The sequence below is a fragment of the Anomalospiza imberbis genome, chromosome 6 (assembly GCF_031753505.1).
Source record: "Anomalospiza imberbis isolate Cuckoo-Finch-1a 21T00152 chromosome 6, ASM3175350v1, whole genome shotgun sequence".
NCBI lineage: Eukaryota > Metazoa > Chordata > Aves > Passeriformes > Viduidae > Anomalospiza > Anomalospiza imberbis.
This window is the reverse complement of record NC_089686.1, coordinates 3,723,529-4,260,352: the sequence shown is the minus strand read 5'-3', so window position 1 is coordinate 4,260,352 and position 536,824 is coordinate 3,723,529. Positions and strand designations below refer to the sequence as shown.

Below are 536,824 nucleotides of genomic sequence, written 5' to 3'. Positions count from 1 at the left end.
ATGTGGTTTTCCAATCTGGGGCGAGCAACCTGACTTAAAGAGAGATCCAACAAGTGCCAAAACTAGATAAAATTAAGATTTTAACACTAAAACAATACTCAAATTAAGATTTCAAGTCTGGTATGTTCTATTATTTCACTGAAGCTCAATAGCCTTACAATAAGCAGGAACAGTGACCTCTTGCTCTGATCAGCAGCATCTAAAGCAAATATTGCCACCAGATTCTTCAGCACCACGGCCCTGACTATCACAGTAACTCACCTACGGCAAGATAAATGCACTTGATCTTGCAATAGGACTCAAATGCATCCTTAATTCTGTATTTACAGTTTAAATTCACAGCAGAGACCAACTTGCAACACTTTTAACAGGCCCTAATCTCTCTGGTTTCAGTTTGACACCAAGAGGCATTTCATATCATCAGCACTGGATTTATACTGTATGCTTAGAAAACAGAAATGGATTTCCAGGAGGTTTAACTTATCAATATCTGGTCTTTCTGGGAAACATTAGTTTGCATAGGAAAAGGGGTTAAAAGAAGGTTTAAGTGATGTCTCTAATATTTCCTGAAAACTTTGTATGAAAATATTCTATGCCACAAAAGCCCATTAAATATGCAAACTTTAATATACATTCCTCAGTAACAAATGTACAGTTAGATAACACATAAAGAATTATGAATGACTAATTATATTTTGCATATTTACAGCAAAGACAATTAGCAAATAGCTTTTATATGCAAAATAAATGAAAAAGTAATTAAGATGCACTAACTAGAGCAGCAATATCAAGTCTGTTGTCTTGTGATTCATTCCTAACAAACATAATAATTATGCATTCATTGTCATATAATTAAAACAGCTCTGTCCTTTAGAAAACTGGTTATTTACTGTATAATAACCTGAAGAGTGGCAGAAGTTCCTCATAATGGTGAGAAGGATAATTAAATATTTCTTCCTGGTGTCTGCTCACTCAGTTGAGTTTATTATCTTAAACTTGTGCTAGAAAACATTTCCTCTGCAGTTCCAAAAGCTCTCCTGCTCCCTGATGGGACGTTATGCCTTTGCCATGCCCTGCTCCCAAGCCAGCTGTCCAAAACTGTGTCCAATGGACACAGCATTACAACCCGTTCCAGGCTGGGAAAGCTCAGGGGTGCGGCGTAGGGAGGATGGGAACGCTCTGGGTGGAGCCTGGGCTGTCTGTGCTATGACCTTGGCTGAACTTCTATGTCATTGCCAAGGTTGGACGTGACATATCATATCATATCATATCATCATATCATATCTTATAATATGAGATCATATCTCATATTATCTCATATCATCTCATATTATATTATATCATCTCATCTCAATCATATCATAGAATGGTCTGGGTTAGGCATGAATCACAGAATCACAGAATAATGAGGTTGGAAGAGACCTCTAAGATCATCAAATCCAATCTATGCCCTAACACCTCAGCTAGACTATAGCACAAAGTGCCATGTCCGGTCTTTTTTTAAACACATCCAGAGATGGTGATTCTACCACCTCCCTGGGAAGACAATTCCAGCACTTTATTATTCTTTCAGTGAAAATTTTTTTCCTAATATCCAACCTATACCTTCCCTGACGTAGCTTGAATACACAGGCAGAACTCCATCCTTGTAGGACCAGGGATGTATTTATCCCACACCTCAGCTGTAACACCACCACAACTCCACCCTGCCTCTTCCCATTCCCCTCATTTCCCAGCTCTTCCTACACTTCAATAAAACATAATAAACCATCCAGTCTCAACTGGAACCCTTAATCACTCCCGAGCAGAACGGTAATATCCAGCTCTGTAAGCCGTCTCTGTAATACCAATATCATCGAGCTCTTCTTTTTTTGTCTTAAAATTCCCTTTTCCCGTAAACCTCAGCCCGCAGGACCCGCCGAGCTGCAGTGGAGGAAAAACAATGTAATTGCTTGGCTGGCCTGGATCAGTAATCGGATTTCCAGGGACTCAATAGGTAAGGGGCAGGGCAGAAGGAGCAGGTTCACCTACGCAAGCTGGCACGGAAGGACTTAGCTCCTGGTGCTGCTGGTCAGGCTCCATCCTCCTCTCCAAACCCCTGGCTCCTGTGCCAGCCACTCCCCTTCCCAAAAAGGGAAGGGATAACCCATTTCTTTTAGTGTTTATCTGTAAAGCTGGTATTTCCTCTTCATTTTTGAGCAAAAGTAAACAAGTTCTGCTGGTGGAGGGAGAATCCCAGGCATGGAAGAATCTCTACAAGGAGACGTGTAGAGACTCTGTGGCAGGAGCACAGAAGTTCCCACAGGAGGACTCAGGACCAGCTCTGCATGGTCCATGCAGAGGGATCCACAGTGATTTTATTGCCTTTGGTGACCTCACCCGCCTGGCTGGGAGTATTTGGGGTATCCTGATATTTCCCCAGGAGGGATGGGCCAGCTAAACCCTGCTGCAGCACACACAGGAGAAAAGAAATTAAAGGACCACAGCTCCCAGGCACACTGGAAATAGCCCAGTGCCTGTCACGCAGTGCCCTCCAGAAGGCAGGGGATTTCTTAATACTCCAAGGGAAAAAAAAAAAAAAAAAAAAAAAAAAAAAAAAAAAAAAAAAAGAGTCTATTTTGGGCTTTGCTACACAATTCATTTACTCAGACTTTCTCATCTGCTCGTTCCCCTGTCAGGAATGCAGTGGGACTCCACCTGACCGACATGGAGGGATTCCCTGTGCTACACCCTACAGTGGGATGTATTTCTTTTAAGAGAATTATGCACCCTATGATGCTCAAATCCCAAAGAGTCCCCACCCCATTCTATTTTCAGGTCAACATTTAATGTTTAGAACAGGAAAAGGGGACGAGCCACACTTTCTATTAAATCCTACAGAGAATTCAGTGCCTTTAGGACACACTTACACTCCCCAAGGCTAACCTGTTGCTTAGGTGGATTTCTCAACAGCTCTGTCTTTCTCTATTACCCCCTCTGAAATAATTTTAAGGATGATTTTTACCTCTGCTGAGCAACCAGGGCTTGCTCGCTTCTTGCATAGCCAATACCCAGACCACTGCTGGAGTCAGGTAAGGATGGAGGGGAAATATGGGTAAATTCAGGCAAATCACCATGATTCCTTGGAGATCCTGACCCATTTCCCCAGTCCTGCAAACCACTTCCACCACATACGGAGGAATGGGGAGCACTAGCCATCCTATGGGGTGCATTAGCCATGTTATGGGGTGTGTTAGCCACCCTACAGGGACTGTGAGCTCCCTAAAGCCTGCAAGGTGTCAGGATAGAGCAGTTCCTTGCCCAGCTCTGCAAAGAGCTGTCAGGATGACAGCCTTAACCTCCCTCTGTCCCTGTTTACCCAAAGTAAGAAGATTGTAAGGCTTAGTTAATGTTTGTAAGTGTCTCAGGGTTCTTATACGATAGGCACCATGTACATGCAAGTGTATTATAATACATGTCAAAGGAAGAATTAATAAAGCATTAATTTAAAGGTAGCAGACACTCATGCATGATAGCCTTTCTAGCTGCTTCTTTGCAGGCACACAAAAAATGGCATTTAAGTTAAAATCAGGTTAAAGAAAAATAATGCAGTCAATCACTGCCGGGTACCGAGTCAGTAAATATCAATTATATAAAATGAGTCACCAATGAGAACTTTGATAAAATCAGGTGGCAGGGGAAGGACACTCAGAGAGACAGATATGACACATATTCATTTCAGAAGATACCATCTTTTAGGAAACAGGGCTTTTAATTCGAGCACCCCCATTTTCTTCATGGCCTTTCAAAATATTGGGAACCCCAGAAGCAGCTGGACACAAAAGCAGCAGGATGCTCCTTTTGCCTCAAAACTTTGGTGACAGACAATGTGAGCTCCCAGGAAGGAACCAGGGGGTCTTCTAGGATCTTATCTGAAATCAGGGTGAGAATCCAAAGCCCTTTAAGCATTCCCAAGTTCGAAGTACTGGGAGAAAGTAAAGCACAGGCAGAGCTGGCAGAGTGATCACAAACCTGGTACATAAGGGCTGGCACTGAAGCAATGCTGACTCTGGGAATTAGGATGGACAAGGACCTGCCTGTAGCCCAGAGTCAGGGAAATGGTGATGAGCAGAGCCTTGGAGAACTCAGGAACCTCTCTGGTGCTTACAGAAACACAAGCTTACAGAGGCCAGCTCCCTCTTTCAGCTTTTTCTTTAATCTTAAATCAAAATCTGGGATTTTTTTTTTCTTTTCTGAGGTGCTGCACTCCCTGCATTCCTCCTCCTGCCACAAAAGTCACCCCCAGGCTTGCCCCCCTGGGCACAACCTCAGTGTTGGGCCAGCAGCCAGGCTTTACCTCCAGTACAGGTATAGTCACCCCTGCTTATGGGGAGGGATAAGGAGCCTTTGGTAAAATAATAAAATCAGCTCTTTCTCTCTCTCTCTCTCTCTCTCTCTCTCTGCATAAAATAAAGAGAGAAAATAAAATTCCAGCAGCTACAAGCTGGCAACATTATGCTGTCATAATCCAGAAATGAACATTGATTCTGAAGAAGTCTCTTCTTCAAACTTTAATGCAACAATTAAGTATTCCATTGTCATGGCTCAATTAAATGGTATGGCCTGAGAAAATTGGGGATTGTAAAGTGAGGATGGAATGTGCTTTGATCCTCTTTCCAGGGTTATTGTTTCATTAATAAATGAACATGTCATTTGTCTCACCAGAGGGAGCTCCTGCCCTCCAGGCTTTTTCCCTTTTTTGTTCAGGTTTTATAAAGATGAATTTCCAGTGCTCTGAAATACCATGGATTAGTAGTTAAGCCTGACAGCACTTCGGGGAGTAGTGGGCTTAAAGTGCCTCACACAGGTCTCCAAAGCACTTGTTTACTAATAGAGGAAATCAGCGACCGTCTGCAGCTGCTGATATCGCATTACCATTTGGAAAGACAGTAGCTGAGATAACAAATCACACAGTTTTAATAATTACTCCTGCATTCCAGTTTTTTGTTTCCTGCGTAACTGCAAAGGCTGGATTTCTTCCAAATAAACAGATAAAAACAGTATGGAACTTTTATCTTTTAATGATAATGACAACACATCATGTTTCACTAAAAGTTTCCTGCTGAATTTTTTTCTGATTTCTAGAGTTTCAATAAAATGTAATTATACTTTATAATTCCACTCTTTTAATCTTCACTTCAAAAACTATTCACAGTTAGCAAGTTTGCTAGGCACGGAGAGGGGGTGAGGAGCAGGAGCCGACTTCCCCCACATCGGGCTGTTCATAAATTCTGTCTGGGGGTAAACCTGTCATTGAAACGGCACAAACTGAGCTGCTTTGCATTCAAATTAATACCTAGTTTAATTTGAATATAAAATAGCTCCATTTATGTGGTTATTAAGAAAAAGTAACAAAACCGTTTGGCGATGAATGGATGTTTAAGATAGGAGACACTTGCAACCTATTTCTTTTCGGTACTTGGGGGTTTATTTCTCCTTTTCTTAATCCCTGGGATACTTTTGGAATTGGGATATTTTCCTGTCAATAGATAAGGCTTTGAAACAAAGCAGTATCTATGAAATCTGGACGGTTAATATATATTCTGGGAGTCAAAAACTTCCAATTTAACCCAGTACTGAATTAGACTTCATGTGTTTTGTTAAAACAAATCTTCCCATCTTGTCCTTTGCTACACTCAGGAAAAAAAAAAAACAGTGGTGTCAATCACAACATTTTTTGCTAAATAATTTCATAGATTTATTTAGGAGAGCAGAGAAGCGGAGGAAGAGAGGAACACCACAATTAGACCATCCTCTTCCAACTCAAAAATATCCAGACTGAAAGGTAAGGTAAACTTTTCTCACAGCTTTTAGTTTGCTTACCATCAGCCCATGTTCCACTGGGTGATTAAAGAAAGCTTTTTTAAAGCATTACTTCAGAATGATCTTAATTGGTGCAAGGTTGAGCCCTTTCTAGGAGGGGAGGGAAAAGGTTGAATAGCCTTTTCAAGTCACATGAAAGTTTCTAGGATGAATGTACGATAATTAGATTAATAAGTAGCTTAATTTATCACAGCTAAGGATTTCAACAGCCACACATTAGAGCAAGAAAAAAAAGATTAGTGTGATTCCAGTTTGTAAAAAATTGTACTGAAACTTGATTAACCTTAAATACAAAGTGCCTTTCTTTTTTGTGTGTAAATTCAGTAGTCAAGGGGGGGGGAAAAAAACCACCAAAATAATCAGAAAAGTCTTTTTCCATTCCTTTGTGTTCACTAGCTAATGAGAGATAACAGGGTTGTGCAAAACAACTTTTCCTGGTTATTCTTCCTAGGACACAGATTTAGAGGAAATCTGTGATCCCTGCCACTGCTACGGACCCTGAAGATCTGTGTGAGGTGTGAGATAACATTTGCAGGGGTTAAAAACATCTCCAGCATCAGCCACTTTCATTTTAAAATATGAGAAAAGGAAGCAGCAAGAAAATGGGTGAAATATTTATTTAGATATAGCTGAAAGTTGAATTCACCGTAGTGATGGTAATGCAGAAGGGCTGAGCAGGACCCTGGGTGCCAGGCAGAGGTGTGGGGAACAACTGGAGGCAAGGAAAACGAGGAGGGCGCAATTAGGGGTGGCAATTAGCAGGGCAATATTCGCTCACACAGCGCCAGCATCAGCCTGAAATCAAACGTGGCAAAGGCAAGAGCAGGGTGCAAAAAACCCTGACCCACGGATGGCAGATTTGTGTAAAATCCTGACAGATCTTCCAGCTTTTCCCCCGCCACCATTGCTGCTTCTTTGCAGGACAATCCCTTAATAGAGAGTGAAATCTGCTGGGCTTTTTGATGTTGCCATCCACCGCCGAGGTTGCTTTCGGTGGTGTCATTATTTATCAGCGCCAACGTCAGCTTTCATTAACCCAACTCCTCAACGCTCGCATCGCGGCCGGCAAAAATTCCCAGTGCTTTTTGTGCAGCCAGCTGGCAGCGGGGCCAGCAGGGCCCACGGAAGGTTCTGGAGGGTGGTGGCGTGGTCCCTGTCAGCGCTCGGCAGCCGTCGTCATTTTGAGGAGGTTTAATGTAAACCCAGCAGTGGTGAGACGTGGGGTGCTGGGTTTGCGACTCCCCGTCCCGAATCCCTCTTTAAAAGGGGGATGAGAAGGGGGACGGTTGGCTGGCGTTCATGGGAAAGCACAAATGAGGCTGCTCAGGGCCTACCAAAAAATAAAAAAATTTAAAAATGAAATAAAATGGGAAAAAAAAAAAAGGCTTAATGAAGCGAGAGGGGGAAAAGGGTTTCTTTAATTTTATCTCACACTTAAGAGATGAGTAAGAGCGCTAATGAAAGGGAGGGTAATTATAGCCCAGATAGCGCCTCTTGCTCAGGCTGGAACGCGGGGAAGGTTAACTCTGGCAAAGGGAGATCATACAAATCAAAGTGGCTGAGGGCACTCGTGCATCGGCCTGTTTGATAAGATTGATAACTGTAACCAGTAGCTTAGGAGAATCGATTTCCACTGCCGGGGATCTCTCCGGATGCTCTCATCTTTTATTCTGTTTACATGAAAGTGAAGCTTTAAAGATGTTTTATCATCTAATGGCGAATATGACACACAGTTACAAACGGAATCTTTTTTTAATCTCGGAATGGGAAATTTAAGCGGGGCAGTGATTCGCTTTAATTATGTATATTGAACAAATTTGAAGAGATGAGAAGAAACTTGTTTTTCAGCCCACTGAACCCAAGTGCTTGCCTGTAATCTAAAATGGATATCTAATTATTGTTTAACATTATTTATTTAGGAGGAGTTACGACCTCTAATTTGCCTTTAAATGATTAATTTAGTGTTTAAATAAAGCTCCTTTTATTTAATAATGTTTTCTTTAACCAATCTTCACTAATGTCAATAAACTCTTTGTTTAACCTTCTTAAAGGAAACATTTCCTCAGCTCTGAGACAATTATGAATTACCAAAACCCATATAGAAAAATGAGCTAAGTAATTATCTAATATTATTGCAGTGTGCTTAAGAAGGGAATATTCCACAGCAATAACATAAGACAAGAGAGATGAACAAGCTTTTCTAAATACTGAGCATTTTAAGCAGTCTGCCTCTTTTTGAGGTGATAAGGCAGCACAGAAATACCCCAAAATACTCACATGTTGGCTAAATAAATTCTGTCACTTCCATTCTCATCCTAAAGAAGTTCTTGGTTCATGTCCCAGGCACAAACAAAGCAGCACAGATATCCTCACTCCACAAGCAGGGACATGGTCAGAGGCAATGCAGGCACCTTCCTGCTGTCCCCAGCCCTCAGCAGGGCACCCTCACCTGTGCCCAGGTGACTTTGCATCACCAGGGTGCCCCCCATGATGTCCAGGACCAGAGGGAATGAGTCAGACATGGGGCAAGGGACCCCCAGTCACATCCCAGAAATTCCTGTCTGGACATTTGTCTCTTTCATGGAGCAGGCTCTCACATTTATATCACTGTAGATATATTGGCCACTGATTTTTGAAAGCAAAGTGCCTTTTGGGGGTCACAGAATCATGGAATAAATTGAATTGGAAGGAACCGTTCAAGGTCATCTGCTCCAGCTGCCCTGCAATGAGCAGGGACAGGTGTGACTGCTGTGTAATAACTGTGAGACACCATTGCTGCATAATAAATTGTGTTTGTGGCAATGCAAGTGCTTTCCTGGCCTTGCTTAGGTCCTCTGTACTTTACAGGCAGCACAAACAAATCAAAAATAATGTCCTGGAGGCCAGAAAGTGGAAGGATGCAAGTGGTGGAGGAGAAAGAGGAGAGGCAGAGTTTGCAGGAGGAGCCAGATGAAACAGAAAAGCCAGGAGTGGAAGAAAGTGCTGAGAAAGAGTAAGGAGAGACTCATTGCCCAGAGAAGCTGTGGCTGCCCCTGGATCCCTGGAAGTGTCCAAGGCCAGGTTGGACAGGGCTTGGAGCAGCCTGGGATAGCAGAAAATGTCCCTGCCCATGGCAGGGGATGGAATGAGATGGGCTTTAAGGTCCCTGCCAACACAAACCATTCTGCAATTCTGTGAATTAGAAACTACAAACTGCCCAAGGCTTGAGGTAACACTCATCACCATCTGTAGCTCCTGAGGTGGAGGTCTGAGCAGAGCTGTGCTCATTTCCAACGTGGGAAACGTGCTGCCTGCATGTGGGCAGAGCTGAAAGGGTTCTCACTTTCAAAGCTCTTTTCTTGCGCAGCAAAAGCAGCAGCAGAGCATGGCAGGTTCTCTGCAGTTATTCCTTCCAGGTCCTCTTGGGGATCACAGGAAGAAGAGGAGAAAATGTCCAGACTGGAATGAAGAGCGCTGAGCAATAATGAAGGGCAGCATGAAAACCACAGCAACAGAGACGTAAAAGGAAAAAGGAAAAGAGGGGAAATGGATGTGTAAAAAACAATGATAGGAGCACATAACTGTAAGGAAGAAGGAAATTGGGAAGGGAGTCTGGTGATAAAAAGGTTGCACCTAAAGTGACACATGAACATGGAGCGGGAATTAGGAGAACGATTAACTCTGCATTAATTACTTCAGGGCTTTTTGCAAAATTTGGTGGGTCAGTTTGAGAAGGCAGGAACCCGGGCCCAGTGGCAGATCATGGCCTCAAGGATGGTGGGAACTCGGAGTCATTGTGGTGGGACTGCCTCACCCAGCCAGAAGCAGAGCTCCCTGCCTGACAGAGACTGAGGGGTCACCCAGGGGTGTCACCATACTCACTCCCAACACCTGAAAATACTCAACACATCCTTGACCTGCTCATCTGCTCTCAATTTCTCCCTTCCCTGGAACAACAGATTCCCCTTTAGGGCTTTTTTTTTTTTTTTTTTTTAGTTAAAACTGTTGGAGTTTTTGAGTATTTTCTAAGTTCTGGCTTTTATTGTTTCAAATTTTTCCTCAACCATATGAACTAAGACCTTGCCCAGGTTATAGATGTCTAAAACAAGGGAAAAATCTAGTCCTTTTTATCAACAATGTGACATTGAGATGGCCCATTTGCAACTGGCTTGGTAGGAGGAATATCCATGAGCAGCTGATTCCTTCTCTCCCACTTCTTCCCAACACTTGTACCCCAGTCCCTGAAAACTCAGAATATCTGAGGCCACACAACCACAGAGTCCAGCTGATGTTATCAACACAAGAATCGCTTTTAACGCTCACCCACAAGCTGATCTCTGGGCAAGGGATGATTTGGATCCACAGCGTGAATCAGGATCATCTTGGAGACGCCCAAAATCTCTTCCAGATCTGGGATGAGCTTCCACCATGACATCTCCTCGATGCTGGGACAGCACATGTGGAAGGAAGACTTGACTCCTGCCTTCATCTTTGCCCTTGGTTCTCCATATAGGTTCTGCTCCCATGAATGCAGCTGTGCCCACCAGTCCATATGTTCCAGGGGGGACAAGACTCCCACAGCCCCTTTGAGAAAAGCGAGGGAAAAGCTGGTGAGCAACTCTGAGTTTAAAAATCTTCATCCCACAGCCCCCCCTGAACTGCTGCCCCTGAGATGTGGTAGGAAGCCAAGCACAATCTCAGCTGGGTCACAGGTAAATGGGGAGGTGTGCTTGCCCTCAGGCAGCCTGAGCTGTCACCCCCTCCTGAACACAGCCTGTTAAAGAGGGATCTCCTCTTAAATAGCCATTTCCCTCGGGGCTGCTGACTCCAGGAGTAGCCAGCTGCTCATTCCAGGTCAAAAAATGTCCTGCCCCACCTTGGGTGCAGCAGGGACAAGTCTCTCAGGACTAGCTTGGCAGTGCAACAACATCCAGGCCTGACCCACAATACCCACTGGAGTTCTACTAGGGTTAGAATATGACATGGTTTGTCCCAAAAGACATAGGAGGAATTTTCCAGAGAAACCCCAAAAACCTCTGCTGTGATATGCAGAAGTCCTCTCTGTCAGCCTACGTGCAATCCTCAAATAGGAACAGGACACATACAACTTTTTTATTATTGTTACTATTATTTTAAAAAACGTGGTATTGTGACTTTTTTTGAACCCTAGACAGGCAAGAATAAAGTGAAGGGTTTCTTGCATCCACCACCTCTTTAGACAGGACTTGCACTGCATTCTGAGCTGCTAGAGAACCTTGCTAACCTAAAACAGGTAAAAATTTACGAACCTATCTAAAATAAAAACTGCTGCTTAGCAAAGAATTTACTTTGCTTCTTCCCTTCCAATTGCCTCTAAGCAGCCCCACAAAATTCCCACTGCCTGCATCGATGGGAATGTGTAATATTGTTTGATGAATGAATAAAATATCAGGAAAGAAGTGTCTTGTTTGCCCGTGTCTTCATTATCACCTTCCCCATCCCAGAGTTAGTGCATGGACTGTGTGGCTGGACCAGTTTGTTCTCCTTTACTGGTCATCCACTGTTTGATTTGTGCTCGCAGCTGGAAGCTCTGGACATTGGTTAAGATCAAAGGTGTTTGACTCTGTACAAACAGCAAATAAAAAGATAATCCCTCCAGAATAAGTTCAGAGTTTTGCCAGATTTTGCTTTTCCCTGAGCATCTCTATTTTAAATCTGAAGCAGGGGATGGGTCAGGTGATAAACCATCGTATTTCCCTCTTTTTTTCCTTTGTAATTATTCAAACTGACACCATTATGGATTTTGCTCTGGGACTGAAAACTCAGATTGGGTTGGTCAATTTTTACAGTGAAGTGCAGAATATGGAGCTGTTCTGGGAAGTGGGGGGAAAAGTCAATTCAAAATAGAAACTTTTTTTGAAAGACATGCAAAACCCCTTAAGACTTGTAACCACTCTCACTGGAAGAGCTGTGCAAGAATCCCTTCCTTCAATTCCCTGTTTAATCTCTTCTTTTCTAAGCAGGTAATCTCAGATTATTTGCCAGCATCTCATTTCTAACTCACAAGAAACTCCTGGAAGCCAGAAAAAAAAATACTCTCCATCAGCCTGTTTTTGTTTTGCTCTGATGTTTATTTTCATCTTAACATTAATTGCCCCATAATATCTGCTTGGTTTTATCAATTAGCCTTTGCAGTGGGAAAATATTTTAGCGCCTAATACAGCGTAATGATTTTTTTTTCCCTATTTGCCAAGGGGGTTATTAATAAATGTCCCCACTGGGGCTACAACTCTGGTGCTCTGGTGTTTGCTTTAGGGGAAATGAGGGATTGGAGGAAAATCCTAACCAAACGGAGCTATAATTAGAGGGAAAGCAGCTGCAATTAGAAGTATATGTTCAACGACACCCGCGGCACTCGGGGACAAACCTCCCCTCCACTCGGGCAGGGGTGGCAGCACAGACACTGATGCTGAAATAAAAGGGGAAAACTCTTGGTTTTCCTCTTTCTCCAGGTGTTGCATCAAAAATTTGTGCTGTCTGCTCAGCGTATTTCTCCAAGGAAGGGTAAAAAACCAGGAGGGTTTTTTTTTAGCAGAGGAGTGCTGGCCTGGCAAAGCCAGCAGCAGACCCCTCCAAGCTGGGATTTCACCCTGATCTCTCACTCCTCACTATTTATTTAGCCTGAACTGCTGCCACCAGCTCTGCTGGGCTCTCTGAGAAGCTGCCAGCTGAGCAGCCCCTTCAAGTGACACATTTCTGTGCACATCAGACATCCACACTGTGTCCCATGGAGTCCTCCCCTGTGGCTGCAGGTATTCCAAGGCTGGATGGTGGATCCTGGCAGACCTCGTTCTCCTCCCTGCTGCTGTGACAGACTTTGTTCAGGAAGGAAAAACCAGTCACCAGCCCTCTGACTTTTCTGCCTGCTACAAATCTAAATTGTCCAGCACCAGGAAACAAAGCAGCCCATAGGCTGTCCCAGAAAAATGCAATCCCATCGGCAGATATGAGTTTCTGGAAAGCCATACTGGAAGGAATTCTGCAGCCTGTTGAGAATTCAGGCTGGTTAAAATGTTAGAGCTTGATGTTAACAATCAGCCCAACAAGTTTAACAATAAGCAGCAAGGGCACATAGGGAATTAAAAAATGCAGCAGATGTGTAGAACTGCTTAATATGGCTTTTAGCTTAATTCATCTCATTGCAGAAATCTGTAATTCTCATGGTTTGGGTTCTAAACAACAGCTACTGATGTAACCTTTTGTCTTTCCCTGGGTTTTGTTGGTCAAAAAACCCCACAAACAACCCTCAACCAAATAATTACTATTATAGCACTATTAGCTTTGAGGATTTGCAGCTTTGCTTCTTTCACTGCAGAGCTTGGAAGTAATAGAATTTACTCTGGGAAAACCTGACCGTGTCCTTGCAAGTCTCTGTAGGGCTTCTTGTATGGGGGTCCCAAATAACAGATTGTTCCAGCATGAACTATTCTATTCTATTCTATTCTATTCTATTCTATTCTATTCTATTCTATTCACCTCCCACCCCACCACACCTGCAGAAAACATAGAAGGCAGCAGTGAAATGCAAGGGTGTGTCACACTCTTGTCCTCCATCACCTGCGTGTGACACAGCTCATCCTAGTCTGGATCCACAAGAAAGCAGATTTCCCTAAACACCCCAAAAAATGCAAACTCACTCTTGCAGATTGCTAAGCACTAGAAAAATAAAGATGGGGCTTGTTGTCCTCTTCCAGAACAGCATCTCCTCCAGATCCTGGATCTCTGTGTTTTGACCAGAAGAAGGGTTCTGGTGGACCTGGGGACTACTGCTTTTGTAATGTGAATGAAGAGAGGTCAAAGGTAACCAAGTGAGAAATTCAGTGATTATTTATATTGAAAAGCAACCTGGGATCTGTGTTCAATGGCCACTGCTGAACATCTTCCCTGGACTCACAGTCTGTCGGACAGTGTGGGAGGAGCAAGCATCCACACCGTTGTTCTGGAGCAAGGAGCACTGTCCATCCCAGGTACTTGTATTTTATACCTCACTTGTGCTTCCAGTAAAGCACCCAGGAGCTGCACGGAAGAGCTGGGAGCTGAACCTGCACAGCTCAGCACCTTTTGCTGTAAACCAAATATTTCTGTCCCTCGAAAAGCAAAGACAATGTTTCCATCAACTTTGGGAGGGCTCAGCTGGCATCTGCTCTGATTCCTGACTAAACATTTCTTCAAAACCATGACCTTTCCAAACCACCAACAAATTGCCAATTCCAGAACATCAGGCAACTCTTGGTTACTTTTATTTCCTTCTTATCCTTCTGGGGGGAGTAGGATGGGTGCAGTTATGTGTCTTTCCATAGAATCCCTGAATGGTTTGGGTTGAAAAGGACCGTAAAGACCATCCAGCTCCACTCCTTGCCATGGGCAGCGACACCTTCCACTGGACCAGGTTGCCTCAAGCCCTGTCCAACCTGGCCAGGAACACTTCCAGGGAATTTGCTTCCATGTGTACCTTCCATGACACACACGCTGTTTGCTCACTATATATGTGAGCAAATATACACTTTTCACACTCCAAGAAGTTTACAATGGATTTTAAAAGTTGTTTTAAAGGGATAAGCATTATTCTAGGAATGTGTGTGCACACACACGAATGTATTTAGTACCCTGTGAGTCCAGATACTCTCAATAAACCCATGTGGTGCTCTGTATCTAACCATAGAGCTCAGCACTGGGCCCTTTTCCCACTGTGCTTGAGGGTCTAAAATGAACAACAGGCTTTTAAAGCTACATTTATTACCTTGCCACCACCAGGAACAGCCCAACCTCACGCAGCCTCTTTGACACAGACGTTAATTTTCACTTGCAGCTGTGGCAATTAGAAAGTGTACTTAATAGAGTGTCATGTTAATTGTTGCAGAGTTAACCAATTTCTCCATTTAATTGTCAATTGATTAACCTATTGAAATGGTAAGTGACTCAGTTTCCTTCCAGAACAAACAGCAACCACATATTGTAGCTTCATCCAGCTGGAGGGGGTACTCTGTGATTTGCTCAGCTTCAATGTGCTGGTATTTTTCTACACCTCCCTGAGCTTTTAATTAGATGAGCCAATTTTACATGTATTTGTCTGCTGGAAAGGTTATCTGTGCTGGAGCTGACCTGCAGAGACAAGGTTGAGCCTAGCAGTCTTAATAGAAAAGGATTTCAGCTATGACTGCTGTACTTGATTGCATTGTAATGGTAATTAACTTGAGACTTTGCCTCCCTCAATGTTTTTTTGTAGCTTTAACTATGCAATGAGATGTTTCCTCTGTCATATATATGCACTTATTAAGCTCTCATTGGATTCTAATATGCATGCAAATAGTCAAGAGTTTCTTAAGGCTAATACTACACTATGTAGATTGTAGTGCCATTAAGTCACTACAAAGATGTAGCCTGCAGCAAACTTATAAGTTTTTTTCTTTCCTTTTCCTGCAAGCGCATGTGAGGGTTTGATTTTCCATTTTTGCACTTTTTTTCCCAACCTAATGCAGGAAAGATTTCCTCTACATGCTTTAGCTCATTTTCATCACAAGTGTTCTGCATGCCAGAGCCCATTCTGGAGACTTCTCTCTTCCCGGCGAGCCTAAAAAAGTTCTTATGTTTTAAAAGGAAGACCCTGATGTCCTTAATTCAGTTTTTCAAGTTGGATTGTAATCCATGCCCATTCCCAGTCCTTTCTGGGAGCGGCTCATTTGAAAGCCCTTGGTATCTCCTGTGTTCCTGCATGTTCTTTTACAGTACGGCGCCGTCGTTTAATTACGAGACAATCCCCCACAACTGAGCAAGCATTTTCATCATTGATAATGTTGGTAGCAGGCAACTGAGACAAAATGATTACAAACCTATGTTGCACTCAATAGTCCTTTAGAGGATTTCTCTCTTAATAGTCCTGGCTCATTCATGTTTGGTTCAGTACATTTGTTCTTTAAAAAAGGCGTAGATTAGAAGAGTTTCAGGGTAGGTTAATAACTCAACTGAAAATGGCTGCTTGCATTGTCCAAGCCTGTTCCTGCAGTTGCCTGGTGCTTTCTTCAGTTCTTCCACACTGCAGCTTTGGCCCAGTTGGTAAACAGCTTAAGTCCAGACATCTTTTCATTCTCCGGCGCAGCGGATTGAAATAAAAATGCATATAAGTGGCGACTGACTGGCGCTGGCCTGACAATAGCCTGTAACATTATGCAAGGGTATTTACATAGGAATAAGGCCTTGGTAAAGAAGACAGGGGCAATTAATGACTAGGGCCACACATATAAGGAAAGTTTGTCCAATCTTTTCTTCAATAAAGATCTTTTGTAAAGTGCTATGGAAACTCATGGAGGCCCCCAAACAGACTAGGAGAGGGACTTTTGTGGTGGGGCTTTCTGGTTTCTTTTTTTAGCCTGGAATTAAAAGGGCCAAATTTTGTAAAGGTTAAATGTAATTCTCCTGTGGTGTCAAATTTTTACTATTGTCATTCCTTTTTTTTTTCCTTTTGTTTTCTTTTTTTTTTTTTCCCCACAGGATTTGGGTTTGCGTGGTTTTTTTTTTTCTCTAGGAGAACATGTGGAGTAAAGAAATAAAATTAATGACGTGCCTCAGCCAGGCAGGGTGGAAGAAGTGAAGGGTTTGGAGGAGACCTGTCACAATGCTTGACTCCTGCTAGCACAGGTTTGGAATTTACGCTAATTTGTAAGCATTTAGGGCCTGACTCTCACCTCTCTTACATCCCAGCAGAACTGCTGGTGCTGCCAAAATGCTTCCCGCCTTCCGAATTCATCTTTTCCCTTCATTTTATCCAGATGGATTTGGCCATGAGTGATTCTGACAAAGCAAGGAAGCCACATGCTCTGGCTCTGGATGCCAAAGGCAGAGGGCAGAGCATCATCCACAGCGGGTGATGCCAGGACGTAGCCCAGGGCAGAATTTAACCCCATCCCACCAGATGGGAAACTCTCCCCCGGGCTCACAGACACAAATAATGAGCCCCTTTCCCTGGGGAAGACCAGCCCACATCCACCCGGGGCAAGGATGGCACAAAAGAGCAGCTGATGGTGCCTCCTGCACCTGCGAGGCCTCGACTCCTGGGTTTGCACATCTTGTCACAGTGTGGGCACAGCAGCACTTGGGGTCTGAAGCCACCATGATGGGGCTTTTGAGAGCCTTTTCACCAACACCATGCGCTCCTTTAGTGCCTCCTTGTCCCTCCCAAGCCACTGTCTTCTGCATCTTCCCTGTCCCCATGGAAGTCTTTTCCATGGGTTCCCATGGCACATGTCTGGATGGTAGCTCGAATATTCCCACATCAGCTGAGCGACATTAATTTCAGGTCCATCTGTTGGTGTTCAGTGACTTTGCTCTTTTTCTAATGACTGTGGGGGGTTGACTCTGTAACATTTTTAATGCTCTATTCAGAGGTCTCTACCTTGAAAACAGAGCAGATTCTCCTGCTCAACCCATTTATATGTCCAGGAAGTCAACACTTTGGTGGACATCAATGAGGAAAAACCCCATGGATACCTCTAAGTTCTGCCAGGATTTCCACCATTCCCTGATCTGCTACCGAATCCTCTTCCTCTCAGGTAGAGATTCTTAAAGCAGAATATAACTCCAAGAACAGAGATTTCCCAGGACCCCCTGTTGTGCCACTTTCTTTCTTTAAAGTATTTTTTAGAATCAAGTGTCTCATGGAAATTAATTCATAAAATGCTTGCTGGAGGTTGAAGAAAGGGACATAAATGTTGCTATCACAAATGCTTGGCTCCTATGAGAGGAGTGTGCAAGGAGCAGGGAATGTGTTTCTGCTGCAGCCCTGGAAAGCTGCAGAAATCAATGCTTCATTCAAGGCTATTGATCAGTACTAAATTAATTAGACTTCAAGGCTTATGGCAGTTGATAAGACAACTTGTTAATTTAGTCAATGATAGTGTTTTCCCTAAAGCAGCAAATACCCTCTTTCTCAGAAAAGACATTTCTAGCACTTGCTACTCGACTTTTTTTTGCTCCCCATCTCTTCTATTAAAAAAAAAAAAAAAAAAAAAGACATTCACTTTACATTTAAATTAAGATAAGAATTGAACAAGGAGCTGCTCCCATTTACCCCCATTTGCCTTCTTTTCCTCCAACATGGAAGCGGGGTATCGATAACATCTGAGGTAATTTAAGAGGACTGCACCATAACATTCAGCTCCTTTGGCCCCAGCTCACTGATGGGGGATGTTCATTTGGGAAAGCTGCTGGGGAGAGGAGGGAGGAGGCAGCAAAGCCTCTTTCTGCTTGTGGGTTGGTCACTTTTTTTTAGTGGCAAACCCAGAGGTTTTGCTTCCCAGACTAGGAGGATGCTCATGGCCACTGACAAAGGCATGGGGCCTACGAGCGGTGAATGAGATGAAGATATCCCAGAATACCCTGGACATGGGGCCGTACTTCCTGCTGGCTGGGAAGGACAAAAGGACAAAACCCAAGGAGTGCCGGGGTCCCACCACCAGCTCCTGGAGGCACCAGTCTGCAACCAGCAGCACTCCAACCCTCGGAGAATGCTAATAAGCCACTGAAGAGCTCAGCTTTCCTGCCATAATTCTATAGTGCCGTTGAGGACCCCATAGTGTTCACTAAATAAAGACAACTAATTGAGAATTTTTTGCACATTTTGCTCAGTGGACTTGTTGTTCAGGCGGTTGGTTGGGGAGAATGTCCCCCTACTGACAACAGGGGCTGATTGTTTTGGCAGCCGCCGGGTTAGCGCCATTGCCCGGGTCTGAGGCTGACTTTCCAAGTATGACAAAAATGTTTAATTTCGGATTTTTTTTTTTTTAATTATGTGGCTGGGAATTATTTGGGCTACGTGGAGAATAGGCTGTCCAGTGTTCACATGACCAAAAGAGAAAAAAAAAAATTAAAATTGCTGGCAGAGTTTCTCACAATAAAACCTTTGGTCTTTCTCTTTCTCTCCTCTGTCTCTGTTTCCTTCCCCCCCCCAGCTTTTTTTTTTCCTGTATTTTCTGTGGTGAGGCCGACATTTTTGTGTCTGCAGGTGACACTTTGATTGAAACTAAAATTAATAAATCAGCTGAAAAGCTCACACCTACAGCTCACAGCAGGGCCTTGAAAACACGGTTATAAAGGGAGCTTTATGCCCTTGTGTAAAGAAGGAATAAATTACAGAAGCACTTGTTGCCCTTGGACTCGATTTTGCTTTGCAGGCTGGTATCTTATTTTTGGAGCTTATTGTTAATCAACAGGTTCCTTGTAGGTTTAGCAGGTGACTTTGTTATTAATCTCCTATTTGACCACTATAGCATATTAATGAGGTAGGCTCCTGGATGTGGCTGTGTCTCCAGCACAAGGAATTAGTTTAAAAGGTGCACTCTTTACTCAATTGCCCACAGTTAACGATGCTGCAGCCCAAATGCAAAGTAGCATTTTCTACAGCTTGTGTAGCATTAAGAGTGTTTTACTAACATTATGTTCCTCACTGTGCTTTTCTTCTGTTGTATACTTATTTCTTCTCCACAGAGGGCTATTATCAGGCTTACTGGTCCTTCCTTCTCTTTATATTTTGGGGGGCTTTCTTCATTTTTTATTCCCCTAACAAAATCAAGAAATTATATATAAATGACAAAATGATATCCTTTCTTATTAATGTGCACCTTGGTTTTAATTAAACAATTCCAGAGCGCTTTGGAGTACCATTGGATTTAAATACAATGATCGGCTCAACTATTCCCTTCAAAACTGGCTTAATAAATATCATTATAAAGTGCAGGAATTCAACCAGCCCCATTTCACCTTGTATTTTGGGTCTGATTTAAGCTTGGAGTGAGGATACCTATAGGGGTACTTTGAGAACATAAAGAAAAGCTGAGGATTTAAGACTTAAATTTGTAATTACCAGGATCTGCCGAAATACATAATATTATGAGCCAGGCTACAAAACACCCTGGTGGAAACAACAGCTTTGTTGTAATACAGTAATTTCCACATTCCAAGGAACGTGCTCTGCCTTAGATGGTTATTATTGGCGTTTGCTTTCATAACTTTCAGACGTGTGGTCTACCTCCCAAACAGACACATTTTCCTATTTAAATGAGCACTGTCAGGCTTATGCCTGCAGATTCCCAGCTTTTTTTTTTTTTTTTTTTTTTTTTTTTTAACAAGGGCTCTCACATGCAACAGCATATTTGTGTCAGGTTAGATGTCAGCCTTGAGTTTTAGCCTGAACCGTAAAATATCTGTCTTTTATGGATTAAGTTCCAAGTTATCACATTACTTTAGCTTGGTACTTCGGTATTCCTCTTCTTTGGCCGCTTTTAATTGGGGATATATATAATTTTTTTAAAGGTAGAAGAAATTAAGTCTTCTAGATGTGTGTGTAAGAGAAAAGTTATTTAAGGTTTTAGTGACACGTTTACTACAGGCAGCAGGGGTTAGGTGCTGGCCCCTTCTGCCTCTCACATAAAAGCTTGTAAAAGATGTGCTGACCATATTTAAAATCATATTAGAATTTTGATCTATATTTTCAGAAATCAAGGTCAATTTAATCTGCAGCCACAACACAGTGCTCAGTCTGAGACTCTGACAAGGGCTCAGCTAAGCTGGGAAGGAAAGATGGCCCAAAATGAGGCACTGGAGTGGAGCATCCCCATGGGCAACCAGACATCCCTGGTTATGGGGGGACAAACCATGGGGGAAAGATGGAATTCATCTGCAGACCCTGCAGCATCCTGGCCCCAGAGTGGATGTGATGAAGAACCATGAGGAAACACGCAGAAACATGCTCACAAACTTGGATCCTACCCAAGAGACTCCCAGCAGAGGATGTGTCCAGCTCATGCCTGTCCCTCCAAGTCTCCCCAGGATGAGCTGATAGGACTCATTTTCAGACATCAATAATTCAACCAGTTAGCTTGTTAGAACTAAAGGGAGATCTTCCCTATTTCAAGCCAAAGGAAAAAAATTACCTAACTACACTTGGGGAACAAAAAGGACATAGAAAGGTGGTTTTGAGTTCTGAGAACACACAAAGTAATTACTGCTGACTTTATATTGTGTTTCATTTTTAAGGAACCACGGTTCAAGCAGTTTTGCTGGATTGCTGTTCAGGGGTTTTGTGTTGGGGTCTTGTTTGTCAGGGTTCAAGGAATTGAGAATTTTTACGGCACAGACCCCTGTAAATCAGGGCTGGTCGTTAAAGCACTGGCAAACCCTTCAGTGAAGTGGTGCTAGCAGGGGCTGCTCCACAGCCTCTTTCTAAGGAGGAATCCTTAATGTAACACACATTTGGGAGCCCTTCCCATCCCCAGCCCCCATCTCCCCTGAACTACTTACAGCACAAGGAGGTTTGAGCTTATTTTGTCTTTTCACAACTTAGCAAGATCAGACACATTTCTGCAATGCATATGCAGATTTTACCTCTTGTTACTTTCTCTAATGAGCTTTCACTTAATCAATTTGACAGTAGCCTTTCTTCCTTTTTGCTTCGTATCCACTAGGAAAGTATTCAGGAAAAAGTGTTAACAGTTTCAAGGGGTATTAGCAAAATGAAATGGTGGCACAGCCAAATTTAGGAAGATTGCAAGAGTGCTTAAAGAAAAGAAAAACAAAAAAAAACAAAAAAAAAAAAAAAAAAAAAAAAAAAAGAAAAAGAGAAGTTAAAATGGGGGATGTGTATTTAACAAGAATGTTTGTCTAGGAAATGAGCACAACTGCAGACACCACTTTTAGTTTCTTGCAAATAATTTTAAAATCATACCAATAATGAGCAGAGAAATCCTGATGTTATGCAATTATCCAGGTTATAGAAACAAGCACTTGCCTTGATAATTTCCTTGATATGCAACCACTCCAAAAATAAAAACATCCTCTTTAATGAGCTGTTGCATGCAGGCTCCACTCTGAGCCAGTCTTGCAGGACAGGGGTGCTGGAAGTCCCAGTGACCTGCAGAGCCATGGGAGGGTATCTGCAGAGCCCTGTCAATCCTACACACCCAGGTTATCAAAGCCAGCTACGTATTTAATGCCTGTGTGGAGAGGTTTCACAGAATCCCAAAATGGTTTGGGTTGTAAGGCAGCTTTGAGACCATCTTGTTCCCATCCCCCTGCCATGGGCAGGGACACCTTCCACTATCTCAGGTTGCTCCAAGCCCTGTCCAACCTGGCCTTGGACACTTCCAGGGTTGGACCAAGCTACAGCTGCTCTGGGCAATATTTCCAGGACCTCAGCACCCTCACAGGAAAAAAAAATCCTTCCCAATATCCCATCTAACTCTGCCCTGCAGTTAAGGCTTTTCCCCCATGTCCTTTCACTCCCTGGCGTTATCCAAAGTCCCTCTTTAGCTCTCTTGGAGCCCCTTTAGGCACTGGAAAGGGCTCTGAAGTCTCTCTGCAACATTCTCTTCTCCAGAGCACCCTGGATTTCAAAGCGTCCACTGGCACTTCTAAAATGCGTCCGCAGACACAGAAGTCAGTGCTCTACATGGCATGAAAAATCAAACCAGGCAGGGAAATTACCCCTAAAGTGGAGCTTCTGCAGGTCCCTAAATGAGCACTTATCCACTCAATGTCATCACTTAGCTGAGGACATCACTCAGACATTAAGTTCATAATAGTAAAGTGACAAAACCCTGCTGACAACAACTTATTAACAAGGAACACGGAGCTTTAGCCAGGGCTCTTGGGATAGCCGCAGCCTGCAGGGAGAGGGCATGGGCAAAAGGAAAACACTCGTGGGCAAATAGCTTGGGCTTCCTCCCAGTCAGTAAATCCACTGGAGTCTCCTGGCCTGACTGTCAGAGAAAAAATTCAGAGCCCAATTCCTCCTCGCCAGGTGATTCATGTGAACTAACCAAGTGACTTCACATATGACCCATGGGATCACAGCCCCGTTTGCAGGATTAGACATACAGGGAGTGGGGATGTAGCTAAGAAAGAGATTTTCCTTTCTCTTCATGAGAAATTTATATCTTGATGCCATGGAAGGTGCAGCCGTTATTCGTGGACTTCCACCTCTGGGTGCCAACAACCCTTCAGCTGATGTTCTGTTTCTTTCCTAAAATGGATTCTTTCCTTCCTGTCCCCCAAGCCAGAAGAAGTCCACTTTTCTGCCCAACACTGAACAGCTCCATCAGGAGACACATAATCACCAAATCTAACAAAATGTGGGTTTTCCCATTGCTAGAGCAGGCTATGATTCCCAAAGACCTGGTAAGAAAACGTGGCTGTCATTAATGGACACTGAATCTCGTTTTCAACATCATTGCCTTCAAACTGAAGGATTAAGTCCCAAAAAGTGCTCCAAGGGTCTGCTTCAGCAAGTGGGGTGCTTAATGGCACAGTTTTTATATACTTTAATGTTATTTTTCTCCATTAGACGTTGAGGGTGGGGTTCAGACAAAGTGTGCTCATTGGGAGAAGCAACACAACCTTGTGGAGCTGAACTCACAGGGCAGAGCAAAGTGGGGAGACAGACCCAGAGGCTTTAGCTGGGCTTTGCTTTCCTGGCACTGTTTCCATCCCAAAACAGGGGACCACATCACCGCAGAGCCAGGCTATGTGCTGAAACAGGACTTGTCCAAAATCACTCTGTTCAAATATTTTATTCTGATCTTCTTTTTAAGCCAGGGTCCCAAACCTTTAAATCAGAGACAATTTTGTTTTCCTAGCTGTCAGCAATATTTTGGCTATTTTAAGAATGTAGGACGGGGTTAAGGATTAGTACCAGCATTTCTTTTCTGTGTATCAGAGCTGCTTAGCAGTAATTAATTAGGACATTGGGTTTTGTACTCTTGGTTCAGGTCATTTGCCTATGAGCAGCTCAAGCCTTTTACAAAGGCACGCTGCATATGTTTCTGGGTACCTTTTTGAGAGAAGATTTAAATTGGCCAGATGAATAATACTTTGCTACAAGTGTTTTGCCCTAGGCAAAAAAGGTTTTCTTCATATTATCATCGCCGGGAGCTGGAATCCTCAAGCTTGATGTGACTGGTGTTATACTGTCACATGGCAATGATGTAAGAACAGGAGCTCTCTGTGTCAGACAAATCTGGATTTAGGGGAATTATAGCAGATGTTGCAAAATGGCAACAGTTTAGCAAGTTCCTTTCATCCCTTGGTTGGGAGGCAGGTCCACAAAGTACACCCAGACAGAGAAGAATGTTATCTTTGATCCCTTTCACTCCGGGGCGAGGAGACTCCACCCAATAAGGGATGCAGAGAGGCTTGGAAATAAAAATAAATTTACAGTAGCTTTTCGCTTGGCAGTATGGAAATTGGCCATTATTTATTCATGCTGTTTGCCCAGACATGTATAAAAGATTTTTATCAGGGCGTAGCATGTATTGTGCGCTATAAACAGATTAGGGCGCTCAATATTAAGATTAATGGCACGGAAAAACACTTGGAAATTTGTGTGTGGTTAGATTACAAGGGAGACTTGCAGCTCCTCTCCACCATGTGTGCACCAACAGTGGCACAGCCAAAGTGTCATGCCGAGGCTAAGAGGAAGGAAGGAATATAATTGCCTCTGATCGAAAGATAAGAAAGTTAAACATTGTAGGATATCACATCAATTTTATCCATCATGTAGGATTTTTTTTTTTTATGAAAGACACTGGAAATGTCTCTATTCACCTTCACTTGGGCAAACAGCTCGTTTATACCTACACAGAAACTGAACACATGATGACAATGTGACAGACCCTGTTTACGACACGAAAGCACCACCTGCAGTGAACAAAACAGGCCAGTGTAGGACAAGCAGTAATTCTTTTCATGAGTTTAAACCTGGTTGGAATTTGGTCAGAATTTTTAAATTTTAAATTTTAAATTGGTTGGTTCATTAGAAATTAAAAAAAAAAAAAATCCATTTGGTGATAGGCACAAAACCACCCGAGTCTTTGATTGGGTTTTATTTAAAAATCATTTTTTAGCACCTGAAAGCAACATGGACTCAAAGGTGTATGGGATGGGCATAGCTGCTCACACTCCACAACCTCTCACCCAAAATCCTCATGGCCAGAGCCACACTGCCCAAAACCACCTCACCCTCAGCATCCCCAGTTGTACTGAATTTCCACCCCCAGAGGAGCTGAACCAGCGGCCTTCAGGCACGTGGCTGATAACAACTGTGTTTTTTATTGACACCTCCCCTGCCTGAACATGCAGTGCTCATTTTTAAGAGTAAAAGTCCAGCTGGATTCAGCTCAGGAAGGTATCTAGGGGCAAGCTCAAATTTGGGTCATGACACTGCACTTCAGCTTAAAATCTGTGCTCATTTCTCCCTGAATCTGGCTCTTGCCCTGCATGTGGTGCTCCCTGTCTGATCCACACAGGACACAAAGATGGAGAGAGTGGTGTCAGAGTTCTGCCACACCTTTCCCATGGGTGTCTGCAGTCATCTGAGCACCTCACACATGTGAGATGTCAGCAGGACATGGTTGCACCAGCACAGGGTGCCCCCAGGAGCTGTGGCTGCCCCATCTCTGAAAGTGTTCCAGGCCGGGTTGGATGGGGCTTGGAGCAGCCTGGGATAGTGGAAGGTGTCTCTGCCCATGGCAGGGGGTTGGAACTGGATGTCTTTAATGTCCCTTCAAACTCACACAATTCTGGGATTCTATGATTCTGTGATTCTGTGACCCAGCTCTTGTGATTCTAAGACAGCTCGTGTGTTCCACATCTGTGGTATTTTGGTACCATCTTAGGGAAAGCATCCCCAATCAGTCCTGCTCACAGGAGAACAGAAGGACCCTTCTTCTCCTCTTTTTGAATACTTCAAACCAGAGGAGACCTGCAGCGGCCAGGCCAAGCTGACTCCAGCACCCTCTTGTTTCTGTCTCTGAGCTGACCTGTACACAGGGCGGTCTTCTACTCTTGATCCTCCACACCAACGTGGCCTTTGTGAGGCAAGATCCTCACTTTTACCACTCCAAAGGAAATACCTGCTCCTGTCTGCCTACCAGACCCCTTGTGCAGGCAATTCTGCCCGTGGGGAGCACCCCAGAGCCCAGGCAAGCAGCAACCCCGTCCGTCAGGAGACCCTTGGTACTGGCGCCTCTGCATCCTCCTGTAGAACCAAAACCCAACTAGGGAGAGGCTGCAATGAGCATTTTGCCAAGCAGAAAGCCAAAACCATTAATTGTGGCCACCAAGCAGATCAATGCCACCATTACAGCACAGCCAAAGCCACACACGACACTCACAGCACAAAATTGGTCGCGCCACTCACGGCCCCAGCCCCGTGTGCTGGGAATCAGAGGTGTTATAAGGAAAACATGGGATCAGCACACATTCCCATTCAAGATGCCTAATCTTGCCTACACTCAAAATGGCACCAGCTAAAATTGGTTTTCAATTGATTTAAGTTCACTGGCACAAAGCCCTGTGTAGACATTCTTAAATGGGTTTAAAAATGGCTTATCAATTTAGCTTAAGACACTTAGTAGCTAAACTAAGCTAAATCGGTATAAGCCAGGTTTAAATTGATTTATGATGTCCACAAAGAGTTTTGCACTGGTTTAACTAAATTGCTTTAAAAACACACCGCCACTTTAGCCTTCAAAAGTGAGTGCCTACGAGTGTAAGGATTTAGGGTAAATGTCTTTAAAAGTGCCTAAATATCTGAGGAGCTTATGCCCCTTTTCCCTAAACAGACTTAGGCTCTCCGAAATCAGAAACTGTCCTTTGTAACTGCTACTCCAAAAATCTCCCCCCTCCAAAAAAAAAGTGGGGGAAAAGGGTCAGATTCTCCATGGAGTAAATTAGAGAGATATCCCCCATTTTACATCAGCTGGAGGAATGCCAAGCCCTGCCTCAAATTTTTAAAGGGAAAGCAAAATTATTTGAAACCCCAGGTTTCAGGGGGCTTATGCTTTTTTTTGGTTTTTGGTTTTTTTTTTGTTTGTTTGTTTGTTTGTTAGGTTTTTTTGCAGAGTTTTTTGGTTTTTGTTGTGTTTGGTTTTTTAGTGGCCAATTTTTATTTTTCCACTCCCTCCCTAGGTATGGTAGGTCCATATGATCCCCATATATTGAAATAATCCCATCGCTGCTCGCAGCATCCCTGTACACCACAGTAACTCAGGCTTTTATGTTGACGTGCACAGTCACAGTTTGGAAGATATTTGAGTGCTCGTAGCCACATCTGTTGTTTTCTCTCTTAATGATTTGCAGTTAGCCAAAATAATAGAAAGCAGGCAGAGCTTTTTAATATTGGCTTGCTTGACATGAGCCTATCTCAGACAAAATGTTTATTCTGCGGTGCTCCCGCTAGCTCTGGAAATTCATGTATCTATATGTATTTGTATGTTTTGCTTGACTAGGCACAAATTATGCTCTCAACTGGAAATATCACAAGTGTAAATAATTTGGAGACATAAGTGTCTGAGCGAAACTCATGTAAAAGCTATTTGTTTTATGGATTTTGATCTCCAAAGTTTAAAATATGAGCAAACTTTTCATTAAGGGCTTTGCCATTTGTTTGAACACTCCTGTAGTAATTGGAAATGCAACAATTGTTTAAAAGTGGCATTGTCCATGAAAAGATTTAGTGAGGGATGAAGAAATTTCTTGAACCTAAAGACATAATCTGGTGATCCAATTCTCCCCACTGTGTCCATTCCCGTGAAACTCCATTTACTTTCTCCTATCCGTCACCAGCTCCCCCGCATCCCACCTAGCCAATCCTCTAGGTTTCCCACATTGTTTCCCCTTTTGTCTTTTCAGTCCAAACAGAAGAACAACAGACAAGGTTTCGAAGGGCAGGGAGCATCAGGGGCTGGAAGAGAATGGCTAAGATGAGGGTCAGAGTCCCAGCCCTACTGCCAACAGTTACTAGGGTTTGTGCTGCCTGGCTGGGCAGTGTTCAAAGACTTTGCTGGGCTTTGTTCCACTGTGTAGGGATTAGGCCTGGCGGTCTGAGAATTTGCCTTCTAATTAAAAAGGATAAAAGATAGAAGTAGCATTAGACTAAAACATAGCAGTGATACTTCACAGGCTTTTTTTTTTCTCTTTTTTTTTTTTTTTTTTGTAGTCACAAGACAACGCACGAAGTTGTCAGGTTGTTTTATTTCTTTTGTTTTCTGTGCTGATGAAAAAAAGAAAAATCATAATACAGAGAAGTGAGGGAAGGAGGAAAAGTTTTGAAACTCTTCCCAGCTGTTCCATATGGTGAGTGAAGGCTGAATTTCTGTGTGCACTGTGGCAATTTTGCTCGCTGACTATTGCATTTATTGACAAGGATTACACCAGCTCCCTATCACGTCCTTTAATGCTGTACCAAAAGGTGAGGGAATTCCCCACGTCATCCTGGCCAAAGGAGACTACAGGAAACCTGAATTTCTTCTTCCACAACCTCTCTTTTTTTCCCCCTCCTCTGCTTAACCTCATTAGGGACACTCAAAACCAGCCACAAACCCTCCCCTCAAATTAACTGGGAGATATTATTTTACCCGTGCAATGTGGAAAATGCCAGAGGCCACATCCAGATAGCCGGCGCTTATAGCAGCACTTTAATTATCCTTAAAAAAAAAAAATCCTGCGTTCCGAGCAGGAAGGGGAGGCCAAATCCCCACAAGCTGTTACTCGTGTGAGTAATCCCGTCTCCTGCAAAAGCCCTATTCAGGGCAGCCGCCAACATCCAGCCCCACGCAGGACGGTGAGGACGGGCGTAAATCCAGGGTCTGCCAGCCCGACAAGGGCCGCTGGAAGAAATCCCTACCATTTACAACTTGATCCGCCTTTAAAAACATCCTCCCGGGCTGGGGCTGGGGCAGGGGCAGCCGCCGCGTTTCGGGGAGGCTCTGCTGACTTCCCCGGACAACCCCTGGCAGAACCCCTAAGAGAGGAGCTGAGGTGAGCAGTTGCGTAAGGGCCGCTGATGAGATTATATTAATTACTTTTCAGAAGAAGGAAGAAAAGAGAGGGGAAAAAAAAAAAAGGGAAGGGGAAAAAAAAGGAAAAAAGAGGGAGTAGGAGTTTGGTGGAAGACTTGAGAAGCTTTCAAAGCCGCCGAGCTCGGGTTGCAGGCAAGGATAAAGGAATGCCCTTTTGTTCCCACACATCTCTCCTTACGTCACAACAAGCCCAATTTCTTCTGAATTCTGGCTGACTTTGCATGTAGTAAATAATTTGGAAGAGACGACGGACCAGGCGAAAATGATTCACAGCAGAGAGTTGTTGCACTTCATCGTAGAGGATCCAAAGGGGAAAGCGTTGCTCACAGGAAAGCATTTCCATTCATTAAAATTTTTGCATGAGTTTTCTTTCCTCTGACCCAGTAAAGACCATATTTGTTCTGTGCCATAACATGAGAAGAAAGGGGAGGACTTATAAACATTGCTTGGGCCAAAATGTTGTTGTCTTTAAATGAAATAAGCCCTGTTAGACTGCTGTGAGTTAGCTCGAAAGCAACATTAATGTGGCAAATTATCCCATTGATTTTAGGCAGGGTTCTTCATTGATTTTTCCTTTAAAAAAATAGCCATATGAGCCAGCCCATGGTGGCTAACTTCTTAATATCAGGGCACTGTGAAAGGCTAGGAATGGACTTCTGCCCTTCCCCTGAGTTCTAAGGACACGGAAATTTTATAAAACCCGCGTGCTGCTTTCTGGTTATCAGCTTTGGAAATGAGACCTGCTCTTCTTTGCTGGATTTAGAAGCAAATAGATTCAACGTCCCCGCAGGACAATATTCCCAATTCCCTCCAGGCCTGCAGTCAGCTCCTTTCTGCCTCCATCCCAGAGAGCCAGAGACAGGATCAGGCCACACGTTGGTGCTGGAAAACCCTCTTGTATTGATTTATGTGCTTAACATCGTTTCAGAGAGGCCGAAGCAAAGGCAAAGGTCCCCCCTCCCATTTTGTATTACAGAGGACTGATGGTAACTGAGAGGAAATTCTCAGTTTGCCCCATGATGGGGGTCACTCGGAGGATTCCCCCCCCCCCCCCGGCTTTTTTGGCTAGTTTTGTGGAGAGGAAAAGGGATGAAAACCCCTTGGAGGAGAGAGTCTCGGCCACCACGCATCCAGACCTCCCCATGCCTCATCCTCCTCCTCCTCTCCTCCTTCAGCACTGCTCCTTCTGCAGGGCTCAGCCCCAGTGACAGAAACTGGAGGAAGGATCCTGTCATCCATTTTCTGTAAGGAAAATTGTGCAAGGCATAAAGAGGAATATAATATTTTTTTAAATAGGATATTGGGAGAAATTTAAATATTTTTTTTCTGTGGTGTGATAAAAGCCTTCAGCTCTTCAGAGCTGGGTCTTCCTCAATGCCCCAAGAGAGACACAAGCACGAGTGTTAATTCCCTCTCTTTCTCCTCCCTTACTCACAAGAGGAAGGTGACGATCCGAAGGGGCTTTATATTTGCAAGAACATTCCCAATATTTGCAGTACCCCGTCAAGGAAAATATTTTTAAAGGCCAAACGAATATTCATTTATATTTATTTGCTTAATCTAATGATCTATTGTGATTCTCCCTTTCATCTATTCTTCCCTTGATGAGTGTGTGGCACTCCCATTAAGATTAATAGCGGTTTCACATGCACAGTCAGGGGAGATTAGACCCCTGCCCCGGCCTCCTGCCAGCCCCATGTATGTCTTTGGATTCAAACTCCCAACCCTCACTGATGTCAGTGAAAGCACCATGTGTACAAAAAGACCCAATCCTGCCCGGGGCTGAGCATCCTCCCCACCAGCCCAGGCCCAGCTTCTCCCCAAACACATTTATTATGCTGCAAAGTCTGGGGCTGTCTGGGGAGCATATGTTTATGTGGGGGTCACTGTTTCTGCGAGCACGAGGGGGGATTTTTGTGACACACCAGTCTAGAACAGCATATGGGGGCCAGTGAGGGGTGCACTGGAACCATTTCTTAGCAAAATAAGCCACACAAAACGGTCCCTCCACACAAAGTTAACTCCACGTGCAGAAATTGCATCTTGTGGCCATTTTGATCCTTCCTGGGCATTCAACTCTGCCATCAGGCAGCCTGGCCCAGAGATGCACTTAAGCCACCCAGTTTTGAAAATTAAGTGTATAATATATCATGCTTCTTTACCAAGGCAGGGGTTGCTCCAAAGCCTTGGCATGAGAGCCCTCCTGTCGCCTTCAGTGGGATTTGGAGCAAGGCCTTTCTCCCAGTGTCAGGAGAAGTACTTCTGTCACAAGCTGGGATCCCAGTCCTGAGAGAAATTATGCCTTTGAGAGACTGAAAGCTTCTGAATATTCCTGGTGCAAAAGATTGCAGGTGCAAGGGGTTGTGACACCTGAGCAGAGGAGGTGGATGTTGTGTGTTGGGTCTGATGTAAAAATTAAAAAAAAAAAAAAAAAGCTGGATTTTTTCTATTTCTTCCTGATGAATTTGTATCATCTCTTCATTTGCAGCCCTTTACCAGTATCCCCTATTCCAACCCCATCCTGACCTTGTCAGATTAAGTACAGCAGCTGCCTCACTACTTGTACCACTGAAGAATTTTTTTCCCCTCTCATTTCCACAGTATTTCTGGGAAGAGGAAATGAAGGATTTTCTAATTGCTAGTGCAGAAGGCTGAGACACAGCCTCCATGTGTGGAGTAATTTACTTGTAACTACAAATACAGCCTCATGCCTCAGTTTCCCCAGGCACATCATGTGTGCAGTGGTACCTCTGGCTTTCCGGTGGCACCATAAAAAAATGAAACATTTAAAAGGCTTTTGGAGGCTGAAAGGCATAAAGAGCCTTATAATGATGCTTTCAGACTACTTTCAACACCCAGCCAGACTCTCTAATAGCAACAATTATAATTATTATTTTTTACTGCCCCAAAGCATTGAAAAACACTAAGATCCAGCCTAAGCAATGCAAGCAAAGTCAGACATAAAGAATGAGGAAGAGCCAGAAAGTGAGCAGGAGTCAGAGCACGGGAACTGCTCCACCATCTGTCCCCTCAGCTCGCTCGGAAGGCATCCCACAATTAGAGTAAAACTGAGGATATGACATTGTTTTCCTGCATTGTATTCAGCCCTCGTGGTAATGACCTCGTTATTGATTTGTGGGGCTTTTTCTGCTTGGAGCTTCTGCACCTTCCACAGCACACAGCGCATGCAGGCTGTAAATCTGATATTTATGCCGTGCTGTCTATATCACTATATCCATCCTATATTAGCATACACTGGGTAATCATGTCCTACCAATATTTACAGGTATTTTTAATGTAAATATTTTGATTACTCTTATTTAAACATGACTGTAGCTGTTTATGGTATCAGGTACTAAATCTATTTGATTGATTAGATAGATATGAGTAAATGATGAATATGTATGCTTAGCAAATGCCTTCTTGCACATTTGTGTGGCAGCATCTCTTCTTTTGGCTTTCCTAGTAAGAAATAATAAAAATTGTAAAATATATTTAAATGAGGCAATTTATGGTTGTGGCTCATGAGGTGATTTAATAAGATAAAATAATCCCTCGAATTTCAGTTATTTCAATAAAAACACAGAAAGTGTGTTTTAATCTCTCCAAGATCATCATCCTTGTTCTACGTAGGAGTTCCTAAAAAGCCTGTGTTGTGATTTGCTTTTATTTTCCTTTTTTTGGCTTAAGCAATAGGCTTGAAAGTGGGAGCTCTGAAAGCAGATTTCTTTATCCAGAAGCCAGTTTGGAGGGCGTCCACACAGGCTGCTATTCTAAGGCACCATTCCGAAGACTGCCATCTCCACGATGGCACATGAGCTGTAATTTAGTCTCTGTGTTAATTTAGCCCAGGGTCTCTCCTAAGCAGAGAGGACCGGCCGTGCCAAATTGTGTTAAACTGGGGATGGCGCTTTTGTGATACGGACAACTGTCTACCAGGGATTGAGCTGAGACCACCAAACTACTTTCATTTAGATTCTCAATTTAGTCTTGAACCAAGGTCAGAAGGTAAATAGCCAGGGCTTTATCTTCCCAGCCAAGCCCCTGGTAGAGGGTCTCTTTGAAGTGGAGTGTGATCAGTGGTGGTTCAGAACTAATGTCCAAGACAGTGATGTTTAATACATTTGCTTCCCGTCTACATCTGCTGCTACGATCGCAGGTTTATTTAAGTACGGTTTCTCCACAAAGGAGTGTTCTCACCCAGCTGTGGTCTCAGTAAAACAAATCTGAAATTAGCTCAAAATGCCCTCTTGACACCACCTTCTCCCTAATTTTGGTTGTTGTTTTTTTTTTTTTTTTTTTTTTTTAATCCCAGCTGCTTTTAAAGCCAGTGGCTCTGGGTCTGATCCTGCTTTTTTTTAAGTCAACGGCATCGTTCACATTCACTTCAGTGGCTGAGGCACTTTGAAGCTGCTCCCAGTGTTGGCCAGTGCTGGTGGCTGCACATCCTCCAGGTGGTCAGAGGGAAGGAAATGTCCATTTCCAGGGACATTTTCTACCATGACACACAGAGAGTGGTGTCTGGTGGCAGATACCACTGCACAGGCAAGCTCTGCACCCCCCAGCCAAGCCAGTCAATCCATGAACCTTAAACACAGGGTCATATTTGTCTGGCAATACAAATTTAAGGAGTCCTGTGACTTTCCCTCTGTGCTGCTCCACTCATATGGGGCTATTTTAAGAACGTGGATTCACAATCCTGAATGTTCCTGCAACATTTATTCCCAGATTGGCTCCCTAACCCAGCTCACATCAGTGGCCTGCAAACAGTTCATAGAATCACTGAGGCTGGAAAAGCTCACTGAGATCATTGAGTCCCACCATTAACCCAGCACTGCCAAGTACACCACTAACCCATGTCCCCAGGTGTCACATCCAGACAGCTTTTAAACCCCTCCAGAAATGGGGACTCCACTGGACACCCTGTTCCAATGCCTGACCACCCTTTCCCTGAAGAAATCTCCCCTAATTCTCAATCAAAACCTCCCCTGGCACAACCTGAGATGGTTTCCTCTTGTCCTGTCCCTGTTCCCTGGGAGTAGAGCCCGATCCTCCCAGCTGTCCCCTCCTGTCAGGAGCTGTGCAGAGCCACAAGGTACCCCCTGAGCCTCCTTTTCTCCAGGTTCAGCTCCTTCCCAGTTCCCTCAGCCTCTCCTGGTGCTCCAGACCCTTCCCCAGCTCCGTTCCCATCTCTGGACATGCTCCAACACCATTTTGGTGCCAAAAACCAACCACAGGATTCAAGCTACAGCCTGACCAGTGCCCATCAATGGGGGATTGTCACTGCCCTGGTCCCACTGGCTCCACAGCAACATTGTTGTGTGGGGCCCAGTGAATAGTTGGATGCAAGGAGAAGATGGCCACCAAAGATCTGATCTCTACCAAAAGTGCCCCAAAACTCCCAGAGATTGATTCTCCTTCCTAGCCATGTGCCACTGTGGCCACACTTCATGCAGTTGTTCAGCACAGAGCTGCTGGTGGCTCCTTGTACTTGATGTGTGGTCTGGGAGGCCTCTGGGCACCTCAAACCTGGGGTACAACAGAGGTTTCATACACTTCCCTGACACCAAAACCCCTGTAGGGTGTTTTTCATGCTAAGAAAAATGTCCCAGAGGTATCCACCCCGTGGTGGTCTTCTTCTAGCCAGAGCTAATCTGATGCACACCTCTCACCTTAGCTGGATCCCCACATCAGCATCTCTAGATGGAGGATCAGGGCTTGCATGAAAGGAAAAGGGAATTTCTGCCATTTTGACTTTAGTATTGATGGTTTTTTCTGCCTAGGACTGCTATTGGAACGGATTTGTATCAGAACATCCCTTTTCATCAAAGCTTACAATTGAATACACCCCAAAAAATGTCTTTCCTTTTGTACCACAATTTCTTGGTTAAAATAGATCCAGGCTTCACCTGACTGGGTCAGGAGTTTTATGGTTAGCCAAGAAGTGAACTAGAAAGGAAATAAAGCCCTGCAAACTCCAACTACTATGTCCAGGCACAGGCATAGGCCTTGCAACACCCTCCATGCCCTGCTCCCAAGTTCTGACAGGCAACTCCTGACATCTCGGCCATGAAATTTTGCAGCATTTAGGCACGACAGGCTGAATTTGTAGAGTTATGTTTACGTTCCCTTGGTAATACTGGTGAATGTAAGGAATGGATGGAGCAGATGTCTGTGCAGGCACATCCTAAACCTGCATAATCTTGCAATATATGATGACACTACAGAAAAACAAGGCTGGAAAGGACATCAAGAAGCCACCCATGCATTTGTCTGCCCCAGGGCGGGGTCACCTGTATTTTTCAGGCTGATGTTTCTCTAACATGCAGTTAAAAGCCTTCACTGCCCCTCCAGGCAGTCTGCTTTGTCTCTCCTCATGGGAAGTGTTTCTTAACCTCTAAGCTGAACCTCAGGGCTTCAGCCAATGCCCTTTCCTTCTCACCCTAACCCCTTGGACATGGAGGGCAGACCCAGCCCCCTCACAACAGTTTTGGAGATGTTTGACCACTCCTGTCACTTCTCCCTTCATGGCTCCCTGCTCCAAATTCACCAAGACTTTTCAATTCTGATCCTCTGCTTTGGTGCAGCCTCCCCAGACTGGTGTGACCTGTAACCACTCCCTCTTCCATTGGGTGGAACAAGGGCAGACTCTTGAAGGCCTCCACGTAGGACAATCTTTATTCCTCAGAATTGGAAAGATTGGGAAACCCCTCCAAAATCATCGAGTCCAAGTGTTAATTACAGTGGTGGCTTTTTGACAGTGGTTACAGTTAACTTGCTTCTGGTGACATTATCTAGCCATATTATATCCAAATTACAGCATTTTCCTCGAACAATTGGCTCACATATTTGAAATTGCCTATTCTTGACAAATCACTGTTGTCATTGACTGCATTGCATTTTATTTATGTTCTCTCATTCTTCATTTATTGTCATCAGCAGTCCCACCCTGTGACTTAGGCAATTCAGAGAAGAAGTCCCTGCTGAAAAAATGCCTGATCCCAATCACAGAAGACACTCCTGAAACTAGTAAAAATAAATCCAAAGGGAGACTGACCCATAGCTCTTAGGGTCAAAATAAATGGTGCATCTTTCAGTCTAGGATGTGCCAGTCCTGTCTGGTGTGGTCTAGGAAAAATCAGCAACTTCTGGGGAAGATTTGTCCATTTCATTGGATGCATAAGACAGGACTGCATGCATATGATGCTGCTTGGCAGCTGGGGGAAGCAGTCCCTCCCTCAGGCTCTCCAAAAGTCTCTGCTTCTGCCCAATAACTACACCAGGGGCTTAAGTTAGTGCCTAAATTAGATAGTGTGCATACAGCCTGCAACTTCCCTGGTGGGAATTCCCCATCTGTAAAAAAGAAAGCAATTTCTACCTAACAGTGGGCTATGAGGGAAGAATTAATAATCTAAAGAAGATGAGGCACTCCAATAAACAGTCAAACACTGTAAAGGGCTGTGCCGGGTCACTGCTCTCCAGCTGGAGGCAGCCATCCCACAGACCCCTCAGCACACTGGGATAACATGTTTGACCAGACCCTTGACCAGCAAGCTACCCCTCTTCTTGAGGTGTCAAGGTTTGTCACATCTCATAGCTGTTTCCAGCTGAAAGATCAGTTTTGAAGTCGTGACAGGTCCACACTGAGGAGTGTGGAGCCACCAGCACCAGCATCATGCCTCAAACCCAGCAAGGGAAGGAGAAGGCTGTGAAACACAGTTTATTATCACAGCTGAAGTACTTCCACAGACCATCTAAAACTCCTAAATTAATTTGGAATAAATGTCTTTTACATCACTCATCATCAGAAGCTCCTTGGCTAGGTGGTGTTGGAGATGACAAAAAGTGGGACCATCAGGGCCCTGCTGGAAGATGAATAATGGAATCCAGTACCTAAAAAACTGAATTTAGACTTACTGAGCTGTTTTAGCCCCTCTAAATTTCCCCCTGAATAGCTCAAGGCCCTCAAAGGCACCAGGCATAAGATTTGGGGTGGAAAAGGTCCATTGAGACAAAGAGGAAATTAATGAATCACAGAATGGTTTGGGTTAGAAGGGACCTTAAAGATCATCCATTCCAACCCCCTGCCATGGGCACAGACACCTTCCACTACACCAGGTTGCTCAGATTGGAAAATAATTAATGACCAGAACAAGTGGCCAAGTGCTGCAGTGGTGTTTCCACTGCTGGAGATTTCAGTCTTCAGACTGGACAGTTTTCCAAGTGAGATTCTCCAATCCAAACACACATTAATCCTCTGGACTGCATTAAATTGCAGGACAGATTAAACAAAAACAGTTGTTCCTTTGGCTTTTAAATCTGTGAGTCCCTTTGTACCCAGATACCACAGAGCCTCGTTCTCCCAGTGAGTAACCCCAACCTAACACAGGCATAAAGATTCTTTTACACAAAATCTCACAAAATACCAGGTTTGCAGCATTAGCAGCACACAGACAACCTCATGTCTCCCCATCCATGGGAGATATATAAAAATTTGACTCCACTAAGCCTAGAACTTAAGACACAGTCCTTCCATGCATCAGTGCATTTCAAAACACGGTGTTCAGATGGCATCCTCAGGCCAGATTAGGCATTTTGGCTGCCTACAGCAAAAGAAGAGTGAAATGTGATCCCAAATAGCTGTGCCCCAAATAGCTGTGTCCCAAATGTTGCATGGAAAGTTGTCCATTTTGGCTGGGAGGGGATGCCTGCCAGTTAGGAAAGGCTTGAGACCCTTCTCTGGTCTCCAAAAGACACCGTATCTCCCACTTGGCTTCTGAGAATCACACACCCTTTTTACAGGCAAGGGAAAGTGGATAAAGGTTCATCAGTCTGGGTTCAAAAGATGGCAGTGATGAATACATAAACTGGACAACTTGGTGTTTATGAAGCCTGAGCTGTGCTTTCCTCATCAGCCTGAGCATCTTCTAACTGGGGATGTTCACCTTCCTCCTGTGGGAAGGGGGTCACAGTGCAGAGGGGATGGCAGAAACCTCCCTGTAAGGAAATCCAGCAGGTGGGCCCTGATGAGGATGGCAGGAGATTGGGTGGGGATGTGGCTTCTTGCCACAGGAATTTGATTTGCCCCACCGTGTGATCTGATAGCAGAGCTGATGTGAAATTCTGTTTTTTGTCAAATTTCAGCACAGATGAACACAAACCAAGCAAACATGGCTTTACCAGTTCAAATCCAGCACTAACCAAAAATTGTGGTGTGGCTCTTACTCAGCAACAGGCTGACCTAAACCCCTGCAACCACCACGGCTCCCAAAAATATTGCTGCTAAATCCAAACTGTGAAATTGGGAGTTGGCCCTCAACCAAGTCAACATCTTGGCTGGGCTGAAAAAAGCCACCAAGTAGACACTGGGAAATGATACTCTGCTCCCCTTCTACAGAAATCTTTTCCAAGATGCCCCAACTTTTTAAATCTTTATCACATGCCATAAAATAATATATACACAAACACACACAAACACACACTCACATACATATATATTAAAAAAAAAAAAAAAGAAATGCATGAGCAGTGTTACAAAACATTAAAGACTTTTATAAATGGTATTTGTACACTGGAATTTGTAGAGATTTTTATCTGAAGGAAAGAGTGGACTCATAGTGAAGTACTTGAACCCATTCATCTGCACCACCCTCCTCCAAAAGTTCAGTCCTCACATAATTCTTCCTCTCCCTTTCTCAGCCTGACTGCCCTTTCTCCTCACCCACCAGGAAAAATTTGGAAATCCCATAAAAGTTGACTGCCTGAAGTTGCTGTATAAGTCCTGTTAGGTAGCCAGTTCACTTTCAAAACACACACACACAAACACACAAAGGAAGCCCTGGGAATTTCTTTGGAAATGCAGCAGTGCTGGTGCTGTGTGTTTATTGGGATGTAAAGATACAGCAGAATTAAGGTACATCCAGGCAATTTTTCAAGCGTGCCTGGGAGGGATGGCAGGGATTTCTCTCAACAGCATTGAATTCAAATCTGAGGCACAAGGTTTGGTGAAAAGGATTGCTATTTTTAATACCCACAGTTTCCTTGTGCGATTCCAGCTCTCTAAGACCCTAAGACCTTTAAATTCCATCTAGTGTCTATCACATGCCATTGAATTGGCATGTTTGCAAATTGCATGCAGTGAGATCCTTCCATACCAGCAGCTCTGTCTCAGATTCCCCACCATCCCTGCCAAACTAGTATTGCCTGCACATTTTTTTCATCTTTTCATTGAGTTCTGTGTGTCAGCCAACACATTCTTTAGAACAGGCTTCAGTAGGCATGGTAACTGGTTCCTGGTTGCAAGCTGCCTTATGCATTTGCTCCTGTTTCTTTCTGGATAATTTCTCCCCCCGCTTCCTTCTTCTTAGGTGAGGACTTAAAGCGTGTTTAGCGTTATCTGTTCCATCTGTTGTGCCTGTGATAAATAGCTGAGATATAATAAAAAGTCCTAATTGAGGTAGTGATGCAGTGAATAAGCAAAGCCCGTTCTCCGGACTGTGAATCTGGATGGTTGAGAGCTGCAGGTACCTCGGGGCTGCTCAGCCTGACTCTGCTGTGTTGACTTTGTCTAATTGCAGGGGAGGAGCTAGAAAAGCAGTGAAGGGCAGTGGCACACACAGCAGGAGAGCTGAAAAATACTGGCATAACCACGCAGAGCTAAACAAACTGACTGACAAAGCTCTTGGCGTATTATTAAAAAATCTGGCAAAATGCTCATCTCTTGACAAAAATGTAGAAAGACTAGTAATGCAGAACTTTATCCCATGTTGGATTTTAAAGTGGCTAATGCCAAGTTGTCTGTCAAAATTAATAGGGCATTGCTTCTTCTTATAGAATAGGAAAAAGAGAGAGATCGCGCATACATTTTATTCATTTATTCATCTCTAACAAAAATGATGTATCTGCTAAAAATTTATTTAGGGAGGGCTTTGGTAGATGCTAATTTTGAAAAAGCAATACTCAAGGAGTGATGCTAGCTGGGGTTAAGGGATAAAACCTCCCAGTAATAGCAGAAAAAGCCTGCTATCATCTCAAACCCCACCATGAGGAAGTTTCAGCCCAGAGTCACCATTACCCATCTACATCTCTGCCCAGATGCATCTTTTCCTTTCTGATGGTTTTCATTTAAATCCAAAATTTTCATTTTAAAATGTGCCCCTTCAGTGGAATGCCATTAATACTCAGGATCTCTACAGGCACTAACCCATAAACAGATTTGTTTACCATCAGCCATAGTTAAACTTACTCTGCTTTAGTGCCTGCAAGAGGTTTTTGACTCTTTTACCTCTGGATACCTGACACTTGAGCTATATCTGCCAGAATATTCTCTGATGTTCCTGGTTTTTTTTGTAGGAGAACTTGCACAAACTTTCTCTGCTCCACTGTACAAGCCTACCCACCCAGTTTAAAAAATAAAAAAAAAGTGAAGAAAATTGCTTAAGTTGCTTTACTATCTTTTAAATGACTAATCACAGGTCCTGAAAATATCTGAACATGCTCCTTGCCTAAACAAAACTCCTGGATGCCAATACTGTCCTCCCTGCTCTGGATAAAAAACCACATCATCCTGCAAACCTCAGAGTGTTCTGCCCATGGTGCAGAGCACCCAGAGCTCCATCAAGAGCCACTGTGAAACTAAAAATGCAGTTTAAAATGAAGACACAACTGGTTTCCTTTGCAAACTGAGGGACCTCTGCCCAGCCTGAATACAATATCACAAAATGCTATGGAAAATAGCCTGGTGTACTTGGGAGTTTCCAAGAGGAACAAAAATCAAGAAAATATTTTATTAGCACACTCCAGTAAAGAAAAGATTTTTCCCTGCTCGAAGAAGGTGACAGTCCAAATAATGATAAACTTTGTTTCTTTCTTGTTTTTATAACAGGCTGTGACCATCACACACATCTTTGATAAAGCTACAGAGGCCTTGCTGGTCAGTATTGATGAGCTGAAGCACACATGGGCTGCCGCATTTTGTGTCTAGCTCTTGTACTGGCAAATATGGCTCTTTTTTTGTGTAAGTGAGGTCTGGGTTTAGTCTTTTACCAACCAAGGAACCAAATAAAGGTTGCTGGAGTGTCCTCACAGCAGGGAGAGGGAATACGTGCATGAGGCATGCAGCTCCAGAAGCCTCCAGCCTGATGTGTGACCAAATATTCCTGCAGCGCAGATGGGCACATTCAGACTTGGAGATCCTTGGAGTCACCCTCTGTATTTCAGCAGAAAATGAAAGCCTGAGAGTCCCTCCCAGCACCCAAATGGGCCACATCAGAGCTGGAGAGGGACTTTGGGCTAGAGCATGGAGTGACAGGAGAAGGGGGAATGGCTTCCCAGTGCCAGAGAGCAGGGCTAGATGGGATACTGGGAAGAAATTCTTCCCTGTGAGGGTGCTGAGGCCCTGGCACAGGGTGCCCAGAGAAGCTGCCCCATCCCTGGCACTGTCCAAGGCCAGGTTGGACAGCCTGGTCTAGTGGAAGATGTCCCTGCCCATGGCAGAGAGTTGAAACAAGATGGGTCTTAAGGTCCCTTCCAAGACAAACCATTCTGTTATTGTGTTATACCACAATTTTAAACCCCACTTCCAGATGGGACAGGCTGAATCTGGCCACCTTTTTGAGATCCACTTCCTTTCACTGTTAATGAGTCAGCCCCCACCCTCTCAGGAGTGTGAGTAAACGTTGACACTCAACACACACACACACACAAAAAAATAATTGTGAAAATGTTCTTCAAAGGCTGATGGAATAAACATGTAAATACAAGATGGGCTGACTTCCTACTGTTCATGTTTGCTCACTGTGAACATTTGGTTCACTTGGCTTTCCTCATTATTTCAGCTGGGGAAAGTCACTATATGAATTAATAGCAGATTTCCCCGCTGAAAATAAATGTTTACCAGTAATTTTTTTTTCCTTTTGGCAGAGACCAGGCTTTTTTGTCTGACTGCCTCCTTTTTGGCCTGCACATCCCTGAGGTGTGTAATTAAAGTGAGGGAATTTGTGCATAGTGCTTTAGGGGCTTAATGAATAGAAAACACAGGATATTTCATTGATTTGGTGCACGCGATATTGTCAGAGTGTAGATTTCCTTTGTAAATGGCAAAAAGACAGCCATAATAATATATGTGCATTCAAGCTTGTGTGTAAGGGAAAAAAATGAAAAAAAGGAGAACAAATAAAAATAAAAGAACTATATCTGTTTCCAAATTCTAATATAAAACACATTCAAAAGAGCAATTTAGATTAAAACAGGAAAGGCAGAGCTTCAACATGGCTCAGAATAAACAATCAAGCTATACTTTCCTCAAGATATAATTTCACTTAGAGTAGGTGTGGAAATCTTTGAAAAATTCATTATACAAAGCCACATGTGAAAATAAGATTTGTGTTAGCAAAAGATTCTTTGGCTGCTCTTAAAAAAATGAAAAGTACGTTAAATAGCATGTGTGTATAATGTATAAATAGTGCACAATCTGCACGGGGAGGAGGCAGCTGGGCTAAGTCTCACATGTTGTGTGTTGGAATAATGTTGTGTATTGGGATAGAAGGCGATAAGGGAAGGTAAATTCTCTTTTTCTGGAGAGGCCTTTTCTTTGCAGAGCTCTAGACAGTCCCGTGGTGGAGCTGCCATGGCGGCTGGAGCTTGGTGAAGATACATTTTCTTCCTAGATAAAGCAGAGGCAAATCTGTGTTCCTTTGGACCTGGTGACGAGGTGAGCCAGAGAAGAGGGAGCAAAAAGCACAGAAGGAGCTACAACCTTCCAAGTGACCCAGCCCCAGGCAGCTTCTGCCCCTCCAGGTGACACAGCACAGGGGACAGGTGTTCCCTGCCTGACTCCACGTGCAGCATTACCTCAGACACCAAGGACAAAGACAATGGAATCAAGGAATCATATCAAGGAATCATTTAGCTTGGAAAAGACCTCCCAGGTCATCGGGTCTACCTGCTGAAGCAGCACTGCCAAGGCCACCACTCACTCATGTCCCCAAGTGCCGCATCCACATGGCATCTAAATCCCTTCAGGGATGGGGGCTCCACCACTGTCCTGGGCAGCTGTGTCGGGGCTGACAACCCTTTTGGTGAAGAAATTTTCCTTCATATCCAGTTTAAATCTCCTCTGGCACAACTTGTGGCTGTTTCTTCTCCTCCTGTCCCTGTTCCCTGGGAGCACAGTCTGACCTGGGGCTGTCCCCTCCTGTCAGGAGCTGTGCAGAGCCACAAGGTCCCCACGAGCCTCCTTTTCTCCAGGCTGAGCCCCTTCCCAGCTCCCTCAGCTGCTCCTCATCAGACTGAAACATCCCACCCACATCTCCTGAGTCCCGTCACGAGAAGGAAGAGGAAGAAGACGGCTCTCTAATACACTTTCTGTGCTCTGTTTATGTCAGCTGTGAATACCAAGGGTCTGGCCAGGAGCCTCTGCCCTGCACAAGTGCCAAAATACAAATAATCCGTGTGCAAGGAGCAAAGCAGGTTCACCAATCTCCTGTTCAGCAGAGAGCAGCCCTGGCCTGCCCAACACTGAAGGCCCAAGGCAAAAGCTGATGCTGTGATCCTCTGCTTAACAGATGGATGGTGACACGCTGGAACAGATTATCTGGTGAGACGGTGCAATTTCCAGCACTGGAGGTCTCGGAGGTATCTTCCAGCCCTATTGCTCAATGAATCTATAATTCATCATTTTGTGAGCGAGTCAAGACACTCCCTCAACTCTCAAAACAGCATGCAAAGGACAAATTGCTCTTTTTGCATCTCTTCCCCCTAAGCAGAAGGGAAAATAAAGCGTGGGATGGGAATGCGGAGAGAAAGGAGGAGAGTTCAGCATCTCCCCCCAGCTCTGTTCTGGACAGGCTATAAAGCTTTGTACGTGTTTATTCATATTAAAAAAAAAAAAAAAAAAGCATGTGAAAATATAATTTTTCTCTTCTTTCCTTTGACCCTTCTGATATCTTCTTCACAGCAGAAGATTAAGTTCAATTTCAAGAATCCATTGGAGAAGAAATGCATGTAGAATTGAAAAAGAAGCATTTTATCATTAAAAGAAGACATCCCAGGGTGTGTTAGGGGACACCAGCAGAGAGAGACTGTTTTCTTGGGACCTCAAACCTTATCCTCCCTGAATTTCCAGCTCTGTCTGACACACTTGAAAAAAGCAGTTAATTCAAAGAGTTTATTTCAGGTCAGTATTATTGTTAAATACATTTCTATAACAGGCAGGATTTGAGGGCCAGGATTATGAATTATCTGAACTTCAAGGTATTTATTTTAACTGTAGATGACCTTCCTGACCTTTTCTCATTCTCATCCATCAATGTCCTGGACTTCATCATTTAAAGCCAAATCTAACACCACCTAAAGTCCAAAGCAGCACGATCCACTTGTATAACAATATTTGCAAACTGTCAAATAAAATAAATACTTCATTAATCCACTGACACCCCATCCTATTATTTCCCTGATGTGGAAAGATAGAAGCGAAAGCTAAGTATATCATCCCAGCTTTCTGTGGGCATTTATTTATGTCTCACAGTTGTATCCCAGCACTGTGTGGGTCAGAGACATTTCAGTCCCTGCTCAGCAGATCTGCAAAGTCTAGTCAAAATTAAGGCAAAGCCAGTCCTGGGTTTGTTGTCCTGGTTCTGGCCAGGACAGGGTTAATTTTGGGCAGTGGACTGGAGGGGCATGGCCAGGATCCAGAGGTTATTCTGTACCACCTCACTCATTGATGGGGCCAGGGGAAAGGGATTCTGTTCCAAGGAGAACAGGTTCTCTCTCGTGGCAGAGGAAACTGTCCAGTATTGTTTATTGTCAGAGGGGTTTCTGTGTGAATCGTGTTTTTTCTTGTGCCCTCTCTCCTTAGTATTGTTGCTGTTAATGTTTGTTTTCTTATCTCATTGCTGCTTCCAGTAAATTGCTCTTACCTCAACCCATTATCTTTATTTTTGTGCCTCCAATTCTCCTCCTCATCCCACTGCAGTGGAGAGAGGGAGGGAAAAACAGGGGAGCGGGAGAGAGCAGGGTGTAGTCTGGCACTGAACTGGGGAGTACCACTCCTAAAGCACGACAGCTGCATGGCCCCATCCACTGGTCATCCACTTGAAAGGAGTGGGGCATTTCCAGAAGAAAAATTTGCATTATAAAGTCATATATTTTATGTCAATTTTGGTATTTTTAACTTAGAGGGAACAAGAAGAGAAAACAGAACCCAACACTACAGGAACAGCAGTGCAAGAATTACAGCACTGCACACATAGAACTGGGAAAAGGAAGCTGTGGCTGGTGTCCCTGCCCATGGCAGGGGGTTGGAACTGGATGGTCTTTAAGGTCCCTTCCAGCCCAGACCATTCTGGGATTCTACAAAGTGAATGGAATCTCTCGGGCTGTGCGGGTTGCTTTGCCTGCCATCCATGCGGGACTATTTGTAGGATGTGGGAACTGCTTCAGGAAAGAGGATCCATCTGGCACCCCAAGGCCAGAGTGAGGAAGGCTCTTCAGCAGTCAGCACACACAGAAGATTTGCCATTTATATATAATGGTTACGTGACATTCCCTGATCTTAAAATAACAAAGTGTTTTAATCGCCGAGACTTTGACCTTTTGGCCAAGTGGAACACTTGCTATTTGATTTCTTTACTTTTCATACAACATGTTAGATGATCCCTGCAAAGCAACTCAGGAGACTGCTCAGCAGAGGAAAGCAGGGTTTGTGGTAAAGGCAGCCACAAAAGTTTCATCTCATGTCTCTGTACAGCCTTCCCAGACAGATTCAGAGAATTTGCTCACACTTTGACCCATCCAACCCAGTTTTAGTTGTCCGAGCAGGACACACGAGTCTCTCTGCATCCTCTGAGAAGTCAGCACCAGGAAGGAGCACATCCACAGGATAAATCAGCCTATCCAGGGCCTGAAACACATTTTACAGATGTCTTTCTCCAGTTCCTTGTTTGAAGGGTCTACTGGGATTCCATGCAAACAAAATTTGCTGCTTTGGTCACATGCCTGAAGGTTGTGAGGTTTTTAAAATCTTCCCACTAGGAATATCCAAATGGCATCAAGTAATCAGATTTTCTGGGCCAAAAGCAGGAACAAGACCAAGATAAACGATATCTTCAGAAGGTTGTCAAGAAAGAAGCCATCCTGCCAGATATTCACTCATACGTGCCAGAACACTGACTAAATTCAAAACTGATTGATAGGAAAAGAGGAGTGTCTTTAAACTGACAAAGAGTAAGTTCAGATGTGATATCAGGAAGAAATTCTTCCCTGGGAGGGAGGGAATATTGGGAAGGAATTCTTCCCAGTGAGAGTGGTGAGGCCCTGGCACAGGTAGCCCAGAGAAGCTGTGGTTGATCCATCCCTGGAAGTGTTCAAGGCCAGGCTGGACAGGGCTTGGAGCAACCTGGGGTCGTGGAAGGGACATCATGACAAGTGACTTGGAATTAGATGGTCTTTAACATCCCTTCCAACTCAAACCTTCTAGGATTCTATGTAAGTAGGGTGGAGCAGGCAACCCCTGACATCCCTTCACGCCCCATCTTCCATGATTTCATAAGTACATCCAGCTAGGCTAAAAGAAGGCGCAGATTCCCACTGTGCAGATGTGAATATTCATCCTGTCCCATGGAGCCACAGAGAGGCTGAGCTTCCCTATCTCAAATCAGCAAGGCCCAGTCACCTAAAAAGGCACTAAAACCCCATAATGAATAAAAACGCAGTAAAGAGAGAGGTTGATGTTCTTTGATCTTCTCTCTCTTTAAGCAGTTTTATTACAAACTTCTACCCCATTCTTTCTTCCCCTGTGGAAATCCAACAGGAGCTGCTGCTGATGGGAAACCTGTCCGTTTTCCTCACAGCCAAGAACTGAGAATGGGAAGGCAGCATGACTCAGGACTTATGGAAAAAAAGCCAACATCAAGCAACAACTGTCTGCTCCTCCACTTTGAGCCTTCCTCTTTTCACCCCGTCCTTTTCATGGAGCTCTCATTGCAAGGTGATCGTGTTCCCAAATACCACAGGTCATCGTCTTCCCACAGCCTCAGGAGCTGCAACCTGCTGAGGCTGCAGTGCCAGAAGGCAGCTATTCCCCTCGTTATGGTTTACAGCTCATTTTTGACCATTTTCCTGAAGGGCAGAGGTGCTCAGAATGGGTGTTACCACCACACACATTTTCATTTCGCCACACATCGCTCTTAGTTGTGTAAGTGCCAAACTCAAGTTCAGCCTGCTTTGCTCTTTCCTACTCTGCCCTTTCTGGGATGACTCGTGAGGAGCTGGGATGCATTTGTAGCTCTGTTTTAAAATCTAACTACCCAGCAGAGACTGCCAAATTTCAGTCCACAGCAAATTCTTACAACTGAGCTGTAACCCTTCAAAACAGAGACTGCTAACATATGGTCGAGTCAGTGGGAGCTTCTGTAATGCAATTTATTGTTGTGTAGGCTCTTTCAAGCTACTACACATGAAAGGTAAAGGGAACATTTACTCTTCGATGGGAGTTTAATCTTAGATTTACCTCATTTGAAACAAAACCCTCATTTGCATCTCTAATACATAAGCAATCACCTGTAAAGAGTGCTTGCGAATTGAGACGTTTCTTGACTGTCATCAGAGCCTTTCCTCCTGGCTGGGGGTTTTGCCTGAGAAAACGCTGTAGAATTCAGTCCTCTTCCAGACAGTGTGCACAAACACCCACTGATATCACTAGAAAATAGTGATAAATAGAGGAAAGGGCTTTCATGAAGTGGAACAGATATTCACAGCTAACATGGGGCTCACGCAAGGTTCGTTCGGTTGCACGCATATATAATATATAATTTAATTCCTCCATGCTTTGCCTTCCATGCCCTTTTTGTATCTAAGCGTAACAATGTATGGTTAAGGCTTCAAACAGAAATAATCTCCTGTTGAAGTGAAAGTGCTTGATCCTGTACAAGCAATAAAAGATAAAGCAGCTCCATGCCATGGTGAAGTGTTCTCCCTCGTCGGCCCCCTCACCATCACAGTGTCAGTGAAGGGACACCAGTGGGACACAATCCTTCCTCATGGCCCACCCCATCACAACCCAATGGGCACGATGAGCTGGTGGACATCACAAAGCACCTCTCCTAGGGCAGCATGCAGATTTTGGGAGTTGGGGATGTTTAAAAACAAGGCCCTTCCCTTGGTTTAGTCTGGGCCTAGCAATGTGAAAAGCCCTCCAGATCCATCCAAGAATTTGTGCAATGCCCAGCTTCAAGCCTGGCCACAGTCCTAGGATTTTTCCTACAGAACTGACAGTCCACAACTTTGAGATATTTTTTTCCTTTTTTTCCCTCTTGTTTAACTCCTACCTATGAAGACACAATATTAAGCAATTGCTGACCAGGCCATAATTCAAGAACATGACCTCAATCTCTTACCTGCCACTGCCTCCAGCTGAACTCCTTAGTCTGAAAGTACCTAAAATACATCAGCTTTGGGAAGGGCTTGCTTTAAAAGCCTTGAGGGTTTCTGAGTTGAGATACAGATTCCAGAAAACACTATGGATAAGTCTTTCTCCCCACCTCCCTGCAGGACAATTACTTTAACTTGAAATTTCAGTTGAGCTAACACATTGGAACATGGCTTGGATATTCTCTGTTAAGTGGGACATGCAGAATCACACGGACTACAGATCAAAGACTAGCAAACAGGGGAAAACCAGACATTCTAAATAACTTGAAGAGATGGAGATGGTCAGGTTCTCTTTCCACCATGTGATGACTCTGAAGCCTATCAATTGCCTTTATACACCATCCATCATTGTTAATTTTCAGAGCTGATCCTTTTAGAATTTCCTATCCAATATCTATACCAGGAGTCTCCACATGACTTCTGAATATCAAATAACTGGGAGACCCAGCTCCAGCTTCTGCACAGAGGCTTTTGGCAAAGGACACCAGCTCTCTCCTGCAATGCACATGATCTTCTCCACCTAAAGTCACGAGATATAAAAAATTGGCCATTTTTTCCAATAGTTTCCTTTGCTGTTCTCTGACTCCCGAGCCATGGTTACTATAAAAGTCATGCACACATGTCTTCTGCCAGCATGGTGTCATGTCTTCTGTCAGTGTGTTATTTAGTACTCAGTGTTCCTATTATCTTCAAACTGGCTCTGGATTGGTTCCAAAAATTGCAATGTTATTCATGAAAACTTTGGTGGAGGCTTTCCAGTCTGTTCGAGCAAGGGGTTGGAACAATGCTGGGTTTGGCAGGGGGAAGGCATGGGGATTGGGGTTTGGGGTGGAAAGACACAGGGAGTTTGTATCTGTGTGTGCCAATTATCAGTCTGAGAGTCCATGTTAGTCTGTCTGGATGAAAGGGGTTCTGTGAGATGGGGAAAATGTGAAGCATTGATATGTGGAAGGAGTGAAATTGCTCTCCTAGACAGCAATCACCAGGAGAACTCCCAGCCACGTTGAGTCCTCTCTCTGCTTTGATTACTGACCAATTTATTACCACGTCTGCTTTTCCAAACAAGTAAACAGAGCAGAAACCTGAAACGTGTCTCTATCGGGCTCCAAGATGAGACATTAGCAAAACTTCCATAAATTATAATTTTGAGGAGCTAATTTGGCTATTTCTTTGTCTCCCCAAATGCTGTGACTCTAAATCAGCGTAAGAGCTGCCTTCTCTGGATGGCTCAGTTTTACTATTACCAGAATTATTCAAGCATATTAGCAGACTTCTAGCCAAGAATACCTTGTGGTCTGATGGAAAGTCTTGTTTTCCTTGATTAAATCTCCATTTCTTGTATTTGCTAGAACAAACAAGCAATTGAATATTTTATTAGAAAGCATATTATTTATTTTTGCTAGTTAATATATTTGCTCTGTGACAGAGCCTCAGGGGATGAATATCTTTCTTCACTGACAGCCCTAAAGTGATGACACTTGCAGAGTCTGTTCTCAGCCTGTTCTAGCAGTCTGCAAGTGGTGGGTTTTGCAGCACAGAGACAATTTTTCACATGCTGAGAGAACTTTTTCTTAATGAAAAGAAATTTCACATCATTTTCACCCTCCTATTTAGGTATTGTGAGGTTTTTATATATCTCCTGGTGACAGAATTCAGGCACTGATTCACTCAGGACATGCTTCTGAACAAAGGCCATCCCAAAAATGTAGTCCCAAATTTCTCTACACACAGAGTGTACACAATTTAGCTGCCTGCTATCTCTGAAATCAGATCTGGATTCAACATGCACAGCTCCTGCTTGTCTTTTCTTCCCAGGAATGACACTACGAGGGAAGAGGCAGTGTATTTAACAAAGCTGTTATGCAGTTTACTGATTGTGATTATTCAAGGCAAATGCTTTGAAGTAACAGCTTAGTGCAGAGTGACAGTAAACAAGATATAGAGATACAGCTAGATGAGAAGAAAAATAAATGGCAATTAGGATTGATATTCTAGGTGAGGAAAACGCCAGTAAGACCTCAAACCCCAGCAATGACACTCTGCATTTGTGTTGCCACTGCCCCACAAGACCTCCAGGGTGGATCACAAAAGGCAGTTTGATAACTCTGAACCTTTAAACGCCAGGCAAACATCAGCCCAGCTGCTGTAGAGCCAGGGAGAGGAACAAAAGAAGGGGAGCCCTGGTTACACCTCCTGTGCCAATACTTGGGGTTGTCCTGGCTTGTGTCAGCAGCAGCATGGCCAGAGGGACCAGGGCAGGGATTGTCCCCAGTGCTGGGCACTGCTGCTGCACCTCCAGTCCAGGGGGCAGTTTTGGGGCCCTCAGGACTATAAAGATGTTGAGGAGCTGGAGCGTGTCCGGAGAAGGGAATGGAGCTGGGGAAGGGTCGGGAGCCCCAGGAGAGGCTGAAGGAGCTGGGAAGGGGCTCAGACTGGAGAAGAGGAGGCTCAGGGGGGACCTTGTGGCTCTGCACAGCTCCTGACAGGAGGGGACAGCCGGGGGGATCGGGCTCTACTCCCAGGGAACAGGGACAGGACAAGAAGAAACCATCTTAGGTTGTTCCAGGGGAGGTTTAAATTGGATATTAAGAAAAATTTCTTCACCAGAGGGGTTGTCAAGCATTGGAATAGGCTGCCCAGGGCAGTGGGGGAGTCCCCATCCTGGAGGGATTTATGAAAGAGAGGTGCATGTGGCACTTGGGGACATGGGTTAGTGGTGTACTTGGCAGTGCTGGGAGAATGGTTGGACATCAAGATCCTAGATCTTCAAGATCTCTTCTAACATAAACCATTATAAGGTTCTATTCCCTTAACACCTTCAACAAAATTTAAGTTCCAGACAATGATAAGGAATTCAGACCTCCAGCACAGTGAAGGCAGAGTTGGTCACTGTCCTCAGACAGGACATGAAAAGGACATTTTCTAAATTGTCACTTCCTCTCCCCATTCCTTGCACTGGGAACTAAGGGCTGGCTGACACGGGCAGCTTGGGGCTGAACTGTTTCACACCATCTTGATAACAAAGTGTGTCTGTGCAAACACTGGTGTGGCTGAGGAGTTACCATCCACCCTCACAGACTCATGGAATGGACCTTTATTATCATCCCATTCCAATCCCCTGCCATGGCAGGGACACCTTCCACTATCCCAGGCTGCTCCAAGCCCTGTCCATCCTGGCTTTGGACACTTCCAGGGATCCAGGGGCAACCACAGCTTCCCTGGGCACCCTGTGCCAGGGCCTGCCCACCCTCACAGACAGGAAATTCTTCCCAGTATCTCACAATATCCCATCCATTCCTGCCCTCTGGCAGTGTGAAGGCATTCCTGTGTGTCCTGTCACTCCACACCCTTGCCCAAAGTCCCTCTCCAGCTCCCTTGTAGATCCTCTACACAGAACCTCGGATTTTTGCTGCAAGTTCCTGAATATTCTTAACCCACTAAAATTATACATGTTTTCTTCTCATCCACAACCCCATTTCTCCTGTAAACAACCAGAGGTGAACAAGGAGGAGGCCAATGCAGGAAAACAACACCTTCAGGGTGCCAACAACTCCTCCCTAACACTGGCACGAGAGGCAGCCTGGAAAAACCTGGTGAGTTAAGATTCACCCCAATTTTAACCTCTTCACTTATATTTCCTCCTGAGCATTCCTGCATCTGAGGTCTGTGAAATGCCACTGTTCCAAGGGGTAAAGCAAAGAATTACAATTTATCATGAACACAGTACACAGAACATTGCTCTCTTTTTTCCCTTTTGTTCCCACCTAATTCTATTTTTTAGAAAAATTATTAAAACTAATTGCATTATTTAATCCCATCACATAAAATCCTCCAGTGTTTCATTAATCAATGTAATCAAGCCAATCAAAATAGATAAAGATCTTTTAGCAGGCTTTGATGAGATTTTATCAAAATCTCAGTGCATATTGTGAAGTCTTATCCTCAGAAGCAAACTAACTGCAGGATGTGGAAGCTTTATCAAGCAGGCACTAATAAAACAGATGATGCTTGGGCCATTTTAAGAGGTTCTCCATATTAAATTAATAACAGCAATGCTCTTTGTATTCTATATATAGGAATATAAAAGCAAATGGAAATAACATTCATTTTGTATCCGCAGAAAGATTGCTGTGAAGCAATCAGGTTTTTTAAGTAATGAAGAATATGTCTGTGAGCCAGCAGACCATAAAGCCACAACACTGGAAGGAAAAAGCAGTGGGTAATGCAGGAGTTAGATCAGAATAGCTGTAAGTGAAGAGCCTTATTAAAAGCACAAACCATTTCCTTTTAAATGTAGTACTCCCACCCCACATCTGATCATAAATAAATATGGATGGAAAAGCTGTGCCTTGTGCAACATTCCCCTCCAGGCCATAGCTCCCATTCTTCATGGTTTTGCCTCACTAACCAGGGGTATGAGGTGCTGAAATCTACCACACAAATAGAACCTAGAGAGGTGTTGGTGTAATATAACACCATAAATCCAGCATAGCTTAGGACACCCAAAAAAAAGTCACAAGCCAGGGAACAGACCTTGAAGCACCAAAGAAATCAGCCTGGCAAGGAGCACTCCCTGCCTGCAAAGCAGAGAGAGTTGAAAAATAAGCACTGCCTTCTCTTTCAGCTACCTCTGCACTTCTTCCAGGTGAAAACAGTGGAGGTTTCACCACTTCCTCCCATATAAATACTCCAAATCCTCCTAAGCCAGCTGGAGTTTTATTCTCCTTCACTTTTTTCTCTTGGTCTACAGCAAGGAGATAGGCAACAGGTCAGGTTCAACGCTGGCCATTTCCACGAGTTCAGCACTTCAAAAAGCACAGTCAGAGCTGAACAATGACCAAACCCAGCAGAAATAATGACATGGAAGGATCCTGGGTTTATTCAAAATTGGGCAATACTTGATTGCTTAGAAAGATGCTGGGCTGAGCATGCAGGTACCAGCCCAACAGCAGCAAATCTAATGGGTGCAGTAATTTCACCTTACGTTGTGCTTTAGTTTCAATTCTGTCTTGGAAAAGGTTTTAAGTGGAATTAAGCTTGTCTTGCTCACAAGCAAACTTTTTTCCCCCCTTTCCTTTCCTTTCTTCAAGCACCCAGCAAGTATAGTTCAGCTTAAAAATAAAACCAGGGCTGAGCAAGGCAAGGTGTGTCAGCCACAGGAGTAGCTGAGCTCTCCATAGCTGGAAAAATAACATGGGAGGGGATGGAAGAGCAGTTGTGGAGTCTGATCCACCTGTCTTGGCTGTGTACCCCACAGCTGCTGCAAAATTTGACCTGGTGTGCCAAACATAACCCCTTCCAAACAGGGCCAGAGTTTTGCTTTGAAAGAGCTGTTAAATTTACACTCAACTTCGTGTTGCCAGATCTCATCCAGAATCCCAATGGTGCCAAAAAGTCACTTCACATGAGCTGAAACCAGAGAATTCTAGTTAAGGATGCACAAGGTCAAACTATTCTGAAGATATTCACACTGGAGATATTCTCTGTGTGGTCCCACTGAGTGGAGTGTGACGAGCAGAGGCTCCCCATTACAGCCAACCTGAGGATGGGTTTATTACATTAACTGATTAATTAACATGGCTACTCATGTCCTAACTGCTGCCATCAGAAAGAAAAGGTCTGTTTCATCTCGATGTTCAGCCACCAGAGGAACAAACACAGAGGTTTGGGGTTTGTAGGGAGTGGCTTCCAATGTCAAAATTTCGCAGCATTTTTTTCATTCTACTATAATGGCTTTTATTATGCTTTTAAGATGTTTAATTACAACAAGAGGAGGCATAAAATCTGTATTTGATGATTTTATTTTTATCACTTTAATTTATCAGGAGAGGAGAGATGATGGGGGGAAGCTGGGACCCCAGTCATCCCAGCCCACCACACCACTGCTCCTTGGACAGCAATCACAGGAGCCCAGCTCAAGCTGTGGCCAAGGGTTTTCCAAGCAGCAGCATCTGCCTCCCTGGCAAGAGGAACAGGATCATGGATCACATCTGGGTCACCCCTGGCTTTGTCACGTGGGAAAAGGGCTCAGGGACTGTCTGGCTTGCTCTGTCCTTGTCTCAATTACGTTTGCCTTTGAGGGGATGTGAATGTCCCTCCCAAACCCCACTGCTGGTAGCCTCCACTAGCCCGTGCTTCCCCACTTTCTGCTGCCATCAAATTAGTGCATTTCTGAATTTTCCACATCTCTGGCCCACACAGAAGGATGACCCAAAGGGATGTACCTGTGGATTTAAGGATGAGCATCAGGATGCTGCGTTAGCAAAAACCCGCCTGATGTTTAACACAGGCGTTGCTATGAATATTTAGTTAATCAAAATATCCCCTGATTTTTTTTTTCCCCCAAAATCTATGCCTGTTCACATTGAGGAAGGTAAATACCGCCTTCCCTGCACTGCTGCAGGTGGTGGTGGTTGCAGAGATGCTGCTGGATGCCAGGCTCTGAGCAGGGGTGATGTGTTTTACTCACACCTGCTCCCCCCTTCCTCGACACACTCCCCACACCAGTGAGCCAATCAAACTTGCACAATATCCCACATTTTTTAAAAAAATTAGTATAAACATACCCTAAACCTGCTCATATTAAAGCAATTAAGGAATTAAGGGAAGTCACAGCAGGTGGAGAGAACTAAGCTATTATTTTGTTTCTTGATAGAGGTCAAGTTCACTGAAAATTTGAGTGTCATGCCACTCAAAACTATTTGTGAGTATGGGGGAAATTTGGGAAATAAAAGTCTTCATTCCTTTGGGTATTCTTTCAAGGAAGGTTTGCTTTCAAAAATGCCCATAGTTTGTGTGTGTATTTTTTAATTTAGTTTTGTGGGTTTTTTTACTTCTTCTAAATTAACTTTTTTAAAAATATTATTTTAAAACAGCACTTTCCTACCAAAAAAAACCCAAACTAAATAGAGTTTTTAAACAAGTTAAATAGCCTAAAAATAAAATACTTCATGTCAGCTAAGCACAATGTCTGTGACTGATTCAAAATCACATTTCCAAGGGGTTTTAGATTACCTGGGAAAATCTGGGGGGGAAAAAAATCTGTTTTCAGCTCTGTATAGTCCACTTTTATCCTGACAGTTTTCTGCTTCAGTCACCAAAAGGAAAACACATTTTCCCCCCAGCTCCACGTGCATGGTGCTGAAAACCCCAGCAAAGGATTTAGGATTAATGCACCGACCTTTCCACCAGCCAGACAAGTCCCTTCTGCAACTACAGAGAAGAAAAAGTTGGAAATTCAGGTCTAGTGCAGATGAATGGGTTGGTACTGGATGAGATTTCTAAGAAAGATCCAAACAAGAGCTGGTGAAGAAGTTCAGGCTGAAAGTTGTGTGCCCAGAAAAGGGAAATCCCAGCTGTCGGCCAGGGGACCACGTAGGGGCAACCTATGAGGAGGATTTTGTAAGTGAGAACCATTCCCAGGTGGTTTAAGGTCTTTATAAGGATTCAGTAGGGAGGGTTTGCTGCCTTAAAGGGGAAAAAATAATTTGAAAATATATATCTATAAAAATTAAAAAGGAAAAAAAAGAAAAAGGAAGGGGAAGTATAAAAGCTGCTTTTACCACAATAGTGAGGAAACACAGAATAATTAAAATGCCAACTGAAATTTGATGGACTTATAAGTATTCCTTTGGGACAAACAACTGGAATTGTGTGATCTATGTTGCAATGTTTGTGTTGGTTTTAACAAATTTGGAATCTGGTCTCACCTTTCCTCTCTCCCAAGCCATACACAGGGGCAAAAACTGTCTCCAAGAGGAAGGCACATCCACTAAGACCACAAATCCAAGTCCATTTGTTAAAGTAAATAGAAGTCCAACCAGAAAAGTTAATTTCCACTTGGCTGCCACCACTTCCAGCCACTGCTGCCATATTCCCTGAGAAACCAGCAGCCAGGCCTTTTTCCACGTTCCCACAGGGACATTGATGATTTTAGTGCACAAAAGGAAAAGGAAAACATTTCAGTGAAAGGAGAAAATGCACAAGGCTCTTAATTCCTACAACCCAAGGGATCCTGTGTGCTGGATCCAGGTGTTAAGGCAGGAGGATGCCCTGTTATCCTAAGGAACAAATCTGGGCAGGTCCCTCAATATTCCCCCACCTTTTGCAAAGTGAAAAATTTCCAGGGTATAAATCTGCAGCTTGGTTCCCAGGGAGGTCTTAATTAAGGCCAAATGAAGCTGCATGGACTGGATGTGTGGCAGAGCTCCCTCAAAATCCAGGCTCACCGCAGACTCATGGAATATCCTGAGCTGCAAGGGACCCACAAGGATCATTGAGTTCAACTCCTGGCCCAAAAATCCCAAAAATCCCGCAATGTCTGCTAAAGCAGCTCTTGGCAATGTTTGTAAGGCTGGCTGTTGGAACAAGTACCTTTGAGTTAACTATTTTTCTCTATGAAGTCTTTTAAGGCTAAACTATCCAATTAAGAAATGACACTTAAATTATTTTTACTTTTATTTGTGTTCTGCAATGCAGACTTTTCTGTCTAATTGCATAACACTACCCAAACCTATGAAGAAGAAGGTGAAGGAGAATAACTAGTTACTGCCTTAAAACTTCCATCTTTCCTTATGTATATTGCCATATTCTGAAACCTTTAACTTTTCTACCTTGTGATATTACACACTTCTATTTAAACAACACACCTGTAATTTCAGTGCTATGAATTAATTTTGGAAGCCTTCTCCATGGCCTCAGGTCAAATGCAGTGTTCTCATGAGGTTCTGTGCCTTTCAGCACAGAAAGTCTAAAATTCTCAGCGTCCAGGGTTCCAACACCTTTGCACTCCTGATCTGCCTCAGCTGTGCAGCCACATGAGTTTTTACACATCCTTTGGTTAAACCTGAGCAAAATTTAGCACTCTGGGACATCATGTGGAGCTGTCCATTTGTTTTTAAACCACCTAAATCACTCTTTGTCCAGAACTGCAGAAGTGTCATTCGGAATTCCTCCTCTGGAAGATGCTGTGGGTGTTACTTCATTGGATTTTGAAGCCTGAGAAAGGGCTGCCAGTGTGTCTGTGAAAGGGATGGAGGAACCAGAGCAGTCCTCCCACAAGCTCTTTCCTTGACCTTCAGTTAAGGGGCAGTTCCTCCCCTGAAAACTGGAGAGAAAACACGCCTGTGTCATCAGGTGTGGTGAGAATTAATTCATCAGTTCTTGCAGGAAGTTCCAATGCCAGATTAAATTCATAATTGCAGTTTTTCATAGTATACAGAGTAATGACTAGAGATTCATTCAGCATGACCTTCTCTTACTGGCTCAACCATAAATACCTGATTATTGGCCAACTTTTTTTTCCGAATCCATAACATCCTCGTCCACATTTTTCTAAGGTGTCCAACCGCATTTCTCAAAACCATTTTGCCACTTCCATTCCAGACTAATTTTTCCTTCCAGATTTTGAGTAATGGGCAGCTTTGACAAAATGGTCATATTTTAAGTAAAAAATATACGAAATTCCAAGGCTCGGTGTCACAAAAAAAAACCCTTATTCATGGGATTTTTTCCTCAGAAATATTTTTTCCTCAAAATAAAGACCCACTTGGGCTTTAAAATTAACTTTTCTGCTTGAGAAACACCTTGGAGTTCTATTTACTTTAATAAATGGACTTGGATTTGTGATCTTAGTGCAAGCAGAAAATCTGAAGTGTTAAAAGTCCTGTGTTTCATTGATAATAATTCATACATCAGCCACTGGGAAGCTTTTTTGAATGGCAAGGGCAGGGTAAAATACAGCCAGTGGTGTTTATATTAGTTCTTTTTTAATCTAATAGGCTTTATATAATAACTCCTGTAACAATTAATCCGAGTACAGAGGCTGAAACTATCTACAGTGCAGGAGGATAGCATGAAAATAAAATATTTTATTAAAAACGCACTTTAAAAAGGTTTAAAAGTCCTTAGTTACATGAAAGGAATCAACCTCCTTCCTTTTGTAGTGTTCCTTCAGAAAAGAACTGCAGTGAGTTAAGGGGAATTGAGCAATTATATTGTTATACTATTATGTTATAATTTGCATTTCTTGATAACACTTATGTCAAAAAATGTTGGAAAGTTGCATTTCAATAAAATACTTCAACTGCTGACATAGCTGTGACTGTCTGTGTTACATAAAGACATGCTGCAGCTCCTTCCAAATTTCTCATCAGATATCAGACGTGGATTTATGGACTCTGTAAAGTAAATCACAGCAAATAACCTAATTATGGAGTTACAGAAGCCTACTCCCAGCTGCATGCACAGGTAGGAAATCTGGAGTAGTGGTCCAAAATCTGACAGGTAGTCCAAAAACAAAGTACAATACAAGAAAAATATGCCAGGGCTGAAAAGTCCCACAAGAACCAAAACGGGGCTGAAGATGCAGCTTTCCTCCATTTCACCAGAGATAAGAGCATGAAGTAATGAAGTGAAAATACCCACAGAATTACTGAGGGTGGAAAAGATGCCCAAGATCAGCAAGTCCAACTTGTGACTGTCACCACCTTGTCACCCAGCCCAGAGCACTGAGTGCCACTTCCAGTTTTTCCTTGGACACCTGCAGGGATGGGGACTCCACCACCTCTCTGGGCAGCCCCTTCCACTGCTTAAAAGCCCTTTCCATGAAGGAAATTTTCCTGATGTCCAATCTGAACCACTCCATCCTCCTGCTCACACACCCTCCCACACATGGCAGCCCCATTATTGCTCCATCTTCCTCCTCCTCTCAGCCACAGGCAGGGCTGAAGAAGCGGTTTCAGCCCTTTCCCTTCTCCCAGAAGTTTGCCTTTCCAGAAGCCACTGATCCCAGAGGACTGGAGCAGAAATATGAGCCAGAGCTTTGGCCCTGGACCTCCCCCTCCAATGAACACCTGCAGCCTGTCCCCCCTTACCCATCCTTGCCACAGCAAGCTGCAAATCAACCATCACCATATTTTATCTGTTATCTTCTATTATCTATTATCTATTATCTCATCCTGGTGGCCCTGGGTTTGCACACAGGAAGGGAAGAACCTCAGGGTTTGGAGGACATTCTCCAGATCTCATCTGTGTACATCCATACATCCAAAATGCTCCCTAGGCAGACACAAACAAGCAGGAATACACTTTGGATGACCAAGCCAAAGGACCTCAGGAGGGTTTTGCTCTCACTAATTGGGTTGTCAGCACCTCCTGAACTCAGACCTCTCTTGCTGTGTCGATCAAGTTGCCACATCATCACTGGTCCACCTGAACAAGGCACTGAGAGGTGGACAGTGAGCACAGGACAGTATTAGGGCAGGGTTGTGTTACCTACAGGCTCCTGCATTTCACCTGTGCATGCAAAAAGCTGTGACAGAGGTGTCACCTTGCACCAGAAAGGACCTGAAGGACTGCCTGTCACAGGCTGGAGCAGCTCAGACAGTGAACGCGGCTTTGTTGCCTGAATACAGGTGTCCCCTGTCACCTGAGATGTCTCTGGGTGTCCCTGCTGGCATACAGCTGCTGAGCCAGGGGGGCAAAGATCTCCTGCAAGTCCTCTGGAGTGGGGGTCTCAGGGACCTGAGGGCATTTTGGATGCTCGTGGCAACCTCGTGCAGGCAAGTGGTCTGAGCAGTGTGTGGGGACAGGACACGGCTGAGAATTCCACCCAGAAAGCATTTATTTTCCCGAGAAACCTGCCACCAAAGGACCTCACCCCAGTGTTTATCAGTGAGTGCACACGAAAGGAGGGATTTTTCGCTTCTCAACAACCTGTTGATATCAGATTTACCTACACCAACAGCAGGGAAACCAACTGGCCCATTTCCACAGAAAACCCCGCTGCATCTGGCTCACATTCCTGCTTTCTAGTCACAGGCACAAACCCGTGTGTTACCAATGTCCCCTTTGCGGGGACAGCTTTTAGAGAAACGAGGTGACAGCCCCTAGCACGGCTGTCTCCAGACAGGAATCCGAAAGCCCCGGAAATTCCTCTCCTGCCGTCAAAAATCCCTTTGCAATCAGCCTTCCGAGGAGGCGCGGGAGCTGTGGGAAGAGCAGCGCGGGCGGAGGTGACAGGGAGGAGGTGGCCACAGCCCCGTCCCGGGGGACTCGCATCCTCCCGTCCCATTAAAGCCGCGGGCAGAGCAGCCGGGGCTGCGGGAGCAGGCAGGGGAGGGAGATGAAAGGCTCCTGCGAGGAATCAGGTGCAGAGGGTGGGCAGATGCTGCTAAAGAGCAAAGAGACCCGGCCAGGCTCATTTGTCTGGAAGGGAAGCAGCAGGAACTTTCTTTTTATCTCCGATTGCGGATGTCAGGATAGCTCCTAGAGGCCGCAGCCAGCCTGGCCCCCGCTGCTCTGCCTCTCCCCGCCGGTACGGGCAGGGGAATCGCATCGATATGTTTGTTCACGGGTAGAAAATCCCCCACCGGGATGGTCACAGACCCGAGAACTCCTTTCCACCTGTGGGACCGGCTCGGGCCCTGTCTCTCCCAGCAGAGCCCTGGAGCTGTTGGGGCTGTTTGTCCATCCAGGTGCTCCCGGGACAAGCCCAGCCCTGGCCAGCCAGCCCTGCCTGGCACTGCCCGGCCCTGCCAGGGATTAGCCATGCTCCACCTGCTCTGCCTGGGATTTAACGGGGCATCCCCTTGCCGGGCGGGCTGAGGGGGCACAGCCCCGTCTGTCTGTCTGTCTGTCTGGGGATTAGCCTGGCCCCACCTGGGCTGCCCCCAGCTCTGCTCACCAGGGTGGCCCCAGCCGGAGCAGCTCTCTTCTGTGTGGGCTGCTGGGCCACAGCTGTCTGTCTGTCTGTCTGGGAGACATGGAGGGGCATTGCTCTGCCCATCCGACCTCCATGTCTGTCTGTCTGTCTGTCGGGGAGGGCAGCCATACACTGCCACGGCTGGCTGTGCGGGGATGCTGGGCACAGCCCTGTCCGTCCATCTGTCTGTCCTTCCATCTCTCTGGAGGGATGCTGGGATGCGTCCATTTGTCTGTCTGTAAGAAGATGTGAGGATACGTTGGGTACTGCCCTGTCCGTCTGTCTGTCTGTGAGTGGATGCTGGGCACAGCCCTGTCCGTCCGTCTGTCTGTGAGGGGATGCTGGGCACAGCTCTGGTCATCTGTCTGTCTGTGGGAGATGCCAGGCACAGCCCTGTCTGTCTGTCTGTCTGTTGGTGGGAGATGCCAGGCACAGCCCTGTCCATCTGCCTGTCTGTGGGGAGATGCTGGGCACAGCCCTGTCCGTCTGTCTGTCTGTTGGTGGGAGATGCCGGGCACAGCCCTGTCCGTCTGCCTGTCTGTGGGGGCATGCTGGGCACTGCCCTGTCCGTCTGTCTGTCGGTGGGAGATGCCAGGCAGAGCCCTGTCCGTCTGCCTGTCTGTGGGGGCATGCTGGGCACTGCCCTGTCCGTCTGTCTGTCAGTGGGAGATGCCGGGCACAGCCCTGTCCGTCTGCCTGTCTGTGGGGGCATGCTGGGCACTGCCCTGTCCGTCTGTCTGTCGGTGGGAGATGCCGGGCACTGTCCCGCCCTCCGGGGCCCCCGCCGTGCCCGGTGCGGGGCCGCACCCCCTTCCCTCCCTCCCGTGGGCGGCAGCTGCGGCGGCGGCGGGGCCGGGGAGGGACCGCGCCCGGGGCGGGCAGCCCGCGCCGCTGGGCACCGGCACCGGCCCCGCCGCCCGCCCTCCACCTTCCCCTTCCTTCTCCTCCCCCCGGCGGAGATTAAAAGCTGCCGGAGGGGGAACGGCGGGGATTAGGCCCGAGGCTGCGGGAGCCCCCCACCCCCCCCGGCCGCATTGTCCCCGCTGCCAGCGCACCCACCCAGACACCCCAAAAAGCCAATTTAACCCACGGGGGGTGGCTGCGAGGAGGAGCCCCCCTCCCAGCCCCGCACCGCCCCGGCCGCGCGGAGATGCGGGATCCAGGCCGGGAATCCTGCTCCTCGCCCCCCAAAATAAACGCAGCCGGGACCCCCCGAGTACCGGCAGCGCTTTGCCCGGTGCGGGACAAAGATCTGCGGGAAAGTTGCTGGCGGGGATGGCGCTGGGGGAGGGGGGGAAGCAATTTTGGGAGGGAGGGAGGGAGGGATCAGTTATCGGGTGTTTATTTATTTAATTGGCGGGGGGAGAAATTGGGCTGCTCCGGTTTCATTATTTTATTTTTCATTATCAAATCGACTTCACTGCCGAGGAAGGGGCTTTGAAGAGGACTTTGTTTAACTCGGGCAAGGGGCGCGCAGCGCTCCGCGCATCCCTCCTCCTCCTCCTCCTCCGCTCCGCGGCTCCGCGGCCGCGCAAAAACCGCGGGGCTGCGGGGGAGCGGGGCTCCCACCCAGCCGCTCCTCCTGGGAAAAAAAAAAAAAAAAAAAAAGAACAGGCAAAACATCCACAGCCAACGCTCGGTATAAACGCACCTGATCGGCGCAGCGAGCGACCGAAAGTTGAATTTTTATTTTTAAAATTTTTTTCTAAAGTCCAAATAAATGCCGAAAGTGGAGGCGTCGCTCGGGCGAACGCTGGCGCTTGGCAGCGCCGGGGACGAGCGGAGGGGACAGGACTTTTCCCTTGGCTGTGGGGCACGGATTCGTTTGCAAACTGCAGCTTAAGCGCTCCCACCACCCCGCATTGTCCTGCGCTTAAATATCCTGAATTAGGCAGCTCTGAAAAGTCCCTTTAAAGCAAGCGGCGAGGGCGAGCCGCGCTCGCACAACTCCTCGGGGTCGAGCTGCCGTTCAAACTCAAAATAATAATAAAAATAACGCTGAGGCGGACGGGGCCGGTGCTGGCGGGCCGTGCCGGAGGAGCGGGGCGGCGGTGCCCGGGGCTGGCGGCGGCGGAGGGGCTGAGCCGGGCCGGGCAGGGCGGAGGGGCCGCGGGCGCATCCCCCAGCACCTCTCAGGTACGAGCACTTGCATTGACATTGATGTAACTGCATTAGAGTTAATGGCAGCAGCCTGGTCCTCATTATTAATTGTCTTTGTGTTTGGATAAAGTATGTAATCTTCTCCTCAACCACACCATTAAAATAGGTTGCCTTTTCAATTAAGAACTGTCTTGAGCACAGCAGTCAATTTTCCTAATGAAGATGCATTATATTTTCACTTTTTTTTTTTTTTTTTTTTTTTTTTTAAATAATGGGAAAATCCCACGTTTTCATTAGGCGTGATTACGGAGAAAGTACAGGAGGGGGTTTGTCTAAACTAAATGTGGCCCGTGTCGTGTATTAAATACCAGGCTTTTAAATAAATTGAAATTTCATACAGATAAGACGCGAGGTTGGGGTACAAATACGGCCAGATTCGCTTCCTTCAGATTAAAAAAATGCGGGGTCTGTTCTTTAAAAAGCACTTATCAGATAGAAAATAATGATTAAAACAACTACAGCGGACTCTTAGTTGCAATTACTCGGGTAAACTTTTCACTCAGCCCAGTTTGCTTACATTAAACCTGAGGATGATGCTTCAAAATAGACTTGCACTTTCTGCTAATGTGCAGCTTTGGGGAACAAATAGCACAGTTTAATCATGCAGAAACACATAGGAGCCAGAATAGTCTCACAATTAATTTACCAAAATAAACCCGAAGCTGCCTGCATTGTTTCATATTTAGCTTCCACCCCCCTCCTTCCCCTGGAGAAAAACAGCCCTAGTTCTTTAGAAAGAAGGAAGCTTGGGGGAGCTTTGGGGGAAGTTGGGAAATTTTTTTTCTCTCTCTCTTCCTTTCTTTTTACATAGGAAAAGAAATATTTCATGGCGGGGAAGCAAAGAGTTACATTTTATATAATATAAAGCATTTGTAGGAGAAAAAAAAAAAAAAAAAAAAAAAGAAAAGAAGGGGGAAAGAAGCCAAACACTAAGGGGAAAGGGAAGAAAAAAAATTCAAGAAAGTGCGATATTTGTGGGTCTGAGAAGCTGCAAGAGGACGGGATGTGGATTTCAGCGCAGTGTTATACGTGTGGGATCTTTGTTGCCGGACAGACAGACAGACAGACACCCGCGGCACAAGCCAGACCCTTCCCGCACGGAAAATACCTTCACCCAGACACCTTTTAAGAAAGAAAAAAAAAATTAACTGCAGTATTCGGAGCTGGTTTTAAACTTTTTCAAGATAAAAAATACCTGCCTGCAAGGGAGAATGAAGTTAAGCATAGAAGTAATTTCTTATTCACATGGTAACAACAGTTGGTTTGGGATCTTTTGCAAGCTTTCTGCATTGTGGCTTTGTTTGGTTGGGGGGAAGCTGCTTTGGGGGGTTCGGGGGGTATTTTTGTAATGAACATTTGTTTCTCCACCAGCCAGCGGCTAAAGAAGATCTGCAAAGAATGGCAAAGAAGATTTTCGATTAAAACCTTAGCCCATCTCCACGGATTACTTTATATCGATTCCTATATATATGGCTGCAATTGAGGGGCTCTAATTAAAAATCCAAAGGTGGTGGGGGGAGGGGAAAAAAAATAAAAGTTCTTTCTGGGTCTCAATAAAAGGAGCTTTTCATATACGGGAAATAAAGGTTGTAAAAGGTTACAAACGAAAGACTAGTTTAAAGCTTCTCTGCGGTTTTCTTTTCTTCTTTCTTACAAAACCCCTTTCCTGGCTCTTTCTCTCCCTCCCCCCGCTCCCCCGACCCCTTCATTTCTCCCAAGTTTGCCAACACGCGGGACGCGGGACTGTAACTGTTATTTTAATATCTGGGTTGGGAGCTATAATCTGATTGCTGCAGCGAGCTGCTCATCAAGGTAACTTCATGGCCTGGAGAGAAAAATTATGTAAACCGGCAGCATTAGCGCCTTTCATCACCACACACCCCCCACACTCGGCCACAGCCCTGCCCCAGCTCCCGCTCCGGCCCCCGGGGGCCGCCCCACGCCCGCGCCCCCTCCCCGCACAGCCTCCCCCAAATGCTGCTTTGTTTATTTAACACCCATCATTTCTTTTTCTTTCATTTATTTGGGTTTTTGGTTTGTTTTTTTTGTTTTTTTTTTTTTTTAAGGGGGGTATTTCACCCCCGCCTCGTTGCACATGAGACGTTCCCTCAGGTGCAAGCCCTGACCTCACTTTCGCTGCTCTCGGGGTGACATTTTTAGGACTTGCCTGGCTCCAAGAGGAGCTGGGCAAATTTCAGATCGCCCCGAAATCCCTCCACCATCCCCTCCTCTCCTTCGCCCGGCCCCCCATCCCAATTATGAAACTTGTTCTCATCTAGGCAAAGAGGCTGCCTTCATATTTTTTATTCTTTCAATATTTTTCCCTGCCCTAAATGAGGTGACGACTCCTCCATCTCCCTCCCAGACGCTTGGGAAAAGAGGGGAATATATATTTTTTTAATCATTCCGGCATTTTAAAACGAATCTGACCCTTTCTCGAAGTTGACACAGCCATACCAATGTCTCTGGCTTTGCACCCCAGAAAGGGAGATTTTGGGGTGAGGGGGAACTTAGAACTTAAGATAAACCCACAAACCAAAACCACAGAACCACAAACAAACCAAAAAAAAACCAAACAAACAAACAAAAAAAAAAACTAAAATAAACTCCAACCGACACTTGAATTGCAAATAAACTTCAAGGAAAGTCTGGAATATTTTAACTAGACACAAATCCGATGAGGGAAAAGCTTAAAAGCGCGTAGCATGCATCGCTTTCCGGAGCCGATCAGAGATACAAAGATGACAAATTATAAATCTGTTCATTTTGGGGTGGGCTTTTCTTTTTTTTTTTTTTTTTCCTTTCTTTTTTTTTTTTTTTTCCCCGCTTTTTTCCTTAACTTTCACCCGACCTGAATAAATGATTTCTTCTTTTCCTCCCCCCACCCTTGGTCATGACAACCGCGAGCAGCAGCTCAGCCCTGGGAGCGACACACACGGCGATAAAACCCCGGGCGGAACGGTCGCGATAGTGAGGAGAGTCGGAAATTAAATCAGGAGGAGAAGTGGAGAGGGTGAAGGAGAAAAGGAGAGAAGAGAGACAGCTATGCAGAGAGAGAAAATGGCTTTGCAACCCGACTGGCATCGGAAAGTTGGAGAACTTACTGAGAAGCAGAAGTTACAGTTTCTTTTCATCCCAGAAGCAGATTTTGGTTCTCTGAGCATAAAGTTCTCAGAGGGCAGAAAATCACACATCTCCACTCACTCCCCGTTAGCCCCAGCTAGTCTGGATCGCTGGGATTGTACCTGCTCTGCAACGCTTTCCAAACGGACCAGAAGAGATGGGAAAGTTTTTAAAAAAAATTAGTAAAAAAATATATATTTTTTTTAAAAAATCGAAATCCTACAGCTGCAACAATGACTATAAATTTTTTTTGGTAACTTTTCCCCGAGCTGCAGAAGGTTGAAGGCAGAGGCAGCTGCAAAGTGTGTGCAGGATTGCTCCAGGAAAGAAGGTTCCCCCTTTTTCCCCCTCTCAGATCCAATCTTTGCAAGAGCCATTCCGACACATTGCTAAGCTAAAGGGAAATTCTCTTTGATAAAGCGGTGTTCCCAGCTTCTGGGTTTTAAAACCTAAATCTATATTCAAATCTGGCTGAAGGTGTGTTCTGGGATTTATGAAAGCCTCTTAAAGGGGTAAATTTACCAAACCGTGACAAAATCATCACAATCTTACTTTAGACATCTGAAGTGGATGAGAATTTTAAAGAGACCCTTGTTTATTTAAGTAACACTGTCCATCTCTGCCACTTGTTTTATTGGCCGCGGGAATTATTCCCAACTTGTCAGGCTGGAGGGGGCAGAGGGGCAGGCTGGGATGCTCCTGCTCCCGTGGCAGGCTGCAGGCAGGGCAGCAGCTCTGCCCGCCCGCTGCCCAGGGCCAGGAGCTGCAGGCAGGGCTGCCAGCCGGGCTGGGCTCTGCTTCCCCTCCTGCTCTCCCAGATATTGTCTTCAGGCACTGAATTTTATTTCTCTACCTTGTTCAGCCCTGCCTTGCCACAGCCCGGCTGCCTCCAGCCCCTAGACCCCATTTTTCCTTTTTTTCTCTTTTACCCCCCTTTCCCCCCCCTTTTTTTTTTTCTTTTTTTTTTTTTTAATTTCCTCTACCCTTTATTTTTAATCGATTTCGAAAATACCCTCCTGGTCAGGATACACGGGAACGAATTATCTCTCTCATTCTTCCGAGGTGGATTAAGGTTATTAAATAATATGTGGGGGCGGGAGACGATGGCAAAGGCGGAGGGGGCGGAGGGGGGGAAGGGTTCAATCGGGATATTTATTCCTGGTGCTCTGCTGAAGGAGAGGCTGAGGGGTGGCGTGGCCGTGCCGACATGCGGGGAGGTGAGGGAAGGATTTGCCCGGCGTGGATCTCTGGGCAAGGGTTGAGAGAGGGGGGGTTGCTGCAAAGGGACGGCGGCTGCAGTTGCCCCTCCCTTACCCCCACCTCCTTCCCCCCCAATAAAAAAACAAAACAAAACAAAACAAACTCAACTAGACAAACAACCCCACAAAAAAAGTCCCCACAAAACAATCTCCTGGGTCTGGGAGAGAAAAATAAATCAAAACACAACTCCAAGAAGGGCAGGGGTTGGGAGTCCCGTGGGGACAGGGGGTACCTGCCGGGGGTACCCCGGGTACCAACTTTCCACGAAGTCACCTCCCAAAAAAACCCCAAAAAAAAAAACCAAAACAACAACAACAAAAAAAAAAAAACACCAAACCAAAACCAACCAAAAAAAACCCCAAACAAATACAACCCAGCGGCCAAAGTGGGAGCGGCTCCGGCGGGCAGGGCTGCGTCGGTTCTGGGCGAGGGGTATTTTGTTTGTTTGTTTGTTTGTTTGTTTTATTTCCCCTCCTCTCCCCTCCCTCCTTCCCTTCTGCCGCCTATTTCCTCCTCCTTTCTGGGAGGAAAGGATTAAAAAAAAAAAAAAAAAACCAACCCAAAACCAAGCCACACCACCCATCCGCCCAGCCCAGCCCCGAGCATCCCAAACCTGCTCCTGCAAACCTCCAGCCCAGGCTGCACCGCCGGCACTAAAGTCCAAGGACAGCCACGTTGGATCGCACGCAGCCAGGCTCGGAGAGAGCCACAAAGAAGCGAATTAATTGCTATAACTTCATTAACATAGGTCACCCCGTTAAAATGATCGAGCCGCTGCAGTTTATTCCCCCCATTGTCACAAAGTGAGGAAAGTCTGTGAGCGCTCCCTGCCTCCGACCTCAGCCGCCTCCATCCTCCTGCCTTTTGCCAGAGCTTTATTTTCGGGGTGCTGTGACCCGGGAGAAGTTGAGCCAGGACAGGAGGTGCGAGGGGAACATCCCGGTGCCCGGCTCCGGTGTGCCAGGCCGGGCTGTGCCCGGCAGCAGGAACCCCCTGGGCCCTCCTCACCCTCAGCCCGTCACTGCTCCCAAATTATTTCGATTAAAAACATGTGCACGTCCCTGTTAGCAAATTCAACGCGACGCCGCTAAGTCCCATTCTACACCCTCATCCTTATATATCTTTAAAAATACAATTTTAAATGCATTTATGTCGTCCCCCAGGTGACTCCATTTCCCCTCTTCCAGGGGTGACTTGGCCCCGAGGAGGTGGAATTGGGGTGTGGTCGATCCGTGGGTGCGACTGGGGGGACCCGGGGCTGGGGGCACCCCGCTCCGTGCTGGGGGGGATTCTCCCCTTGGCTCCCGCGGGTTTCCTCTCACCCATCTCCTGCTGCTCAGCCCAGGGCTCCTGGTAGGCTCCGTGTCCCCCCTTCACAAATATTGACTTCTATACATTAATATCTTTTGTTGTTGTTGTTATTATTACAGCCACCCCCCAGCCTTTTGCTGACCCCCCTTCCTCGCCTTCCCCGGGCAGTTCGCTAATTCCATCTCTGCTGTCCATCACATTAATTTCTACAATGACTTCATCCGCTCCACTCCATAATGTATATTTTTAAACCGAGCAGGTTCTTTTAATGTATATTCTGGTGTCATTTCAGTGGCTGTTATTTCTCTCTGGATTGTCCCCCCGGTACAGCAGCGGCCTGTTTTTTCCTCCCCCTGTGTGTGTTTTTATTATTTTCCCCCTGGCTTAGATGTGTCAATCACTCTCTCCCTGCCATTGGTTGGAGAGTTTGCGTCAAAAAGTTGCCAGAGAGGCGCTTTCTCAGCAAAGCTCCCCGAGAGAGGTAGAGACCTTCAGCTCCAACGCACCCTGCCACTATTATTAAAAATAAAATCACTTTGACCAGCTCCAGCACCGGCCAGCTCTGTATGTACCGAGCCCAGACCCCGAGCATCCCCGCATCCCTCTCCTGCACCGTCCCCTCCCCTTTTTTCCCCATTTATTCTCTTTTTTCAAACATTTTTTCTCCACCCCCCCTCCGCCCCCCCCTTTTCCCCCCGATGTCGTGGGCATGTGCATGCGGCGAGCTCTCTAACCTCCCGCTTTGTGCTTTCTCTCCCAGCTCAGCCCGAGCTCTGAATTTGGCGAGGATCCGGGAGCAGGTTTCCCCCTTCGCCCCCCAGCCCTGCCCGCGGCTCCGGCGAGGCTCGCAGGTAAGTCCGACCCGCTGGCTCCATCCTTCCTCGGGGGCATCGCTGAGCGGCCAGGAATGCAGGGAGAATTAACATTTTATATATATATATATATATATTAAAATGATGATTATTTTTAAATAGCCTGTATGCGGTGGGGGTGCGCTGTGCGGGGAGCTGGCGGCTCCCGCAGGAGCTGCCCGGGAGAGGCCGGGCCGGGCCGGGCGGAGGCGGCCCCGGCTCGGGGACAGCCGGCGGCTCCGGGTCGGTGCTCGGCTGGGACCGGGAGCTGCAGGATGAGAGGGCGAAGGGCAAAACCGGGAAGCCGGGGGCGCTCCCCATCGTCGCCCTCGCCCCCCGAGCCTCGTCCCCCGCGGCCGGGCGCGGAGCCGCTCGCTCTCCGCGGGCAGGCGCGGGGCTTCACCGCCTTTTCGTTGGGTACATGATTTTTCTCCGGCCTATTCCTTTGGCCTGTAGTTATTTCCTGACCTCAAGCTGGACTTTTAAAATTAGGAAAAAAAAAAAAAAAAAAAACCACCAAAAAAAACGGGGAGGAATTTCTCCCCTCTTCCGACTCCTACCTGAGAACCCGTTCATCCTCCTCCTCTTCCCCGCGATGCGGAGACTCAGCAAAGTAATTTTGCAAAGGTGTTTCTGAGCACTCACGGCCCGGGAGAACCGGGCTGGAAAGGGAGAGAAATCTTCAAGGCATTTAGGGCCGGAGCTTCACGATTTGGTGTGGGCGAAACGGATGACAGAAAGGGCATCCAGGTCGGAGAGGGGCTGGAGCTGGTATCCACCTCCCTTATTTTATTTTATTTTTTTATTTTTATGCCTTGGGAAAGCGCTTCCTAAAGACACCGACCGCGAGTAACGCGCCCCGGCCTCTCCTCTTGAATTCGCACCGCGCTGACAAAGAGAAACTCGGGAAAAGTCCTTGTGCACCGGCACAAGTTTCTTTAGAACTAAAACCCTCCTTGGCTGATGAGGTTTATTTCGATTTCGGCTGCTTAGAGAAGTTGAGGATTATTATTTATTTATTTTGAAAAGGTGCAACTCTAGTTTAAAAAAAAATTAATAGAAAGAAGTGGTGGGGGGAAAGCACTTTAAAAATGCGGCCGGGTGCTGCTGGGCGGCAGGGACGGGTCAGGCGGGCCTGCGGCGGAGGTGGCTGCCCGCCGAGCCCGGCTCCGCTGCTCCCGGTCCCGGAGAGGGGCCGCGGCCGCGGAGCAGCGCGGAGGTTCGGAGGGCGAAGCGCTGGGGACCTCCCGGCAGAGCCGGTGACGGGTCCATCCCCACGGCCTTTGCACCGTGGCAAAATTCGCTTGTTGGGAAATATCACCTCAAATAGCCCCTCCAGTGCGGAAAAAAAAAAAAAAAAAAAAAAAAAAAGGATTTGATTTAGGAAAAAAAAAAAGAAATAAATGAGAATTTTCAAAATGTCAGAAATTCGTTGGGGCGCGGCGAGGGCAGGGAACGCGGCTCTCGTTTGCAAAACAAAAGGAAACAAATTCCCTTTTCTACCTTGGCACCTTTCCCCTTGCCCTCCGCGGGAGCCCCTCCGCGCTGCTCCGCGGCCCGGCCGAGCCCCCCCGGCCCCGCGTCCCCCCGCAGCGCGGCCGGGGGCAGGGGCGCAGGCTGCGCGCCCGGGCGCGGATCGCTGCCCCGCATTAATCACCGGGGCGAGCAGCGGAGCCGGGGCCGGTGGCTCGTAATTAGGGAGCGTGTGCCGCCCGGATTATCTCGTTAGTTTATCAAGAAAACATTTATTATAATTAATTCTCGGACGGGGTAATTATTATTGAGCGAGGGCAGAGCAACTGGTAGCCGGGATCTATGCGGAGCGGGGGGGGGAGCAGGAGGAGGGGGAAAGGTGACAGATTGCGGAGTGGAGCCGTTGCTCCGCGGGCTGCGGGGCGGCCCCGGGATGCGCGGCCGCGGCCGAGCGGCTCCGCGGGCGGCCGCGCCGGGCTGGCGCCTCGGTGGGATGCCGCCGAATTTAACCGAACGGAGCTTTAGGGTTGTTTTTTTGGGGAGGAGGTGTTTGCACTTTTTTTTTTGTTGTTGCGTTTTTTTTTTTTTAATTTTTTTTTTTAATTTTTTTTTTTTTAATTTTTGTCCGCTCGTTTTGAAGCGGGCAGCAACCCCCGCTTTGCTCTCCCGCGCGTCTTGCGCGGCGAACAGAGCGGCGGCCGCGGGGCGCGGAGCGGGGCTCCCCCCTCGGTAGAACCGTCCCCGTTCGGCTTCCCCCGGGGGCGTGATGCTAAAAGCGGGGCCCGACCCTGCGCACCCCGCGCTGGATGCGCGCTCTCTCCGCCGCTCAGCGCGTTTGTGCGCGGCAAATCCCTTCCCCGAGGGGAGAAGGGGAAACTCCGCGCCGCGGAGAAGCCGCACCGACGGCGCTGGCGGGGGGTGCACCGGGGCAGGAGCCCCCCGGCAGCGCTTGGCCCTCCTGGGGAGTCGGCTGGGCTGAAACACGGAGTTTTGGGCTCTTTCGGGAAGAAAGTTCTGCCGGAGTTGGTTTTCCCGACGGCCGCTGGGAATGGAGGGAAGGGCGAGCTTTCGCTTAAAAAGATTTTTTTAAAAAATATTTTCTGTGGGGAAAAAACATCCTAAACCTTTCTAGGAGTCCCGGTTTGGCCCGTGCTTTTTTTTTTTTTTTTTTTTTTTTCTTTTTTTCTTTCTTTTCTTTTTTTTTTTTTTTTTTTTTTTTTTTGGCGGAGCGCGTGTTTGGGTCCCACCTCGTTCCCCGGTGCAGAGATCCCGGTCCCGTCGGGGCAGCGAGAGGGGACCGGGGGAGCCCGAGCGGTGACCGGGAGAGCCGCTCGCCCGCCGGGGCTGTCCCGGGGCCGCTCACCACCGGGGTGTTTGTTTAGCTTCAGCTCCGTCATCAAGAGTTTCTTGAAAGCCTAATAAATCTGTTACTTGCCTCCAAATCTAATTACCCGGAGTACTAATTAGGTGCAAATGGCCGGTGGAAATTACTGCAGACGTGGACTGATGGCGGGAGAGCAGAAAAGTTTGGCTCTTCCCGAGCGGGCATTTGAGCTCTGAAATGCAGCAACGTCGGGGGGAAGGGGAAAAGGGGGAGAAGGGGGGAAGGTTTGAATGTTGCCCAAACCTGGGATAATTAAAGTCCTTGCAAGAGACTAGTGGAGAGATAGGTTTCTTGAATTGTTTCTTTGTTTCTCACCCTTGGGCTTTGTTATCTGCATTATTTATTTAGCCGAGGGGTTCTTTGTGTCTGCCAATGGCCCCAATCAAGTTTTGCTTGAGACAATTAGCCGGTGCCCGGCCGGGAATCCTATGCAAATGCCCCCGGCCGCCGTACAATGCGGGCAGTTGAAGGCATGGGGGGGTTTTGTTCGGGTAGTAATTACTGGCTGGGATGTGCCCCCCTTTCCCTCCCCTCCTCGCCCTTTTTGGGGAGAGATGCGTTTATCTAGTCAGTGTCTCCCAGCTCCCAAATCCGGTTGGGGTCCGAGCGGGAGGATTGACGGGGGGGGGCTGGGGGGGAGGAAGGCAGCGGGGATAAAAGCGAGGGGGGGGGACGGGGGGGCAGCGATCTGGCCTGACTCCCCCTTCATCCCTGCATTGCTCCCTCCTCTTCCTCCTGCGCAGGCACCTGGCGGCCCCCCCACGCTCGACGGCTCCCCCAGGCACCGCCCGGGGCAGGCAGGGCGCTCGGCCGGCTCCCCCTCGCCCGGATTTCGGCCAACTCTCCTCCCCGCCACAACTTTAGCATGATGTCTTATCTTAAGCAACCACCTTATGCAGTCAATGGCCTGAGTCTCACAACCTCGGGCATGGATTTGTTGCATCCGTCCGTCGGTTATCCCGGTAAGCCACGTTTTTCTTCCCTCTTCCCTCCCCCTTTTTGCTCCACGGAGGAGAAGCCGCTGGGATTTTGGAGGCACAACATGCCCAGGGATCACGCTGGCTTGGGTGGGTGAGGGCGTGGGGTCCCTCCGCCTCCCTTCTTCCTGACTCCCAAGTTATTACCGGTGAAAGGGGCTGCAAACAGGGCAGACCCCCGTGCTGGGGATGGGGGCCAGGATGCTCCGAACGCACGCAGGGGAGATGCGGAGTTGGGATTGCCGCGCTGTGGCGGCTGATCCTGGCGGTGCGGGACCCCTGGGAGAGGGGAGAGAATGTGGGTGCCCCTCTAGGGAGGGGGCTGGAGGGGACACCGGGGTCTAAGGGGCCGCTGACTGACAGCCAGGGCCTCTGGCTCCGTTCGCAGCCACCCCGCGAAAGCAGCGGCGGGAGCGCACGACCTTCACCCGGGCGCAGCTGGATGTGCTGGAGGCTCTTTTCGCCAAGACCCGCTACCCCGACATCTTCATGCGGGAGGAGGTGGCCCTGAAAATCAACCTGCCCGAGTCCAGAGTGCAGGTAGGATGCGGAGAGCCCCACCTGCCCTCCCCCTCCATACCGCGTGAAGGGCTCGCACTGGCCTGTGCCCGACAGGGAGGGACACGAGGGGACGGGTTTAGGGGATGGATTCAGTCCTGAAGCCAAATCAAGCCCTTGTGGGGTGAAGGAGGCTCAGAGATGGGTGGGGGTTCAGTGAGGGGATGTCGGTGGCATTTTGCATCCGCAGGTGTGCCCCCCCTTCCTCCCTCTGCACTGAGGGGGTGTTGTGCAGCTCCTGGATCCCAGGTCTTGGACCTTCCACACCCATCCCCAGCACCCCCAAATCCGAGCCTGTCCTGCAGACATTTGGGGGCTCTGCAAAAGCCACAAAGGATCCCCACTTTCCCAGGGATCACCACATCCCCGGAGCTGGGCCAGATTGAGATCCCAGATCAAACCAGTACAGACTGGGGGCTTTCTCCCCCTCTGAGGGGACTTTGATGAGAGAGGGGCTGCCTTGGCGGAGGGAACCCCTCTCCTGGGGCTGGGCTGTGTCTCCTCTGCAGGAGCCTGCAGGGAGCCCATCCAGGCAGCATTTTGGAGGTGCTGCCGACAGGGCAGGAGAGTCCTGCCCCTTCTGGGACCTAGAACACCCCAGCAGCAGGGGCAGGGCATCTCCAAAGCCATCCCTCCCACTTGCCTCTTGACGAGGCTTCCCGAGGCTGTGTGGTGTTTCCGTGGAGCGTGGTGGCTGGGATCGGGATACCCTCATGCCAAACCCCATCCTCCTTCCCACAAAACCTCCCCAGAGCAGCCAGCCCCCTTGGGCCCTGCTAAGGGAAGGTGAGATGGGCTGAGGGGCCAACTCTGGCCGAGGGGGTGAGAGCAGAGAGCCTGTTTGGAGGGTAAATGAGACATCTTTACCCCCCTCCCCATCCCGAACCTCTGCTTCCCTAATTGTTCCCTCCTTTTCTGATGTTCTGTTGTTTCTAATTAAGGGCTCGACTTCAATAGGCCTTACACAGTGATTCCTGGGGGTCCCCGGCTGGCAAACAGCAAAGAGGGAATGCTTCCCCTTCTCCCCAAAAGTGACCTCATTAAGGAGTTTGATTTGTGATTTCCACTTGTTATTACTGCTAATGATCTCAGGGAGGGGGAGCCCCGGAGCTTTTCTTCGCAGCAGCCTGCAGCCCTCTGCTCTTGGGGGACAGTTTAGGGTCTCCCTCCCCAGCGAGGTCTCCCTGCCACCATCTCTTCCCCGCCTCGGGTTTGCCCGTGCTACCCTAACTCCAGGCTTTTTCTTTCTCCCTCCCTTGTGTCTCTGCCTCAAGGTGTGGTTTAAAAACCGCCGAGCCAAGTGCCGGCAGCAGCAGCAGCAGCAGCAGAACGGGGGCCAGAACAAGGTACGACCGGCTAAAAAGAAGAATTCGCCAGCCCGGGAAGTGAGTTCGGAGAGCGGGACCAGCGGGCAGTTCACTCCCCCCTCCAGCACCTCAGTCCCCACCATTTCCAGCAGCAGCGCTCCCGTGTCCATCTGGAGCCCAGCGTCCATCTCCCCGCTCTCAGACCCCCTGTCCACCTCTTCCTCCTGCATGCAGAGATCCTATCCCATGACCTACACCCAGGCATCAGGCTACAGCCAAGGATACGCTGGATCGACCTCCTATTTCGGAGGGATGGACTGTGGATCTTACTTGACCCCTATGCACCACCAGCTCCCCGGGCCGGGGGCCACCCTGAGTCCCATGGGTGCCAACGCGGTCACCAGCCACCTCAACCAGTCTCCAGCCTCCCTCTCCACCCAGGGCTATGGAGCCTCCAGTTTGGGCTTTAACTCCACCACCGATTGCTTGGATTATAAAGACCAAACCGCCTCCTGGAAGTTAAACTTCAATGCTGACTGCTTGGATTATAAGGACCAGACATCGTCATGGAAGTTCCAGGTTTTGTGAAGAACCTTTGTGATACCGAGAGAAATCACGACGAGAACGAACAGGCTGGGCTGAGTGCTCCAGTTTTAGTCAGGTCTTGGTTAAATTAAAGAGAAAAATAACTCCATGGACAAACAAATGAACAAAAAAAAAAAAAAAACTGACAGCAACAAGAGGGGGACAGTGTTGGTGTGATCCCGTTCAGACTCATCTCCTGCTCAGACGCTCTGGAAAAGGAATAATAAAGAGGAAAAACGGAGGAGGAAGGCCTTAAACGGACAGATCATCTAGTGAGCAGAAACCAGACAGACCCATCTGTGTTCTTTCTAGTTTTAGCCAATTGTTGGTTTCTTTGTTTGGAAGAGGTGGGAGATCTTCCCACCTGCGGGCCAGTTTAAAAAAAAAAAAAAAAAAAAAAAAAAGAGTCTAGGTTTTTATTTCTTTTTTTGTGTGTGCGTGGAAAGATGATCCTTCACCCAGAGGTTTCCAATGTGTTAGCCAACCCTCGGTTAAAATATTCAGAATGGACAACATCTCTCTTTTTCTCCCTCTTTTTGTCCCTCCCTCTTTCTTTCTCTCTCGAGCTCATCCAACTGTTTCATGCCCAACTTGCTGAAGTTGGCACCCGGAGAACTTGGTTCAGGGCTGTGTGGGTTGTGTGACTGATTGTCCTAGCTGCACTACTTTATTTAAAGATTAAGAAAAAAAAAAAAGATAATGTTCATAAGGAGTCAATATGTAGTTTTTAAGAGACAATCAGTGTGTGTCTTATATAAATGGTACATCTGTGGTTTTTAATCTGTGCTAGACTTCAAAACTGTGATCTCCTGTATTGTATGCAACTATGAACTCTGCACCAGCGGGAGTTCTGCTGTGATTTAAATAGGTTATAATTATAAGTGAAATTCAGAGCAACTGAGTTACCTATTATCATCTTTTAAAAAAATAATTAAAAATATATATTTAAAAATAATAAAAAAGAAAAAAAAAAAAGAAAAACGCAAAAAACACGATCGCCTTTCACCCGAGGTGAACTGCACTGAAACTTTTTACAACAAACTGTCTCTGAATGAAAGAGGAAAGACCGAAAATACCCCACCCGAGGACATTTAACTCCTCTGGAGCTCACTTACTGCTGGCCACGCTGGCAGTAACCGTCAAATCCAACAGGACTTTGGGCAGTTGCTCTGACCTGGATGAATTTAAACCAAGAAATTCATTGTCGTTTATGCTTGCAGATGTTAACTAAAAAAAAAGAAAAAAAAAAAAGATATATATGCATAAACCTTCTTTTCCTGGATTTGGCAGATATGTATAATTATATTAAAATGGTTCTAGCACACTTGATGGTTGTCTTCCATTTTAATCACAGACGGCGAGTGACGGAGAAGGGGCACGGGAGACCAGGAGGGTCTGGCTGCTTCTGCAGGGCTGAGACAAAAGGGGTTCTGCTGGCAGCTCCCCGAGGTGAAGGAAGCAAAAATCGAGGAGGGGAGTTATTTTATTTTTGAAATCTTTAATCAAAAAAACTTCCATTACAAGCAGAGCTTGGCTAACGTGACCTTTCCCACCCCAGCTTCGCCAAGTCTCTTCGTAGGGAGGGAGGGATGCAGTTGCTCTGTGGCTTCTTCCCAGGGGATGGAGTCCCCAGTTGTGTATTTGGGGAGAACTTTCCAGGCAGGAGAAGGGAGAACCTGCATCAGGCAGGATGCTCTGAGCAGAGGTGCAGGGGAAGGAGAGGGACAAGTGTTTGAGCTACAATCTCACAAGCTGAAGCCCCAGGATGCAGGATCAGGCCTTTCCCACGCATCCCTCTTCTTGGTGGTTCTTTCTCTGTCTGTCTCCCTCTTTCTCCCTCTCTCCTTCCCATGTGCAGTGCTGGAACTGCTGGAGCCCTGCACGGTGCTAAATCCAGCACAGCAAAATAAAAATTAAAAATTTAGCACAGCGAAATAATGGATGTCTGGAAAGGGAGAGACCTGGGGAAAACACCTAGCACCATCCCACACCCTGTCACCTCCTGTCCCCCAGGTTTGTCACCAGCACCCTGTGAGCCACCCAGGGCCACCAGCACCATGCCTTGGTCCCCAGGACTGTGGAGCACGAGTGATGATGCAGCCACGGTGCCTCTCCAGCCATCCCTGGGCTCTGCATCCCCATCCCAAACCACCCCTTCCACAGGCACCAGCAAACCGCTCCTTCCTGCAGTGCCATGTGTGCCCCCAGGACAGGGAGCAGCCTCTAAAATAAACAACTCTGGGGGAAGGAGAGCTTTTGTGCTGCCTCACCTTAGCGTGTGTCAGTCGGTGATTTTCTCATTTATTTTTGTGGGAACGGGAGGATCCGTGCAGGGGAGGTTTGGGAAGCTCCAGCCGTGTCCCTGCCGCTGGCATCTCCCAAGCAGCAGCGTGGAAAGTTTCATTTCTCCACTGGTTTGCTTCAAATCAACAAAGTTCACTTCTCCCTCCCTAAAAAATCTACTTGAGCAAATTATGCTCGAGAAAACCAAGTCCTTACTGAACTGGGGCACAGCATCCCACCTGCCTGGAAAAGCTCTTTGTTTCCTGAGCTTTTGATTATCAATTTTTTTAAAAGCCTCTTTAAAACCTCTTTTTGCATTTTGCTTTCCTCATCTTATCTTTTACTTTTCTTTCCTGAGTATTTCCCTGTCTATCAGGGATGTGCTCCTCCAGCTAGTGCTCATTTTTATAAGAAAAAGCTAATTCATGGCAGGAGTTTCTCTGATTTTTCCCTGGTTATTTGTACTTTCCACGTTTTCTCTCCCTGTTCGTTTCTGAGTTTAATTTAAATGGGCACGTGCGTGGGCAAAGGGCAAAATCCCAAGGTGAGCTGGCAAGCACAAAATATTCTGTAAAGAGTGTTTTAACTCCTTTTTAATTTTTAATGTTCTACATCTCCTGGTAGAATTCATTTCCTCTGAACTCAGGCTGTGGTAGGCAATCCTGGATCCAATAAAATCTGGGAAAAGCTGGGGAGACCACATCAGTTTAGTGTTGGAAAGCCGGATTTAGGGGCAAAGAGCTGATTAGGAGGGTGTTTGATTTGAGGTGTCCTGCCCAGCCCCCCAAGATACATATACAAGCAAATCCTCTGCCTGCTCTGCAATGTGACATTTCCCACCAGAGGGAAAAAAAAAAATCCCTAAAACTGGAAAAGCAGAAAAACAGGAGGGAAATCTTGAGTGTAACCACAGCGGAACTGCCTGGAATGCCGGTTCCAGCACCTCTGCCTGCTCCTGCTCGTCCTTGTCCCAGCCCCTCCTGCTCCTGCTCCTTTCCTTGTTTGATTCCCTCTCCTTTTGCCTGCCCACACCGTGCCCAATATTCCTGTCCACTCCCTGCCTGCTCCCCACCAGCACTTCCCAGTGCTCCCCAGTATCCAGAGCATCCCTGCTGCCACCCCAGCCCGAGCCAGCCCAGGGAGCCCCGAAACGGGGACAACTTTTGGGGCGCTGCATTAGCAGGAGGAGCCCGGGATGGGGAGCGCTGCCAGTTTCCAAGGAGACGGGGGAGATTTGCTGACAAAAGCCGGATTTAGGGACAGGCAGTGGAGCTTCACCACCTGGAGCTGGGTGGAGTGGCACGGGAACACCCCAGACTCCCACTCACACCCCTGGCACCGCATTTTACCTGGGATTTGGGGTGTGGTGGGGGGAGGGCTGGTGGGCTGGGAATGGGTTTGGGTTTGGGAAGGTCAGAAAGGGAGGATTGGGATGAGGGACTGTGCTGGGGTGAAGGGATGGGATTCCCGAGGATCAGGGCATGGTGTGAGGGCTGGGCTGGGCTGGGCGTGGGGAGGTGTCAGGGATGGGAGGTGCGGGAGGGCAAGGAAGAGAATGGAAGGGAAGGAAAAGAAGGGAAGTAAGGAAGTAAAGAGGGAGAGAAGGAGGGGAGGAAAAGAAGGAGGGAAAGAAGGAAAGAGGGAAAGGAGGAGGCAGGGAGAAAAGGATGGACGAAGGGAAGGGAAGGGAAGGGAAGGGAAGGGAAGGGAAGGGAAGGGAAGGGAAGGGAAGGGAAGGGAAGGGAAGGGAAGGGAAGGGAAGGGAAGGGAAGGGAAGGGAAGGGAAGGGAAGGGAAGGGAAGGGAAGGGAAGGGAAGGGAAGGGAAAAGAGAGAAGACAAAGACAGAAGGGAAGGAGAAATGCCATTTCCTGCTGCTGGGGCTGCCTGATCTCTCCCTGCTGCTGTTCCTGCTGCTGCACCTCAGTGCTGGGGTAGAGCAGAGGGAGAGATGGCAGAGGAGGGGTGGGGGGAGAAGAGGTGGTGAAAAGGTAGATAAATATATAAATCCCACACAAACTGTTAAAATCTGCTCTGAGAGTCAGTTTTGACTTTTAGGCTCATGAACCATTAATAAAAATCTCCTTATACTCAGATGGCTCTCAAATGCTGTGATAGCGGATTACAAACTCCTAATGGAGATATTGTATGATCAAATATTCTCTAAGCACCAAGGTCTAACGTCCTGGGGGTGGCCAGGCCACCTGATTATCAGCTTATCAGCAAATACCTCTTAGTGAGGGATGTGTCAAAAAGAAAGTGCCTTCCTCGAGGTGCTCCCTTCCCCGTTCTTTCCTCAGACAGGTTTGGGAATGGCATCCCGTGGTCTGGGGGCCATAGGATGCCCTGTGGCCATGATGTCCCCACTCTGTCATGGGGCTTGTCCCTGGTTTCTGGGTTTTTCTGTGAGAGATGCAGAGCTGGAGGTACCAGAGGGGTTTCGGGCTCCCAGGGCACAGAGCAAACACTTTTCTTGGTCTCAACACTGGTGACACTCAGCTCTTGCCAGGACCAAACCACTGAATGTGGTGTATAATTACCTGGTAACTAAATTTGGAGAGCTGAGGCAGCATGATTATAGAGAGAGAGAGAAAGAGGAGAGGAGGTTCCTCCACGAGACCAGAAACCAGAGCTCCCTGCAGAGCAAATTCCTGGGAAAACTGGACTGTAGATCTGCTGTTTTCTGTTTTCAAGGAGGAGTTGGTTCTCTCTGTGCTTCTCCTCACAGACTCACAGGACCTTGGTATTCATTCCTATGTGGATGCACGTCATGAGACCTGCTGATAAAAATGCATCATCTAACCCAGTCTGGGAGCCCTGGGCACTGTGAGGGTCTGGGATCAGGCTGGACAGGGAGGAAAGGGCATGAGGGAGCAAGCAGGGCAGCTTTAAAAATAGATTTTAAAAGTCCCTTCTGGACTGTAACCTTCCCAACAGGGACCATCACCTCTGGCACCAGTTCACAGCCTGCTGGGGCATGAATGAACCTCCACTTGGCTGGAGTAAAGTCTTCAAGACTTGGAGCTTTTTTGGCTTTCCTAAAGGAGTTTTTGAGGTCAGGATGTCAGTGCCAAACAGAAGAACTTTCCTGCTGGCCTGCTGTGATTCACTTGTGACTTTTTGGTAAGGCTTGGCACATGCCTTGAGTTTCCAAGCACTACCCTTGGGATGCAGGGAAGGTGCCCATGCTGGGCTGCCTTTCTCAACCTTCTCCTGTCAGAGGGGAGAACAAAGCTGGGTCCTCCTGCATCCCCACTCCCTTCATAAGAGGCAAATCATTTTTGCTACCAGGCAGATTCAAGCAGAGGTGAAGCTGATTTATCTCCTGATGTTGCTGTGAAAAGCAAAGTGTCCCTCAGTCCCTTCAAGCTGGTCCCTCCATGCCACAGGTGTGGAAGGACAGGTAACTGTGCCCTCTGTCTCACTAATTTTTGGAGACCCCATAGGCTCCTCTGTAGGATGTGGGGCTGCAGGTTTTATCCTTTCAGATATTCAGTCTCCTCTCCATTAGGAAAACATGCAGAGCCACCCTGCAGGGAGTGGCTGGGGAGTTACTGGAGGCTGATTCAGCTGAGGGAGTTTGCCCAGGGGCTGAAGGGCTGAAAACAAGGAATGTGGTGAGTTGTGAGGGTGTTTGTTGGGTTGTGAGGGTTTTTGTTGGGTTGTGAAGGTGTTCATTGGGTTGTGGGGGTGTTCATGGTGTTGTGAGGGTGTTCATTGGATTGTGGGGGTGTTCATGGTGTTGTGAGGGTGTTCGTTGAGTTGTGAGGGTTTTTGTAGGGTTGTGAAGGTGTTCATTGGGTTGTGAGGGTGTTTGTTGGGTTGTGAAGGTGTTCATTGGGTTGTGAGGGTGTTCATTGGGTTGTGAGGGTGTTTGTTGGGTTGTGAAGGTGTTCATTGAATTTTGAGGGTGCTCATGGTGTTGTGAGGGTGTTCATGGTGTTGTGAGGGTGTTTGTTGGGTTGTGAAGGTGTTCATTGGGTTGTGAGGGTTTTTGTTGGGTTGTGAAGGTGTTCATTGAGTTGTGAGGGTGTTCATGGTGTTGTGAGGGTGTTCATTGGATTGTGGGGGTGTTCATGGTGTTTTGAGGGTGTTCATGGTGTTGTGAGGGTGTTCATTGGGTTGTGGGGGTGTTCATTGGGTTGTGAGGGTTTTCATGGTGTTGTGGGGGTGTTCATGGTGTTGTGAGGGTGTTTGTTGGATTGTGGGGGTGTTCATGGTGTTGTGAGGGTGTTCGTTGAGTTGTGAGGGTTTTTGTAGGGTTGTGAAGGTGTTCATTGGGTTGTGAAGGTGTTCATTGGGTTGTGAGGGTGTTCATTGGGTTGTGGGGGTGTTCATGATGTTTTGAGGGTGTTCATTGGGTTGTGAGGGTGTTTGTTGGGTTGTGAAGGTGTTCATTGAATTTTGAGGGTGTTCATGGTGTTGTGAGGGTGTTCATGGTGTTGTGAGGGTGTTTGTTGGGTTGTGAAAGTGTTCATTGAATTTTGAGGGTGTTCATGGTGTTGTGAGGGTGTTCATGGTGTTGTGAGGGTGTTTGTTGGATTGTGAAGGTGTTTATTGAATTTTGAGGGTGTTCATTGGGTTGTGAGGGTGTTTGTTGGGTTGTGAGGAGGTTCCTTCATTGTTGTGCAGAGGAGGCAGGAGCTCTGAACCCCCTGACAGCTGTGAGGTTGCAGGATCTGGGGTGATGGAATGCTGAGAAGGGTGATGGAGTCTGCTGGGAACCCAAACAGCACCAGCCCTGGATCAGTGGGGAATAAGGGCTGGAGTGTTGCCCCTGTAACTCTGGAATCCACCCCAAATCGTGTGGGAGAGGAGACCTCTACTGAAATGGTGTTGTCCAGTCTCAGCACCTGGCTTTGGAACTGAAAGAGGAGGATTAGGAAGGGTTCAGGGAGAGCCAGGAGAGCAACTCCAGGAAGCACGAACCTGCCTGGGGCTGTTCTGTCCATATATGAGTTATCCAAGGGCAGGTTGAAATGGTGTGAGTATATTTAGTGAGGGCAGGATATTACCTGCAAGACAAAAGCATTTCATAAGAGCATCCAGGTGGATAAGTTAAAATAAGATTAATCCAAACTGGCCATCTGAGAAAAATAAAAATTAGAAACTGAAACAAATTCCCTTAGGGCAGGGAAGCTCTGCATTTTTAAGTGGAACAGTCAAGCACCTATGTGCCTTTCTAAAAGCCGTGCAGGAGGTACTTGCCCTTGTCCATAATTACTTAAAATACAACAGGTCACATCATTTATGGCAGCCATCCAGGTTACTCTGCTGTTTCAGGGCTTTGTGCAGGACTTTTCAGAGGATGGAGTGTTCACCAGATGGTTCCTAGGGAAATTTGCTTCTGGATCATGTCTGGCCATGGAAAATCAAATGGACCTGGTGTAGGAGAGGGCTCAGGGCAGCAGGGCTGCAGGTGGCCTGTGCTGCTGGGATCTGTGTTTTGGGAAGACTCCAGGCTGATCCTCATCCAGGAAAAATGTTGGTAAGGTAAGGTAACCCAGCATGGGGAAAGATCTTGCAAGAATTTCCTGGAGCAGTGTGGCTCAGCTCTGTGCTGCACCTCTGCTCTTTTTGGTTTCCTTTGGCCGCTCTCCCTCTCTCTGCCCCTCCTTCCCTCTCTCCCTCTGCCCCCCTGCCAGAGGGACTGAGGACACAGTGCCAACCCCTCCAGGTGTGCAAACTCTCTGCCTTCTTTGGCAGGTCCTGCCAGGGGCAGCCCACGCTGCTGGAGGCTGCCAAAACTCCTTCCTGACTCATGGTCTCCCATACCAATGGCAGAGAGGTGACTGCAGAAAGGGTCATGGCAGGGAGAGCTCAGTCTCTTTCCTTGTGTTTTGGGGCATGCCTCCAGCATTTTCCAGGGTACCAGGGCTTGAATGGATCATCCAAGTCTGCTGCAAGACTGTGACGTTGAAAGGGATGGTGGTGGAGTGATTAAAAATGAGTAACAGTGCTGGGGCTATTTGGAATTTGTTGGGAATGACTGTTCAGATGCAGAAGTCACCCTTTGGCATTACACTGGTGCCTATAAAACTGAAACCAGAATTAGAACCTTGTATGTAACCACATTAACATACCCCCTAGATGTCTAATATCCCAGGGAAAATCCCAATCTCTGACATTTCCTTTTTTATTTTGATTGCATTGCTGGCCAGTGAGGGCCTGTTGAGGCTCCAGTCACCATCTACCATCGGGTCAGGCTGCTAGAATCAAACCCAGAAACAGCATTGAGCAGCACCCTGGGATTCCAAGGGATGTTCAGGTCCCTCTCTGCAGCACCCACTCCTCACACGCCTGTCCTCAGGTCTGTACACGATTCAGGAGGGTCCTCATGGCTCAGGAGGTGCCTCTGTGGCTTTTATGCTTCTGGCTGCAGAGCCATAATTGCCTCAACCTTTGCACAGACACTGCAGCAAACAGTTGTTATTACTTGGCCACAGCCTTTAATATTTGCTGCAAGAAGGTGTCTGGTCCTTTGTCAGGTTTCTGGGAGGCTGAGATTTCCTAAATCCATGGGCTGAGGGTGTCCTTGGCCTTGCTGGGATGGGGACAAGCAGAGAGGTCAGTGGTCCTGTGCCAGACAGAGCCCCTCGAGGGGGCACGGGGCAAATCACAGAATCCTGGAGTGGTTTGGGGTGGAAGGGACCTTAAAGATCATCCAGCCCCAGCCCCCCTGCCATGGGCAGGGCACCAGCTGTGTCTGGCACTTGGGCACAGGGGATTCGAGGTGTTGCAAGGCTGAGCTGCATGGGGAGAGGGGGTGTGAGACAGAAATCAGCTGCGTGACACCCCGGGCAGCACCGAAGGGCTCCTGATAACCACAGAATCCTGGGATGCTCCTGGGCTCATCCTGGGAATGTGGGACTGTCCCCATCAGAACGAACAGCCAGGCTCTTTAATAGGCAGCGATATTACACGGAGTCAAATTACTCACGGACACCGGGCGTGATGTGCTCAGCTTTTATTTGCCTTCAGATCACGGAAATCCACACCGGGGTTAATTCTGGATCCAGCCATACCAGCCTGTTCTGGGAGCTTTAAAATTAAAGCAGTCACAAAGCTGCCCTTCGCTTCCCAGTGACTTACGAAAGAAACCAAACACATGAGAACAAAAGGACAAATGGAAAACTGAGGGTTCCGGCTGGAATTCCGACCTTTTTTTTTTTTGGTTTGCACCCGGAGCAATGCGAAGGAGTCAACTTTCCTGTGTCAGGAGAGAGGGGAGGGGGGGGGTTGTGTCCTGATTAGATCTAATTTCCTACCTGTTTACTGTAGGCATTTGCATAATGATCACCCTGCAAAGAGTGGTTAGCATATGCTAACACCGATTCTTGCACCCATTAAAACTCAAACCCCAGGCAGGCTGCTGCTGCTGTTTACAGCACATCTCTTCCTCCTGATTGCATCCCAGGGGATGTAGCCAGTGGTGCCCCCACTACCTGAGGTGGCTGGAAGCCTCTTCCAGATGTCATCAGGACGGGATGCAGAGAGATAAACACAAACTGGTTTGCTTTCACCCATAAAGAAAAACCAGAGGGCTGAAAAAGATGTCAAAAAGTTCTTTCAGGAATTAAGTTTGATGATCCTTGTAGGTCCCTCTCAGCTCAGGATATTCTGTGGTTCTGTGATCCATTTTCCATGTTAGTTCCTTGCTCGGTGTTGGAAGAAAGTGATTTCTCCAATGTCCCATATTTGCAGCCCAAACACTAGCTTGGCAAGAGCAGCTGATAGATTTTGATTTAAGGACAGTGCTCCAGTTATTTGAAGGCAGCAGGACACATCTTTCACCAGAACTTTCACCAAAACAAATCTTCATGCAGAGTGTGATGATTTACAGATCCTCACCCTGACCCGGCTGAGCTTATTTGTAAATAATTTGCTTTCGGTGAGGACAGGCACAAGTGTGCCATTGTTTTGGAAGTATTTCTTGTCAGCTGAGTGACAAAAAGAAAAAAAAAAAAAAAAGAGAGAGGGAGAGGGAGAGGGAGAGGGAGAGGGAGAGGGAGAGGGAGAGGGAGAGGGAGAGGGAGAGGGAGAGGGAGAGGGAGAGGGAGAGGGAGAGGGAGAGGGAGAGGGAGAGGGAGAGGGAGAGGGAGAGGGAGAGGGAGAGGGAGAGGGAGAGGGAGAGGGAGAGGAGAGGAGAGGAGAGGAGAGGAGAGGAGAGGAGAGGAGAGGAGAGGAGAGGAGAGGAGAGGAGAGGAGAGGAGAGGAGAGGAGAGGAGAGGAGAGGAGAGGAGAGGAGAGGAGAGGAGAGGAGAGGAGAGGAGAGGAGAGGAGAGGAGAGGAGAGGAGAGGAGAGGAGAGGGATGCAAGGCAGACAGGACTGTGCCATTGCCAAAGGGTGGCAGAGGATTGCAAGCTTTGAGGAGCCAAGCAGGGAGGTGTCAGCAAACAAACTCAAGCTGGTTTACCTTTCAGCAGAGCTCTTCATTGCTCTGCTTTGACAAAGAGGGTCCTGACGTCCTTCCCACCTCCCCCTTTTCACTGTCTCCTAGATGTGTTTTCACAGGTTGGCAGCCGCCTGCAGCAGCCACAGAGGCTCCTCATGCTACAGAGTTGTGTCTCTTCCACATGCACACCTTTTTAATGGAAACATTTTAGTAGCCTGAGTGACTCCGACAGAATCGAGAGCAAATGTATGCATAGCTGATCCCTGAGGGAACAGAAATATCCAGGGAATAGGCAATCACCTCTCCCCTGGGATGGAGCAGCCACCTTGCAGTGGCTCTCTGCTCTGAGCAGATTTGTTCTTGACAAATTCACATCAGCTGCCTCTTGTCAGGCAGTATTCTGCATAAACTGGGTAGTCATAGAATGAAAAAGGTAAAACAATTCAAACTTGAAGGGACCTTTGTGGGTGTCCAGTTCTAGATCCTGCGCAAAGTAGAGAAAACTTCAAGGTTAAATCACATTGCTTTGGTCAAATTGTGAATATCTCTGAGGATGGAGATTCCTCTCAGGTTCTCTGCTCCCTGTCTGGGGACTTTGCTCACACAGAGGAGAGTTTTTACCTGTCTGGTGTCCAAGATGGAGAGGGAGCCTGAGGGATCTCTGTCCCCTCCTGCACAAGCCCACAACTCCAGCTGAGTGAGGGATCATTTGCCCCAGCTCCCTCAAGCACTGCTCTCTCCTGCTTTGTGCCAATCACAGAAATACTCCTTAGAATCACAGAATCCAAGGATGGTTTGTGTTGGAAGGGGCCTTAAAGATCATGTGGTTCCACATTTCTGGGGGTTGGAACCACACCATCTTTAAGGCCCCCTCCAACTGCAGCGCTGATCCCTGGCTGGGTATGGGAGTCGCGGGTTCGTGGCCGAGCCAGATGTGTGCACACGTAGGACCAGGTGGTCTCTGCTCTGTTCTGGTTTGTGCAGCCCCTTTGGGCAATGCCACAGCAGGTCCCCTAGCAGGGACATCCACCTCCAGCCAGCTTTGGCAGCTGCTGCTGGGCAGTGTCCTCTTGGACCCTCCTCCCTCCCACCCCAAACTTCCTAATGATGCTTCCCAGTGTCTGGAAGTTCTCTGGGACATCTTCAAGGGTGTTCCAGAGATTCCCATCACACTGCACTGGACCAGGGGCAGCAGAGATGATCTTGGGGTGTCATATCTTGGAGTGACATCATCTTCTCTGTGTCCTCATTCACATTTCCCAGCAGTGGTGGCATTGAAGTGTTAAAGTGATTCTGGGGGAGAATTTTTGCTTTCCGCTCTCTGTGTCATACACAGGCCCCTGGTGCTGCCCTTCCTAGCTGGAGGCATTGCTGTGGGATTCCTTCTGCCACTCCACACCCTGTCCCAGGCCCTGGCCAGCCCTCACAAGTGAGCCTGTCCTGTGGGGTCTGCAAGGCAGAGTTCCCACCTCAGTAATGCAAACATCTTGTGCCTCCCCTCCTCTTTACTTCGCATAACAAACAGTATCTCATTCTGCTGGGGGTCCCACAGCTCCTCAAACACCTTTATCCCTGGCAGGATTCCTGGAGATGCTGTTTCACTCACACCTCTTCCCTTTTCCCCATGAGCCTGTTAAGATTTCTGTTTTCTCACATTCATCCCCGTGGTCAGCTGCCTGTGCATATGTTTCCATCTTGTTTGTCCACAAATCCAGCATTTCCAGTTTGTTTTCTTCTCTAGCTGCTGGATGTTTTCCTCTCTATCATAGAATCATGGAATCATAATATGGTTTGGGTTGAAAAGGACATTAAAGACCATTTAAAAAATTCCAGTCCTCTACCATGGGATTGTCCTCTGCAGGGACACCTTCCACCATCCCAGGTTGCTCCAAGCCCTGTCCAACCTGGCCTTGGATACTCCCCCAGGGATCCAGGAGCAGCCACAGCTGCTCTGGGAATTCCATCCCAGCCCCTCCCCACCCTCCCAGCCAGGAATTCCTTCCCAATCTCCCATCCATCCCTGCCCTCTGGCAGTGGAAGCCATTCCCTGTGTCCTGTCCCTCCATCCCTTGTCCCCAGTCCCTCTCCAGCTCTCCTGGAGCCCCTTCAGGCCCTGCCAGGGGCTCTGAGCTCTGCCTGGAGCCTTCTCCTCTCCAGATGAACTCTCCCAGCCCGGCTCCAGAACAGAGGGGCTCCAGTCCTTGGAGCATCTCCATGGCCTCCTCTGGACTCACTCCAGCATCTCCAAATCCCTCTCATGCTGGGATCCCCAGAGCTGGATGCAGAAGTGACAGAACAGCTCTGTGCTCCTGGCAGAGATGGACACCTTGTCATTCCTGATTTACCAACAAGGCATGGAGCCACTCTAGGTAGGGTGGGTGCCTGTGGGCTCTGTTTGGGATCAGCCAGGTATCTCAGGCACATCTCAAGCCTCCAAAGGTGAGCTACTGCTGATAGCTCAAAAATTTGCATTTTCCCTGGCAGTCAGAGCTGGAGGTCCAAATCCTACACCTGGAAAAAAAGGGGCAACCCTTGGAAACTGCTGTTTTCTGCCATCATTCCATAGCTGCAGGGACTGGTGCAGGAGCCCAGCTCTCATGTTGGAACTGCGTGTTGGTCGTGTTCTCATTATGCAACCACTGTATTTTAATAGAAACCTCTTTTTTAGGCAGTCTCAAAAACAGTTGGATTTTTTTTCCCTCCTTCTGTCAAATGACCAACTTAATAATTCACTAGTTGTGCTGGGATTAGGCACTTTGGGCCACACTCTGGATTTCTTATCTTTAATGTAGTTCTCGACGACAACTTCTGCACTTAATCCCCTGACAAAACTCCCTTTGATTCCCGCGACAGTCGCTCACAGAGATCAAACGCGGGACTCTGCTCTGTCAGGTAGAGCCAGGCGAATATTTTGTGACAAATAATTTACCCACAGCCTTTCTCCTCATTTTCTCTCCACAAATTGTCCATTGGGCTGAGGCTCGGGGCTGCTGATGGATTTGTTTCTGGCTGCACCAGCGCAGGTTCAATGAGTCGCTCATGAGAAAGAGCCTGAGAACGTTTAAAGAGTGTTTGTGGGCTTTGACCTCGCTCAGGATCAGCTTTGGGCTGAGCCCACCTCACCCCACAAGTGACATCAGCACTCGTGAGTCATCCCCTCGTGTTTCTGTTCCAGCCTGGAAGAGCAGTGACTCTCTGAGCCCAGACATGCAGTGCAAATAATCTCTCACATCACCTTAAAATTCCCTGTTCCGTGGGTGTGCTGTAATTTATGCGCCTGATAGAGGTTTTATCAGTTTCCCTTCTAAGAATAGTCTCCAAAACCCAAGGAGAGGCGAGACAGGGATGTGCAGAGATAAAGGGACCTGGTTTCCATGTGGGATCATGTCTGGCAGGGACAAGGGGCACTCATTGCCCAGGACTGTCTGCACCCCACATTGCAGAGATTGAACACACACTCCCCATTTTTACCCTTGCATTGCTGTGGCACTTATACCAGTTTAACCATTTAGCTGAGCATTAATAGTATCTCCCTGTGTGTTATATTAATGCAATCTGGCTGCTTAAGGTAGAGGAAAAAATAGAAGATAGTATTAATTAGGAATTAGTTCTGATGTGGAATGGTTCGAGCAATATTATCACTGTAATTTCGCAGGCAGGAATGCTTTATCTTACAATTCATGTCAACTTCAGCTCTTTTTTTCCCTTTTTAAAAATTAAATGCCCAAAATTCTCAAAATGCACCAAGGTGGGAACTTTAAGGTCTCCATTTATTTTCCAAACAGCCCTGGTAATGCCTGCAGGGAGCAGAGAGCAGTGCTGCCTTACCAGGGCCCACAGAGACGCTTCATTAACCCAATTAAGCAGGTGGATGGAGAGGGTCTCTCTGATAATTTACACCTTACTAATGAAGTGTGTGACTCTTAATCTCCTCCAAACAAGATACACTCATGAAACACTGGTGCAAGGAAAGGGGAAATTAATTAGGTGAAAAAACTGTGAGATTATAGCAGAGGGATTCCAACGAGGCAACTGTAACATGGCTGGTGATTCATTTGTGCCTGTCTTAAATTAATGTCTGAGCTGTCAAGTAAATAAGACCCAGCATTATTTTGGCTTAAAAGACATTCTCACCAGGCCTAGCACGAGGCACCTTATTTTACTGCATGACACACCATTTCCCATGCCCCAGCTGCCTGAATGACCCTGAGGTGAAACAATCCCACTCTGAGCAGAGTTTGGCCTTTCCCTAGGATGTCTGGCGGAGGGTTAGAAGGAGCTACTTATTTTATGCAACCATTTTCAATGTAGTGACAGCTTTGTGTCACAGAAATGTCTGCCTGGCTGCCAGGCCCACATTTGGGTCAGGGATCTGTGGCTGTGCCATCCCTGGAAGTGTTCAAGGCCAGGTTGGATGGGGCTTGGAGCAACCTGGTCTTTAAGGTCTCTCTCAACCCAAACCATTCTGTGATTCTGTGAAATCTTGGTGGCCAGCAAAGACCTTCAACAACCTGGATGCCCAAAACAGCACGACTTTTTCTGGCCTTCAGTGGCACAGGAAGACCCCTACAGAATTCCCTATCCTGCTTAGGGGCTGGTGAATGATCTCCCCAAAATTGGGGGTGAGCCTGACCCAGAGGATTGTCTATTTTGTACCCTTTAGAAGACACTGCTCATCTTGTGGTCATGTACGACCCCTCTGCTTCCAGGGAGTGGGGCCTTCAAAGTGTTTAGAGTGAGAATGCCACCAAAATGCATTTCATCCCTTAAATTGAACTGCTGGCCACTGAAAGATTCCCAGAGTAGCAGATCTGAGCAGATTTAGCACTGGAAATTGTATTCTGTCCTAAAAGGAACTCAATGAATCCAAGGATTTCAAAGCTTTTGGCAAACACAAATTAAATCAGCAATTAATTAAGCACTCCTCGTAAAATATGATCACTCGGTAATGCCAACTGCGAGCATTCACAAACTGTGAGTCCAGCTCCCCAAAATTATGAGATTGGCTTAAAAAAATCATGAGATTAAAACCCCAAATTGTTGCATTTTCTTTATCCACCATCTGGCTTCTCAGCCTCTAGGGTAAACATGCCTCGTGTTTTCAACTGCAAGGGTGAGCCACTTACTTAAAACCAGGAAAACTGAGATCCTGGTGCTTCATAAGGACTCCAACAGCTCAGGCTTTCGGAAAAATGCCAAAAATCCTAAGACTGATTATAAAATCAGAAGAATTTGCAGTACTGATCACTTGTAACTGAAATGTATTTGGCTCAGCAGCTACTTCCAAATGCAGGAATCCAGTGCAAGAGCTGCTGGAGAAGGAATAACAAAGGCTCTCCATCCAGATCAAAACTGCAGGAGAATTTAGGTGGATGAGGTACAATGACAGAGGCAGGATGTCATGCAGTCCTTGCTGGAATTTAGCCAAGGAATGGCAGATAAACACATCAGTTCTCCTGAAAACTCTTCTGGGATTGTTAATTATTACAAGTAATTGTTCCCGTTTCTCTGGAAGGTGGTTGCAGGCAATACCACGGCACCGGGCGCTGGCTGTGGGGTGACAGCTCCATATCGAGCCACAGATGTGAATGCCACCCCCAGAAACCCCGCTCCCCCAGTTCCACAGCCCTGACAGTTTGTGTCAGGAAAATCCTGTCTCAGGCTGATCCGACTTAGCTTGTGAGACAGGGCCATTTTGGTGGCAGGGCTGGCAGCCTCAGCATTACTGTCTGGGGAAGAATTTACGCTGCAGTGGGAATGGCAAATTATCTGGAGGGAAAAGTAGCTGCAGCAGGGCCATGGCTGGCCAGAACCAGGAAAACAGATTTCAAACTAATGTAAACAGCTTGGGTTTATCACCGGGTTTGCAGGTTCAAAAATAAATATCATCGTTTTCGTGGTCCGAAAGTTGGTTATTTTCTACTGACACTTTGAAAATGTAGTTTTCCAGTGACCTTGAAAACCACTTTAAATGTATTTTGCAGTAATTTAAAAACCTGAGGTTAATAAAAGAGATTCAGAGAAAGAAAGGAAGCCTCAATTCTTTAAGCAGGCCTATTTGTCAAGGAAGGGAAGATGAACTTGCAGCCACCTGAGCATCCAAGCACATGTATTTTAGAGAAAACCACTCCTAATGTCTTCACCACAGCAGGATCGTTTTCTCCAAGGAGAAACATTATAGCAGTGCTTAGGATGGGCTCTGATCTTTGCACCTAAACCTATTTAAAGTGACATTAAGGGTTTTGTGCTGCTGTGAAATTACCTTGGGCCAGGGAGAGCCCTCGCTGGCCGCGCTCCATGCTCCGCTCTGGGAATCGAGGCACAAACAGGTTGAGCTACGGACAAATTCATGCAGTGAGCACCAGCCAGGGCTATTTGAGCAAAAAAGATACAGCCTCTGACTCAGAAGCTCAGTGCTGCAAGGAATGGAGGTGATAAGGGGGAGGGCTGACCTCGTTTTTATGGTTTTTCTCTAAGCACCTCTACGGGATGGACCTTCACCTCAAGCTGTGAGTGGTCACTTGTGTTCTCCTGTCCCTGAGGATTCCACCCCAGCCCCAGCACAGAAAACCAGCACCAGGAGGAGCTCCCAAACACACAGGGCTGTGGGCAGGAGAAGCAGTTCAGATGCAGAAGATATTAGTTAACCTGTGAGCCATGGACCTCAGAATGCTTGGCTCCACTTGGACCTATTCCCTGCTTTCCAACGGATGTTTGCGTATTGGATAAAGATAAATAGGTCTGTGTGGCTCAGTAATTAATGTCAGGACCCAGCAGTGGTGTGTTTCTCACCTTGGCAGTGCCCACGCCCTCAAGATAGAACCAAGCACCTCACCAAGTTGTTTTCTTTCTCCAAAAGATGCGCCAGCAGGTCACACATAGGTTAAATATGGCAGCTCTCAGGAGCTGTTTTATCCTGTGTGCAAACCTGGTTATAAAGCTTATCAAGAGGAGAGGCTTGGTATCACAGTCTAGTACTCATAATTAATCCTGGAGACAGCATGGATTTAGCTTCATTGGGGCTGACTTCAAATTAAAAAGTCACTATTAGCATGTGAAACAGACACCATATGTTATGTATTAACACTGCAGAGGTTACAGAATGTTGTGTATTTTTTGTTTCAAGTGAGATAGTTATAGATATGTCCTTTTCAATGTTTTCCTTCACATAAAGTAGTCTCCATCCTAATGGGTGGTGGAAGATGACTTTAGAGAGATTGTTCTGCCAGGATCTATTTGTATGCAGACACCCATATAGATGTGGTCCTTGTTTACAGAGCCATTTGGATTTGTACTTAAAAAATTGTGCTGGGTTTATGTGTATTTTACACGACATTATTACAGCTAAAATACAATACTGATCAGTACACAAACCAATCAAATAGAAAAGGCATGCACACATCAAAATATGTGATATATTTACACATACAAATGACCCAAAATACAGAGGGAAATGCTGTCGAAGGATATATTTGGCAGCATCCTGTAAAACCTCATCGTATGGGGAGTTAATACAACGTTCTCAGTGTCTCCAGTCATCTGAAATTTCAGTTTAAAGTTTTTGCACAATCACAGCCAACATAAAATGCAGCAGGAAATTGCCATTAGTCAAATGTGGTCGTCTAATCCCACTGCAAAATGGAGCTTTTTCATTTTTATCCCGCCACGGGTTAGTTTGTGATTTCATATGTCAGATACATCAATTCTGCCAAGGAGAGGAGATGGGGAAGAACAAATTAAAAATATAGCCTCCTTTGCTTCGGGGGAAGTAGGGAGAGCAGGTCTTTGTAGGGAACAGTAATAATGATCTCATTTGAGAGACTTTCTGGGTTTGATTCTTTGCTGCCCTTCCTCACAGTTAATTACACCCTGGCAAATTGAGGGCCTAAGCAGCAAATCCAGATGAACACATATTCCCTCTTTTCTGCTGGAATTGCACGGGGAGAGTGCACATAGGGACCACGTCCTTGGACATGCCCATACCAGGAATGAGAGCCTTGACTGGTCTCTGATGGGAAAACCTGTGGTTTTTTTATCTCTCCCTCTTTCTTTCCCCCATCTCATTTTGCTCCTCACTCTCTCCCACTTTCTAATTCTCCCCCTTCATTCGTGCAACCACTGGGATAAATACAGCAACAGCTCCTCTCTTCCCAGAGCCTCATGCTTGGGAGGATATTTGTGTGTGCCACACTCTGCTTGATGATTTGTCTTAAGATAATTATTTCTAATGGCTGTTGTTGTTTTTCCTGCAGAAACTGTAATGTAGCCCCTTTTGTCTCATTGGCTGGAGCCCGTTGTTTCTGTAAGAAAAACAATAGGCCCTCAGATTAGGACTGCATATTATGGCTCTACTAGCACAGCAGGCTTTTGGTATTGGTACCAATCCTATCAATTCCTGGCATCCTTCCCCCTTTACTCCTGGTAATTAATCTTTTCATGAATGCTGTCACATTTAGAGCCATTTCATTAAGTTTCTGCTTCCTACATTTTTATGTAACTCCCTGCATCCCTCATCTGCTCCATCAGCTGGAGAGAGGCAGTGCCGGGTGGTGGGGTGGCTCTTCCCTCTTCCCTCCCCGTGGAACAGGCAGTCCCATCCATGAAGACACATGCCGATGACAGACAGGCAGGCTCATGCTTCAGACAGCCTGAAAGGGGCAAAATTGAGCCATCAAAAATTAGGAAAAGCCCCTAAGAATGAAGCCCGTGGAATGTGATGCCCGTTTCCCAGATGTATGTGCTGGGTAGGGAAGGACTTGCACACCCTGTGCAAGTACAAAACGTTTTTCATGTGAAACACTGCAGGTTTCTCAAAGCAGGGATAGGATTTTGGGACAATCACTTCCTCCTGCTCGATGCTCCTCCTTCCTCCTCCTCACCCACCAAACACACCAGCTTCAAACCATTTCTATAAAGCAGGAGATTTTCTGGGCAAGGGAAGGAAAAAAGAGGTTTAAAAACCTATTTGCTGCTGTCCCTGCAGACTGTCATTCCTGGTCCTGGAAGGGAGGTGGGCTGGGTGGTCACACACAGCCTGTGGCTGCAGTGCACATGTTCTTAGGGCACAGCAGCGGGGTGAGAGACAAAAGCTTGTATTCCCAGCCCTGCCTCAAGTGACCTTGTGCAACCTCTTAATTACTGCAATTACTTGCCTCCTGAGATGACATTATTAGGCCGTGCTCAGTAATAAGGGCTGTGAAGTTCACAGAATTATTTGTGCCAGTTGGTGGAAGAGCAAGGAGTAAAACACCCTTGTGTTTTACTCATGATGTGGCTCCCAAACCAGCCCAGGGTCAAAAGGGGTTGATTGATGGCTCTTCCCTGAAATTTGGAGTTGGTGGTGTCTCGGTGTCACATTTGGAGCTGGGATTTTTTCAGTGTGGCATCTGCAGTGAGGGTCACCAAAGGGCTGCAATGTGGCTGCACCTAAACCTGCTTTACCAGGGACAGAAAACAGCAACTCTCCCCCTCCAGTGCTGCCCATCTGCCAAATTCCATGTTTCTCCCCCAAATCAAACTCCTAAATGGTAAAATACCAATTACAAAATATGAAAGGGTTAAACTTGAATGCTGCTGAAGCCAATTTTTAGCATTAGCAACACTAATTCAAAACTCCAAAAGACTGGGGCATTCTGCTGTTATTGGGAAAAAAAAAAAAAAACACATCTAAAAACCCGAAAACAAACAACTAAAAAAAAGCAGACAGAACTGCAGAATTCACCCTAAGGCTGGGAATAAACATCGAGGATCTCAAGTGAAGTGTTTAGTTATTGAGAAGCAACAGCAGCTGAAAACAGGAGACTAAATGGAAAAAACTGAACAGCCTTAAGTGTAATCACTGGTACCTCCAGTGACAGCTGTAGCTGCTTTTGCTTTTGGCTGAGGCTGCTGGGATGGAGCAACAGCTCTCCCACCTCGGTGTTTGTCTGCACCAGGTGTGACAACGTGGCTGTCACCCAACACCTGCTGCCGCCGTGGTCAGCTGTGACCCGGAGGCCTCGCATTTGGCTGGAATGACCACGAGGATGCCAACCCTCCTCAGCACCAGCTGCAATCCAAGCCCTGATTCCTCACTCCCAGGCTCCTCTGCCTGGCTGCTCCCATGCCAGGGGACACAGGGAACCCCCAGGGCAGGTGCCCTGCTCAGGTCCCTCATCCATCACCGAATTTGTGGTGCTGAAGGGCCTGTTTGGGGAAAAGGTGGAGGGCAGGGGCTGGACCAAGGAGCTGCTGGAGGAGAAGGGGCAGGAATGTCAGTCTGCCCTCTGCAGCAGGCTTGGATATAGAGGGGCCTTGGAGAAACACACCTCTGTGATTTTTGGGTGGAAGGAGGCGCTGTGCCAAGCCAGGCAAACAGGAAGGGGAAAGCATGAGACAATCGCTGGGGGCTGCAGGGAGCAAGTTCCAGTACCCTTTATCCCTTGTGAATAATTCAGCTGCTCTCTCTGTGCATCTTCTTCTCCACTGGAGTCAGAGGGAGCAGCCCTGCCCTCCCTCCAACATCTGCCTGGCAATTGCATTACACTACATCCTTGGGTTTTTTTTCTGTTTGGGAGCTTTTTCCCTTTTTTTTTTTTTTTTTTTTTTTTTGTCCACTGACACCTTTGTAATAGCGGAGGTAAAATATTTTTCATTATCCTCTCCCCAGAACGTGCAAATCTTCAAAGAGGAGGTAGGAGGGAGGTTAGCTCCTCCAGCCTCATTTCCCTACTGCTGCCATTCCTTGGCTGTTCATCACAAAATGAGCCCACACGCCCATTGCACCGTGGCACCGAGCCCGTCGTATGTTTCGCCTTTTCTATTTTTTTTTTCACATAAAATTATTTCACATTGCAAACCTGGCCATTATTTCATGCTGTTTAAACTATATTTGTAGTCTTTGATCATACGTAAGTAGACTGAAGTAAACTGCTGATAGTGAAGGTATTGTTCTCTGCGTTTCTCCTCTCGCTTTGTTCATTTCATTATGCCCATACGCTCGCACAAAATGTTCATTGTGGCGCTGCACCTTTGTTATTAATTCTTGTGGTGCCCCACATATTTTTATTAAACGTGGTTCATTCACAAATGGAATGATTAGGGAGTCTGTGCCAGTGTGCATGGGTGTATTTCACACACAGCACACAATTGTTTGCACCCCAAACACATATTTATCCCCACAAACAGAGGGGCCAAACCATCGTGTCCTATTTATGTCCTGGAAATACTTTATAATCCAGCTGCCAGGGATCGTTGTCAAACTAAAATCTTGTTGACTTATGGACATAATATTGCTGCCTTGAGACCTGGTACAACAGCACAGAGACACAACACCAGCCAGAAATTTCCCACCCCAGATTTCAAGGCAGGTACAACAGCCCAGGGATTCCCACTTGCCACTTGTGTGTCTCCTTATCCTTGGAACCATTATTTACAAGGAGGCAGAGGAGTTAAGTGGATAACTGCATCACACAGCAAGGAGGTGGGAACTGATTTGTGGTGTTGAACCCCAGCCTGGCTCCTGCTTCCTTCATTTTTAAGCCCCATGGAAGAGGACATGGCAATGCTGGAGGGTCAGGCTTCTTTTCAAAGAGGACAGGTACCTAATCCCCCTGACTGGCCTCGTTTAGTGGGAGACAGATGTCCCATTCCCAGGTTGCTCTGCAAATCACAGCGAGTCACTCCATCAAGTAATTAAAAAGCTGCCCATGTGCAGGACGTGGATAAGCTTCTCTCCAGCCCCGACTCTGCTCCACGCCCGCGTGTCTGTCGTGTGCAGAGCACAAAGGTGTGATTTGTGTAAGATTTATCCAATTTATCTTCAGCCTGCTTTGATTTTTCCTTATAATTTGTTATTCTAGTTACTAGGAAAGAGAGTGGTCAAAAAACTTCTAATTTTTTCCTCCTGATAAACAGCAATCCTGCCCCTCCAGCTCAAGTCCAGTTGTGCAGGAAAGGTGAAATAGGAGGGCAGGTGTGGGGTGTGATGAGAAGAAGCTGCTGAACTACATCCATAGAAGCACAGAACCATAGAATATCCTGAGCTGGAAGGGACACACAAGGACCAACAAGTCCAACTCCTGGTCCTGCACAGGGCAACCCCCCTGAGCAGGGTGGCAGGAGGTGGCCCCAGTCATGTCTGAGCAGGGGACAAGGTAGTCCCTTCCAACCTATGAAGGAAAGGTTTGGGATTTGGCACTGGAAACATTGCCCAGAGAGGTCGTGGCTGTCCCATCCCTGGAAATATTCAAGGACACATTGGACAGGGCTTGGAGCACCTGCTCTAGTGGAAGGTGTCCCTGTTCATGGTGAGGGGGTTGGAACAATGTGGTTTTTAAGGTCTCTTCCAACTCAAACCATTCTGTGATGTTTCTATGATGATGATTTCCCTTCACGTGTCTCAGGTGAGGTGGGCACATGCTGCTGCTGCTTTTTTGCCACTTGCTGAGGGGTTTTCCATCCCTAAATGGCTTCATTCTAATGTGTGGGGCAACCAGTACTCTGTGATATGTTCCAGTAACTCAGCTTGCACCCTGTGATTTGTGCTTTAAAGCCCCAAACTCTTCCTTGGAAGGCATCTTTTCTTTCTGCCCTTGGTAAATACAGTGTCCAATTGCAAAATGCTGATATTGTGCAGCATGGAAAAGGCTTTTTTCCCCCTGAGTTTTATTATATACAATTGATTATACACCATTTTTCTCTCCTTCTGAAACCTGCACAATTGGACTCATGTCGCCAGAAGAACCTGCTGTTACCCAGCCCCAGGGAGAAGAAACAGAGAACAGGAAGAAAGCCATGTTTTAAAGCTCTTAAAAGTTTTTAAAAAACCATTTCTCTATGACACATCTTGCAGCTCTGTGTACCAGGGGCCTTGTGACTGTCACACAGTATTGGAGCCAGCACAGCAGCGTGAGTGCACTTCTGTATGAGCAGTTCCAGGCAGAGATGAGCTCCCTGCCATCCCTCTCCCAGGCCTGCTTCCTTCCATAGTCAGGGTACCAGTGTCTTTTTGCACCTCACAGCATGCCAAGTCAAGGGCCACAACATCCCAGAAATAACTGGGGACCAAATGAAGCTTGAGAACGGAATGGGTTTGCTGAATCAAAGGTTTGACTGCTGGTCTGGAGGCTGGGGAAGAACAGAACCTGGATTAGAGCAGAGATGTGGTAGAAGGGAGGATATCAAGCCACAGACATGGCCCAGAGCTGGCTTTTTGAAGCTTTTGTGCTTCATCAGCAGACTGGTCTGGTTGCCCAGTGACAGTGGAGCTGTTGGTCTGGGCTCAGGGAGTGGAGCAGCCAAGCAGTGATGACCACACTGGGATTGACTGGCCCAGCATTGCTGGTGTGGGTCTGTGGGAAATGGATTTGTAGAGAATTCTCAAAGCCATAATCCCACATGGGTCCATCTTCCAAGGCCTGGGCAACACAAGGTATGGGATCTCAGCACCTCCCTCCACTGATAGATGGACCATGAAAGAGCAGGAACACAGTGGGAGATGTGGCATTAACCTCTGGAGTGAGCAGGAAGGAGCATGGGCGATATTTCCTGGGTTGCCAGAACCTCAGCAGATGTCTAAGGCCTTTTCCCTGGAGGTGGTGGCCACCTGGATGCCCCTGTGAGCCCTCCCCACCGCCACCAGCAGTAGCTGGGCCCAACAGTACATGCGGCTCTGTATGGGTGGCACACAGCACTCTGCATTTACACACAGAAGGGACCACCTGAAGCTGCACTCCCAGCTGGGCTGAGCTGCAGCCACCTCACCATCTGGCTGCTCTCTGCATCCTGCTGGCACAGAACTGTCAGGTGAATCATCCTCACCGAGCACCAGGTGAGCTGAGTTTAACTCAGAGCATCACAGGTGGTGGGCATGGCTTGAGCCTCCAGATGCTTCTGGGAGGAAAGAGGAGGATGCTAAAAATATTCTGTAGGATCCTAAACTCAGATTGGGTTGGGTCAGAAGGGACCTTTAAGGTCATTCTTTCCAAAACTGAATAAGCAAGAACATCTTCAACTAAAAAAACCCTCACTGACCTTATTAACATAAAAATATGAGTATGTAGACCAAGATTTGTCCTTTTTAGTGTGGGGGTTCAAAGACTGGATCACCATTTGGGTGGTTATCATGGGTTATTCCTTTACATAAATGAAAAAGGAACTTAACACAGAGACAGCTTGCAAAGACCCAAACTAGCCTTCCTAACTGTGAGCATTTCCACAGCTTCCAAATTATCCTCTAATCTCAATTATATATAAACATAAATGCACACACATTATCCTTACTAGCTGGGAAAATTCCTGTGGCTGGGAATCCCCAAATCATCCTCTGATCGTGATTAAAAACACATACAAAAATAAATAGGTTAATAAATAAATAATAAATTTGCTTAGGGGAAAAAATCCCACGATTTTTCTCCATTTTTTTTTCTTCTATCACAGCTGATAAATCATTATGATTCCCTGAATTATTGCAGTATAGATCAGCATTGCAATGGCTTTTGGACACCACAGTTTTCCTATCCACGAGGGTAAAACCACTTTGCGTGGCTGAGCTGTAATTTCAGTGACTGAGAAACATGGAGGGATTGGGAAGGAGCAGTAAATACACGCTGCTGGTGTAGAGAGTGGCCTTCCAAAAAGGATTTCAGGGTCGAATGCTGGCTCTGTTTACCCTGTGTAAATCAGGTGGAACTCCACTAAAGCTAATAGAGGTAGTCTGGTGTCAAGCCCACGCAGATAAAAGGATCAGGCCCTCTAAGCTTTAAAGTTATGAGTCTTTTCAAACTGCAGATCTACTGTCATCATTTCAGTGATTGCTTCTCTCTTTTTTTTTTTTTTTTCCCCAACACACAAACATAAAATAGTAACAAGATTATCAGATTAAAGAGCCAAAGAACAGCCAGTTTATTATACTCCTGTGTCTAAAAACACCCAAATCCTATAGATTTCTTTCCCTCTCTGCATCTTGTTGGGGGGAAATCAGCATGTTTGTTTTTATTTGTTTGTTTGGGTTTTTTTAATGGCAGCCTAGTATGGCTAAGTAAGAAAATAAAACAGCTGTAATATTCTGAATTGCACGGTGCATTCAGCAAGAAAAAAGCCACTCCCAGAACTCCAGAACAACCCTTCTGAACATTTCAACTTAAAAAAAAAAAAAAAAGTCTTTGCTTTCTTTCTGGAGAAGAAATGAGAGGACAAGCAGAATGAAAAGGACAGAGCTGTTTAAAGCTAAAAATGTGCAAATGCTGCATTCCTTCTGGGAGAGGGAAAAAACCCCATAACCCAGCACCTCAGCACCAGTATAAATTATTTAAATCGGCGATGGTTTGCGTTAAGGGTCTCGAACAGATTGCATAACTGTTGCACAACTAATGTGTACAAGTGTGTCACTAATTTAATTTTAATTTTACTGTATGAGTTTGTATAAGATCCCCCAGCTGTCATGTGCTCATCATCTGTCACAGAACTATCACTAAGCCATGCTGGGCTAAGACAGGATTATAAACGATGAACTGCCATGTGCTCTAAATCTTCTTATTTGCCTAGCCTGGAAGGTATGCCCTGCAAAATTTGATTGGCAGCGCGCTCTGTTCTGTCAATTGACTTTGAAGGCCCCTTTCTATTGGCGGCTCTCAGTGGCCGTATTGACTGTCACCTGCTGACTCCAGCACGTGCCTGACCCCAGCCCCGCGCCGAGGCTCCTTCGCGGCACCCGCGGCCGGCGCGCTCCGGCGGCACGTGCGGCACACCAGGGCATATGGCTGGGTGCAGAATGGAGCAACTGAAGCCAAGCAGCCCCCGCGCTGTTATTACGGCAGATGGGGGAAGCGTGGCATTCAATATTAAGACAGATGCCACCTCCTTATTCCACCTGTCTGGAACTTGGACATGGGACAGAATGAACTGTCTGCCTAATAATTAAGGAAACAAAGAGTGCATTTATGCAGCTCAGCGGAGCTCCGGCTCTGCGGCGCATGCACGGGAATAATTGTTGGCGATAACAATAAGGAAAACGTAGAGCGGGGCTCATCAGATGTTCGGATACGTACACACAATTACAGTAGGAAACTGTACTGTTCCCAGCTGCCTTTGTAGCCTTTTATTTAGGCTGGTTGTGTATTAAGTGAAACAAGTTGGCTGGCATTATTACTATTATAAATAACGCTTTAAAATTACAGTGAAGTTCCCGAAATAACAAAGCGCCTACCGTTCCCCCTAACAGTCCCCGCTGCTGTTGTGCTGTGCCCTTTCTTGCAAATTTCCTCTTTGCTTCTCAGTAGTCAACTGTTTTTGTAGCAGCCAGAGAGAAGAAAAACATTCCTTCCAGGACCACTATTATTTTCGCGTATTTTTACACAACAATTTGCCTCTTTCTTTGGCACTGTTAAAAAAAAAAAAAAAAGATAACTGTGTAAAAAAGAAGGCCTGACTTCTCAGCATTTGTGCTATGTTACGTTTCTGTTATTTAATCCTGCTTAATTTGGAACCAATTATGGTTGGACCCACCGTTCTTTGTGATGGGGATGGTTGTGCTGGGGAAGGCTCGATCCTTCTTGGGTTGGAGCCTGGGCTCGGGGTGGCAGCAGGGCTGGGCTGGTGGCACTGGCCACACTGTGCCATGGCCCTGGTGCAGCCTGTGTTTCCCCAGGACCCCGCAGAGTTTGGGGTCTGGGATTATGGTGTGGGCTCAGTAGCACCTCTGTGTTGGCCAGGCTTGGGTCTGAGGCCTCCCACGGGGCTGGCCCGAGGTATGGACCCCATTCTCAGGGTGAATTCCTCCCTCCTAAGGGAAACCCTAACCATGGAAAAATCCAGTGCTGCTGCTGGCAGCACCAGTCTCCCCGTTGTGTATCTGCACAAGCCCTTGGGTTCAGTGGAATTAGGTGCTTGCACACAAAACTGAGCAGGTGTGGGTGTGTTGGCTGGGCAGAGACATTTCTCTGTGGAAGCAATATGCAATTAATGCCTATGATTGAGGACCTAGCGTAATCCAGGAGGTATTTTTAGTATCTACTTACCTACCTCCGACCCTCTTTTAAATGCCTTGCACTGATGTGATCACGCCCATCCTTAAATCTTTCTAATTAATTTTGCTCTCTTTTGACTGAATGAATTCAAAGGCAGCTTAAAAAAATCATCTGTGTCTGTCCCGGGATTTATCTGTAGATGGCAATTCAAACAGAGATGAATAAGTTGCAGAGAATGGAAATGCAGGAGCAAGTGTTAAGGGCATATTTACTGTGTATGCATTATATACAAGATTAAGGACACACAGAGTGCCTATTGTCTCAGCAAGCCAGGAAAGTGGGCTTTTATGTTTATATAGATACATTTGTATACATACAGTGGCATATATATATATATATATATATATATAATCTCTCTATATAAAAATGAATAACTGAAATTTTTAAGGTAGAAAGATTATGTGCACACCACAAGCAAAGCTTGGCCCTCACAAATATGTGCATATACAAGTATATACACTTATTTAGACACATATACATTTAAATATTTACAGTATAACGTGACTAATTAAGCATCATAGATGGGTGTGTGTATTTTAATATATACTCAGACAGGCATGCTGAACCTGCTGTAGTTCTGTAATAATTTTGTAATTCTGTAACCGTGGGCTGTTCTGTATTTCTCTTTTCTAATTTATAACAGATGTATTTATACCAGACAGCTCGTCCTCAATAAAAAAACAGCTACCAGATGTATCAGACTCTCCAAAGCACAGAAATCACATGCAACAAATTGCAAAAAGTAATCAAAGCCCAAACTTTTTTTTTGGTAGCAGTAGAAAAGGCAGCATTAAAAAAGACACATATTATAAGATGAGGATCAATTTGAAAAGATCCCACAATATCTGTTACCAAGAGCTTTGTTAATCTTTAAAAACCTAGAACGATTATTTATACGGGAGCTGTGAATTAACCAGGCTCTAATAAATAGCTCACAGGCACGTGTGTCAAGACTGTGCTTTTTGTTTTCATATGTGTCTGCATTTGAGGGTAAAAAAAAAAAAGAAAAAAGAAAAAAAGAAGCTATTATTTGTTGATTTTTTTCTGTAACAATTATTTCAAATTAAAAGCCCATCTGACGAAAGGCATATGGATGGAGAGGGGGTTCAGTCCTAATTGAACAAACCAGGACTCGTGAGGTTAATTACAGATATTAACGCTGTTGTTCTTCAGCTTCTTGCCCTCACGAAGGCTCCAGCTTCCAAATGACCTGGCTCCAACAATAAGACTCTCTTTAGCCCATTAACTAATTGATAAAAATGTGAGTGTTTAGAATGAGTCTAATTAAATCACCGAGCCTTACAATTACGAGTCCATTTGGTAGCTGTCGGGAGATGGGTAACCTCAGCTGGCATTGTAGGCGAATAAAAGATAAAAATAAAAGGGAGCTTAACCAAAGATCATTTTGAAAGCTGTTCATTTGAAGACAAAGTACACATTTGCCTGAAATGTATACATACACCACTTCAGACTAGCACAGTGTCTTGAAAAGAAAATGGAGCGTTTAGCAATCATGATTTTTTTTTCCCCCAGTGCATGCATGAAATTCTCAACAGGCTGTGTGATGGAATGAGCTGCTTTTATAATCATTTCTGAGTTACAGGGAATACCCAGATGCTTTGAGAGTGCCCAAACAGTTGATACCAGGTACCTCTATGTTATTAACAATTTCTTCTCTGGCTTTTTCATAACTGCAAACTCTCTACAGGCTGGCATCCCTCTGTTCCCATTCTGGTTGTGGCTGCTGCTGCAGGGACAGCTTTGAGGTGTCCCATTTGTGACAGACAGATTTGCTCATACACAACACAGGTGCCCTTGGTGAGGGAGCTGGAAAATGCCTGGTGTGTGAAGGTTCCTCTTGAAGCTGTGCTTAATGTCCTAAGCATCACAGGCAATTTTCATCTCACTGTCAGGCAGAGATTTAGATCTAAAAAAAGGATGGAGAGGTGGGTGACGAGGTCTGCTGAAGTAATGGCTTCCACAGAAGGAATCCTAAACTGACAAAGCCTTCACAGGTCGAAAAAGAAAAGAAGTTGGATATGACAAGAACCTATAATATAAAAAGAAGGATGGAGAAGGTGACCAGGAATGAGGATGCACTGTCTCATCAGCAATATCAACCAGAATGATCATTTGATGGATTCCAAAACAAATGGATGAGGTCATGTTTTTTGCTGTTAGTCTGCTGATCTCATTACCAAAGGAAGTTTTGGGTGCCAAAAGTTTAAATCAAAAATCTCCTAAACCAATCAGTGGAATAAAAATCCATCCCAGACCAACAAGTGCAAAGACACTGTCTTTGTCTTGGGAAGTCTCTGAGCTGCACATGTCTGGAAAATGGAACAAAATATAGGGGAATTTTCACTGTCTACCCTCCCCTTGTGGTCTGCAGCCATTACCAGTAACAGGATGCTGGGATAAACTTGGATTTTTTTCGTTCTCTCCAGGACTGCAGTTTGTAGGGTGTTAAGGTGCACCAAGGTGAGTGGGCTGTAGAAAAGCATGTCCAGCATGGTGTCACAGGCACTCAGAGTGACTGGAAGGAGCTTTGCACAGCCTGTGCACAGCAGAGAGTGAGAAGACAAAGCTCATCTTGTCACTGAACGACGGGGGTGGTGCTTTGGACAATCTGAAATACAGCCAGGGAGTGAACTGCACTTATGGCATGTTTTGGCTCCCTGCATCTCTCCAAGGCAGGTGGCTGGAGTCCACCAAGGTTTCTCTCTGCCCAGTGATGAAATGGCCAGCACAACAATTTGTAGGTAGTCATATGTGGATCAGGAGTCCCTTCCCTCAGGGGATGCCTTCCCATTATTTCCCAGGATGGAACTCTTAAAAAGTCAAATCACAGTAAGGTAAGCAAATCCCAAACAAGTTTCTGTGTCAGTACAAAGAAATCCCCCTGCTTGCTGCCTGGCCTCTTTCACTGACTGTCAAAACATAATTTTGAGGATATTCAGGGTACTTGGAAGATGAAATAGCGCATGGCTTGACCCCACAGAGTGCTTCACATCAGCATTAACACCAAATTCACCAAGTCACAGCTCTCAGGTGTCCTCAACTGCAAGTGCCTTCTGAACAAGCAGGAAAAATATCTGTGTTGTGTTAAAAAAGCAGAAGAAGCCAACCCTCATTTTCCTTTCTCACAGCCTCTCAAATCTTTCTTCCTTGGATAAGGAAGTCTAGCTCAAAGATTATAGACCCACAGAATGGCTTGGGTTGGAAGGGACCTTAAGGAACATTCAGTTCCAACACCCTGCAGGGACACCTTCCACTATCCCAGGTTGCTCCAAGCCCTGTCCAAACTGGCCTTGGACACTGCCAGGAATGGGGCAGCAACAGCTTCTCTTGGCAACCAAGATAAGCATTGATCCTGCTCTTTGTTCTTCTGCTCCCTCTTCTCTCCACAGGATGTTTTTGTAGATGCCTCTCCCCACTTTATTCATGGCAAAATTCCCATTGAATTCCCAGGCTTTGGGTTCAGGCCCCACAAAGCAGTGGGCTGTTAACAGAGATCCTTATCCAAGCAGGGCACCAGCCGTGTGGCCACAGCTCTGGGCTCAGATGGCATTTCAGGTGTTGTGAGGAGGCAAGGCAGAAAAGCAGACTTGGATCTAGCCAGAGCTTAGTTCATTTCCGGCTTTATCGATATTTAACCACTCTTGGCCGGGGCCCAGGAGGGAGCTGGCAGCCAGTTCAGAGCATGGAGCACAGGTGTGATGTACTCCTGCCAGTTTGCCTTGCTCCCAAGATGGGCAGCTGTGCTCTGCTGTGCTGGATGAGGCTTCCAAGCAGCCTTCCAGGGTAGCCCAAGGTAGGGCCTGCATCCTTAGATTAGCCTTGGAACGGCAGGGATAAAGATAACCACGGGAAGGTCCCGGAGAAATGAGATCTCGGGGAAATGAGACCTGGGTGGAGCAGAATGAAAGAGCAATTCCAGGCATTGCTGCTGTTGGGGTGTCCAGGAGAGGGGCTTCACTGCCTACAACCCACTTGGAGAGAAAAGGATGGGAGCCTTTCAACAGAGGGAGCAGGCGCTGTGCTCCAATCCTTCAAGACTGTCTCCCTCTGCCAAGCACCAGGGCTTCTGCCTGCTCTGGATTGACCCTCAGCCAAATGGCAGAGATCCACAGCTCTGCCTCAGCCAGCATTTGGGAGAGGGGGGAATGGCACAGCCAGGCAGGGGGAACTGAGGCACAGAGCTGGGGCAGCGCGTGGGGCCCCTCTGCAGGGAATTCACACGTCTTCGGAGGAATGGAAATGGCAAGAGCAAGTCTGGTGGGATGGGAGAAGCTGGGAAGGGAGGAGGTTCTGGTCTAGCTTCTGACAGAATGGAAGGGTTGAGTTGAGGCCCCTTGAGCTGCATTCCAGATGTCTGTGTATGCCCTGACACCAAGATAAAAATCTCCATGAGACTTAATTAATTAGTCAAGAGATTTTGGTAGTTGAAAAACCTAAGGATTGGGGCTGGATGAAATGTTTTTTTCCTATTATTCACCTGCCCAAACCTTCCTGAAATTATCTCACAGCAGAGATGCAGTTTCGATAAAAAGGAAAAATAACATTTTTAAGAATGAGATTTTGTGCCTTGTTGTGAGGGCCAGCAGAGGGAAGAGATGGTCTGTCAGCCCATGGGACACAGGCTGATATTTCTCAAATATTCACATTTTCTTCCAGTGGTGGAGACTACTATCAAGTGGGAAGAGAGCATTATGAAGTCCAACATGTTGTAAAAGGGCTTTTGTGAAAAGCATTGCAAGAGACTGGAAATAAAATAAAATTTAAAATAAAATAAAATAAAATAAAATAAAATAGTTCTGCGAGTGTGTTGGGTCAATACCAAGGAGACAAACACAGACTGGGCAGAGAATGGATTGAGAGCAGCCCTGCTGACAAGGACTTGAGGATGTTTGTGGATGAGTAGCTTGACACAACTTGGCCATGTGGAAAAGAGAAGGCTCCAGAAAGATCTCAGAGCACCTTCCAGTACCTCAAGGGGCTCCAAGAGAGCTGGAGAGGGGCTTTTGACCATGGCCTGGAGCAACAGGACAAGAGAGAATGGCTTCCCACTGCCAGAGGGCAGGGATGGATGGGATATTGGGAAGAAATTCTTCCCTGTGAGGGTGGGGAGGCCCTGGCACAGAGTGCCCAGAGAAGCTGTGGCTGCCCCTGGATCCCTGGAAGTGTCCAAGGCCAGGCTGGACAGGGCTTGGAGCAACCTGGGGTAGTGGAAGGTGTCCCTGCCCATGGCAGGAGGTGAAACTGGATGAGAATAAAGGTCCCTTCCAACCCAAACCATTCTGTAATTCCATGAAAAGAAAAAAAACAGCCTGTTCTAAGAGATTTTCTGAGTTAGGTAATGGATTGCTGCAAGAATTGGTGCCTGGAACACCATCCTTCTCCTGTTTCAGGAATAACCCCCTCCTTAAACCTCTCATATCCCTTCCTGCAGACCCCCCCCCCCCCACCATGCAGCTCCTGCTCTACACAGCAACAGCTCCCACCTGGCTCCTGCTCTGCCACATCACTCCTGTCACCAGAGTCGCACCTCTGGTGGCTGAAATGACAGCAATGCAGAGCAGAGGGCTGGCATGAAGGCTGGCCACTCTGCAATCTGCCTTGTCCAAGGGAACTCAGGATGTTTCAACTTGATTGGATTTCATCACACACAGGATTGTGTCACAGGTGTCAATGGAAAAGCACTAAAACAGAGACAGAAACATAATACAGCTCAACCACAGCCCAGCCTCCAAGAGAAGACACCTTGTGCACAGTAAGAATCTCACTGTTTTCCAGGCAGAGGGAATGCAACACAGGAGGCTGAAGAATGGGTGTGTGCAGGGGGGAGAGAAATAATTTAGAAATGCCTGCAGCAGTATCTGAATTGAAGCCCTACCCTGCAAGTCACTGTTTTAAAGATAAAGAAACTACTCACAGATATAAAGTTCCAGACCTGGGCACATCTGGCATAAGGGCAGGGTAATAAAGAAATGGCCCATTAAGGAATGAAATGCTTGTTTAGCATTGACCAGGCCTCCTGCTTTATCTCAGGACTTATCAAAATAATTGCTTGGTAACATACTAAACAAATATTAGTGTGCATTCCACCGTAGGTCCAGGGGAATGAAGAGAACAGGTTTCAATTTTAAGCATAAACATCACATCCTCATCCTGCAGTCGACAGAGGTCATGAGCCAGTAACATTGGTAGGTCTTCAAACTACAAGATTCAAGGACACAGATCAGAGAGTTCCACATTTGTATTTCAGAGGTTCTTGTACCCTATTACCCTCACAGAACTGACCAGGCTGAGAAAACACTGAATACAATGTCTAGATAAATTTAAAACCATTTAAAACCGTTTAAAACCAGTTTCTGTCCATACACCAGCCAAAACTGACTTGCTCCTGACTTAACTTTCAAAGATCATCATCAAATTTCAAAATCTTGGGTTAGGTTTGCACGAAGACTCTTAGAAGGCCTTATTTTGAACCTGTCAAAGTCAAGGAAACACTGAGAAAATCCTTTTCAGAGGTAGATGGAAGCTGATTTAGCCATGGGGAACAAATGAGCATGTGCTGCATGCACAGGCACACACACTTACACAGATTGTGAAAGTATAAAATATTCTCCCAGCAAGTCCAAAACACTTTCTCCTGCTCTGTGCAAAAGAGAAGATCCAAGCAGCCATTCCTACCACACATCTCTCTGCAGGCATCTGCTCAGGTTTTAAAAAACACCACTCCCTTGGTTTTATCTTTTCCTCCTTATGCTGAAGCCCCATCCCACTGCTCTGCTGCAGTGGGTCGCTGCAGCAGCTCTGCCTGCAGGCCTGCCCATCTGCCTCTGAGAATCTAGACTTGATCACAAATGTATTTTTAATGCATTGGTGAAAGCATTTACTTAAAATTATCTCATTTCCCCTCGGGGGATTTTCAATTAAACAAACACATAATAATTATTTCCTTTAATTACTCATCTCTGCTTACCTGGAGCTAGGGCACCTTTGCCCCGGTACACATCTGAGAGCTGTCAGATTGATTCATTAGTATTTATTTGTTTCCTGTTTCCAGGCCATGGAGATGTACCACGGGCATTTAAGGAAATGCTGCCAATGTCAAAGGGAATTTTTTCCTCTTGGTGAGGACAGCTCAGTTCCTGTGCAGTGCCTGGGAGCCCTTCCCAATGCTGGTGGCAGCAGTTGTGATGAATCACCAAGATTCAAAGGTGGCACTTTATCTTCAAGGCTTTCCCTCATTGTCCCACCCTTCTCAAATATTAAACTCTATGGGAGATGGGATAAGGTTGATTTTTACAGTTTTACTCCCCAAATTACCCATGAGCAATGCCCACTCCCACCTATCCTACTTGGATCCCTGCGGAGCCCACCTCTAGCAAAGGGATGGGAGAAGGAATTTCTCCTCCAGCCCTGTCCAAACACACCAAAATTCTGGGGATTTTATCCATCTCCACATGTCCACAAAACTCTCCACAGCTGATTTCCTGGGGGAGCAGCACACAGACAGTCAGCTGGGATGTAAACAAGAAAGGCCTGGAAAATAAATCCTATGACCAATATACCACATTATTTTTAATGAAACTATGAATTTCAAGCTGGATCTGCCACTCCCAGCCCCAACCACTGCCCCTTAAGCCTCCCCAGGTCACATCTGCCCCTTTCCAAACTCCCACCCAGACCCTGTTATGCTTCTCTTGTAAAATTGTGTATTGATGCCCCAAGGAGGAGGGCAAATAAAATCAATCTCCCTTACACTGCTGAGCAGCCTCAAGCACTGGTGAATCAGGGAAAGACTCTGTGACTTTTACTTCCCACAGAATCCCCTCAGCAGGAAGGAATCCAGGTTGAGTTGTTTGTTCTTTAAAGCTGAGTTCAGAACCTGAGTGTGATGCAGCCATGGAGAGAGTGCTTTCTTGTACCAAAGGAAGCAGAAAAAAAATATAAATCTAAATATTTCCAGCCCTTCAATGACATCCTAAAGTACTCTGTGTTTGCTCCCTGGCAAATGCAACACTGAAATAAATTTTCTGAGGTTCTAAAATGACCTGGTGAAAGAAACTTAACATCACCACAGCACAAAAAGCACCTTCCCACATCAATATATCTAGAGAAATTCTGCTAGAATTCAGTTTTAACTGAAGAAGTGAGAGTTTCTTTTACAATGATCACAAATAACCTTTTAAAAGCAATCTCCCCACCAAAAAAGGGTCAAAATGCCTCTGCAGATAATTTGGTGAGATGTGGGTTTGTTTGGGGTGTTTTTTTTTGTAAAGTCATTTGACTGTCTTCTCTTTTAAACAACAGCATCAGCCTTCATTAAAGCAAGGCTCCCAAAACTGTTTTCCAGTTGAAGAAATGTCATGCAAATCTATGTGAACAGAAAATCCTGGAAGGCAACTGAAAAGATGAGCATCATCTGCAACAACCAGCCATCCCATCCCGCCCCAGGTGCTCTCCAGGAATAATGAAAGGTGCCACAGCCAGAACATTCTGAAGGTTTTACAAATAAACTTCCAGTAAACATGACTGAAGGGCTCACATGTGTGAGGCCACTCATGTCACAGGCATTTGCAGGATCAGGGCTTACAGAACCAGGACACAGGGGGAGTTAGAAGATAATTATCCAAAGAGACCTACAATAAATATCTGTGGGCCAAACAGCACCATATGCACTGTATATTGATTTGGTAGTAAAGGGATTACTTGAGTGGTAGTGTCTATCCTGTATATTATTCAAATACAACAGATGGGAAATTGGCATGCCATGTAAAATACAAAATTCAATATTCACCCAAGTGGGCTGATAAATTATCATAAACCATTTATGAATATCCTTCAAGCATGAAGCCTAATAATAAAATAAAATTAAAAAACACAACTCTCAGCCCAGTTCTATCAAACGGCAGAGATGGAGGCGTGTGCTGGAATAAGGGCCCTGTTCTGTCGTCCAGACTGAGCCAAGGCTGGGTCTTCTTCTGCACGTGGTCCCACCAGGCCCAGGAGAAGGTCTGTCACTACCAATGATAAAAGGAAGAGTCCTTGATCCCATCCTGAAGAGGAATGTCATCGTGAGAGGCTGGCATGAGCTGGGATGTGTAAAATAAAAAGAGCAGGAAATAAAGAGGAGAATGTTTTCACCCACTGCTTTTCATGAGCAGTGAGTAAACCAGGCAAACCAGAGCTGTTGGATTGAGTGGGGATGGGAAGAAGATTCCCTAGTCCTGGACAAAGACATCAGCATAATGAAAGCACCATGACTACAGGATTCATGCAGAATATTTCCCCTCAGGCAGCCAATACAGCACAGTGCTCTCTGATCACCCCTCAGCCTGCTGGAACGGCTGCTGAACAGAGGCTTCAAAAAACAAATCTCTAGCAGGGGCTGGCATTTTCAGCCTTCTTTCCAAGAAGATTCTTTTTGACAGTGGCCATCAGGTGGGCAACAACAGACACTGAGGTGTTTAAACATTGCGTGTATTTTGAATATCAAACCCAAAAGCCAGGTTAAAAACAAGCCTCCAGTCCCCAGTGACCCACCGGGCTCTTCACATTCCTACAGAGAAGGGGCAGGGAAGCCAGTTGTTGCCTACTTTGAACCTCACGAGCATGGATTATACAAAAATTAAGAATTCAGGGCAGGAAAAATATTTGGAAGCCCAAAGGAGGTTGTCTTCTGATCAAAGAAAACTTATCCTGGCTGTGTGGGGATAAAATTCATGAGGACAAATTTGAAACTGGGAACAGGATGGGGAGAGAAGGAAGGCTTGGGCATTGCAGCTTCAAGAATGGACTGCAGCTATTCTGGCTGGAAAAGAGTGGGAAACAGTCTCTGCCCAGAGGGCAGGATTCAGCACAGTGTCCTGACAGAGCAATTTCTGTCTCACAGAGGACAGCTCACACCCGGTCTTAAGTGGGCAGCCCCACTGATACGTGAAAATTAGGAATATCCTCTGTCTTCCTTCTGTTAGTTGAGATGCCTGATAGACTCTTTTGTCTAGACTGAGTTATTGCCCGTTCCTGATAAACCTATCTGTAAGCTGTTAAGAGTATTGACAGGAAGTTAGCCAACATGGCACCATCTGGACCAGTCTAGCCAGTCCCCATGACCATGGCTAAAGATGACCCTGCCTCAGGGTTATTAATCAGAAAAGGAAAAATTACCCCCCCTCCAGACACACATTTCCACCACTAAATCATTCTATAAGTAATAATAAGGAAACTGAAGATCTCTCATTCTCCAGGAAACAGGAAATGCTGCATGTTTGTTCTGCACTATGCATAGTTGTATCCAAAAAAAGGTATCTAGATTTAAAAAAAATAAATAAATAAAACAAAGCTTATTGTGAGTAGTTCTGGACTAGAAAAAATTAAAAGGCTTGCTTTCACCCATAGACAAGATTTTCAGAATGAAGCGGAAATAATTCAAGAGGAATTTATAGTAAGGGGATTAATCCTTGAACGACACACAAATATAAATTACCTGATTTTTTTTTTTTTTAGTATTTCTTATCCTCCAGCAGCCTCGTTCTGCTTTCTCCTTGAAAGAAGTGCCACCTGTTAGAAAACCAAAATATGGATTTATCTCTTGGTCTTTGGAAGAAACAAACCTGCTCAGTTTTGGTCTTCAGAGATCAATTTAATGTTATGTCTTTGCACTTAACTCTGCTCTGTCTCTGTAAACTGGTGCATCTAAAAAGTGTCACACTTACATGAATAAGATTCCTCTGCTACAGTCACTGCAGCCCTGTGGTATAAATGCTTCTGCTATTAAATTCCAAGAATTTAGGGGATAACTAGGCTGGGAGGCTGGAATTGATCACTGACCTGCTCTGTTAGCCAGCACAGTTCTCTCAGGTTTTATACTTAATTCCCTACATTTTGCCTGCTTTGCCTATAGAGATCACACAGTTCTTGAGGATCTCTAAGCCCCAGGCCCCACTGGGGCCAAAAAATCCCTGTCCATAAGACAATCAGCAACTGCACATTTCATTATAGGTGTGAGTGCTCACTCCTCCAGCAGAGAGACAAGGGAAAGGAAAGGCAAAGGTGCAGGTGCCCTTCCATTGTTGGGCAAGAGTAAACAGGCAGAGAGACTTCCAGAGTCCCCTCTTGAATCCTTCCCTGTGATAACAGTACTGGACAGGGCTGTGATTCAGAGCATTTCACTCCAATACTTAACAGACACAAAGAGACATCACAGCAACTTCTCACGATGATCAGCCTTGGGGGGAAAATCTGATTCGCGCCTACAAAACATTTTCTCTAGCAATCACATAAAGCAATTATTTGGGATTTCATCCTTTTCAAGCCATCTCTTTCCTCCGTCCACTTTTCTTCTTTGCCCAGCACATGAGAATCACCAGATTATCAACACAGAACACCACCAGAGACCCTCTTAAATCCGTGGTAAATGAGTGTCCTGACTTTCAAGACCCTGCAGCTGTCCCTGCTGATCCTGCTTAGTCTAAGGCAAAGACCTTCATGAAGCTCCTCTGCTCCCCTTTTAAACACTGGCTTGAACTTTGGGACCTCTATGCCATGGGCTGGGTATTTCTCTTTCTTCTTGTCACCAGGGGTGCAGAGCAGAGTAGCTGCTGGCACACTGCTGACTTCAGTTTTGCATCCTGTGCCCATGAGAATGGGAACCTGGCCCATTCTCCATCCTTTCTGAGGTGAGACCATCCCAAATCCATTCTTTGGCCACTGGTTCTCTTACCATCGTTTTGTTTTTTACAATAAGGATTTCAGGCTGTGGACTTCCACGATCTCAGTTGCCATGCAAACTGGGTCCTTCCCATCCTCCCAAGAGCAGAAACTTCCACCTGTAGCATTCAATTAGCTTTCAGATGCCTGATCACATCAACACAGGCTTTTCTCACGTCCCCATTACTTTAACATTTGCTTTACAAGTGACAAGCAGCAGCCACTTTTGTAGCTGTGTAGGCTCTTGCACCCCAAAGTAGCAGGGCACTAATGTGCCATTACTATAATTAAGAAATACAGGATGATTCAGTGGCAAAAAAGAGAGGAAAAAAAAACCAAACCAGACAGAAAGACAGAGAAGCCCCCTGCAACATAATTGGTCACTGCTATGAATCTTTACTCAGGGGACAGATAGCACGACCAGAGGTAATAGCTTACACACGTATTCTTGAGCTGTGCAATAGATGGAAAAGTGTCCCAGATGGATTGGGCAGGGGCTTAGTTCCGGGATTATGATGAGACAGTGGGTAATTATTGAGTGGCATTGCCTCAGCGCTGATTATATCTGCAAGCTTGTTCCTTTCCTTCAGAGGAAAGCATTGATAAAGATAAACCATGCTGCTCTATGTCCTTCATGTAGCACAAAACAACACATTTCAATCTAACAGGATCAGGTCTCCACTTTGATCACAATCTGTTACCTAGATGTCTTTGCAAATTAATCAGCCCTGCTTGTTTAGCTCCAGTCAGTTTGTACTGCTAAATTAATAAATGTACTAGGAGCAACAGAATACATAATTAAATTCTACAGTTTAATCTCCACATAATAATTTTGACCTTAGTCTGGGGCCTCTGTTATAGCCAGCAACACATTGAATAGAGGCAGACCTTGCAATGCAGCTTACACTAACAATCTACCTTGAATGATTACGCAGGGGCGCCACAATCAAGAGCTACTAAAATCAGAGGAAATTAGGAAAATAAAATTGTGGCCACAGCTTCTACCTGTAGAAAACAAAAGGGAGCTAATGCAGCACAAAGGCACACCTACCTCAAAAATTAGAGAAAAGTGCTCTGCCTTGGTTCAGTTAACCAGAAACATTTTTCGTTTTCAGTATCTGCATCAAATGCAACCCAGAAGAGCAGAGGATGGCTTTTGTTCTTCCCAGGAACACTTCCAAACTTCTGGGAGAAGAACAGGTCGTGCCATTGAAGGGTTTTCTGTGATTGATTTATCATAGCTGTTCAATATATCTGTATTTAGTGAATGCCCCCTCCCATATCACGTACAATTTATACTTAAATCTCTTCCCACTAGTGGGAATTCAGGAACTGTTCCATGCATTTTCCACATCTGCACCAGCTGCAAAATGCCCAAAAAAGATCAGAGATGTCAGAGATTTTTTTAGTTACAGAGAGGGATACCTGCTGCACACTCTGCTCACAGAACTCCATGAGGAAGGGGCAGGGGGGCCAAGGGAGCTTCACCTTTAACTTACAGTCTACAAAGGCTGTGCTCTAAGGGGCTCACAAAATAACCCCTAAAAAGGGAGTTATAGGCTAAATGTCAGTGTTTAGGGCTCTGCATCCCCACTTCGCCCTCAGAGACATCCATAATCACTGACTCAACAGATCCATCCATCTCTGCCCTCCCTATGGACACGGCAGTTTGTGGGTATGTGTTCAGCCACGCGGCTGACAACCAGCAAAGCCACACAGACATCCTCACACTTGGCTCATCGGTGAGCTCAGGACCTTTCCATGAGGTCTCTGAACTCCCCAAAAATTGTGTCTTGCTCATGTAAAAGGAAGTACAGAGCTACACAGAAAATGTGGATCAGAGTTCCCACTGTGTGGCACAAATTTTGTTTGAAATCTTTACATTCTTATGCTTTGCAGTGTTTCTTCTGCCTGCCACAAGTTCAGCATAGGAAGCTCTAAAGAGACAGAGGTGACAAATCAGAAAATGCTAAAGCTTGGTTCAAAACCAGCCTAAATCACTGAGATCCATTGGTTTTGACTGGGTGTTTTGAGGCCAGCAGACTGGAGGCACCAATGACCTAATGGATCAGCAGTACTTGTTCCTGTGGTACACAACCCTATTGTGAATAATAAACTGAAACACTTGTTTTAAAAAACAGCACATTGAAGAAATAAAATCAGAACAAGGAAAATATCTGGTAGTAATGGTTATTATGCATTTCCTTTAAAATATTTTAATTAAAAGCCAGCTAGCTGCCTTAACACTTCATGATTTGAGATAGCATCAAGAGCTTAAAGAACAGTTTGGCAGACAACATTTAGCAGACCACACGAGCAGTAAAACATCTGACGAAGCTTGGACTCTGTCTAAGACCTTGACTGTGGTAGCTGGCACTAGAATCCTTCAAAGAACTGGAGGTAAATGGTGCTATTATTTATACAACTGTAAACAAATTCAGTGCTATGGGTCCAAGTGTTGGCAATGTTCAGAGATTTCAGAATTATTTAGAGTGGTCACACTCTCAAACTATGTGCAGTTATGGCATGGGACAGCATAGAATTAGAGCTGGCAGTAGATGCTCCTCTTGGACATGCAAGTTCTCTCCTGTAAACTCTGTAAAGTCTCTGTGCACTCACAGTAACACAACTGTGGCCAGAGATGCATTAGAGGAACATATTTTGACTCAAAATTTATGGTGCAAATCTGTTTAACATGTGGCTTACTGTCCTCCTCCAGTGCATACCAAGGTTTAGATGTGACTCACTGCAGAATGGGGTAAAGGGGTGAACTGGAAACTGGTTGGGACAGATAAAGTTTCTAGAAGTTCCCAGCCTGTAAGAATGTCTTGGTTTAATGTGAAGCAGCAGCAAGTATAAAGAGTAGGCTCATAAAATGAATCATAAAATCATAGAATCCTTTAGGTTGGAAAAGCCCTCCAAGATCACCAAGTCCAAACACTCCGCCAGCACTGCCAAGGCCACCATTAACCCACGTCCCCAGGTGCCACATCCACATCTTTTAAATGCTCCCAGAAATGATGATTCCACCATGGCCCTGGGCAGCCTGAGCCAGTGCTTGGCAACCCTTTTGGTGAAGAAATATTTCCTAATCTCCAATCTAAACTTCCCCTGGCACAGCTTGAGGCTGTTCCTTCTTGCAAAAAAGAGAAATACAGGAGAATATGTAATACAGGAGAAATGACAAAAAAGCTGAAAGATAACAGGAAAACAGACTAAATCACTGTCCCTAAGCACATAGGACAAAGATTGTCCCTCCTGAATAAGACTAAGGGAACAATCCTCCAGCCCTGCAGCTCTTGTTAAGAATTTGGATAGATGGATGCGTGGAGTGAGTTACAGCCTAGCTCAGCAGGCCTCGTGAGCAAACACAGATATCCAAAATGGAGATGTCTCTCTTCGAGCTATCTGTCTGCAACTCCTGTCAATAAATGGAGGAAGAGAGAAAGAGAGAGAGAGGCACTTCTACAATCCAATCCTTCTGATGTCCACCTTAGTCACCAAAGCTTGGATGATTCCTGTGTGCAGATCCTGGTTTGCTGCAGGTCAAATCCACAGTGTTCCTTGTGGCAGGAAGGAACACTTCCTCTGCCTCTGTTCCTCTCACAGACCTCTGTCCCCAGGTGCTACATGCCAGGGAGATAACAGAGAATGACAGGATCACACAGAATCAGTTGGGCTGGAAAAGAGCTCTGAGATCATCGAGTCCAACCCATGACTGAGCATCAACTTTGTCAACCAGACCATGGCACTGAGAGCCACATCCAGCCTTCCCTTAAACACCTCCGGGAATGGGGATTTTGCTGCATCCCTGGGTAGTCCATTCCAATGTCTAATGACTCTTTGTGTGAAGAATTTCTCCCTAGTATTCAACCTAATCCACCCCTGGAACACCTTAGGACCTTGTCCTCTTGTCCTGTTCCTTGTTCCCTGGGAGCACAGCCTGACCCACTCTGGCTGTCCCCTCCTGTCAGGGAGTTGTGCAGAGCCACAAGGTCCCCCCCTGAGCCTCCTTTTTGTCCAGGCTGAGCCATTCCTGGTGCTCTATTCCCTTCTCTGGACACACTCCAGCCCCTCAATGTCCTTCCTGGGCTGAGGGGCCCAGAACTGGGCACAGCACCCGAGGTGTGGCCTCAGCAGTGCCCAGCACAGGGGACAATCACTGCCCTGGTCCTGCTGCCACATCATTCCCAATCTGAGGAAGGAGAAGGACTGAAATCTGATGACTCCATACCTGGAGCACTGAATTGCTCCTCTGCACTGCACTGATGGCAAATTTATGTGGTGGTTTCTCCATCTCTGGCCACATGGCCTGATCACCACACAGCTGTAAAACATTCCCCCCTGCACTCACTGTTTCTCCTGTGTTCATCAAGGCTGGATATTGGCATGATAAACGAGGCAAAAAACAATATTGTACTAAATTAACATGATTTACAGCCCTTCATAGCACAGAAAAGCATGAATCACCCTAAAATAGCCACATCTCAGATCTTGTTGCATAATCAAACACAGAATTTAGCACAATTGTGTCATTTTTCATGTGTGCTCTATGTAAAGTGACACCAAACACCTTCCTCCTTAAACTGTGTACATGCAATAGCCACAGAGATAGGAAATAACCAGAGAATATTCTGAGTTGGAAGGGACCCACAAGGATCATCATTTATCTTATTTATTAAAACAACATTATGCTTTATAGAAGGGTGACCAAAAAGCCTCATTTTGAACATCTATAAAAACATCACCCATGCAACTAATTATTTATAGCTTACAGTTTATATTAGCAATTATTACTAAGCAGAAGCAAAGCACATTAAATTTAAATGTTTATATTTTTTAAAAAAGGGAGAAGAAATGAAAAAAACAGAATTAGGAAGAAAATTTAGTATTCTTAAAGAATAAATAAACTTCTAACACTGAAAGGACAATCCAAGCAATCAGCCCTGTTCACCATTTATATCAATTATAAATGTAAAGATCAACTAGAATATGGAAATCTCTGCAGGCTAGGGATATTAAAAATATTATGCAGAATTGTCATGCACTATTCTTAAAAAATAAACTCCAAACCTGTGCGTAATGTGGGAGCAGATAAGCATTTGCAGTCAGGTTGTTGATCCAAAGAGAGTAATTAAAGAAGGTGAGGTCTAAACTTGTCAAAGTCATTTTGCCCTACTTTCCTATTTATAGGTTTCAAAATGGAAAAAGCCTTCAAAAGGATTTGCATCCTAGCTTCCCTCTGTAAGATCCTTCTGCAAGAGATTTGAGAATTAGCTGCTGTGCCTGCAGTATATTAAAATCTTTGACAGCCATCCACTTGGGGAATCCCTGGGAAAAAAAGAAACAACACACACACACACACACAAAAAATAACCACCTCATTTTGCTTCAAAAGGTTCACAGTATCACTTGAAAGTGGAGGATAAATCACTGTTCTTCAGAATTGTTCCTGAGGGTTTTCCATTCCGGGAGGTCCTGCAGAGGGAAGGGTGCGTGGAAGTGCAGCCTCCCACACCTTGTCCTGCTGCTCACCTGGTCCAAAGGTGTCTCCTGCCCCTGGGCCACAGCAGGGAGGAGAGAGAAGGGTCACTTCCTTCTCTCCCGGTGTGGTTGGGTTGGATAAGGAATAGATCCAGTCATCTTTCCAATCTCAGCATCACAGCATCCCAGAATGGTTTGGGTTGGAAGGAACCCATCTCATTCCACCCCTGCCATGGGCAGGGACACCTTCCACGATCCCAGATTCCTCCAAGCCCCGTCCAACCTGGCCTGGAACACAGAAGTGCTGTATAAAAACTAAAAAATACAAGTTCCAAACATCCCTCACAGAAATTCGCTTGAAAAGACAAGATAGTATTGGGGCTCTGCTCTGTTAAAGACAAAATGTGCTTTGGGTGAAATCTTCTCGACTATTTCCTGCACCAGTGAATTTTAAACCCTCTTTAAACTCAAGGCTCTGCAAGACAATCTGGTGACATGCCAGTGGTAATGTGTTGAAATGTGTTGATAGAAACGTTTTACATGAAAAAGAAAACAAGTTATTACCCTTGAAAGCTGAAAAAAATTGACATTTTTTGTCATTCAATATTTCTGACAAAACCAAGAAAAGTCCATCTTGAAAAAATTTTAACTGCAATCCTGATTAAAAAAAAAAAAGAGAGAGAGAAAAGGAACTACTTCAGTGCAAATTGTTCAACTGCTACATTCTCAGCTATGAAAAACTTGCATTAAACGGACACTTTCAACATTGAGTTTTCCACTTATCACAGAAAAAGAAGTCTTCTTTGAGCGGGTCTGTGCTTTTTAAAATTGACAACTGAGCCTGGCTTTGCCATGTGACTTTACAGCTAACGGCAACCTTTGGCTCCAAATATATTCTTATGTCTCACAGGCAAATGAGGAAATATTCAGTGGGCAGACAAGTGTGTGCTGTGGGGACACCACATTTTCACAAAACATAACTTTTCCCTTCCACTTATCTCAGCCTCCTTGTGCCAGGCCATGAAAAGGCAGGGAGTTGTCAAACTCCAACATCACAGCTCTGCAAGCAGATAAAGGGCACTGCTAAAGTGATGAAAATTAAAATATTTTGGGCAAGACAAGGGAAAAAAAAAAACTGACTAATTTTCTAAACTGCTCCAGTTATTTGGAAAAGATAAGCCAGTGAGTGGTTCTGTTTCTCTCTTGTTCATTCACTCAGACTTCCCAGCCATCATTACAAAGTTTGAGTGTTTCTCATGACAAGGATTAAAGGTGAGCTGACATGGGCATATGTCATAAAAGAAACTGCTTCTTCTACCTTGGCACTTCACAATCCTGAGAGACAAGCAATGCTTAATGTACTTTTAATGCTCACAGTGATCTTGCTGGAGAGAACATCAGTGGAAAGTGTCATTTAGATAATTAAAAGTGAGAACTAGCAGAAACAGCATCCAGAAACACACAAAAAAACCTTAAATTTTGCCTGAGGGCCTCTTCTGTTATTCTGGTTGTGATTTTGTGGACCAGATTTTTAGCTGAGTAACACGATGCAAGTCCACCCACAGCCAAGAGTAAGCTGGTTTGCAACAGCTGAACATTTAGTCCAGCAGATTTATGGCATTTTAAACTCCTTCTTTGAATTCTCCCATTTTTTTTCCACTGCTATCACCCTTCCAAGAGAGCATTCATCCCACAACACCTTATCTACAAAGGGCCCTGCAGAAGATACGACCCTTGAATGCTGACTGGGATGGGCTGGGAGGAAAGGCTGGCTGCCTTGCTACCCTTAAACTGGTTTAATTATTTTTTTTTTTCCTTCCTTAAATCATAGCCTAAATTATCCGTGAGGGAAAACCAATGTTTTAGAAATGGAAAACCCACTCTCCACTATGTACTGATGCCTCTAACGGGAGATATCTCCCCAAATCCAGTCTCTGCAACTTGAGTTTTAAACGAGCCTTCAAGTGACACCCCATTTGCTGCTTCTGCATGGCTCCCACCACCGCCTCACCTGTTCGCAGAGGTGCAGAGCCACCGACTCTGCAGGCATGCCACGTCCCCAAGATTTGGCCAACAAACGCAGGACTTTTTACCCCAAAATACCACAGGTACCCTGACTCAGGAGCCCAAGGCTCTGCAAGACAATCTAGTGACATACCAGTGGTAATTGTTCTGACAAGGACCCTCTGAGCAGTGTCACTGGAGGTGACAGGCACTGGCAGGCTCCAGCTTAGCAGCAAGGTCACCGGGGAAAGGCAGTTTCCACTAATGCCGTCGGGCAGAGCAATCGTAGGCAAATCTTTCTGCTCCCCAGTGACCACCAGCCTGGAGGGCAAGAGACGGCAGAAGGAATGACAGATAAAAGCACGACACTTAACAAACGTCTGGTTTTCCTTCTAAAGTGAAAAAATTAAAAAAAAAAAAAAAAAAAAAAGGCACAAAATAAGGAGAGAGGGGCTGTTTCTTTAGCATCTCCGGTAAAGTGGCAAATGCCTGGGCCTGGAGGGCCTCTGTGGATGCAAGTGGGACATGCATGGATCCCCCCTCCATCGCCATGACCTTGCCCGAAGCCAAGGTCACCATTCCTGACCCCTTGCAAGTGAATAGGTGGGGAAATGGCCAGTTCTCCTCTCGGGGAACTCAGCACAACCCCCTGCCCAGGGCACAGCCCTTCCCTTCCCCGCACACCCTGCAGGAATTCGGGTCTGCCTCCCATCCAGCAGCTGTATGGGCACCGATGTCAAAGAGACATTCATTTGGAAAGAGGATACTCTGCAAACTGATATGCAAATAAAAACCATCAGCAAAGAGATGCAGCGGGCAGGAATGGGGGCTCACACACACACTGTGAGCTCTCCCAGTTCAGCATTTCCCTGACCTGACCTTCCCTGGAGGCACCACTTCGCCCAACAGGTGATGTTTGACTCGGTGGTCGGGAGGTGACAATGTGTCAGAAATGGGAAATTCATATCATTTGTATTCCTTTTCCTCTGCTATTCTGAGGGTTGAAAGGGCCACCATTTTAAATTTAATTTACAGGGTATACCGTCTATCTGTTGGAAACACGAGGAAGCAGACCTTGTCCTAGTATTTATCAGACACATGCCGCCCATCTGCTTGAGCTGGGTCGAGGAGGATTTGCTGTTAATCCTTCAGACCCATCTGCAGGGGGTTCAAAATGCTGACCAGAAAGCTAGACAAGATGAGGTTTATTTAATTAAAAAAACTGCTCCGGAGGTTACTGGAAATCACTCTGAAGAAGAAATAGCTTTTGATCATGTCACTTCTAGGGAAGGCAGGAGGGGAAGGGGGGATGGGGGAGGCAGGCAGAGTTTTGCATCAAAATAACGCCGCGGCTATCGGTAAATAAATAAAATGACAGAGCTGCACCAAATAAACCTGTCCCCACGAGGGGACATTTCTATCTACCTGTTACATCAAATGCAGGGAAAACTAAGCCCCCAGTCCAGCTTGGGTGTTTCGCCACCACATTGCAGGGCTTGGCCTCTAATCTGGGCAAAGTATGAAAGGCAGAAATTGGGTTACTCACCCCAGCACACACACACACACACACACACACACACACACACACACACACACATCTGCAGGTTTGTTTGCGTGGAGCCGAAAAGGAGACACACACAGCCTCGAAAACAACTCCAAAACCTGCAGCACTTTAAAGCCTGGCATTTCTTATTTGCCTGCTTTTGGGGAGAAGCACAAGTTTCTGAGGAAGGTGGTCAAACCTGAGCTTTGTAGCTTTAACGTTTAATTGCTGCTTTTCGTAATCACTGCTCAAGATCCATTTATGTGGAAGTGAGAAACAATAAAATCCCATCTCCATTTGCTCTGCTGAAAATGGACATCTGTCAGTAACAATATTCATTCTAATGAAATATTATGTACACAACTGGTTAGATGCAGTGCTGCTGTTTGGGAGAAGTGGCTTTTCATGGGAATAATCCTTATTCTTCCAACTCCTGATTGTTATTTTATGGCAATGTAATGCATAACAATTCTCAAAGTAGCTCGGACAGAGAATTTGCCCCTGCCTCTCCCAGGGCTCTGTTCCTAATCAGATTCCTGTACTGAGGGTTACACAGTAATTTTCTTCTTGTTTTATGTTGTTTGGGATTTTTCTTCCTAACAACAAACATCCCCAGGGAGAAAGAAAAAGAAAAAAGAAAAAAAAAAAAAAAGCACAGAGGCAGAACTGAGCACCAAGGAGAACAACAGGCAGCAAACTGCAATATTCCTGACAATAAACTGTGAAACAGGGTCTGGCTCTGCTGGTCCTGTACCCAGCACACCGGTGAAATACAGCTCCACCTAGGGACAAGGTACCTGCAGAAAAGATGGATTTTGGAGACCAGGACCGGGAACAATGGGGAGATCTCATTCTTCTGCAGAGTGGCAAGTAAAGATTCATGCTGCTTGGGATCAGATAGCAAGAATTGTGCTTTGTGGCTGAAGATAACCTCTGAGCAAAGTAACTTTATCTACAGCAAATTATTCCTTAGCTTCCCATTGCAGGATTTGCTTCACCTTAGTCTGAAGCAAGTGGTGCTGGCTGCTATCAGATAGAGGGGTAGAGGGATGTCTGCTTTGATTTAATAGAGAAGTTCCCATGGAAAGTGCTTGAGCAAAGTAAGAAAATCTCATCCAAGGATTGTGGAGAGAGAAATTCACTGAATTTCTTTTATTATGACCGGGTTAACCAACTATGCAGAGATTTGACCACACAGATATAAGGTCTGATGCTTAGCAGGCCACTGAAATGGATGTGCTCTCTCCTGGATATACTGCTTCAAGTTATCTGTGAGTCTTTTGTTCCCCTGAACCTCCCAATTCACTTTTTTTTTTAATTGTAAACCGGGCATTTCCCGTAGTTGTTTGTTCTCAGTCATGTAAATGAGACATTAACCCTTCCTAACTGTGCATTCCCGAGCTCACAGCCCAGGGCTGTGTGGGATCTGATACCCAGCCCTGCCTGTCCTTGATGCACAGACATCTCTGCTGCCTTAATTCTATTTAATATTTTTTTCCTGCCTGTTACTTCTTCTGTGGCAGCACTGACAGGAAGAATCATACAATTGGCTGGAAAAGACCTCCGAGATCTCCAGTCCGACCTTTGACCAAAACCTAAACCCACTAAAACCACATTGCAAAGTGCCAAATCTGCCTGCTTTTTGGACACTTCCAGGGATGGTGACTCCACCACTTCCTTGGGGAGTCTGTTCCTAAGCTCATCCACTCTTTCAGTGAAGAAATATTTCCTAATACCCAACCTGAACCTCCCCTTGGTGCAACTTGGTGCAATTTCCCCTTGTACAAACCCTAAATGACTGCATTTAAAAGGTAGCAAAGCCCAATTTCCCAGTGCAGAGACTTAAACCACACACAGATCCTGTATTTACACATGCAGAGTGGAATTTGCACATGCAATTAAGTTGATTGACATTTTCTCACTGTGTAGATACTTCCATCAGCAAACATTTGGGCAAGCAATCAAGTCAGTTATATTTTTAAATGCCCACTCTGGCATGCAGAAAGAAATGTCCCAGCCAGGCAAGGAAGCAGCAAAGAAACTACTTGGATGTGTTCATCTGAGCATTTAAAATCACAGAAGCCTTTAGGTTGGGAAAGCCCTCTGAGATCATCCAGTCATTAGCCCAGCACTGCCAAGGCCACTAACCCATGTCCCCAGGTGCCACATCCACATGTTTTTTAAATCCCTGCAGGAATGGTGACTCCACCACTTCCCTGAATTCCCTTTTCCAATGCTTGACCACCCTTTCAGTGAAGAATTTTTACCTAATATCCAAACTAAACCTCCCCTGGCACAACTTCAAGCCATGTCCTCTTGTCGTGTTCCCTGGAGCAGTCTCTGACTCTCACCTGGCTGCCCCCTCCTGTCAGGGAGTTGTGGAGGGACAGAATGTCCCCCTTGAGCCTCCTTTTCTCCACTTTTCAACTGTTCAAAGGTAATGAACAGGAAACCAGAGAGGCAGATGACAAAAGCCACTGGTTCTGGGAAAAGTGCCTACGAGGTGGTGTTAAAAGTGTCTCAGGAACAAGTGAAGATCACCTGTGATGTCACTTTGGTCATAATTAGTTGGCAAAGAAAACAGCAAAGTCAAAGTCACAGTGGTGCACCACAGCCCTCCTGTTAACAGAGCGAGGCTATCGATCCCATCACTCATTTATTTAGGAGATAGAATTTTAAGCAGGAATAAGAACAGAGTTACCATCAAATCAGCTGTCAGCTGGATGTCACCCTAGGCAATTAGCATGCTCCTAATGTGCTACAAATTTTAAGCCCAAATTATGTCCTCAGATGCCTGCATTCAGCTCACACTGACTCTGCAGAACACAGGGTTTAGAGCACAGAAAGAACAGAAGATCTGCAGGCAGATACTGCAGAGGCTTTGGACAAACAGCCCTGGCTGGGAGAAGAGGAATGGGAGAGGAGATCCACCGTGGCTGCTGCCAGCAGAGCAGAAAGTGTGAAAACCCCTTTCTGCCAGACCGAGTGAGCAAACCTGCAAATGTGCTATCTTCTGCCCAAAGCAGCCCTGGGAATGGACTGTAAATGCATTTGTAAGCACTACAGGTAGTTAGTTATTAATATTTCTAGGGCTGAACCTCGGCAGTTATAAGTCATCCAAATTCCACTGATTTCCTTGGTTCATACCAGCTGTGGCTCCATCTCTGTGTTATTGCAAAAGACAATAAATTTCTTCTTTGGGCCAAATTTAGTCCCAGCTATGTCTCTGTGACTGGATTAACTCCACTGAAACTAACAGGGAAAAGTCTGAGCTTGTGTGTGAGAAATGAGAACAGAACGTGGCTGCAGCATTTGTTAAAGCAGAAAAGAAACACCTTCACACCTATATGTGAATATATTTTTTGCATGTTGGGCTATTTTCTTTAGAAAAAAAGGGGAAACAAACTGCTTTCCCTTCTAAAAAAGAGATTTCATTCAAACCAAGGTTTTCCACACAGGGAAAAAATGTTTCCCAAAAATGAGTTCTGGTCAGAAAAATGATGGTTCTTGTTTTGTTCTACATCTGCTCAAGCCAGCACACTGTAGGCTGGAAGACTTGTAATTCCCTCAAGTAATCAGCTGCTGGAAGAAATAAGGGCGTGTTATGGAAGACATAGTTTAACCAGTCATAGGATTTCTTGGGATCACAGGAAACAGAGCTACAGCTCCTGCAAGCAAGAGGCTGCTCAGGCAGAGGCAAATGATGACCTGATTCAAACAAAAATATCTCATTTTAGCTCAAAATGTCAACACGAAACACTCTGACATTTGCAAATCAATTCTTTTCAGGAATTATCTGTTCCAATTTGAGATGAAAACAAATATGAAAATACCAGAATTTCCCATGGGATGGAAACTCTATTTTTCAACGGGCAGTAGGAAGTATAACCATGGAGAGGTCATTTCTCTATTACAAAGCCACTCTTTTCTATGGCTGTGCCTAAATGCAAATAAAAAGTCACTCAGGACTTGTCTCAAAGCTAGATGGCCACCTGGCTTCTTCACATGGAGATGCCACAAGGCCTTGACCCCCTGTTCCAGAGTACCCTCGTGTGGATAATTTTTTTGTAATGCCAAACTGGAATTTTCCATTATGCAATTTGTGGCTGCTGCCTCTTACCCATCCAAGTGTGCCTCCAAGCACAGTCTGGCTCTGTCCCCTCTGTGACCACACTGAAGCCAGGTTGTGGATCCCCTCTCAGATTCCTCTGGCCAAACAAACCCAGAGCTCCCAAGCTCTGTGTGCCCACCCCGCAGGCTCCTGATCACCTGTGCTGTTGGATCAAGGAGCCCCAAACTCTACAGAGATCCCCACATTTACTCAATGAGAGGCACAGGTGACAAGGGGTCTGGTGTTTGAACTTGCTCCCTGCACTTCTTTTCCTTGGCAGCACAGCCTGGGTTGTGATGGGTTTGATGGCATTTTCTAGCTCTTACCAGCACGTGGCCACACTCCTGTCCAGGATAACCCATTTCAGCCCTGTGGTCTTCAAAATGGAGCAGACAAAATGATTTACACCTGGTCTGGGTGAGTCTGGCTGAGCCCTGGGCAACTCCATCTCCATTCGTCCTCAAACACATGAAGTTGTGATTGCAAATCATCCACCTGCCTATTAGAAGCAGCAAAACAAGCAATGACAGCACCAATGGTCCTGGGGAGAACAGCCCAGTTATGGAATTCATAAGTGGACAGCAGCGTGTGGAGCAAGAGATTGTGTGTGTTTGGCAGGGGGGTGGCAGATCCCAGCACAAGAGCAGAGAGAAATGGAAAAGCAAACAGTCAAGGAGAGCAATATGTAATTCCTTGCACCAAAGCACACGGCAGTCATGCTACAAAGCTGACTGCAAGGGAAATGCTAAATGCATTTTCAAGCAGCTTTTCATCATCTTTTAATGCAAAGTAAGAGCTGGAAACAAAAGAGGGAGGCCAGCTCTCTGCATACCTCCAGCCAGGGCTCCGTGGAGAAACAGTGGCATCAGGAAAAACAATCTCAAAGGCCAGGCCAGCAGAAAGTGCCCCACAGATCCAGCGTGAATAACAAGAACTACATGTGACCGCCTTCTCTTGAGACCCTGATCACGAGTCTAGGCACCTTTTCCCCCTCAAACAACCCAGCCCACGCAAAACAGCTGCCCTGCATTGGGATAATTGTTCTTTTGGTCACTTTTAACACTGTGTTTCCATGGGAAGCTGTACCTTTCTTGCCAGAGGATGAATTCCCTGGTATCTTTGGTAGTCCCCTGCTTTCTCTGTCTTGCTGCCAGGGGGTTGCACCTGACCAAGGGAGGGCTTTGCTCCCCAGATAGTCATGGAAAGGCTTTCCCCAGTTTAGCTTTGGAAGAGACATTAAAATCCTCAGAGCAAGAAGCTCTTTCCCAGTCATTCATCCTGTAGTCTCACCTTCTGTTCTCTTTCTGTTCCAAAATATTCAGCCTTTACCTTCCAGCCACACAAAGCAGACACCTCTGGCTACACCTTATTATCACAGCAATTACACATCTCGTGTCTCCAACTTCTTTAAATAGAGCTGATTAATATTCAGACTTGGCAATCCCTTGATTAAACAAGACACCCACAAGGAAGCCACTACTAGAGACCAGTTGCCAAAGTGGAAATTCCTTGTGAGAAAGAAAGAGAGAAAGAGAGAGAGAAAGAAAGAGAGAAAGAGAGAAAGAGAGAGAGAGAGAAAGAAAGAGAGAAAGAGAGAAAGAGAGAAAGAAAGAAAGAAAGAAAGAAAGAGAAAAAAAGTGAAAGAAAGAAAGGAAAAAAACAAACAACCCAGCTCTTTCATCTGCTTCCTATGAAGTCTCAGCTGCGTCCGTGTCACTGTGCAGAAGGCAATAAGGGACGATGTCGACAGATGGGGAGCTGAGGACACAATTCACCCAGCCTTCAAGAAAGCTTACAGTCCCATACTATACATTAATCCACAAGGTCAGTAATGGGGAGGGGGGAGCCACTAACCCGTAAGCAGATAAGGAATTAAGATGGAGGTAGCAGACAAAGAGGGCACGTCCGCAGCGTTCAGCGCGGGGCACGGGGGATCTGCTGGAATGTCACGGGGGGCTCTCCAGCCAACAGGGTCCCTGGCCAAAGGCATGAGGGGAAGAAAAGAGCAGAAGGAAAGAAAAGGCGCAGGAGACACTCATCCAAGTGACAGTCAGTGCTGAAGAGGGAGTAAATTAATCCAGGATGACACTGACAGACTAGGATTAAGTAGCTCACCGATGTCATTAGGTTGCATGCACATATAGATGAGCTAACGAAGATAGGGACAATGCTTACCCCAAATAATTGAGGACACGGGGAAAAAAGGGTCAGGGGAAGGTTATAAAAATAGATTAGGAATCTTCCAGAAGAGGCTTTCAAGCCAGCCCTTTTCTCACTTGCTCCCTTGCTAAAATATCTATTTCTATTCTGCTGTTACCTATTTGTGTTCCTTGTCCTTCTAGCTCCTCTCCTTCAGCCTGTCCAAAATACCAGTTCCTTTCCCTGATTTACCACATGCTGGCCTGCTCACCACACACCACATTGCCTCCCAAACCTCCATGCATCCTTTGGAGCTTCATTTCTCTCACAGCAGCCATCACCAGGGTTCAGCTGATGAGGGGACCTTGCTGAGAAATGTTAACTCAATCATCACACAATATCACAGCTGGTTGGGTCCAGAGCAGACACAAACAATATGCATCACTTTTTTAAATGGTTAAAAATTTTAGGATAATCACTGAGCTCTGGCTCTCTCTTGCCTGCAGCACTGACTTTGTGTGTGACCAGATGCATCACTTCAGTTCTGCTGTTCAATTCCTCCTGCCCTCTCCCAGCCTCCTAACTGCTTCACCTAAAATTTTCCTGGGGAGTTCCTCTTGTTTTGGTGGTGTGACGGGCACGGCACAGCCTCTCAGGTGTGGTTTCAGGACCAATGTCCAACTCCACATCTGTCAATAAAGGCAGGGGTGCATTTTTCATCTTTGTCCTTCACACTGGTTGATATTCTCAAATTTTAATTAGTTTCAGGGTTGAGGTACAATTCACTGCAGAGGCACAGGAAAGGAGGTGAATGAGCATATTTGAAGATGGGAGCAGCAAATGGCTTCAGTTTCCACCTCTGAGCTCTCCAGGAGTAAGGATGGTACTGACAATAAAAGAACACAGCTCTTTTATTGTGTTGCTCCATCCATAGGCTTTCCTGACACTGTATTTTCAGTTTCTTCCAGAACTTGCCCATTCAGGGTACTCAGGGCTCTCTGCCAGCAAACTTTCACTCTCCCACACTGGAATAATGAAAACTGAAGGCTGGTAATATTTACATCAATGAGAAACTGGGTTAAATCATGTTTGGTAAATTAAAAAATGATCAGTCTCACTCAGAGCTGGCAGTGAGATAAAACTTAACCATATATGATCCAAGCTGGAAAAATAAAAGAGCTATTTCCCATCTAAGGCCTCTGGTTATGGCATCTCTGCCCAGAGCAGGAACATTCATCAAGAATGTGTGGCTTCTTTTGTTTCAGCTTTCCTTTCTCATGACTTGCAATTAGCATTTCTTAATGCAGCTCAGCTGAAGCCACCCCTAACAGAATCCAAAGTTGCTAACTACAATGTCATCGTGCACCATAACGAATGTTTGCCTAGAGATCAATAGGTGAGGCCAGTGTTAATTGTTAAATTAAACATAAACATTGTCAAAACACATCCCTCGTTATTCTTCCACCTGATGACATGAACCTGGAGATCCCTTGGTGACCTTATATTCAGGCTCTGTGACCTTCAGGTGGGTTGCATCAGATTACCTTATGCAAACTTGGTGCTTTAATTGACCATTTTGGAAAACAGCAGATTGCAGAACTCCTGCTGTCTCAGAAGGGATTTCTTTAAGAAATGCTCTCTGAGGAGGGTAAAAATACCTAGAGGGTACTTGGGAATATTTGTAGTGTACAGGGTGAGCTGGAGTTAGATATGTCACAGTTTGGCTGCAGCCTTTCAGGGTAACATCCATCCCTAACCTGCCTCAGTTATCCACTGGACTCACCAGAGACAGGAAAGTGCTGCAGAGCAGAGTGTTTCAGGTGACAGTTTCCAGATGCTTTGCTGACTGGTGGGATTCTGCTCCTGCTGAAGTCACCGGAGGAGTCACAGCTCTGAGGACGGACACCATGGATGATGCAGGAAGTGTTTACTGGTGAACATAAAAATTATTATGCTCCAACACAACACAAACACACTGCTGTCAGTGACTAAGTGCAGTTACATTCCTTATAGCAGTGAACAGCAGCTGATTCCTGCCCTGCTCCACCTTCCTACTGTGCTGCTGCTTTCAGGTAATTAGGGCTTGCCAGAGGCTGCACAGAGCCTAAAATAATTACTCTGACATGCATTATCTGCCATGTGCATCTTAGGTGTTAAATTTTCTGTAGAATTCAGAGGGCTGTTCCAAGTCTGGACGCTCTGTTTCTTTACACCAGAGGGAGCAAATCCGCACAGGTTCCATGAGTTTATCAAACACCATCTTAAAACTATTGGATTATTTTTGTCCTGCTCACACTGGCGGGGTCTGCTGCAGATCCCCTTCCCTCTGTCAGTTAAAAGCTTCCCTCCAACTTCCAGCCCTGATTTATTCAGAGCCAGTTCCTGCCTATTTGTTCTTGTGCCAGCATTTCAGCTTATATAGCTCTTATCCCTCCCTAGTGTTTACCCCCCCCCTCCAGTGCATTTCTGGAGAGCAGGCCTATCTCTTCCCAGCCTTCATGTTATTAGGCTGAACAAGCCCTGCTCTTTCAGCCTGCTTTCATAAAAATAGGTTCTCCATTTCCCCAGTCACCCCAGTAACCCTGCCAGTCTGAATCTTAAACATGGGCAACCACCACTGTCCCTCTTTTGTTTTCCTCCGTGCCTCCTGCAGCAGCATTAACTCTGCCACAGCCCGGCAATAAAATGGAAATATTCGAGGGCTGGGCTTGTTCTGCTCACAGCCAGGTTGCATAGTGGCCCATCTCCATTCCCTAAGCATTTAACAAAGTCTTTCTCTACATCTGTCTTTCAAGCTGAAGAGCCCATGGTTTAAGACAGCAGCCTCTATTATTGGTCCCAAAGTGCATTGCCTTTGTACTTGACAATACCCAAATTCTGTGTGTTGATCCCAATCAACAGTGCTTCCAAATTTTCTATCAGCTGTGTGTTTCATTAGCTCAAGCAACTCCATAACCACTTCCCACCTCCTCGTTTCTTCTTCCCAAGTCACCTTCCACCCTCGCCCCTTTGAACATGCTTTGACCCACGACAGAACACTGCTTTTAATCCTCCTCTTCTCCATCATCATCTCGTATTCCCTGCACAGCACAATATATTCATTTCTTCAGAGGAGCCCAGCTAGACTGGGGCATGACACTGTTCTTAACTTCACAGAGAAAGCTCTCCAAGGAGCCCAGCACTCCGTCTCTCACAAACCCAACTTGCATTTATCCCATTGTCATGTGCTTTCACATGTTCAGTTATTTAAAGAGCTGCTCTAAAGCACTGCATAGTTTTGAGGTACAGCCAGGAGTTTCCCTAATCACTTTTCAACAGCTGCTCCATCCTTTATTACAGGTACTGTTTGCTACTTCCCAGTCAGATGCTCAGGGCAGAGTACTCAGGCTTTGAACACTTTGTTGAGAGTCTTTGCCACAGGAATGGGGATTTCATGTGGCAGTTCCTTCTCCCTCCTGGGGCTGACCTGATCCTCCCAGACCTGAACACATGAATTGCTTGGAGTTCTGCATGTTGCACATGGCCCTCTCCATTCTATCCATTCCCACTCATTCCCATTATCCATCTTCATCCCTAGGGAAAGTCCAGGTAGTGTCTCAATGCCTGCATGACACACACTAATCCCTAACTCATGCTTTGTGGTAGACCCATCCATTATTTTTCTTTTCATTAGAGGGCTGATGTTTCTTTTATGGTTTCTTTTATTGTTTCTTTTGTTTCTTTTATTGTTTATTTTCCTTACTGTACAAGATCCTTTCAGTTTCATACCCAAACTTCAGACCTGCATCTCCTAACCTTCAAGACAAGGCTTCTTTCCCTGATCTACCCCTTCTCCCATTCCTAGAACATTCCATTTCACTCCATATACCCATTTCAAACCTATTTTTTCAAAGCTCAGGTCTAAATCCCTTTCTGGCAGTTTTTTTTTTTTCCCTCATTGGTCAACAACACCAATTCTAGATAACTCCTACACCTTCTCTTGAAGAAATGCCCTGCATTTTACATGTCCAAACCCTTGAGTTGTCCTGTACCCTGGAGGTGTTGAACACTCTGGAAGTGTCCAAAACCAGGCTGGATGTGGCTCTCAGTAACCTGGTCGAGTGGAAGGTTTTTCTGCCCATGTCAGGGGTGTTAGAACCGGATAATCCTGAAGGCCCTTTCTGCCCCAAAACATTCTGTGATTCTATGATATGATTCTATTATAACCTAATTTCACCTGCTGTAGACAAATGTGCAGTCTGGGGACTCTTTCTCTGCCTTTCTTAACAGGTACCAACCTTTCTGCACCAGGATCATCCCACAGATCAAATTCCCTGTATGGTTGAGGCCACACGCGTCTCTCCTCAAATCCATGCCGGCACGACTGAGAGGTTATTGGTGCTCCACGGAAATAAGTTGTCTTTTGACTGTTTCTCGAGTGGGGCCCTGTGTAAACCCCAAGGTTTTAATTTGCTGGAAGGAAGAAGAGCAATTTGATATCCACCCTCCCCTTCTGTCACACAAGATCTGCCATGACTGCAATTCCATAATTTCACGAGTGCCACACAGCAGCGAGGAAATGGTTCTTGGTAAAGTCAACAAACTCAACATGGTTCAGTTTCAGGCTTCCTGATATTTTTCCCCTGTGTTGTTAAGACCGTTTTTTCCTCTTCTAATAAACACATTTATTCATTTTACACAGATGTGAGAGTTGATAATTATGTAATAGCATGTGAGTCTCAAGTGTGGCAGGATCCACAATAAAACATTGAAAATCAACACTGAAATTCCATCTAGATAAGAAGGACACACAGAACTAGATTTAGACGGACTCTAAAAAAAATCTAAAACAGCCTCCTTACCTTCCCCTCTTTATGAAAAACCTGGAGAAATAACAACAAAGCACAGGATGGAAAGAGATCGGAATCTCCAGAATTCGACTTCTCCACACCATTAATTGTGGCAGTTAGAAGAATCAAGCGCTTTGGACAGATTTTGCCCGGATTCTGGAAAGCTCTTTAACATGGGTTTAAGTTTACCCTCTGTTTGGAAAGTACTTAAGTATAGGCTTAACTTCGAGCAGACGTTTAAGTCCCCTTGACTTCAACATGTGCTCAAGTGCTACCTACAAAGGAAGCATTTTCCTGAAGCAGGAGACCATCTTGGCTTAGGCACTGGATTAGCTGTCAAGAGACAGGGATTTGTTCCTGGCTCTAGCCCTGGCCATTGGCAGGGTGAGCCCAGGCAAATAATATCCCCACTCCAGGCTTCAGTTTCACCACCTGGAAAACGGAGTGAACTCCGCTGCCCTTTGCAAAGTGCTCCAGTGTTGACGCATGGAAAGCATTTATTTAAGAAGTACACAATATTTTAATTATTTTCAGGGCTTTCTTGCAGTGTCCTTTCAAACTGGCTGCTGGATAGTGAAGGATCTTGGTTGCACATCCATCCCTGTTAATCCAGCATAAGGACTGACTTGTTTTGGCTAATTTCTACTCTCTATACATCTCTTCAAAACACCCTATTTTTTATTTTAGCATAAAAATTTCCATTGAAGTTAATGGGTTATTAAGTTGTTGGATGCATTTTACACCTTCATATGTGAAGCGAGTTTGGATTTTCATTAGTTAGAGCTAACACCAATTTTCAATAAAATATTAACCAAACATACAGAGAAATAGTTCATGTGGATCTATCCACTACTTCAATAAAATTAACAGACTTAGATATTTACTCTTGCCCCAGCAGTAATATTTTCCCACATTACATTTCAAACAATGAAATGACACTAAATTCATTTAAAACAAATTTATATTATTGTTATTTTAAACAATACTTAATTCAATTTCAGTGTTTGGCATGCAAAGTTTGAAAATATCAATATTATTGTTTAATGTAAAAAAAATAATAATTCAGCTACAAAACATTAGCATATGCAAGCTTCCCAAATGAGTTCCAAGGCTGGTATTTACATTAAACTGTAAATGAACAAAACCAGCCAGATGTAACTGTGCCATTCAGAGAAGGGGGATGCTAAGATTTAAAACCCAGGGCATTCAGCCCTAGTTTCCAGCCTTTTCACCTGGTGGAAGCTCATACAGGGAAGTGCCACCACAGGTTTGCTGTGAATTAAAAACAGAAGGGCATGAGGATGAAGAGAGATGGGGAGGCAACTCACACACTGCTCGCTGGGGAGATTTCTGGGCCTTATTTGCCACCAGCAAACCTCAAAATATGGGACAAGTATATGGGGGTGTTTGGGCTGCAGAAGACAAGGTTCTGGGGAGACTTTAAAATTCTTTTCAGTGGCTAAAGGGGCTCCAAGAGAGCTGGAGAGAGACTTGGGACAAGGGCCTGGAGTGACAGGACAAGGGGGAATGGCTTCACACTGCCAGAGGGCAGGGTTAGATTAGAGGTTAGGAAGAATTTCTTGGTTGTGAGGGTGGTAAGACCTTGGCACAGGCTGCCCAGATAAGATGTGTCTGCCCCTGGATCCCTGGAAGTGTTCAAGGTTGGATGGGGTTTGGAGCAACCTGGGATAGTGGAAGGTGTCCGGACCCTGCCCTTGGCAGGAAATGGGACTGGATGAACTTTAATGTCCCTTCCAACCCAAACCATCCTTGATTCTCTGTATGACTGGTGGATTAACCCATCAGCATCACCCCCAAACATCAGCTCTGCAGAGCTGTGGTGTTCCCACAGCCATAGCAATCCATGGGATCAAATCTCTCTGCACATGGGATCTAAGACCAGCTCATGGGGGAGCAGAGTCAGCTCTGTGCAGGAAATTCCACTTTGGGCAAATGTTATGTGAAACAACAAACATTTCAAAGCTTGCAAACCACGTGGAGAGTCAAGGTGAGTAATGTGCCCACGTGTCCCTGAATGCTCCACCAACAGGGAGGAGATGCCCCACCACCTGCAAACAAGCTGCTCCCTGAAAATGGCCAGGACAGCTCTTGCTGAGCTCTTCTCTTAATGTCAACACATCAATGGAGCCTGGGAGAGCCCACAATAAACGTGTGATTCACAGCAAGCCTCGAGGAAATCACAAAGTATATTTAGATTTGATCTTTACCTGCTAACAGCCCTTTAAAACCCTGCTAACAGCAGAGCAGTTGCCCTTGGAGGATGCTTTCCCCCCTCCCCCCCGTTCAGCGCTTAGAGGAGCTCTGATTCAGAATAAAACAAGTGGCTAGAGGAGTATGTGGGTATTTAGCTAATTATATGTCTGGTAAATTTGTGTTTTAAAACAATGCTGCTTGTCTCCTCCCTTTGTAGAGTGCCAGTTCACTGGAGTGTTTCCCATGGATTGGCAATTAGCTGTAATTAGGTCTTGTGATTTCCCCATTTGTCCTCATGTCACAAAGTTTACTACTGGAAACGCTCAATTGGATGGTAGGTGGTTGCTAATTGCAGCAGCAACAAAAACCATTGGCAGCTGCAGCACCTGAGTTTGCTGTTGGATCAAGGCATTGCCCCCTGCTCCCAACTTTTCATGAGGATTTTGCAGCTCTTTGGCTGGGGCAAGCTGCACTGAAGTCAGGGACAGGGGACTTACCCCTGCCTGCTGGCTGACAGGTCAGAGCAACTTGTGTTTTCAGAGCTGGGTGGGGAGCTAAAGCCCAAACTGAACAGCTGCTAAAAATTTAGAAAGGAGGAACCAAGCTCTTTTTATTTTTTTTCCCAGAAAAAAAAAAAAAAAGCTGTCAGCATCAAACTGATAATTTACTTCTGGAGTTCAGGTCTGCCTGTGACTGACATTACCTCAGTTGCATGCAAGCTGTTTTTGTGTAGTTTGCAGTGGGGACCAGTCTGTTTTACTCTTCCAAGGAGGATGGAAGCAGAGGCAACAGGATCAAGATGCAAGAAAAACATGAGAAACCTGGTGTAGTGAAAGGTGTCTCTGCTCATGGCAGGGTGTCTCTTTCAAACGAAACCATTCTAAGATTTTACAATTCTAAAAATCAGGAAAATCTCTGCAGAGTGAGATTTGGGAAGTGGTGACCTAGACTGGTGGTGGCACAGTTCCTTTCAAAATTTAACTCTTTAAGGACAGATTAAGGAAAGAGTTGGCAAGATTTTGGTTTTGTTGGGTGCTGGAGCTAGGAGATGGATTGAACAGCTTCCTAAAGGCCTTTTGAGCCATATATTTTGGTTTTAGGATAGCACAGTCCCACCATTGTTGATGTTGTTTCACTGTGTGTGCATTTGTCATAACTCATCTGGGCACTAGGCCCCTCTCCTGGCTGGGCCTTCTAAGCTCTTAAATGCATTCCCCTGAAGACTGCACAGCAGAAGGGCGTATTTGACAAGCACAATTGGAGATAAGCAGCCCCGAGGAGTTTCAGGACATTGAAGAAAGAAAATAATCTTCTGGTTTCTTCTTTGCACAAAAAAAAAAAGATTTAAAATAACTCCATCCCCTCTGGACTGGAGAAAGAGACACTCTAAACCAGATAATCTCCAGCTCTTAGACAGAACATTTTCTCAGTTGATCTCCAAGATCTTTGCTAAGGAGGTCAGCAGCATGATCCTGTTTTGCCGATGCACACAGGTGTGCGGGTCTGGGTTGTGGCCACGGCGCCAGGTGAGGAAAGGGTGGGAGCTGTTTTCCCCTGCTGGGAGGCAGATGCTGGCTGTGCTCAGGGCTTCTTGCAGATGGAGAGCCCAGCACCTCCAGCCTGTGCATCTGTGTGAGCAGACCAGCTGGGCCCCAGCAGAGCTAAGCTGGCCACGTCTAAGTCCATCAGCAGACACCATAAGACCAGCTCTTTCTTAGCACTCTGCAGATGCTCTGTTGCCTCCCCTGGCAGCCTGTGTGGGTCACAGAGCTCAGGGACTGCTCTCATTCCTCTTCCTCACCACTCCGCATGGACATAGTACCGGCAACTGGCTCGCTTCTCCCCACAGGTCACGGGGTGGAGGAGGAGTAGAGCTGAAGGCACCATCCCATTGCCCTGATGCCTTCCAAGGATGTCTTTGCCAGGAACAAGCATGCTCATGGATAAACACATGTGGCTGTGCACATTCCACCTGCAGAGATGGCAGCTCTTTGTCTGGTAAATGCTGCTGTGACAAAGCTGTTCCCTATCACTTCCTTTTATTAAATGTTTGCAGCAGCATTGGCTCAGTGCTTCCCTCAAACCCCACAATCTTAAATTTAGGGCTTGCAATAGAGAGGAAGCACAGAAGCAGTGTATGGGCACAGGTGCAACACCTAAAAAATTCAAAGTCTGGTGGTCCTGATATCATGTGAGACTTTATTTATTTCTTCAATGAAGCTTTGCGGGGAAAAAAAAAAAAACAGAACTAAAAACTATCTTGTTTATTTTTGTCTGGAACTGCAGGGCAGATGAGTTTTCCAGAAGGAATAGAAGGCTGCCATCGATTTTATTATTGAGTCAGTTTTAATGAGTCACAGTATTTTTGGAAGGCTTTTAAGATTACTGTAAAGTGCTTAGTTACAGTGGCTACAGGTGCCAAGGCAGGAAAGGAAACAACAAAGAAATGCACAGCAGCTGTATTGCTACGCTTCCCCTCAGAACTGGGATCAGCAGAACAACACACATGGCAAATGCAAAAGAAAATAGGAGAAGATGTAAGAGATGACAGAAGTCAGCATGGTCAGCTCCTACGCTAAAGCAAAATGCATTTTATTTAAGGAACTGTCCAGTGCTCCTTAGCTGCAAGTTGGAAAGGGTCACTGACAAGCTCCGGATTGCCAGATTGCCAGACGTTCAGTGAATCGTGTGTTTGCCTTTCAAGCTGTCCTTTGGTTGTAAGTCATTTGCTCCCAGAGCTGCCAAGCTCTGCCACTGCCATCCTGTGTTGAATGAAACTGTGGAAACATCTCATTTAGCAGATGAGAGAAGGGAAAGCAGAGAAGGGGGAAAAGAGGAAAAGAGGAAAAGAGGTGGTGTGAAGAGAAAAAAATTCTTTGTGACTTGAACTGACTTGCCTTTTTTTTTTTTTTTTTTTTTTTTTTTTTTTTTTTTTTTTTTTTGCCTGTACCACTCTGAACACACAGGGCACGACTTTCAGAGCTCTTAAGGACGATCTGTGTTTTCTGGCGAAAAAATTAATCAGTGTTTTCCACTAAACAGAAGGTGCTAGAAAACCACATCCTTATATTCCTGGAGATAGAAAACAAACAGCCTCGGAAATACAGGGCTGGAGGAAGAGCTTCCAGTTACCACTCGATGAGCCACCTGGATTTTCAGACCCTTCCCATGACGTTTGGACTCAGTCAAGAAGAAGCAGCAGCCATGAGCAGGAGCAGGAGGATTGAGCACACACAGGGCTGCCTTTGCTCGTGCACAGCGAGTGTCGGGATGCACAGCAAGTGTCGGGATGCACAGCGAGTGTCGGGATGCACAGCTGGACACTTGCATATGCAAATTCCAGCCTGGACGTGCTGCACACAGCCCAGAAATCACCTCAGACTCTGGAGGCCCGTTTTTCCTCCCCTCCTGCCTCCCCCACCCCCATCAGCAGCAGGGAACAAGCAGAATATTCTCCAGGCACCGCGCAGGGTCACCGCCGGCGTCACAGCATCCTCACTGCCGGCCCTGGAGATGCCACATAGCAACCTGGGCACCAGCCACGCACAAACCCGGGCTGGGAGAGGCGGGGAGAGCAAAGGAAACCACTCATTGTCTGCGGTGGGCCCAGCCTTGTGTCTGCTCTTCGTGCGTGACTGGCAGCGGGCCCGGCGCTCGGGCCTTGGCGGGCAGCCAGGCGCGGAGTGGCAGGCACCTGTCCCTGCTGGGAGACCTGGCGACCCCGGCGTGCCCTAACGGTTAGTTCTGCTCTAACATCACGTCTACTCGAATTTACCTCAGGATTTCCCCCCTCCGGGTGCCAGGGAGCTCGGCCGATGCCAACTGCTTCACCATGGATAAGGCGAGGCGCGTTCCCAAGCTGCACGCGGGGCACCCCCCAAGCATTCAGCTGGACTCGCCTGGCTGGAACAGATGGGGCCCATCAAGGTGTTCGTGTCCTCCAGCACATCAGCAAAATGCCCCAGCACTGGGACAAAGTCAGGAGACAAAAACAAAGCCCGGCAGGGATCCCTCTCGACCGTCCTTAAAAGCAAGTTTGGGACATGTGCTGAGTGCCTCCACCTTGGGGGTGGCAGTGGGGCTAAGAGTCCCCCCCCAGCCACTAAAATCCTTCACACAAGGACAAGGTCTCTGTGCCTAGAGAACCTCAGGCTCTGGGCGGCGTTTTGGTTCCTTTTCTTTGCGAAACCTCTTCAAGCATTCCCCTGATCTTTTCCAGCACCTTGAACACACAGATCAAAACCTTTCACAAGTGGCTCTGATAGAGAAAAGGACAAGGAATTTCAGTTCACAGGAGAGGAGACAAAGACCAGCCAGGAAAGGGTTTTTTTTTCAGGAAGTTTAGGGCAGAGATAGGAATGTCCTTATTCTGCAGACTGTTTCTTACATAAAACTCCACTTTCTTCAGCGTTACAAATGGGAATGGAAATATTTCCAAAGCGTGGAGAATTTTTGAGTGATCTCCCATTATTTCAGCTTTATTTATGGTCTCTTGTCCCAGTATAGGCACAGTTCACTTATCCTTCTGAAGAAAAAGAACAGAAGCTTTTGCTTTCTGACAAAGGATCTGCCTTGGAAATTGGGAAGTCCTGTGCACCTCGATTTTGATGACATGAAGTTCATCAGACAGAAATAATGACAAATGGTTTGTCTTTGACAACAAAAGTGGAGCTGTATTTTGTGCAGCAGAATCTTCCTGCGCCGTGATGAGGAAGAGAGGGTGGCTGAAGGCAGAGCATCCCAGCTCTACTGCCTCGTGTCAGGCACTCCGTGACTCTACAGCCTCCTTTCTCCTCATGGAAGCACGCTCCAGAGGTTTCTTCTGTCTGTCCTGTCTCCCCTGACCACAGATCTTTGTCAAATTCTCCTCTGAAAGGAGGATTCAGTACTGACAGCCTGGGAGTTTTATCTCTGCAGGTTCCACCACAAAAGGAGCAACATGAGGAAAACCAAAGATTCAAATCCTCTGTCTTAGAAATCAATGTTCATTTTGTGTTTAGGTTCAAAGAGGCACAACAAAACCGAGGCTGGGAAATAGAAAGGACTGAGCAGAAAGTGCTTCGTGCTTGAACCACAGCCCAAGACTGGAGCCAGCAATATACTGGGGCCTGCTCATCTGTAAAAACAGGCTAAAAGCAGCCTAGCAGCAGCGAGATGAAGGAAAAGCCATCATTTAGGGCAGTGGCAACTCGTTAACCCAAATGACCTGCAGCTCTGGTGAGCGCTGACCCAAGGACTTGCGAATTTACCTCCATTGCCCAATAAACTGTCGCTGCCTGGCTTCTCTAATTAAAGTAGTCCTGGATTTGCAGGACCTACCCAGAGAATAAACTGGAATTTATCAGATTAGCTAAGCCAGATCATACGCAGAGCATATAGGCTGGCCAACAGCCTACTTTGGACCAGATTAACCAGCTAAAATAATTGGGGATTTTTGCAAAGTCTGCCCCTAAAGACTGGCATTAAAGAAATGCACCAAAGACTGAGCATATATTGCAGCCCATTTCTTTTTACCCTATCTACTTCTTAGCTTGATGTTCTTTGGCAATTGCTGGAAATCAGCTTTTTATCTTTCCCTAACCAGTGAAAAAAATTCTCTCTCTTCAGCTCCTTCAGGTGAGCTGTGCCAGTGGGGAATGGTGGAGGAAGCTGTATTTAATGTATTCCTACTTCACAACTCTGTTCTCCTTATTCCTACACTCTGTTCCCTGCATTGTCAGCCTTGGGTAATGAGGAATGATTACTGGAGAGGCTGTGGACTGATGTTTGAGTGGGAGCAGAGCTGGTCTTGTCCTGATCCAGTCAGATGTCTTTTGCTCTGGAAAGGGATGAGGTAAAAAATTCCTGCAGCCTGAAAAGGACAGAACCCAGGAGGCTGCAGAATGCCTTAGGGGCTGTGTGTAAAACAGGGGCCTTCCCCCTGGCCTCCTCAAGGGAATGGTGGAGCAGTGGCACATCCCTCCACCTGCCCTCCCCGAGCTACAGCCGGCAGTGACATTCTGGCAGATGTGTCTTGGTGCAATTCGAGCTTTGCTGCCACTCAGGGAAAACAGGTTTTGCCACCAGAGCCAAAGGACTGCAGCCATGGGGAGGAGCAGGAGGAGGAACAGAACCAGGAGACATCTGGGAGCTGGATTTCCTGCTTCTGTTCGCTGTTCTCACCCTCCCTCAGCAGCCCCTGCCCACGCCAGCCACAGCAGAGCCATGGGCATCTTGTTCCCCCCTGTGGGTGTAACAGCCCCTTGGCTTGTGCCTGGGGCAGGCTTTGGGCATCCTCAGCACTGCTTTGAACCAGCCACTTCAGAGGGGAATCAAACCTGACATCTTCTAGGACATTTTTATGAGGCTCCACTTCAGCATCACTGGTTTCAGCTTTTTCCTTTGTTTTTCCTTCAACACTTACTGGGTTTTTCTTGCTACACAAAAGCCATATTTAACAAAATGTGTGAAACTTCCTAAAAACAGGAACATTGTATTCTGCTGACTTCAGCTGTGGGGTGCATTAACTCATTTCCCTTCTCCTTATCAAGGATCTATCCAAACGTAGGGGAATAGAAAATAGCAGGTGACAAGAGGGGAGATAAGATGCTGCTGGTCTGGAGCCCATGCCCCCGAAGAGTGAGGCAATAGAGAGAAGGATAAAGTCATTAAAGGACAGAGAAAGACATTCTGCCCCTGGTTTTGACTTTGTCAAGGACATCAGGAGGTTTCTGAATGGCTATAAAATAAAAAGAGGAAAAACCCAGCAGCCTGTCCTTTCATTCAGGAGAACCACAGCTGCAGGAGAGCTGTGACTGGTTTGGTGTCTCCCATCACGACATCTCTGCCCGTCCTGGAACTCACCCCTTCCCTCATCCCCTCTGGTCAGTGCTGGTTGAGCCCCACAGAAAAACATGAAAATCTCACTAGAAGCCCACGTCCACACGAGCTGAAAGCATCAAGCTTAGCTCAGCCATGGCATTTGCACCCCTGACAGCCACCAAAAAGAATTCATCACTTCCAGGCTAAAGTGAGGGAATTTCTTCCTTGGTTAGGGGATCTGACCCCACGACTGCCACAAGGCAAAGCAAACCAAATGCTATTTGGGCTGCAAATGAGTCTTTACATACCCCAGCCAGGGTAGGCATCAGCTTTTTGGGCAGAGGGACAGCTGCCACAGCAGGAGAGAACCGCTCAGACCCAGTGTTCGATCTTGGCTGAAGTGACCTGGCTCCTCAATTTCCACATGTGAAATTTCTTCTGATGTAAATAGGGGAGCTCCAGGTTGTGAACAGCTGCAAAAATGCAGATCTGAGCAGCAGGGTGCTTCTCCAGGGTGCCCGGGGGCTCACCCAGCTCTAGCTGTGCTCTTACCAAGGAGCACTCAGAGGATTTGCTGCAGGATGCAGGGCTGAACCCTGAATTTTCCCCAAAGTTGGCATTTCACCCTGTTCTCTAGAAGCAATTCCAGAAGCTGACCTAAGACACCCACGTGGGGGATATTATATAGCAATGGAGATTGTGTGTATAGTTTATGTAAAAACACTTCATCTCACAGCTGCTTCCCTCCCCTACACCCTGGGCAAAATTTTTCCTTCCATCTTCCGTTTAAATACCTGGTATTTGATCATTTCACAGGGTTGGCAAAACAAGCACAATGGAGGTAATATTTGCTCAGATCTATTTTTGTATGTATGTGTGCGTGTGAATTTTTGGCAGAATCAGTGTTTGCAAGAAGCAGATAAAACTTTTCTGTTGAAGAGCCACGGACAGCCAGGAATTGCTGCCTGCCAGCAAATCTCTGCTTACTGAGGGAGATCATGTCATTGTTAGCCAGGTGGAGGGGCTGGATTCTGGAATCTAGAGAGCTTCCTTGTTAAGCTATAAATGAAGGAGTTGTTTAGAATTACTTAAGACAGTAAATCTCTGTGTATGAACCCACTTCAAGATAAAATCCAAACTTGGTTTTCCCTGCTTACACAGCACAGATGCATATGCATCCTGGAAGCTACATAACCCAGTCATATTTTATTCACATCACACTCCAAGGAGCTCACTGACTGGAATTCAATAGAAACTGTTCTCTGTGTGAAAGTAATTTCAGAAAGTAATCTAGTTTATGGAAATGAAAGGCATCAAAACACAAAAAACACTGTTTCTGTACAAGTGCTTTGCTTCAAATATTTGACATGGAAATTTATATAATCCCTCTGGGGCACATGGGTTTCACGAGTGTTAACATCTTTTGAAATGAATTTCACAAATGTTTATTTGGAATACCAGGCATACAAATAATTTAGAATATCAAGGCATCTTGTTGAATCAGTCTTAATGATACAGATCTCAGATGGCTGTGGAGGTTAAAAGGTATGAATTTTAATTGGGTGTGTAGAAGATGTCATTTTCAATCATTGCACTGCATTGCCAAAGCTATCACTTTCCAATTCTAAGCTTCCTGCTACTTCCTCCTCCTCTGCTCCTTCTGTTGCTTAAAGACCAAAATGAAACATTTTTCACGTTTTATTTGTGTGCTGGGCATGTATTAAATACGGAGTTTTGCTGCCTATCTTGGTTTATACAGGACCCCATCACCGTTGTATTGCAACACTTCTCAAGCAGTAAAGAGGCTGACTTTTTCCAGACAGATAGTGCTGTATTGTCATTCCAGTTTTAGAAAAAGTTAAATTATTGAAGGCAAACAGCATTAAGGAGGCAAAAATGGTTGCTAAGACTGGTCAAAGTCGGATTTTACAGGTGCCTCCTCTCTTCCCTGCTTTCATGGTGGGCCCTGTTTACATTATGGGATAAATCAGAAGTAAAATGGTTTTGCCATTTAAAATATACATGTTTTTTAATTAGTAGATCCACATTTACATCTGGCTTGGGACAACATGATGGATAAGCATGAGAAGAAAAACCAACTGGGTACCTGCAAAGAGATCTTTGTCCATCCTGTGTGGCAAAGGAGCAAGGATCCTGTGGGAAAAGATATCGTGTGATTGGGTAATTAAAAATTATCATAAGCCATAGGCAGTAGGAAGGCAAATTAAGCCTGCAGAGGCAGTGTGAGTTCTGAGAGCTCCTCAGCTACTGAGTGCTCAATATTGCAATTTTATCACTCATTTTAAGTTTGTTCATAACCCAGATTTGTAATCAGCAAGATTTTATCCAAGATACCTTTTTATTTTCTGTATATTACAAAAAAAAAAAAAAAGAGAGTGGTTGGGCTCTTGTTGACTCACTCACTGGCTACCCTTAGATGTGCTCAATCAACACAGGGAGCTAAGTCAGGCACGTTTTGGGGAAAAAAGTCCCTTTCCCATTCAACAGCCTTGGGCAGACCGTGTCTTCAGAGAAATGAAGCAGCCAAATTTCAACAAACCCCTAAAGAACATGCATTCGACTGATAACTTGGCCAAACATGGGTGGATTTCAAGGAGGGCGTGAAAAGCACTTTGTTCACAGGCAGCACGTGGCCAATTTCCTTTCTGTTCCCAAGAGTAATGATAAAAGCTCAGCAAATGGCTCTGAGATTTTTTTTTCTTTTTACAAGCACATTTTATTCCAAGAAATCATCGTTGTTTTCTTTGAAATGCCCATTGTCAGCAGCAGGAGCAAAATGAGCAAGGCAAACATCCAACCCACACAAGTCTGAGCTACTGGCAGGGAAAAGAACCCTACGCTGGTCTTCTGGTAGAGCACATTAAAGATGCCCTGGTATAGAATTGTCGACTCTACCTGCACCCAGAGTGATTCTGATTTCAAACATTTTATTTGCTAAGGCAGATGGCCTGAAATATTTAATAGCAACCATTCTGGGTCAGGCAACTAATGGCCAGAGCAATGACTTTGGCCACTATTTACAGAATCATAGAATCAGATAGAATCCTAGAAAGGTTTGGGTTCGAAGGGACCCTAAAGATCATCTCATTCCCACCCCCCACCATGGACAGAGATGCCAAGGAAAAGAAGACAATAAATATGTATTTGTGCTTCCTACATCTGGCAATCTGTGCCTTTCGGATTTATGGACATGATGGCCATAAATTTGTAGGATTGAAGGGGACTGACCCCCTCTGAGGCACAAATGTGTCCAGAGCATCCCTGGGAGATGCTGCACAGGCCCTCTGATGAAAGAGGAACCCATGAGCCTTTGATCTGTCTCAGGTTATCAACACCTCCTCAAGTAGAAAGTATTCCCTAAAAACATCTTTAAGAAATTCCGCTTTAAAAGGTGCGGATTGCCATAAAATTCCCTTTTTTTTTTAATCCCCCAGTTTTCTGCTTGTCCTCACTCTGGTGGGAGGCTGGGCCTGGTGGAGCAGGTCCCCCTGCATGGTGTGTGAGCACACAATTCCCCAGTGCCAGCCCCAAAACTCCCCCCTCATTAGGGCACACGGGAGGAACACAAAGCCCCGTGTTTTGCTTGAGTCCCTCCCGTGAATAGGCGGAACAAATGATAAGCACAGAAAGAAAGAAGGAAATTTGTCCAAAGGAGGCATCAGTTTTCCTCGTGGGAAAGGCTTTTCCAAGCCCTCCCCTTCCTCTCTGCCCTGCTTGGATGGGAATGAGCCTTCTGCTGAGCAGCTTGGACATCAGTTCCCTCCATCCCTCGCCTTTCTTTCCTTTTCCTTTGCACGTCTCCTTCACTTCGGCCTTGCAACAGTCCTGTCATGAGCAATGACAAGGTGGTTGGGCTGACTACCAAAACTCCTCCTGTGGATTCTCTGTTTCTTTTCTGCTGAGGTTGGGATTAAGTGCACAAGACCGTATTTCTTGATTGGATTCAGATGTTTGTTAGTTCTTATCTCTGTTACAGTCTCACAAACCCTGAGTTCTACAGCACTTCACTCTAAAAATGGATCCCCATCTCTCTCTCTACAAGGCCTTTTAAGGATAAACTGTCCAATTAAGAAATGACACCTAAATTATTTTTACTTTTAACCCAATAAGCAACCACCCATGGCTGCAATGTGGACTTTTTTATCCAATTACACAAAACCACCCAAACCCATGGAGAAGAAGGCGAAGAAGGACCAGCCTCTGTCTTAAAGCCTCCATCTTGCTTTATATCTATTCCTCTATTCTAAAACCTTAAACTGTAATTTTCCCACCCTGTGATATCACACACTTCTATTCAAACTCCACACCCAAAATCCCAGTGCTGTCATTCCATTTTGGAAGCTTCTCCACGGCCTCAGGTCAAATGCAGAGTTCTCTTGGGGGTCAGAGCCTGTCAGCACAGAAAGTCTGAAATTCTCAGCAACCAGGGTTCCAACATCCTCCCTTAGCAGAGCAGTGGCAGAAGCAGCCCTTGGAAGAAAAACCTTGGCAGATCCTCAATTATTTCCTGAGAAATGCTTGTGAATTGGGATGCCCTTTCTGTGCTACAAACCACCCTGTACAGGCTGCAGAGCAGGGAGGAGGAGAAGGGCAGTAGCTGCCACAAAGCTGCTGGCTGGGCTGGAGAACAAGTTCCAGGAGCAGGCTGGACTGAATGAAAGAATTCCTTTTCTGGAAATGAGGTGGTGAAATGGATCTCCTGCCATGAAATTACTTTGCTGTCCTCCCTCAGAGAAGCAAATCACCTGCTGGTGCTGCTGGTTTCTGGCGAGGTTTGGTTGCATCTGCCATCAGTAACACGTGGAAGATCTGTCCCAAGGACACTCAAAGTTTTGGGGTGCAAGGGGGTCCCTGACATGGGGAAAAGCTGAGGACAGATGATCTGATCCTGTCTGATGCTTCAGTGGCTGCCAAGAGTGTGTCCCTCAGTAGAGAATGTCATTATTTGTTAATATCCACTGGAAAAATAACTTTGTACAGGTTCTTGGAGAGGGTTTCAGCATTTCAGGGGTGAGTCCAACCCCAAGTTTTCATTTCACACTGACAGCAGCCCCATCTCACAGGTCAGTCCCACTTTGTACAAATCTTCAGAACACTTCATCTGCTTGCCTGGCATTGATTGATGCATTCTTTCTACTGGTTGCACTGATTTTACAGATGTCTAAAGAAGAGGGAAACCAGGTCAGAAATAAATATTTCTGGTTTAGAGCATCTGTGTGTCTCTATATAATAGACTTTAGGATATAAGCCTCTGTGAAAACCCAGAGTCTTTAGGAAACCAAATGCCGATAAGGTCCCTCAAGTGAGGGATCTGGGGAGCAGCCGAAAGGAAAAAGGAATGAGTATCTTCTTACAAGACTGCAGCAGAAAATGAGCACCAAGCAGTTTGAGTTATCAAATCCAGACTCCTGATCCAAAGACTTGTGTCATATGTTCCCTTTCTCCAACCAATTGCCAAGTTGCCAGTTTGTATTATAGAAGGCAGAACAGGCAGCCACTGGACTGGCTACTTCAAATGCAACATTTAAAATGCTGAAAGTGCTAAAAATGGTCTTTTGCAGTGCATGTGATGTTACATTTGAGACCCCAGTTCAAGGGAAGGGCTCAAAGGATTCATTGACAGTTTCATGTCATTTGAGGATGTGAAAGCAGCACAGACCACCGAGAGGTCAAGATGGAATATTTGATTGTACCAAACCCACAGCCCTTCATCCCACAAGCAGAGTGTGCCAGGCCTTACAGGAGATATTTCTTCAGCCAGGGCACACTCACTTCATCCATGTCTGTGCCAAAAGCCTGAAAAGCAGTGTCAATTGCCATGGTCATCAAAACATGACAGCAGCTCCAGGACTTTCTGAGAAGCACCTCCAGCACCAAAGAGGAAACTAAAACATCCTAAAACCCATTTGAGGACAAGAAGGGCCCCCTTTAATCACCAAGTCCTTCCCGTCACATTCCCCAGCAACCAAGGCATACAATCCCATTTCACAGGCTGAACAAGCCTCAGCTTCAAATGAACTGGAGCATTTGCCCCAAGGCCATTCCCAAATCTCTGTTGTCTGAGAGTCTCAAACTCCCTTCTGATTTCCAGCCTGCATATATTCTCCATCAGTTCCCGTCTCTCTGTATTTGTAGCAGCACGGTCCATTAAAGCTCGGCAGCCTCAGCCCTCCCACAATCAGTGTCTGCACAACCAGCAGCCTTCAGTAAAACCATTTTACTTCTGATTTATCCCATAATGTAAACAGGGCCCACCATGGAAGCAGGGAAGAGAGGAGGCACCTGTAAAATCTGACTTTGACCAGTCTTAGCAACCATTTTTGCCTCCTTAATGCTGTTTGCCTTAAATAATTTAACTTTTTCTAGAACTGGAATGACACACATCAAGCCAGGATAAATAATCCTGGCTGTGCCCATCTCTTCTCTTCATTCCTGCCTGAATTTAAACCAGTCCCCTGCTCCTGTTCCCATCAGATGTCCCCAGTCGCAAACTGAGTCATTGCCTCGAAGGAGCTCCTGCAAAGATTTATCCCCAAAAGCAGAGAGTGATTCAAGAATGAGATCAGGTCCTTCACTACAGAGATGAAGGTGGGGTAGACAGATGTCCACAAAGCCTCCAGATGCTGGGACAGTTACACCAGCCCAATGGAACCTTGAAGATGGTCATCCTTTGCAGGATATTTCCTCTGTATGCAGTGCTGGTAATTTTGGGAATCTCTCTTAAACTGGGCCAGGTGATCGCTGCTCTTATTGCAAATGTTTCAGAAATGAGTTTCATGAGCAGTCTGGATCTGGGTTGCTTGCCTGGTAATTGGGGCACACTTTTTTTTTTATAAGCCAGCTGTGCAGGTCAGCAGGAATTGGAGTTTTTTTTTTTTTTTTTTTCTTCATTTTCTTCTTCATTTCTTGTTGAATTGGAGGCACTGGTTAAAAATAGCTATGTAATATGTAAACTCACTGCAGGGAGTGAATATCCTTCCCTCAGCACTTCCAGACAAGTCCAAAATTGTTCACCAAGGCCGTGTGTGCCCATGTCTCTCCCACCCAGTAATCCCATTCCTCACATAACAATCCCTCCTTTGGCTAAGAGCAGCCAAAGGATAATTAGTCTCTCTTGGTAGACAAGGCTCTACCATGTGAGGTAGAGCACGTGGTGGGATTGTTGGGGTGTCCTGTGCAGGGCCAGGAGTTGGACTTTGATGATCCTTGTGGGTCCTTTCCAATCCTGGATATTCCATGATTCCATGATGGTACCCATCAGGAGGGAGCTGGTCCTCAGGGCTGTGTCCTTGGGACAAATCACACAGCAGAAGAACAGGACTGCCCTAGAAATGAAGGGCTTCAAATTAAGAAGGTGACCAAGAAACAAAATTCCTTCCCAGCCATTGGTTTTATTTCACTGGTGCTTGAAGAGCCTTTTTGGTAGAATTTCAGACCCATTTCAGTATTTGTGTCAGTTTGATCATGCTCATTGCAATCAGCATTTATTTTAATTTGGACAAAGACTGTTGAGAATGGTCGTAAGGGGAGATCACATCTACAGGTTGTCATCTTGCTGGCAGAAAAATAAGTTAAAAAAACCTCCAATCAGCATCAAATGGATTGCTTGGGAAATAATTTTCGTTCCTAAATGCAATCATCTATATTGGATACAATGTTTATTTGTTAAAAAGAAAATAAAAATGGAGTTGGGGAGCTCTCATGTCTATAAAAAGACTACTTTTCCTGGCATTTATAAATATTAATTTGGAATGCTAGAGAAGAACAATACATAACAATAATGAGAATCACCAAATCCCATCATTTTTGACATTGTCGTATCAACAGCTTAAGGATTAGCAGGTGAACTTTAAACATATTGCTTCCAAATAATAATAACAATAATAACAGTAATGATAATAACATCAGAATGTAAAAAATAAAACCCCCTTACTGAATTATATATTCCTGATGGCTTTCTTCTTCTAATAGCGTTTGCAGGATCACTGCTTTGAACAGTTTGGATGACATGCTTAAAAAATTAACCTGGAGAAGGGGGAGCTCTTCTTATCTCCCTCCATTCTTGCAAAGCTTTGCTCAGCCCTGTCTTTGTTTCCCACTAACCCCTGACATTGACAGAGTCAAAGGCCTATCAACTAATACCCTAATTTCAGGAGGATTTTATACACACGGTCTATCTATGCGCATCTGCAAATGTTTTGTGCACGTGGGGACGTCTGTGCATAAAACGAGGCAGTGTTTGCAAAGATAAAGTTGCACCAGGTGTCAATTTTCACACCTCCCGCTAAATACGCGTGGCAAAAAAAAAACGATGCCACAATTTCATTGAAAATCCAAGCTATTGAGATCTAATCGCTGCTTAAGCTGTGGCTTTATTCAAATCTGGATCACCAATAGGGCTCAGGATGTAAATGAAGTGCAAAGAGAAATAAAGCAAAGGAAGGAGGGGAATAAAAAGAAATCTATGATAGCCCTTTCCTTCAGCCATTTGATTCCCAAGTCCTTATCAGTCAATTAATGCATACTAAAACTTTAATGGCAGCCTCAGTTTAACAGACCTAATAGCTCCAGCGAGTCCCCAGCATTAGCCAAACAAAACACACTTTCAGCTGCCTTAATATGAGACTGAAAAAAGGTCAAAATAGACAGGCTTTACAGAATAAATCCTGAAGATCCATTCTAATTTCCACTCAAGGATCTTTTAAGCAGTTCTTGGATGCTCTTTATGGTACTTTGATCCAAGCATAGTTTCATTAAAACTTTGTGGCTTGGTATTTTTAAACCTGATAGCTTCACTAAACTAGTTCTCAAGATGTTAGCTAAGCCGCTATGCATAAAACTACTTTACTGCCATGGTGTCTTCTAATATCACCTAAGTACAGGCTGTTGCAATTTTGAAAATGAACCTTTTCTACATTCACCAGATCTCAGCTTGGGAATTTCTGCTTTCGCACTTGAAGGCTGTCTCACAGCATAAAGGGAAGGTACTGCCTTACCCCCTTCCTCTCCCCCTCCTTGAAACCTAAAACTAAAATTAGCTGCTGTACCTTATTTGTTCTGGAAGCAAGTTACACAGTACTTCTATCCACTGTGGTTTCCAATTGCAGGATTAACACTGGATGCTAAAAAAAAAAAAAAAATCAAAAAAAAACCAACCAAAAAAACAACCCAACCACCTGAGAAAAATAACAAAACTAATAAATGGTGGTTTAAAATCCAGTTTAATGATGACAGGATAAATTCCCTTAAGACCTAGTAAAACAAATGTTACTTCCCACCTTCATAACGTGGCATGATAATAAATCTGATTTAACTGCCACAGATTAAAAAAAAAAAAAAAACAGCTATGTCTCCAGTGATTGTCCTTTGCTCCCCTGAAAATGAGGATGGCTGAAAGGTTAGGTGACAATTTTCTTCCTCACGCCTGGTGTTCACAAAAGCCTTGATTTCTCGAGGAGCTTTTGTGGTGAGTTTGCATTACAGTAGTTAAGATAATTACAGAAAGATGGCTTTAGAAGGGGCTGGGCTGAGTTTTGGAGAGAAAATACAAGCAAAGGATTATTAAAAAAAATTGTAAAACTGAAGAAACTGGATTTGCACAGGCACCCTCCTCCCACTAATTTCCATGGGAGCAATGGTCATTGTTGGGAAACAAACAACACAAAACTTGCAAGACAGTCCCAAAAACATCTCTGGCTGGGAGATTACTTTCATGCATGGTGGATGTTTAAGACCAATCTGGACAACTAAGGCAAAACCAGGAGCTACCTGTATAATCATACATGGAAATACAACTTCTGTTACCTGCAGTCACCCCTGTCCTGGATGGGTACAAATATCACCCTGAAATGGGCCTGATGCTGGTTTTAACCACAAACCAGTGACTCTCCAGGGTCTGAGCCCAGGATCTCACCCTCTAACCTCAGCTCTGGCCCCAAGAAGTGCTCGATGGGACAAATTTTGCTCCAAACCCACGAGTATGAGTTTTTATATTCCTGAGGGTTTCATGCTCACTTCTTGGGTCGGGGTTGCTGTTGACTATGTTATAGGAAAGGCCAGCAACTCTTGGCTTTTTAATTTTCTCAGAAAGTCTCTCAAAAAAAAAAATAAAAATGGAATTACCAATTTTTGTGAGCAGCCACTGCCCAGTGGGTTGGGATGAGACTGTCCCGCTTCTCCCCGGGTCCTCCTCACCTGGTAGAAATGGTTTGGTTGTTTTCACTGCTTCACACCCCTGAGAGGGGTCAGCAGAGAATCCTGTCAGCTGAAGGGCTGACAAAAGCTCCTGATGTCAGGTATAAAGAATGCCACCTACAGCTTAATGTCTGCACAAACCCCTCCGACTTCGGGCAAACAATGAACGTTTTTGTCTCCTTAATGCCCAGTATGCAACCGAGTGGAAATGCTACTTCCATCCTTAATCTACAAATGAAATTAAAGTTGTTGAAAGACACACGATAAACCGGGATCCTTTGTTTCTTACAGAAGAGGGGAAAAAATTGAAACCACTAAATATTTTAGCAGATTTACTAAATTTCCAATTAAATCTGGAATTATGGTAGAGCCTGTATCTCCCCTCTCACTCCACCACACACATTTTCTGTTTGAATAAAGTAGGTTAGACGCAGCGCTCCCTCCACCCGCCCACCCGAGCAGGAATATTAATGAAGCAGATCCGTCGCCGGCGCGCTGGACCAGCGGGGATGCTCGGGCATCCCTGGGCCCGAGCGCCTGGGAAGGGCTGGTTTAGAGGGGAACAGCCTCGGCTATCCGGAGGGAGCGGGATATGCAAGGCAAGAGCACCCTCTGCCCGCTGGCAGGAGGGTCTGGCTCTGCTAACATGCCCCCCATCCCTCCCCCTCCTTCCCTGCGCTGAGGAAAGGTCACGGGAAGCAGCTTACACAAGCCAGATGAGGTGGAGACCAAATCAGGACCAAGATTATGTGTCAGGGACTTAGAGACGGCAGCGGAAGGGCTGCGTGCGGTGCCAGTGCGTGCTCTCTGCCCGGCTCCAGCCCTTCCTCCCACCCCACAGAGCCCTGGCCAGGCCAGGGAAGGGTGATGGGCATCCCCTCGCTCAGGGGGTTCCAGTGCTCATGGCCACGTTGGCCAGGACTTGGCCAAAAAGGTTTGAGACACGTGGATGTGCTTATGGCTCTTCCAGTTTGGTCCCATTTGGAATTGGAGGTGTTGGCCTCCTCCTCCAAAATACTGGCTTCTGCCCTAAAACCTCTACCTTGCTCCCTCTATTTATATATTACTATATTCTAAAAGCCCAAACTCTAAGTTTTTTACTTTGTGATATTACACACTTCTAATCAACTACACACTCATAATCTTAGTGTTATTAATCAAATTTTGGAAGCCTTTTCTACAGCCCCGGGTCAAACGCAGTGCTCTTCTCGGAGTTAGAGTTTGTCAGCATAAAAAGTCAAAAAATCTCAGCATCTAGGACTCCAGCGTTGAAGGGTGAGGGGCATCCCCTCGCTCAGGGGGTTCCAGTGCTCATGGCCACGTTGGCCAGGACTTGGCCAAAAAGGTTTGAGACACGTGGATGTGCTTATGGCTCTTCCAGTTTGGTTCTGTTTGGAATTGGAGGTGTTGGCCTCCTCCTCCAAAATACTGGCTTCTGCCCTAAAACCTCTACCTTGCTCCCTCTATTTATATATTACTATATTCTAAAAGCCCAAACTCTAAGTTTTTTACTTTGTGATATTACACACTTCTAATCAACTACACACTCATAATCTTAGTGTTATTAATCAAATTTTGGAAGCCTTTTCTACAGCCCCGGGTCAAACGCAGTGCTCTTCTCGGAGTTAGAGTTTGTCAGCATAAAAAGTCAAAAAATCTCAGCATCTAGGACTCCAGCGTTGAAGGGTGAGGGGCATCCCCTCGCTCAGGGGGTTCCAGTGCTCGTGGCCGCGTTGGCCAGGACTTGGCCAAAAAGTTTTGAGACACGTGGATGTGCTTATGGCTCTTCCAGTTTGGTCCCATTTGGAATTGGAGGTGTTGGCCTCCTCCTCCAAAATACTGGCTTCTGCCCTAAAACCTCTACCTTGCTCCCTCTATTTATATATTACTATATTCTAAAAGCCCAAACTCTAAGTTTTTTACTTTGTGATATTACACACTTCTAATCAACTACACACTCATAATCTTAGTGTTATTAATCAAATTTTGGAAGCCTTTTCTACAGCCCCGGGTCAAACGCAGTGCTCTTCTCGGAGTTAGAGTTTGTCAGCATAAAAAGTCAAAAAATCTCAGCATCTAGGACTCCAGCGTTGAAGGGTGAGGGGCATCCCCTCGCTCAGGGGGTTCCAGTGCTCGTGGCCGCGTTGGCCAGGACTTGGCCAAAAAGTTTTGAGACACGTGGATGTGCTTATGGCTCTTCCAGTTTGGTCCCATTTGGAGTTGGAGGTGTTGGCCTCCTCCTCCAAAATACTGGCTTCTGCCCTAAAACCTCTACCTTGCTCCCTCTATTTATATATTACTATATTCTAAAAGCCCAAACTCTAAGTTTTTTACTTTGTGATATTACACACTTCTAATCAACTACACACTCATAATCTTAGTGTTATTAATCAAATTTTGGAAGCCTTTTCTACAGCCCCGGGTCAAACGCAGCGCTCTCCTAGGAGTTAGAGTTTGTCAGCATAAAAAGTCAAAAATTCTCAGCATCTAGGACTCCAGCATCGAAGGGTGAGGGTGAGGTGCCCTGTGGCAGCAGCTCTCTGACCACAGCCAGAAACATCCTAGGAAAGGCTGTGAGAAGATCAAAGAATGAAAAACAATTCTTATCTTAACTTACTACACCTGTTATTGTGGACACGTAGAATGTGTTATAAAAATGTATTTACCAAAAAGTAACTTCTTAATTAACCAATAGGAATAGTGTTTTAATAAAAAAACAAAACCATTAAATCAACTTATATCGTAACTGTCTATAAAAACAATAAGTTTCTTAATAAAGATAAATTATTAATTAACCTTCTATGAATCATAAAATCAACACTAATTATTACCTAATTATTACCAGATGCCCATACAACAACACATCCCCTCGCTCAGGGGGTTCCAGTGCTCGTGGCCGCGTTGGCCAGGACTTGGCCAGAAAGCTTTGAGACACGTGGATGTGCTTCTGGCTCTTCCAGTCTGGTCCCGTTTGGAATTGTTGGAGGTGTTGGCCCTCATGGGAGGCATGGCTTGGCTGTCCCCTCGTCTGCCTGGGGAAAGGTGGGGAGTTGTTCCCTGTCACTATGGGACACTAAATGAGTACACAGAAGCTTGGTAAGTTCAAAAGAGAAAGACCTAGTTTTATTCAAACATCTGGTATTTATAGAATTCCAAAGGTGACCGTGGATTGGAGGATGGAATTGCCACCTCTCCAACCACACTGGTCCAAAGATCAATCCATCATTTCTCTCCACCCACAGAGAAATATGTAAACTATTCTATATATACATGAAACTGTGTGGGAACTCTGACTCTCAAATATGTAAACATTATCAGAAGGCTGAAGACGTTTTATGAGAACTTTAAAACTTTCAAAAGAACTATAAAAGAAAACTTAACACTTTTAAAAATCAGGGCAACCGTCCCCTGCCACAGGTCACACCACACAGGATAGGCAGACCCATAGGGAATCCTGAGCCTGGAGCCTGGACCAAAGCAAGGTGACTTTGGCTGTGAGGACAGGGTCACATCTCTGCTGGGCCAGTTTTGGGACCAGCAGGTGTGTTCTTCCTCCTCCAGCACCAGCCACATTCTGGAAATGAGGGAAAAAGCACAGAGCAGCCTTCCCCCACCACATCCCTCAGCATGCAGCAACCAGGGCTTTAGGGATGCCTTGATCCAGGATGCTGCATTTGGGACCATTTATGTTTTGGCTCCATGACATTTCTGATGGCTGTGGGGATGTCACCTCAGAGACACACAAACCCTGGAGAGCCCAGGGAGACTGTCACCATGCAGCCACAGGAGCAAACAGGCAATTGAGCGAGGAATATGTGGGCAAGGATGCACAAAGGCATGGACAGATCTTCCAGAGTGGCTTTTGGTGTAGTTCATCCTTACACACCTTCTGTCACCTGGAGGTGACACCCGCCTCATGCTCACGGGCACAAAGCTCTGCTCCACCCTCACTTCCTTGGACACCCTCTGCACCTGCAGGGAGAGCTGAGGAGTTTCCTCCAGGAGAATGCTGTGGCACCTCACCTCAGTGGGAAGCGTGGTGGAAAATGCTTCTGAGCCCCAGAGGAGACCACTTGAGCATTTACACATTTACACAGCCAGAACTGAGCGTCTCCTCATCAGCCACCGTGACAAATCCAGACACACCGGGCACTTCTCCCCGGCATCCTGAGCTGAGCTCTGTGACCCTGGACAGCTCTCAGCACACCAAGCATTCCTCAGGGCCACCAGGGACAGGGGTGTGGGACAGGAGGGACTCACACAAGTTGCCTTTGCCTCACCACTGACCACACATCACTTTTCCTATGCATTAGACAAGGCTTTACCTCCCTGGCTTCTGTGTCCCTCCAATCACCCTCACTCCCTGCTCTGGCTGCTCATTGCAGCACTCAGGGACATCACTCTCCTCTTTCTTCTATTCCTTAGCACCATCTTGCAAAGGAGAGATGGGTTTTCCCTGCCAATAAATCAAAATAAAAGAGTGGAAGATCCTTTTCCTTACATAGCAGCTAAGCCTGTTCAAATTCATCACAAGTCTTTGCTATGGCACAGAGCACTTGAGAACAAGGCCAAAGAAATCGGCAATTGCCCTTATTTTCTTCTTTTAAAAACCATTCAATTGGCCCATTGCAACTTATTCCTGCTGTCTCTATTCATATCTTTTCTTCCAGGCAGCTGCCAATTGATGCTGCACATTTGCTTGGAGTGTAATATACCAGTGGACCTGAGCTCTAAAAGGTTGTTTCAGACATATCTCAATATTAACTTATACACATCTGTATAAATCTTGGGTTTTTTTAAAGCCTCGTGCACAAAGATAGCTAAATGGGGTTATTTCCTTGTTTACTGTGGTCAGAAAATGCAAATTCCAGCTGCAGAAGGTTTTGCCACCTTGTGTGGGCTTTTCCCCATTGCGGATGCCAGCACCTGAGCTGCTGACCTGAGCGTGGACTGACAGAAGGGGACCCCCAACCTCTCCATCCTCCAGGATTGCTGCCTTAGGACGGGATAGATCACCTGGCATTGTGCAGCCCTTACAGGAGAATCTTCCCTGGGAAAGGCTGGGATACAGGGGGAATTGGAGGCACCTCTCCAATTCCCCCTACATGGAGAGCCACTCAGGAGCCAGGTCAGGATATGTGCCATGTTCCATGAGACATCAGTGAAGCTGAGGAAACAGAGGGAACTGTAGGAAATTCCAGTGGAACCTACAGAGATGTGATTTTTTTTTTTCCCTACCAAGTATATATTTATAATGATTTTATATTTTCAGAATTTAGGTCTGAAAATTCAGGGGTGAGGGGTTTTTGTTTGGATTTTTTTTTTTTGGTTGGTTGGGGTTTTTTTGTTTTGATTTGTTTTGTTTTGTGGGTTTTTTTGTTTGGTTTTTTTTTTGTTTTTTTGGTTTTTTTTTTTTTTTTGTTTTTTTTTTTTGTTTGTTTTAAACAAAATGTATGACTTCTCATTCTCAACAGTTTCCATTCTAAAATGGTCCTATAAGGAAGAAGCCTTTGAAATAAAAAAGCTCAAATAATGCTCCAAAGGGGCCAAATTATTCCACTGCTGTTGAGTGGAGCATCACAAAGAAATGTTTCAACAGCAGGAAAAAAGTGACCTAGAGTAATCTAAACTGGCTTCAAATAATTTCCATAATTCCCAGTGGGAATTCCTGCTTACCAATGCCTTGTGAGTTGTAGGAATATCCACTACAATGAACCTGCCATGAGCTTGTGGAGAGCAACCACCCTGTTCGTACCGAGGACACAAAACCTCCCTCAATGCATTCAGACAATCTCCTTGGCTTTTACTCCCTCTAAAGGGAAAAGGAATTACCTGCCAGGGCTGCTGAACATTTTCAACTTATTGGGTGAAACCCAGGGCAAGAGCAGCCTTCCCTCCTCCTCAGATCCTGCACATCCAGTTCCAGGGGGTGTTTTGGTTCAGTCCCACCAGAACAGCAGCACCCTTTGCTTTCCTGCCTCATTGGAGCTGGAGGTTTCTACTTCCCACCAGCCTCAAGCTTGGCAGAAGGGGTGGGAGGAATTTAGGATCTGAGGGACAGCTCAGTGGTTGCACAATGGCTTGGGATTCCCAGAGTTGGAGCCACGGATCATTGAGGTTGGAAAAGCCCTCTCACGTCATTGAGTCCAACCAGCACTGCCAAGCCCACCATCAACCCATGTCCCCAAGTGCCACATCCACACAGCTTTTAAATCCCCACAGGAATGGGGACTCCACCACTTCCCAACGTCACAAATTTGTGCTTTTTTTTTTTTTTTTTTTTTTTTTGGTAGAGATCTACAAATAGATCCTGGATCCTCCTAGTCTGAACTGGGGACTCAGCAGCGATCTCTGTCCCTAAAATCAGAGACGACAGAAGTCTGGGACAACTTGTTCCTGCAGGTCTTGTAGGCACTACCCTGGGTTATGTGATTAAACTGCACCACTGAGTTTGCAAAGCTGTCAATCCCATAACTTTCATCAGCACTTAATTCACATTAAAAAAAAAAAAAAGTCACACCAGCCCTTAAAAGCTTTGGAGCTGCATTTCTCATGGCTGCAATAATGCTTACTTACAATATGGACTCTAGCTGCTTTTTATGTAACTGCTGCTCTTAATCAGCTCAGTATTAGCAGCACTAACCTGCTCTTGCTTGATTTATTTTATTTTATTTCTAAAACAAACATAGCTTTACAATCTCTCTGGTTTCCCAGCTTTTATGCCACTCCACTGAGGCGCTTTAAACATCTCATTTATCTCCCATACGTTGGGAAATTACAACCCCCCTCCTCTCCAAAACAAACAAGCAAGCAAAAAAACCTCCAGCTAAAATCTACACAGTTGGAAAGTGTTGATTTAAACAAAAACCCTGAAACAAGATAGGGAGAGACTAGAACATGAAAACAGATCCCTTTTTTTTTTCCTTGCACAGATTGAGCTCTGAGGTTGTTTGCATCAAATGTTGACTTGTTCCAAGGCAGCATCTACTTAGGTGTTGTGAAACTGGAAGGAACCAGTGTGAAATACATTTTTCAGTTGTTTGAGAATGACTGTGCTGTTGTGTTTCTCCTCACACACACGTTTCCCTCTCTTCCTTCCATCCCACTTCATCCCACTTGTGCAGAGGGGCCTGGAAGCAGTGGGAATAATTTGAAGTATCAGGCTTTCCAAACGAGGATGGGTGGGAAGAACATGTTAACAGGGAGTTTTTTTCTGATCTGTATTATTTATGAAAAAATTCTCCCCTAATCAGAGAGGCTGATTTAAGGGTTGTGCTTGTTCCTGGGGCTGTGGATCTGAATACTGACCGTACTTAGGAATGTCTACCCTCTCTGCACTAGTGAAAGCACTGCTGTGCCCCAATGGTCCATTTTTCTAATTGCATTATTCCCTGAATGCAAATAATGCCAAATTTCTAAAAAAATCTGTTGTTTTAGGCTTCTCTTACATGTTCTCCCCACCTATCTCCTGCCTAGTGCCATCACAGGATTTATTCTATATTGTGTGAAACTAATGGGAAACTTTCTCTTCCCAGTCACTGTTTTGTTATATATAAACCAGAGACTCACACTTTTCCATAAATAAAAGGGAATAACAATATTCCCCTCCTTATAATTATCTTCAACCTGTTTTGCCTTAGGTTTTTTTTTTTTTTTTCACTCTGTAACATTTTTATTTACCCACAGAAACCCACAGAAACACTGCTGGAAGAACACACTTCCACAAGATACATCCTCTCCCTACCAGCAGCCAAGATTTGAATTTTTAATTGAAGACATCACTCAAAGACCAAACCAGCTCCCCACACTTTTCCAAACCAAACCCAGCAATTAAAAAAAATATAAAGTGGGCAAAACACGAAAAGTCTCTTATGTAGGGATGGGGCTGATGGGGGAGGAAGGGTTATAAATCTAAACCCTCTATTCCAGACCACATCCTCAAATGGAAATAAGCACCAAAGCATGTTGCTACATATTTTTGCAGAGAACAATTCCAAACAGCCTTATCAGCGGCGGCGGATCCGGCGTCTCACCCATCACTTATCCGTTGTGCCCTCTGCTGGATGCAGCACACAAAGGCAAGGAATATTATTTCCAATTAATTTTTGGCATCATCCCCTTGGCATCTGCGTTAGGAATGCAAGGCGTGAAATTTGTAGTAGCAGGTTTAATATTTGATCCAGCCAAAAAAAAAAAAAAAAAATTTTTTTTTGCTACAAGGACTTACCTTTGGTAGTGTTTTCCTCCCCGCTCACCCCCCTCCTCCGGCTCCGCGTTGTGTCGCTGCCACCGAGCCTTGTTTGTGGTCCAAACGGAGAAATCTGCCGCCGAACGCCATCCATGGCAGGAATAATTTCATGCTGTGCAAAATTTGTTTCATTTCACATCCTGTAAGAATAATTACTTAGCATAATGCCACTTAAGCTGTATTTCTAGCTGCAAACATTAAGGAAATGGTAAAAAGCTAGATCCCAGTTGGGAGAGGAGGAAAAAAAAGGGGGTATTTAGGGGTCCCCGGGGTTTCTTCAAACTGGTTGCTTTTAGCACCAGGAACAACTGGAAGAATAAAAGTGTTGTGAGTGATGTCACTGAATTTAAAAGCACAATGAACCCCAATATTTTCAATGATATTTGAGGTCACCCGTGTGCTGGGGACCTCGATAGGACACTGCCTTCAGAAATTGAGGACAAAACACGTAGCCCATATTGCCCACCCTTCTCATGTTTTCTGCAAATAAGTTTATTTGAAGGTGACAGCTGCCCAAAATGGTCCTAAACAAAACAGCAAGTGAAGAAGCTGAATCCTCTCCATGCCATGTCACAGATTCCAATTTTTGTGTGACAAAACCCAGGTCTCAGTAGGTTTGGAGGAGAGTCAATGTGATGGGTGAGCAGAGTGCATTGATCAAATATCAACATAAGCTGATACACTGAGCCAAAGAAGGCTCCGACCTCCCTCCTGGGCCCCCACAAGATAGAAAAATCCTCTTTCATATCTAGTCAGAATTATCCATGGTTCATTCTTACCTTCTAGCAAAACCCAGCTGCTGTCTTCAATCAAATGCAAGACTGGCATGGTCTAATTGAATTAGTTCAATTAAGTTTAAAGATCAAAATTATGATTGTGGATTTCTAAAATAATCCCGCTTTCTCGATGCCAAACCTTACAGCTTGTAACTGAGTAGTAAATTCTGACTTGTTCTTTCCCAAATGCTGGAAATAATCACTTCCAAAGAACTTCTCTTTCTCCAACAATGGCAACCTCCGTGTACACCAAGTATCCAGGCTGCCCTTCATCTTCCTCGAGGCCATCATGTCTCATCCTCACTTACCAGCAAAGCCCAGTTTTGAATGGGATCATCAAGGATTTACCAATAAAATTCACTGGAAACGAGTTATGTTTGCCTTGGGTTTATTCAACCCAACAAAAGGCAAAATCTCCTGTTAGAAGCAGGCTGTGAAGGATGGATGGATGGATGGATGGATGGATGGATGGATGGATGGATGGATGGAAGGATGCTATCAATCACAGCACCCTCTCCAACCAGCCCTCCACCAGTACAAATTCCCTCCACTCATCTGAATAAAGCGATTCTATATTCCTTCTTTGTTTTCACTCTGTTTCAAAAAAAGCCTTTATTGAAAAGTCAACTTCGAATGTAACAGGAGCTTCAAGAGGCAGCAAGGGAGAAATAATAAATTTGGGGAAAAAATTTGGGTAGGCAAATCCTTTAGGTTTGAAGGAGGCAGCAGATCCTCTTTAGGCTTCATGAGCAGAAGAGTTCTTCAGATGTCTTTTTCCTTTTTAAGTGGTTTTACTACTTAAATCAAAGAACATGACAGAAAAGACCCCCAAAACCACCCAAACCCATGCTCCTCTTACATGTTTTTTCCCCAAATTTCAGCAAGCTGCTGCTCTAGCTGACCAGCAGCAATGTGCAACAGCTCCAGAACAACCAAGAACACTCAAGTGCTCCTTAGAAGGGACAGTGTTGTGTCACCAGGACTCTCCTGTACTGTGTGGCCCTTGGTGGCCGTGGAGCCGGGCAGTGTCTCGCAGCCACCTGGCAGGAGCACTGCTCCACACCCATCAGGCAGATCCAAAACAAACAGCCTTCCCAAGGGTACTGACAATGATGTTTTCATTCCCCACTGCGTGATGGGAGAGCTTCAGCTGCTCTTTTGCTCAGGTAGCACCATGCCAAGCTCCCTGTCCTGGAAGTCCCTGGAAAAATGGTGTGGGTTTTGCAGGGTACACGCACTGAAATCCCAGTGGGAGATGCCGTCCTTAGTGTGGGCACCTTGGTTCATGAGTCCCTCAAATGCAGAGTTTGGGGGACATACCAGTGGGATTTTGTGCTCTAAAACCCCCAACTCAACGTCTTCCAGGTGGAGGTTGACCATGACATTCTCACTTCTCATGCACAAGATGCTTTCAAGACTTTGCAAAAGTTTTTGTCTTTGTTTAAAATGCGCAGTGTGGGGGATATGGGGAGAGAGGTCAATAAGTACCTTCAAATTCATGCAGCACTTACCAAAATCAACATTAAAAACCAATTTATATGAGAACATCCAAGTGCCTCCATGCTGAAATATTTCCCATCTATAAATCCTGCCACTAAACCCAGGGATGACTCTAGGTCAGCCAGAATTGTCTCCTGGCATATGGAAACCTCAGCACTGCTCTGCTTGACCCTGGAGTGGTTCCAAACTGTCCAGAACAGTGGTGCCCCGTCAGAGACCATCTCCCACTGCTTTTGGGAAGCCTGTCCCACGAGTAGGTTTGGGTAATGCACACCTATAGGATACAAGAATTCCAACTGCATTTCAGGGTGGATCTCCCTGAGCCACATCTGCTTCCATCACTCTCTTTTAAAGAGCAAACACAAGCTGCCAACATCCTCATGAAGGATACGCCCAACAATTTAGCAGTTCCCTCTTTTTAAAATATATTTTTCTAATTTTTTTTAAACACCACATCAAATCTCAGTGGGATTTTGGGGGTTTTGTTTTAATGGCGAGGCAAAAATTTGCTGATCCTCCCCGTGGCGAAGTTACTTTCAAGTCAGTGAAAGTTCTTGGCCCGCAATGAAAAGTCTTTGCCAATTAGCGCTCAACAACTTCAATTCATCCCTCCTGGTTCAAGATGAGTAGGAACCTAATAAGGCTGTGATAAAAGGGCAAAAGGCACCGAGTACCCAAAGGGGATTAATGGGCTCTTCCATTTATTTGTCTTCCTAACAGCTGAACTGTTACAAGTATTGACGGTCTTCAAACGCCGGGCGCCGTGGTCTCCAATGGCCAACTCCAGCTCCCGCCCCGAGGGGCGAGGGCTTCCCCCTGGGCGATGCCAAAACCAACAAAGCCCCGGGGATCAGGTAATGAAACTTCAGCTTTTCCCCCCTCCTCCTTCTTCTTTGAGATTTATTTACTGGCAGCTGACAAGGGGCAAATTCAGCTGGAATTGTGTAGTCAAGGCCCTGTCAAGCCTTCAGAGGCACCCTTATGTCGAATCACCTTCCTGACTGGCATGTCGCTGAAAAGCCCTCGGCGCTGGTCCTTAACAGCTCCCGACAGCACAAAGGACACTCCAGACAGATGCCTACATGGCATCCTGCAGCATTTTAAAAGAGAATTAGTGGTTTTAATTATGGTCGTCGTATGAAAGGAAACCATGCAAGCTCGGCAGGAGACCTTTGATCAAACCCTTTTGCTAGCACAATGCCGCGGAACTGTGACTATTCCTAGCAAGGGGCCTTTTCTCGCTGAATGACTCACCAGTGATCTTTGAATGCAGACAAGTTCCTCACCCTCCCTCTTCATTAGCGAGCATTTCTATACAGCCCCTATATAGTGCGCCGAGCCTTGGAGCTATACAATGGGGGGGAAAAAAGAATCCCTACAGATTCTGGCCTCTACTTAGGAAGTGCTGAAGGACTCTGAGTGACTTTATTCATTAAAACAGGTTGCTATTAATTAACTGTCATAATAAAATAAAGAACTATTATTTGCATTTCTTAGTGCGCTCCCTTTAGTAATATGTATAAAAGATGCTTGTAACAAAAATGAATTTATAAGGGAGAAAAAACCCTCAGAAGTCTTTTTCCCCCTCTGCCCCCACCCCTTTTTTTTTTTTTTTTTAATGTTTTTTTTTTTCCAGGTCTAGGCAGCAGGAGCCTGACTAATTATTAGGACCCGTTTTGCAAGAGAACAAATAGAGGTAAAACACAAATATGAAAGTAATTAGGAAAATGCAAAATCCTGTTTACTTGGCAACCGATTCATGCAACTGAGACTAACGAAGAGCAAATCAGCTTTGCTTGTTTGATAAACTTCAGGGTGCCACCTAAGAGGAGCTGATAAAAATTAAACTCTGCCAGCATCCCTCTGCACCACCTTTTAGCCAACAGGCTCAGCAACATCCACGCAGCGGCTCCGTCTGCGAGCACCAGCAAATCTCATTTGAACAGGTTCACGGGGAGGAATTTTGGAAGTTCCATCAGTGCTGGATATTTCCCCCTCTGTGGCATATCTTGTGCTGAACACCCAGCGCAGACCCCTGCACCTCACGTGCGCAGGATTTGTAAGGACACGGAGCACGTCAGCGGCACGGTTCTGATTTTCTCCCTAAAAAGGCAACACCATCCCACTGCTCTTTACACCTGGGAAGGCTTTTGCCAGTGGTAAAGTCCTTTTTGTAGCCACCACCACTGTTTATTACAATATAGGACGATACTTTACTCAGCACAGCCTCTCTTTTCTCCTGAGCAGATAGTGGGATCTAAAAGCTTCCAATTATTTCAAGACTATGCTGCTAAGGAGGGGCATCTAATCAACATAAAGAAAACCCTCAGCCCAGTATATTTGCTTGAATGGATTTGCAATAATGCAGGTAACAAAAGCATTCAAAAATTGGATTCCTAATGCTTTTCTGCCAGGGCTTTTGGACTGGTGTGGAGAAGGAAGCAGAAAGCTGCAGGAATGTGTGATATTCCCTCTCTCTGTACAAACACTTCTGCAGGGATTGAGAGGGAGGAAGAGATTTAAGTGAGGCACAGCCAACCTGAAATGTAGTCAATTACAACACAAAGAGTTAAAATGACACCCCTGAACTGTTCCTCTTCCCTCTCACCCCTCTGTTTTGTGGCTTTGCAACCCAGAAGCCACAGTTTTCCATCTTTTTATTGCTCATTTCCCATCTGCTGTTTGTACAGGAATGGCTCATAGGAATTAACGGGGAATTGCTAAGGAAATCATATACTGCCAAAATAAAACAAGAGTGAGAGAGTGAAAAATAAAGTATGTTATTTTGCAGCTGGAGTTAGAGATTCTGAGACAGCAGCTTGATTTTTATATGGGAAGCATTCAGTGAAAGTTGGGAAAATCAGCACTTGGAGAGAAAGAGAGAAGTGGTCCACTTTTAAAAGGATCTATTAGGAATAGCAGCCACATGTCCCCACACACACCTCAAACTCCAGACCAGCAAAGCATCCTCCTGCAACACCCCTTGCTCCTGCCCCCATCCCAATCTGCTCCAGAGATGCTGTTTCGTAATGTGATCTTTCTTTATTACTTCTTTCTTCCCTGACAATTTTACCAGCCCAAAAGAAATCCTGACCTGGCATCAATTTGTCGCCTGCAAAACACTGGACTGAGATATCACAAAACCAGGGAATAAAATACGAAGTTTTAGATGAACAGAGCTTTACAGGAACATCCCCAGAGTTTTGGGTCTGTTTCAAGCATTTGAAGTACTGTTAACTGAGAAAATATTGAAAAACACATTTTATGTCTCCTTTATTGAAAAGAAGAAACTGAGTTCTTGTTAACCCCAGAAGTCGCTTGGCTGCTGGGGCAGATTGAAAAGCAGGGTGGATTCACACCCAATTCTTTTGGTTAAAGCCCTGATATCTCCAAAATTGCAGTACGGCATCCCCAGGAGAGCCCAGACAGAGGTCACAGCATGGATGCCATGACCCATGGAGAGAGCAGCATCCCAGGGGAGAAGCATCCCAGGGGAGCTGCTCTTACATCCCATGTGGGGTCTCAGGACCGTGGTCCCTCCACCCCAGCGCAGGAGATGTCACACTGCTGCCAGCAGAGACCTTCTGCAAGGGAAAATAACACAAGTTTCTTGCTTACTGTTGGAACTCTAAGCAATAAAGACCATCCCATCATAAAATCCCAAGGGAATGAAAGCAGGCAACCCCAAAAAGCAAGGGAGGCATAAAAAATGGGTTGGTCTCTATTCCAGCAGAATATCCTGTCCTTCCAGTACCTAAAGGGGTCACAGAGAGCTGGAAAGGGACTGTTTACATGGGCATGAAGTGACAGGACAAGGGGAGAAGGCTTCAAAGTGAAGGAGGGGCAGGGTTAGATGGGATATTGGGAAGGAATTGTTCCCTGTGAGGGTGGTGAGGCCCTGGCAAAGGGTGCCCAGAGAAGCTGTGGCTGCCCAGTCCCTGGAAGTGTTCCAGGAGAGGTTGGACAGAGCTTGGAGCAACCTGGGATAGTGGAAGGTGTCCCTGCCCATGGCAGGGGGTTGGAATGATATGATCTCTAAGGTCACTTCTAACCCAAATCATTCTGGGATTCTGCAATTATGATTCTGCAGTGCCCTTGGGCACAGGCACAGCCAGGGCTCAGAGCACATCCAAAACAGTCAATGACCAGGCTCCTGGGAGGGCACCATCCCACAGCTTGTCCTCCTGGAAACCCACCACAAAAACACACAGACACAGCACAGCTAATGAAAAATGGCTTTAGGAAACCTATTGGCTCAGCAACAGAGGAAATAATAAAATGCTAAATACATTTTTACATCTAGAATGGATGCTGCATTCATAAAAAAAATATATATATATTCACAGTACAAGCTCATAGTTTTCTTGTAAAAGAAAACTCTCTTTTTTGAAACTCAATATTTTATTTAGTGGCGAGCTTCTCCCCTACCCCAGAAAAAGTCCCATTTGGCAACAGAAATCAAACATCACTATATTCCTGCAGAGGGGATCACACTAGATTTCCTCTCTGCTGCCATTTCTGTCACCTTTTGAAACCACTCTCACGCTGCCAAGGACTAATTCAGATTTTAAGTCCCGTCTTCAGCATTTCAGCAGGACCAGGAGCTACCCAGCTTTGCGCCTCAGCTCCGCTTTCCTTCTCCTCATTCCCTGCAGCTCTTCCCTGAGGTGCTGCACAGCCTGCAGGATGTCCTGGCGCTGGGGATCATCCTCTGCCTTCTCGGTGTAGAGCAGGAAATGTTTCACAGTCTGGGAGAGCAGCGTTTCGGGATCCACGTCCCCCCGGCCGAGGCGCAGCATCCTCTCGCAGGCGATGGCGTAGTTTTTGTGCCAGTTCACCGGGTGATGGGGATGGGAGTTGACAATCTCTTTGTATGACTGTTAAAGGAACAACAAAAAAAAAAAAGAAAAAGAAAAAGATAAAGAAAAAAAAAAAAAGAAGGTATGGGCAGCAAATTAATTGAACAAAGTGGGAGCAACAGCTTTTAACAGTGCTTCAAAACTGCCTGGAAAGAAACAGATGCTATTTAGATGTCCAAGTCCAGAGCTGGAGTATTTCTGTAATTTGCTCTGTGTTTGCCATTCAGCAGCATGAATCAGAAATCCAAGGGGGGCTGAAACGTTTCCCTTCCAACAGCAGCTGTTTGTTTAGAAACATTACAGATGATGGTGATAACCCCACAGCACATTATGTGCTTCCCCCAGAGAGGTGTTACACCAAGCTGGGGGAAAAAAGAGATTTAACCGCCGCGCCTGCAAGACATTTACTCAATATTTCAGGAGATCAGGACGTCTTCCACAGGACTTAAGCAGTCTGTTGACTTGAGTGGGAATATTCATAAGCTCAACAGCAGGCATGTGCCCAGGAACTTTGCAGAACAGCAAAAATAACAGCAAAACGGGCAAGAATTTAGGAAACCATTTGTTGATTCTGTGCTGGACTATGAAATACTGCTCCTCTGCTGATACACACTGATCACTTTGTGCATCTGTTGGCATCTCAGGCAGTCCAGTATTTCCAGAGATACCTACACCAGCTTATGGGTGTTATTCTTTGGTGTGAAATGCAGCAGAATTAATTTGCAGCGAGAAGACTGTCGGATTTTACACTTGCTGGCTCAGGCTGCACGACTGTGTAATGACAGAGGGGACAAGTGCATAGAGGGGACTTCAGGACAAGCAATCTCCTGGCATGAGTTTGGAGCCCAGCACAGACAACATAATTATAGCAAAAGCAGGGTTGGTTTGCTTTTGGCATCCTCCGTGACCGAGGGGGCAAGCAGGAATGAATAAAATCCCTGAAGAAATGTCTTTGAATCGGCTATGCTCCCAGTTTGGATAAACAAGGGGAATGCAGATTACAGGGCCTGCGTGGAAACACTGTATTTCCATGGACTCCAGACATTTAAAAGAAAAGGGGGGAAAAAAATTATGATGGAGGATAAAAAATGAGGATGCAGTGAGCACTCCTAAACCAAATGCAGGACTTACAGTGTATGCAAATGTGTAAAGTTGTGCTTTCATTTCTGCAGTCACACTGGCCGTTTCTGCGAGGTCAAAGATGAAGAAAGCTGTTTTCATCCTAGGAAAACAAGAAAAACTTCCCTGTGGTAACTGCTTCATGCAACCAGCTCACACCACAGGGTTATACACAGCTTCAACACGTCCACGTGTGGGGCAGCAAAGCCATCAGTGATATAAATTTCTCTCCATAACCCATTTCCTCACCCTACATCCCAACTACCTTTGAGAGACTTGGAGCAGAACCTTTTGGTGAACAAAACAGCCACTTTCCTGAAGGCTTTGCTGGCGGCCTTGCATTCTTCATCTCATCGTGCCAGCCTTTTCCTTCTAAAGCTTGGCACGTGCAGACCCAATAAGGCCACGGCCCATCAAGCTGCCTGCTTTGGTGTGTGTTTCCACACCAATGAGCTGGCAGTGCCCACTGGCTGCTGGAAGACAGCAAAGGAAAATTACCTGGCTTGCCACATCTCCTCGTTGGCGACAGCTTCCCAGGAAGAGGGGCTGAAACTAAATGGGAATGGAAATAAAATTCAGCCATCAGATCCACGTGGCTGGGTTTCACCCACCACAACCCTTCCAGCCCAGGCAGCTGCAGACCTCCCAGGCAGAAGAAAACCTGTCATGAAGCCTGTGGCTCTGACAGCAGGGAATTCAGCTGATTCTCTGTCATTCACGAAACTTTGTGCCTCTCTCTCCATAGAAGGAGCCTCTGGCGTATCAGGTGTTTCACAGCATCCCAGATCTCAGAGCCAGAGATGTAGCCACAGGTCAGCCTATGACATTTAAACCTCTGGATGTCTCAATAATTTTAGATCCTGATCAAATTTTAAGGTCAGAATTGGACCTCATACTTGACTAGAGATGTCACTGCTGTTTTTCACACTCTTAAAAATCACAGATCATGGAATGGTTCTGTGTGGAAGGGACCTTAAAGATCAACTCATTCCAACACCTGCCATGAGCAAAGACACCTTCCACTATGCCAGGGTGCTCTAAGCCCCATCCAGCCTGGCCTGGAACACAGCCAGGGATGGGGCAGCCCAGCTCTCTGGGCTGTGCCAGCATCGCACCACCTTGACAGGGAAGAATTTCTCCCAGGTATCTCTCCAGAACACAAAACATTGAGATTATGGCTCTTGTTTGATTCCTCTAGCACTGCAGTGGGTGTGGCAATGCTGCTGGCAGAAAATGATGAGCAGGAAGGAGCAGAGGCTCCTCTGCTTCGTGCCTGCCATAGTCTTCAGTCCAGTTATAGAGATTCCTTGTGAGACGAATCCACTCTCCTGGGTCAAACACAGCTCCAGAAGGAACCAACTTTTCACACGTCCCCCAGGGCCAGAGCGAGTGGCTCCTTCTCCAGGTTGAGTCCCCTTCATGAAGACCTATGCAGACAAACACTTCCTTACTGCCAAAAAAAAACCAACAGAGAGAGCCATGGTGAAGCCACCTCAGAGACTGTGGTCCACCCCGTGTCCCTGAGCAAACCAAACCACACCACACTGTGCAGCAAACACACCCACCCAGCACATCTCCCATCAGCACGGGCACGTTTTGGGGCAGTCTGGAAAACAGATGAATTCTCCATCTGGCATTGCCCATCTTGAGCAGCCAGCACAGCTGGCACATCCTGTCCCCTCTCCTGGACCTCCCAAACAGGCCAGAAGCTGGAGGAGAAGCCCATTTCTGCCCACTGGCACCTGGCTGTGTTCCTGTGCCTCCCCACCCTCGCAGGGCTCACCATAGCTAGTCTAAATGCAGATGCTATTCTTATTCGTGTGAGTATCTAATCCTTTCTCCACTCTTACTAAGCTATTTTTATATGATGATTATTCCTGGAATACATTCATTCTATGCTAATCAGTTGGCCACAATGTTCACAAAGGAGAAGCAGCAGCAATTTGCTCTCCAACCATCGTCGTTCTGAGTACACAGGAACGTTCCTATTCTCTGTGATGAATTGTATCGACAACAACAACAAAAAATCATCAGTAAACACTCTGCAGATCACCTTTTTTTCCTCTCCTTCCTAAAATACAAACCAACCTCAAAACAACAGGCAATATTATATCCGGATGGAGTTACTTCTGCAGAGATATTTTGCTTTAATTGCAAAAATAATCTTGCCACCGGGGAGGAAGTCAGTGGAGAAAATTGGTCTTTTGGATGCAGTACCAAGCTGTTCCATAAACAATTTCCAGAGAAAAAAAAAAAAAAAAAGGTCAGAGATTTTAGGAAAGCTGTTACATATGAAAGAAATGCTTACTGTTTATTTACTTTGAGGAAACGATGGAGATTAAAGGCGAGTGTCCCGTCGGGTAATACTCCTTCCACAGGATTCCACCGGTTCCCGGGAAAATAAACGCCAGGTAAGTGCTTTGCCAGCTTGGGTAAATACCATTTGTAAGTCATCATCTAGAATAAAAGTTATTATCACAATTTGAACAGGAATCAGAAGATTTACATCCAGAAGAAATGGTTTCTGCAGGATTAATGACCATTTGCTTAGGGAAGTCACCCACCATGCCAGCAGTGAACAAGAGAACAGACTGGGTCACCATGGCCAGATCACAGCACCAGACTGGGTCACCATGGTCAGACTGGGTCACCATGGTCACACCACAGCACCAGACTGGGTCACCATGGTCAGACTGGGCCACCATGGCCAGATCACAGCACCAGACTGGGTCACCATGGTCAGACTGGGTCACCATGGTCACACCACAGCACCAGACTGGGTCACCATGGTCAGACTGGGTCACCATGGTCACACCACAGCACCAGACTGGGTCACCAGTGCCTTCTGATCAGAGGCACGCGGTCCTCACTCCACCACAAAACAGCCACTGCTGGTAAGACACTGCTGGTTTGGTTAAACACCAGGAACTGGGTTTGGGGTTTGCCAACAAGTCACAGACTCTTGTTGCAAAGCCAGGTGTGAGGATGATGTGGCAGTGGAAGTGTGGGTGACCCATCCTGTAACTTTTTTTTTTCCTTCTCCCATTTCTCAGTGAAAAAAGAAATGTGCACACCACACTCTGTCCCAGGGCTACCCACAACTCTTGGAAAAAAAAATCAATTTTATTTATTTCCACATCATGAGTTTTAAGAGACCCTCTCAAGGAGACAAAGGAACAACTGAACTTCTGCAGCTTATGCTTAAATCTGCCTTTCTAAACAGCACTTTCTGAATGTACCTCCTGGTCCACTAAGGTGATATCTGGCCTCATCCCCTCACAATAATGAAGGTAACGAAGAGCATTCCCAGGCAAGTCTCCTCTTAGCAGGATCACTGCTCCCACTGGCATGGAGGACAGCACGTTCCTTGCAAACTTATCAACAACGTAGTTGTTGCTCTGATCACAAGTGCTGAAGAGAACAGATGAAAAACAGAATCTTAAAACCAGGCATTTGCATGGCTTTGTAGAAATTCAGAGCAATTTTATGCAACGGGCACCCACAGGGGAAATCCACCCTGGTCAGGCTGGAAACATTACAGAGTCACAGAATGGTTTAGGTTGGAAGGGATTTTAAAGAACATCTCACTCCACTCCCCTGCCATGGGCAGGGACACCTTCCACTATAGAAGTTGCTCCCAGTTGTTCCCAGGTTGCTCCAACCCCATACAACCTGGCCTTGAATTTCCAGGGATGGAGAGCGTCAACAACTTAATCACTACAACTTGGTATCTCCATTTCCAGAGAAAATGAGATACAGAAACAAAGCATTTAAAGCACAGGCCCTCAGAAAGCACCACCCACTACAGTTTTGCCAGAATACACACTAACTACACACCTTCACCTTAATTCTGATTTCTTCTTGGGCTAAATCTAAAACCTTATTAGTGGGTGCTGGAAGTGCCAGTACAACGTTGGTTCTGTAGAGCATTTGAAATCCTCCTCATCCTTTAATGTTTCCATAAGACTGAAAACCCCAAGTTTTTGTAGTATGAGGCAGAAGTTGATTTATATGAACTGAGATTGGATCCTTTTCACTGAAGTTGTGTGCACATATTCCAGGTATGGATTCAGATGAGGACAGGAGCTATGATTGGCTCACCTATGAACAAGCCTTTGGAAAAGGTGTGCCAAAGAAAGGATTCCTGAGAATGAAGTCTACACTTCCCTGGTCAGCCTGTACCTGAGCATCCCTACCAGGACACTGATTCCTATCCAAGCAACTGCATGGGTTATGGGATAGGGAAGCCCCAAACTACAGACTGAAATCTTCAAAAATGGGAATAAAATCAGAAAAAACTTCAGGGCATAAGGTAGCGTGAAGGAAAGCAAGAGAAGTTCAGGCCACATGAATTCTGCAAACCTCCTTAGGAGAAAAAGCACAGATTTACAAGGGTTTTTTAGAAATTTATGTATCTACAGAGTTGTTTTCCCTCAACCTCTGTGACATCCCCATTTACAGCCTGGAGTTGGTGACTCTGAGGAGATCAAACCAGGGGGTTCTGCAGGCTGTGACCACACAAGCTTAGGTGGGGTGTAAAAAGTGCCCTTCCCACTCCCAGCCAAGGACAGAAACCCCAGGAGCGCCCCAGGTCACCCTGTGAGGCGGCACCAAGGGAACTTCTCACCTGTAATTTGCCCAAAGTTGAGAAGCAACGAGAGCAAGAGCAGGAAGCCACTCCAGGCACGGCAGCAGCCAGGTGCCCTCCAGCACAGTGCCCCTCCCAAGGCTGGCCAGTGTGGCCAGCCCCAGCCCTGCCAGCACGGCCACCACAGCACTGCTCTGCAGCCAGAACCGCTCCACCTAGGAGAGAGAATCCCAGAACTGGGGTTGGGTTGGAAGGGACCACAGAGATCATCCCATTCCACCCCCCATCCCACACCTTCCACTACACCAGGTTGCTCCAAACCCCGTCCAACCCGGCCTTGGAGCTGTACTTTGGCACCTTCTGCAGTTTCAAGACAACTGCCTGCTGCTGGTCAGGTGGTTTTAAGGTTTTGAATGTTTCTCTCAAAAATTAACATGCCAGAGCAACTTTGGGAGTGCAACTTACCACACCTAGAAACAGAGGCTTTGTAACATCCAAATTTGCTCTCCAAGCGAAGAAAAGGGAATAAAGGCAGAGCATTCCAGTGAAGAGCCAGATCACAGGTGATTTCTGCTGCTTTTTCCTATTAAAAAAAATAATGTATCACTCCTGAGCATGATGAAAAACAAAGCAAAAATGATATGTGCTTGAACTCCTGGCATACCTAACACAAGGAGCTGATGAGTCTTTCTTTACCTTTGCCATTTATGAAACTTCTGTTTTTAAAGCACAAAACCATCAGGATTTCAGGAGTTTTCAGTTTGCCATCTACCAAGCCACAGGGTTAACCAGGAGTAAGGGATATTTTGCTCTTAATAACTGATGACCGCAGCCAATTGCTGCAATTTCTGCAGCAGCAAGCAGAAGGCAAAACAAGCTGCCCATGCAGGCAGAAAGAAAAATGGGGAAAAAATGCAGATTAAAGCAAATATTTGGTTAAACTTACAGCAGTGCTGTGCTCACACAGCCCACCAGTGCCAGGGCAAGGACAGGAAGGGAGAGCTCTGACTTCATCTGTGCCAGCTGGAAACTGTGGAGAAATTAAAGCGTGGATTTGTCACCCTCAAATCATCCCTGCACTCAATTAAAGTGTCAGGAGAAACAGGGAATAAGCACAACTGAATATATTCCCATTCTGCTGGGATTAAGTCTACCAGAAATAGGACAAGGGTGGGTTATATGGTAGAATTTTGAAGGGAAAATCACTGGGATAGGGCATCCAGTGTTTTTCCTTCAGTGGGGAAGAGAGAGGGCAGGGATGCTGTCCCTGTGCTGGACACACACGGCCCCAGCTCTGCACAGGGTAAGGAAAGGAAGGACAGGAGCCACTTTGGCCCAAAGGACAGCAGCAGCACGAGGTTACTCTCCAATGAAAGGCACAGCCAAGGTGTTACTCACAGCAGCATCTCTCCCATACTGGATCCTGTCTCGGACTTGGCCTGAAATAAAAGCAAAGGAAACCCATGAGGAACCCACACACTGACTGGGTATCACTGGGGCAAGGAACGTTTTCTCATTTTCTGTTTGCAAGAAAGGCAGCAACCTCTGCTCAAACCTTCACTGCAAGGTGTTCTCCCACGTTCCTGTTTTATGTGATTTACCCCCTGGGTAAGCATTTCTTCAAGGTGCTGACAACTCGTTATCCTGTGATTAGAGCATGTCACATGGTTTAACCATGATCTCTGCTGTATCATGGAATCATTTGGGTTGGAAAAGCCCTCTGAGGTCATTGAGTCCAACCATTCCCCCAGCACTGCCCAGCCCACCACTAACCCATGTGCCCAAGTGCCACATCCACACATCTAAATCCCTCCAGGGATGGGGATTCCACCACTGCCCTGGGCAGCCTATTCCAATTCCTGACCATTCTTTCTCTGAATTTTTTTTTTCCTAATATCCAATCTAAATCTCTCCTGCCACAACTTGAGGCCATGTTCTGTATCTTCATGGTGCAATTATTTTCAGTGACATCTCCCCACAGCCTGAGACAAGCTCAATTCCTCCTTGCTTACCAGACTTGCCCCTGTCCCCTCTGCCCTGACAAATGCAGAGCTGTACAAAATCTTTATGAGGTAATGAGAATTTTTATTGCAGAGACCTGCAATCCATGGCACACATCTGGGAAAAAGACATGTTGTGTGGAGGGGAGAAATTACCTTCATTGCTGCTTGCTGGAAAAGTGGCTACCAGATTAAAGAAAAGGCAAACAGATTCAGGAGGTCTGGAAGGAATATTTAATCTCAGTAAAAATGGCATAGCTAATTGCATCCAGGATTTGATTAAAAAATAAGTGTTAGAGGATGGAGAGCCAGCTCACAGATCCTGAAGCCCCACCTTGCTGGCAGCTGATGGCCCTGGACACATCCATCACAGAGATGACATTTCTGATCCATGGCTTACAGGTGGAATCCTCTCCAAAATATTTTCTGGGTTTTTTGTTGGTGTTTTCTTTTTTTTTTTTTTTACCCTGCCTGCCCTTAAAACAGAGCTATGGGATGTAAAAGCTGTCTGTCCATCCAGCAGTGCTCTGGCATTATCCCAACTGGCACTGGGACCATACATTTGGATTTTGCTGTATTTATTGCTCCTGCTTCAGACAAGTTCATCCTAAATGTGATTTGTGGTGTAGGATTACACGCAGTCCATCCCTAAGCCTCCTGAACATCAACTTGAATTCATCACATTTGATGGAGAGAGGAGTTAAGGGATTTGCATGCCTTGGTATTGCTCTACCCAGTGGAGGCTGATTCTCAGGAGACAGCTGGGAACAGGACAACAGGGGAAGTCTCACAAGTCCTTCAGAGGGTGGACCTGATCTCTGTAGGGGTTTTTGGGCAGATTTAGTGGCAGCAGCAGGAATTACCATGTCTTCTGACACACATCCTACAGCCACACAGCTCTCTGAGAAGGGTGGAATGGCACAGTGACAGTGATGCTGTCATGCTGGCTGCATGTGAAGGGTGATTTCTGAGGATGTGGAGCTCCAGGACTCCAGGCAGTGACAGAACATGCAGGTCACACATTTTTATTGTTTTCCTCCCAGCGGTGTGATTTCCCAGCCCTCTGCCCTGAAAGCTTGGAAGCAGGAGAGATTCTGGGGTGATTTCCTTGGGTGGCCAGAGCCCAACATTCAAGTCAGGGCTGGAGAAGGAGGATGGAAATCCTACACTCTGAAAGCAACCACAGATTCTTCCCTCTCTTAGCAAGAGCAGAGACCTCAATAACTCAAATCAGACATTCCTGAGAACCCTCAAACCAACCATTCACTTAAATTCAACATTAGTAAGTTAAGAGGAATAATTTAGAACCCTCAAACCAACCAACCACTTAAATTCAACATCAGTAAATTAAAGAGGAATAGCTTTTAAATGAAAACTGCTTGTGACCTCTTTAAATGTCTGAGTTAAAACAGAAAAATAAGACAATATTCATCTTAAAAACACCACAAGATTGATGTCACAACTCCCTCTGGCACAGTTTGTTCTTTGGGCTCCTACACACATAAGACACCCATACAGCTCCCAGGAAATAATTTGGCTCACCCCATAAGGCAATGAGAATTATCTCTCTGCTTTCCCAGCCATGTGACCCATTCCCAGAAAACCAGACAGGTCAGGAGGTCGAAATCCAAAATGAATGCTTAAAAAATGAAACATTTTCAATTTCCTTCCCCGCGAGCCCTTAATCGTCACAAGCAGAACATTTCTGCTGTTGCGTAAGTGAAGAGGAAGCAATTTAGGAAGTGACCCTTGTTTACCAGATTGAATGTCCCATACTCTTCCCTCAGAAAGTGGGTCAAAAATCCTTGAAAAGTCGTCTGGTCTCCCCATGTCCAGCGGGCTCGATTGAGGTAGGACGAAGCCGGCAGATAGAGATAAGGCAGCAAACCAGCCAAGAAGCATAAACCCAACTTCAGCAAATGGCCTAGGGACAATTCCTGCACCAAAATATGTCATATTGCATAACAATGTTTATTTTAGTTTAATCACGCTGGAACTTCAAGAAACAGATAAAGAAAAAACATCAAATATATTTACACAGAGCTGATCTCTCAATTTATAGTAAGTCCCTACAAAATGCTATGTTAAACCTTACGATTTTGTGGATTACTAGGAAACTGCATCAAACTGATCTCCTTTGCATGGCAGGGTGAAATTTAAGTGAAGCAAATAATATTAGCTAGGACTCATGAGTATCATACTCATTGCATCTTTCACATTTAAATCATGGCATGACATGCATAGATGGCTGAAGCACTGCAAGGCTGAGATAACCCACTTTGCAGCGATTAAGAGTTGGCTGGTTTTCCATCTGGCAAAAAAAAAAAAACAACCACCCCACATAAATGCTGCTCTACTACAGCTGTACACATCATCACCATCATCAGGAGTCAGTTTTGCCATTTACTTGGTCGTGATTACGCTGGCTAAATTGGATAGGCCAACTTTTGGGGTGGGATTTTCGAGACTGCCTAAGGGGTCAGGGAGACAAGACTTTCAAAGGGACTTCTGTGCCTAACTCCTTTAAGTGCTTTGGAAAATCCCACCCTAGAATATTGCACGCTTGCTTTGTCGTTAGCCAGTGCCCTGTCAATCAAAGCACTTCCTCAGCATTTGGGGTTACTGGGAGTGATGATCGATGGAGCAGAGAAAGGAGCTTGATAATGATGGTGGTCAGAGCTCCTCCAGAAGAAAGGTGGCTCATTTGTACTTTCAAAAGGCAGTTTTCCATCCATTTCTACCTTACTCAGTGGTTTCCTGCAGTAGGCATTACTGGGCTGTCCAAAGTATTTCTCAGGATTATCATACTGGCACAGCATTGCCTTTGCTGGAAATCACAGAGATCTCTCTGGACCTCCCTGCTCAAAAAAAAACCCAAAACAAACTATTTAAAGAACACAAATATATTGCAGAAGTGATTCTTGATTGTGTTAATGGAAGTATATGGCCAGAAAAGGGGGTTGCTGGGGATGCTGAAGAGATTTTGGATCAAGCTTGTCTGAGTTGCAACGCATTTCTTGCAGCTCATGTGCCTCACCCAGGCTTAGCTATGCCCTGTGCCACTACTGAGAACCACACTGGGTGGATGTGGCTTTTGCTGGTTACCACCAGAGAGCCAACACACAGAAACTCATCTCCGGGTGAGCTATGGCATGGGGAAGTCTGAGTTTTCAGTTCCAAGGATTATTTTAGCTCACAGGGTATTTGCAAGCAGCTGGGGCAGAGCACTCCTGTGCCAGGGGACACAAAGTGGGTCACAGATCACCAGCAAAGGCCCTAAACTGTGATCACAGAATCCCAGAATGGTTTGGGTTGGAAGGGAACTTAGAGATCATCTTGTTTTAACCCCCTGCCATGGGCAGGGACACCTTCCACTACCCCAAGTTACTCCAAGCCCTGTCCAACCTGGCCTTGGGCACTTCCAGGGATCCAGGGGCAGCCACAGCTTCTCTGGGCACCCTGTGCCAGGGCCTCCCCACCCTCTCAGGGAAGAATTTCTTCCTGATATCTAAATCTAACCCTTCCCTCTATCAGTTTAAAGCCTCTTGTCCTATCACTCCATGCCCTTGTCAAAAGCCTTCTTGTGGACCCTCTTTAAATCAGACGCCCTTGAGATCAGTAGCTGTGGTGTCAGACTGGAACTTCAGTGGGTCATGATTAATCACATACATCAACTCAGAAATGCCACAAGTTCTGGGGGAGAAGAATTAATCCCAACCTTAGAAAAACAGAGGTGTGAGAGTGTGTAAATACATACCCTCTTTCTGAAAAGCCGTGAGAGAACCCAGGGCACAACACAAGCAACATAAAGCACTATGGTGTGCTGATTGCACAGACTGAGCCCACAGCAAAAGGCACCCAATTTAGAGATCTGAGAGGGGAAAAAAAAATCACAGTTACTATTTAAAAGTTTGCAAAAACATCCAGAGATCAAAAAGGATTCAGCACAGCGTCCTTACAGGAGAAAGGCAAACACACCAGTGAGCACTGGTCAGTTGTAACACAGAACTCAGGGGATTTTTTTATTTGTTTCAAGGAGATTCCAACTGTTCAACAGAAAACATTCTTTAAGAAGTGTCCAGCTGAACAGCCATGCCTCCATGCACACAGAGATCCTGTGCAGCATCACCACATCCTAATGATGGGATGAGTCCAATTGCTGAATGCAGCTGCACAGGGGAGGCTGCCCAGCAGTTCACTCTGAGTGATTTTTCAGAAATGTCCTAAAATAAAGCCATTATCTATAGAAATCTAATTTTTTTGTAACAGGAATGATTTTTTTCCTCTTTGTTAGGCACACAGGTCTGCACAAACTTCCTAAGCCAAGGGAATTAAAGGTGACTCTCCTCATTACTCCAAAACTTCAAGCCTGTTCCAGTGCCCAACCACCCTCTGGGGAAAGGACCTTATCCTGATATCCAACCTAAACCTCCCCTGCTTGTTTCAGCCCCGGGTGAGGGTGGTGTGTGAGATGCAGCCACTTGCCTTGGTGTAGTGATGGGATCACCTAGTAATTTTTAATTAACTGCTCAGTATTCCACGCTGGACACTGCCCTGCCATGGAAGCACCTTGCCATAAGTTCAGAAAAACCTTTGTGAGTCTCAGAGCTGCCTGGCAGGGCTCAGAACCACCTCAGTCATTTTTTAAGTACATGGATGAGCTCCAATATGATGCCTGTATGAGCATCTGATTTATGAAAAGCACTGCAAGCTTGCTGTTGGCAGCCTGGCTTCTTCCAGGCGTGGGATGCCAGACACTCAAAAAAACATTGGAACAAGCTCCTAAACTGCTTCTGAAAATCTAATTTTGAAAATCCCATTGGAAACCAGGCATGTGAAATATGGGAGAAGGTTGGAAAATGCCCAGCTCCATGTCTGTAGAGTTCAGGTTGTGGGGATCTTGGGACGCTGCTCATTAGAAAATAATAATTACCCAAAAAAAATCCAATGGTGAAACAAGGTCTCCGTAGCCATTGATAAAACACGTTATTTGAGAACTCATGAAGCTGAGTAAACTACCACTGCAGACTCCTGAAATTCTAGCCTAGCCCGAAAAAAAATCCCTTTATTCACACAATTTACAGGAGTCACAGCAGGCAAGTCTGTCGGAGGAAAAGAGATCAGATGTTCGGGCAAACAAAAGTAGAAAGAACAAGACTGCTGAGCAAAAATATCATTTGGCTGACTAGTCTGTTTGTAAAGTAGAAAATACAGCATGAAATTTAAAGTCTCTGTGTTTAACAATGCCATTATTTTAGGGGCACATTTAATTTCAAAAGAAAAACTGATTGAAAATTTGCTCGTTCCTGTTTTTGAGTTGAAACCTGGTTTCTGATTAGATGAAGTTTTCTATACAATATACCCATTTACCCCGAAGAAAATTACCAATTCTTAAAACAAAACCTTGTACACTCACAGCCTAGTTTGTGTCTTTGAAGCAGGATGAACTAAAATGTTTAGATTGAAATTATTTTGGTTTTCCTCCTTCCAACCTGTGAGAATTAAATAAATCAATCCCAAACCCATCCAACAGGTCCCAACTCAATCCTTCAGCAAAGTGGGCAGAATTTTTTCAATGTTTGTCACTTCTGAACATCCAGGTAAGTCAGGGACGGACCCCACCCAGCACAGGTGCTGAAGCAAGACCCAAAACTTGGCCTTTTTATTTAAACAAAATTAAATCAGCAGTAAACGAACAGGAAATTAAACAAACAAGTGCTAACCAATTATGAAAAAAATAAAGAACTATTCACTTTGCTTGAGATGTTTTACCTTTGATCTCTCTCTTGCAGTGGATGCCTCCTCAAAATGAGCAGTGAGAGCCATCAGCAGCCCCACAAACAGATTGTTTAAGCTGAAAACCTCCGCCGTGATGGACCACTGCCATGTTAGACGAGAAAATGAAAACACCCCCGCAGCAAGGATTCCTCCAGCATATGAGCCAGAAAGCCTGCAAACACAGATAACATGAAATCTTCTTTTCCAACAAAAAAGAGCCTACTTTATTGTCCTTCTTTTTTAAATTAAAAAAAAACAAACCAAAAAACATACTGCAGCAGCAGCAACGAGTGCCACCCAGCACCCTGCCAAAACATTATATGGTTAAGATCTCCCTAATAATTTCTCTGCTAAGGATTGCCACTGGGAAGAGCAGAGCCTGTTTGCCAGCCACCCAACACCAAAGAATCTGCTTCTTCTCGCCATGAAAACTTCCAGGATTGAATTTGCTTCGGAAATCCTGATGAGGGAAGGCCCAGAGGGTCGTGGTGCACGGAGCCAGGGAGTCATGGCTTTAATGGGATACTCTGGAAGAGATGCCAGCAAGGGTGCAGCCTTCAATTCATCCAAGAGCTGAATTAAGAGTGGATTAGAGCTATTCAGGATGGACAGAATTGGCAGGGCTTTCCTGGGGGGTTTTTGGTGTCCTGGGGATTGCAGCAGCCTCAGTCCCAGCAGGGAGAGGTCGGGAGGGTGGGAAACGGGTGCCAGCTCCAGCAAGAGGGAGGGACAGGGTGAAGCACCCACAGTTGGGATGGCTGTGAGCGCAAAGCTGGCCATCTCTGTGACTCCCAGATGGCGTTATGGCACATTCCCCACGGAGCTGCCTGCCCAGCTCAGCTGGATGCTGCAGCCAGCACAGGGAGCCCACCAGGTGGAATTCAGGAAAGCCATTCCACCAGAGTGGCTCTTCCCACCCAGTCCCACTGGGAGCAGTTCTGGCTCTGCCTGTCTGGAAGCTCTCCCCTTTAGGAAGTCACCCTGAAAAGACACAGTGTAGGGCACCACAACATGCTCAACCAAGCTTTATCCAAAAACACAAATAGTTGTGGTTGTGGTCAAAGCTACACTCCAGAAATTCACCATTCCACTCTAAGACTCAGCTAGTCTCCACCACAAATTGGGTATTTTTCTAATTCCACCCCAGTCACGCACAGTTCCATTTAATCCTAACAATTCTAGCAGGTTTAAGCCAAAAAAGTTATAAACTACCCAACCTCTTTATCGAGCTACGCATGTGATTTCCACATGAGATGAGGAAGCTCCTGATGGAGCCCTCTCTCCAAGGGTTCCTCTGCTTGCTTTGCCAGAGTACCTGAAGGTATCTGGAAAATAGCACTAATGATTTTTATCTCCTTCGTGAAGTATTTTGAGATTTGCACCTGCAGGATGTAGCCAAAGGGAGAGAAGTATGGAGTTAACACTGATAAAAAAGGAAACAATTCTAAGGTGTTCCAGGCCAAGCTCAAGGTGACAGTGAGTTCAACATCAAAACTGTGGGAAGAAGTCTCAAAAAATCAACAGAACTGGGAAAAAACCTTAAGAAAAATACCAGGTAAAGGCAGCAGGACCATGTGCAATTAAAAACCAAGAGATCCCCAATACACAAATCGACTTCATGACATTCCTGTTTTGACTAAACCATTTAAACATTTCAAATTTTTAGTTATAAAGAAACAACTCCATAAATCCCTTTGAAATTCTTGCAGGGAAATAAGGTTAAAAAAAAGGTGAAACAACTTTTCCAAAAATCTTCAGAAAAGCGGCATTTTAGGCAAACATCCCAATCATTCACCAATTCTCCTTGTCTTTCCCAAGAAAGACTCAAACTTATCATGAGAGTTCAAATGAGATGAAAGAAATCTCTTGACAAAAAGTCTAACCTGTGAGTCGAGTTTTATGAAACAAGGCTTAAGCAAAAGCCATTCAACCCAAAGCTTAAAGACTTATCCCAGCTATGTGGGACAGAGGACACCTCTGCTCACCGGGCACAGCAGGGTCAGGAGCCCAAACTAAGCACAGCCCACAGAACTGTCTGTCCACAGAAACATAAAAACAACCACAGAATGGCTTAGGTTGGAATGGAACTTAAAGATCATCCTATTCTAACCTAAGCCGTGGGCAGGGACACCTTCCACTACCCCAGGTTGCTCCAAGCCCTGTCCAACCTGGCTTTGGACACTTCCAGGGATCCAGGGGAAGCCACAGCTTCTCTAGGCACCCTATGCCAAGTCCTCCCCACCCTCACAGGGAACAATTCCTTCCAATATCCCACCTACCCTGCCCTCTGGCAGTGGGAAGCCATTCCCCCTTGTCCTGTCACTCCAGGCCCTTGTCCAAGTCTTTCCTCATCTCTCTTGGAGCTCTTTTAGGTTTTGAAAGGGGCTCTAAGGTCTCCCTGGAATCTTTTCCGGGCTGAACAGCTTCCTTAGGAAACTCATGGGAAAGCCAGGCTGCTGAGCCCACTCTGTGACAGCCTGTTTCATGCTCGGAGCACTAAGCTCCACTAAGTACCACAGATGTCCAAAAAACAAATGGTAATGTGCTGCATTCTTGAAGAACATCAAGAAAACGGCTTTAGGAAGTGCAAGCCGGAGACCAAGAGTTTTACTGCAGGTTCTGTGACCAGCAATGGAAATGATGGATTTCTGAGTTTGCTGATTCAGAGGGAAACTCTCAGAAGTGGAAGCAATCAGAGCAGGTATCTCCAGAGGAGGATGAAGAGCACCTGGCAGAAGAAATACAACAATCCACAGTGCAAAGCAGCACCTGCTGGACAAGTAGAAATGAATCCCATGCGATTGTCAGCATGATTCTGGGGCAAATTAAATCAATCCTGCCCTGCAGCTGGGGTAACGTGGTTATGCAGCTCATTGTGATCAACATGAGGGTCTCCATGCTCCTCTGCCTCTGCAGCCTCTTGGAATTCTCCAGCACAGAGTGATAATGTGTCACATCTCTCCTGCCTCAGAGCCAAGATGACCTCAAATGGCACACTCTCCAAGGAGGTGACAAAAAACCTCAGGCATGGACAGCTCAGCCACCTACACCACTTTGGATCAAAGACCAACCTCAAGGTGGAAAAGACGCTGATGGGTGTTCAGTGGTGCAAGGCAGAGTGAGATGAAAGAACTCTTCAGAAAAGGAACAAAAATGAGAGTAAAACAGAAATGGGAAGAACTGAAAAAGCAAAGGGATGGGACAGAGCTTTGAAACTGAGGTCAAGAAGCCTAAAGCCAAGAATTTTCTTTCCCCATCCCTGGAAGTGTTCCATGCCAGGTTGGATGGGGATTGGAGCAGCCTAGTCTAGTGAAAGGTGTCCCTACCCATGGCAGGAGGTTGGATGAGCTTTAAGATCCTTTCCAACCCAAACCATCCTGGGATTCTGTGATTCTCTAAAAGCACCAAAAAAAAAAAAAAAAATTGCAAAGGAGCCCAGTGCAATCTACAGCTGGAGACGTTGGCGGCATGTTCCATATTAGGGGGCCAGAAAGATAATGGCTGCCTTAAGTACAGGCACAGAGAGAATTCTTGTGGTTAAGACAGAGTGTTTTGTGGAAGAAGGTTAATGCAAGAGCTAAAGGAGACCTCCCGTAAGTCCAGCAAGAGCTCAGCAACCCAGTGACCAATGTGGAGACAGAGGTCACTTGTTGTGTGGAAGTTAAGAAGTTTTTCACGGCACACAGTCACTCATCTCACCAAAATCAAACACCAGGCCTGGCACTGACAATGCAAATATTTCCTGCAGTGAAGCCCTGCTGGACAAGAAGGAACCACAGAGCCTTTGGGCTCAGCTACTCTGCCTGGAGCCCCACACTGCCATCTGCACTGGCTGGAGGCTTCCCAGGTGTGCCAAGGCTGGGAGAAGGAAACATTTGGGGTTTTTCCTGGAAATAGCTCCTAGTTGCTTAACACTGTCTTTCCTTTTGACAGCACACCAGGACTGCAGAGCTGAGAGCAGCAGAGAATTATCCTCACTCAACTTCTACTCGTGCTTCTGTCTTTAAACACGTTTTGCAAATAGAGTTGAGGTGCTACAAAACATGGTAAAGACACCCAACAGCTAAATCCTCGACTGACCTCATGGAAAAGCAACATCTTAGGAGAGCTTTATCCCAGTGTTTTGGGGAGCAGGGAAGGTAGAGAGCTGCTCCCCCAAATCCAGCTTGTTTCCCCAGTCTTTGGGCCCAGTATGAGAAAGAACAGCCCCAGCACACAGGGACCAGCTCATGGAAGAAGAAAAGAACTGAAGCCATGGCAAAAAGTGGGAAAGTCTTCATGACCATCATCTAAAATCACACTCAGAAGGGACAGAGTCAGCAAAGGAGAGGTCACACAGTCCTTTTTGAGAAATATTTTCCCATGGCATCCCTAAACATAAAAGGACAAGAATAAAAAAATAAGTTATGATTTTGTTTTCCTTTTCAGGCATGCAAGTGAATGAATGTGCTGCTGCACCTCAGCTCCAAGGATGCAGCCAGTAGGAATTTTTCTTAATGAGGACTATTTTAGCTACAAGTTTTTATTAAGAGTTTGCAGGAACATTTGGGAAAACTGAAATTAAATATTTTAACCAGGGTTTTTTGGTTTTTTTGGTTTTTTTTTTTTTTTTTTTTTTGCAATTACAGTTTTTAGCTTCTCATTTGCTGGCAATCACTAAAACATGCAAAACTGCAATTTAAAATTTAGCCTTTAAGTTTAGTAAAATTTTCCTTTAGCCAAGGTTACAAGTCATATATATTTAACAAAAAAATTCCACCAGCATTTTTACTTTTTATTTATAAAACAATGGCAGACGCTCTATATTTAATAATTCCCCAAAATGTATTAAATGATTGGCATAAAGCTATACATGGATGGGAACTGGAATTTAATTAAAATGTTTTCATTAAATGCAATCTTCAGTGCACTGGATTCATTAAGAAAAGTAAGATAATTGGAATGGTTTATATTTGAAGCTGATGTATTTAACACTGGCAACACCTATCTGTACCTAGTGAAATAAGCTGATTATTTCTGCCTTCTTTTTCCTCCAAAACTTTACAGGCAGGAGATCTTAGCCTTGCATCTTTTTTATTTTTTTAGGCAGTAGAATAAGAAAAACTCTCCTGATTTATAAAATCTCCTCTAATTAACTAAATAATGAAATTTTTTTTTAAATTTCTGTCTCTCCCTGCACCTGCAGATGGTGATCCTGATGTCGGTGGCTCCCTGGTCACTTTCACAGACTCCAGGTACATCACCAGCTACTTCCATCTGTTTGCAGTAGCAAAGATACATCCCTTGAATGCATTATTATTTCAAGGCATTGCACTAAAGAGTTAACATTTTGAATTTAAGAGGTGTGGCTTGTTAATCAATCAATTTTAAAAAAAACAACTATTTTTTTTGACGAGGTTAAACAGAAAGGGACGTAGAAGACTCAACAACCAAGCTTCCCACTGATAAATTATAAGCGTGCACGAGCATCGGCGCTGAAATAGAAGAATTATTTAAAAATTAAAAACCAGACAGGAGTTCAGTGCTTAAGTAACAATAATTATCCCAAAAAAACCCAATCCCTCTGGGTTTGCCTGCCTCTTAGCCACAAACACTCCATGACAAAAGGCGGTTTCTCTTGCTCTCAGCGCTGAAGAGCCAGCTCAGGTACTACAGGGAATAGCAAACCAGATTTTATTCTTGCTCAAGGACCTGGAGCTCAATAGCCACTTAAGCCCTGCCCGCAGCAGGAGGAGGAGGAAGGAGAGCAGGGCTTGGCTCATCTCTCCTGGTTGAGTCCCATGGTCACAAAGAGTGAAGGGAAAAGAGACCGAGCAAAGAGGCAGGGCCACCATAAAATAAAATAAAACCAAACCAGTCTGGTCACAACCAGCTGCTGTCCTTCGTGTGAAATGGGACTTCAGCCTCCCACAACACCAGCATTCCCACAGACCCAGGGTTTCATTCCCTCACCCCCATGGGACGGGGGTGAGCAGGCAGCACCCTCACCTCCCACCACATGCATGGAATGCCTCACACCCAGCCAGGGACTGCCACCACTTCTTGACTTTTCTTTCTTGTAGTTATTTTATTGAAACACCACAGTTTTGTGCTGAGCCAGTGAGGATTTTGGCAAAGGGGAGCTGTTCCTTGCACCCTCTCACACACATCCTCCTGGACTGGAGGTGTCCAGTAAGGACAGCACCTCTGAAGGATATTGTCTCTGCCCATCCCTTTGGAAACGTGGACCTGTGAAGGTCACCAGCACGTGCAAGAGGCATCTTGCACCCCATCCTTTGTGTCCTGGGGCCAAGTCAACTTGGATCCTCTTGCTGGGAGGATCAAACTGCTCTGGGATGGCAGCAAAGACCTCTGTGGGTCCACGCTGGGTCTGGACACCAGGGATGGGAAGAGGCCCCTGTGAGAACTCGTCAGGAGAGCGAGGAATAAGACATCCCAACCTCTCCCCTTGCATGCTCCAGGATGTCCATCACCACTGGAGCAGAGACTGCCTGCAGCAGCCCCTTGACAAGGAAGTTTGGTATTTAAATTCAACACCTCCATGCCAAGCTATTCCAGCAGCTCAACGAGTGGAACAGCTCATGACAGATCTATAAAATGCACACAGGGCTGCGCTGCTTTAAGAAATATCACCCCATACTCACATTTGAGTTGTACAAACTGTGCTTCCAGCCATTACAAATGAGAAATTCTCTCTTGGTGTCTTTGCAAGTGCAAAGGGTGTATTAGTTCAACCCATTATTTGATTCACAATCCTTGGAAAATAGATACACCTTTATCCCAGGCTCCTGTAATAACCAGTGCCTGCTTCCAGCAGCCAAAAAACCCCAACCAGCAGTAGGAGCCAACTTGAGCTATTTAAATGTTTTATAAGTTGGCTTTTTTTTTTTTTTTTGGGTAATTGCAGAAACTTTTCCTAATCTGACATTTGTTAAAACCCCTTATTAGAAATTATGCAGCCGCAGAAGAAAAAAAAAAAAAAAAGAAATAAAAAAAAAGGAGGGGGGGGGAAAGGAAGGAGTTGACGGGGGGGGGGAAATAGAATAAAATATAAAATAAAATAAAAATGAGCTGGCTTCACAATTACCAAGTCAGCCCATGCAGCCCTTCGCTATTGTACGAGTGGCATAAACCCCCCGGCGGCCTATCAGCTCCCTGGCAGGCAGGGGGCTGCGCTATTCAAAGCCAGAGATACAAGCTGCAGGGCAAAAACCTGGCAGCTCCCATCTGACCCCCCAATCCCCGGCTGGTGACAGCTCCAAGCTCCATGGCAAATTAGCCCTTCTCACATTACAATTGCAGGAGACAGATTCCATTAGCGGTATCTGAAATTGAGTGGAGAGCTGCTCCGTTATCAGACTTGACTCATAAGCGCCGCTATTAATCAGAGCTATGATAGCATTTATATATTTCAAGCTATCTGCCGCCGCTGTGATATTCTGCTACAAAGGGTTGATGGGACTTAGGGAAGGGAACAATGGAGCTTTCTGGGAAAAGCAGAGTAAATCAAGAAAGTCTGTGACTTCCGCACATTCTGAAGGGATTGCGGTTTACATAAATTTTCTCCCAATTGGAGATTGAGCTCTTCCTCATCTTACACATGGGATTTAGTTGTCACTCAATGGTAACAGCTGTGAAAAGGTGAAGCGGCCCACCGCTCAGAATATTGCCTCCGCTTTTAAAGCAATTAACCCATGAACAGGAGGATACCTGGTGATATCAAAGGGATTAAGCCAGGCAGTGCATTATTAACATTTCCTTGAACTAATTCTAACTCTGACTAGCTGTCAGAAAAGACTCTTCAGTCTTCTTTAAAAAAAAAGAAAAAAAAAAAAAAGAGTTTTTTTGCCCTGCTTTTTCTTTCCCCCCCACCCTTTTCAAAATGAAGCAGAGTTACTGCAGCCTCGTGTGCCTACTTTAGAGCCAAATGCAAATGAACAGATTTGGCAGCGTCTTCAAACAGACTGAACTCAGCGCTGGTTTATTCTGGGGACAAGTGGGAAAATAAATAAAACCAGATATGTGATCAATTAGCCAGAGGTCACGGCAGATTTTCTAAAAGCAAATTAGTACCTGAGCACATTCCTTTCTTCTCTCCCTCCTAAAACTTTGTAACTACTTCTCACTAGCACAGCTGCTTCCCAAACGCCCAAGACGTTCCTGCTGTGCTACAACAGAGATAATCTACAGTAATCTGTAATCTGGAAAAATTCAAATATGCCCTCTAAGGAGATTCCTCCTTCACCAAAGCCCAATTCCTAATTTCCTAATTTCCCACTCTGGTTGAGCAGGCTCCTCTCTCATCCCTCCATCTTCCCCAAGTCATTTCTATAAAAAAAGGGGTCAAACAGGGATGAATCCTGCTCTGGCAAACTCACGTAGCCAGAGACATGGAGCATTTCCTCACTCATTGGGGCAGCAGACAACTTTTCCCAGCACTGGGCAGTTTTAAGGGAGCATCAGCCATGAGGTCTCTCTGGGATGGCCATGAAGGTCACTGATCCTCCTGGTCCTCCTTTGGGACCTTCCCACAAGAGCTCTAGAACACACATCCCGGGAGCCAGAAAGCTCAGTGCCATCAAGAAGGTCAAGTGGCACTTCCAAAACATCCCTATGACTTCAAAATTATGGAATCATTTTGATGGTTTCATTATCCAACATGCCTAATTCTCCTTTCTGTTGGCGGTGGGAGAAGAGCTGGCTCTGGGTTTTATATACACTCACAGTTCGTTGCCTGGAAGGTTTAGTGAGCAGGGAATACACAGATATATATATATATATAAAATATATGTTTGTATAATGTATTAGTACCAAAGTTAATATGATACCCAGAACAGCAAGCCAAATAGAGGTGAATTGTTTAACTTAATGCGACATCTTCCCCCTTTTCAAAACCCTGTGTCCAACTCAGCCAAAATAAAGCTGGCAAAAGCTTCCTACAAATACTTGGGCAATGACACCGTCTACTCTGCTACTGCCTCTGCAACAAAACAGCTTTGTTTATTCAGGAACCCCAAAACAGCCAAACTATGAAAGGTATAGACTGAAAAAAAAAATGCACTTAGAGTAGGGGAAAGCTTCCTATTTCTCTTTGCAGCAAAGAATGCATCCCCTGTGCAGAAAATGACACTTTGGCAATCACATTATAAGAAGATAATTGGTTTACTTTGTAAACTTGCTATGCTTTGCCTCCCACAGTAAAACAAATAAATAGTTCTTTAAAGAAACAATCCTACAGCCGCACTCACTGAGTCCTAAAAACATAAAGCATCTCCCCCTCCTTCAAAGCAAAGATGAATTATTTGCCTCAGTTACAAGCAGTCCGAGAAAACTCTTTGTAAATGGCATTTTACGATAATTACAAGCAATTTATTAAGACTGTGCGGGGGGGGGGGAAAAAGCCATACTTGAGAAGTAACTCAAAGGAGCAAACGGCTCGTTCAGCGATAGTATGGATTACTGACAAAAAGGTTTTCTGCATCAATGTGCTGCAACATAATTTTGCTTTGAGAAGAACAATCCAGGCTTAAAAAAATAATGTAATTAAATGAGCAATATCATATATTATAACACAATAAAATTAACAAACAGACATGATGCGGCGGCCGCTTCCTCTCGACCCCGGCGCAGAGCATCCCGCCAGCCATCACCTGGCAAAGGAGAAATCTGCTCAAGGAATAAATTCCACCCTAATCCCACACGTGCCACAACATCCCAAACAGCAGAGAGGGAACCACGACTCTTCTCCCTAAGCAATAAAACCGTCCCGACCTGCCGAGGAATAAACTCCGGGAAATGACTCAAACAAAAAGAATCAATGGGGAAATTAATATATAAAAAAAAAAAAAAAACGGGAGAGATTTACTCTATGGGGATGTTGGTGGGGAGGGAGGCACGGCAAAACCCCGCGCAAGGGTAAACAGCAACGCTGCCCGGCTGGCGGGGAGAAAAGAAAGGTTTAGAGGTTAAGTTCAGGTCAGACGACAAATGAAATCGTAACAACCCAACTGACATTGTATAATGTCTTCTTCACTCGATCAATAGGGCAGCGTCAGCCCCATTTCCATAGAGATGGCTTCCTCCCCGCTGAAGGGTGGCTATTGTTTGAGCAGGCAGATTTGCCACTTGAACCGTGTTGCTCCCAAAGGATGTGTACTTCATCAATTATTTGTACTCCTAACATCTACATATTTTCATATTAACATCCACGTTTCACACGGCAAGAGGAGCAGGTGCTGATTTTGCCACTCGTACCTCGTAAGGGCCACCCCATCAGATAATTTTATTTAAACGCAAAAATAAGGGGGGATTTGATAGACCCGTTTAGTCCCTTTGTGAAAATGGACAAGTCCGGTTTAAAACACACCACATCACCCTCAGACAGCCACAGTTTCAAGCAGACAGTGCTAGTGAACACTTTATATTTTTTTTTAAGTAAATAAAAAAAGCAGTATTTTTTCTTTCTTTTTTTTAGCCAAATGAATGTCCCAAAAAATATATCAATTTTAAGGTGCTTGAAAGGAAAATTGTAACATTGTAATTTGGAAATAAAATTGACCTTACAATTATTTAAAAAAAAAAAAAAGCAATCACTGCAAGGCTGAATGATTGGTCCTGTCAGTATCTATGAAATAATTTCTGTAAGTCTTAATAGTTTTTATCATCTCTTGCTTCTATGTTTTCTGCTCCTTCATGCAAATTCTAAATTTGACAGAAGCGCCATCTTCCAAATCCAATTAAACACCAACAAAACACCTAAACCTTCAGAAGTGCTAAAGTAATTCCCAAAATAATTCTCAAATTTAGCCTGTCATTTCTCTCCTGTATCCTTATTTCTCTAAAGGAACGATTGCATCATTTCCAACGCACAAAGCGGGCACCCAAGGAACTGTCACACTGCGGCTCAAACTAAGAACTGGGGAAGATCTTCCAATTAACTGCAATAATGGGAATAACCATCATTAAAAGAGAAATCAGAACCAGATATATAAAACCTTTAGCAACTCCTTGCAGGAGTTTTTAACAGAATGGAGCTGTGCTCTGACGCTGCGCTGGGCGCTGTGCACGGGAGGGCAGCGCCACTTCCAGCTTCCCAAATAGGCTGCGAAATACAGGATATTAAATTAAATAACGCCGGCTTAATTACATGTATTACCCACCAGTGAAAGCAATCACTTTAAATGCCTACAGAAATATTTAGGAACTACTCAAGCAATTCCAATAGGTGTGCTTTGGAGCTGATGCTACGTGCGAGGTGATGTGCAAAAAAAGCAACTCCTCTTCAGCAGAGAAAGATGTGGAACATCTGTGGAACAAAGTTTAAGTGAGCTCAGGGCTCTCAGGCTGTGCAGAATCTGCCCCCCACCACCTCCCCGTTTATTCCTGCTTTTATTTCTAGGTTGCTTTCACTCCCTAGGAAGGTTTTCCTTAGGGGTGGCTCTGGAAACGGGAGGGAGAAAAGGGCTTTTGTCAAAATAATCCCGGTCGGGAAGCGCCCCGTCTCATCCCGGAGCGCCCCGATACCATTTGCAGCCTCAAAACGTGCCCTATTTTCCCTGCAAAAGAACATCAGAAATTGTTTATACGGGTTGCCATAATCCTCTCAAATATGGGTCAGGCTGAGGTTAAGAGCAGCCAGAACTTGCACATCAAAGACGAGCAGGGTTAACAAAAACCCCACAACCACGTGAGCATCCCGATTGTTCCCTGTCCTCCCAAGGTTAGAGGTGCGGAGAGGAGGCTCTGGACATCCCCTCCCGGCCCGGAGCTGCTCCAGGGAAAGCCAGGGATGCTCTCCCTGCAACTTGGGTACCACGGGCAGGCAACTGCCCATCCACCTCCGCCGGGAGCTGCAATTAAACCAAGTTCACGGTTTCCCGATAGGTGAAGCTCATCCTGTTAATTTAAACAGACCATCTGCATCTTTCGAGAACGACAAACTTCATTAGTTCTGGTTAGTTAAACCGAGCGGTGATTTGTGATAATGAGCCTGAACAACCTGTCACGCCTGGGCAAGGGAAAGGGCGCACTTTTTATTATTGCTATTATTATTATTTAACAGAAAAGAAAAAGGGGGGGGGGGAAATAAAAGAGGGGGAGGCTTTTGTGCAGGAAAGAAGGTCAAATTCAGATTAAGTTGCTGTTAGGTTAATCAGAGGAACTAATTAGGGAAGCGGGGGGGAAATGCCGGTCCGAAGGCCAGCGGGGAGCAGAGGGAGCCTTCGGGAACGTCCCGAGCCGCCGGGGAAGCACCACGAATCCAAGGAAAAAGCGCCCCCGAGGACTTTACCTGAAAACCGTGCAAAAAAGCAAAGAGGCAGCAGCTGCTCCCACCAAGCCGCAGAGGAGATTGACTCGGAAGGCGGGGGAGCCGCCGGGCAGCTCCGTGGCCACTTTGGCCAGCAGCGTGAACAGGGGGTAGCCGGGAGGGTGGGCGACCTACGGACAGAGGGACACGGGGTTGGAAAGGGGGGAGAGGCTGGGAATGGGAGCGGGGCAGCCCCGAGCGGCTCCGCTCCCCGAGCCACCCTCGGTGCCCATCCCAACCCTCAGTACCCATGCAAAACCCCGGTGCCCATCCCAAATCCCCATATCCAGCCCAACCCCCGGTGCCCATCCCAAATCCCCATATCCAGCCCAACCCCAGGTGCCCATCCCAAACCCTGGTAGCCATCCCAGCCCCACCAAGATTTTTCCCTCAGTGGATCTGGCTCCACGCCTCGTCCATAATAATGAGGCGGTGAGGAAAAGGAGGTGCCACGTTTCATTAGCGTGCCTTAAAGGACTCCTTGTTTGGGTTCACAGTATATTAGGGTCATTCAAAAGGCTGTTGTTTTTTTTTTCCCCCCCTCCTTTTTTTTTTTTTTTTTTAGAAAAAAAGCAGCTTCCCAACTATTTTATTGGTTAGCAAGTTGAAAGACCACACTGCTATCGGATTACCACCGCGCTGACAGTCCTAAGGTCTTGCCTAAAGGGATCATGCACCATAATAAAGTTTATTAAATAATAAAACTTATTAAAATTGTTAACCCGATTTATTTTATTCTCCCCAGCTTATACAAAATTTGGGTTGATAATAAGCCAGCTACTGTATATACAGTAAAGCCTTTGCTTTATAATTTAGTTTAATTGGATTTAAAACTTGAAGTAAATTGTCGCGTGCTGTACTTATAAGTTAGTAAAAACTGTGGTTTGAAAATAAATTAATCTACTTTACTCCATGCTTAATTAAACTTCCTTAATTCCTAAAACTGTTAATGAGAGCATTGATTAAACAATAAAACTAATACTTACTCCAAGCTCATATGCGGCTGTGATCAGCTCCCCTGTGAAAAAATAATGTAAAACCAATAATTACTATTAGGAAATGACACTCCTCCAAAGTTTTCAAAATCCAAATGCTTGCATTGGGGTTTTGCATTAATTTGACTGGATAAAACTGTAAATCTGTGGAGATTTAACAGCATGAAATTTTCTAAGAATATTTTCTCCCTCTGATGTCATTGCACAAAATATCTTTTGTATGTTTTCGCGAGACTTTTGTGAACAGATAAGTGAAAATATAGGTAGGCTCGGGCAAAGAATGGCCTGAGACTCTCAAAATGCAGACGTTTGTGTGTGTGTATTTTTAATTTAAAACCATCTGACTCGATAACTTTCAAGCACTACGGTTTGCAACGTGTAAGCTGCATTGTCTGTTCAACAACCCTGTTGTTTCTCAACAAAAAAAAAAAAAAAAAAAAGAAATCAACACAAAACCAGAGCTTTACAGTATTTAAAGAGGAAAAATATAATCACTGATTGTGCAAATCTGCATCCACTTATCTGGGAAGGTTGCTCTCCCTTGATGCTAAAGCAATTCTGCTTCACTTTTACCTGTCAGTGGATGCTGCACCCAGCTCCCAATAGAAACAGCACTGAGATCTCGCATTTTGTTTGTATTTTATGCCAGGACAAATAACTGCCACAAAAATAAACTGCCATGTTAGCAGAATAGTTGGCATTTTGCAGCAAACTCTCCTGAACAACATACATTGAATATATTCAATGAGCGCAACGCATTCAGGGAGAAACAAAATTAAAAACTGCGGCTGGTTTTCCTTCATTCCCTCAAATTTCATAATCCAATTTTACTGGTCCTGCTAACTTTGCAAGCACCAAGGTCATGGAGGCGTTGTTAGATGGGAAAGACACAAATGAAGGGCGCTGGTGGCTTTAAATGCTAAATTAACAATATGTGAAATTTTTGTACAATCACGTCCTCATCACGCCACGCAAAGGGGGGCAAGGGGGATTGTACAAATGGCACCTTGAAGTCCTGACACCAGGATTTAAAGTAAAATGCACTAAATGCTGCATTTTAAAATGAAGATTCAAGTCAACCCCTTACTGCTGGTGGCAACTTCTGCAGAATCAGAGCTGTGGGCTGGAAGTGACTGGGGCCAAACCTGCCACTTCCTGCACCAAAATCTCTCAGACATGGAGTTTCCTGCACTTGCAAACACTGGCTATTCTTATTTTAGGAATATTTCACCCCACTGTTAAACAGCCCCCAAAAAGTAGATGCGGTGGGAAAACCACCCATCCCAATTCTGAGCCCTTCAGAGTTCAGCAGCTCCAACATTTCCAGGGCACGGCGAGGCTGGGAAGGGATCAATCCTCCTGCACACAGCAAAGGATGGTGATAATAAAGGAAACCCTAAATTTGGCACTGTGGGGGCTCCCCAGTGTGCAGCAGCTGGTGATGCCCATCACCCACCACATCCCAGGGATGCTGCTCCCAAGTCAGGCATGGGTTCACCTCCGCTGAAGTCCTTCCTAAAGGGACGCAGCAATATGCATTGCAATTTTTGCATCTAAAAATGCAAAAATTTAACTTCACATTGTTGTGACATTTATACCAAAGGCAAGAATAACCCCAAAGAAACACAAACACAAATCAACCAGGAAGCTGCAGAAACAATATAAATAAACCACTGGTGGAAGCCACCACCAAGCTTTGAAAGACAACAGCACAACTTTGCCTTGTAAGAATTAAGGAAAAATAAAAACAGAAAAAAACAAAAAGACCTGCAAAAGATAAGCTCACAGGCTGCAGGCCTGTTGAATTCCAGTGGGAAAATCAAAATAAGCACATTTTGGATAAGGTTAATTCTCCATCTCCCACCCACACACCTGAGCATCCCTCACAGCCTCCATGGGCTGGAGGAGTGAGGAGCACTGATATAAAATAACAAAACACACACAGGAAGAATTACAGCACCCAAAAGCTTGGTTTCATTGTCTTGTGAAACAGAATGACCTGTGGCATCTTCAGGCACTGGCTCAAACTGAAGAGTTTATTCCCTCCACCTCCACAGGGCCAGGAGTTGGATCAATGATCCTTGTGGGTCCTTTTTAATTCAGAATATTCAGTGATTCCTGATGTAAACGAGTTTCTGACTCCCCCATAAAGGTGTTCAGGCAACAGGCCCAATGCTGCCTGAACTCTGATTTATTCCCAGCAAGATTGGGAGCTGATGTTTGAAAAATCACAGTGAACATTTGGCTGGTTTCTTTTTTTTTTTTTTTTAACTTCATTTGATCCCTTTTTAAGCTGTTTTAACATCTGTGGATGTTTCTGAATTATAATTCCTTCTGCCCCTATTATTCTTTCATTCATTTCTTTATTCTAACACTAAGTAACACGAGCAAGCTGCCAGTGGAAATACCAACGGCCTTTGACATTTTCGGATTACTGCAAATTTTGGGATCAATTAAAAATACAGAGAGCTTAAAAAATAAAATAAAATATACAATAAAAAATTAAAATAAAATAAAATAAAATAAAATAAAATAAAGTAAAATAAAATAAAATAAAATATAAAATAAAATAAAATAAAATATAAAATAAAATACTAGGCTCCCTGCCTGGAAGCAGATACAGCAAATCCTTAAGCAGCTCTTTACTCACACAAGTAGCCTCAGTGCTTTTGGTGGCACAAGTTTCAGGCACAGGCAAATCAAACACCTCGAGCAGGACCATGCACAGACATTCCAGGGACTCCAGCTGAGGCATTCCATGCTCAAGCCATGAGAAACCAGGGGAATAATGCCCAAAAAAGTCCTGACACTGTGATGGGACACCATGCTGGCTGGGACAGGAACAAGGGGACAGCAGGGATGAACCTGTGTCTGCTCCGTCCCACTGAACACAAGGAAGGCAGGCAGCAAATTTAGAAGAAAATTCAAAAAATAAATAAATAAGGAGAGACAAGGAGCGAGGTCACAGGGCTGGTCAGGGGACACTGTCCTGAGGGATTTCCTCTAACACCACAATAAGCTGTGGAAAGTGGGGTGAACCCATGTGCTGTTTGGCTGCTTGCTCTGTCTACTGGGATAATTCACATCAAACAAAAAAATCAAATCCCAGCATCCATCCATGACACCCTCAGGAGAACCTGCATCCCTCTCTGCAAAGGCTGCTAATGCTTATTTGCATCCCGGAGGGAGAATCCAGGCTCAAGCACAATTAAGAACCAGGGTCCTGAGGCTTCGTGCAGCATGAACAGCTCAGAGCACAGGGTGCTTTCCACAGACAAAAAAAAAAAAGGCAAAAATTATCACAAAACCAAAATGGTAACAACTGTAATTATATCAATCATCACATATTAATTAATACACCCAGGAGCAAACCCAGCCCTTTTAGAAACTTGGGAGCAGAAGCAAAAGCCATCAGGATGCTCATGGCCAGCCTGGTTAGTGCCCCTCTCTCCACACATCCTGAGCCTGTAAAATACATTAATCCATTAAAATGCCCTTTATTTAGAAGGAATTTCATGCACAGCTTGGATTTGAAACCGCTGGTAACCAGGAGGCACAGCGTTAAGCAGAGCCACTGAACTGCTCTGGGATGACACAGAAAGAAAGTATCCTGGACACTTGTTCCATGGAATAAAAATCATCAACATATTCCCAAAAAAAAAACCCCAAGCCCTCCTATCTCCAAACCACACACAGAAAACCAAAGTATTTTTAAAGCAAGAACATGTTACATCAGTAAAATTCACACAAAAATTCAGACAGTGACACTGCCAGGGAGCTGCACTTGCAGGCAGGCAGATCCAAAGATTTCCCTGCTGCACAAGCCCGGGACAGTGACAGTCCAAGAAGTGACAGCACAGCTGGCAGGATGCCACATCTGTCCCCTAAAGCCACCAGCTGTCCCCTGGCTAAATCCTTCTCTGAAAGGCTCAAATACAGGCAAACCATTATGGGGTGGGGCGAGGGCACCAGCCCCGGGGGGACCTTGCTGTGCTGACCCCACTGGGCCATTGCCCTGGCCCCAAGGGGTGCACACCCCAATGCAGGGTGTCCCTGCTGCACCCACCTGTGGGGAGCTTTAAATGCACCAACCCCAATGGGGTGAGCACCCCAAAAGGGGCTGTACTGCACCAGTGGCCACGGGGACCTAATGGGACCAGCAACCCTTCGGGGTGACAGCAATGCACCCGTTCCTATAGGATGAGCATCCTTATGGGGTGACAGCAAAGTACCAGCCCCTATAGGATGAGCATCCCTATGGGGTGACAACAAAGTACCGGCCCTTATAGGATGAGCATCCTTATGGGGTGACAGCAAAGTACCAGCCCTTATAGGATGAGCATCCTTATGGGGTGACAGCAAAGTACCAGCCCCTACAGGATGAGCATCCTTATGGGGTGACAGCAAATACCAGCCCCTACAGGATGAGCATCCTTATGGGGTGACAGCAAAGTACCAGCCCCTACAGGATGAGCATCCTTATGGGGTGACAGCAAATACCAGCCCCTACAGGATGAGCATCCTTATGGGGTGACAACAAAGTACCAGCCCCTACAGGATGAGCATCCTTATGGGGTGACAACAAAGTACCGGCCCTTATAGGATGAGCATCCTTATGGGGTGACAGCAAAGTACCAGCCCCTATAGGATGAGCATCCTTATGGGGTGACAGCAAAGTACCAGCCCTTATAGGATGAGCATCCTTATGGGGTGACAGCAAGTACCAGCCCCTACAGGATGAGCATCCTTATGGGGTGACAGCGAAGTATCAGCGCCTATAGGATGAGCATCCTTATGGGATGACAGCAAAGTACCAGCCCCTATAGGATGAGCATCCCTATGGGGTGACAGCAAAGTACCAGCCCCTACAGGATGAGCATCCCTATGGGGTGACAGCAAAGTACCAGCCCCTACAGGATGAGCATCCCTATGGGGTGACAACAAAGTACCGGCCCTTATAGGATGAGCATCCCTATGGGGTGACAGCAAGTACCAGCCCCTACAGGATGAGCATCCCTATGGGATGACAGCAAGCCCATGGGGTGACAACAATGCACCAGTCCCTCTGGAGTGGGCAACTCTCTGCGATGACAACCCAGTGGGGTGACACCGATCCTCCAGGGCTGACACCAACGCACCAGCTCCTTTGGAGAGACCAACCCTACACGGGTGACACTGATGCACGAGCTCCTGCGGGGTGACAGCAACCCCGTGGGGTGACAGGGATGCGCCGGTCCCTAAGGGCTCGTCCCCCCCACGCCCCCCGCGATGCACCAGCCGTGACCCGGTACGTTACCCGCATCCCCGCCGGGCAGGGCGGGCGGCAGCGTGGCCGTGTAGAGAGCAGCCACGGCAGCGCCCAGCGCCCCGGCGGCTCCTCCCGCCCCGTTCCCGATCCCGATCCCGATCCCGGTGCCGACCCCGGCCCCGGGCCCGGGCCCCGCGCCCATGTGCGCCGCCACCTTCCGGGTTCGGCCGCGCGGGGCGGGCGGGCTGTGCCATCCACCGCCCCGCGGGGGGAGCCCCCCTGTCCCGCTCGCCTTCTCGCTCTTCCCAAAGCGCCTTCCGGGGCTTCTCTTAATTTAATTCTCAGATAGAGAACAGAGAGAGCCGCGAACCCCGTGAGGCCATTCAGCGCGGCCTCCCGCCCTCTTCCATCCTCCCCCGCGGAGAGGAGTTGGTACAGCCGGCGGGGCGAAGGGGGAGTGCGGCCGGGCGGGACCAACGCGCGCGGACGGGGGGGGGAGGACGAGGCGAAACCACCGCGGAGAGGCGGGGGGAGGAGGGGACTGGTGCGCGTCCTGCCTTTCCCTTGCTCCCGGGATCGTCCCCTCAGGACGGGGTTTTTTCAGGATCAGCTCCTCCTGGCCGCTCTCAGACACATCAAAGCCCTCCTCGGGCAGTGCTGGGTGCAGCCTCTCCACCCCAGCCCCAGCGTGCCCATACAGAGATAATAAAGATTTAACCCCGGGATGGGGTGGCACAAGATGCTGGTGAAGGAAAAGATTGGAGGTGTCAGCGCGAGGATTATTAAAAGCGGCGATTCCCGCTGCGGGAAGCAGTTAAGGAAGGCAAATAGCATCCCGAGACCTATCGATAGAGGACTAAAACACATCCGTGGAAATCATTATGGGATTGTACGAAAGAGCGGCGAGGCCGTACCTGCAGAATTGAGGCAGATTAAAGAGAGGCTTTTGAATACAAATGAAAAAGGTATAGAAGAGGGTAACGAGGATAATAAACAGCCTTCTGGATTAGATCTAAGTGGGGACGTTAGAAAATTAGGTTTGCATTTATTAAGGAAAAAAAAGAGCAGGATGAAGGGCTGCCACAACTGAGGGAGCATGCGTCGTGCTCTGGGGGCTGGAGAAGCTGCTGCCGAAGGGCCCCGCCAAAACAGCAGCACAAAACCCCTGGAAGATGAAACCAAGGAAGGCATTAAGGGAATTCCAGTGTCCCCAGCACAGGAGGGACATCGACCTGCTGGAGCGAGTCCCAAGGAGGCCACCAAGATGATTTGAGGGATGGAGCCCCTCTGCTGGGAGGAAAGGCTGGGAGAGCTGGGGGTGTTCAGCCTGGAGAAGAGGAGGCTTTGGGGTGACCTCACTGTGGCCTTCCAGTCCCCCTTGAAGGGACTCCAAGGGAGCTGGAGAGGGACTTTTTACAGGAGCATGGAGTGATAGGACAAGAGGGAATGGCTTCAAACTAGAAGAGAATAGGTTTAGATGGGATACGGGGAAGAAATTCTTCCCTGTGAGGGTGGTGAGGCCCTGGCACAGGGTGCCCAGAGAAGCTGTGGCTGCCCCTAGATCCCTGGAAGTGTCCCAGGCCAGGCTGGACAGGGCTTGGAGCAGCCTGAGATAGTAGTGGAAGGTGCCCCTGCAATGGCAGGGGTGGAACAGGATGAGCTTTGAGGTCCCTTCCAACCCAAGCCATCTATGATTTGATGAATTTCGAGAAGCTCTGTGCGCTCAGCCGGGCTGTACAGAAAAGCTGAAGTTTGGACCCACTCAGAAGTCACTGGGCTGCTTGGAGGAGCTGCTGTCTGAGGGTGTGAGCACCGCCTGGGCCCAGCGGCTGCCTCCCATCCCAAAGGGAACCTCCCAGCTCCGTGGTGACCGAGAGCTTCCACGGACCCAACTCCTTGGCAGATTTCTGCCCTTGTTGGCTGAGCACCATCGGGGAGAGGAAAAAGACACGTTCCAATCCTCCGCCAGCCATTGTCACTATGGAAATGAGCGGGGTCATTGTTCCCGCGCCCGTTGGGGCTCCTAAAATGTAATTTTAGCAGCAAAGTGCGCAGCCTGTGTGTGAAAGCAGGCTGGTGGCGAGGCTCTTTATCCGGAGCGTGGCTTTTTTCTTTGCGTATTTTTCCTTCTTTGTGTTTCCCTTGGAAAAGGCATCCAAAGACAAATGTGAACCGTGGCTGATTACAATTATATTGATGGGGGAGGTAGCAATTTACGGGCAAATATCGAAACGTGGAAGAATGGCTGGTAATAATAGGGTGAGGACAAACTGTTCTTTAATTGTCCTGCAAGTTGTTTTGTATCTTTGTCATGCAGAAGCTGGAAGTTTTAGGGTGCCAGTGACAAAGTACTTTGCTGTAATGTGGTAGGGCAGGCTCACAGCAGCCTTTATCTTACTGAATAACTACCACCATTTCAAAGGCTGGGATTACAGGCACACTTTATATTGAAAAGGGGAATTTGCATGTTTCTTCTGTAAGCAGAAATCTATTAATTCGTGAGATTTGCCTCCCCTTTCTGCACCAGCCATGACCCAGGGGTTCGACCAAGACAGGAAGAACATGCAAACCACCTTTTTTTGTTATTTTTAGACAGGTAAGATATTTTTTGGCCGTTTTCACCCACATTCTGGAAGCTGGGAGTTGTCCAAACCCAAGTTAGATTCACCTCACCACAGAGTGACCCTCCAGACTTTCTCAGAGCTTTGAGTATGTGCTCAACAGCAATTAAAAAAAAAAAAAAAAAGAAGTATTACTTAGAAAAAAACCCAAACCACTGGGGCAAGTGGAAAGCATTTGAAAGACGGCCTCGTGCTACACAGAGTGATTTATTTCTAAAAAATCCTTGGAACTTGTAGCACGAGAGCATACTCTAGTGGCAACCGAGCAAAGAAAGTGCTCTGGTTTGTGCAGTGTCTTGGTGATAAGACACCTCACGCCTTTCTTCAAGAGGCTTTTTCTCTCCTATCTCCTCCAGCTCCACGCTCGGTGCTCAGCCCGACAGGAAATACCCAAGGCAGGCAAAGAAAATAAACAGGAACTGCTAGAAGTAATTTTAAAAACACAGCTTGGGAACGTATCTCCCCAAAATGACTGTGTACTTAGAGAGTTGTCTTTTTACCAGGCTCTGTTGCAGATTTTCTCCTGAGAGACACAGTTTAGAGGAGGCAGGAGATAGGAAAAGGGAGAATAATACTTAAAGCAAATTCTATTCACCCATGGCAGTGTCATTACAAACTTGAATGAGCACAGTTATTGCAAATAAATAAAAACAATAGACCAGAACCAGTTTTACATAAGAAAATACTGAAATACCATTCAATTAGTCCTAAGCTTTAGCTAAACCTTTTCTTTCACCCATCAGGTGATAAGGTTAATACAGAAAGCACTCAACTGCTGTACTCGTGTAACAACAGTCAGCACCCATTTAATGAACTTACACGTACACACATTTAGCAAAGCCTCAATATTGTCAGCGCTGGGCTGGCACGGAATTTTAATGGCAAAGTAGCCAGCCCAGGCTTCATTCTAAACAATATCCCCATGCAAGGAGAGCAGGTCCTCGTGGGGACCACCAACAATACAAAGAAGCCCAGCTCCTGTATTTAAACAAGAAGTTTGGCAGAATTTCCACTGGCGATGTATGGCTGCCCGCAAAGCATGAGAAAGGAGGTGATGCTGCTTTCATTTGTTCTTAAGTTGCTGGAATAAGCTGCTTTTTATGACTTGCTTGTTGAGAGGGGCAAGACCAGCCTCCCATATCCCAGTTACAGTAACGTGGCTGCACTGGACATGGTGCAGAGGGGAATAAAGTGGGATAAAAGCACACCCAGTCCTGGGAGCATCCTGTTGTTCCTGGACATGTGTTGGAATACTGGGTGTTGAGAATTTTAAACTTTCTGTGCTGAAGGGCACAGACCCTCAAGAAAATACTACATTTGACCTGAGGCCATGAAGAAGGCTTCCAAAATTGATTGATAGCACTGGGATTACGGGTGTGCAGTTTGATTAGAAGTGTGTAATTTCACAGGGTGGAAAACTGTTTAAGGTTTTATAATATAGCAGTATATATGGGACAAGATGGAGGTTTTAGGGCGCTGGCTGGTTGTTCTTCTTCACCTTCTTCTTCCTTCTCCATGGATTTGGGTGGTATTTTGTAATCGGACAGAAAAGTCCACATTGCGGACTTTGAGCAATTAGTTATTGGGTTAAAAGTGAAAATGATTTAGGTGTCATTTCTTAATTGGATAGTTTAGCCTTAAAAGACCTTGTACAGAAGGATAGTTAGCCATTTTGTAGCTTGTTAGTGGAATGCTGCAGAACTCATGACTTGTAATATAGATTGGAACAAATTCCTCCATTGAACAAATCCTCGGTGCAGCTACTTGAGGTTGTCTTTCATTCCGGTTGGAAATTGATGCAGCTCCAGAGTCAGCTCCAACACCTGTGTTCTCCCACAGGGTTTTTGTATTAATCTCATTCTGGTAAGATTGTGATGGGAACCTTTTCTCCTCCCCCTGTTCTGAATAGATGAGGTCACAGACAAGGACTGTGGTGTGTTGATACATGACCAAAATGAACTTGTGGAGATGCTGAGCAGCAGGTAGTGTTGGAATGGAGGAGAGATGGTGGGCTTGCCCCATCCCTGGCAGTGTCCAAGGCCAGCTTGGACAGGGCTTGGAGCAACCTGCTCTAGTGGAAGGTGTCCCTGCCCATGGCAGGGAGTGGAATCAGATGAGCTTTAAGGTCCCTTCCAACCCAAACCATTCTGTGATTCCATGATTCCCATTTCCCTGTATCCAAGCAGCCCTGCTGATGGCCTTCTAACCTCTGTCAGAGGTGTGCCAGCATGCAGGATGTGCCATTTTGTGGAAAGCTCACGTTACCCGGAGAGCTCCAATGTAAGAAATCCAAGTTTTGGAGGGAAGACAGTTGGGAGGTTAACCCCTGGATAGGATTTTGAGTCAGGCTGAGTGGGCTGGTTTGCTTTTCCCAGGCTTATCTCTGGCTCAGCCCTAGTTCATGTCCCAGGGGTGACAGTCCCAGAGCTGCTGTTTTTATTACACAGGAGCAGAACACAATATTCTTCTTATACACTTGCAGTAATGGCTGAACCATTTAAGCATAAACCTCACCAAAAATTCAGGCTGGGACAGTGGGAATCTCCACAGCTTCAAAAAATAACCCAAACCCCAAGCATGTTTCTTTCAGTGTGCTGGTGGCTGGCAGGAGCATGTCCCAGCTCAGCAGCATCCCCAGAGCTCAGGTGGAATTTTACCCTCCACACATCCTGGAAAATCTCCTGAACGTGCTCCATCCCCTTGTTTCAAGGTCTGCACAGGTCCTGCAGTTTTTCTCCTTAGAGGCCAGGAAGCACAAAAACAGAATCAGGGTACTTTGGCTCCATCTCCATTTCCTGTGGAAGGCCAGGCTAGGAAACAGATTAAATGGATTACATTAAATCCAGATTAAATCCTGGTGTATTCCCAGACCTGGCTTGCCCATTCGCATCACCAGTTGCTCAGCACCCAAGTGGCCAGAGCACTGCATGAGAAGTCCATGACCAAACCAGCTGCCTTGTGGAAGATGTTGTGGCAAGGACCCCAAAATCTTCATGGAATGGTTTGGTTTGGAAGAGACCTTAAAGCCCATCTCATTCCACACCCTGCCATGGGCAGGGACACCTCCCACTAAGCCAAGCTGCTCCAAATCCCATCCCATAAAGAGACAAATCTTCCAATCTGGTACTGCCCAGTCATGGATTTGAGGTCAAACGAGACTTCCCTGAGCATCTTTTTAACACCAAATGCTGACAATCAGAAGAAAACAGCGTTTAACATAAAGCCAAGGGCAGCTCCTATAGGGCAGTGCCTGAAGTTGCCACAGCTTCTAATTTAGGAGCCTCAGACTTCTCCTCCTCTGCTTTCTGTCATCTGGCATTTGCAGGCTCCTCTCAAGCCACAATGAGAAAAATGCATCTCATTTTTCAAAGGCCAGAGCTGCTGGTGCAGAAAATAGCAAAGTGCAAGGGGCTGAGTTCTGCTTCTGCCTCCACTGGGATAAATCCAGCTTCCCTCACTGCCTTCAGCTGACTTACTCCCCTTTTGGTGTAACCCAAAGCAGAATTTGCCTCTTGATGTTTTCCCATGGCATTAAGGCCTTTAAGGAAAATCCTACAAAAAGATTTAGGCGCAAACAAAATCTCCTGCTCTCCACAAATCTGCCTGAACTTACACTGCGAAAGGAAGCACAGGGGAACTGAAGCCTCTTGCAGGGGACAGGGGACTCTCCAGCAGGGTCAGCTGTGCATATATTGACACATGATATTAGCAGGAAAAAAAAAAAAGGCAAAATGGGTGCAGCGTGACCCAAGATGGTCCAAATATTCTGTGCTATCATTCCTGCAAGGGTCAAAGGCCTTGTGGGTTGGGGCCTTGATAAGCCTGGTGAGCTAATGAGCAACAGCTTAATCAGCACAAATAATTCTTCTGCAATACAGGAGGAATTGCAGCCTTTTTTCCTGTTTCCCAGGAACCTTGTGGATTTTTTCACTCATAAATATGAGATAATGCCGTACAACTTGACCTTCCCAAACAAAGCTTTTGCAGAATAATATCCACTGGTATTCATGAATATCAGTTTATCTGGGCTGGGTTTTTGTCCACTGTAGCTGACCAACTGGAAAGAACACCAGGAAAACTAAGAAAAGCCTTTTAAATTCATTTGATTTCTGTGCACATGGATGAAATCCATTGGGTGCTGAGTTCAAGGAGTCGGTCCCTGTTATTTCCTGAGAGACACCAAGCATGGAGATATCTGTGGGGTCTCATCTCTTATCTACCAAGAAATGACCCATCTCTGCAGCACTTTTGGGGAAGGAAGTTTCCAGCTAAACACCACAAGCTCTGCACAACCCATCCTTTCACCTGGCACTTTTTACCCCTGTGCTGGCCAAAACCACACCTGGGAGAGGCTGCCAGGAGGGCCCCCTGAAACAGCTGTTGTGTCTGGAAGCTGGAGACAAAGAAGCTCTGCTCAGACACCCCCTCAGAGTTAGAAAAGGCCATGGCAGAGCAGGAGGAAGGCAGGACAGTCCGCGGACCCCAGGGTGGCCGCCTCGAACCGCTGTGTTCCCCCAGACAAAATGTGTCACCAGTCCAGATTGGAGGGTGGGGGATATCCTGTCTCCCACCTCCTTTGGCTGGCTTGAATTTCCCCTGACTGGGATTAAAATAAAGAGTCGGGATGGTGTGTTGCCAGATTCCCTCGGTGGTGGTCAAACAGGAGCGGCTGCCCATCCCCGCCCCTCGCTCGTTTGTTTGTGCCTGTAATCACTGGATTTCCCAGCTGGTCTCCCAGTCCAGGACCTGCTTAACTCCAGTCAACAAACACGAGCAGGGGAATTCGGTCCAAGCAGGCAGGTGCAGTGGCTGGATAGCTTGTGGATTTCCCTTCTGCCACCAAGCAACAGTTACTGCACATATGTCGGGAAGATAAAGCCTCGTTTGCTGTCGGAGGGGGGAAAGGCAGAGGCTCCCTGCAATTCCTGCTCTCCAGGAGATGTGGGAGAGAAAGGTGTGTGAAAATAAGGGAGGATGCTCTCCCAACAGCTGAGGAGTGAAAGCTGAAGCATTTTGATCTCAAATTCTTGCCAACAGGAAATAGCAGTTGTGGAGTTACATCTGTGTCCAGCACTGATGGGAGCATTAGGCTCAGGTTAGGATTTCAAGAAGGATTCTTAAAACATAGGACAAATCTAAAATTTGCTGTGGGCACAAGCAGGGGTGCAAAAAAACCCCTCTGTAATTCCACTGAGCAATCTACAGCTGAGCAGAGAGGAGGGTGGGCAGTAACATGGCCTGTGGGCTGCAAGTGTCCCATGAGGAGAAGATTTCTGACTCTGGGAGGATGAGTAATTGAGCAGACAAAGCTCAAGTGAGCCCGAAGTGCTAAAAGTTGCAATTAGACAGACTACTCCTAGAAGTAAGGTTCTGAGTGGAGGGAACTAAACACTGCAGAAATCTGGCTGGGATGGCAGATCCTAGTCCACTCCTCTGCATGGTGATGGTCACACACACCATTTCCTCCTCTTGGTGTTCTCTGCTTCTTTTCCAGCTCCCTTTTGTCTTTCCCAGGGGATGCAGGGGACATCAGGGCTTGAGATGACTTAAATGTTCCTCCAACCATGGGTGAAGGCAGAGAGAAGAGATCCAGCCTAGCTGGGTTCAGTGTTTACCCACCAGACCAGCTGGGAAGATTGGTTTTCCCCTAAAACATTCAATTTAGGGATAAAGACTCCAAATTTCTTCCCCTGTCCCATGCAATGTTTCCAAGGGACTAAGACAGGCAGAGAGGTCCAGCCTCATGTACAGACAACCTGTACATAAAACCAGTGCCACCAGTGCCTCTGGCCTTATTCCACCCCATAAAGCAGCACCCACTCCTGAAGTCCACAGAGCTCCAGGAGGCCAAGGCTGAGAGGAGAGCAAGACCTCCTGTTCCTAACAGCCTCTAATCCCTGCCCTCCATAATCAGTTTTAAAATGGCCATCAAATCTTCCCTCTGCCTCCAATTGAAAAAGTGATGTCAACAGTAATCTGCTGCCCCAATTTATCCCCATATATTTGGGGAGGTTTTGGGCTAATGCTTTGTTTCATAAACATATGTTTTAGCCCAGCCCTGTGAGCACACACACAAAGAGAAAGCTCTGAACACACCACAGCGGTTATGGATCCTAATGCCTTAAATATTACTTTTAATACTAATGTCAGATTATTAAAAACATAATCCATTCTCCTGATTGGACCTAATGTAAGCAGGAGGATAAGAGGACTTCTATCCATGCATTAACACATTTCATGTGGTGTAAAGCCACTTTCTTCCTCTTAAAACATAAGGTCAGGAACTAATAGAATCTGTACTTGAAGTGGGTTTTTAAAACATATTACATAGAAAGTTTAGTGCAAGTTAATCTGTCGATAAGTGTCGGCTGGAGCCGTATGGGTAAACAAGAAATAAATGTAATTCACATGCAATTTTTTCCCTGTTAAAAACCTATCTGTGCACTTTAAAACATTTATGTTTAAATAGAGCAGAGACCAGCACTAAGAAGCACTCAGCCCAAAGCAGCTTTATATAAATGTATTGCAAGGGACTAAAATAAAGTAAGCTACCCAAATCTCCCAAAGATAAAGGGAGAAGGGCTCTGACCCCATGTGAATTCTCCCCTCATCCCAGCCCTGAGCTGTTCCTGGGCCTCATTCCCTGTTCTTGGGCACCTCTCTGTGGCAGCATTCCCCATCCTCCCACATCTGCTCCGTGCCTGGGCAGCGCTGGGGCTCAGGGGCAGCTTGGCAGCGGCGGGGCAGCGTTCCTGGCACCCTGGTCCCCACCAGCGGGTCTGTCACCTCTCCACGGTGCCCAGCCTCTGCCAGCTCCTCCCTGCCAACTGCAGGACTTCCTCAGCCACACGTTCCCACTGTGGAGGGCTGGGTTGTTACCCAGACCAACCCCTTTTGCCCATTTCCTTTGCCCAGCCTCTGGAGAGGAATTTGGAAAGCCCAAGCCGGGCGCTGAAGCAAAGACAATATCACCAAAAGGCTGATTTTTGCCCCCAGATTTGGCAATGCCATAATTTTTAAGCAGCCTGAGCTCCTCAGTGCTGATGGAGGCCAGGCAGCTGACCCTGATGCACTTCATTTATTGCTTTTTTGGCAGCTTGAGGGCTGGCAGGTGGTTTGGGAAGAAGATTTTGGAGCACTGGTGATGCCCTCCCGGGGGAAAGCACGCAGCCAGCTGCCCAGCTCTGCCTCCTCCTTGCTCCAACAGCACATCTGGGCTGCTCCACCACTAGCTTTATGCAGGAACCATTTGGTTCCCCTAAAATGGATCCAAGAGTTGCTGCAGGGGGTGCTGGCTGCCAGGGGAGGGAGACAAGAGGGCAGCAGGAGAAGTGGGAGGTGGAAGCTTGTGCTGGCAGGCACCAGGACTTGGCCCTCGTGCTCCCAGCCACATGCCAGAGATTTAAGCTTCATGAGCAGGCTCCAGCCACCAGAAAGAGATTGATGACATATGGATTTTGTACATCCAGCAAATGGGAGAAAAGCTCTCCACGGCTGCATGGGATTAGCAGAATTTCCGTGCCGTTCCTGATAGCCGGGGTCCTGCAGGAGGGATGGATTGCTGAGGGGACAGGGAGTGGGGGCTCTTCAAACCTTTCCACCATCACTGCAAGTCACTCCTGGTCATCCTTACCTCAGTGGCATTGGAGAGGGTTGGCACCATCCAAGACCCAGGCAGGAGGTGTAGAAAAGCCATAGGGATGGGCAGCTGGAAGGAATTCAGGTCCAAGTGGGTCCAGACCCTCCCTAGAGTAAAAACAAGCAATTCCCCTCCTTCCCTATCTTTCCATAGGCAAACATGTGCTGGGTCTTTCAGGCAGGTGCCCGAAGGTGGGTGGCACAGGGCCCTGTCTGTGTGGAGTGGTCATGCATGGGGTGTTGGAATTTGAAATGTGAAGAATCTTGGGTTTGTAAGTTAAAGCTTAGAATTACACACAAGATTTGATTTGAGACTTTAGAAGAGGCTGCTAAACTTAAGTGTTAGAAGCAAGAATGTGGATTTATAGTTTAAAGTAGAGACATGTTAAGAAAAGTTTAGAGTTTTAGAGTTTAAGATATAGAAAAACTAAAAGTAGTTACAGAGGTAAATAAGAATAAGAAAACTTATACTGTAGTATGAGTCTATAAGATAAAATATTTCAAGATTGGTTTAAAAACATAAATATCTTTGTTAATAATATTTTACTAGTTAATAAACCCTTAAAATCTTATAACTAAAAGTCTTATAACTTTCTAAACCTTACTGTAACAATGTAAACCAAACTCACCCTTTCTACTTATGTAAAAAAAAATAAATAAATAAACCACAGCATCAAAAACAACTCAAAAAATCCCATCTCTAACTAACTCAAAGCTCCCCACAAATAAATTATCACAGTGTGGCCTCTTGTCCAGTGCTAAAATGAAGGTGGTACTCTGTGGGGAAAGGCAAAGTGGAATGAAGGTCCCAAAGGGGATGAAGGCCCACCCAGTCTGGCACAGCCTCCTTCATTCAGGGCTAAAATCTGCTGTGTAAAGCCTAGAGAAGAAAGAGTGGGGAAAGGGGTGGATAGATCAGAATAAGTGCCAAAAGTTTGGTTTTCCTGCACTTTGAGGGAAATGTGAAGCAAAGTGATTGACCCATCCCTGAAAGTGTTCCAGGCCAGGATGGGATGGGGCTTGAAGCAACCTGGGATAGTGGAAGGTGTCCCTGCCCATGGCAGGGGATGAACTGGATGATATTTAAGGTCCCTTCCAAGCCAAACCAGTCTGGAGTGCTGTGACTCTGTTATTTGGCCTTTCCCACCCTGTCACACAGTTTAGGCAGCCCTTCCTGCTATGGACAAAAGTTGTGATGCTGCTTTCAACACAGCAACCTCGAGCTGCTGCAACTCCAGCACCACAAAAATCAAACAGGGCCTTTCACTCAAGAGGCTCAGTTTTCAGAATGAAAAAAACCCTTTTGCCTTCAAATATCTTCAGGACATAACCCAGGCAAACATCGTGCACCAGTTCATGAACAAAGTCACCAAAGAAGGAAGAGAAAAAAAAAAAAACTAAAAAGAAAATCTAAGATGCTGGGTAGTGAGCCCCAGACATTGGGCTATCATGTTATTTTGGGGAAACAGTAGGACAATTCTCTGAAATAAATAAAAATAATTTTTTGATGATGTTGGAGAAGGAGGGAGCTGCTATCTAAACACTTCACGTGGCTTGAGTCCTTAGCAGAAGCTAAGCATGCCTCAGGGAATCAAAAATCCCTACAAATGGGAATTCCTTGGCCATCTCCAAGGCTCTGATTTTGTCATGGCAGCCACGGGAGCCATGCATTCGAATTAACTCCATGAAATCTTGCAAATGGGTGGAGAAATACCTCTAATTCAGCAGGTTCTTTCTTTCGCTTCCAGAAGATGGTGTTTTGCCACTGACAGCAATTCAAATCAGAGGAGATATCACCCAGCAGGGAGTTATCTCCTGGAGCTGTGCCTGTGTCCAAGACGTGGAGCCGAATGGGGGTGTGGAAGGAGTGAGGCAATGTGACCAAGGTCGGGAGGAGATGTGGAAAATTTGATCAAGAGCTGGCCTTGGGCAGAGCAGCGCTGCAGATCCATGACAGCGTTGGCTCTGAGCACCAATTAAAGAGGAGGCAGACATCAGAGCTAACGAAGAGGCAGCTGCTCTGGCACTGCCAGCTGGGCAGTGTCCCTGGTCACACTCCGTGCTTCTGTGTACTGGAAAATTGACCATGTCTGTTCAAATTCAGAGACTTCAGGGGTGCAAATTCCAATTAAATACTCGACACCTGCAGAACCTCGGTGCCACCGAAGCCATGGCATTCCCACCGTGGCCACTGCCCTCCACGATACTGGCCAGTGGCCATCAGTGCCCTGGTGGGTGTGACCTTGTGAATGGCAGCTCCAGCTCAGGGTCACACCTCCACCAGCTTCTCTGCAGAGTAAATTATCACCTCCTCATGCTGTTAGTGAAAGATGGAGCGGTCTGTCTGTCCGTCTGTCTACATGAAAGTGCCCCAGGCAGGTGTTCAGGACAGATAAAAGCACCTTTAAGCAAAGCTCCTCATTTGGTATCAGTCCAGGGAGTTTCCCCCCTCCTCTGATCTCTACAATTAAGCTAAAAATTAATACTCTGAACCCATAGACACATCATCTGCTGGCAACTCCCTTCTTTATATTTATGTGTCCCTTAAGCAGTGTCACCAGCATGGCAAGCACTTGTGGGTTGCATTTGCAGCTTTCCTCCCTTTTGTCAACATGTCAACACCCCAACCTCTATGTCCCCTGACCCTTCAGGAAGATGTTATCATGGCAGGAGTGAAAAGAAGGGAAGCAAAGACCTTCCCATGAGAGGAGTCACTTTTGGGAGGCTGTCAGGTGAGGCAGAAGGTGGACATTGCATTCAGGAGTGCTCTGTGTGACCATCACACACCCAAAATCATGGCAGCACCTTTGCACGTGGCACAAGGATAAATGAGCAGCTCATTTATCCAGGCTGGGAGCAGCACACTGAGCAACACAGGGAGGAGAGGCTAAAAATCACCTGGAAACACAGGCAGCTGAAGTTGAAAACATTAACAAATTTGGCAATGTCTCCTGATCAGCAAGTATTGAAAAAAAATAGGGCCAGGAGCTAATTATATGGAAATATTTTGATTTGCACATTTCACTGCAAGGCAAAGCAGAGAGTATAGCTAATATATCTCCACCACTGACAGGAATATTAAGTTTTCTGTCATTTTGCTACCACAACTACCTTTCTCAGCATGCATTCTGTCCTAGTTCCTATTAAGGTGAGAGCAGAATCAAACTCATTAATTGTCTGCATTTTAGATACGATAAGAATTTAGTGGTTGGTGTTAATTAAACTACAAAACAACTCCTCTTGCTGCCGTGTGCATTCCAAGTTGGAGCAATTAATTCACTCACTTAAACTGATCAAGATTTAATTACCATCACTCTGTGCAATTACTCCATAATTAAAGTAATTTGGTTCATTCCACTCGCTGACAGTGTCATTGAACAGCCATTCATAGTACCCAAAGAAGTGATAATTAACTTAAAGAACAGCTCAAGGCAGTTTTACACAGACTTTTTGTTATTCCTAAATATACCTATATGGGAGAAAGAAGCCTATCACATACTACAGGTGCTTCCCTTGTAAAGGGGTTCAGATCTTTTGTGTCCAATTTTTTTCAGCAAATGCACTGTAACAAGCCCACTTTTGGGGAAAGCTCTGTAGCTGTCACCAGATAACACAGCATTTTGTGAAGGCAAGCACGATAAAACTGGGATCCTTCCAGCAGTACAGGCATTCCCCACCTGTTCCTGGAGACTCCTCGTTAAGAAAGAAAAAAAATCCTCAGTTAAAGGTTCCTTCCATCCAGATAACACTGCCAGATCTTAGATATTATTATCTTTTAACAGAGCAAGTCCCAGCTGGTGGGACCAAAGGAAGGCAGGGAAATCTCTGTTTTTTTAATGATCAATGTTTTCAGTCCCCAGGTTGTTGACAACCATTGAATTGTAGAATTATTTGAGTTGGAAGAGACATTAAAGCCCATCTCGTTCCAACCCCCTGCCATGGGCAGGGACACCTTCCACTAGACCAGGTTGTTCTAAGCATCTCCAACCTTCCTTGAACATTACCAGGGATCTATAAATAAATATCTAGTGTAGGTGTTCATGGCACATTGATTCAGAACCCAATTTTATGCTGATTTTATTCCAGAAAATTATTTTTCTGGTAGAATTATTCCTCAAGGTTTGGAAGTGGATATTGCTGCCTGTTTTCAGAAAGGCTGTTTGCACTCACAAGTACAAAGTGACCAAAGAAACCTCTGTGCTGAGCCCCCTTCTAAGAGGCCAAATTTATTAGATCAGTCTAATCTTTCCCCAGTAACCTTGTGAAATAGTTAGAGAGAGAGAGAGAGAGAGAGAGCCCATGCCAAGATCTCTGCAGGGTGGGCAAAGAAAGAGCCAGATACATCCCTCTGTCTTACTTTTGAAGGATGGAGTGGCAGCGAGGACCTTCACCACCCTGTCCACCCATTTCATAGTTAAACCTCAGCCCACACACAGAAATTCAAAACATGACCTGTCACAACAATTTGGACATGAAATCTGCAATTTTGGTACTGATTTTTCTTCCCCCACCACGAAAGTGGAGTTATTCTAGAGAATCATCTCAAACAAGTAGAAGCAGCATGCTTGCCTTGATCTGATGGACAGCGTGGAGCACAAACAAGCCAGGTTACACTGATCATGAATCAGCCAGGAGAAATGAAGGAAATGAGGTTTTGTAATCATCAGGCCTGGTTGATTCTGATCAGGGGAAAACATGGAAGTTTAAGAAGAATGTAATGGGTTTAAACTGAAAAAGGGGAAATTTAGATTAGATACACAGAAAAAAAATCTTGCCTGAGGGTGAAGGTGCTGAGGCCCTGGCACAGGGTGCCCACAGAAGCTGTGGGTACCCATCCCTGGAAATGTCCGAGGCCAGGCTGGACAGGGTCTTGGAGCAACCTGGGATAGTGGGAGCTGTCCCTGCCCGTGGCAGGGGTTTGGAATGGAATGGTCCTTAGGGTTCCTTCCAACCCACACCATTCTGTGGCTCAGTGATTAGAAGGTAAAATTAAAACAAAATGGTTTAAGCAGAAGGTGAACAGCTCATAAAGGGGATTGTGGTCCCTGGCTCCATGTGGCAGCAGATCCCAGTGCCCTGCACTCCTGTGACCCACTTTGGAGGTGGCAGGTTCCCTGCAACTCCTCTCTTGGTGCTCTTCCATCAGCCAGTAAATCCACAATCCTCAGCAATGCCAGACCTCCCCAGAAAGCTGAGCTGTGCCATGAATTATTCCTCCACTTGCAGCATCCATAAATCAGAGCCTTTTGGTTGGGCTCCCAAATGCTTGTTAGCCTTCCGTGACTCAGCAGTGGCTAAGTTAATGTCAGCTCTACCCAGGGGAAAATCTTCAATATTTCTTTTTACTTAAAAAGAAAGAGGAAAAAGAGAATTCTCAAACATTATTTTTAAGCTCCTAAAAGAGCATTAGAAAAGAATGAAGGGGAAGAAAAGAAGAGACTGTGTAAAGATTGCTTACCAAAGTCCTTTTACAATAGTCAGCCACACAACAGAAAAAGGTGGACATTAATTCATGCTAACCTTGCACACCTAAATACCATTAATTCATCAAAACTAATAACATTTATTCCTTCAAAAATGAGATTAAAGACAGGCACCCCTTGCAGTCATAATCTGTGGCTGATGACTCTCAAATGAAACCTCCAGTATACAAAGCTACCAGCAGAGCTTGCAGAATCTCATAAATTGCAGCTGGCAACACATAAATCCTCAGGACAATGTACATTATTTTCTGGGGAGCGGGCGTTTGCATGCCAGTTGCCAGGCAAAAAGCAAAGCAAAGCTGTGAAACTTCTCCCCCAGTCCAGGCGTTGTTGCCAGAGGTGCCAGCTGATGTCAGATGATGCCACTCGGACCAATGCTCACCTAAATCCATCAGGCTGGAGCAGGATTCAGGGCACACATCCTGAAAAACACGTTTGCTTTAAGTTTGCAAACCCAGGGAGCAGAAACCTCTGAGCTGGAGGTGCCCAGATCCTGTGGCAAGGCATGCAAGGGTGCACACCCTACCCTCGCTGGGGGATGCTGGAAGAGCTGGGAAAGGTTTTTAGAAGGAGCTGCTGGTGTCTCTGATGGGTGCTGAGATGGCTTTGGCGTTAATAAGGGCTCAGCTGTACACTGGCTCCAATAAGGAAGTTAAAAGCTCTCCTTTTGCTTTCACTGGGTTTTGGCATGGGAATGGCCCAAGCTGAGTCAGGGGAGGATTAGGTTGGATATGAGGGAAAGGTTCTTCACTCAGAGGGTTATTGAGCACTGAACAGGCTCCCCAGGGAATGGACACAGCCCCGAGGCTGCCAGAGCTCCAGGAGTGTTTGGACAATGCTCTCAGGCACAGGGTGGGATTGTTGGGGTGTCTGTGCAGGGCCAGGAGCTGGTCTCAATGATCTTTGTGGTCCCCTTCCAGCTCAGGATCTCCTATGAATGTATGGACTTTGGTGGTGGCAGAGCCTCCCATCTGCTCCTGAAACAACCTTCTGCTCCTTTTGCTCATGTTTGAAGTGCAAGTGTGTGATCCAGTGCTGGGCTGAGCCCCACCAAGGTCCTGCTGCACTTGGGCTGCCAGTGTGACCATGTCCCCGAGGGCTGTCACACCTCCTTCCTGTCCTCCCTGTAGTGCCCATTGCAGTTTCCTTTGCTCCCAGGCTCAGGTGGTATTGTAAATGCAGGTGAACCCAGTGGGAAGAAATGCTGATGTCTGACTCCAGTTCAGAAGGCTGAATGATTTCTTTATTATAACTATACTATAATAGATTAATATACTATTTAAAGGAGATACTAGAACTACATACCTACTTTTTCTAACTACCATATCTAACTCACTCACAACTGGTGACTCTCCTCTCTGAGAGTCCAGACACAGGTGGATTTGATTAGCCTCGCCAGAATCCAACCAAGCAATCACCCCAGGCAAACAATTCTCCAAACACATTCCACATGGGAAAAACAAGGAGCAGAAATAGAAATGGTTTTCTCTTTCTTCTCTCTGTGTTCCTCTATGAAAAAATCCTGAGAGAGAGAAGAATGTGCCTGCCACAAGGTGGATGGTTTCACCTGCATCCAGCAGGATGGGCAGCTCACCCACAGCCTTTATCGCAGGGCTCCATTCCCCTGTGTCCATGGCCTCGAGGGGACCCTGACAGCACGTGCCACACCCAGGTGCTGGGCACACAGCTCTGTGCCACCTACCAACAGCACCTGCACTGCTTTAGGGGTTCCACTGACTCCAGGGCAGGCCTGCGAGGGCGTTCACAAACCTACAAATCCAACGGATTTCTGTCTTGCACTCAGGTGTCTCCAGTCTACAGAGGGTGGTCAGGATGAGGGTGTGATCACCACGACTTCTGGTGGCCACAGAGACCCAGAGGTCATTTTGGGAGGCAGCAGGGTGTTGCTGGCCCAGCCAGTCAGGCTGGCAGAAGTGCCCAGGGCTCCTGAAGAACGGTGGCTGGTCCTACCAGCCCTCTGCCAATACATCCAGAGCACCGGAGGTATTATTTCAGATTAAGACCAGATTAAGCCCATTTAATTTTAACTCAGATTAAGCCCTTATTTAGAACCTGGCCCTGTTTCCCGTGCAGCTGGGCTGACCCCCCCCAGGGGGCTGTGATTCACCGTGGAGGGGTGTTGGGTACCACCCAGCCTCTCCCCCATCCTCCTGACACAGAGCAGCTAAAACTCGGAGTTACTAAAATAAGGCTTTGCTTGTGAACACTCGTGTCAGAGCAGCATTTTGGGATGGGGTTTAATATTTTGTGGCTTCAGGAGGTACCCCAGTGCCTGCAGTCCACAGGGGTGTTGGGCAGATGTGAGCACTAAGGAGCTGAACTGGTTTAATCTCTAAATAATGATGGAAGTGCAAGTGTGTGAATTACTCCAAATGAATGTATCACCCACACACGCTACGCTCTCTGCATATCTAATTACACAGCACTTGCTCCTGCCCTGCTTTTGAAGAAATACTCCACAAGCCACCAGTGCCTTTCAAACAAGTGATTACAATGCAATTTAGGGAAGGAAGAGTTTGGGACCCTTACAGACTAGCTGGAAAACAGCACTGGGGAGAACATAATCAATCTCACTGATTTTTGATTCCTGTTTGTGTGAAGAAGGCACCCCAAAGGTCCAAATCTGTGAGGAGACAGCCCCAAGACAAACAAATCTCTGTTTGTCAAGGTTTCTTAAGAAACAGGCTCCACAGCAAAGGCAGGTTTGGCAGCACTTTTTTTTTTTTTTTTTTTTTTTTTTTTGATAGATTTCTGTTATTCTGACTTTACCAGAACATCCTTCATCCTAACCCTGCATTGGGCTGTGATATTAGGTGACTGTGTGGTGTGTTTTCACTTCCTATTGACTGTTTGTGTACTTCCCTCCCGCTAATCCCTTGTTAATGGACACTTTCTTTGAGCCAGCTGAGATCTGAGTTATGTTGTCTTTGTGCTTCTCACAGATTTTATTACTTGGATATCTTTGTTTTCATTATTTCGAGATTTGGGGATTTTGTCTCTTCCCTTCAGATGGAATCATGCAGTTAGGGACAGGCTGGCCTCCCACAGCTCCTGTTTGCATTTGATATGGGAGCAGTGGGAGGGCAGCTCCTGGGATGGAAACAGCACAGTCCCACACTTCAGCAACCAAATCCAGGAGAAAACCCATTTTTGGCTTTTCCTGGAAACCACCTCTTGCTTCCAAAGGTAAAAATAAAGCAATTCCACCCCTCGCTCGCTGAGCTGGGATACACTGGTTTTAACTGGGCTCTGCTGGAGGGGGCACACCCAGAAAGATACAAAGCACCCTGAGCAGCAGGGAGGTGACAGGTGGAGCAGGAAAGGAGGAGACAGCCTCCCAGCTCTGGTCCTGGATTGCCAAGGAGCTTCCAAAAATGTGGGCCCGAGGCTGACAGAGCATGGCTAGGCAAGCTGTAGTGGGATCATAGAATCACGGAATGGCTTAGGTTGGAAAGGACCTTCAAAGATCATCCAGTCCAGCCCTCCTGCCATGGGCAGGGAAACCTCCAACTCACCAGGTTGCTCGTGCTGTGGGGAAGCCAGCGGTGACATCCCTGGGCACGGTGCCCATGGCAGTGAGGTGCACAGGAGGTTCAAGGACACCACCCTGGCCTTCAGAGGAGGGGAAAGGTACAAACCATGGTGCAGCAAGGACAGATTCAGAACCCAGAGTCCCCTGGCAGCGGGGTGCCTCCTCCAGGAGGGACAAGAGACTCAGCCCTGGGCAAATCCAGGATTGTAGGACAGGCTTGGTGGGAAAGCAGAGAGTTGGACATCCAACAAAGCCACCAGCAGAAGGCAGACACACAGTTAAAGACTTATTCCTCCCAATCAACTTTTCTCCTTCTGCCACAGCACCAGCCAAGGAGCAGAGCATGACAACCTTTTTTTGCTTTTTCATCTGTATGTATTTTAGCCCCATCATCCTTGGGATGGGCACTAAGCCAGTTCAGGGAGGAAAGGCAGAGCCATCAGTGCTGGCATAACCTGAGCAGTCCCTGGAGAGCCAAGGCTGCCCACGGGGACCGGACAGGCCACCAGGGACGGGTGGGAACTGGAGTGATGCTGAATTGGGTTTTCAAGACAAGCAGGAAGGTGTTTTTTTAGTGGAGAAATCAGAAACTACCCCACAGTTGCAGGAAATCAGAGAAAAATAAAACCCTTGAGAGTTCACCCAAAGGAATGTGGTTTGAGGGTGAGTTTCTCAGCGGGGACACAGAGCCTGGTGCTAATTATGGCTGAGCTTTGGCCACGATGTCCCTGGAGCTAAGAACCTGCTCTTTGCAGACTGGGAGCTTCTTCCAGCCAAATGCCACAGCCCAGAAAAGTCCTGGCACGTTCAACATCCCCACTTTGTCTTCTTAATGCACTCTCCTCAAAAAAAAGCAAAAATGAATCTGATATTTTGATGCTTCCTGATAAAAGTTACCTCTATCAAAATGACCTTTTGGTTAAACAGCACTAGCTGGCATTAATCTTATTATTTCATCACGATAATTATTTTTTATCAATCCAACACAGATGCCATTTTATCTGGCACTAAGTGGATTGAAATTCTCAGCTGGGGCACGCCATGCTCTCAGATGTGTGAAACACTGATAGCCACAACATGAATCAACCACCCCGTCCCCTCCTGCCACCCCACACTTGGCTCCAGGTCTACATCGAGATGGTCAGAAAAGTCAGCTCAACATCAGGAAAAAGAATCTCTTTCCAGTGGGTGGATGCATCAGGTGAAATTCACAGTTGTCTCTCGTGGTGCCCTCAGCTCCTGGCATCAGGGCGATGCCACAGTGTTCCTCAACTTCTGCAAAAAGGAGGAAACATTAATGAGATTGCTGATGTCTTGAAAGGAGTAACAAATACAAGGCAGCCCTTATTCCAAGACTGATTTTAAGGTAGATAAAGATGAGGGCTAAAGCATTTCAAATCCAATCCAACAAAGTCCTTAAGCGCCTGCTTTAAGGCAAGCAGAGGAATAATGCCACCAACTCAAAGGGGGTGTTTATCTGGTTATATTTATGAGAGCTCTTAAGGGCTTTGCTGGATCAGGGTGTCAGGTGTGAGAGGAGAAACGCCCCGCTCGCCTGCCTGCCGTGACCTCGGCACACCCGGCCTCAGCTGAGCACAGCTTCCTGGGAAAACACATCCAGCGGGAGGTACAGCCAGGACAGAGTCCTTGGAAGGGCAGCAAAGCCTGGCTGGGTGCCCAGGGGATGTGGTGGGGTCTCATGAGCCAGTGACAAGAGTCTCTCCAGTCTGGAAGTTGCTGATGCCACCTGAGAGCCAGGCATGGGTGAGGTGGCTTTTTGAGGTTCCTGTTTCTGTGCGAGGGAAGGGCTGGAATCACAGGAGGGGCTCGTGCTGAGCTGCTCCTGCTGAGCCTGACCGTGGACAGACATGGGAAAGGGCATGGATACAACCATGAGCATGGAGATGAACATGGAGATTGACTTTTTACACAAGCAGAAAGGGCGAGGACAAGGGGGAATGGTTTTGAATTGGCAGAAGGCAGGTTTAGGTTGGTTATGATGAAATTCTTGATGGCTAAAGACTGGTAGAATTGGGAATTCTCGGCTTGGGAAGGAGAAGGCTTTGGTGTGACCTAATTGCAGCTTTCCAGTGCCTGAAGAGAGCCTTCAAGAGAGATGGAGAGGGACTTTTTCAGGAGCATGAAGTGACAAGACAAGGGGCAATGGCTTCAGACTAAAAGGGAGTAGGTTTAGATGGGATATTGGGAAGAAATTTTCCCTGTGGGGGTGGTGAGGCCCTGGCACAGGTTGCCCAGAGAAGCTGTGGCTGCCCCATCCCTCGAAGTGAATTCCAGGCCAGGTTGGTTGAGGCTTGGAGCAACCTCATCTAGTGGAAGGTGTCCCTCCACATGGAAGTGGTTGGAATCAGGTGATATTAAGGTCCCTTCCAGCTGAAACAATTCTGTGATTCTGCAATGGATGTGCAAGGAAATTAGGTCTGAATCACCACAAGGACCCTCTGGGACCCACCTGAGAGCAGATTCCTGCTGCTAGTGGAGCCTCTGTTGGGGTTGGAATGTCCCAGCCCGTGCAGTGGAGAAGGGACAATTATTTACCAGAGCAGGTCCTTTCCTCAGGGCTTCCCAAGGACTCATCTCCAATGAGCTCAGCCAAGGCAGCAAATCCCTTCCCCTGCAAGCCTCCAAGGAACCAGGCCCCAACCCCTCTCCCAGGACCAAAATTTGGGTGACATTCCCAGAAGAGAAGGAGACTTAGAAGATCCCTGTTTTCAGGAGACAGTGTTGGATGGTGGCTGCTTCTTCTGCAACTCTTCATTTGTCCTTTACAAGGTTCTGTGATTTAAGAATGTGTGTTAAATCTTCTGCAACAATCAATTCAAATATACAAGTTTGGCTATTCAAATTACTTTTCCAAAAGTACTTTAAAATGCATTAAGTTATTAATTGCCTGCTGGCACTTTAATCAAACGGGAAAATTGACATAGCCAGAGGCATGTATTTTTGTGGAAAGGAAATTTATTTAAGAAGAAACAGCGGCTCTTACTGCTTAATTTAAACTGAGAAAACTGTGGAAAATCAACTGCTATGGAAAATTAATAAAACATTTCCAGCTGCAAACAGTGACTAATTGTACAAGATGAAGACTGCCTGGAATTAATAACTTGCAATCTTCTGTGTGAAGAACCCCCTACCAGTTCAATTTACTGGGAGATTAAATTACTTCTAAGTTTGCCATATTAAAACAGAACATGAATAAAATGTTAGTGAAAGCACATCTATTATTTACTGTCTGTGATATGGATATAATTATTTCCAAACAACCACAATGTGACGTGACTGGCAATATTTAAATTATTTGCTAGCGAATGTAGTTTTACCACCTCTCTTCCTATAAAAACAGCCCAAATGGGCTTTTACAGATGGCATATTCCTGCCATGGGGAATTATCCCCTCATCCTCTGCCCTGTGGTGCCCAGCATCCCTGTCTTGCTGCTCTTTTAGCACCACCTCTTGTCTTCCCCCACTGCCCCGCGAACTCTGTGCCTCCTTCGTTTTGCTGGGTTTTTGTTTTTTTCCCCCCTTTTTCTGAGTACCCGGTGCCAACAAGAGCTTTGGCGGTGGCAGAGCTCAATCAGGCGAATGTTTTCCCCGTGTGTGAGGGCTCCTTGCTGATCCCAGCGCAGAAAGCTCACCTGTGGAGACGGAAAACTCACGCTTGTCTTTTTCAGAGCGTGCCAAGCTCGCGGGGAGCACGAGCCCATTCCAAGGGAGCGGAAAACGGGGAGGCGAGCAAGAAAACCCAGGCAAGAAGGTGTTTGCAAAAACCCAAACAAAACCCAGCGGGATTTCCAAGAATCCTGTAAAGGAGCAGGAGGTGGGAGAGCTGCAGAGGATGGAGGGGTTGCCAGCCCTCAGGGGGCTCCCGCTGGGATGCCATGTGGTGGCCCCAGTGCATTGGTAGGTGCTGAGGTAATGCAAAGAAAGAGGTTGTGCAATGGTGTGGCTTAGGTAGAGGGGATTTTCCAAGCCTGGAGTGAGCTGGAAGTGAGAAGAGACCACCTGGAACATGTTTGGGGCTGAAGGGTTTGACCACATGCCCACTGCCCTGCCATGAGATGCATGGCTGGAGAGAGGAAGGACTGTGAGGAGCAGCTGAAGGAGCCTGGGGGGGCTCAGCCTGGAGAAAAGGAGGTTCAGGGGAACCTTTTTATTCTCCACAACTCCCTGACAGGAGGGTGCAGCCTGGTGGGGATCAGGCTTTGCTCCCAGGGAACCAGTGGCAGAATGAGAGCAAACAGTCCCAAGTTGCACCAGGGAAGGTTCAGGTTCGTCATCAGGAGGAATTTCTTCATGGAAAGAGTTGTCAGGAATTGGAATGGGCTGGCCAGGAGTCACCATCCCTGGAAGTGTTCCAGAAAAGACTGGACATGGCACTCAGTGGTCTGGTCTGGTTGACAAGTTCGTGATCAGTCAAAGGTTGGACTTGATGGTATTGGAGGCCTTTTCTGACATAAGTGATTCTCTCGTTTGGTGTGAAAAGGCTTCCAGGATCTCAATATAAAATTGAGACCCCTAAGAAGACCCCAAAGTATAAAGTATTGCAGAGAGATGATGTGGGAGGATGTTAATGGGCCATAGGGTGTCTTCTCCTCTACTTGGAGAAGGCAGGAAGAAAGGACTGTGTGGCACCACCCCTGGTCTAGAGGGGGGAAACTGAGGCATGGGGTAACCTGGACCAGCTCAGCTCTCTGGGAATGTCCCAGCCCATGCAGTGGAGAAGGGACAATTATTTGACAATCAGGCTTTGTGTGGGGTATCTTGAAGTCACAGGCCTGGCAGAGAGACCACTCCATGTCCCTGTCTACCCATCCAGCCACCAAAGGGAGCTGATACCCCCAGCAAAGCTCAGGGAATATAAGGACATGATGAAGTACTTTCAGAACCTGCTAAAAATGGATGAGAGCTGGACAAACCACAGCAAGAATCTGTGCCCAGCTCCTTCAAATAGAAAGAAATTATTCTGTCATTAAAGGCTGGCACAGACATGGTTAAATACAAGTGCATTAAGCCAAAGCTGGCCAGAGGGCAAATGTCAGAGAAAGTCAGGACCAGCCACCCTCTCGAGCTGCTGCTGGAGGTCAGAAGAAGCTAAGCATGGAGTGATGAATTGACACCTTTTCTTTACCTCCATGGCTCTACCAGGCCACTGCTTCCAGCCAGGGGTGGTCCTTTGGACCTGCCTGGGCTCCTGAGGTGAGGAGATCCACAGCTCCATCATTCATCCTCACCTCAGCAGAAACCATTTACTCTTGTGTTTAAAGGGGTTTGGTCATGGTCTGTGGAAATAACTGTGCTGCAGGAAAGGGAAAGGGGCTCTGTGCTAACTGTGAGCACCTTTACTTGCTGTTTATCCCCATTTGTCCTCCAGTGTCCTTCCCAGCCAGAGGTGATCCTTGTCCCTCCTGCTGTGAAGAGATGAGTCAGCCAACTGCCAGAAACTCTGGGAGAAGGAGTTCATGTTCACAGAATCCCTGAATAGTTTGGGTTGGGCCTTAAAGCTCATCTCATTCCCACCTCCCTGCCGTGGGCAGAGACACCTTCCACCAGACCAGGTTGCTCCAAGCCCTATCCTTGGACAATTCCAGGGATGGGGCATCCATAGATTCTCTGGGCAACCTGTGCCAGGGCCTCAGCATCCTCACAGGGAACAATTGCTTCCCAGTATCCCATCTAACCCTGCCCTCTGCCAGTCTGAATCCATTCCCCCTTGTCCTGTCTCTCCAGGCTCTCATAAAATCCTTCTCTGTCCACAAAGCAGTGAGCTGCAGCTCAGATCTGTTGGTTATCATAGAGAATGTGGGTGGAGATGGAGTTTCCCAAAGATGCTTCCACGTGTCAATAATCGAGTGTGGCACATTTAATCGCCGTAGTCCTGTTGCTGTGCAAACCTGGGGACCTCTCCTCTTGATGTCAGCTTGGACCCGATTTTCTAATTGCATTACCTGGGTAATTAGATAGAAATACAACAACCCTGTGCTCCAGAGCGAGGATCCACTTCCTAACAGAATTAATCTGGCTTCAGTATGGAAAACTTGGGCACATGGACACATTCAACTTAACCCGGCTGTGATCACACAGATTAGAGCGTGGGTCTTCTTCCCTTCAAGAAACAGCTCAAAATCACACAGGTTTGGTTCCAAAGAGGCTGTAGTTTGAATTCAAGCAATTCGAGGTACCAGACAACATGGAAGCCACCAGGTTCCCACCATCCAGCACCTCTGCAGGATCGCCCAACAGCCCTGTCCAGCCCAGCTTGAGATGCTCCAGATTTGGGTGCACCAGACACCAAGGAGCATTTCAGGCTTTGTGGAAGCACCATGCTAGGAAAGGTTTGGAGTGTTATGGGTCTCCTGGCTGAGTCCTGCAGGTGTTTGGTGTCACAGCGTGTCCCCTGCAGCGGTGGCAGGACCTGGGGAAGATGGAGGGAACGTTATTGCAGGCACTGCAGCCATGACTGGTTGCCACCATGCCCTGCTGTCACCATGGCTACTGCCACGGTGCCTTTTCCCAGCCAGGGAGGAGAATTAGCTTCGCCCTGGAGTGGGTTCAAGAACAAGAAAGAAAAGAATAATCCCCCCCCTCCACCCCGGCAGGGTGCAAATCTTGTAAAAACGAGTGGCTGTAACGCTCACCTGGAGACCTGGTGAGATTTGTTGGCCTGGGGAGATTTGTTGGCCTGAAGGTCCCATTCCCTTCCCTTGTGGTCCATGCAGAGCTGGATTTACACTGGCCAGGGACAATCAGCACCGACCTTGGCCGTGGTGTGACCAGTGAGGAGCAGGAGGGAAAAGGCATCTTTGTGCAGAGGGTGGTTGGTATTCAAAACAGGACCAGCCCCTTTTTCCAGCCTTTCACCCCTGTCTGGGACTTTCTTTGGGTCTTTCTTTGCTTTGAAACTCCCATTTCCCATCCCATCTCACCCTGCCTACACTTGTCCCACCTGTCCCCACCACCCTCACCCACCACATCCCTCTGACACGCCACCAACCCTCCCTTTCTCCCTCCTTTTGTTATTCCCGCCCCGCCCTTTCTCTTTTTTTTTTTTTCCCTTCCTATTTTTTTTCCCCCCTAAAGAGCGAACAAAACAAAACAAGAAGAAGCGATGCCAAGCCGATCCTCTTAACCCAGCGTTCCTACCCCGGGGAGGGCCCCGGCAGCGTCGAGGCGCACGGCGAAAACCCCCACGCATTTTGTCCTGTTTCTTCAGAGCAACTCGAGCAAATTGAAAGCCGCGGAGGGGTGTGTGCCCCCAGGCACTTGGTAAATCCACTTCCTTTGTCATAACAAGAACAAATCCCACCTTTGAAGTTTTTCCTTCTTGTTACAAGGGGAATGTCTTTTGTTTAATCCATTTTAGCCTTTAATGCCTGACCTGGATCAATCCTGTTGGGTAGATTACACACTACTCACGCCGACTTTAAACTACCCTACAGGGATTTTTATTCTTCCCCCCTTCTCCCCACCGCATTTGTGTGAGAATCTCAGCAATAATCGGCATTACGACTTTAGACCATCACTCACTTTGAAGGAGGAGACTGTCCTTTAACAAAGGGGAGGGAGGGGGAGGAAACCCACAAATATCAAACAGATTTAATCAGCTTTGAGGTCTTTCAATCTCATATTCATACCGGATCTTTATTAGTTATGAAAATCAGTGCAGAACTTGGCTGGGCTCTGTGTCTCCATGTTCTCCTCCCCTGTTTCACGCTCTGTTCAGGACTGAACACGCCAGTGCTGGTCCAGGGGAAATCCAGGGAAATATCCACCCAGGACTGCTGCAAACAACCTACCAGGGTGTCCATTACCCACACCACACCTGAACTGCCTTGTTCTCCTCCATCCTGTTGCTCATTCCAGTGGAAAAGGCTGGAAAATGCTGCCAGGAGGAGCCAGGTGACCCCCACGGTGACCATGACTTCCATGGTGGACGGATATCAGCACAGAGGATAAATGTGTGCATGAACCCATAACCTTCAGCTCCTTAAACCTTTACATCAGGACTTGCTGTGGGAAGTGGTGACCCTCAGTTCTTGTCATCCCCTTATTTTTCAAGACAACCTTTGGCATGGGCTTCCTGTGTTCCCTGGTAACTCCTCAGAGCAGGAATATCCTGTCCCAAAGCCTTCTGCTGCTGGCAGCTTCTCTCTTCTCCTGCAGCACTGAGGCACTGGCTGTGCTGTGGGTCTTGTTACCAGATTAAACTTGGCTTCTCTGTTGTTCCTCATGGTTTTTTCAGGCCAACCACCCGCCTTGTGCAGAGTTACAGGGCTCAGGCACATGCAGAGCTGCACGAGAGCTCCAGAGGGGATCACAAGGAGCATTTCCCAACCCTCCCCAGCTCTGGCCCCAGGATGGAGCTGATAGCATTCCCACCAGTCTCGCTTTGCTCCTGGTGGCCACAAAGTGGAGAAGATCTGAATGACCCAGTCCCTCTCCAGGAGCTCCCTGTTCTGGAAAGCTCCAAGGCAGAGGCTGCACGTGGTCTCCTCATAATATCATTGCTATTCCAACTCAGAACAGTTTTCCCTTGAGTGCAGCTTTGACCTTTCCCCAAGGAACAGGAGAGCCAAATCCTACTCTGTTGGATTATTCCCAGCTTTTCAGAGATGGGGCAACTGAGAGGCGTTTTAAAAGATTTTATTCCATTATCAGTCTGGATGAAGGGTGAGATGTAAGAGATGTAAAACTCAACCCCGTTCTATCAGAAGCCAACCTATTTCCTGGTCACAATACCTTATAAATGTTTTTCAGCCTGTTAGCTTTTACCACACAATGCTGCTAATACTTCTAACACCTATATTTTTACCCCACCTAGTCCTGCTACAGTGCATCTTTCACAGTTCTAATTCTCTAAAACATCTGGTCTTTTTGCAAGGCCATATTTTGAAACTTGTTCAAACTGGTTTCTAGTTCAATCACTCTCTCAACAATGTCATCTCTATTCCATGGCCTTCCTAAGCCAGCACACCTTATCTCAGAGTTTGCATGCACGTGTACAAGACTGTGTGAGCTTGCAGTCAGGTTTTGAGAATCCCTTACAAATCCATTTCTCACACTGCTCCAGAAGGCTCGTAGCCCATCTTCCCTCACCAGTTATGGCCCAGCAGCACTTCTGTTCCTTCCCTCTGGACTCCCTACAAGTTGCTCACAAGGTTTTGAAGCCCTGAGCTGGACACAAGGCTTCCCTCATGCCTAGTGGGAGCACACAAGGCAGGACAAGTCCCTGCCAGGTCCCACATGTGACTCTCTTTATAATAAACACCCCAAATAAGTTTTTCTTTGCTGTCCCATCAACCTTAGGCTGTAGTTTTTTCTGCCTTCACAACCCAGCCCCCAATGCTGCTGCTTTCCCATCTCTTCACTATTTCATATTTGTGTGCCTAATTTTGCTCTCCTAAATGTACCCAGAAGCCCTGGGCTTTGAGAACTTGTAACTGCTCATTTCTGACCTTGGTTCATCCAGGTCTATTTTGGATTCCTGCAGAAAAGCTCTGGTCTCTCCCCATCTCCAAGAGTCACAGGTGCACCAGCTTGGTGTCTCATCCATCCAAGCGTGGGAAGTCAAATAAAAGGGATTAAATAACCCAAAAATGCCAGCAACATCTTGTATTGCAGCCCTTAACTCTCCCACACCTCTTGAATGGCTGTTTCTGATAGATTTCTGCTCCTGCCTCATGGGTAATGCCCTCTTGGCATGTGGAAACTGGGAAGATTGGGATCACGAGGACATTGAGGAGACTGATGAATGCCAAGATAAGATTTGGCTGATTCAATGACATCTCCCACCCTTGCCTCTCAAGTAGCTCCCAGCCAGAAACCAGCCAAGGTCACCACAAAAACACATCCCAAAAGAGGGGGGGGGAGCCATCTGCTCCTGCCACCACCAGTGGCCACATTTAGGGCCACAAAACATCCACCAAGACCCTGCCACCTCACCCTGGTGGATAAAGCAGAGAGTGGGACCATTTTGCAGCAAAAATACTCCCCTGGCTGGGGTCAGAGTACCAGGATTAGAGTACCTGTTCCTGAGAGCACCAGCCTGGGGGATAAAGTGGCTTTTCCTTGGTTTCTATCGGGCCAAACCTTAGCAGTGGGTGTAGCAGAGCATTTTGGCATGTGGAGCCAGTGGGAGGCTCAGGAAGGGAGCCCCCAGACATCCCCCAGGACAGCCGGGTAAGGACCCGTCTCCTTTCACTTTTTATGAGACTGATATGCTTTGAAATTAGTAACCCTCCATTAGCTCTCCAAATAGCTCCGAATCATTAGGGTCAGTACGTCTGCACTCCTCAAAATGAGCTTTTACCTGAATTAGCATCTCAAAGAGGCAGGACTCCCTTCCCCGGTTTTAATTCCAGCACATCAGGATGGTTTTGGTGACCAATCCGAGCCCCGCATCCCAAATACATTCAGGGGAACCTGCTGGCTTGTTTAAAATGTTCTTTTTCCTTCCCATTCTTTACTAAATGCCTATTATATTAATGTTTAAAATCCATTTAAGTTCCTCATGGGTGGCTTTGTGGAAGGACAGCGGCTCCATCACTGTAATTAGATGATTTATTGCCCTCTCGTGGTGACACGCGCTAACTAGAGAAGCTGTGATTTAAATTGGATGATCCTTCCGAGAGTGTTTGAGTGAGAAATAAAGGGAGAATTATTAATACTATTAGCGAGCAGCGGCGTGTTCGTGCAAGGGATATACTGTGCTAGGAGAGGGATTAGCCAAAACTTGCTGGTTTTGCAGCTGAGCGCGGCTTTGCCCCGGTGTGGGACCAGCATCGCCCTCAGGCAGAGCTGAGAGCAGGGTGAGCTGCTGGCACAGCCATGGCCACGGTGTTAAAAACCAAGCGTTGGCCAAAATCGCTGGGTTTAACATTGGAAACTGTGGGGAAAACACCCCCCCAGCAGGAATTGCTGCTCCATCCCAGCCAAGTGTCCTGTCTGCCCCATAAATCGGGATATCTCTGTCCTCCCTCCTGTTCAGAGGCTGCTGACCACAGGAAAAAAGTGGAGGTTAATTTATTTTTTTTTTAATTCTGATTAAAATACTTTAAGCACTGCCTGGGTTGACAGACCCTCTTCCCTCCGAGCATGCAGCCCTCCTCATTCCCACTTTTGGGAGAGCTGGATGACTCCCAGAGCTCTCCCACTGTAAGACAAATCCCACCAGTGTAAGTGAATCCACATGAACATTTTTCTCACTGATTCAATTAAAACACCAGGCAGGCCTGAGCTGCAATAATTTGGTATAGAAACCAAGTATAGACCTAGCCTGGAGCTGTTATTTAAAAGCCTGGGTTAATACAGTGTAAACCCATGAGCACATCCTCTTACGATGGGGCTTAAATCTTTTAAGAGTGGCTTATATCAATCTAGTTTAAGTCAATTCCTCACCGAGTTAAGCTAAATTGAAAGAAGCACTCAGACCCCAAACACAGAGCTGGTGTTACCTAATCCCTCTGCACACACAGTCAGCACCTGCTGGGAGGGGACAGGGCACCAGCGAGCCTTGGCCAGGCCCTGGGGAGCACCAGGAGTGTCACAGCTTGATCCCCACAGCCCCACCCAAACACCCCCTCAAAGGTCCCCTTTGCTGCAGAACCATGCTGTGGCCCTGTGCTCACAGAGGACGAGGTCACCATTCCTTCACAGTGAGCTTCATCCAAAAAATAGAAATGTCTGCTCATCAAGTTGTGGAGGAAAATCTCTTTCTGTGTTGGGCTCATCCAAAGCAATGGGTAAAGATTTAAAAAATGGTTTCCTGGTAGGAGGTACAAGGGAAGTTTCAGAAACTTTGGTTGGATGTCCTGTGACCTACCAAAGGTGTATGTGCCGATGAGGGTTTTAGAGTGGTGAAGGAAAAAAATAAAGGAAAAAAGCTTTTCTCCTACTTGGGAGTAAGCCTGAAGGCCACAAACTGTTTCAATGCCCAAATCCATGATTTTTGTTTTATTTTGGGGTCAGCTGGCTGGCACAATGCCCAGGAGCTCCCATCAGGAGCACTATGACCTGCAGACAGGTAAAATGCTTTAAGGCTGCTAAAGGAGCCTTGATTTTGGGCATGGTCATGAGGAAGTGCCTTGGGTGGGTCCCATGAGCCCGTGGCCCATCAGCCCCAGAGGTACCAGCAGCCTTCATCCCTGCCCTCCTCACCCCCAAGGCGAGCAGCACCTTTCCAAAAGACAGAGGCCACGCCGAGTGTTGTGACCTCCAAATTCTGTGTTTATTTGTGAAAATAAACACAGAATTTGCGAAAAATTCTGTGTTTATTTATCAGCCACCCAGGCCCCATGCCCTCTGCATCTTTCATGGAAATGTGAAATCACCAAAATCCTTTGTAAGTTCCTCAGGAGAGTAGACCCCACTCTGAGAGTCTCTTTGGGAAGGACAAGAGCAGGTTTTTAATCCATTTTGTATCCACCTACATTCATCCTGGGGAGTGGCAATTGTGAATATAAAAAAAAAAAAAAAAAAAAAAAAAAAAAGGCAAAAAAATAAACCTTCTGCAGAGGTGACACAATGGAAACACCTTACCCGGAGTGCTTCAAGGAGTAGTAAATAAATAAAAAGTAATTACAGATATCAACACTGCTCAGAAACAGAGATTAATGAAAATCTGACTTGAAAAAACTCCTTTCTCCTTACACAGATCTCCCATCCAGCCCATCATCCCAGCCACCAGCCCGTGGCAGGGGGTTGATCGAGGTGTTCCTTAAGATTCCTTCCCACCCAAATCATCCTAGGATTTTGTGACATGATTTTATCCAAGAAACCATCTCTCCCTCCCTGGCAGGAAAAGGGCAGTGGGGAGCAGCCCCAGCAGGATGAAATCCTGCCCGTGGTGAGCTGGAGGGTGTTTCTCCTGCAATTTTTAGCTGTCGTCAGCCAAAAGAACCAACTAAAAGCACCCCAGGGTACCCTGCGCCCCTGCTCGGATGCTCCCACCACTCGCAGTTATCCATAAGGTTGGTACTTGGGAAAGGAGCATCATTTACCCGCACAAACAACACCTCTTAACCAAGGAGGGTCATTCTTCTTGTCTCAGCTCCCAAAATGTTCCTGCGGGGTGCCGGCCGTGGGCATTAGATGGCAGCAGCGCTCAGGGATGAAGGAGCCGGGCAGCGGCAGCCCCTTCCCTGCACCACCGAGGGCTGGGAATGGAATTGGCTCACCACAAAGATCTGGGAATGGCTTTGGGTCGGCACCAGGGGCTGGGAATGGCTTTGGGTCGGCACCAGGGGCTGGGAATGGAATTGGGTCAGCAAAGAGGGCTGGGAATGGAATTGGGTCAGCAAAGAGGGCTGGGAATGGCTTTGGGTCAGCACCAGGGGCTGGGAATGGCTTTGGGTCAGCACCAGGGGCTGGGAATGGCTTTGGGTCAGCAAAGAGGGCTGGGAATGGAATTGGGTCACCACAAAGATCTGGGAATGGCTTTGGGTCAGCACCGAGGGCTGGGAATGGCTTTGGGTCAGCACCGAGGGCTGGGAATGGCTTTGGGTCGGCACCAGGGGCTGGGAATGGCTTTGGGTCACCACTAGGGGCCAAGAATGGCTTTGGGTCAGCACCGAGGGCTGGGAATGGCTTTGGGTCAGCACCGAGGGCTGGGAATGCTTTTGGCTCACCATCGAGAGCTGGGAAGGGCTTTGGGTCACCACTGGGGGCCAAGAATCACTTTGGGTAACCACCAAGGGCTGGGAATGGCTTGGGTTACCACTGAGGGCTGGGAACAGCTTTGGATCAGCACCGAGGACCAGGAATGGCTTTGGGTCATCACCAGGGGCTGGGAATGGCTTTGGGTTACCGCTGAAGGCTGGGAACAGCTTTGGATCAGCAGCAAGAGCTGGGAATGGCCCCTCCAGCCCTGGGGGCAGTTTTGGGACACTGACAGAAGGACACTGAGGGGCTGGAGCATGTCTGGAGAAGGGAACGGAGCTGGGGAAGGGTCGGGAGCACCAGGAGAGGCTGAAGGAGCTGGGAAGGGGCTGAACCTGGAGAAGAGGAGGCTCAGGGGGGACCTTGTGGCTCTGCACAGCTCCTGACAGGAGGGGACAGCCGGGGGGAACGGGCTCTGCTCCAGGGAACAGGGACAGGAGGAGAGGGAACGGCCTCAAGTTGCACCAGGACAGGTTTAGGCTGGATATGAGGGAAAATGTCTTCACTGAAAAGGCAGTCAAGAGCGGGCACAGGGTGTCCAGGACAATGGTGGAGCAAACGAATCATTCCCACGGAGAAGCCAGCCAAAAAAGGAATATGCTGAGAAGTCTCAGGCCTGAGCTGAGAAATCCCCTCAGCCTCTCACCTTCAGGAGGTGCTGGGTGTCCTTTCCCCAGGTGCAGGTGTGGCAGAGGTGACGTGACCTCCAGCTCAGGTGGCAGCAGGATGTGCAGCCACTGCTCCATGAGGATCCCTGAGCGTGATCCCAGTGCTGGGAGCTGGCTTGGAGCTGCAGTCCCAGGCAAGGAGTGCCCTCAAACCCATCCCGTGGGTTTGTGTGTGTGTGTGTCATGGCAGAGTTTGGTTTCTGGAGAGCCCTGATGATGTTAGGTCAGAGCTGCTCAGTGAAAAGCAGGGTTTGCTCTGGGCAGCTCAAAGTGGGATGCCAAGAGGGGAAAAAAAAAAAATGGTCAGGAGCCAAAAAATTGAGAGCTGCCAAAAGCCTGGGACAGACATCCCATGGGACAGAGCCTGCCAGAGCTTTTTCCCAGGTTCCTGCAGCTCCCTCTGCTTCGTGGCAGGAGCCAGAGAGCAGCACCTGGATGGGTATTTTCACAAATAACCATGTTTTCACAAATAACCATGGGAATTTTCACAAATAACCATGGGTGTTTTCACAAATAACCATGTTTTCACCCCTAGCTCTCTGGTTTTGTGCCCATCAGGAACAAATCATTACTTTGTAAAAAAAAAAAAAAAATGGAGAAGGGAAAAGGTGTCTGGGCTGTCGCTGCAGCAGACTCATGGATATGGGAGGAGACTTGCAGAGCACAATATTTATATATTTTTTTTAATCTGACATAGCCACTCTCTCAGCCTCACATTATCTTATCTGCCATCCTGATAAGGGCCCCAGAGAAAAACCCAGCAGAGAAATTAGCAATCACAGGCCGTTTTATCAGGTCTGCGTGACAAGCACAGGGACAGGGAGCAGCGTGTCCTTTGGCCCCTCGGAGATAGGGGTGCCTGGAAACCTCATGGCTGGTTCTTTTCCCAAAGAGGGCAGAGACATGACGTGACTTTCAGTTTTATTTTTCCTGGTCCCACCTCTGCAAACACCCAGCCTCACCCAAACTCCTGCAGGGAGCAGCAAGTTCAAGCCCTGGGTGCCAGAGGCTGCTTGGCCATGAAGTGAATCTAGAAAGTCTTTGCTTCAGCAAAAGAAAAATCACCTTTTTTCTTTTCTTTTTTCTTTCTTTTTTTTTTTTTTTTTTGAGCTGGTTTTGCTCCGAGAGCCTAAGGAAAGATCCTCAATGTCTGCTGTATTAGCAGCAAGAATCCCAGAATGGTTTGGGTTGGAAGGGACTTAAATCTGGTCCCAACCCCCCTGCCAAGGGCAGAGACACCTTCCAAACCCCTTCTCTGCAAATGCAAACCCCTCATAGCAAAAAAAAAAGAGAAAAAAAAAAAAAAAAACCCACAGCAAACTGGAGACATGGCAGAGAAAGCTGACCCAGCCTGAAAAGCTGGCAAGCAGCCCTGTCCCAGGCCAGGCCAGGGCTGGCATCACCCCATCAACGCTGCAGCCTGCAGAGGCAAAAGCCAGCAGGCTGAGAGAAGCCAGCCAGATCAATACTAACCAAATCTCTACAAAAAAAAAATACAAAATAGAGAGACGGAGAGAGAAGAGCTTGCTTGTAACCTTGGGCTGTGCCCTTTCTCCGTCTGGCTGATGGGACTGTGCAGCCGGCCTGGCAAGGACGAGTGGCAGGAGGTGCCAGGCTCCAGCCAGCCCCGTGCCCTCCCGGCCCGGGCGGATTTCGGGATTTATCACAAGTGCACCTCAGCCACTTCCACCGGCAGCGGGGGAGCAGGAGGTCACATTCACAAATGTGTTGGGTGAAAAAAAAAAAAATCCTTAATTACTCCCCCAAGGGCCGTTTCAGGGCTGCTGCCGGGCCAAAAGCGAGATTGGAAAGGTTCATTAAGGAAGTTGGCAGACAGATGTGCCCAAATCACAGAGTCACAATATGGTCCCTGGCCTTAAAACAGGGAGCCTGAGCACCGTGGGATGAAAAGAGGGGGTGGAAGAGCTTCAAACCTGCCCTTCTCCAGCAGGGAGGGAGCTGCAGAGAGGAAGATGCTGTCAAGAAACGTGGATGTTTTTTATTTAATTTTTTTTTTTTTTCCTGCTGAGGATTTTGCTCTGTGCAACATTCAGCAGTGCCAAGAGAGGGCAGCCCAAGCCACCACATCCACATCACTGCCTGGCTTTTCCCTAAGCTGTGTTAGGATGCTGGGAGCAAGCAGATTAAAAAAAAAAAAAAAAAAGCTAAATACTAAATAATAATTTAATAAATAATAAATAATACATTTTTTAAAAATTGAAAAAAAGAAAAAGAAAAATTACAAAGATAAATTTTTAAAAAACGAAAAAGTATTTTTAAAAAACGGGGAAAAAAAGAGTGGGGAAAAAAAGAGGGGGGAAAAAGGCAGTCAAAATAGTGGGAGAAAAAATACAGAGCGGAAACCAAAAGGGGACTCCAGTTTTGGAGGGATGGAGAGGCTGATGCTGTAAAATTGCAAACTGCCTTTGGGCAAGAAAACTGTAGAAGGTGTGAGGTTAATCCATACCCCAATCCTACGGGGCCATCCGGGGGAAGGTGGGATGCAGAGAGGTGAGCCCCAGGTGCTCAGGTGCTTTGTTTTCAGGATGTTACAGGGAAAAGAGAAGCTGGGAAAGTTTCCCACCCAGGGAAACCCAGGTCTGGGCTCCCTCAGAGCAGCACAGTACCCATGCAGGCCTTCGGGGTTTTGGTCTCCCCCAGGTCCCTCCCTTGTGGAAAGAGGCTGATTTGCACATTTCCAGAATTCCTAATGACCATGGCACTGCATATTTTCCTTTCTGAAAGAGAACAGAACCTCGAGTTCATTTGTTTTCCCTTCTTGCATTTCCCAACCCAGTCTGGACACGGAGGATATTGAAGGGGGGTTGGAACTGCATTTTCCTTTAGGTCCCTTCCAACCCAAACCATTTTAAGATTCCATGACTCTGCATCCAAGCAAATGTTTGGAAATGGCACTGGTGAAAATCCAGGACACTGAGGTGAGGATCTTTCCCCCACCAAATCTGAATTTTACACGGACAAAGTAAATTAAGCAGAAAGAAAAAGAATTGCCCAGAAAATTCCTTCGCCTCATTGTGGCAATTTAAACCAGCATGAATGTTGATTTATTGATTAGGAGAGGTATTTACATTTACAAAACAGCAAGGGCTTGTCTGCAGTGCCAACAATGTAACACACACCTGATGGCTCCAGGCTGGCAAGTCCCTTATCAGCACCTGAAATTCATCAGGAGGAAAGGATGCAAAGGGAAAAAAAAAAAAAAAACCAAACAAAACAAACCAAAAACCAAAAAACTATTTTTCCTGAAAAAAAAGCAAGAAAAATAAAGTTTTCTGTTTTTTTTTCCAGCAAAACTGGGATATTGTGTCATGAGCCAGCCACCCTGCAAAGAGCCAAGGAGTTAACCAGGCTGGGAATCAAAGTGGGATCAGAGGGAGCAGCGAGGTCTCTGGCACATCTGAGGCTCAGACCATAAATCCCTCAAATATCCCCAGAAGCAAAGAAAGTTCCCCCAGGGACCCAGGTGAGCAGCTGGAAACAGGCAGAATTTCCCAGCAGGAAAGGTGAGAGCAAGGAGCAAATCACAGGGACGTGGGGGTGATGCTTTAGGGCTGGAGAGGAAAAGCACAGAGGGTCTGTGAATACACTTGGAGTGCCCTTCCCTAGATCCCGTGGGTTTGTGGGTGTGTTTCATGGCAGAGTTTGGTTTCAGGAGAGCCCTGATGGCGTTAGGTCAGAGGTGCTCAGTGGAAAGATGCTTTTCAGTGAGAAGAAGCAGGGTTTGCTCTGGGCAGCTCAAAGTGGGATGCCAAGAAGAGAAAAAAAAAAATAAATAAAAGGGTCAGGAGCCAAAAGGTTGAGAGCTGCCAGAAGCCTGAGACAGACATCCCATGGGACAGAGCCTGCCAGAGCTTTTTCCCAGGTCCCTGCATCTCCCTCTGCTTTGTGGCTTGTCCAAGAGATCCATCACTGGACCAGAGGAGGAGGAAAATCCCCTTGCAAGGCAAAGGCAAACCAATAAGCTGCTCAAGGCTCACTCTTAAGACAGGTGTGGGAATAAAGGTATTTTTTCATAATAGGATGCAGAGAGTAAATAATTTATTAAATTAATTCAGAAAATTCTGAATTAATTCAGAAAATAAATAATTTTCACCATGGCCCAGGTCAAACAGGCGGTGTAGAAAGGACGTGCCTGGCCAAGGAAATCCATAGAATCTCCCCAGAGTTTGATCCAATCCTCACCAGATTTTCAAAGTGAGGAGGGAATTGAGATTGAGCTTCTTGCACAAAATCTGCCCCTAGGATTATTCCAGGCTGGACCAGCCCAGGGAGCAGAGAAAGGCAAGAAAACCAGTCCATTTTCTCAGCCTGGACATCTGCCATCTGCATCGTGTGGAGCTCCTGGATGGAGTCCTGGATGGACTCTCATTCCCAAATGTATCCCTGGAGGATGGGGTACTCTGTCTGCCACAGAAAAAAGGGATGCTGTTGTCTGAGCAGGAAAATCACCCACAAACTGTCCAAGCCACAGTGACTAAATGATTAAAACATCTGATCTCTGGAAGGGTGATGGTGAAAATGGTTTGAAAAACGGGATATTTGGGCAGGGGGAGAGAGCTCCTCCAGCATCTCTCTGGGGGCTGGGCCGTAGCAGCCCTCCAGAGGAGCCCCAGATAAGTAAGACATCATTAATAAATCAGTGACAGGGAAATGAAAATGGAAGTAGATGAATCAGCGAGCTGATGGGGTCACAGATGACAAACAGCGCATCTGCCGCCGCTTTCAGTACATTAACAAATAAGGCCAGTGGCTCAGACACGCTAATGCTGGGAATAATGGAGCTTCAAGACCGATTAGAGCATAAATCAGTTTTTTAAAGCGTGCCCAGGCCCTCCCCGGCCATCGGGAGACAACATCCGCTGAATCCCACGAGCTTCCCGGCAGTGCCGCTGCCCTGCCCCGCTCCCGGTGGCCGCGGGGCTGGTTCCAGCCAGCCCAATGCACGGAGCTGTGGATTTCTCCCTCGGGGTTCCTAGGTCAGGGTGACCCCAAGAGAGATCGTAGAGAGTCTTTGCTTCCCTAGCCCCAACGCAGCCAGAGAAGGAGCCTGGAATGCTTCTGATTGTGCTTTCAAGGTTGTTTATTTCTTCTTATCTAAACATTCTTTCTCTGACCTGCCGAGCTCTGGCTAGCAAGGAGGCCATGGCCATCTGCCCTCGAGCCCTGGGTGGCTCCCACCTTATATACTCAAAACTACGTGTGTATGTTTACAATTTCTTCACCAATTCCCATCACCTATGTTAGACTGTGAATCTCTACCTGAAACCAATAGAAAAGTGCCACCATCACAGCAAGACATGGAGAACAAGACGAAGGAGAAGAAGGTCAGGACACGCCCAAATTCCTCCATCTTGTAACCCCTTGAACCCCTTTCTAAAAATCCCTAAATTCTACTTTTCCACCCTGTGTTAGTTAAAATATCACACTACTCAAACCCTTGTGACTTGTAATTCCTCATCCAGAGCTGGCAGTTTTCCACAGGCTAAAATCGAAGCCACAGGTGTTTTTGACTTCATGCCAGGGTCTCTGAGCCCCATGCCAGGGTCTCGGGACAGCCAGGGCAGCCAGAGGGACGTCCTGGACTCTGACACGGAGCCACCTTAATCCATCTATTCCATGCACAGCCAGGGAAGGCCTGAGCCCTCCGTGTGGATGCCAGCCTGGTCAGGGAGAGAGAAACGGCAATCCTTTCTCACAGTGGCTTGTGGGAATTTTTAGGGAGTTGTAGGAACGTGATAACTTGTCAGTATAAACAATCTGCAGGTGCTGTTTCTTCCACCTTGTTTTTCTGTTCTTCCCAAGGACGGTGTGTGAGGAAGATGTTTTTATTAACTAGCCAGTCAAGTAGAACGTATCGTATCGGTCTATATAAGCCAGAGAATCCTTCGTATTAAAGCTCCATTTTTCCTCTTGCAGTTTGGTCTCTCGCCTGTTCTTGTGTCATTCTTGGAGCAAGGGTGGCACCTCCACACCGGCTGGATGGGACCCCCTCTTCCTTCCCCACCCACATCCCTTGGGGGGTTTATTCGGAGCACAGAGGGCAGCAAGAGCAGGCTGCAAAATAACCTGCTCCTGTCGAATTTGGGACATACTGGGAAAGGAATTGTGCAAGACTCCATGGGAAGTCCTTTCTGCCCGCCTAGTGGGGGGGAAAACTCTATGGTAAGTCTTTCCAAGGCAATGCCCTGGGGATTGCCCTGAGGGGAAAAGATTCAGAGGATTCCACGTGCTCCGTGTTATCAGCGTGGTTTTTGGGAAGGAAGACAAAGCAGCTTTTCCTTGGAGGGAGCAGCCCCAGCCTTACCCCGCAGGGTGTCCCTGGGGACCTTGGGGCTGGGTGCAGGGACACACGGGTGGGACACGGGGGATCCACAGCACTCAGCACACGTGGCAGGCTGGCACTGAGCAGCCACAGCTCCCGAATTCCTGCATTTGTCATCCTTCTCCCCGTCCCCGTGTCCCCATCCCACTGCCATTGATCACAGCGACGCCACCCAGCGCAGCTCCCGCTCATCCATCAGCTCCAAAACCAGCCAAAAACCACCCTCTGAGGGCGTTTTGGGGACAAAATCACGGAGTCACCGGGCACTCCGCACCCCATGGCTGTGTCCGGGGGTTCTCCCCTCCTGGCTGCTCCCCGATTTCCCCCTGCACATCCCCACCTCCTCCATCCCTTCCCCTGGGCATGGCGGTCACTCTCAGGAGAACGAGGAGATCCATAAGCTAATCAAGCTCCTTCCCCCGCGGGCTCGATGGAGAGACAGATCGTTATTGGCAATGCTATTTTTACATGCCCGAGAAGTGCCTGGATATCGCGGCAATGGGGTCATCTGCAATCCCCGCATCCCAGAAACAGCGGCACGGCCTGCACGTGGAAACCCAGCACCCTAAACATCCATGGGGAGAGGCAGCAAAGGGATCCATGGGAAAGGGGCTGGAGAACTCGCCTGGAAGGAAAAAGAGAGGAAGGAACAAAATGGAAGCTGCAGCTGCTGGGATGGGGATTCAGGCATCCATCCCAGCTGGGAATACTCTGGGTTCATCCTGACCCTGAGCTCCTCCGTTCAGCCCCAAAACAACATCCCCCCAAATTATTGTCACGGCCACACCGCCTGCCTGCAGAAATCCAGAGCAGCCAGAGCTCCTCCAGCCTGGCTAAATCACATTTTAATGAGGGCAGGCCCCAGCTCGGGGCTCTGCAGCTCCGGGATTATTGCAGGACAAGATTATGGATCCCACACCCCGCCACCAGCCCGGGGTTTGGGCACAAATGCTCTGCCCTGCAGCCCCTGCTCCCAGCAGCAGCCACCATTCCACGGGCTGGTCCCTGCCAGGGAAAAGCACCCGGGCATTCTCAGTGGGCAGGGAAGGCTGGCAGGGCCACTGCCACTGCCAGATGGCGACAGGAGGGGCTGGGGACCGGCAAGGGGGTGGTGTCAGATGAGGCAGGGTCTGGGGGTTCTCAGGGAGTCGCTGATCCCGAAGGAAGAGCTTTGCTTTGGCTGCTACACCCTCTGTTAATTCTGGCGGCAGCTCCCGGTGTTTGTGTCGCCACTGAAAGGCAAAGGACCCGCCAGCCACGCTGGTTCATTAGGAGGAACATCATGGAAGAGCCTGCTCGGGCTGTGATTACCTGTTGGCAAGTGATATTAATCACTGAATCAAAAACTAATTATGTGGTTCACCAGTTTTCCCTTCTCCTTCGATGGCTCCGCTGTGAAACCCTTGGACTTGACAAACAGGGAGCCACAATCTGCCACTGCTCTGACACAAAATGCCCCCTCCTCCCAAAAAGGGATTTAGGGCGAGCCTGGAGGAGATGTGGGAGCATTCCAGGGTTTCTATGTCAAACACAAACCTCTCTGTGATGACTGGGATGTGATGGGAAGTGTTTAAAAATGCATATTCTGACCTAAAAAGAGCTCCTTGGGTGTGCTTTCTAAAAAATGTCCATCCTTGGAATCTGAAGAACCCCTCTGCTTTCCTGGCGTGGCAGGGCAGGTGATCCCAAAGGAGCCAGGGGCTGCTAGAGGGGAGCCCCAGCAAAGCAAGAGAAAGGGAAAAATGGGAGAGAAAAATGAGAAGAGGAAAAGGGGAAAATAAGGAGGAGAAGAGTAAAGGTAATGAGAGGGAAAAGGTGGAGGAGAAGGAAAAGGAGAAGAAAGAAGGAGAAGAAGGAGAAGGAGAAGGAGAAAAGATGAAAAGGAGAAGGGGAGAAAAGGAGAAAAGGAGAAGGGGATGGAGAAAAAGAAAAGAAAAAGGGGAAAAGAGGAAGGCTCAAACATTTTGCAATTCTGGAAGTAAGGCAAGAGTGGGGGCAGCCACAGGAACCACTGGGGCCCAGCAGGGTCTGTGCACCTCGAGTCACCTCTGAGCACTCACTGGGGAGCAAGCCCAGAGTGGCGCTGATTAAGTGGGTTAATTCCCATCCCTAAATGATTATTTTATCAGGGCAGCAGCAGCAGCAGCAGCATTCCATGGCAAGGCACAGGCCCTGCCTCCTCTGGCTGCTCCCCAGCCCGCCTCCAGCCTTCCCCCCAAGAGCTCCAATCTAGGTCAGAGCCACGCTTTGTACGTCTTTCAATATTAAACAAAACTCAGGCGCTGCGAATAACTCATCTGCAGGGGGGTGGGGGTGGCTCCTGCTCCCATCCATCAGCTCTCTGAGAAAGGCAGCCTGGAAAAAATATGGAGAAAAGGTTGTAGTGCTAGCAGGGTCTCAAACCTGGCAGAACCTGCCCTGTGAATATTTGGTGTATTAGAATCATTAAGGTTGGAAAAGACCTCTGAGATCGAGTCCAACCATTCCCCCCGCGCTGCCAAGCCCACTGTCCCCAGGTGCCACATCCACATGGCTTTAAAATCCCTCCAGGGATGGTGATTCAATTTTGCTCAACCTGGTGCCATATGATGGTGCTTTTGTGGCAGGAAAAACCCAAGAGTTCCTTTTCTGCTTGAGCTCCATGGGCTGAACGAGGGGCAGAACCAGCTCCCTACACAAAGCTTTCCCCACTGGCACGAGAGTGGTTGATTCCAGTGCTGCCAAACCTCCAGGGATCACAGGCAGGATGGACCCCTGGAGTACAGGGAGCTTTGGGAGCACTGAGCACAGGGAAGAGCATCAGTTCCCTGTTTCCATGAGCAGTGACACTGGAATTGCCATGAAAGGGCTGCTGGTGAGGTCCCCAAGGTGTGGCTTCGCTGCTCCCTGCCCGTTCCTTCCCATTCCAGCACCTGTCCAAAGGGGTTCCAGACCCGATAAATCCAGCCTCAATTTCGTGCCTGTTGCACTCTGCAGGGAGAAGGACACTCCTGTCTAGGAAAATGCACTGGCTGCTTTTCATCCTTTTGATTTATGGAGCTTGTGGTTGAAGAGATGTTCCTCTCCTCTCGAAACGGAGCGGGCGCTGACAGCTCCATCCATCACCTGGCCTGTCAGGAGCCCAGTGCTTTAAATAAGCTATTAAAGAGAGATCTAGCTGGTTAACAGTCATAACAGAGCAGGAATCAGAGAGTTTACTTACGTCAGTGCCTGCTGAAATTAATTTCCTTTTAATGGCCGGGCACTGGAGGGAGAGATCACTGCAGGCTGGAGATGCGGAGAGATCCCTGACACGGTGGTGGCTGCAGCATCAGCTGTAAAACACCTTCCTGTGCTTGCTCTAGAGGGAGAATCTGTTTTCTTACTCTGGTAAAGGCTAATGAACAGCCTCAAGCACCCACGGGGCTGGGCTGGGAGAGGGAAGTGGTGGCACTTTCACTGGCACCCCCTGGGGACGCTCTGTGACCCAGGATGAGACACAGAGACACGTTGCAAGTGGACACGTGCAATTCGTCAGCTTTAAATATCTTCTGTGATGGATCAACATCACCTGTTTGGCTGTATCTTTCCCTAAAATAAATGTTCACTCCTTTAAAATGAGTGTTGCCACCGATGTTGGAGATTAAAGGGTTTTTTGCATGATTAACCCTTGAACTTGCCTCTGTAAGCCTTGAAATTCCAGTGTTAAAACAATTAGTGCTGTAATAGGAAGTTTACTGAGTATGTACAACTAAAGAAAGAAACACGATCTAGGTGTGATTATCTGAGTCCAACAGAAGATTGAAATTTAATGTAGGAACTGTAATTATCCAAAAGGAAGTCTATTACTCCAGGATAAAACTGTCAAAACAATGATGGGAGCTACCACAAATCACACAGAAAAATCAATAGAGCAAATTCGGCATCACAGCTTGAGAATTTAGAAATTGTATTTTGACCTGAATTTATGATGCAGCCATTCAAAACATATCTTAAAAATGGGCTTTAGTGCTTCTTCATAATTAAAAAGTAAACTGTTCCTGCTGTGTGGGGACCACAGGAGGGCCATGCGCTGCTGTGCTCTGCCCAGCAAAGCCCATCCCATCCCAAAAGGCCCACCAAAACAACCTGGTTTGCCGTTGTGGCATTTTTTACCCCAAAGTGGCCAGTCACCAGTGGTTCCCAGCCATTGAAATGCTGCTTTGCAGCAGCAGAGACACTCGCTCGCTGCTCAGTGAATATTTAACTCCTTCAGAGCAGCAAAGTCCCTTCCAAGCTGGTCCTGTTGGCCACATCGGGATGTTGGGATAGGGGTGCCATCACCCCACACAGCTAAATGCACAAGTGATGCTGAATCCCCAGCCCCAAACCCCCAAAGGTTTGGTTCCACGGAACCAAAATCACAAAACCACAAAACAAATCACAAAATCTCTTGTGGAAATTTTGGGATCCACAGGTGAATATCAGGATCTGCAGCCTCCATTCCCAGGGGCTCCGAGAGAGCTGGACAGGGATTTTGGACAAGGGATGGAGGGACAGGACACAGGGAGAGGCTTCCCAGTGCCAGAGGGCAGGGATGGATGGGAGATTGGGAAGGAATTCCCGGCTGTGAGGGTGGGGAGGCCCTGGCACAGGTGCCCAGAGCAGCTGTGGCTGCCCCTGGGTCCCTGGCAGTGTCCAAGGCCAGGCTGGATGGGGCTTGGAGCAACCTGGGATAGGGGAAGGTGTCCCTTCCATGGCAGGGGGTGGAATGGGATGGGCTTTAAGGTCCCTTCCAACCCAAACAATATAATAACAATTAATAATAATAATAATAATAATAATAATAATAATAATAATAAAGGACACAACGTGAGGGCAAACAGCTCCTTTTGGGCAGAGATGGGGTCATGTGCACAGTGGGGAGCAGTTGGGCACCGAGGGAAGCTCAGGCAGACAGTGATGAATGGGCAGGGGGATGAAAAGATACAGCTGTATTTATTACCACTGGTCATTTCTGACAGCAGAATGTTAATAAGAATACTAATAGTCAATATTTCTTCGGGAGAGGCTCCATCCATTTTTAGCAGCTTGCTGCTCCCGGCAGATGAGTTTCTCATGGGCTGTTCCTTGTGGCTGCTGACACGATGTGATGAAATCTGAGCTGCTCCAGAGCAGTGGCACAACTTTATTGGGCTTTCAAAAATCCAATTTTACTGTGTCCAATATTGTGAGTTGATTAAACCCGATTTGAATCGACAAACGTCCGGGAGGGTGGGTGGTAGCTCACTGTGGAAGAAGGGAGAGGGTTTAATAAACAGGCTTGGGAGATAAAAATCTGCTTTTATTCCAATAAAACCCTCGTGTCAGAAAGCTGATGGCAGCACGAAGGGTGAGAGAGGGAGAGAGAGAATTAAAAAAAAAAAAAAAGACATTTCCAAGCCAGTAAAGACTCAAAGATACTGAGAGTACAGGAGATTAAAATGGAAAATCAGCCAGGATGGCAGGACCTACTTGCAGGACTCGTGGGCAGAGTTTGGGGACAAGGTGCAGAGCTGGGGTTGCTGCAGGGCAGTGCACCAGGATTTCAGTGTGCTCAAGGAAAAGGTGAATCCTGGGATAGAACAGCTTTTATTGAGCTCAAGGTGTGCTCAAGGTAAGCTCAACCGCTCCCCACCTGCAAAAACCCAGCTGGGCTCAAAAATGGGCTTAAGGGGATGGAGCACAGCACCCAGAGCACTGCCAGTGCTGGGACACACCTGGGATGGCCAGAGGGAGATGCAGGCACCCTCTGCTCCTGTCCTGCACCTCCAGCCAGCCTTGCTCAGGGTTGGCGTGCAGCTCCTGGGGTGCTGGGTGTCAAATCCCACCCCAAACCCCTGTTCATCTCTCCCCTCCTCCCCAGGGCAGCTGTCTGGCATCAGAAAGTTTTGCTCTTCCCCTGGATGTGCCCTCCCAGCCATCCCTCATGGCACTGCCTGTGCCCCTGCTCCAGCCCTAAAAGCCTTCAGTCCTGCAGGTTAAACTGCTTGATCTGGGAATATCCCCAGCTGGTTCCTGCCTTGCGTTTGTCCTCCCTCTCCCATAAATCCAGAAATCCTTCCCTGCTCAGAGCCCTGCCTGAATACTCGCTGGCAGCAGTCAGAGCAGGATAAATGCCCTCATCCCTCTCTGCAGCAGCCACATATAAACCCTTCCTCCGTGACTTAGGTGGAGGTTAAACACAAATTTAAACTAAACACAAATTTAGGGGTTAAACACAAAGTGAGCTCCCTGTGGGGGATCCTCTTTCCCACAGCTCCCCAAAACCTGCCAGCTCCAGGAGAGCCCCTGCTCAGCACCACCTGGAGGAAGGGATGGCAGGAATGTGCTGTGCCATCGAAGCAGTGGGACCCCCCTGCGCTCTGACTCCGGGTTGCAGAAGGCTGAATAAATTGCTTTTATTAAGCTAAATTATATTACATTAATATTATACTGTACTAGGACTATATCATACTCAAAAGATACTCAAGAAATACCCATGATTGCCTCCAGACCGTCACGACACAGCTTTTTCCAACTGGCCAATCAATCCAACCAACCATCACCGGAGCCCAATTAACAAATCACTCCTTGGTGAACAATCTCCATAACACATTCCACGTGTGCCAAACAACAGGCGCAGCCAATACAGATAAGAATTGTTTTCTTCTTTCTCTGAGCTTTCTCACGGCGTCTCACAACTTCCCAGGAAAAATCCTGGGAGAGAGAATCATGTCTCTCTCTGATCAGAGAATGTGAATACCACACTGTGCCGAGCACAGGGCTGAATCCATGGAAAACTCTACCTGGAGACGAGGAAGGAGACAACCAGAGCCTCAGCTCCTGCCAGAGCCTGGCATTGAGTGGGTTTTACTGCCCTGCAAAAATAAATTTTCCTGCCCTCTGCAGCCGCCGCGTCCTTATTATTCCTCCGGCATCCGTGTGCCCCTGGCTCTCTCCCAGGCAGCTCAGGATCGCAGCCAGGGCCGCTCCACACAGTTGCTGTGGCTTTTTTTCACCAGGAGCGTGTTGTCAAAACCTACAGGCTTTTTGCAGAAAGGTTTAAAACGGTTTTTAAAGGGAGTGAGGATACAATTTGCTGTTCCCAGTCGTCCCTGAGAGATGAATCAGGATGGATGAATCCTCCAGGAGGATGCTCCTGGCTATTGGGACAAACTGCAACCAGTGGGTCCCTTCAGGCCACCAAACACTTGGCTTTCCCCACATTCCTCTGCCTTGGCACCTGGTTTGATCAAAGAGGAGGCATTTGGCTGTGTCCTGCCCCTGGATCTGGGCATCCACAGAATTCACAGAATCACTGGGTTGGAAGAGACCTTCAGGATCATCGAGTCCAGCCCAGCCCCAGCACCCCAACCCAACCCTGGCAGCCAGTGCCACATCCAGGCTTTGTTAAACACACCCAGGGATGGGGACTCCACCACCTCCCCGGGCAGCCATTCCAGAACTTTATCACCCTTTCTGTAAAAAACTTTTTCCTGATATCCAACCTGTATTTCCCTTGGCTCAGCTTGAGACTGTGTGCTCTGGTTCTGTCAGTGCTGCCTGGAGAAAGAGCCCAACCCCACCTGAGCACAGGCACCTTTCAGGAGCTGTGATAAGGTCACCCCTGAGTCTCCTTTCCTCCAGGCTGAGCACCCCCAGCTCCCTCAGCCGTTCCTCACAGGGTTTGTGCTCCCAGCTCCTCACCAGCCTTGCTGCCTCCTCTGGACACATTCCAGCATCTCAACGTCCTTCCCAAGCTGAGGGCCCAGAACTGGACACAGCACTGGAGGTGTGGCCTCAGCAGTGCCAGGTACAGGGGAACAATGACCTCCTGCTCCCACCCACATGTCACAGAATCACAGGCTCACTGAGGTTGGAAAAGTCCTCCAAGATCATCGAGTTCAACCTTTGACCAAACGTTTTTGGTGGGTATACGGAGGTCCTGTCCCCTCAGTGCCAGGCACAAGGGCACATCTGCCCCACCCAGGAATCCCAGTCCGTTCCAGCCTGGCTGCTTGCAATCCCACCTCTGCCCAGATCTAAATCGAATGGGAACAGGAAGTTCCTTGCATAGATCACAAAAATTCTTCCCTGTGAGGGTGGGGAGAGAAGCTGTGGCTGCCCCTGGATCCCTGGAAGTGCCCAAGGCCAGGTTGGACAGGGCTTGGAGCAACCTGGGGTAGTGGAAGGTGTCCCTGCCCATGGCAGGGGGTGGAATTTCATAAACTTCAAGATCCCTTCCAACCCAAACCCAACTCTGAGTTTGGAGAGATGCAATTGGTACCAGCATTTTTTTTATTGCTCCCTCCCCACCTTTCCCCTTGGCTGGACAGCATCCAGGCCACAGAGCCAGATGGATGCAGCAACACCTGGGGAAGGAGATCACAGCCCCAGGCTCCCTCCCAGCCTCACACTTGTTTTATTGCCCCCGTGGTCGTCATAACCCCACCGTCCCTCCTTTTCCATCCTCCCTCACCCTCTTCCCTCAACATCATATTTTCCCTCCATCACTTCCAGCTCCCTCCCCTTCTGCCACAGAGCCAGGAATGTTTCCAAGTCCCTCAGCCCAGGAGTTTGCCCTCAATGGTTTGATGTGCACAATATCCACGTGTATCTCATTGAAACACGTCCAACCCCTCCAGGTTGGACCTCCTGGTACAAATCCACCCCTGCCCAGGGCTGTGGGCACCCACCCTAACAGAAAACTGAAGAAATTCTTGCCAGGAGCTTAAGCCCACAGCCCTGGCAGGGTTAAATGTCCCTGTTCCAACCCTCCCTGTCCCCTTGAAAATGGAAGATCCCACTTTGGTTTATGCTTCACTTACGGATGAGAGAATCCATCCCCAAAACCCAGCACAGGTGTGCAACAGCTCCAGATCTTTGTGTGGTTTTGAAGCACTCTCAAAAAAAAAAAAAAAAAAAAAAAAAAAAAAAAAAAAAAAAGCAAAACCAAAAATCAAATCATTTGATGCCCAGCTCCAGGGCAAACAATTAGCAAAGAGCTAATTTCAACCCCACTTTTCAAACTACCCAATCTTTCCTTGGTGGGGCACAGCTGAGGGGTGTAAATCTCAAAACTTCCCTCTGCTGTTTTCTTTAAGATGAGGCTTGAGCAAAAGTTTTGATTTCTCAGGGATAAAGTTTCATGTTGGAATCGTTTTGCTGCTTTAAGTGTTGCATTTTGGAGGGTCCATAATCAAATCCCTGGCAGGGAAGGGGAAAAATTAAATTGAATCCCCTCAGATTTTGACCACAAATGCTCCAGGGCTCAGATTTTTCACCTCATCTGAGAGCCAGCCCCTGTCCAAACACATCAGGTTTTCCTGGGAAAGCTGCATCTTTACACACACCAGCGAGCCAACAGCCCTGGGTCCATCACAGCAATCCCAAATCCCTGCAGAAAACACTGGTTTTTTTTTTTTTTGTTTTTTTTTTTTGGTGTGTTTGTGTGTGTCTGGCAGGGAGGATAAAGAGGGAAATGAGCAGCTCTTCTGGCGAGAAGGAGCTGTGCTTTTTTAGGGAACCAAGCAGCATCCCTGGCTCCAGCATGGGCATGGGACGCTCTGCCTGCAGCCAAAATCCCTGCCCTGATGAGGAGATCCTCTCTCTCCCCGACATCCCTTTTCCCCCAGCATTCCTCTCTTTGCCGAGTCCCATCTGCACAGAAGGTCACTCAGTTAATATTTTTTTGTTGTTTATTCCCTTATTCCATTTTCCTGTCCCCAAATCCCTCAGCATTTTTGAGCCAAACCAAAGCCCCTGCTATAGGCTGGGTTATTTTTTTTAATTACTCATAATTAAGTGATTCTTGGCAGGGAGGATCATGGAAAGAGCATTATCCCACAGACAGGAATTCAGCTAGGAATTTCCTCTTAGCCTCCTAACCCTAAATACATCTGGAAAAACCTATAATCACTTTATTGCAGCAGTATTTCCTTGGGAATAGAGCACCCCAGGACCTTTATCACAAAACCAACAGCAAGGCCTCGAGCTGCGCCCTTGGCTCATTATTTGCTCAGCTCCACTTTTTCCCCTGCCAAAGTCACCAGGAAAAACCCTCCAGATTCTTTCTGGGAGGTGGGGGTTTGAGCAGCCTGGGACAATGGAAAGTGTCCCTGCCCGTGGCAGAGGGTTTGGAAGGAGAAGAGCTTTGAGGTCCCTTCCAACCCAAACCATTCTGGGATTCTGATTCCCCCATGCTCTGAAGGGGAAATGAACCCCAAATTGCTATCTCCTCACATCTCACAGCATTTTAGGAAGACCAGCTGGGTCTCCTAAGGATGCAGGAGGCTAAACCAGCTCCCAGTCTCCTTTCCAAGCTCAGGACCATAATCCAGAATGCTCAGAGGAGCAGGTTTCCTGGGGTGGGCTGCTTCCCAAAAACTCAATGCCTCTGGGTGGGGAGGCACAGGATGCCCAGAGAGGTTGTGGATGTCTCATCCTTGGAAGTGTCCAATGCCAGGTTGGATGGGGCTTGGAGCAACCTGGGATAGTGGAACTGGATGATCTTTAAGGTCTCTTCCAACCCAAAGCATTCCATGGAATGGTCAAACATCACCCTCCCTTTAAACCCCCCAAAACCAAAGGAGCTGAGTTCACACGACTCTGACACCCTGAGTTGCTTTGAGCCCATCACTCACTGGAGTTTAGCACCACTTTCCCAAATAAGCTCAAGGAAAAGCCTGTATCCAGGACTGTCAGCTCTAAATATTCATAAGTCATGAGACTGCCTTCAAAGTCAGCAGATTTTTTAAAAACTCTCACTCATACATTGCTATTATTCAAAATTGTCTTAATTTTTTAAAATGTTCTATATTTGGCTTTCTTTTGATGTGTGTTCTCTTCGGGGTTATGTTTCCCCCTGCAACCAAGTGGGCTTCAAAAAATGGAAAATAAAAGCTGCAATTCTGATACATTCACACAGCTCTAGATGTTAATCCTTAAAACAAAGCAGGCAGGAGGGGGGGGAAAAAATCAGGATGATGCCATAATAGCTGGTGGGGAGCTCCAGGAATCAGCCCCCACATCCAACATCCTGCCTGGAATTCAGGGTGCTCTGGGGGCCCCTGTCCTGTGCTAAGAGCAGGGACAGGGACCAAGGTGGGGCATGTGCCAGGTTTCTTTTTGTTCTGACAGATTTGGATCTGCTAGAAAATCAGGAGCTGGCCATACACCTGCAGGTAAAATCCTAGGAAAAAGATTCTTTGGGGTGACAGGGATGTGTGTGTGAAATGAGCCAGGAATGAATGAGTATCCCAGGAAGTGCATAACAGGGACAGGGGGAATCCTCATTTTCCCCAGCAGCTTCCTCCAGCCAGGATGAGAAAAAGAAAATCTGCTCTGATTCCTGCTCTGATTCCTGCTCCCTTTGCTGAGGGAATTAAAGGAGATCCCCAGGCATCCCGGGGAACGCAGCAGTGCCCCGCTCCCGCATCTCCATCCCCAAATCTGAGCTCATCCAGCGCCGTGCCAGGTGTCTGCCTCATCCTCCCTGCAAAACACTTTGCATAATCCGATTAAATAGGATGGATGAGTCGCCTGGCACTGCACGGGAGCACCCGGCTAATCACCATGGAATAAAAACCTCCGGGACTTTGATGGATGCTGGTGGATTCTCCAAGGAGAGGCTTCACCTTGTAAATACTGCAAGAGAGTTCAGTGTTATCACCAGGGAAAAAAAAAAAAAAAAAAAAGAGAGAGAAATAAAGAAGAGAGAGAAGAGAAAAAGAGAGAAGTGAAAAGCAAATGTTGGGTGCAGAGTGACAAACCTCCCAGAGCCATCACAGTGCTGTTAATGACATCTAATTAATTGTGGCTAGCAGGCAAGTTCTGGAAAAGTAGAAAGGTGGTTTAGTGTGGATCCGGGATTGAATAAGGCAAAAGGAATCACACAGGTTTTTTTTTTTCCCACTAGGTGTCAGTCCCAGGTGGAAAAGCACAGGTATTTGTGCAAGAACCAGCTCAAAGGATAAAGAAATGCAGGAACAACTGGCTCCACTGGGAGGATGTGCAGGAATAAGCACCCAACACGAGTGTTCTTCTCCATCACGAGCTAATGCTCAGCTCTACCAACAGCAGGGAATTCCAGAGAGGAATTTCAGAAGGATTTTGAATCGAAAAGCCCTGACACTGGAAAGCAGAGCTGCAAAATCCTTACACCCAATGGTCCCAAAGGTGTTTTCCAACCTCAGCGATTCCATGAGGATGTGGGGCTGATGGCAGGAGGGGCACTTTGGCAGGTGGGGAGGATTCCAGCCCCATGGGGTGGGGATCTGCAGCCAGGGGAGCCTCAATCCCACCAGGTTCAGCTCAGCTCAGCGAAAGCAGCAACTCCCAACAATTCCCAGGTGCCTCGTGGGTGGCAACAGGGGGACTGCAAGGCTGGTTGTGACCTTACACCAGTGTCCCACTGAGCAGCTCAGCAGCACAGCCACATGCCCAGATCCAGCAAGGGAACCTGAAAAGGCACAGAACAAGCACAGAAATGGTCTTAAGGGCAGAGAAAAAGCTGAGTGGGAAGGACCATAAGGATCTCATCCTGCTGAAGGGAAAGAAGATTGACAGTGGCTGGGCTGTGTTTGTGGGGAGACATGGGCTCAGCCCAGAGAAGCTGTGGCTGCCCCTGGATCCCTGGAAGTGTCCAAGGCCAGGCTGGACAGGGCTTGGAGCAGTCTGGGACAGTGGAAGGAGTCCCTGCCCATGGCAGGGGGTTGGAATGAGATGGGCTTTAAAGTCCATTCCAACCCAAACTGTTCTATGAACTTCTGATTCCTCATTTTCCTTCACCTGCAAGCACTAATTAACACACTCAACTACCCAGGGTAGTTAATAAGCAACACAGTCAGCAGTGAGAAGCAGGAGACAGCTCCAACCTGTGCCTAATCCTAGGGTGATTCTCTGTCAACAGTAACAAAAACACAGCAGAAACTGCTGATTACTGTGGGGAAAAAACCCCATATTGACACCTCAGCTTCTGGGAGACACGAGCTGCCCCTGTCACAGCTTCAGAAGGAGTGAAGTTGTGAGAGCTCAACGCTCATCCCACCCCTCCTGAAAGAAGAGTTTAGCCAAGCCCCAGGGCTGGGAGCTGTTTTTGGGTGCTGCTGGATGCTCTGCAGGGTCCCAAAGGAAACCTGTGCTCAGGGCAGGGTTCCAAAGCAAACCCCGGGCTGCAGCATCCATCAGATGCTTTGCTCTCCCTTTGTGGGTTTATCTGCTTCAAACCCAAGATATTTGAGGTTTTTTCAGAGAAATCCATCAGTGTGAGAGTTGGAAGGGCAGCACCTAGCTATACTAAAAATGTGGCAACCCCAGATCCAGGGAAGAAATGATGATGTCTGGCTCCAGATCAGAAGGCTGAAGGATCTGCTTTATTAACACTATACTACATTACATTAATATACTATTTAAAGAGATACTATCCTGTTCTACATACTTACTTCTTACTTACCTGTCTAACTAACTCACAAACTCATGACTCTGCTGAGAGCCCGAGCCACAGCTGGATCCCATTGGTCACTGACCCCAAACAACCTTCACCAGAATCCAACCCAGCAATCACTGCAGGTAAACAATCTCCACACCACATTCCACATGGGGAAAAGAAAGGAGCAGAGATAAAGATTGTTTTCTCTTCTTCTCTCTGTGCTTCTCCTGAGAGACAGAATTCTGTCTCTCTGTCCAGAGGACGTGACTGTCACACCTGGCTGCTTTGATCCTTGCTCATGGAGACATTGGTGGTGCTTTTCCCCCAGGCTAAACACAGCCGTGCTTCACAGAAAAACCAAAGCCCCAAAAGTTCCAAAAACTTCCCTTAAAAAAGGGCAGGCCCAGAGCAGTGAGGGGGAGCAGCTCCATCCAGCCCTGCAGCAGGGCAGGGTCAGCGTGCTGAGCTGCAGCCGGGGCTCTCTCTCCTCCCAGGCTCTGTTCATTAATTGCAGACCTTGAATACAAAAGATGCCAAATCCTCCATTATCTGCAAGCAGGGTCTGGATTCTGCTCCCAGCCAGGCTGGCACCCTGAGTCACTTGAAAAGACTGTGGGCTTTAGAGGGAATTTCTGGTGTGTTTGCTGGCCCCTGTGGTGTCTCCAGTAACCAGAACCACTGGGGAGTCATTGAATGTCGGAACTCACCCCTGGTTGGGGTGAGTCCAATTGAAGCCCTGATTTTTTCTGTAAAATGTCACCTTAAGGATGCTTTGAGTATTTTAATTGCTTTTGTTCCTTGAGATAAAGATGCTGTGAGTTGCTGCAGGACCAAACCACTCCCAACGCTTGTGTTTGGAACCTGATGGAGGAGGGATTTTACTTACATTTACTTACACCCAACTGGTGGCGGTTTTCTGAGTTGGGAAAACTTTATCCAGATCCAAAGTTTTTCTAGTTAAAGCAATCTGCGGCAGTGGAGCTTTGCATTTTTGAGCAAAAACCAGCAAAAATTACCTTCCCTGGGAGCTGGATGGGATAACTTTTAGGATGTAGACAACAAATTGTTCCTTTGAATACAACACCCTGACACTGAGGCTGCAGACCCTGCCTCTTGACTGGGGGCTTTGAATTATTTATATTTAAATAGGAACCTCCTCTTCTACTGCCTGAAAAGTGAAGAAAAAAGGGGGTTGGATATTTGTGTGCTTCCATGTGCTGGAAATCTCAGGCTTGCAATGAGTCTTTAGGTGGGACTCAACAGACCCGAGCAGCTGAGCTGGATCCTGCATGGACACATCACACCTGGAGTCTCTCCAGTTCAGGTTCTTGCTGCTCCACACGTGTCCAAGTCCTTTCTGCACTCACTGGACACGGGAATGTCCTGAGGAATGTCACAGTGGGAAGGAGGTCACTGTCACCTCTCGCTGTCGGGATCCTCCACGGTGAGCACCAACATCCGTCCCACATGTGCTGGGGAGGAAAGATTGCCCTGGTGCTCCAGGGACTGCCTGGAAAACTCGCTGCTCCCTGCACTGGAGGCTCCTGGCTGTCTAGACACGCTCAGTTACAGGCACTCAAACCCCCAAACGCTCCTGATCTGGCTGGGAGTGACCCTGGCTCTGCTCCCGAGGAGCGGCCGGCGCTCCCTGCCAGCACAGCTCTCCCAGCCAAGGGAGAGGCAGGAGGATTCCATAGCCAGGGCCCAGCCAGAGGACTCCAGGGCTGGGCTGGGGTGGGAAATTGTAGAAAATTGTAGAAAATGGAACTGGAAACAAGTGTGAAAGGATGGCCTTGCAAATTAGACCAGATACTTTGGAGAAACAGAACTATTGAAGATGCACTGTAGTAGGACCCACCAGGGGTAATTTTAGATGATTGGCTTTAAGGCATCTACAGCATGGGGTGACTAAAGCTGACAGGCCAAGAAACACTTATATTGTAATTAGGAAATAGCTGGCTTCTGATTGTGATGGTGTGAATTAAAACATCTGTATTGTCTCACCCTTCACATGAGACTGAAAATGGAATAAAAGTTTTTAAAATGCCTCTCAGTTGCCCCACCTCTGGGACAGAAAAGGGCACAATCCAACAGAAAAGGGCATAATCCAATCCATAACCAGGATACAGGGTGCTGTATCCTGATGGGAAGGGAGGGAAGGGAGAAAACAGATCCTGCCAAAGGGACAACACTCCTGGGAGCACCCAGAGGGTGAAGGAAGAACAAACACCTGAAGGAAGACACTGGATTCTGCAGAGAACATTCCCACTGAAAAAGGGGACACATTTATTATCTGCTTGCAGGGAGGGGATAAAACCATTGAGTGAAAAGCCAGTTTTATTTTTTTTTTAAGAAAAACCTCAAATAGGCAGTGCCAGGTATCCCTGTAGTTCCCATTCTCTGGACAGGAAAGGGGAAATGAAAACCAGGCAACCCAAGGGCTGAGCAGGGAAAAGCCAGAAGTCAAACCTGTCCTCCTGTTAGCTTGTGCCTTCCCCTGGGAAAGGTGAACTTTTTTGGCTTTAGGTGCCCATGCAGCTCCCATGACGAGGGATGGCTGTGGCAGCACCCCTTGGTGCCTTTCTGCCACTGAGAGCTGCAAAGGGATTTTGGATGAGGGATGGAGGGACAGGACAAGGGGGACTGAATACAAACAAAGAGGGCAGGGATGGATGGGATATTGGGAAGGAATTGCTGGATGTGAGGGTGGGCAAGCCCTGGCACAGGGTGTCCAGAGAAGCTGTGGCTGCCCCTGGATCCCTGGAAGTGCCCAAGGCCAGGCTGGACAGGGCTTGGAGCAACCTGGGACAGTGGAAGGTGTCCCTACCCATGGCAGGGGGTGGAATGAGGTGATCCTTGAGGTCCCTTCCAACCCGAACCATTCCATGATTCCTCCAGGCCCACTCACGGGTAAGGTTTGCTAAACCACATCTAAAGCCAGAACAGATTCCCTGTGTGCAGACACAGTTTGGACAAAACTCAGCTTAATCCTCATCTGGACCCTCTCATCAGGGGAATTGCTCTGGCCCATTCTCCCTTCCTCCAGCCCTTCCCTGGCTCCTCACTTCCATTTAATCAAGGAGAAATAGAGGGGAGGGGATGCTCCACAGACCCCAGATGTGCCAGATGTTGCTCCCTGCTCTCCCTGCCCAGCTGAGCTGCATTTCTGACAGGCACCTCAATCTAAATCCTGTCCCCCTTGGGGCTGAGGCCAGGCCGTGCCCCCTGTCCCTGCGAGCACAGCTGGCACACAGCTGGCTGTGCAGAGCCACAGCTGGGTCCCAGCAGCCTGGCAGGGGCACAGACACCATCCCTGAGGAAACCCAGAAACCCACACAGCACATCCCATTTCTGGTCCCTAGCTCCCTTTCTGTCCTTGCAGAGGACAATTCCTACCAGAATTAGCAGATTTGGGCTCAGTTCAAAGGCCAGGCTCCTTTAAAAGGACAGCATTTAAGGGCAATACTCCCCAAAGAGCATTTCTTTGCATATGTAATTGTTTAATTATTTACAAGCACATCGAGGATTTTAAGCCTTGCTGTAACTGGGGTTCTAGAGAATTCCTTTCTGCTGTGAAATCTTTTCTCATCTCAAGCCTGTCTTCAGACAGGAGTTTTCAGCGAGTGGAAAAGAAAAGAACCATCAGGCTCAGACTCCTCTGTCAAACTTCTGTCTGCCTTAGTTTTACATGAAAGAGATTTCTTAAGTTCCTCCTAAAATTATGCATCCATACAGCCATGCTTTGAAAGGCAAAGGAAAGCAGGAGCCACAGACACCCTGGAAACCTCTCACAAAGATGATTTCCCAGCAGCACAAGCTGCAGTGAGTAAGTAGTGAAATTTTACAGCCAGGTAACACAGAGAGGAATTGATGCTGTCTTCAGAGGGGATTGAAAAAAGAGACCACAACATCTTTAATCAGGGAGCTGGAGGGATGAGGAGAAAAGCAGCAAGGGAATGGGATCATTAGGATGATGTGTGGTCCTGTTGTCTTGCATAAATTGAATGGAGAATAAGCTGAAGGTTTCAATTAAAAAAACAACCCGTGACAGAATTGATACAAAATCCACACAATCTGCATAACAAGCTCACAGAGAGTCAGTCCTGAGGGGTACTGAGGTACTGCTTTAGGATATGAGCGGGGACACTTCTGCTGCTCTGGAGCCAGGCTGGGAGAGCTGGAGGTGTCCAGCCTGAAGAGAAGGCTCCAGGGAGAGCTCAGAGCCCCTGGCAGGGCCTGAAGGGGCTCCAGGAGAGCTGGAGAGGGACTGGGGACAAGGGATGGAGGGACAGGACCCAGGGAATGGCTCCCACTGCCAGAGGGCAGGGATGGATGGGAGATTGGGGAAAAAACTCTTGGGTGCCCACAGAGACTGTGGCTGCTCCTGGATCCCTGCAAGTGTCCCAGGCCAGGTTGGACAGGGCTTGGAGCAGCCTGGGACAGTGGAGGTGTCCCAGCCATGGCAGGGGGTGGAATGGGATGAGTGATTCCCTAAGCCCTCTCCCCAGGCTGGGGCTACAGCAGCAGCAGCTCAGCTTTGAACTCTCCTTTTGCTCCCTCTCAGCCTTTGCTCCTGCCTTGAGGCTCTTCCCCTCCTCTGAGGAGCAGCAGAAACTTCCCCCTCACCCAGGGTCCCAGCAGAACTGCTCCAAGGCTGCCTTGGAATCCTGGGATGGCTTGGGCTGGAAAGGACCTCAAAGATCATCTCACTCCAACCGCCAGCCTTCAACCATTTTAAACCAGCAGAGCCTGTCTCTGCTCCCCTGTGCACTGCCTCTCTCCAAGCACAGAATTCCTGCCCAGGAATCCACCAGGACCACATCCCTGCCATCAGGAGTGCATTTACAGTGTCCTGGAGTGAAGCTGGACAGAGCAATCCCACAGGAAAAAGGGTTCACTGCTCTGCTGGGAGGTGGGCACAGTTACACCCAGACATCCCAAAGCTTCCCACTCACCCAGGAGCACTTCCCTGGAAAGGATTTAGCACTCTTGACTTCCATGGAAGCACAAGAGCCAGCTGGCAGGTGACCACATCTAGAAAACACTGCAGATATCCTTATTTCCCTTCCCTGTGCTCACACCAACACTTATTTTTCCAAGTCCCAAAAAAGGCTGACAATTCCTTTTAGCTCCTTTTAAAAAATGAAGCTCCTCTACTCACGGGAGCCACCTGCAAAAAAGGGATACAGAATACACAGAAGGAAAACAAACCACTGAATTCCCATTATGGAAATTAATTTTAAGAGTCACAAAGCATCTTATTCCTGGAAATTGCTTTTATTTAGCAATTACCTTAACACTGCAAGAAGGCAGCTGGCACTGAAAACAAACAGTTCAATTTAAAAATCCGGGAAGGGAATTAACTGAAATTCCAGGGCACTCACACCTGAATACGCTCCACTACCTCCAATACTTAAGAATCCTCAATCAAAGGCTTCAGGTTTTGTTTGCTGAGTAGAAAGGGGATAAAAGAGTAAAAGAAACCGTTTATTTTTGAATTTGTTTATATGGTTTTTTGCAAATCACAGTCAAGCTCTCACAACCAACCAGCAGGGAAAAGAAACTGAAGGAGTCAATGACAATACCGAGATAATATTTTAATTTGCTTCATAATTTTTTTTTTCCCTGTAAAATGGCTTGTACTTCCACAGGTACAACAGCAAAAGAAATTATTCCAGTCCATTTCACACGGCATATAAAAAGACCAATTTTACAAATATACCCAGAAGTTGAACAGCTGCTCACACTGTTTTTAAGGTAAACATCACCCCTCCATCACACAGGGCTGGCTGTGGCAGAGGCTTTTCCTACAGCTGTGCTGCCTTCCAAGGGCTCTCCATCGTGGATCTAATCCAAGGGCAGAGCCATTCCCATCCCTAATGCCCAGGACAGCAGCAGGAGGGACTTCAGGTGACTTGGAGAAACTGGCTTGCCCACCAGGAAAACATAAATATGCCACCAACGAGGACATCTGGACAGACATTGTTTTTTTTTTTTTTTTTGGAGTTTGGGTGTCCAAACAGCTCCTATTTTTGCTCTGCTGCCAGTAAATGAAAACTGAGCAGCAGAGACAATAAAGATCTGTCTTCACTGCCCGCCCAGGGTCACTCCACTGCTCTTCCACTCAGTGGGACACAGTTTGCAGAGCCACTGTGACTCCATCCTAGACACTACCCCCTCTCCACCCCCCACCCCCCAAAACCAGCCTTACCTTCTACGTTTGTCCTTCTACCTCACAACACCGAGTGTGCAGACTTGTGACCAGTGCTTAGAAAACCCAGAATAATGAGAAAAATCTGTCAGAAGACACTGCAACCCTGGGTTTGTTTCCCTTGTTTTCCTTCCAAGCTGTATTTATTCGTGCACCTGCAACTGTGTGGATAAATAAAAAATGAGGAGCCAAGGAGCCACAGGAGGGTGAAAAATGTGGAAATGAGGAGGAAGAGTCAGGTCAGTATTCCTACCAGGCTAAAAATGGATTTAAATGCCTGTCAGTCCTCACCACAGCCACATCCTTACCAATGGTTCTCCAACCACAGGAAAGTGTCAAGACTGTGGGAGGGAGTAGCAGAAACATGATGCTCTTGGAGAAGTTTCTTTCTACTTCCAGAAGAATGAAAAATGGTGAGGAAGTCACCAGTTATGGCAAAAGCACTAAAGGGAGAATGACCACAGCCCTAAAATATAATTAAGTTCTGTTCACAGTTCCATTGCAGTTTCTCAGTATGACACACTCAGCATCTCTGGCTCCTTGCTCAGGCTCTGAAGTCAAACCCTCAGATTCCAGGAACTGCCACTAAAACACCAAGGAGTGTCTCACTGGGAAGGTCACGGGCTTTCCAAGCATCCCAGAACTTCCTAACAAACTCATGAGAATCCTTTGCAGGGCATGGATGAGGTCTGAAAGCAGCAACAGCTCCAGTCACATTTCCAAGCAGTTCCTTTGCTTCAAGGTGGATCTGTCCCTTCTGGAACCAGTTCAACCACGGCTTTCTTCTCTTCTGATCCCCATTCCCACCCTCACAATGGAAAAAAAGATTCTTCTTTAATTACTCGGCCTGTACAGTACTATGACTGTAGCTTGATGCACAAAATGACCACATTTGGAAAAAAAATAATGAATAAAACACAGTCTTGTGTGAACTGTCTCGTATAACTGGACAACAATTCCCAGTAAGAACAGTGTTCATCACTCATTTTATTTAGACTTCAGCACTCTCCCAAAAAGCTGCCAGGAAAAAGGGAAGTGTTCCAGCTCCATGGATTTGAGAGATACCATCTTTAAAAAAAAATCAGACTAGAAAAATACTTTTAGTTCTAAGTTACACAGTCAAAGCTGCTTTTGAGGCATCCAAATAGAACCAACAGTAACAGGTGATAAAAAAATCCTTATGGAATACACTGGCAGCACTGGAAATGGGATGCAAGGAACATGGTAACACTGAAATAATGAATAAACCTGAGCGTGGTTCTCAAGTTTACTGACTCTAATTTTATTTATCCACAAACTGTTTTTTCCTGTTGAGGTACCAGAGCAGAGGAGGTGTTTATGGAGCTGGGGGAAGGTGAGGGCTAAGAGCTGAATGCTCCAGAGCAGGGTTTGAGGAAAATCATGTTTACAAACTCTTCTGCCTCCCCAGCAAATCCAACTCTGTAGGACTGACCCTGGATTTGAACAGCAAAGTCCCTGAATTCCACACAAACCTTGGGAAATTGCTTCCCAGAAAAGAATCCTGCCCCTCTGCTCAGTCCTGCTGAGGCACACCCAGAGTGCTGTGCCCAGTTCTGGGCTCCTCAGGACGGGAGGGACACGGAGTCGCTGGAGCAGGAACAGCAGAGGGCAAATCCTCCCATGGGGATGAAGGGAGTGGAGCCTCTCTCAGGAGGAAAGGCTGAAGGAGCTGGGAATGTTCAGCCCTGAGAAGAGACAACAGAGGGGACCCCATCATTGTGTATAAATATCTGAAGGGGGAGCCAAGAGGATGGACCAGGCTCTGCTCTGCGGGACAAGAGGAACGAGCAGGAACTGATGCCCACAAGTTCCACCTGAACATGAGGAAGAACTTCCCTGTGCAGTGACCAAGCCCTGAACAGAGATCAGAGAGGGTGTGCACTGTCCTCACTGGAGATATTCCAGAGCCATCTGGACACAATCCTGTGCCGTGTGCTCCAGGATGGCCCTTCTTGAGCAGGGAGGTGGGACCAGATGAGCCCCTGTGGTCGCTTCCAGCCTTGCCCATTCTGGGATTCTGAGAGTTTTCCTTCCTGCAGTATTCCTTGTGTTACACAGCACTGCCAACAGCAAAAGGAAAAAAAAAATCTTTTTAAACAGTTTCAAACAGACACCTCCCTTGGATACAAACCATCTTCCAGTGTTCTGCTTCACACACGCCAAACACACCAAGGCTGATGGTGTGCTGTGTTTCCAGAGAGGATTCTTCCAACACCGTACATTCGCTTTCCACAGGGAACAGAAGGGATATGAAGCCCTGAAGCAGCAATTAAACTGCAAGTGAAGGGAAGGACTACAGCAGCTGGGGGAGCGAGGTGGTGCCTGGGTGTTTCCAATCCCTGGGGGCTCAGAGGAGACAACCCCAGGCGCAGACCCTGCTCAGCTCAGCCTCGGGGCCACACGGGGAGGGGAGCTGCAGGGAGTGAGTCCAGCAGGGAGGGAGGAATGAGGCCACCTCTCCCAGATGAGGTATCTGCTAACCAGGAGTGACTGTGGGACCTGAGGAACCTGCACGGCCTTAGGGCTGAGGAAGAGGCACCTCCGTGTCCGGATTTCTTCCCCACCTGGCTGGGGCTGCTGCTCTCCGTGGAGATGAGCCACAAGGCTGGGAGTAAGGACTTGGAATATGGAATCACAAGAGGATCTCTTTGAAAAGGCACTAGGAAGAAGCATATAGGTTAACAAGGTTTATCCTGTTTCCAATCACTGAGTGGGACAAAAACTGTACAGTTTGGGGCTTTTAGAAAAAAAAAAAGCTGCAAAGTTATTTTTTTTTAACAGCAAAAGCATGAAAAGTAAAGCTATTTTCAAATTATTAAAATGCTGAACATGTATACAGCAAAATTATACTAAAAACAGCAGCAGACAAAATCCCATCACCATTGGCAAGGGACATGTAAAATGTTTATAAGGTTAACTATAAAACAATTTTACAACCAAAATATGAACAGGCCAATTCAAGTATATATATATACAGAATATATTAAAATCATATAAATTATATATTTATACAAAGGGCACAAATATAGTGAAAAGCTATAGTTGATTAAACAGAACTGAGCTTGAATGATCAATTTCATCTAGAGATCTTATAGATTTCTCCCAAATTTTTTTTTTAAAACCTGGATAGATTGATACCTCAGATACCAAGAGCACAGAAAGCATAAAGAAAAAAAAAACCCCACAAATCAAAGATTTATCATTCTGCATGAAATTAGTCTAACAGTGGGCAGGGTACACCTCATATGAAATTCTGATTTAATTATTTCCATAGTAAACATTTATCAGCTCTCTTAAAAAGTCATGAATTTCAAGTGATCCACTTCAGATGTACCACCCTGGTGCATATATTTGATTACATTTGAATGTTGTTTGATTTGCAAACATTTGGGGGAAAAAAGAGATACAAACACAACTCAATCTGCAAAACGAAAGGTGACAGATGGCAGCAAGTTGAAAAGTGAACAAAAATGCTCAGCTGAACTGGAAATTATGCTCTCCCTTCTAGTGAAAATGCTTTAAAGTGAGCTTAAAAAATAACTTATTTTAAATTGTTGTTTTTTTTTTTTATTTCAAAACATAACAGCAAATAACTGTAATGCACTGAAGCTCTTGAGAATCTAAACAGTCCCAGCCGTGGGCTCAGATTTAAAGACAGACTAAGTGCTTTCCTGAATTCAGGTTGATGTAAATAAATTCTGTACCAGCTGTACCTAAACCACCCCTTCATCACTGCAGTAAAGCCTGGACACGCCTCTGGCTCCATCAGGGTGCCCAGAGAAGCCGTGGCTGCCCCTGGATCCCTGGAAGTGTCCCAGGCCAGGCTGGAGCAACCTGGGACAGTGGAAGGTGTCCCTGCCATGGCAGGGAGTGAACTGATGAGCTTTAAGGTCCCTTCCAACCCAAACCATTTTGGGAATCTGTGGCCTCCACTCACCCAAAGGCCCTGGGTAAGGAGCACTGAGGGCAAGCAAAGCAGAAATAAAAAGGCCAGGCTACACATACACAGAACATCAGCTTAAACCCCAGAGCTAAGTATGGAAAAGAGTAAAGTGGTTTCACCAGATGCAGGTTAAATGGAAAAAAAACCGAACCAACAGAAAATAATCAGCCATCTCCCATACCTAATAGCCAGTGGATATCTACTACACTGAAAGGAAATCAATGCAAACAGGATTTCCTCAGTTTCAAGTAATATTTGATGCCTTTCTGGCCAGCTGTGTTATACCATAATAGATATTTTAATAGCTTTTATCCTCTACACTTCAGGCAGCTAATTTTTATCTTACATATCCAATTATCTCTAGTGAACATTCACCTATGGGTTGTCCACACATTCTGTATTTGCTCCTTGAGAAACTATTCAAGTTAAATTATATTGCAAATTAAAGACAGTTACATTCTGTATGTTCCTTCTAGATTTGAAAAATAGGTTTTAAAGGCTTGTCAAAGTTTAGAAGAAAAAACCTTTCCATTAAAAAATCTTAGCTTAAAAAAATCATTTAAGACACCTTTTTCTGATCCAGGGTACTAATAAAAAGATTACAAATATACTACAATTTGACCAAGAAGACTCCATGAATATGCTGCTTTCGAGCATGCAACACCACTGATATCTGTCAAGTTCCAGGTATCAATGTATCCCAATCCCACCACAGTCCCTCCATCTCCTCATCGCTTCCCCCATCCCCGCCCTACCACCCCTATTAACAACATTATAAAAAAAGGTAAAATCTAGAGTTAGTGGCAAAAATCTTCACAGTAAACCGTTAAAGAAAACTTTTATTGTGGTCATTGCCATGTGGTTTCTCAGTCGATGGGGCCCTGAAAGATGAGCTTGACGCAGTTGTTCTCCCCGGAGAGCTGCGTGGCGCAGAAGGGGCAGGCGGCGTGGAAGGCGTGAGTCCCGTGGGGCAGCGGGATCTGGGACCAGTATTTGGCAGTTTTCTCGGAGCACACGTGTCCACAGGGGGTGAAAGCGTGGGTGGGGGGCCCGGCGTCCACGTAAAAGCCGGCCTCGCAGCCCAGCCACAGAGGCACGTAGGGGCCAACGGTTCTGCACATGGGGCACTCGCGCTCGTTGGCTTCCGTGTCGCTGCGGTGGCCCCAGTTGTGGTAGCCGTGCACGTGGCCGCAGCTGAGGTAGGCCCAAGGCTGCTTCTCCTCCACGTCCTTCTTCTTCACCACGTCCTTGCGGTCGATGCTGGGGAAGGCCAAGGTGTTGAAGCCCACGGGGCACTGGGGCCTGGCGGCGTTGATCTCCTGCCGCAGCGCCTCGATGTGTTTCTGCGTCGGGGTGTGCAGGAGCCCGTCCGCCGTTCTCCACAGGAGGGTGGCCCCGCACAGGTCGATCAGGGAGCCGTCCTGCAGGATGTTGGTCTCGTTTTCTACCTGGTGGCAGGACACAAGGGGAGGCTGTTTAGCCTGGGAGATTTTACAGACACCGCATCACCTTTCTCAGCATTAACCTGCTTAATTTCGTCTTACTGTTGTCCTGAATCCACCTCACCTCCTAACCTATATCTAGGATTATAACGAGCACTGGTCTCTTATTCTGTGCTTGTACAGGGGATTTGCATTTGCAATATAAATTATGATACAGTCTTTGGGCCCCTGAGCACACGTTTTTTTCTCCAATATTGATTCTCTGTGCCTTTGTCATATTTCAGTAAGTCCTGATAGACTGAAGAAAAGACGTGCCATTCCCTGAGGGCTGCATTAGCGGATTCTCTCCTGGAATTCTTTGCCCACATAATGCTGACTGAATCTGCTCATATATTTAAAAAAAAAAAACAGTCCTTTTTGGACTAAAACCTGCTACCCAGGACAGGCCAGCTGTCCTGCCTCTCAGATACCATTTGTTCTGGGGTTGTGGCAAGGGTCAAGCATTTTGCAGAAGCATGAGCTCCCAGAGTGCGCCTCAGCAGCACAGGTACCTGCATGGCTTAGCACTGCAGCAGACAGAATTACCAGTTGAATTTCTCAGGTGACAAATTTGAAGTCACACAGGCTCAGCTTATGAACAATTACCCACCCCACTCATTAGCCCTCTTATTTAATGAGGTATTCCAAGCAAACGCAGCCCCAGCGTGCACTGCCTAGAGGCTTCTCTCTGATTAAAAGCAGGTACTTACAACATTTTCAAGGGATTATGCCAAACACACATTGTACTTGACTGAAATATTCTGTATTTTAATGCCACAAGCATATAAGCAATCCATGCTTTTGCTATCGGTTCATTAATGATGAATATATATTAAAAAGACTCTTTATAAAATTAAAGAGAAAAACAGACCTGCTATGCACAGAAAGTATGCAGAAAATGCCACTAATGCAGAACAAACAGCCAAATACAAACAAATACATTAAGTAGGTCACATGAAATTATCACAGCTGCCTAAGAATACTATGAATGACAACCAATTCAGCATTTTACACTTTAATCCAGTTTAAATTCACAGATTAACTGTGGATCATCCTTGCACAAAACACCTCAGTTGTACAATACAGACTACAGATAAGAGGTCACCAGTGCCAAGTAATTCCAGCAGAAAAATGTAATGGTTCAAGTAGAGATGAGAGAAGCCTTGATCTGATGCTCTTTTCAGATAATTCCTTCACAAACAGCAAAACAAAAAGCTCCCTCACATGCAACGTGTTCAATTCATTATACAGCCTGCATTTGGTTTTTATGAACCCAATCAACGAATACCGATCACATCAATACCAGTGTGCCATGCAATTTTATTTAAATGAGAATTCAACTCGTTTTGGATGCAGGGAGGGGGATTCATTTGTTTTGCTGTGCCTCTCTTTAGCAGCAGTAAAAGGTGTTTTGCTAACCACGTACAAAGGCTGCAATTGCCACATCATCTGCCCAGGTCCCCAGGCAACATATGCCTGCCACCATCCGTGTGACAAAGCAATTTATGTGCTGAAGGGTGTCTGCTGAAAGCAGAGCAGCCCAGCTCCATTCCCCTAACTCTTTCTGCAGTCACTTTTCTGCAAAGCCCATGGCAGAGTTGCAAAGTCAGTTCATTGAACTTCTCTCCTGGCTTTATGTGCCACAGGTCCCTGGCAGCTGAAATCTCTCACTTCTGGGAAAGCAAAGCCTCACAGGAGAAAACAGGAATAATATACTTCCAGGGCTCCTCTTATCTTCCCAGTGGCAGGTAAATCAAACAGAAGCTGCCTTACCCAAACTGCTTTTGCACAAAAGTGGACTCTTCTGGCAGTACTGCAAAAGACAGCTCCCCATGCAGCATTCCAGACATCCCCATGTCCCAGGAGAACATTCAAGAGCAGAGTTTATTTAGCTTTTACACTCTGTGCTATTTCAGCTGGAAAAGTGGCATTAGCAGAAAGTTTTGAGTGTTCCCCCATACACTCAGGAACAGAACAGCAGTGCAAAATCTGCTGTAACACACAGCTTTACACGCTCACAGTGCCACTGCTCGGGGACAGCCACCCTGTACCTGCCTGCATTCAAAGCCAGGAAAACAAGTACCCTGTCACCGTTGAAGTGACATGGATAAAGAGTGACACACTCCATGCATTTTCAGAAGGCTAATAATAATTTTATAAGGAGCTCATTCCTTTTTATACTCTAGTTCACTGCAGGTGGACCTGATTGGTCCTTTAATCAAAACACCATCACCTTTGGCTAATTGAGAAGACACCCATTTGTAAACAACCTTATGGGAAAACAGCCTGTAACAAAACACCACCTGTGGATTGTTTCCATTTGATTATCATCCTTTGTCTCCAGCCCCCTGAAACTTCCCAGACTGATTCATGGGAAAGCTTATCTAGCTTTCTCTCTCTCTGACCAGAATGAATCTACAGTACCCCTTGATTCATTTCAGTCGCTTCCTGTTGGAGTTCTGGATGTTGAAAATTTTTAGACTTTCTGTACAAACAGACTCTGACTTCCTGCAGAATACTACATTTGATTGAAGCCGTGGAACAGGCTTCCAAAATTGATTGATAGCACTGGGATTACGGGTGTGTAGTTGGTTAGAAGTGTGTAATATCACAGGGTGGAAAACGTAAGAGTTTGGGGTTTTAGAATATAGTAATAAATATGAAGCAAGATAGAAGTTTTAGGGCAGAAGCAGGTTGTTCTTCTTTACCACCTTCTTCCTTCTTCTCCATGGATTTGGGTGGTATTTTGTAGTTGGACAGAAAAGTCCACAGTGCGGACTTTGAGAGGTTATTGGGTTAAAAGTGAAAATAATTTAGGTGTCATTTCTTAATTAGATAGTTTAGCCTTAAAAGACCTTGTAACAACAGTCAGTTAACCATTTCTGTGCCTTGTTAATGAAAAACTACAGAACTCACTGCTGTAAGACTGTAACATTGACAAAACATAATAAACACCTGAGTCCGAACGCGAATTATTGTCTCAAGTACCTTCAATCCCAACCTCAACAATAATTAAAAAAAACCCCAAAAACCAAAACCCAGCAACTTCCCACTTACCAGTTTGCCCCTGTGCTGAGCAGACCTGGTCTCCCGGAGCGTGTACACGTTCCCACAGACGGAGATCTCCCGCCACACCCCGGGCTTGGACTCCTCCGTGAAGCCTCCCTTGGGGTGCATCACCAGCACCCCGTTGGTTGTCAATCCATCCATGTGGCCATCAGGGTTTTTCCATTTGGCTGCTTTTTCCTACGTGTGACAGTCACAGTGACTATCAGAAATACATCAAACCAACCTAAAGAAAATCCTCTAACAGTTCCTAAAGTGCAGCTTCATTGTTAAAGACAATTATGACCACGAGTCTCTGCTGGTGATAACTCAGGCACATAAAACTGCAGTTTCTACTTAACACTGCAGCGGGTGCACCGGAGTAATAAAAGTCTAATGACAGTACAAGTTATCAACCAGTACAAGGAGATTTGGGGGCTTGAAAGTAACAGAATATAAACCAGAGCTTGCTCGTAACATCATTATTAGCAGTACTTACACCAAGAAATATATTTTTAGACGAGTCAAAGCCAGCTGCAAAGATCCTTGCTGTGTATGGTGGGATCCTGTCACAAACAATCCTGCAGGCAAATCGGGAGATGGTGCTCTGGGTAATCTGGGTTTCATCAGTATTTTGATTTCCTGAAATAGTGTCTGTTACTACAAAGTCTATGGGACTTTCTGTAGATCTCCCAACCTGCAAAAAAATTAAGATAACGGTATAAATAGAAATACCCACTGAAATATGAAGCACCGAGGACAGTTTTGCCAGGTTAATACTTTACTGATGACATCAGTAAACTTCTGTCCACTGAATTTTTGATGACAAGATCCAACCAGAGACTAACCTGTATTTCCACATATGTGCTAGGTAGAAATACAACATGGACATGAAATGACAAATTTTTATTTACCACAAATGATGTTCATGCTTGATTGAAACAGATCAACACAGCTGATCTGTTTGGTAAGAGTACTGTCACCAAAGAAGTATTATCACCTTGCCATTTCCTCATCCAGCCACAGCAAATTACTTACCACTGCATTCTGTTAGGTAAGAAAGCACTAGCTTGGATTGACAAGTTTTATTCACATTTTCCAGTTCCAAATACATTTGCCATGAAAACAAAGGACTTTTTCTAGACCCAGAATTTGGTTATTTTGATATGTCATAACAAAGAGCTATCCACCTTCATGTCTTCCGGATTTGCAGTCCCAGAAAGAAGAGCTGTCAGGCAAAACCCACCCTATGTTGAAATTTATTCTTAATCATGCACATGCATGACTAACAGAATTAAAAAACTTTCTTGATATGAGCAGAAATGAAACATACTTATCAGCAGACAGGAAGATTTTTCTACGTATTCGGCTAAAAAAATTAATTCTAAATCTGGAAACATCTGGGACAGAAAACTTCATGACTACATGGATGGAAGGATCTGACTGCCAGACAGACAGTGAGGCTTTATCAATATTTCTACAGGCAAATTAGTGTTACACCAACTTTGAGCTTAACTGGGAAAGTGGAGCTGAGGAACAAGAAGTGGAACAGAATATTAATTTTACAGACACCTTGTGATCAAACAGAATTAGGAATACTCTTCACATGAAACTACTTTCAGTATCAGGTATCTACATTGATATTAAATAACCTCCTCACTAATCATGATCTCATTGTCCCCCAAGAAGTTCCGTTCTGCTCAGATCTTGCTCTTTAAAGCCAGCTATGGGGAGCCATGTATATGGTTCCATCATTAACAAACATCTCTGCAAACTAAACCTGCTTTAAAGAAACAATGTTCAAGAGTCAAGGAAATGAATACTATCCACATGTAAGCTTTGTCACAACTGGATTGACAGAAATAGTGCAGGGACCTCTCCTGTGCTTCTCTCTGCTTCAAGCTCTGTTTGCAGGGTTGCAGTCTAACACATGTCAGAATTCCTGTCTCCAGTGACACATCCAGTTACTGTCTCCACATCACAGGGCTCAGCACAAGCACAAAATGGGATCAGCTTCCTGCACAGGAAATACTCAACAAGACCTAATCAAAAGTCCACATTTCAATTTCTCACAGAAAGTGTCTACTAGAATACCCAGGAGAGAGAGTTTAGAAACTATTTAATATGGGATATTCCTGATTTATAGAACTTGACAACTTGAAGCTAAATCTTACAAAGCAATATTCTTCTTATTTTTACAGTATTATTTCTACCAGCTTCTATTTCCCATTCAAAGCAATTCCTGCTAAGAGTCAGCACTGAGCAGCAGCAGGAACCTCATGAATAACTTTTGACTATTCTCCATCTGTACATGGAGTCTCTTAAAGGATAATCAATAACAAATATGAAATTAATTTGTTCATAACAAGTTTCTGCCTCTTGCAGTCTCTGAAATAGATCATTCTCTCAAAGCTTTTAGATGCAATTAGAGAAAAAACTGCCTCATTTTTCCTTAAAGGATGACAAAGCACACAAGTGTGTGCTCCCAGCCTTGCATCACACTAATCATTCACCATGAAATTCCAATTTCTTTCGATATAACCATTAAGATCTATAAACAATGCATGTATGTGCTTTTTTTAAAGCTCTAGAATTATATGTAGTATTTTATATAAACACTTCAGTACTTATCTCATTTGTGTCACAAGCATGTCTATGCAAAATCAAATATTTTAAATATTTGGTTTTCTTCCCTTTTCCAGTTGAGAAGGCCTTCTAGAGGATCAGTCTCATGTATTGTGCTACTTTTCAGCTTTGAATTTATTTTTAAAAGTGGCCTTCAAAATCTGGCAATTTCCTCAAGCTCTGTACTACATCATGAACTTGGGTTTGAGATCACCTGAAAAGCAAGTGCCTAAGGAATAAATTAAAACCTTGATGCTATTAACATCCACCCTCCAGAACTTTTACCTCATCTGCAGCTGCAGCCAGACCACAGTCACTACAGACCCAGTCCATAATTCAGAGCTGTTCTTTATACATTCATTACTAATTTTTCTCCCATTTTCCTGTACAGCACAGAATACTTTCTTTTCTTTCTAGCAATTTCAGGCTGTGTTTTGGGACCCTTCTTGCTAACTGTGTCATCTGATTTCCCCGAGTTACTTCCAACAAGAACCCACCAATGTGCCAGGTGCTGCAGAGGCAGCAGGAGTTGTGTCCTCTGCAGGTGATTGTTAAAACTGGGTGAGAGGCAGGCAGTGCCTGGCTTTGCTGCTCTCAGTAAAATACTGCTCCTGACAAGGCAAACTCTGCCAGCACAGAATTTAACAGCTGCAGGTTCTTGGGCTTCAACAGAATTTCACTCTGGTGAGAGTGAGAATTGGATTCTGCATCTTCTGAAGGGTCGTTTTTCAGAAAAAAAAAAATCAATCCTTTGTATTGAATGTACCTGCTTCTTGTATAAACTTGTGGTTATTTATGGTAGGAGCTGCACATTTTGAGTTTTGTAGTGGCATGAGCAGATAAAATCAACCCGTTTTCATCCCATCAAACCATGAAGGAACAGGTTCAACTTCACCTAATGCATCATCAACAGAATGCTTAAACTCTGAAGAAAATCTTCATTTATAGTAGCACATGGATGCTGGAGCACCTAAGAGTCTGGGAGATGCCAGAGGAATACATTTGTACATTCTCTTGTAATTAAATTAAGAAATCTGACCTGGATGTCACTAAGACAAAGGTGCATAGCAGCATTTGCACACAGATTTCACAATATAGTCACATTAAAAAAAAACAAAAACCAAAACTACAAACAACGCAGCAGAACAACAGCTCAAGAAGCACAGTGGGGAAACAAGAACAGAAAGCCAAGTGATTCGCCCAGGATAATACATGTTAACTGCAATCAAAGTGGGGCCTGAAGGCTCAGGATATTCCTGTGGTCCAGGAATTATCCTTCCCTTTTCAACTTCCACATCCTACACAAGCCAAGAACACATTTTAAAAGAAAACATCAAACTCCAAGGATTGTCTGTCCAAGTGATGCCTGGCCAACAGTGAAACTCTGCTCTGTTGATCAACAGACATTAATTTTGTCATCATGTACCACAGGGCTGCACTGAACATCCTCAAGTAACTTTTCTCCAACAGATTCATGAGAACAGTTCAGATCTAGTGGCTCATATGAGTAATGGAAACCTCTTCAGCTGCTCTGGCACTGCTGCAGTGGGGAATTATTGCCACAGTCCAGCAGATCACTCCTTTATCAGCCCCTGCAGGCCAATGCATGGAATGCAATCCTCAGGAAAGAGCCAGGGAGCAGAAACCTGAACCAGGACACAGCACTCGAGGTCACACTGAGTTCAAGTCACAGCAGGACCTCCACACACCCCAAGACTGAAATGGTGTCTTATTCCCCCCAAAAAAGCTGTACCCACCACTAGGACATTATGCAATAGATGTCTATGCAGTATGCCCAGGAAAAGCAGCTGTTCTGCAACTCTTTATTCATTTTGTACTGCACTCGAGAAGAGGAAAAATCCAGCTTTCAAAAATGGTTTTTCAAAATTTATATGCAGGAAAAAATTGAACTGTAGCTACTCAAGAGCTGAAGGAGCATCACACAGTAACCCCAATGGATGGGTTACATTTTTCTTTCACTAGTCAACACAGAAAAACCTATTTCAGTTCACCCTGGCTGTTCAATCCTTCATTCTGCAGCAAATTAATAAGACTGGGTTTTAATCAATTCCTATTTGGACCAAATAGTTTCAGTCACACTGGAAAATTTAATATAGAGCAAAACACACAAGTCAAGAGAAGCAACAACACCTCCAAAGAGTTATTTCCTCTCTGTCAACAGCACTCAGCTGCTGACCCTTTAAAATATGAAAGGCTGAGTGAGGAGGGATAACAATTCCTGGTGAGATGCTCTAGATAACATAGACCTGACCAGTCTAGAATGAAAAAGGTTGTTTGTCCATGGTTGGGTTCCCCAGATTTGAAGTCTAAGTACACACAGAATTTCTGCTCTCTCTTCTTACACATAAAATTAACCATGGCACGAGAAAATCATTCAGGTTACAAAAATGATGCAGATAAACACAAATGCAGACAAGGGACATTGAGCACATGTTGGACATTAGATGGGAGCTTAGAGAAACTCAGCCCACACCACCTGTGTGTGCTGAGAGATCTGCACACCCCTCAGGAACTCATCATAATGAGTTGAAATGATAAATATCATTTATCTCTGGTTTATCTCCCCTACTGCCCAGCTCCTTTTACCTTCCTCCTTCCCCATCCCAGGTCCTCCTCCTTTCACTTCCTTTTTACTCCAGCTACATTATTATCTGGAGGGTGGTGGGTGTAATTCTGTGCTCATTCATGAATCCAAACAGAGCACACATTTCTCTCCAGTACTATTTGTCTTTGGAGAAAAGGCAGAGTACAATTAAAGGAGTAAGTCAGTAAGAGTATTAACAGATGCTGGTGTGGGTTTGCAAAGAGCAGAATAATACAAAATTTCAAAGTGCCCCCAAATTAATGCAGCTGGGTCAGACTGTGGAAATCCCACAGGTCACAGAGAACACCCAGAGGATAAGGCAGAACTGGAGTTTCTTATGTTGCTTTTAAAAAACAATCCAAGCATTTCAGAGCCTTACCTGAAACATGTCTGTATCTCTGTCATTAATATATTCCACTATAACTGTCTGGGTTCTGGATAATGTGTAACAGACACTGTGGTGGCCTTTTGAGCTGATTGCCTGGTGGATAAAAAAAAAAAAGATGTCTATTACATACAAAAATATTGTAATCAAATCATTTTTCTACATAAACACCTTTGCTGTGATCAGGAAAAGCAGTGTATTGTAACATGTTATTACAAGGTTGGGTAAGCACATACAACAGGATTTCTTTTGCTTGTTTTTAATGGAAAACCCCAAGCTGCACTTGTTTGTTTCTAGTTCAGAAGTACACAATACTTTTTTTACATTTCTATATACATTTTTACATACAAAATACTATTTTTATATGGTATTCTGTATGTAAAAAATACTGTATTTTTTCCAAACACCATTTTTCTCTGAAATTATATTCAATTCCTAATCCTTGCAGCAACTTGTACCCTAACAAAGAGCTGGAGTTGAGGGGGCTTTGGCTTGTTTGTTTTTGAAGTAAGTGAACAAAAGAACTGATTTCCAGTTAAAAGCCAGGACTTCAGGTTAAGTAAATTTCTGATTATATCAGAAAGAGCCCAGCAGTTTTATATAACTGCTGACACAATCCAAACATTTTCAGTGTGGTTTTCCTCATTAAAGGGTACTTCTTACTACCTGTCAAAGCAGACTGGTGTCTACAGATATGGATTTAATATCAAAGATTAAAAAGGATTTCTGTATTTAAAAGAAGACAAGAAGAGGACAGCTCCTGTTTGCTTTATCTCACCAAGATTGAGGGAAATGAGCTGAGAAACTGAACCTCTTGGCTAACAGGGAAACAGATGTAAATAGAAAGGTCCATATAACCACACACAATTCTGGAAGGCAATGACTGTTACTGCTCTTTGCAGACACTTAAGCAATGAATTAATAAGTTAATTAAGGCTTTTTCCATTTTTCAGTTAAGGGGATGATCTCCTCCAAGATGTCCTCTCACTTGCTCCTTTCCTTTGTTCTGCTTTTCACCTAAAAAATTCACGTATAGGGATGGTTAAACTAAACAACTAAATATATTCTACTCATCTGCCTGCTCTCCCTCACAAAAGCCTAAATTATGCCAAAGCTCCATCAATTATTGAACAAATCATTAAAAATCCTTCTGAATGCTGGAGGTATTAAAAACATCTATGTGCATACTAAAAGCCTACTAAGGGTTAGCAAGAGTATTTGACACAGAATTATTGAAAACACGTAATGGAAGAATTGTTTCTTGCAAACCTCATGCATTTACAACCAGACAATGCTTTTAACAAAGTGCCTCTTGCTGGAAGTTCTAGCACCCGGTCTAGTGGAAAATGTCCTTGCCAATGGCAGAGGGGTGGATCATCTTTAAGGTCCCTTCCCACCAAACCATACTGTGATTAGGCAAGACGAACTTTCCCAGTACTTCTTTTCTGGAATAAAGCTTTTAACGAAACTCGAAGAGGAAGTCTAGGCATTGTAACAGCTGAGAAGTGATGTAAACACACTTGGTAACCAGTAACAGCCAGATTCTGAATTTCCCAGATTATTTATAGCGTTTTGTAATAACCACTACAGTGGCACACAGTTGTAAGAGCAAATGGCACCAAAATGCAGTTTGGATTAAGTCACTAACACTCTGTGACCTGTCAGGACACTGAGCTGTGGTCTCAAAAGTTTTTCCTCTGTGCCTGTTTGACAACTAAGAAAGGGATCTCAAACCCTAGGCAGGTGTCAGGTATTCCTAGGATAGAAAAGAAATAAAGGTGTTCCTAGGATATAAAGAAATAAAGAAAAAAAGAGTGAAGTGAAATAAAGAAATAAAGAGGAGACCGTTACACCTTAAATTTTAAGCTTAATATAGAATAATCAGTTCATACTCATATTATCAGCTATCACCATTTCAAAGATCAGAAAGCACCAGCTTTCCTACACAAGATTTCACTAATTTCCACAAATCTCTGTTGCAGTTGGAATACAGCCGAGGACAGAGTGTAAATGTGACAGCCCTGACTGCAGCTCCAGCCACTCTGTGCAGCAGTGGCCACCAGCACCCAGGCAAAATTCCCAGGCAGGGACGTGTGCCCCAAGCCCAGGCTGGTGTCAGACAAGCTTCTGCATCTCATGGAAGCTTTGCTGAGAACCCAAGCTGAAAGCTTTAAGGTCTGATGGAAAAAACACAGAGGGAAACACAAGGACTTCCTGAATTACTGAGTCAGGTCGTGCCCGACGCCTACAGAGCTCAGGGTTTAGATATATTAATAATACAGACCAGGGTCAGCATGTCCTCTGAAACTCCAGGGTAGGACATAATCTTCTTTTCTCTGTGTGCTCCTTTCCCCTCCCAACTTTTCTTCCCCATCTACTTCCCCTCCTCTTTGTTTTCCATTATTTATATCCAGTTATTTTCAGTGAAGAAATGCTACATTTAATTTCCTGGAATTGTGTCATCATTTTTGGAAAAAGCCAAGAACGTTATGACAAATGTTTCAACTTGTGTGCTTTCACAGCCTGCTCAGCACCAACAGTTACTCCAATTCAGACACTTTACAGGTATTTTTAAGTGCTGGTCTCAAAGCAATTGGCCACTTCCAAGTCAAGAAATAAAAAAAAAAAAAAATAAAAGACCCAAGTAACAGTATTTCAGGAACTGTACTAAATAGTGGAAGTTAAGACTCCTAATAAAACACTACTGCAAGTGGAATGCAGACACAGGCAAAATCATCAAGGATTTTGACTGCTTGAGGCAATATAGAACCACACTACTATAAGTCCCAAAAGAGTCTGGAGATTGATTGCACAAATCTGGTTTTTTTGCAGCCAAAATAGTGTGTTTGCCTTTTTACTGCTTCTAGCATTCAAATTTTCAGACTGTTTTCCTGTCAGCAGGATTCCCTCCTCAAAATCCCTTGATGCTGTCACATAATTGCCCTGGTCTAGCAACTGAAGTCGTGAGAAAAGCCCTGACTCCCAGCAGCTTCACAAGCTCTAGCTGATAAATTTAGAGTTTCAGGCTGGACAACACCATGTCCACCTTCCAGGGAGGAAACAGGACAAGGAAGAACAAGAACCCGGCACCAAACTCTACTTCTGCCTCTTCACCTCCACTCCAAGGCTGCCAAGATCCACCAGACCAAAACTGGGTATTTTCAAAGCTTTTTCTTAGAATCCACTAAGTTTTTGAGTGAGTGGAATTGTAGAATCATTTTAGTTTTAAAACACCTTTAAGATCATCAAATCCAACCATAAATCCCAGGGTTGTCATGGAAGGGAAATCTTCCTTCAGGCACTTCCAGCATTTTGGGCTCCTTTACCATTCCCTGCACTTACTTTGAGCAGTTTGTTCCTATTTTTCAGACTCTTAAAAGTTTAATGAAAATTACCAATTGAACAGGAAAAAAAAAAATAATCCCACTCTGAGTTAAGTTTCCAACAGACAGAAATGCTGGAAAAACCTCACTAACATCCACAGCCTGAGCCTATCAAGCCAATCCAAACCATGTGGCTCCAGGCTGGCCACAGCACATCCCACCCCTTGACCAGTAGGAATGTGGTTAAATGTGGCTAAAGCATGAGCTGCAGCTACTCTAGGTGCCAACACAGATGCAGAAATAATAGAACTAGGTCTTCAAAAGGTCTTAAAATCCTGACACTGAGAAGAAATTTGTGTTGGAGTGATTGTGTACTTCTTTTTATCTTTTGATATACCATTGTTATATGGGGTGTTATAGGGCTAATCGCCCCAAACTGCAGGGACCTCTTGTTATTTTACTTGGAATACTAACTCAATACTAACTCAATACTAACTACAGATCAAAACCAACTTTATGGTAGTTGCAAAGGCACATTAGAGATACGTGATGCACAGCGTGGGGTACAGTTACACTATAAGCTTGTATTTCTATATATGTTTAATGTTGCATTTATATTCTGAGGTAACTCTCTTGTGGTCTTGCTTTTTCCCTTGTAACTAAACATTATACAAGCATGTTTGCAATGATCTTAGTAATTCTAGTTCTTATAGCTCAGCTGTAACCAGTTGTACTGTAAGACACATGAGTTGGTGGGGAAATACAGGCTGGGTGAATTCAGCTGCCTACACAACACTTGGTTTTCTACATTTAACTGTCTTCAAGGTGCTGAGCTCAAGTAAGTCCCTTTGGAGGAAACAGAGAGCAAAGGGAAGGTGAACTGACAAAATCCCTGTGGAGGAACAGGGGGAACAAACAGCAGCAAGAGATTTTTCCAGAATAATTCCACTGCTAGTGACTATGTCCACAGTGGGGCTGAGGGATTTTTAGAAGTCCAAATGCCAAACAAAAGCAGTAAGGGAACCCTGAGTGCCATATTTTACGTGGCATGAAGGGACAGATTTGGCCAGCACTTTTCCAAGACAGGGTTCGTGTTTGCATAGCAATCCATCCATCTCCATGGGGCTTCCCAGATGGAGCCTCCAAGCCTCACTGGATGCTGAGCAGGAAGATTCCTCCCTATTGCTCCAGGCAAACCCCACAGCTCCCCCCATTACCTCAAGATTTGTGTTCTGGTGATTTTGGATCAAAACTGCCCGATTTTAACAGAGACTGAAAGGAGAAGGCCCGTGACCTCACAACAACATGGCTCAAGGAAATGTTCCTTTTTATTTTTCATTTTTCAACTTTGCTAGTAGCTCAAGTTTCCAGTTATAGCCTTCCTGCTGGCTGGAATTACACTTGGCCTTGGTTTTTCCCCTGCCTCCTTACACACACTTTTTCATTCTTGCTCCTTTCTCTCCGTTTTGAGAACAAAACCTCGTTCCTGCACTTTGCCCTCACAATCAAAGCAGCAGCTAAAGGCTATGACTTACAAATCTGTCAGGTCTCAGAGGAGCCAAGATCAAATAGAGATCAAACAGAGTCTGCTTTCCCAGCAGCAACACTGCAAACTCTGCCAGCCCCTGGAATATCTCAGTCCATCTGAATTCTTTGCTCTCCACTCATTCCCCTGGAAAGGTGGATGCTATCAGTTTTATCATCATTTCAAGAAGTGAGGAAATCAAATTGCCTCACCCCACAGAAAGGCACCTCGTAGATAATGGGAATAAGAATATATAAAGGTTATATTTAAAACCAGTGTTTCTTAGTGTTCTGCTTTTTTAGCCAAGATACAGAAAAAAGACGGAACAAAATTAGAACTTAACAAATCTTCAACAGATTATCCCCAAGAGCAGAAATGGCTCTTTAGTCAGCATTTTCACCTTTTTCTCCTACACTGAATTTACATCTGTGCTCAGCCAGATGTTCCCTACCTGGGATCATGTCCTGTGTGCCACAGCAAAGCCCTGCACACTGACAGTGCTGCTCGTTCCCCTGAGTCCCCTCCAGCCCCGGAGTTCAAGAACAGGTCAGGAGCTCACGGCACAATTACATCAAGGTAACACCATTAAGTCAAACCTTCCATGTCAGGAGCGTGTCAATGAACTACTGAAGCAGATCCCAAAATTCTCAGAGCCTTTAGGCTGCTGCTTGCAAAGCTTGAAGGGAACAAGTCTAATCCACTCCTAGAAATAAAGATTTTATGGCTTCCTCCTGGCTTGCAAACCATGTTTTCAAGGAATGGGAAAAAAAAAAAAACAACTCTGCATTTGGAAATTTAAAATTAATTCCCTTGTGGCAGGTGAGCTCCCCAAAGAGGGCAAGAGGGATTTATTGCTATTATGGTCACCAACTCTTGTGCACCATAGCAGAAATAAAAGCTAAAATCCATTAAGAAAGAGGCAGATGTCTCACAGGAAGGGCTGCTTCATCAGAATAGGATTTTTAGTTTAGTTAATTAGGTTGGATTAGGACAATAAAATGATTTATGGGAACACTTTAGTTTTCTTTGTTGGTAGTCGAGCTGACCAACACCACCGTGACGTGTTTAAAATTAATGACAGCACAGCCTTCATGAGTTAAATGCTTTCAGACTTGGCTGCCAGCCTTCCATTGCTTTTATAAAAAGAGAACACAAGAAACACTCAGGGATGTCAGACAAAAGATCTTGCAACTTAAAGGGAAGCTTTAGCCAGCAAGGAAGGAAGCCTTCAAAAGTGAAGAACACATCCCATTTCCACTGGATTTTTGGACAGACTGACTGCCAGAGCTAGCAGACTCTGAGTTATCATAAGAAAACATAACAAAAGCTCCTGAGCATGAGCCACTGATACTTTACCCGCGTCAGAAAAGTATGTCCACCACTTGGGAAGTTTCCCAGCAAATTAAGACAAATGCCAATTCATAGAACATTAGCTAAAGACTTTTTGCAATTTTACTCTGTCTCAAACCTAAGAGTAATTGCCCAGAATTACTGCTTCTCTAACACAGCACTTCAATAAATTTACACTGACCTCTGCCTACTGGTACAGCTATTATATATATACTGTAATTTTCCTACAGCCTTCTGCAAAGAAAGACACATTATTATGGAAAACCTAAGGGTTTAATGTGCCTCTAGGAGAGACTGAAATATCTGAATCAACCAGAACCACTGGCCCAGCTCTTAACTCTGCATCTGCTTCCTGCACAGCTCCATACAAGCCCATTCTTCCAGGGTTTTCCCCTTCCTTATAAACATTTCAACTTCAACAACATCTGTGCAGTCATTTTTGAAATATCAATGTTAACACTTTGTCTGTCTCTAATACTTCAGCTGTCAATATTCTCTTGACAACTAAATGAGTGTTAGGAAATGACCAAAAAAAGACCAAGAGCCAGTAACTGCATGTAGGGAAGGCAATGTGCCACCACAAAGAAATTAAAATTTGTCACTTTGAAACGACCTACATGTGGCACTGTCTGCAATCCCTGTCACAATGAACGAGTTGAAGCATGAAAATAGCAGGTCACCTACCCCACTTCAATTTACTGAATGCAGATCACCCCCCAAAACTCAAGGCTCAGTGACTACAGAGAAACAAAGTCAGCACAGTGTGGTTTATTTACACTTCACGTTTTTATGGCTTTTGAAGCACTCCCAGGTTTGTTCTGTCAACCCTTTCCTGTTGAGGCTGGAGGGGACAGAAGGGACAGCACATTTGTCTCGAGTACACATCAAAGCCATCTGCTCCAAGTGCACATGTGGGGTTGTGTGTTGCCACTCGAGCACTTCACCATTTATCAACTCAACAGGCAGATGTTAAACCCTTTTCTCCATTTGCTGAATCTGTGTTGTTTTAGACAACCAGCCAATACCACACACGGCACCCTCCCTAGAGAGGCAGCACCAAAACATGCCATTCCCTAATGCTCTGGTTGGGTACTGCAGGGAAGGAGGCAGAAAGGGAAAAGTTTTCCTAGATAAGCTACTGTAAAGCTATATCCAGGCTGATAAGACACTTGGCTATACTCTGCTTTTCAGAAGAATGTAGAGTAGGCTACTCCTCTAACAAAAGGGAGTATTCGAAACCCCTTCAAAATGCACAGGGGGTGGTGGTGGTGAAACTGCACAGACTGAAGTTAGGGGTCCAAACCATCATTTTTGCAGCCACTGACCACACCAGAGTCCCTCCCCATTCCTAGGACTCCTCACCAGCTCTGCAAGCCCAGTTGTTCCCCCAATCAGTAAAAGCAGCTCAAAGGAGACATCAGTTTATACCAACACACACCAACTTAACGACACAGTAGCTCAGGAGTTGCTCTGTAAATCACCAGCTTTTGGTGGTTGTGAACCAACACTTCACAGAACCAACCTATGAGCCATTTTCCTCCCAATCTCACCTTCTCACTTTTCTAGCCCTTAAGATCTTTCTTCTCTCCGTTTTCTTCTGCCCATGTTCAGCAACATTACACTACAAGTGATCTTTCACCCATCTTTGGAATTATCTGTGTTTTTCCTCCTTTAGTCAGTTTGCTGAATTTCCTCCCCCAAACAGACCAGAGCCAGAGTCAGCTCAGAGGCATCACACCAAACTGCAGCAGTGTCAGATACATCAACTGCCCAAATCTTCCTTCCCAAAATCCAGAATGCTCCTCTGGACACATTAGTGCCTGTACATTGCTGTGACAATTTCTATCACAGCTGCTCTAGAGCTGCCTGATGGGAATCCTGTGTTGAGGACACATTTCAGCTGCTCTGGAGCCTCAGGAGACATTTCTGTTTATCACTTCCTATGCAGAGTTTCATCTGTTTGACAGGAGACCTTCAGTGGTGTTGTATCAGACTGTCACGTGCAGATTTTTGGCAGCTTTGCATTTTTTTTATATTTGCTGTCAACAATAGTTAAAAAAAAAGTCCCACTACTTCTTATTTACTCCAGCAGGGATTCTCTTTTCATTGTCTTAACTGATCACTACAGACTATATGGGGATTCTCCACTATATTACAGGTTAGATTTCCATATTCCTCTCAATACAGATTACACTCAAATTATTAAGATTTTTTTTTTTTTTGGACACCAGTAAGACCTTTCCTCATGTGTGACTTTTTGGAAAGCAAAACTTCTGACCCCAAAACTCCTGGCATTAATTCCCTAAGAGTAGGATTTCTCCAGGAAGACTACAAAACTATAGATTTAAACATGAAGGCATGAACATGATTTTGTCACTGCAGCTGGATCACATCCCCAAAACTCTTGACACTCCCACAAAAATATCAGTAATTAGAGAAGGATGCAACAGTGTTTGTAACTGAACATTCTGGTGCCAACAGTCTACAATTCATTTAAACACATCAGGAACAAAAGCAGCAGATGCCTGGCTACACTCATGTTATTTGGGTATGCCAAGCACACAAAATAGCCACAAATTAGAATCCTTAACTAAAAGCCAGACAAAAAAAAATATAGTGATAAAGTCCCCTCAAGGGCTTCTATCAATCCACAGCCTGAAAGATTTGTACACTCGGCTCATCAGCAGTGAATGCTTCTCTGAATCAAAGCATCCCTGAGCACCAAGCTGTGCCTGCCTGCCAAAGGAGAGCACACAATAACACCAGGAGAAGCTGCAGATCATTCCACAGCTCCCAGAATCCATAAACTGCATCTGACACAAGTCAGTTTTACATTAAGGCAGCCAAAGACTCTCCAGACAGTTACCTTAACAGACCTGTTAAGCAGCTGCACAAAATTCTCTCAAGAGGGAGGGGAAAAAAGCAAATACTTCTTGCCAAAAAGCCATTCAGTGCTTCTGGAAAGCAGTTAGATTTTATAGAGCCCATCAAGGGACAGAAGCTGCTTTCTAGAAATCACACTATGGAATACTGTCCTCAGAGAAAACACTCTGACAGAACAAACCCAAAAGCAATCACATTCTTTTTTACTGGTCTGGGATTGCTACAGGAACTGCAACAAGTCATTGCAAACTGGACTTAGTGGCAATTTCCTCCTTAGAGACTTTCAATAATAAAAAAATGCCCTGTAGAATAGTTCAACTGGTGCTTGAACCCAGTTGGGCAAACTTGACAGTAGCTCTGGGCAAAAGTATGTTAAGTCCACCTTTCAAACAGAGCATCCTTACTGCACGGGATTTCTGGGGGCAGAAGGCACAAGCCAGGTAAATCTGGAGGATCTGTCTCCTACAGGATGAAAGGGATGATCTCACCTCTCAGTTCACTAACACAAGTTAACAGCACGCATCTTGCATGTGGAAAAAAATCACTCTGGGTTTCTTTAGCCCTACAAGTGCACAGTGAACACAGTATTTGTATCATTTCTAGTTCTCATTTATACACATTACCAAGCACCTTCCTAGGCAAAGTTCAGCGCTTACTCACAACTCAGTGTATTTAAAAACACACACACACACACTCTGAACTGTGTTTAACTGAGCTACTTAAGTGATTTAAGTCAACAAGATAATACATTAAACAGCAGTCAGAATTAAATCCTGATTTACGTGCTGCACAGGAGTTGAAAAATCAAGTTGCTAACAAGTGCAAAGCAAGGAGCTTTCCTCTCCACATGTGCAGCTGCCAGGCTCATTCCAAAACATAAGTGACTGTAAACCCCTCTGGTGCTGTCTCTGAATCTATCCAAAACTGAAAACAAGGCTGGCCCCAATTCCCAAACCTTTCTAAATTATCCAAGGGAGAAAAAAACCCACCATCTCTGCAGCCAGGACCTGTCAGGGCTCGGGGAGGATGTGGGACCACTACTGCCTCCCCACCCTGCAAACTGAGAAACACAGTGAGAAAGCAAATCAGTCACTCACCAGAACTACAAAAAAGTGCTTACAACCAGATTTAAGATTCATTTCTCCCAGGATGTTTTGTTCCTGAGTGTTACTCCAGAATTTTAGCATCCAAGACACCAGCCAGACATTACAAGCAGCACCAGCAGAGGGAGGTTCAGCTGAAAGCCACACACTTAACTTCAGCATCTTTGTGTGTTTATTAAACTTCAGTGTGGAATAAGGGATTGGGGAAAATATCAATATCAGCAGCACACTAGTGAGCAAAGCAAGCACGAAAGAACTGGCTGAGAGCACTTGTGCCAAAATACAGGTCATGTCTACCATGAAACAGCTTTAGTATCAGTGTGGAGCCAAAGAGAACTTTCTAGGAGAGTCCAACACAGTCACTTCCTAATACAGGTTGGATATTAGGAAAGTTTTTTACAGAAAGGGTGATAAAGTTCTGGAATGTTCTGCCCAGGGAGGTGGTGGAATCACCATCCCTGGGTGTGTTTAACAAAGCCTGGATGTGGCACTGGCTGCCATGGATTAGTTGAGGTCTTGGGGCTTGGTTGGACTCGATGGTCTTTAAGGTCTCTTCCAACCTGGTGATTCAGTGAACTCTGCTGTAAATGTGCCACATCCTCAGCCCCCATGCCCAGAGCAGAGGGCTCTGCCCCATGGTTTATAAAATCATGGAATTGTTTGGTTCCATTTCAAACCCCAGGGTGTGAAAGGGCCAGCACAGGGCAATTAAGAGGCAGGAAAATTCAAATCTGCAGCCAGGCGTTCACAGAGCAGCCACATCAGCTTCGCTCCCATCAGATAAAGACCACCACAGTCCATTACTATTCTGAGCTGGTAGCAAAATCCTTCCCTTTACAGCTTTGGAGTGGAATAAATTTAGCTTACTCTAGATTGTACTGAAGGATATTCTGCAGCCCAATTCCCAGTGTTCAGAGAAAGTAATTAGAGGATTAGTCGCCTCTATTGCTCTCCCTTCCTGTTATTTTCATTGTGTTCTCAAATTCGAATCTTCTGTCGTTTTTCAGTAAGATTGATACAGACAGAGGAGAGGAAGGGAAATTTATTTCCCTAAAATTTAAATCTATCATGCCAGCTTAAAAATTCAAGCCACTAAGATTCGTTTTAAAATTTATGATCCTGGAATTTGGGTTTAGCAGGCTCTACTAGATGCATCCACATCAGGAAATTACCACTTATCTTTTCTACAGTTTATTAAAATTTAAAGCAAGCTTTACAGGCAACTTGCTTTCTATTCATATGTAATGTCAGATAAGAGAACAGCTCATCAGAAGCTCGGCACTTCACACAACATGATTTCACCACCGATATGACCTGCTTTGCCCCTCTCCAAAACAGGCTGGTTCAGACAGAAGTGAGGCACAACTCCATCCCATATTAACACTTTTTTTTCCAGATATACCTTTATTAATAAGAGCCAAATTATCTGAACACACACACACAGAGAAAGATTATAATATTTAAAATTATAGTTTATTTTTCTATTTTTATTTTAAAAATAAAGAGGTAGAGCACAAATCTAAAGTTGCATGAGCAAAATTATGGGATATGTCACTATTTCTATGAAAAATACAATTTTCCCAGAGGAAGGTGGGATTTGGGGCCTTATATTGAATGAAACAAGCACTGAGTAACAACCTTAAATAATGACACAATGCACTTAGCAGGCCCACAGTGTTAATAAGGCACAGTTTTAATTAGGGTTATAGAATATCCAGTGCTTTCTAGGATAAAGCAGCCCACATTTATGTGGAGAACAGGTTTATGAAATTACAGACAGCAAAAAGCACTTCAAGGATCTTTTTTTGTCCCCGCAGCATGCCTGGGTAGAAGTTCTTGACATAAAAATTAATTGTGTTTCCCAGTATTAACTGATTTAAAGCATGATTTTAATTCGGTGTTTTAAACTACCTGATTTCTTAAACAGTTGTTTAAGCTAGGTTTTAGCAAGGAGGAAGGAAAATCTTTGCTGTGTTAGTTCTTCTCCTGGCAGAGCTCCGAATCCCAATCTCCTGCCAGTGAAGGGTATTTAGCACACAGCACTATCAAGCTGCCCATAATAAAGATGATAAATGTGTTCAATATTATTGCTTAATTTAAGAAAAAATAATGAATTTACACACATGTTTCTGAGAGCTTTTAGAGCAGTATTTGACACGTTTCAAACCACATCACTATCCACAGTTTTACAGGTTTACTGAGAGCAGGACTTGGAACAGCCATTACACATTTCACACACAGCTCAAGAGATCACTGCTTACTCACCCATCATTTTTATGCTGGAGATAAGAAGAAAAAAAATTTCCCTTTTGCAACCCTCTGCCAAAAACCCCATTTTGACTTTCCAGAGAGCAGCCCCACAAATCCCAGAATCATTTAAATCATTTCCACTGTGCCTTTCCTCTGCACCAAGCTCCATCTCCAGACTTACCTGCCCTTTACATTCTCTTGACTAAATACCTACTGACAGTTGTTACATGATTTGGAACACATATATTATCTATATAAAATTAAAAGCACTGAAATCACATGCTCTGGGTGCAATTTTAGTCACATTCCTGTGCACTTCTGGAATATTTGGATGGTATCCAGAGGAAGCCCCAAGACACCGTGGGTAACTGAATTAAGAAGCAGCTCTGGTGACTCCTTGGAGCAAACACTGCCTACAAATAAATTATCAAATCATCTCATGCAGGCTGCAGAAAAATCATGAGTAATCTGTTTCTTTTAAATAAACAGCAGTGGCTGTGAAGATCCAATTGCAAGAACTCTGCCACCACTCTGCTGAGCTAGGAAGGCAATTTAAGAATAGTAACCGTGGGAATCTGCACTGAAATCAATTGATTCTTTCACAAGGTATGAACTGTAAAGCTACAAAACCTAGCAGGAAGCCTAATTAAAGACAACACATGAAAATGGCAATCCAGATCAAATGCCAGATTAAAAAAAAATAATTAAGAGCTTACATACTTTTAGAGCAAATATAATAAATGGAAATCCAAAAAGATAATCTCTTCAAAGTCAATATAAATGAAGAGTATATTTAAATTCACATTTAATGTAATTTAACTGAAAAAACTTACCCATTTTTCTAACAACCACCCAGCAAGCTGGTACAGATTCACTGATCCTTAAAAACAAGAACTTAATAGCACAGCAATGCTGAAGAAATGCAGACCACAGAGCGCAGTGCCAACAGAAAAATTCTTTTTACGTACAAATCATACACCAATAGTTGGCTTTACTTAAAGAATTCCTTTCAGAAAACTGCAGCAGAATCTCTCTTGGGCTCCATAAACATTGAGGGAAAGGTTGGAGTGTCTCAATAGCTGAATGCACTCCCCACTTGCAGCATGACTTCCAACTACCTCTGTCCCAGTGTATCTCGCCCTATCAAAACATTCATTTTTGCACTGACCTTCCAGTGTTTTATTAAATCTCTGGGATAATGACACGTATTCTTTAACAAGCAAGATAATATGCAGAAAATATTTCACACCTAAAAGGTGTTTTATTCAGCTACATTAACCCATCCTGCTCTCTCAACCTCTACTATTATTATTATTATTAATACAGCTATTACATGTAATAGGTAATTCAGAACAGCTTTTATCACAGTATCTCATTTTAACTTTTTTGTTTCTGTACGTGGCAACTGATGTAAAATTATTTCCACTCAGAAGATTTGCCCTCTGACTGTTAAGTCAGGTCAGGGAGTGTGGATAACAGGGATTTTAAATGATGGCACAGAAGCCATAAACCAAAATTTGCGGTTGATTATAAACTACACTTTAGACTTTATAAAGTATCATTCCAAATTTACAATTCCCCAGGCGACATAGAAACTCGAGTTTGAGGTCTTTTGGTATTGGATTTTGTTGTTGAGCCTCTGTAGGAGTAGCAAATAATCCCTTAAATCTCACATCTGCTTTGCCTAATGAAGCACCAGGAACAAAAGGCCCCGAGAGCTGCAAGGGTTTCCCTGCATCCATCAAGGCTCAGGGCTCTCACCCCCCTCCCTGATGTCTCTGCAGACAGAGCTGGAGCTACAAATCCCATATGGGCTCTAAAGATGGGCTCTTCCTTTAATCTTCCCTCACTAATGCTTCCCAGGTTTGTTTTTTTTTTTTTCTACATTATGTACACAGGCTTTCCTCTCACTACAAGCATCATCATTTTCTACACCTTAAAAAAAAAAAAAGGTTCCATTTTAGCACTTACTCACAAACAGCCCTAATTTATTTTTACAACAGTCATTACCCTCCCATTCCACACATTGCACACAGTGCCTACTACAACACACAGGAACATTTTCCATCATTTTCAAAACCCTGCAGTTATTGGGATACAACTCACTCCACCCAGATCCTAGAGACAAGAGTGAACACCTGCTTCAGAATAACCAAATACTTTTGCACAGTTAATATTTGCTCCAAAAGAGCACAAAGAAATTATAATTTAGATTTTTAAACAGAATTACCTAATCAGGTTAATTTTTCCCCATACCAGCTATTTTCCAAAGTCATCCTGTTGTCCCCCACATTAGTTTAAGTGCATCACATTTGGCTAAAACACGTCAATCTGCATCATGCTAATTTGATTTCATCAATGAAGTGTAAAATACACTAAATTAAAAGCAAACCAGATTCCTTCAGAGAAATCAGTTGTCATACAGCAGCATGTGGAAATTCCTAGGCAGTTGCTGGAGTTCAGAATCAAATTGGTGAGGCACTTTGTGCCAGGTTTCTGGGGCAGTTGTGGGTAGTAACTTGTGCAACAGCTCATTTCAGCTGCCAGTTTTCATTTGCTGCTTTACCAGGCAGAGTCTCTCCATTCCCTCCTTCAAATCAGTTTTGCTACTCCTGTTTGAATCCTCTCCAGCATTTCAGAATCCTTCTGAACACTTGACAGCAGATCTGTACTGGATAAGGCAGCCTCGTCAACACAGACTGTTCAATTCCGCAATTCCCTGCTCATCCCAGTCCAGAAATCCATTTTTACAGAATTACATTTTTACCAACTGGAGACAACTCTCATTTCCAAGGCACAGTCTCTGTTGCAATATCTATAGGCCCTACTGAAATCCTCCAAGTATTTCACTTCGCTAGTTATTTTGGTTATAGTTAATTACAACTAATGTGGTTTTCTTTAAAAGCCCATTTTTAAATGGGCAAACAACTTTTTTATCAAATTAAATTTATGGGATTAGTTATTTGGTGTTTTCTTTGTTGTTTTTCAAAGGTTTTCTTTCATGTGATGCATTTAATGCTGGAAAATTGCTTACTATTACAGAATCCCATTAGTAACCAGCTCAGGAATTTCAATTTCACAAATAATTTACCAGGATTTAAATTAATTAATAGCCAGCTGATAACAGTGAAGATAATATCACCTGAAGCTCCTTGCCATTTCTTTTTCTGACTTTTCATACCAGTGTGCAGTGGTGCCTTATTCCCATCCTGCACAGGGATCTGGGCCCTCGTTATCCCTTTCCAGCTCTCAGAGGACCATTAAAGCTCTTCAGGAATTCCCCACTGTTCTCACTCCAGCAATCAATTACCAAGCCAGCAGGTGCTCTCTCCCTCTCTCTTTAGCCACTTAGGATCCTTGGGAACACACTCATTTAGAAAATTGTATTTCTAGGAAGTCCTCAATAAACCAGGACTCACCTTATAACCCTGCAGTGAACAGACACCTGCTGTTGTGCTGTTCTCCCCAAATACAGGGAGAAAATGTGTGCAGAGGAATGCAAAGGCAGCAGGGAGGTGCTGTGCAAGCTTTGGGAAAGGCACAGCCAGGCTCTCTCCTGCTCCCAGCAAACTCAGAGAATGCCTCATTACAGAAAAGGGATCCCATCTAACCCATATGGATGAGGAACTGATCCCTCCCTCATGAACATGAGGATAAATAGTTTAGAATTCCTCTTTACTGCATCCTCATACACTTTCTCATAGTGTCTTTTATTATACCAATAAATATTGATAGATACCAATAGATATATAATAAATACATTTATTATATATCTCATTTACACTCAGCAAGTCACAGAAATGTCAGATTCCTCACATTATTACATAGGCAAGCAAGGAATTTTTGGGACTAGAGCCTGCTAAGTGAGTTTCTCCCATGTACTGCTTACCACAGACTGTTCACCTGGGTACTCCACCTTGTCTTCAATCCCAGTGACAAATCCCACCTGCAGAAGGTTGGGGTCATCCATCATATTATCTGTCTTCCACTGAAATGCAACAAAAATAATGCACAACACCAGAGCATTTAATTCTCAATGGTTTTGATAGATTTTTTCCCCCTCTGCTTGCTGACAGCATCTGAGAAAGTCAGGATTTGCATCCTGCCAAATACTGACATACTCTCTTCGAGTAAAATATTTTGAATAGAACTCTCCAGATTACCACAATTTCTAAAAATAAATATTGAACAATAGCTAAAGCTCACTTTCCAGGCAGAGAGCTGTGTGAATTGCAGGTAGCTACTTAAGTATGTTCTTTTCAAAATATTATAGACATTCCCTTAACAAGGAGTTATAAATGCATGAATAAACTATTCAGTTCCCCTGACTTGGCACTCAATACTTAAATGCTGGCAAAGTTATCACTACAAAAAAAAAGAACTATGTCCTACTAAAATACATAAGCAAAAAAAAAAAAGAGCATTTATTTGTTAAAAAAATTATTGAAAGGGTCTTGAAACAACAGGTGTGCAACAGAGACAATTTTCTGCAGTGTAAAGTATCAATGTAAGACAGTTTTTGTGTCTGTAACCAAATGTATCCTTATTACAGTTTCATGCTGCCACTCAAGTCTTAGCTTTGATAGCTACAATTCCCAAATTAAAGGAGGTTTAAGGGTTATGAAAAGACAAAGCACTACCTGAAGAAGGAAATGTTACTATGAAGTGTAACTAACTGTCTGGAGGGTCTGAAGCATTAAGTACTTGCCCTCAGGGTTGGATCAGCAAATCTAAAACTTCAGCAAAGCCTGCTTAAACCCACACTAGTCCATCATGAAACTGTTGTTAGAGGCTTTAAGAGAGCATTACGTGCCTGTCAAATTGCATTAAGCAATATTAGAAATAGAGCAGTTTAAAGCCATTTTGGGGCTGAAGTTTCCCCATCTTTGGCTGATAGCAGTGGAGGAGCTGATGCAGCAGAACTGTCAATACTTTTGCCACGTCACTACTATCTTAGGCTGGAAATGAGGGGTGTAGTCTATTCCTATCTGTGGAGCAGTTATCCTATGTTCTCTGGGCAGTTTTCTTTATCTCTCCCACAGCCAACCCTCCCTCCAGGAGATCTCTCCTGTCCCTGGCCACTGAGTGTCCCTGCATGGCTGAGAAAATTCCATCATCCCATGGGGCGATGCCCTGCCCAGGGGAGGAGTCAAGCATTCCTACCTGGATACAATCTGACCTTGGGAACACCACAGCAGCCTTTGCCCACTGCATTCCCAGAGGAGCAGCTTTCTTCCCCACTGCATTCCCAGAGGAGCAGCTTTCTTCCCCACTGCATTCCCAGAGGAGCAGCTTTCTTCCCCACTGCATTCCCAGAGGAGCAGCTTTCTTCTCCACTGCATTCCCAGAGGAAGCCCAGGCCCATCTCCAGCAGCCCTGGACCTTCAGAGGAAAACTCCAGCCTTGTCCAGGATCCCTGCTCCAGCAGAAGCACAGCTGGCACTGCAGGAGGGCTGAGCCACCATGGGATGGGACTGCTGCCACCCCCCTGACCCACAGGCTGCCAGGGCCTGCTCTGACCCTGCCAGTGCTGTTTTGTATTACTGCATTGTTTATTTTATTTTTTATTTTCTTCCCTAATAAAGAACTGTTATTCCTATTCCCGTATCTTTGCCTGAGAGCCCCTTAATTTCCAAATTATAACAATTCAGAGGGAGGGGGTTTACATTGTCATTTCAGGGGAGGCTCCTGCCTTCCTTAGCAGACACCTGTCTTTTCAAACCAACACACCTACCAAACAAGTATTCAATAATACAAGCTCTGTCTGAACTCGCACAGATTCTCCTGTTTTACTGCAACAAGAGCAAGAAAAAAAAAAAAAACCACCAAAAACAAACCCCCAGTTAAATGTTCCATCAGCAGGAATGAAATACTACACACACACAGAAAATAATAATTTGTCGTGTCTGTTGAATCCTGAACCTCACCTTGCCAGGACACGGCAGCGGGGAAAGAGGAGCTGCTGTAATGAAGCCCCTCGGGAGTACAAAAATAGAGATAATTGCAGCTTTGTCTCACTGCACATCAACCGGACTAACTTCTGTTAGGAAGTTCAAACACCATTTCACAAATTAATTCAAGATTTTCAGTTTGAGTGAAAAACAAACAAACAAAAAAAACACATGGCACTTATGGGGAAGGCATTCAGAAAAGAACAATGAGTTGTAAGAACAAAAGGCAGACATTCCTCCTGGAGGAAAAAAAGCTGAGTTGTTACTATGAGGCTTCTCCAGTGCAAACACTCTGGGAAAATGAGCTGAAATTCTGTCCTGACCTGGAAAAATTCATTTATTTGTGACACCACAGATGACACATCAGTGTTGTGCCACCAGACACACAGAACCATGAATGACACTTTCTGCTCACACTGGCTTCCAAGGAAAATAATAACAGTTTTGAGGAAACGAGAGTTATGAAAGAACAGCATGTATCCTATATTTTTCCCTTCAGCAGCAAAAGGCCTCAGTACCAAGGAAAACATCAAGACAGAGGAAGAGTTTGAAGTGTAACGTGTAATTTTTAGCGCTTGTCTCTGTGCATCTCACTTAGCAAAGCGTGAAAAGCACTGATTTTCAGTAAAGCTGAAAGAGGTGATCTAGTGTAACTAATATTCTAATTACAGAATCATGTCTCTTAGGCCAGGATTCCCCTTCACAGAAATGTGAACAAACAGCAATGCAACAAAATCCTATCATTTCCTGCTTTCCAAAGTTGAGATCTGTTTATTCATGAAAATCCAATCCTAGGACTCAGTGAAGATTTTAGGATTTAAGCCAGAACCATCAGGGCTCTGAACTACTTTCATGAACACAAGCATTCAAAACAAATGACGAAGAGATTAATTTGTGGCTTTATATTTTTAGATTATTACAAATCTTTTCTGGATCTAATGTTATATGGAATATAACATAATATTATATGGAATATCCTGTCAATACATCCCCACCATTCTGTTGATGCACTGCTGCAATTTGTGTTCAGAGACCAGCAAAGAACTTGCTATGGCAAAAACAAGGTTCTCATTTTGCCAGCTCAAGAGAAAAGAAATAAAAAGAAATAAAAAAATCAAAATATTACCAACATGGAGTGACAGAACAACACAGTACAAGTGTTGTTACGAATGAAAACTGGGACACATCAAATCTCACAATTCCTGAGCACACCAGCCTATTTTTACTTTATGTGTATTCCAGGAGGAGCAAGGCTCTACACCAATAGTGAGTGCTAAGCACAGTGTATACATGTTTTATATATTAAATGCAAAATGAGAAGGAAAATTCTCTTTTAAAACCCCATGAGTACAGTTTTAACATTTTTCTTTCCAAAAAGAAAATGTTCAGCAATGTTTTCCTAAAAATCTCAAATCTCACTGATAGGCCAAGCAAAAAAAGCAAAAAACAACATCTAAACTCCTGGTGTCCCTCACTTCCCAGGGACAAAGGAGCAGAGGAGCAGCACAGGACAGGTCAGTGGCAGGAGACAGGAGAGGGGAGGTTTGATGGGAAGGAAAATAACAGCAGGACTTTAACCCAGGCTTACAAACCAATTCATGAAATCCATTTCTTCTTTACACTCTGTATTATGTCTGCATTTATAAGATGCACAGGAGGTGATGCATAAGGGGAAGACGACAAAGCACAAGCTTCTGTATCAGTTTATTTCCACATAAAATGTCATCCTCTCATAAAAAGTTCATACTATACACCCTTCCACAACTCTATCACAGCCAGATTCTGTCTGTCAATTATCAAACAGTTCAATTCAACACCTTCAGCCCCAGTTTTTGATGCTTTAAAATCCTGGTAAAGTTGGAATTAAGTCCCAGGTCCCAGCCCAACAATTCTGCAGCAAGAACACCACATCAGAAAGCAAGTCTCACTGTTTACACAGACAACCATCCCATCTGCCACTTGACAGGGAGACACAACCTGCCTCAGACAGGTATTAATCTTAGTTTCTGCCAAAAGCACTTTAATAGAACCACAACCCCTATTTTCAAGGCAAGGTTTTTCCCCCGTGTAGAGCAAAACATACTCTTGGGATAAGAAACTATTAATAGAGAACTAGTACAGCAAGGCACAATCAGAAATCAGATTAATACAGTACTGATGATGCCAAAACATTCAGCACATTCTTGGCCTTTCCACTTTGCATGCAATTTCTTGCTGTTGACAAAGTTATCTCAGTGAATTCCAAAGGTGAATCTTATTCCACTTCAAGTCTCCATGAGCCTGCATGACAAAGCATTCAATCATTATCATCCTGGCTGTAGTTAGCAGGCACTAAATAAATAGATTTAAAAGTAGTGAATGCTTCATGAGAAAGAATTGTAATTGTAAATTACATTCTCCCTCCCAATAGTTTCTAAGTCTTCTTTAACACTGCTCATCTATTTCAGTAATAAGAGGAACACAGTATCTAGATCCATGCATAAACAAACAAAAAAAGAATAACAAAATAAAGAAAGTGCATAAACAGCAAACCATCATGGCAAATAAATGTGCAAGCTTTTACCAGTCTGGAGACAGTACAGTCTGGAGTACACAATATTTGAATAAGGAGGATTTGTTTTAAAGAAAATCTATTTTTTATCTTCGCTATTCTTCAAATACACATTGATAGACAACAGGAAAAAAATAAGTGATAAAGAGACATCATGTACCTGTAACAAGTGTCCTAAGTGCTCTCTCCTTCCTGTTAATCAAGCCTGAGAAACACAAGACTGAGATAATCCTGGAACACTGGACAGGCTGATTAGATACACAGATTATATCTGATTTATGAATTTCTACTGGTGCTAACAACACATTTCACAAGTAGGCAAGTGAAAGCTGGGAAAGTACTGCTAAAAAACAGCCTATGCACCATTTATGCACAATTAACAAATAATTCTGGAGATGACATTTCCTTGAAGACAACTTCCTTGACTTCAAAACAAAGAGTACCCGAAGTCTGGCAGGAGTTCAGAAAATGACTCTGCAGACACTCAAGGTTTTGGCAGAAAAACGACTGAAGGACAATGCATTACATGAGACTCCCAAGCTGTCAAACATCCCATGTACACAAACTGGCTACAGTTCCTTCTGGAGTGACCTTCAGCCAGGCTTGTATCAGCAACTAAGATATCAAAATTGGTGTGGCCTTCTGGACACAGCTGAGTCACTGGAGCCTTGAGCAAATCCATGCGCTCTAAAGTGGCACGTGCTGCTCAGCTGAGCCACCCCTGAGCCTCCAGTGACCCTGCAGAGCCCAAACCTGCCCAAGCCAAGCCTTCAGCATCCTCCAGAATGTTCCAACACAGGCTCCAGCCTCAGCCTCCATGACCCTGACACTGCTTTCTCCACAAGCTTTCTCCACTGGGCTGCCACAGGGAAGGATGGTCTCCACTGCTGGACCTTGAGCATTGGTGTGGGCTTTTACCTAATGCAAAGTGCCTTATTCAGAACAAACCTAGGCAGGACTGTTACCCCTGAGCTGGGAGCAAGACCCTTTGGGTATCAGAAATCATCCAATTCACATTATTGCTCCACCACCAATGCTGCAGGCAAACATTACCTGGTAATCACTGGAACAGAATGGGTTGCAGCTCCATGGAAACTCTAACATCCACTTGTTGAGGCAACTATCACCTCTCAGCCTTTGCATAGCCCCAGTCCAACCTGAGGCAGAAGCTTCAGTTGCTAAATTTCAAAATCTTCTCCTTTTCACAGATGTGTTTGAACCCATCAAAGCCTTTGACTGAGGAAGGCGCCTCCACACTCCTGTTTCAAAGTGGCTTAGTGTTTTTAAGGCTAAATGAAGAAACTCACTGCCACCAAGTAAAAACCAATTACTACTTCAGCCTGGAAAAACCTCAGTGCATTCACAGTGCCACACTGTATGATGGTGTTCTCCCTTGTCACGCTGTATTTGGAATGCACATATAGATTTTTATTTAGCATTATGGCTCAATTTTAATCAGAGGATTTCTACACAATTTCTCAACAGTCAGAGAAAAATCAGAGCCCTACCTCTAAATTTAGCAAGTACATCTTCATCTGGAGATGAAAAAAAGGTTCCTCAGAAGGAGCCTTGTTTTTATATGCATCATATAAATGCACAGTGATACTTTTAACCCCAGCAATATTTGCTACTACAGTGCAAAGATACCAAGAGACAACATTAAATAACCAAGGTATTTTTAACCAAGGAAATGAGAGTTAAGAGTGTTTCCAGTAACAGGCAAGATCGTAACACAGGGATATTTTAAGACGTTCACCATGGGCTGTCTCTCCAACAAAACTGCAAACATTTTGTTTTGACTTCTGCAGTTTATTTATTATACACAAGTAGCTACAGAGTCAATTTTTGTGACAGAACACCAAACAAAGATTTGAGAAAGCTTTGAGGAGGAGGAGGAGGGATGAGTTAGGGGGAACACTTTATGTGCTTTTACAAGTTTCGCAATCCAGCTTTCCAAGGCCAGCTTTTCTTTGGGAACAATCTGGGAGCAGCTTCCCATGCTGAAGCAAGGTCAGCCTTGTCCCTCCCTGCCTCCCACCTGGACCACCAAGGCACTGCCTCATTCCTGACCTTCCGCAGTGGAAGATTCTTTGGTGGGCTGAAGAAGAGATGGAGGTGTGGAAAACCAAATGCTAATGTAGAGATAACAAGGAGGAGGAAAAACTTCTGCATGTTTTACACTGTAGCCTATTGTCCAAAGTTTCTGATGGTAAATGCCATTATAGGAAGGCTACAAGTCAAAAGCAATCCACAAAGCCTCCCCAAAATTTCTTTCAGGCCCCCTTCCAACTTTTGTGCATTTGCTCTCACTGTCCTATTCAACATCCCCTTTAAACCTTTGTAGAAAATTCAAAACTAGTTAGGCTTGTATATTTAAAGTCCATTGCCTCAAAGGTACAAAATACAGAAATCAGCCCATAACCACTGAAGGGGTCCTTGATCATTCACACAATTTTATTTGCATTTATGCAGCATAGAAGTTCTGCTTTAGTAATACTCACAAACTGTCCAAAAACCTCAAGCACAAAAAAGCATCTCTCCCTCACCTTCTCTGAACCATATGATCTCTTTAATTACCTCTTCTGGAATTCTGGACTCATGCAGCTGAAATAAAGCTGAATGAAACAGCAACAGCACAGTTCTGTTAGGAAGAGCACTGTCTGGGGAAGGGAACAGAAGCTCTGATCCTCAGAGGCTCCAACTCACTACCCAAAGAACAGCTTCCACTGAATTTCCCAAAGAGCTGGAGAACAAGCAAGCTGCTACAGGTTCAGAAATTCCCTGGTCATCCAGAGTGTAAACGTGTATGCTCTGGTCCCACGAAGCCCTGATTTTCAGAGGTCATCTGATACTACAAAACCAAGCCATCTCCTCTGTTAAACTTCTCTGGGATTTGAGGTTAGCAATAAAAGCCAGAAATCTGCATTGCTGTAGTACAAGTATAAAACGTGGTTTATCTCACCAGGGAAGTTCCATATTCTTTTCAGATTCCCCAGCTCAAGAACACCCCTGACCAATGCTGAACAGAATTGTTTTAGACACAAGAGTTACCCAAGCTGCAAACTGGGAGTGCTTTGCCATCTAAGCCTTCGATCAGTTGTGAAGTCTGGGAGGAGAAACAGATTTGTGCAGCTACAGACCCTAGAACAAGAGTTTCTTTGGCCACATGAGCTTCATGAAAGAAAACTAAATAAACAGAAATCAAATCTGTACTTGCTTCCTCTTTTCTTATCCTGGGTTAGGGCAAAAGAGGAGGAAGATTGTCTCTCAGTATCTGAGAAACAAAACAGGAGAAGTTCCCAGGAAAATCTCTGGGACCACAAAAGTGGTAGTTGTTGTCAACATGCAAGGCTGAGAGTGCAGCAATTCAGGATGAGCCCAGTTTGAGACAGATCACTGTTCACACACTGGCCTTGTTCTCAGGCCACAGTCCCCAGAGTGAGAGTCCCGGGAAATGTGCAATCCTGAGCTCAGTGCACCAAGTCCAGAGTTTTTCAGGTGGCCAGGGAGTGATAGCTCTCCCTGGTACTAAAAAGCAGAGAAGAAAGCATCCATCATTCCCTGGCTGTGGGGAACTCAGTGGAAGGGAGATCCCTCAGAGCTGGGGGAAGACTGAACAACCAAGCTGAGAGTGCTGGGCCTTTAATGAACTTCCTCAAGTCAAAGCGATAGGAATCTGCTGCTACTGAAATTAGAAGCCCAAAGTATAGATTACCACAAGCATTATCTCACAGCAGGCATCTGCAGAGTCCAGAACTTCTTGAAGAACTGGCAGAATCACTGTGGACAAGAGACATGCAGAATTTCAAGGCAAGTCTGTACAGAACACACTCAGTCTGACACAGAGGTCACCCAAGTACAAGCTCTGATGTAGGTCCAGTGGCTGGACTCGTTTGTTTTCATGGAAGGACACCTCAGGGGTGATTAAAAAAAAAAAGATAATGATCTTGTAGAAGAAAAGCCACAGTGCTAAGGAATTGTGGATTGCTTTATGACTGCCAGAGAATTTCTGCATGCAGAGCTGAAGAGCTTGGAGCATCCAGCCAATGAAGCATCACCATAAGCACTTTGCTGGGGATACATTCCTTCAAAAGAGATTATCAGGATAAAGTACTTCCCTCTTTCTCCTAAAATATTTGTGAGGTCTTTGGTGTTGAATAGGAACAAACCAGCAGGATCTCAAAACAAAGTAAATCTGCATCCAAAAGAAAGCATAAACATGTCTCAAACAAGAAACCTACAGAGTGGAAAGAGGAATCGTTCAATGTCACAAGAGAATCACCCCTCTTGGTTCTTCTCTTGGCAAACAGATAACATTACTCATTTTACAGATGGAATCATAAGAGACTCCCAAAAAGAGAAATATTTAGATTTTGTTCTTTCCATCAACAAAATCTCTAAGCACTTTGGAAAACAAGTATTTTCTAATTTGTAAAACAGGAGTAGCAGCTGTTCGTGTCTTTGGAAAGTTACTGTTGGCCCACGATGCTTCAATTACTTTTTGTGTTTTCAAAATAATTGCCCCTCTCAACAAAGCCTTGGAGAAGAGAAGTCTCATCTCCTCTTTGATGAAGTTCCAACTCGCCTGTTCCAGGACAGCAATTCCATACTCTGAGTACACACTACCTGACTTTTCCAAAACACAATGTTCCATCCATTTAAGACCATTTAGTTTGAGATATCAGAAAAGCATATCCATCATCAGCTGCCATGTTCCTCTTGTCATGGCATTTTCTTCTGAGCATGAAACAGCCCACACAGAGAAGAGGAATTCCTGTATTACAGATGCTGACAGTCCCAGGCTCCAACAGTTGTACACAAGGCCCTGCAGTCATCAAGCTGTTCCCACCCAAACCCCTGAACACCACAGCAGATCCCCACCACTTCAATACTCTAAAGAGAATCTCCCTTAGTACTGCCAGCTTGCAGGGTGAGTTATCCCCAACAAGCTCCAAAGGCCATACCACCACCCAGGCAGAAATACTATGCTCAGGCCATCCAGCTCCAATTGATCCAAAACCAGACTGGGGAGTTTTCTTGACCTTTAGGAAGCTCAGAGCAGCCCAGCTCCCAGGAGATATGCACTTCTAAGACCAGGTCCATTCCAGGCAATTTAGAGTCCAAACAGAATAAATAGGAAACAGGACAGAGCTTCACCACTACAGCAGGTGGTCCAAAATTTCCACTCTAAATTCTGGGGAACGGTGGGGAAGCATGCAGGAACCAGTCAAACTGGAACAAGACAGTTTTAAACAAGTCATGCTACATTAAGCTCAAGCTGTGAAATTTTCATCTTCCAGTGAAACAAGTGGCTCTGCTGTCTCCAGTACAAATCCTACTCGTCGCTTTTCCTGTGGCACAAAGAAATCCAGGACATTCCGTGATGGGCAGCAGGATTTGCCGTGTCTGACCTTACACTACAGCATTTAAACCTCAGCTGAGATGCAGCTTCTTCTTTCTCTGGTTCTGCATTCTCAGAAGCCCAAACCCCCCAGGTTATTTCTGACATGGTCAAGGAACTGCAAAGTGACAGATCCTGCACAGCAGTGCTTCCAAAGCCTGGCTCCCTGCGGGAAGCCAAGGGGAAGCGTATGGGGAAATGAAATGTTCCCCAGTTTCTTGACACCAGCCCCGGTGATCACTGCATCTTCCTCTGCTTTCAAAAGGCACCACATTCAAGTAGAATCTGCTCTAAAATATTGATTTAGAGCAGATGTAGTTTAAAGAGAGTTTACAAGGAAAGCAGTTTTTGATCTTTTTTTTTAATCCTCTGAAGGGAGAGTATGAAAACAAAAAGCAATGTTAAGTCATAAAAAAATAATTGCTGTAGACCTCAGCAATTTTTAATTCCCCTTCCTTCACTAAACATCTGGGTTTTGTTAGAAAACACTATAAAATGATTTTCCAAAACCTTTGACATGCATTCTGCTGCACAGGACCCAAAAGCTCAGGAGGGAGGGTTTCAACCCGAGTAAGGATTGTTATTGATTCAGCCCTAGCAGTGAAATTGGTGTAACCATCTTCTCCTGCCTAACCATTCCCTGCTATTTGCAAGGACACAGGGGTAGGGAGTTACCACGTTAAGATGATGCTCGTTTAATAGAAGGAAAGGACATTACACCAAGGAAACTATTATTCAAGCAGACTCGGTCTGATGAGCCAAGAAAAAGCTGCTTCTGCACGAGCCAGGGCTCTTGAGACACCTATGCGATTAAGTTACTTCAGAACAAATTAGTGCTCCATGAACTGATTAGACCATAAATAAGCCCAACAGGAAAGAGAGAAGCCACTGACACACAAAGCATCCTCCCGACAGCAGATGAGCTCTACAGCTCTCATTCAGAATGAACACCAAAAAGCTGTCAGTGCCAAAAGGATTTGTGGCCTTTTTACTCCCAATTCAAAGTGCGTCAAAGCAGATGCAGCAGCTACAGTAGATAACTAATCACAAGAATCCTATACTTTCATTTTCTCTCGTCACTCAAAGCACAAATTGCAGCTCTCTCCCCGACCTAATAATTATTCGTATGGCTGTGTTTTGTTCTTCTCCAGCAGCAGCAGGAAACTTGATTAGAGCTGCAGGAACCCAGCCAGTGACTATCCAAGCTGCTGTTGTGATAGCACAAAGCAGAAGCCAACTCGGCAGGTAACTGGACTTGGAAGTCAAGAGAGATCTTCCTCAGTCAGCTTGAAATAGTAATTTCATAGGGGAGAAAATAGGTTGCCTTTATCTACCACAGGTTACCAAAGGAAAACTTTGATCCTAAGAAAGACAGACATCATAAATACCAAGACACACCGCCATAAAAAGGTATTAAATGTGGGGTTTTTCAAGTCTTCAGCAATACAAAAGGCATTTGGAATCTTTTCTGGAGTCACTATTACACATGCAATCACTTAAGAAAGCCCAATATTCCCTGGTTAAAAAGGAGTACTTCCAATGCTCAGCAGTTATATTCTCTTACCCACTCACTGAATACTTTGGAAAGTCTCAATTACCATCCACGCTGTAACAAGGAAATTCAGTCACATTTCCAGAGGAATCCTGGAGGGCTACAGTCAACAATTCCTGCCTCCTAATGCCATACTTCAAGTAGTTCAAATGTACATGAAGCCCCTTCTTCATTCCTCTAAACTTCACGCCCATGGAAATAATTCTGCAGCATCAGAAGGCAACAGAGAAATCCAAATGATTGCAGAGCCAAAGTCATGGGGGATTCCAAGATCCGAGTCTCCAGTAACACCAGTGAGCTCAGTGTTAATGCCAGCTGCCAGCACCCCTCTCATATGAGACTGGGGCAGTTCTCTCTCACTGTTCCACAAAAAGAATCCCAACTAACAACATCCAGCAAGAAGCCAGGGCTGGTCATGAAGAGGAGCAATGAGGAGTGAAGATTCACCTGTGCTTGTACAGGGCAAAGTGTTAAACTGGAGAGCACTGACTCTAGAGAGTGGATGTGGACTGAACAGGAATATCCACACTTTGCAGGAATTGGGATCATATAGTTTTATTTCCACAGCATAATATTGACCTGCTTAAGATCTGTAAGAAAACATATTGACCTCAAATATTAATCCAAATGTTATGGTGTTAAGCCAGTTTCCTATTATTCCAAATACTATGGTATTAAGCCAGTTTCATTTTCAGTCAGACACCTCTTTCCCCGTCAGACTCAAATATCCCCAACCAAAAAAAAAAAAAAAGTCACAAACTCTCAAAATGCAAAAAACCCTTATGAAAGCCTGCCCTATTCCTCCCAAACCCCAGCGAAGTCCAGTTCAGCATTCCATCATTTCCAGGCGATTATTCTAAAGAGAAAAGAGAACCTTTTATCCCATTCATACCTGAAGTTCAGCACTTACTGGAAAATTTCTGCCCAAGTAAACCCTGTAATCATTGCAGACACTGACTGGAGTTTCACAGCATTTAATATTGTCCATGAAAATAACAGTTAACACAACTCAACTAAATGAAATAAACATTACAACTGACTTCTGACTTTGTTAAACAGCTACAAAAGGTTGAAAATAAAAACCACCAACCCTAACTACGTTATGATGAGCCAACAGCAAACTTACACTGTGAGTTTGGTAGTCAGAGGAAGGTTTTCACAAATTTTGTTATTGCAATTGATAAACCTTCCTCTTCATCATGAGACCCAGGTGAAGAGGCAAGGAAAGGCCTCTCCTGTGATGGGATGATTTTGAAAGAAACTCTCTAATTCAGCAAAGGGGATTATTAAAATCTTGAGAAAGATCCATACTCAGTTAATGAAGACTCACAGTCCCCCATTCCCCAAACCCCTACCCCAGACACGTCCACACAGACAAGCTTAGGACAGCAGAAGAGTTTTAAGCATTTTCTTACAGTAAAACCAATTCTGACAAGGCTGGAAGAAAAAAATCAAATAGGAGACACCACAAAATTTACTGAATGGTGCCTAAGCACAGAGTTAATAAAATAGGTTTTAAAGTCTAATGCATAATATTGAAGAGATTCCTCTGTATTTTAACAGTGACTACAACTCTGAAAAAACTTGAGACTTACTACCCTATGCACTGCTTTTCCCCTAAATATATCTATATACCCTCAGAAGGCCAAATATTTCTGAATTTTCTTCAGCACCTCAGAAGGCATAGTGGCAAAAAACAAGCACTCAGTGGAAAAAAACAAAAGGCAGTGATTCATATGCAATTAGCTCAGCTAAATTTACTACTGAAGCCATTGCTACTCCAGCTGTCCTTGACACCTGCACAGCAGGGACAATGGAACATGACAAGCATCCTCTTCCCATCTATTGCAGTGTTCAGGCTGACACACGAACTTAAAATTGGCGACAGCTACAGTTCTTGAGCTGCTGCATTAATGCAATCAGCACAAAACCAGCCGTGCACCTTATTCAAGCCTCTGTTTGTCAGAGACAAAACCAATAGAGGCAGTCAGGGCTTCTCCCTCCTCTGCTAAATCCACCACCCAAAAAGCATCAGTGCTCTACACTTGCCTTTTTACTCACAGATTTAGTTTACAGTGACAGACAAGCAGGACAAAACAGAAAACTGGTATCTGAAAAGTTAGAATGAAGGATGTAAAGGGAGGAATCTCGTTAACATCCTATGCAGCACAAGTTTCAGTCTTGTATTTAAGAAAGATAAACCAGCAGAAAGACTGAGAGCACAACTAAAATTTGAGGTCAAGTTGCCCATTATTTTCTGAGAACTAAGCAGCTCACTCTTTATTAGTCTATGTTTCTTCAGGCAATTACACAAGTTACATGCAGAAACAATTCTCAGTAAAACAATTCAGGCTCTGGTGCCTAAAATGTGAGACAAGCTGATGACAGCATCTTTAAAGTGTAAGTGTCCTTTCTGTGCATGGAAGAGCACTCACTGAGAGCCACTGCACCATTGCCCTGGCACACATCCACCAGCCCTGCCCCAGACAGCAGCACAAGTACACAAAAGCTCTTTTCTAAGGGTTCAGAGAAAGTGCAAAATACATTCAGCTTGACACATCTACCCGAATCCAAATGCTCAGAGGAAAGGCTTTAATATCCCAGATCCTCTGCTGTCTTTATAAGGGCACTAATTTGTACAGCACACATATTTTATCTGCACTACAATAACACCACAGATGAACATTAACCAGATTCCTTGTGGTGCCTGCCAGGTGTTTAAATATTTTGCAACTCAAATGCTGAAATACTATCTGCAGTCCAAATGCTTAAGATCATCCAGTGAGAACATGTGTATATTTTCATCCACCATGCAAAACACATTTTTTTCCCATTTGTTACATTTTAAGCAACAAACTAGAATTACCAACATATACTACAGCTCTATTCTGAAGGTTGATTTCACCAGGAAGATTTAATTCACAAAAGCTTTCATTTTGATAACAAGAACACTGTAAAATGTTTCCTGTAACTTTTACTCCAAAAGACTCCACATTTATCAGCAGCAGGCAAGCCCTGTACTATGTTCAAAGAGAACAAGCTCTGATATTGTGTATTTTGATACGTTTAGGCATATACTGTGTATTAGAAAATAAAACAATCCCATACTATGTATTAAACAGCATTCTTCTCTTGGTCCAAGTCAGACAACACATTTCTGAGCATGGTGTAGGTTCTCTCTCTCTCTCCCCCCCAAGAGATATTTCAGTGAGGTACATTTGTGTGAATGCCACCACTTAACTCCTCCTCCAGTCTGCCATAAACTCTACTCACTTCTTGCTTTAAGGGACAGGCTTTGAGAAGAGAGATAGGAAGAGCTTTTGCAGCCTGAAATACATTCCACCACCAGAATTCTGACCTGGACAGTTCTATACATTAATATGTTACTATGTTAATATATTAACTTTGCTGCTTTTCCTCCTTTACCCATACTAAACTTCAGGTAAAAATTTGTACAGTATCATTATTTGTAAGAAAAATCAAAGATCAGAACATTTTTAATAGCATGTCAGTTATCTTCTTGAAGAGGAAAGAAAGATCACTCCAGTGAGAAAGAAACTAAAATACTTTTTGTGTTTTTATCCCATGTACTCTATGGCTCAGATAGAACACTGAGCACTGACAGCCAGATTTCTGAACAGGGGCAGGAAGGTCAGATTATCTCATACCTGAGCTTACAGACTATTTTAAACAGGTAACTGGATTAAAGCTATATACCCCAGAAAGCAAATCCACTGCAGCCTCTTCATTAAACAAAAGTATCCTACAAGCACAGAATAAACTGGCAGCAAGGTAAATCAGCAGCAGTACCTGAGTTGCTCTCCACTCAGGATCATCACAAACCAGGATTTGCCATATGTGTCACATACCTTTGATGTCTGAGGAGTAGAGATGACATGGACAGTGCTGGGTTTAACTCCACTTGCTTTAGATCGTTTATAAAGGGCAAATCTGCTTTTCCTGCGCCCCCTGTCACCATTAGGGAGGGATCCATTGTATCTGGAAATAAAGGAAAAAGTTTAGCATAAAACACCACCAGTTTGGAAAGCAGCAAAGGAGAGAGAGGTAATTTGACCACAATATTCTGGTATCGTCAAATGCATGGGGCAAAACAAAAAAAGTAACAGTCAGGCTAAGCTTTGCTAAGCTTTGCTTCCTGAATTGAGCATTCAAACATTCTTTACCTACCAATGGTTGAAATTTTATTCTAATTTAAAAGGTAATTAACTACAAATGAAATAGTTACGTTTTTCAGCCACAGAAACACTTGACCTCTAGAATTAAAGGAATTTAGAAGAACAAACTCTACATCTTCACTTTAATTTCAGAACGTGAGGAGTTTTAAAATGTTTTTACCCTACAACCTGCCTGCCCACACCTCAAGCAGGATTGGAGGATGCACAGGGGCAACATGGAAAATCAAAGTAATTTAGAAGCAAGTAAAACTCTGAGAAAGGAATTTTACTCACATAGAATGCTTTTTCTTTATGTCTCCCCCATTTTTTACAAAACTTTAATCCTAAAGGCTTAATTATTGAGGAAAGAGGATGCAAGTGTTTTTAATTTAGGTGACTATCTGAAGCCTCACTAATGACTTTCTTTATCAGGTGTAACACAGGAGCCCTTGACAGTTCTTTCATCTCTCCCTGAGGACACAGACCCAATGGAGTAATTATTCAGAGAAGTCTGAAGCCTCAAGGGGACAGAGCTCCTTCCCCAAGGAAGGGATCAACTGGAAATTTCTTTGCAGGGCACAAGCATGGAATTCACCATCACCTCACCCCCAAGCTTTGGGTCAGGTAGAAGCTTTTCACCACCATTCCTGCCAACTCTCAGCTGGAAGAGCTTTCAGGGCTTTACTGAATCTTCCATACCCAATCCTCAGGGATTTCAGACTTTTACCCAAGAAACTACAGATGTTATTCCACTGATAAATCTCTTCTGTCTTACTGGTGAGGTCTGATCTACACTGATCTCATGTATCCCTCTCCTACAGTCTTTATGATTACAGGTTAACACTGCAGGCAGAAAAAGAGTATGAAAAGGGAAGAGGCAGCAATGCAGTAACCCAGAATATATTTTTTTTTAATCATTGCATCCTGTATATGTCACTATCTGTGTAACAGGAGAATGCACTTGGAGAGCCTCCTACCCTTCTAAGAATCCCAAAGGCAGGACTGCTGAATGACTGAGAACAAGCAAGAATAGATTTAAGATAAAAATTATCTCAAATCTCACTGCTCTGGAACTTAAGGCCCAGACATTTAAAAAATGCACGTTTAATACATGATGCTAAAGCCACATAGAACGTTGAGAGACTTCCAGCTGAACTTGTCCTCTCACTCCCATTTTCACAGGGGAAACTGAGTCTTTCTGGAATATTAAAGGAGATTCCCTAACATAGAACAAAACCAACAGGATTAAATCACTAGTATTTCATGCCAGGCCTACCTGCACCTTGGAAATTTGTTATTAACTCTACTCCAGAGAAGTGCAGCCTGTGGAGCCTCATCACAAGAGACCAATCTCTAGAAAGATCCATCAAAATGTTCCACAGGCAGCTTAAATACCAGCGCTTCAAATAGGAGTTATTTGATTCTCCACTTGAATTTCTCCGGGTATATGCACATATTTTCTTTTCAAATACACTATTATCAGGAATATGCCAGCAAGTTTTAGCTTGCTGAAGACAACATTCTTTCTACAAGCATTTTTATCTGGAAAGCTAAAAAAGTAACAATTCCCTCAAAAATAGGGAATATAATACATAACTATAATATATTATATATAATATAGTATATATATTCTATATATAATAATATAATGTGTTAATATATAATACTATATATTAACATTGTTAGCCTTATATCCTGTAATTATTGATTTTTCTTCTACTTGTCTAACTGCTAAACTACTGAATTACAGTAGTTCTACTGGAAGTCAAAAACAGACAAGTGGGGTTTTCTTGTTTGGGGCAGTTTTCCCCTCATTTTCAGAACACAGTTTTAACTAGGGAAGTCCACTCTATTTCATTTCAGGTCTCTGTGGGCTTTAATTAATTGTAAAATACATAAATAAAGAAGCTGAAGGTTAGAAGATCTCTTGGAGTCTTCAAATAGGAAGGAAATACAAGCAAAGTGAACGTTGAACTCATTCATCCTGATTAGCACTGATAAAATTCTCAGGAAGGTTTTCCTTGTGCCCATTTCTGCATTTCCTTTGCACAAAGGGCAGGAGGAACTCAGTGGTAGTTTTATGATTTGTTATGCTTCAATTACAGACCTTCAAGTCTGATTTTGATCCAACAGTGGTAGAAAGAGCTGGGACAATTCCTAGGGACACACATATGTTTTAAAAGGGGAAAGAAAAAAAAAAAGAGGGTGGAATGAGAGATGGAATCACGTAAGCAGAAGGGACAAGGATTGAGGACACAAATTTCCCATCACCCAACACTTCCTCTCACAAAGCCACTCCACAAGCAGGAGCCACTTCCCTTCTCCACTGCACTCTTCCAAGGATCAGCTTAGGGACCAGCACACAACTTTTTGCTTCACAAGGAGGTCAGCACTACCAAAAGAACCTGCAACTGGAACTCTCAATCACCCACCAAAAAGCCTGGAACAAATGTTGTTTCCAACTAATAAACAAACTAGGAAAAAAATCAATGTCACGGTGACAGAACAATCATTTCTGAGATCACCCTGCTCACACACAGATCTGTGGGGCACTTTGGAAGTTCTCCAGATGTTCACCAGACCAACACAGTGGAAGGAGCAGTCCTGTATTTTTCCAAATGCTTCTCAGGGACAGCAGTACTGGGACAAGCTGCATCACGAAACCTCCTGGGATAATTATCTCAGTTGATAGCACTATTCCTTGCAAATAAGGGAGTGGTGCTGGCACGGGCTAGGGGCACCATAATTACCAAAGCCAGTTTCCTACAGATTTACATTAAACACTTGAAGAGTTTGGTATACAATGAGCTGCAAACTCCAATTAAGCTTTTCCCATGGCTGGGATGTGTAATGAAAGCCTCTCCTCTGCCTGGATTCAGGGCTGTCTGGAGAGCAAGACCACACATGCTCTCTCCCACAGTCCACTGTAGCAAGTTCCTACTTTCTACAAGTCTTGTACTACTTGTACTACTACAAGGACTTGTCTACTTCAGAAGATTAGCAACAAGCTTTGAACTATTTGTCAAAAGGCTTGTTACACAAGCTTTTTTGGTTTATGTTTATTTTGGTTTTGTTTTGTTTTTTTTTTTTTTGTTTTTTTTTTTTTTTTTAATCCAGCCTAGACAGGGGTAAAGAGTAAATGACAGTTCTGTTACTTGGTAAAACAGCTCCAAATCTTGACCTGCACCTTGGTAAATTTGACTTCCACTCAATGAAGTCACCCATAAAATTAAGGTATCTACTAGCTGACATTGAAGGTGCTGCATGTAGCTGATTTCTTTTGCAATGCTATCAAAATACAAGACATCATAAACTCACATACTTCTGCATATCTGTGCAAACTACCTCCCACTGGTAGTATTTCCCCCAGACAAAAAAAGAGTAATTTAACTTTGCTTTTCTTGTCTGTTACTAACAGATCTACAGCACACCTCATCATTTTTGGATGAAAACCATCCCAAATGACAGACTTTGCTATAAACAGATGAGATGCTGCAGTTCAGTTGTTTCCATAGTTTTAGTGAGTCAAACAGCACATCTTTGCTCACTAAACAATAAAGCTGCAGAAGCAAAATCAGACTTGAGTAAATGTTCCCTTGTAAGTACATTCTGATCCCATATTTGGTAGAATCTGTAGTACATACTCCGCACATAGAAAAGTTCAGTCTGTGCTTACACTGTATTTTCACCTCCCTAAATCAGTGTGGTCCCACACTGCTGCCAAAAGCAGCTGTCTCACCTTTCATTTATTAATTCCTTCCCACTACTTCTCTCCTTGGTTCACATGAAGGGGAAACAAAACTAGATTTATGTTTTAAATTCAGTTTTAAAACGACTTTCCTCACTCTCCAGCCCACTGCAAAGCCACAGAAGCACTTGTATCAGCAACATGGAAAACAGCAGGGAGCAGGAGAGATTCCCCTGGAAGCACTGCAATCCTACAGCTATCATGACATCCACCACGTATGAAGGCTAAAGATACGTTATTCACCTTTGCAACACCCAGTCCCAGAGCTTTTCACAGCTCCACACTCAAGTCCTGACTAACAGGAAAACCCTCTGCTGCTGAAGCATATCCAGCACTCCCTCCCTCGAACACACATTATAAAGGAAGAAGTCACAAGTTTATAGCAAAACACAAAGCTTCAACATACACAAAGCTGACAACAAAATAAGCGTATTTGTGTCTCCCTTTATATAATATCACTGCCAGTACTTCATAGTCTTTACGCCCTCTTCCCTTGTATCCCTCAACAATTCATTTTGTGTCTAGTAATATCTCAGCAAAGCATGGATTTCCTTTTAAAAAAAAAAGGCAAGAATTATTTCAAACACATTTTTCTGCATCACAGCTTCAGAAAACAAGCAGTTGCTGTCTGCCAGTTATCTGAGAATTTCAGTGAAACAGAACAGTGAAGTTATTCTCAAACTTAATCTCATGGGGAAGAGTTGCCAAATAGCAAAAGCAAAGCTAAGGAACACTTCTGTACCAACTCCAGGGATGGTTCATTTCCTCCTCGGAACTGTGTTCTCTGGTGCTCTATCAGCGTCACAGGTATTAACTCAACACGAGTTTAGGTTTTCAGCTTGTCTCCAGCTGACTGCAGGCACCAATGTCTGTCCCAGAGGCAGCTCCACCACCAGGGCTTCGCTAATCCCGTTCCTGTCAGGGAGACTGGCAGTGAACACAGCTGCTCCTGGAACAGCCAGGGCTTCACAGACCTCTGCAACAGATTGCAAGGATCACCTTTAACGCTGAGCTTTCTTGGAGGCTGGAAGGAGGATACTGTTTGATTTATACTGTTTTATCCTTGCTGCCCTCAACAAGCCTTGACTGACCAGAAGGTTCCCTTTCCCCACTGCACTTTGGAAAAATGTGCAGCTGCTTTCTGACCACAGAGGGACAGAAAACAGGGCTGGCAGAGTCACCTGCTCCATCCCCAACCCAAAGGCTTGATCCAGTCCATCCATGACATCTCTGTTTGAGTTAGTCGGGAAGAGCCAGGCCTCCCCACTGTGTTTCAACACTTTTAGAGTGTAAAATTTTCCCATGCACACAGCAAGGGAGATCCAGGTCAAGCAAGTCTCCTGCTCTTCCTGCCAAATCCACCAAAGAGCTTAAACAACCTGTTCTCTCTTCCTTCTCACAGCAGGCTCACGTGCTAGAAGATTAATTCCCATCAGATTTTGCTTTCTTTCTGAAGGAAAATGCTTTAAGTAGTTACGAACACAAAACTAAAGTAGTATTAAGTAGAAAGGCTACAGCAATAAGCAACCCAGGGATAACCAAAGGGTTTCCATCCTTTGATTAACAAAAAGCCACTGATCCAAGACCTTTGGTTTATGCAACCTGGGAGGAAGTTCTGAGTGAAAGACACAGTCCCACCTCAGACTCTGCTGGCTAAGACATCTCCATAGGCATAAATGCTTCCTAATCACTACCAGTTGTACTGCTTAACCAAGCCAGTCTTCCTGCAGAGCAAGAAAATCCAAACCAACAAGTTCCAAAGTCCCAAATAATCTCATCTCTTCACCCAATTAAAAGCAATGTTTTTGCATCTGTGAACTTGGTTATCCATAAGAAAGGTATGTTGGAGTTATTAATTGTGGCTATAATCAGTTTGGGGGTGTTTTTTTTTTTTCCTTCCTTCTGAGACAAGTGTTTGTTCTTACAACTTGCATTTGTGAAGTCATTTTACTATCATAAAACACTTCAGGAAGCATTGCCTTCTCCAGCACTTTTGGAACACTCATTGGCACAGTGATCAGCCCTGTGTGTTCACCACAAGTCTTTCTCCTCCCCAGCACCAAGTTTTAGTACTCCTTGCTTTGTTCACTGCTCACTGTACTGTTCTCCAGCCTTTAAAGAGGCTGCAGCGATTCAGTGAAATGCAGCCTTGCCCAATCTGTGCCATGACCCCAGATTTTTCAGAGAAAAGGTTGATTTGCATCACTGGCACAGGATTAGGAATTGCTTTTAATTACTTTTTTTAGCTACCTTTCAAAAGTTGCTCCTACCATCAGGAACCCAGCAGTGAGCTGGCCCCAAAGCCTCACATTACACTTACAGAACTTTTATGTTCACATCCACCCAGCCAGCCCCATGGATTAGCTGAGCACATAGTAAAAGGTTATGTACACCACAACTCCCCCCCCAAAAAAAAAAAAAAAGCTTTCAGAGGCACCTACTGCAGATCAGATAAGCTAGAACCTACTTTACTTCTTCACAGGGTATACAAATTAAGTAGAACCTTATCTACTGGAAACACCACAAGAAGTCACATGTGCAGCAGCTGAGGTTCTCCAGGGTGACCTTAATTATTCCCTGGTGTTCTGGAGCAGAACTGGTCATTCTTCTGGTCTGGAGGGGAAAAGCTATTCCTGGCTGCTGTGGCCTCCTCCTGTTTCCCCCACCTCCACCCACTAAGAGATGACAGAATCTGGTACCCTACAGATCAGGTTAACTCATTAGTTTAATTATTCCACTCCACATATCCCCCTCCAACACCAGCAGGACTACCCTGCTATTATAACAGCTGTAACATAAGAGTAATAAAAAAATCAAGTTTGGTTTAGGAGAATATTTATAGAAAATACAGCTGACTAATCCTCATGCATGTTTAGCTTACATAACACAGGCACTTCAAGAAAAACCCACCTGATCTGTATTAACTTCACTCTATCCAGAAAGTCAAAGGATGCTCTTGGCTTGCAAATACCAAATGGTAATTGTGTAAGAACTACTTTTAAACAGCTTTATTTACACCACACATCCCGCTTCCTCCAAGATTCCCAAAATTTCTGGCTATTTTGATACTCTTCTCCTCACTGAGGGGCAGAGGAAGAAATTCTGGAGTAAAATAATACAGAAGCAACCAGTCCTCAAAGGCACAGAAGTCAGGGCTTTATTACTGCAGCTACTTGGCACAGAAAACCAGGGAGATCCACTCAGGAATACAGAAGAGCTGGTGTTTCTCCTGGCCTGGGAGAAACTTTCTGCAGAAACTTCTTCCTACACTCCTTGATTTTTCTTAGCAAGTGGCTTGTTACTTGTCCCAGATTATTTTTCTGGAAAATAATTTGTTACTTTTGTTTTTGTGAAATCAAAGGCAGCTCTGTAAGTAGCACAAGAGTTTGGTTAAAAGCTGACACTCCGGAAGAACCCAAGGAACATGATGATGCAGCCTGCTAGAGCATCAGGATAAGCTTCAATTACAGCAGTCAAATAACTTGACAGTTCCAAACAACTTAATATATAAAAACTCTCTAGGCAGGGATGGCCTGAGTCTCACAACATAAAACACAGGTAACAATGATATGATCAGGGAAAAATAAAGGTAGCAACTTTAACAGAAAAAAAAAACCCCTCCACATTCAATATATTATTATACAATTCCAATAGAAGTAATATGCCAGCAGAGCACTAGAAAACAAGATGTTTCCCTTTCAAAAAGCAAAGGGTAAGGGGCAAGGAAACCTCTTCTTTTACATAATGATTTCCTTAACAATCCTTATTTTCAACATTTTACTGCTCCCCCCAGCATTCATTTAACACGGAGGCAATTTTATTGAGTGCTTTAAGCCCATCTCCAAAGCTGCCAGCTAAAACCATTCACCACTGCATAAAAGCAGCAATGTTACTGCACAGCAAAAAACAGGGTATAACCTAATCAGCTTCATTTCAAAGCATGCTTTTTACTCCAGCTAAAAGAGCACAAGAGGTGGGCAAAGCACCATGATTAGACAATCCTCTTTCCAACCCTAAACCTCTCATAGCACAGAGGAAATGCTGCTCATCTGAGAAGGATCCAAAATCTACCAAATGCCACCAGAATTGTTGGATATGGAGTTTGGGTAAATAAACAGATACAGCAAAAGCAAGATCTGACTTTCACTGCGTTCAAAAAAAAAGTCAGAAAAACACAAAATACCTTTCAAAGCAAAGTACTACACACAGCTGGGTTTTGGGGAACAGGAGGAAAGAAAGGAAGGAGAATCCTGTTGATCCACACCACCAGAGACTTAGGAACCACACAACTTTGTTTGGAAACTATTTACAATCTGCTCTTAAATATCACATCAAGAAAAGGCAGCAAGTTTCAAAACTGAGACAAATTAGACTTCATAGCATGCAAGAGGACAAGAGACCTCAACACCCACCTGCCCTGACATTCTGAACATTCTCCCAACCTATTTGTACTTCCCACATGCTCCAAGGTGCACAACCAAACTGCTCAAATTTTAGCCTGAGGAATGAACAGAAATAACACCACGTTACAGCTGAAACTGCACTACATTAAACGTTATGGAGAAACTACATTTCACTCAAAGGACCATTTGATCCTTTGAAAATAAAAGCACAGTCCCAACAGTCATTTCCTAAGAAATCAAGTGCTTTCCCTAAAACCCTATCAAGGACTATTTGATAGTTCACATTTTCATAAGAAAAGGTGATAGCTTTCTTGTAACTTCAGTTCACCTCCAAATACAAGCAGTGGTAATGTCATTTTTGTGATTTCACAAGACAGTGCAAGAAGTTCCAGGATGTCTGTTACAGCTTTTTCAAACACTCAAGCATGGCAAGAATCTCCTTAGGTTGGTTTCAGTACCATTTAACACAGAGGAAGAGATAAAATTTGTATCCATTTTGTGAATATAGGTGATCTCACCAGAAGTGCAATGAATAGAAAGTGAGGCACTCAATTATTGCATCCTGAGCTGCAACATCCAAGTGTAATTCCATCAATTTTAAAAACATTCCTTTTAGAATTCCAGGGAAAAAGACACCCTTACAAATGCACAGCTCCCAGTTCAACCCCAAATGCTGAACAGAATCCCAAATATTTGCCTCAGAAACAGAAAATAAAGACCTGGGTTTCCTTCTTTGTAGCACTTGCAAGCATTGCTGCCTCTGAACACAGCAGCTTTCTTAATATCACTGATTCTGCATTATATCAACTGCTCCATGGCACAAGCTGTCAACGGGAAGATAATCTACTGCACTGCCTGCTCTTAGCACGATTAGAGTGGGTAAGTAAAGAGAAAAAAAAAAAAAAGAATTACCTTTCTGCCTGTTCTTGGTTAGCAAGCGTGTTATGTACCCTAAAATCCACACAGCATAAATTATTCTTCATACCCTGTCTGAAAGAACTACTTGAAACCTACTGGTACAGAGGCATCAAGGCACTGCTGTAACTGTGGGGGTTTTAAAAAAAAATCTTAATAAACCAGAAATAAGCAGTGCAGCAGTGCAGAGAGTTAGACTTCAATATATCTTCTTCAGATTTAAAACACGCTGACAGCTTACTAATTCACAGCAACCTTGGGTGTTTGCTTTTATCATAATCTATAACAAAGTTAATCAGACATCTCTAGCCAGGAAAAGATTTCTGCAAAGCCATTAGGTGTTTACTGCTGATCAGCAGAATGAATTCTGATCTATGTTCCTTCATGACAGTAAAGTCTTTCAGCTTCATACTTTCACCGACAGAATTTTGAGATTTTGCCTTCCTTAAGAGGGCTTCCCAAAATGCTACATAAAATAAACATTGACCTTTCACAGGCCTCAGAAAACATCACTTACTAAGAATGAATCAAAGCAACAGAAGTGATGAATTCCTAATGTTTTTCCACGTCCAAATGCTCAGAGATTCTGATCTCTGAAGAATCTCACTACAGAGCTTTGTGTAGCAGCGCCTGAACAGGAGATCTTGCACTGCTGTGCTCTGCAGAAGGGAAGGCATCTCCTCCTCACTGAAGCAGCAGGAGACTTTTATGCAAGACAACCACACAAGACTGTGTTCATACACAGATGCAAGCTCTGAAACCCTGAAGCCACACTGAAGGCTCTACAGCAGAGATGTTTTTTAGAGCAAGACTCTCACTCAGCTCATTTGCAGGGCTATTCCAGTCTGCTTACTTCTGGTTACACTCTGCAAGCTGAAGTTTCATTCCAACAGATATTAAGTAATGTGTACAAGTGGCACAATGGTTTGTAGAACAGAAAATAAATTTAAAACCACAGAGAGTTCTCCCTCAAATTATTTCCTTTGGAAATCCAGCTCTTTTTCTCTGCCAACACCCACAAAGACAGACAGCATACTATTACTATTTTTGTTCACCAGCTTTCAAGAAAACAAGCCACCCCATATGTTTCTCTCTATTTCTCTAGACTCTGATTTTAAAGGCAAGGACACCCTATGGGGCAAATCAGACCAAGAAAACAGAGAATGCGTTTAAAGCAATGTTTCCCCAAATACAGGCCATAATATCAAACAGCATTACAGGACACAGAAGTAGCTTTTGCAAGCCAAATGGAAATTCAGCTGTGGAAATAAAGCTCATGAGCCCAAGACTGAAATTGGAAGTGCATTGCCCAGCAAAGCATGACTGCAGCAGCTAGTTCAGAGAGACAGAAATCAAGTAATTGATTACAGCTGCCTGGCTCCAGAGATTCCCTGTTGCCCTCAAGTTTTTAATACCTGACATCACTCTCCATAAGGGCACCTTGGCCATGCTGCACTGTTTCCAGCTGAAGAGGGGAGTGGTACAATGCTGAAGAGCTTTGCAGCCACTACAGGGCATGAGGCTGTGAAAGACTCAGATTATGTCTGTATTATCTCGTTTTTAGGTGGTTTTTGCAGATACCGAATTCTTTGCTGTCCTCTCTTGCCCAGCTAAAGGTGCTGCATGTGCATTTCAGAACATAAACCACACATGCCCTTGCTACTCTGTCAATTCTTTGGCATCATACCCATAAGGAGTATCTCTAAGGGTCTCTCACAACTGTTTTCTTTTTCTCCTACAGCCCTATCAAAAAAGAGCATTTGTAGAAATCTCTCAGGCTGCACCACCTTGAGGGGGAGCAGAAAATAAGAATGGCATCCAGAAATACTCACACCCCATTAGTTTGTTTCAGTATCTTTGTAAAACTCAGAAGCAAATCTTCTGGAACTGCCCATTAGAAAGGAACAAGCCTGAAATCTACTGGAGAGGCATTCATGTCTGGACAACTCCCAAATTCTTCCTTTTAGAGTTTCAGCCAAGGACAAAAATCCTCCACTAGGCTATTTTACAACCACTAGGAAAAGAAGACTTTCCACATCCAGAAAATTTACATGTTTGAGTAACACAGAATACTATTCTTAGCTCTGAACTGAGCTCATCCATGAGGCAAAATATGAGGCTGCTAAACTCCATGAGACATTGCTGACAATTCTCAAAGCAGTTTCAAGTTGTGTTCAAAATGACTCCAAAGAGCTGGTTTTCCAAGAAAAGACAACACTCAGTTATTTTCTTCACCCAAACCTCTCCTACAGCCAGCCCTCAGTTACCTGGGGTAGCAGAACATTTGTGTCCATTCCCACTCGAACTCAACATCCCAACACTGTTATTACTACTGCAGGCAGCAGAGGTGAAGCACTAGTAGTGACAAGGAGAACAATGAAAAAACAAGGAGTTTCATAAGCCAGGGAACCAGCAAAGCATGATTTCCTCTGGGTACATGTCTTGCAGTTGGATTCCTTCTTTGTCTACTGAGGTGACAGCTCCAATTGAAGTTTTTTCTCAGAGGTGAGAATCAGTCACATGGATTCCCTGATGTCTAACAAGGAGGGGGGCAGGAATCTCATTCATCTTTACAGCCTCTCCTCACCAGAGCTCAAATAGCATCGGGAGGCTGTGGAATAAAATCAGTTCAGTGACATCCTTCATTTCCAGTTACAGACTACAACCTCACCTGTCACTACATCTCTCAGTAAATCACGGCGTATTCACCAGAGGCAGATGGAAAGTGACTGGGAGAGGGAGCCTGTGGTGGCAGCAGAGCTGAGGATTCAGTGTCCTGCAAGAAAACTGCCTGGGCAGCCAGGAGCAGTGACTGCTTCTCTGCAGGTGTGGCATCACCATCCCAAAACTGACACCTTGTTCTGTCCCAAAACCAGATCCTTAAACAGCTTATCCCACACCACAAACAGCAGCAGTTCAGAGGCTACTGATGCCTTGTGAAGGCTGACCTAGAACAGAGGCTAGACTGAGTTAAAGAATAAAGTAGGGATTTATTAGAAGGCCTCAATGGATCCACCTTGGGCAGCACAAGGTGAACCAAAATGGTCACAAAAGGTCACAGGGTCTCATTCTATTATAAGTTCTGATCCATTTGCATATTAGAGCTAATGGTCCTATTACAGCTTTACCCCATGAAGTCCTATCCTTCTTGTTTTTCTCTCTTCAGTCCACCACTATTTATGTTTTTGGGCCTGAGATCGGGATGGACTGCCCTTGGTCTCCAGGTAGAGAAGCAATTGTTTTGTCTCCCTGCTCTATGCAGAGAGCTCACCATCCCCTAATATGAAGCCCAGACCCACACACTGAAGCAGTGAATCTGAAACATAGAAAAGCTAAAACCTGAGGCATCACTAGAAGCAGTTATGACCATCAGTGAAACGAGCACCTGTTCAGAACTCCAGATTTTAACCAGGATTTGTTTATGCCAAGACAAACTGCCCATCTGAACAGTCATCATCTGGACTTTTGTTCTTCCAAAACAAACAATAAATAACAGGAAACTAAAAGGTCCTGTCAATCTCTTCTTGCTATACCAGATTTTTTAAATTTTGACAACAGCTGTCACACTGCATAGGTCTGTACATCAAATAAACTCAGTCTTTCTCCAAATACAGAGTAAAGTCTAGGAAGAGAAGCAGGAAGAAAATGAAATGTGTGTTATCCCTACCCAGACCAGCCTTTAGATTTAATAATGACTAAGTAAACCAAAGGCTGCTCACAATCACTTACACAAGCTCCACTTAGTTCATGCACAAGTTAGAATGGTGCAGGAGGGGGAAGAACATCCCTTTGTACTCATGGGTGCAATAAATGAGTTGTTTTTACAAATGAATACACATCTTTTCTGGATATTAAAGAGCAGCATACATTCTTATCTCTCTTAGTTTAACTCGGCTAAATGTTTTGGTCTCTTGACTTAGGCATGACAAACTGATCTTTAATGCATTTCTCAATCTCTGCACAGCACAAAGCATCCCACTTTTACCACCTGACATATTCATAACTAATTTCACCAGCTCACAAAAGTGAGACAGCTGGTTTTTCTCAACTGTCATCTCTGCCCAAAACTTACAAATAAGCCCATACTCCTTCTCACCTGGGTCTGAATAGAGTCTGCAACTGGACCCCAGCCAACCCCAAATCCAGTTCCTTCCTTCCGCCTGCACTGGCTGGCTACAGAATGCCCAGAGGTGAAAGAGCAAATCACTTTTGCCTCAATCTGCTTACCCTTTAACAAAGCATCATTTTACCATTGTTCTCTCTACACCAAGAGATTGCCAGTAGGTAAAGCCATAACATAAACCAGTCTCCTCCAAAGAGCTGAAGGTGCAAACCAGCAATACATGATCAGAGGCCAATTCCTGAGCTGAATTTGAAGTCACACTGCACATAATAAACTAGGAGGGTACACAGAGCTTGACTTAGACCCTCCTAATCACTTAAACCCTGGCTTTGCTTACAGAGGGAACTGTACTTTCTGTAGTCTTCCTGCATCCTTACATGGACAGCTGTTTGCTGGATAACACCAGTCTCTGCATGCTGGAAACCCTAAACTTGCAATAAAACTGGATATATGGCACTCAGTTTTGCAGCTGGAAGTGGGATTGCACAACCAGAGATAAGGCACAGCTAAGTGAGCAATGGAACTCCAGCATTTTGTGCTCAAACATGGAAAAAGGCACCAAACCCAAGTCAAAAGTTAAAGCCCCTTTGCTCTGACAGCAAGCAGACTGAAAATACTGGAAAAAACCCAGCTTAGTTATCTTTCATAGGCAAAAGAAGGAACATACCCAGAGATTTTGGGAAAGCTCCATCAAAGTATTTTAAATGGGCACAGGGACTCATTACCAAAAAGGGCAGAAAAAAACATTTGGGTATTAAGAAAATATTTATGGAAATTACAGGAAGAATTTGCAGTGCACATTCCTAAAAGCAAACAAGCAGCTTGCAGTCTCTACCCTGGCACCTTGAGCAAGGCATCTCACCGAGGGAACAAATCCCAGCACAGTCAGTAAGAACAAAGCACTGCAGCTTCCACGGCCACTGCCCATGGAGGCAGATCCTGCAACTTCCCGGACTGCCAGCACCATCCCAAGCACAGCTGCAGCACCAGTGCTGTTTTGAGGCATCTCTCATCTTTCATTTTCCTTCTTCCAGTGAAGCCCAGCCTAAAACATAAGTGGAGTAAAAAACCATGCAAGGCTTGTCCATTTAACTGTTGACAAACTTCCTTCTTCAGTTTTTGCTCTGATGGAAGAAGTTACTCAGCTGCTCACATGAACCAACACCTGCCTCCTCACAGATCTGCCCCAACACCAAATCATTCCGTTTGCTTAATTTGCCAGTAGTTTTTTGGCAAAACCACCAAGGTGCTGGCAGCCCATTTAATTAAATCTTCTGGCAGAGTCAGATGAGGGAACACGTAGGAAGAATTCCTCTGTACTGCAGACCTGCAACAAGGCACTGCCACCTCTCCCATCACACACGGGGTTCTGGAATGGGACTTCTGCCCACTGCCCAGCACACACCAAACTCATGAATCAAAACTCACTTCCTGATGCACTGAGAAACTACTCCAGCAAATTTTAAGATTCAGAATGCAATTCAAAGTAAGCATTGCATGTATGTTAGCAGGAAGGTTAGGGCAAGCACAAGGTAATGAATCCTCCCAAGTCTGAAAGATTTGTCTTCAACACCAGAGTGATTTTGAATCCAAGTATTGAGCCGCGCAGCTATTTGCTCTCAGAGGTCAAACATGCACTAGGAGGAAGGCAACTTGAAAGTACAGCAACATTTTGGTTTATTAGTCAATGTTCCATAAAAAACACAGTCAGTCTGTGAGGTGCTGAACCCTGGCACAGGATGTGCTGGGAAGCAGGAACCACGCAGCCCTCGCTATCTTTCAGCAGCACAGCGTCTCCTGTGAAAGGAAGACACACACAAACTCTACTCCTGTTTCAAAGGCTGTGCCTCCACCAGCATTAAATCAGACACCAACAATCAAAATGAATTCATGCTGTTGCACATGAAGAAATACAGCTGTGCTTATATCAAAGTTTCAGCCCATTAACTTCTGTGTCCAGACTAAACAGTTCTTTCACTCTTCCTAGGGGCACGTGCTCCAGGGTTTGCACATTTGGGCTCCAGTTTATTTGTAACAGGCAAGCAGAGATTTAAGATTTTATTCACTTCAATTTGTTTACTTTCATACAGTGACTAATTGTCTTCATAGTCAGTCCCACTCTGTCCCCACCCATGACATTTCCATGCCTTAAGAGGATACACCTTAGAAGTTTGAAGCCTACCTGTTTGTTGAGGCATTGCTAAAGCCAGCCAGTTTGAAGAATAAAATACTTTCAAGACAGCTTATGAACTGGATTCTAAATTAAAGACAGCACACATTTCTGGGTGAAGAGTAATTTGAAAGCCCACTAAATGCATCATTACAGTTCAGTAAGTGCTTCAAAAAGTTAAGAAGCATTCCTCAGAGAGAAAGACTGGTAACTTTTTGTCCTCAAATTTCTTGAGCCTAAAAAGAAAATAAAATAATTTTGCAACAACAGGGGTCAGTTAACATTACAGTACTCAAAGAAATGACCACAATGCTTCTTGGCCTTCTCTTTTTAACCTACTATATGGCAGCTGTCTCACAACTTGTCCTGCCTGCCACTCCTTTGGGGAGGCAGCACAACAGACATTTTACACAGTACTTGACTCACTGTGCAGCTGCCTGCTGGCACCTCTGGTAAACACAATTAGTTGCTACACAGCCATGTAGCTATATCATAGTTAATACAAGCAATAAATATGACAAAAGAACATCAGGTCTTTATTGACAAACACTCAGGGAGGGCACGTGTGGCCTTTGTACCAATTCCCTAGAACAGGAAGCCTTGGGCTACCCAGATTAGGTACAACCCACATCTACTCCATCCTCCTTGAAACACAAGTTGCATCTACAGTGAGGTCAGCATGAAATATTAAAAATTATACTGTTAAATGATCTGAAGTAAATCACTTCCAGAAGCACAAAACAGAGCCTGTTTGCTTTCTCTCTCTCCAGCAGAAACAAACTGCTATTGAAAGCAGGATGCTTAGAGAGGTCTTTCAGCTATCAGCACCTTCACATCATTCCTCATCAAATAGAGCTCATCTCCAAACCAATTTGCTTTTAACACAACAAACTCTTCAGCTTTGTAGACGTTGTCTGCATCCATTTTCACAACTGCTGTTTCTAATGTGCTCCCTCCAGATGACATTTCTGTTGTGAAACAGAGGAAAGCTTTTAGCTGAATTACTCTCTCTTCTCCATGAGCCAATAACTGCTGTCCTACCCAGTTGTGTGCGCGCTTCCCAGTGACCTCACATGAGGACTTCCAAGGCTGGAATATGAAGAACTGAGAGAAAGTTCACTGCAAAACAGCTGATAGTTGCTATTTTTAGGAACAGAGGTTATACTAATCAGAATGAGTAATTGTAGAAGCATTGTCTAGATGAAGACAATGCAAGTCCAGTGTCACCTTGTTCACACATCACTCATAGCCCCATCACACTAAAATGCTGCATCCTCCTGCCACACCGCCCCTCAGTGACAAGACTTCAAATACCAAATATTTAAATCTGCTGAAGTTTCACTGTACAGGGATTTCCTACAAGGACTTTCTTCCTGAATCCTAAGATCTTTTAACTCGAGCCAACTGTTTGTGGGAAGGGCAGGAGAGATGTGTATTCCTAGGCAAACCCAAAGACAGGTTACTCCTAGTGCTGAATTCCCAGCACCGCGATGCCTACTCAGACTTTAAGGAAACCCTACAAACCGTTTGCTGCCCACTATCCTTCCCTGCTCTTTGTTTGGTTTTAAATCATTACTCAGTCATGGACACTGCAGAGACCCAGGGAGAGTATTTGCACAGGAGGTGACATTACAAGGTCAAACAGAGGAGGCAGCACAGAGGGGGCACAGCTGGTGGGACAGCACTGCTCCTGCTCGGCCCTCAGAGCTCACTAATCTCTGCTTTGGAACCCCCACTGCTCTCAACTGTACTTTTGCTTAACATGAGTACCAAGACTATTCCAGGCTAGCAAGTAATAGGATTAAAGCAGTCTAATCCCAGATGTTACTTACAGTTTGTCAGACAAGGCACAAATTGGTCCCCTAAAGTACAGGGACATCACTATGAACTCAAGACCCAGGGCTAACCCACATAAAGCTACAGCAGGAGATGCCTCAAAACAAATATGATGCAAAAATAAGGTAGACATAAAATTCTGAACTGCATCTTATCAAGAGGGAAACAAGGAAAGGCAGGAGCCCCTCAACATATTGGTCTACTATGCAGGTGAAGGGAAAATTCAAGGGCACCATTTAGTGATGTCTTTATAAAACAAACAGAATGAGCAGCTTTGCCTCAGAAGTCTCTGGAAGCAGGCACACTCCCTATGCCAGCGTCCTCATTCCTGTCCCTCAAGGTTTAAACTCGTGACAAGTCATGTGCAAGCTTCCAGTGGTGACCTTGGGACAAAGCAAGAGCAAACATAAGGATTTCTGTTGATGAAAGAAAAAGCATCCCCAACACAAATGAGATTTAAGGTATCAAACAGTAGAGGCAAAAAAAGGATTTGACAGCACAAAGTACACTGGAAACCAGCTCAAGATCCTTCTTCAAGCTGGGAGCTTAGACCAAATCCTCCTCCACTTCACTTGCCTTGCTGACCACAGGACAAGTAAGCCACAAGTATGACAGTGCAGAATAACCAGACAGAGATGACACCACAAGAAGCACAAAACAAAGACTGCAAATCACACACCACAGGAGTCATCTTTGGAAGGTTTCACAGCCACACCAGTCACAAGTGCTCAGGACAAACTGGGAACCAAAGGCTGTGCAGACAATACCAACAGGAAACAAGACACTTCTGTAGGACTTTGCTAACAGTTGTAAAACTTCCCTGCTGGCACCCTGAACCAACAAACCCCACCTAGAGCAAGGCACAGGCTCGGTACTACACTCACACACCTTCTCATTAGGGTACAGAAGAAGGAGTTTGTTATCTTAAAGTATCAAATTTATACCTTCTATCACTACTGAGCAAGTCAGAGAGCAGCATTAGTTCTGTAAGTGTAAACCAGCCATAATTTCAGTTTGAACTGCATAATAAATTCCTGACTTCTTAGGAAAAATCTGTTCTCAAGCAACCTTGTAATCACAGTAAAAGAACAAGAAATAGCTTAAGAAAGATACTGCTTTCAGCAACAAAAAAAAAAACCCCAAACCTTAACAGCCTAGAAAGTAATTTCTTGGTTTAAATGCTTATTTTAAAGTAGAACCAAGTGGACTGTTACAGTATTTACCCATTTACAAATTTCAGCTGAAAATGGAAAACTATTCATCCCTGATTCTGCCAGGGCTGAAGAGAAACAGCTACTTGGTTCTACACAAGAACTGCATCAAAGGCAAAGTCCTACATTTCCCAGACTTGTTTATTCAGAGTAAAGTGTTTTCCATATTTCAAGAAAAAAAACCTGAGCCTTTCACTTCCACATGTGTGACCTTCTGGCTGTACACACCAAGGGGATTAGTTTAACTTCCAGAATGCACTCAGTTTCCTTTTTATAACAAACATTAAACATGCAGACATTTGATGCTGTGATTTGCTTCAATAAACATAGATTTTAGAGTCTGATGTTTCTGCTCTCTGATTTTACATTGGTACTGAGATGTTGTGAATAAAGCCTACAGCTGGATACAAATCTGCACTCTGAGAAAGTCAAAAGTACTCCAAGGAATAGGATAGCTGCAAAAAAAAAACAACTCAAGTATGCTTTCTTTCTTAAATGAAGCAAAACGTTTGCTCTATCCAGCCATACACAAGCTTGCCAAAAAAATCCACAGACCTTTCCTCAGATACAATCCTTTCCACTGTTTTCCTACACTGCAGTTAATGTTCGGTTCACACACAATTCTTCTGGTGTTTGATTAATGTCCTTGCAAGTGCTGATCTGACCCTGATGACACATTTGCAATATGCACATATAAGATCCACCATAAACCCAGCACAAGACATAAAGATCACCAAGAAGCTACTGTCAATATGAAAAAGAAAAATTATTTTAAAAAATCTGTTTCTCCAGAACAGCAGCCTTCCAACTATGACTGCTGGAGCCAACGACTCTCAGAGAATCATGACCTTGAACACATTTAACTGGTAGCTCCCATTATGTGCTACAGTCACTCCTCTAAATGAAACCTAAAGTACGTTTTTAAATAAGGCTTAACAGCAGAACTCAGGTCACCTAAGCAGTTTCACCAATATATCTGTAGCAGACAGAGCAGGAAACCACCAAGTCATTAAACCAAGCCTCAGTCTGGTATCAGCAAATCCATCTATGTGCAAACTAAGTCCCCAGTTTAATTCCACAGCCAGGATGACTCTCCCTCCCCCTTCAGTCCATGCACAGCAGCAAACAGCACTCAAGGACAAGCAGAGATCCCACACTGCTTCTGCATTTGTCAACACCACTGGAAACCTGCACTGGCTTCTTCCTGAACTGCACAGCAAGAGATGAACATGAGTGACGTGAAAAGCCAGACAGGTAAAAGTTAAAAAAAATAGAAATGTGTTTATAAGCAGAAGACACTTCAGAAACTTTGCTTACCCTGCAAGAAGGTAGTGGTAGTGGGAACTCTGATCAGTCAGAAAGAGACAGTATGAAAAATAGGAATTTAAAAATGCATGTCTCTTTAGATTAATACAAAAAGACTGTTTCAGATCTAAAGTTGCTTCAACTATAAAGTGGTCCATCAAAGAGAAGAGCTTCCCAAAAGTTACCACAAAATGTATGACTGTAAACACACGTGAGAATTTTTGTAGAATCCCAGAATGGTTTGGGTTAGAAGAGACCTTAAAAACCATTCAGTTCCAACCCCCTACTACGGGTAGGGACATCTTCCACCAGACCAGGCTGCTCCAAGACCTATCCTTTTATTCTGCTTTCCCAAAAGGTTAAATTTAAGCAGAACTACAGCCTGTTTATTCAAGGATGTCCAAGAATCCACATTAAACAATGCTCACATAACTCACAGTGGCTTATTTCAGCACTGAAGCCTCCAAATTAACCAATTCCTTTATTTTAATGATAGTCAATGGAAAACTTACATGTAAAATGTTGACAGCAATTTCAAAATTACTACTGTAACAACACTGATGGACAGCCCTTAGAGTTTTGTCTGGTTAAATTAAAAAATGCATTAGATATTGGAAAATGCAGTAAGTCTGTATGACAAAGTCTTCCTCAGCTGAGGATGCACTAGGCTGTACCTCCTTGCTAAGGAGCAGCAAACACCAAGAAAGCCTTTGGTTAATAAGAAATGTTCCATTTACATGTACACAGCTACCAGAAGCCCCATCCAAAAGAGCATTCAGTGGCAGGTACAAATCTTTCACTGCTACAGAACTGTGCCACTGACTACAGCCCATGTCTCTTTGCTGTTCCTCCTTCCATTTACATCATTTTAATCAAGTGACTTTCCTAAGAGGTCACAGCTGCCCATCGCCATCGTGCAGTCCCAAGGGATTTAAGGGCACCAGGCCACTGTCACCTGCCTTCAGTGACAGTCACCCCCTGCAGCCAGGGACCAGCTCCTCCATGCCTTTAGCAGAAGTGACACTGCTGGAATAAAGGCTTCAGGGCACAATTCAAAGTTAAGAGACAAAGGGGCACCAGGAGCAAGGTGCCAAAACATTAGGGCACCAGATAAATCAAACAAAAGCTATTGACAACGGCAGTAACAAACACCCTGACACTATTCAGGTACTTGGTACTGCATTCAGCATCTCCTTAACTCCCTCCAGCCCCACGTTCCAAGAAATATATAATGAGCCATTACTTCGACAGGACTTCAAACAAAGCTGCTTTTTTTTCTTCAAAAAGAATTAGAATATGAATGTTTCTGCTTCACCAAGAAATCCAGAGCCTTTTGTGAGCAGATGATGCCACGAGCAGATGTACACAAGCAGATTCACAATAAAGCAGATGATCTCTTCTTTACCAGCCGTCTTGACCTGTCTGGCTCGATTTACATAAACTGCTTCTATTCACTACAACATTGATTATGTAAACCTCGGCAAAACCTTAACCAAACATACGCTGCCACATCACTGCCAGCACAGAGCTGGGAGAAGGTTATCAGAAATGTGTTAGCGACACGAAACGCCTCGGGCTTTACTGGGGCTCACACTGAGGTGCAGACTGAGCAATCCCAACTATTGAGACAATAAGGAACGTGCCCTGCTGGGAGAGCCGCCTCCTGCCAAAAAAAAAAACGCCTTCCCCTCGATTTAAAGGTCAAGGTACAGCAACCCCACTTTAATACAGCTGGGGCAGAGTGAGAGCAAAAGATAAAGGGAAAGTTTTGTCATCTTAAAAACAGGAGCTCAGCAGTTTGCCAGGTATGCCAATTCCTTTGTTCATCATCCTTTTCACCACCTAATTTAAAAGTCTCACAGTTCAAGACACAAGTTGTTCATCAACATCACAATCAAAGCTTTAAAAAAAAAAAAAAACAACCCACACAGTGTCTCAAAACAGCTTTTTTTTTTTTTTAACCTAGCTGCGAGGCTGCTCTATCAATTTTAATCAGGCAGTTGTAACAGAAGCTGCAACAGTACGCTTCTGCTGGTCCCCAGGTCTCAGTCTCACTGCAGGGAGGAGAGCAGATTTACATTGTCTTATTTAAATGAAACTCCAGATTACAAGATTTTAATACAAAACAGGTATTAAGTGGTTTTTTTAGCATACTGAACAGCTTAAGCTGCTCCAAGAGCTCCTAGTCACAAATGTTGAGTCACCAAAGAGAGGGATGCTTGCATTATTTATGGTACTACAAACATTTAAGACACCTTGATAGGACAGGCAGTAATGAACTCCTGAAGTGGCAAAGGGCTCTTAAAACAACAGTCTTCGGTCTAAAATTTAAAAATACAGTTACTGAAGTCATGAGATTTCCTGGATTGCTTCCATCACGTCTACCTAGCCCTACATCCCATTGTGTGAGCAGTGACAGCCAGTGCCCCATTGTTCGAGTGCAGCCAAGGGACACTCAGCTCCCTTGCACAGACTTCTTGTCCCTGGCTGCACTGCAAGGACAACAGCATCTGTTTGCATTTCCAGTGCATCTCACACCTACAAGATGCAGCCTCAGTAGTTTCAGAGACCGGCTGAAACTCAAGCAGGACCTAAACCCAGCCATATACATTTTATTTCGATTTTATTGGCGCGTTTCAACACACACAGCGAAGATCAAGAGCCCAGCAGAACCGATAAACCGAGATCAATGCATCCCCATATTAAAGGCAAAGCGCACCAGACTCTGCCAGGTTAAGATCAGAGCCAAAACATTTCATACTTCTGTACTTTCAACTGCTGCTAAAAATAGTAAAGCAACAGAAAGGAAAATGCTTCCAGCTGTGCACAAAGAGCCTCTGCAGCACAACATCAATTTAGGCACTCTAATTTAATTAAAGATTCTGCGTTATACTATGACTTTATTGTCAGAGACAGTGTTGCACGGCTGAGCTCACCCGCCACTGCCACAACTGAAACAGTAAGAATGTTTCTTCATTAAATTTAGTGTGATATGGGTATTCCTCACGAATCAAGGGACTTAAATTCAAGGATTTCAAGTAGCAGCTACGCCACGCTCACGACAGCAGCTGTGTTTTATTCCACGGTAACTGCATCTTGACCCAGTCTCGTGACAGGAAACATTCAGCTTCCCTTAAGGAAAAAAGGTGCACTACTGGATACGAGTACCCAGCCTGGACTGCTCCTTTTCAAACAGTTCTTCTGCAAAGGTGAACACGGCTCTTTAGGAAAGCACCGAAACAGAACAAAAAAATCCCTAAGAAACCAGAACAGGGTTTGTCTACGACCTTGCAGCAAATATACACCAGATTCTGGGGGAGGCTGAGTAACGCAGCGAGGCTGTGACCGTGCTGCTTGCTTCGCGGCTGGCTCCAAACCTTTCCGTTGTGTTTAGCACTGAAAAATTACTCCATTAACCACGTATTGAACTACCAAAATTATGCATCTCTTCTGAGGTTGGCGAGGGCTCTCGGCAAGCACGGCTTAGACGCTTCTCTCTCATCTGCTTCCGCGGCGCTCAGCAGAGCGGCTGCGAGCTTTAGCAGCAGGGCAGCAGCGTAATGCCAAGCGGATTACTTTAAGATCCATATCAAGCCGAGAAAATAAACATTTCCACGACGAATCTGAACATAAGCTCTTCACCCTCCCCATTCCAAAGTCATCTGCAAGGAGGACGCCGTCTCCCGGAGCCAGCGGCCGAGGGACGGCGGCACCGGCGGAGGGACGGAGCCCGCAGCGGGGAGCGGGGGGGGTTTGTGTGCCATAACCCCGCACCTCCAGGCCCCGCAAGAAGTTTCTTCCCCAAGCCCCGCCGCGACCTCGATGCCCGAGAGCGGCCGGATCTCGCTGCATCCGCCCGTCCGTCCCTCCCGGCACCGGGACCCGGCAAGGGCCGCGCCGCGCGGGCCGCTCCGGCACCGGGAGCAGCCCCCATCCATCCCTCCCTCCCCGCTCCATCCCTCCCCGCTGCCCTCCGGCACCGGGTCCCCGCTCCATCCCTCCCCGCTGCCCTCCGGCACCGGGTCCCCGCTCCATCCCTCCCCGCTGCCCTCCGGCACCGGGTCCCCGCTCCATCCCTCCCCGCTGCCCTCCGGCACCGGGTCCCCGCTCCATCCCTCCCCGCTCCCCTCCGGCACCGGGTCCCCGCTCCATCCCTCCCCGCTGCCCTCCGGCACCGGGTCCCCGCTCCATCCCTCCCCGCTGCCCTCCGGTACCGGCGCCCCGCAACGGCCGCACCGCGCGCCCCGTCACGCACCGGGACCTCCCCCCTTTCACTCCTCCATCCCTCCCGCTCCTCTCAGGCACCGCGGCGCCCTCATCCATCCCTCCCTACTCTCCTCAGGCAACGGGACCCCCCCCCCCCCACCCCCAATCCATTCTTCCCAGCTCCCCTCGGGCACCGGGATCAGCTCCCCGCCTCCAGCGGCCGCGCCGCGCACTCGGCCGGGGAGAAGGCGGGAAGCGCCACGCGCCCCCTCGCGCCCCTCTCCAGCCCCGAGCGCTCCCTCGCAGCGCGGGGACGCGGCCGGCGCCGACCCGGAGGCTGGGAACGGGCAGCCACCGCCGCTCCCGCCGCCCCGGGACTGCCACGCTTCTCCCCCGTTCCCCGGAGCCCCTGCCCAGCACTCACCCCAGCACCACCAGCTCCCCGTACTTGACGGGTTCCTTGTTCAGCGCGCACAGCTCCTCCTGGCCGGGGGAAAACATGGGGCCGCCGCTGTGGTAGCACCGGCCGCCCCCCGTCCCAGCCGCCGCGACCGGAGCGCGTCCCGAGCGGGCTCCGCTCCGCTCTGCGCCGCCGGCCACCGGCAACGGCCACTACACCGCGGGGGGCGCGGGGGGCGGGGCCGCCGGGGGAACGGACCAACCCGCCGCGGCGGGGGGGCGGGAGGAGCCAACCGGCGCCGTCCCCCCCCCCCCCCCCCCCGCGGGGCTGCGGGTGGCCCCGCCCTCCCCGCTCCCATTAACGGCCGGCGGACGGGGCGGGGCTGGGCGCGGGGGCGCCCCGCCCCCTCCCGCTCGCCGCTTCCCCCCCCCGGCACGGGCAGCAGTGGTACGGCCCGGCCGTGTTATGTAAACATAGAGTAAAGGGGACCCGGCCGCTCTTAAAGGGGCCGCGCACCGGCGGCCGCGGCTCGGGGTCACCGAGGGCTCCCGAGCGGGGGCTGCGGGTCACCTCAGCCCGGGTCCCACATCGCCTGTGCGGCTCTGGATCCCCTCCTGCCCCCGGCATCCGCGGCGTGTCTCCAGACCCCGCTGCCCCAGGTTTGGGTGAGTGCGGGGCCGCTGCGGGCTCTGAAGGAGCTCCCCGTGATCGCTGCAGAGCCCCCGGCTCCCCTCCGGCCCCTGAGGGAGCGGCGCAGCCGCCGCCCGCCCCCTTCACCTTGCACGGGCTGTCACCGTCAGGGCCTGCCCTCGCGGTGCCCGCCGCTCCCAGCTCCGTGCCCCGTCCCTGGGGGTGGCGTGGAGCCACGCTCCAGCCTCCCCTGCCCACTGCCTCCTGCGGAGGGGACAGAAGTTTCTGTCTGGGGGCACAGAAATGCCCTCACCCCCTTTGTTCTTCACCGGCCCTTCAGGTCCTGCCCAACCCAGCCCATTCGATGACTTCCAAGGATATTTTTGTCTGCCCCACCACCATCCCCTTCTCTCCTCCTTTGTCCTCTGCACCTGACTAAAGCCCGAAACCAGCAAAGATTGGCTTGATGTTAATCCGTGCTGAAGACAGAAACTCTCGTTAGCTGATATTTGAGGTTTCCAACCCATTATCAAAGACAGAAGCAATGGGAGCATCCACCTTTGCTGAAGAGCATCCTTGGGGCCAGCAGAGTCACAGCTGCTCCTGCTGTGAAAGCTTTCCCTCTGCCAGAAATTGTATTTAGCTATTAATTTTACAGGTAATATTATTTTTCTGTCGTTCCGGTGAAGAGGTGAAATGGAAAAACACAACCAATCTCGAAGGGCTGCAAAATGGAGATCTTCCCAGGGGCTGTGTGAAGAAGACAAGATTTTATTGAAGACAGGGAGCTGAATTATTATAGATTTATCTTCTTTATTGCTCTAACAAAATAGAAAAGAAAGCCGGGCCGTAAGTCACTGTCAAAGGAAACAAATAAATTCCCAAAAACAGCGTGGAAAACAAGGCTTGTGGCAGCATCCTCTTCAATTTCTGCATCTCTCCCCTGAAAGCAAGACCTTCCCAGCAGCCTGGCTTTCACATGGCATTAACAAACTCCAGTAATCTTCCAAAAAATGCTCCCCAAGCAGCTCAGCTCAGATGGGCTTCCACAAGTCAGTGATGGGTCTGGACTTAGAGCATCTTTTACTGCTCCCACCTGGGGATGGAGGGATGAGGAAGGACCTTGGAGGTCTGAGTTTGCCCCTCTTTTCCACTTCCTCATTTTCTAACACTGCTCTTTTTGGAAAACAGGGAAGTTGGGCAGCTCTGCATCCTTTTCCCAAACCTGCAGGTTTTTTTCCAAGCACACAAACCAGTGCATCTGCTGTCATTAAACACAGAAGTGACTCCCACTCCATGACTACAGAAAATGCACTGGTTTGCACTGCTGAAAAAATTATTAGATACAGAAAACGCTCTTCTTGGCATTGCTGAAAAATGAATGTGCAGGGAAAAAAGATCCCAGTGGGATTCACAGGGGAATATTTAATTCTGTGGTGTTTGTAGGAGGTGGATGAGCTGTGCTGGGGTGAGGGGGACTCACCTGCCATGGACTTGTGGTGGGACACTGTGACATAAACCCCGAGCTTGGGCTGATCCATTATTTTTTTTTCCCCTTGGAAATGTGCTTCATTTGTCCATGTCCAATCTCTTCATTCTGCCCACGGGGTGTTTCAGGTTGAGGGAAGATCAGTCCCAGCCCCACAAGGTGTTCTGAGGGCTGTTGAGTCTTTCCTTGCCAAATTTTAGGTTTTCTCATTTCAACCTCCCACAGACCAATAGCTGCCAGCACTGGAAACCTGCTTAGAATTGTTTAATATTTAAAATTTCTATGCTTTGGCTAATGAAGCAGAGCCAGGAGGAAGCAGCAGCTCTGCCACACATTACACAGCTCCCTGTGCCACACAGATCCCAACCTCAAATCCCAGCCCCTCTATTTCCCCCAGCTCCAAAAAATTCCTTTTGCAACTTTGCACGAGCAACACTTGGCTGGCATTTTCCCCCCAAACCCATTGAAATAATTGAGAAATAAGCCCACAGCTGAACTCTGCTACTTTTCAGCTCAAAACATCCTTCCCTTTCGGATTTGGGGTGTCTCAGGGTGGCTTTTCAGGGCGCTGAAGGGAGGCTGGGTTGTTTTCCAACCACAAAAAACTAAAAGTGGGAGTCACAGATAACTTGGAGCTCCTTCTAGGCTGCATCAACACTGAAAGAGGGATTTTGCTCCCAGGTTTAGCACAAGCAGCTGCTTGGCTGGATGGAGGAATATCCAGCCAAGCCAGGCGAGCATTAAAAATCAAAGTTTGAAAAAAAAAATCCCAAACATGAAGAAATAGAGCATGCCCATTTATTTTTAAAATGTAATAAAAAAGTTATTTTAAATGCAGGAAGATTAATAAGTCTCTAATTCAGTAAAGTACTTCCAGATGTGCTGGACTCTGAGTGCACTTCAGTGCTTTTATGAATCAGGGCTTAGGGAATGGGCTTCAAAAGTACTGAAAGAGGTTTTTAAAGTAAAAGAGGGGAGATTTAGATGGGATATTGGGATGAAATTCTTGGCTGTGAGGGTGGGCAGGCCCTGGCACAGGGTGCCCAGAGAAGCTGTGGCTGCCCCTGGATCCCTGGAAGTGTCCAAGGCCAGGTTGGAGCACCGTGGGATAGGGGAAGGTGTCCCTGCCCATGGCAGGGGTGGGATGGGATTCCCAAACCATTCTGGGATCCTGTGAGTCTAAACAGCCCCTGAATCACACCTGCAGCTTCCACTGCACGTGGAGCTCATGGCACATGGGATCAGAGCATAAATTGGGATAAAGGTTTCCATTCCCAGTCCTGGTTCTTAGAGAGGTTTCCAGGCCTGGGATCAGGTTTATGTTCAGCCATCAGTGGAGATGGTTTGGGCTGGGGAAATTAAACTCTGGGGTGGCAACAGCCTGGATTTGGTGCTCCAGGGAGGTGAATAAAAATTTAATTTTTCTCCTTTCTCCCAGGAAAGGAGAAAAACTCTCTCAGCTCTAAGGTTAGGATCAAGCATGTATCACCTGGGTGGGTGATACCTTTCAGGCTGGAAAGTCTCCAGCTGGCAGGTGAGTGAGGCTCTCAAGCAGACACCCAGTAGAAATAGCAGAAGAAAATGCAGCAGGTGTTTTAAAAGTAGATTTGATAAATAAATTGCAGGAAAAATAAGATGTGATTGCTCATATTGATGCAATACAAAGATTAGCATGTTTGGGGGAGCCTCTCAGTCCATGTTTCAGGGGTTCAGTGCCTGACTTAGGTCAGGATAAAACAGATTTGCTTTTCCTTACCCCATCTGAGAATCTCCCCTATTGTCTTAATTCTCCACCACGGCATGTAATGGTCTCGATTCATGGTACAACCTAAAATATAGAGAGGAGAATTGCATTAAAAAATAAGTGAAAAAGCTAAAAGGATAAAATACTTTCAAATACCCTGGCAGCAGCTTAAAGATACGGTACAGGCTCCAGCTTAATATGTAACACTCCCTAATAAAGACCCTAAAGGAATTTTTAAAAGCAAAGAAGTTAAGTAGCAGAGTGGGGAAGGCTATTAGGAACAAAAAAGATAGCTGTCAAAAATGAAGGAAATGGAATATAGCACAAACACTGGCAAATATAAAACCCCAGCAAGGCAAGTGGAGGAGATATTTCAAAGCAGTTTACCAGAGGCATCAAAATGCTCATAAAAAAAGCAGAGACAGAAAGTCAACCAGGGACTCACTGGGACCAGCAAGCAGTGAAAGGGAGAAGTTTGGGGTGAAATAAAACACTGGTGAGTCGAGTGAATGAGCTCCCTGTGTGTCTGGGCTTGAGACTCCCACAGAAAAACCCTCCTTTTCTGCAGTAGCTCTGATGAGCTTCTTAAATATAAGTATCACCAAGAAAATTTTGGAATAAAAAGGTAAATTGGCAGAGGAGCAAATTTCCAGAGGGAGATGTCACTGGCCCAAGACTTGGAAAGAGATTCAAATACAATTACATGAATAATTGTATAATTATATTCTATAAAAAATTGTATAAATACATTATTATAAATTTGCATTTGTACAATTCTGTGAAGGGTTGCATTTGTCTGCAGGATGAGAAATAACAAACTTGCCACTGAAGAAGCAAGTTTAAAAAATTAAACTTTGCTGAAGAAGCAAGTTTAAAAACTTAAAGAGCCGAAGTCTGACCTGCACCACACAAATGAAAATCCAATGGAGTTCAGGTAAATATGGATACCTGGGATGCACTGGGAAGATGTGATGCACCAGGGAAAGGGCAATAGGAAGTTTTTGCAGAAAGATGTCAAAGTTTATAAAGCATTCACACCCCTTAAAGCAGTCAATGAATATGCTGGAGGAGGTGATTGCATGTGTATCACATACCTGCGGTTCAGCAGAGCTTTGGCACCACAAGAGCTGTCAAAGAGATAAAAGTTGCATGAGATAAAGAAAGGGCTGCATGGATTAGCAGCTGAGACAAGAGAAACCAAAGGCTGGAAATCAGTTTTCATTTTCATAGTGGGGAGAGGTTATTGCTGGGATTTTGTGGTATTGTGGGGCCCTGGCCAGGCTGCTGACTTCTAATGGGAAAGTTTGCTGACAAGCCAAAAAAAATTTAAGCTGACTGTAAGGAGTTCTAGAAGGACCCAGCAAGAAAATGTCCGAGTAAAGTAGCTAGAAGATGACCTTAGCCATATCTGTCTAATGGCTGCCTCTAATTGAGCTATTGTCATTCCAGGTGTGACAGGCACCACGGGTCCTTCTCTTGAAAGAGAATGATCTAAACCACCGAACGTGCCCAGATGCTTCTATAGGTCTTTTACAGCAACGTGGGTTATTCCAGAGGGATTTCCTGAGTCCCTTTTCCTGTGCCCCACAGCCCCCTCCTTTCCTGGAGCACCAGCACTGCACTCACTTTGCAGCTCAGTTCCTGAAGGACTTGTGTTAGCTACGGGGCAATAAAAATAAACACCTTTTGTGTGTGTGTCTGCCAAAATCAGAACACTGGCATCCCAAATCTTGGTATTGCCGTTATTGCACTTTTCCCAGGAGGATTCAGGTCCAGCCACAGCTCCAACTCCTGCTGAAGACCTTGCAGCCCAGAGCCAAGTCCCCTCTCAAATCACCACATCCCTCTACCCTATCCCAGCTGCTGTTTTGGGAATGGACTTTTGCTCTTCAAGATGTCACCCCTTTTTCCTTTTTAATTTTGCCTCCATTGCAAAGTTAACACGAACACAGCGGTGGGATGCAAAAGATGGACACAGTTTCCCTGTAATTTACTTGCAACTAATTTTGGGGAAATTCTGCTACTCTGACCTTTATCCCAGCAGACAAAGCTGGTGAATATGGATCCCTGGGCTTGGATCACACTATCCTCCTGCAGGAGCCATCCCTGGCAGTGATGGTCCCCATCCCCCAGGGGAGCAGCTTCCAGAGCAGACAGCTGAGTCCTCATCCACAAAGAGAAATTCAGCCATCCCATAAATCAACCAGACTTCTCCCAGACAGACAAAATGAGAACACCCAAATCATTGCAGGATATGGGGTAGGAGAGGAGCTCTGCTTTCCAAGCACTGGAGCTCTGGCACAGCACAGATCTGTGGTCTCAGCCTGGCTCTGGTGTGAAAGGCTGCCTTGGTGAGGGTTTGTCATCCAATTGCACTGATTCCTGAAAACCTTCTCTAGCTGCTGCTATCACCCAACCAATTTTTATCAGCCAAGAAATCCCCTTTTCAGGGGATGCTCAAGGAGTTTCAGGATGATGGGAGCCATCAGTACCAGCACTATGAACCTCAGAACCAAAACTTCCCCAGTCTGCAGGTGCCAAAATATCTCACCCACCAGCAAAGCATGAACACCCACAAAGACACTTTAAAATCAAACATCACTTCCACATATTTCTACTATGGAGAATGAAATGCATTTTAGAAATTATTGCATATTAGAAACGAGACATTCCCCAGCTCCCATTCAGCCAGCAGATAATCAGCAGGTTACAGAAACCTCCTCCACATCTCCAGTAAGATCCAGCCCGGGCTGTTCCCCAGCAGGATTCAGCTCCACAGCCAAAAGCACTGAGCCCATGGGAGCCCATCCCCTTGTCTCCCCAAATTCCTCATCACTGCCTTTGGCAACCTTTGCAGCACTGATTTTGGAAAAGGAAGACACTCTGGGGCTTGATGAGACAGAAAGGGCTGTGGGATCTTGGTGGGACCTTGTGTTCTTTGAGGAAGGTTTTATGATGGGGGTGGTGGAGCACTGAACAGGTTGACCAAAGAGGTGGTGGGTGACCAGCACTGAAAACATTCAAGGCAGAGTTTGGACAGGGCTCTGAGCAACCTGCACTAGCTGAAGGTGACAAAATGACCTTAAAGGGTCCCTCCCAGCCCAAACTACTCCGTGAGTCCATTCTGTGGTTAACGACAACTTGGGAGTTCTGTCTTCGTGGGCAGCAAGACCTGGCAATTCATCATTTCCTCCTCTACATCTTGTTAGGGTAAAGAGATGCCAGGTCATACCTGAATATGTAATAAAAGCAGCATTTGGCCTCCAAAATGTATACACCAGTAAAGCCTTATAACTCCCTCCCAGCATCTGACATTCTTTTCACTGCTGTAATTTACTGAGTGCATTGCCAGGTGCCCCTGGCAAACTTCCAGGCTGCCTTCAGCCAGCCAGTGCATAAACTCAGGGGGAAAAAAACAAAAAAAGGCTGCTGCAGCCCCCAAAACCATTGAAATCTGAGCAAGAGGAGGGGAAATCGGAAGAAAAAAAAAATCCACAACAAACACACCACCAAAAAGCAGCGACCACCATCGGCGCGCAGATGTCGGGAGGATGTGGCAGAAGGAGCGACATCCTGCAGCATCCTGTAAAATCACCGTGCGGCGGCAGCTCCCAAAATCCGGAGCGCTGCCTTCCTGCCGGCTGTGGGAGCTTGCTGAGGTGGTTATAGATGGTCACTTCTCCTCCGCGTGGGTAATTAGTGAGTCATTATCTTTACAAGCTGAAAGGCTCGCTATTGTCGGCAGCGGCCGGGATTCCGGTGGGGTTGTCTTTATGATGGGCTCTTTAGGAGATGGACGGCTGGAACGGTGCTTCACAGCAATCAGGTAATGGCTGAGAAACACGATCCTGGTGGGCCCCTGATTGCTTCTGGAATCGTTGGGAGATGGAGATGCCTTGTACCTCATCAGATCATGCCTTTCCTTAACAAAGGAGCCGAGTTATCATGGAAGGGGCTGAGAGCTCCTCGCCTTGGCCGAGATTTACCAGCTCTGTTACAGGGGAAGATTTTGTCTGGAAACACCAGAAGAATCTGTGAAAATTGCGATACATTTTTTTGGTACAAAAAGAGCACAGACATACCTGCTGTTGCCATTAAGAGAGAGAAGATGAATGAGGTAAGCCTTTGAGCTGAAAGAAAATCAACATGAATTCATTGGTAAGGGTTAGCAATCATTTACAGAGAGTACATCCAACCCCAGCAAATACATTATTGAAGGAATCAAAAGAACAGGAAACCACTTACTAATAAAAATCACCATCTGCCTTCTGGAGTGAAGAGCCCTCAGGTCAGATATTTTAGTCAAATCCAAGCATCCAGGAAAGCAAAAGGAACCTTATAAATCCCAGCCTGGTGGTGGCAAAATCACAGGGTTGTGGAATGGCTTGAGTTGGAAGGGACCTTAAAGCCCATCTTGTTCCAACTCTCTGCTGTGAGCAGGGACACCTTCCACTAGACCAGGTTGCTGCAAGCCCAATCCAACCTGGCCTTGCCCCAAAAGTTTTCATTCCACAAGATTAATTTTATGCATTATCTTATTTATTTCATGTTTTGTTCTCCTGATTTTGAGGGAGAGATGGGAACAGAGCCAGAGGAAGCCTCCTCATCCAAGAACTGACCCATCCTGCGACTCATTAGAGAGCCCCTACACAGCCAAACCCTCTGCTCGTCCCATCTGCAGCAGCCAAAGCCTCGGTGACCTCCACCCCCCACCTGGGATCCCCAACCCTGCCACGGCTGCTTATAAATCTTTACATTTGCGATCGATAATTCCAGGATGCAAATGGAGCATATGGAGACTATAGCAGGCAGCACAAAGGCAGAAGCCACAGGCCATTTCCATGATCAGAAAGAGAAAGAGCTGCTAATTATGCAAAGGTCATTGACTGAGCATGGTGCTACATTTAAATATTTCAGCGTGTCTGTGCCTGGATCCTCTCACACAAATGTGTTCATGTGGGCAAATTCTCCTCTGGTTTTGGGAAGATAAGGAAACACAGAAAAAGTGTAGATGTCTCTGTTTCGTGCCACATGAGAACTTTAAAGCAGACTGAAGCGTCCTGAGGGCTTGGGGGTTCTTTTTAATTTTTTTTTCTTCTCTCCCTGTAGTAAGCTATTAATGCTTTGACTCCTGGTTACTCCACGCAGTTTACAGCGTGAAGTCAAGATAAACATTTCTACCTCCCAAAATTCACATCATCTCTGTGCCTTGCTGATGGATGCAGCGATGGCAGCTTGGTGCTGCAGGGTGTCACCTCCACCCCAGCCACCCTGTCACCTCCTCTGTGCCCACAGGGCATGGCTGGCACAGGCAAGGCGAAGGAGACAAAGTTTGACTTTTATTCTTCCCCTCCTCCTCTTTGCAAATGTGTAACAGTGAGAAGGGACATTGTCCGCAGGTCGTGGGAAGCACAAAGCCACGGCTGTGCTGACCTCCTTATAAAAATTCAAGCCTGTCCTCATTTTTCCTGGAGGTTTTGGTGGTTTGCACACACGTATCTTTGTCCTCCCCCCACCCCCAGCACTGACCAGTCCCACAGCCTCCAGTGCAGCCCAGCCCTGCTGCCCACACGAGCAAATCCTCACAGACCCAGCCAAAACTTCAGCAATCAGGGAGAAGTTTTGAAAAATCTCTCTTGGAGAAAAAAAAAAAAACTCCCTGCTTTTATTTCCAGTGATGCTGCCAGTTCAGTTCAGTGAAGCTCTGCTGCCAGTGCTGACAACTCAGCTTTTCCCAAAATCAAGCCCTTGAAGCCTTTCTGGCCAGTCTCTCATCACTGCAAGCACAGGGAAGGGTGGGATGCTGGGTGTGTAATTTGGAGATTTTCACTTAAATTGATTCTCTGTGACCACTGAGGTCCCTGGCTGGAGTCTGTGAATTTTAAAAAGGATTATTGCTGTGGGAGCCTTCATGCAGATGCCCCCCAAAGAGGTTTTGACCTGGTTGTGTGCTGAGTACTTTGCGCTCCTAAACCTACCGCTTCAAATCCCTTTTGCTTTCCCATTTCCAACCCTATTGTTTGGGGGTTTTACCCACTTTCAGGCATTTAAATATTGAGCTCCCTACTGGTATTAAAAAATTTTTAGAAGTTGTTGATTTAACAACCTCACACGTATATTTTTACATATCATATTTTTGTACCTATATAAAAAATATATTTTTATATTTATTGTGATGTTTATGTATTACAATGAGAGGATGGATGCCCACAGTTACACAGGAGAATTCCTGTTCATGGGGTAGGCTGAGCTTCACCCTGGGATGTGCATGAAGTGTCCTCACCTCTCTCTGCCTCCTGGCAGCATTTTTGGAGTGATGCAGGGTCATGCTGCTCTGCTCCTCTCTGAAAATTTGAGATTTAAGCAGTATTTGGGAGTTACACCATTGGTAAATACATGGGATATGCTGGGTTTCTTCCCTCGGCCACAAGCAGGATTAAGGCCAATGAGCTGCTTCCTGCCAAAAACAGGGAGAATAATCCTGTCATAAGCCATTAATATGGAGCTGTATTGGCACTTGGCAGCAAACCACCAAACCCACAAAGTTGTGTTTAATTTGCTGTTAGAGGACAGGCTGAGTCTTCTTCACTCAATTATACCAAGACAACATTTCAGCACCAAGCCCTGGAAACAGGCCACCCCTCAGCTCTCCATGACTCCACATCTCCATCCCAGGATCACTGGCATTGCCCATCCATTGCTGCTCTAATGGAAATTCCAAGAGCTCCTGATTGTTGAGATGGCCTTTGAGCAATAAATCCCAGGGTTTTCTGCTCACACCGATACTGCCATGGGAAGCAGAAGTTGTTTAAACCCCCCAAAAGCCAACCCAGCTCTGGCACCCGTCTCATTTTGGCTCCATGTACATGGCAGAGTAGCAAGAACAAGCAGAAACCACTCCATTCTGCCCTCAGAATAATGGCCAGGTGGGATTTTTGACTTTCCACAAGGTTTGTTCTCCCTCCTCCCATCCCAGCCCACAGGTCCCCATGCAAGCTGGGTTCCCTGATAGTGCTGGGCTTTGCCTGGTGACTTCCTGCCTTCCCTGGCTTCCCATCGGACACAAAGCCTTCCCCCATCATCCAGGATGTCATTTTCTATTTTTACTCAAATCCCTTTAACTTTTTGACATTTTTAAGGCAGCAGCCTGGAGGAAATAGATTATCCTGCCAGTGGTACTGCATGGCACCAGTCCTTGGTTAAGAAGATAAAACTTCTTCTCAGGGTTCATCACATTCCTGAACTGTCTGTGACTCCTAAGTCACAAAAAAGCGAATAAAATGCCCGTGAGCTTTTGTTCCATAAAATTTTATGGAACTCATCCTATCCTCCATGTGGATGAGGAACAAGCAAGGAACATCTCTCGTTTTAATACAGACAGCCTTGGAGACAACTGCAGCCTTTTATCTCAGCTCCTTGGATGACTCCTGGCTTCCCCAAGTGCCATCCGAGTCCAGAAGCTGTTTAGCTGTCCTGACATTGTGTGGGGACATGAAAAGTGGGGCAAAATGATGTGCTGGGGGTCTTTCACAAACTGCAGTCACCGACGCAGGGACCACTGCTGATATTTTGTCACAGAGTCACAGAATGGTTTGGGCTGGAAAGGACATTAAAGATCAAATAATTCCACCCCCTGCCATGGGCAGGGACACCTTCCACTATCCCAGGTTGCTCCAAGCCCCATCCAACCTGGCCTGGAACACTTCCAGGGTTGGAACATTCACGGTTTCACGGGGGAACTTGTTCCATCATTGTCCTCACTCATCATGCAGAATTGGAGTTTGATATTTCCTTCTTTTGGTTCTGTAACTGTAGGGGCAAATCCTGATTTTAATTTTGGCCTGTATTTTTTGCCAAACAAACTTGCTGTAAGGTCTCACGTCTCCTTTGTTTCCAGCACCTGGAGATGTGCAGAACAACCACCGCCTTAGGAATATTTTGAAGCAACACGAGGAGAAACTCAAGAGCGGCTCCAGGGAGAACGCTCCCACGTTCCTGAGATTCCTCTTCCAACGCTCTCAGACAGACTCACAGTTTTATTTGCAAAAACTGGGAATGCTTCCAAATCCCAGCCTGTAAAGCCTTTCACCAAAAAATAAAAACCAAAAAAAAACCAAACCAACAGAGGAAAACCACGTTTTCCCCCGCTGTAGAGTAGGAGACCCTTGCAAGCAGCAAAGCCCCTGCAGACGTGCCCCTGTGAAGGGCAGCATGCTGTGAGTGTTCACCACTGATCTGATGCTTCCCAGGAAGCATGCAGGGCCCAGGATTTCAATTTGCAAGCACAGCTCTGGGTTGTGTCTCGAAGGATAACGTGCTCTTCATCGGCAGGAAAAATTCAAGGCGGGAATAAACAAGGTTTGCTGGGAGCCCTGACAGAGAAGGGTCCCTTGGCTGAGCTCTTGAGCACGTTCTTCTTGTGTTGGTGCCCCCAGTGTGGAGCAGCTGCTGAATCCCATGCACCTGGATGACAGACTCTTGGATTTGCCCCCATTTTCCCAGCAAGTGGAAAAAATAAGATAGAAAAAGAGGATGTTTCTGCTTGTCAAGGGTAGGACACAGGTAACTCCTCACACCTGCAGCCAAGCCAGCTGGGCAAGCACAGGTGTGATGCCAACACTTGGACTGATGTGAGCAGCAGTAGAGAAACCCCTTTTAGAGGTGTTAATTTGCCATGTGGGCTCGGGGTTTTGTGACAGGGGTTTGACTTTTTTCTTTTTATTTTCCCACTGGATATGAGAAAAGACACTGACCTTGAGCACGCAGTTTTCCTTTTCTCCCAGATCTCCTCTCTCTTGGTCAGTTACTGCCAGTGACAACAGAAGAGGGGGAAAAAAACTGGAACAATATATATTATATTGTTTTAACCTCATTTTGCACATCCTGAGCACTCATTCTGCTGGTCAGGGAGACAAATGAGCTCTGCCTTTTCAGATCTGATCTCCAGCTGGCTGCAGCCTTTCCTGGAGCTGCGAACTCTCAGAGCCAGAGGTGACAGCTCCCCACCCAAAGGAGGGCAGATGGGTGGCACCGATGGACAAACTGCTTTTCAAGGACAGGCTGATCACAGAGGAGCTGAGACAGGTCCAGAGGCACCTGGGTCTGTCCACTGAGCTGAGCAGCCTCACCACTAAAAGCAATTAGCGTTCGTGCAGAGAGGTCTGACAGACCCTGCTCTGAAAATCCTGAAGTGTTGACACCTCCCAGCAAGGTGCTTGTGTTACTGGCAAAGAGGAATTTACTCTGTTAGATTTGCAGGGTTTGCCTGCTACATCTTCCTGTTTCTCTTGATGCCTCAGATTTTAGCTTTTCTATTTTCCAGATTCTGTGCTGCTTTGGTGTGTAATTCTGAGCTTCACATTAGAGGATGGTGAGCTCTCTGCACAGAGCAGGGAGACAAAACAATTCCTTCTCCAGCTGGGCACCAAGGACAAATGATCCAGATCTCAGGCCCAAGAGCACAAACAACGTGGGCTGGAGAGAGAAAAACAAGCAGGATGGGACTTCATGGGCTAAAGCTGGAATTGGACAACGAACTCCAATGTGCAAATGGAGCAGAACTTATAAAAGTGAGAGACCCAGTGACCAGTTGTCCATTTTGTGACCATTTTGGTTCATCTTGGGTGCAGCCCTGGCTGGGCTCTGGTGCTGCCCAAGGTGGATCCATTGAGGAGATCCTTCTAATAAATCCTTACTTTATTCTTTAGGTCTATCTAGTCTCTGTTCTAGGTCAGCCTTCACAAGGCATCACTCTAACTCAGGAACAGCCCAGTGCTGATGTCCATGCTCAGATCTGCAGTCACAGGATTATGGAATGGTTTGGGTTGGAAGAGACCTTAAAGATCATCTAGTTCCACGCCCCATTCCTGGAGAATGTACTTGTGCCTCGCAGCTATTGGGCTGCACAAATATGTGGAGTGTTGCTGATAAGTCGCCGAGGGAAATCTGGAAAACTGCAAAGAAATAATTCTGCTTGTAGACTCCTATTTTATGTATTTCTGTTTCCTTCCTTCTTCTCCCCCCACTTCCCCCTCTCCCCCCCCAATTCCATTTATATCTAAATAGGATCTTTGTTTTTTCTGAGTTAATATTTAGTCACTGGTTCCCATTCAAGGCTCCTAGCTCAGCTTCTCAGAGCAGAGGCATTCCCAGGGAGAGCAGGGTCCGAGTAGGACGTGGATCCGGTGCCATGCAGCTCCTCCAGGACCACACTGGAAATGGCTTTTACATATGGATTTGTAACTGAGTGATGCAAACTTGTTTATTACCAACACACAGACATAAATAGCACATCCGAGATCACAGAATCATTTAGGCTGGAAAAGACCTCTGAAATCATGGAGTCCAACCTGTGACTGTCACCACCTTGTCACCCAGACCAGAGCACTGAATGCCACATCCAGTAGTTCCTTGGACATCTCCAGGGATGGGGACTCCACCACCTCCCCAAGCACTCCATTCCAATGCTTAACAACCCTTCCCATGAGGAAATTCCTCCAGATTTGGTATAACAGATCGAGCCCACGTTAGAGGTGATTTATCTGATGTCACCATCAGACTGAAAGTTCACACAACTTGAGCTAAAGAGACACTTCCCACAGACCCTGCTCAAAAAAGGATGTATTTCCAGCTAATCATTTTAGATCCTTCCAGAGACTTACATCAACTCCGGGAACTGACAAGGGGAACTGTCCATTAAGGGATTGATTTCCACTGAGGTATCAGCTCCTCTTTGTTCAACTCCTGTCAGATCAGCCGATGGTGCTCTGTTGATTTACAAGGCTCCAGCTCTCCTCATCATCACTTTTTCTTGCCTTTTGCAATGAGGCTACAAGAATATATGTTTGCTTCTAGGCTTGTCTATATGCAGTAGTATTATGGTCTTATCTGCCAGCTGAGCTACTCCAGCTGGAGCCCAAAGCTTGTTGTTATTTCAGTATAAGACCCCATTGCATCATATCCTCTAAACTGGATTTAATTTCTGTTTGTAAATAAGCAGATACTTTAAGCAGGGGAGGGAAAAAGATATTTATAGGCTTCAGTAAAGCATCTGCTTAGACTGACACTGAAATAAATGCAGGTGGGGTTACAACCTATAAACACAGCAGTTTTTATAACCAGGGACTGTAAGCTGAGACTTCAGACTGATTCCATCCAACCTAATTCACACAGCTGCATAGACTTTTGGGGTTTGTTTTGCTTGCTCCAAGTGTTTCCTGCTTTTGCTTAAGTCAGGGAATGGGACTTGGCTGTACAGCAGGATCTGACTTCCCGTGGAGCAGCAATGGTTGAAAATCCAGGGATGGAGAGTTGGGTGCAGCTCTCAGGTGAAGACAAGAAGGTATCAGTCACCATGTGACTGCCTTGCCTGCATGGCTTGGCAGAATTGTCTGCACCTTATGCCAAGAATTGCCAAGAAAATAGAAATACTTGAGAGGTTATGCAGAAAAAATAGATTCGTCTTTGGTATGGGAGCACCAAGAGCTGCCCATGCCACAGATGATCCCAAATTATCAGCCCACACAGCACCAGGATGGTGGTGGGCTCCATTGTGACCAGGAGAAAAGCAGGGAAGATCTTGAAAGGAGAAAGGGAGGGGAAGACACACACACAAGGAGCCGTTGGGTGCAGGATGCACATGATGGAGGCCAAGGAGCTCAGGAGGATTGTGAGGATTTACAGTCATGGAGTGGTCTGGGCTGGGAGGGAGCTTTAAAGATCATCCAGCTCCTACCAGTCTCAATACCATCCCTTGAGGGACAGCACTGGATTATCTCCATTGGGACTCTGAGGCACTGACTACAACACTTTGGACATGATGATCTGGGTAATTCCTTCTCTTAGGGAAGGGCTGAATTTGTGTTTTTCTCAGAGACAAGGTGTGATCAAAGAGGAGGGACCCACGGTCAGAGCTGTCTTGCTTAAATAGTTGGTGGAAAGTGGGTTTTCCAGGCATGTTCTTCACTGCCATCCAGCCCATTGCCCAGCCACCCCAGAAGCACAGACCCCCACCAGGCCCTGCTTCCCTCTGTGGGCCCTCTCTCTGATGGCCAATGCCAGCAGAGCAAGGCTCTCTTCTCCCTCTTTTCAGCATGGCTACATTTCCTTGGCACATCAGCATTTTTCAAAATACCAGAAAAACCCACTCCTACACCCCTTTCTGTGGGGGCATTTAGGACAGACCACAATGAGATGTGCCCCTGTCCTTCAGCTGAGCCCTGCTGAGCGCACACACAGCCTTAGAGACCCACATATTTAATTCTGACCAGAAGAAAGTTGAATCCAAGATTTAAGAACATGGGGTTGGCACTTGGCTCCAAACCCCTCCTGCCTCCTCAGCTGTTGACCACAGCAGGATGATTCCACAGCCGGGCTCGGTGTAATTATCCTGCTTTCTGTCTTGAAGCCACGCAGAGATGGAGTTACATAACAATACTGCTTAAGCACTTGCAAAATGCACAATTTGATTAATCTCAGCAATGTGCCAGCTCCAGGATCTAAAAAGACAGCCATGTGCATTTTAACCAAGTTAAAGCCCAAAGCTTTTCATTTCATCCTAATGGATAGCAAAGGTCATTCTCTATTTGATAGATGATGATAGCGCTGCTGCATTTGTCTTGTGGCTGGCAGGGCTGGATCCCTCTGAAGTTTGTGTTAATGAGATTCCTCCTACCACCACAGGCACGAAATTCTCCAGTGAGGCATTGGCACTGGATTTATCGTGGAGGTGCCCATTCTGCATCCACACAACAGGATAAATGCAACTTCCCATCATGCTGATGAGGTGCCCACAGCAGCAACGTCCTGATGGAATGGTGTTTTCCATGGCATAAATCCCAGGTGGTGGCAACTGACTCTGCACCTAGATGCATTCCTTCTCCTCCTGACTCAGTTCAGCAACATTTTTCAGGAGGATCAGGTACCAGCGAAGAATTAAAGTGTAGATCCTACGTTTTCCCTTTGGGAATATAAAGCTAAAATAAAGCTATCATCTCGAATCCTGAAGGGATGATATTTATTTCACTTGCAGAACCACTTAGCAGCATCCAGAAGCCACGGAGTTCCCAAGCTGGACCATAAATTATCAGAGATATGTTCATGTGCTTAATGGTGCTCTTGTGTCTCGCATGGTGAGAGGTGGATGAATTAAAGCCACAGGAGATGCAGAGCCTCCCTTCCAAGAGTGAGGTAGGAGCTGTGGTGGGGAAATGGGACCAGACAGCAGCACGGAACGTGAGATGCTTCTGCAGAGGAGAAGGATGTGGTGAGAAGCTCAGGAGCAGATATGAGTGCTGTAAAATCCTCAGAAGAGCAAGTGTTGTGTGACAGCCTTCCTCCATCTCCTCCTCCTCCTCCTCCTCCTCCTCCTAGTGCTGAAGGAGCTCAGCAGACCTTTAGGAAGGCAGTGGAAGGAAAAGCCCAGGGAATTAAATCTTGGAGAAGAATTCCTAGCTGGAGAATCAGCTGCTGAGCTGGGTATGACTACCTGGATCCCTTCTCCCAAAAATTTATCCTAGCACTGTGGGGTTTGTTCCAACAAGGAGACAGACTTTACCAAAGACATTCCATGTTTTCACAGAATCACAGAATGGTTTGGTTTGGAAGGGAATTTAAAGCTCATTTCATTCCAACCCCCCTGCCATGGACTGGGACACCTTCCACTATCCAGGCTGCTCCAAGCCTTGTCCATCCTGGCCTTGGACACTTCCAGGGATGGGGCAAGAACAGATCCCTGATATCCTGGGCACACACACACATTCATGTTCGTAACCCTTTCCTGGAGGTGGAGAAATCCACCTGCAGTTTGCCTCTGGAGGCCCCTGTGTTTTCCACCTGCCTCCTGCAAAGGCAGGAAAGTCCTGAGTGCTGATGAAGGACTTGAAGTGATTGGGAATGCTTCAAACAGGGGTTTGTCCTTAAATTACACGGCCCATTAACAAGCCTAAATTAAAACAACACTATTAGCAGGAGATCTGAGGGAGAAGGTGGCTTCAATTTTCATACAAATGACACATAACTAAATGCCAGAAATTTAATATACCAATAATAACCCTTTAAATCCAGTCTTACCAACTGCAATTATTAAAGTCTACACCAAGTCCCCCAAAATCTTAAAGACTGACACTGGAAAGATCAGCAAACCATAGAAAGCATTCACTTTTTTTTTTACTTTTTTTTTTTTTTAATTTGACACTGGTGTTTTGAGAATTCATCTTTTGAAACTGCTCAGTACCTATGAGAAATTAATAATACAATTAAATACCCCATGCAAGACTATTTTGCAGGTAGTGGAGGAATTTAAATAGCCCAGATGCCCAAAAGGTTTCTCTAACATTCAGAATCAAGGAATCATGGAATATCCTGAGTTGGAAAGGACCCACAAGGATCACCAAGTCCAACTCTTGGCCCTGCACAGGATAACCCCAAAAGTCACACCATGTGTCTGAGAGAACTGTCCAAACACTTCTAGAACTCTGACAGGCTTCATGCCACAACCCCTGCCCTAGGGAGCCTGTTCCAGTCCTCAACACGCTCTGGATGAAGAATCTTTTCCTAATTTCCAACCTAAACCTCCCCGACCCAGGCCTTGTGCTGCCTTGAATGATCACAATCTTCTGCCAAACCCCACTACTTCAAACCCTGAAGCATCCCTGGGCTGCTTGATGGGCTGAGCATCGCCCCCAGGATCAAACAAACCCCTTGGCCCCAAAATCAAAGGTCAGCAGTTGTGCTCAGAGCTGACACATGATGAGCCCTGCTGAACACCAGGCCCTTCACGTGTTGGGCAGCAGGCAAGCCCCCACAATGGTCCCTTTCATCCTGACCTCCAAATTCCACCTCATTTTGGGCCACCACAGAGCCCTCTCCGTCCGCGTGACTTTGCCGCCTGCCTTTGCCTTGGGACAGGCAAAAAATCCCTACAGTGAAGTTTAAAGAGTTGCCAGCACCCAAAATTCCTGCTTATTAGACATAATCATAATCCTATAATGATAATATAGTACATTATAATTTGCAAGAGAGGGGAAATCTTGACATAAATTGCTTGCCTCTGATTCACCGACACGAGTGCAATTCTGGCACACTGGTTATGGGGAAGAGATACTTTATCACAGAACCCAGAATATCCTCAGCTGGAAGGGACCCACAAGGATCATCATGTACAGCTCCTGGCACAGGACAACCCTAAAAATCACACCATGCAATTTATTTGTAATCCTGAAAGGGAGAGACCTTGGTATGAGTGCCTCTCCCACAGTAAGGGACTTATTTATGGAAATTTCAGCACCCACCAGACTCAGCCCATCATGCTTGAGGTCATTATTTGCATCCCAGAAGGTAAAAATGTCTCACTCACGGGCCAGGACTCACCTCTTCAAGCCATTGTACAAACAAATGGAGCCAGAAACGTGGCCCTTGGGGTCATGGGTGAGTGGTGGGGTTGGCAGGGCTGGGTGAACAATTGGCTGGATGACCTTCGGGGTCTTTTCCAACCTAAATGATTCTGTGGTTCTGTGCCATCAACCTGTCCTGCGAAGCACTGAGAAAAGCAAGGGGCCAGAAAGGTGTCTTTTGGTCCTCACTCCGACTGAATTTCTGCTTCCTTTGGGTTGCTCCAGGGCCAGGCTGCAGCCAGCCACCCCATTCCAGGCACAGCCCTGGCACCACAAGGATCAGCTGGGCAGAGGCTCCCCCCAGGTGCTGCAACATTGCAGCAAAGGCTCCCAGAGCCACTGGAGCTTCTAAGATTTAAAACACAAATAAGTTTACTGGGGGTTGCTGCAGTTAGAGGAAAGCTGAGTTATGGTGCTCCCTCCCCACAGAATATGGATGCTGCTGTAGGAACTGGGTGCATTTCCTGGGGGATCTCCTTGGAGCCCCCAGCAGACACCTCCACATTTCACACCCCCGCACTTTTGCTCCATCCTGCTCCCTGCTAATAAACCACCTAAAAGAAGGAGCTGGGAGAGTCCCCAGGACACGATAAAGGTTATCCTGGCTCCATTGCTCATGCCGGGGGGGAAGGCAGAGGGAAGGACCTGACTCACATCACAGCACCACGGAGGGATGGGCTGGAGACGCCGGAGCCTTGGGGCTGCTCCATGAGCACAGACTGGGATTTTCCTCCACAAAGGCTCCTTTTCCTGACTGCTCTCCCCAAAGGATGCTCTGACAAGCACCAGAGAACCTTCATTTCCCCTCTGCGTGTGTGGGCGTGTGTTAGAGCCCTGATTCCTGAGAATTTTACACTTTCTGTGCTGACAGACACTCACCTCCAAGAAAACACTACATTTAACCTCAAGCCATAAAGAAGGCTTCCAAAATTGAACGATGGAACTAAAATTATGAGTATGTAGTTTAAATAGAAATGTATAATATCCCATGGTAAAAAACTAAAAGTTTAAAGTTTTAGAATATAGTAATATGTATAAAGCAAGATAAAAGTTTTAGAGCAGAGACTAGTCCTTCTTCTTTACCTTCTTCTTCATGAGTTTAAGTAATATTGTGTAATTAAATAAAAAGTCCACATTATAGACCACAAGTAGTTAGTTATTAAGTTAAAAATAAAAACAATATAAGTATCATTTCTTAATTAGACAGTTTATCCTTAAAAAACCTTGTAGAGAAAAAAATACAGCTCCATTTTTAATTTGTTAAAATAAAGTATTGTAGAACTCACAATTTGTGAAACTATAATACAGATAAAAACTAATAAACATCTAAGTCCAAACAAAAAATACCGTCTCACACATTTAATCCCAACCTTAACCAAAAAAAAAAAAACCAACAAAAAAAAAACCAGAACAAAACCTCCACAGGCGTGCACCTGCAAGGGGATATTCCCACTTTTCCACCTGAATATCAACAGGCATGTTGACAGTCTCTGCATGCCTCACGTAGCCCTGGGGTCTGAGCCTCTTTCCAAATCTTCCCCCACACGCTGCACATCCCATCCTTACCCCAGCTCATTTCCTGCTATTTACTAAGGGAAAAAAACAGCTGTCAAGCATGTACAAAAATTGCCCCAAAGCCATGAAGGCTCTGATCAGAGCTAGAAAAGCCCAGACACCCTAAAGGCCGTGCCAGAGCTCTCTCCCTGCCATGGGCAGGCTCAGCCCTGCTCCCAGCATGGTCCAGGGGAGCCCTGGCTCTGTAGCACAGGGGGGAAGGAAAGCTGCAGGCAGCAGGGTTGGGAAAAGGTCATTTCTTGGTTTGGCACTGAGTCAGAGCTGTATTTTCTGCCTTTTGACAGGGTTAACCAGAACACCCAGATGTCCAAAGTGTCTCTGGAGAAAGGAGCCCATAAAGTCGACCAATTCTTGGTTCAGGGCATGGCCAGGGTGTAAAAACAGGCTCCTGGGGGTTGTTTATACCCAAGCCTGACCTTTCAACCTTGATTACTTTATAGCAGCCATTTAAAACCATCCCACATGTCCGTGCAAACACCATGGGTAACACCTCCTGGGAATGGCATGGCTGATGGGGAGCTGGGAGAGGGCTGCAAAATAAATGTTTCTTGCCTTCCCCATGAAACAGAGCAAACTCCTCTCCCAGCAAAGCAGCCATTCCTTTTTTTTTTCCAGACGTCTGTGTTATTTCTGTGTTGTGTTGCTGGTTAAAAATATCCCTTGCCAGCAAGAACAGTTATTTGGAACACCCTTCTTTATCTTTGTTTGGGAAGAACACACACCACCATCAGCTGCTTCCTTCCTCCTAAAAATTGCCTTCTGCAAAAAAAACCCAGTGATCCTGTGCCTACTCTGTGGCCTTGGAGAGATGATTGTGGCCGTGAGGGGATTTCCAGGCCTAAACTCTCCAACAAAGGGAACAAGGACACAAGTACCTGTCACATGTGGGGTATGGGGGAAACCTTCCAGTGTCCCCCCTGGATGTCAAAACTCGTGGCTTCTGAAGGGGATCCTGCAAGTACATTCCTGGCTGTAGGAAAAAAAAAAAAAGGAATCTGGACATCAAGATGAGCTCACCAGAAGGTTTTTGCATGTGAAGCATCTCCATGACACCAAGAATGAGAAGCCAGCAATGACCATAAATAATTTGTGAGTGAAACTGGAGTCAGTGATGGAGCCAGCACAGCCCCAGAGCCTCCCCTGCCCTCCCACGGCTGCCACTTCAGAGGAACAAAAAACATGGAAGAGTCCTCACAGCTCCTCTCCATGGGGGTGTCCAGGAAACCCAAAGTCCCCTCAGGATCCTGAACAAAAACAATTCAATGATGCCGAAAGCCCAGGATATTCATTAATAACCTCAACTGTTAATAGTGTCCATGGAGCATCTCCCGAAATTCACTCTCCCAGAAGGCATCCTATAACTTGTTAAGATGGGCAAAACTATCTCCCTCAATGTTTAGGAATCCTTGGTTGTTTTTATTTACTGCAGGGCATTCTGAGACACGAAAGAACTCCTGGGAAGACTGTAGCACCCTGTGCTCGGCAGTGCTATCCCCTCGTCACTGAATCGGGCCTTTCTTTTCTCCCTTTTTTTTCCAGGCTAAAGTAATCAGAGAGTAAAAGTCTGGAATCCAACCACAAGGAGCATGAAAATATTTGAACAAGCTGGTTTAAATCAAGGCTTTGACTTGCCTTTGTAATGGCCTCTTTGGCCAAGGCTTGAGCATGCTGCTGCATTTTGGAGTGGAAAGCAGAGCATGGGTTTGCTCCATCTGCTCTCAGGGTGAGCAAGGAGGCAGAAGCATGGCCTGTGGTCTCCAGTATTCCAGAGAGAGAAAGGAAATTGTTTAATCCTGTTTGGTTTTTTGTGTTGTTTTTCTTTTGTAGTTAATCTGAGCAGGGTGGTTTTGATCCAGCCTATGGTCAGTCGAGCTCACACTCCTCATCCCTCTCCATCCTGCAGATCCCACTGAACATGGGACAGTGTAGGAGAAACACAGAGCACCAGCGGCGACACTGACCCTCCCAGTCACTCCAATTTCTTCACTTCATGGTTTTTTCCCTGTCTCCATGCACTCAAAGGAACCACATGCCTCTGTTTCCCACTGTCCTCCCTAGAAAACACATCAAAGCCCAGCCCTGCACTCAGCAAAGGCTGGAGCAGTCTCCAGCTTTCCAAGGTAAATAATGACTTTGATTAGGAACTATGCCTAATGAACCACGTGGAGCTGATGACTCAGCTGACTGTCAAAAGCTTTTTTGCTCTGATTTCCAGTTTTCACAGCCTGACCCAGCATCTGCCCTTGTGTGCATCAGTACAGACCCCAGAGCTCGGGGAAATCCCAATTACACCAACCAGGCCCTTCAGGCTGGCCTCAAGCTGCGACATCTCTTTGAGTGAGTTTGGCAAAAACCCATCCTGCAGGGGCCTGCTGGCCTCCTGAAAAGGAGATTCTTTTTTGTCCTCATTTGAATTTTGAAAAGCAAACAGGCTCTGTTGATTCAGACATCACACTTAGGCTTGGGGCGGTAAATACTGCAAGGTTTGCTCTTTTTATCAGCTTGCTCGGCAAATCAATAGAAGGACTCAAAAACGTATTGTCATCATAAACGAAGGAATTCATTAATGCCCGTTGTTTGCCTCCATGTTTTAATGGAATACAGAGCAAATGCATCCAGAGGGGGTTCACTGAGGCCAGCAGCACGAGCCAGGATCTCCGGCCACTTGGAATTTTCCTGGAAGAAAGAAGTGATTAAGGTGAAGAGGTGGCAGACCTGGAGGCCTGGGATTTGCATCCCTCTTCCTGTGCATATCCTGAGGGAAAGAAATTCATCTTTTGGATGTGCCCTCCAACACCTCCACTCCCTGAGAGGCATTTTGGGAGTGAAGGGATGTGTCTGGCTAACTCTCACCTCTCACAGAGCCTGTTATCTCACCTGTGGGAGAGATCTCATCTCGTTTAACGCCTCTGGATAAAACATGTGAAAACTGCATTTCTTTAAATATTCCCTGCATCCTCCAGCAGCCCTGTTCCCTTTCCATGAATCACCAGGACCCAGCCAGAGCAGCTGTCCTGGAGGTTATATGTGCTCAGCAAATACGTTTTTTGGCACTGAGATGAGCATTTTCCCTGCAGCACTTTTGAAGTGTAAGAGGGGAAAGATGCAAAGCGTCAGCTCCGCTGCCATCACACGGCTCCAGGAGCTATAACCCACGATCCTATCCAGTCCCACGAGCCTCTGTCAGCATCAGGCAGGAGTGTGGGCATGCCAAGTGGTTCATGTGTCCCATTACTTACAGAAACCCTCCTTCCAGGCATACTGGGGAGCAGGGTGAGATCCAGACACGATGTGGGATCCAGCTCCTGTACCTTTGCCCATGTCCCATGGATCCTCCTCAGCAGCAGGAACAAGGGAAATCCATGGCATTTACCCAACTAACATCCAGGTACCTGCAACTATGTTTGGCTGGAAGGCATTGCAGATATCAATAGATTTCAGAATCTTTTAAAGTCTTCTCCCTACTTGCTCAGCAGCAGAAGTGACCAAGCACAAGGTTCTGCACTGGGTTTGGGGCAACCCTTAGTGTTACAAGCTGGGGGTTGAAGGGATTGAAAGCAGCTCTTCCAAGAAAGATTTGGGATGCTGGTGGATAAAAGGCTGGACATCACCTGGCAATGTGCACTGGCAGCCCAGAAAGCCAAACGTGTCCTGGGCTGCATCCAAAGCAGCTCAGGCAGCAGGTGAGGGAGGGGACCCTTCCCCTCAGTTTCATTCTCATGAGACCCCACCTGCAGTGCTGCATCCAGCTCTGGGACCCCCAGCAGAAGGACCTGGACCTGTTGGAGCCAGTCCAGAGGAGGCCATGGAGATGCTCCAAGGGCTGGAGCCCCTCTTCTCTGGAGCCAGGCTGGGAGAGCTGGGGGTACTCACCTGGGGAAGAGAAACCTCCAGGGAGAGCTCAGAGGTGCTTCCAGGGCCTAAAGGGGCTCCAGGAGAGCTGGAGAGGGACTGGGGACAAGGGATGGAGGGACAGGACACAGGGAATGGCTCCCACTGCCAGAGGGCAGGGATGGATGGGAGATTGGGAAGGAATTCCTGGCTGTGAGGGTGGGGAGGCCCTGGCACAGGGAGCCCAGAGAAGCTGTGGCTGCCCCTGGATGCCTGGAAGTGTCCAAGGCCAGGCTGGATGGGGCTTGGAGCAACCTGGTCTAGGGGAAGGTATCTCTGCTGATTGCAGCAGTTTTGGAAGGAGACAGCCTTTAACCCAAACTCTTCCATGATTCTGTGACCCTTCTGCTGTCCTCGTGGTAAATCATCCTGGCACATCCCCTGCACGCTCACTTAGGGATTAATCTGGCCCCATATAGTGCCTGCCTCAAATGGAGCCGCCGCCAAAAACAAGCTCATTTGCACATATTTGTCATCAGGAAAAAAATAGCCGCTCACTGATCCAGAACATTCATCTCTAAATATTTACAAAGCATTATTTATCTGAATAAAAGAGACATTTTTCACTCAACAGACCAGGCATATGGTAGCGGCGTGCGGTAGGAGATGAATTGCGCTAATTCTGAACAGATTTAATGCCAGCAATAATTATTTTTAATCAGACAGAAAGTTCCCTGGGTGATAACCGAACATGCAGCATTTGAAAGCAATTCCAAAGACCTGTGTTGTTGGATATTATTTGTTCAGTTGTGCTTGTTGTGCCTTTTGGTAGTTCAGTACAACTTCCACCCGCCTTCCTATCTCCCTTGGGGAAGGGAAAAAAAAAAAAGGAGGGAAAAAACCACAAACCCCAAGCCCTCTGTGATTTATTTCAAGCATGTCTTTTAATTACAGCTCTGCATTTAGATAGTGTACAAAATATTCCGGGCTGGATGCCTGTTTAACAGACTCCCCAGTTGCTGCTCGAAGCTGCTCAGCAGAACACAGTGTGAATCATTATGAAATCTCTCACTTCAGTACCAAGGAAAATGGAGAACCAAATGTACTGATGGCAAACATTTAAGAAACAATGACACAGGAGGAGGGATTTTGCCAGGCTTTGATTTTTTGGGGGAGTTTTGATAGATGCTACAGGTGAATGCAGCAGGTTCCCAGCCCCAAATTGCTCCCTGCTGTGCTACAGGCTGAGGTGTTTTGTGTCACCCACCTGTCCCCATGTCAACATGCTCACAAACACCCTCCCCAGGGGTTCTTGTAACGCTGGGAGACACAGCTGGAGAAGATACAGAAGCCTTTGGTATCTCTTGCAGTCAAATCATAGGTTCATAGAATGGTTTGGGTTGGAAGGGACCTTAAAGCTCATCTCATTCCAAGCCCCTGCCATGGCAGGGACACCTTCCACTATTCCAGGTTGCTCCAAGCCCCATCCAGCCTGGTCTTGTACACTTCCAGGGATCAGGCATCATTTCTCTATAGCCTTGGCACTGTGACCCAATGCCACATTTGGGACATCTCTCAAGCCCCAGGATTGGGTTTGGCCATATCCAGGTCCTTCACCAGTTATTGCCTTCTGGGAAGGTGACAAACAATGGGAGCAGGATGCCAGGGACAGGCTGGGCTGGAAACACAATCCCTGCACCAGACGAGGATACAGCCAGAGGTGAACAGGGCACGCAAATGAGGCCAATGGCATATTAATGAGCAATAAGATCTACCTGGCAACAGCTCGTCCATCTGCTGAATAAGCCCCTGTAACGAGCTTACCTGGGCTCCTTGTTATGCACTGGGAGGGAGCAGCAGCACCCAGACCCTCCCTGCCAGCTCTGGGATCAGGATTGATCCCCTGCCACCATGAGAAGAGCAAATCCCCACACTCAGCCCTCAAAAGCAACAGCTCAGGAAAGATTAAGTTATGTTTCTGGCAGGGCTCAGGGTTTCCAAGTCCCCTGCAATTACAATGACAATTACAGGGCTGCCAGTGGCTGCAGTTGGAGTCAGGGGAGCAGCGTGGGAGCTGCTGCAATTTCAGGGTTGGTTCCTGTAGTTTCCAGCACTAGGGAATGTCAATTCCTGCTGAGGGGTGTAACCAACACCAGGACCTCATTGCCTAAACCTGCACTGACTGTGGGGCTAATCCTGGCTCTCACAAACCTACAGAGGGTAAAGACGCAGGAGGGATGAGGAAAAGCAGCCTGGAGGGAGCATGGACAGCTTTCATTTCTAACCCAGAAGAATACAGGCCCAGAAGGAAAATACTTTGCATCTGATGGTCTCACAGATGCTTGGGGCATCAATCTCCTTGTCTCAAAGGAAAGTTATCCAGGAGAATGATGAACATCTACATCACCTGGGGATATCTGACTGGACATGTGTCTCAGAGCTTAAGACCTTCTCCAGGAGTGCTGAGGAGCTCAGAAAATCCTTTTCAGCCTCACTTGGGGGATCCAGCAGAGATTCCATAAGGACAGCTCCACTCCATTAATCTCCAAGGCTCTCCCCATGTCTGTCAGCCTATTTCCAATAAACCAAAGGAGGTGATCACCAAATGCAGGAAGGCAGCTGATGAGAAGCAAGATTTACATCTACAACTGAAGGAGTGGTAATAAAAAACCACCTTATTCAGCAAAATACACCCCCCGCACCTGAAAATTGCCCCAGCCTGCTTCTAAATGGGATGGACACCTCTGATCCTCCAACTGTTTGCAGTCAGGAAAGACAAATGGGATTTTGCTTTCATCCCTGGAGCCTTTGCATTCAGCTGGGCTGGAGCACACAGCCAGCACACACAAGTTGTTTCAGCAAGGAGAGAGCTCGAGGGGAATCATCTTGAAGTGCTCTTATCAGGCTGAGAAGGTCTAGGGCTCAAGGCTTAATAGTAAATTTGGCAGGAAAAAACAGCACTGCTTCATCCCAAGTGCAGGAGGAAACTCTGGGCTTCTTCTCCCCCATGGCTTGTGGCAGGCCTGGATGCTGAGATGCTCCTGGGGAGAATTTTGGGAGATGCTGGGAAGAACTTCCCATGCAGCCCTGGGCTTGAACATTAGCAGACTCAGAAGAGACTCACCTGCCCATCCCAGCCCCAGCAGGGCCCTGCCAAAAACCTCCACCAACACTGACCATAACTTTCAGCCAAACCTCACCCCCCTGGGTCTGACCCCCTGGATGGTTTTGCCATATTCCCAAGAAGATTAATTTTGGGATGAGGCTCAGATTTACCAGTGCTGGGCTCAGAGGTGAAATGGCTGCTCCTTATTACCAGCATCAAAGCCATGCTCTCCCAGCGTTCCCAGCAGTTCATTATCCCTCCTACCCTCCCAGCCTCCTTGTCCTGCCATAATAAGGCAGGAGGCAGAAGTCAAAGGCATCATTCCAGGGAAAGCTCTCAGGAGCTGTTCATCAAACTTGCCCTTTTCTAATGAGAGTCATCTCATTTACATGCTCATTTAATGCTACACTCCACATCTAACAGCACATTCCAGCCACCTCTTTCCTTTACCTAAAAACCCATTTACAAAAAACACCATTTCCCCTAAATCCTAATTAGGCCACTGTGACCCCACATAAGCTTCAGCAAACCCCTTTTGTGCCCAAACAGCACAGCCTCCCAAAGGCTTTATCCGAACACCCTCATCACGAGGTTAATTCCACCCCAATGAATTAACAGTTCTGATTAACAAAACTGAAATGCCTAGGGAAAAAAAATAGGGAAATCATTCCTGGGTCTGTTCCTGCTGCAGAACAAACACCCTTCTCCCCAGGGGAGCCTCTCCCACCTCCCTCACATGACCCTTTCCAAAATCTCAAGCGTGGCTGGCAGCCCACAAACCTCCCTGCAAGGGCCTATCCCAAAAAACACCAAGAGCTTTATGATCCATCTGTCTGGAAGCTCTCAGGTTGCAGGAAATGCTCAGATTAACTGAGAAAAAAGTCAATTTTTGCCCACTTCTGGTCTGCTACCATAAGGTGCTACCGCAATATTGTGGTTCCCATGATGGGAGCAATATGCAGCAGCTCAGAGTGGGTTTGTGCCCACATATCCTTGTCTCAGGCAGGGCTGAGCATCCCCCAGCACAAGCATCTTCTGCTCATCAGCACAGGACCCTCACAAGCTCCTTTGTACCTAAAGCAGGGACCTTGCTGGAAGCCCCTGTGCTAATCCTGGTATCCATCCAGCCTGGGGCAAGGAGGCATTTTCAGATATTCCTGTATTAATTTCAGATTTTTTTTTTCTTACAAATAGCATGGGATAGGCATGGAAAATACAAATAAAGAATCCTGTAGTGCTATGAATAGTCCCTACTCCTATTACCATAGGCTCAGGGTCACGGGGATGCTGTGGATGCAAGGCAGGGAGCTCACAGTAACTCACCCCCAAAGGGATTGCCCAGCTCAGCCCCCACTGCTGCCAGCAGAGAACAGCCCTGTCAGATCTTTCATCAGTTTAACAAGCTCTGCCTCAAAATTAGTTTTGAGGTCTTTCACCCTCAGCAATCCTATTAGCCCCAGCCACCCCAGGATCCCACAGCCATGTGCTGATCCCCTCTCAGATTTATTCCTGCCCACTTCAGAGCGATTTGGTTTTCTGCTGACACAGCCCTTCCAGTTAAATCAGTTTGCTTCCCTCCCTGGTGTTTACATTCCCTCTGTATTTATAGACAGGCATCGTGTCTTCTCCCAACATCTTTGGACAAACACAGATGATATTTTTCAGCTCCTTGCCTAAAATAGGCCCTTTTCCCCTGCCCTTCCCAGCGCCCCTGTGCTGCACCTGTTGTGGTTTAAACTCACCCTTTTTGGGGGTAACCACCAGAACTCTGTGGCACATTCCCAAAGAGGCTTCCCCAGCATTTAGCAGAGTAATTATTTCCTCATCTTGATTTTGCGTTTTACGCTTTAGGGTCCCATTTTCCTTTTTTTCCCAGCAGCATCCCATATCAATGGCACATAGGGAATGCACCAAGGTCTTTGTTCTCCTTTTAATTTGCACTCACTAGCCCTCAGTTTAGCAGAAAATCTGCTTCACCTCCCAGATTCTTGAGCTCACCCCTTGCAATATGGCATTTTCCCTGTTTTACACCACCCCTAACCCACCCTCTTGTTTTCACAGCCCTTCCCCAGGCTTCAATAGCAACAGTGACCCTCAGACTCCCTCTGCACTCTCCAGCCAGCACAGGTCAGTGCTTCAGGGAAGGCAGGCAGGCAGACTCCAGACTCTGCATTTGCCTTGCCTAGAAACTCTGCTCCCTTTCCAAGAAAGAAATCTGGTGACAGCAGGTTGGCCTGGCATCATCTATGGCAAAATCCCATTTTCTAGTACCTGCTGGCAGCCAGCAGGGAAAAAAAAAAACAAAAAAACAAGGGGGAGCATCCTCATAGTGAGTTCTTGTGCTGGGGATTTAATTTTCATAGAGCTCATTAACTTCCCCAGCAGCAAGCTCGCTGCCCACACTTCATAGCTCCAATTATTCCCTCCATCCCCTTTCATCCCACGGCCTCCCAAGCCTTGCAAGCTCAAGAAAATGAAATCATCTCGATGACTAGCTCTTTTTATCCCCCTATTTCAAGTCTTTTCTGTTCTCCAGTCAGATGATACTACCTCTGACTTCTCTGTCCACAAAAGGCTACCTTAAGTATTTGATGTAAATGCTGCAGGGAGAAAAACTCACTCCATTTTGGGTTATTATCTCACCAGAATGCCATACATTATCCAGCAATCTCCAGCCAAGCAGGGGGTCTGCTGTATCACTGCATTATCTTGTTTGGAGCACACAGATTGCTCACTACATGGTTCTCATCACAAAGAATACACAAAAAAAAAAAAAAAAAAATAGAAAGCATCCAGTTAGGCTGCTGATATTATCCTGGTGGGACAAAAAAAAAAAAAAAAAAAAAAGGAAAGGAGCTATTGCTAATGGCCCAGGAGTCATCCTAAACACACAGAATATCCCAAAGTCTGGGCTTTGTAATACTTGGTGCCTGTAATTCTCCATGTGCACAGGCGTGTGTGTCAGAAAGGGATGCTGAGGTTCCGAGCAGAAGGCAGAGTTAAAACATCAGAGCTGCCTGAATACACCGGGGGATGGTGCCTCTCACTGTATTTCCTCCTGGAGCTCAGAAACCACGAGGAGCCCATGAAGGTGATCACAGGGCTGGAGCCCCTCTGCTCTGCAGACAGGCTGGGAGAGCTGGGGCTGTTCAACCTGGACAAGGTTCCAGAGTGGCTTCAGAGCCCCTTTCAGTGCCTAAAGGGGCTCCAGGAGATGGAGAGGACTTGGGACAAAGGATGGAGTGACAGGACAAGGGGGAGTGGCTTTAAGCTCAAGGAGGGCAGGTCTAGGGGGAATATTAGGAAAAAATTCTTCCCTGTGAGGGTGTGAGGTCCTGGCACAGGGTGCCCACAGAATCTGTGGCTGCCCCTGGATCCCTGGAAGTGCCCAAGGCCAGGCTGGACAGGGCTTGGAGCCACCTGGGATAGTTGAAGGTGTCCCTGCCATGGCAGGGGGTGGAACTGGATGAGCTTCAAAAGATTCCTTCCAACCCAAACCATTCTGTGATTCTGTGAATCTGAATGTCTCAGTATCTCATTGCTTCCAGCATGTTTAGGATTTGCAAGTCCCACATTTTCAGGCCAAGGGGTAGAGGTGAAACAAGGATAACCAGCACTGGTGAGCTGAGACACACCAGCATCAGCCTCATCCCAGCAATTTAAAAGCTGCCTCCGTGCTCTCCACCACTATGGACAAGGACAAGACCTGCTGATTGGAGCAACATGGAGCCACTTGAGACAGAAATCACAGCTCCCTGCTGGAGAGGCAGCAGACAATGGGCATAGCTCCCTGGATTTTGTGTTTCTCAGGGGAAAGGACCCTACCAGCAACTCTGGTCTCTGGCAGAACACACCTCAGGGACTTCACAGGTATTTCATAACTGCATCAGTGTGAGTCCTTTATAGACTTTTGCATGGCCATGGTAATCAATTCCTCTGCTCAATTAGCCTTGAAGATTTAAGAAAATATGAATCTTTTTTTCTAGGGGAAAAAAACCCCAGCATTTCTACAGCAAAGCTGCAGTCAAGGAGGCTCAACAGCAGCAGCAGCAGCGTGATGGGCACCAGCCCTTTGCCCTCGAGAGAGTGGCAGGGTCCAGGTGCCAAGGAGGGATATATAAGGTGGGAGCAGGGGCAGATGGAGCCATGATCCTGCCCTGGGGCTGGGAAGGTGTTCAGGTTATCCCTGGAGGCAGGAGCACACAGTGCAGCCCCTGTGCCTGTCCCCAGCCTGAGCTTCACCCGTCATTTGCCTTTGCTGGAGGGAATGACTCGGAAAAATCCATGTCCATGTCCTCTGAGACCATGGCTGGGGACAGAGCTGGGGCTGCAGCTCTGCCTCCAGTGGGCTTAGTGCCAAGAGAAGGAAGGAAAGGGATTTAACCTGCCAAGTATGAGCTGCCAGGGAGAATTTCAAATACCAAATAAATGCAGAAAAGTGCTTCTATTCCCTGCCTTGATCCCCTCCTTGAGCTGGCTGGACTTTGTAAGTCTATATCCATGCTCCTGGACAAGAGGTTGGGCCAGTCTGGTGTCCCCAAAAGTGAGCAGCACAGAAAAGATCTCAGAGCCCACTGTCCCCACCAGTGTCGTGGGTCACATTGCAACCTCAGCCAGCAGCCCCAAATGCAGCATCTTCTGGCAGCTGCAACGCAGAACCAAAAAGAAATAATGAAAGCCTCCAGCACAGAGCTCACCCCGCAGCCCAGAGCACAGCACCCATCACAGTCCCCTTTGCATGGCAGAGAAATGGGACAGAGGAGGGAAAACACTGGGGGTAGAGGAGTGTCTGCCTGCTCCCAGACTTCTCACCCCTTCCACCCAGAAACATCTGGCTGTGGCCAGGATCAGTGCAAGGTGCTGGACGAGATAGACAGGGGATTAATCCTGCCTGGCGGCGCTGAACATCCCCACCAGGGCTGATCTGATCCCTGCAGACGTGTGCACCCTGATTTCATTAATCACCGATGATTCCTCACTGCTGTCCCTCTCTCCCCATCTCCAGGAGCAGCTCTCTGGAGGACAAAACCCGACGTGCCGGGTGTTCCTGCGGGAGCAGAGCATCTGTGCTCGCCCCCTGGATTCCCTGCAGGGGTCAGGGATTAGCAAAGGGCTGCCTCTGCAGGGGCCAAGCAGCCCAGGGGGTTCTGTCCCCACTCCACAGCCCGGCTTTGTTCTCTCCTAATGCCCTACAGCCCCTCAGAGCAGTGCTTCCCCTGGATCAAGGATATTTTCCAGCCTCTGCTCAGCAGCTTTCACTCCTCTGTGCCAACCTGGAGAGGTGCTGACGAACCAAATCCTTCCTCTGTAGGATATTTTGGTTCTCCTCTATGCATTAGTGACTTTACCATTTGCACCCGGTGATCCCAGTTTGGGAGGGAGGACAGAGGAGCCGAGTGCTGCTGGGCTGGCTGGGCAGGCTGGAAAAAATCCCCATTGCTTTTGGGGCTGGAAAGAAGCAATCCTCAGGTGCTCCAGCCCTCCTGAGAGGTTTCATCCTAACATCTAACAGAGATATGTAATTAAGCTTAACCTTACTCTTAATTCCATGGCCTCAAATATAAGAGGGACACAAATCTGCTGGAGCCAGTCCAGAGGAGGCCATGGAAAAGCTCTGAGGACTGGAGCCCCTCTGCTCTGGAGCCAGGCTGGGAGAGCTGGGGGTGTTCCCTTGGAGAGGAGAAGGCTCCAGAGAGACCTCAGAGCCCCCTCCAGGACCTAAAGGGGCTCCAGGAGAGCTGGAGAGGGACTGGGGACAAGGGATGGAGGGACAGGACCCAGGGAATGGCTTCCACTGCCAGAGGGCAGGGATGGATGGGAGATTGGGAAGGAATTCCTGGCTGTGAGGGGCTTGAGGCCCTGGCACAGGTTGTCCAGAGAAGCTGTGGCTGCCCCTGGATGCCTGGAAGTGTCCAAGGCCAGGCTGGATGGGGCTTGGAGCAACCTGGGATAGTGGAAGGTGTCCCTGCCCATGGCAGAGGGGTGGAATTGGATGAGCTTTAAGTTCTTCCTTAACCATTCCATAATTCTATGATAGGAGGGAGATTAATATCCCCACCAGCTCTTCCATTAGCTATAACCACTGCAGTTCCAGGTTCTCTCGTTTTCCACTACAGACTCACACAGGTTTGAACAGGTCATACCCAAGCCTCAGGAAATCTTGACACTGGCTGGATTCTGCAGCCAGTCTTTCATCAAATGCAGTCTTTCTTGCATCAAATCTGACACTTCCTCACACTCTAAAATCCTACCTGAAAAGCATTCAATGCCCTGTCTACGTCCCTCTCTCAGATAATTATCACCATGCCTGTGACTCCACAGCCAGGCCAGTGGGACATCCCCATCCCTCTGTGCCACTGGCTTCAAAATCCAACCTTGGATTAAATAATCCTGCACATGGTTGAGAAATAATTGATGCCACTCTGTGAGCTATTGTATTTGGTAATGAAAGCCTCTGTTCCAGCCCAATTAGCATGATACTCCAAAAAGGCAAAGGACAAAGCTATGATAGCTCAGGGATAAAAATAGGTAGTGGATTTGGATTGGAGGGGGAAAAAAAAGGAGAAAAAAAGTCCCACAAACATCATAACCTTACAGCAGACCTTGTTCCAGCTGTGTCATTCTGGACTGAGTGGAGAGGGGATTCACCAAGGACCTGAGGATGCTGTAAAAAGGCTTTGCACCCCATGGCAGGGATGTATCCCACGTCATTCCTGCTGGGATGTGCACCAGGAGCTGAAACACCAACTGAGGAGAGACCTCATTGCAGCCTCCAAAATCCTCACAAGGGGAAGCAGAGGGGTGTGGATGCCAGCCTGGTCAGGGAGAGAGAAACGGCAATCCTTTCTCACAGTGGCTTGTGAGAATTTTTAGGGAGTTGTAGGAATGTGATAACTTGTCAGTATAAACAATCTGCAGGTGCTGTTTCTTCCACCTTGTTTTTCTGTTCTTCCCAAGGACGGTGTGTGAGGAAGATGTTTTTATTAACTAGCCAGTCAAGTAGAACGTATCGTATCAGTCTATATAAGCCAGAGAATCCTTTGTATTAAAGCTCCATTTTTCCTCTTGCAGTTTGGTCTGTCGCCTGTTCTTGTGTCATTCTTGGAGCAAGGGTGGCAGAGGGGCAGCACCAACTCTTCACTCTCAGGAGTGACAGGACCCGAGGGAACGGCTGGAGCTGAGTCAGGGAAGGTTTGGGTTGGATGTTAGGAAAATATTCTTCATCCAGAGGGTGGCTGGGCACTGAACAGGCTCCACGGGGAATGGTCACGGCCCCAAGGCTGCCAGAGCTCCAGGGGTGTTTGGACAACGCTCTCAGAACTGCACAGGGTGGGATTGCTGGGGTGTTCGTGCAGGGCCAGGAACTGCACTCTGATCCTTGCGGGCCCCTTCCAGCTCAGGATATTCTGTGATTCCATGAAATGCCCTCTCCAGGCACCCTGCACTGAGGGCTATCCCCGGGGAGGGAATGCTGGAGGCTCAGCTCCCTTCTTTCTGTGCCGTGGGCCGTGTTAAAGCCCACGTGTGAGCGGCCTCAGGGCCCAGCGCTCCCCCAGGGCTGCTAAACCTGCATTTCCAGGGGGTTATCGGGCTGTAATCCCGGCTGCCATCCCGGCTGCCTTGCATAATGGGTTGCATTACATGTAATCCGCACACTAATACGCTCTGAGCGGGAGCCAGAGCTGATTTTGGAGCGTTTTCCTCGGAAAAACCGCTCGGCCTACAGCAGGCGGGAGGCTGGGGTGTGCCTGAGGACAGGCCTGGGGGCTGCCTCCATAAAATAAACCAAACCTGAGGGATTCTAAGCAAAAACTGGCATCCCTGGGAGTGTTCAAGGCCAGCTGGGATGAGTTTTGGAGCAGCCTGGTCTGGTGGGAAGTGTCCCTGCCCATGGCAAGGGTGTTGGAACGAGATGGGCTTTAAATTCCCTTCCAACCCAAACTATTGTAGGAGTCTGTATAACAATTATGGAATGCAAATGTATTCGGGATGCTAATAAATGGCTACAGAGCACACAGGCCGTGTACAGCAGACAGAGCATATATAACACAGAGGCAATATATAGCACAAAACCAATTTACAGCACAAAACCAATATATAGCACATAATATATAGCACATTTCTGTGGCTGCGTGGAAGGGTTTGCACAGGGAAGGAGTTTGAAGGCTGGAGGGTGAGGGCAGACATTCCCTAGAGCAAACCCCAACCACAGCTCCAAGAGGATTCAGAGCAGAAATCATAAGGGGAAAAAAAAGCAGCAAAACGGCAAATATAGCTAAAACCCCATCCGTGGCAAAATAAAACTGACCGGATTTATGGACAGCATTTTAAATTAAAGGCTTTGCATAATGCACAGGGTTTTTGTTTTATTAGACTTGCAGCCAGAAGCAGGAGAAAGTCGTGGTAAGAGGGAAGAAGGGGAGGACGCAGATCAAATTCCCAAACCTGCCCACCTCCCATCCAGGCTGGGAATGTGAGGGGACACCATCCCAGTGTGGAACAAACGAGCTATGGATGATACAGGAATGAAGAGCAGGAGATTTAACTTGCCCTGAAAAACTTGTTCAGCTGTGAAAGCTCCCTGTCCATGCCTCGGGGGGCAAAGTGCTGCTGCCACCAGACCTCCTCCACAGGCACAGCCTCTGCATCCAGCCTGCCTTTCCCCGGGCTCAAAGCAGTTCTGTGCCTTCATGGCAAAGGCATTTGTAGCCAAAGGAACCCAAACAAACGCTCTGATGATCCCAGGAGGTCATTAGCACTTTACAACCTAAATTATCCCTGCCACCACCCACCCCCAGTATTCCAGTACTCCCGTGTCATCTTGCTAAGATCAGCCGTGTTGGCTTTTTTCTGCTGATCCAGGACCAAGTGAAAACTTTGAGGCTAAAGAAAAAAAAATCTTAATTAAAGAGCTCATTTGAAAATAACATCCCCCACGATTTTCATTGAGGGAATGTGTTTCACATAGCGTTTCGCACACCATTAAAACTGAAGAATTTTTGACCAGCCAACAGTTTTGGTTGGGAGTATCTGATGTTTTGCTTAAATCTGTGTATCTGATGTTCTGCTTATATCTTACTCCTATGTGCCAGCTATCGCCATCTGGAAACAGCCTTTTACTACAGTGGATTTATCACACAGAGAAATAAGCTCAGTTGTCAACTTCTCTAATAAAGATGAGAGGTTCAGTACAGATCTAAAAGCAAAAATGCTGTCCCATATTCCCTATTAGGCTGAATTCTGTCAGGTTCCTCCTGTGTCTCTATTTGTGTTCCCTTCTCCCAGACATAATGAAAAAGAAAGTGCAGGGCTGTAGAAAAAAAGGAACAGTGTTGCTTAACCTGGAATGAAAAGTCCTTTTTCTTGCAAGGAAGCCCACTTGGCGAGTAGTTCAAAGATGTTAAAGATTGGGAAGGAGTTCTTGCCTGTGAGGGCGAGGAGGCCCTGGCACAGGGTGCACAGAGAAGCTGTGGCTGCCCCAGCGTTCCAGGCCAGGTTGGACAGGGCTTGGAGCAGCCTGGGATAGTGGGAAGTGTCCTTGCTTATGGAATGAGGTCGGGACAAAGTTGTCTTTTAGGTCCCAGGTTAGAAAATGCCTAACCTTAAACATATATTTAAGGAAAACGTGTTTAGTAAAACTGAAATCACTGGGACTTCAGCACGTGCTCCGATCCACGCTCTAGAGCCAGAGCTTGCACTGACACAGAGCCAGAGAGTCCCTGGAAAAGGGATTGACTTCCTTCTCTTCACAATGCCTGAACATTTCATAGACCCAGGATGAAGCAGTGAGGGCATCTGTACTTAAAGAAAACATGTTTAACACAGAGAGATTTGTAGCTAAGGGCAAAAACAGCAGGAATTTTGCCCATGTTGTTTCCCAGACTCCCCTGAGCTTCCTGCCCAATTTCAGGCTGCTCAGAAAATGCCAGTATAATAGAAAAATAATTATAATAATAAAATAAAACCTCCCTCTCCCGCTGCACTTTGCAAGACTGTGATTGCCTGTTTAATAACCATCATATATTTAAAAGTCTTCCAGTGGGCAGCTGTGTGTCTTCTGGTTTGCTGCACAGAAGTGTTATTCTTTCAGCAGGGCTTGTCCTTTGTATTCCCAAAGCCATGGAATCCTCTCTCCCATTTCCCACAGCTCTGTGCTACAGCCAACCCGGGTGAGAGCCCAGGGTGTGCCACAAACCTGAGAAGCTGTGGCTGCCCCATCCCTGGAAGTGTTCCAGGCCAGGCTGGATGGGGCTTGGAGCGACCTGGGATAGTGGAAAGTGTCCTTGCCCATGGCAGGGGGCTGGAATAGGATGGGCTTTAAGAGCATATGGCCAGAGATGCATTTTATTTATTTATTTATTTATTTGATTACTTATTTATTTATAATTATTATTTATTATTGTATATATGTTACATATAATATTATATATAATTTTATACATAATGTTTTATATAATAGTATCTATAACACAGTATATATAATTATTATATATATAATGTTTGCATGTTATTTATTTATTCATTTATTCATTTTTTATTCATTTCTTTTATTTTTTCATTTATTAGTTCATTTATTTTAAATAGGGGACCTATTTTAGTGGTCCCTTAGTCACAGACTCGTCTAACAGGCACGTTTCCTGCGACTGGTTCGCAGCACGGACAGCAAATAGTCTGTCCTTGGCTAGAAAGCTCTTTCTGCACAAACTTATGCCAGATTGGCAAATCTTCCCATGATTATTTCATTTGTTGAGCTTCTGTGGCTGAAAACACAAGGAATTTTGTGAAATGTAAGCTTTTGGGAGAAAGCCACGTTGGATGGGGCTTGGAGCCACCTGGGATAGTGGAAGGTGTCCCTGTCCATGGCAGGGGGTTGGAACAAGAGGGTCTGTAAGGTGCCCTTACAGGTACTTTAGGTTTTGCTTTGACTGGGACATTGGGGTCCTTGAAATAGTGACTCCCTGATTTCTTAGGATTTTCTAAATCTTTCTGAGTTTACATTCTTGTAGAGAACTTTCTCACTCAATTTTCTGTAAACAAGCTATTGTTTTGCATTCTTTCATAGAGGTGGAGAAATTTGATGTGCTGGTAGTTTGTCCAGTGTCGTTGGAGAGGTGGCACGTTCACCCTCCAATCCACTGGCACCTTTTGAGATCCATAAATGATTGGAGTCAGAGGAAATAAATTAGTCTCTTCATGGTAACCAAAGCTGTGGTGCATCGTTTTTCTTTGTGTCCTCTGGTGACAAAATAGCTTATAAATGTACTGCTCAGAAAATCATGGTCCAATTTCTCCTGCTGCCAGAGTCGGATAAAATTTAGCCATCTAAATTTTAGTAAATTTTTGTACCTTCTAGTTCTGGGATTAAATGATGCAACTCTGCTGGAAGGACTGAAAGGATGGGCATTGTTGGATTTCAGCTCGGCTTCACTCTGGGTTTACCTTGGAGACCTCACCAGAGGCTCCAGGAGAAACCCCAATCCCAGGGCCATGGTCACCAACTCCTCTCTGACTTCAGTAAGGCTGGGATATCATCCCACATCCCATAAAGATGTTTCAGCCCCTTCCCAAATTCTGTATCAGCTTAATTTGACCCCAGACCTGTCCTCCCTGGCCCTGGGAATGGCTGGAAAACATCCCACCCCCACTAAAGCTTGGAAAAGCCACCTGAGATAGAAACCAGGCTGCTGGGACTGAGTTTGGAGTTGATTCCCCAGGGATGGGAGGGCAAAGCTGAGTGTTTGTTCGTGTGTGTGCCCAGCTTTGCCAACCCAGCTGTCTGTGTGCTGCAAATGGACAGAGATTTGCAGTAACTGAATGGAATAATACACTGGAAATTTTTAAATGTATTTCATTCGGAGATAAATTAGGCTGTAATTAAACGGTGTCAATTAATGTACTGCCCAATGGATGCAGTAATTGCTTTTTTTTTTTTAAAGACAGTATGGTAATATCTACTCATTCCTAAAGGGATAACGATGCTGATTTTACCTGGTGGAGGTATAAACAGCCATCCTGTGTGTCAGAGCCCAGTGCAAAACCCCAAAAGTTCACTTTGATCACAAAATTACACTCCATGCATCCCCTAATCCCTCTCCTGCTCTCATCCAAAGCAGCCAGGAATTAGCACTGGTTCCACAGGAGGAACATGGCTCTTGCTCCTTTCCTGCCCCAAAAGCTGAGGATATTTTCTTACAGCAGGTTTTCTTCAAGGAGGCAAATGAGGACAGGAAAACCTCATCCTTACCTGTCTGCTCTGCATCCATACAAGATCACCAGTTTAACCAGTAAAACTGCTGGGAGCTTAATGCCAGAGTTTCTGAAGAGCCTCAAAAAAAAAAAAAAAAAAACATTTGGATTTGTGGGTTTGTGGCAGGAAGCTTATCCCAAGTTACTCTCAGGTATCCCTCCACTATGGGAAATCTTGCAGCCAGAGTAGAAAAAGCATTTCCCAAAATTTTAAGGGCCCCCTGTGATGTGCCCTCCCAACCAGCTCCTGGAGTCCCACATGGTGGATTTTCCATCCCCCTCCATCCCTACCCCTTGCCTTGCTCCCTGCTGAGTTACTTCCCCACCCTCTGAGCTGCCCTCTCCTTTCATCCCTCTTTTTATGAGTTAAGTTGTAGTTAACGATTCTCCTCTTTAATGCAACAGGGGTAGGAACCAGGTTCAAACCAGGGGCTGTTCCCTCAGGCTCCCTGCAAATTCAGTGCGAGCCAAGAGAGTGAATTTGCCACAGGTGCTGGAGGTAACTCCTGACGTGACTTATGGCTACAACAGCAAAGGCAGCCCTAAAAACAGACTGATTTTCCAGGCAGCATCACTTCCCTTTGAGCAGCTCCAGGTTTACTCACTGTCGCTTTTTCTAGTCTTTTTTTTTTTTTTTTTAAGTTAGACTGGAAGTTTATTTTGCAAACAGAGCAGCTGAGGACTTGTAAAAATGCATATACATGTATTTATTTATATATATGTGTGTGTGTGTGTGTATATTTATATATGTGCATGCACACACATACAAATGGATGGATATTTCAGGATGGATATTTGAGGACATTTTTAGATTTTTGCAGCTTACAGCACCCAGTGCCTCCAACCCAAGGGTGGAAGCTGGCACGAGGAAAACCCAAAACTGAGCCCCTGTTTGGAGAAGAGCCATGGTGTTCCCACAGTGGCTGAGGAGGAAGGATGGGGAGCAGCCCTCACCAGTTAATTTTAACAAAGCACACATTTTCCTTGCTCCGTCATGGACTTGCATATTTTAACTCCTATCCTCTGTTCAGCAGCTAAAAAGAGACTTTCATTCCCGTTTTGGCTGCTGTGCCTCGTTTCCCATCCCCGGGCTCTTACACAGGCTCTATTCTTGCAGCCACCCAGGGCTGATAACGGGGGAAGGACGAGGCACCCCAGAGCTCAAACAGGTGGGGGTTTTCTGCAAGCACCAACTTCCACAAGCCCATCCCTGTTATGTCTGAGGCGAGCAAGGAATATGAATCAGCACGGAGGCTGAATTAGCTTTCTGCCCACAGCTCTTCCCAAGGAATTCTTACAGAGATATGCCTGTATTTAAGAAAAGAGATTAGAGAGAGCCATATAAATGCAATCCATCATCCACAATTAGGAACAAATAAGGGCAGGAGCAAGAGAAAGTTTCTGTCTTTGATGCCTTTTTCAGAAATATATATATATTTTTTTTAATATTTATCTTATATACATCTTTTTTATATATATCTTCTATATATCTTATATGCTTTTATATATATCTTATCATATATCTTAAAGATATATCTTAAAGATATATATCTTTATAGATATTTTATATATCTTATATATATATAAGATATATATTTTATCTATATCTGTCTCTGTGTGTGTATATGCTATATGTATATATAAATATGTATGCTATTATATGTATATATAAATATATATGGTTTTATGTGCTATTAGATCTATAAATATATATAGACATGGGCACACATACATATACACACACATATATATTCATATATTCAAGAATTTTTGATACAATTTAAGCTATATATTATATATATATATATATATATATATATATATATATGTATATATTTACAAATATATAATGCATAAATTTTTTTAGATATAGATATTGATCTATAGATTATATAGATGACTGCTCACTGGACATACATAAAAGCAGCCAAAAGAAGCAAAGAACCTGCTTGTCTTGCCTAAGGCCTGACACATCATCACCCAGAGGAAGTTTTATCCCAGAATTTCACCTTTATTTTTTCTCTTAAAGACCCAACTCCAGGAATCGAGTGAATCTTTTCTAACCACAGTATTTTTCCAAAAGGCAAATGGAAAAAGCTGTTTAATCAAAAATTATATTCTCATTACCATTATTTTATCATCAGCATCTCACCATCAACATCCTGGCGCTACTCTGGGCTCCCAACAGGAGCAGGAGGATTCTCAAGGGATCCCCCTCTGTTGAAGGAGGGAACTGATGCATCAGCAAAAACCACACCTCAACTTAACCCAGACATCAATCACTGCAAAACTCAGATTTCCACACCAACACACAGCCCCAGCGCTCCTCTCGCTGCCTCTCCCAGGAGGAACTTTCAGGAGCACTGAACTTACCCAAAACCATTTTTAAAAGATGTTATTTGTTTGGGAAGTGTGGGAGGTGAAAGGTTCCTTTAAGGAGATTTAACGTGAACACCATTAGCACTTCATTGTTCATTCAGCCCCTCTATCCATGACATGAGAACAAAATGATCTGATCTAAGCAAAACTTCTGGTTTCATAGCAACAATGAATATATAATATTTTTTTTGGTGGGGAAATATAATGCAAATCAGTGCTTAGGTGCATAACTTGTGACTATTTCCTGTACTAGAGTCTGTTGAAACACTATTAAAATATAATTTAACCCAATTTTTTCCTGGAAAATAATAATAATTTTTAAAAACCCTTTATAGTTAAAGAGTCAAAAAATGTCCAAGTGGATCATGCATGAAAAATAAAAATGCTGTTTAGCTCTTACATAAGTCTTTCCATGAGCTCTCAAAATAATTTTAGAAGAAAATAGTGTGGATTGCTCTTTCCTAGTGCTGGAAATCAAGAGCCATGTCTTGAAGAGTAGACATCTCCACTAAATCTACTAGAGACAGGTTATTTTGTATTTTGGATCACAGCAGGTCTTTCTGCCTTACAAATTTGGGGTGAAAATGGCCATGGCTCCCACGCTGTGCCTGTGCTGGGTGTTCCAGGCACAGAGCAGACCTGAGGGATAAATACCAGTTTTACAGGTCAAAAATAATTTCTTATGCAGATGTTTCCAGCCTTGATCTGGAGGCAAGTTGGATTTGTGATCTTCAGTCCTGACAAGGAGCGATGGCTAAATTCTATCTGACTCTGGCAGCAGTAGAAATTGGACCATGATTTTCTGAGCAGTTCATTCATAAGCTAGTTCAAGGACCCCAATGTCCCATTCAAAGCAAAATTTGGCCAGCCCAGATCTTGCCTTTAATCTCCGTTGTTTCCTGCAAAATAAGGAAATAGTTCCATCAGGACAATCAAATCTATGAGTTTTCACAGCTGTTTTATCATAAGTCGTCCCCCCAAGCTGACACTTCTAGAGTTTCCCTTCCCTACTGGGAAAATGGAGCTAAAAGGGTTTTGGGGTGATGGTCAGATGGGAACAACTAACTGGTGTGACAACTGAGGTCACACCAAGTTCTCCCCACCCCCAAAAATCTGCCCAAGTGCTTCACTGCCCTTCCCCTAAGAAAAAAATGCTCCAGATATTTAATCCAAACTCCCTGTCTGCCATTTAGAGCCTTTATTTCTTCTCATGTCCCTGTTGAGCAATAACAGAGAAACATTATCACATAATATAAAATATTAAACACCTGTTGTAAATATTAAATTATATACAAATACAACCTGGCAAAGATAATACTTGATACATTGTTTACATTGCTGCTGATTAATATTGGAGATTAAAATTAATACTCACACAACATAAACATCAACATGCTTTTAGCATGCAATTAAGCTGAACAATTTCATCAGCACAGAATGTTCTCGTCCTTTCCAAACGAGACACACTAAAAACAAAGCTGCCCTGAAAATATAATTGAAATCAAACTCCGAGTGTAAAACATTTGGATCACTACAGATTTTTTTTTTCCCCCCACTTTGGAAATGCTGTTTTCCATACATGAAGGCCACGGTAGGAGACAGAAATGAAGAAGGAGGATGGGGTTAGGTGGGATATTGGGAAGAAATTCTTCCCTGTGAGGGTGGGGAGATCCTAGCACAGGGAAGCTGTGGCTGCCCCATCCCTGGCAGTGTTCCAGGCCAGGCTGGACAGGCTTGGAGCAGCCTGGGATAGTGGAAAGTGTCCCTGCCTGTGGCAGGGAGTTGGACTGGATGGGCATTAAGGCTCCTTCCAACCCAAACCACTCTGGGATTCCATTCTGGGTTCTGTGAAATCCCACCACGATGGGCAGATCCTCATCTTCTCCATCACAATGTCCATCCCCCTCTTCACTGCTGTGACAGGGCCATGAGAGCCACTGATATTTCCTTTCCTGAAAAAGCCACTAAAAAAGGGGTGAGTTGAGACAGTTGTTGGATTTAGGGTAGAGGAGGTCTTCCTTTGTGGAAAGCAACCACAGGAGAAGGGTGCAAACCAACTGATCAGAGCCTGAAGGGGTGAGACAAAGGTGATCAGGGGTCAGGAAAACCTGAAGTCTGAAGGAAATGGGGGGGGAAAGACAGAGGGAAGGGCTTCCACCAGTCCTCAGAGGTACAACAGCCCTTCAGAGACAGTTCACGGCCACCACAGGCAGGACAAGCAGGGGTGAATTAAAGTGCAGTGCACTGGAGGGGAGGCTTAAGGAAATCTTTCCAATTACAAGGTTAATTAAGCAGGGGTATAGATTAGCTGGGGAAGCACAGGGGTCCACGTCACTGGAAATCTTTAAGAGCAAGTTGGACGAGCATGTAGGAATGATGTGGAACAGAGTGTCACCTTGGACCTGCTGATGTGTTAAACAGACATCCCTGTGCTCTGATAGCTCTTATCCCCTGCACTTTATCTCCACACGAGTCTGTCCAGCTGGATTTTAGCCACATGGGAACTAAGAGGTGCATTAGCTCCTCTGCAAGCTCTGAGACATCAACCAGCACAAGAGGAGACAGAGCCCAGGAGATGGCCACAGGGACACCACTGTCCTTGTCCAGGATGTCCCACTGCTGTGATGGAGCAGCCCCAGTGCTCTGCCTGAAAACCCCGTGGCTGATGCCTCTGCAGGGAATCAGGCAAAATGTAAAGCAGAGGAGACAAATGTGGGTGTGTAATTAGGTGACAGCACATGTCCTGGCAGATGATTGCAGTGCTAAAGCTTGCCATATGCTCCAGCTCCTATGGAAATCTTCCTCAGCTGACATCATCATGGAGCATTTGGGAACATACGCCGGTCCCTTATGTTTTCTCTGTCCTACCTAAATGTTGCCAAGCACCAAATACCTAAACACAGTTAACCTTTGACATCACACTGAAAGGCTCCGCAACAGCCTCAAAGAACAGGGAATGTCTCCCAAATATCCTGGAGTGTTCTTCCTGGAGAATTGCCCTGCAGGGCTGGGACAAATCCGTAGGTGCTGCAGCAGCCAGCACTGGGAGCAGGCATCTCTTGTGCCAGCCAGCATTCACCCAACAAAGAACTGATGAATCAGATGTGCCAAACTGGTCCCAGTTTGGGGCCAGCAATGACAGGACAGGACAGAAATGGAGTGTCCAGGCAGTGCCCAGAGCATCCCGGCCATGGCCTGGATCTCAGCAGCTGGAAAGCTACGGGTGCAAATTGGTAAGGAATTTAGAAATATTAGATCAGAGGGAAAGCAAGGGAAGAGAATTTGCCAGCAGGGATTAGGGATTTTGCCAGAGCAAATTCCTGTCAATCCTTCCTGCTCTTTGACAGGAAAACTGGCTGGGAGGATGGAGGGAAGGGAGGATGGAGGAAGAGGAGGATTCAGGGAAGCTGTGGCTGTGACAGAGCCTCACTCAGGGGAGGCTCCTGGCACTGTCTTGGCTGATGACTTTGCAAACAAACAAAGGAAACCTGATCCAGGTGAGGTTATAAAGGGGGGCACAGCAGAGGGGAGGAAACCTGCACCCCTCGAGCTGTTATCAGACATTCCTTGTCTAGTGGGTTTGGCTGCAAGGGGCACCTAGTCCCCATAGATTCAAAATTTACATTAGCAACTCAATGATAGACTCGAGAGTGTGTGAGAAAGTGTGTGGATAACCCTGGGCTGTGAGGAGTGCCAGCTTTTTGGAAGACAGATAATTAGAAACAATAAATTCATGCCATTTCTTTTGAGTGAGTTACACAAAATTCAGTAAGAGCAAAGAGGGAAAGGGGCTGTGTTTTGGATGGATAAATAACACCCAAATCTAGACTGGGGAATAGCATTTGGATAGGTCTAAAACACCATAAAAATAGCTGAGGTGGTTGTGGTGGGCCCCAGCTTGGGATGATGCTCAGGAGGGAAAGGGCAGGGCAAGGCCCACCTTTGGGTGCACCCATGGCAGGTGACAGAGGTGACAGCTCTCCCTGGGCACAAGGCAGTGCTCCACAAGGCTTAGGGATAATACAGATGAGCTGGAGCTGGTCCAGGAAAGAGCAACCTGACATGGTCTGGAAACAACAGCCAACGCAGAAGGGATTAAAGAATTGGGGACTGCAGACTTTTTCACCATCTGCTATTAAAAAAAAAAAAAAAGAGAGAGAGAAAACAAGCTCAGGTTTTGTCTGCTTTACCCAGAGACAGGGTGATAATTGGATACATTCAGCTGCCTATTTCACAATAAGCAGCTTCAGAGCAGTGGTTGGCTCCCCAAAGTGGGTCTCTGGCTCCTGGGCTGAGGTTTCCCAGGCAGCACCTTCCCTTTGCAGCAAAGCAACACAGCACACAAAGCCTGGGCATGATTTTCCTCCGTCATGCTGGTCACCCTTGGCTGCTTCTTAACTCCTGAAGCTCCCAGCAATGAGATTCTTTTATTTCTGGTAATTTTACAAAAGTTGCACTGTGGGAACCTGTGTGTGTTTCACTGGACCTGTCCTGGAACAGCCACAAACATTGTTCTTTAAATTTCTGCTCTCCACCATTTTTTGCCAAGCTGTTTCCCAAATCACTTCTTTGCAGTAGTGTTTTTTTTGTTTTTTGTTTTGGGTTTTTTTTTTTCCCTCAGGTGGGTTCTCTGATTTTTTTTTCATTCACAGTGGAGGTCTGGGCATCCTAAGGAAGTGGGATAAGAGTCCCTGTCCCATGGGGTGGGCAGAGCAGACATGGTACCCATTGTTCTCTGCATCCGGCGGCCACAAGAGGAGGAAATCGGATTTATCTGAAGCAAAGAAAGAATCCATTAGGAAAATTATTGGGAAAAACTTCCTGACAGCAGCAGAGCAACGCATGGGAACAGCCACTGCAGGCGGAAACAGCCGCGGTTTGGAGGAACAGCCTTGCAGGAGATGCTGTCCATACACAGGGAGGGGACGTTGTCACCTCGTGGGACACACCTGATCCTCCCCAAAGGGTTCCCTTCTCTCCCTACCCCATAATATCACTTTTCTGGGGTGCCTGCATCCCCCCTCTGCTGGCAGCACCAAGCTCCAGGGTCTCACCCTCACCCTCTCACATCCCTTATGAGGCTGAGAAGATTCCACACTTCCTGAAGGGCTGGGAGAAGGGCAGGGTTTTTTACAAGGCACTGAGGTAAAGGATGGGGGTGAGGGTGGGGTTTTATCAAACCTCAAGAGCAGAATTTGGCAGGGGGAGGTGCCTGGTGGTGTCCACTGCAGTCCCCTGCCACTGGCACTGTGCAGGAATGTGCTGCAGGGTCTGCTCTGGAGCCCACCCAAGCATTCCCTGCATGCAGGAGGTCCCTGCTAATGGGAAAGCCACCTGTTATTCCCTCAAAAAACACACACACAAAAAAAAAAATCCAGTTTTCTTCTGCCTGCCAAGCAACTAAGAACCCCGAAGATCTGCAAGATGATTTTTAACCAAATTATTCCCCCAGAACAATATTCAAGGGGAGAAAATAGTGCAGAGCCAGCCCAAGCAGCCACAGCCACCATGGCTTGGCACATGGCAGCAGCCAACAGCAAAAGCAGAGTAAGCTACTGGCTCAAAAATCTCATGTCTAGTGGGTTTGGCTGATTTTATTTGTTAGAGGGGCATTGAAATCAAGCAATACAATCTGTTGTTCACTTGGCACTTCTCAGATGTCTCCTTGCCCCTAATCTGGGATAAAAACTGTGGGGTGCTGAGCTGTAGAACACATCTGAGCATGGAAATGTGTGTTGGGGTGGATGTCTCAGGAGGTTCTGCCACACACCATGGGCACACAATTCCTGAAAAGCCAGAGAACAGACAAAAAACAAAAGCCCTTCCCTTCCACCTGTGTCCTTGCTCAGGGGATGTCTCAGCCCATCAGGTGTGGTGGAGGGAACTCCTCCTTGTCCCAGCATGTCCCCAGGCCTCGTGCTGGGCACCAAAGCCATTCAGATGCTCATGGAATGGCACAAAGCCGGAGGGCTCCGAGCCAGAGCCCAGGCTGGCAGACCTGCAGGCAGGAGGGTGCCACCAGGGCTCTGCCAACAAGCTGCTCCTGGCATCCACTGCTCCCCAGCCCTCCCCACAGCCTTTCTGCTCCAATATATCCCTCTCTCCAAGGGATATATTCCCTCTCACCCGTAGCTGCACTGACGTTGTTGCTATCACAAATGTAATGTTTAGGATCTCTGCCCTGAGTTAATCCCTGGTGGTCCCTGATATTCCCTGCTTTGCCTCTGCATCTCTCCCTTTTCAGGCAGTAAAATGACACTGCTCAATTCCAGCTGGGAAGAAAAATAAAAACCATTTCAGCCTCTGGGCTGAGGCTCCCTGGGGCCCGGCAGGGTTGGGGCAGCTCGTGTCAGGGAAAAGTCACGACCCACAGAGGAAGGAAGCTCCAGCAAAGAGGTGTATTTTTGTTACTGTGGCTGTGCTTTAAGTTTCTATAGCTACCAGAAGAGACTTGTCAGGAAATGCTGCTGCTCCTTTTTCCACACTCTGCTCTGGAGTGGAAAAGCAGGAAAAGAGGCCCGTCAGAAATTGTTGTAGCTTCCCATATTTAAGCACCTCTCTTCCTCTCGTCTCCATACCTCCTTTCTGGAATGGAAGAGCACATTTGGTGATGCTTCACCAAGCTCAGCAATCAGATTGCAGGGCCAGATGCAGCACAGTTTTCCTGCAGAGCTGCGTGGCCAAGGATCCCGAAATCCGCTGGGAAGCAGCGTGCCAGGCTGGGCAGGGGATGATGCCAGAGGGGCTGGTCCCCAGCCCTTGTGCTTCCAGGTCCTGGGCATGGATGTTGCTTGTTGCTGAGCATCCCTCTGTGTCCTGCAAGGACCCTGCAGAAATGCAAACCTCACTCCATCTTAGTTCCCTTTCCCTGATCCATTAATCCTTTGGGGTTTACATATAAATCAGCATGGCATGCAGTGGATAACCTTTAAACCACTTGTAATTCTACTTTCTGTTTTCGAGGTAGTCCAGCCCTCAGAAGGGAAGGAAAAGGGCCAGAGGAGAGTCACAACCTCCCAAAATGCAGAAGCACCCCTTGGAGCCCAAGCTGAATCACGAGGCCACCTTTGCATTCTGGTGCTTGCATCCACAGCTCACTGCCACAGCAATAAAATCCACCTTCCTCCTTCAAACAATGAGCCTGTCTTCCATGTGTTTTCAGGAATACTGTGCACAGTGTTCCACCTAAATTGCCTAAATTGCTCTGGTGTTCACAGGGATGCTTAGACACGAGATGACAAATGGGGTGTAAAGACCATTTCCTCAGAGGGGTTGAGGTATTCGAGTCCTACCAGTAACAAATCCCACTTTGTTCAGGGATGGATGTGTTTCTGGAGGCATCATCCAGATCCCAGGTGCTTCTCCTCCTTCTGCCAAGTGTTGGGACACAACAGCAATGTGTTCACAGCCCTGAAAGTTCATTTCCTCTAACAATTTGGGTGTCTTTCCACGGCACACACAAGCACACACACAGATGTCCATGTAAATATTCCATCTGTACTTGTGAATCAGTAAAATGTGAGGCTGAGGAGGTCAGGGGTTGGGTTCATACAAACATCCTGAAGTTCAGCTGTTTCCCCAAAGCTTGTCTGAACTGCGTATGACCTCCTTCAGTCTGGAAACGTGAGGCAGCCGGTGTTCCTCACGAGGTTACCAACACATCATGAATCTGGAAAAGTCTGCAGCACCACCAGCAAAAAAACACTTTCCTTGGAGTATTCATTTGATGCTTGGCTTCAGCTGCTGAGCAGCACCAGAAGGGCTCTGGGTCATAGACAATTGCCAGACAGTGTTTGGACAGCTTCCAATAATGTGGGCATGGACTTCAGGTGTTCCTCTGCCTGTTCTTGCTGCAGCCCTTGAGACCCAAGACACAGAAAGTGGTCAAAGTTTCCTAACCAAACAAAAGCTGCCTCTTTATCCTCATTACAAACTCTGCCTCCTTCCCAGAGCAGGGAGATGACTCAGGGGCTGAGCCTGGACAGAGGATCTTGCAGATATTCATAAGTGGGAAGGAACCCCAGGATCCTGGTGGATATTTTGCTGCCTGCTCACTGACATTACAAGGCATTTCACAACATTAAAATCACCGTTCTTTAGCATAACTCACAAACAAAACAAAGCCACCTCAGGTCATTGTTTTAGTTGTAAGTTCCTTAAGAGCAAACGATATTTCTGCCGTTTTTTCTAACACAGGTCTTGCTACATTTTGATGTTGTGTGAAATTCCAGGAGATTAACAGCCTCTCGCCCCTGGGGTCTGCAAAGCCTCCTTTTACCACTGAAACTAATTATGCTGTTAACCACTAATGCCCATGGAGGAGAGCTAATGAGTCGCCAGCCAGTGGATGCTTGATCTCCCCTGCACAGGGAGCTGCAGCCACACAACAGAAAACTCCCGTGGCAGACAGACTGCAGGGAAAACCACGGAGGAGGTGACACCACTGCTCCCAAACACCTCTCGTGCCTCCATCACCTGCAGTGCTCAGGGAAAACAGCGGTGGAGATGTAAATGAAATGATGCCCCCACTGCTTTTACACCCCCCAGGACACTGTCAGCCTTCATGAGTTAATATTGTTCAATCCTCCTGTGCTCACCAGCTGGGAAACAGGGTGGGAAAGGTGCTTTCCAAAGGAGGCCCTCCCAGGACAGCATTTGTATGTTCCCATCTCCTCCAGCCATCTGCTGCCTTTCCAGGTCCCCCCAGGAGACCTGTCCTGTGGTTGATGCTGGGTTTATTGCTGTTGTCATCATCAGTGCTGGGTGTTAATATCACAGAAGAAGCTTGGAGCACTAATCATGGTCCCTTCCTGTCTCAACAGGACTGGAGCCATCAGACAAGGGAACTAAGAGGGGATGAATTTGAGTGGACTCCTCTGCGAAGCTGAGATGGTGGATATCCAGGGAAAACTCTCATGATTTTGTTCACCCTTGAACCTCCAGCAGGAGAGATCTCTGGTGGGGCAGAAAGGCTCCTAAATGGGCTCAAACATAACCAAACAGTCTTGTTTATCAGTTTCTCAGGACTGACAGTGCTTTCAATTGTCCTTAGGATACCACAGGAATTAAATTATCATTGTACAGTGGAGCTGAGAGATGAGAAATGACCACAGCAATTGGTGACATCACAAGTTTGCATTAGACCTTCCACCTGGAGCAGCCAGTTCAAATTCTTCCTTTTCCCCACATCACAAAGGTTGGGCTCAATGATCTTGGTCCTTCCCAACCTTAATGATCCTTTGAGTCTGTGACCAGCACTCCTGGGAGCAGACTGAGAGCTGGGGTGCATCTCCCAGAGCCCGGCCCAAATCCTTGGGGTGTTGGACACCTTAAACTCTGCAACTCACTTTGTGTTCACTGCAGGCATTAATACTTATTGGGAGTCATGCCATGGGTCATGTTTAGTGACTCCAACAGAAACAAATCTTCCTTGACCTCAACAAAGTTCCTGGGAGCAGAAAGAGACACACTGGTTGTTGGCTCCTTGGTGGGCAAACCCCAGGATAGGAGTGGGAAAAGATTGGGACGCCCAAACGTGCCTGGGAGCTTTCCAGATCTTTTTCCCCCCTCAAACAGCTAAATCTGCATTCACACTACACTTTATCACCTCTCACCTGTCCACACGGCAGGTGATTTCCCTGCATGCCACCAGGTTTTGACCTGCATGTTCTCGTTATTAATTACGCTCAGGGAAAGCATCGCTGTCCCAAATCAGCCTCCACATTTCCCTGCCTTCCTCCCCGGTTCACTGAGCTCCTCCAAGGCCCTCATGACCAACTTTCTCTGCTGTGCAGCCTTTCCCAGCTCCCCCAGTTGTGAGCCTAAGAACATTTTTATATCTCATGCTTTGATGGATCATTCAAAGGCTTCAATCGCCGTGTCTCGGGTTTTGTAGCCTTTCCTGAGCGCTCTTGTTTACATCGGGGACTTTCAATTGCACAAGGGCTCCTTCATGAAAACCTTACTTCCTCACACTTGGGTTGAACTTGTGGCTTGAAATTGTCTGTTTCCACGTGTTTGTAAACATTTTCTGTGTCTTCTATGTCCAGGCAGCATCTCTCTGCTTCCAGAGAAGAAATTGCTGCTAAAAAAACATCCCCTGCACAGCTATGATGAGTTCTGAAGGCAGAGAATAAAGTGTAAGCTGCCACAGAGGTAGAAAAAAGGAGGTCAAAAAGCTTCACAGACTCATGCAAGCCTGGAAAACTTCTGGAAGTGGAGCAGGGAGTGGGGAAAATGAGCAAAGGGAAAGTTGTTTTCCCCTATTTTTGCCTCCTCCATTGCATTCCCTTTGCTCCCTGTGGAACTGTAGGGTTTTGTGCCCAGAAGAGGACACTGGACCCAACACAGGCCAAACCAGGGGACAGAGGACAAGGGCATGAAGAGCCCAAGGGACTGGAACCCAAAGGTGAATTCGAGTTACATATTTGGGAGATAATTTGCATTTTACAAGGCAAATTCAGCATTTGGGGAATTCAGGGGTAAGCAGCATTACCAGTGGAGACCAACCCACCACAGACACACATTTGGGGTTTCACAGCAGCGAGCTGGGACCTTGATTTATGTCATCTGCCACTGCATAGGTCTCCTGGGGCTCCTCAGCTTCCAAGCTGCTCTACCTCATCCAGGGCAGCTGTCCTGTAGGAGGTAGGTGACATCTGGAATATTGTCCACTCTGATCTGGAACCTCAGGAGTCCCTTCTTCTCCACAGAGTGGGTGGAACCCAAAGGACTTTCCCTCACTCAGAGCTCAACATCTGGTGGAATCACCATCCCCGGAAGTTTTTTAAAAGGTTGTGCATGTGACACTTGGGAGTATGTTTCAGTGGTGAACCCACTGCAGCCTTCCCTCTTCTCATTGCTCTTTTTTTTTTTTCTTTCCTGAATCACAGAGCTGAGTTTTGGCCCCTGGGCTGGGTTCCTGCCTGCTCTCAGCAAGCTTCTCTCTAATGACTTCCAGCAGGTTCATCCCAGATCCCACAGCTTGCTTGCAAGACCCTGCATTTCTGAGACTGCTGCCATAAATGCACAAACCAGCTGTTACAGTGAGCATTAGGTGGCCACACACCTCCTCTGACCCCAGCCAGAGAGCATCGAGTTCCCTGGGTCTGGATAAATCATGCGAGTTTTGTTGTGGGTTTTTTTTTTTTTTCTACCAGAATTTATTTAAGCATGCACACCCCACCCTGGGGTCAGCAGGGACCCGAGTGCCACTGCGGGAGAGCCCCTTTGCAGCTGAATGAAGCCTCTGTAGCAGCTCACAGTGGCACCTCTGTGTGAGGCACTCCAGGCTCCCTTTTGTGCTGGATCCCCTGGCCCAGGGTGGCACAGGCACCATCTGATCCCCCTCTGGATGCTCAGATCCCCGGGAGCAGATGTGCAAGCATTGGCTGTGAAGCCCCCAAGGAGTCAGGAGGAGAGCCATGACTGATTCCTGCAAAGCCTGGGGCTGGAGCAGGGAGCCAGGGAACTCATGGACACTGAAACCTCATCTTTAAGAAATAATTTAGATCTTTGTTGCTGGTCCTGCCTGTTCTTCCCCCGGATTAACACTCTGGGGCCACAGTGGCTTTGGGAGAGGCATTGTGGCAAAGGTGGGTCTGCCTGTGAAGCCCACCCTTTTCCCAGCACCCAGCAGTCTTTTTGCCAACAACCAGTCTGGTTTTCATGGGTATGGCCCAGCGCACCCACAGTGCTGGGGCAGGCCCAGAGCCCCAGGCAGGAGCACAGCACAGGGTGCAATGGGCAATGAGGTGCTGGGTGTTTGGTCACCACCGTCCCAAATATCTCTGTCTCCTCCGGGAACCAGACCTGGAGCCAGAGAGGAAAACATTATGGGTGGGGAGACTCATGGTTGTCCCTGGACTGTCAGACACAGCTGAACACCTCCTGATGGACAAGGAAATGAAGCCCAGCACTACAAGTGGTGCACTCCCTTGGTCTTTGCTGTTGACATTTTTAAACCAATTGGTTTGTCAATGCTGGATAAACAAAATGGGGGAAAGGCAATTACTGAGGAGAGCAGGAGCAGTGATTGCTATTAGTGTTATTGCCCTCTTCCCTCTGAGCCTTATTAGATGTTTATATGAGAGACAGACTTCCCTGAAATGTCAGTGAGCACCAGACACTTGAAAATCCAGCCCTGAGGAGCTTCAGAAATCTTGTTGATTACTTTAGACATTGTATGAACGTGGGAAACCACAGCAAGCCTGCCCTCAGGTGAATCCCAGCCACGTCCATCAGCAAGAACCAGGGAGCATAGCAGGGAGGGCAGAGGGGAGCTGTGCTTTGCAGACTTCTTCCCCTGAACCAGCCATCAGACAAGGGAACTAAGAGGGGATGAATTTGAGTGGACTCCTCTGCGAAGCTGAGGTGGTGGATATCCAGGGAAAACTCTCATGATTTTGTTCACCCTTGAACCTCCAGCAGGAGAGATCTCTGGTGGGGCAGAAAGGCTCCTAAATGGGTTCAAACCTAACCAAACAATCTTGTTTGGTTATGGGAGCACTGCACAGCAATCCTTGGTGCCAGGGGACAAATCCTGCCACTCACTTCCACAGAATCACACAGCGATGGAAAGGCTTGTGTTGGAAGGGGCATTAAAGCACATCTAGTCCCACTCCCTGCCAAAGGACACCTTCCACCACCCAGGCTGCTCCAAGCCCTGTCCAGCCTGGCCTGGGACACTGCCAGGGATCCAGGGGCAGCCACAGCTTCTCTGGGCACCCTGGGCCAGGGCCTCCCCACCCTCACAGCCAAGAATTAATTCCTAATATCTACTCAGTTATCCATTTCAAGTAGGGAAAAGGATCTCTGTGCATCCTCACCCACATCCAGGGGTCTCCACCAGCCTTATTAGAGATGGGTAAAGCAGTGTTTCAAAGGGAAGACAGATTTCCCCCACTTTCCCACAAATGCCAAGTGGCTGCAACTCTAAGAGCAGCCTGTGAAACTGTGGAGCTGAGCAGGGGCTTTCCCAGCCTTGGGTCACTTCACAGCAGGTGGAAATGGCTGCGTCTGGGGTTTCTTTGCATTTTAGGTGTGTGGAGGAACATTCAGGGAGACAGTGCCAGCCCATGAAGAGCCTTTGGTTCAAACAGAGAAAGAGCAGGGTGAGGAGCCAACACCCTGGAAAGGAACTGGGCTGGTTCCCAGTGACCCCACTGCTCTGCTCAGGATCGGAGAAGCAGTGCCAGACCTCCTGGCTCCCAGTCCAGGGACCTGTTTGTGGTTAATGCTTCCTTGGAGCTGACATGGCCACGGGTAGCTGTGGACTTCTCCCCTCAGCAGGACGTCGGTGGGTTGAGCTTTGCAGACACATTGGGCTTGCTGTCTCCTGGGGAGTTATATTTACTCTGCCTTTCCTTGTTGTTTTCTTTTACCTAAAATAAAATGTCCCAGACTGGGGAAAGGAAGAAGAAAAAAAAAAAAAAAAAAGTGAGCATGTTTTGCTCCCAGTGTCTGGATAAACATATCACTACATATCACTTCCCGACCCTTACATAGAGAAAATGGGATGAGCTGTGGGGAGCTCACTGAGATGCAGCAGCTCCAGAGGCTGGAGAGAATTGTAGAGGTGATGGGTTCCTGTTTTCTTTCTTTTTCTGCCTGTTTTCCTTCTTTTTCTGCTTGGCCATGGCCCACACTGTAAGGTTTGGGAAATCAGCCCCCATCTGCCTTGCCCTGTCTCCCGCAGTGCTCCTCGTTAGGAGTGTGTGGCTGTAATTAGCACAGCCCGAGCCTGCTCAGAGCTCCTCCTCGGGGGCAGCTGCTGGCTGGAACCATCTATTTTTTGCCAGCATTCATGTGCCAACTTGTCATTCGCTCTGCCCCCGACAGGGCTCCGTCCTCCTCCTCCTCCTCCTCTCTGTGAGTCGGAACGAGGTCTGGGAAGGTTGGGTTTGCCTCAGAGGAGAAGCAATGATCTGTTTCAGCCTTTTGACAGTGGAGGAGTTAGTAGTTTTTTTGCTTGGATGGGCTTTTTGTCCACCTCAGACCACCTCTGCTGAGATTAAATGAAATGTTTAAATGTTATCAAGTGCAGATAGGGCTGAAATTACATCCTCCAGCAGCTGCAGACAGGGCTGGCTGATTAGCCTTTCACATTTTGTACCCATTTAAGAATCAAAGATCTCTCACAGGCCCTTTCAGAAGCATCCAGAGGATGAGCTCGGAGGAGATGAGCGTCCATCAGCTCTCAAAGGTGTGCCAGGCAGAGAAGACCACGTGGCCCATCTCAGTATCCCAAAAAAGACCAAGAAGAGGCACCTGCACCATGCTCTGCACTCCGGACCCTCCTGAGCCTCTCCAGCCCTTTTCCCAGGTTTTGGGGAATGCAAGCAAAAGCAAATTTTACTTGAACAGGAGAACATTCATTCATTCTCTCACCTCCAAAAATGATCACAGAATCGTTTAGGTTGGAAAAGACCTTTAAGATCATTGGGTCCAATTGTTACCACAGCACTGCCAAGGCCACCACTGACTCAATGTCCCCAAGTGCCACATCCACACAGCTTTCAAATCCCTCCAGGGATGGGGACTCCACCCATGCCCTGGGCAGCTGTGCAATGCCTGCCCACCCTTTCTGTGAAGAACTCTTTCCTAATATCCAACTTAAATTTCCCCTGATGCAACTTCAGGCCATTTCCTCTCATCCTGTCACTTGTTCCCTGGGAGATGGATCTGTCTCCTCCACTGTAATGCTAAAGCTATTGTCCCACATAACCAAAACCCTCATTTTCTACCACATGATCAGAGCTCAAAGCTACCAGTGCTCAGCAGCCAGGCCAGCCCACTACTCCATTTCCTTTACAACCTTGCTTCTGCCACCAAAGATTCCCATTAAGGAGTCACAGATCCATCTCCACAAGTGACACAGGGGCAGATCAAGAGGAAGATCTCCTCTGTGCATCAATGTTCAGCCATTAAATCAGCCCTGCAATGTCTCTCTGCTCTTTCTGTGTGACTTCATTTTGGTTGCCTTCATATATTTTTTCAGACTAATCCCCTTTAAACCCACCCTTCTGAAAATAACCTTGCCTCTAGAGAGAGAGCCCATCATCTTCTGCCCTCATGAGCCTGACTTGACCCCTCGGGGAGGTTGTGTGAGCCGAAGGGACCTCTGGCTGCTGTTCCACCTCCAGGCTTCTCTCTGACCCTGAGCCAATCTCCTAGAGGTGCTGCAGAGGAAAGCACGTCCAGCCCTTTGAGATTCCCTGGAAGCAGATGTCACCAGAGGCTGGCAGCCTGAGACAGCTTGGTTGCCAGCTCAGAGATGTTCCTGCTGCTGATGGGAAATGACCCACGGAGCGAGGGAAGCTGCTTGGCCAGGGAAGGAGCTCAGCAGGAACAACGTGAGTCAGCACCAGAATGGGAAGTGACGGCGGTGAGGACAGGCAGGGAGAGGGATGGTGGGTGGGGAGACACGAGCAGCTGATCCTGAAACACCTCTGGAGCAGGGAATGGCTGCAGGGATGCAGGAGCTGCTCATGGAGCTGTTGCCCTGCAGCTCTGGAGATCCACCAGCTGTGTTCTACCTGGAGGAGATTTTTCTCTCCAAAGAGGAGAGGATTTTTCTCCCACCCAATGATGAAAAACAAGGGTGTTGTGGAGGGAATGGGGCATGGGTTAAGCAGCCTACCACAGTGCTTCTGATCTACCATTTACTTACCACTGGGATTTAAATAACCTGCTCAGGGCTGGATGTGAAATATGACTGAGTCAGACAGACACAGCTCAGCGGGTGAAAGCCTGAGAAGAACAAGCATCATTTCCTTCAGCTCCAGGGTAGAAGTTATTTAAGGACAAGGACTTATCCAAGGAGAGCCCCACAGTGATCTCCAAACTGTCCTCACAGCCAGCTGTCTGGAAAAGAAACCAGCTCATGCATTGCTGAGGATTAGGAACCTGGTCCACTCTAATTTTTAAGGCAGAAGCCCCAGGATTGTCTACCCCATTTTATCCCCTCCTCCCATACACATCTCTGCTGGTAGAGCTGAGAAAATCAGAGAAAATGTGTGAAATTCAAAGCCCTCACAGCATCTATTGCAAAAACATCTGCAGCACAACATCTGCAACATCTGATAAAAACCAGATATCTGAGCTGTTCCTTGCACGTTTTCACACCACAGAACTATTCAGAGGCTCAAAACTTGGTGTCCAGCCATGGTGGATGAGATTGGCCCCTGGACTGAAGACCTTGCTGCAGGGAGGATGAAAGGACTGTAACCCCCATTCCCCACAGGGAAACCAGAGGGGCCAGAAAATAAAAGGTGACCTCAGTCACTTTATAGCAGAGCCCTCATCATTTGGTAAAGTTTCATGATGTTGTCTTAAAATAAAATGGCCTTTAATTAGAGATTTTCTTAGTGCAGCAGCAGGCTGAAACTCTTGTCATTGCACAGTTTAAAAGCCAGGCTGTAAAAGCAAAATGATACATCCCTGATCATTAATGCATCTCCAAAAAGGGCTCTCACTCCTTTGCTTTGCCTTTCACAGCCTGGATGAAAAAAGGCTTATGTGAGCAAATCTAAAATTAATCACCTGAATGTCTTACAGATTCCCAGGTAACAAGGGCAGCTGTGAATTATTGTCTTTGCAGGATGCAGAGACATCAAAGATCATCTCCTGTCTTCTCCTGCCCTTTCCCTGAATTTGTTGCTCCAAGACAAGAGCAAATCTCTCGTCCTTACATACAGGTCTTGGAGGCAAAAACTGGGCAGCCTCACATGGATGGGCAGAAACTTGCAAATAAATAAAATTCTGCCTCTGAAGCAGGTTGTGGATGGCAGATCCCTTCCCATGGCTCTGCCCCATCCCCACTCCTGTTCCCTCCTGGGCTGTCAGGAAGAAATGATCCTTCCTGGTGGTGCCTTGTGCAGGCTGCCCTAGAGCAGAGGCTGGACAGAGCTAAAGTAGGGATTTATTAAAAGGATCTCCTCAATGGATCCACCTTGGGCAGCACAAGAGCCCAGCCAGGCCTGTGCCCAAGATGAGCCCAAAATGGTCACAAAATGGACAACTGGTCACTGGGTCTCTCACTTTTATAAGTTCTGCTCCATTTGCACATTGGAGTTCATTGTCAAATTCCAGCTTTAGCCCATGAAGTCCCATCCTGCTTGTTTTTCTCTCTCCAGCCCACGTTGTTTGTGCTCTTGAGCCTGAGATCTGGCTCATTTGTCCTTGGTGCCCAGTTGGAGAAGGAATTGTTTTGTCTCCCTGCTCTGTGCAGAGAGCTCACCATCCCCTCATATGAAGCTGAGACCCACACACTAAAGCAGCACAAAATGTGAAAAATATAAAAGCCAAAACCTGAGGCATCACTGAGCAGCCAGGATGCTCCAGGAATGCTTCCAGAGCCGATGGGACAAGCAGGAGCCAACAGCTTATATTGCCACCAGCAACACCAGAATAATTTCTGCAAGTGAGATACTTAGACAAGCTAGGCCTTGGGTTTAAGTCAACAGTTTCACCTTTGGGAAAGAATTATCCCCGTTGCAAAACATTCTTGGTGAGACAGACACGCCTGAGATCCACCTGGCAAAGACTTACTGTCTCTTACAAACTCTTCACCACTGACTCCTTTGGGAATGAGAGGGAGATAAAAGGGGATTTAAAGTGTGAGCATCAGCACTGGAGCGAGCTTGATCCACATCCATTGGAGTCCAGAGGATTTTCCATTGACTCCAGGCAGAACCCAGGCCAGCTACACTCTGGGAATCCTTACTGGCCTAAGGGGCAACTTCCAGGCTAACAGGAGAGTCTTTCCAAGCAGGGATTAATGTGTAAGGAGAACTGGGAGCTGTGGTTGTGCCCCAGGGCCCTGACCCAGCAGGTCAGCTTTGGTTTGTTCAATATTTATCTGAGCAATGGCTGTGTCTCACCCAGATCCTGACTGGAAAACCGGTGGAGAACCTGATCTCCAGCCTGGCAAAAGGCTGCCCACCTGCACAAAGAGCATTCCCTGGGGTCCAGGCTGGAATTCACAATATCCTGCCAGCCAAGATGCCAAGCACCCAGCTTTTATCAACGAAAGGGAGGAGATCCCTTAACCAATGTCTTCTGTTGCCCTAAGAACACCCTTTCTGGAGGTTTTTTCCCCATTTTGTTCACTCTCCTCATCCTGGTGCTGTGTTTTCCACCCTTCTGGCTTTTCCAGAGATGTGAGTCTGTTGCTGAGGCCGGGGATCTCCCAGATCCGTTGGTCCCACTCTGTAACTGGAAATTCATCTTTTGCAGCCCATTCAAAGGAACCTTTCCAGGATAAGGAGAACACCTCACCACACCTGGAACTTCTTCCACCCATCCTGGAGGCACTGCAGAGTGTACAACCCAGTCTGCAAACTTTTCCTTACCTTTCTTGTTTCCTTACCACAAAACAGGCAAATCAGTGTTGCTCTGACTTTTCATGGCAACACAACTCCAGGTTAAGAAAACCATCAATCACATTTGAGCCCAGAAATGAAGAGGCTGGGGGAGTTATAAGCAGAAGGGGAATATTTCTCCACAGTCAGTGATGTTCATTAGCCCACACTCAGCATAATGTGCTTGGGGCAGAGGGGATTGTCTGCACAGCAGCAGTGAAGGCAGGCAGGAATAAAGATAAACCAAGTGTATGGAGGGAAGGAGTTGTGATTTCAACAAAATGAGGCTCTCCTGCCATCAACTCCCTTTTCTATGTGAAGGCTGGAGGCTTTCTAGGCCATCCCAAGGTGACTTTCTCTGGCCCACAAGGAGACAGGATGGGACCAGCACAGCCTGGGACAGCCTGCAGCCTCCCTGTGCAAAGATATCTCTGCTCTCCATTCACCAGCCTCTGGGAGGGGTTTTAAACCAAAATCCAGGGCTCCCTTGCACACGGGGTGCTGCAGACGATGTTGGTTGAGGGTGGTGATCACTTGTGTTTGATGTCCCCCGTTTTGCAGAGCTGAACAAAGCTCAACTTTCAATCAGTGCCTTGAACATCTTCCTCAGAGGCTTCTTGAAGGCCCTGGGCTGGTGCTGCACAGCCTTGCCAGCTCCACAGGAGATGTTTGCCAGGAAAAGTGCTGCGTTTGTTTTGTCTGAACTGGTAAGTCTGGGAAATCAGCTTAAAGCATTCCAGTTTGGAGACCCATTTCTCATAAACTCCTAAAGCCCCTTTCCTTCCAGCCTAAGCCAATCCAACACATTTGTTTCTAGGCTAAGATCCAGCAGAGAGCTTTCTTTTGAGTGCCAACAGCAAATTTTTATGACCACAAAATAAACCTTTAAATACGATCTGTTTAGATAAGCGGTGAGAATGCTGAGAGGCACTCGGTGATGTGAAGCCAGAGGTGTGAACCGCTCTGCTTAAAGGACATTCCAAAATAATGGCACTGGGGCTGTGCTGCAACTTCCAGGAGGAAACAGATCATGCTAATGCTGGTTTGAATTGTGGCTCTGCAAAAGCTGCACAAGAAGAGGCACATTATGAGCTGCCCTGAAGCAATGCCAAGGTCCCAGGGAGGTCAGACCCCAAAGACCTGCCCCAAATCTGCCTCCCAAGAGCTCCTTTCACAGCTCCCCAGCAGCACAACTGGTTGTGTCCTGGCTGCATCCTGCCAAACAGGAAGAGAAATCTCCCCCCACACATCCATGGCTAAGTAGCTCTACGTGTCCCGGTGCATTTCTTTCCAGGCATTGTGCTGAAGGGGAATTCATCTGGAATTCCCATGATTCCAGATGAAACGTTCAGCTTATTCCAGTGCTTGACCTGCTCACCACCACTGCTGACAGCATTACCACTGAGGTACCCAGCTTGGACGAGATTATTCCCCGTGTAAAGAATATTTGTCTGAAAGCAAAACTGAGGAGCAGAGATTGTTTCTACAACTCCCTGAAAGGAGGAAGGGAGATTATTGATGGGTGGGGGTCAGTCTCTTTTCCCGAGTAACAAGTGATGCCTCAAATTGTGCCAGGAGACATTTAGATTGGATATTAGGATAAATTTCTCCCCTGAAATGTTTGTCTGGCATTGGAACAGGCTGTTCAGGGCAGTCATGGAATCATCATCCCTGGAAGTGTTCAAAAAACATTGGATGTGTCTGCTGTGGGCACGGTTTGGCGGTGAGCACTGCAGTGCTGGGTCAGTGCCGTGTGCGTTGTCGCTCCTAACGCAAAACTCCACAACTACCCAAAGTTGCAGCTGAATAGTAGAAATGCTCAGAACCCACCCAGATAACTCCTGGTGGAAATAGAAAATGTTGGCACCACATAGCCCTAAGTGGAGCAATTCCTGGAGAGGAGGAGTCTGCTGCTGTTTGCACAGTCAGGATATCCCAGGCTCCTGATTTCCCATCCATGATGATCTCAGCCACCCTGGCAGCAGCCTGTGATGGTTCCCACCATCCCTTGGACAAACCACCCTGCCTAGACAGACAGATGATGACAGACAATTCAGCTCAGGGCTGAAATGCAGCTGTGGCACAGAGCCAAGCTGGAGCCGTCATCAATTTGGAAGCCCCAGGGAGCTGGGGATGTTCGAACTCCTGTCCTCGATCCTGCCCTGTCCTCCCCTGGAGATTGAGAAAAACCACTTAAATCTTTGCAGCACCCCATGGTCAGGCTCCAGAGCAGCTGAGCCAACCAGGAGGTAGCTAAATCAGTGTCCAGTGGCTCTGCTGGGGGACGGGCAGTGTCAGCTGTGCCTTAGCGGTGCTTTCCCAGGGAAGCCGTTGGTGACACGGATGAACTCCTCCAGGAGCCATCACAGACCCCCCTGTGGCATGCAGAGGGCACTTGGCAAGGCACAACAACACGTCCCCAAATCAGCAGAGACACAACAACACGGGTGGCTGCTGCTGGCGCTCTCAGGGGACGGAAAGACGCAGCAGGCACACGGCAGGTGCCGGACACCTGGCTCCAGGCAGAACAAAACCTGGGCTCCACGGCTTTCCCTGGACACTGACAGCACCAAAGGTGTTGCAGGGACAGGACCCAGTGCTGCCCACACTCCAGCTGAGGTGCAAGTCTCGGCATGGTTGATACTTTAATTAAAGTCACAAGTTCTGAAGTCGATGTGGGGATGGAGGTGGCTCCACTCTTTGTATTTCGACCAATTTTAGCCCCGATGCCTTCACTGAAGCTGGAGACAGTTCCTTAAATATTTTAGCAAATCCACATTTTGAAGACAGGCCCAGGGGCAGGCTGGAAGCCACCCTAATGAGCTGCATTCAATCACCCAGACCCCATGGATGGCTCCAAGACACATCAAATGTCCTGCTCTGGCACTGAGACCCTGCCTGGGTTTCCTGAGCTTTGTGTTAAACTTCGCTGTGAATATTTCAGGAGAAAGAACGCAGGTCTGGGACTCCTCTCTATTTTTGTCATGTTCCTTCGCTCCCAGCAAGAACCAGACAAACAACCCCAAGAAATGGCTTGGATAGTCTGGAGGACAAAAATAAATGCCCAGACTGTGGTTAGAGGGGCTGAGCTTGGCTGAGCCAGCTTGGGCTGGAAAACAAGCAAGCCGTTTTCCTTTAAAATAACACTGGTGCCCAGAAAGGCAGAAATGCCATCTCATGGGGTCAGGAGAGCATGGATCCATGAAGCAGGAGAGAAGGACAGCCCCAGCCTCAGTATACCCAGAGAAGTGCAATCCTTGTGCTACATTAAACAGCTCCTTTGTCTCCCTGTCTGCCTCCTCCTTTCTCTTTGCCTCTCAGCCAAGCCCACATCGGGATGCACCAAAAATGACCTTGGAAATCCTGTTTTGGCCCAACTTCAGCCACCCATGGGCAGGGCTGGGGAGCAGAGGTGGGACACGGTGGCTTTGCAGTGACATAACCCAGAGAAGATGTGGGTTTAGTCTCCTGCTTCACCTCACAGAGTTTCTGTGCAGCTCCGGGTAGGTGAGTGGGACACATCATCCTTCAGAGCTTCTCTTTCCTCACACCATCTCTTTATTCACCTTATCACACCGGTTGCTGGAAATTATCAGGTTGAAATAAATCAAATGGATATTCTGGTCTGGTGAGATCCCACCTGCAGTGCTGCATCCAGCTCTGAGGCCTCCAGCACCAGAAGGACATGGAGCTGCTGGAGCAGCATCAGAAGAGGTCACAGAGACATTCTGAGAGCTGGATTTCCTCTGCTCTGGAGCCAGGCTGGGACAGCTGGGGGTGTTCACCTGGAGATGGCTCCAGGGAGGCCTTAGAGCTCCTTCCAGGGTCTAAAGGAGTTCCAGGAGAGCTGCAGAGGGACTTTGGACAAGAAATGGAGAGACAGGACAAGGGGGAATGGACTCCCACTACCAGAGGGCAGGGATGGATAGGAGATTGGGAAGGAATTCCTGGCTGTGAGGGTGTGAGGCCCTGGCACAGGGTGCCCAGAGAAGCCGTGGCTGCCCCTGGATGCCTGGAAGTGTCCAAGGCCAGGTTGGACAGGGCTTGGAGCAACCTGGGACAGTGGAAGGTGTCCCTGCCATGGCAGTGGTGGAACTGGATGGTCTTTAAGGTCCCTTCCAACACAAACCATTCAATAATTCTATGAAATGAGCCAAGAAAATAAAACTTGTAACTTCTCCAGACCTGATGGAACCAAAGGGTCACCCCACCAATGCCCTACAAGCCAGTACACTGAAATCATCTGGGCTCTGGGAAGGAGCAACACACAGACCTGTCAGGGCATCAGGACCTTTCTGGGCAGGGAATTTCTGTGAATTCCTTGATCCTGTCAGGGTGAGATACCCAGGTGTGAGAGTGGGATATAACGCAGAAGCAGCTTTTCTGGAAACTGAGGTCAAGAAACAGAGCAGAGAGCAGGCACCATCATCCTTTTAGCAAAGAAAAAAGGCTCTCTAAATTAGTAGGCACTAAATTCTCTGCCAGCTCCTCTGCTGAACACAAGTTTGATCTGCAGCTGCTCTTGTGAGCACGGAAACTGTCTTGAACAGAGATGGGCATGGATCTTCCAGGTTTTTACCTACCCCTAAATCCTATCTGATGTAGAACTCTGGATCCTAGTGAAGGATCCAGGAGGCTCTGGGTGCAGAGCCCAGCTCTGGCTGGCCTTGCTGGCAGAGCAAAACCCTCCTGCTCTTTTCCTGCTGTAAATAAAGACACAGCCTATCTCGAGTCTTCTGTACTCCTGGCAACTCTTTGGGAATTCCTGCAATCCTCAGTAGTGAGAATAATGCGATTGCCTCCTAATGTGAGATTTCCTTTGCTGGGTAAAGTACACCTAAGGGCTGCTGATGTAATTCTCTCATACTAAGCTGATTAAATGCTGAGGAGTTAGAGCCTTTTATAATTTTATTACATTAGATTCCAGAGATGAAATGAATAGAAATGACCAGACAGTGAAGGAGGCAGAGATCTGTGCCCACAGATTTTAGAGACTCCAAATTACATTCAGACAATCCAGAGAGGTGTCTGCAAGAGCAAATCTAATAACAGAGTGTCTGTCTGTTCCACAATATGGATAAACTTGGCTTATCAGGGTTGTACAATATTAAAAGGACAATTACAAGCAGACAACACGTAAAGGTCTCGTTATCCCAAGGATTCATGCTGTCCCTTTGAGGAAGGCCAGCAGCCTTTAACACTGCTTTGGCAGGGTGCTATTAGCACCTCTAATGACTTGGAGGGAGACAGGAAGGTTTCTTGGGCTGGACAGAGGACGTGACAAATGCATTCTCCCTACCCCAAAATGTCTGAGATGGTCCACATCTCTGTATGGAACCTCATAAAGGTTTGGCTGAGTTGGAAGAGAAATCTGGATTGAAGTAGCCTGAATAACTTTAAAAATCCAGGCAGAAACAGCAAAATGCTTCAGGGTGCAAAAAAAACCCTGCGTCATTGACTTTGGGTCAATTAGCTCATTCCAGCCAAACCCTTAATTTCACTCTGGCTTAGACAAGTCAGCTGGGACAGAGATCACCATGAGGCATCTGCTTGCAGAGCTCCCTCCTGTTTTTCTTCCAAGGAAAAGCTGGATTTATGAGTGGCTTCCCAGCAGATCTTTGCGCACACCCTTGGGCCATCCTGGCCCTACTGACCACACGTTTGCAGTTGTTGGACTGGGTGATTTATGCCTCTCACCAACAAAGCAGCCAGTGAGGGCCACACGACCTCAGGCACAATGTGAAATTCAGGGGATTTTCATGCTCTGATGTTTTCCATTTTTCTCTGGGTGCCGCCATCAGCAAAACGCTCCAGTATTCAGATGAGGGTCCTGCAAAAGGTCAAACTGAAATTTGCTTGCATATCTGAGCAAATATTTGGGAACAATTTCCCCCATTATTCTCTAAGCTTTACGTGTGGCCCGCCCAGCGGAGAGAAGTGTGGTCCTGGTTAAAATGCTTCTGGGGACTGCAGTGACTTAAAAAACTGCCTGGAAGCAATTCCTAGGCTGACTATTCAAATGCATTTTCTGCAAACAAAAGTTTATTTGCTATCTATATATAAATGCTGTCAGTGGGCTAATTTGGAAGCACTGTTGATTACCCATTGTAATGAGGCCTATTACATAATTAAAAGTGTTTTCTCCTAACTGCATTTTGCTGCTAATTAACATTTTATGCCATCTACAATGGACACTCTGGGCTGCATCAAAGACATTATTATGCAATTTTATCCTAAGAGCAGACTATGAATTATTAATTAATATAAAATCTGTTGATTAAAGGCTAATTTGTAAGTAAGCCAGTCATAGCCAGCAACATGCTTCACCCATATATATTCCCCTGAAACACAAAATAATATGGAGTAAAAAAAAGGTAGAAGATTGGGAGTGTGAAACACTGGAGACAGGGATAATTTATGAGAGCCTCTGATGTTTTTCCAGAAATTCCTGTTGTTAGTGTTTTAATTAAACAGCATCTTCTAAAACGCTCTGTCATGTCCCAGCAGGATTCACACAGGGAAAACGGTGGAATCCTTGTTCCTTGAGCAAGTCAGACAACCACAGGAGCTCAGTGTGCAAATTCACCTCAGCCTGGAAGTTCAGATCAAAAATTTACCCACTTTGGGGGTGGAAGCAGCAGCTGTTGGCAGAGATTGAGGAACACCTACAGAAATTATTTTGCTATGGCATCACCTTGAAAAACGAGATGTGGCTGAGAGCAAGGCTGCAGTGTGAACGTGGAGAGAGTTGCCTGCCCACTGCTCACTTACACAACTGCCTAAATTGGCACAAATTTATACAAAGGTCTGAATTTAGGTTCAGCTGGTCAGAGCAAGCTGGTGAATGGATACTGGATAAAATCCTGACTTACTGGGGTCGAGCGTGGACTCCTTTTAATGTGAGCCAATTCATCATCTGAATTGCCCACCATGAGTGATAATCAATGCACATCAGGTCCTGGAACACCACATCCAGCCCAGCTGCACCCCCTGACCCTCACCCAGGAGAAACTGGGAGCTCCAGAGGGCAGGAGAACCTGCTGGGAGCCACAGTCACCCTAAAAAGTCAACCCTGGGGCTCCTTCCAAGACCAGGCATCCCTTGAGACTGCAGTGGGACACCCTGGAGTGTCCACCCCATGCTGCTTGGCTGCCCTGGGGTCAGGGCTCATCAATCACCGGCAGCAGGACATGGAATCATCCCAGGATTCAGAAATGAAGGAGCAGCCTGAGACATCCTCTGCCAGCTCTGGCATCTGCTCATTGCTGCAGCAGCCTGGTTCTGCTCTGGGTTCAGGCCTGAACTCTGGCTGCAGCTCATCCTGAACTCAAGAAAGGTGGTATAATAATAATAATAATAATAATAATAATAATAATAATAGTAGTAGTAGTAGTGGTAGTAGTAGTAATTATTGTTGTTGTTGTTGTAATAATTTTAATAGGTATTGTTGTTGTTGTTGTTATAATAATTTTAATAGGTATTGTTGTTGTTGCCATTTTACTCATTATTATTACTATTAATCAGGCTGGTGATGTGCCTGCTGCAGCAGAGCTGGAGACACCTGAACTGCACTCCACATGCTGCACAGATTGCATCCAGGCAGGGAAAAGCATCCAGGCTGCTTTCATCCAGCCTGTTGGGAAAAGCTGCTTGAGCAGCCTTGTTTACCAACATGAGCAGGCTGCAGGAGAGCTGTGTGGCAGCACAAACCACAGCCAGGCTTTGTGCTTGATTTGGAAAAGAGGAAGGGGAGGAGGAAGCACTGGGAGGGATGGTGGTGTTTGCAGTGTGGGGCAGTCCCAGCTGTGCTCACCCTGTTCCTCACACCCATGGTGATCAGAGTGGCACCCTTGTGAGAAAAATAGCAAAATAGGTCATAAATTAAAAAATAGGCCAAGCAAAGAGCCACACTTCAGGTCTTGGACATGCACAGATGTCCCTGGATGGAAAGGGCTTCTCTGCAGGCTAAAGGGGGACCCATGACATCCATGCCTCCAGATCAGCTCCAGAATATGCCTAAAAGGGGAAAATCTCCCAGGTTCCTGGTTCAAGCCCCAGCCCAGAGGGGAAGGTCCTCTCCTCTCTCACCACAAGATCTCTGTGTGTGGAATGCCCCCTGCCCACACTCAGCCTGGCCACGGGCACCTTGCAAAGTCCTGCCAGAGCCAGGAGCATTAACGAAGCCCAGGACCACTTAATTAATCGTTGTCCTCCTTGCAAGAACAGTACACAGAGAAAATAATAATTGGAATTCATAAGCCCTTGGATACACGATGGTTAATGAGAGCCTCTAACTAAAGAGACCTGTAGGAAGATGCAGCTCTGTTTACAGCAGCCCTTTTCATTATGTTTTTCTTGTTTCAACTTCTCTCATTATTTCTGGAGGATGCAATGGGGAGCTCCTTCAGACATGCAAAAATGAAGCCAGACAGCACAGAGAAGGTCTGGAAGGTTTTTCTTTACAAGGCTTGGTAATTCTGAAGGCAGACTAAAGGAAAGGTGTGTTAACATCTTTTTTTTTTTTTTTTTTTTTTTTTTTTTTTTTTTTTTTTACACTCTGCATTGCCACTTCACCTTTAGCAAGAAGTTTTACACTTTGGGTTAGCTGACAGGTCCTATTTCAAATGAAACCCCAGTGCAGGAGATGTCACTGATAGCAGGTCTCCCAGGTTTGGATACCGCAAAAATCATGATGATCCCCAAAACTGAATGTCTGTACCCCCCAGTCCCACAGCAGCTCTCATGGTTTCCTTGCAGGGTTATGTAGAAGATATCTTTCCTGACACATTTCTGGCCATCAGGACTGCAGAGGAAGCATGAAAGCATTAACTGGATGCAAAAGGGGTCAAATGGTAGAAAATCATCCCCTTCGTTGCTGTTTTCCTCGGGCTTTTAAAGCAGTGCCTCACCTGGCTAATTTCTGCTCTTTAACCACCAGAAGGTGGAGATTGTTGGGTGTAACTCCAGCCTCTGCATTTCCCCTCCTCACTGATGGTTCTCTCAGTGAAACCAAGCCATTCATTTGTAAAGCCATGAAAACGCAGAGGACATCCATGAGTCCACCCTGGAAGGCTCTCCAGGTTGAAGCCATGACATATTTCCTGCTCCCACCACACTGGGCTGGGGACATTTTGACCCTGGCCACTGGCAGAAAGCCAAGCTACCCTATGGACTGCCTTATTTTTATTTTTTTTTTTTAATAAACATGTCATGTCTGAGAGCCTATAAATATCCAAGCAATTTATTGCAGATTTCCCACTCTCCATTTTTCTGATCTCAGCACCAGGGCTCAGAGTTCAGCCCCAATCCAAGTTAATACACAGCAGCAGCTTTGCATGTCAATTAGAGGGAGAAGGTTGTTTTCTGGCTCGACCTCTGAGATCAAGTGCTAATGCACTACTGAAAAAGGCAGTGATCTATCATCCAAACCCAAAGCCAGGACCACTTTTTCCTGGGAGAAGGGCTTGCAATAACTTACTCCACACCATCAGTCATCTCTTGGCCGTCCTCTCGGGGACATTCCCGGGGTTACTCCAGGACCAGGAGCCTTCAGCCCCGGACACTGATTGAACACAACACCTTATTACTCATTTTATGGCAGCAGCTTGGTGCCCAGCTCATGGAGCAAGACCCAGATGAGGAGGACAGCAGGTCTCACACCCAGAAACTTTGTGGTTTGAGGATATTCCGTGGTTTGATGGTGGCATGACAAGCACTCTTCCCTACGTAGAGGTTGCTGAAAAGGGCAGCAGTAACGGAAGGAAAAGCGACCTGGTCATGAATTATGTCTGGGAGCAGTCAAAAAGCAATGTTTTCAAGCCATTTCACCGACTTTGGTTGTGTGTTGGAGATCACAGTCTGAGCTGTTCTGCTGCACAGACCAAAGTGGGGACACAGCACCCAAGGGGACCAGACAGGAAGCTGTGACCCCAAAGGATGAGGGGACACAGGAAGAAAGAGCTTCCAAAAGATATCCTGGAGTGTGGCACAGCTCAGGATATTCTTTCAAAGGGAATATTTGAGGACAATTTTTTTTTTTTAATTTCCCCATAAAGAATTTTGTTTTCTTCTCTTTCCCTCCTTTCTTTTTTTTTCTTTAGAGGGAAGATTTTAGGCTGGGAACAGGTGAAGAACTATAAAGTCTTCACCCCAGCACAGTCCCAACACAGAGAACTGATGGCAGCCTGTCCCTGTGGGCAGTGTGGGCTGGGAAGGATGCCAAGAGCCTGGGGAATATTTCCAAATACCTGCCAAGGAGTGCAGTCAATGCATCCCTGGGGAAAAACAACTCTGCTCATCGGAGATGCTCCCAGGAAAACAGCTCTGGGAGATGGTTTATGGGGCAGGAAGGACCTCTCTGGACAGGATGGCCCCTCACAGCACACACAGCACTTTGTGCCTCTGCTGCCAGGAGCAAAGCTCTGTCCCAGGTGCCCTTCAGGGACGCTCAGAGCCTTATTTGCTTTTTCCCCCAGCTGCACATTCATCTGCTTAGTTTGTAAATCCCTGGAGCCTCGTTTGTCCAATTAGTGCTTGCTGAGTCTCTTGCTACTGGCAAATAATAGGCTCTTCCATGCACTATTGCATTACCCAAAAGAAAATCACTTGGCAGCTAAGAACCACTGAGGCACCTTAGTGCCACGAGGAATTGGAGGGAGGAGAGGCAGCTCCTGCCCCTTAACTGGCCCTGACATAAGCCCTGAGTGGTCAGGAGGGCTCAGCCCCACCCCTTGCAAGCTGTGAGGTCATTTCACTGCTGGGATTTGGGATTTGAGAAAAACCTGATCCACCCATACCCAAAAGTTTTGCAAACAAACCACTTTACCTTCTCACTCTTCTAAGCCTTCACTTTACAGGTGCTGCAGCATCCCACAGCTCCTCAGTGGCATTCCTTGCTCTGCTCCCTGTTGCAGCTTGCTGCGATCCCCTCCAGCCAGACCTTTTGCAGCAAAATAAATCATCTGAGTGGGATAAAAAAGATTCCCAAGCATTTGAAGAATGAGGCCATATTTTTAGCAGCAACAACCAAAAAAAAAAAAAAAAAAAAGCTCTTTTTTTCCTCCTCCTTTCTGCTGGTGCAGTTAATCACTCAGAGGGAAAGATGTTGACACTTCCCACTAGACAAAGTTGCTCCAAGATCCATCCAGCCTTGGACACTTCCAGGGATCCAGGGGCAGCCACAGCTTCTCTGGGCACCCTGTGCCAGGGCCTTACCACCCTCACAGCCAAGAATTCCTTCCTAAATACTCACCTAAATTTCTCCTCTTTTAGTTTAAAACAATTCCCTCTTGTCCTGTCACTAACGTGACAGCAGAGCATGCTGCTGGAGATAAATCATTGGTCTGGGGGTGGGGGGAAAGGGATAAAAATTCAGCATCCAAAGGAGCAAAGAGGGCTATAACTGATGGAATCACCCACACTAGGATGTAGAACCCTCAGAGCCTGGGTTTTCTTTACTCCAGCCTGACATTCAGGTTAGACATATATATTCCTTGACAGAGGTTTGTGAGCAATTTGACCTGTGCTAATCCTTTACCCCCAGCTGGGAGAGAGCCTTGCACCAGAAATCAATCTGCCTTTCCTCCTTTCCTTGTCTGAAATGTCCCAGTTCCTTAGGAAGAGGGAAAAATGTCCCTCTCTGATTTACCATACAACTTTAATAAGTGCATTTTATAGCTCAGGTCGTATCCTTTTCATGAGCCTCATTATTTTAGACTGGTTTTATAGCAAGGAAAATGTGCCATTAAAGTGTCTTTATCCAATGGACTCAAGTAGCCCTTCAGTTTAAGCCTCCCTCATGGCTTGGAAAGCTGGAATTTTGTTTCTCAATGCTGAATAAGACACCAAGATGATGGCACGAGTGTCTAAAAGGTGTGTAAAGTAATTGTGGCTGCAGCTGGAGTCTATGGAGCGTGGCTGGATCATCACTCACCCTCCCAGGAGGGGTTTGGGAGTGCTGCTTATTTACAGCTTGCCAAATGCTGCCCCTGGGGAAGGCTCTGTGCCCACAGCTCTGTTCTTCTCTTGGCTCAATGTTGGCTTTACAGAGGGGTAAAGGAGAGCAGAACTGAGCTTGGATCTGCTGGAAAACTCTCCATCCACAGGCCAGGCTGGTACTGAGAGAATTTAAATCCCCATTGGATTTCAGTGGGCATTGGGTCAGACCTTTAATTGTTATCCAGTTAAAACCAACATTAGAACTGGAAATAGGCCAAACCCAGAGATATTTGCCCAGATTTTAGAATAAGCTTAGTCTGAACCCAGTTACTAAAACCTGAAGTTAATTAAAGCAGAGATAGATCTGAGTATAAACTCTGGAGCAAACTCACCTGGATTTTAGGGGCAGCTTGCAGATATAAGTTAGTCCCACCCTTGCTAGACAAAACCAAATTCAAACCATCCTCACCTGGCCTTTGCAGAGGGCCAATGAATTCCATTTCCCTGCATTGCTCCCCTGGCCATCCCTCTCCAAACAGACCAAATACCCCGGGCTGAAACCAAGACCAAACTGAAATTCCCTTTCTCACAGATCCAGGGGAGAAACTGGCTCGTCCTTGGTGCTTGACAAAGCCCAGATATTCAGGCTCTGCCTTCCACCTTCACTGATTTCTGCTAAATCTGTCACCCTCCGTTCTCTACCTGCGTGGCCACACTTTGTGCTCTCCAGGTGAGTTCAGCAGGCTCTACCCCTCACTTTAGTCTGTGTCTAGATTTGGGCTTGCACATCTGGGGGTTCTCCTTAAAGGAGGACCTCGATTTGGGGCAGCAAAGTTTGGAAAGTTTGGGAATGAACAAGGCAAGGGGTCAGCCTGAGCACTGCTCCGCACTGATGGAGGAAAAGGTGATATATGGCCATGCAGTGGGCTCCCTGGAATGATACAGGGGAGCAAACAGGAGCAACCCCTGGCCCCAGGGAAGGAAAACAGAGCTGGGTCGTGGCTGCAGTGACAGGAGATGGTCCTGGAGCTGGTTTTGCAGATTCTGGGTGAAACATCATCTCTGATCTGACACAGATAAAGCTGTCAGAGACAGCCACTCACCAGTGTTTAAAAGATGCTGCCTGTGACAACTGGTGCTTAAAGGTCCTTGCTCCACAGCAGGATTAAGACAACCTTTCTTAGGCAGTGGGAAATGCCCCATTATTGCTTTAGCAGACAGGAGGAGATGCTATATTTATTCCTACAGCCACATAGCAGAGAAAACAGGCCAAAAATGTCCCATATGAACTAAAAGGGTATCGAGACACTCACTCCCAAATCCTCTCTCTTCAGCAAAACCCGAGACATCTGCTACTGAACTGCACACTCAGCACCACACAGAAATTATTCCTTCTGAGCCCAAAGAGGAACTGAGGGAGTCACAGCTCCATCAGAGTCTTTTTTTCTCTATTTTGCAAATATTTGCTGTGGGGCGACACCGTAGTTTTTGTCTGGCCTGCAGAGCAGTGTCTGTGTGTGTGCAAGGCCATGGTGTTAATCTGGGGGATACAGAAGAGCTCAGTGACTGACTGCACAGGTTAAATGGTCCAGGATGTACTGCTCCAGCTCACAAATCAGGCACTGAATCCTGGCAAGAACCCCCAACAGGCAAAACTCCTGAGAGCTGCCACTCTCCCTCTGGAGGCCTTCTGCCAGCTCAGGTTTTCATCAGGTGGGTTCCTCACTGTTGTCTCTGCAGCCATGGGTGCCACCAGCTCTGTTCTGGCAGCAGAAAGGAGGAGAGGGTGACTCCACCTGCATCAGATCCAGTTGTGGATTGATGTCATGAGCCCCCAGCATATTCCAGACATGGATCCCAAAATGTTGAGATCCAAGGCCCCAAGAACCCCAAGATTCCCTGCTCAGGTGATCCTTCCAACCCAAACTGTTGGAGCCCTGGCTGCTGAGAATTTCAGACGGTGTTGTCAGGCCCTGACCCCCAAGAGAACTCTGCATTTGACCTGAGGCCATGGAGAAGCTTCCAAAATTGAATGATAGCACTGGGATTGTGGCTGTGGAGTTTGAATAGAAGTGTGAAATATCACAGGGTGGGAAACTTAGTTTAAGGTTTTAGAATACAGTAATAGATATAAAGCAAGATGGAGGTTTTAGGGCAGAGGCTGGTCCTTCTTCTTCACCTTCTTCTCCATGGGTTTGGGTGGTTTTGTGTAATTGGATAAAAAAGTCTACATTGCAGGCACGGGTTAAAAGTGAAAATAATTTAGGTGTCACTTCTTAATTGGACAGTTTATCCTTAAAAGGCCTTGTAGAGAGAGAGATGGGGATCCATTTTTAGTTTGTTAGAGTGAAGTGCTGCAGAACTCAGGGTTTGTGAGACTGTAACAAAGATAAAAACAAATAAACATCTGAGTCCCAACAAGAAATACTGTCTGGCCATTTAATCCCAACCTTGGCAGAAAAGAAGATAAAACTCAACACCAAACCATTCTGAGGTCCCTTGTCAGACCCTGGTTTAGGCACCAAAGCCCTGGGAAAGCAACTGCTCCATGAGACCACGAGCTCCCAGCCTGGAGGTTTCAGCACTGTGAGCTGCCAGGAGGATGAGCTGAAGCCACAATTCCTGGCTGGATCAGATCCTGGCTCCATGGGAGAGGCTGGATGCTGTGCTTTCATGCCAAGGTGCCACACTCACCCTTCACAAACAGCCCTACCCCTCCACACCTGAAAAATCAGAGCTCTCCTTTCCTTCCCAGGAATGTTCAGGTCTGCAAAGAGCCCTCAAAACAAAATATCAACAACAAGAAGCTGGGGAAAGACCCAGGCAGGGTCTGCTGCCATCACAGAACCTCTGGCAGGGTTGGCCCGGCCCCAGTGAGCACCAGCACGTCCCCCATCCGTGGCAGATTGCTTTAAGGAATAACAAAAATCCCCCAGTTTGTGCAAAGAACAGAGACAGCCTGTTCCTCAGGCCGCATTAAAACGCTGAGCTTAGTGTTGCAACAGGTTTTTCAAACATTTCTGGCTCTGGTAAAACATTTTAATAACCCTGATAAGGTTTATCATGTGGTTAGGGGTGCTTGGGCTGGAATAAGCCCTAATTCCTGCTGGCAGAAACCCCAGGAACCAAATAGCTCCTGGCTCTGGGCTGTGAGCTGATGTCCCACACTCACACCCTTCCCAGGCTGGCCCCAGGCATGGGAAGCAGCACGAAGCCTTTGGGGAAAAGATTTTTAATGGCCTCAGTGACTTAGGCACATAATGCCACACAAAGCCAAGGAGGCTTAGGGCCAGATGTTCCATTCTAATTCCAGCATGTGTTCCCATGTGGGTTTAAGCAGAGACCCAAAGAAATACATGGCAGAAAAAGGTGCAGCAGCTCCTGGAGCATCACCTGGAGAAGGGACCCAGGGAGATGGAGAGAAGGTGTTGTGTTCAGAGAAGCCATCACAGCCCTGGATTCCACCACCCCACTCACCAAGCCCCTGCTCCAGACCCTGAGGACCTCTCATCCAGCACCTTGCAAAAAAAGCCTTATAGTGGTAAATTCCTTATGAAGAGAGTGATTTCAGCTCCCTAGGGGATGTCACTCCTGTGTGGTGCCTATTGGAATGGTGGGAAACAGGGCTTTTGGTAAACAGGATATTCCCTGCAGGGAAAACTCACATCCCCCAGCAAGCAGGAAAGAGGTGGATTCCTGGAGCAGGGTATTTTCCACTCACTGGTAGAAAAAGGTGGACAGAGCCCCAGCTGTGCTTTTCCTGTTATGTGAGCGAAGTTTTAGGTGGGTTACTCATTTCTTTTTTTCTTTTTCCATTTATCTCGGACATTCCGGATTTATTTTGTTGATTTAGTCGAACATCTGACTGTGCTGCACCAATTTATTGGGGTTTTCACCCTGGCTTCAGGATTTGTGATGTTGTTATGTCTGCTTGCACACGTGCATTGGCCCAGGGTGATTTTTACACTGCTTGAAAAGTGTAAAAATGGTTGGAAAGGATTGCCATCAAAAATATCAAAATAGGCCCACATGGTGGAGGAAATACCACTGAGGGGCTGGAGCAGTTGAACTAATGGATTCTTTGCTTCTTTTCTGCCAAGATCAGGATTAAATGGCCAGACAGTATTTCTTGTTGGGACTCAGATGTTTGTTAGTTCTTATCTCTGTACAGTCTCACAAACCCTGAGTTCTGCAGCCCTTCACTCTATCAAACTAAAAATGGAGCCCCATCTCTCTCTCTACAAGGCCTTTTGAGGATAAACTGTCCAATTAAGAAATGACACCTCAATTATTTTTACTTTTAACCCAATAACCACCAACCCCTGCCCCGCAATGGAGACTTTTTTATCCAATGACACAAAACCACCCAAACCCATGGAGAAGAAGGTGAAGAAGAAGGACCAGCCTCTGCCCTAAAACCTCCATCTTGCTTTATATCTATTCCTGTATTCTAAACCCTTAAACTCTGAGTTTCCCACCCTGTGACATCACACACTTCTATTCAAACTCCACCCCCACAATCCCAGTTCTGCCATTCCATTCTGGAAGCTTCTCCACGGCCTCAGGTCAAATGCAGAGTTCTCTTGGGGGTCAGGGTCTGTCAGCACAGAAAGTCTGAAATTCTCAGTGACCAGGGTTCCAACGTTGAACCACACTGCACTGCCCAGGAGCCTGTGCAGGAGCAGTGGAGCTGGGAGGCCATAGGAGAAGGTGCTTCTCAGGACATGTTCGCTCTCCAAGGATTCAGTGGTTGAAGCCTGCTCTGGGGGACCGAAATCCCTCGGGAAGGAGATTGACAGCTGATAAAATAGTCCAGCTTAGAACTGCACCAGAAATTGCCACCTGTGTAATAACAACTGCTTCCATCAGCTGGTCACTGCTCACCTTGCCCATTTACCTTGACTGCTGACATATGACTTAACTTCCTAAAAATAAAGACAAAGAGCAATGCTGTAACGCAGGGGCACCATTCACGCTTCCCCTGCAAAGACAAGCGGTGACCGACCTTCTCGGGGGAACCCCCTCGCCAGGGACGGGGCCCTCTGCCACGGATTCCATCTGGCTGCACCTGAAAGAATGTTAGGACAGAAGTCAGAGAACTGCAGGATAACTTAACAGCTCCAGACACCTTGTGTCCATCGACAAACCCCATCTAGAGTCCGACTACACCCTACATGACAAATTTCAAGTCCCCAGGACTTGTCCTATTATACCTGCACCAGGCTATGCAGCAGGGCAGAGCAGCTCCAGGCCAAATACCCAGACACCACCCGTGACAGAGGACATGACAAACAGGGGGACACAACAGGGGGAGAAAGCTCTGGGCGAGAAGAACGCCAGCAAGGACTGAGAGAATGCAGAAAGAGATGACAGAGGCGAGACCGATGGCGAGCTGATGAGGCTCAGAGAACCCTGCAGGAACAAGATGCCAACTGAATGACTTATTCCAAGCACCACAAAGGTGGATGCCTGAGAATCCTACGGTCAGAATGCTCTACCTAGCTTCACATCCGTACAAGTCCTAATCTGTTATAAGGGATCACTGCAGTGCACAGCTGTCGAGAACAGCTCAGAACAAGACCTTAAAAGACATCTGACTGGACGCTTCTGCAGAGACATGGGATTGTGGTGCCTGTCCGGGCTCCTGAGTCAAAGATTCGATGGAATCTGCACCGGGCCGAGGAACGCAGAGATCAGCAATGCAAAGATGGACACCTGGGCTTCTCATAAGGCCCTCCAAGGGCTAAGGCAAAAGGTATCTGTGACACCAGACACCCAAAAGACACAGGATGCACGATGGACAAGTGTCACGACATGCAGCAGTCATGCTCAGCCCCGTTCTTCGACGTCGTCATCGTCAAGTTCTTCGTCGTCATCATCGTTGTCATCGTCGTCGAATTCTTTGACGTCATCAATGTCATTGTCAAGTTCTTTGACGTCGTGGAGTTCGACATCATTGTCTGAGTTTTTCGACGTCATCATCAACGTTGACTCCTTCGATGTCATCTTCGACACTGAGTTCTGCGAGTTCTTTGTCATCATTAATGTCGTGTTCTGCCATGACGTCGTTATTGTTGATACTGAGTTCTTTGGCGTCATCAAGTGCAACATCATCGTTGTCAAGTTCTTTGACATCAGCATTGACATCGTTGTCGTCGACTTCATCAAAAATTTTAATTTTCACTTTGAGGAATCACAGAATCATAAAATGGTTGGAAGGAGCCTCAAAGCCTGTTTCATTCCATGGCAGGAACACCTTCCACTATCCCAGACTGCTCCAAGCCCTGTCCAACCTGGCCTTGGACACTTCCAGGGATCCAGGGGCAGCCACAGCTTCTCTGGGCACCCTGTGCCAGGGCCTCCCCACCCTCAGAGTCAGGAATTCCTTCCCAATCTCCCATCCATCCCTGCCCTCTGGCAGTTTGCAGCCATTCCCCTGTGTCCTGTCCCTCCATCCCTTGTCCCAAGTCCCTCTCCAGCTCTTCTGGAGCCCCTTTAGGTCCTGGAGGGGGCTCTGAGGTCTCCCTGGAGCCTTCTGTTCTTCAGGCTGAATAACCCAAGAGGTACCTGAGGCCCTGCAGGGGGGAATCACAGGGCTGAGGGCAGAAGGATGCAATATTTGCTGTCCTGTTTAGCCACGTGTGTGGTGCACTTGGATCAGCCTCCCCGGGAGCAGCACACACTGAAGCTTGGGCTAAGCCACTGACTCCTTTTCTTTTTTTATTCTTTTTTTTTTTTTTTTTTTTTTTTTTTTTTGTCTGCTATAAAAGCAGGAAAATTCCATGATGGATTATAGGACTTAAACAAGCACATGGACCCTATGGAGGGAATAAATTCAGTGGGAAGGTTGAGTACTAGGAGTCAGAGCACTGACTGACATGAAATTGGCTTTGGTGGAACCGTGCTGATTTATTGCTGCTGAAAATCTGAGCCAAGGTGGGAAGGAGCAGCCGGCAGAGAGGCATGGACAGATTTCCCTGCTGGAGGCTGGTGCAGCTTTGGACCATGGGCCCAGCCTGGCATCTCTGTCTCCAGGGGTTTCCAGGGCTCATTTAGTCAACAGGAACCAGGAAAATCCCATTTCACAGAGCAGAGGATCACAGATCCCCAGACATACTTCCTTCCAGCACTGCTGTGATTCCTGATCTGGGATGTGTGGTTTGCTCCTGAAGGACACAAGTGTCACTTTTTTCCCTGCTGGCTTGTCCCCTGCTGTCCCAGGATGGTGGGGGGACACCCAGCACATTGGCACATGTCACACCAAACCATGTCTGCTGTCCCCTTGTCAAGGCAGAGTCCCCTGTGGTCCTTCAGCCACCCCTCCTGTGACCACTGACCCCTGAATCAGCTGCCACACCAATTATTATCAGCAACAAACCCTGCAAGGAACTGAGGGGTGGCCAAAACACACCAAGGGACTTCCACCCCACTTTCAGGGGTGCTGTGGTCTGGACAGTGAAAAGCCCAGCACAGCCAGGGTCTGCAGGCACTCTGCAGCTGGGCAACAGCTCCAGGAAAGCTTGTGCTTCTGGCTCTGAAGGTTTTTGGGAGGCTCACCTCCTCAGCCAGTGCCCAAGGCTGCAATAGGGAAAGGAATCCGAAGGAGGATTGGATTTCACTGGGATCTGAGCCCCGTTCCCCTCAGGGCCCTTTCCAAATCCCCAGCCAGCAGAAGCAAACACCATTTATCAGGAGCAGCACCGCCCACAGACTGGGGCTGGCGCCTCAAACCACTGCTGCCAGGGCAGCCAGCTCCAAGGGACACCTTTCCACCACGGCTCCAGGCACCCACAGACCTGCTGCTGCTAATTACCCTTGATATTAACGCTGTCAGGAGCTCCAAATCCTGTCATTAGAAGCAAAAGGAGGAGATGGATAGGTGGCAGGGGGAAGAGTGGGAAGCGTGAGCTGCTCCAGGTCAGCAGGTGGGCTGGAGAACATGTGCAACAAGAGACCTTCATGAGCATCATTAATCTGGAGCCTCTAATTGGGAGTTTGGAAGGAGCCTTTTCCATCTGTCTTCAGAGAAGGAGGGCCAGAGCTGCCTGGAGGAGGGTGGCCACCAGCCCCTGCGAGGCCGGCTCGTGGAATGAGTTCCATCTTCCCTCTCTGCAAGCAGCCTCGTGGACCAGGGACGCACCAACCTGCTCCTGGCCCTCCTGTGCTGGCTCAGCCCTGCAGCCCCGGGGGAGGATGAATTTCCATGGCTGCTTTCAAGTCGTGCTGCTGGTTATTGCTTACCACTGTATCAGCCATCTAGGTTCCCATGAAAACACTGAATAGGACACAAATTGCAAATTAGGCTTTAATTAGAAGCTGGCATCTGCTTTCTGACCAAGAAACACAATGAAGACGTCTATATGTTGCTATGGCAGTCCAGAAACATAGATTTCTGTTTCAGGACCCTTTGAAGACAAATTTACTCAGCACTATAAACTTGTATGCCAAAGTGATTAACACTTTAATGCTAATATCAAGCTGGACCAGTTACACACATTTTATTCATTAGAAGGCATCGTTTTTCAACTGTGTCTTATCAGTATGCAAATGAGATTTTGACTCAGTCATTGTCTGCTCCCAAAAGCGCAGCCAAAGTGAATTCAATTAATGCGATTTACATCCCAATGTGACACGCGAGGCTGTGCCGGGCGTGATAAGGGAGCCAGATGGGAGCTGGGCTCCCGGCACAGCCCAGCCATCATCCTCCTCCTCTTCCTCCCCCTCCCGGCTCCCCGGCTTTGCTGGGCAGCCCCGCAACAAAGACACGCAGCCAGCTCCAACCCGAACCTGGTTTTCTCCCTTCCCTGGATGCTCCTGCTGGTAGGGGACACCTCGTGGAGGCACTGAAATGTTTAAAAACACGGGAACGCCTCCACTGCCAGCCCAGCATCACTCAGGGTAACTGAGGACAAACTCCAGCCTTTCTTCTTCGCTCGGTGGAGCCTTGCAGATGTGCAAAACAGCTGGTTAAGCAGCTTCCACTGCAAGGGCAGAGCCTCAGAGATCCTGGCTTCCCCCTGAACAATCCCTCTGGCTTTTCCCTGATCTGGGCCACACTCCTGATCCTCCTTATGCCTGGAGGACGCCTGCTCGCAGTGCTGGCCCTGCCCCAGCCCCAGATTTCGGTGTGAACACCGGGGGCAGAACTGATGTGCGAGGCTGGGGCACTGCTGAGCTGGAACAAAGGGGAGCAGGACCCTCATTGTCCCCTCATTGTCACACGGAACAGCATCTTTCGTCTCAGAGCTCGGGATTCTTCCATGGCCCCCACGACTCTGTGACACGTGTTTGGCCAGAGCTTCTGATGGGAATCCTTTCCGACCATTTTTACACTTTTCAAGCAGTGTAAAAATCACCCTGGGCCAATGCACGTGTGCAAGGAGACATAACAACATCACAAATCCTGAAGCCAGGGTGAAAACCCCAATAAATTGGTGCGGCACAGTCAGATCTTTGCCTAAATCAACAAAATAAATCCAGAATGTCCGAGGTAAATGGAAAAAGGAAAGGCAGCCCCCTCCTGGAAATGGCCTTATGGGCATTTTGCCAGCACCTGGTCAAAAACAGAATGTGTTGGGGTCTGAAAGTCATCCCAAAACCCCTAAAACGTGGCTCAGTGCCTGCTCTTAAAAGCAGGAACGTGTCCAACAGTGTTGCTGATATACATAGTAGGTGCAAGAACACACACCCAAGAGCCTGGGAGTTAAAAAAAGAACCTTTTCCTGAAGTGACTGAGCTTCACCTGGGAAATCAGTCGGTGTTTCTGTCCTTGCTTGTGCCAGGACACTGCCCAGGCACTGCGTGGATGCTCCTTGGCTGGAGGTTTGGAGGGCTGGCTGCGAGGCTGAAAGCCACCAATGCCAGGCTAATTTGTCCACAGGGCAATAAATTTTCTGCTGAAGGGATGAGCCCGTGCTAAAATTCCCAAAGCAGGCAGCATTTATTGCTTTATTTACCTGGTGCTGCCTGTATCCAGGTAAACCACTGAAGTCTCTGCCAATCCCAATGTTTGCCCAGCCCAGGCGGGTGCCCTGTTTGAACACAGGGTGAGTCCACAGGGTGAATGCCACACGTGGCTCCGAGCAGCACCGAGCTGGCAGCCCTGGCACAGCTGGGAAGCAGCAGTGGAGCAGAGCCCACACACCCACGAGAGTAAATTAATCCAGGGAACGTGCAGCAGCGAGCTGAATTTGTCCCCGCCGTCCCCGAGCTCACCCTGCCCACCGTGCCCTCCATCCCTCGGGGGTCCCCGCCCTCTCCTGCCCCTCCTCTTCCACTCCCCAAAATGCCTCTCGTTTTCTGTGGTGGCACAGCTCATTTTCACGGTTGCACCATGCAAGGAGGGAAAGCTTTCCCACGCACATCCCTGTCGTGCTTGCTCCCCTTCACATCCCACCCAGGCACGGATGTTCATCCCCCTCCCTCCCAATATTCCCGGACCCTTTTTCACCTCCTGCATCCCCAGCCCCACGGCCACCCCGGTGTGACCATTTTCCCCACAGCAATCTCCCCATCCCGGCTCCATTTGGGTTTCCAGGCATGGGTTTGGCTGGGCAGACCCCTTGTGCTGAGAAGCACCAGTAAATAAATCATCGTGTGCCCCCTTTCAGCCAGCCAGCGCTTTGTTTTCCCTGAGCACAGTTAACCTTTTTTTTTTCCACAAACGAAACATTCCAGGACAATTATTCACCTTGGCAGAGGGGTTGTGGAGGAAAGCAAAGAGGAAAAGACATTTCTGGAGAGGCAGATTCTGCCTGGGGAGCTGGATCGGTCCTGTGACCCCAAACACAAAGGCAGCTGTTGCTCCAAATCTTCCCTTTTTAGGGTTCGAAGGACAGGCAATAAGCAAGCTCAAATTACGGCTCGGCGGTGATGGAGTTGCTTTCAGGCCGGGCAGAATCGCCCGTTTATTCGTGCAAATTCACTGTAAGCAGCTTAGGCACGTTATCCAGCGCCGGGACCCGGGGGAGACCGCGGCTGCCGGGGGGAGGTTAGGGCAGGGAAACTCAGGGCCGGGTGTCAGCACAGGCAGTTAAGGTGTTTCCAAATATCCCGATTAAATCCCAGATTGGCCTGGCATTAGGATAACAGAAGAGGCCCTTGTTGTCTGAGTGCTCATGAGTGTTAATGATGGGCAAAGTCCCCTGGGGCTGGGACAGGCTCCAGCCAGGGAAAACAGCATCCCATTGATCAGCCCGGCCCTAATCGATACCTGCTTTGACTACGTGGAAATGCTCATTTATCTGTTACCTGCAGCAAATAATGAGTGTCCAGGTGGCTGAAATAAATCCTGGGGGATGTTAACAACCCCCTCCCGCAACTCTCATTTCTCTCCCCCGCGGGGCTGCAGATTTCAGACACAGAGCCCTGGTGGCTTGTGCCGCCTGGGAAGGGGCAACCACAGGCCATTGCTTGCCAGAGCTCACAGGGCCAGGAAGCAAAGCAGCTCCCAGGGTTTGTTTTAGGGGAATTTGGGCACCCAGAGCCAACGACCCTCGCCCAAGCATCCTCCCAAGCGCTGCTGAAGGGAGACCTCAGAGTCTCCCCCAGTGCCTAAAGTGGTCCAGGAGAGCTGGAGAGGGACTGGGGACAAGGGATGGAGGGACAGGACCCAGGGAATGGCTCCCACTGCCAGAGAGATGGGAGATTGGGAAGGAATTCCTGACTCTGAGGGTGGGGAGGCCCTGGCACAGGTTACCCAGAGAAGCTGTGGCTGCCCCTGGATCCCTGGAAGTGTCCAAGGCCAGGCTGGATGGGCTTGGAGCACCCTGGGACGGTGGAAGGTGTCTCTGCCCATGGCAGGGGGTGGAACAGGATGAGTTTAAGGTCCCTTCCAATCCAAACCACTCTGGGATTCTGTGATTTTAAGAGCAAAGGAAGCTCCTTCAGCTGCAGAGGCCAGAGTTCAGTGTCGATTTTCAGTCACTGTAGGGTAAATCCAAAATGACTGAAGCACACACCATCCCTCAAGATCATCACCCTTGCAGGTGATGACAGAGTTTGGCATCACTGATGCAGGAAGAAGGAGCTGGAGGAGCTGCCCAAGGCTTGGGGGATGGAGGGAAGAGAGAACAGGCTGGGAACCCCATGAATCTCATGAAAGCTTATTCCTGGTACCACAAAAAGCCAACCAAAAAAAAGATATTTAAGTGCATTTAGCTCAAGACTGGGGTGTTCCCAGAGCACGTGGTGAGCCTGTTCACCAGGAAAACCCACATCCCTACAAAACAGATGAGCAGCACTCACTCTTGCATGGCAGGAGAGGCAGCACAAGCTGGTAATTTGTAGCTTCAGGGAAGTGGGGTACCATTGGAAACGTGTTATTTTTCCATTTGTTATTTTCCTATTTAATGAGGCTGTCCAGGGGCACAAATATCAACTTCCTTTTCCTTATCAGCTGCAGCGGGGGAGGGAATACCAGGCTGCTGACCCCCGTTAACTCCTTCCCACAGCAGGGTGCTCCATGGATGTTACTGCATCCCCTCCAGGTCAGTGGGTTACAGCTCCTCCCAAGGATATCTGTTTCAACCCCAAAAAAAAACCAAATCAAACATCTCACAGTGCCACAAAACAGCACTGGAGGGGAAAAGGGGGTTTGTTTTCAGCTGAGCCTGTTAAAAATATTAGGTGCCATGAAAGTGAGAGCCTCGTGTTTCCAGGAGCAGCTTTGTGGCTTGTCACTATTGGACACGAAATGAGTACACAGAAGCTTGGTAAGTTCAAAAGAGGAAAAGAGGCAATTTTATTTCTGACCTCGCAATATATAGAATTCCAAAAGTGACAGTGGATTGGAGGGTGAAATTGCCACCTCTCCAACCACACTGGTCAAACCAACAGTCCAACAATTCTCTCCTCCTACAACGAAGAATGGAAAGCAATCATTATTTACATGAACAGTGCGTGAAAACTCCAGTAGAAATATGTAAACATTATCAAAAGGCATAGAAAACTTAAGAAAAAAACTTTAAAAATAATTATAAAAGAAAACTTAACACTTTTAAAAATCAGGGCAACAGTGGCCCTAATAAGTCAAAATTGGCTCAGGTTGAAGAGGCTAAAATCTTCCTGCAGGTGGTCTCCTAACCAGCCTGGAGAGGAGGATGGGCAAGGAAAAGCCCTCTCAGTGCCTTTTGAGTGAAAAGGAGAGAAATGTTTTAATCACCCCAAGTCTTCCCACCAGTTTTTCCCTGTTAGGCTGCCACAGCCAAGCCAACATCCATTCTTTTCCACCAGACTCCTTCAAACACCCTGAAAAGTGCAGGGCTGGGGTTGGCTATCTAAAATCATGAAGGACCATGAGTAAAGGAGATATTTAGGAAAGGCTTGACAGGAGATGGGTGGGACAGCCAGGGCTCAACCCGAGACCTTCCTTTATGACAGTTGATGCCTTGTGCAGGCTGCCCTAGAGCAGAGGCTGGACAGAGCTACAGAATAAAGCAGGGATTTATTAAAAGGATCCCCTCAATGGATCCACCTTGGGCAGCACAAGAACCCAGCAAGGGCTGCACCCAAGATGAACCAAAATGGTCCCAAAATGAACAATTGGTCACTGGGTCTCTCACTTTTATAAGGTTTGGTCCATTTGCATATTGGAGTTAAATGTCCAATTACAGCTTTAGGTTATCCCATCCTGCTTGTTTTTCTCTCTTCAGCCCATGTTGTTTGTGCTCTTGAGCCTGAGATCTGGATCATGTGTCCTTGGTCCCCAGCTGGAGAAGGAATTGTTTTGTCTCCCTGCTCTGTGCAGAGAGCTCACCATCCCCTAATGTGAAGCTCAGACCCACACACTAAAGCAGCACAGAATCTGAAAAACAGAAAAGCCAAAACCTGAGGCATCACAGCCACTGGTTCAGGTTGTCCAGGGTGTAGTGGGATCACCATCACTGGTGGTTTGGGGTTTTTAAGTCCCTAAAATACGGCACTCATCCAACAGAAAGGCCTGGCTGCAGAGCACACACATGTGGGTGTAGCCCTAGAAATCCAGAGTTAATTAAGCCTCTCACTGGCAATATCTTTTAATTGCATAGCAGCCATGGGGCCAGAGGCTGGGCTGCAGGGAGGGCTGCTCCTGCTCCTGCTGCCTGGAACTCCATCCCATCCCTGCTGGAGAGCACAGGGCAGCACAGGAGGCAGTTGCTACATGGAGATAAACACAGAGCCAAGGTCCTGACCCCTCTCCCCCAGCCAAACCATCTCCAGTCCCCACTACAGGTGAAACCATGGAAGGATTTGCAGGCCTGACTTCTCCCAGTGGTCTGAAACAATCTCCTTCCAGCCCCGCACGTTGCTCTGGGGAGGGGGAAGAGACTTCCTCTGCCCCTTCTCACCCCAAAATACACACAGAGGAAGAGGAGGAGTTGGCTCATCTGGCAGCAGTCCTCCCCATCAGGAGGGCTGGAAGACACAGGACCATGAGGATGCTCCTTCAGGAGACTGGGAGCACTGGGCACACCCAGAACCACTCACTGGGTACCAGCAGGGTCATCCCAGGACCACCCCCTTCCCAGGGCACGGAGACCCCAGCCTGCTCAGCCAAAAGAAGCCATGGATGTCCCATCTCCAAATCTTTTGCCACGTGGTTTTGAGTGCCTTTCCTCAGCTGGGAAGGAAAGTACAGGCTGAAGAAGATTAAAGATTGCCCAGAGAAGCTGTGGATCCCCCATCCTTGGAAGTGTCCCAGGCCAGGCTGGACAGGGCTTGGAGCAACCTGGGACAGTGGAAGGTGTCCCTGCCATGGCAGGGGTGGAACTGGATGGTCTTTAAGGTCCCTTCCAACACAAACCATTCAATAATTCTATGAAATGAGCCAAGAAAATAAAACTTGTGACTTCTCCAGACCTGATGGAACCAAAGGATCACCCCACCAATGCCCTACAAGCCAGTACACTGAAATCATCTGGGCTCTGGGAAGGAGCAACACACAGACCTGTCAGGGCATCAGGACCTTTCTGGGCAGGGAATTTCTGTGAATTCCTTGATCCTGTCAGGGTGAGATACCCAGGTGTGAGAGTGGGATATAACCCAGAAGCAGCTTTTCTGGAAACTGAGGTCAAGAAACAGAGGAGAGCAGGCACCAACACCTTTTCAGCAAGGAAAAAAGCTCTCAAAATTAGCAGGGACCAAATTCCCTGCGAGCTCCTCTGCCGGACACAGATCTGCTCTAGAGCTGCTTTTGTCACGGGGTTTGGACTTTAATGGTCCCTTCCAACCCAAACCATTCTATGATAACCCAGGGAAATCTCACAGCAGTTGCAGGCAGGGACAGGATGTGGCAGCTTTGGCACAGGACAGGATGCTCACCCTGCTGACGCACAGCCCAGCACTGCCTCCACACGTCACTCATCCAGCCAAAAAACCATCAGGGTTTCCCTTCTAAAGGCAAAACAAGCCACAAATATTCCTTAATCAAACAATAACGTTAAAGAGAAATACTATTGGCATGGGATAATGCTACCCTTGAGTCCCTATAAATGCAGGGAGGGGCAAGGTATTTCCAGAGGCAGAAGAAATGAATCCTCTGATACTCCTATCACTGTGACATAATTTACATTATACCCTGGAACCAGTGGAGATGTAATCATGTCACCTGATGGATGGCCCTGTAGGAGGGTGCAAATTGCTTTATTGACCTCCTGAGTCCAGGCTGCTTCACTCCCATTGGCCAAGGGAGGGACAGGAAGGGGATGTTGTATCCACCCAAGTGAATTTTGAAGGTGTAGGAGCCCCTTTCAAGCCTGTTCCATTTTGTCCTGACAGCCAGACCCCATCTCTTTCAACCTGCTGTTAAAACCTGCCGCTGCAGGGACATGTGGCAGGCACAGAAATTGCAAATAAGGCCCTTGCCACCTGCTCCTGCACAATGCAAATCCCATTCATTCGGGACAAGGAGCTGCTGCCGGGAGCCCCTGGGCAGAGCCAGCGCCACACCAGTGCTCCCAGTTCACCACCATGGCTGGGGGAAGAGCACTGCCCTCAGGGATGCTGGGAGCTTCCCGCAGGTGGTACTGCTGTGGGATGCCAAATGAATCTCCTCCTCACCTGGATAATACAAAATGAGTAGCAAAAAAACCTCCCAGAGCCACCCCAAAATTAAAACAAAACCCCCAAAAGGACATATTTGTGGTTTATATATTTAATTTCTATTTCTCTTGCTGATGTCAGAGCAGCCAGGGCTGGCTCCTCCAGGCACTAAGCAGCACAGTCAGCACCCAGCTGTCCATCACCAAACCCTACAATTAGGCAAAGCACCAGGATCTGTTTTAACCCCCTTTTTCATGTCTCTGCGTGGTCAAGGAAAGGTGGCAAGGGGTTGGATATTTCCCGGGAAGGAGAGAAAGTCCCAAACATCCCGTGGTCACTCCACGGACATCGCCTCAGAGCCTCTCCCCCTCTAAACCATCCATCCCCGAGTGCTGCGGCCACTGCCCCAACTGCCCAAATTCTTCAGGCCAGCCAAAAATCCATCACTCACTTGCCTCATCCAGCCTCCAAAAATTCCCTCATCCAACCTCCTCCAGGAGGAGAAGGAGCTCAGGACAAGCGGAGTCCCGGGGCTGCGCCAGTCACGTGTGGGGCAGAAAAATGCAAAGTACAGTAATTATTTGCTGCAGAGCCCTGTTAATGATTAAGTTTGGGACCAACAATGAAGCCTATTGAAAAGAACTACAAGGGTTTCAAAGTGTTTCCTCCGAAACGCGTGACAGCAAATTGTTCCGAGGAGACGGCACTTTAATAAAATGCCGGTTGTCATGGGGACGGGATAACACCCCTCCTGTTCAGGGGGGCCACACAGGCAGCCTGCTACGGGCCACAACGGGCCTTTGAGGTCGAGCCACGCTTTGTAAATAACCCCAAAAATAATCTGGAGAATAATACCGGTGCTCACCTGTCCTAGCACAACACGGCCAAAAGGCCAGAGGGTTCCGCGGCTGTGGAAAGAGCTGAGAGCGCGGGGATGGATGGACGGATGGATGGATGTGGATGGATGATGGACGATGGATGATGGATGGATGGATGGATGGATGTGGATAGATGGATGGATGATGGATGGATGATGGATGCGGATGGATGGATGGATGATGGATAGATGATGGATGGATGTGGATGGATGGATGGATGTGGATGGATGATGGACGATGGATGATGGATGGATGGATGGATGGATGTGGATAGATGGATGGATGATGGATGGATGATGGATGCGGATGGATGGATGGATGGATGGATGATGCATGGATGGATGGATGGATGGATGGATGTGGATGGATGATGGATGGATGGATGGATGGATGGATGGATGGATGATGGATGGATAGATGATGGATGGATGTGGATGGATGGATGGATGATGGATGGATGTGGATGGATGGATGGATAGATGGATGATGGATGATGGATGGATGATGGATGATGGATGGATGATGGATGGATGGATGTGGATGGATGTGGATGAATGGATGATGGATGGATGGATGAACGGATGGATGGATGGATGATGGATGATGGATGGAGGATGGATGGATGGATGGATGTGGATGGATGGATGGACGGATGGATGATGGATGATGGATGGATGATGGATGATGGATGGATGATGGATGGATGGATGGATGGATGATGGAAGGATGGATGGATGGATGTGGATGGATGGATGGATGGATGTGGATGGATGGATGATGGATGGATGATGGATGATGGACGGATGATGGATGTCAATGGATGGATGGATGGATGGACGGATGGATGATGGATGTGGATGGATGATGGATGGATAGATGGATGATGGATGGATGATGGATGGATGGATGGATGATGGATGGATGATGGATGGATGGATGGATGGATGATGGATGGATGATGGATGATGGATGGATGGATGATGGATGGAGGGATGATGGATGGATAGAGGGATGATGGATGGATGATGGATGGAGGGATGGATGGATGTGGATGGATGTGGATGGAAGGATGATGGATGGAGGGATGGATGGAGGGATGAAAGGATGGATGATGGATATGGATGGATGGATGGATGGATGGATGGATGGCGGGATGGATGGAGGGATGGATGGATGGATGGATGGATGGATGATGGATGATGGATGGATGATGGATGATGGATGGATGATGGATGGATGGATGGATGATGGATAGATGATGGATGGATGATGGATGGATGGATGGATGGATGGATGGATGGATGGATGATGGATGGATGTGGATAGAGGGATGTGGATGGATGTGGATGGATGGATTATGGATGATGGATGGGTGGATGATGGATGGAGGGATGATGGATGGATGATGGATGGATGGATGATGGACGGATGATGGATGGATGGATGGATGGATGGATGGATGGATGGATGTGGATAGATGGATGTGGATGGATGTGGATGGATGGATGGATTATGGATGATGGATGGGTGGATGATGGATGGAGGGATGATGGATGGATGATGGATGGATGGATGATGGACGGATGATGGATGGATGATGGATGGATGATGGATGGATGGATGGATGATGGATGGATGGATGGATGATGGATGGATGGATGATGGATGGATGATGGATGGATGATGGATGGATGGATGGATGGATGGATGGATGGATGGATGGATGATGGATGGATGTGGATAGATGGATGTGGATGGATGTGGATGGATGGATGGATTATGGATGATGGATGGGTGGATGATGGATGGAGGGATGATGGATGGATGATGGATGGATGGATGATGGACGGATGATGGATGTCAATGGATGGATGGATGGATGGACGGATGGATGATGGATGTGGATGGATGGATGATGGATGGATAGATGGATGATGGATGGATGGATGGATGGATGATGGAAGGATGGATGGATGGATGGATGGATGGATGGATGGATGGATGATGGATGATTGATGGATGGATGGATGGATGAATGATGGAGGGATGATGGATGGATAGAGGGATGATGGATGGATGATGGATGGAGGGATGGATGGATGTGGATGGATGTGGATGGATGGATGATGGATGGATGGATGGATGGATGGAGGGATGATGGATGGATGGATGGATGGATGGATGGATGGATGGCGGGATGGATGGAGGGATGGAGGGATGGAGGGGTGGAGGGATGCATGGATGGATGATGAATGATGGATGGATGTGGATGGATAGATGATGGATGGATGGATGGATGATGGATGGAAGGATGGAGGGATGATGGATGGATGATGGATGTGGATGGATGGATGATGAAAGGATGGATGGATGGATGATGGATGGAGGGATTGATGGATGGATGGATGGATGATGGATGGATGGATGGATGGATGATGGATATGGATGGATGGATGGATGGATGGATGGATGGATGGATGGATGGATGGATGGATGATGGATGATGGATGGATGATGGATGGATGATGGATGGATGGATGGATGGATGGATGGATGGGTGTTCCTGTGAATGGATGGAAAGGTGGATGGACAGGTGGATATATGGATGGATGTGGGAAGCAGATCACTGTGGCTCTCACAGTGTTGATGGAGTTCAGCCACGTATTCAAAGGCAGGAGTTTCCCTCTAATCCAGAAATGTCACTGGCAAAGTCCCAGAGCTAAGAAGCTGCCTGGATGCTGCCAAGGCATGAGCAGACACTGGAGGAGGGCAGGAGCCACCACTGGCCCTGGCTGGGAATTCAGATATGGAGAAACATGGAGAAACAGGCTCTCCCAAGGCCAAGCACCACCAGCTCCACTGTGATCGCCTGTCCCATTGCATCTCTCCACACACCCAGACCTTTGGAGGGCTCTCCCACAGCTTATGGGAAGCATCCAGGCTTTGCTGCTTCACCCAACAGCTGTAACCTCTGGGGCAGCTGATTGGAGCAGCACACAGGAGCCCTGAGGAGAAGCTGAAGCTGATTTCTCTGTACCTGCTGGCGGCAACTTGCTCCAAACTCCTGAGATTCATTCTGGTGTCTGAACCCAAGGAGAAATCAAACCCTGCTGCTGGGAGAGATGGAGAAGCTGAAGCCTTTGGGCAGGCTCTGAGCTTAGAGCTGCCAAATTTGGGCTAAAATCAGCTGCGACACCAACAGCTGCTGCACGAGCCGCTCGCTCGCCTTCTGCTCACAGGGCCAGGGAAACATTTGTACAAAATATGAAATCAGTTCCCAGGAGCTGCTGAAATGTGCCAGGAATTTCTGGAACAAATCCTGCAGGCTTTAAGAGCTTTGTTCACATTTGGGGTTGCAAGCACAGGGCCAGCAGTGCTTGCAAGTGATCCCTACAAGTGTGGGTGTTTAACCAGTGGATCTCCTTGCCTGGGGACACAGCGGTTAAGGAAGCTCCAGCAGGGACAGGATAAGCTCATGGATGGTTCTTAAACCCATGGAAAGCACACGTGGCTCAGGTTATCCCATGCTGCAGACCACCACCACCTGGGAGAGCATCACTTCACCCTGCCCAACCCCTGGGCTGGCAGCTGCTGCAGAGGGCTTCCAGAGCTTTTGTCATTACCCTGCTCAAAAACCCTTTTATTTTCCCTTCGGTGACGCACAAAACCACAAATCCCCTGGGGCTGTGTGAGGTGTGTGAGGGCACTGGAGGGCCACGGTGCCACCCCAGAGTTCCAGCCTGCTCCCCCTGAAGGCATCTCCGAAAGCAGCCGGCTGCAGAGGGAACAGCTCCGACAGCTTCATTGTTCGCCTGAGGAGGAAGGAGGAGAACCATCACCTTCCCGCGTGGGAGCAGCGCTGAGGAGAAGGGACCCGCTAGACGGATGAGTCATTTCCATCGCCACCTCCTCCCCCAGTGCTCAGCGTCCTCAGCAAAGAACAGCAGGCAATCCTTCCCCTCCAGGTTCCCTCAATCCTTCCCCTCCAGGCTCTCTCAATCCATCCCCTCCAGGCTCCCTCAATCCTTCCCCTCCCTGCTCCCTCAATCCATCCCCTCAAGGCTCCCTCAATCCTTCCCCTCCAGGCTCCCTCAATCCTTCCCCTCTAGGCTCCCTCGCTGCCAGCAAGAGGAAGGGAAAAAAAAAATCAACGGAGTGCTGTCAAAACCCCATCCCTGCAGGATGTGTGTGACCCCCAGACCCAGCAGTGGTGGAGCGAATGCTCTCAGAGCACCAGTGGCGCCCTTGGTTGCAGACAGCAGCCACAAATGTGATTTCCTCGCCCAGGGTCCTCAACAGGATCCCAAGCCAAGAGGATCCCCAACAGGATCCCAATTTCCCCCTCAACAGGATCCCAAGCCAAGAGGATGGTGGGGACAACCCTGCTCACGAGTGGCAGCCTGTCCCCATCCCCAAAACAAGCTCCATGGGGGTGTGGATGCTGCAGCATCCCCCAGCACAGGCATCCCCGTGTGATGCATCTCCAGCTGATCATGAGGAAAACCAACCAAAACAACTGGGTAAAGGCAAAAGGCAGCATCACACCTTTCCCAGGGGTTCTACTCCTCATTCTTGCCTTGGGAGAGTGGTGAGGGACAGCTCACACCTCCCTAAATTCCCTTCCAGGCTGATGTTTGTGCCATCTTGCAACTCCCTGCAGGCAGAAAGCTCCTGCAAAGCCAAGGCTGCCTTCACCACTTGTTCCCATGTCTGGTAGCCAAGGAGTTTAAACCCAAGTAGGAAGAGATGTGAACCATCCAAACCCTCTTAAAACTGTCAGGAGACTCACACCAGCCCTACCATTGCTCCATGCAATGTGTAAATATTTCAGGAAATGAAATAAGATGCTCTTCACTAAGTGTCTGCACTCTGGTTTGGGGAGACAGAGGTAAAAAAATTGTGCATTTGTGGTGCTGTTTTATCAACCTGCACACGGGATCCATCCAGAGCCACCAAAGAAAGGGAAACCACTCTTACAGAGCTGGGAATGTTTCATCCTGCAAAGTACCAGCCTGATTTAAAAGTCTCTCTGCCTCCAGTCTCATTCTCCCCAGTCAGCAGAAGAAAAGACTCTGAGGTTTCACATTAAAAGAGGCTTTTTCATGGGAGAAAAAGGACGAAAGTAGGGAAAACATAAGTGAGTGGAAAACACTGACTAAAATGAGGATGCAGCAGTTCAAATGCTGTGTGGTTGCTGGCCTGTGCAGGCTTAGCTTTATTCTTTAGTCGGAGCCCTTTCTCCATTTCCTGAGATGCCCGGTGTACACAGAGCCGCTGAGCAAATGGTAACGGAATATTTTAATCAGATTTTAACTAAATTAAAGCCCCTGCAACCCGAGTGGGAGAGCAAGGTAAACAGCAGAGAGGAAGGCTTAAATGTGCCTTTCCATCCCACTTAACTCCAGGTTTGCTCCAGCTTAGGCAGCAAAAGGACGTGGCCCCTGCACCCACCCGGCACAGAGCCAAGCCCTCGCTAGAAGGGTTCCTGCCAAGGACAAGCCTTTGCCACCATCCCAACCCTTAATCCCCATTTCCCTCCCTCTTATCCCATCCTAAGGAAAGTGTTTGGTGAAGGTGGACAGGGAGAAGCCTCAGCAGAGCCTCCCATTTCCAGGGGGACTGATTAATGAAAGGCTTCTCTATTATCGGGTTATCGCTCCCCGTTTTTCTTAATTGAGGCGATGCACCTCCATCCTCTAAGCTTCAAGGATGACAATAATTAGCACAGCGAGTCGTTATTACTCTCATCATCTCTCCCCTTCAGGAAGTACAAGATCTAAGGCACCAGCCATGAATAGGGAATCCAGCTTTGCCAGGCACACTCGCACCGACCTCGGAGCCGCCCCGCGATCTTGTAATGAGAGGATTAGCCCAGAATACATATGTGGCCCTTTAAAGGAGAATATTTATTAAAAATACATCAATATATCGCTGCTGGGGTTCACACACAGCTTATTAGCAAGAGACCCCCCTCCTGAGCAGGCTTTTGTCAGCAGCAAACAGAGCTGGGGAGATAAACAGCAGCTCCTGTAATTAAGAGTAGCCCTTGTGTTAATGCTGGTTGCTGTTACAGCAGCTTATTGTCAGCTGCAGGGCCTGGGGAACCAGGATGATGGCAAAGGCTGTTGCTGAAAGGTGGATTTAGTTAGGAAAAGATGAGCCTGGGACATGGATTTTAAGCAAAAGGTGAGGAAAAGAAAATTATGCTTGGATTTAGCCATCCTCAGGCAAGATTTAACTGCAAAGTAGGGCTTAGAGAGTCACAGAATGGTTTGGGTTGGTTAAAGATCATCTCATTTCACCCCCTGCCATGGGCAGAGACACCTTCCACTATCCCAGGTTGCTCCAAGCCCTGTCCAACCTGGCCTTGGATCATAGAACTCCTCCCCTTTTTGGTGAAACACACACACCCCAATAGAGATGTATATGTAACATATGGACATGATGTTCATATGGGATCAGAGCCCCATTATTGGCACAAGGCATGCTAAACATGCACTGCTGGGGGATCCTCTCCTGCTCTTAGTCCCACGGGATTCACCCTTTACCCAGCTATAGGGGGTGAAGTTGCCTCAGCTTCCAAAAGGACCCTTCAGAGAGAGATTCACCTGTCAAACACCACAAGATGTGCAATAAATTTACTCTGACGAGCAAGAACAGGAATCCCAGGACAAAGAAAACTTGGGGAGAGTTTGTGTTTCTGCCTGTACAGCCCCCCAGCCCAGCAGCAACACCCATATGTGCATTTAAAATAAATACACTGTGTGCTGCAAAGCTCTTCAAAAGGCACCTCCCAAGGGGGCAGAGGGCCAGACCAAGGGCACTCTGCCACATGGGGACACGGCTGCAGAGCCACAGAGCAACCCCACATGCCCCCAACACCAGCACAGAGCCCAGCTGCCCCTGCCCCCTCCCCCCAGCAAGGTAAGGGGAGAGGGGAGGTTACATTTACATTCTAATATACGTGTAAAAATACATAATAGGTAAAATATAGATATCAGATATTGGGAAGGAATTGTTCTCTGTGAGGGTGGGCAGGCCCTGGCACGGGGTGCCCAGAGAAGCTGTGGCTGCCCCTGGATCCCTGGAAGTGTCCAAGGCCAGGCTGGACAGGGCTTGGAGCACCCTGGGACGGTGGAAGATGTCCCTGTCCGTGGCAGGGGGTGGAGCTGGACAATATTTAAGGTCCCTTCTAACCCAAACCATTCTGTATTCCACGATATTGAGAAGCCCCTGGCCCCTGAGTGTCCCATTGTCAGGCTTTTTCCTTACAAACACCTATTCTCAAGAGAGCAATTGTGCTCTCACACACACCAACAAGCAGGTTGCTCTTGCTGGTTTTCCCCATCAGGTTTCAGAAGCCCTTTGGGAGGATGGAGGTATCAGTTTCTCTTTGTTTCACTGGGTAACAAAATGCCTGGTTGGGCTGGGAAAAGGGACTGATGCCGCTCTGCCAGGGCAGCCAGCATCTTGGAGTCTCCTTAACCCAAGATTTTCACTCTGTCACAGGGCCCCAAAAGCAGGATTTTCAGGACAGACATCCTAGAAAGCACAGCTGACTGTTTGGGAGTGCAAGTCCTGCTGTCACAGCTTCACACACCGAGGCATGTGCAAAGCAACACTTTTTGCTGTATTTAACACCTGGGCGAAGGCTGGGGGCCCCATTCTGAGTCACTGAAGATCCAGCAAATCATCTCAGCCATGTGGGGGGAAGCAGCACTCAAAATTTCAGCTTGCTGTGCTTCCTCAGCCAATTCACCACTGCATCCACTGAATTAGTAATGACCAGCCAGGACCAGCATTGCTGATACAGACCAGCTCCCCCTGCTCCTGCAATATTTATTGATTTTAAAGAATTACATCCCCAGCCTGGTGCAGCTCGGGCTGTTTTCTATAGGGTTGGATTAGGATGAGCCCATTTGCCTAAGCAAGAGATCAGGTTCTTCCAGGATGGCCCTGGGCAGCATTGATGTGCTGCAGGAACACTCTGGCTCTGACTATGAGCTTTGAAATGGTCTTGGGGTCTTTCTTCTCTCTGCTTTAAGCCTGGTTGAGGTGGTGAGGGGTGTTCTACCCAAATAAATCCTGTGAGAACATCACAAAGGCCATGAACCTTCAGAGTCTCCATCCTCTCGTGGCTTTGGGTCCCACAGTGTCACAAACAGGACCCACGGCCACATTTGACGGTGGTTTTGTTAATATAAAGAATTGCTGATGGCTAAGCTGGACATCCAAAGCCCACTGGGACCCCTCAGCACATCTGAGCTGGATTTTAACCCCAGATCTCCAGAAATGTACAGGGTGAAATTCAGAGCTGTTTGCCAGGCCCCCATCCCTTCTCCACGGAGGGGCTGCTCAGGGGGTCCTGCTGTGGTCACAGTGGGGCTGAGGCTGAAGTTCAGGGTCTGGGGGCTCACAGCTGCACAAAAAAAAAAAAAAAGCATTAATGCCCAAATACCCAGGTGCAAACCTGCCCTTCCCACAGAGGAAGGAGAAACCCCTGGACCTTGCCCATGCGTAACAAGGATCGCTGCAAAAACGGGAGAAAAACAAACCCACAACATTTTCAGCAACTCGGAACAAGCCCTGCTGGAGGGCCTGCGTTTCCCCCAGTTTAATTAGCTCCTCAATGATGCAGAGCAGCTTCCCCAGGAGCCTGAAGATGTATTTTTAGGTGCAACCACTCCAGAAATAGCAGCATCCCCACAGGAAGCTGCAAACAGCCACCAAGGAGCCACGTGCGGGTTGTGCTGTGGATGCACGAGCTGAGAGCAGAACTTGCACCCATCCCCAGCACAGGGGACATCAGAACAGGGACACTTCCAGCAGCCACCTCAGCACCCTCCCAGACATGCCCTTGGAAAAAACAAGAAACACAGAAATTCAAACAGAAATGAAATGTTTTGTACACCCCCGTGTCACAGCACCAAGAGGGGTTTGCAAGGGGACACGCCACAGGTGACCTCCCACAGCGAGCTCCTGAGCAAGTCTTGGCATTCCCATGGGCTCTCCTGTACTTCTGCTCCTTCCTGCAGACTTAGGAAACTCCTCAAGACTTCTACTGACCGGTTTGCTGTGGCAGTGTCACAGAGCAAGACATCCAGATGAAGCTCCAGAGGAGGCCACCTCTCAGACCCTGATCCTGCCCCTGCGGCAGGCAGAGCTCTCAGCAAAATCTGTGCCTTCAGGAATGAGTCCAGCCTGATTTTAAGCAAGTCTGGGAGAGAAGACACTCTCTGTGAAGATCTTTGGTTAAATCTCCCTCCAAGGAGCAGCCCTTGCCCCATTTTCCCCCCACAGCCACTGCCCAGCCAGGGCTCACAGGGGATCCACAGGGATTTGTGAGATCTCCAACAGGATGTGAGAGAAAGCTGGAATGCTGGAAAAGTAGCAGTGATCTCCAATTTGTTTTAAAGCTTTTTTTAGAGCTTTTGGAGATGCTTTTTAGCATCATCAGAGGCTTTCTCCCCAAACCCTTTCCTCTCCAGCCAGTGCACAAGCACAGTCTGGGCCCATGGAGGAGTTTTTGCTGGAAGATGATGTTTAACCTTGAAGTCTGGCAGAAATATGGTGGTTTTCACCTTCTGGATGCTCTCCCAGAAATTCCCACTCAGCCAGCAGAAGCTCCCTCCACTCAGCTCCCACCAAGACCCAAAAAGAGCCCCCTCAGTACAACCCCTCTGCCAAAACCAGCCTGGCAAGATCCTTGGGGACCACCAAAGTGCAAACACCCCTGAGAGAGCTGCAGGAGAAAGCCAAGGTCACACAGGGAGCAAGGGGGACGCGGGGACCCCCCGGAGAACACACAGCTGTGTCATTGCAGAGGGCTTTTATGGCAAAATCAGCTGAATTATTTGGGGTCGAATTAAAGCTGCACGAGCTTTCCTTTTTTAATCACGGGAATAAATAGCTGAGTGAGTCAGTGCCTGAGAAAAGGCAGCAGCAGCTCCTGGGTAAACAACCTGCTGCTCCCCAGTGCTGGATACAGCCAGGAAAAAGGGTGGGAGGGACTCAGGAGAGGCAGCACAACTTCAGGGGGAGAGCTCAGAGCCTTCGCCTGCACCTCCCGTTGATGCCTTGTGCAGGCTGCCCTAGAGCAGAGGCTGGATGGAGTCACAGAATAAAGCAGGGATTTATTCAAAGGATCTCCTCCATGGATCCACCCTGGGCAGCACCAGAGCCCAGCCAGGGCTGCACCCAAGATGAACCCAAATGGTCCCAAAATGCACGAGCGCTCCCGGGGGCTCTCACTGTGATCAGCTCTGCTCCATGGGCACATTGCAGTTCATTGTCCCATTCCAGCTTTAGCCCATGCAGTCCCATCCTGCTTGTTTTTCTCTCTCCAGCCCATGTTGTTTCTGCTCCTGGGCCTGAGATTTGGATCATTTGTCCTTGGTGCCCAGCTGGAGAAGGAATTGTTTTGTCTCCCTGCTCTGTGCAGAGAGCTCACCATCCCCTAATGTGAAGCTCAGAACTACACAGTAAAGCAGCACAGAATGTGAAAAATGTAAAAGCTAAAACCTGAGGCATCACCATTCCCATTTTGAGGGATGATGCTGAACTGAAAGCAACAGGAGCCAGGTTTGTACAGGAGCCAGGCTCCACAGGCAGCACCCCACCCCACATCCCCTGGTGCAGGCTCTCCCAGTGCAAATCACCTCCAAAAAAATACCAGAAAAAATCCATTTGCCAACATCTCAACATCCTACTTTGGGCTTTTTTCCAAGAAAAGCATCCCTGTATCCATTAGCTATTGTCTCCCTCTAGTGCGGGCAGACACCATCCTGCCTCTCTCCTGCCTGCCTGGGCACCAGGGCTGGAGCTCTGCAGACATCCCAGCCCTGGGAACACACCAGGCACCAGCTCTACCTTTGCACTGATGAATCAGCTTCCCACACTTAAATTTTTTTTCCCCATCCCATTTTCTCCCAGCAGATGCTCAGGGCAGGAGGGATTTCTCAGTGACCAAACTGGAGATGAGTGGTGTCTTATGCAGGGAGGGAGAGGACAGCAAGATGGAACAGCATCCTTCCCTCTTCCCAGTGCTCCTGGGGAAGCAGCCTGACCTCTCCCCACCCTTCAGAGAAGGGATCAGGCTTTGCTCAGCTGAGCTTTCCAGGGAATCTTTCCACAGCGGCCTCTAACACCTCTGTACATCCCCTAAAGCGAAACAAAAACCTGAGCTTAAATTTCAAAACTAAAAAGATCACCCGTCCTCTCCAGGGAGAATTCCTGCCCAGAGAGAAAGGGAATGATGCTGCAAATCTCTCCCCTTTTCAACTGAGCACTGCAGCAGCACCTTCACCCCCTGCTCTGCAGCTCAACCCACTGAAAGTCAAGAGCCTGGAGACATGGGAATGATCCAGAGTCTCTCCAGGCACTGCTGTCCCTTCCAAAAGCATTTAATTTATTGAATGAGGCACCTCCAGCATTTGCAAACCCACCTTTTCAAGGAAAAAAGGACATCACCTTACCTGCAGAGCCAGCTCCCATTGGGATGATGCTTCAGAGGAGCTTCCCAGCATGGGTGGCCAAGGGGACTCCCCTGAGGGGCAGGAAAGAATCAGAGTCACAGGGACACCCCCAGCCCAAACCATCACCACTGAAGCTCCTGGGTTATGTTCTTAAATCATTTTAAACCAGTCAAACCTGCAGGGATCCATTAAACTGCCACTTACACCCCAAAATGGTGTTTAGACACCTGCCAAAGGCCCTGACCCCAACGTGGGCAAGTGTGGAGACCCTCGAGGGTTCAGGTTTTCCTTCCATCTGCAGTCGTGGGGGTGTCTTTCCACATCAAGCACCTACACAAGTCAGGCTAATGGCATTTGAGTTTTAACTCCATGGAATAACACCTCCACGGAACACAACACTTCAGTGGCCACAGCTGGAGAGCAGGGGTAGCTCCTGCTGTGAGGAAACCACATTTTCCAGTTTTTTTCTCCCTCTTCTGAGCTATTTCACAGCTCTCAGCAGGACTTAGCATGATCCAGATCACTGGAACCATGTAAGGAAGAGGCTTCTTTACCTCCTGCCTGGTGAAGGCCAAGTATTAACTAAAAAACAGCACAGAGGGGAGTGTGAGCAGCTGAGGGTGAGCAGTTTGATCTGTTTCACCTCTGCAATTAACCCCCAATTAATGACTGACCCCTGTTTTATCACCTTCCCTGAGATAATCACATCCTCAAGTGCTCTAAAAAACCAAACCACCCCTCCCCTTGCCCATTGCAGAATCCCACAGGACTGAGAGGTTCCTCCAAGATACAGAGGAGGGGCCACCTGATCTCCCCATGCCTCCAGGAGAATCCCTGTCCCATTAAAGACCCTCCCCACAATTGTTCCCAACAAAGCACAAGGTAAGAGAGCATCCAAACCCTCTCCCAGAACTCCTTTCACCCCAGACTCCCACCCAGGGGGTGGATCTGGGGCAGATGGCCACACTCTGCTCACCACTGGCCTTGCCACATCCAGTGTTTCCAGCTGTTCCTTCCCCTGGCACTCCCTGATCTTCCCCAAAGACAACACATGGCACAGAACCACAATTTACATGGCACTTGGATGGGGATTTTCTTGTCTTTAGAACAAAAACTTGCTCCCCAGTTTGTCTCTTCTCAAGCTGGTGCCTCCTCCTCTGCCCAAAAACAAGGACAGTGGGTGCAGCCTGATGCTCAGTTCGGGGAGGGGAGAGGTGGAAACCTCACCTGAATCATCCAAACTCACTTGAAAGAAGAGAGCAGGAACACCTTGAATAATAGCATCCCTTTATTTGCTGACACCATTACAAAAACTGATTACATTAGCAACCAAAAAAAAAAAAAAAAAAGGAGTGTTTACTTGAGGTTGAAGTCAGAGGCAGCTAATCCCAAAAATGTAATTAAGTAAAACAGTGTACAACATCAGTATTAAAATGTCATTTCCCATTGGTGACTTTACCACGCTGGAGTTTTCTGAACAAGTTTTATTGAGCAAAATAAGATAAAAGATTATGTGTTTACTGTCTCTCCAGGAATGTAAAGGTCTAATTATTCAAACAGGTTTGTTTTTATTATAAAACTAAACTCTGGAGGTGTCTACAGAGTTGGGGTTTTTTCTTTAAATCAGTAGTCTAACAAGGATTAGAAAAGACAAAACTCTGTTCAGTGTTTCTGACGAAGTAGAAAGGGTGAAAACATAAATAAGGCTTTAATTTGGCAAAATATAATACAATGCCTTCTGCTATCCTCAAATGAACGATTCCCCCGTGATTCACTCTGCAAGAGAAACACAAATCACCAGGTCAGAGGAGCAGCCTCCCAAGGAGGGTTATAACAATTCCACCATTCCAGCACCTTGCCTGCATTTCCTTGGTGTCAGGCACCAGGAAGCCCAGGGGAACGAGCCTGGGTGGTGGAGGCTGAGCAGGAACAGCCTCCCAGAGCAGAGGCCAAGGTGCAGCGGCACCTCCCTCCCACCTGGACACCCAGGTACCCTCTGCCAGCTCTCCTACAAAGGCAGGAGCATAAAAAGCACCTGAATCAGGAATGCAACAAGTCCCATCCTCAGCAGATGAAAGGGAGCTCTGACACTCCTTGTTCAGCGCTGCCTCCCAAGACAAACAGTTCCCAGTTCAGACCCAAATCTGCATCAGCTTCCTTAAAAGATTCAGTGTCTTGAGCTTATCCAACCTTCAGCTAACTGGGTCATTTAACTTGATCAGCACAAAGGTCCAGGTTTCCAAGCTGGCCGAGTATTAAAATGAAAGCCTTGTCCACGTGTCTGTAACTGGATGAAGAGCTCATGGCTGGTGTTCAGACACTCCCAGCCAGCCACTGCTGTGGGTTATTTTATATCCTCCATCCCAAAGCAATCAGAGCACAGGAGTGCAGACAGTTGGCTGGTGGAGCAAACAAAGAGGAAAAAAAGCTCTGGGAGAACAAAACTTGGGGCAACCTGCTGTAGGAAGTAGCAGGGAGTGGGAGGGAGGGTGGAATTACATGTCTACAGAGGGACATGGGGACTGCAGATTAGTCTCAGCTAATTGACATGTGCATCCAGAGAGGAACAAATCCAGTGCCTGCCAGGAGCTTTCTATGGTTTGCATGGGGAATTTGGATGAGTATTAGGAAAAGATTCTTCACTGAAAGTGTTAGCAGGGTCAGGCATTAGAACGGGGCAGTGATGGACTCTCCATCCCTGGATGTGGCACTTGGGGACATGGTCAGTGGCAGAGCTGGGGGAAAGGCTGGACTCACAGTCTCAGAAGGCTTTTCCAACCTTAATAATTCACTGATTCTAAAAAGTCTCATATTCTGACATGAGAGTTGTTAATTTGAGCAAGGTCCCACCATAACACACCAGTGGCCTTCCCAACAGCTGAACTGGGGGGCCACTGTCCACACCCACCTGGCTGTAGTGTCCTCATCCCTTTGACAGCATTTGGCTTATTGACACGAGCAGCTTCTTGAGGTGACCCACGTCCTGGGTAAGATTCACCGCCACATTTCGCCTTTTATCACTCAGTTCCTGGAAGAAGGGAAAAAGAAAGGAAACCATTAAAAACTCATTTACAATCTAATTACCAAGAAAGCCTAGAATTAGATGCTCTGTACAAAATTACAACTCATGGTGCAGATGGGAACAATTCTTGTCAGTCAGAGGGTTATGGCCACGTTTAAGGAGAACATGGTTCAAAGTCAAGGAGCCCTTTCCTGTTCCAGGGAATCACCTGCACATCCAGCTCCTACCCTACCTGCCTGGGACTCCAGCACTCCCTGCTTCCAGGAATTGTGCTGGTACCCACACAGCTGATCCAGCCTCAAAGGTTATTTCCCCATGGCTGAACCCCCCACAGACGAGGTTTATAACACAGGTCAGGGTGCACACGTGATGCCTCAGGTTTTGGCTTTTCTATTTTTCCCATTCTGTGCTGCTTTAGTGTGTGGGTCTCAGCTTCACATTAGGGGATGCTGAGCTCTCTGCACAGAGCAGGGAGACAAAACAATTCCTTCTCCAGCTGGGCACCAAGGACAAATGATCCAAATCTCAGGCCCAGGAGCAGAAACAACGTGGGCTGGAGAGAGAAAAACAAGCAGGATGGGACTGCATGGGCTAAAGCTGGAATGGGACAATGAACTCCAATCTGCAAATGGACCAAACCTTATGAAAGTGAGAGACCCCATGAGCGCTCGTGCATTTTGGGACCATTTTGGTTCCTCTTGGGTGCAGCCCTGGCTGGGCTCTTGTGCTGCCCAAGGTGGATCCATTGAAGCCTTTAATAAATCCCTGCTTTATCCTTTAACTCTGTCGAGCCTCTGCTGTAGGCCAGCCTGCACAAGGCTTCACAGGCACAACTCCTGACCCCACAACTGGGACAGCAGAACTCCTGCACCACCAAGGACTGGGTGTGACTGAGGAGCTGTGGGGTGGTGTCCTCAGCAGTACCCCACACCCCAGCCCAAGGCAGCTCCAGCTGGGAAACAGCATTTGGAACAGCTGCCTGGAGATCCACACCCTTCCCCACCCCCAGCCATCCCAGGGATCCACCCTCTGCTCCAGACCCCTGGGAAATTCCCACTTGCCAGCAATATCTGGACTTAAATGAGGGCTTCACATAACAGTCCAAGCAACAGAAAGCACAGAGAAAGGGAAAAATGAAAGCTACCACGAGCTAGAAAGTTTCCTGTGCTGAAATGAAAATGCTGAACTTGTGTTTTGAAACAAAAAAAAAAGCCTTTTTTTTTCTAAGATTTCCAGAGTTTCTTAATCAGGAAGTGTCACTTCAGCTGAAGATGGACTCTCCCTCTCCTGCCTCCCTGCCTGTCATCCTTCCTGGGCTAACAGTGCTGTGTAATCCTTGTTTTATTTTATATTTATTGATTAATTAATCCTTGGTTTATGATATTTATTGATTAACTCCTCCAGAGACGCACAGAGCACTCCACATCTAACACACACACACCTTACTGCTCCTTATTCAGCTCAGAACACAGACATGCAGATCACCTGCAGGAGAGCTTTTCCTTGAAATTTAACAGCTAAAAATAAGCAACTCTGCCATGGTGTCAGCAATGCAGAAGTTCCCAGCTCTCCACAGGAGCACAGAGGTGTTTGCAGGCTCTCAGCATCCGTCAGCCCCGCTCTGGTGTTACCCACAGAATGAGACTGATGCATAATGTGGGTGCAAATCTCTCCCCAGAGCTCCAAGGAAATTAGAGGGAGCTCAGAGAGGGCCATTTCCCTGCTCCCATTTGGCTGGAAATGCAAAATGAGCAGTAAATCAAACTCAAGCACCTGCACCATTACAGAAACGACTCCGGGCTCAGACAAGAGCACAAAACAATCTGCAGCAAAGCTCTTACTCCTGTGCAACTGGTAAACATTCTTCTACTGTAAAAAAATCATTGGGATCTGTATTAGTGTAGCCTTAACCTGTTTTACCCTTATTAAAGCAGAAAATCAGGTCTGTCAAGGCTGAGAATTGGCTTAGCAGTCCCATGCAGACTGATGGAAGCGGAAAGGCAAAGGCAATTAGCAGCCAGTAGATGAATTAATCCAGCACTGACCAGCAGTGAGGCTGCCTGGGCAGCAGCACAGAAGCAGCAGGAGCAAGGAAGGAGCCCTCCAGTGCATCCCCAGCCCCCTCTGGGAACAGCTCCTCCCTCCCTGCCTCATTTACTGCATCTCCCTTCTGTTCTGTGACCTCACTAATGTCAGGCAGTGCTCACTCATGAATTATAGACACATCCCCAATGCTCCTGGGGCCAATCCTGACTAGATCCCAGTGGATTTGGGCTCAGCACAGCCCTCCTGCAGCTCCTGCTAACCCAGGAGTGCACAGCTGCCTCACACTGCTGAGCCTCAGCCCTGTGCGCTCCATGACTCGGGGGAAGGAGGGGAAATTGAGGTCAGACAGAACAAATCCTTCCCTGTGAGGGTGGGCAGGCCCTGGCACGGGGTGCCCAGAGCAGCTGTGGCTGCCCCTGGATCCCTGCAAGTGTTCAGTGTTCCAGGCCAGGCTGGACGGGGCTTGGAGCAGCCTGGGACAGTGGAAGGTGTCCCTGCCATGGCAGGGGGTGGGACTGGATGGTCCTAAAGGCCCCTTCCAACCCAATTCATTCTGGGATTCTGTGACTCCACTTCTTTGGGAGATGAGGATGAAGAGAGGACGAGGAGGGTAGTGGGGAAGCCCCTGTGATTTCAGACCCAGCAGCTACGAGAGGAGCTGAAGTGCCTGGACAGATTCCCCCTGGCTGTTTCACACATATGGCATTCCCAGTTTCCAGTGATGGACTGCTCTGCACTGAGATTTGGGGGGGAAAGCACATTAGATTGCACATAAGCCTCAAAATAAGCTCAGTGCCTAAGCAAGCTGCTGAATATAAATGACTTCCTTAAAGCACACTAAAAGCCCCCTTTAGTCATCAGCTGGTCCCACAAGTGACAAAGCAGCTGATTAGAAACCCCAAATGGTCTATTTTTAAATAGAAAGAAAAAGAGTCTAAAGAAAACACTCTGAGTGTGTTTGAGGGTTTATCATTTCTCAATTTTGTGGGTTGGTTCCAGCAACCAGAAGGAACAAATATGTTCATTTCTGAGCATGTGTTTTCAGGTCCTCAGTAAAAAAAAAAAAAAAAAAAAAAAGAGGCACTGTTGCTAGGTGGAAGTGGCTGGAAGACGTTCTTTTTTGATCTCAGAGCTATTTTCAGCTGGGTTTTTAGGCTTCTGGGGAGACAGTTTCCTTTTCTCCCCTCAAAAAGAGGGTAAAAAAAAGGCAGCAGAAAAGGCTTGGAGAAAAGATAATGTTCTAATTCCAGCCTCTGCCACTGGCTACCTGTCAAGAGTGCTGCTTAGACAATTAATGTATTTTTACTAATGAAGGCTTAATTGCAGGTTTATTAGGACTGTTTTTCCACATTCCTCTTTAGAATAAAGCCATGGATATTCTGGCAGAAACCTGGGCTCCACGATGTGCAGCAAGAGCAGAGCAATGCGAGAGCCAGCGGGGTTCTGTGAGTTAAGGCAATTAAACCAAACAAGCACATTTGGGCCACCACAGGGCACAGCTAATGACAGGAGGGCTGCCCAGAGCCACCAGCCAGGATGCCATGGCTGATGGCACTGCTGTCCCCACGCACCACGTGGATAAGCCATGAAGGCACAGCAGAGGGAGCTGGGCGTTGGCTCGAGGGGGGCTTTTCTCCAGCCTGCTGCAGACAGGGACACAGCACCTGGCTGGCACTGATGCCTGAGGTTTTGAGCTTTTCTATTTTTCACATTCTGTGCTGCTTTAGTGGGTGGGTCTGGGCTCCATATCAGGGGATGGTGAGCTCTCTGCACAGAGCAGGGAGACAAAACAATTCCTTCTCCAGCTGGGCACCAAGGACAAATGAGCCAGATCTCAGGCCCAGGAGCACAAACAACATGGGCTGGAGAGAGAAAAACAAGCAGGATGGGACTGCATGGGCTAAAGCTGGAATGGGACAATGAACTGCAATGTGCAAATGGAGCAGAACTTACAAAAGTGTGAGACCCCATGACTGGTCATCCCTTTTGTGACCATTTTGGTTCATCTTGGGTGCAGCCCTGGCTGGGCTCTTGTGCTGCCCAAGGTGGATCCATTGAGGCCTTTAATAAATCCCTGCTTTATTCTTTAGCTCTGTCTAGCCTCTGCTCTAGGTCAGCCTGCACAAGGCATCAGCACCAGAAGCCCCTGGCTTCCCCTGGGAACACGGGGAGGGCTCAGCAGCTCTCCCATCCTCCAGGACTCAGCTCCCAGGGTTGGCACATCAGCAGTCTCACGGGCCCAGCTGCATCTCTGGCTCAGCCATGGCGAGCCCAGCACAGGGGTCCATCAGCATCCATGAGTGATGGGCCTGGAAAAGCCATTTCATTCCTGCTAATGACTACAAAGGCTTTCCTGCAGCTCCCCTCAGAGGACCCCGAGTTTCCTCTCACAGCTGATGAAGCCACTTAGGTTCAGCATAAAAAAGGAGTTGATATAAATTATTTGTGCTATCAGCAAGTGCTCCTCTCCCCCTCAAACGACAGCGGGTCCTTCCACTCTGTCCCTCAGAAGCAAATGGGCTCCATTGACACCTCTGAGCTGGGAGAGAATCTCCTTCAGCCCTCCCAGCTGCCCTCTGGGAAGTTATCCCAGGGCTGGTGTGAAAGCTCTTTTTGCCAGAGATGGAAAAAGCCAGTGACAAAGCCCCAGCCCAGCCCCCTGTGCAGGTGGTGTCTTTAGGGCAACACTCTGAGGACCAGCTCCACACACAGCCGTGCTGACAGAAACCCACAGGCTCAGGGGAGCCACCTGCCCACCCAATTCCAGACCCTAAAGCTGGAATGCCATTGCTGGAGGATACAGGAACACCAGCAGTCTGCAGAGTCACCCACCCACAGCACTCAGGGCTGCTCCCTACTGAAGCTCATCTTAGCAACATTTTGCTGCTGGGCCACATCAAGGTCAACACAAATTCCCAGGAGCCAGGACCAGCTGAAATCAAGTTCTGGCTCTTGGCCACAGCTGCAGAGGAGCAGAAGGAACCATGTTCTGGCAAGAGACTCCGTCTCAGTGTAACAGGTTGTGCAAGACTGCATTTCTTTGGCATTGCTGATGTCAGAAGGGCAAACCCAACAGTGTTTTCAGCCCACTTAGTCATCAGCAGAGTTATGTTTGGCTTCCTTTTTCCCTTCTTGAAGGGACAAGTCTGGGGATCTCCCCACTTTTGCCCAAACCAAACCATCAAAAGCCCAGAATCCCTCCCCTCCCTCCTTGTAAATCTGAGCCACAGGAAGAAGGTCACGATCCAGACAGCAGCAAAATTCCCAGTCAATCCTTGACACCCTGGCAAGCTGGAATACTCATAAAGCCCCAATCACCCAAACATCCTGTTCCTCTGCTGGACCTCACTTCCCAAAGTTGCCACTTTGAGATTTGTGTGGCCCCTGAGCACGAGCTCCAGGAATCACTCACCGAGTCTGTGCAAACATCGCTGTTTTCAATAACATTGGCATCCCCAAAAGCCTTCCCAATTTCTCTCTCGAGAGCTGCCAAAGACTCCTGGGCCTGTAAGGGAAAGACAGGGTTAAAAAGACATATAAAACAAAAAAGAAAGGAAGAAACAAGGAAGGCACAACAATTAGCACAGCCCCATCTCCCTGAGAGCACCAGAGACACAGGAAATCACTGTTGAGGAGGAAATCTGTTTTATGCCAGAAACGCTCCAGGGATCAATCCTTTTGCCATGACTGACATGTCTCCTCACAATCAGCATGTTGCATGTCAGCCTGTCTGTATCTGAGAGCAATCCTACAGGGAAGCTTTAATAGTCTCACATCGAGTTACTAGGTAAAAATCATGCAGTAAATTTCACAAGAGCAGGAGTGCAGGTCTCCAAAATCCTAACCCCAGCTCTGTATTTATGTGGAATACACCATGAACCATGGACATCAGCACAGCTGGCTTTGTATGTCAACACCCAACATAACTGTCCAGAGCAAGATGTTTTAAATTCTTTATTACAGTAGTTTTCCTTTAGCTTCTCTCCTCCTTTAGTGCTTTTGGGATCATCTATCCCTGCCCAGGACAAGATATGCTCCCCCAGCAGCATTTCCCACTCCAATCCTGGAAGAACTCAGCCCAGTTTGATACTGTGCTGGAGGAACAAGGTGCTGCAGAGTCTGGAGCCAGAGTCCAGCCACTCCACAGGCTATTCCTGTCTCCATTTACCAATTCCCCCATCGTTTCTGGAGTGACAGACAGCACGGAGACCTCTCATGCTTCAACATCTTCCACTCCAACCCATCTTGTAAGAGCAGTCATTGAGGAAATGCACAGGAAACCCACCTGTTTGTCCCATCACACTTGCATAGATCTAACTTTTAGGATTTGTAGTCTCGTGGTTTATAGGGGATATGTCACCACATGCAAAAGGGAAGATGCTTTGTAAACCAGCTTGCAACCCTCTGCCACTTGAGACTGGATTTAAAAGCCTCAGGCTGTAGTGTGGGTGGAGGGCTGTGGGATGGGCTTTTTGTTTGGCTGGAGTTTCTTTTAAATAAAGAATTATTTGTCAGTCCTAATTCACCACTTGTGTCTATTGGCATAAAATTATCATGAACAGAGGAGTCTTTCAAGAAAGATGATTAAACAGAGCTTTTAGCTGCAGTTTTATCATTCCATTTTATTTTAGCTGCAGTTTCATGCATTTCTGACATGTAGGTAGAGCTCTTACAGTTCCAGCCAGTGGAGCAAGACTCCCCACCAGCTCTAATCAAGTTCCTTCAAATCATCATTTCCAGCACTGCAAAACTACAGACACTGAGGGGTTTTGCTAACATTTATATGTGCAACTGCTAAGAATCCCTGCTTACCTTGGGCAAGTCACCAGCTACTTTTTCTCTCTCGTTTTGATCAACTTTGAGTTTTGATAGTGTTTCATTTAGCTGTGTTTTCAGCTGCAAAACAGTAACCAAGCAAATCAGTTTCACTCACACACACAGATCTCCTCTGTCTGTCCCAGGGATTAACCCAGTGCACATGGACTGCAAAAGGAGTAAGATTTACTAGCAATTACTGCACACAGTGGATTAGTGGACATGTATGATGAGGTTTACCAGGACAGTCAAGGAAGAGAGACTCCATCTGTAAAGATAAAGGTAAAGAATGGAAACTACAGAAGACCAAAACGAGGTTGGCATTGGCTTCCTTAGGAGTGGTTTCAACTTTGCAACTCCATTCCAGGAGAAGCATCAGCCTCTCCAGCATCCTTATCAAGGGATTCAGCCCAGACTCCAACTTAATTCATGGCAAATATGCAAAAATGAAGATTGTCATCTTGCTAGAGCAGGCTAAACAGTCTCTCTACTGCTGAACAAACTAAAAAGCTCTACTTATCTTCTTAATAAAGCACCACTTACTACAACTACGTTGACTTAACCAGTCTGTTAATGGCACATCAAGACATGAATCACTGACAGGGGGATATTAACTTGTCAATTGTGTTTAGATTCAATCCAAAATAGTTTCACTATTTCAGTCAAGAGGGATGAATACTTCGTAGTGGCTGCAGTCAGTACTTAAACTGCAGCCTTTCCAAAGGATACACGGTTTTTTAAAGGATATTTTGATTGCTCTTCAACACAGCACACAGAACCAGCCAGAGCACTTGAGGCTTGAGCCTCAAACAGAAGTGCTAACAAGGAGCTCGAGTGCCAATTTTGTTGGATTTGTGCCTCTGAAGTGTGCTGTGCTAATGTTCACTATTCCTGCTGTCAATCTTCCTGGAAGCCAGCAGGAGATTAAAGGAGGGAACAATGGGCTACTCAGAGCCCTGAATTTTTTACTGACTCCAAACCTACACATTTTGTTTGTCTCACCCTTGGAAGGCTTCCCCCTTTGGAGCACCTGGGCTGGTGAATGCTGGGCTTACACATTTTGGGGAAGCTCCTCTGCAGTTTCAGATTCTCCTTGAAATGCCACCATTTCTATTCCTCAGCCTCCTCCTGCAGAAGCCACTCACACACACTCAGGAGAGCATTCCTGAGCCAGCTGCATGGAGGTGGCTGTTTAACACATCCTCACACTCCCACCAGCACAGCACCATCACATTGCACTCAAGCTGCCCTAGCAGGGAGCTCAGCTTTTTAAGCTTTTGTTGTGCACAGACATAATAAATTATTGCCTCAAAGAGGTTGGTGTTTACTGATTAACTTCAAGATATGCATTCAATTCCCATTTCCTTGCTTTCAGAATGAGAGGCTTTGCTTGCTGAGGCTAGTGTACTATTAAGCACATTGCTGCTGTGGTGGTGGTGCTTTTTCTAAATCAACTATTTCAGCCCAGTTACATCAGTGGCAGTAGCCTGGCTGTCCCATCATCCTACAGACATGGTGACAGGGACAACCCTCCCTAATGCTGGCTCAAAAGCAGGAAAGCACTGGCCAAACACAAGCAGAGGAAGGCTCTGACTGCTCCTGCAGCCTTAAAAAACAGGTTACTGAAACAAGTGAGAAGGGAAAGGGCTCAAAATGGAAAACCATGCATCCTTAGGTCTATCCTGCTAATCCAAGTCCTTCTTGAGAAAGCTGCTATTAGGAGCATTATTGGCTGGAAGCATTTCTAGCCAAACAGGCTGTAACACATGCAAGCAACAAGCCAGCACAGCCATTCAGGCACAGCAGGGTGTCAGCAGCTGAATGGCTGAATACTCTGAATTAATCCAGCTTTGGGTCTGGCCAATTTCTGTCCATGCAGAGCAGGATGGAAAAGGCTCTGCACAGTCAGAGCACAGATACCACTGCTGCATCCTCAAAAGCTTTGGGGAAAATAAAAAACCAAACCCACCAGAGGAGAATAATCCTCCAGTTAAACTGATGAGAGCACCACTTTTGTTGCTCCAAGGACGTTAGAGTTGCTGCTGCATATGCCTACACTGCAAATCTTCTCAAGAAGTTTAAGGAATGAAAGTCTTACAGACTTGGGGAAAAAGTCTTAAGAACCAGACATGCTATTGTTAGGAGCAGAGAAAAGAGACAAATTGTAAAAGTCAGACTACATAAATGATTTCAATGGACAAAAATATCAAGCTGAAGAGGTTAGCAGAACAGACAGGATTTGAAATAAGTCTCCGCTTCAGGCGTATGCTGGGAGCCTCGTTTGTGCCCAACAAGCTTCTTACCAAATTTAACTCTTCATTCTGTCTTACTGCTTCAGAATATGAATCATCAAGTTTTTTCTGCAATTCAGTCAAGAGATCTTTGAGCTGAAATGAAGTTTAGAGTTTTAGGATTTGTCTCCTTAGTATGCCCGTTCTCTTCTGCTCTGTTATTAGTGTGCTGCTCTACCCTAAGGTCACAAGCATACAAACTCCTCAGCCACAGGGGCTAAGCACTAGGTTAGTTTGCCAGCCAAATGGTAACCAAAAGAAAAAAAAAAAAAAGTACAGCTTGGACAATTATGTTTACCTCTCTGACTTCTGAAACATAAGTAGATCGTTCTATTTCTGCCTTTTCTAGTTCACTTTCCAAATGTTCTCTCTCTTTTTTAAGCTAGAAACAGAAAAACAGAGTTAAAACAGATGTTTTCAGTGCTTTCTTGCAGTATCATTTGCTTGATTTATAATTGGCTGTAAATTTCTATCAAAAATTCCATGATGTTTAGAGAGCACTTCAAGCCCAGTGATTGCACAGTGCAGATTTAAACATCAAAAATAAGATACAAAGAGAAAGACTCAAGCCCATGGTAGTCAACAAGCAGTGAACTGCTCAGTCTCCCAAGAAAGAGCCCCAGTGGGTGAGTACAGAAGTAAAAAGCAGAACAACTTTCCAGCTCCTCTGGCTTTTAAAAACACTGCTCCAAAGGCTCAGGTTAAACTGCAGCACAAGTTCCAGTTCCTTCTGTTCCTTCTGTGATTCTCTCCTGCCAGTGGCAGGAGAGAAGTTCAAATTTACAGCACAAGCCTAAATTGTGTTTCAACAACATAAAGCTTCAAAGACAAGAAGAAAAAAACACCTGCACGTACAGTTTCAACTTCTTTGTTTTCTTCCTTTAACCTCTCCACCTCGTGCTGCAAAGAAGTGACCACGGAACGTATCTGCAGTTTGGGGAAAAATAAAGATATTTGGTTGGGCTGGTCTGAGACAAACTCTGCATTAATACACAAGATTGTAGAAATGATCTAAGAATATTAAGGATGAAATCAGACTGGTTGAATAAAATAAGATGCTCACTCAAATAATTCAATTTACTGAGTCTACACCATTCCTACCTATTCCCAGCCCAAGTTCTTTGACATACTGAGAGCCCACGTGCCTGAAAGATTTGGAATATAAGCACTAATCCAGCTGTCCATTAGCCATGGTGAGGAAAATATCCTTCCCAGACTGGGAATACTCACCATCCACATACCCAAACCCAGCGTTTTTAGCCTTATTTGGGGCTGTGTAAGTGCAGCAGATGGCAGCACATCTATAGCTCCAGATCTGACAGCCTTTATAAGCCCCTCAAACAAAATGTTTATAAATCATCTGTTTGCTGCCAGGCTCACACAGTGGCACTCAAATTTACTAAGCAGAGATACTTTAGAAATTACTTTTTTAAAAAAGCTGTTTGACCTACTTTAATTCTAGATTAGAAAATAAACATAAAAGCTTTTTTTCTTCCCACTTTTGCTATCAACAGAGCCTTCCTAAAAGGAAAGCTTTGCAGGCAATTTCAAGTGTAATTAGTTGACCATAATGGATTGAGCAGCACTTTAACAGCTTTCAGAAAACTGTTATGATTCTATGATACTTCAATTTTAGCAAAAGAGTCCATATCCGCTCACAAATATACTCAGAAAAAAACCTATGTGCTTGATAAAAACAGAGTCCAAGTTACCAGGATCAGAAAAATATGTATTTCTGGGCACATTAATGAGACACTTGTACAGTCAATCTTTGGCTTCCTATCCCATCAGCATTAATATTATTATTTATTATTATTTATTATTTGGAATAATACCCTGCAGCATCTGGAAAGGACTCCCCATCCCTGGAATTGTCCAAGGCCAGGCTGGACAGGGCTTGGAGCAGCCTGGGATAGTGGAAGGTGTCCCTGCCCATGGCAGGGGATGGAACTGGATGAGCTTTAAGGTCCTTCCAACCCAAACCATTCTGGGATTCTGTGACTGTGACACAGATTTATCACAATGGTCAAAGACTTTATACCTGCTGGTTTTTTTTTTCTTGCTTCTGTAAAAATGGCAACAGAAAAGTGACATAAATCTAAAGGTATCAACAAATCCTCCATTCTTCAGTCTCTTTAGTGGAAATACATTCCTTCAAAAATGAAAATCCAGCCTTAAATGAAGCTAAGTATCAGAGCACCAGAACACCATTGATATGAGAAAACCATTCCTATTATACTTGTTGCAGGCTTCACCTTTTTCATCCCCTGGTCATGCCTACATCAAACCAGGCAGCCAGGGCTGCTCCACACCTGCCTTCACAGAGCTCAGACACCCTCTGTGACTTCAAGCAGAACCTGCCTGGCTGCTGAGGAAAAAAACAAAAAAAAACCCAACTTCAGAAATACCTGTTTAAGTTCCTTCTGTGATTCTTCAACTTTTATCTTCCATTTGCTTTCTTCCTCTTCCACACTCCTCTGTAGCCTTTGTAAAATCCCCTCCTAAGAAGAGAGAGGGATTTGAAAGCTCAGAGCAGAAGAAAGGCAGCTGGAACATCACAGAGGTGACCAGGCATCCCACTTACTGTCTCTGCCAGAACAGATTTGTATTTCTCACACTCCAGCTGCAGCAGGATGTGCATTTCCTCAGCCTCCTTCAACTTCTGCTCCATAGCCTGGCAAAGAAGGAAAGGGACCACAAGAGTCACATCTCAGTGGATGGATTTCAGTTCTATTCATCTTATTTCAGCAAGCAAACTCCTGCAACAAGCAACTATTCATCACTCCTGGGCAGTTCTGTCTTTCCACAGCAAGTGCAGTGTTCAGCTACAACTCTCAGTACTCAGTCACAAACTTGGAGTTACTGTAAAAAAACCCATTACTTAAAAAAAAGAGAATGGGGATTTTCAAATTCATCAACTCACAATTCCACAAGGTACTTATCAAAGATGCAAATACATTTCTGTGAGTATCTGAACAGCAGGTTGCCCAGAGAAGCTGTGGCTGATTCATCTCTGGAAGTGTTCAAGGCCAGGCTGGATGAGGCTTGGGACAACCTGGTCTAGTGACTGGCAACCCTGGCCAAGGCAGGGGGCTGGAACTGGATGATCTTTAACCCTAACCATTCCAGAGTTAATATAAAACCATTTTCTTGTGAGTTCTCTGAGAACCTGAACTTCCCAACCCGCAGCACAATTTGAAAGATTGATACTGGACAAATCCATTATGCCACACACCAGCTGTCCATCTTTTGTGCCTACCTTGACATCTTCAGATCCTGAAGCCTCTTTTAGGTATTCTTTAGCCATCTTCTCAAACCCACATATCCACTCACTGTGGCTCTGTTGGGAAATCATTCAGTTAAGGCTGAGAATAACCTCAGGAGAGCTCTCCTCAGGACATTTGCCTCCCCACTGCTGAGGGAGCAGTGTCCCAGTGTCTCTCAGGCCCCTGGAGCTCACACACAGCCCCATGGTTGTTGTTGAGCCAGTGCCACACACAGCTGGCAGCAACCCAGGAGCACGAGGTGATGAGACACACACAGTTCAGGGGGGCCTGGATGAGCTGAAATGCAGCTGGGTGACAGAGGACTCCCTGCAAGTGTCAGGGCTCTGCATAAGCATTTGAAGATTCAAAGGAATCTTCCCCCAAATCCCTGAGCACTTCAAGCAGATGCTGTAAAACTCTAAGTGGGTTGTTTTATAACCTTACAGAAAGTCCTTTTATCGGGACACATACTTTAGCATATTTGGGAACAATTTTAAATATGAATATTCAAAACCTCGAGAGGTTATAAATGAAATGCACCCATGTTTCCAGACTCACGTGATGTTATTCACCCCATCTGAACCCCATGAACCCAGGGCATTTTCCCTGCAAACCACTGAAAGCCACCAAAAATATAAAACATAAATTGGAGATTGGTGCTTGGGAACAAAATAAAACCCCCTAAATTGTATTAATTGTCACTGAGGCACTGCAGCTCCTCTGGAAAGTTGGGAATATACAGATCCCCATCGTGCCAGGCAGTGAGCAGACACAGCAGGCATTATCCACCCCAGAAAATTTACGATCTTAGTGAAACACAAGATAACACAGGTAAATCAGATGTTGGGGCATAAAAACCACAAGATAATAACTTTTATTTTGCTCTTTTAACACTTCTTGAAGCAACCTATCTGCAACTTTGCTTCCCTGTGCAAGTACAGGCATCACCAGCGAGAGAGACACTCTCACCCCACTGCAAAAACCTTGGGACAGAGGGGCTGTGAGGAAACTCTCCAGGACTGCCCAGCACATCAGGAGCAGAGCTGCCTGACTGCCAGCAGGAGGTTAAGAAGAGCCACTTCTCTTACCACGTTGGAAGGAAGAGACACTTTGGGGAAGAGCTTCTGGAGGAGCTGGCGCGTCTCCACCTCGGCAGCTTCCAAATGCTGCTGCTTCTCCTAAAGCAAGAGGAGGGCACAGGTGACATTGGGCACCACACTCACCGACCCGGCAACAGCCTCTCCTCTGCCTACAGCAATTTACTTAACCCAGGAAGTCTTTTTCTAAGTGAGAAAGGCGCTATAGTCTCTAAAATTGCAGTAAATTACTTCAGAAATGGGCACCAAATTGCTTCAGAATTTGGCCTTTGCATTTGTTCTCGCTTAAGCTTTTATTTTCTGAAGTTCTCCTCCAATCTAGCCTGTTTGTACAGAAATTACACCATTGTTCACTTGTCCACAACACAAACTGCACTGTGCTGAGTAACTGCATCCACAGATCGCACCAGCCCTGCCACTCAAGTTAAGTGAGCTCAAAATCAAATACTTTGGTCAATCAACTATTTTTATTTTTTAATCTGTGCTTTTAAAATAATTTTAGGTGTGAAAAAAATCACTGTAAGATAACGTCATCCCTTCGAAAACAGAGAATTAAAATCAAAAGGAAACTTTGTGTTAATGCACATTTGAACCAGGCCAAGAAAGTAAGACTTTCAAACATTACTTTTAAACAATTAAGAGGAAGCCACTTACATCCTGTCTTCCCAACCCTGGATGCAATGGGACATAATTATTAGAGCTGTGTGACAACCTCCAGGTTTTTTTTGTTAATGCTTTGCAAATATAAACACCCAGAGCCAAAGGCACCACAGCTCTGTCCTTCCATGTATTTAACATTAAAAGCAGAGCAGCCACAGGACATGTGCTTGCTGTGCTTGTGGCAGATTAGGTTAGTTTAGCCATACAACACTCAGGCTCTCATTTAAACTTAAATGTAGCTGAAACACTGCACAGAAGGGCAGCTTTCAGGCAAAATCCTCCACGGATATTTGGGATTGTTTTTCCCTTTGGCATCAGTGCTACTGCCTGGCTGCTCTGAGCTCCTCTGCTGCAAGGGATCGGTGGCGTGACGTGAGCAGGCTGAGATTCAGAGACAGAAACAGACAGGAGACATTAGGTGGTGAGGCTGTGCTGTGTGTTAGTTGGCAGCAATTTAGGAGCCACCATGAAGGGGCAAAAGGCTGTTTGCTGAAGTCTTCCAGCTGCAAGAGAAAGCAGGCAAGCGTTAGCACACAGCGAGCGCAGGGACAGCTCCTGCCGGCGCAGAGCGGAGACGGCTCCAGAACAGACACACAACCCCAAACCAGAGCTCCTCTGCCCCTGGCTGCCTGACTGCTGTTCTCAGGCTTAGTTGGATGCTTTTTCTTTTTGAGTTCTGCACAGTGGCACTGAACACTGAATCAGGCCCACGGCAAACACAAGCTCCTTTCAGAGGAATTCACATCCCAGATAATTTTGAACATTGGTCCAATAGTCCCTGTTGAGCTTCGTGTGCCTTCAAGGGGGAAATTCACAGCTGTGGTCACACCATTTTTCTGAGAAGTTCCCAGATTTTTAAATAATAATAATTTAGTCCTGGTTCTTCCCAGGTCCAACAGACTCGTTCAAGCACAGCCAAAGCCCAGTAGAAGAAAGCAGGTTGCTCACCAGCACAGCTTTGCATCTGGAGCTCCCCACAAATCAAAAACAATTCACGACAGCTCTAACAATTAAGCAAACAGAAATCAAAAGTCAGCATGCCCACAAACTAACCATTAAAGAAAAACCAAACAACCTAAAGACAACAGGAAGAAGCAGAGGTGAAAGTATATGAATGATCACTCAGAAGAGATTATACTTAAACTGCAGTAAAAGTTAAATGTCTCCATTTCACTTAAAGAACCAGCTGCAGATCTGCTTCTAGCTTAACGCATCATTTCTAGCAGTCAACATTACAACCTTGGCAGTCTTGTTCACTTTGTCCTGCAGCAATTTTTCAGTTGATGCCAATGCTTCCATTGCTTCCCAGTTTTTCTCCCGAAGGTCCTAATCATTTTTAGAAAGAATGATTTCAGTTCAGCCAATATTCAAACTCTTTTCGCTTTTATTTCAGAGAAATATTTTGTATTACATCCCACCATTTGCATTTAAATGCTGGTTACTGCAAGGTGATTTTGCTGGGGAGTATGACATACACTAGCAAAAACAGGTGTGATGTTCAAAGAGTCTGATTGAAAAGTGGGGGGAAAAAATGCCAATTTCTGCCCAACCTGCCCCAGTGTCCAAAACTGATGCAAGTGTCACTGCAGAGCGTTATCACTACAGCGACCCCACACTTTGACTGCACTTGTAAGAAGAAAGAGGGAAGTTTTCAAAAGTAGTGAGGAACACAGACACCAGACCACAGATTACACAACAGAGTGTTAGGCATGTGGCAGTGCAGAACCCAGCATGGACCCAGGAGACATGGAGGTGTGCACATTTACCCCCCGATGCTGCAACCAGACCTCAGCCCAGACCCCGGCGCTGATTTTGGGAACACACAGCTCGGGGTTTGCAGCTCTCTCCACTGCACCCACAGAAAACTGGTCTGGTGCTCAGCAGCCCTCCTGGGAGGCTCTGGGATTTCAGCAGTGGTGAGCACATCCCAGATCCACGTGGGAAGGCCACGGTGCCACCCTCCTGTGTCTTTCTTGGCGAGGTCATCAAACGTGTACTCCACAAGATGTCAACACGACTCAGAGAGAGCCTGGGAGCTCTTCTAAGAGCAGCCTCACAGCTCTTCTCTAGGAAGGATGGTGGGGCCTTGCAGTGAGGAGATTACAGTGCTTGGGATTTAGATTTCATTTTTTCCAACCCTCAGAGCAAATCTCCTTTAGCAAAGGGCTATTTTGGAAAGGTTGCATTTTAAATTCATCAAAAGCCTAGCAACCATCTACACTAGTTTTACTTTGCCACTTCTATTAGCTCACAATCCTAAAGGCTGTTCACAGGATATAAACATAACATTGGACAAAACTGAGAAAAAGCTGGGACCTACAGGCCTGGTGTGCCTTTAGCAGCAGCCAGACTTCTGCCTGCAGCACAAAAGGTATTCAGACCTTGTGAATCTGCAGGAAACAAACCTTCTCTTCTACCTTTTCAGTTCATCTGTCTGCTGAGACTATTCAGCCTCTTTCTCTCTGCTTTATTTCAGCTCTTAAACAGCACTTCTTGCTCAAAAGTTCTCGATATTTTCCTTGTGCGTTTTCCTTAGATTGTCTGACTATTAAGAAATAAAGCTTATTGCCTGGTATTCACTGGATTTTACAGTGTATCAAGGAGAGATAGGTGAGATAAACACCCTGTATTTTAACTTTCTTCCATATAACTTCAAAGACACTCCCCTGCCCTGCACAGGTAATGCATTACAAGGAAGTAACTCCACAGCTCTGTGATGGAAGAGACAATCTTTAATTCCATCTACAAACAACCCAGACTGCACCATCAGCAGCTGTTGTGAAGGAAGGCTCAGCTCTTCACTTCCTTTGGCAGATCAGGATTAGTCACTCTTAGGAATGGGAAGAGCCAGATCTGAGCACCCTGAAGGTAATGCCTCCCCCATGTCCCCACACAGGGACCAGAACTCTGTCAGAGCACAGCACCTTTCCTCCTCCCACACTCCCTGCCCTTGGCAAAAGACACATTTCTGAACAGGGTTAATCAGGTTTGAATCCAAATCCAAGAACTTGCTGTGGGACGTGTCCCCTAACAAGTCTCCTTCCTCTCATCCAACCAACAAATCGTCCAGGAGCTGACACAACTCTGAGCAGTGAAGTCAGGTGTGCGGAGTCACTCCTAGGAGGAAAGGAGCACCCAGGGACACCATGCAGCTGTCAGAAACACTCTCTGCAAAATGCCCCAGGCCTTCAAGGAGTGCTGGAAACACAGGTTTGGTTGGTTTTGGGGGGTTTTCTGGAGTGGTGGGGGAAGAATTTCCTTACGTTGTTCTTTTTCCTCTGCTGCTCAAAAGCATTTCTCTGAGAGGCGAGCTCGCTCTGGAGATTGGCAATTTCCTTCTCTTTGCCTGCAACCCTGAATTAACAAAGGGAACCACAAACAAGTCAGGAGACATTGAAGAAATTCCCAGTGAAGCACTGACACCCTTTCCCACACACTAACTTGCCTTCCCTTCCCTTTTCAGCTCTCTCTGAAAAGCTGTTTTCACTGACTTGGCAGCACTGCCTGCTTCCCACTGCTCCCTGAACCACTGAGCCTGAGCAAACCCATTGTAAAGCTGTTGTTTGCCTACAACAGGCATCTGCACACATTTAACAAGGCCATGGAAAGGCAACACATTAGCTGAGGGTAGAGTCAGCCAGCCCACGCCAGTACAACACCACAGAACAGGCACTGCCTGCTGGATGAGAGTTCCCTTTCAAGCACCTAATCCACAATTTGTAAGTCATTTAACTTGAAAGACAAATAATTCAGCCAGCCAAAAATGCATGACAGTGGCAATTTGCTTAGCACAATATAGCATTAGCTTCCACATAGTTATTTAATGTGTTTCAGCCTCACATTATAACACCCTTTTACCCCTGAGGTTTTCCCTGGAAGAGATCTCCAGATGATTCTCTAATAGGAACAACCCTCTGCTAAGCTGAAGTTCCAAGAAAAAAGCCTGTCACTTTTGCTTGAAACACCAACATTTAACTCTTCAGCCATAAGCTGAGCTGGCATGCATTCAAAATAACATCAATCAAGGCTTGCTTCTATGGTGGGCACAGCATATTGCCAGCACTGTCTGTCTGCAGGAGATTACACCTGAGGATTAGCACAGTGAGCACAATCTCCCATGCTCAACTTCTATCAGACAGTCATTTTTTTTTTTTTTTTTTTTTTACTGGCCACTTCACATACTCTGATATTGTACATTTGGCATTTATTTCTACTTTTCCTGAGTAATTAAGTGAAATGAATCAATTGTCTAATGCATTCAGCAACCTGGCAGTACTTACACTTGCAGAAGCTCCTCGCTTTGGACAGCCAGAGATGCCTACAAAGAGAACAGAGATGTGTTAGGAGCAGAGCAGCAGCAATGACCAGGATCTGCCTTGTTCACCAGGCACTGCTGCAACACCAGAAAGCTGCACTCTGGGCCTTTGAGGGAATCCTGTGCAGCCTCCTCTGGCCAGGAACACAGCAGGCATAAGAAGGAGCACAAGGCTGCAAATCCATATTACAAAAGGAATCAGGAACAGATATGCAGCAGCCAGAAAAGCTGCCCCAGTACAACCCAACCCCAAAGGTGCCTCTGGATTTCCATGGGCAGTACAACTCCTGGTTTTCCATGCCATGCATGCAAGCCACCACCACCCACTTTTGACTTCTCTCAAATAACACTGCAACTGGGAGCTGTACCTGTTTGCAGTTCTCCTGCTTTAATTCCTCTATTTGAGCTTTGAAAGACTCATTTTCTTTTTGCACATCCTGTTGAAAGAAAAAAGGCAATATATACTCATGTATAAATAGAGAGATACACCCACAATATACACACTCCTCAAGACAAGGTGTTTCTATCAAAACTTTACCTGTAACTGTTTTACTTGGTTTGCAATTTCTCTCTCTTTTTCTTCCACCATAGCTTTCAATTTCTTCATTTGTTCTTCTTCCCCTTTCAACCTGCAGAGATGGTTTAGAAAGTAAGGAGAAAGGGTTAAAGTAGGGGGAAAAAATATGCTGAAGAATGTATGCTAAAAAGGGACAGCCACTCCAACTGGGGCAGTTTGTGCAGCAGAAGATAAATGCATTTTGTGTGTTGAGGCTGCCTCAGGTACCACACACCGGCTGCACCGGAGCTCTGCTGGGAGAGCAGCACGTCCCAGGAGCTGCTTTGAAGACAGAGCCCTTTCTGGCACAGTCTCATACAACCTTCCTCTGACTTGGAGCAGCCAGACAAAGCAGAGTCAAAAGACAGGAAAGCCTGGCAGCATTTCTCCATAAGACAGGAGCTGGAGAATTGCATCTCAGCCTGAAAATGGCACAAACCGGATCTGTTCACTGCTGCTACCGACTGAGCCACAGGCACTGCAACCCTCAAACACGCTGAGCAGCAGGAGGAATTAGCACTAGACACGAGAAGCAGCAGCAGTTCCACTGGTTAACAGAGCCCTGGGTGCACTTTCCCAGGGTGTGAGCAGCACAGCTCAGGGCAGGGATGCCAGGCACGGCAGCAGCCACCGGCACTAACAGCTTATTTTAGCAAAGCCCATGAAATTCCTGACAGCAATTCAAACATTCTAGCTGAAGATAAACTCAATGTATATTCCCAGCAGGCACTTGAGGAACTGCTACTCTGCATACTCACAGGTTCTCCACGTCGTGGATTTGGGATGCAGCAGGTACCTGAAAAAGTAATTCCCAGTCTCATTTTGATGGCACAGTTTTCAAATTAACAGCAGCTCTTTGCATGAGAAGGGGCAACACACAGCTTGCAAGACACTTGCCAAAGAAATACCAGGAATTTTGCATCAGGCATTGCTCCAAGAACATCTAAACACACAATGGATTTCAGAAACAGAGCTTACACCAAGCATCCCAAACTTCACACCAGCCAATTGCTCTCCATTCCATCTTTCCCCTGGGATAAATGCCTGTGTCTAGACATCCACCCAAAATAAAAGTTCAACTCAGTCTCCTCCTTTTACCATCAGCAAAAATCCAAACTGAGCCAGAATACCACCTTATTGGAAAAATTCTTCCATTAAGTAACACCTGGCTTCGAGGTTGTCCAGTTGTCTGCTCTCAAGTCCAGTGCAGGAAATCAAAAGCCAAAATATTTCAGCCCCAAGGAAAGGCAGAAAGGAAACACAGCACAGCCTGACCACTTCAAGAGATGCTGTTACATTCAATTACAGCCAAAGCTCCTGCATGGCCAGAGCCCTGCAGAGATGCTGCTTCAGCCTGGCAAGGAGGTGGCTGGGACTGTCTGTGAGCTCCAAGGCTTTCAAACCACCAAAGCTCCTCTTTATGCACAGTATCATCCCAGTTAAAACCTCCCAGAACTTGCTATCCATGTAAAACCTGTTTGGGATGAACACAGCTGAACTAGTGGGCTCTCTGCATTATAAACAGCTTAGTCAAGTTGGATTTAAAACATCTCAAAGTTGAAGCCAATGCAAATCCTCTGTGTGAGGCAGAGGAGAAAAAACAGCTTCCTGTTTAACCAAGCAGCACTCCCAGACCACATCCACACTGCAGGCTGTACCTGTTGGAGTTGTTGCAGGTTCTGTTGTTCCAGCTCCTGAACTTTACTGGTTAATTGTGCAATTGTATCCTTCTGACCCTTTGGATAGATAAAAAGCAAGGTTAGAAGTGTGACTTCGTTTTTCCCAGCCAGACATGCTGCAACAGAACTTATTTCCCTTCAGAATATTACAGCAGCTTACCTGCAGACATTCTCCTTTCTTAACAATCTCTTTCTCCTTCTCTTCCAATAAGGCCTCCATAGTTTTCACCTGCTTTTCCTTCCCCTTCAACCTGTGCCATTGAACACAGACAAACACAGCATAAACCCCCTGCTCTTTCATCCATCTGAAAATAAAACATCCTATGCTTTGCAGCACCTAACAAAAGCAGCAGCTGTGATCAAAGGCACTTGCACAGTTCACCTACTGAAAACCAGTGTGTGAACACTTCCACTTCAGCCTGGGTTAGCAGGATCAATGATCAGTGGCACTGCTCATTAGGTGAAAGCAAACCCTGTGCTGACACATTGCAGGGGTTTCACAAATCTGTGCTCTCCTCATCCAAAACCACTTCCCTGCCCCTCCCCTGCTGGGGATACAAGGGACTGACTGATCATTTCCCCACTCCTACAGCTCAGGTGTCACCAAAGCAGGTTTTCCACTATGCCTTGCCTACAGCCCTCCATCCTGGCTTGAATTTAAGGGGTCAGTAAGGGGTGCACAGGGCAGACCAGAATTAACAACTGCACTTACAGAGTCTGAAGTTCTTTGACTTGTGATGTTATTGTCACCTAAAGAAAATAAATCAGCACTTCAGTTCCATGCACATGGAAAAGGCACACAAATGCTAAAAACTGCTCTATGAAGAAACATGGGGGAAAATTATCAGACATTTTCAAAAGAGGCACCATTTACTGCAGTAAGCATAAATGCACTTTTTTAATTACAAAGCACCAAGTGTCTCCAACTATTTACACTCCCCACATTTAAAATGTCCCTTTCAGAGCAGCAAAGGAAACAGTGCAAATGGGAACAACAAGCAGGCCCACAGGAGACACAGAGGAAGAAGCAGAGAGTGAATGTGACCACCACCTCACTGGCAACTGCAGCTCCAACCACAGAGATCATCCCTGGCCATTGAGACCTTTGCATAAGGAAGTGCTTTTAGGGTGCTCTCTGAAAAGTCAGCACTCCCTTAAATTCCCATTCTAAGGCTGAATATGGATTGGAGACAAAAGATTTCGTGGGAATGTTACTTTTGAAGGCTGTGTGAAAGCCTGACAGTAGTTATCTGTCAGTCCTCTACCACAACACAGCAGGAGTTTCAGACATTCCCAAAAATCTTCTGCTTGCAGGAGACCAAAAGGTGCACAAATACATCACCTTTGGAGCAAGAACCCCTCACAGAGCATTCCAGAAACAACAAACCTAAACTGTTTTTTTTTTTTTTCTGGGCTCTGACAGTTCCAGGGGAGGAAATACACACAAATAACTCCCTCAGTTCCTGGAAATTTGCTTTGGAGGAAAAACCCAAGACGGAAACACATTCTGTGAAGCTTTGCCTAAAAAGGACAAAACTCTAACGCTCAGAAGGGGGTGACATGCTGGAATGTAGCTAAAGGGACTGAAAAGAGTGCAGACCAAAAACACAAGCCACACAGACAAGCACACTTCCTGAGAGCACAATGGATTAAGCTGCCTGCAGAATGGGCTCCCTAAGGAAACGTGGGCTTCCCTTGCTTTGGATGCCAGACAGCAATCATGCCAAAAAAGCCCATACTCCTCCATCCCTGCATTCCAGATAGCTAAAGTAAAACTGACTGTGCCAAGCCTGAACTCTTTTTGGGCACTGGAGGAAAAAAAAGAGTCTTGGGTTTACCTGGAAACCAGATCTGGGCCTGTAGTATTGCTCCAGCTACACAGAAAGGCCAGAACAGGAGCAGAAACTTCAGCACTTGAAATTTCCAAGTTGCCAGCCCCTAAGGAGGCCCCAGGGTTTTATGTTTACTACAGGGACAGTGTGCCCAGGCAGAGCTAATGTTGCAATGCATTCTTGCCAAATTTCATACTAATGGCCCAAAAAGCTCAGGCTTCCAGAGGTGTGTGGTTTCTGAAGGACAGCACTAGTTATCCTACATTTTTATGGCTTTATGTCCAAGAACAGTGTAGCTCCAGCATGAAAAAGTTCCTTACCCAAGGACATTCACCAGTGAAACAGAACACACTAGAACAGAAACGAGTGAGCAGCACATCCAAGGCAAGGCTGGTTCACACTGCTGCCACTGAAGTATTTTACCTGTTTTTCCATCTCAAGCTGGGAATTTCCTACTTCTTCTTTCAGAGCCTCTATTTCCTGTGTCAAAGCCTTTTCAATGACAAAACAAGACAGGGTTGGACAATGGAAACACAAAAACGCCACAAAAATGGATGCTACAAATTGATCACTGTAGAATGCCATGCAGTAACAGACAAATGTGGTCGTGGCATCAACACGCAAAGGAATTGTAGGGATTGCCCAGGGGTACCTGAACAGTCTTCTCCTTGCTTGCTACTTTTAGGATTTCAGCTTGTAGGAGTTCTTCCACTGATTTTATTTTCCCATCCTTCTCGTGGATCCTTAAAAAGAGCAGACAAACACCAAAAGTTGGATGAAAAAGATGTGCTAGTCAAGCAAACACACAAAATTTGGTTCTGCTGTCACATCACATCCCATCAGCAGCCTCAGGGATCCACAGTGGGACCAGGCAGGAGGAATAAACAGGAAGAATAAGACTGGGACTAGTGCAGAATCAGCTGGCTTTATATAACCAGTAGTTCACATGCTAAATCAATACTATTACAGTCAAAAAATGCAAATTAAGATATCAAGAGTGCCTGGAATGATACACACTTAAAATCAGCCTTCACTGGACAATCAAGCAAAGTAATTACCAACTTAAAACACACACGCAGGGGACAATCCCACTCCTTTTAAAGTGCCTGTTGAAAAAAAATTATTATCTGACAAATCAGAGCAATTCCTCACCTAGTCAAAATCAGGTTTATGAAATTAACTGCTTAGCAGAGCAGCAACTGGGTTTTCAGCAGGTATTGATCTGGTGTGACAAGTTTCAAAAATGAAAATGCTTCCTGCCACACACACACACTTCACCCAGCCAAAAGCCAATCATTTCAGGGAAGTAATACACTCGCAGTCATGGAATAAAGACAAAGAGAATTAATCAGAAATTAAATCCATGCAGTAACTTACACTTTCTGCAGTTCCTCCACCAGTGACTGGAAGGAAACCTGTTAAAAACAGAGCTTCATCTTAGGAAAAACACAACAGAGCAAAACAATCTGTGAATGTTGAGGGGTGAGGACAGAGAGCTGGAGCTCTCTGGCACTGGATGAACTATGTAGCAGCCTGATATTTTATTTATCTGGCTGCTCCTGAGAAAATTAAGTCTCCAGTTCCTGGCAAACCAGCAATACTAAGCTTGCTGCAAGTTCCAGGAAAACAGAAGCAAACCCACACCACCTTTACCAGGAGAGGGTGAGGTTCAGGACCATCATTTCATCAGCTGCCCTTTCATGCTGACACTACTGTACATCTCTACAGGGTCACCGTGCCTCCCCTCTTCCATAAATGATTTTCTAGGAACTAATTGCTCTCCTGAGGTGTCCAAGCAGAGCTGGATGTCAAGGAAGGGCACTTCTCGACCAGCACATCAAAAGTGACAACACGGTGACAGTGTCACTGACCATACACAAGGAGAAGGGGGACAAGTGACACCTGCAGAGCGTGGACTGGCACTGGGAAGCTCAAACATTCATCATGAAGCTGAGGCAGTACAAGCTGCCTGCCAGCCATGCCTGCTGCTCCAGGCTTCTGGAAAAGGAGATCCACAGCCATTTCAGAGCATGGCAGACTCACAGAATTCACAGAATCACTGGGTTGGAAGAGACCTTCAAGACCATGCAGTCCAACCCAGCACCCCAACCCAACCCTGGCAGCCAGTGCCACATCCAGGCTTTGTTAAACACACCCAGGGATGGTGACTCCACCACCTCCCCGGGCAGAACATTCCAGAACTTTATCACCCTTTCTGTAAAAAACTTTTTCCTGATATCCAACCTGTATTTCCCTTGGCTCAGCTTGAGACTGTGTGCTCTGGTTCTGTCAGTGCTGCCTGGAGAAAGAGCCCAACCCCACCTGAGCACCGCCACCTTTCAGGAGCTGTGATAAGGTCACCCCTGAGTCTCCTTTCCTCCAGGCTGAGCACCCCCAGCTCCCTCACCATTCCTCACAGGGTTTGTGTTCCAAGCCCCACAGCAACCTCGTTGCCCTCAAAGTCAAACCAACCCCCAGGCAGCACTGACTGGATCCTGAACATCTGCCCTGCTTCTGACACTTCTGCAAAGGAAATATTTGACAGAAGTATCAGCTCCCAGACCAACACCAAAAGAAAACAGGATGCTTTGCCAACAGGCTTCAAAGGCATCTCCACCTTCTTCCCTTGACTTTTGCAACCACAGCAAGATGCTTTCAGATTTAGTTTAGGTGTAATAAAAGTTTTAGATGAAAAGTACTACCTGCTCCGATTGCTGAATTTGCAGGCTTTGAAGTTCTTTTCTCAGAGATGAATTTTCTGTTCGCAGGGCCTTTGAAAGCAGACACAGAGATAATGAAAGCCTCATTTGTGGGGGAAGAAAGTGTTAAGCTTGACAGAAAAGTAATTTCTTTTAGAATAAGTGAAAGACTTTGAAAGTCTAACAGAGACCCCCCTCTGCAGCTGTTGGAGCCAAAGCATTCAACAGACTAATTATTCACCATGGATAACTTGGAGTGGACACTAATTTATAGGAAATTAGGGCAAGGTGGGAATGCTGTAACTGAGCAGAGAGGTCAGAAAAACAAATGTAACTAATCATGTTACGGCCCATCTTTTGTACAGCCCATTTATTTGTATCTATTTACATAATACTGGGAATCTCCCACAGACAGGCTTCTCACCACTCTGGGAATATAAATAAAGATTACATAACACCATGGGCTTTAACAGTCTGGAGTCAATAATAACATCCAAAATATATAAGAATTCAAAGATGCCTTTGTAAAGAACAGCACTAAAAGAATAAAAATCACATAATCTAAGCATCACTGTCAGCATTATTAAAAAATTGTAAAATATTATTTCTAACAAATAACTTGCAAAATACCACCATCCCTGGTGGGATTTAAAAGCCATGTGGATGTGGCACTCGGGGATGTGGTTTGGCAGTGCTGGGGATGGTTGGACTTGATCTCAGAGGGTTTTTCAGCCTAAAGGAGTCTATGGTGTGCTCACAGATTTGGCTGCTCAGTAAGCTCAGGGTTTGCAACCCCTCCCCAGCCCAGGGCTGTCAGCAATGCCCCTGGAATTCAGGCACCTTAAGAAAGGGAACATTGTCTTGGCTATGCCCAGGTGGACACAGCTTTCCAGCAAGAGCCAGCTCAAAACACAGGGATTTCTGTACTGCCTCTCCAGGCTTCTCATCACTGCCTCCTTTATAAATAAACAGGAAGGAAATAACTTTATCACCATCCCAGAAATGTCACTAGTTTATAATCCACTTAACCCTTCAGATTATCAACCTAGACAAAAAAAAACCTGGAGTCTTATAATAGCAAGTTTTTACAAAACACCCTTTCCTAAAGGGAGATTAAATCAAATGTACAGCTCTAGAAATATATTCCCATTGTTCCAAAGGGCATTTTAACAAAAATCTGCCCTAGCCTAAGCACAGAGAAGCATTTATTCTACCCCACTGATGCTCATGCTTAGTCTATCTTAGAGAATAGGCTTTAACCTCATCTCCACAAGGTGCTTTTCCTATTCACAAGGAATTGAGACTGAACTATGAGCACTCCAACATTCACTTTGCACAGGAGCACTTAATCTCTATTTCCTCATCAAAAGATAGTAGGAGGGATTTTACCTTCAGCTCCTCCTCTTTAGTAGCCACCTGGATGAGTCCTGCCTCAAGCAGCTCTTCAACTGTCTTGATTTTATCATCCCTCTCTCTCATGCTGAAAAAGCAAGAGTGAAAATTAAGGAAAAAGACAGATTAACTTTAAAGGCTGTTAGCTATCAACAGTAACCTTACTGCCACCAAAATCTTTATTTTAGCTTCTGATTCAAAACAAAGTTTCTTACCTTTTTTCCATCTGCTCTATCAAGTCTTTGTTTGTCTATGAAGAAAAAAAAAATAGAGCCATCATTAACTGGATCAATAATGGTTTGGGATTTACAGACCAAATAACTGGAAAGCACCAACTTAAGCAAAAGGTTGGTTGACTAATCCAGAAAAGAAAACAAAGTAAGGGGAGAAAGTCCTCATGGTATATGTGTCTAATACTGATGCTGGGGAAAAAAAAAAAAATCAATCTTTCAGGGCAGGGACAGATCCAGCCCACATGCCTTGATGGCTTTACACTGCTGGACGTGCAGCCAGCTCAGTACCTGAAAAATCTGCCTCTTCTGAGCATTTAGCAGAACCACAAGCTCCACATGAGGCTCACTCAGCAGAACATTTATGATTTCTCAACACCACCACACTGTGAGAGACCAGATGGGAAACATAAACCAGCTTCCAAGCAAAATCATCTCCAGTCCCTCAGACAGGACACCAGATCAGCCAGAGCCAGGGGAGCGGTGCCTGCAGATCTGGTTCTCCACCAGGGGAAAGGGAGCAGTTCCAGAAGGGAGCTCCAGACTAGCAGGAGTACAGGAAAAGTTTCCTGTCTTGTTCCAGTGTTTCAGGAATTTTTCTCATTCCACAATGGTGCAAAGACGGGGATGTTCATATGGGCTCTCCCAGAGAACATCCCAAAGGAGATGGAGCTGAACAACACAACAGCAGCATCCTGTGAGCACCAGTCTGGCTGCAGCAGGTGAGCCATGGGCAAAAACACAGAACAGGAGGCAAAAGAAATCACAATGTAAAGAGTTTTCTACTTCCAAGTGTCAGAGTGGTTGCAGAAATAAGTTCTTGCTTGTGTTAAGCTATATAAGTCTTCAGGAGTGGAAAAAAAAATCCAGCTTTTGTTTGGACATTCCTCCTACATCTACAAGACAGTCATAACTGCCTTACTTGACCCTCCACAGAAGAGAAAATACCTAAAAACATATCAGGTTTTGACATCAACCAGCTCAGCCTACTGCCAGGTTAAGAAAAAACACTGAAGAAATTACAAGCACAGAAGATATTTGATAAAAGCTCAGCAAACACTGGCTGTACCTGCTCAGACAGGAGAGTCTGCAGCTTCTGAACTTCAGCTTGCAGAGCTGTGTTTTGATCCTTCAGAACCTGGAAGAAAATTAAGGCATTTTATCAGTTCAGAACTGCAGAGTCTAAATACAGCTTTTCCATAATGGCAAAGAGGCAATTAAATAGCACAGAAGTCATTACAGAGAGTTCTCTGGAAGCTTCCAGACTACAAAGAGTCCTTTCCTTCTCTGTCTTGCTTTTCTGTATTAAGGACAAAAGTATTGTCCTTATGTCCCATGAGAAATTCAGCTGGTACCATCTTTATTCCCTGGCAGAGAATCAGACAGTACCAAATGTGAGAAGCTCAAAAAAAACACATTTTCCTCCTAAAGCAGCACCAGCATTGTGTCAAGATTTAATAACTGCCTCTTACAAAACACTCATCTGGTGAAGCAAATCATCCAAGATCCATCCCCTTTTTGAGTTCCCTTCCCTGCCTCAGTGCACAGCAAGGAATCGGCAGTCCAGCAGCAGAGAGGTTTGCACAGCTCCCACACCTGGTCCCACTGAAGGCTGGGAAGAGGTGGATGGGGAGAACAAACAGCCTTTACCTCTCCTCCTGCATTCCTGCTTCATACAATGGTCAGAGCAGCCCTTAACAGACAGTATTTTAAAATCCTCCTCTATTATTGCTTTTTGTCTTTTTGAAGACTTGCTTGGTGCTTTACAGAAGTGAAAAGCAGGACACGTGCCCTGCACTCCAGCCCCAAAGTCTTACAGGGAAAACACAAGCAGGAAAGGACAGCAACAGTAAGGATTAAATGCATTGCTCTGGTTTGAACCTGGCTTTTCCCTCTTTCATGTGCCTGGGGAAAAAGCAGCACTTCCACAGGTGGAAGCATTCAGAACAGCACTGGTCTGGTTTCTGTTTGGGATCAAAGAGAGGAGGAAGGAGAGAGCAGCAGAGCAGGTAATATTCATGCTGAGAGCACACTGCATTTCTGCACCATCACCATGCTGATGATCTGCATTCAGCTCTCCATTCACTCCCCAAGAACTGCCTGCAGGTGATTTTTGCCATTACTTAGCACTGAACTGATTACAGCACATAACCATTCACAACACCTCTAAGGCCTTTTTCCTGGGAACAGTTACTACAGAAACCACCACACTAAAAGGATGCTCATATTCCTTCTCACATTCATTTTCACCTCACCTACCATTTTATAATGTTCAACCACACAAAGCCCTGAGAGTGTCACTAACTTGAGACTTGCCCACTTCTCCCAGCCTGCCACCTCTTCCCACTCCCCCTTCCACACTGGTTATGCATCTGTGACCCAGCACACAGATCAGTGAAGATTCAGTCAACAGTTTTATTCCAAAAATCAACTGAAATTGTACTTTGTTTCCTATTCCATTAATTGAACAAACTCCTTCCCTCCTATCCTCTGACAGATTAGACAAACCTTGAGCCTTAAAAACTTAGAGCCTTGGCAAGGGACTCTCATCAAAACCTTTTTGAAAGTGTCACTTTAATACAAGAATCAAGTTTACTACCTGCTTCAAAGAGCTCAAGGAGACTCCAGAGGCTTCTCCTACAAAAGCATCCTGCCTCTGCCACTGCCCACTCGCTCTGTTCCTCACTAGCAAACTCACCAAGGTGACAGTGGCAGCTTCAGAGGGACTGACCTCACAGCAGAAACATCAGAGGAGCAGCAGCACCCAGCACAGGCTTTAAAGGAGTTAAAGGAATGGAGTCAGCACCTCGCTGGGGAAGCAGGGCTGCTTCCAACAGCCCAGGTTCAGAACAAAAAGGTCAAGGTGGCAGAGGGCAAGGAGGAATTAAGCTGCTCTCTGCACACACCAGCCAGAAACAAGCAGCAGCTTTGCTGTGCACACCCCAGATGTCAGAACAAAAGCTTCTGCTGTTGAGCTGCAGCCTTATGAGAAAATGTGGAAAGAGGCAGAGTTAAAATAAGCATTTTCACATCTGCCCGACAGAAAACAGAGGCTTGGCATGATAATCCAGGCAACAAAGGCTCCAAACAAAAGCACGAAGGCCTTGAAAGGCACATTTGCAGGTGTAATGCAGGGAAATCACAACAGTTTTTATTGTCCAACCTCCTCTTGCAGAATTCAAAGCCCTCTCTCTCCACAACTGAGACACTGCATTTAACTTGTGCCATCCCACCTCTCACTCTGCTGCTACTACTGTGACATCCCACATTGCTCCTGCCTTACAAACACAATATTGAAATTTACCTAAGCACCCAAAGGTCAGTTTAATTTCACTGTTCTACAGTTGCTCCACAACCTCTGGAGACTGGAAAACTTACTGAAAACAAGCACAAAAACACCTGTTCTGTATCTTACCTTGAATTCTTCTTTTGTGCTTGAAATCTGAGCGAGTTCTTCTCGAAGCTGATCTTCAAGAGTTCTTATTTTGTCATCTTTTATGTGAATGCTGAGACACAGCAGAACAGTTAAACACATTTCCCCACCCAAGTCTTACAAAAGCATGATTGAGAAGACCATAAAAGACTGATAAACATTGTTTATCAAATCCCAGAGCTATTTACCTTTTCTGCATCCTTTCCAGCTCATGTGCAGCAGCAGCCTAGATTATAAAGAGGATTAACACAGACTTAGGATACATCACATGATTCAATCAACCTTTCATTCCACAATATTAAAAAGCTAGAACAAGTCATTTGGCCTCCCAGCACATGACTGAAATCAAGAGTGGAAGGGGTAAACTTGTCTTCATGCACTTTTACAACACCAACCTACAAGCATGCAACTATACCAAGGGAAGACCATCTCCAAGAGATTCATTTGGCAACTGGGATTATCTCTAATTAAACACTTCATTTCCACTTCTGTAATGAACAGCCCACATAGCAGCAACACAGGGACAGCACTTTGGCTCCAAAAACATCTCTGTGGTGAGGCAGGGGGAGTTGTGGGGTTTGGGGGCTTTTTTGGGGGGATGTTTATGAATCTTGTATGCAAATGCCAGGCCTGCATATTCACAGAGAGCTGTGCTCACTCCTGTGAAGTGTCCTGCACTCTGCATGCCTGAAAATCTAAACCAACCAAGCAAAATGCTTCAGTAACTTGGATATCCAAGTACAAGACTTTGCTGGTGAGGGAGGGGGAAGAATTAGGCCTCCCACCAGCTCTAAGAAGTCCAGGGAATCAGATATTAGCACAATCCGGAAGCCTCGCACCATTAATGTGCTTAAGCAGAGCTTGCTTAAAGCCAACAGATCTGCATTTGCATTTATGACAGAACAGGTAGTGGGAAGGGAGGAAAATCAAAACAACTGTTTCACCTGTTCATTTGTCAGAGCCTGTAACTTCTGTACTTCTGATTTCAGGGAGAGGTTCATATTCTGTAAGACCTGAAGGAAGGAAGGAAAAAAATAAATGTATTTGCAGTTTGTACACTGATAATCTTTCACTCTCCAGGGTGAAGTTTCAGGGGAATTTTTGAAGGAAAATCCTCAAGTTTCCTTATCAACAGCTTTCCCAGCATCTAGCATTGGCTTTGCCTAGCAGAGCAGACCTGTAGCTGAAAAGGCTGAAAAGACAGCAGCCTTGGGGGCTTCATTCTGTACATGCAGCCAGGTCAGCTGGCATTTGCACAGGCTTTTATTATACCTTGAGCTCTTCCTCCTTGCTGGTTAAGTTGGCACGTTCACTGCCTAATGAGTCCTCCATCTGCTTGATCTGTTTGTCCTTCTCTGCAATCCTGCACAAGGGGGAAACAGTGACAGATCAGCACAGAAGATGTGGATGGAAGTGGTGCAGGAAGCATCAGGCTAAACCCAAAATAACACCCTGGCCCTTTAGTCCAGCCCCTACTCCAAAATCCTGCTGACTGTACACTTTGGGTCCAAAAGCTTTTCCATTTTAAATGCTGTCTGCTTGCCAAAAATTTTATGAGACATTCCCTAGCTCTGAAACACAACTAGCACCCCATCTCCCAGAGGGAGAAGCCTCCTGGCACAGCCCCACAGCCCAAATAACAATTCTCACGGTCACGCACATTCCTGCACTCTGCACTGGCCCTGCACACAGGCAGGGACAAACAACACAGGAGATGCTGCTTTCTGGAGCTCAGAGCTACAGCAAAACTCCAAACCTGAGGCCAGACACGGAAGGGAAATCTGTAGGAAGCTGTTTCCCAGCTCCCAAGTTGATCTCATGAAGAGTTAAAAGCACAGACAGCAACATTTCCTTCAGCAGTCCCTCCCATACGCTCTGCACGTGAGTGGAGGGAAGGTAGCAGGCACTGAAAGCCAGCAACACCTCCCAAAGCCCAGAGGAAATGGATGCTCACACTTTGTGAAGTTCTTCTGCCAGGACTGAAGCCGAGGTCTGCAGGAGGGAAAAAAAAAAAAAAAAAAACAAATAACTGGAAGTAAAGCAAGTCAAAGAATCCCCATCTACACTGAGCCAGGAATAGCATTTGTCTGGTTATTTTCAACTGGCACAGGATGCTTCCCACTATTTCCTGGCTGAGGAACATTGAAGGAATACCAGCACACAGCAATGGCCCTTCCCCTCTGGCCTGATGCAACATGAAGGGAAAAAAGACCCCTATTATTTGTCCTTCACTAGATTCAAACAAGCCATGGGGCTCACCAGCACTTCCCTCCCAGGAACTGAGTGCTTGATGGGATATTCTGCTGACAAACCACTCAAATTAATAAAAAAAACAACAAAAAAATTATTTAAAAAAAAAAACCTGCACAGTGCATCAGGAGTTGTGTTGTGAACAGAAACAGCACCACAGATTCAGCAAGTGGCATTTTTCCCTCTGGAAAAAGCCTGTCCCTAGGCTGTCACACACAACAGGGCAGGAGAGACCCACCACACTGGTCTTGAAGGCCTCAAGGGACCTCTGCAGACTGTGGCAGAACTTCCACGTCCACAATTCCAGTCCTTCCTAACAACTAAAGGAGTTTCATCACCCCTGATATCCAGGGCAGGATACAGCCCCAACTCCCTTCTCCAAAGTGTTGTTTTCATCTCCACTGTCCATGGTGGGAGAACATCCCTGAATTTCCATGGCCAGTTGAGGCTACCTGGGGAAAGCACACACCTCCAGGACCCTCCCTGTGTAACTCAGTGCTAAAAAGTCTAAATTTCCCTAAGAATTTATTTCCAAAGCTCTTAAAGGGATGAGAGAAGCAGGACATGAAGATGCTGGAAATCTACAGTGGCTCTTCCCTCACTACTCTCCCCACCCAGTGGGTTAAAGCACTTCAAGCAAAGCCAGATTTTCAGCCTGATGTCGAATTTAATCAAATTCCATCAAGCACATCCATGATTAAAAGAAGGAAGCATCCAACTGCATAGGAACAGCCTCCACTTGTGCCCCCAAAGCCTTTCTGAGCTGATTTCTGTGACCTTCTTCTATGGGGAGGCAACTCCAGTGATCCTGAGGCCTTACACAGTGTTTACAACAGAAATAATGTCTCAAATAAACTAGTCAAACCAAAATTTTAAAGATTAAAATAATTGAGAAAGGCATTGTGCAGGTTTGGTGGGGTTTTGTGTGATTTTTTTTTTTTTTTGCTTCTGCACAGAAATCAGCACTAAAATGAACAGACAGCTTGATACAGGAGCTACCACAAGGGAAAAAAGCACAATCAGGTGGTTCTCAGGAGGACTGCAGAAAGACCAAAAGAACCACAAGACAGAATTGTAGACATGCAAAGCTACAGGACAAAAAACATTGAAAAAGGTACTATACCCTTTAGTTATAAATGAAAGTGACTAAGGGAGGAAATAAGTGGATTCTCCCCCCCCCCAAAAAAAAAAAAAAAAAGAAGCTTTAAGTTTTAGAACAGTTTAAGGAACATTAGAAAAGAGGATGCTAACAAATCTCTGCTTTCAGCATTACATCTCACACCCAGCTACCAAAGGTCTTGCTTTTAACAAAAGTTCACAAGTCATGACTACAAAAAGTCTGAGAACATGCTGTACCTGGGCTGCCATTTGTGAATGAAACTTCTGAAGCTGAGCATTCAAAGCATCATTCTGCTCTATCAGCTCCTTGTAAGAGAGCACAGAAAGAAAAGCAGGCTGAGATCTGCAGCTACTCCACTTTTGCTAGGATTAGCTTTTAGCCATGATTATGTTAGTAAGAACAGTTCAGCACTTACATGTCAGACACTTTACAAAAAGATGCTGGTTTTTTCTCCCCACTACAACCAACCAGTTGGAGTGGAAGCACCAGAACCTGTTCTGTATCAAGGAAAAGCATTCCCTGCTCCACCACAATCCGTTTGGTTTCCCTGAAGCCCTCAAAGGTTATGTCCACGCTGCCTCTCACCACCTGATGCCAGGAGGAAGGAGATCACACGGACACCAAAGGTTCCTGGCTGCTCTCCCAGGGTGCTCCCCACACCATGGATCATTTCACAGCTTGGCAAATGGGGTCAGCACCATTTCCTGACTTGGTCCCAAGTGCTTCTCAATGTGTGAGGTGGCCCCACACCTCCTCAAAGCATCACACGCAGGGTCTCACTCCATAAGCAGGTTTTTTTTATCCTTTATTCAGTGGGAAAGCTTCACTAAAGCAGCATTTCAGGGATATTTCTGTGTTTCCACAGACACAAAGTGAAAGGCAAAACCCCAAACCCTTAAAACACTTGAGGAATACTACCTGCACCTGCATTTGCATGGAGTCCTCCTCAGTAGCTCTCTTTTGCTCAGCCTCCAATAACTGCAGCATCCTCTGCTCCAGCTGCTGTTTTGACACCATTGTATCAGTAAGTTTACTGTGCAAGCTCTGGATTTCATTGTCTTTGGCCACAAGCTTATTCTGCATATCTGTAGCAGAAATGTCAGGATTTTAATTCAGAAGTCAATATTTAACTTTGAGGGAAATAATTTTCACTGTAAATGGGAAGGCTGATTAGGAGCCTCACTCCAACAAGGTTCAGCTCCCCCATCAGCATTCAGACTACCTGGGATCCCAAAACACTTTCCCCAGGGGTGCTGAAGCAGGGCTGACTTCACCTGAGCTTTATTTAAGACATTTACACAATAATGCCCTTTTTTTTTTTTTAACAAATGGCAACAGCCAGTTCATTGCAGTAAGCATTATTTGGGAATTCTGTGATACGTGCCTTGCTGTGCTGCTTCATGTTCTGCTGTTCTTTTCCTGAGATAAGCCTGGATTTCTTCCCATCTTCTCTCTGCTTCCTGCTGCTGGACCTTCACATTGAAGAAAGAGTTGATGAGAAGAGCTTAATTAATTTCTTTCCCTTTAATTTCTTTTTGAAGCATTCAGAGTGCATCTCCTCAGTGCTAGTCCCAAAACATATGGCAATGAAGTGAAATTGTTTCTTGTTTCCATCAGGGCACTTCAGAGAGACAGAGTGCTCTGTAATCCTCCTCCTAGACTAGTTTAGCCTATTAATTTGAAAGGCAAATTCTGAACAGGATTTCATTATAGGCTCTCAACAGAATGGTCTCTGTAATATGAAAACGTAGCATCTTTGCCCTGATAGTTCAGAATTAACACCAGAAGCCAGACCAGCCAAGCATCACATAAATCTGCATTCAGTAATTAAAACATCTCAACTCTAGATACCAATTCTCCACCTGCCAGGGCAAAAGGCGGGGAGAACTTCTGGTATGTAAGATTTAATTGCAAATATTAAAGAAATCATGAGCTCTGAATTGACATTCTGAAAACACTATCTCCTATTAAAAAAAAAAAAATTCTTCAAAAGAAACAGAAAGATTTATCCATAAGCCTGCCCATTTACATTTTAACTCTTTAAAAAGTATATTTATTTTAAACAATTATTTATTTTATTAATTTATATTTAAAAGTTAGGAGTTAAATGAATGTAACTCTTGAAAAAGTATATTTATTTTAAAATATATTTAAGCAAAAACATGTAGCTTCAAATAAAAACCACACAAGGACAGTGCCATCTGGATGAATGGCTCTGAAGTACCAACTCCTGTTGGAACTGTACTCTCAAAGAAAGCAAAATCAAAAGCTTAACTGGTGATGTTGAAAAGATATTTACCTGGAAGGTAAGTTTCACTTCACAGGGAGGTCTGTAATCACTCAAAACCCAGTGCACTGAATAAAACCATTAAATAAACCCCTAGGCTGGCTGAGCCCATCCGAAATGAGCAGCTCAAGCAATTCCCACCCAGCTCAGATAAAACCCTGAGCACAGCCTGACAGGCAGAGCAAACCCCAGGCACCTTGAGCTGAGCCACTGCCTGCTCTGCATTCTTCTTCTGGAGCTCCTCCTGCTGCAGTTTGCTGCTCTTCTCCCCCAGCTCGTTCATCAGCCTGGCGTAGTCCTGGCGCAGCTTGTTCAGCTCTGCCGACTGCCTGCACGCAAACAAACATTGCCACGGGGGCTCGTGACAGTCACGTCCTCTGGACAGACAGACACAATTCTGTCTCTCAGGAGAAGCACAGAGAGAAGAAGAGAAAACAATCTTTATCTCTGCTCCTTTCTTTTCCCCATGTGGAATGTGGTGTGGAGATTGTTCACCTGCAGTGATGGCTGGGTTGGATTCTGGTGAAGGTTGTTTGGGGTCAGTGACCAATGGGATCCAGCTGTGGCTCAGGCTCTCAGCAGAGTCACGAGTTTGTGAGTTAGTTAGACAGGTAAGTAAGAAGTAAGTATGTAAAACAGGATAGTATCTCTTTAAATGGTATATTAATGTAATGTAGTATAGTGTTAATAAAGCAGATCCTTCAGCCTTCTGGTCTGGAGCCAGACATCATCATTTCTTCCCCAAACCAGGGTCAACTGCATTTTTACTATAGGGGTTTGCTACTCAAATGTCAACAGCAAGTCCTGTATTTGCAGCCAAAGGGTGGGTTTAAGGTGTTCTCCCCCCTCTAAAACTGTTTTATCCTAGGAAAGGGATGAGGGTCAGGTAGTCCTGGCCACAGCAGCAGAACCATCGCTCCTGGTCATCAGCACAAGTCAGTAGCCACAAGCCAGGGTCAGGAACTAAAGGTCAAGAACAAGGCACAAGCAGCAGCTCCTGGAAGAGGTCTGCAAGCTGACCGGCAAGATTTGGGCAGGCTGATGTCAACTAAAGAGGCTCAGCATAGGGAAAGGTCTCACATGGAAGTTCACATTCTTTTCCTCTTCCCATAAAGGATTATTGATCCCAGGCATGCTGAGGACTATTCCTCCTGAACTACTTACTAACTGCACACATTTCTTCAGAATATTTGTTGCCTCCTGGCCTTGACCTGACAATTAACTTATGGAGGTATCTGATGCACTTTCTCAGCTGGGAGAGAAGATGCATTTGTTCAGCCCAAGGGTAGAATTTTAAGAGGCTCTCCTTTGTGCCTAAGAGAGTAAAAAGCATTTCATTTTTAACTCAAGTCTGCTTGAATTAAAGCCTTTTCAGGATAACTGTCTGAAAGATAATGATGCTTCATTTAAACAAACAGGACACCTAAAATGAGGGTTCCACACTCTTCTCTGAGCATTTGACATTCAGTAATAAATATCTGAGAGAGGATATTGTGGCAGTTTTGTCTTCTACACACCTTAACCATGGTGCTCAGCTTTTACCTGCACAATGCACAAAATCCTCCCTGCCAGCTCAGGGGCAGCCCAAGTTGTAACTCCTAAAAGACAATTTTCGTTTCTCCAAACATTTGCAACACCAGCAAATAAATTCAAGTGCCACCCCAGCAGCATCAGTAACTGCAGGGTATTGATAATGTAAGTTTAGAGCTGCTGTTCTCCCAAGAGGCCACAACCAGCACCTCTCCTAAAGCCCCAGGGGAAGGATACACACCCTGCCAAAAACACCAGAGGTGCCTGAGCACTGCTGCACTTCTTTCTCTTAAAGCCTCAGCAGCACAGCCTAAAAGCTCAGGCTTCAAGTTGAAAAAAGGCAATTATTTATTCTGAAAGCCCTGGCTCAATGCAAACACCACCAGCTACCTGTCCAGCCCAAAATATTTGTGTTCCCAACTTAGCCACTAATTCAGAGACAGCCAAGGACTTGGAAACAAAAGAAACAGAAGCCAGAACAACTCTTCAGGGGAGGCTCAAAAACACACAGAGCTCCAAATAGCTGCCAACATACTTGCTCTCCATTTGATTGGTGGAAGTGCTGACAGCATCTCTCAGGATACCATTTTCCTGCTTCAGGTGGCTTATTTCTGCCTCCATCTGCTCACGGAGCTGCTGGAACTGATGGAGAAAGAAAGATCAATTCCGTAAAAGATTAGGCTAAAGAGCAATAACAACAACAACAAAAAAAAAAAAAAAAAAAAACAGCTTGTAGAAGTAGGTAAGATACCACAATAATTTCAGTAAATCAAACTAAGTGGATTTTTTGGGAGAGGGGGAGGTGTGTTCCTTCCTCACACACCAGTTCTTAAATTAAACTGTGCTACTGAGACCCTCGTGTTCAAATCAAAGCACGGGTTTCCTTTATATCAGTGCATCAACCTATTTATCAAGGCAACCTTTTTTATGGTTTAAAAGGCTACATAAGTGCTACTCAGAATACCAATTGCTCAGCTACATAACCTGAGATATTTATCAATAACTGGATACCAATATATTACTTTTCCAAAGGGAAATAAAACAAACGTGCTGTGAATTATCATTAGATAATCCTTGTTTGCTGTTGCTTTTAACAAACCCGGAAAAGTAACAAAAAACGAACAATACACAGATTACAGCATGCAAACTGCAAAAGGCTAGTCCTCACCTAATATTCTGATTTTCAGCAAGGCTCCAAAGCTGAGGCAGAAAGAAACCCTGATAACCCAAGGTTCAGAATGGTGTGAACAAAGGCAAAAGACAGGATTTAAAGAGAAAAAACGGACTCTGCATATGCAGACACAGCAAAGCTGGTCTTGGAGCCCAAAAGTCTGCTCTGAAAATCCTTGAGCACACACAACACTCTTCCTTTATCAGTGCCAGTCTGTAGATATGGCTGCCACCATTCCAAGACCCAGTTTCATCAAGTGGATGATTCATCAGCGAGCCTTTCTCACACTAGAAAATCCAAATAAATGTTTGTCTAACAACTCAGCAGCAGGGAGCAGTCCCTTGCAGGGCAGCCACCTCCTGTTTTGCCCCAACAAACATAACAAGCTGGGCCTTGGACATTTATTGGGGGGTTCTTTTCCTTGCCTGTTTTGTTTTTTAACGCCAACAAGATCCCAAGAGAAGCAGGGGTACAAACCCCACCCAATTGGAAGCTGTGACTATTTTCAGCTCCTCTGCCATGCTGCAGCACATCAGCAGAGGGAGCAGGATCAGAGCACTGGATCTTTTGTATTTCCTTTCTCCAGCTCAGCCTGGGACAGCAGCACTTGCTAAAGTCTCCCAGGTGTGCCCAGGTCTCCTTCCCCCTTCCCCAGCCAGCAGCAAGACCCTCTCCTTGTCCAGTTATCTACATAGGTTCCAAGGAAGTCTCCTCTGCTCCAAAACTGCAGAGAGGATGCTCTCCAAAGGGCCATGACAGAAGATACAATTTTGAGTTGGGAAGTTCACATGCTGGGCTTAAAGCTATGACATCCATACAGGAAAGAATGACCAGAATGAAATCTAAGCATAAGATGGGCCATTTTCCTTAGAAAAATCTAAGTTAAACTTTTAAATCTGATTAAACAAACCTTTCTAAAGTCACTCCACTAAGCAACTAAAATAGAAAGTAACAAGGGTCTTAAAAAAATACAAGTGGCTGCTCCTGAAATATTTCCAGCAAAGCACTCCCTCAGGCACTGATATTTCATGTGTATTATGCTATGCTGTCACTCTGTACTATAATCTTAGAGACATTTCTCTGCTGGTAAATGATCATCAGCATTAGTGGCTCCCTTAAGCTGAATATTTCAATTAGACTTTACACTTTAATTGAATAACATTTAAGCAGAACACCAGGAAGGAAAAGTAACTAGATCAGGGACCAGCTGCCTGGCCAGCACTGGGCTTTACACACCTCAAAAGCCACCTGTGAGAACTCCCCTTTCTTTTAAATCAGGAAGCTACCACAAAGTTTTGCAGTGATTTCTCAGCAGTTGTGCATGAGCATCAACTGCAGCAGTTTTGGCAAAGCATTTACCTTTATCTTCATCTGCTGAGACTCTTGGTAGCTGACGTGGATTTTGCTCTGGAAGGTGCCGTGCTCCTTCTCCAGCGCGTTGATGCGCTCGCGCATCTTGGCCGTGAGCAAGCCATTCCTCTCCTTCTCTGCCACCAGCTCCTGGGGTGGGAAGTGACAGGAAAAGGGCAACAACTCACCCACTGCTGCTTTCTAAAGGCTAAGAGTCTTTAAGATCACTAAAAATAGAGCAAGTGTGCATCAAACCGAAGTTGTTGGAGTTCTGGATGCTGGGAATTTTAGACTTTCTGTGCTGACAGACTCTGACTCCCAGGAGAGCATTTCAAAATTTGACCTGAGGCTGTGGAGAAGGCTTCCAAAATTGATTGACAGCACTGGGATTATGGGTGTGTAGTTGATTAGAAGTGTGTGATATCACAGGGTGGAAAACTTAAGAGTTTAGAGTTTTAGAATATAGTAATATATATACAGAGCAAAACAGAAGTTTTAAGGCAGAAGCTACTCCTTCTTCTTTACCTTCTTCCTTCTTTACCTTCTTCCTTACCTTCTTCTTCATGGGTTTGGGTGGTATTTTGAAATTGGACTGAAAAATCTGCATTGTGGACTTCGAATGATTAGTTATTAGATTAAAAGTGAAAATAATTTAAGTATCATTTCTTAATTAGACAGTTTAGCCTTAAAAACCTTATAGCAAAAGACTGTTAACCATTTAATACCTAGTTAGTGAAGAACTGCAGAACTCACTACCTCTGAAATGGTAACATAAATAAGAAATAATAAACATCTAAGTCTGAACACAAACTATTGCCTGTAGTATCTTCAATCCCAACCTCAACAAGAGAAAAAAGAAGCCGAAAACCAATATTTAATGGTGTGAGGATTGAACTCACAACTTTCACAAAGTCAGCATCAAATCTTTGTTCAGCAAATTTACAGAATCAGACTACGCTTCCAAAACCTTACACTGATCCTGTACCATCATAAATCTCTAATTTATTAAAAAGTCTGCCAACTTAAACACTGATTTTGTGCTGTCTCAGAAGAGATGGGAGTCTTATTTCTATCAAGTCTGGCCAAATCACAGAGTCCTAACAACCAAACCACAGATATCACAGAGGACAAAGCTTAGACTTTCATCCCAAGTTTAGCAAAATGAAGAACACAGGTAAAGCACCACGGCAAAATAGAGCACTTTAGAGCAGAATAATTGCATTGTAGCAGGTTGCAAAGCCAGGAGCTTTGCCACAGGAGATGGGCTATTAGTGCACTACAAAGGCCAGAGAAGCCTGAATCCCACCAGCATGATGCCATATTATAGCTTTCAGATGAAAATACACATTGCTTTTTAATCTTTTATTAGCCAGTAATTCAACCCAGACACCTGAGAAATCCACAGAGCTGCTCCTCTGCAATATAAATGCACTTGCTGTAGTAAGCAAAACCATTAAGTGCAGCTTTCAGCAACTCTCATCACACAAATAGCAATTTGTACCACCCCAGCTTCAGGTGTTTTCAGCCACACAACTCCTAACACTGCCAGGGAGTCCTGACACAATTTAAATGCTCTAAATTATTACCCTGAATATCCTCCATCTCTTTGGAGTAATTATAGTCTTTTTCACCTTTTAGTTTAAATAAAAGCTATTCTCTCTTGTAGATCAAACTCCAAATTTTAAGCCACTTCTGCAAATACAATACAGACAGCTTGAAGCAAATCTTTCTCCATGGTTTTTTTTTTAACTAACATGCAACTAAAAGAAGGGCACCAGGACACACTGCAGCCTCCTCTAACCCTACACCCATCCCACCATTCACTTGTAGTCCTCAGTAACCCAGCTACCCTGTCAGGGCAGAACCAGAGATCCTGGGAAGATTTAACTTTTCCCTTGTTTGTGTTTTGCCAAATACCTCTGAGTCTTGAGGTACTCAGCTCTTGCCCTCATTTATCCTCTCCAGGTATTATCTTTATCAAGATCCCTGCAGGAATCATTCTGCACCCTAAAGCACCTTTAGCTTTTGACAGTGCTTTCAGAGAAACACATTAACTGGAAGATAAGAGTCAAGCTGAGCTTTATCCCTTGTTTGTCCTGATACTTTAGCATTGCAGCAACTTTGCTGTTATCCATTTTCTCCCAGCTTTTCCCTTCCCCAATTCAGATGGGAAACCCCCCCACAATGACTCCTACCTCTCTACAGCTCCTGCCTCTCCTTTACAAGCACCACTTTGCAGATGTTTTGTCCTCAACCACATCTGCATTTCCCACACTCAGATTCCTTCATCCATTCCTTCTGCTCCTTCAGCAGCAGATCCCTCTCTCCAATTTTATTCTGCAGTCCTGAGCCAGTTTCTTTTTTCCCTCCAAACACATCACAAGTCCTTCTCTCTTTAGTTAGACACTGACTATCCCAAACCTCTTGATCCTACTTGTAAACACCTGTGCCCTGCCAGGAGCTCACACAACACCCACTCCCTTCTTCCCCTCTCATCTCCCAAGGCTCCCACCTTTGGCCACCCAGCTTTTTCTTCCCAAATTATGTCCCACAGCGTGGCCTTCCAGAGTCTAATGCTCATGTGCTTCCAGACCAGCCAAAACACATAAATCTTTCTCCCAAGACTCCAAAATTTTCATATCTGCCTCATTATTTGGTCTACTGTAACTGTTTTCCTCTGAAACATTCATAAAAGAGAAAATTTTAATAAACTAGTTTTGACAGTGATGCATCAGCATCCCTCTAAGTCCAAAGCAATCAGAGCTGCACCTCCAGGGGGCTAAGCAGGAAGTCTGCACTTTCTGTATTTTCCTTCTTGAAGGAAACCAATGACTGTTGTGCCTAGAAGCACACAGGCATGTGAATGCTACACTATGGACCAAATTAAAACTGTGATGCAGGAAAGACATTTCACATTTGCATCCACAAAACAGTCTCGTAGAGGTGAAGGAAGTGCTTTTAAAGTAACCATTTGAAAAGAAAAACAGGCTCAGCTTACAAGTCTCAGAGAATTGAACTCCCTGGAAAAACTACTGGAAAGTAACTGCATAAATACATCGTAAAGCCAAACACAGTGTCTTGGCAAACTTTTTCAGTAAAAATCTTCCACCTTTTGGCTTAGCTCAGTGAACCAGCATTTGCTGGCTGCTAGTCCTCCAAACCCCTGCTCCTCTCTATAGCCATGAACTCCTCAATATTTACCTGGGAGAGCTGCTTGCACTGCTCCTTTGCAACAGCTGCCTCCTCCTTCATTGCTGTGAGCATCTTCTCCTTGTCCTGGAGCTGGTGCAGAGCTGCAGCTGTCTCAGCCTTGCTGGCCTGCAGCAGGATGACACAAAAATAACCACAAGTAGTGGCACAGCACGCTAAAAGGCAGCAGAGCAAACCTGACAGGAGGAAACACTCCCTTCTGCTCCCAAATTTTCCATCTGCACAATGCACGTGGTGGCACCAGCGGTACCGGTTCTGCCACTAATGGATTCACCAGGCAAAGAAATGCATTTTCAAAGCATGGAAAGCAATTAAGAGGGTAAATGGGCTCTTAAGGGGCTCCCCATTGGAAGAGAGCTGCAGTGGGGAAAACAAAGAACAGCCATTAAGAGAAATGATGGGAAAAGATGCAGAGATGCTGAATCAGTCAATAACTGCGGATGGAAGGACTTCCAAGATCAGCTGGTCCAGCCCACACTCAGGGCAGGTACAATCCAACAAATGTAATTGCTTGAAATATCTCACCACAAAGGGAAAAGGAAACACTGATCTGGTGTCTCCTTCCACTTCCCAGGAGAGCCTCCAGCTAATGTAGTTACATTTCTGCTGGCACACTGACACAAAAAGTTTTAGAGGCACTCCAGGGAATAGACCTAGAGGAACAATCCCCATGGTCCTGCTACTTGCATACTGGTCCTACAAATGAAATAAATGTAATAAAGAGCACAAATTCTATGTGTTTGTGCTCAGACTTGGCTCAGTGAAGTGTGATGCTCGTGCAGTCTCAGGCCTTGAAGGGTTCAAGCCCAGACTGGATAAGGCCCTGAGCAGCCTGAGCTGACCTCAGAGCTGGTGCTGCTTTGAGGAGGAGGTTGGACTACTTGGACTTCACTCATTGAAGTCTGATAACTGAAGAAGGAAAGAAGTGTCAGACCCATAAATGGACTCTGAATTTGTTTGGAAATTCTCCTTTAGTGGTAATGTGCATGCCTGCAGTAAAAACACACTGTCAGTGACTTGCATGAGCTACAGAGAGAGCACAATTCACACTTCCACCTACAGAAACCTACATTTTTTGTTGTCTACAAACCCAGGAACTCATTTTCACCCTAAAGGTTCAGCTTTAACACCAAACCTTCCTTTAAAAGAAAAAAAAAAAAAAAAACACAGCAAGCAGGCAACACCATTCCAAGGGTAGCACTACTGGGTTTTGTCTTTGGAGGTTTTCAAGATGCAACTGGACAAATCCATGAGCAACTTGCTCAGAATTCAGTGTTGGACCTGTTCTGAGCAGGCAGCTGGACTACACAGCCTCCTGAAGCCCCTCCCAGCTCAAGTTGTGTTGTTATGCTGATCTATTGCATGAACTGAACCGACACGTAGCCAGTTCTGCATTTCTGCTCTGGTACCGTGCCTGCAGAGGAACCCAGGATTGCAGGAGCCCAAGTGTGACATGCAGGATGTGACAAGCACAAAGTGACACCCACAGTGAGTCATGGCAGAGAGGAGTAGGTGCGTGTCCAGCAGCAGGACGAGGAGCAATGGCCACAAACTAAAGCACAGGTTGCACCTCAACATGAAAAAGAGCTGCTTTCCCTGGAGGATGGCAGAGACCTGGAACAGCTGCTCAGGGAAGTTTCCCTCTCTGGAGACATTCCAAATCCACATGGACACATTCCTGTGTCACCTGCTCCAGGTGACCCTGCCTTGGCCAGGGGCTTGGACTGGATGGCTTCCAGAGCTCCCTTCCACCCCAAGGATTGTGTGATTCTGTATTGATAAGATATTGGTGGACACCATTCTCTTCCGTCTTGACTACAAGAATTAAAAAGAACTGCCAAACACTGGCACAGGTTGCCCAGAGGGGTTTTGCAGCCATTCCCTAAAGGCTTCAAGATACCCAGACTGGATAAAGGCCTGAGCAGCGTGGGCTGACCTCAGAGCTGGTCCTGCTTCAGCCAGGAGGCTGAACCACTCCAAACCCCTTAAGGTCCCTTCCAAACCTGCACTGCTCTGCAATCCTATGAAAAATATCCAAAGAAGTTAAACTACATTGTACAGACTTGCAAAACACAGAATTGGCTGATCAAGTGCACAGCCACAGCAGCTTGCTCTGAATTCCTCCCATAGCTTATCCTATTTACACATTTGGGAAAGATCACTCCCAAAAGTCACCAGCCATCCTTCCCTGTGCCAACACACATGTGCCAGCAGCAGCATTCCTGCTTTACTCCTTGCTCTTCCCAAGTGGCCAGAGCCACCCCTGGCGTGGCAGATGGCAGCACAAAGGCATCTGACAGCTCGTTGCTGCAGGCCAGGCAAGCACAGAGCAGCTGGAGAGAGTCTCCCAAAGACAGATCACACCGACAGAGCTGATCTGACAGCACCTCTTCCAATTTCTGTTTGCTTAATAAGTTTTGTCTTCCCGCCCCCACACTCCAGAGTCATTCACCTTTTGCAAGAAATCATGAATTGCACCAGATTTTTCCTTTAACACCTCCACTACACAACGGGCCTCATCTTCAGAGAAGATCATATTCTTCATGGATGTTACAAAATCCTTGAATTTTACTTCAGCATTCTCTGCAACACAGAAGGGAGGATTTATTTACTTTGGACTCCGTACAGAATTATTTATTTTGCCTTGAAACAGCATGTGATGGGGTATCATTATGCATTATATTTAATTCCAGTCTGAAATGCCAAGAAGCAAGAGGTCATGGACATTGAGCAAAAACAACATCTCTCCAATTTAAACCCGATAACAATCTGCCAGCTGATAGTTTTGGGAAAAGAGAAAATCCCACCACTGTTTGCACAGTTGGTAACGTTTATAGTGCTGCTAGCAAGAAGACAGAGCATAACACAGATTTTGGAGGAGAAAAATAGCATAAATGTGAAAAATTGAAGAGTCCTTTCCAGTGTATCATGACAGTAATTTAAAATGAGCTCTCAATTTGGAGGACAGCCTGGCTGCACAAGCAATATGCACATGAAAAGTTAATTAATTTAAAAACTGGTACATTTTTGATTACAATATATGGAAGACAAAAATATTAACTTCCAAATTTAGATTGAGGGAACTGCTGCAAGAAGAGTTGAGCAGCAGGAAGATAAATCAGTAAGATCCCTCTTAATGGCTGGCCAAGTGTTTAAAGAGACACACACAAGGAAAGACAATTCAGCTGAACTATTCTCTAACAAAAACCACTGCTCTCAAACAGGCTGCTCATAGACAGGTCATTAGGTGGCCCTCTGACTCCAGGAAATGGGAGCACAACACCAAGGCACCCCATATCCCTGTCAAATATTCACCAGTGCCCAAAAGTGTGTGAAGGGATGGGAAGAATTAAAAAAAGCACAAGCTTAGAAGTGATGCTTGGTCAGAAATCATCCCACAGATCATGGAGACAGGTCTGGGTTTCTCACCACAGGTGCTAAACATGCCCTGAAATCAAATTACACATCAAACCCAAAGATCCGTCTGAGAAATAAACAAAGAACAAAAAAAGCAGCAGTGACTCTATGCCCTAAAAGAAATTACCAAGCATAAAATCACTGAATGACAGAGCACGGGGAGGGAGTGCTGAGGAATTCTAGCACACTCTCTCTTAGTCCTAAATCCAACTCAGTCGTCACTTCAGCTCACATCAGTGCTGCATTGACCTCATCAGTGATGCTGCTACCAGGAATATGCCAAGATCCTGAGACCACAGCCCAGTGAGCCAGGAACTGATCCCAGCTGAGCCAGGACTAGCCCAAGCCCCGTGCTCTCCGAAGGCACAGAGACCTTGCCCTTGCATCCAAGGAGCTTACAATTAGAGCAGGGCAAGATTTCTATATTGGGAGGGCAAATCCCAGCTGACACAGGAGAATTAGGAGTTCATGGAGAAGGTCACAGCGTGCTGAGGAAATGAGAAGGGACAGGAGCACGTGAGGCACTCTGATGCTGCAGGACAGTAACCTGCAGCCACTGAGCCAGAAGCACAAGAGGAGCCTCAGGAATGTGGGAATCCAATTAAAAAGCTGCCAGGAAGCTTTTGAGGGGGTACTTTAGAAGATGAGACTAAAAAGAGAGGTTCCAAAGAGTGAAGTGAGTGACCAGACAGTGCTGAAGAATCAGCCTTCTGCCCAAACCTGAGCTGGGTGTCACTGCTCAGCTGCCTGGCTTCTCTGTGGCTGCTCACAAATTTGAGGTCTCACCTCATGGCTCAAACTTACTAGTCTGTCAGGCTTTGAGATGGTCAGAGGCCTATTTAAAGCTTCAGGGTAGAACACAATGCTCATTAATCACTCCAGGCATGTGTGGGAGAGTATGAAGGAAGTTTCCCTGTCCCAACCAATTCCAACTGTACTGAAGGGAAAATTTGGAGTCTCCCTGGAAATTGCCAGATTCTCTCCACTGGCAATCTGCTTCAGGTCACTCTGTATTGCACTGGGTCAGCCTCAGATAGCTCCATGAACAGCCCTAGAGCATGCAGGCTGCCCTTCCAGCCTCCAGCAGACTCCAAGAGCTTGTGCTGAATGCCCTGGCTTTGGAGTCCATCCCTGTGAGCAATGTCTGAACTCTCCACTGTGAACTCCCTCGCTGCATCTGTGTGGTCTGTGATCAGCCCTTTGCTCACTGGGGACACAAAAGCCCAGTCAGAGCTGAAAGGATTCAGATGGCACAGAGCCCTTTCCACAGTGCCAAAGACAAGGCAGAAGCGAGCACACACAAGCATCCTGCAAAAACGTTTTCCTCAAATCCCTTCCTCACACTACATCAGAGAGGATCCCCCTCCCCACACATCTTCCCTGATGAAGTTTGCAAGCAGGCTATGCCAGAAAGAGACTGAATTATCAGTTTCTTACCTTTATCTGTTTCATTCTTCAGTTTCTTGCCACTGCTCTTCTGGATGCCCTCATTCGCATTGTGTTTTACAACTTCAACCGGCTCACGCTTTTCCAAAGTGCCTGAGTCAGAATTATCCATCAAAGGAATATAAGTAGTTGCTTGAATAAGAGGTTCATCCACCAAAACTGTAATCATAAGTCCACAGGATGGGTTAAAGCTTTGTAATAGTTGACACCAACATTTTTAGAAAAGGTGCCACAACATTAAGAGTTGAAGTAAAGCATCTCTAACCTCAACAGTTAATTATACTCTCCATCTCTATTATCCTTCACAGTTTAACTCATTAAAGCTCTTCAGGTAAGTCCATTAAAGAAAGGTCTCTAATGCATAGTAATTTAATAGCTTCAATTAAATTTCTACTTCCAAAGCTGTATTTTAGCATTTTAACAAGGAGAAGAACCTTTACATTTGACTTTCATTTCACTTTAGTAAGAAAGTTGCACATGGCATCAATGGTTTTACTTGTGGCTGTACAGGAAATCATTCAGCATCCCTAAAATATGAGTAAAGCCTTTTGTCCCTATTCTGTTAAAAGCTGGCACTTCACTGCCAGCATTTTCACGGATTACCTCACCTGTGAACTCAGCCACTAAGGCAGAACATGCAGCAGGGGCAGCACTGGAGCTTATTTTGCATGCAGACTCCACTGCACTTACTGAAAATCTCTCATCTGTCAGAGCAGGTTTTGGGCATCATTAACATGCAGAGAGGTGCTCAGAGGTACTGCCTGAGCCCAGCCCTCCACTCCCACACCACTGGATCACCGTGGTGAGGAGCAGCCTCTGTCCAAAGAGCTCTTCAGCAGAGACAAAAGCAGGCGAGGGGACAGCAGGAGTGACAGACCTGGGGCAAGAGGCACAGCCAGAGCTGCAGCTGCTGCTTGCCCAGCTCCTGCTCCACACTGCCTGCAGGATGCCAGAGGCTGTGCATGGGCCAGCAGGCAAATCACTGCCCCAGCCAGCCCAGACTGCAGGGCTGATGGACAACAGATGCCAGGCAGCAGCACAGAGAGAGGAGGAACTGGGGGGATGCAGGGTTTTGGGCATCAGTGCAAAACAAGTATGCACTCCTGGCTGCCAGAGAGCCAGTTATGAAACACTCTTAAATTCTGGCTGCTGTAAAAGGAGGAGAATAGGCCAGATGGACCTTTTTGTGTCACCTGGTGTCTCTCCACTTAAGCAGCCAGCAAACACCTGCAGGTACACTGCAAACTCAGAAGAGAGCTCTCCTCTAGCAGAAACAACCACCAGCTACTCCAGTTGCTCTCCTCATATTTTCCCTTCCTCTCCTTATGAACTTCCCTTCCTTTCAACACCTATTTAATATCAATGAGACATTTTGCAGTATGAAAACCCCACAGTCATGTCTTGGCTAATCCTGGTGTCCAGCACAGCTCATTTTTACTCTGTCATTTTGGAGAGGTGGCTTGAAACGAAAATAGTTTGCACTCAAATAATGCATGAGCTATTGCCCTGTAGCACTGACAGTTCAGCTTTGCTACTGCTGAGCTGGTACTGACATTTCCTGCCATGTACAGACAAGTTTGTGGCCCCAAAAAAAGTGCAATGCACCCATTTCCATCAGGAAAAGCACAAGAACATCCATAAACACTGATCATATCCAGAGTTCCCCATCAGTAGGCTTTTCCTAGGAATCCTTTAGGAGTTTTTCAGTTATACAAGAACCCTACAGTGCTTGGAACTCCATCCTGGACTGAACAGGGCCCACTACAGATCTGCACCATGATAACCTGACCAAAGTATAAAGGGAACAGTGGACAACAGTGTCTCCTCCAGGAGCCACCCATCAGCTTCCAACTTCATAGCTGCCCCAGCAGAGAAGAGCCTTGAGAAGCTAACAAGGTGACCTCACAGAACTTCATGGTCACCCTGTGTCCACAAGCCAGACACAACAGCAGTCATTGTAAAAAATTTAAAAAAAAAGAAACGAGAAAAACACACAGACACAGAGGCACAGTGAGCCAAGAGGACACAAGAAGCAGCATCTTGGCAGAGAACAAGGGATGACAACAGTGAAAGCCTTGACAGCAAAGATGAACAGTTTCTGTTGGAGCAAGAGCCAGCCAACAAAAGGACAATAAGAGAGGAATGTGGTCAAAGGAACTGGCTGAAAAAACTGCAATCTTGTTTGGGGCAATGACTGCAGCAGTTCCAGACATGCCTTGCTCAGAGCAGCTTAGAGCCTGCTCAGCTTATACTCTAAGGCTGCACATTATTCCTCATTCAAGTGTGGATGTTTGGATCCAAGAGAGCTCAGAAAGGTTCAAAACATCCATTATCCCGTGCTCAGTGGTACCAGATGTTCATAAAATTTAATAGGATCTCAAGCTCAGCAAATCTCTCCTACCTGGAATTCCTGCTTTTTCAAATCAAGACTTACTATTCTACAAGTTGTTTTTCCAAAGGAAGAAGAACTAAAGCATGAATGGCAAAAAGGTTTAACAGTCAGGTTTATCTGAGCCATGTCACAGATTGAATTCTTACCATTATCAACTTTCTGCTTCTTTGCAGAGACCTTCTTCTTCCCTGACACATTTTCTTGCTTTATCTCCTGGTGGAGCAGCACTGGCTCTTGCTTTTTGGCAGGAGATACAACAGAATCAGTCTTACTATCTTGATCATCTGCAACAGACAATTAAGACAATATATGCTCTTCTGCATACTCTCAGTGTTACCTTTCAACCAGCAGATCTGTAATAACCAAATTCTCCAATCCCAGGAAAACAAACTCACATCTTTTAAATCAGAACACAAATTTATCCACGTATACATACACACACAGACTCACACACACACAATTCCCAGATCAGCCGAGACCCCAAAGCCACAAGAAGGTTTAGCAGAGTCAAGAGCCACAGCACCCAGTGATTTTTAAGACAGGAATCTCATGTGCAAGCAGAACACACGGCAATGCAAGGAACAGTTTAACAACTCCAATCCAGATTTCACTGTGACAGAGCAGACAGCACATAATACCCATATTAGTTTCTTATTTAGAAGTGTACTTTTCCCCTTCATGAACCCACTGGGGCACTTTAAACACACACCCCCAATAGCTACTGGGACTGTGAGAAGCAGAAAATAAGTGTTTCCCATTAGGGAACTGTTCTTTTTAAAAGCAGTTTCTAGTGAGAATTTTTTTTATCATTTTGGACAGCCCGTGCTATATTAGGATTCTTGTCAGAGCTGACACGCACAGCACAGGGCTCTGGTGTCAGCTCCTGTAATCAAGGATAAGAGCTCGTTGTGGCTGCCCTCAGAACTGTGCTTGCAGACCACATTTTAACTGTGCCACAGAGATTTGCAGAGAACACCCACAAACAAGAATGGATACTTTCTCTGTTGGAAGTGGGTGGGTCTTTTTTCTCCATTTTTGGTTGGGTTTTTTTTTTTTTTTTTTTTGTTTTTTTTTTTTTGGTTTTTTTTTTCCCCAGGAAAATAAAAAATTCTACCACATCAAGCAGCAATGTCATTCTTCTTCCTCACTCCCTGTGCAGACCTGCTGTGCCTGCATCTCACAAGGGGATCTGCAAATATCTTGGGTTTCATTTATTTCTAGAACTGGGTATTTTTATTCTTTTTTCACTTCTGTTCCTAGTCAAGACAACCACACAGAGACATATCCTGCTGAGGATATGGTCAAGACAATCAGAAGTGATTCTGACGAGTTTTTGGTCTGTTCCAGGTTTGATATTTCAGTCACAACAGCCAGACCAGTTTTAGCATCAGTTCCAATCAGTTAAAGAGGTGCAGCAGGTGGGCAGCAATGAATCAACCACCAATCCATGAATCAGCCACCAAACACCTCTCTGTGCATTAAACCTGCACTTAAACAGTGATTTATTTTGCAGACTGCTATGATGTTTTTTGAGATGCCCTCCCTTATCAGAGCAACCACTCTTAGGACTCAGCTTTTTCACAGCCTGGCTCAGAATGCACACAGCAAAAATATCTACTGACTTCTCTCAGGTAATCAAAATTTTGATTGAGAGCAAAGCAGCCAAACCACAGAGCAAAGCAGAGGAACGAGCTACTCTGTTTCATTTCATCTTTAGCAGAAGAAAGCAAGGACGGGAGGAGGAAAACCAGAGCACTGCTGCCAGATGAAAAACAGGGGGGAAAAAAGCAAGAGCTCGTAAAAAAGGAGAAGGTTAGAAGGGAGCTTTGCCCCGTAGAGATCAGGCAGAACAGTTGTGAGAGACACTCTGTGGCCTTGCAGAAAGCAGAACACGGTTTTGGCGTTCTGTGCAAGAAGCATATGCAACATCAGATACCCATTCCATTTTTCTGCTTCTTCTGCCCAGGCTTCTTCTTAGCTGCTGTTGGTTCAGATGGTGGAGTGGGCTGTTTTGTAACAGGGACTGGATCTACTTTCTTGCCTGAAGACTTGGATCCTTCCGAGTCCTTAGTTACGTGATCATCTTGGTTGGCCTTGTGCTTCTTCTCCTTCTTCTTGCGCTCCCTGAGGCCGGCGGGGGCCTCGGTGCCACCCGAGGGGACGGCAGGGACGGGCTCTTCATCCGTGCTCAGGGCATCAGACAGCTTAAAGTCCCGAGGGGCGCTCTCCGAGTCAGACTCGTGGATGTTCCCGTTCTGAGCCTCTTTCTTCTTGTTCTTCTTCTTCTCGGTTTTCTTTTTGTCGGCCTTGCTGGGTGGGAACTTCAGGTCTCGTTTCTGTTTGGCGAGGACTTCATCGTATAAAGTCTCTTTCATGAAAAGCCAGAAGAAGAGGAAGATGACTGTAATAACCACAGAAGGAATGAGGATGATGAAGTAGGTAGACTCGTAAAACTCCATTGTGCTTTTTCTTAGCTATGATTTCTTAAAAAACCTATAGGAGAAAGGAAAAAAAAATAAGAAAAATTAGGTTTTGAACAGGTTTTCCCTCTGTTATTTTCTCCACCAATTATAATAATAAAAGAAGATTTCTCCTTGTTATATAGTAGCCTCAAAGCAGCTTTAATAAAATTACCAAACTACATCAGCCATGGAACAGCTTCTGGAATCATTTACCACTTGCTTCAAAGCTGTTGGCCTGGAGAGGAAGAAGTGCAGTTTGCCAGACTGCTGATCTGGGGAGAGAATAATTCCCTCCCCTTGCTTTTCTTCATGCTCCTCACTCTTCCTTCCCACGTGACTTTCATAAAGTTAAAGCTTCTGATTTCAGAAATACGTGAGACAGCACTTCCAGAGGCTGTGAAATAAAGACCAGTAAGTATATGCAGAACTCCACTTTTTTCTTTTTTTTTTTTTTTCCTTTCATAAATCAAATATAATGAATTAAGATTCTTATCCTGGCAAGCGGGAGTTAAATTTCACCTTCCTTTTGTTCCCAGATTTATGACAGCTTCAGAAGTGGAATGAGGAGAAGACAGGAGAGAGCCCTGAATTTTAGTCAGCCATAAAGAATCAGGTATTTTCAAGACTGCTTTTTGAAGTCTAAAACCCAGCTTTACACTCACAAAAATTCCCTACGTTTATGGGGAAACAGGAAGATCTGTTACTTATTTTGAACATGTGATGGTATAAAACTTCCAGGGCACTTATACAGACCGGATGATTCCTCCAGAATAATTTGCTGAAAACATTATTTTTGTCCCAAACATTATATTTATTTCCCTTCTAAAAAAGCAGAAACCACAGAGTTAAAAAAAAAGTCAGAACAAGGTTAAAAAACCCTAACTTTGGGGTCAAAACAAGCCAGATTTTCCCATTTCACAACTGACTGCTATAAAGGGACCTGGATTTTTGCAGGAAGAATCCAAATCTTCTCCAGACTGTTTGCTCCAAGAAGGAAAATAAACCCAAAAAAACCCAAATACCACCTAATATTGAAAAAAAATCCACGCATAATCTGAACTAATTAGGCAAGTGCAATTCCCAATCCACCAACTCAGTTTGAAACTCATCATGGGAAGCACATGCCATAACTCCACTTTCCTCTACACAAGAAAAAAAGATTCTTCAACTCAAGTGTCTCTTGGGACACCCATCCTCTCGGGAATGAAAGGCAAGGGATTTAACCCAGGTTGCTCAGAAAATTTCCACTGCTGCTTGAAAAATGAAAACAGATGTGCCTACAGAGGGCACAGGGAATAAAATCCACAGAGAAGCTGCGTGGTGCAGGGAGAGGGCAGGCTCTCCTTGCCTCTGGGCAGAAGATTTACTCATTTCAAGTTGTTTTACCTCAATTCCTGACTGTTTTGGAAGCCGCTACCACAAACTGGCTTGTGCCATCCTGCCACACTGCAGAGAGCTCGGTGTGGAACCTGGCTCTGACTCAAGAGGGAATAGTTGTTATACAGAATAATTTCTGGACAGAGAGGAGTTCCTGTGATAATATATTTGTACAGTGCATTGAGCAGTACAGAAAGCAAAGCTTGGGAATTCTAATTTGGCTATTAAGTTATCCAAATAAAAGACTAACACTTCAATACACTAATTATTCATCAGTTGTCTTAACATTAAGTCTCCTCCCAGTTTGTATTTATTTTCCGCATGCACACAGCTCACTGAAAATTACAGGGTCTAAAATTACATCCAGCACAGAAAGTTTTGTAAGGGTTGAGAGGGATGGGAAGAAAAGCTTGTCTTTCGGGGGGGAAAAAAAAAAGCACAGATGCTCAAAACTAAGCTGGAGCTTTCAAAATGATTAATTACAGCTACTTGATAAACCCAGCTCCCTGCACTAAGTGATCTAATATTAGTCATCTCTTGAAGGAAACAGATCTTGAAAATTTGTCTCAGCCAAAGTCAATATTGAATGCTCACGGGGAAAAGCTAATCCCCAAAGTAAATATGTAATTAAGCAGATTTTTCACAAGTGTAATTAAGTTGATCATTACAATACATTACTGCACCAGCTACAATAGCTGAGCACAAGGAGCCCAGCAGAGCCCAGCTCATGACACCAGCACACAGCCAGCCATGAACTCATGGCATGGACAGTCACACCCTACACATTTCCCAGCAGCTGACTCCAGATGCTCAGGGCAAAGCACAGGCTCAGGGTAACACGTGCTGCTAAAGAGGTTCAAGGCTCTTAAAGAGGGTCAGGAGGGCATGATGGCCATCGAGGCAGGACATGCTCCACAAAGTGATGGTTGCTCCGAGACCAGACAGGAGAGACACACTGAAAAGCTACAGCTGCTTCCAGAGGTGCCATAAATACAACATGACAACAGCTAGTCCGGGTGGGGAACGTGTGCTGGACTAGCTGAGCTCTGATCTCAGAGCTGGACAAGCTCTGTGGAGCCTCTGTCCCTCGCCCTGCTCCCTCCTCCCTGCACATCCCCAAGAACAGGATCATCTCCCAGATCTGGAGCATGACACTGCAGTGATGAGGTCCAGAGCATCCCCAGGCTCCATTCCTGCTCCTGTCCCCCTCCTGCTCCCTGCATTTCCCCAAAAACAGGATCATCTCCCAGATCTGGAGCATGACACTGCAGTGGTGAGGTCCAGAGCATCCCCAGGCTCCATTCCTGCTCCTGTCCCCCTCCTGCTCCCTGCATTTCCCCAAAAACAGGATCATCTCCCAGATCTGGAGCATGACACTGCAGTGGTGAGGTCCAGAGCATCCCCAGGTTCCATTCCTGCTCCTGTCCCCCTCCTGCTCCCTGCATTTCCCCAAAAACAGGATCATCTCCCAGATCTGGAGCATGACACTGCAGTGATGAGGTCCAGAGCATCCCCAGGTTCCATTCCTGCTCCTGTCCCCCTCCTGCTCCCTGCATTTCCCCAAGAACAGGATCATCTCCCAGATCTGGAGCATGACACTGCAGTGATGAGGTCCAGAGCATCCCCAGGCTCCATTCCTGCTCCTGTCCCCCTCCTGCTCCCTGCATTTCCCCAAAAACAGGATCATCTCCCAGATCTGGAGCATGACACTGCAGTGATGAGGTCCAGAGCATCCCCAGGCTCCATTCCTGCTCCTGTCCCCCTCCTGCTCCCTGCACATCCCCAAGAACAGGATCATCTCCCAGATCAGGAGCATGACACTGCAGTGATGAGGTCCAGAGCATCCCCAGGCTCCATTCCTGCTCCTGTCCCCCTCCTGCTCCCTGCATTTCCCCAAAAACAGGATCATCTCCCAGATCAGGAGCATGACACTGCAGTGGTGAGGTCCAGAGCATCCCCAGGTTCCATTCCTGCTCCTGTCCCCCTCCTGCTCCCTGCATTTCCCCAAAAACAGGATCATCTCCCAGATCTGGAGCATGACACTGCAGTGATGAGGTCCAGAGCATCCCCAGGCTCCATTCCTGCTCCTGTCCCCCTCCTGCTCATCAGGGCAAAGCCAAACACGAGCCACACAGACCTTTCCACCCCAAACACTGATCAGAGGAAGGTAGATCTGACCTATGAATTCCATACAAAAATCCAGTTTTTCACATAGAAGCACAGTTCCAAAAAAAAAAAAAAAAAACTAAATCTAAATAGAAGTCTCAGGGTGTAACTAGAATTGATTAAGCACACAGGAACAGCAAGCAAAAGCTCTGCTCTGATGGCCATACACTCATTTCTCATCTCAGCCCAGCAAGGGTATTTAAAACTCACTCCAGGAGGATCCCACTGCTGCTGGCTCTACACAGAATGACAAAACAACATCCATCACACCACCCCCTGTCAAATTGTCTTTATAAAGTGGCATCCTTGCCATGGGGTAAATTGGCAGTGTTTTGGCTCACACACAGTTTCCAGTTGTCCTCTGACAATCTACAATTACTACAACTGCTCCATCATTTCCATTTATATTTCTGTATTACACTGACAAGCCATCTAGGAAAAAACAGAACCAATCTGTAGGGGGGAAAAATTCTATGTCATGCAGAAAGAAACAGGATGAAGAAACTCATTCTATTAAAGCAGAAAAAAGCAAATGCTGCATTGACACACCTTCACCGACCACTTTAACTGCTCCATTTAGTTTTACCATCCTGGGTAGGCTACACTCTCATAAGAAAAAGCATTTCTCCCCCAGAAGTGCTGCAATGGGACTTTTATCACTTGCAGCTTTAAAGTCTCCAGGGCAGCTGCACCAGCTCCCCACCCACCCAAAGCCACAATCCCAGGCAAGGCACTCCCAGTAGCAATCCCTCCCTACTGCCTACAGAGGCACAGCGACTTCAGCTACACTTAAATTTCAAAGCATTTGGTTAAATACTCACCTTTCACCTGCATTTGATATTCAACCTGCTCTTGATCACGTTTCTCAGAGTCCAGCACCCGTGCCAGGCTCTCCCCTTGCAGACATGCTCCCGTCTCACCCGTAAATTCCAGACCTCACAACATCCCTTGAGTCATTCTGCAAAAGGGGAACAAGCTGCATCTGTCCCAGGCCGTGCACAGACCCAGTCACTGTTCCCATCCTGCCTTTAACAAAAGAATTGCACTTTTGTTCCCTAAACAGAGCCCGTGCCACAGAAAAATAACTATTTCTGAACTCCACTGTGCTATTACTGCCTGCACCTGACTTCTCCTGCCAGTTCACGCTGCCCTGGATTTTCTGCCCCACCCTCTGCCTTTCTGAAGTTAAATCTCAAGTTTCACCCTGTGCAGATACCACATTTCACAGGATATTCATTCAGTTTAGGTCCAGGGGATTAACTTACTTGAGAAGATAGAAATAAATTATAGCTCCATCTGGCTAATGAGTCACTCATAGCTTAGCCCCAGCACATGAGAAGCATGGCTTCTATAAATGCTTGGTCCCAAATGCACATAATCTTCAGGGATTTGTGCCTCTTTGAAAAAACTAACATTAAAGAGGGGAAATACAGGTACCAAGGTGCCTTTTTTTAAATACTAAGCAGTTTAAGAGATACCACGTATGATTTAGCCAAGGTAAGAGCTCCTTTATTTGGGATATTTTCCTGGGATTTTCTCAAGCTGACAAGCAGACTCACATGCAACAGTCACTAGGAACACAGCAAGAAGTCTCAGAGCTGCATCTGGATTCAATAAATTCCTCAAACAGATAACAATATTTTTGTTCTCCCTAATCTGCATACAGTTTGGAACAAGCTCTGTATCAGCCAGCTGCAAAGAGGATCCTCTTGAAAACAGCTTCACTCCCAAGCTCATCCTCCCCCAGAGCTCTTCCAGAGATGATGCCCAGCAACTTGGGCAACTAAACCCAGATCTGCCACAGGCAAGGTATGAAATTAAACAAGAAGTTCAGCCACTCCATGCCTACTCCACATTCATACAGCAAGAGCAACCAGCTCTGTGTGACTCGTTTGCATTACCTGACTAAAGCACTGCTGGGCTCAAGCTCTAGGAAAGGGGGGGTGCCAGGAAAACCTCAGGGTAGTTCATTTAACATCAGTGTTGGTACTTTATATGGGAAAACTGCAGAATTACAGCTTAGGTTGATTTCGTTTTGGGTTTTTTAAACAGCTCTGTGTGTTACTGAAAAAACAAGATGGGTTTTTCATGCCCCAAGACAAGACACAAAAGACAGCAGAGCTGCTGTGATGTGATACAAAGAGCTGTTGGAGCAGGCAGGGATTTTAACCCATCCAACTTGCTTGAGTCATTAACACCTGGCTAACTTCAGCAGGTGAGCCACACTGGGAAGGAAGGAGCCGCTGCAGTCCTCAGCATTCCCAAAAACACCCAGTGCAGAGAACACCAGCAAGGAGCTGACTGCACCCGAGCAGTTTTTTCACAGGAGAATTAAGGTACTGCACCTAAACCTCACCTGACACCCACGTAAAGAAAAGGCACAGCTTCCAGTAAGATCACACACAATCTTCTCACGGTCACTTTTAAAATGGCACAGTTTAAAGTCATGCACGAGGCACTCGGCTGCCAGAAAAGCTGAAGGTCTAAATGGACCTGTGAGTTTCAATCCCAGTGGCAAATCAGAAAATTACAGAAAAGAGTCATAGAATATCCTGAGTTGGAAGTTGGACCCACAAGGATCAGAGTTCAACTCCAGGCCCTGCACAGACACCCCACCAATCCCACCCTGTGCCTGAGAGCGTGTTCCAAACACTCCTGGAGCTCTGGCAGCCTCAGGGCTGTGCCCATTCCCTGGGGAGCCTGGGCAGTGCCAGCACCCTCTGGGGGAAGAAAATTTCCTGATATCCAACCTAAACCTCCCCTGACACAGCTCCAGCCATTCCCTCAGGTCCTGTTGCTGCTCAGGAAGAAGAGATCAGCATCTGCCCCTCCACTTCCCCTTGTGAGGAAGCTGCAGGCCAGGATCAAGTCTGTCCTCAGTTCATCCCCTCCAGGCTGAACAAGCCAGGTGACCTCAGCCACTCCTCTCATGGCTTCCCCTCTAGACCCTTCATCACTTCCATGGCCCTTGGGTACTCTCCAATACCTTTCTAACCTTCTTATATTGCGGCACCCACATTATTCAGGGTAAAATTTAACTTACATATCTGCATTCTTTTTAAAGAATATAGTTTTATATCTCTATTTCCATGCTCTATTTGCACCAATCCTCGCAAACCCAAGACTGGGGGGGAAGCATAATAAATAGCATTTCAAGCTCTGAATTTTTCATTTCAATACTTGCCCTGACAGCATGATTTGTGCAGACAGAGGAGAAAGCTGTAGACACTCAAAAACACCAAGTGAGCCACTCAGGTGTTAAAACTACTCTTCCCAGGAAGGAGACCTGCTCAAGGGAAGCTCAACAACGCTTGACACCCCCTCCAAGGTGCTGACAGCAAGTGCAGAGCAAAACTTGTCAATAAATCTTGCTCTCCACTTTATTTCACTGATACAATTAAGCCATTTGCAGAGCACAAGCTCAGTGCTTCAGATACCCTCTAGGTAAATATTTTCCATTCCAAACATGCCGCTGTTTGTACCATCTGTTGGGCTCTGTCTGCTCTCAGTCGCTTGATGTTAGTTAACACAGACAAGCTCTTTATTAAATTCCAGAAACAGTAGCTTTGCTTCAACAAAAGCCTTTACTTTCAGAAGGTTGTTTTTTTTAATACAGCTTCAGAGCCAACACCTGCCAAAATGCAGCAGCAGCGCCGAGAGGAAGCCGGGAGCGCAATACGGCTGCACCACCTCGCCACCAGCACCAGCAGATGTCCTTGATCTTGTCCCAGTGCCGGCAGCACCCAGGTACCTCCCACAAGAGGTTTCCACCACAGCCCAGCAGCTCGGGCAAGTTCCTACAAGATAAGGCAGGGCAGGGATTCACCAGGAGGCAGCTGACGCCCTGAAACCACCTGGGCTGGAGGATAAAGCCCAGAAGTGGAATTAGCACCAGTGAAAGTGGAGCGAGCAACCGCGCGTTTAGCCGGGGATAAACGGACGCGCATATGCTGTTGGCACAGAGCAGGGAAAAGCACGCTCCACATTCCTCACACACGTATCCCAATCTGCACAGAGCCTGGCACGGCACCATCACCCTGTTCTTTTGAGGGTTTTAAAGTTCTTTTAAAAGTTTCTTATGTTTTCTAATGCTTACGTGTTTCTACTGCAATGTTCTCACACTGTTCATATACAACCATGATTGTTTTACATTCTTCTTTGTGAGCAGAGAGAATTGATGAACTGTTGGTTTGACCAGTGTGGTTGGAGAGGTGGTAATTTCACCCTCCAATCCACTGTCACTTTTGCTATTCTATATATAGTGGAGTCAGAAAATAAAGCTTGCTTTTTTTAGTTCTTTTTCTTTCCTTTTACATCTAGCCTGCCTGTGTGAGTTATTTCATGTTCCTAGTGTGACACAGCAGCACTCCACTGGGCTCACCAAAGCATGGGCACAAATACACTGATATCATCAAGAGTGTGGCAGCAGGACCAGGGCAGGGATTGTCCCCAGTGCTGGGCGCTGCTGCAGCACCTTCAGTCACAGGGGCAGTTTTGGGCCCCTCATGAAAATAAAGATGTTGAGGAGCTGGAGCTTGTCCAGAAAAGGGAACAGAGCTGGGGAAGGGTTTAGAGCACCAGGGATAGCTGAGGGGGTTCAGCCTGGAGAAAAGGGGGGTCAGGGGGGACCTTCTCACTCTCCACAACTCCCTGACAGGAGGGTGCAGCCAGGGGGGCTCAGGCTCTGCTCCCAGGGAACAGGGACAGGACAAGAGGAAACAGCCTCAAGTTGCACCACAGGAGATTTAGACTGGGTATTAGGGGAAATTTCTTCTTGGAAAGGGTGGTCAGGGGTGGAGTCCCCATCCCTGGAGGGATTTACAACCCGTGTGGATGTGGCGCTTGGGGACACGGGTTAGAGGTGGCAGTGCTAAGGGAATGGTTAGACTTGATCTTACAGGGCTCTTCCAACCTAAATGAGTCCATATTGCTCAGCACAGGAAAGTTCTAGGAAACCAAAACATTTCTTGCAGTATTGGTGAGGGGCTGCCACTTGGGATAAAAGCCAGCATGCGGCAGGACCAGCAAAAAATGTCCTTGGCTCCACCAGACTCCAGAAACTGCAAGTTTCCCCTTTAAATCACTAGCAGCTAACACACCCCTATTATCTCCAGAGTCAGAAGATAACAAATTATCTTTACACAACCTTTTTCCAAAGTGCTTGTAAAGAATCAAAGGTTTCTTTCTTCCAGCAGGAATTACTCAGCAAGTCTGCATCTTCCCATGCTACTTCCAAGGAGTCCCTGAGGCTCCCCCAGCTCCTTCCTTCACACATTCATGTACAGACACGCTCTGCCCACACCACCATGAACTACTTGAGAGGCATTTATACACCCGAGCAGCCAGCTCAGGCTTTTGGGTAAGCATTTCCCCTTTCCCTGCTCTCCACGCAGGCAGGGAGCAGATCAGACATTTGCTCTTCAATCACCACCCGCTTCCGTGCACAGGGAACTGGGAAGTGATACTTCTCAAAATAGGAAGGCACAAAAAAAAAAAAAGATCACAGAATTTTCTCAGAATAATACTACAAATAAGAGCCAAATCTAGCAGACTTATGGCCAAAGCTGAGCTTAGGTTCCCTGTCTGAGCAGCAGTTCCATCTGTCGTGTAGTTTTTGAGCATCAAGGGATCTCCTGCAACACGAGCCCATCCAAAAGCACAAACCTGGTACAGATGCGAGCCAGGACTCTTGGGTCAGACAGGCAAAAGCATTAAACACACACAACCACACCTGAAATCTGCTTCTGCCCAGCACCTGGATAGAAGGGAGGGACCAGGCCACACCTGCTTTTATTCTAATTAGCTGTCTGGGAAGTTCTCAGGGTTTGTACAATCCAGGTTGCTGTGACACTCCACAGCAGCTCAGCTTTACCACACACAAAAGCCATTTATACAGCTTTAAAGTGCTGTGCACCTCAATAAAGGCCTTAAGACAGCTGTTGTGGTCTAGTGGATAAATACATTCACAAGATAATCTTCACCTTGGACCCACAGAAAGCCTCAGGGAGCAGCTACCAGCCCCTAAAAAGCCAGGGCAGGTACAATACAGGTCTGAGCCCAGCTGGGTTTGCTCACTCTAACACAGCTTAATCCTTTCTGACGCAGGAAGAAATTGCATTACTGTAAGTGTGTTCATTCTGCACCTACCCCTGCCATGCTCTATTACTTTAACTCAATTAAAAAAAGGACTGAGCACCCATGGGAATGATGCACTTGACCACCCCCTGGTCTTAAATGAGGCAGAGCCCCAAATTCCAAGTAAAACAAACAAAAAAAAATTAAAGTCATCTCCTGAGAAATTTAGGGCTGCTACATCCCTTTCATCTCCTTACATCCAATTCCAAGTGTGGAAGGAAATTCTTGGCTGTGAGGGTGGCGAGGCCCTGGCACAGGTTACCCAGAGAAGTTGTGGTTGCCCCATTCCTGAAGTGTTCAAATACAGTTTGGATGGGGCTTAGAGCAGCCTGGTCTAGTGCAAGGTGTCCCTGCCCAAGGCATGGGGTGGAAATCAGATGGTTTTTAAAGTCCCTTCCAAACCCAAATCATTCCATGATTCTATAACAGAGGAAAGCAGGTATGAGCAGTAGCTTCTCAGTACTCAAATTCCTCTCATACCTTCACAGCAATCTGCAAAGAGAAAACAGCTGGAATGAAACATTTTCCCCTTCCCAGTGTATACAGCAAATATAACTATATAAATATAGATTCATGTATTATGAATTCTTGTATTTTTAAAAATAAATGTGAAAGAAGAGGAGACAGAAACAAAAGAAGCAAAGGCCTTTGGTCCAGCTTTTTTTTTTTTCCTTAGCAGATTCTGTGAAAGTATGAATGGCATCTGAGTACTGGGAGGCTAATGCTCATTCAAAAAAACAACCCAGATTTTTTTACACAAGAGCTGCAAAGAGTCAAGAAGAAAACTCAAGTGTATTACCTGCCTGTGCATCCCAGGAGAGGTAAACTCCTCTTCCTGCACATCCCCAGCAGCAGTTTTCCCTCCCCAGGCAGGCACAAGCTGTGCTCCCTCTGAATTCAGGGCAGAGCAGCTGCCCTCGGCGCCACAGCGACAGGAAAACCACGACAGATTGCTAAAGAGGATGGCATGTTGTTTATGGGTTGTGTTTCTAAAGTTTGGACATAACTGAGAAGAGATCAGCCTTAATTTATTGCTCGGTTCTCCAGATTTCTACTCAACTTTGCCCTTAACTATACTCACCAGGCAACTTTTTAGCTTATTCACTGGAATTCCTCCACACACACAAGGAAGTTTTAAACCTACCACTTGTTCTGCAGCTCTCCAGACCACCTGGTGCTAAAGCTTTTCTCCCCAGTTTCTCACTAAGGCAGTCACAGCAACACAGAAGAAAAAAATATCCAGCCTTCAAGGGCAAGAAGTAGCTCAGAGTAACTTTAGCAGGTCCCTGGAAGTTGGATTTATTAACCTTTGTAGCCCCACACCTCGAGGGTGCAGAGGCTGCCAGAACTACCCCTAACATGCACAGCCCAACAGTGTCACACTGCTGCTTTCACCACATTTCCACCCACACGGAATGAGGTCTCACAGGAGCTCAGGGAAGGAGGAATGTGTGCACCGAGGTGATGGCACAGGAGGGAGACAATAAACCTCAAAATAAATGAATTTGGAAAATTTCCTATAGCAATGTATCACCAAAGGTCTTCCTGCAAGAATATATTAAATTCATCTAAGAATATTAATCTTGTTCATATTAGAGTTTCTTTCCACTATAAAAATAAATCACACAAAGATATTCTTGGTCTGAACACCATAAAAGTGATTTTATCCAGACTTATTTTTTAATGTATATTGAAGGGATAAGAACAGAATTCTTCTGCCAACAAAGACAGGTATTAACCTCAGAGAATCTGTTTAGCTTCAGACTTCTTAACCAGACAAGATTTTACTCAAGTGTGCACACGCTGTCCTTCACCCTGTTGCGAAAGGAACAAAAGAAGAGGAAATGACTAATCAAAGCAGCAGCACATTAATATATTTTGGTATGTGGAAAAGGAAAATTGTAGCTGGTATTTTTAACATTCCCAACAGGAGAATGCAGGGCCATGCATACACCAGCAGCCATGGAGGCTCAGCAGCTCCCAGGAGGGGAAAATAAAAATAAAGAGAGGAAAAAAAATAAGTGAAGTTGTGTCCCAAAGAGGAGTTCTGTGTCTTCCATTTTTCAGCATGAGCTCTGCTGGAATGAGAGCCCGGACAGGAGGCACAGCTGGGGTCAGCAGCAAGGCCTGAGTGATAACAGGTGCACTTTGCCTGAACGGTAGGGAAAGCCCAGCCTGGGGAGGTGCTCTGGAGGGAAAAGGTGAGAGATTCTTGGAGCACTGCCACCAGTGAACACTCCTATAAATCCCATTCTCAGCCTGCTCTGCTGGGTGCCCTCATCCACAAGCTGATAAGAAATAGGGCAAGAAAAATGTCCCAGGTGACCTCCAGCAAGCCACAGCTCACCCATGTGCCACCCATCCCACACCATCCCAAGCCTATTCCCCTCAAAGCTCTCCATTCCCTGCAGGAGCAAAGCACAGCACCTTCATTCACATCTTTCCTTGCAATTACTTTGTCACTGAACCCATACGAGCCAAGCCACTGATGTCCCAGTTCAACTGGATTTAACAGCTGGGTTTTAATCCCACGCTCCCCCTCTCCATGGGAAGTTCTTTGGGGCAGCCACGGTAACAGGCTTGCTCAGAGCAACAGGGCAGGAGCCTGACTACTGTGATAAACCCAAAATTAGACCTTCCAAACCCCTTCCTAAAAGGGATCAAAACCAATCAATCCAGCAACAGCCTGGCACGGTCATTTGTGCAGTGGGATGGCACAGCACAAAAGCTTTGCTCGCTCAGGAAGAGGAGCTGGACTGCTGCCTGTCTGTCCAGCTCCAATTGTTCCCACACTTCATAATTAAGGGCTACAATTCACCCTTTTTCCAATGCCAAACCCCAAAAGGCTCCTAACAAAACCATTCTCAATACTAAATGGGAAGCGACTGTAATCGTTCAGATTCCCTCCCCTTGCTCCAACACTGCTGGATGCAAGGGGACACACAGAAACTAATATTTAATGTTCTTGCAGAGAGATTTGTGCTCAGCCACTCTGTAACACAGCCACAAGCCTGAAGCTTAAGCAGGTCTTTACCGTGGTATCACAAAATGACAGCCCCAGTCATTGCAGCAACAAGATTTTCCCATTATTTCTGTTCAGCGTGCTGTTCCACACAGCTATACAAAGAGCTTGGACCACTGACAAAAAAAAAAAAAAGCTTAGTTAACCTCTCAGTGACTCGACAATCCTATTGTTGCACAGCAATGAACAAAAGGAGAAGCCAGCAGCAGACGGATGCTCTCATCTATCCAAATTCCTAGAGGAAAATGAAATTGAGCTGTGCTGGGAACAGGCTGCAAGGCAGAGGAGAGTTGTTAGCTCAGAGGGAAATCAAAATTTCAGTGATTGTGAATTATATCAGATCTAGATGCTTTCATGTGGTTTCTTCTAACTACCTGGAGTCTCAAGACATTATTTATTGCACACATTATGTCTAAGCAGTTGAGTGATTTCAGTTGTCTCTAAAGAGAAAACTACTGTCAATGTGGCACAGATGTAGCTAAATGAGAGCATCAGAAGGCAGCAAGTGAAACAAGATTGCTGTACCCCATCATCAGACTGAGTCTTGATAACTCTTCAGCTGCAAACAGAGAGGAATCAACAGGGAGGATCTTTCTTTGTCACCACACACAGTACAATAAAAGAATGGGGGGGGGGGGAAAGTATCCACCAGTTAAACAAAGTTCACAGAGTGCTAATAAATTTTCAAATGGGCCAAGAGTTTAGAAGTCAGGAGTATGCAGTTAGTTTCTCAACCCCAAGATTTTACAAGGGCAGCTTCAGCTCAGGTTGGGTGACTGGAGGAACAGAGACTAAACACAGAGAAGTCAAAGTTCCTGTAACCTGACAGAGGCATCATAAATGAAATTATCACCAACATGCACAACTATCAAACTAGAATTTAGGGAGTACTACGAGGCTGGAATTGCCTCCTCTTCAGCCCATGCAGCCTGCTAAGCACTGCATCAGCAGGTCTATTTTTACTTTTAATACTCTACACTACAGTCAGGGTCAGAAAGACACAAAAACACTGGAAAATCCGAACAGCCAGGCTTGAGCAGGCATTACTGGCTACCCTCCCTTCCTCTGTGCAGGAACAGCTCTGCTGCCCTGAACTGCACCCAAGGAACAGGACCCTGCCCAGCTTCCTCTGCTCCCACCTTGCAGGGAGGGGCTGAAGCCAGAGGACAATGCTGGCATGGGAACAAATGGGCAGCAATGGGCCATGGCTGCATTTTGGCTGCAAGTTGGGAAAACACTCTCAATCCTCAATCCAAGAAGGTGCTCAGTGCTGTAATGGTCAATCTGCAGCCTCTGCATGGAGCAGGGGCACTGTGTTTTATTTCATTCTTTTGCTGGTAGCAATCAATGAGTTTTAATCCATAGTCACATAAGGAATGACACCTCCAAAGAGGGTGGGATTTTATTTCAACTGTGCACTAAATTTAAAATCATTTGTCAGATTAAAGCATTGTTCACACTCTGCTTACAAACCTCCTGAACACAGAGAATGTTTAGAGGTATGCTCAGGACTGAACTTGGACCACAGAAGGTCCTGCTGGTGATGCTGGTGCAGCACCGATATTTTGACTTTCTGCTCCAGCAGAAATTTGCACCAGCTGAAGGCTGAACAAACTTCCACACCAGATATCACTTAGTTTGACTGCTCCATAGCAAAGCTGTCCTTCAACATTTATCCTAAAGCACAACATCCTGCAGGCATAAAGACAGCACTTCTATATCCAAGCCAGATCCCTGACCTTGTAGAATACGTTGCTGTTAATGTTGCTAGAAACAAAGTTTCAAAATGGTTTAGGAACAAAAGAGGCTTTGGAAGCAGCCCTGGCACCATACAAGTTACACCAGTGCATTTCCAAGTATAAATTGCATCACGAGCTGGAACTTCTAACTCCATCTAAAAGCACAACATGAAGTTTTAGAAATTGCTGCTGAACTGTGGTCATTTCCCTGCTGAGGCAGGTGAAGTGTTAAGGCCTTTCTCTGCTCTCCTTTGAGACACTGCACGTATCTCATTTATCAAGGGCAGCACTAAGAGCTCACCTCATCATCCACCCAAAACACCTCCTGCACTACAACAAGAATTTCACTTGACACAGCTCCACTGAGATGCCATCATTTCAGCTTCCACAACAAGGAGATGTGCTCCTGAACAGCACAAGGCTTCTTTTCACCTTGTTAACCTCTCTGTGCTTCATGGACCAGTCTGCTGAAGGCACTCAGAGCTGAAGAAATGATACACAGCTGGTGTCACCTCACGGTGTCATCACCCACATCCTTTAGGCTCCGGCAGGCAGCTTAAGAAGGTCACATGTTCTCAGGAATCAGTGCAGTGTTTCAGCAGACCCCGAGGCAATATTTACTTCTTAAAACACCCAGAGGAGGGGACCAGACTCCCCTCCAGCAGCAGGGAAAAGGCTCCAGCTCCTCCACAGACTTGCTTAACGCTTGAATCACAGCTGAGCCACACAGTGAAGGAGCTTTCTTTTACCACCTTCCTCGTGCAGCTGTTGATGCCCCAGGTGAGTGATGCTGAGGGTTGCTAATGTTCCTCTGAGCAGCAGCAGCCCAGGGGATGCTGCAACCCTCCTTACTGGTCCCAGTTCCACAGTTCCAGTTCACTGCATAACTCCACACACAGTGCAGTTTTGAGAGCTGAGTAACACCACACGAGAACCCTGCAAAAGGTGTGCTCAAAGCATATCTCTAAAGTTTTCCTGGGTCTTTCCACTTGTGACCACAAGGACCAAGACTGCAGGAGTCTCCAAAAGAAACAGTGAGATGCATATTTGAAGAGGTTTTGAGTTCAAGTCAAGAACCCAACACCCCAGAATTCTGCTCCCAAAACGGCCTCCTAACACAAGCACACACACCCGCCCCAACGCGCTCAGCACTGAGCTGAACTCAAGAACATGCCAGGTTGTTAAAAAGGCCTAAAAATGCTCAGCAACAGAAATGCAGAGTAATTGAGGTCATTTCTCTCACGCTTCTCTGGGTTCTCACTCCCTTTGCTTTGCTGTCCCACAATCTGCTCCTCCTTTGGTGTGCAAGAATTGAACAAACACTTCATTGCAACCACACAGATCTAAACCTATGTGCCTCCAACTTAAGTTACATCTCAAACTATCACTCCAGTAGCCTGTAATGCCAAGCAGGGATTAAACAATCTACTTAGAAATAGGTACACCAGACCTGAAGCCAAAAAATTATTCTTTTGGCACACAAACAACATAGGAAAAGTGGTAGAAACTTGGAGGTGGGGGGGCCGAAAAAGGCAGGATTGTAATGGAAACATCTGATCAAGAATTTTCACAAACCTTTAAAACTTCTGAAACTCAACCCCTTCGCCAGCACTTCTCACATGCCTCAGACTGCAGACCATGTTATGCAAGTTCTAATTGTGCCTCCACAGCCCTTCCTCCCACCCACGGGCTCTGCACCTCAGTGAATCCCTGTGTGGAAGTACACTGAGGCAGAGAAGAACCCTCCCACACCTGGCCTGGGGTGCTGCCACCCGTGCAAAGAAAGCCTGGCCTTGTTGGGCATCTTGAACAAGGCTCTAACCCCTTAAAAGTTGCTAAAAACCTTCTGGCTTTAGACACACAAACCAAGCTGTAAAAAGGTTCACTAAATTTAGCATGCAACCCAATCCTAGTGGTGGTATAGCACAGGCTGAAGATATGGAAGTGACCTTAGGTGAAGGTAAAAAGGAAAATCTGTCAGTACTCCCATTGAGCAGCCGTGGGAAAAACCAGAGAACCCAATAAAATCCTAACAAAACCTCCATAAATCCTCCAGGCAGCTTGGTGGTTTCCAAGGCTTTGAGATACCACCTCCACCTCTCTTCTGGACAATGCTGCTCATTGTCCACGCTGGGGACAGGGTTGGGAGGAACCTTCTCAGCACAATTCTCCATGAGCTTGGAAAAGTAAAGCTTGATGGAGCTCCACCACTACTGCTGTAAACACAAAACCAGGGAGCATGAAGAGAAAAAGCAGCTCAGTCCTTTGTCCTTCCATCACAGCTGGAGCCACACATGCTGCCAACAGGTGTTGAACCAAGCAAAGGTCAGCAGGTGTGACAGGAGATACAGCATTGACCTGTAAATTCCATTTTCTGCCAGTTCCCAGCACCACACCCCCTGAGAAGTGCAGACACTGCCGGCTCCAAGGACAGGACACAGTCGCTCCCTGGAGAGCAGCAAGCTAAAGGAGGCAAAAGAGTTCCCACCTAGTCTTGGGGGAAAGGGCCGTTCCTGGCACAGCAGCCTAAACCCCAATCACTTTCCAGATCTGAAAATGCCCTGAAAAAGCTCCAGTGGCTATGAGCTGCTGTAGCCATGGTGATGCTCTCAGGTACACCTGGAGCTGAAGCAGAGAGGAGCAGCAGAGATGCTAGAACTGGTTTCATGTACCTGTTTTTAGGTCCTCACACAGAATTAAAGGCAATGCCTAGGGAAAGCCAAGCTGGGATGTCCACTTGCAACATTAGGTGATGACTTAGAGGGCAAAGCAGCACTAAACGCCAAGGCAGCCTTCAAACCTGTTTGGAAGGCAAGAAGCAACATCACTAACTTTAACCGTGGCCTCCCACCCACACCAGAGAAGAGACCCTGAAGAAAGGGGCACATGGGAACAGTCCTGGTTGCTGCAGGAAAGCAGTTTCATATCCTATCACAGAACAGTTTGGGTTGGAAGGGAACTTAAAGATCATCACATTCCAACCCCCTGCCACGGAGCAACCCTCCCAGCTTCCTCCAAGCCCCGTCCAACCTGGCCTGGAACACTTCCAGGGATCCAGGGACAGCCACAGCTGCTCTGGGCAACCTGTGCCAGGGCTTCACTATCTTTACAGGGAACAATTCCTTCCTAATAACTAATTAAATATCTCCTTTCTTTGTTTAAATCCATTCCCCCTTGTGCTGTCACTATCTGACAATGCAGCTCAGCCACCACCTGACTGCCAGGGGTTCAAGTCACAGATGGGACCAAGAAAAAGGCACCACCAGCTGCTCTGCTGGTGACCTCCTGGCATCTTCAGCTGCAGGTGCTTGACCTGTGCTTTCCCTTCTGTAAAATGGGCAGGTAAGTGCCATGCCAGAGCCTGGCAGCAGCACAGGGCAGGTGCCTGATGGAGAAACACCCATGAGAGCCAAATGCCAGACATCAGCTTAAACACTCCTGCCATGCAGCACTTCTCACTCAAGGCCTGGGAACCATTCATTTCCTCCAATAAATTGGACTTTTTAATTTGTTGTCATCAAGTGTAGACTTTCCAACTTAAAACCCCACAGCAAACTGGCTGGGAAAGAAAAGCAGTCATGGCCAGTGGTCAGATCAAACCAGTAATAATGAAATTAGGAGCAGACTGATATTATGGGCTCTCTTCTGAGTCAGTCATGATCCAGTCCAATCCTGGCGAGTTCCCTGAAGAGCTGCACCTTGTGCAATAGCTTAGTCATCATCTTCCTTGACAGCTACGCACTTACAAACAGATTTTGAGTCCACTCACATTTTCCCATGAAAATTTTCCCCTCTGCCCTACTACAGGCAGGACAGAGTAGAGTGGTACCAGCCTAGGAGTGGGCAGCTTGTCCCTTGCAGGGGAGGAGATAAAGCTTTTATCTCCCAGACTCAACAACTTCCTTCCTGTGTGGTAGCAGGCGGACAAAAGACACCTTTTCACACCACAGAAAGGAACGAGATGTACTAAAATTTGTGACAACCCTGAAATAAAATACCCTGCTTACCATTTTCAGGCCATACGGGAGAGTGTAAAACAGAATTGAGCCAGCATTTCTTCTACAAGGAACATGCAGGGTGAGATTTGGAAGCCAAAGAATAAGGAGCCCAAAATAACTTGGGTTGAGTTTATATTGCCCTGGCAGCTAAGCAAAAGTTGATAACGCTGGACTGAGGTACTTCCCCTCTGCAGGATGAGAGCTGGATTGTTTTTGGAAGCACCATGAATCACGGGCATAAATATACCAGGCTTTAAGAGCCTTTGACACCCACGTAATTCTGAACTCCAGCTTGATTTTCCCTGGGTCACTCAACACATGCTCAGCGAGCTGGACACCAGACAGGCAGGCTGAGAAGGTCACCTATTCAATTAATAGGTGCAATCCCAAAACCAGAACTTCTGTGTTTTGCTGGATAACATCAACACACCTCTTCTGAGAGAAAAAGAGCCTTCCCTGATGCTCCTCCATCAGTCATTCAACTGCAACTTGAAGGAAAACAGGAGTTTTGCTCTATTTCCTCAACTTCACAGCATAAAAGGGTTTAAAGATGCTTCCTGCAGCAGGGGAGCTGTGATGCAGCAGCTCCAGCAGAGCAGTGATTTGCCGGATTGCCTGGCTGTGAGCAGATCCAGACAAGGAAGCCAAGCAGAGGGATCAGCCAGAAGGAAGAGTGTCCAATGGAAAAAGAAAAAAAAAAACCCTGCTAGAAGAGCTGTTCCCTGTGTTTCACTACCACTGAAAATTCTGCGTACCTGAGAGCAAAGAGCTGTAAATGCAAGCAGAGGACAACACTATTTATAATAGGGATTATTAGTGCAGCAAAAGGAGTAGCATGTCCACACAACTGATTTACAGACACTTTCTCCGAGTTACAGTGCAGCCCCAGTGATTCACAAGCAAAGATGAGCTTTCATCTGAAACAGAAAAAATGCTATTCCTCTTAATAAATCTTCATGGGAAGAAAAGGGGAAGAAACTACTTTTACTTCTCTTCAGTAACAGCAATTTAGAGCTGGGGATTTTGGTAAGCAGGGTGGTCACAAAGCACAAACAAAAACAGAGCATTGCAGAAAAGGAGGAGGAGAGCTGCAAAGAAGTAACTCCTGATTGCCCCACAAACCTTACAGCTCCTGCCCCTCTCCTCTCCCTCCCACCCCACACTCATTCCACAGCAAAACTCAAGGCCTGAAGCACTCAAACTACTCCTCTGCACCACACAGTGGCAAGGAGATAATGTTCTTTATTTGTGTCAGCACAGTTAGAGATTGTTTCCAGAGTTTTCATGTAACGGATACCATTCCTGTTTTCCCCTGTTTTTTACAGTATCTAAGAGACTTAAAAAAAACCCCTCACCTCTAGTTAAATTGGAAGCATTAAAAAGGATCATGAGATTTGCATTCTTTAGCACCTCAGATTATTAAAGTTTCCACTGCCATGACCTCCCCTTCCAATGGCACACCCAAGCTTCAATTAAAGAATCTTCGTATTTGGGTGGACTTTGCTATTTCTCATACCAAGACACTGGAGCATCCAGGCTGACAAGATGGCCAAGGCAGCAGAATTTATGCACTCCCAGGAGATCTCTGCTTAATTTTGCTTTATGGAGAGATCCTTCACCAAGCCTGCCCTCTGCCCAAGACCTATATTTAGGGACTGTGCTGACCCGACAGTGCCCCTGTAAGCTCATTTATCGAGATTCACTTATTCATTCTAATATAATCTAATTAGATGCAGCAGTCCTGTACACAGGCATGGCAGTGACCAGGAGAGGATGAGCTCAAACGCAGGGAACCCAGCCCAAGTGCTATTTAGTTCTCACAGAGAGGGGGAAAAAAACTCCTTGCAGAGAAATGCAGGAATTACAGATGCCTGGGCACTATCTCAGAGCAGCACATGGATCCACTCTGCTTCTTCCATCCACCAGGTAAAAAACAATTCCTTAGCTGGAAGCAGCAGAGTCCAGATCAATGCACGGTGCTTATCCATGAAAGGGCTGCTGCTCCTGCTCTGAAATCACTGGAAATGGGGGCAAAAAAAAGAAGCAGGAATCAGTCTCTAAGGCAGTGCCCACGCCAGCAGGCACAGATGCGTTCCCAAACTGCAGACCACAGGCATCAGCCTGGAAAAAGTGCCAAAGAGACCACATTGTAAGAAAATACTTTAAAGGCTCCATTCTGGCAAGAAATAGGAAGTTTTCAAAGCTCCCAAGTACCCTCTCTCCTGCCACCAGCTGTAGTTCAGGCATGCGAACAGGAAGAAGCTTTTACATTTCTAAAACTATAAATAAATACTTTTTTTTTTTTAAGTCCCCATGTGTTTTATTTGCTTGGACATCTTGTATAACGATGAGAGGAGAAGCAGATTCCTAGGAGTCATGGGCTGGTAATTCTCCAATTTATCATCTCCATAGTTTATGCACAGTCATTAACAAGAAATGATTTGTCTGGGACAGATTTAGCCCGGCAACTCCCTGTCTCATTAGCCTGAAACAATCACCCGAGGAATGTCAAAAAGTTTGTGAGCTTAGTGCAGCAATCAGTCCCCTCCAAAATATTCCTACTTTTAAAAATAGCCCAATCCTGATGCTTTGCCAATGCAGAGCAGGAAGTTTAAGAGCTAAACACAGATGCATAAAATTCCCTTTATATTAAAAAGGTTCTGATGGGTAAAGGCAAAATGTTGTCACTGACAAGGAAATCCTGAGAATATCGATAAGACAACAACTCAAGAGACTTAAAGACTTCCACTTGTTTAACCAATGAAAACAAGGGGTCAAGAGGGGATCCGACTGCTCTAATTACATCAGGGAGGGAAAACAATCATTTAAACCAAATGGAAACACTAGAACCAAAACCAAATTACACCAACAGGCCCCGAGCACTGTGTGGATGGAAATTCAGCAACTGCTTGAGACTGCAAGGAGGTTCTCCAACAGCTCTCCTGTGGAGATGGAGAAAGAATAAACCGATCAAGTTTCACTTTGGAAGCAGTTGTGTTATGAAAGGCATCCACAGCATGGATGGGTGCTAAAAACAGGGAAACTAAACTTGATTTGGGTTGCTGGCAGAGCTTTTGGAGTGAAGAGCGGGATGAAGAGTTACCTCCTCCTGCCACTCTGCCTTCTGCATCCTCCCCATCCCTGCAGGACAGCACAGGATATACTCAGGCAGGACATTCACACTATTTACTCAGGCATGTCACTGGGGCATGACCAGCGAACTAAACTTGGGAGCTGAAGCCTCACAAAGTCAATGGTGAGAGATGGGTGCCTTGGCAGCAGCACAGGAAGGGATTAGGAGCAACCAAGTTTGATGCTTAAAATAAAACACATGTCCTGTCTCCTGTGTCCTCACACTTCAGGGTCTTGGGTGTAGCTTAAACACAGACTTGGCCATCACCTCTGAAATTCACAGGGAATTCCAGTTCCTAAAGAGATTTTTTTTTTAGCCCTAGGTTTACATCACCCAGGGTCGAGAATGATTAGACATTTTCAAGCCATAACCACCAAATCTCCAACAGCAAAAGCAGATGACGCAAATGAAAGCTGTTACAGAGCTAACCAAGCAACGCCACAGCTTTACACAGGCTTGAGTAAGTCCTTCCCTTTTCTTCAAGGAGTTTCAGAAACAAAGTAGTCATCAGGTCTGTGACAGGAGATAAAGGATAAAATCAAAATCTCACCGTGTCCTTCAGATCCTACTGCTGCTGTTTCTGAGAGCAGAAAGCATCTTCCTGAGAGCAGCTAGGAAAGGGGGGTGCTAAGAAAAAAACCAACCAAAAAAGGTATTTGCTAATAACTCTACCAGAGAATTAGTGTTTCTTTCCAATCCCCAACCTTTCACTGCTGCAGTTACACACAAAAGTTATTTTAATCACAGTATGCAGAAAGCAGCATCAGCATATGAGGCAAGAGAAAAAATATGTGGTAAAGCGAGTTGAATGGCCTGTGCGCGGGCAGAAATTACAGCGCAGTTACAGGCAAGAGGTCCACGAGGCAGAGAAACACTTCCAGCCCAAGCCAAAGAGGAGGATGATAGTGATCCACAGAGAGAAAAGGCAAGGAAAAACATCTGAAAGGAGCTGGAACATAGGAACTGAACCCCTTCTCAACTTTTGCAGCAACCAGTTCGGACTGCCCAGCGAGAGATTTTTGCCTTGTCATAGGTAAAGAGATGTTAAATAGAATAGGCATGTCAACTAAATGCCATTTACGTTGGTGGACAGAGGCAGCAACAGAAACACTAAAGGAACATGGGGGGAAGAAGGGGGAATTTTAAACAGAAAAGAGCTACAGCAGGGTATCAGCTCAGCTTCTGTGAGCTCTGTCTTCCACAAAGTGAGAAATTATCTTTGAGGTTTTCTAACAGTGACCTCAAAATACACAGCACCGCCTTAGCGGGGATGTGGGGGGAAAAAAGGTCACAAAATGACAAATCTAAAGCACACGGGTGGATGCACATCGCTGGAGAGCAGAACTTGTCACTGTCTAATGCAGAAAAGAAGCTAAGCTACGTTATTCTTAATTACCACCCACTCAATTAAAATACTTCATCAACTGAAGGCAGCCGGGTACAAAAGGTGTAGCTTTCCCACCTTAACTCCCCTTTCCTTCTCCCTAACTTGCAGGCTGGAAGAAGGGAGTCAGCCGTGAAGTAGAGGAGAGGTGAGAGGGGCATGAACACCTCCAGGGTTAACAGAGCTGCACACAACCCGTGCCGGGGCTGTACCAAAGGGCACGGACAACCTCAGAAATGAAACACCACTGACAACATCACCCACGAGGGTGGGGAAGCAGCATTTGCGAGCATCTGACACCAGCACGGGCACCCAGGGCGGCCCAGACCGCGGTAATGAAGCACAATGCTCATTAAAGCTCCTACGGCCACCCGGGCGCTGCAGCAGCCGCCTCTCGCCAAACCTCCCCCGGGGCTCCGACAGCCACGGGGAACGCTCCGAGATCCCACTTGGGCCGTCAGTTCTCGCCCAGCCGCCCCTCGGCGGGCGGCTTAACGCAGCAGCTCCGGGAGCACCGCGGACACGGCGTGCCTGCCCCGCTTCACCCGGCTCCGGGGAGATGCGCTCGGGAAGCACCGGAGCTCCACCGGAGCCCCCCGAACCCCACCGGCCCCACGGCAGCGGCCTCTCCCCGCCGTGGGGCCGCGCCCGGACCACCCTTCCCCCCCACCCCGGCCGGGCCGCAGCCCCGGGCCCGCCGCGGCCTGGGCCCGCCGCCCCTCGCCGGGAGGGCCCGGCCCCGCTGCGGCCCGCGGCGCTCCCCGGGCGGCACTCACCGAGACGGCGGCGGGCAGGGCAGGGCCGTGCCGGGCCGGGGCTGCGGGGACGGAGCGGGAGCGGCCGGTGCTGCGCGGCGCGGGCGGCAGGAAGGGGAGGAGGCGGCCCCGCACGTCCGCCGCGCCTGCGGCCGCCCCCCCGCGCGTTAAAGGCACCGGCACCGCCCCGGCCGGGAGCCCCCGGCCCTGCCCGGCACGGACCGCGGCCGCAGCCCAGCCGCGGGGAGCCCCGGGAGCGGGGAGCGCCCGCCCGGCTTTGCCAAGAGTGTGTGGGTGCATCACCCGCAGCCCGCCCGTGCGCTGGGGGATCGCCCCCCGAGCTCCCCGCGCGGGGATCCCTCACCTCGTCCTGAGGTTCGCCCACCCAAACTCCCCCCACGCGGGGATCCCCGGGAATCACCCAACCAGGCTCTCCCCACGCGGGGATCACCCACCGAGACTCTCCCCACGCGGGGATCCCCGGGAATCACCCACCCAGACTCCCTCACACGGGGATCCCCAGGGATCCCCACCCAAGCTCCCCCCACACTGGGATCCCACCACCCCCAAGCTCCCCCATGCTGCAATCCCTCACCTGTTCCTGAGGATCGCCTACCTAGACTTCCACCAGGCAGGGATTCCCAGGGACTACCCACCCCGAGTTCCCCCAGACGGGGATGCCCAGGGATCTCCCCACCATACCCCACCCACGGACAGGGATCCCCCACCCAGACCTCCCGGAGGTAGGGATCCTCCCATCCAGGTTTCCCACACGCAGGGAACACAGGTCCATCCACGCAAACCCCACCCAAGCGTGGGAATCACCTCTCGCACGCAGGTCTCCCCAGGGATCTCCCCACCCATGTGCGGGGACCATTCTCCCCAGACCTGCCCGACGCAGGGATCCCTCTGCCCGGACTCACCGCGCACAGGGATCGCCCATCCAGCCCCCCAGTTCCAGCCAGTTCCCCCCATTCCCTCTCCACCCCCTTTCCCGAAGCTGGCGCAGGTGTGGGATTCCAGGGGCCCAAGGCAAGCAGACAGAGCACAGCCCAAAGCCTCCTCCAGGACATGAAAGGGACCAGACACCTCATGACCAGGAACAGGGCTTGTCCTTCAATTTCCCTTAAATTTCCTAAAACTGCCCGGCAGCCCTGCCTGCAGCACAAACATACCAAGGGCTTACTCAGTGACATCCCAGCAAACTGTGGAGTCGGCAGGGAGGGAGCTTAACTGGGTTTTTTCAGCTCTGACTTCTTAGAGCCCCAAGTTCTTCTTCCCTCTGACGTGGATCCTTCCCACAGTGCTCACAGGGCAGATTGCTTTCCCCTGCCGGAGCTCAGCGGCTGGCCACGGCTCTGTGGGTACCCACGGGGATGGAAACTGCTGCTCTGTCAGTAACTCGGGGACAGCGAAACAGCCCAAGAAGCCACCGAGGGCACCCGTCCAGCTCCATCGCTGGGGGACTGACATTAACTCTCAGCTTCCCGGAGTCCCGAACACGTGTGGGAAAACACAAGAAAATGCAGAGTCTGTGGCCCAGCATTTGGCTGGCTGAGCCAGCGGTGGCTGCGGGGAAGTTCTGGTGCTGCTCAGGTATCCCCAGAGTCCGGCTGCAGCCGGCAGAAGGGAGTTATCCCAGCAGGGAGGCTGGCATCACCCCAGGGCTTTGCACGCACCCTCCCATCATTTCTTCTGACCTCTGGCAATGAGGAGCCTGGTTTGACTTCCAGGCCCTGTTGCTCAGAGTAAGCCATTTGTTTATTTGTCCCACAGCATCTTTGAGAAATCAGCCGCTCCGCAGCACTCGGTATCAGAGACGGATTCGCGTGGAGCTGCCGGGAGAGCTCAGCATTCCCCTCCTGGCCAGCCATGCGTGGCACTCAGCTGCAATCCCGCCGCATTCCCAAACTCTCCGGAGCAAACAAAGGCAGCGGCATGAGGTGGACGCTGATTGATGGAAGCTGTGCCTTTGCCTGGGAGGTGAAGCGGGCCCGGAGCCCCGGGAGCGGGGCCCGGGGTGGCCACGGGGGTGTGGAGGCGGCCGGACACTTGGAATGTGTGACCGGCCATCAGCTGGCCAGGAGCGTTTTGCTGCTTCATCCCGGAGCCTCCCTGGCTCAGCACATCCTGGCCGGTCACTGCGCTGCTGAGAGCAGCACATGATCCAGCCAAAGGCAGCATCCCCACCCTGCACTTCCAAGGTGAAAATGTACGGCCAAATCTTCCTAATATTAACCATTCCAGCAGCGGTGGCAGGGCTCAGCAGCAGCAGATTCTGCAGATGTTTAACTGCTTTTGTCCACAGTAGAGTTTTCCAGCTGGCATCAGAAGCAAACCGTGGTCTCCCAGGAATGGGATTTGCTGCCTCACAGTGGGTGAGGGTCCTGCCAAAAGATAAAGATTGGAGCCACGAGCCTGGGAAGGGTGTTGGAGGGAGAGAGCTGCCCCTCCTGCCAGGAGTGGAGCTGCAATGGAAGAGCAGAGAGTGCAAATCCAGCTGCTACAGCCAGAGAAGGGACAGGCACCGATCTCTGCACTCTGTGACCAGTGACAGGACCTGAGGGAACAGCTCGAGCTGTGCCAACAGAGATTTAGGCTGGATCTCAGGGAAAGGTTCTTCCCCCAGAGGTGCTGGGCCCTGCCCAGGCTCCCCAGAGAATGGGCACAGCCCCAAGGCTGCCAGAGCTCCAGGAGCGTTTGGACAACGCTGCCAGGGATGGCCAGGGTGGGATTGTTGGGGTGTCTCTGCAGGGCCAGCAGTCAGACTCATGATCTTTGTGTGTCCCTTCCAACTCAGGATATTCTCTGATTCTATGATTCATAACTTTCTCCTCTTCCTCCTTCCAGGATTCAGAGTTGATTTCCTTGCTGGGTGGTCACTTCTTGCTCTGAAGGATTTCAGCTGAGAATATTCCACTTCCTACAAGCTCAGATGTCTCTGGTCCTTCACATCTTACAGATTTGCCACAACACCACAGCATAAAGGACCTGAAAATGCTTTAAAATCCCATGTCAGGTATCATTACCCTAAATGTAAGGCAATAAATTATCTCAGTTGTGTGGATTGGGAAACCTGGTGGAAAATCTCACCGGAGAGCCACCACTGTGCCAAGCAGCCAGTGCTGAATGTCCCGACTGCAGGGAGGAAATAATGCAGATTTTTAAAAAGCCACTGAAATCCCACTCACATTAGGCAGCCACCATGGGGAAAAAGAAAAGGTTTTAAAATTCTGCAGGAGCCCCAAGTCATTTGTTTTGTCAGGAATTTTGCTTTCTCAGATCACAGGGAAAAAGCCCTCAGATCTGTGGGTTCAGAGGAAGCCAGAGAGGAAAGCTATGTGCTGAGCAGGGCTGTAAGTCATGGGGGCTGATTATTGTTAATTTAGCATTTTATATAAGAATGTGAGAGATCCTTATCAAAGCCTGAAACAAACGCCCTGCATGTTTCAACACCTCACTGAATCCAGCTAGGGAAAAAAAAGACCAAATGCTGGATTTTCTCTCTCTCTCTTTATTTGCATTAAAAATTTTTATACTATTTATAATCATGAATCCCTGCAATTGACAGGAAGTGGAAATTAATAGATTATATGCACACATGCCAAAAAAAAACGTTTCAACTGCTGCTAGTCACAAAAATGACTACAATTTTCTTCTCAGAGTAGTCAACTAGGAGTAACTCCATTGTGGAAACTTGAGCTATATGGAAAAAGATGTTTGATCCAATTCATCTGTAACGGAATAAAAATAAATCTGTCCTAAGCAAATACTGTCAGCAGAAATGACACTGGAAATTCTTGCAAGAAGAGTAAAAGCTCATAATAAAAAAAACCAATCTAAACCATGACATTGTATGTGAGCAGGATGAAAATCCATCGGGCTACTACCAGTCTCCACAAAATCCCCACACTAGCACAATGTAGATATGCTGTTAATTAAATTGAGATGGTCACATTTTGTACTGGAAATCCAGCTAATTAAGTGAATTGTTCAAAACTGTTTCAGAGCTCACTGGCAAAAAATATTTATTTATAAACTACAGTCACCCTCCATTTCTGGATTTCAGCATTGTAACAGAGCACTGAAAAGCCCAAAATTGGGTTTAAAACTGTACTGTTCAATTTTACCACGTTCAAAATATGAGCAGCACAATTAGAGACACACAGAGAGCTGAGTGCCCATCCCAGTGACTGACATCTTCAGAGTGATCACACTTAAATCATGATTTCTGCCAGCTTCCCTTGAGGCTCTTCAGTCCCCACCTCCCAGCACAGGCCTGACACCAGTCACTCCCAGTTTTCACATTTGCAAAGTAAAACAGAAATTGCAATGGGAAAATCCCTCTCCTGCCCTCCCCAGGCTGCTGTTCCTGTACCAGACACCCAAACCAGACCTGTCCACCCCTGAAATGCTGTGGTTTACACCCAACTTAGCAGCAGGAATTGCTGCCTGATGATGCAAGTGGTGCATCACACCCAGCTGTCCCAACTGCTCCTGGACATGCCACAGCCTCCCCTAAATCCCCCAGGACAGGACCATCCTGTGTACTCACACATGCCAGCAGAACAAAACAAGCACCTAAATCCCTGCAAGATCAGGACCCGCCATCACTCTGAATAATCCCTACTCAATTACAAGTCAATAATTATTCCTACACCTGCAGCACATAGCTTTAATTATCTTTTTTTTTCCAAAAAAGTTTTTGACCAAAAAGCAACAGCTTTAGCTGGAAGTGCTCACTGTAAAGGAAAACCTATTTGCTGGGACTACAGCAGGTCATCAGGTCTGGGCCACAGAGGTGGAATTTAATTTCTAATCTGGAGATCTCAAGCCTTTGGTATCAGATAGAGCTAAAGGGATCACAGGGAAGCTGGACAGAAAAGCAGCTTTCCAAGCAGCACAAGAATAACCATGCTTTGAATTCCCATGAAAGTGCTATTTCTTCTTTCCTGGTGGCATCCTAGCAGAAGATGATTTTTTGAGAGTGGACAGTTAATGGTTATTGTTAAGTAAAGCAAATGCAGAAGTGCCACAGAAAATACCTTGTCTCCTGTAAAACACTCCCTGTGTGATAGAACAGTGGCAGTCCAAATCCTTTTCTCTCATTCATCATTCACGGCACCTGCTTGTCATTTATGCTGTTCTACATTAATCTAGGGCAGGTTTTGAATTAATACTCTTCTTCATCAATACCTATGGAATGAAGATGTTTTCCTTTGCAAAGAAAAACCTTTGCAACACCAACACAATGTGTCCCTCCTCAGCACCTCAAACGTTGCAGGATGGACAGCAAAGGGAATATGAAGTGAGAGATGGGGAGAAAGGAAAGAAATGGAGAGTCAGACAGACCTCGTGCTCCAAGGGCTCTTTGAGCCTGAGGATCAGGTATCCCAGGCTGGAGCAGCCCGCAGGGCTGGCTCAGCACGTTCTCCTCTGCAGCCAGGGAAGGACATTGATTGAGCTCTGCGAGGCATCACGGGAACAGCGTGTGTCAGGCTGTGACAAACTTCTAAGGAAACGTGCAGCAAACACCCTGCTAGCCTGTCTGGATAAATCAAAGAGCACAGGAGCCATCCCAGCTGCTCTCGCCACCACAGAGTAGGTTTATATGGAAGTAATTTGTCTGAGGTTCCACAAGGGATGCGTCCACTTGCCTGGAGCAATGAGTGTCACACCAAGGTCCCCAGTTTGCCATCCCTGGTGGTGACACACACCTGTGCCCCAAGGCTGGCTGGAGGCTTGGAAATGTTCACAAACCCTTAGGTCTGAGGACACATCCTGTTCTCTGGTGCCCCAGGAGATCCAGAAATTCCCAGCAATGTCCCAAACTCACTGTGCATCCCTCTGCAAGCTTCTGTTTTAGCTCACACCTAAAATGAGCAAATATTCTTCTCTTCACCTATATATCTATTTTTTTTTTTTACACAATCATAAGCCTTTCCCTAGTGAACCTACAGCTGCCCACATTGTGCCTAGACTTCTAAGGTATCTAAGGGTTTCTGTCATACTGTTCATAAGGCCTGGGGGGCAGAAAGGGTTAAGAACAAACTCCGATTCTCTAGGGAAAACAGAAAGGCACCAGGAAAGCCAATTCAATTGATTTTACCCAAAGGGACAAAAGAAAGTTTAGTAGGTCCTTTATAAACTGTCAGAGAGAAAAGCTTTATTTTCCCACAGGGAAAAACATACCCATTAACAAATTAGGTGAAAGCAGAGTGAGATGTAAAAGGTCTGAAATTCCTCAATGCCTTTAAACTGTCTTCACACACTTCATTTATTTTGGACAGCAGCACTGCCCATGCTAATTTGGGAGCAAAGAGAACTGTGAAAATAGCTGGGGATGAATATTTTTAATGTTAATAAGCAAATCTTAGTTGATCTGTGCAACACTATTTGGGTTTTAGAGAACAACCAACTCCCAACCTTAAGCCCATCTGGGTTCCTCATTTTCCTCATAGCATCACTGAGCAAACCTTCACAACTCTACCTGAGTGGAAACAGATTTCAGGGGAGCTACTTTTGTATTTATGAGTTGGGTAAATGCCCATTGAAGGGAGGCCAAAGCAATCACAGTATTTATTCCTGACAAGTCATGGGAAAAAAAAAAAAGATAAAAAAAAAAATCTTTGTAATGAAGGGCACTGGAACAAGTGAGCTTCCCCCACAGCCTGCAGATACCAAAAAAATATAAAAATATTCCCTATAGTATCTTGGAAAGTATGGGGGAAATTAACTCATACTCCACTTCCAGAGACTGACCATAAAAGCCAAATGCTGTTGGAGGGAAACTGCAAAGACAGCAAGGAGGAGGGAGGAAGAGCCAAATGGAGTGATGAAGCTGTAACAAAAGGGATCTCAGGCTGGTCTCCTGCTTGGCTGGGATGAGCATGGAAATGAAGATGAGATGAAGTGCAGGAGCATGAGGCAGCAGAGCTGGGTACAGACTCCTCCATCACGGCTAAACTAACAGCATTTATCAGCAGAGCACGGGTGAAGGGCTGGAGTGACAGAAACAGGACGGTGTTAACAGTTAATTATGGGTGTTAAAAGTACAGAACCATCAAGGCCAGGGGATTGGAGCTTCTGCTGACATCTGGCAGCGTTTGGGGAAGCTTAGTTTCTCCGGAGGTCCTCGTTGATTCAGGAGCGCTGATTTGCTGACGTTAATTAGAAGAAGAGGTAATGAGAACTGACTAATCACCGAGCTGCGTGCCCTGCAGACTCATTCCAGTGTCAGTCTTTATATCTTGCTGATCACTCAGCCAAAACTCAGTTTTAGGGGGAATTCAGTGATTGGTCAGCACCCTTCTTTGAGTCATTGTATTTGCATTTTTTTGTACACTAAGCTGATAAAAACTGTGGTGGTGTCACAGCTCAGCTGACGCAGCAGTGAAGGCATCACAGTACATGCTCTAATTCCTGGAGAGCTTGCACTGAAGGTCTGGACGTGCTAATGTCACTGCTGGTGCCTCCAATGTGACTGTGACCTCTGCAAACTGAATTTTGTGCTAATTTTTCATGTGCTAATGTCACTGCTGGTGTCTCCAATGTGACTGTGACCCCTGCAAACTGAATTACCAGAGCTCTGCCAGCATCTGCTGCGTGCCCACCTCTCCTTTTCTATGCAAACACACAGGACTGCTATTACTATACTGTTTTTCCAGATAAGGCTTAAAGGATCAGTATTTAATTGCAGCAGGGTGTTCAAGGTATGAGACACGGTGTTTGCATTAGAGAGATTTGTCACAAAACTTGGAGGGAAACAGCAGCACTCGGATGATCCATCACACACTCACCTCATTTAAATGCAATTCAATTTAGCCAGACCCTTTGGCACAAAAGTGGGAAAGATGACTAAACAAAAAGCACAGAAGAATACCTCTGACCCCAGGTGTCAGATGGATTTGTGTGTGACATTCACGGAGGAGCTGTCCAAGAAAGCCTGCAGCCATTCATTGCTAGGCTGCAATTAAGGTGGCAGCCAATGTTTAAAACCCTCCTCATCCCATTCCCCCCCTTTTCTGGCCACATTTTAAATACAACACAGAATGAAAAATAAAAATAGACTGCTGTGCCCTGCCCCACATGAGTCTGGGCCAGGATGAGTGGATTTCTATGCAAACACACAGAATGCCTTCCTTTAATCAGTTTGTTGCCTGACACAGATAGGAAAATTAAATGAAGTTAACTGTACAGCTTTCAAGTCACCATTCAGCCTTCCAGTTGAGACAGATGACTTCTACTTACAGTGCTTCTTCCTCTGGCATTCAGTGGAAAATTTGGCAATCCTCTCTGGGTCTGGTTCTCAGCAATTCTCTGACATGGGGGCAGTTAGTGTCTCCATTGCACATAATAGAGCTGTAGAAGCCAGGAAAAAAAAAAAGGCTCTTTTCTTGCCAGTTTACCCCTTTCCCATCTGACAGAAGTGATTTTCTTCCCTGATCCAAAAGCCAACACACCCTGGTCTCCACCAGTGAGCACGGCAGGCGCAGCACACAAATGTTCAGAGAGTCCCCTAATGTTTGCAAAAAGTATCAAATTGCCCCATTACTGCCCTTCTCAGGGAATAAGAGAGCCCCACTTGAAGCAGGGCAAAGAGGCAGCCTTACCATTGTGTGCTTTGGGCTGCATCATCTGATCCAGGGAGGGGCACACAGCACTAGGGGGTAAACAGGGAGTTACAGCCCTTCCCATCACCCAGCAAACCTGGGAAATTACACTGGATTCTGGCTCAACTCCCAACCATTGTAACCTCACTTCTGCCAGAGGGTTACTCCTGATTTACACAGGTAAAGTTAGACCCAGATATCAACTCTAATGCACCTGATTCTGTTCGTGTTTACACCAGCACAACCTGATGATGATGTTAAATAATACACAGTTAAAAGTCAAATTACTCACTATTACTTGGTGAGTAGTCATGGCAACTTCTTTGCTTCTCCAGCAAAAAAATCCAGTATCTGCTGATACTGCCAGGCATTGATGAGGTCTGGAATGGAGAATTATGGGACAGGTAAGTATGAGGGTGATGGTCACACATGTCAGACCAAAGGTACTCCAGCATCTCTCTCTGACTTGCCTTTTGGGCTGCAGGCATTTCTCGAGAGCTTTTCCAGCTCCATGCTCCCACTGACTTGACTGCAGCTCACCTGCTCCCCTCTGTGACCCTCTCCAAGTTCCTCCTCAACACCTCACTCTATTTACATCCCTGCCGTGATGGGAACCAAGGCACAGGGACCAAAACAAGGCTAAACCACACAGAAGGAACAACCTCCACAACAAGACTTGGATCCTACTGTCGACAGAGGAGTGCTGGCTCCTGGACTAATTACAAAGTGCTGAATTTGGAGACATCTTGTGCATAATATATTGTTTTTTTTCTTGGAACATGGTCCAGCTCTCAGTTGGTCTTCTACGTGCTCCAAAGGCAGAGCTTTAACGCTGCAGGCAGCGAGGGCACCAGGAGATGGAAGCTACACCTGAGGCAAGCTCCACTCTTCTGAGACAATTACAGCTATAAAGGTTTAGCATAAAGCTCAGGAGAGCAGAAAGCAGAGCGCTGTCAGTCACAATCTTTTCATTCTGAAACTGGCTCCTAAAAAAGATAAGATAAAGCCAAACCAGATTAACCAACTTCAAAGCAAGCAGCAAGGCATTTAGGGCATGCTAGAATAGAATGCAGCTGTGCAGAGCACTGATGAATTAAACAGGTAGAGGTTCCTTAATGATTTGCTCCTTGTCCTTTCCAGGTTTTTGGAAGCCTCCTGTGATTAGTCCCATCCCCTAACGCGATTTCAGCACTCAGGTGATGCAGCAGGGCCTGCTACAGAAATGTTTAAGAGGCTGAACGAGGCGTGCCAGCAGGAGCTCTGTGGAACAGCCTTCCCCAATTAGTTATCCAAGGAAGAGTGATACTGAATGACTCTTAAAAAGGACACACAAAGCACTTATTGTTGAGCTAATCATCAACTTTCTGAGTAAAATTAACCAATTTGCTAATTAAGGCTCATGACAATTCATCATGACAGTAACTCTGCGCTGCAGTGTTTCATCAGCTGGTCCCCGAAGTAGGGAAGGGCTCCTCCAGCGGCTCCCTCCCTGCTCTGAGCAGTCCTGCCGTGACCTCGATGGCTGCTGCTTCCCAAAGGAATTTAAAAGGTGGGGGGAAAGAGAATGGGAGGAAAAGAGGGGAGGGGGAAAGGGGATGGGTGGAACCCCAGGCAGTTTGAGAGAGAAATAATATTTTTTCAAATTTGGCATGGGAAAAATAGCTGCCTTTTCTAACATTACTCGACTTGGATGATCAGAAATTAAGCAGGTAGGTCTCATGAGTTCTAAGTGGCACATTTTGCATTAACATCTGTCCAACCCATGGCAGGGGTCAGCCTCCTGCTGAAGAAGGAAGGAGCAGAGAGGGAATGATGCCTCTGCTGACTAAGCAGGAGAGACACACAAGCTGGGAGGATGAAGGGAGTCTCCCAGGGCCTCAGCTCACTGGAATAATGCTCTCTGGACCTCCCACACATGGACCTTCACTCCCTGGAGCTGCCCAGCACTGCACACCCCCCTCACGGAGCCTCCCCCACGGCAGCTGCCCAGCCTGGAAGAGGAGGCTGCGGGCACAGAGCCCTCCTGAGGCACAGCCATGCCTGCCCTCCTTTGGGCAGTGCCCAGAAGACCCTTCCCTACAGCAAAGCAACCTGAAAGCTTGAATTGCACACGCAGTGTGACTCTTGGATCCTCAGAGGCTCTCTCGGCTTTCTAAATGCCTTCCCTTCTTCAAATGGGTAAACAATCTTTTACCCATTTAACCTGAGACACCAAACTCCATGATTCACCCAAAATCTCAACGCTTCCTTGTGCCCCTGCCATTTGTCCTTATTCGAGGCATGAAACAACACCAGTATCAAGAGACTTGTATTTTATGTTCCTCTCTGATGTAGCCTCACTCACTTGGACACCATATTTTGACCTTCTGTATCTCAGGTTCACAAAATGCAGACAATCAATTCCCAGGGGCTTCAGGGTGAACATTTCTCCTCTCCAGGGGGTTGTGCAATGAAGGAGTAATTAACTGAGGAAATTCACAGCAGTACAGCTGCAATGCTATGGGCAGGGCTACGCCAGGGGAGCCCCAGGAGCACCTCCAGCTTCCCAACTCAAGCACAGCAATAGTGCCACACACTGGGGGAGCACCAACCTCCTGCCCCCCTGAGATGTCACTGCAAGGGCAACACTCAGCACAATCCCTGTGCTCAGTTCGATGATTTCTGTGGGCAGGGCAGGCCCACAGGGCTGTCAGGGAGCAGCTGTGAGGGCTGGGCTGGCACTGTTGTGGGAGCAGAGCCCCCCAGCACAGCCTCAGTGCCCCATCCTGTTGTGCCCACAAAGGCAGCTGAGACCATGGAGCTGTCTGCAAGCACCCCAATCACCTGCCAGGCCTCAACGGGACATTTTGGATTTAACCATCCTGAGCTGACCCGAGCTAGCTCCAGCAGCCTCCCTAATTCCAAGTACAACCTCTCTGAGTCCTCTCCTTGCTTTACTGGCTGATTTGCCTCGAGGGCAGGCTGTGTGATGTAAACCAACCTGCTTGAGGCTGGATTTTTCTGGAGCTGGGAGGATTTGGCACCTTTTATTACGCACTTGTGAGTGTCAGAAATACCATAAACAAGCCCAGCAGGCTGGTTGAGGAAGGAAGGATGCTTATCAGCCATGCTCTGTTCCTTGGATAAAGGGCATTAATCTAAGCCTTTGCACCTCTGGGGCAGTGAGAAGAGCCTGGCAGCACCTCCCAAGGACCTGCTGCATGTTTGTGCTTTGACATCTTCCAAAGGGTTTCTTCAGCTCAGCTTGCTGTTTGTAAGCAGATCTCACAGCCAAGTCCTGTCTGGCAGAGCAACAGGTGCAGTGATCACGACATCCACCAGCCCAGGCAGGCACAGGGATGTGCTCCCACTGTGCCTCCACAGAACTCCATCACTCCATCACCACACAGGAACAGACAGGAGAGAAGGAACAAGTCAGACAGCAACTGCTGGCAGCAACTCAAATGGCACCCATGCCAAACTGTGTCAGCAGTGTGAGACTCCCACAGCATCCACCAGCCATGAGCTCCTTCCTGGGAATGTGCTGCCTCACACTGGGACATGGGAAAAGGGAATGGCCCTAAATCATCACTTACAGAGGGCAGAAGTACACTCCAGAGGGGAAATGCCTGCACGGGGAGGACAGTGAATGTAAAGAGTAAAGGATTCTCCCTGCCCCCCCTCCCCCCAGCAGTGTTAACCCAACTGAGAATGAACCAATTCATCACAACGCCTTCAGTTTGAAGTTTACACTTCTGGCTGCGGGAGGGGGCTCCTCTGGAAGGACCAGATGTGCCTCATTGCACTCGATGAGGCAAGTGGGAGAAATTAAGGGGCACATGACACTTGCTAAAAAGCATCATCTGTGCAAGCTCTAAACTACATTTAGTACTACTAACTACAAGGTCCAACTCCATTTCTCTTCAACCCTGCAGAGGAAAGCAGGCTCAGAGGAGCTCGGGCACAGGTTGTGTTTTTAGGCTCCTGGAAAGCACACGAGAAGAGCACCCCGATTTCTCTAATCCTCCAGGATGGGGCAAACCCTCTTAGACAGTCGTGCAGGCAGGCCAGAGGCTCCAAGGCTGCTTGATGAGGGTAAAGCTCCCTGCTGTGATGGGCTCTGCTCCCTGACAAGCCACACGTGGTGCTGTCCCTGGGGGTTAAAAGCAGGACCGGAGAAGGGCTGGGGGCTTTGTGTCGGTGGCTGTGCCCATGGAAGGCGAATCGCCGCTGGAGCGGTACCTGGAGAGCTGCAGCGGGCAGGTAAGGGAGAAAGGAAAAAAATCAAGTAAGGGGGGGAAGAAAATTAAGCTGAACAAAAGGAAGCTGCGTTGGCCGGGAATCGAACCCGGGTCAACTGCTTGGAAGGCAGCTATGCTCACCACTATACCACCAACGCTGCGTTGGGATGCGCCCCGCAGCCGCGCCTGAGCTGCGTCATCACCGCATTCCTGCCGGGCTGAGCCTGAAATTCTCCTGTCCCGGCGATTCCTCCCTGTCCTGGGGGTTCCTGCTCTCCTGGCGCTGCCGGGGGATGGGGGAGCTCTCTGGAGCGGGAGGTCGCTCTTACTCCCTGTTAAGAGGGATGATGCGGCCGCGTTTAAACTCTTGCGGTGGGATGCTGCTTGCGAGGGTCAGCCCGGCTGCTGGTGTGGGTGGGAACTGAGAGGGCTGGAGGCTCGCATCTCCTCGTTGTGGTTAGTAAATGTCTGCAAAAATGCATTATTTCGGTACTTGGAATGGTCATAATGATCTCAGGTGGCTGTAGGAACAACCGGGAGAGGGCTGGACTCCATAGCCGAGCATCATCATTACTCAGGGAACACGACTTTACATCCTGTTGTAAACTACTTTTCAGCTCAGAAAACAGGCTTAGCACGAGCTGTTTACATCCAGAGACCATCCTGTGGCAGTGGTTAAAGCCCTCTGAATATGCCCTCACAAAGTATATAATGTGGAAATGTATAGTACAGCTTTTACAAATGCTAGTGAGCTTTTTATATTTCACATTTGCTTGTACCCTTGATAATATCAGACGTGGGATATCACTGCAGGGAGAAAAAAAAAAAATCCAAGTCTGTTGCTTAAGGCAGCTGGGTTTGATTTGTGTCTACCTGAGTTGCAGGGATTTCTGCAGTGGAAGTGAAAAAGGCTGTTTCCCCTCGAGCTGCCCCAAACCGAGGGATCTCAGACAGGATCTGTGAGTGAAATCTCCCCCCTGGAGCTGCTGGGAGATGTCCAAAGCTCTGCAGTTGGTGTGGCCTTGGTGAAGTTAATTAACCCAAGTCCACAGCAATAACCCTTGGCAGCCAGCCCAATGCAAACATGGTCTTGTGCCCCTTTTGCAGCCTCTGAGCATCTGTCTGACAAGAAGGAAATGTTCTGCAGCACTTAACCCTGTCAGGGCTTTCCTCAGACCTCTTGGGTGCAAACCTGATCAGAAAGGAAAATTTGCTTTCTGTTTCCACCTGCTCTATGCAATTTACTCTACTTTTTGCAAACTTCCCAGCTGTGTGATAGTTCCAGCCTCATGTACCACTCGTTCCTCCATCAGCTTCTTTAAGATGTCATAAACTGGCTTTGGTTGGTTGGTTGTGGGTGTTTTTTTTACTGTTCATTCCTTGATGCCCGTTAGTATGATGTGAGTAGTCTCACGGGGAGCGTTTTGTATCATTTTCTCTACATTGTGGTTCATACAAAACCTTGCTAATGAGCTCCTGTACAGCTAATCCTTAGTTCAATGAAATTCTTGCAGAGACTGTGATCTCCTTCCCTTGATGCTGACTTGAAAAATATCTATTTAAAATAGATGTATTTTTGTGATTCCATAATATTTAATTTGTAACTGTTAATTACATATTTGACCCTTTTTTCTAAAGGGTGAAGGAGTACCTAGATTTATTCAGCTGCACCCTGCCCCACCAGATCTTCTGTTGGGCTCTGTATTTAGAAGTCAGTTTCAGAAGCAGTTTTAAATATGGGTGTTGGCAATGCTTTCCTGATTACATCTGTATTCAGGCTAGTGAGGGTTCTCTGGGAGGATTTGTCACTTTGTCAGAGTTTTCCAAGTGTCTGCAGGCAAATACACTGCAAGGTGGGAGCATGTGCCTGGCTGGGTTGCCAAGTGAGCTGACTAGAAGAGAGCAGCACTAGCTCAGGGCTGGGAAGCATTGATCTGGAAATCCTGCTCCTGCTGGAGGTCAGGCAGCTGTTGCCAGCTCAAGAGCCTCAGTCTCACGCACCATTCCCTGTTCTGATCTGCGCTTGGACTTTTCAAGCCCTTCTGGGTCTTGAACCTAAAAATGCCTGATTAAACACAAAACGTCTTGTATGGATTCTTTAGTCCAAGCTGTCACCTGCTATGGATGTTGGCAGAAACCACCTTCAGAAAGAGGCTTATGCACCAATGGAGAGGGAATAAATCCTGTCCTGGAACTCTTGCCTCATCGACATGATGATGCTTTTTAAACAGCTTTTAATAATAAATAGTTGATAAAGAAGGACATTAGTAGGTAAGAGCTTACTTGCAGGTGTGTTGTGTGCTTGGTGCAGGGCAGGATGCTAGTTCTGCTGACTGTGGTGAGGCTTTTTTTAGTCCCATCTTCTCATCCATAGCTTCACTCAGGCTGGTGGCCTCCAGGAGCTGAGGAATTAATTGCTGCTGGTCCTGTGAGCTGCTGCCCTCTGTTGTACAAAGCAAAGCTGACACTGTCCCCTGCTAGCAGAGAGAGGAAATTGAATAATATACAGAATGGGAGATAAAGACAGCCAGAAAATGCTGTCTGTCTTCCTTGGAGAAACTCATGAGTGTGATCATGTGGTTGTGTGCGTGGCTGTGAAGGGGGAAGTGCCACTGTCATACCTATGCTGTGCTATCCAGGAATTCTCTAGAGTGCCCATGGACTGTGGTGAAAATGCATTCTCCAAGTTGTCTGGATTTTTATACACTCACAGACAAGCAAAGGACACACTTTCAACCTTAAAACTAATATTTGCTAAAATATATATTGGGGGAAAATTATTGAAACTTCCTCATTGAAGGTTAATCTTAATTTACTCTCCCAGTTACAGTAACTGCTTTTATACAAGACCCTTAATGGCACTTTTTTTTAATTCAAGGATGACTTCTCTACTAGTCCTCATCTGTTCACTCCTATGAGCCCTTATGATTTAGAACTTCCAATTCAAGCATCTTCCCAGTTAAGTCAGTCCAAGGAGCTCCATACAGACTTCTCCTCTGTGGACCTCAGCTTTCTCCCTGATGTCACCCAAGATAACAAAGCACAAAACCTCTCTGAGGATGATCATGAAACGCAGAAAGAGCTTGATGGGTCGCTACCAAGTCAGGAGGACAGTGGTGTTTTCATGGATGAAAGCAGCTTGTCACATCCAGGGGCAGCTCAGCCATCTCCTGAAGCACCTGACGTGTGTCCTCCCCTGACTCCGATGACTCCGATCACCCCGGCAACATCTGCTTCAGAAAGTTCTGGAATAGTCCCCCAGCTACAGTAAGTTATGTGGTATTTATGTACCACACACCATAGTCAGAGTTTGGCTTAAGCTGCAAAGTGTTGCTCTGACTTTTCTCTTGGAGAATGTAGTGAGCATGGCTTGGTATTAAATAAGCCAAGAAACTACAGGAGTAGTTTTTTATAGTTGTAGTTTTTCTCTCCTCTTGAAGGGGAGAGGTGAAGAAAATGAACTGGCAGTATTGGTTAAAAATATGAAGCTATTTGAAAAGGAGGATTTCCTCCATGAAAGAGAATGTGAAGGATGACAGCAGACTCCAGGGGTTTAAAGATGTCACTCTGTTTTTTCAAAAGGAGAAACAGAACTGAGTGTAAGAACCTCTGGCCTCATGAAAAGATGCTGTCCTGTCTAGGATAGAGCATCTCTGGAATAGTTTATACCTGTAGAAAATAACCCACTCCTGCCTACCTTTGCTGGTCTAGTAACTCTAAATAGTCAGTAATGGTTCGATGCCAAGCTGTGAAAGGCTTCAGTGATGCAGTTTTTGGAAGACACACAAACTTATCATTTGGAGACTAATAATTTCATACCTTGTTCTATGTCAAAGTGCAGTTTTGGGATTGGATTACTTCATTTACTTAAGATTTGCCAGAAGTAGCTTAGTGTTTGAGTGGGGAAGAGACAGGCAGGAAATCGGTTGATGGCAGTTATTAATTGGAATGTGACTGTACTGCTGGGGGTGGCTCTGCAGTGGCTGGATTTTGCAATGAGACAATTCCTCCCTCATTCCTCAGGAATATCGTGTCAACTGTAAACCTGGCTTGTAAACTGGACCTGAAGAACATAGCTCTGCATGCCAGAAATGCAGAGTATAACCCAAAGGTAAATCTTGGACTCAAAGCTTTACCCTCACTTCCCTTTCCCAGTGCTGATGGATCCCAATGCTCCCTGTGACTGTGGTCTTAACTCTCCTGCTCCTAGGTGGGTGGGAAATACCTTCAGGGTGGGAAAGAAAGACTTAAAAAGCAAACATGTGTTGTGACAAGCTTTGAAAGTGTTAATTGTTACAATACTGAACAGAAATACAGCTGAGTTCCTGTCAGGTTTTCCTTTGAATTTGTAGAGGTTTGCTGCTGTGATCATGAGAATCAGGGAACCACGAACAACAGCCCTCATCTTCAGTTCAGGAAAAATGGTCTGCACAGGAGCAAAAAGGTATTTTTCTGGTTTTTCCCTTCCCTCTAAAGGTCTGGGTCTTTCAGCTATGCATAAATTCTGATGGAGAATGCCTGAAAAGTCTTGCTTAAAACATCTAGCAAAGGACTAATTGCAAGAAAAAGTGAAGCAATGATATTGAAAGTCTTGCTTTCTTCGTGATGGCACCTTAGCAATTTCTGAACTGTGTACTTCTGTCCCTGGATTTAGATTGAGCTGAGCAGACATCAGTAGAAAAGCTGCTAAAATTCCCAGAAATTATTAAGGGATTATTTGCATTTCTCACTGATTTTTAAAGTGTTTAGGACATAACTTGTGTCTGTCGAGTCTCTCTTCAGTGTCTGTGTTATCCAGTCAACACATCTGCCTCTAGAGGAAATGGGAATTGGGGAAAGCAAAAGTTTATTTCTGTACTCTGAAGTCCAGCAGAGACTGCCTTAGTTTTTATATCCCAAAACAGCCAATTAGAATTAATTAACTCATGCTTAAGAGACCTCTTCTCCAGCCCCTACCACCACCGCAGGTAGGTGATTGTACTGGTGCCTGCAGCTCCTGGATCAGCATTGAGAAGCTGTTTTGAGGAACTGAGAAACCTTTCAAAAGGGGAACCTCTGAGTGATGAAACCTCTCCAGTGGGTTCAACCAGACCACAGGAAGGTGAATGAACAAGTGCCTTACTCCTTTTAGCTCCCTGCAGCAGTTCTGGGGATGGAGCTTTGCTATTTTGAGCCACAGGATCTCTTTTTCTGGAGTGCAGATTAGCACAGTGGTGGCTATAAAATGAATTCCACCTCAAGAGCAGAGGAAAGCACAAATAAATGTTATTTTTCCCCTTTGCTCTTCCTTCAGTGAAAAGCCCCATCCCTGGAAGTGTTGCAGGCCAGGATGGATAGGGCTTGGAGCACCCTGGAATAGTGGAAGGTGTCTCTGCCCATGGCAAGGGGTGGAACAAGATGGGCTTTAAGGTCTCTTCCAGCCCCGGCCCTTCTGGGATTCTATGATTTGAGGGCTGTTTGGAGATTACAATAAAGGTTTCTTCCTTCAGTGAAGAGCAGTCAAGGCTGGCAGCCAGGAAATACGCACGGGTGGTGCAGAAGCTTGGCTTCCCTGCCAAGTTCTTGGACTTCAAGATCCAGAATATGGTGGGGAGCTGTGACGTGAGGTTCCCCATCCGGCTGGAAGGCTTGGTTCTCACCCACCAGCAGTTCAGCAGGTATGAGGAGATGAGGTACAACCCTGTGCACCTGGCAGGCAGCAGGGTCTGCAGCCACTTGAGCCTGGTCCGTGCCTTTGCTCTGATGCGTTGTGAAGGCTGGCCACAGCCAGCCTCGGTCTAGAACAGAGACTAGACCGAGTTAAAAAATGAAGTAGGGATTTATTAGGAGGCCTCAATGGATCCACCTTGGGCAGCACAAGAGCCCAGCCAGGGCTGCACCCCCGGTGAACCAAAATGGATGACGGTTCCTGGGGGCTCTCACTGTGATCAGCTCTGCTCCATTTGCACACTGGAGTTCATTGTCCCATTCCAGCTTTAGCCCATGAAGTCCCATCCTTCTTGTTCTTCTCTCCTCAGTCCATGTTGTTTGTGCTCTTGGGCCTGAGATTTGGATCATTTGTCCTTGGTCCCCAGCTGGAGAAGGAATTGTTTTGTCTCCCTACTCTGTGAAGAGAGCTCACCATCCCCTCATATGAACCCACACACTAAAGCAGCAGAGAATCTGAAAAATAGAAAAGCTAAAACCTGAGGCATCAGCTCCACTGTGGATTTTAATACCAAGGTGGCCTCTTAACTCCCAGCAAAACAGACTCCTGTCTGCAGGGATAAGGTTTCCAACCCTCAGGCATGAAGCCAAACTGCATTTGCAAAATACAGAATTGCAGGTATACTGAGTTTTTCTGGGATATTGTTTTGGTTCCATTTGGATGTTCTTTAGCCAAGAATTGGAAGTAAAGCTGTAGCTGAGTGATGGGCATGTTGCACCTGTGAGATCAGCTTGTTCAAAACTAGATATTGCCATCAGGAAAGGATGATTGCAGCACTGACAAAACCAAAATTCAGTTGTCTTTTATTAGCACTGCACCTAATAGTTTGCATTTAATTTAGGAGCTAGATATATATTAAAATTTCCATTGGCTGTTATCTTGTCTTAGTTGCACAGGATGCTTTCTGATAGGGGCTCTTTGCAGACTAGGAGGGATTCACTGTGAGGGTGGGGAGGCCCCCGGCACAGGGTGCCCAGAGCAGCTGTGGCTGCCCCTGGATGTGTCCAAGGCCAGGTTGGACATTGGGGCTTGGAGCAGCCTGGGAGAGTGGGAGGTGTCCCTGCCCATGGCAGGGTGTGGAATGAGGTGATTTTTTTAAGACCCTTTCCATGCCAGGCCATTCCATGACCTGAAGACTGTTTGAGGATTACAATAAAGGTTCCAAGGCTATGACAAATCACAAGTGGCTCACAAGTCTTTAGAAGTCAGCAGGAAGATCCCCCCACCAGCTCCAGCTGGGTTTAACAGGTTTCTCTTCAAGGTGTCCAAAACCTGACCTGCCTTTCTCAGGGCAGCTAGATAAAATCAGTGTGGTTAATTACCCTATTGCTACTGTAATTAAAGAGCACTTCATTCATACAACAGCTGTTACATACTGAAACAGCAGTTGCATTTTACTAATCTCACCTGCTTGCTTTGAACAGCTATGAACCTGAACTATTCCCTGGCCTGGTTTATAGGATGGTCAAACCAAGGATAGTGCTGCTTATCTTTGTGTCTGGAAAAGTGGTACTGACTGGTAAGTGGTGCCTCTCTATATCTGTAGCCCACTGCTGCTTCACTTCCTGAGAGAGCATTTAAATTAAACATTGACTAAAAATCAGTATCTTGCCACAGTAAAGCCACTCAGGGATCTTTTTAATGGCTGCTGCAGCTTTATCTGTGTTTTCTGCAGATAACATCAGTATCATTGCACTAGAATCTTACATTGTTTCATACACAGAGTCTCAGATTTCCATGTTAAGTATTTCTTTTTATTCAAAGCCTGATGCCACGTGCCAATGCAGAGGATGCCAACAGGATGCTGACATGCCAGCAACTACTCAGGCACTTAAATAGGAATCTCACAATAAGCAATTTAAAATTGCTTGGACAGGAAACAAACTTCTTAAAACACTTCACTGACAACATTTAGTAGGGATTATCAGAGGAAAGGGTGGAGATCTAAGACCTTGTTCCAGACTGTTTGGCAAAAAAATCGTGAGGCAAAAGCCTTGCTGAGTCAGTGTGCTCAGCAGATACCTGTACCTCAGATCCCAGGTGACCTTTTTTTCAAAAAAGGTGAACTCCTGAGCTCCTGGCACATCCTTTTGGTGAAGCTCATGAAAATGCTTCTATTCAGATGTACTGAACGGTAAATGATACTTGTTCCCAGAAACTCTGAATGTGGTGTTCATATTTACAACACAGCTTTGAGACATGGGGAAGGCAAGAGAAGTGCCTGCCTTAGCCAGAGATTCTCACAAATATAAATCAGCAATGAGCTCAGCCAGCTGAAGGATGGAGCACTCAGGACAAAGCTTAAATGCTTCCCCCTCCAATGTCCACAGTTTTCTTAGGTGCAGTAAAATCATTCTGGTCAGTTCCATTCCACTGATGCTTGCATTTTGTGGGGTACACTACTTGTAATGACCTTGCTACACACTCAGTCCTTTGCTGTGACTCCTGGGCCCAGCTGTAATGACAAAACCAAATTTGCTGAGATGTGAGGAGAGTTTTTTTCCCTAATCAAGAAGGTAACTTTACTTATGTAAATAAAAGTTGTGGTAAGGCAGATGAATTATTCCAAGTGAGGACATGAGAAAAGGTTTACACATTCAACCTTAGCAGGGCTTAATTCCACTTTTAGTTAATTTAAATCCAGTTTTCTTCTAGCTGACATTTGTTGGACCTGCATGAGTAGTGTTGCTGGCAGGGAATGTTCCTGCCTACTGCAATGCAGTTTGTGTGTAAGACTTGGTATTAAAGATTTGTTTACAGTAGCACAGAAAAGGATTTGAAATCAAAGGTGTCCTAACACACAGCTTAAAATTAAAATTGCTTCTCAGAGCTGGAGAATGAGAGTTCTCAAACTGTGGAACAACTCCCAGTATGAAATAAAGGCCTTTCACTTCTTGTTTTTACCTTTCCACTCACCTCATAAACAGGCAGAGCTGTTATTCTTAAGCAGATAACACCGTGGTGGTGCTGAGTTGCTTTTTTTTCCTTCTTCAAAGCCAATATTTTGCACCTGTCAAGAGTAGAAATTTGCTGTTTTGGTTCCACAGATTAAACAAAACCTAGTCTTAAATCTAAGCAAGCTAGGACTTGTTCTCTGAGGTGGCAGATAGAAATTCTGCCTTTAATAGTAAGGTGCTTTCAGTCTCCTGGGTTTCTTCATTAATCTTACTGGGTTTAAACTGCCTTCAGATATTCCCAGCACTCTGTTAATTCATGTGGTTTGGTGTTTTTTTTTGGTTTTTTTTTTGTTTTTTCTCCTTAAATGTCCATTTAGGAGCAAAAGATCGTTCTGAAATCTATGAGGCATTTGAGAACATCTACCCCATTTTAAGAGGTTTCAGGAAACCATCGTGACACGGCTCCCAAAGCAATCCAGAATAACACCTGGGCTTGTCTTGCTGTGCATGGAGCAGAACCAAGGGCATTCCTGGACCCATTTGTGGATTATTAAGCAAATGATTCATTTCTGAATGCCACATATGTTGATGTCTTTCTATAGCTTGTGAAATGTTCTTTTCTTTCAGATTATCTGCCTGTAAGCCACCTGAAATTTGACAACTTCTGTTAAACTAAAACACTTGATAAATGAATGCACTTTTAATAGAATGTATATTAAGGTGGCACTTAAAAATACTTTGTAATAGAAGCCACATGTCTCTTTACCTGTTGAACAGGTGAACTTCAAATTGGTTTAATCAGAATCCTCAGCTCTAAGTGTCCTGAATTGCTCCTGCAGTGTTGTAGTTTCATGTTTAAGCTCAACATATATTATTGTCTCTAACATGGGTTACAAAATCCTGCATGAGTTGGTTTTGGTGTTTAGAAGACATGTGCTGAAACCACTCTGATCCCAGTGGCTGGATAAACTCTTGTGTGTGATGGTGCAGGATTTTCTTTCACAGAGAAGACATTCCAGGTCCTGACTGCTAGGATATACCTAGAAAATCTGTGGGTGGAGGGGTGTAACTAATTTAATTAATCTAATTTGACATGGGACAAATTAGATTTTAACCAAATGGTACCCACCTGTGTTACTGCCTCAGATGGTAGGAGTTTTGTGCAGACAGAAGGGTGCTGGTTTGGAACTTTGTTAGAAATGGATTTGAGGAAAATCCGTTTGTAATTTGGATGCTCATGACTTAATTATCTGTGTTATTTAACCAGAGTTCTGCCAATGGCACTACACTTGGTAATTTTGGAGCAAAACCACTGAGGCTTCCTGTACTTAGCTAGAACTCAAGGCTCTATTTTCAGAAGGTGTCCTGCTCAGAGTGGTGCTGGGAGCAGGAACAGTGCAGGCCTGTCCCATGGCTGTTCTGGAAAGCCCCTGGAAGCAAGCCAGAACAGTTCTGTTGTGTCCTTCCCTCCTGAAGGTGTGGTACCTGTCTGGGAACACCACTAGAGGTTGCTCTTAGATGACTTAAGTGTAACCCAGGCCAAAATCCTTCTCTGTCCTTGTCGGAAATACTCAACTCAGAACAGGGTCTTGCTGGGCTGTATTTTGCTGCCACAAAAGTTTATTTCTGATTCAGTGAGGGTGTGGCTTCATCTTCTGTTTCTGTTCTGTGTCTCTCACAAGTGGTTTTATATCTATCACCCTGCTTCTCCGGAAAACAGTTTGAAAAACTTTGTGCACTTCCTCATGATAAGCTGGTCTTAGCTGTTATCAGTTTCTCTGTCAAACTGTGGATTTCCACACTCAAACCTATTTTAAACACAGGCTTACTTTTCTGTTTGCTTTCTAACATTGGAGACTTTCCACAGCCACGGGCTGGACTTCTATTTGCACTGTAGCTGTAGTAGCAGCAGCTGATGAGCTTCAGTTAGAAAAATCTTTTGTAAGTGAAAACACCCTGGTTTTATTGAGGTGTTGGGGTGGGGGGGGAAGTTTATCTAAGATGAGGCCTCTTCAAGAAATCACATTTTGTTTAAGAGCTTGCCACATGATTTCAGTGGTAAAATTAATGTTCTTTAGAAGTACAGATAAAGCCTTAGAGATAAGAAACGGGCTCTGTGCCTTTTCACTTGAGCTACTGATTAGGTTAATGTTTGCTATGGTAACCCTTGTCTTAAAAACAACTATCTTGGTTCTACCTCCACAGTGCTGTTCTGCTTAGTGTTTGATAACACTGGGAAGGGGGAAATAGAGGCTGGGAATTGCTCTTAGGGAAAAAAAAAAAAAAGGCAATGTGTTGCAGTTGTGTTTCTGTTTCTGGGCATATGGGGATATTGCTTAAGTAATTCTGGCTTCTGTGGACTCTGTCTCCTCTAATTGCCTGCACACAGAAGAGGGAATGGCTTTAAACTGAGAGTAGGTTCATATTAGGAAAGATTTGTTATCATGAAAGACTTCTTTACTCGGAAGGGGGTGGTGAGGCCCTGGCACAGGGTGCCCAGAGAAGCTGTGGCTGCCCCTGGATCCCTGGAAATGTCCAAGGCCAGGCTGGACAGGGC

At 46.3% G+C, this 536,824-nt stretch overlaps 5 protein-coding genes, 11 long non-coding RNA genes and 1 other non-coding gene across 29 annotated transcripts; 7 read left to right on the top strand and 10 right to left on the bottom strand.

Moving 5' to 3' along the window:
- The first annotated feature begins 69,146 nt into the window (after nucleotides 1–69,146).
- Nucleotides 69,147–76,292, top strand: OTX2 (orthodenticle homeobox 2). Of its 2 annotated transcripts, none has more exons than XM_068192081.1 (5): nucleotides 69,147–69,276; nucleotides 69,473–69,563; nucleotides 73,164–73,382; nucleotides 73,786–73,937; nucleotides 75,230–76,292. In XM_068192081.1, exons 3-5 carry the CDS (start codon nucleotides 73,286–73,288, stop codon nucleotides 75,848–75,850), a joined length of 870 nt encoding a protein of 289 aa, XP_068048182.1. In that variant the 5' UTR covers nucleotides 69,147–69,276; nucleotides 69,473–69,563; nucleotides 73,164–73,285; the 3' UTR covers nucleotides 75,851–76,292. The 2 variants fall into 2 exon arrangements, with proteins under 2 accessions (XP_068048182.1, XP_068048181.1); XM_068192080.1 differs by having other exon boundaries at nucleotides 73,765–73,937.
- A 25,106-nt stretch (nucleotides 76,293–101,398) lies between these two features.
- LOC137476609 (uncharacterized) lies at nucleotides 101,399–110,721 on the bottom strand. The gene is made up of 3 exons (XR_011000454.1): nucleotides 110,519–110,721; nucleotides 103,522–103,663; nucleotides 101,399–102,884 (listed from the first exon to the last, which is right to left on the bottom strand). It is a non-coding gene; the product is annotated as an uncharacterized lncRNA (long non-coding RNA).
- A 5,586-nt stretch (nucleotides 110,722–116,307) lies between these two features.
- LOC137476608 (uncharacterized) lies at nucleotides 116,308–120,835 on the bottom strand. Its single transcript, XR_011000453.1, has 3 exons — nucleotides 120,325–120,835; nucleotides 119,486–119,628; nucleotides 116,308–116,614 (listed from the first exon to the last, which is right to left on the bottom strand). It is a non-coding gene; the product is annotated as an uncharacterized lncRNA (long non-coding RNA).
- Nucleotides 120,836–137,659: 16,824 nt separating this feature from the next.
- LOC137475107 (uncharacterized) lies at nucleotides 137,660–140,106 on the top strand. Its single transcript, XR_010999693.1, has 2 exons — nucleotides 137,660–138,092; nucleotides 139,425–140,106. It is a non-coding gene; the product is annotated as an uncharacterized lncRNA (long non-coding RNA).
- Nucleotides 140,107–140,146: 40 nt separating this feature from the next.
- LOC137475109 (uncharacterized) lies at nucleotides 140,147–141,486 on the bottom strand. Its single transcript, XR_010999695.1, has 2 exons — nucleotides 141,351–141,486; nucleotides 140,147–140,352 (listed from the first exon to the last, which is right to left on the bottom strand). It is a non-coding gene; the product is annotated as an uncharacterized lncRNA (long non-coding RNA).
- Nucleotides 140,871–143,206, top strand: LOC137475108 (uncharacterized). Its single transcript, XR_010999694.1, has 2 exons — nucleotides 140,871–141,202; nucleotides 141,356–143,206. It is a non-coding gene; the product is annotated as an uncharacterized lncRNA (long non-coding RNA).
- An 8,343-nt stretch (nucleotides 143,207–151,549) lies between these two features.
- Nucleotides 151,550–166,755, bottom strand: LOC137476564 (uncharacterized). Of its 5 annotated transcripts, none has more exons than XR_011000423.1 (4): nucleotides 166,109–166,755; nucleotides 162,819–162,979; nucleotides 153,445–153,519; nucleotides 151,550–151,952 (listed from the first exon to the last, which is right to left on the bottom strand). It is a non-coding gene; the product is annotated as an uncharacterized lncRNA (long non-coding RNA). The 5 variants fall into 5 exon arrangements; XR_011000422.1 differs by having other exon boundaries at nucleotides 166,370–166,755; XR_011000421.1 differs by lacking the exon at nucleotides 166,109–166,755 and adding an exon at nucleotides 165,790–165,912.
- Nucleotides 165,834–506,775, top strand: LOC137476559 (uncharacterized). Its single transcript, XR_011000413.1, has 3 exons — nucleotides 165,834–165,969; nucleotides 166,752–167,288; nucleotides 506,763–506,775. It is a non-coding gene; the product is annotated as an uncharacterized lncRNA (long non-coding RNA).
- Nucleotides 169,339–202,242, bottom strand: TMEM260 (transmembrane protein 260). 5 transcript variants are annotated; one of them, XR_011000403.1, is made up of 16 exons: nucleotides 202,058–202,242; nucleotides 196,753–196,784; nucleotides 195,749–195,897; nucleotides 183,454–183,631; nucleotides 181,439–181,552; nucleotides 179,439–179,618; nucleotides 177,080–177,120; nucleotides 176,628–176,711; nucleotides 176,147–176,264; nucleotides 175,721–175,896; nucleotides 174,333–174,504; nucleotides 173,413–173,550; nucleotides 172,367–172,520; nucleotides 171,592–171,645; nucleotides 171,106–171,196; nucleotides 169,339–169,992 (listed from the first exon to the last, which is right to left on the bottom strand). XR_011000403.1 is itself a non-coding variant. In XM_068194900.1 (16 exons), the coding sequence occupies exons 1-16, from the start codon at nucleotides 202,209–202,211 to the stop codon at nucleotides 169,720–169,722; spliced, it is 2,142 nt and encodes a 713-aa protein (XP_068051001.1). In that variant the 5' UTR covers nucleotides 202,212–202,242; the 3' UTR covers nucleotides 169,339–169,719. The 5 variants fall into 5 exon arrangements, 3 of the variants coding, with proteins under 3 accessions (XP_068051001.1, XP_068051002.1, XP_068051003.1); XM_068194900.1 differs by having other exon boundaries at nucleotides 172,367–172,543; nucleotides 173,402–173,550; XM_068194902.1 differs by lacking the exon at nucleotides 169,339–169,992 and adding an exon at nucleotides 170,014–171,011 and having other exon boundaries at nucleotides 172,367–172,543; nucleotides 173,402–173,550.
- LOC137476561 (uncharacterized) lies at nucleotides 260,971–342,758 on the bottom strand. Of its 2 annotated transcripts, XR_011000417.1 has the most exons (4): nucleotides 342,238–342,758; nucleotides 337,049–337,081; nucleotides 335,247–336,038; nucleotides 260,971–265,382 (listed from the first exon to the last, which is right to left on the bottom strand). It is a non-coding gene; the product is annotated as an uncharacterized lncRNA (long non-coding RNA). The 2 variants fall into 2 exon arrangements; XR_011000416.1 differs by lacking the exon at nucleotides 342,238–342,758 and having other exon boundaries at nucleotides 335,247–338,061.
- On the bottom strand, nucleotides 264,610–332,364 carry PELI2 (pellino E3 ubiquitin protein ligase family member 2). Its single transcript, XM_068194919.1, has 6 exons — nucleotides 332,116–332,364; nucleotides 307,469–307,598; nucleotides 275,705–275,806; nucleotides 270,595–270,792; nucleotides 270,108–270,296; nucleotides 264,610–267,017 (listed from the first exon to the last, which is right to left on the bottom strand). Exons 1-6 carry the CDS (start codon nucleotides 332,190–332,192, stop codon nucleotides 266,436–266,438), a joined length of 1,278 nt encoding a protein of 425 aa, XP_068051020.1. The 5' UTR covers nucleotides 332,193–332,364; the 3' UTR covers nucleotides 264,610–266,435.
- On the bottom strand, nucleotides 436,024–513,012 carry KTN1 (kinectin 1). Its single transcript, XM_068194940.1, has 43 exons — nucleotides 512,853–513,012; nucleotides 488,597–489,153; nucleotides 486,807–486,944; nucleotides 484,260–484,427; nucleotides 481,858–481,988; nucleotides 479,397–479,513; nucleotides 476,205–476,345; nucleotides 474,210–474,316; nucleotides 472,341–472,473; nucleotides 471,242–471,329; nucleotides 470,776–470,942; nucleotides 470,094–470,162; nucleotides 468,442–468,479; nucleotides 467,760–467,850; nucleotides 467,432–467,500; nucleotides 466,676–466,713; nucleotides 466,470–466,560; nucleotides 464,124–464,192; nucleotides 463,040–463,074; nucleotides 462,822–462,912; nucleotides 461,436–461,504; nucleotides 460,111–460,148; nucleotides 459,386–459,476; nucleotides 459,157–459,225; nucleotides 457,614–457,651; nucleotides 457,062–457,152; nucleotides 456,881–456,958; nucleotides 455,981–456,018; nucleotides 455,205–455,295; nucleotides 455,035–455,103; nucleotides 454,632–454,669; nucleotides 453,615–453,705; nucleotides 451,591–451,677; nucleotides 449,683–449,772; nucleotides 448,588–448,668; nucleotides 447,913–448,002; nucleotides 447,737–447,829; nucleotides 446,184–446,255; nucleotides 445,627–445,710; nucleotides 445,341–445,424; nucleotides 443,035–443,118; nucleotides 441,635–441,727; nucleotides 436,024–436,182 (listed from the first exon to the last, which is right to left on the bottom strand). Exons 2-43 carry the CDS (start codon nucleotides 489,117–489,119, stop codon nucleotides 436,078–436,080), a joined length of 4,068 nt encoding a protein of 1,355 aa, XP_068051041.1. The 5' UTR covers nucleotides 489,120–489,153; nucleotides 512,853–513,012; the 3' UTR covers nucleotides 436,024–436,077.
- LOC137476573 (uncharacterized) lies at nucleotides 445,925–446,222 on the top strand. Its single transcript, XR_011000433.1, has 2 exons — nucleotides 445,925–446,051; nucleotides 446,097–446,222. It is a non-coding gene; the product is annotated as an uncharacterized lncRNA (long non-coding RNA).
- A 5,812-nt stretch (nucleotides 513,013–518,824) lies between the features above and the next one.
- LOC137476560 (uncharacterized) lies at nucleotides 518,825–521,962 on the bottom strand. 2 transcript variants are annotated; one of them, XR_011000414.1, is made up of 3 exons: nucleotides 521,742–521,962; nucleotides 521,082–521,192; nucleotides 518,825–520,323 (listed from the first exon to the last, which is right to left on the bottom strand). It is a non-coding gene; the product is annotated as an uncharacterized lncRNA (long non-coding RNA). The 2 variants fall into 2 exon arrangements; XR_011000415.1 differs by lacking the exon at nucleotides 518,825–520,323 and adding an exon at nucleotides 520,353–520,396.
- Nucleotides 521,187–522,833, top strand: LOC137476571 (uncharacterized). The gene is made up of 2 exons (XR_011000431.1): nucleotides 521,187–521,847; nucleotides 521,928–522,833. It is a non-coding gene; the product is annotated as an uncharacterized lncRNA (long non-coding RNA).
- Nucleotides 522,834–525,574: 2,741 nt separating this feature from the next.
- Nucleotides 525,575–535,016, top strand: TBPL2 (TATA-box binding protein like 2). 2 transcript variants are annotated; one of them, XM_068192077.1, is made up of 7 exons: nucleotides 525,575–525,685; nucleotides 528,542–528,930; nucleotides 529,687–529,774; nucleotides 530,016–530,107; nucleotides 531,153–531,320; nucleotides 532,795–532,889; nucleotides 534,645–535,016. In XM_068192077.1, the coding sequence occupies exons 1-7, from the start codon at nucleotides 525,635–525,637 to the stop codon at nucleotides 534,722–534,724; spliced, it is 963 nt and encodes a 320-aa protein (XP_068048178.1). In that variant the 5' UTR covers nucleotides 525,575–525,634; the 3' UTR covers nucleotides 534,725–535,016. The 2 variants fall into 2 exon arrangements, with proteins under 2 accessions (XP_068048178.1, XP_068048179.1); XM_068192078.1 differs by lacking the exon at nucleotides 531,153–531,320.
- Nucleotides 525,750–525,821, bottom strand: TRNAG-UCC (transfer RNA glycine (anticodon UCC)). The gene has a single exon. It is a non-coding gene; the product is annotated as a tRNA-Gly (tRNA).
- Nucleotides 535,017–536,824: the final 1,808 nt, after the last annotated feature.

Bases quoted from the DNA above. Each gene is read 5' to 3' on its own strand.
- OTX2 (XM_068192080.1), top strand. From the start codon at position 73,286: ATGATGTCTTATCTTAAGCAACCACCTTATGCAGTCAATGGCCTGAGT. The intron at 73,383-73,764 runs GTAAGCCACGTT...ACTGACAGCCAG, and splicing joins TCCGTCCGTCGGTTATCCCG to GGCCTCTGGCTCCGTTCGCA. The intron at 73,938-75,229 runs GTAGGATGCGGA...CTCTGCCTCAAG, and splicing joins TGCCCGAGTCCAGAGTGCAG to GTGTGGTTTAAAAACCGCCG.
- TMEM260 (XM_068194900.1), bottom strand. From the start codon at position 202,211: ATGGGCGCGGGGCCCGGGCCCGGGGCCGGGGTCGGCACCGGGATCGGG. The intron at 174,505-175,720 runs GTGAGAAGTTCC...TGTTCTCTTCAG, and splicing joins CAACTTTGGGCAAATTACAG to CACTTGTGATCAGAGCAACA. The intron at 173,551-174,332 runs GTACATTCAGAA...CTTTTATTCTAG, and splicing joins TCACCTTAGTGGACCAGGAG to ATGATGACTTACAAATGGTA.
- PELI2 (XM_068194919.1), bottom strand. From the start codon at position 332,192: ATGTTTTCCCCCGGCCAGGAGGAGCTGTGCGCGCTGAACAAGGAACCC. The intron at 270,793-275,704 runs GTAAGGCTCTGA...ATTTTTTTGCAG, and splicing joins GAGATACAGACATGTTTCAG to GTTGGGAGATCTACAGAAAG. The intron at 267,018-270,107 runs GTAAGTGGGAAG...TCCTGCCACCAG, and splicing joins CTCAGCACAGGGGCAAACTG to GTAGAAAACGAGACCAACAT.
- KTN1 (XM_068194940.1), bottom strand. From the start codon at position 489,119: ATGGAGTTTTACGAGTCTACCTACTTCATCATCCTCATTCCTTCTGTG. The intron at 484,428-486,806 runs GTAAGAATTCAA...TTATGATTACAG, and splicing joins GAAGCAGAAAGTTGATAATG to TTTTGGTGGATGAACCTCTT. The intron at 446,256-447,736 runs GTATTTCTGAAG...CCCAAACTGCAG, and splicing joins CACAGAAGGAACTTAAACAG to ATACGTTCCGTGGTCACTTC.
- TBPL2 (XM_068192077.1), top strand. From the start codon at position 525,635: ATGGAAGGCGAATCGCCGCTGGAGCGGTACCTGGAGAGCTGCAGCGGG. The intron at 529,775-530,015 runs GTAAATCTTGGA...TTGAATTTGTAG, and splicing joins ATGCAGAGTATAACCCAAAG to AGGTTTGCTGCTGTGATCAT. The intron at 530,108-531,152 runs GTATTTTTCTGG...TTCTTCCTTCAG, and splicing joins GTCTGCACAGGAGCAAAAAG to TGAAGAGCAGTCAAGGCTGG.